Below are 576,716 nucleotides of genomic sequence, written 5' to 3'. Positions count from 1 at the left end.
GGGTAGAATTAAAGATCATTATATTAAGTAAAATAAGCCTGACACAGAAAGAAAAATACCACATTTTCTCTTTTATAAATGAATGTTTAAAAAAAAAAAAGGAGGTTGAAGGGCCAGCGTTGTGGCCTAACAGATAAAACTGCCACTTTTGATGCCTGCATCCCGTATGGACACTGGTTCAAGTCCCAGCTGCTTCACTTCTGATGCAGCTTCATGCTAATGCACCTGAGAAAGCAGCAGAAGATGGCACAAGTGCTTGGGCCACTGCATTCATGTGGGAAACCTGGAAGAAGCTCCTGGCTCCCGGCTTCGGCCTGGACCAGTCCTGGCCTTTGTGGCCATTTGAGGAGAGAACCAGCAGATTGTAAACGTCTCTGTCTTGCTCTCTGGAACTCTGCCTTTCAGATAAATAAAATAAATCTTTTTAAAAAGAGAGGTGGATCTGAACATAGAATATTGATTAGTAGATAGTAGAGGCTGGGAAGGGCTGGGAAAAGGGATTGAAGGAAAATTTAATAATGAGTACCACAACACTCAGAAATGATAACTTGTAGTGTTTCCCACCGCAGCACTGTGACTGCTCCACGTGTGATTCAGCTTCCTGCTTAGGGAGATAGCAGAAGATGACCAAGTATTTGCCGCCCCCTCCCCCCCCACCCCGAGAGACCCAGATTGAACTCCCAGCCCTTGACTTTGACCAGAGTGAACCAACACCAGGGAATGGGGAATGTGAGATCTCTCTTTTTTCCTCTGTCTCTCCCTCCTATCCCCTTCACTACCCGAGCCCCTCCAAAGTCAGTCCCTCTGTCACTTTGATTTCTGATAAACAAACAATCATTTAAAAATAAAACTGGGGAAAAAAAGGAGCTGGTATCCTCCAAGTACTAAGCAAAGGTCAGGCTAGTTACTAGGTTACATTGATTTACACTCTGTATATGATAAATTACCTTCTTGTATCCTGTGATAATGTTTAAGTACATCTTGTGGGTCAAAAACTTTAACAATTTTTTGTATAAAACAATGTTTCTCACTGACAGAACTGCCCCTGACCCATGCCAGTGTGTGCCGCACAAAGAGAATTAATATGATCCCCATTTATTTTTTTGACAGGCAGAGTGGATAGTGAGAGAGAGAGACAGAGAGAAAGGTCTTCCTTTTGCCCTTGGTTCACCCTCCAATGGCCACTGCGGCCGGCGCATCTCGCTGATCCGAAGCCAGGAGCCAGGTGCTTCTCCTGGTCTCCCATGCTGGCGCAGGGCCCAAGCACTTCGGCCATCCTCCACTGCCTTACCGGGCCACAGCAGAGAGCTGGCCTGGAAGAGGGGCAACCGGGACAGAATCCGGCGCCCCGACCGGGACTAGAACCCAGTGTGCCGGCGCCTCAGGCAGAGGATTAGCCTAGTGAGCTGCGGTGCTGGTTCATGATCCCCATTTTTAAAACATGATAAGTGAATTGGAAACAATCCACTCCCTCATTATCCTAGGATTCCAAATTTCTATTCCATTGAACCATGAAAACTTGACTTCAGTCACTCCATTTTGTCTCTGGATAACCTCTAGTCACTCCCTTTGTCCTTAAGTGCCCTCTATTTTTTTTTCTAACCAGTCGCACAACTACTATCTACTCAAAACTAATCTTGTTAGAATGTTATTTGTTTACATTAAGTACTGGGAAAATGTGTTTGATGCCCCCGGAGATAAGCTTAACCTTGCTTATTCTGGCTTCCATAATGAATTCTTGGCTTGTAATTAACTTCCAACAAATGTGGTTTTTGCCTTTATAAGCCCACCCCTGAGCTGAATGGGGGCTGCATGATTTGGAGAGCACATGTCCCCGAGCAGCCGCCAGCTTTCTGGAATAAAGACTAAATAGTCAGCCCTGAGACTTTGCAGTCTTATGTAACTCCCTTTTTCAAATATAACAACATCATCCTTGAGCATTGTATTAAAATTTCTATATCTTTGTATTATCATGGGTGTTATTTGGTATTTTCTGTAGCCATCAATATGAAAGAGAGGTAAGTAAAAATCATTTCAGGGGCCAGCACCGTGAAGTAGCAGATAAAGCTGCAGCCTGCAGTGGTAAGCATCCTATATGGGCATCATTCCAAGTCCCAGCTGCTCCACCTCAGATCCAACTCTCTGTTATGGCCTGGGATAGCAGTAGAAGATGGCCTAAGTTCTTGGGCATTTGCATTCATAAGTGAGATCTGGAAGAAGCTCCTGGCTTTTGAAGGGGTAGGGGGGAGTGAACCAGTGGAGGGAAGACCTTTCTCTCTGTCTCTCCCTCCCCTATCTATAACTGTACTTCTCAAAATAAAATAATTAAATCCTAAAAAAAAAAAAGAAAGACAAAAAGGAGACTTCCCATTTCTTTTTAATTGCTTTAAAATGCTTGCAATTAGAAGTGCAATGCTCCTGATTACAAGTTCTCCCTCTTTTAAATGTATATTACCCTTTGTAAATCAAAAAGACTTTGTCAGCCTTCCAGTTCAGGAATGTCTTTTTCAAGGGCCTGGAAGCCATTTGTTAGAAATGTAAGGGAATAGAGCCCCATTCCCATACTACAGAAGTGTGGGAGCCTAACTGCAGTGAGTGCCTTACTCCAAGCTGCAAAGCTACCTCTTGAGGTCTGAGCGGCAGCCTGTTGAGTAAAGCTACTACCGGAACTGCCGCCATCCCATATGGTAGCCGGTTCGAGTCCCAGCTGCTCCAATCTGGCTATATGCTATGGTCTGGAAAAGCGTGGAAGATGGCCCAAATCCTTGGGCCCTTACAGCCCTGTGGGAAACCTGAAAGAAGTTCTTAACTCCTTTGTTTCTTATATGAAATTCTATTATTGATACACCTATTTTTGTTTATGTTAATATTTATTTATCTGCTTGAAAGAGCAACAGAAAAAAGAGAGAGAGAGAGAGAGAAAGGGAGAGTGATCTCTTCCATACTCTGGTTCATTCTCCAAATGAGAGACAGAGGCTATCTTCTATTCTCTGATTAACTTCCCAACTGCCTGCAACATCCAATTCTGAGTCAGGTTGAAACCAGAAGCCTGGAACTTCTGAGTTTTCTACATGAATGAAACAGCCCCAAGCAATGAGCCCACATCTTCCGGCTCCTGAGGATGCATTAGCATGAAGCTAGATTGGTAGTGGCCAGCACTCAGATATGGGACAAAGGCATCGTAAACAAAGTCTTAACCCACTGATACAGTACATTTGTTGCAGAACACCACCACAAATTAGTTGGAGATGTTGCTGTAGAACTTCCAAATCAGGTACCCTAGCCAGATGTACAGAAAAGCCAGTCACTGACATCAGAATGGTGGAGCAAAGTATGTATTTATTGCAAAGTGCAGAGCAAGGAGCCAGGCAGCTATTGCTTAATTCCAGCCTCCCAAATGAGTTAGAGGTGAGGATTTTTATAGGTTTAAATTTAGGCTGAGAGGTATGTGATGAGGTCATGCCTAAGTTCCTGGTTGTTCAGTGGTGCTCATGACCTTCCTTTGATTGACCAATGCTCTACAGAGAATTTATAACGGCCTGGTGGGCCCCAGTTCATCTCTGGGTTATATGAAGGTGGAGGTTACATTCTGCCCAGACCTGAAACTGCCCTAAACAAACCCCTCTGGACAGTGCAGGCCATCACTTTTCTTATCTAGTGGAGAAGCAAATGATTCTTTTGTCCAGTGATTAGAATCTTGTAAGGTAAGCTGTTATCACTCCCTCAAATCAGTGATTTCCTTTTGATTAAGGAAAGGCAAGGACATCTTTGTCTAAGGGAGACAGACAAGAGGCTGGGTCCTGCTTTTTACATTATAGGGATTTGGTTTCACCCTTGCCTCAAACATGCTTTTGCTTTATAAAAACATCTTTATATTCTTATTGTTCTCAAAAGATTTATCCAAGGTAACAAAGAAAAGTGATAACAAGAAAATTAAAATATCGGATATTCAGCTGAACTTGTCTGAATGGAGAAGACCATGAGGGCTGAAATCCACGCCTCTATTGGTCATTGATAAATCCCTGTTACCCAGTGTGCTTGTGCATCCAATTTTAGCAAAAATCCCTTCAGAGGTGAAATCTGTGATCATATAGAACTGGAATCTTTGAAGTATATCCTTCACCTCAAAGAAAAGAATGAAATACAAGTTTTGTCATTAAATTATAAAGTCACCCAGGCCCAGAAAAATCTAATTTGGGAAGTAGAATGTTTGGGAAAACAAATTAACTAAGTTCTTGTTCCTCCCTGGGCCTTGTGAGCTTTGCCTCTGTAAATGCATATACAATTGCCTCAGAAAATTAATTAACAAGTGATTCTCTCACTGATATAAAACAGGTAATATGAGAGAAGCTTTGTTTCTATTTTTATTTTTATGCTAAATGGCACATAAAATGGATGTATTAATCAGGTACTGTGTGATAGTCTCAAGGTTGTGTACATTGTGTAATGCTTAAATCAGAGTAAATTTATCAATTTGATTGCATTTAATTGGTCGAGGAAGTTTCAGAGCTAGCAGCTTTAACCAAATGTTTTTACATTCCTATTGTTCTAGTTTACTTTGAAGATAGCCTGAAAAGGATGTGCCACCACTGTTACAGGATAGAAAGGAAGCTTTAGCAAGGTAGCTTATATAATTGTTTCATGAAGTGGTGTCAAGGATACAAGGTTGAGGAATGATGGAAATTGTGTCGTTTTAAATATATTGAATCAGGACACACAGCTTTCAGATTTGATGACTTAGGTTCATCATGATAAATTTCTAAACATACCAAGTAGACAAGGATATATAAAATCCACTTCAGTATGTGATGGTGGAGAGCACGCTCTTCCATCACTTAACTGATGGACTATTACTCCTAATTAAATTTAAAGTCTAAAGGAATTATATCCATTACAATGATTAATTTATATGTCACCTTGACTGGGCTACCATGCCCAAAGAGGGAATCAAATATTATTTTGGAAGTTTCTGTGAGGGTAGTTTCTGATGGTATTAACATTTAAATCAGTGGAATGGCCTTTAAATGCAATGTATATGATCAAAATTGATGTTTTGAGATCTTATTGTTTACAGCCTCATCTCTACTGTTGAAAAATAGTGTTTTTTTCTTATTATCTGTTTTCTTCTTATTATTTACTTAGTAGAGGGTTAAGCTCATGATTATAAAATTAACTAAAAATATGTCATTGTAAAAATTAAAAGAAAGAATAAGAAATGAAGGAGGAGGATGGGTGCAGGGTGGGAAGTATCACTATGCTCCTAAATCTGTATATATGAAATACATGAAATCTGTTCAGCTTATATAAACAAAAATTTATATATTTTCAAATAATATATAATATATACAAAAATATAATATATATTTATATTCTGAATTAGCCTTGATTCATTGTGTTCTTTATCCCATAGCTGGGATTTACAGTCCATGTATGAAAGAATAGAAATGGAAATGGTGGGACCCTAGTGACACAGTAGTAAAATTTTTGCTTCTTTTCTTAAACGCTAATCCTCTACTTGCCTAACCATATGAATTCTAAAGTGAGGAATGCTTCAGGTAGGAGACACGACACAGTCCCATTAAACTGAAAGATAAAATCACCACCCAGTAACTTTGGACTCTTCATCCTCTTGAATCAACAGATAAAACAGCGTCTGTGTTGGCTGAGGAAACTGATGCAGATCATCACAGGGAAATTGGGCTATTACTTCACAATAGAGATAAAGAAGTCTATGTAGTGAATACAGGAAATTATTTAGGGCTTCTCTTAGTATTATAATGATCTATGATTATAGTTGATAGAAAACTACAACCCAATCCAGGCAGCACTACTAATAGTCCAGACTCTTCAGAAATAAAAACTTAGATCACCATACATAGGTGGAAAACTATGACCAGCTGAATGCTTGCTAAAGGCAAAGAGAATACAACATGAGTAGTGGAAAAATATATTTATAAATACCAGTCATGTCCATGTGACCAGTTAGCAAAAGGACTACTGTCATCATCACAAGCATGTCTACCTGTTTTTATTATGAATGTGTGTGTATGTATCCTTGATTCCTTCCCTTTCTTATCCATTAAGCATGCAGCATTAAAATACTGACATTACATTAGTATTTAGATGTTGTTAGCTCTCTATCGTAGCTTTTATGCTACGGGATATTAAGAAGAAAGGTAAACCTTACTCAAAGAATTGTCATTCTCTTCTGGAGGAATGATTAGGTGCATTTTTGGTTATATATGGGACAGTTGTATCATATTATTATCTTTATCTCAGCGCAAATTGCTGTCAAGTTGACGAAGGTGGACTTGTGATGATTAATTTTATGTGTGAGCTTCACTGCACCACCATATCTTGATTTATACTTGAATGGTAAGATTTTTTAGGGAAGATGCTTTTGGATGATATTAACATTTAAATTATTGACCTTGAGTAAAACAGAATGTCCTCCAAAACATGGGTAGGCATCTTTTAATTAGTTGAATGCCTGTGAGGAAAAAAAAATATGACTCCCTCACCAACAGGGCATTCTGCCAGCACACAGCCACCTGATAGGAACTGCAGAATGAGTTCTTTGGGTCTCTGCCTAAAACACCTTTAGATTTAAAGTGCCCTATCGGCCCTACTCTGTTCTGAAGCTCCAAGCCCACTGTGCAGATTTTGGAGTTACCAGTATTTATAATAATATGAGCTAAATACACTTATTTCTATGCATAAATATATCCTATAGTTTTTCCTTTTGGGGGAGATATACTCATTGAGACAGAAAACAGTACAGTTTGTTTCTGCCAATGAATCCTAAACTCCAGCACATAAGCAAATGAGATCCTCTAAGACAGACAGAATGAAAATTAGAGAAAGAATAATTGTGGGTAAACCCTGGACATTTAATGTCTATACAGCTTATTTCTAGATTTCACATCTCTCCTATAATTTGCTAATGTAAGACCAAAAACATACTTCTTATCTTAATATTATTAGCACTTTATTATTTGAATTCAGTAATGTCATTCATACAAATTATGTAGCTTCACAAGAGCAACATCAGATAATATTCTGGTGAAAATTAGAGATGGTAAATGAAATAGGTAGTTAATGTTCAGCCCATAGTAAAGTAGGGCCTGAGGGTTCATTGTTTAAAGTCCTCTTATGAATTGTTTTTAGGTCTTACTGAGGTAGAAGCAGAACTATGTACTAATAACCAAAGGGAACATTTGTTTAAATTGGTGGGAGGATTTTGTAGAGAAAAGGATAACAGCAAGTTCTCCAGTAGGTACTAAAATGCCTATAGGTGTTTGATATGTTATTTTCTGGGTTGAATCATCTTTGAACTCTAGTTTTAGAAAAATTGAAAAATAAAATTGGTTAAAGAATTTCCCAAAAGAATAGGTAACCTAAAAAAACACCTAGCAATTCAAATTTTATAAACAAATTTAAAAGAAACAAGTGCTTTGGTCTACCAAATAAATATTTAAATAATCTAGCAATTCCACTGTTGTGTATATTAGAGGTCTTCAAATAGTTCATAGAAAATATGTTTTATGAGGGTTGGATGTTGCAGTTCAGTGGTTAGGATGTCTGAATCCCATATCGGAGTGCCTTCGTTAAGTCCCAGCTACTCTGTTTCTGATTCAACTTCAAGTTACTACATATCTGGGAGACCAATGATTCAAGTACTTGGGTCCCTGCCACCCAAAATGGGAAACAGGGCTAGAATTCTATGATCTGGGCTTTATCTTATCTGAGTCCAGCTCTTGTGGGCATTTGGTCAGTGAACTAGCAGCTGAAAGATTCTCTCTCTCTCTCTCTCTCTCTCTCTGGAGTTATACTTTTCAAGTAAATGAAAATAAACAAATTTTAAAAGAAAATAAAATGTGTATAATAATAAATCTATTCGTGGACTTCAAAAACATATTCTAACAATTAAATTTATTTTATAATTTCATTTTTGTGAACTTTTTGAGCTTCCCACATACATTTAATAAAAATTAATACTTATGTTTGTTAATACATACTTGTTTACATTTCTGATAATTTTATTCATCATAACCAAAAATTGGAAAACTAGAAACTATAACAAACATTTATTAACACTGTAATGAGTAAGTAGAATTTGTTCCAAAAGTTCACAGTAAAATGTGCAACCCTACTTCAAAAGTTCATTTTGGGAATGGCATTGTGGCACAGTGGGTTAAGCTGCCACTTGCGATGCAGGCATATTATATGAGAGCTGGTTTGAGTTCTGGCTGCTCCACTCTGATCCAGCTCCCTGCTAGTGCACCTGGAAATTAGCAGAGGATGGTCCAAGAATGATCCTAGTCCTAACATTGTGGAGAATTCAACAGCAACATCTGGCGCGCCAACGTGACTGAGAAAGAGACAGTGTGTCGGACTCGGCGAGGTCCCCCCTGGATTTCGGCAAATAGGCCCCTCGGTGTTTTGTGTGCTGTTCGGTTCTGTGAGGGTGAGCACAGAACCCCCCCCTACGCCCCTTTCCTTGTCCTTGTCCTCGGTCTAAGTGACCCCAGGTTAGCACACACCGCCCAGAAGCGTACGTCGCTTCTCGGCTCCTCCTTTTACTTTCGGTTCTCCCGGCGAATTCACATAAGGGACTGATCATCCCAGAATTCGGAACCAAGTCATCTTCCCTCATTCGAGAGAGGTGACGCTCCGGAGACACCGTGTGGGCATACGGCCTTGACCTAACGAATCAAGGAAGTCCCCCACTAAGCACAAGACATACGTACGATCTGATACACCACTGTCTGTTTGTCTAACGTAGGGAAACCTCCTACAAAATGCCATCCACAGTTGAGGTGCTAGGAATTTGCTTTGTTACGGTAGCAGTGCTATACGTGTCTTTCCTCTGGCTAGAGTTGGCGTACCGTGCCGCTCTTAAGCGCTCAGACATGGGAAAGATACCCCCCTCTCAGAATCCTGTGCAGATTATCAAAGATAGTGAATCTGTGAGTGATAGGAGCCTGACACTCCAGGTCCCTGTTTCACAGACAACGGTTGCTGACTTAGGGAGAGAGAACTCCGACAGTGAAAAAAGCAACGTAGCAAACAAGGTAGCAATGCCTAATCAGCCACCCCCCACATACCCGTGGGATGAACTAAGAGGACCTCTAGACAATAACTCATGCAATGTCATCCCATCTGCACCCAGTGAGGATCCCCACATTTGTGGAAGTCCCCAGGCACCCCAATATCTCAGGGCAGCCGCTAGATCCCATGCCATCAGCATGTTTGCTGCTAATGTCGAAGTGTACGCAAAATTCAGGCCCTGGATTCCAACGCCTGTAAAAAGGCTTCTATTAACCAAAGGTCGAGGATATGCTTGTGTCTTTCCAGAGAATGCGGAACAGCCCATTTGGGTACCAGCCAGAAACATCAAGCCTGCAACTGACAGCCAACCAGAACCAGCTGAACAAGACCGAGATTCCGCCTTGTTAGCAGACGCACCTGCCCTATCATCCTACCCTGAGAAACTGCCTTGTTAGCAGATGCACCTGCCCTATCATCCTACCCTGAGAAACTGCCCAAAGCCATATCTGTTACTGTTGTGTACCCCACTAGCTCTGGTCAGCCACTCCAATGGCCCACAGCCTGTGTGCGGTCATGCCACTCCTGATAACCATTATTCCTCATTCCTACCCCTATCTGAGCAAGCAATCCTGTGGTCTCTCGATTTGAGTGCTGGTTAGTCAATGACGGGTAAGATCCCCTGGGGGACAACCTAAGACAGGCACAGCTGCGTACGGAGACCACATGGAAACGGGGTCAACAATGGTATGGCCAAGAATCATGCCTCCCGTTGCTCAAAAATAAACGAAAAGGGGGAAATGTAGTGGAATGAGAAGGCCATGCCAAGGTGGCCACTGGCAAGCGAGCGTCAGTTAGTCAGGAATGGCTTTGAAACCCACCTGGCTCTGGAAACTGTCTGGTGACAGGCTGTGATTAGATGGATTTGAAACTGCCTGGCGACAGGCTGTGATTGGATGGCTCTGGAAACTGCCTGGCGACAGGCTGTGATTGGATGGCTCTGGAAACTGCCTGGCAACAGGCTGTGATTGGTTGGGGTATAGACCGCCCCTTGACCAGATTGGCTGGTCTTGGCTATATAAGCTGTTGTATCAACTGTAATAAACGAGTCTGCAGGCTGCTCGCCTCAAGCCTGCTCTCACCGGACTCCCGGGGTCTGTGTGTTGACTCCGCTCCTCTTGCCCCCACCACGCTGCTCTTCTCAGAAACGAACCCACTGCAACATTGTGGAGAATTCAACAGCAACACGTGGGCCCTTGCACTCATGTAGGAGACCTGCATGAAGCTCCTGGCTCCTGGCTTTGGCCTAGCACACAGATCTGGACATTGCAGCTGTTTGGGGGAGGGAATCAACTAATGGAAGATCTCTCTCTCTCTCTCTCTCTCTCTCTCTCTAACACTGCTTTTCAAATAAATAAAAGTAAATGATATTTTAAAAAGTCATGGAAGATTAAAATATATGTTTAGGAACAAACATTTAGTTAGCCTAGTAGGTATCCCATATCAAAATACAAAGGTTCTATTCCTGACTCTAGCTCCTGACTCCGCCTTCCTGCTGATGTAGGCCCTGGGATACTGCAGCATGACTCAAGTAATTGGGATTCTATCACATATGTGGGAGACTTGGATTGAGTTCCCAACTGCTGACTTCAACCTCAGTCCAGCTCCAGCCATGGCAGACATTTTGGGAGAGAACCATAAAGCAGGATTTCTCCCTCTCTGTGTGTCTGTCTCATTCTGCTGATCAGATAAACCACTTTTAATAAAATATAAGATTATTTTACTCCCCAAATTTTAAAGTCAATTCATTGTATCTTCACAGTGTGCATTTTCCAGGAACTTTTTGAACTAGGAGCAAGAGATAGATCAAACCTGGGTACTCTGACATGGGACACACGGATTTTACTTGCCAGTCTAGTGTTTTAGATGCTGGTTAAGACACCCATGTCCCACATCAGAGTCTTGGGTTTGATTCCCAGCTCCAGTTCCCAACTTTCTAAGCAACCCTCAAAGGCAGTGGTCACGACTCAAGTAAATGGGTTTCTGACACCCATAAGGGAAATACAGGTTGCACATTATCAGATCTCGGCCTAAATTCCAGTTGAGCATCAGTCATTGCATGCATTTGGAGAATAAGCCAGTTGATTGGAGGGCTCTCTCTGTCTGTCTCTCTTTCTGTGTCTCTGTGCTCAAATAAATAAGTAACATTTTAAAAGCTGAAAGAATATTAGGCATGACATCAATAACTTAGAACCTGTATCAGAATAGCATTTTAATAAATGTAGCTTTTATTATCATACTATTATCAATTGCAATTATTTTTGAATACACCAAAAGGAGAAAATTAGACACCCTGTGGCTATGTTGATTAAAAATGTCCAACCATGTGAGAGTGGAATTAAGGCTACACTTTTCTTTACCGTTTTATAATTCATGATAATGAAGTAGCAGAAATTGTTCCTTAAACATGATTTTATCGTACCTCCACTGATTATTATCCCATATATATAAATAATCCAACAGTGAAATTCTTTTTACGCCATAAAATGAAAGATGGTACAGGCATATGTGACATTTTGCAAATCAAAATCTTAATGTTTAAATTTATTTGAAACCTACTGTTTCAGGTGTGCTCAATCTTCAGTGACTTTAAAGAATACTTAAAGCACAATTTTGTCATACTACATTTTCTTATAATTCTTATACATAAAATTTTTTAAATTTACTACTTGGTCTGTGGCATGGTTTAAATATACGTGTTCTTCCAATAAACAGCCTACAAGTGATGGTTTTTAGGATGTGAGGATTTGGGGACATTGATTGGGCCATGAAGGAACTTCTCTTACACAAGATTTGTACTCTTAAGAAAGGGATTAAGGGAGACAGACCTTCTTGTAGTTACTTTCCTTCTGCCATGTAAGGATAGTATTTGTCCCCTCCAGAGTACATAGCAATGAGTTGGCATCTTGGAAGCAGACAGCCAGTCTTTGCCAGACACCAAATCTGCTAGCACCTTGATCTTGGATTGCAGCCTCCAGAATTGTGATAAATGAATTTGTGTTATTTATTTGTGTTACTGTGTTATTATTGTGTTATTGAATTTGTGTTATTACCAAGCTTGTGTTATTTTATTATGTTGTTTCCATTGTTTAGTTTATTTCTGTACTGTTAATTCAGGGAGAAGAAACTTTGAGCCATGAGTAAGGCAATCTTGGGCAGTGAGCCATGGAGCTCCACTTGTATGCTGGGAAATAAATATTAACAGAAATAGACTAAGACAGAAATGGATACCAAGAAGTGGATTTCTGCTATGATAATAACCTAAAGCTTTGGAATTGGGTAGTTAATAGAGGCTATAGAATAAAGGACAATTCTGGTGAGGGCTCAGAAGCAAAAGAGAGTTACAGGGACAGTTTGAACTTTTTATATGTGATCCAAGTGTTTATGAATGGAATGTCCATAGCAATAAATTGCTGGAAATTCTGTTGATGTCTTAGACATAAATGAGGAACAAGATCATGGAAATCCTTATTATAAAAAGTCCATCCTTGTTATAAAAAGTCAAAGAACTTGGCATAATTGTGCCCATGTCTTAGCAGTATATGAAAGACAGAACCTGCAAACAATAAATTAGAATATTTTGGTAGAAGAAATTTCTTTGCAAAGCGTTCAGGGTACTAAATGGTTTCTCCTGGCTGTTTAAAGTAAAATATGAAAACAGAGAAATGAGTTGATGTCAGAATTTATAATCAAATTAGACGGAGAACTTAAAGATTTGGAGAATTCTCAGCCTGTTCATGCTAAACAGAATTAAGCATGTGCTGTGTTGAAGAATTAAACATCAAGCTCAAGCAGGTATTTGTTAAGGAAATAAATACAGGTTCCAAGCACCAAAATAAATTAAGAATGATGCCCCAAATTTCTGAGTTCTTGGATTCCGCACCCATCACATGCCCAGAATTCCTGACATTTGAGATAGAGCTGTTTCAAAGGAGGGCTCAGTGCATATGTGGAATCCAAGGGCTCATAGCTCAAAGTCACCTCAAGTTTCTATTCTTGGCATTGCTTTACACAGCTCCTCATTATCCCAGATGTGACTCAAGCAAGCCAGGTACAGCTCAATCTGAGATCCAGAAGGCATATGCTATAATCCACGATTGTGTCCATGAGTGCCAACTCCATAGGTGAACAGAGTGCATGAAGCGTAGGGACAAGACCACTTCTACCTAGATTTTAAAGGATGCTCTGAGGCTTATGAGGCCCAAGCAGAGAACTCCCATAGCAGCAGTGATACCCAAGAGTCTTCTAGAGCAATGTTGATAGATTCTGTGGGGTCAGGGTCACTCCTGATAACCCAGATGAGTAGAGCCATGATCATGTAACTCTAGTCTGAAACAGCCACAGTCACACAATTCCAACCTGTGGAACCTGTGCTGTGGACTATGACCAGAAAAGCCCTGAGATTCTGGGGCCATCAGGATCACTTATCAACCAGATCTAATAGTCATCTACAGGCCCCTCCAGCCCACAATGACAGAATAGCAATTCTTCTTAAGCACATATTGTACATTCCCGAAGACATGGTTGACCATATAAAAATCTCCATATTTTCAGTGATCCAACTCCAGGGCTCTTCACAAGCTGACTTCTGCTGAAGCCCAGGCTTACCACTTTGAAAGCCACTGCAGTGGACTGGCCTGTTGGGTCTCCTTGAGGGCAGATCACTGTACAGATCAGCCAGTAATATGGACCTGCCCTGGAGTCGAAGGATGCCCAGGTCAGAGCCACAGATCTTATTGGCTCTAAGCTGAAAAGCCCTTCACTCAGCCCAGCTTCCAAAGTGACCACTGCAGCTGAGGATATGGTCAAGTAGGGTCAGCAACATTGCAGGCAGAACTGTAAATTTCTTCTTAGAGATGCCCCCTGCCTTTACCTGGCCAGCTCTCCTCCCAGGCCAGCCAAGTAATGAAAGTCAACAGAGTGCCTTCCCCTAGGAGGTTCACACCTCCCTTAGGATATACCCCATGTGAAGAGATAGATAGGTCTGGGTCTCTTAACTTACAAGGCCTAAAGCCCAACAGATTATTATCAAGCCCCTTCTATCAGGTTCTATTTGCCTCTCAATCAGAAAACTTAATTGTAGCTTAGACAGCACCTTTCTTAGCTCCTCTAATAATGACTCTGTCCTTTGTTCTAGACCCTGTCTAGTGCACTTGGGCCTCATTCCTTTGTAATCATAACCTCTACTCTACCACCAATGGCTCTACTCCCAACCTGTGTGTACTGATGGTCCTCTTCCCCACTTAATGCTGTATAATTGTTCAAACCTGGTAAATGCCACTCTTAGGATCATTGGTTACTATCCTCACTCTGTCTTTTATGACCATGTCTAAATATGATCAGAGTCAGCAAACTTGGAAGGCTTCCATAGCCTTGGCAACTCATGATGAGAGCCTAGGGTGGTTACTGGCGCCATAAACTAGAGTGTCAATTTGTTGGGTCAACAATAAGAGCCACTGTGCACTTGCTCCTCATGTGGGATCTCTGTCCTTAATGTGCTGTCCATTGCGATTTAATGCTATAACTAGTACTCAAACAGTTTGTTTCACTTTGTGTTTCTATGTGGGTACAAACTGTTGAAATCTTTATACTAAATTGATCTTCTGTATATAAAGAGAATTGAAAATGAATCTTGATGTGAATGGAAGGGGAGAGGGAGCGGGAGAGGGGAGGGTTGTGGGTGGGAGGGAAGTTATGGGAGGGGGAAGCCATTGTAATCCATAAGCTGTACACTGGAAATTTATATTCATTAAATAAAAGTTAAAAAAAAATCTCCATATTTTTTAAAAAGATTCAAATCATACAAAACATGTTACCTCATCATCATGAAAATAAATTAGAAATCAACAGAAACAATATTTGGGAAATTTGCCAATATATAGGAAATTAAATAACCTTAAAGTAATTAATGAACAATGAAGTATATCCAACATAAATATAAAGTACTTTGACAATGCTGGCATTGTTGTTTAGGAGGTAAAGATACCATATGTGATCACATATGGGTATGTACTTGTGTCTCAGATGCTCCACTTCCAATCCAGCTCCCTGATAATGGCCTAAGAAAAGCAATGGATGATGGCTCAAGTCTTTGGCCCTGGACACTCATGGGATACTAGGATGAAGCTACTGGCTCCTGGCTTCTGCCTACCCCAGTCCTGGCAATTGTGGCCATCTGGGGAGTGAAGAAGCATAACATTGCTCTCTCTTTCTTTTTCTCCTTCCCTTTTTCCTTCTCTATAACGCTGACTTCCAAATAAAATAAATAAATCTTTTAAAAATATATAAAATATTTTGAGATGTATTAAAACAAAAAGAAAATAATTAAATGTATGCTGTGCAGCAGTGTTTAGACTGAAATTTATAGCTATAAATGCATATATAACATGATATTAAATATATCAAATATGAACAATCTTCCACTTTAGAAGCTATAAAATCAAGAACAACCTAAAAATAAAGCAAGCAGAGAAAAGAACTAACAAAGATTAGGGATTGAATAAATGCAATTGAGAATAGGAATAAAATAGAACAAATGAGAAAAAGTTGATTCTCTGAAAGGTTCAATAAAATTGCAAAAGGGGGGGAAGAGCATTGTGGAGTAGTAGGTTAAGCCTCTGCCTGTGGCACTGGCATCCCACATGGGTGCTGGTTTAGGTTCTGGCTGCTCCACTTCCAACCCAGATCCCTGCTGATGGCCTGGAAAAGCAGTGGAAGATGGCCTAAGTGCTTGGACACCTGCACCCATGTGGGGAAGGTCCTGGCTCCTGACTTCAGATCAACGCAGTTCTGACCATTATGGCCATTTGGGTAGTAAACCAGAAAATGGAAGAGTTCTCTCTCTGTCTCTCCCTCTCTCTCTTTCTGACTATAACTCTGCCTCTCAAATAAGTAAATAAATCTTTTTAAAAAAACCTACAGTAAAGTGACCAAAAATCCCAGAGGAAACAAAACCTATTTATAAGTTTTTAAATAAACAGAATATATATCTCACTGAAAGTAAAGAATTTAAAAGGACTGTGAGAATACTAGGGACAACTGTATTCCAATCAAACAGAAACTTAAATGAATTGCACAAATGGGTCTCCCATGCAGGTGTGAGGAGCCCAAATGCTTGGGCCATCTTCTGCTGCTCTCCCAGCAGTTAGTAGAGAGCTGATTCTAAAGTGTAGTAGCTGGGGCAGTAACCAGTGCCCATGTGGGATGCCAGAGTCACAGGCATCAAACCACACACCAATCACTTTTGGCCACTTCTCAACATTTCCAGCTGGAGAACAAGTTTCCAATTATTGATCCTTTGGAGGCACACTGTAACCAAATCCCAACCCCAGCAAGTAATTTCCAACTCACTATGTGAGACCATTATTATCTTGATATTAAAACCAGACAGAAAGCACATGAAAATTATCTACTAATGGCTCTTATAAAGATATAGAAATGCAAATAATCAATAAAACCCTGACAAAAAAGGAATATATAAAAGGACTGTACAACATGACCACATGGGATTTTTTAGGAATGGAAATTGGCAAAACAAAAATTCATTGTGAAATATACCATACTGGCCGGTGCCGTGGCTTAACAGGCTAATCCTCCGCCTTGCGGCGCCGGCACACCGGGTTCTAGTCCTGGTTGGGGCTCTGGATTCTATCCTGGTTGCCCCTCTTCCAGGCCAGCTCTCTGCTATAGCCCAGGAGTGCAGTGGAGGATGGCCCAAGTCCTTGGGCCCTGCACCCCATGGGAGACCAGGAGAAGCACCTGGCTCCTGGCTTCGGATCAGCGAGATGCGCCGGCCACAGCGGCCATTGGAGGGTGAACCAAGGGCAAAAGGAAGACCTTTCTCTCTGTCTCTCTCTCTCACTATCCACTCTGCCTGTCAAAAAAAAAAAAAAATACCATACTGAAATAACAAAGATCAAAATGCACCTATCATGAAGAAAGAAAATTTGACTATATTGACACCTTTTCACAATAGAAACAACCAGCTTAAGAACAGAATCGGATTTCCTTAACTGGAAAGAGAGCATCTACAAGAAATCCACAATGCGATGATTGTTTACAGCTCTTGTGCCTACTGTTGAGGAACAATGGTTTTTTTTTTTTCCCAAACTATTTTTTGTACTCTTTAATTAGTGTGGTGTTAATCTTATGATTATAAAGTAAACTAAAAATAAATCTTTGTAAAAATTAAGAGTGGGAATAGGAGAGGGAGGAGTAAGAAGAGTGGGAGCATGGACAGGCAGGAGGTAGGGTAGGAAGAATCACTATATTCCTAAATCTGTATATATGAAATACATGGGATTTGTGTAGCTTAAATAGAATTTGTTCCCCAAAAGTTCAGAAATAATCCAAGAAGCAATTTTCATCTCTGCCACCACTGTTCAGTATTGCATTGGAAGCTCTATCCTGGGCAATCACAAGAAAGTAAATAAAAGACATATAGTTTCAAGTGGGCCAATTCTACAGTATGTAAAACTATGCACAGAAGGATTCAATCAGAAGCCCTATGTTACTAACATAATGCATATTCACAATATAATGCTATCTGCATGACATCTTGGCTATCATTGGCACCCTTGGCATATTCTGAATAAGAATATTTTTGTATTTCTGAGTACTTGTGCCAGTGTATCAACTTTGAGTGCTAGTTTTGGTTAACTATGTGATTTATAACTAATGCCTATTTGTTGATGTTATTTGAGTTTGATTTTAGAGACAGGAGCAACGGATTCTGAGTCGCTGGACTCGTTCAGACAGGTACTGCATAACTACGAGAATGACTTCCAGGAAAAACCTTTCACAGCAAGCCTCAAGTGAGTTTTCTAGCTGGCAAAACTTATGACACAGTGTTTCACACTACTGCTAAGAGAAAGAAGCACATCTGTGCAATTCTGTTGGATGACATCTCAATATTTGTGCTTGGTTTCTTCCAAACTTCTTCCCATGTGACATTTTCCTTGTTAATTTAAATCATTTTGTTTTTCTAAACCATAAATGTGAACACAAGCTGCTAAGTCATCTGAGTTTTTCTAGTGAATCAGTGACCTTGAGTGTGGATTTGGAATTTTGATAGAAATTATTTCTGTAAATCTATAAGAATAAAAATTAAATTATAATCACCACAAATAAAAAGCTAAACCAGGTTGTCAGCTACTTATCACAGTACAGAATGATTTGGTAGTTTAAACCTCACCAATTATATTATGAAATGCCTCAGAATTTTCCTTAGATACACTAAAGAAACACTTAGAGAGTAAAAAATAGGTGTAAAAAAACTCAAAGGCAAAATAACTCAATATGAAAGATTAAGGAGGGGGGGGCAGCACTGTGGTACAGTGGGTTAACACCCTGGCCTGAAGCGCTGGCATCCCATATGGGTGTCATTTCTAGTCCTGGCTGCTCCTCTTCCTCTTCTCATCCAGCTCCCTGTTATGGCCTGGGATGGCAGTGGAAGATGGCCCAAGTCCTTGGGCCCCTGCACCCATGTGGGAGTCCCAGAAGAAGCTCCTGGCTCCTGGCTTCTGATTGGCACAGCTTTGGCCATTGCGGCCATCTGGGGAGTGAATCAGCGGATGAAAGACCTTTCTCTCTGTCTCTTACCTCTCTCTGTAACTCTGTCTTTCAAATAAATAAAATAAAGCTTTAAAAAACAAAGAAAGAAATATTAAGGGGACTTCCAAGATAGCTGAATGGGGGAGAAATGTACTGCTAAACACGAGGGGAAAATAGTAGAAAAAAAAAAAAGGGAGGCAGTCCATTCTCAGGGGAGAGTTGGAGAACAATCTGCAGTGGAAAATCCGCAGAAGAAAGAGTGATGCTGTGGATCAATGTGGAAGTGCAGACACACAACAATGTGCTCCAACACAACACACAATCCCCACAGCTGAGGCTGGTGGATAAGCCAGTTTTGGAGAGCAAGATGAAAGCTGACTGCAGCAGCCATGCCACTGGTGATATTGCCAGAGGGAGAGAATCGCAGACCACATTATCTTTGAGTCGAGTCTGGAACCCTAACCCAGAGGGAAAAAAAGCATATTTTTTTTCTCCCCATCACCCCACAAAAGCTTCCAGCAACTGATGGGGATAAGGCACTGTTTTGACAATAGTAGCAGCTACAGAGGCTCTTGAACATGCACACGTGATCTGAGGATTTTACCCGAGGTAAAATTCTACCTTTCCCACTGACTTTGAATCTGACTTGGGAGGACTAACAGGTGCTGGGCACCCACTTAGGACTGAGGTTCCTCCAGCCTCTCACTATATTACAAGCTCCAGGGCTCAAACCTCCGAGTTGAGCTTCCAGACAACTGATCTTGGAATGTCTTGGCACTCTTCGTAGATGGGACAGGCTATCAGGGTAGAGTGGATACTCTGCAACCCACCACTGTGAGAAACTTGTGTGCTAGGGATGTGGAAACTGTGACTGCACAAGAGAACTCAGGCTATAGTCTCTGGGGAATCACTGTGTCAAGTGCCAGAAGCTCAGAGTTCCTCAATTGCCTGGGGTAGGGCATTACAGTGGGATTCATGCCCACACTGATGACTGCACAAATCCTTTGCATGTTTCATGTGGCAACCCAGGTGAGTGTTGCACCCACTGAGGGTTAACAGGTGGGAATTGATCACCTTGGAAGAGAGGAGGTGGGAATGTAATTACAACAACAAAGATGATAATATCCCAACCTTCTGCTTACAATAAAGGAGATACACCAAGCCTAATTTGAGTAGGACTCTGGATACCTTGGAACACTGAAAAAAACTCACTGCCCACATCTGCATACCACTCTAAATATTCATGGAAAGATCAGACACTCCACCAAGCCACAGAGGCAAAGTTCAAAGATAAAATCCATCAGAGGAGAAAAACAACAAGTATTTCCACAAATGCCCAAATATAAATTCAGAAATTTAAGAAAAAAGAATAAGGAAGACAACATGACTCTCCCCTAAAGGAACACAACAACTCTTCAATATTAGAATGAGCAGAGGAAGAGACTGATGAAATGCCTGAAAAGCAATTCAAGAGATCAATCATTTAATCACTCAGAAGCAATGAGAAGCAAATTCCCTAGTTAAATAAATCCATACAAGGCATGGAGGAAAACATTCCCAAGCGATAGAGATTTTGAATAGAAATAAAACTGAAATATTATAAATGAAGAATTCAATATATCAAATAAAAATGCAGTGGAAAGCCTTAGCAACAGACATGATGAGGAAGAAGAAAGAACATCAAGGCTAGAAAACAAATCTTTGGAAATATCTCATCAGACCAAAAAAAAAGGGGGGGGGGAGAAGAAATTAGAATTAGAAAAATTAAAAACAATGTTCAAGATTTATGGGATACTATCAAAAGACTCAACATACAGGTCTTAAGAGTTCCAGAAGGTGTGGAAAGAGAGAATGGATTAGAGACATAATCCATGAAATAATTATAAATAACTTCCCTGATTTGGATAAAGAAAAGGATGCCCAAATTCAGAAAGCACATAAAACTCCTGATAGACTTGACCAGGAAAGATCTTCACCATGACACATTGTAGTCATACTTTCAAAAGTAAAACATAAAGAAAAGATTCTAAAACATGCATAAGAGAAATGCCATATTGCTTTCAGAGGATCTCCAACTAGACTCTCATCTGATTTCTCAACAGAAAGCATACAAACTAGGAGAGAATGGAGAGAAATAGTTCAAATCATTAAAGAAAAATATCTGTCATCCCAGAATACTTCCATAACAGAAATTGAAATAATTTGTCACCACTCACCCAGCCTTAGAAAGGATAGTTAAGAATGTGCTACAGAAACACAGAAAGATAGCCATCATTCGAAAGAATGTGATGACCGAAAATCCCCCAGTAACAGTACAAAGAAAATCCAAAGCAAAAAATAGGAATATTTATGGGAAAATGGCAGAGTCAAGTCATTACTAACCAATAATAATCTTGAATATAAATAGTCTAAATTCTCTAACTAAAAGATATAGGCTGGCTGAATGGATTAACAAAAATAAGACCTATCTGTTTATTGCCAATGAGAAAGACACCTCATCAACAACGATAGAATCAGACAGAGTGAAAGGGGCAAAAAAGTAATTCCGTGCTAATGGAAAGTAAAAAGGAGCAGGTGTAGCCATCCAAATATCAGACACAATACACTTTAACACCAAAACTGTAAAAAGGAAAAAGAAGGGGACTAGTAAAGATTAACGGGTCAATTCAACAGGAAGATGTGACTATAATAAATGTATATGCACCCAATGGTAGGTTGCCTGCTTAATTAAAAAAATGTTAGTGGATCTAAAGGGAGACATAGACTCCAGTACAATAGGAATGGTGGACTTCAACACACTACTTTAATCAATGGACAGAAAAACAAGACATAAAATCAACAAAGAAACAATAGAGCTAATCTACACAATGGACCAAGCTGACTTAACTCATATCTATGGATGTCCCACAGTTGCAGAATAGACATTCTTTGCATCAGTGCTTGGAACTTTCTCTAGGATAGACCATATGCTAGGGCATAAAGCAAGTCAGTAAATTCAAAAAAATTGAAATCATATCATGCATCTTTCCTAACCACAATGGAATGAAGCTGGAAATCAGCAACTCAAGAATTTCTACAAAATATCCAAACACATGAAGATAGAACTACATGCTCCTAAATGAACAGTGGGTCATAGCAAATATCAAAAGGGAAATAAAAAATTCTGGAAATGAATGAATAGAACAATACAACATTTCAAAATATAGGAAACAGCAAAACCAGTGTTTAGAGGGAATTTTATGGCAATTGGTTTGTTCATCAAGAAACTGGAAAGGTACTAAATAAATGACCTATCAATTCATCTCAAGAACTAGAAAAACAACAAGAAAGAGACCCAAAATTAGTAGGAAGAAAGAAATAATTAAAATTAGAGAAGAAATTAATTAAACCAAATAAACCAATACAAAATATCATTCAAGAGCTGTTTTTTTTTTTAAATAAACAAAATTGACACAGTGTTGGCCCAATGAACTGAAAAAAAAAGTGGGATGGGGGAGAAGACTCAAATCAATAGAATCAGAAATGAAAAAGGAAACATAACAACAGAAACCACAGAAATAAAAAGAAACATCAGGAATTACTTCAAAGAGCTGTATGCCAACAAATTGGAAAATCTAGAAGAAATGGAATGATTCCTGAACACATACAATCTACAAAAATTGAGTCATGAAGATACAGAAAATCTGAACTGTTCATTAACCATGATGGAGACTGAATCATTAATTCAATACACTTTCATGATAAAAAAAAATAAGCAATTTGAGTATAGAAAGAATATTCTCCAATCAAGGTAAATCATGATGAACCAATAGTCAGCATCTTACTGAGTGGGGAAAAGTTGGAAGCATTACCACTATGTTCCAGAACCGGATAAGGATGCTCAGTCTCACTAATGCTATTGAATTAGTCCTGGAAGTTTTAGCCAGAGTCATTAGGAAAGAAATAGGAGTCAAGGGGATATATTTTGGAAAGGAGGAAATTAAAATAGTTCTATTTGTAGATGACATGATTCTATATAGATGGCAACCAAAAGACTCTACCTTGAGACTATTGGAACTCATAAAAGAATTTAGTAAATGAGCAGTATATAAAATCAACACACAGAAATCAATAACCTTTGTATACACAGACAATGCCGTGGTTGAGCAAGAACTTCTAAGATAAATCCCATTCACGATAGCGTCACAAAAATCAATTATCTTGGAATGAATTAAACCAAGGAGCTAGACCATCTCTATAAGGAAAATTGCAAAAGTCAAGAAATAAATAAAAGAAGACACACACACACACATAAAAAGGAAAACTCTAAAAATACAGATACTCCAGAAATAAATCTTTGTTTTTACACTCAATGAATCTTTGATAAAGGAGCTAAAATCAACCTCTGGATAAAAGGACAGTCTCTTCAATAAATGGTGCTGGTAAAACTGGATCTCCACATGCAGAAGTATGACACAAGACCCTTAGCTTCCATTTTATATAAAAATCAATCAAATTGATCAAAGATCTAAATCTGTAGCCTGATATCATCAAATTGGTAAAGGAGAAATTTGGGGAAACTCTGCAAAACATTGATATAGGCAGAGATTCCTTGGAAAAGACCCCAGAAGCACAGAAAATAAAAGCCAAAGTAAGCAAATCGGATAAAATTAAGCTAAGAAGTTTCTGCATTGCAAAGAAAACACTAAGAAAAGTAAAAGGGCAACTAACAGAATGGGAGCAAATATTTGCAAACTATGAAACAGATGAAAGAATAATATCCAGTATTTACAAAAAGTTAATGAAACAACAAAACAAAGAATTCAGTTATGAAATGGGCAAAGGACTTGAACAGACATTTTTCCAAAGATAAATTGCAAATGGCCAGAAGACACATGAGAAAATGTTCAGGATCACTAGCCATCAGGGAAACACAAATCAAAGTCACAACAAGATTTTACCTCGCCCCCTTTAAAATGGCTTTCATACAGAAGTCAACAAACAATAAATGCTTGTGAGTATATGGAGAAAAAGGTATCCTAATTCACTGTTGGTGAGAATGTACACTAGTACACCCATTATGGAATACATTATGGAGATAACTGAGAAATTGAAAATAGATCTATGTATGACTCAGCTGTGTAATATTCCATAGTGTATATATCCCATAATTTCTTTATCCAGTCTTTGGTTGACAGGCATTTAGGTTGATTCTACGTCTTAGCTATTGTGAATTGAGTTGCAATAAATGTTGGGGGTTCAGAAAACTCTTTAATTTATTGATTTCGTTTCTCTTTGGTAAATTGTGAGGAGTGGGTTGGCTGGGTCAAATGGTAGGTCTATATTCAGATTTCTGAGGTATCTCCATACTGTTCTCCAAAGTGATTTTATCAGTCTACAATCCCATCAACAGAGGATTAGGGTACCTTTTCCTTACATCCACATCAGCATTTGTTGTTTTTCTATTTCTGCATGAAAGCTATTATAACTAAGGTGGTTATAACCTCGCTATAACCTCATTGTGGTTTTTCTTTGCATTTCCTTGATGGCTAGTGATCCTGAACATTTTTCATGTTTCTGTTAGCCATTTAGATTTCCTCTTTTGAGAACTGTCTGTTTAAGTCCTTTGCTCATCTCTTAATTGGTTGTTTGTTTTTTTGTTGTGGAGTTTCTTGATCTCTTTGTATATTCTGGTTATTAATCCTTTATCAGTTGCATAGTTTGCAAATAATTTCTCACATTCTATTGGTTGCCTCTTCACTTTCCTGTTTCTTTTGCAATACAGAAACTTCCCAATTTTATGTAATCCCATTTGTTAATTTTGGCTTTGACCACCTGTGCCTCTGGATTCTTTTCCAAGAATTCTTTGCCTATGCAATGTCTTGCAGGTTTTCCTGAATGTTCTCTACTAATTTGGTGTTGTTGGGTCATAGATTTAGATCTTTAACCCATTTTGAATGGATTTTTGTTTAAGGTGTAAGGTAGGGATCTTGCATGTGGAAATCCAGTTGTCACAGCACCATTTGTTGAATAGATAATCCTTGCTCCAGGGATTAATTTTAGACCCTTGGTCAAATATAAATTGGTTGTAGATGCTTGGATTGATTTCTTGTAATTGTGTTCTTTTGCATTGGTCTATCCCTCTGTTTTTGTATCAGTACAAGGGTGTTTTGATTATAACTGCCTTGTAATATGTCTTGAAATTTGGTATAGTGAAGCTTCCAGCTTTGTTTTTGTTGTGTAAGATTGTTTTAGCTATTTGATGCTCCTTTGTTTTCATATGAACTTCAGTATCATTTTTGCTGTATCTGATAAGAATGTCTTTGTTATTTTGATTGGTATCGCATTGAATCTGTAAACTGCTTTTACAAGAATGGACATTTTTATGATATTGATCCTTGCAATACATGAACATGGAATATTTTTCCATTTTTATCTTTTATTTCTTTCTTTAATGTTTTATAATTCTCATCATAGTGATCTTAGATTTCTTGGTTAAATTTATTCCAAGGTATTTTTGTAGCTATTGCTATTGGGATTGTTCTTAGAAGTTCAGTCTCAGCCTTGGCATTGTCTGTATATACAAAGGCTATTTATTTTTGTGTATCAATTTTATATCCTGGTACTTTACCAAACTCTTCTATGAGTTACAATAATCTCTTGGTGGAGTCTTTTGGATATCCTATATATAGAATCATGTCATCTGTAAATAGGATAGTTTTACTTCCTCCTTCACAATGTGTATCCCTTTGATTTCTTTTTCTTGCCTAATGGCTCTAATACTTCCAGGACTATAATGAATAGCAATGATGAAAGTGGGCATCTTTGTGTGGTACCAGGTCTCAGTAGGAATGCTTTCAACTTTGCCTCATTTGATAGGACACTGGCAATGGGTTTGTCATAAATTGCCTTGATTGTGTTGAGGAATGCTCCTTCTATACCCAATTTGCTTAGAGTTTTCATCATGAAAGGGTATTGTATTTTCTCAAATGCTTTCTCTGCATCTATTGAGATAATCATATGATTTTTGTTCTGCAGTTTGTTAGTGTGATGTATCACATTGATTGATTTGTGAATGTTGAAGCATTCCTGAATACCAAGGATAAATCTTGCTTGTTCTAGGTGGATGATATTTCTGATGTGTTGTTGGATTGGATTGGCAAGAATTTCATTGAGGATTTTTGCTTCTATGTTCATCAGGGAATTTGATCTTTAATTCTCTTTGTTGCATCTTTTTCAGGTTTAGGAATGAGGGTGATGCTGGCTTCATAGAAAGAATTTGTGATGATTCCCTCCCTTTCCATTATTTTGAATAACTTGAGAAGAATTGGAGTTAGTTCTTCTTTAAATGTCTGATAGAATTAAGCAGTGAAGGCATCTGGTCTTGAGCTTTTTTGGTTGGGAGGGTCTTTATTACAGATTCAATATCTGTCTTGGTTATGGGTCTGTTTAGGTTTTCTATGTCTTCATGGATCAATTTGGGTAAGCTGTATGTTTCTAGGAATCTATCCATTTTTTTAAGTTTCCTAGTTTGTTCACATACAGTTCTTTGTAGTAATTTCTGATGACTCTTTTTATTTCTGTAGTGTGTGTTGTTACATTTCCTTTTTCCTCTCATTTTGTTGTTTCGGGTCTTCTCTCTACTTGTTTTGGTTAGTTGGTCCAACAGTGTGTCAATTTTGTTTATTTTTTCAAAAACTAGCTCTTCATTTTGCTGATCTTTTGTATTTTTTATTCAATCTTGTTGATTTCTTCTATAATTTTAATTTTTTCTTTTCTCCTACTAGTTTGTTTTTGCTTGCTGTTGTTTTTCTAGATCCTTGAGATGCATTGATAGCTCATTTATTTGGTCCCTTTCCAATTTCTTGAGGTAGACACCAATTGCTATAAACTTTCCTGTTAATACTGCTTTTTCTGTATCCCATAGGTTTTGATATGCTGTATTGTCATCTTCATTTATTTCCAGGAATTTTTTATTTCTCTTTTGATTTTTTCTATGAGCCACTGTTCATTCAGAGGCATGTTGTTCAGTCTTCATGTGTTTGCATATATTCTAGAGACTTCTGAGTTGTTGATTTTCAGATTCATTTCATTGTGGTCTGAGAAGATGCATGGTATGGTTTTGATATTTTTGAATTTCCTGAGACCTGCTTCATGTCCTAGCATGTGGTCAGTTCTAGAGAAAGACACATGTACTGCTGAGAAGAATGTGTATTCTGCAACTGTAGGATGAAAAGTCATGTAGATATGTGTAATATTTGGCCTATAGTGCTAATTAACTCTACTGTTTCCTTGCTGATTTTGTCTGGTTGATCTGTCCATTGCTGAAAGTAGGGTATTGAAGTTTCCCATTACTATTTTTTTTTTGACAGGCAGAGTAGACAGAGAGAGAGAAAGAGAGAAAGGTCATCCTTTTCCATTGGTTCACCTCCCAATAGCCACTGCGGCTGGCGCGCTGTCGCCGGCACATTGCGCTGATCCGAAGGCAGGAGCCAGGTGTTTCTCCTGGTCTCCCATGTGGGTGCAGGGCCCAAGCACTTGGGCCATCCTCCACTGCCTTCCCGGGCCACAGCAGAGCACTGGACTGGAAGAGGAGCAACCGGGACAGAATCTAGCACCCCGACCGTGACTAGAACCCAGTGTGCCGGTGCTGCAGGTGGAGGATTAGCCTATTGAGCCACGACGCTGGCTTCCCATTACTATTGTATTGGAGTTATGACTCCCTTTAGATTGCTTAACATATCTCTTATATAGTCAGGTGACTTGTAATTAGGTACATATAAATTTATAATAGTTACATGTTCCTGTTGAATTGATTCCTTAATCAATTCATAGTGCCCTTCTTTATTTCTTTTAACAGTTTTGTGTTAAAGTATATTTTTGTCTGATATTCAGATGGTTATACCAGCTCTTTTTCAGTTTCTGTTATCATGGAATATCTTTTTCCATCCTTTCACTTTCAGTCTGCATTCATCTTTGTTGAAGAGATGTGTTTCTTGTAGGCAGAAAATAGATGGGTTTCGTATTTTTAATCCATTAGCCAGTCTGTGTCTTTTAACTGGAGAGTTGAGGCTATTTACATTCAAAGTGACTATTAATAAGTAACAATTTTACCCTCCATTTTTCCAAATATATTCCTATTTTTTACTTGAATTTTCTTTGAACTTTTACTGGGAGATTTTCTTCCTTTCTTTTTAGTGATCATATTTCTGTGTTTCTGTGTGCAGCACATCCTTAAGTATCTTCTGTAGGGCCAGGCTAGTGATGACAAGTTCAATTTCTGTTTGTTATGAAAGGTCTTTATTTCACCTGCATTCTTAAATGATACTTGTGCAGGGTATAATATTTTGGGTTGACAATTCTTTTCTCTTAAGACATGGAATATATCTTGCCATTCTCTCCTAGGCTGTAGGGTTTCTGATGAGAAGTCTACTGTGTCTAATTGGAGATCCCCTGAAAGTAATCTGACATTTCTCTCATGCACATTTTAGAATCTTTTCTTTATGTTTTTCTGTGGTGAGTTTGATTACTATGTATTATGGTGAAGATCTTTTCTGCTAATGTCTATTAGGAGTTCTATTTGCATCCTGTACTTAGATGTACCTTTCTTTCTCCAAATTAGGGAAGTTTTCTGTTATTATTTCACTAAAAAGGCCTTCTAATCCTTTCTCTCTTTCCACACCTTCAGGAAATCCTAGAACTCATATGTTGGATTGTTTGATCATATCCTGTAGATTCCCAACAGTGTTTTTCAGTTTTCTAATTTCTCTTCTTTTTGGTTTGACTGTACAATTTCCTGTGTTTAATCTTCTGAGTCAGATATTCTTTCTTTTGCTTCAATGATTCTGTTGTTGAGACTTTTCACTGCAGTTTTTATTTATTCTATTGAATTCTTCATTTCATTTTTATTTCTCTTTAAGATCTCAACTTTTTGGGAGAAATTTTCATATACAGAGTTCAGTAGCTTGTGCATTTGCTTCTGATTACTTCTGTTTAATATTATGATCAATGTTTTTAATTCCACTTCTGGCATTTCTTCATTTCTTCAGTCTCATCATTTTTCACAATCTAGTGTTGAACTGCTATGTTCTTTTGGGGGCATAATATTGTCTTCCTTATTCTTGTTTCTCGAATTGGTGCACTTTATTTGGCATTTGTGGAGATACTCAATGGTTTCTTCTTTGTTTTTTTTTTCCCTTGTGGCAGCTTTTATCTTTGTACTATGCCCCTGTAGATATGTGGAGTGTCTGCTTTCAGTGAATATCTAAAGGTGTGTGGTGGTGTGGCCAGGGAGCTCTCTCTTTTTCTTTTTTTTTAATCAGAAGGGAGATTTATTCTGCTCAGCTGAGCTCCTCTCCTCAAAGGAGACCAGTGCCTGAGAGCTAGCCTCAGTGGAGGTAATATTTGTCTGCTTTGTCCCAAGGATCACGCTAAGGAACTGTTCTGTCTTCAGTGTAAGCTCAAATTCCCTGGCAAGGCCCTTTACCAGGTAATCAGGAAGCCCTGAGAATGTAGAGTCTCCCACAGTGACTGCCCAAAATCCCAGGCACACTGTGAGTTCTCCCACTCAGTCTCAGATTTTTTTTTTTTTTAAGTTCTGGCACACAGCCTCCCAGAGTCACAAGCACTCAGCCCCATGTCAGTTCTCCACACCATAGTCACACGTTTATACTTGGCTGCTTGCTGGGCATGGATACAAACTGGCACAGCTGTTATATATGTCCAAAATGACACCCGCTCTATCAGCTCGTTACAGGATACCAGTTGTGAGGAGATTGGAGAGAGAGAAATGTTTCCCTCCTTTTTTTTTTTTTTCCTCTAGTTCGGTTGGTATACTATCCCCCATGGGGCTCCAAGTCAGGTTCCCTCTAGGCTCTTCCTGAAGCATTTTTGCCAGTGGCTTGGGCTGCAGTCTGGTCTCACTTCACTCTCCCATGCTGATATGGGAGCTCTTGGCTGCTGGATTCATGCCCTCCAAGTAGATCTACTGTGTCCCTCTAATTTGCATAGAATTTCCTCTACCATTTTCTTCCCAACTCTTCCCTGAGACTGTACTCTCTCCACTTTTTTTAAGCTATCCTCTCCTAGAACAGAGCATAATGTTCCCTCCCTACTCCACCATCTTGGAGCCTCCTATCTATTCTTGATGTTACAATTCTCTAACTAAAAATTTGTAAAAGAAACAAGAATAAAAGAAGGAAGGAAGGAAGGAAGGAAGGAAGGAAGGAAGGTTAAAGGAAGTGTCACTACAGTCTTAGAATTCTATCTGTGAACTACATTGAATCTGTCTGTTTATATTAACTTCACACCAACATGAGAGTTGATGAAAACTGTGTAGTAGTAATTATTGTACATTGGCTATGATCTTAAGAATCTAATGTTTTAATAAATTCCTTAAAATTAAAATATAAAAGTTAACTAATGAGAAATGAAGAAATAAAGAAGAGGGAAAGTTGAGATAGAGAAGATAGAAGAAGAGAGGGGAGGGTATGGGAGAAAAAGAGGAGAACAAGGGCAATAAGAGAGGAAAGTAAATAAAATGAGCCACATATTGTGTTTCAGTTCTGTGGAACATAATTTTGTATTCTTGTTGACGCATAGCTTGATTTCGTTAATATTGCACACTTTTTATTTCCAATGTATTAAACATATTCTTCAAAAAACCTACTAATTAAATCACCCTTTCATATATACTTTCAGGATTTTCCTAACATATTTTCATAATTATATATTTCATAATTCCTATTTTATATTTTCATTATTAGATATGCTTCTGCAGGAGTCAGGTTAAATAAATGATTGAAGCCACCTGTATGATAAATCACGTGCCAAAACTACAGGAGATTGGGACTGCTCAATACTGGGTAATGCTGCCAGACAGAAACGTGGAATTAGTATAGCCAGAGCTACTGATTCTGAAAGAGAAATCATCAATGTTATTTTTATTTGTTGTCTTTTGAAATCAAATGTTGGCTCCAATTTTCATATTATCCAAACCAAATAAACATGTGCACCCCATGTGATCTTTTATCCAATTAGTCAATTTATAAGCAATAAATGACTTCCAAAAAATGAATGTTTCTAAATATCCCTTGAATCAAAAGAAGAAAGGAATTTTATAAACTTATACTATTCTATGACATCTGGAAATGGGAGAGATTGTGTTTCCTCTAATGGCTCTGTGATACTTAGAGGTACAAAAACAAGTAATAGAATTTATATTTCTAGATAATCTCTCACAGAGGCTTAAAACATAAAACTTTTAATCTATTATAATTTTTATGTGTTCATTGCTCCCCTTGTACAATAAAGAATTTACTGTGTAGTCTCAAGATATTTATAATTTTTATCCTAAGTTGGTGTTATGACTTGTGTAAACCATACAGTTCTTCTTTCATAAAAACCTACCTGGAAAGCTGTATTTCTTTTTTTTTTTTTTTTTTTTTTTTTGACAGGCAGAGTGGACAGTGAGAGAGAGACAGAGAGAAAGGTCTTCCTTTTGCCGTTGGTTCACCCTCCAATGGCCGCCGCGGCTGGCGGGCTGCGGCTGGCGCACCGTGCTGATCCGATGGCAGGAGCCAGGTGCTTCTCCTGGTCTCCCATGGGGTGCAGGGCCCAAGGACTTGGGCCATCCTCCACTGTACTCCCTGGCCACAGCAGAGAGCTGGCCTGGAAGAGGGGCAACCAGGACAGGATCGGTGCCCCGACCGGGACTAGAACCGGGCGTGCCGGTGCCGCAAGGTGGAGGATTAGCCTAGTGAGCCGCAGCACCGGCTATAATGCATCTCTTAAGTTGCTCTCGTTTTAGATAATATTTTCCTATACTTGTATAGTGGTTATTCAGAAAGCTGTATTTCTAGGCTATTGCCTGTCATTGACCTTAGGACACACGAAAGAGTGCACAGACTATAAAATGTTTTGCAATCAGTGGACAGCTCACCATTGTTGATTACTTTATAAAATATTTCACTTTTTTATTTCCATTCTCACTTTTAAATTTTGCTTAACTTAGAAGGTAATTTACTGGGAGCTTGAGTGAGTGTATTATCATTGCAAGTACAAAATAAGTGGTAATATTCAAGTGAATTTTAAATTTTAAAAAAGCAGTAATTATAGAAAAGAAAGTAAGCCAGAGACCTAAGATGATAAACATATGCTGACATTATAGAGAAAACATGACTTCTTACTTTGCCTTTAACATAGAGACTGAAAAATTTTAAAATTAAAAATCATGTACATGTTCCCTCTTATATGTGGGAGCAAAAATTTAAAAAAAAAAAAAAAAAACCTCTATCTGAACAGGTATGTTGATTACTAGAGGCAGGGAGGTATGCAGGGGTTCGCATAAAGAAAATAAGAAAGCTGGGTTTGATTCATTAACTGTGACAAATATATTGATATGAGACATTCATAGTGGAAATGAGGTAAGAGGTATATGAGAATTCAGTACTAGATCAGATGTTTTGTTTTTAAGCTTAAACTCGATACTAAAAAAGAATAACTGGAAAGAAAAACATTTGAAACCAACAATACCCATGTAACCTATTTCTAGCCCTAAACACAGGAGTAGAGGTCACCTGGCACTTCCTCCAGGCCTTTTTCTTCTTCTTTCTTAGAGTACAGGTGTAAATTCACACTACAACAATCATTGATGAGGAAAATATGGAAAAAATTAAGAGATCAACTCCTTGATACTATTAGCGACGCATAATTCCTGTCTCAGAGTACCCACCTGTAAGTTTATTTTTGCATGATAAAAATAAATCCATATTTTCTTCATCTACTGTAATCAGGTCTCTCTTAGGAAACACAGATTTACACAAAATATAGTAAGAAGAGAACTTTAAAAATGGTATCATGTACACCAAAGAAGCAGAGACATGGTCTTAAATGTCCAGCATTATTAGAAAAATAAAATGCATTTAAGTATGGAGAGAAATTCATTTGTGCTAGAGCAGAAAATATTCCTGCTAAAACATGAAATGCATTATCATACTTTATTATACATAATTATAATGAAAAATACCAACATTTTGAAAATGTCAGCTACATTGATTAGTATCATTGAGAAAATTCAGATTAGTCTAAAAGAAAATTTTTATAATACTTCTGTACATATCTTTTATTGTCATAGTGAATTCTACTTATAGTCAGCTAATTAATGATAAGTTATGACAACAAAGCAAGCTTATCACTTCTGGATCTCAGCTCACTGATGGACGTATGTGCAATCATTTACTCTGACAGTTGGTCTTGGGGCACTGATACTCATCACTGAGAATACCTTGCTCGTTGTGGAAACTCTCCCTATTTGTAAAAGGTCGGGGATGGGTGAGCTTAAAAACAAGTATTTAAAGAATTTCGACATTCTTGAATTGGAAAAAACACCAGAAACTTCTAGCTTGCACTGGAAAATGAATCTCTAACAGAAAGGGGTTTCTGATGCACATGACCTTGTCCATCAATCGCTGAACATCTTCTTACTCCTCTGGGATATCATCCTCCATGGCAACACCTCTCCATCAGCAGTGCACAGAGAACAAGCCCACACAAAAATGTTTGCTTTGAATTCACATCGCTAAAAAGTTGAGAAGTATAAGAAATATGAGCTAGTTGCAAGTCTTAACAAGGAAGGAAAATGGAGTTTTATTTTATTCTTACCATGTAGCTCTCTACTCCCAGAGAAATGTCTTAAAACAAAAAAAGAAATATTGATTTGTGCGATCTGTTCTAATGTCAGTCAAACAAAGAATTTTAGCATTCTATTCCTTACTTAACTTTTAGGAAAGAAGCTATTGATTTTTTTTCTTTATAGAACATAAGGCAAAAATAGCTCCTTTAAAACATTTCTCTTAGTCTATTTTGCAGAACAATAGAAAAAAGGAGAATAATATAAAATAGGGTCTTCATTGCACATGAAAATGCTTGTCATGAGTGTATGTTAAAGAATCACAGCAGGCATTGTAACTAAATAGTTAAAGAGAAAATAATGAATTGTTTTGGGCAATAAATCTTATCTGTAAAGTAAGTGTATTTTTATTTTTAAAATAATTAAGATATGGCGTTTTATATTGATTTTTGTTCATGATAATAGGTGAAGATAGTTGAACTGAAATGATATGGGGTTATAACCACTGTGTTTTCTTCATACCATAATTAATGATGAATTTACCTCCTGTTGATTTAGGCACCTAAATCTCTTAATAAAGTACTAACAACACTTAGTGGCAGCAGGGTGCATGTACAATTAGTTTACACTAGATGGCAATATTTCCTAATCAGGGGCCTCATTTTTTGCTTATAGAAAGTATCCCTTTTACAATGTCAGCCAAATGTGTTTCCTTCCTCTTCCCTCTTCCTTATTACTCTGAATATACGTTTTCACTACTGGTTTACTTTAATATTTTGGTGAACAGCATTGATTCTCTTGCTGCAGGCTTTGTTCCTTCATGTAGAGTGGCCTTTGTCCCCAGTTGTGATAATCTATGAAGACCATGGAAAGAAATATGCTAGCATATTGGAAAGGTTCCCCACATGGTGGGAAAAATGGGTGCCTTGATAGAAATGAAGAGTGATTTTGAGACATTGCCTCAGATATTAAGAGGTCAACAATCCAGTATAAAGTATGAAGGCACCCTGTAAATTGAAGTTTGGTTCCACTACCTTTTTAAAAGAATATGTTTTAGATAATTGAGTTTATTTTCTTTGTATATTGCGTTAAGGGTTTTCATTTTATCACTTATACTTTATTTGCTGTTTTAAAGTTAATAATAATATACATTTTTGCCTATTTCAGTTTATTAAATAGATCAGCAAAATTTGCCAACTAATGCAACTTATACTATTTAAAATAACCTGATTTTTTTTCAAATTTTATTTTTGACAGGCAGAGTGGACAGTGAGAGAGAGAGACAGAGAGAAAGGTCTTCCTTTGCCGTTGGTTCACCCTCCAATGGCCGCCGCGGCTGGCATGCTGTGGCCGGCGCACCGCGCTGATCTGATGGCAGGAGCCAGGTGCTTCTCCTGGTCTCCCATGGGGTGCAGGGCCCAAGCACTTGGGCCATCCTCCACTGCCTTCCCTGGCCACAGCAGAGAGCTGGCCTGGAAGAGGGGCAACTGGGACAGAATCCGGTGCCCCGACTGGGACTAGAACCTGTTGTGCCGGCGCCGCAAGGCGGAGGATTAGCCTGTTAAGCCACGGCGCCGGCTAATAATCTGATCTTATTTTTTGCTCTGGAGAGGTTATAAGTTCATGGGAGATGGTCAGAGACATTTAAAGTGTGCCATTCATGAGCTACTTCTTTATCCTGCTGGACAGCCTAATGCCTTAGTATCTGACTGCTCATTGGGATTCGCTTTCACAGCAAACTTGCTTGAACTGGAGTATGTTCTGAGATTCTTTTCTGACTTGTGTCCAGTTTAGTTTTGTCAAGGTAGCTACTCTCTAGGAGAACCATTACTGGGAGGAATATCAAGTTTAGATGTTATCTGTAACATCTAAACATCCCTATGCAGATGTAGAAATGTTCTTTGTTATTCATGAGAGAAGAAGGGTGCCCATGAGGACCAGTAGGAAGTCCAGATACAGTAGGGAACTCAACCAGTAGGTGAAGAGAAAGATGAGAGACAGAGACTTTTGTGTCAACCATTAGTTTTTATCATGGTCATCACCTGTGGGATATTTTGGGTTTTGACCACAGAGAAGGGAAATAAGCAGAGTGTACTGCAAAGAACCATGCTGGGAGTAAAAGTTTTCACTAGACCAAAGGTGCCCCACATCCAGCTGGATTTCGAATAACCTATCAGGCCTGAAATATGAATGTTGAGGAAGTTACTATGTCAATCAAAATTGCGACACAAATATGAGACTTGTATCAACACATTTGTGTTTATCAACAAGTAATGGCTGAAATATTGAGGTCAAGATATTCCTTCTGTGTTTAAAATGCTCCGTGGTATAAGAAGTAAATGCTAGTTCTTGTTATTGCCAATTTACAGCTTCTGTGAGTCATCTAGTTGGATAGGGATGTCCCAGCAGCAGGAATACAGACAGAAGGACATAGATATCAGAGACAATGCTGCTTTGGTAGGCAGTACTTCATGTGTTAAAAATAGAGCTGGAATGGGTGATTGGTCTAGTGGTTACGCCTTCAGCTAGGATACAACATCCCATACTGGAGTGCCTGAGCTCAAGCCCAGCTTTGCTACTGACATTGCAGCTTCCTGAACATGTACAAGCTGGGAGGCAACAATCACAGCTCAAGTGGTTGGGCTCCTGGCATCCACATAAAATTTCAAGATTGAATTGTCAGCTTCCAGTAATAGAAAGTTTTAAAAATTAAATTAAATTAAGGAGCTGGAAGTATAAATATATCACATTTTTACTATGGCCATCATTTATTCTGCTTAATACAAGAGGGCTTCAAAACATTCATGGAAATGGTATTAAAAGTTAATTTTGTCACCAAAACTTTTAAATCTGCCCATAATTTTGTAACATGTTTCCATACAGACTTCTTTGTGAAGACTTCTCATATTGATCAGACACTACATATGCTAATTTTTCTATTACATTTAACCCTCATAGCAAACCTAGTCCCTGTTCTTTGAAAGGTTTCAATCAAGTTGCCCAAAATTCAAAGCAGATAATATGATAACAAACAGAAGGAGATATTCAATAGGAAAAATTGACATCATTAAAACCAGTGCAATGCAATGGGTGTGTTTTGGGAAAAAAAGTGATTATATTATACAAATAATAGAGTATTCCCTACAACTATGTATTAACAAATCGATCTTCCTCACTTAGTAGTGGAATAATTTGTTTGATTAGACTATCATCCTGTCTCTGCTCTGTTCTCTAGAGGACTTCCCTGATCTGTTATTCTTCATGTGAATAGAGAGGAGAATTGGCAAGGATGTCTCATTTGGAGGGCTGTACCTGTTTAGTACCATTTCTTTTTAGGTTTGAGGATCCAGGTACTGGCTTAAGAGTTGAATATTACTGCTCTGATTCTTTCTTTCGAGATTCTCTGAAAACAAATTTATATTTGATTTATTCCATACATTAACTCAATCCAGAGAACTTGGTGCTTAGGGACCCTTTGCTAGAATAAATTCTGAATTTGTTGAATTCAACTGAAAATCATTCTTCCATTGTTTGTCTCCCTTTTAGCTACAATGATCTTCTTGTCTTATAATGCGTGGGATAAGAAAGAGGGGGTGGGCGGTGCCGTGGCGCAGTGGGTTAATCCTCCACCTAGGGCCCCAGCATCCCAATGGGCACTGGTTCTAGTCCTGGCTGCTCCTCTTCCAATCCGTCTCTTTGCTGTGGCCCGGGAAAGCAGTAGAAGATGGCCCAAGTGCTTGGGCCCCTGCACCCGCATGGAAGACCAGGAAGAGGCTCCTGGCTCCTGGCTTCCGATAGGTGCAGTTCCAGCCTTTGCGGCCATTTGGGAAGTGAACTAACGGAAGGAAGACCTTTCTCTCTGTCTCTCCCTCTCACTGTCTGTAACTCTACCTCTCAAATAAATAAATAAAATCTTAAAAAAAAGAAAGAAAGAAAAGTGCAGGGGTAATCAGATATAATCAGATAAGCATTCTGTAATGTGATCCATCTGCTCAGGCAGCTACTGCTCCTTTAGAGCCTGTCCCAGCCTCTTTTTGCAATCTGGGCATCAATACTCCTATTGGTAGACTAGATCAATGCATTCTGATGATCAGATAATGTCATAAACTTTTACTGAATCATTTTTTAAAAAGTTTTTATTTGCTTTGAAAGGCTGTGTGGGTGGGGTGGATCTCCCATCCACTAGATCATTCCCCAAATACCCATAACAGCCAGGCACAGGAGCTAGGAGCCAAGAACTTCATCTGGGTTTCTTCCATAAATGATAGTGGCCTAAGTACTTGAGCCATCTCCCAGGTGCATTAGTAGGAAACTGGTTCAGAAGCAGAGTAGCAGGGACTGGAACCAGCACTTTGATATGGGATACAAGAATCCCAAGCAGTGGTGTAATCTACTGCTCTATAGCACCTGTCCCTGTCTTCCTCAATTATTTTTTTCATTTTTTAATTTTTTTTCTGGGGCTCAGGTTGTTCTCCAGAGAGGTTTCTTATAAAACAATTATAAGGAGGCTTTTTACATTTTCTGTAAAACATTCTGTTTTCACCATAGACATTTCCAACTCCTCTAAGTGGTTGCTTATACAACATATTGGCTCACCTGGAACTTGTTTTCTTGTCCTTTGCAATATTCAGGGATAGTAGACTTTTGGATTCCTTTGTGAGCAAATAGGAGAAGCATACTTAAATGAGTTTTTTGCATCTTCCAAATCCTAAAAGACCAATAGGGAAGAATGTTTGTCAGGAGGAGATGTTCCTTAAACTTTATGTTCTGGTTCTTAGATCCTAGTTCTTGGAACAATTAATTTACAAATTAAGAACTGACAAATTCTAGTAATATAGTAAACCATCTTCTATGCTGGATGATAAGCTATTATTGTACAGTTCAACATCCACCATCTTATAGACTGCTGTATGGTACAAGAAACTCCATTTATTTAATTACTTGAAACTGAGAGTTACAGACAGAGAGGGAGAGACAGACAGAGGTCTTTCATCCTCTGGTTCACTCAAGTGGACTCAGTGGCTAAGGCTAAGTAAGGCCAAAGCCAGGAATCAGGAGATTCATCTAGTTCTCCCACATTGGTGGCAGGGGCCCAAGCATTTGGGTTATCTTCTGCTGTTACCACTATGGGATGCTGGCATCTCAGGCAGTGGCTTTACCAGCTATGCCACAATGCTGGCCTTTTGTTTGTTATTTTTACATCAGATTACTCTGCCAAATAATAACAAAGGGCTCAGAATTATTTTAGGAAAATTATAAAATCCTGAATTTCAGCCCATGCCTTAATATGTACATTTAAGATTTGAGCTTATCTTCTTTCTTAAAGACAGCTGGAGCCAATAGAAAAGTCACTTCTCCCTTTGCCTTTCATATTATTTATTCTGTTAACAACTTGATTCTCTAATACACTTACAAAAGTTATATTTTAATTTAATATTCCACCAGTGCATACCAGCAGCTACCATAGTTTCAGCCTATAAAATAGATTTTTTACTTACTTTATTCTTATGCAACTAGTAGATCAATTCCTGATTCCTCAACACCTGAGAGAACCTGTTATCTTCATTAACCATGTCAGAGTCTATGTCTGGTGCACAGCTTAGCTTGCCCTCTCTGCTTACTGTATCCCAACATGGTGGAAGAGGCAAACCGTGCCAGAGTCTTACTCACTGATATTGGTAATAAAGTCAGACTGATCTTTGAAAAAATTAACTGATTAAAATAATATTCAACCAAAATAAACAGAAAGAATGGACACATTCAGAACTTGAGCATACAAAAATAAATAAATAAATAAAAATAAATAAATAAATAACAGGGCCAGCACAGTGGCACAGTAGGTTATTCCTCTGCTTGTGGCACCAGCATCCCATACGGGCACCAGTTCTAGTCCTGGCTGTTCCTCTTCCAGGCCAGCTCTCTGCTGTGGCCTGGGAAAGCAGTAGAAGATGGCCCAAGTGCTTGGGCCCTTGAACCTACATGGGAGACCAGGAAGAAGCACCTGGCTCCTGGGTTTGGATTGGTGTAGCTCCGGCCTTTACGGCCATTTGGGGAGTGAACCAGGGGATGGAAGACCTTTCTCTCTGTCTCTCCCTCTCACTGTCTGTAACTCTACCTCTCAAATAAATAAATAAAATCTTTTTAAAAAAGCAATACAAATGCTGTATCAAAATTCTAATCGCACACTAAAACCAAACCAGTGAGCTGCGTCTGCTGAAAGTTGAGTGCTGCAGTTTCCACTTCCAATCCTCCAGCATAGGCTCCATGACTGTTATTGTATCTATACCACCCCATAACACAAGGTAACACTACTGGAAACAATTCCTTCTGGCTCCTTCTGTCGCTATCATCAAATTTTAAAAATTGGCTCCCTGTATCTGACTGTAAAGCCAAATCCATCAACTCATGCCTTAGCTTCCAAGAGAGCAGTTATTTTCAGCCTCAGGAGTAGGATGTTTGTCACCTGCCAAAATTGAGAAAATGGAAATTCATCAATTCTAAGAAGATAGTTCACCTGTCAAATAACAAAATAATGAATGAGACTCACATTCATCTCCAATATTACTTCTCATTGACTTCCAAAACAGTCACAAAAAACTTAATTGGACTATTAAAATGCCATCTTATGATTATATTTATGACAGTTCCCAATATTTTAGGAAAGTATCCAGTCCTTGGTTGTAATAATTTTTCAAACATGGAATTTACAATTTCTGAAACTTCATTTTCAATTTTCTTTCATCTCTGGGAGCACTCTTATCTTATGTGTTCAAGTTATTTTCCTGATGTTGTGAATCTCTGTTAAGGTTAATCTTATACATAAACTGGAACTCTAATGCACTAGTGTTGTGCCCATGTTCATGAAATCTGCTGTCAGATCACAGTATTTTCATTTCCATTTTTATTATTTACTAAATGTAGAACATTCTTCTCTTCAATTTACTCACTTAAAAATCATGGTATTCACTATACCTGTTATATGGCTGATTTAATACATTATTCTCATATTTACTAAATTCAACATGGAACAGTGTTCATAAAAGTTTTATTATTTTAATATAATTACGTTAAATTAAAAGTGATGAAATTTTCCAAATTTTTGAAAAAAGAAACTTGTGTTTGTAGGACTTCTCCATATCTGACTGAAATACTAACTACACTCGTATTAAACATAATCATGTTCTGCTTTTCCCTAAACAGATTCAGTCTTCCTTTTTGTTTCAATTTCTATCAACGAATTTAGTTCAATGTTATTTACTTTACACCAATCCCATGGCAGACAAGGTGAAATAATAATGCTTGAATGAATCAAAAGTTGCTCCCCTCCAGTAATTTGTATCTTGGTGTCAGAATGAAGATAAAACATCACTGATTTCTATGTACTGTAGTGTACATAAGATGGCAAATATTCAGAGTGCTGAAGAAGAAGAACACTTAAATCATTCAGGTATTCCTGGAAAGCACCAACAGCAGGCATGAGACAAAACTTGAAGAAACAGAATCAAAGAGGCTAAAGAAAATTGTGGAATTGACATTTCTGCCAAAGAAAACTCTATGAATGAAAAACCAGAACTGTGAAATGACATACTATATGAGGTATTTTGTAAGAAGTTTGTGATATAAAATAGCAAGAAACAAAGAACTACCTATGGAAATGGGACAGTTTACTGAAGAACTTGTGCATCACACTTACAATATTAGATTTAATGTGCTAAATAGTAGAAAGCAATTAAAACAGAGGCATGATATGGGCAAATTTCGATTTCGAACTATGTATCCATGCCAAAAGGACTTGCATGAGAAATCTGCTTCAGTCACATATTAATGTCAATATATTTGCAGAAATCCTCAAAACTTCAAAAATCCAGGACTACTACCCATAACAATACTGACCACACTTCTTTTGTATGAACAATCAAATCGGATTGATTTATATTCCTCTGGATAAATAGGCTAGCTCAAAGAAAGTCAAGTAATTCAGTCATCAAAGTCACACAGTTGACTGCAAGTTTATTCCTATAAGAAAATTGAAAACAACATTGTTGAAAACAGGTCATAATAATGCATTTGGCTGAAAACAGCAACTCAAAAATAAACTTTGCTCTAACCAATGGCATTATAACTATTGAAAACCTGAAGATAATGCCTCCCAAAATGCTCATTGTTCTTTAAACATTATACAAAGATCCCAGCTCATCTAAATCTTAGGACTGTGTACTTTGCTCAATTCACTGTTTATTATGGATTATAAGTCTCATTGGTACATAGCATGTTAAGTTGTGAATTCTTGAGCAGTGGAGATATAAAATAACTTTTTTTTAGTGTCAAAAACAAGGTTATCACTTATGATCCTACATGTTTTTGACCAGTTTTATATCAATCTTGGCAGCCTTATGTTAACATTATATTTAATTGGCTATAAATGCATGGAATTCTCTTTAGACTAAATATATTACTATTATCGTCATTAATTTATTTGTTGAAGTCTTTGAAATTTTTAAATCTTTGCAAAAGAACTTGATTTTTTTTTTGTTTTTAATTAAACTTTTATTTAATGAATATAAATTTCCAAAGTATAGCTTGTGGGTTACAATGGCTTCCCCCCTCCCATAACCTCCCTCCCGCCCGCAACCCTCCCCCCTCCCGCTCCCTTTCCCCCTCCATTCGTGTAAAGATTCATTTTCAATTCTTTTTGTATACAGAAGATCAGTTTAGTATATATTAGGTAAAGATTTCAACATTTTGCCCATATAGCAACATCAAGTGAAAAAACTACCATTGGATTACTAATTATAGCATAAAATAGCAATGTACAGCACATTAAAGACAGAGATCCCACATAATTTTTTTTCAAAATAATTAATTTTCTATGCCATTTCCATTTTAACACCAGGTTGTTTTTTTTTTTTTTTCATTTCCAATTCTCTTTATATACAGAAGATCACTTCAGTATATAATTAGCAAAGACCTCATCAGTCTGCGCCCACACAGAAACGCAAAGTATAAAAATACTGTTTCAGTACCAGTCATAGCATCACTTGGCTTTAGACGACACATTGGGGACAGATCCCGCATGGGGTGTAAGTACACAGTGACTCCTGTTGCTGACTTAACAATTTGACACTCCTGTTCATGGCGTCAGTAATCTCCCTGGGCTCTAGTCATGAGTTGCAAGGGCTATGGAAGCCTTTAGGGTTCGCTGACTTTGATCTTATTCCGATAGGGTCATAGTCAAAGTGGATGTTCTCTCCTCCCTTCGGAGAAGGGTACCTCCTTCTTTGATGGCCCCGTAAAAGAACTTGATTTTTCATTTTTGAAAACTATGATTTACAACTGATGTCCACAAATATTCTCTTTCCCTTACGTGTTTCCAAAAACAACTCTGATAATGTAATTGTCACTCATCGCTTCCTTGAAATTCTGTTTTGTGACTGTGTCCATCTCATTTCTGGGTAAGATGTGATCTTTTGAAGTCAACCTAGCATGTGTCTCCATGTGGTATAGAGTCCTGAGGATAAATGCTAGTTTACATCAACTAACACAACAAAAAATGGAAGATTAAAACATTAAAAAAGTATGAAAAGTCATTGTAAAAATAAGGTAATTGGAAAAGAAGCAAAAGGTGCATTGTTGAATACCTCACATTCTGTTGTAAATAGCATGCATTCTACCACAGTATTATTAGTCTGGAAAGATCTTTATTGTCCATTGCTCCAGTCTCAACGTCTTTGCATTTTGGTTCTTGGATCTGAGAAAAATTCTCTATTTGATGTTATCAATGCCCACATCTGAGAAGAAAAATCAAAGGACAAATATGCAGGTTGCTGAGTCTCTCAAACATCTCATTTCCTGCTCCTCTCTGTTCATAAGTCTTCTTTTGTGTGTGAGGAAAGCAGATAATAAAGGATGTTATAATTACTAAGAGGAAGAACAATCAAAATCTTTTAACCCCAGACACTGGGAAAGAAACTCTATTAAGCCAGATGCTGTGTTGATTCACGCTTCCTGATTTTAGAACTGGAACTTGGAGTTTATGTTTCTTAGCAACAGTTCTCAGTTATATGCTTGCTTCGCTCACTTCACCTTAATTTAATGACCTCCTCTGGGGCAACTGCTTTGGACATTGTGAGACAGAGATTTGGGATGGTGAGGGGACGCAGGTGATCTGATCTTCCCCCTACCATCTACACTTATACAATAAAGATAATTATCTCCTGTGTCTGCCTGGTGATACATGACAGGAGACCCATGGAAAGGACCTATGGGAAACTGGTTTCTCTCATGTCAAAATTTTTGGCTAATTTTTATTCTTACTTCCTAAATTTTGCTTACATTAACAAGCTTTCCTTCAAATAATTTAGCATTTTTATCTCTCCAAAACTCCAAGTTCTTATCCTCTCAGTTACCCTTGAAGGCTAGCCAGAAGTAAAACATGAATTTTCTTTCAAAACGATTCAATTCAATTTTAATCTAAGTCTGTCTTTATTTTAGGGTATTACTGATTTTGTTAGAGTAAAATAAATGTAATAATTCATTCCAATATTCTGAATTTTCCATAATAAATCCCATTAACAAAAATCATGTTAGAAACATGGTTTATACTGCAAAGCACAGTGGACAGTACAACAAACAACATGTTGCCCATTTATCTGATAACAGATAACAAGATTGCAACTTCACTTCTTTGGATTGTCGTGATTCTAATCATCTCTTGAACTATTTATACAGAAGCAATTTCAATTTTACAGGTTGCCACTTCATGATACATGATACATGATATCATGATACATGATACATCATGATTCATGATGAATTTTCAGCATCAATTAGGTTAGGTTCTGATACATAATACTTAATCTAAAATGCTATGATGGTAAGATATATTACTCATTGTCACAGTCCATTCAGGCTAATATTAAAAATACCATAAGGAGGGTAATTTATGAATAACAGAAACTTATTTCTCATAGTCGCTGGTTGGTTTGTTCAATAGTTGCCATCAGATTCTATGTCTGGTGCATAGCTTAGCTTGCCTTCTCTTGCTTACTGTGTCTCGACATGGTGGAAGAGGCAAAGCAGACCTCTGGGCCTTTTTGATAAGAGCACTAATTTCATTCATGAGATTCCTCATGAGCTAATCATCTCCCAAAAGGCCCTCCTTCTGAATATTTTGGAGACAGATTTTTTAAACATTTAATTATGTATTTATTTGAAAGAGTAACAGAGCGAGAGAGAGAAAGAGTTCTTCCATCAGCTGGTTCACTCCACAAATGGCTGACTCAGGCAGGGCTGGGCCAGGCTGGGGCCAGGCTGAAGCCAGGAGCCAGAGGATTCTTCCAGGTCACACACAAGGGTGGCCAGGACCCAAGTACTTGGGCCATCTTCCACTGCTTTCCCAAGCACATTTGCAGGGAGCTGAAGCAGAAGTGGAGCAGCCAGGACACAAACTGGTGACCATATGGTATACAGACATCACAGGCAGAAGCTTAATCCACTACACCACAAGGTCAGCCCCAAAGTAAACTTTTTAAAGTATGAATCTTGTAGGAACACAAACATGTATACCGTAGCATCCACCATACAACATTTTTCTTAATGCACTGGGTTTTGAAAGCTTTTCATGCATAATTATTTCACTTATTTCAGGATTACTGTTTTTTTTTTCAATGACAAATTTAACCCAGTTTTTAAATGTAAGTTCAGTAAAAGATGCTTTACTTTCTATTTTATGTGTGACATTATCATATATGCAAGGCAAATAGACTGAAGAAACAATTTGCAGAGAGAGAAATTTTTTCCAAGTATATTGTCCCAGGTCAACTAAAACTATACCTCCATTGATCAAACAGAATTTATAATGAATATTCCACATGTGTTCTTTTTTTGAAAATCCTTCATTTAAGTGCAAGAGATTGAAACAATAGTAACATCTCTCTGTATCAAGGCCTTGGTGAAGTTCTGTCTTCAGATGTTCTGTCCAAATATTCCAAGTCCAATTCTTCCAGCACCTTTTGTGAAGGAGCACTGTGAAGCTCTCTACTCCAATGTTGAAGGGGAAAATTACTGAGAATATTGTAAACAGATTTAACCTTCAGAAACCAAGAGATGGTTCAGTCTATACATACTCTGATCATGGGTGAGACAAGTTCAAAGCTATTCAATTCTATTATAATATCACTAGATACTGCCTAAAGAAGTTTTCAATGTTTTTTTTTGTATTGGTATCTACAGAAATTCTTGTAAACAATTCCTTAAAATGTCACAGCTGACATTGAAAACCCCTTAATTAGCTGTCTCAGATGACTCCAAACATCCCATTCCCATTAACCTGCTTTGCTGATTTTTATCACAGTTTAAAATGACTGCTATGACTATGGATCTAAAATGAGCATGCATTTACATATGGTTTATTCTTTCTCTTGTGTCTGGATTAGAGTGATTTTTACAATAAGTATTAAGAAAATGCTTATAAAGACAATTGAAAAATATTGTATTGAATAAAAATGATATAACCTTAATACCAAAAACATCAAATATATATAACAATGAAAATAAATTAAAAATAAAATATAAATACAGATAATATATCATCCAATGGAACATTGTGTTTCCAGTGTGCTGCGCCAATCCAAAGCCAGGAGGTAGGTACTTCCTCCTGGTCTCCCATGCGGGTACAGGGCCCAAGCACTTGGGCCATCCTCCACTGCACTCCCAGGCCACAGCAGAGAGCTGGCCTGGAAGAGGGGCAACCGGGACAGAACCGGCGTCCCAACCGGGACTAGAACCCGGAGTGCTAGCGCCACAGGTGGAGGATTAGCCTAGTGATCCGCGGCGCAGGCCAGCATTGTGTTTAATATTTTATATATTAAGATTCTTCACATTTTGCTTAAGTAATCATACATTGTAAATTATAGGAAGTTTCTTAACTCCTCAATTTTTAAGTAATAGCATGGGTCCTTTGTCCATGATAATTACTCAGTAATTATTAATGAAGTATTTATTATGCTAAGGAAGAAACTGACTGACCTTCCACCTAATCTACTTTCTCTACCTCCTAGGTCTAGATATGGACTACAAATTCTCTGTATTAATTGTGGTAATGGAACCCAAGTTTTGACCATGAAAAATAGAGACAATGTGTACTGCTTTCAGATATAACCCATTAAGAATTTCCCACTCTGATAGATCCTTCTCTTTTCATACTGATTTTGAAGATGTGTATTGAAAATTTGAGGTCTAGACAGTCAAAGGACTCAGCCTCTGACTCTCTGCTGGGAGGAAAATTGGCTTCCAATCCAAAACTGTCTCCTTTGGACAGTTACAAACATGAGAAATGTGTTAATCCTTTTAAAATCATTATATATTTTTGGAAATATTACAGAAAGTATAATTATCTTATTTATTCAGATTCTTTTTTAAAATATAGGAACTCTCTCCCCCTTTATTAGAAGAAATAAATGTTATCTTTCAAACCCACTATTAAACATTAGAAGTATATGGTACCCTGCTTCTTCTGAGAGTTCCTAGAGCTTTCTCCTTTTACTTAACTTGACAAAAATTATTTTGCTAAACATCTGCTTGCATACGTGGTTTCTTTTTCACATGAAACTAGTTTTTTAGCTTCATAGATGCCCATAGAGCTATGCTCCCTGTTAAGACTCAAGAGAAAAATCCTTCTTTGCCTGTTCACGATTCCTGTAACTGTTGGTGATCTTTGGTGTTTGATAGTTTTAGTTGCATCACTCCAGTATTTGCCCCATCTCCATGTGGCTTTCTCTCATGTGTTTCTGAGTCTCTCAGTCTATATTTCCAGTTTTACAACAAAGGTCATATTGGGTCAGGACCCACCCTAAACCGTATAACCTCATCTTTAAATTTTTTACATCTGCTTACCCTCTATTTCCCAGGAAGGTCACATTTTGAGGAGCAAGTAGACACGAACATTAGGAAAGCAATAATCAGTACAGTTTGGGATGAAATAAGAAAGGCATTACAGAGTTAGAGGATAAGTAAACTTATAATAATTAGAATAAATTTCTACATAGAAATAATATTATAAAACCTCACTATTTTTATGAGGAGATGTAAATGAAGGGTGCATATTGAGTTGCAGAAGGCACCATGAGTAGATACAATTATACTTTTATGCTTAATTTGTGAACTTGTTCAAGGTCAATATTGTAGTCTTCAACATCTTAATTTTTAATCTAATTTTGAAAATTATTATTTATATTGATCAGGCTTTTGGAATTTATGTTACAGTTATTGGCTCATGATATGCTCTCATGAGTTTATAAATTCATTAAATTATATAATGAGTCTATAAATTCAAAACAAAATATAAATGACCAGGAAAAATGCCATTCAAAGCTTCATCTCACAGTGACAAAGCATAAAATTGGAATTGCTTAACAGAGTTCAAAATGAGCTGATATAAAGACATACCTGTCACTTCTCATTTCCCCAATAGCTCTTGCCTTTCTACAGCAAATAAATATGCATATTTTCTCTTTTGTTAGTCTTATTCCAGGAACTGACACCAGTTTTGAGTGAAATAAAATTAAAAAAGAAAAATGTTCTTGTTTCAAAGAAGATGTCATAAATATATTCTATAAATACTGAGTCAGCTATATTATATGCTATATTCTATGCAAGGCATATGAGACATAATGTTGAATAAACTTTCTAGGTATACTTGAAGGTTCCCTGTTTTTTTCCTGACTTTCTACATTTTAACAACAAATGAGCTTTTGATTACTGCTAAAACTTTCCTTTTTACAAATGAGGCACATTAACTTTCTCAAGTTATATACTTAAATCAGGATCCTACTTGCAAAGTGAAGTTCTGAGTGTGCTTCATTCTTTACTTCAGTTTTATGATACTTGACTGCCTTTTTCAGATTTTTACAATAGCAAGATATGTATTGTTTAGTGTTTTGAAATCTAGGCCAATATTAAAATGAAAGCTGATTTGTTATTCTGATCCTCCTTTTACTAAAACAGTATACATTAAAGATCTGTAATTTGGAAGTAACCCTAAATCTATTTATGATTTGGAAATATAGATTTACATGAATTATTGTCTGTAACAATTTTTCATCAACTTCAGTTATAACTAATCATTTAAAATGGAGTTTTGGAGTATAAAACAAATCTAGATCTAGGTAAGGAGAGATTTTGCTCTAAGTGGTTATTGTGATAGAGGGGAAGTATTACAAGAGGGTGGACACTGTCAACATAAAATATGCAATGATCTCAAAGTTAAGCAGAAATGTATATTATTTATAGGGTGTTGAGGAGTTGAATGTGGTGTGGTCAAGGAACATTGATCCTTGATGTCAGCTGATCCCCTGAAAAGGGCTTGTAAAAAATGGGACAAAGTTCAAAAGTCTGGGGAAACAGACTGAATTTTGATCAAGTTGTTGAGCATTTTGTCCATATTGATCAATAGAAAAGAGGAGTACTGCTAATTATTTATGAATCAGAGAGTTGGTAATTCGGAACATCTGTATTGAGCCTTAAGGTAGACAAGTGGGTCATCTATGAATCTAAGTAAGGGATAGCTGGGTATTTGTAGTAGGCACTATCCTAGAATCCACAATGGCAAAGAGAGGGGATATTGAGGTGGAGCAAGACAAAATATTCCTTAACTGTTGCTTTGTAGAAACACATGGCTCAGATGAATTTCAACATGGTCAGGGGAAATTAAGTCAATAGGCATGAAAGGTCAACTAATTTGCAAAATGAGTTAACTTATACTCTAAACCTAACTCTTAATTACTGAGTAGTTAGTCTGAATCACTCATTTTTTAAGGTGAGTTGCATTCTACATAAACAATTCACAAGTAATTTTTAATATTTACCATAACATTAAAAATAGAGTAACATTTCTTAGTTTTTTTCCACAATTTGTAAAAAAAAAAAGTATCTCGTCTGAAAAAATTAGAATATAACTCAGATGATTAGGCATAATACCCTCATTTGGAAAAACAATTATCTTAATTGCAAATCCATTAAGCAATACTGGTTTTTTTCTACCTTAAATTGTAGATTGTTAGTTGATTAGAAATAATTGTATATGTTCTAATGAACAAAAATGTTTATGAAATATAGCATGTATAAATTAGATACAATTTAATGCTACTTCATCTCATACATTTCATATATTTTATAAACATAATTTTATACAATTGAGTTATCTATATCTTAAGGGAACATGATATCTAATACACATCAAAATTAGTATTTAATAAGCACTTTTTTCTTATTAATATTTAGAAAAATTTAAAATAATTTCTAGAATACAAGTAACTGATTATAAAATAGCTTTCTTTCTGTTCAGTTTCTTAGAAATTCCAAAGATCATAATATATTATTTCATCATTGAGAAGAATTGATAATTAAAACATAAGAATTAAATCAGAATATGGGAGATGAATAAGTCTCAAAACAAGTGGTGGGGCGGTAGTGATTTAGCTGCTTAGTAGTGTGCCTGAGGAAAATCTCGACAACAGATATTTCAGAAAATTTGTCTATTTATAGTTGCAGAAAGATTTTAATAATTTATTTCTGACACAAAATTTATTAGACAATATTATAAAAAGCTTATTTCCTTACACTGTTGCATGTATAAGTGGGTGAGTGTGTGTGAGTATGAAGAGACAGAGAGATATTTTGCTAAGTGGTGTTTGAGATAACATAAGAATAGACTAACAGGACTAGAGAAAAGCCTCAAAAAATTCTGCATTCCACACCCTTTAGGCATATGCAATAACTGACAGAATTCTTAGAGTAATCGTTTCACAAAAGCTCAGAGTATAGAGATGAAAAATGCTACATTTGCAAGAATCAACACTTTGAGTGGATTACAAGATGGTGGAATGGGGAAAAGTCAAACTGCTTTAGGTTAGAGGAAAATAGTAAAAAAAGGGGGGCAGTGGAGGGTGTGTGTGGGAGGAAGTGTATTCTCAGGGGAGAGTTGGAGAGAAAACTGCAGGGGAAATTTCTACAGGAGAAAGAGGGATGCCATGGATCAGTTTGAAAGGCGTGGGTGCACAGTAAAGTGCACGAACACAACATACAACCCCAGCAGCTGAGAGCTGGAGGAAGTGCCAACTTCAGAAAGCAAGATGAGATCAGACTGCCGCAACCTGTGTCACTGGTGATACAGTCAGAGGGAGAGTCTGGCAGATTATGCTGTCTATGAGTCATTCCTGGAGCCCTAAGGGGGACAGGGTATTGGCTAACACAGCAAAAGTAAAGAACTATATTTCTCTCTCTCCATCCCTCCCACAATGGCTCCTGGTAATTGGCTGACAGGGAGGCAACATTTTAAACATAAGTAGCAGCTGTGGCAGCTGTTTTGTGTGCGCTCAGCAACTGGCAGGTTCAAGATGCCATGTTGGACAGCAGTGGGGGCGTGGCAGCAGCTCTGGTGCACACACTGGGCAATGGGCAGGGAGAAGGGGCCATTCTAACATCAGTAGCAGCTGCAGAGGCTCTTGTGCATGCCCAGCAACTGGCTGGGAGAAGGTGCCATTGTGAAATGAATAGGGGCTGTGGCCAGCACCTCTTGAAAACTTATGTAATCCAGGATTTTTACCAGAGGGAAAAATCTATGTTCCCCACTGACTTTGAGTCTGGTTGAGAAGATTGACAGGGGTCTTGGTGCCCACATGGGACTGTGAGGTGCCCCCACCCTCTTAACATACCACAGCTCTGAGGCTCAAATTGCCTAAGCAGAGCATCCATAGGCAGTTGACTCTGGGAATGTTTCTGCTTCTCTGTGAATAAGACAGGCTAGCAGGGAAGAGCAGATCCTCTGTACCCTATGACCATTGTAGACTTGCATATTCAGACTGTGGGAACTCTGTGACTGGATGAGAGGGTGCAGGGCATAGATGGTTCTTGGGGCAATCACTGTAAGCCGTTCCACATACTCAGTGATCCCTGATTGCCTGGGGTTGGCCATTGCAGTGGGATCTCTGTTCACACTGAGAACTAGACAGATTCCAGATTCTTTGTGTGGCTCATGCAGCAGCACAGGTGTGTTATACACACTGTGGGCTATACCTCAGCACGGATCACCTTGGAAGAGAAGTGAGGGTGTGATTACACCAACAGAGATTCCTATATCTTCCTTTCTGCTAACAAGAGGAGAACTGCCATGCCCAACTTGGCTGTGACCCTGGATAGTCACACCATCACAGAATACTGACCAGAACTCCCTGGCCACACCCAGCACATGCCATCTGATCATAGAAGAAATCAAAAGAGACATAAAAATGGAAAAAATCTTCATGTTCATGTATTGGAAGAATCAATATCATCAAAATTGTCCATACTACCCAAAACAATGTATAGATTCGATGTGATCCCATTCAAAATACCAGTGACATTCTTCTTAGATCTGGAATAAACAATGGCAAAATTCATAAGGAAACACTAGAGACTCCGAATAGCTAAAGCAATCTTAAACAACAAAAACAAAGCTAGAGGCATCAAAATACTAGGTTTCAAGACATCCTGCAGAGCAGTTACCATCAATACAAACCTGGTAATTACAAAAAAAAAAAAAAAAAAAAAAAGGTAGACCAATGGAACAAAAAAACTTCAGAAATCAAACCATGCATCTACAACCAATTTGTCTATGACATAGCAGCTAAAATCAGTTCCTGGATCAAGGACCCTCTCATAAACAAATGCTGCTGAGAAAACTGAATCTCTGAATGCAGAAGTTTGAAACAATATCCTTACATTACACCTTACACAAAAATCCACTCAAAATAGATTAAAGACCTAAATTTATGACCTGATATCATCAAATTACTAGAGAACATTGTGGAAACCCTACAAGACATTCATCTATGGAAAGACTTCTTATAAAATACTCTGGAAGCACAGGCAATCAAAGCCAAAACTGACAAATGAGATTACATTAAGGTGAGAAGCTTCTGCAACTGCAAAAGAAACACTCAGTAAAGAGAAGAGGCAACTGACAGAATGGGAGAAAACATTTGCAAATGATGTAACTGATATAGGGTTAATATCCAGAATCTATAAATATATAATATAAAAATATACAATATATAATATATAAATATTATATAATAATGTATAAAATATGTTATATATTATTTATATTTATATAATGCAATATATAAATGTATTATATATTTATATAATATGTAAATAAATATATATATAAAACTCAATAAACCCTACAACAACAAAACAAACAATCCAGTGAAGAAATGGGCAAAGGACTTGAGCAGGCATTTTTTCAAAAGAGCAATTTCAAATAGCCAACAGACACATGAAAAACACTTAGGATCACTATCCATCAGGGAAATGCAAATGAAAATCACAATGAAGTTTCACCTCAACCTATTAAGAATGGCTCTCATACAGAAATAAACATATAACAAATGCTGATGAGGATGTGAGAAAAGGTACTTTAGCCCACTGTTGGTGGGAATATAAACTGGTCCAGCCCCTGTGGAAGGCAGTATGGAGATATGTCAGAAATCTGAATATAGAGCTACCATAGTACCTAGCCATCCTATTCTTGGGAATTTACCCAAAAGTAAAAAAGAAATCAGCATCTGAAAGATTTATCTGTATCCCCTTGTTTATGGCGGCTCAATCACAATAGCTAAGATACAGAATTAACCCAGATGTCCATCAACTGAAAACTGGAAAAATAAATTATGGTACATATACACTGTGGAATAATAAACAGTGGTTATAAAAACAAAATTCTGTCATTTTCAACAAAACAGATGCAACTGAAAGCCATTATTCTTAGTGAAATAAGCAACTCCCCAAAATATAAATACCGTATGTTCTCTTGATCTGTGGTAGCTAATAGAGTACTTAAAAGATAATATAGAGGAGTGAAATTGACACTTTGAAGTGTGATTATTTTTAAAAGTCTTTGTTCCCACTGTTGAGGAGCAGTGTTGTTTTCTTCATTCTATCTGTTTAACTCTTTACTTAGTATAGGGTTAATCTTATGAGTATAAAGGTAATTAAAAATAGATCTTTGTAAAAAAAAGAATGGGAATGGAAAAGGGAGGAGAAAGTACAATGGGAATAAGGGTGGGAAGGAAGATAGGAGGAAAAGAATCACTATGTTCCTAAATTTGTATATATGAAATGCATGGTTTGTATTTCTTAAATAAAATTAAAAAAAAAGAAAAAACAATGTTAAGGCAGAAGATAATAGCTCTGGGGGCCTACATCAAGAAATTGGAATGGCACTAAGTAAATGAGCTATCAATGCATCTCAAAGAACTAGGTAAACAACAGTAAACCAAACCACAAATTATCAGGAGGAATTAAGTAATTAAAATTAGAGAAGAAATAAAGAAAACTGTAACCAAAGTAGCCAATATAAAACATCATTCAATTAAAGAGCTGGCTGTTTGAAAAAATGAACAAAATTGGCACACCATTGGTCCAACTAACAAAATAAAAGGTTTGGGGGAGAAGATGCAAATCAATATATTCAGAGATGAAAAAGAAAATGTAACAACAGTCACAACAGAAAGGAAATGAAGCATCCTGAATTACTACAAAAAGTTGTATGCCAACAAATTGGAAAATCTAGAAAAAATGGATAGATTCCTGGAAACATACAATCTACCAAATTTGAGACATGAGACATAGAAAACCTAAACAGACCAATAACTAAGATGGAGATTGAATCAATAATAAAGACCCCCCCAAAAAAAGAAAACCCCAGGACCAGATGGCATTACTGCTAAATTCTACAAGGCATTTAAAGAAGACCCAACTTCAATTATTCACAAGCTATTCAAAACAATTGAAAGGGAGAGAATCCTCTAAAACTCCTTCAATGTGGACAGCATCACCTTAATTCTTATTTTTTAACTTTTATTTAATAAATATAAATTTCCAAAGTACAGCTTATGGATTACAATGGCTTCCCCTCCCCCATAACTTCCCTCCCATCTCCCACTCCCTCTCCCCTTCCATTCACATCAAGATTCATTTTCAATTCTCTTTATATACAGAAGATCAACTTAGTATATACTAAGTAAAGCTTTTAACAGTTTGCACCCACACAAAAACACAAAATATAAAGTACTGTTTGAGTACTAGTTATACCATTAATTCACATTGAACAACACATTAAGGACAGAGATCCTACATGAGGAGTAAGTGCACAGTGACTCCTGTTGTTGACTTAACAAATTGACACTCTTGTTTATGGCGTCAGTAATCACCCTAGGCTCTTGTCATGAGTTGCCAAGGCTATGGAAGCCTTTGAGTTCGCCCACTCTGATCTTATTTAGACAAGGTCATAGTCAAAGTGGAAGTTCTCTCCTCCCTTCAGAAAAAGGTAAAAGGTACTTCCTTCTTTGATGGCCCCATTCTTTCCACTGGGATCTCACTCACAGAGATCTTTCATTTAGGTTTTTTTTTTTTTTTTCCCCCAGAGTGTCTTGGCTTTCCATGCCTGAAATACTCTCATGGGATCTTCAGCCAGATAAGAATGCCTTAAGGGCTGATTCTGAGGCAGAGTGCTGTTTAGGACATCTGCCATTCTATGAGTCTGCTATGTATACCACTCCCCATGTTGGATTGTTCTGTCCTTTTTAATTCTATTAGTCAGTTAATATTAGCAGACACTAGTCTTGTTTATGTGATCCCTTTGACTTTTAGACCTATCAGTGTGTTCAATTGTGAGCTGAAAATGATCACTTGGACTAGTGAGATGGCATTGGTACATGCCACCTTGATGTGATTGTATTGGAATCCCCTGGCACATTTCTAACTCTACTGTTTGGGGCAAGTCATATTGAGAATGTCCCAAATTGTACATCTCATCTTAATTCTTTTTTTTTTTTTGACAGGCAGAGTGGATAGTGAGAGAGAGAGACAGAGAGAAATGTCTTCCTTTTTGCCGTTGGTTCACCCTCCAATGGCCGCTGCAGCCGGCGCATCGCGCTGATCCGAAGGCAGGAGCCAGGTGCTTCTCCTGGTCTCCCACGCGGGTGCAGGGCCCAAGGACTTTCGGGCTATCCTCCACTGCCTTCCCGGGCCATAGCAGAGAGCTGGCCTGGAAGAGGGGCAACCAGGATAGAATCCGGCACCCCAACCGGGACTAGAACCCGGTGTGCCAGCGCCACAAGGCGGAGGATTAGCCTGTTAAGCCACGGCGCCGGCATCATCTTAATTCTTAAACCAGAAAAAGATACAACAGAGAAAGAGAACTGTAGAACAATATCCTTGATGAACATAGATGCATCAATCCTCAATATACTAGCCAATCAAATACATCAACATATCAGAATGATCAATCTCCCAGACCAAGTGCAAATTATCCCTGGTATGCAGATATTATTCAACATTCACAAATCAATAAATGTGATACATCAAATTATTGGAATGAAGAATAAGAACCATATGATTATCTAAAAGATGCAGAGAAAGTATTTAATAAAATGCAACATCCTTCCATGATGCAAATCTTAAGCAAATTGGGTATAGAAGGAATATTCCTCAATACAATCAAGAGAATTTGTGATAAACCCACAACAAACATCTTATTGAATGTGGAAAATTTGGAAGCATTTCTCCTAAGATCCTGAACCAGACAATGCTTCCTACTCTCAGCATTGATATTCAATATAGTCCTGGATGTTTTAGCCATAGCTATTTGGCAAGGAAAAGAAATCAAAGTGATGTAAATTGAAAATGAGGACATCAAACTATCCTTATTTGCAGATTATTGACTCTATATATAGGAGAACCAAAAGACACCACTAAGACTATTGGAACTCATAAAAGAGTTTGATAAATTGGAAGGATACTAACATACGCAAGAAAATCAGTAGCCTTTTATACACAGGTAATGTAATGGCTGAGAAAGAGATTCTAAGATCAATCCCTTTCACAAAAGCTACAAAAAATTAAATACCTTGGAATAAATTTAACCAAGGAATTCAATGATCTCTATGATAAAAATTTCAAAACATTAAAGAAAGAAATAGCAGAGAACAAAGCAAAGGAAAAATCTCTCATGTTCATATATTAGAAGAATTAATATCACCAAAATGTCTAAAATACCAAAAGAAATGTACAGATTCAATGTAATCCCAATGAAAACACCAACAACATTCTTCTCAGATCTAGAAAAAAAAGACACCAAATTTTAAATTTGGTATTAAAATGATATAGAAACACAAGAGAGCCTGGACAGCTAAAGCAATCTTATACAACAAAACAAAGCCACGGGAATCACAATACCAGATTTCAATACGTACTACAAGGCAGTTATAATCAAAACAGTCTGGTACTGGCAAAAAATAGATATGTAGACCAATGGCACAAATAGACACACCAGAAATCAATGCATACATGTACAAACTACTAATCTTGGGCAAGGGGTGCAAAATTAATCTCTGGAGCGTGGACAGTCTTTTTAATAAATGGTTCTGGGAAGATTGGGTCTCTGCATGTGGAAGAACAAGGAAAAAAATAGGAAAATATGTACACCAGAATTAGAGAGCAAAATATGTAAGATTTCATGGTTTTACTGTGTCATGTTCCAGTATATTCCCTTTCTGGCATACAGAATAAGAATTTAAAAGTCATCAATAAAGAGTAAGTTCCAAAACTCCCTTTATTATGCATTCTCTTATTGGGGTACTTAGATTTTTCAATACAGAGGTCTTTGGTCAACATCAACCTCAGTTAATAAGTCAAGCTTCAGAATGTCTAAATTGTTTACCAACCACATATGAGATCTCAAATCTGCCTAGATTTCTAAATACCCAAACTTGCATAACCTAGTGAATAAGAATTTTCAACAAGTAACTATAAAAAGAATAATTAATATATGCAAACTGACAAGGAAAAAAAACTCTACATTTTAAAATATTGATTGTTTGAGAGAGAAATAGAGAGACAGGGACACTGAAAGAGTCAGAGAGAGAGAGAGAGCGAATTCTCATCTGCTGGCTTCACTCCCTAAATGACTGTACTTGACAGGACACAGATCTCTTTCATGAAAGACAAAACTGAATTACTTGAGCCATCACTGCTGCTTCCCAGGATTTATATTACTAGGAAGCTGGGATCAGGTGCCAGAGTCAAGTACTGAACATAGGTATACTATATGCTTAACCACTAGTCCAAACACCTGATCCCCATGGCTCTAAAATTTAAGATGAAATAAAAACAAAAAACAGAGTCCAAGCATCCCCTTTTGTGCCCCTAGGAACCAACTTTGACATACTTTAAGTGTGTCAGTGTTTGCCAATTTTAATTCATTTGTGGAAAATTTTATTTTAACATTCCTCATCATGGATTGACTAGCTACTTGGTTGCTTTCCAGAAATGAGCATCAGAACACTAATCCATCAATGTTTATTTATTCATATATATCTTAAAACAAAAGAAAGTATCATTATATTCTTAGAATTTTATCTATGTACTACATTAAAGCTGTTCTCCTTGTACAAATATCACATTAACAGGATAAAACAAGAAATAAAGTTATATTACTTGTGTTATAGCATCAAGCATCATTTTGCAAGTACAGGATGTTTTCCTGTAAAAATTGTTATAATTATGCATAATTATGCAATTTTGACTTCTACAAAATGGCAGAAATGCCCAAAAGTTTTATTTATTTTGAATTTTAGCACACATTTTTATTTTCTATAGCAATTCTACCCATTCTGCAAAATAGATATGAGTGTATGTTTGTATGATCATTGCTTTAAAACACTTTACAGATTAAAATACTTACGATTTTAATTATAATTTTAATCTCTTAAGATGAAAGATTTTGGGGCTGGTGCCATGGCTCACTTGGTTAATCCTCCGCCTTAGGTACCAGCATCCCATATGGGTGCCAGGTTCTAGTCCCGGTTGCTTTTCTTCCAGTCCAGCTCTCTACTGTGGCCCGGGAAGAAAGTGGAAGATGGCCCAAGTGCTTGGGCGCCTGCACCCGCGTGGGAGACCAGGAAGAAGCACCTGGCTCCTGGTTTTGGATCAGTGCAGCGCTGGCCGCAGCAGCCATTTAGAAAGTGAACCAACGGAAGGAAGACCTTTCTCTCTCTCTCTCTCTCTTTGTCTATAACTACCTGTCAAAATAAAATTTTAAAAAAAGATGAAAGATTTCTCCAATAATGTGCACTCGGGTTTTTATATTCACATAACGTTGTTGTATAGAATTTTACAAAAACATGAGATATTTTTCTCACCCTGAAGAAAATAGCTCAAGTATGAAGTGCTGCAAAATAACCTAATCACTAAAGCATTGTGGAAGTGCTTTGGAATTTTAATATTCGTTTGTATCATAGAATTCTTTATAAACTTCCAGTAGAATGCTACTTTCTTTTTTATAAGTTGTTTTGTTTTTTTTTTGGCAGGCATAGTGGACAGTGAGAGAGAGAGACAGAGAGAAAGGTCTTCCTTTTCTGTTGGTTCACCTCACAATGGCTGCTGCTGCCGGCGCGCCACGCTGATATGAAGCCAGGAGCCAGGAGCCTCTCCTGGTCTCCCATGTGAGTGCAGGGCCCAAGGACTTGGGCCATCCTCCACTGCACTCCAGGGCCACAGCAGAGAGCTGGACAGGAAGAGGAGCGATGGGGACAGAATCCAGCACCCCAACCGGGACTAGAACCCGGTGTGCCAGCGCTGCAGGCAGAGGATTAGCCTATCAAGCCGCGGCGCTGGCCAAGAATGCTACTTGCACTGATTATTTTTTCATATCCCATTCTTTGAGTCAGAAGGTAGATAAGAATAATGAGTAAGGAGTGAAATATAATTAAAATGATAGACTATTTCCATCTAAATGCCAGATGTTTAAGAAGTAGGCAGTTGTTTATTGAATAGTTTTAAAAATTTAACATAAGAAAGATGCATTGAAATTCATCAAAACATAAAATTTGAATCTATTTAAAAAAAAAAATTTGAAGTCTTGCCATGCATTGTCCCAGATCATAAGGAATAAAACTAGAAGTCAGCAATAAGGACAGTATGCTTTTTTTTTTTTTACAGGCAGAGTGGACAGTGAGAGAGACAGAGAGAAAGGTCTTCCTTTTGCCTTTGGTTCACCCTCCAATGGCCGCCACGGCGGGCGCGCTGTGGCCAGTGCACTGCGCTGATCCGATGGCAGGAGCCAGGTGCTTCTCCTGGTCTACCATGGGGTGCAGGGCCCAAGCACTTGAGCCATCCTCCACTGCACTCCCGGGCCACAGCAGAGAGCTGGCCTGGAAGAGGGGCAACCAGGGCAGAATCCAGTGCCCCAACTGGGACTAGAACCCCGGGTGCCGGTGCCACAAGGCGGAGGATTAGCCTATTGAGCTGCGGCGCCGGCCAGAACAGTATGCTCTTGAACAAATAGATCATTGCAGCAATTTTAGAAAGAAACATAGAATATTAAAACAAAAGAATATGAAAACACACTATATCAAAATCCATGGGAAACTACAAAAGCAGTATTAAGAGGAAAATTTATAGTAATGAGTACATTCATTTAATTTTTTATATTTAAATATTTATATTTATATTTAAAAAATAGAGGGGCAGACATTGTCAGTGGGTTCAGCTACTGTTTGGGATATCCACATACCTTTTGGAGTCTCAGTTCAAGTCCTGGCTACTCTGCTTCTAATAAAGCTTCCTGGGAGCCAACTGAAGACATATCAAGTGCTTGGACTCCTGTCAACCACATGGGAGACCTGATGGATTTCTAAGCTCCTGTTTTTGGCCTGTCCCAGTGCTGGCTGTTGCAGACATTTTGTGAGTGAACCAGAGGACAGAAAATCTTCTCTATCTCCCTTTTTGTCTTTCTCACTCTGCCTTTCAAGTAAATGGAAAATAAATAAACATTCTTTAAAAAAGAAAATTTCAAACAAGCCTAGCAATACATCTCAAGTACTTAGAAAAGCAAGAACAAATTAAATCCCAAATTAGCAGTAGGTGAGAAATATTAAGGTTTAGAGCAGGAATAAACAAAACTGAAACTAAAAAAAAAAAAATACAAAATATCAACAGACTTTTTGAAAAGATAAGCAGAATAGCCATCGTTTAGCCAGACTAAAAAAGAAAAAAGCTAAAATTCTCAAATAATTAAAATCAGAGATGAGAAAAGAGACATTACAACTGATACTACAGAAATGCAAAGGAGCAGGGCAGGGGCTGTGGAATAGCTGGTACAGCTGTTGCTGCGACACGGCATCACATAAGAGTGATGGTTCGAGTCCTGGCTGCTCCGTTTCTGATCTAGCTCCCTACTAATGAGCCTCTGAAAGCAACGGAAGATGATTCAAATTCATGGGCCTCTGCACCCACGTGGGAGACCCAGAAGAAGCTCTGGACTCCTGGTCTCCGATCAGCCTTGCTCTGGCTGTTGCAGCCATTCAGGGAGTGAACTAGTAGATAAAAGATTCTCTCTTTCTCTCTTTGTCACTCTTTCTCTCTCTTTTTCCCCATCCTTCTCTCTCTCTTCTCTCTCACTCTCTCACTTTTGCTCTGCATTTCAAATAAATAAATAAATCTAAAAAAAAGTAATGCAAAGGAATAAAAAGGAAGTACCATGAGCAACTGTATGCTAAGACATTGGAAACTTTTGAAGAAAGGATATTGAAGAAGTGAGAAATTCTTGGATATGTATAATCTACCAAGATTAAATCAGGAAGATGCAGAAGATCTAAACAGAACTGTAGCAAGTAAATTCTACAGATTCAGTGTAATCCTATCAAAACACTGATGAAATTCTTTATTGAATTAGAAAAAGTCCTAAAGTTCATATGCAACCACAAAAGATACAGAATACAAGAAATGATCCTGAGTAAAGATAAATCAATAAAACTAGAGGCATAAGAATATCTGACTTCAAAGCATACTACAGAGCTGTAGTAATTAAAACAACATGGTACTTGCATAAAAACCAATATATAGAACAATGAATAGCAAACCCAGAATAAAGGACAATTCAGAAATTAATCCATAAACATACAGTCAACTGTTGACCAAGTTGTCAATAATACACATCAGAGAATGGTAATCTTCTCAATAAATGGTGTTGGCAACACAGGATACACATTTGTGGAAAAATGAAGTTAGATCCCTACCTCTAACCATCCACAAAACTCAACTCAAGATGGATCAAAGGCCTAAATGTAAGACTTCAAAGTATGAAATTGCTTGAAAACATAAGCAAAGCATTGCAGGACATTGATGTAGGCAATGGTTTTTGGGTAAAACCCCAAAACTGCACGCAACAAAACAAAAGGTAGACAAATGGGATTATATGAAACTCAGAAACTAGCATATAATGAAGGAATCAGTAGAGTGAAGATGTACCTAACAGAATTGAGCAAATATGGGGCAGCATTTCATGCAGCAGTTAAGATGTTACTGACGATGCCCAATTCCGTATCAGAAGGCCTGGGACTGAGTCTTTGCTTATTTCCCATTCCAACTCTCTGCTAATGAAATACCATGGGAAGCAGCAGGTGATACCCAAAGCTACTTGGGTTCTTGCCATTCACATAGGAGACCTGATCTGAGTTCCCGGAACCTGGCTTTATCCTGGCCCAACGCTGGCTGTTGCTTGCATTTCAGGAGCTAACCAGGGAATGGAAGATTGGAAGCTTGCTCGCTCTCTCCTTTATAAATAAATATGTTTCAAAAGTAAAATGTAATTACAGCAAAAAAGTTATTCCAGGCGCATTAAACAAGGATTAATATATATGTAGTGAAATAAAATCAACTCAACCTCCACTTCTCCCAAAGCCAATTCTATTCTCTCCTTCAGTATTTCCTACTAATATTAAAAATACATTAGTAAAGATGTTTATTCTTTCCATATTTTAGATCAGATATGAATTTCTGAGTATCTAAGTGATTTTTTTATTCTATTACAACATATATGAATAGACTTAGTATCATTTCCCAGTTGCCTTAGATGATAGAATTCCTTTGTTTTCTAGAATATATATTTGAAAGTAACCAAAACACTTTCCCTCTTTCTGGCTAATGCTTTCTCCATTTAATTGAATTGTAAAACATCAAGTTTGATTAGGTATGTTTCTTTTTATTTGTTTGGCACTGCTTGGATCATTTCAGTCTAAAGATTCTAAACATTCAACTCAGGGGAAATTTAGTTTATTAGTTCTTTGATTATTTTACCTCCTCAAGAGTCTCTCTCCCACTCTCTGACAGTTTTCATTAGGTAAAATTGGAAATTCAGGACATTTTCTCTTTGAGTTTGTCTTTTCTATCTTTACCTCCTAAAAATAAAAAGTATGTAATTAACTTATTTTTATAGAGCATTTACTAAAGTGCATATACTCTAAGCTCTTCAATTTAATCCAATTATCTCTGAGGCATATGAGGTAGATTTATATTTAATTCATTTTGGCCTACTAGATGTCAAAATATTTATAAGATTGAATTTTCTTAGGTAATAGAATTCAAAAATTCTGTGAATAATGATAGTGGCTGAAGAGATGAGTTACACACCTACCTCTTTTTCTCTTCTAAAGTATATAACTATAGACAGACATGGATAGATTTGTTTCAATTTTTTTTTCTAATTGTTCAGTTTAGCCTTCACATATATGCATTTTTTATCATTTTCTTTGAAATTCACTTATGGAGGCAATTATATCTTGTTATTAACTGTGTCTTATTTCTTTATGGAGAAATTAATGCACAGATCATTGAAGTACAACTTGGTAATTTTGATAAATATGCATACCCATGTAGCTAGCACCTATTTCTCCCCAGAAATTTCTGTCATGCTTCTATCCAATCACCAACAACAAAATCAAATGTTCTGATTTCTGTCATTATAGATGGTACATTGTCTAGTCTTAAACCTTATATAAATAAGGTCAAATATAAGGGAAGACTTGGCTTCTTCAGTCAACCCAGTATCCTTAAGACTCTTGAACTTTGTTTTATTCATCAGTGGTTTGCTTCTTTTTATTGCTAGGTAGTTTTCACTTATATGCATGTGAAGCGACTTATTTTATTCTCTGTTGAGATAGTTATCTTGATATTCTTACACACTTATCTCTGTGGGCTTATGCCTCCATTTCTTTTGGGTGTACACCTAGGAATAGCATTTCTGGAACTGGTTGTAAGTAAGTATTTAATGGTGTAAGGAAATGCCTATTTTTCATTTCATTGCTTTTAAAAAATGAATGCAATTTTTATTTAGTCTAATAATTTCAATAATCTCTGCAAAGATCTTTTACATTGGACCCCTAGACCATGGAAAGAGAAAACTGTTGGCTTTGCTGACTTGGATAATAAATCTCACTCCAGAATCATGTTGGTAAATGTTTAGCAATTGCTTTTCCCTACTAATTTGTAAAATAATGTCCCATTCTGGCCAGTGCAAGGCTACCAACATGATGTCAAACCAACTCCCAAAATTTCCTAAAATTACATGTTATTTCCCCCAGTAGAAGTCAGCTTCAATACTGCACTGGTCTTATTATCTTATTTCTAGCAATGGAAAAAATAAAGCTAGACAATTCACTGCACCATTAGGTCTCACTTCTCCCCAGGCATTTCTGAACAATGGAGTTCATAATCAGCAATATTTATAGAATTATGACTAGATATCAAGTACCATACCAAATGCATCAAATGCTGTGACTTTAAAATCACTTGTACACACAACAATCGTGGGAAAAATGCACATTTTCATAGATGATAGTGTCTATATATAGCTTCCATTCTTCTACAACACAGAATATTGATGAATTGGAAGAACAGATTCTTGATAATGCAAATTATTTAAATATACCTACTTTACAGAATCAACGTTATTTTTAATTTGTGAAAGAAACTTAAGTTTAAAATTATATGTAAAGACAAACTTGAAATCCAAAATCAAACAATCATGAGGAGAAAAAGAGACTTCATATTGTATTCAAAAGCAATTCAAGTTAAATTATTATCTTAAGTAACTTCTAAAAATATTTTAAAAAATAAAAATATATTTTCTTACTCTAAATTTTTTTAAAAGATTCATTTATTTATTTGAAAGTCAAAATTGCAGAGAGAGAGAGAGAGAGAGGGAGAAACAGAGAAAGAGAGAGATCTTCCATCTGCTGGTTCACACCCCAGATGGTCCCAATAGCTGGGGCTGGGCCAGACAGAAACCAAGAGCCAAGAGCTTCTTCCAGGTCTCCCACTTGAGTGGCAAGGGCCCAAGAACTTGGGCCATCTTTGGCTGCTTCCCCCAGGCCATTAGCAGAGAGCTGGATCAGAAGTGAAACAGCCGAAACATGAACCAATGCCTATATGGGATGCCAGCATTGCGGGCAATAGCTTTACCAGCTATGTCACAAGACCAGTCCTCTCAGTTTTTACATATATAAAAACATTGCTTCTTTGAAAATTCATCTATCTAAGATAGATAGATAGATAATAGACAGGCAGCTAGACAAACATACTGATTTTACTGGAGAGTAGAAACTATGTCTCAAGTTCACCAAAGTTCAGCTCATAAAAAAACTGAAATGCCAACTGTCTGCAGGAAGAACTGATCCCTGAATGTCAATGCCCTGAGCAAGTCTGACTTGTGCACCAGAGATAAAGGAAGAAAAAGGCAGCTAGCCTTGCCTAAAGACTTTGTTGGTCCCTAAAATAATCTTGATTAGGAGATTACCTTCTGATTTATCCTTACTTTGAGACCACATCTTAGAAATTTTCATGTAATAGCTAAATTTTATAAAAGCTTTTAGTGTCTCTGATTTCTTCATTAACTAAAAAGTCTCCCAAAACTGAAATTGAAATATATTTTATCCTTATACAAGTAAAAATAAATTCAAAACATGGGAATGTTGTGCACTTTTTTTTTTTTTGAGGTTCATTTTATTTGTTTGAAGGGAGGAGAGAGAGAGAGAGAGAGAGAGAGAGAGAGAGAGAAAGGAAGGAGAGGTACATCTTCCATCTGATGGTTCACTCTCCAAATGAACAAAATGGCCAGGTGTGGGCCAGACCAGACAGAAGTCTGGAACTCCATCCAAGTCCTCCGTGTGGGTGGCTATCGTATGCTGCTTTCCCAGGCACAATAGCAGGGAACTGGATGGGACCAGAGCAGCCAGTACTGGAACTGTCATTCTGATATACGGGCTCATCCCACGAGACCTGCACTGTCAGGATCAGGTGGGGCAACGGCACTCTCCAGCAAGAAGCATGGGAGACAAGTTTCAGTGAACGTGTCCATTTATTAACAATCAAGCATAAGCTTTTAAAGGGTAGTAGAGGGGACATAGCTAATTCAGGGCCACACTAATTCTATAGGATAGAGCCAATATTGGCACCTCTTCCTTCTCCAATCATCTTCAAGTCACATAGGCTACGGTAGCTTTCCTAATAGGCCTGGGCCATACCCGGGAACAGTTTACCTGATTGGCAGAGGTGGGGGGAACATGCTTGGGGCTCCTGCCACCTGCCAGCAGCCAGGCTGCGGGATCCCTCCTGGGAGGCATGGCGCACCATGCCCTCTCAACCTCTGGCATGGGCAGGGCAGGCATCCTCAACGGGATCACCCACACTGATAAGGGATACAGATGGCTTAACCACCATGCTCTTAAATAAGTACTGCTTCCCTGTTTTTAGCTTTCCTTTTCTGCGTTCTTATACTTTTAGTATCATCTTCTAAATACTCTTTGAGGTCTAAGTCCCAAGTTATTGTCCATAATAATTTTAGGTGCTATTTTGGAATTAATCACCCAGTAAAAATGTCTGGGATATTGTCTTTCCCTGAAGTCTTCTATGGTTATGTGAAACCCAAACAACTTCACATGGAATACAAACACTTTCCTGACTTAAAATCTGTCTTCCTCTGTGGGCTGTGGTATGGAGGGCCTCTGAGATACTACAGGCAGGAACTCCAGGGACCCCAGACCCCCTGCGTGTGTGCCTTTATATGAGGGACACTGCTTTTCCATTTCTTTGTGCTAGTTTCTATTAGAACTCACTCACTGCACATGCTGCTCCTTTTTGTTACCTTTTTAATGATGTGCCCAATATCATAGATGCTCTCCTTTTTGTGGCGTCAAGCTCAGTACTGTGTATTGATCTGCCTATGTTCTTATCACTTCAGTAAAGGATAAGTCCTTGAGGGAAGAAATAGCTAACTTATTGTCTGCCACATCCTCCTACCAACACTGATCTTTGTTTTTCTCCTCTTACCATCACAATTACTAATAGGTAAAATGTGCTAAGAGATTACCAAGTGCTAAGTATACTTTTAATCTCTTCATATACCTACATTTCACCTAACATTGTATTTCAGGAACTCTATATATCTCTGTATTATGGATACAGAAATTGAGACTCAAAAAAGTAGAAGTCACTTACCCACAGTCACATAGCTAGTAGGGGGTGGATCGAAAAGACAGTTGGGACAGCTTAGGGGTGGGTTTTGAGAACAGCAGTTAGGCCCCTTGTCTTGATGACAACACCCCATATTGGAGTGCCTGGGTTTAGCCTTGACTTAACTCTTGATTCTGGCTTCCTGCTAATGTTGATTCTGGGAGGCAGTGGTCATGGTGCGAATAGTTGGGTCCTGTTACTCATGTGGGAGATCTGGATTGAGTTTACAGCAGCTGACTTCAGCTTGGCCTTGCCTTGGTCACTGTGGGTATTTGGGGAATAGAGCAACAGATGGGAGCTACTCTCTCACTCTAGTTCTTTCTCTCTCTCTCTCTCTCTCCCCTCTTCTTCCTCTATCTCTCAAATAAATAAAATTCAAAATAGTTATGTGACTATCACCGATACCGAAAATATTTTTTAAAAATTAAGTAAGTCTGTTCTCAGAGGTTGACCTTTAATCACAATAAATCATTATTCATAACTGCTGCATTAGGACTACTGAATAAGTAGCTTCCACACTTTTAAGTATAATCATAAATCTACATATTTAGGACCAACTACAGTTATATAAAGCCTTATTTTGCTTTAAGATAAATCTGATGCATAATAAATTTGATTTAGGTAAGAAAAAAGTCATATATGAATTTGAACAAGCATGTAGTGGATTTTGTTAATGAACAACTAAAGAGTATGATTTTCTTCTCCAATGCCCTCATATTTTTTTTTAAATTTATTTGACAGGTAGAGATACAGACAGTGAGAGAGAGAGACAGAGAGAAATGTCTTCCTTCCTTTGGCTCACCCCGCAAATGACCGCTATGGCTGTTGCTGTGTTGCTCCAAAGCCAGGAGCCAGGTGCTTCCTCTTGATCTCCCATCTGGGTGCAGGTGCCCAAGCACTTGGGCCATCCTCCACTGCCCTCCCAGGCCACAGCAGAGAGCTGGCCTGGAAGAGGGGCAGCCAGGACTAGAACCCGGCGCCCATATGGGATGCTGGCAGTGCAGGCAGAGGATTAACCTAGCAAGCCATGGCGCCAGATCTGTCCTTATACTAACTTACTACTAATTTTAGTAGTAAGAAAGTGTTTATGGGAAGGGATAAATGGGAGAAATCCCACAATGGAGGCCATGTTAAGCCTGGTCTTGCATATCGAAGACACAGGCAGAGAAAGCAAAAAAGGCATTCGAATTTGCTAAACACATGAATAGAAAAAATGGAACTGCAAATCTGTTTTTATGTGCAAAGGAAAGAAGTTTGGCATGTCAAAAATACTAAAGGTGTCAAGAGGAGAGATAGATAGTGTTAGGAACATACAGGAAGAAAGGTTTCAGGATGAACTGTGAGCAGCATTCTTAAAAACTCTGTGAAGGAATATGCCTTTTATTTTACAGGAAGAAAAAGCCACAGGGCTTTTAAGAAGTCTTTACTCAGCTGATTTCAAAAGGCTAGTAGCAATGTTTGTTCCCTATTAAAACACAAATATTTCCACAAGGAAAAGAAATGATTCTGATACAATCACTTTTGGCACCTTGCGGTATAAAAGTATGGCAGATATGAATCAGAGTCTAAAATCTCTAGTATTTGTAAGAAATGTAACTATTTTCTTGCATCTCAAAATTATTTCCATTTTTAAGCTCCATTTTGCCAGAATGGCAGTCATTCAATTATAGTCATTTGGGATCCAAACCTTTCCTGGGGTCATGGTGACTAATCTGCAAGATTTTAGAAGATAGTTGAAGGTAGGGGAACCTGATCCTTCTATTATTCCTTAAAGCCTTACTTGGTCCCAGAGTCAAGCCTGGAGTTTTTGTGCCATATCCTCATATCCTTTTTGCTTCCTGCATTTTTTACCTTAGCTTTTCTTTTTTTTTTCTTTTCTTTTCTTTTTTTTTTTTTTTTTGGACAGGCAGAGTGGATAGAGAGAGAGACAGAGAGAAAGGTCTTCCTTTTGCCGTTGGTTCACCCTCCAATGGCCGCTATGGCCGGCACATTGTTCTGATCCGAAGCCAGGAGCCAGGTGCTTCTCCTGGTCTCCCATGTGGGTGCAGGGCCCAAGCACTTGGGCCATCCTCCACTGCCTTGCCGGGCCATAGCAGAGAGCTGGCCTGGAAGAGGGGCAACCGGGATAGAATCCGGCACCCCAACCGGGACTAGAACCCGGTATGCCGGCACTGCAAGGTGGAGGATTAGCCTGTTAAGCCACGGCGCAGGCCAGCTTTTCTAAAATTATAATTGACTATATATTTGTACAGATATGCTATTCACTATCTTGTCCATTCACTTGGAATATAAACTCCCTGAGGTCAGGGGAAGGATCTGATTGTTCATCACTGTGTCTTTGTACTTAGCTTCATACCTAAAGACTCTCAATGTTTGAATACATTTTGATAAATGAGTGAATTCAATGAAACCTCCACTGTGAAAATTAACCAAAGATTGGATTAGTAGCAGGAATATTTCTATACAGGAAGTACTTTTTATTGACCACCTATTTAATTTGTACTTAATTTCTTTTTTGGTTTAACCCATTTATTCAACAAGAATTCATTGAGAAGACACATTTTCACAAAAAGTATTTGTTATACATAAATGACTAAAAAGGTTATCCCCAGCCTTATTTGTATGGAAATAAATGAAGACAACCCAAATGAGAAAAAAAGAAAAACAAAACAGAGATTATTTAAGAGTTTACTGTGGCGAAGGAATGAGCCACAATCACTTGTGTTTAGTAGAGATTCAGGGGAGATAGTGTAGTGGGAAAATTTTGCAATGAGAAAAAGGGAGGCTTTGGGGCCAGCGCTGTGGTGTAATGGTCTAAGCTTCCACTTGCATCGCAAGCTTCCCATATTGGTGCCAGTTTATGTCCCAGATGCTTCTCTTCCCATCCAGCTCTCTACTTACAACTTCAGAAAGTAGTAGAAGATGGCTCAAGTTTTTGGGCCCCTGCACTCACGTGGAAGACCTAGAAGAAGCACCTGGTTCCTGGCCTTGCATTGGCCGAGCTCCAGCCATTGCAGCCATTTGAGGAGTGATCAGCAGTTGGAAGACCTTTTTCCTCTTTCTCTTTCTGTCTGTGACTCTGCCTCTCAAATAAATAAAATCTTTAAAAAAGGAAGAAAGAAAAGGGGAGGCTTTTAACATGGACTGTTTGGGGGTTGTTGGAATGAGAAAACTAGAGGCAGGTTAACTGTAAGGTAGGGATCTACCTTAAATTTGTCTTTCCTTTTTTGGTCCTCAGTTGGTAACAGAGTACAAAACAGGGAAGCTAGCAAACATTGACCAAGTTCTTGGTAGGGAGTGATTGTAGTTTGTCTTCTTGGAGTGGATGCTACAGGGTTTGCACATCAGAGTTCTATCTTCATTTGTTGTCTGGCCATTGTGCATATTTATAATCAGTCTCACATGGCACAAATCACATTTCAAGGCAAGAACTGATTAGAACAGTACTACTGATATATTAGGTACTTTTTAATTTAATACAGATTCAATCTGAAATATGTGTTAAGAAGCTTTCTTATTTGTTGAATACAGCTAGATAGGGAAAATATGACAGTAAACAAGATAGGCACATTGATAATATGCCTACTTTTAGGATCATACTATCCAATTGCAGTTGTCCATACGAGGACAGCTTCCTTCTTGTTGATTTAAATGTCCAAGTATTTTTGGGGCAGGCATTCAGTGCAGTGATTACTATACCATGTGGGATATGTTAATCCCACTTCGGAGTGCATGGTATAAGTCTCAACTCCACTCCTAATTCAGCTCCCTGCTAATGTGTACCTTTGGGAACAGCAGATGATGATCAAGTACTTGGGTACCTGTCAACCTTGAGGGAGACAGAGTATGAGTTCCAGGTTCCTGGTTTTGGCCTGGCCCGATCCTGAGTCACTTTCTGTTGCTCTGCCTTTCAACTAAACAATATTTTTCTTCAAATGTATATTCGAGAATTTATTTTAAAATTTAGTTTTCAAAAAAGAATATATAAAACATTGCTCTTGTCTGCAGTCCACCTACTCTGCAATAGAACACCAGACTTATTAAGCTAGAAGAAAATGTTTTGAATATTTGACCATAAGTAAAGCATAAATGTTTGATGATATAGAATGTTTTCCCGACTTCAACATTACACAGTGTATACATGTATCAAAACATTACATGGTATTCCATAAGCATGTACAATATATAGGCATAAATTTAAAATTTTAAGATGAAACAATTAAATTTTGTACAAAATTGTTATGTTAATCATCAATTGCTTCCTGCTACAAGTAACAGAAAACTGTTTTCAATAATAAAAGGAATATTTATTCTTGTATAATTGTAACAGTATTTAATTATTGCAGGTTTCAAGTTAGTTTTGACCAGAGCTGTGATCCTGCTTCTCTAATTTTGTTTGCTTTTTTACTTCTCTACACTTGTTAGCTTCAAATTCAGGATGACCTCAGCTACCATGGTCAGTGATTAACATGTTTTCACTTCTCCCATTCATTCTATATACCATACAGAAACAGAAGGTGATTTTGTAACTAAGCACACAGAAAAGTTCACCAATCAGATTCTAATGCCATATTAGTTTTCTGTTGTCATTCTAATAAATCAGCATAAATTTATTGGCATAAATAACATAAATTTACTTTTTATAGTTCTGCAAGTAAAAAAGTCTGAAATCAATTTCTCCGTGCTAAAGTCAGGGTATCTGCAGAATTAGTTTTTTCTAGGGAACCAAAGAGAATAATTCTCTTGCCTTTTTCCGTATCTATTATCTCCATACAGTGGGTGTTTCCATTCCTTGATTGTGAGCCCCCTCTTTATCTTCAAAATGCAGTACTCCAATATCTGCTTCCCTTATCACATCACCTTCTGCTTAAACTCTGGTTCCTCCTGAGTCCTCCAAACATAGACTTTTGTGGTTACATTTAGAATCCAATAATCTGAATAATCCTGAGTAAGTGGGTAGTGAGGGGGATAATTTAATTTTTGAAAGATGAGAGAGAAAACTTAATCAGCCGCATGGTGTTAATCTCTCAATATCTGCTGTTTAAAATAGCTTTGATCCAACAATTAGTGTCTTGAATTGTAAGACTAGAATAAAATGCTTCATAAAATGAAATGGAGTTACAACATTTTATACGATGTTTAATTCTCGTGGTGAGCTATGAATAACAGCAGTGATACTTGATTTTACAAAGAAAAACCACATTTGGAAAGTTAGCCTTCACGTAACATATTCAGTCAAGATTTATTTTTATTGATGAGAAGAAAACAGAAAGGAACAAAGATGTGTATTGTGTTTATTGCTGTGCTGCAAGTGATAAAGCATGCTAATTAAACCATCAGTTCTTGTTTATCTACACACGAATTCACTTTACAGATGCCATTTTAGGAAATATTTCTCAATATCTGAACTAAATAGTCTTAAGATATTTAAGTCATTATTTCTTTTAATTTGTTTGTAATTTCATTAAAATAGAAAACAAATATTCACTGATTAGTAGATCTCACTCCTAAAAAAAAAAAAGGTAGCTTTAAAACATGTTATAAGAATTTTATTTTTATAAATGTTACAGGGGAGTGGGTGTTCAGCCTAGTGATTAAGAATGCCCACATCCCACATCAGAGTCTCTCTTGGATTCCTGGTTCTAGGTCCTGACTCCAGCTTCTGGCCAATGGGAGGCAATCCCTGGGAGGCAATGTTGATGGCTGAAGTAATTGGTTCCTGATACACAAACAATGGAGAGCCGGGTTTCATTCTCAGATCCTGGCTCTGACTTTGGCTGTTGTGCGATTATGGATATTTGCTAAGTGAACCAGCAGATGGAAAATCTTTGTCTATTGCTTTCTTTTTCTCTCTCTCTGTCTCTGTGTCTCTCTTCCCCTTGCCTTTCAAATAAATAAAAATAAATGAAAAAATAAACATAAATTTAATTTTGCTGCCTTCCAATTCTCATAAAATGTAAGGGGCATGAAGAAATATTTTTGAAAGTCAAAAAGAAATCAGAAAAATTGTGATATTAGAAGTGCACAATGTTAATTGCTATAAAATTTAAATGATGAAATTTATAAGAATACAAATTCTTAACTCAATTATTTCAAATAATTCCAAATAACTAAAATTTTACATGCACAGGAATAGCATTGTATTTTTCAGATTTTTAAAATTATCAATAATAAAATAAAGTATGTGAATGTCAAAATAAAGTTATTATCATCATTGAGGTTCAATGAAAATTATTACCCTATAGGCAATGTCTCCCAAAATTCTTTCTCATATCACTAAAATAATACTTTCTTCATGAAAGTCTTTAATATATATAGAAGATTTTATCTTATCTTTTCAATATTCATTTTTCTATCAAATTAAATATCCTGTGAGACTACATTTTTAAAAATCTTTAAATATCATTTTCATAAAGGACAATTGGTATTTTTAACAGTCATTGTTTCTTAAAGTAAAGTCTTGAAGTTAAGCCCCATGATCTATTCAGATAAAGTAGGTTTCTATAAAAGTTGAAAAATAGTACACAGAATATTTATACTTTTCATGAACTCAAGACATTCGGAACTGAATAAACATACTTTATTGTTTTTACCCACAATTTGACAAAATTAATTGCCTGTGGAATCCTTCTCCCCTCCCTGTAACATCTCACAGAACTCTGCCATGAACTATGCTTTAAAATTTGCTGTAACTTTCCCTCCATATGGCACTCATTCTCTGCAAATTGCATGTCCCCTGAAAAGTTAATTACATCTACCAGATGCATGGTTTTGGTAGCCAGAATCTGGGTTTGGAGAGGAGCTGATGAGTTCAAACTCTACTGCTGATTCTTATGCTCACCATGTGCCTTTTATGGCTTGCGTTCCTGTTTACCAGTTCATCAGCCAAGAAATCTGGTTCAGGAGATTATAGGAAGAATATAGGTTATAGCAGTGATAAATTTTCCTCTCCAAATTAGGTAGAGTATTTGGGTAAATACCTTCTGCACAGGAAGGATAGAATAAAGATTAATAAGTATCATCCATCAGTATGTTTGTTCTGAAATCTGTGTCACCTAAAAGCCAGGACCAGTGCATTGAAAATAAGAGGCAGACACCACTAATACTTTTTACTATTTTAATTTAGTTTTTTAGACCAATTTACATGATTACAGGACATCCAAGCATTAGTAGACTGCAAGAATATTGTTACTGAGAAAGCAAACTATATAAAGAAAACAGAATAATATTAGATTTAATAAAAGAACGTCAGATTTCAAAATAACATTTAAAATTCTATATAGAAGCATAGGTCAGATCAATAAGAAGTGAACAAGCAACGTACAAATAAAAATGCATGCAAAAGCAGAAAGACTTGAATTCTAAGCAGTTAAGCATATTTTGCATGAGAAGGAGAGATGCTTTGTGCACGGTAGGCAAAAGATCTTTTAAAATAATAGAGAAGCGTTTCACTTTTTATTAAAAATTAAATTAGTGCTGACCTGAAGGTTTTCATTTCACCTTTCCAGATGAATTGTTCCTTGACCTTGGTTAGTTAACTCCATGCTGTAACCATAAAATGAGCTGATACTTTATGAAACAGCTTTCAGATTTATATTGTATATTCTATGCCCCATAGTAACTGTATACAGATAATCATCACAGTATAATTTCCACTACTTGGAAGAAATATACACACGTACCTGCATATCCACCTAAATACAGACTCTAACCACTTTAAATACTACAAAGCTAAAATGGGTCAAGAGTCTGATGGCTACTCATGACAAAAATTCTTCAAATTAGAATTGAACAATTACTTCTTGTGAAGAAGGATAATAAATCAATAGGTTCTGAAAAAGTATTATATATATATATATATATATATATATATATATATAAACTATGTAGTGTTTGAGAAACTTCTCGGAAAAGTGTATATTAGCAGGAACCGGGATGAGTAGTGGGGACAGGACTTGATGCCAGATACTCAGTTATATAACATAGGAGTTCAATGTAGCAGCTTAACCCGCCATGCCACAGCACCTGTTCCAATATCCTTTATTCTTAATGTAGAAGAAATAAGCATTCATTTAAAGTTTTATCACAATTTATACTAAGCGATTGGTAAATCTCATTCAGTGGGGGAAAGGATTCTTCCTTTTCAGCAAGATATTATCCAATAACATTGGTTCTTGTTCCCACAAAAGGTGGTTTTTGAACATTATTGAATTCTCCAGTCAGTGTAGCTAATGTTTTAGGTTTCTATGCCTCTTCTAAAGGAATGCCAGGACAACAGAAAGAACATTTTGTGATATTATTGCATTACCTCAGCTTCACAGTTTTCACGACACTAAGGTGGAAAAAGATCACTGAAACTCAATTCCTCTACCTTTATTTGTAATGATATTATTAACCTCTCTCACAGAAATGGTTTGATTTTTAATGCTTCATGTCTGCAATGTTAAAAAAGGCTGAAAGTTTCCAGAACCTTAATCTAACCAGCCCTTCTTCACATCATCGGAGAAAATCATATTACTTTAGGGTATCAAGAAACAGCATTGGAGGAAAAAAAGAAGAAAGATGGTTTTTGCTTTTATAGCCCTTTGCTCTTGAAATTCAACAGTAAATCAACAGTGAACATTTGGTTTGCCTGAGGCAAACATGAAGTCAGCTTGCCTGTTTGGAGTTTATATTATCTTTTGTTCTTATCTGATAACTCTTCAAAATAAGCACAAACTCTCCTCTCTTAGAGACCCTCAGCACCAGTGGTTGTCCCCACTGAATTTATTCATTTCATCAAAATGAAATGAAATTCAGCTGCCCAACTTTATATTCGCAAGGAATATTGGTAATATAGTTCAAAAGAGAGCCACAGAGAAGAATTCACTGAGCACACAGATATTTTCCCCTACAGCTAATCTTGTTTTTATTCACACCACAAGGGTATTGCTCTCTCATGGAAGAACTCACATTTGTTGAGGGAAAATCATCTGATTCAACAGATATTTAAGCACACAGACAAAAAAACTCATTTGAGACAATTTTATAACCAAAAAAAAAAAAAATCTTCAATGTGTCACGACTCATACCTTTGATCAATGCCAGATGTGCAGCTGATGGAACAGGTTAGAAGCTTTATGAAAAAACACTCAGACAGGGGAAGCAGAGAGGATGAGCAAAACATGGAGAAATTTTAAGTGATGAACCTAAAATAGTAGCTTCTTCACGAAGCACTACTTTGATTTGTTACAAAGGTATGCTGAAGAGTTAGCTTAAGTATATTTCCTTTACTATTTAATTTTGCCTGTAGAAAAATGTATTCCAAAAACTACTCTCATTGTAAAACAATGAATCTGATTGGAGCAAAGCATATATGATGGGAATGAACACACACAAGTGAAATTAAACATATTCTCAACAAAGCTAATGAAATGGCTGTGTAACCTATCAATCAGGGTGAAAACATTAAAATTGTTATAAACAAAATGTTGATTGGGCATCTGATCTACTTTACTATTGAGGGTGAAAAGAGATTGTGGTCTCACCCTCCATTTTAATTTTTATTTATTTACTTTACTTTTTTAAAAAAAAGATTTGTTTGTTATTTATTTGAAAGACAGAGAGGGAGAGAGAGAGAGAGAAAGAGAGAAAGAGAGAGAGAGAGAGAGGTACCTTCCATCCACTGGCTCACTCTCCAAATGGCCACAATGTTTCATGCCAAAGCCAGGAGCTTCTTCTGCATCTCCCACATGGATGCAGGAACTCAAGCACTTAGACCATCTCTGCTGCTTTCCCAGGTACACCAGCAGGTAGCCAGATTGGAAGCAGAATAGCCGGACTCCAACCAGCACCCACAGAGTCCCAACCCACTAAACCACAACACTAGTTCCTATTTGCTTTCTTTATTTAAAAGACAGAGAGACAAATTACATGTACACAGAGACAGAGATCTATCTACCGTTTCACTCCCCAGACTCCCACAACAGCAAGAACTGGGCCAGTCCAAAGCCAAGAACATGGAACTCAATCTAACTTTCCCACATAGATGATAGGGCCCCAAGTGATTGAGCCATAACCTAGGACTAGCCATAGTATAAGTCAGCAAAAAGCTGAAATCATGAATGGAGCAAGGACTCATACCCAGACACTCTGATATTGGGAGCAAGCATCCAAAGCCACATCTTAACTTCCCTAAATGCTCACCCTCTATCCTCCATTTTAAAGAGAGCACAAGTAAATGGATATTTTCCGTGGAGCTGATGGTAAAATAAGGGTTCTATGTCAGTACTTCCGTAAGGGACTGTTTCTATGTCCTGTTTTCTTAAATATCAAATTTCATTTTTTTTCCCTGATCGGCGACAACTGAGTACCAAAGGGGAAACCTGTGGAAGTGAAATGGACACTATAAGAAACTATGACCTGATCAGCTCTTGTCCTGGCTCTAGATGTACAATGTAATACTTTATCCTTTTTAGTATTTGTTGTTGTTGTTGTAGTTGTTGTTCTAGTACTAGTGGTTGAACTCTGTAATTAACACACAATTATTCTTAGGTGTTTAAATTTTAACTGAAAAGTGATCCCTGTTAAATATAAGAGTGGGAATAAGAGAGGGAGGAGATGTACAATTTGGGACATGCACAATCTGACTTGCCACAAATGATGGAGTTAGAAATGTACCAGGGGATTCCAATTCAATCCCATCAAGGTGGCATGTACCAATGCCATCTCACTAGTCCAAGTGATCAATTTCAGTTCACATTCGATGGCTCTGATAGGTCTAAGAATCAAAGGGATCACACAAACAAGACAAGTGTCTGCTAATACTAACTGATAGAATCAAAAAGGGAGAGAAGGATCCAACATGGGAAGCGGGATACACAGCAGACTCATAGAAAGGGAGGCATCCTAAACAACACTCTGGCCTCAGAATCAGCCCTTAAGGCATTCGGATCTGGCTGAAGAGCCCATGAGAGTATTGTAGGCATGGAAAGCCAAGACACCATGGAAAAGAAAAAAAAAAAAAAAAAGAAGAAGAAGACCTAAATGAAAGATCTCTGTGAGTGAAATCCCAGTGGAAAGAACGGGGCCATCAAAGAAGGAGGTACCTTTCTCCGAAGGGAGGAGAGAACTTCCACTTTGACTATGACCCTATCAGAATAAGATCAAAGTCAGCGAACTCTAAAGGCTTCCATAGCCCTGGCAACTCATGACTAGAGCCTAGGGAGATTACTGACGCCATGAACAGGAGTGTCAAATTGTTAAGTCAGCAACAGAAGTCACTGTGTACTTACATCCCATGTGGGATCTGTCCTTAATGTGTTATCTAATGTGCAGTGATGCTATAACTAGTACTGAAACATTATTTTTACACTTTGTGTTTCTGCGTGGGTACAAACTGATGTGGTCTTTACTAATTATATACTGAATCGATCTTCTGTATATAAAGATAATTGGAAATGAAAAAAAAAAAAAACCCTGGTGTTAAATTGGAAATGGCATAGAAAATTAATTAATTTTTTTAAAAAAAATATTATGTAGGATCTCTGTCTTTAATGTGCTGTACACTGTTATTTAATGCTATAACTAGTACTCCAACAGTATTTTTTTTTTCACTATGTGTTGCTGTATGGCGGCAAACTATTGAAATCGTTACCTAATATATACTAAACTGATCTTCTGTATATAAAGAGAATTGAAAATGAATCATGATGTGATTGGAAGGGGAGAGGGAGCGGGAAAGGGGAGGATTGCGGGTGGGAGGGAAGTTTTGGGAGGGGGAAGCCATTGTAACCCATAAGCTGTACTTTGGAAATTTATATTCATTAAATAAAAGTTTAATTAAAAAAATATCAAGACTGAATATTTTAGATAAAAGAATAGGATGGAAGTGATCTGGCTTCTCTCTCTGCCCAAAATGTCATATTGTGAGGAAGCTAAGCAGTCCCATGAAGAGGCCAATGTGGCAAAGAACTTTTGATAATGCTATGGCTGAGTGTCCAAGTGGTAATCAACACCAACTTTTAGCTGTATTGCTTGAGCCACCCCTGGAAGTGTACCCTCCAGCCCCAGTCCAGCTGCTGTGACTGATGCTACATATATCAGACACAGATTCTCTATAAAGCCATGATCAAACTCATGTGGGTGAGGAAAAGAAATTAGCCCTATTGTTACAACTTAGAAGTGAGACTGGCTTAATGCTAGTGTTTCTCTTTAAATTTAAATTAACTTTTTTAAATCTAGGAAAATATGTAGAGAGAAATCTCTCAAAATCTTAATTAACCTTCCCTAGTTCTTGGTATGCCAAAGGTTAGGAAATAGAGATAAAATATTGACAAATATTTTGCAAAGCATTTAGATAACTATTTTCTAGTTATGCATTTTCTAAGTCATAAAATGTGTTTTTCTTATAGTCTTGACAAGGAATATGAGCAGGAAAGCATCATTGTAAGTTTTTTCATTATTTACTAAAGGTTGGTAGCACAGGTAGTTATCTGTGCCCACATTTTCAAACTTCTGTAGTGAGAGGCTTCATAAAGGATCCTAAAACCACAGGATGAGTAAGGCTTCATTTTTAGAAAAAGGAGAATGGCAGAAGTGCTTTCCCAAGCCACCACAGCTTTCAGAGGCTTCAGAAAAAAAATCAGTTCTAAAAATATGAGCCATCAGGAAGTATTGATCATGCTGAAAATTGACCCCCATCTCTGTACAGTTCCATTTCAGGGGAACTGATGTGTGACAAAGAGAGTCAGAGCCAATCAGACTAAGACCACTGATATACTTACAAGTTTTTAGGAAGTGGCCTGGCACATACTTTTCCCTTTTCAGTACACAACATCAGCGAGCTAGACACAGGTAAGAAAGAAAGAAGAAAAGAATAACAGAAATAGATGTGGCTCCAATACACTAGCCTCCATAGAAAAAAGATGAAAACGAGGAAAAAAATAGAACTTGCCCTCTCTTCACTTCAAATTTTTGTGACCAAACCTACTATGCAATGGCTGGTTGAAGAAAGATGATATATAACTTGAAGTGAAATTCAATTGGAGTTTTAAGCACAGGATTACCTTGAAGTTAATGACAAAAAGTGTGTATATAAGGTGTGCAGAAACTCAGATAATTTTATAAGTAAGAAATTTGCTGTCCATGATGAAAGAGAGATTCCACATTATAGACTTTGGGACACGTTAAAAAAAGACACAAACAAAACACAAGCGTGAGCAAAATCACTAATATATACCTTCCCTAAATTAACATTCTCTATGTTAAATAAGCCAGTTGTGTATCTAAAAGATAAAGTGAATGATGACAACAGATCACAAGGGCAACAGAGTCATAGTTTTATAAGCTAAAGTATGGAATTAACAAATCAAAAAGAGTAGGAAGCAAACTGAACAAGACATCATTGTGGATGTGAAACTTAATTCACCTAGAAATAGCTGAGGTGTTGCAGAATATCATGCTGTAAACCCCCATCAATAATTGGTTAAATCATATTGGGGAGTAGTAAATGCAAATTTGTCTGAATTTCTATCTTCAGTTGCACTAAATAAAGTCTTCAGGCAATGAAACACAGGACATAGAAACTCGGGCCACCTTGCTTTAATGTAGTAAAGGCTGAGGGGAATCTGAATGGAGCACCGACAGCATCTACTAGAGTAGACCACTTATATCGCATGTATCTATTTGTATGTAAGTGAACTTCACTCTGTTCTATCACAATTGTTCAAGATTGTTGTTGGTCTAGTTTCTTTAAAAATAAAATGAAACCAGCCAAAACAAAGAAACAAAACAAAACCTTCCCAAAATATTTTATAAGAAGATTTTTAGGATGTCTGCAATACCCATTTGCTTAAACAGTTCCCAAGACCATAATATCCATTATGTAGTTCCCAGATCCCCCTCACCCATAAAATAGCAGGTTTGCTGATCCAGATTATATGGATGGTGGAACTTGAACCCTGGCAAATCTGCCCTCTTATGTCAGGCCATGCATCAATACTTTAAGGTAAATTTAACCAAGGATGTCAAAGATCTCTACAATGAAAATTATAAAACTTTAAGGAAAGAAACAGAATGCATGCACACACAAAATGTACATATTACCCAAAGCAATTTATAATTTAATATGATCCCAATTAAGATAGCAAAGATGTTGTACTGAGAGCTGGAAAAAATGACCCTAAAATTCATATGAATCACGAGACCACAAGGAGCTAAAACACACATGAACAATAAAAATAAATTTGGAAGCATCATAATACCAGAGGAGAAAATGAGCTAGAGCTGGGACTGCTCCCTAGTCTCATCATCACCTTATGCCAAGAAACCAGAGGAGTCACTAAATTGGCAGGAAAAATGGACCATGCTTACATATAAAGGACAGAGAAAACAATGACTGAAACTGAGGGGATTGGTATTCTGATGACTAGTTATCTGGTATTATGATGCCATCATCCATGCATTCCCACATGCATTATTAACATGGAACTAGGTTGGGAATGCAGTAGCTGAGACTTGAATTGATGCTTGGTTTAACCTGTGTGCCACAATACACATTCCTAAAGTCTATTTCTTAAACAGCACTGGAATTCCCTTCAATCAAAGGATCTTGCCTAGGAGGAGTAGTTCTGGCCTGAAAATTGGGACAAAGATTATGATTTTTTACCATGGAAGTTGCCTTTAGTTTCTGCGACCATACTCGTAAACTATTTTTATTATAAGAGTTAAAAAATGTATTCAATGGCTGTCCACATGCCCTGCCTCTAAGGATGGTATATTCTCATAGCCATCCACAGATCCTTGAAGGGAAGGGAGAGTAATTTTAGCCCTGCCAATAGTCTCATAGTTATGCTCTCTTGTCTGTAATGGTTAAATGCTAAAATATGACTTCTGTCCTTTTGGTCATCTGTTCTTCCACAATGAAATTATACTATACAGTTACATAGCAATCTTTTCTGCCATCAATCTCAACCTGTAGGTGACAGCCACTGATGGCTTTTCAACAATAGTAGTGTCTCCTACTTGCCATAGTATTCTTATTTTCTTTAGGGAAGTGATTATACTTAGAGTCCTCCTGGAGATCAGAGTCAGTTGCTGGGATCTCTAATTTTCTCTAATACATTTCTATCTTGCTACCAACTCAGCCTTTTGATTCCAAGGCAATTCTGGCATTTGCACATCATTTCCACTAATCAAATAAGCTGTCTTATTTTCTGTTGTCTCATGCTTGAAGCATTCATTACACTAGGATATTAGGGCTAGTCCCAGTATTCATGACAAGGTGCTAATTATGAAATCATATGATGGGAACACAATCACTGTTGAACTCATCTTTATTCAGCATATATTCAACTTCCTTCTATTAATAACCAACATAATCCATTCCAAATTTTGATAACTTGGTTATAATTTATTTTTTAAAGATTTATTTATTTGTTTGAAAAACAGTTACACAGAAGCAGACACACACACACACACACACACAGAGGTCTTCCATCCGCTGGTTCACTCCCCAGTTGGCCACAATGGTCAGAGATTCCTCCTGGTCTCCCACATGGGTGCAGGGGCCCAAGAACTTGGGCCATCTTCTACTGCTTTCCCAGGCCATAGAAGAGAGCTGGATCGGAAGAGGAGCATTCAGGACTCGAACTGCGCCCAAATGGGATGCCGGCACTGCATGCGGTGGCTTTGCCTCCTATGCCACAGCACTGGCCCCATGATTTACTTTTAATCACTTCGTTCTTCTGTTCTTATGGTAAACTATGTTCTTCCTATAAAGCAGAGATGTGCTTCCTTCATGAAGCTATAATGAGGCTTAATCCTCTATATTAGTCTTGAAGAAATGAGGGAAATCTGAAGATTTCATTTTGATATGCATCGACTTTTGCATAATTGTTAGGTAAGGAGTTAGGGTTTCCACATAAGTGGAGACTAAATTAGGGAAATAAGGATTCAAAAGCAAGTTTTTTATTTGGGAATTGATCTTATGAAACTTTGGACGTGAGGAATCCAAGTGAAGAAATAGTCTATGTTTTAAAGTATCACCCCAAAATTTATGTCAGCCTGTAAGATGACCTTCTTTAGAAATAGCCTTTACATATTTTTTTCTTTCTTGGCTCCATTCCTCCTTCTCTCCCTCCCTCTCTTCCTTCCTTCCTTTCTCTCTCTCTCTTTTTCTCTCCCTCTCTCCTCTCTCTCTTCTTTGCTTCCTTCCTTCTTCACATGTTTAAAGGATGAAATACAAATGGCTAACAGGTTCATGAAAAAGTTATTAGAATCACTGGTCATCAGGTAACAAGTTCTGGCAAGAATGTGGAGAAAATGCTACCCTAATACACTACTGATTGAAATGTAAACAAGTTCAGCCACTATGGAAGACAGTATGGAGATTCCTCAGAAATCTGAAAGTAGACATCCCATAGGACCTAGTTATCCCCCTCCTGGGAATATACCCAATGGTAATGGAATCACCATATGAAAGTTATCTGTTCCCCCACATTCATAGCATCTAATTTGTGATAGCAAATATGTACAGTACAAAAATAATTGAATGCACGTGTAAAATTGATATCTTGTGATTTGATTATTGATAGCCCTTGTCTATATTTTGGCAAAATAATGGTCTTTCTACTTTTTACTTGTTGAACATTATATGTAGTGTAGCATTAAGCCTATGCTTATAAAATAAATTAATATTATATTATTGAAAAAATTAAAAAAGAAAAGAAAGGAGAGAGGGAGGAAAATATTGTTATATTCTTAGAATTGTATCTATGAAATACATTAAATGTGTTCTCTTTATATTAATAAAAAGTAAAAGAAAATAACACACACTCACACACACACACATTAAATAGACTTTGATTTTGCCAGTGCTGTAGTGCAGTGGGTTAAGGCTCTGCCTGTGGTGCCAGCATCCCAATGGACACCAGTTTGTGTCCCATAGCTTTCTGCTATGGCCTGGCAAAGCAGCAGAAGATGGCCCAAGTGCTTGGGCCTCTGTATCTGCATGCGGGACCCAGAAGAACCTTTAACTCCAGGATTTGGATTGGCCCAGCTCCAAATTTGGCCATTTGGGGATTGAGTCAGTAGATGCAAGACCTCTCTCTGTCTCTCCCTCTTTTGTCTGTAACTCTACCTCTGAAATAAATAAATAAAATCTTAAAAAAAAAGAAATAGCCTTTGCAAATGTGAATAAGATGAGGTCATAACAGGTTAGAGTGGACTCTACGTCCAGTAATTTCTATATAGGACAGAAGAGAAGCTTTGGGACACAGAGATGAACACAGGAAGGAAGGCCAGAAGATGATTGCAGTAGAGATCCAAGAACTGTAGCAGTCACATAACAAATGGCAAAGACTGTTGGAAACTGTCAGATTCAAGGAGGAGGTAGGGAAGGATTCTTTCCCAGAGCCTTACTCACACCTTGATTCCTCACTTCTGAACTCCAGCACTATGAGAGAATAAACAAATACATTTTTATAGCTTTAAGTCATCCAGTTTGATATGGCAGTCCTAGGACGGTAATACAGACAGGTAGAAGAAAGAAGTCAATAAACAGTATAACAAACTCTGAGTCACTGGAACTTAATCCCATCTGGAATCTTATGAGCCAATGGAAAATGTATTCTTTAGTTAATTCCTGTTGACAGATTCAGGAGTTGAGGTAATTATTTACCAATTCTCTTGAAAGTAATCTAGGAGGGATGGTATTATCTGCTACTGGCAGACCACAGAGGTCTGTGAGAAAATGTGTCTATCTGATGCATTAGAGCAAGCTTGTGTTGAGTTGTGGATGACTAGTTTTATTCCCCAACTCTTCCAACATAAAGAACTTGCTTTAGTGATCATTTAGCCCTCAATCAAGAAGACAGATAGACTGGCAGTTTGAACTCGGGCATTTGAGCATAGAGATGGCAATGACAGGTAGAATGTAGATGGTCGCTGAGAGCACCTGCTATAGATGTTAAAAAAAAATTGATATTTTTCAACATTCAAATTAAAATGATGGTTCACATACAAATATTTTCATATCTAACTTTCCTGAACTTCTAGGCTAAGTTTTTCTACATTGGGTAAGACGCTAGGGGACAAGATTTTGTCAGCCGTTGCTTCTGCAATGATTTTTGTAGAAAAATAGTCTTTACAATTTAATGCAAGGTTTCTCATTACTGTGATGATACCAGTCACATTGTCTCACAGATTCAGGGTCTTCCATAGAAAACAATGCCATCACTCTTGGTTTACTTTCAGATAGTCCCCTCTAAGCAGATGGTGGTTTTTTAGTTCACAATCTCATGAATATCCACATTGCCAAGTGTTCCCTGTATGCCAGCCTCCCAGCACAGCCACATCTTGTGTCCAAGCTAGCCCCCCCCCCCCCCCCCAGTTTTCTTTTGTCCTAGTGCTGAACGTGGATTACCTACACAAACTCCTCTCATCCCTTGTGGCTGTTTCTGTTACACAGTCCTATTGACTGCCAACTGGGATAACTTTTTAAATCACAAATGTCCTAATAGCATTATTAAAAAAAAAAAAAAAAGGCTCCATAGCTCAGGGGTTAGAGCACTGGTCTTGTAAACCAGGGATCGCGAGTTCATATGAGTTCATATCTCGCTGAGGCCTATTTGAATTTTCCTGCTTCCTGCCTGATAAATCTTCCACAATCTCCCAGGTGCAGCCCAGTATCTGCATCTCAAACACCCTGCTCCCTTCCTCAGGTCTGATAACATTTGCATCCATAAAGTCCTTTGTTTCAGACCTTCAAGAGAAGTTTTTCTATTTACATCCAAAAAGCCCTTTGTTCCAAGAGGAGCAGAGGTGGGGAAGCAAGACCCATCTCCTTAAAACCCCCAGCCTCAACTGGACTGCGCGCTCAGCTCTCTGCATCTTTGCTGAGTTGCCCGCCTGGCCTGGCCTGGCCTGGCCAGGTGTACTCTCCACTCACCCATGCAGCCCCCCCCCCTTTCCCAGTCTGAGGGACTGGGCACTCTCTCTCAGGTCCTGTCTGGAGAGGTGCCCATCCGTCCTTACAGATGTTCCTTCTTAATAAACCTTGCTATTTTACCTCCCACAAAAAAAAAAAAAAGACTGCTATTACCTCTACTAGGAGATCCCTTGATTTTGCAAAAATTTGTCTATTTCTTCACCTTGACCTTCTGGAGTTTCTTACCAAGGGGCTATTAGAAGGAATTATATTAATGGCATAAATTTGGTACTTATATAAATTCTATGTATATTCATTATTCTTAAAAAACAACTTGCTAATGAATACAACTAGTCTCACAAGGAAGTGGGCATGAGGGTATAAGTAGATTGCTTTCATTTTCACCAAGGCTATTAGGAAAACAAGGTGACTTTTTTCTAATAATAAAATATTAATATTATTGTGGAATACATTAAATATTAATCATCCAGATGTTTGACAAGAATGATTTATTTATTTAAAATAGCTAATATCGACCTATTTGTGCCAATGTTGGTTTGTCTGGATTGATAAAGACAAACAAGCTCCTACCCTATATAATTTATAGTATGAAAGAGAATACATGAATATAGTCAACCAAATAAAAATTAAAAATTATGACCAGTACTATTAGAAAAGGAAGAAATTGTGATAATTCTGACTACAAAGTAGCAGAATCCACCTAAATCTGAATATAATCTGTTTGAAGAAGAGCTTTCAGAATTTACATTTATTCTGAAAGCTAAAGGAATAAACAGTGATGGAGTGTTAGGGAAAGAGCTCCTAGCAGGAAGAAAATGCTGTATAAAGAGTCTGATACTGCAAAAGTTTGGAATAATATTGAATCTAAAAACAGGTGGTATGCATGAGATATTGTACTTTGACATCAGGTTGCAATCTTCTGCAGTGATCAAAAAAAAAAAAAATAGGGCATTAAAAGTGATAGAAATGTCGACTCATTTCCAAGTAATTTGTGTTTTAAGCCAGTGGATGACATGATACAGTTTATGTTTTAGGAAGATTTTTCTTTGTTTTTTGCAATGCCTTGAAGAAAAATTAAGAGAAAGCAGAGGGCAGAGTTAAGATCCTATGAGACTTGCCCACTTGAGTGGCCAATCATTTTTAATTGGGAGATATTATGGTTTATGTCTTTCTTCTTCATTCAACTTTGTTTTTTACTATATTGATATAACTTGTTTCACTATATTTGTGCAAAACAATCCAATGATAGTGAACCACAGATTTCACACTGATTAAGATGAATGAGCTTCTTCATTTAGGAATCCCAAAAAAGTTACTGCAAAATGATGATAAATAAGGTTTAATGATTTTTAGAACTGCCATTAGAATATTGGATTGAAGCCAAATATAGATGCACTTTAATATTTGCCTCAAATGTGACAGCAATAGCATTTATAAGCAATGCATTCAGTACATGATATTTAATAATGCTCAGATGAATGTGAGTAAATATATATTAAATGGTAAAAGTTGTCATGAAAGGATAAATTTTCCATTAAAACAAAGACATAAAAGAACAAAGAGATACATTAATTTCTCAGCTTTTGTTTTTGTTTAGCCATGGTTAATTGTGACTTTATATTGTTGATAGTATTTTTAGTTTTCATTTATTTTTGAGGGGAATGGGAGAGAAAGCACTTCCATTCACTGCTTCACTACCCAAATGCACTCAATAGCCATGGTCAGCACAGGTCCAAATCCAGAAGCCAGGAAATCAATCCAGTCTCCCATGTGGGTATCAGGGACCCAAGTAATTGAGCCATTGTCTGCTGTCTTTCATTGTACGTATTAGCAGGATACTGAAATTAAGAATGGAATTGCAAGTGAGCCTCACACCCTGATATTGGATGTGGACATCTTTTTTTTTTTTTTGACAGGCAGAGTTAGACAGTGAGAGAGGGAGACAGAGAGAAAAGTCTTCCTTTTTCCGTTGGTTCACCTCCCAATGGCTGCTGCGGCTGGCGCACTGCGGCTGGCACAGCGCGCTGATCCGAAGCCAGGAGCCAGGTGCATCTCATGGTCTCCCATGTGGGTGCAGGGCCCAAGGACCTAAGCCATCCTCCACTGCACTCCTGGGCCACAGCAGAGAGCTGGACTGGAAGAGGAGCAACTAGGAAAGAATCCGGCACCCCGACTGGGCCTAGAAGCCAGTGTGCTGGCGCTGCAAGGCAGAAGATTAGCCTATTGAGCCGCGGCACAAGCTGGATGTGAACATCTTATTACATTAAACCAAACACCTACCTCTGTATATTCTTATTTTTACATCCAAAGTCACAAATTCATTTGATGAATAACTCTTGATAACTTCAGCTCAATTTCATAGTAAACAATTTACTATATGGTATATTCCTTAATGATTGATATGCAAGCGGCACCACTAGATGTCTCATTTAATGGGTAAATTAGCATAAGAATTTGACATTTTTTACTTGATGAATTACATATTGACTTAACAGAACTCCTCAGCAATAACTTATAACTTTCAAAGATACACGATGGGGCCAGCACTGTGGTGTAGCTGGTAAAGCTGCCGCCTGCTGCTCCACTTCCAATACAGCTCTCTGCTGTGGCCTAGGAGAGCAGTGGAAGATGAGACAAGTCTTTGGGCCCTTGCACTCGTGTGGGAGACCTGAAAGAAGCTCCTGGCTCCTGGCTTCGGATTGGCGCAGGTCTGACCCTTGCAGCTATGTGGGAAGTGAACCAGCAGATGGAAGACCTGTCTCTCTCTGCCTATGCCTCTCTATAACTCTGCCTTTCAAATAAGTAAATAAATCTTTTTTTAAAAAAAATACAGGATAGGCCGGTGCGGCGGCTCAATAGGCTAATCCTCTGCCTGCGGCGCCAGCACACCGGGTTCTAGTCCTGGTCGGGGCGCTGGATTCTGTCCTGGTTGCCCCTCTTCCAGGCCAGCTCTCTGCTGTGGCCAGGGAGTGCAGTGGAGGATGGCCCAAGTGCTTGGGCCCTGCACCCCATGGGAGATCAGGAGAAGCACCTGGCTCCTGCCTTCAGATCAGTGTGGTGCACCGGCCACAGCAAACTGGCCGCAGAGGCTATTGGGGAGTGAACCAATGGCAAAAGGAAGACTTTTCTCTCTCTCTCTCTCACTGTCCACTCTGCCTGTCAAAAAAAAAAATACAGGATAGCATAAATAATTTCTAGACCATACTTGATCATAATATCTCAATTTAATACTTAAAACTTATAGCTATAGTTATGTTAAAGGTCATATTAATTGATAGGTTAATTGGCTATACATAGACACAATTTGAACTCTGTAGTACATTTTAACACAAATATGTCTAGCAATTTCCTTTTCTGATATTGTCATCTAACTGTCTCTTCTTCTTAATGAAATAATGAAAAATTTATTTTTTTGTAAAGTAAATAGAGTTGGTCTTATTCCTTGAGATGATCTAAAGGAGTTGAAGATATTAAAAACACAACCAGGATATATGCATGCAGGCAGTGAGACAGAGCTGTGGGGGACATATATATTTTAAAATAACATGCATAAAGCTGTTTGTCAAGCTGAAGGACTAAAACAAAAGGATTGAGTTACTGTGGAATGCTCAAGCCAATAACAGTAACAAAATGATGTACTGAAGTGCAAATAAATCAATCTGGCAGTTCTGAAACTATTTTTGGAACATGAAATGGTCCAAGAATCTTGCCTTGGGTGGAAACATAATATAGACTCTAAAATTTATTCAGATATCCCTGGCCTAAGAGTGGACAGCATTTTCTTAAGCCTTCTATATAGAATATGTCATCTCTTATCAAAACAGTCACCGAAGGTGAACTTAACAGTTCTTTGAATCTAAGGTGACCTATACTAAATGCTTGTTTAGATAGATAGATACATAGATGCTCTGCCTTTCAAATAAAAATAAAATATAAATAAAATTGTGATTTTTCCACTGTAAAAATAGTTTAGAAATATTAAAAACATGTTGAAAAACAGGAACCTAAAATGAATATAGCAAGTCATTTTAGATGAGATTTACAATCTATTCTTATACTTTTCATTGAGCCAGAAGTTTTATGTATATGGAACGAAAAGAGTAGTATCATACCTTGTGTGAACTTCATGATGCACTCTGGCTTAAGGTGTTTATATTTTGGTGTCACAACACCATCTTTGCTATAAGAATTGAATGAATCAATAATATAACCCATGTCTGGGGCCAGCATTATTGCCAGCAGGTTAAGGTGCTTTCTGTAATTTCAACATACTCTATGGGTGACAGTTCAAGTCATGGCTACTCCTGTTCTGATCCAGCTCCTTGCTAATGCACCCAGGAAATCAGCAGAAGATGCTCCAAGTCCTTGGACCCCTGCACCCATGTGGGAGATCTGTATAGAGTACCAGGTCCTGGCTTCAGCCTGCCTAGTCCAAGCCATTGCAGCCATCTGGGGAGTAAACCAGCAGATGGAAGATTACTCTCTCTATTGTTCTCCCTCTCATTTTCCATCTTCCTCTCTCTGCAACTCTTTCAAATAAACATTTTAGATATATAATGAAAATTAATAGGAATGAAGAAACTGTGCATAATAATTTTTTTCTGGGCTTAAGACTAGTAGCCTTTTCCAAACGTCAGTTTGCTGGGATACTAAAATACTTAGTCTTTTTTTTATTTAAAGTGAGCTGTACAATTTCTCTGAATGGTGTATAGAGGGCATTGTGAAATTTACTCTCTGATATAGTCATGTAAGGAATGAGAAAGGGGACATCTCTGCATATCCTACAGACACTGAATGAATAACAATAGGATTTTATGAGTAAATTAATGCAAATAAATTTGCTACTACAGACGAAAAAGATGATTTCCTTGAAAGACAAAGTCCAAAAGTTCACTTAGAAACAAAAACATTACATGAAAACCCTATATAATATTGTCATGGAATTTGAACTTGTAGTTAGGTATCTTCCACACACACAGACACATGTACACACAAAACACATAAGCACCTACATAATTAACTGTGAGTTCCACCAAACATTTAAAGGAGAAATAGTACCAATTGTATACAGCACATGCAGAAAACAGAAGATGAGGGAACACTTCCCAACACTCTATGAGGCAGTTGTATTGTTGAAAAAATACCACAAGAAAGATAATACAAGAAAACAACTTATGAGCATGTATGCAAAACATCTCAATAAAAATTTAGAAAAATGAATTTAACATTTAAGAGTCATTTAGTGGGCTCTTGGTATTTCCAGTGATGCCTGTCTGGTCTGTTAGGTATACTATCTTCAATATTACTCTTCATTAAACGTTGCTAACATGCTTACTGCTACTCTTGTCTTGCAGCTGAATTCTTCCTTGCATGAAGACGAGAACTCCTGAGCAGCCAATCCCCAGTAACTTATCCAGTGACCATGAATGGACAAGCATGAGTGTAGCAGTAAGTTCTGTCCAACCTCAACCTGCAGAACGCTACATCCAGCCTTTCTCTTACCTCATCTAGTAGCAACCAAAGTCTCTTTGCCAATATTTCGTGGAGATAGAAATTTTCTTTTAACCGAACCATCTTGGTCTTTCCCTGTTCTGTCTCTTTCAGCCAAAGTCTCTTTGTCACACTCATGTAGGAGAAGGTCGAGGCCTTACTCGTTTCCAACTTTCTACCTAGGTTCTTCTGACTCTATCTGTTTTGCCTGTCCAGTCCAGAGTCTGCTCACTACCCTCTCTCCTTTGTTTCAAAGTTCAGGATGTGGGGAAATATTATGTCTGTCAGGCAGCTGAGGTCAAGTGCCTGGTGTCAATCAGTACATCCTGCTGAAGTATGCCATGTGCCTCCTTTCTCCTTCTTCCTCTGTCACGATAAAAAAAAAAAAAAAAGAAACTAGCAAGAACAGGTCATATATGGTTAATATTAACTGTTATTTTTAAGAATACTAATAAGCTGTAAAAAAAAGAATGAAATCCTATCTTTTGTAACAAAATGAATGCAACTGTAAACCATTACGCTTAGTATATCATGTTTTCTCTGATATGTGGGAATCAATATAGGCACAAAAAATATATAAGAATGAAAATGACATCTTACAATTTGATTGCCATTGTTTAGCCCTTGTCTATACTCTTGTGGAACAGTGGTCCTTCTACTTTTTACTTGTTGAAAATATTGGTTAGTGGTCCATTAGGCCTGTGATTATAAAATAAATTGAAATTATGCTATTGCAAAAATTAAAGGAAAAAAAGAAAGGAAGGAAGGAGTGGGGATTGAGAGGGGTAGTATGGTTATCTTCTTAGAACTGTATCTATGAAATCTGTTGCCTTTATATTAATCTATTTTAAAAGCATAACTTATTTTTCAATGCAATTCCACTTTCAGATGTCAGCCTTAAAATCAATATATTGTATTTCAATAAATTTATCCAATAGGATAGAAAAAAAAAACCTGCTATTTTTAATCCCTAACCAGACCCCTTCAGGGCCATGTGTTTCAACTGCCTCCAAAGTTTTTCTAGACTAGTAAGCGTGGGCTTCTTGGACCATCTGACCCAAAGAGTTCCCATTTTCTTGCTTACTAAATTATGGAAGTTTCTCCGCCTACCTGGTTAAGATCACTCTATGATGGGTTCAACCCTGAGTTCTCCAGTCATCACTGCCCTCCACTGTAGGTCCTGAGTCCTGAAAGGATAAGTCTGAAATCCTGTTATACCTTCTAAAATGTTCTAAAGCACTGAGTTATTGTGAACATTTGTTTTAAGTCTTTTTGACATCCAGTTGTAATCCTCTGAAAATATTATCTATGTCTTAATGTGGTTGGTTCTATACCTAAATGTTCTGTCTTCTAGGCTTAAAGATACTGGGGCTGGTGCTATGTCGTAGCTGGTAAAGCTGCCGCTTGCAGTGCCGGCATCCCATTTAGGTGCCAGTTCTAGTCCCGGCTGCTCCTCTTCTGATCCAGCTCTCTGCTATGGCCTGGGAACACAGTGGAGGATGACCCAAGTGTTTGGGCCCCTGCACCTATGTGGGAGACCCGGAAGAGGCTCCTGGCTCCTGGCTTCGGATCAGCGCAGCTCTGGCCATTGCAGCCATCTGGGGAGTGAACCATCGGATGGAAGACCTCTCTCTTTCTCTGCCTCTCCTCTCTCTGTGTAACTCTGACTTTCAAGTAAATAAATATTTTAAAAAATGCTGATTTCATGTGCTAATCTTTTTAATCAAGCTTTTTTTGTGGTATTGTATCTGATCTAAGTAAAGAGAATTTTATGTATCTTGGGGAAGGTTGCATGTTTTTTATGTTGCCATTATTGAGTCTGATGGTAACAAGTGAGTCTTAAAGGAGTTAACATTATCTGCCTGTTTTTGATAATTGATGATTTACCTTAATTCTGATTAGTTCTAGTTCACAGCTTTGGTTAACATGCTCAGATTAAATGTACAGTATCAGTCTATTTTTATTTTGACTAAATGGCTTGAACCTCTAACAATGCTTTAAGTTTAAAAGTATAAACTCAGTCTTCTTACTTTTGGGCTTCCAAAGAATGAGATGCTCACCTTGGTGAGATAAGGGTTGTTTGGGTTAATTCAGGTTATGTAAAATATATTGTAAGGTAATAAAATTATGGCAAATTTATTTCATGCTTCTATAAAGATCTGATTTTTTTATTGGCTGGGGTTAGTCACTGGAGACAGAATGGAATCTCAGAGTTGATCCCATTCCCTGCAGGTTTTTACCTGAGTGAGCTTTTCCTGTGCATAGTATTGGTTGTGGGATGGAAAGGGTAATTGTGCTCTCCCTCAATCCTGGTGTCTGACAAGGGCCTGGCTGGTGCTGAGACAGGGAGCTGTCTGCTTTTCCCACTTCAGTCCCATCTTTGCTTACAACCCTCCCCCGTCCCTTCCTGACACCTAAGGCCCATGGTTCTAGGGCTCAAAACCTCATGAATGTGGTGGGGGTGATGTACCAACTGGGGCCTGTACACTGGAAGGACAGTCACATTTTGGATGAGGAGTTATCCAGCAGTCATGAGCATTTATTATTTAGACACTGGACCATAGCTGGCTCAAATAAGGAAAAAATAACAAAAGTGGCTATTGTTTCACCCAAGCCAGCAGGCTTTCAGTTCAGATTCTTTACCTGGACAAAGGGTCAGTCAAACAAACATTGAATAGCCAGGCATTCCCAGGTCAAAATATGGTTCAAAGGGGAGGTCCAACCAAAAGGGAGAAGGGATTCCAAAACAGGCTTAGAGATGACTGGGGATGGTAATACCAAATACTATACAGCCAAGTTCTGGGAACCCAAGGACACTAGGATTCACAGGGTACATGTGAAAATCCAGAAGCACAGGGAACTTACTAGATAAATCCAAAACTTAGTTTTGAGTTAGACTATAAGCTCCTGAACAGATTTACAAGTTACATGGTAATACCAGTTAAACCCAGCAACCCAAGCCCATAAGCCACTGGCCATGTGGTGAAAATCCAGAAGCCAAATGATGGTGAAGACATCTGCCATCAGTTTCCTCTAAGTCAGGGTCTGTGATTGGCCCCAGTGGTTAGCCCAGAAAGTCAGGCTATGCAATCAGGGAGGCCTGATTTGTTGCCTTACTTCTCCTCTATTCTCTTCCAAATGGGAAATTGACAGTCTAATATGTGGGACTCTCCACTAGGATGTACAGTTTGACCCCCAGACCTTATAAAAGGGATTATTCTTCTTTTTCTGTATTAATTACTGGCTACAATACACAGGACCAAATAGTATAGCTGGGAAATGAGAACTTAAGCTGTGATACAATCCTACTACTAGATTTATTTTGCTGTGGACACAGTAAAAGTTAAGAACTCCATTTTTTAAATTAAAATAAGTGAGATAAATGTTTTACTGATGACCTCAAAATTTCTAAACAGCTTGTTTGATTTTACCTAGAAGGACATAGCACTCCTCATGGGCACTGCCTTAACTCACAGGAAAAAAACAGTGTCAGAACATGCATAATCATAGACTTATGGTCCAAGTACCCTGATATTAGGGGGAAAAAGCTTCAAAAATTAGGAGTGGGCAAACACCCCTTGGCTGACATCCACTGTCTATTTTAACAGAGGTCAGGAGAAGGAAGAGTAAGCTTGGCAGCAGAAGTAACATAAAGTTAAGTGATTGGCCAGTTAATTGCGCCTTTACATGGTGATCTGCTGTCAAAGGGACTACAAGGCCAGTTAACCCCAAACAGCTCCTATCACCAATGTGAAAAGCCAGGACATTGGGCAAACAGCTGTAGTGACAGAAACGATTGTGAAGAGCCATGTCCACTCTGCCAAAAGCTGGGTCACTTCCCCACGTTCTAATCCCAGTTGGGGCGCTGGGTACTAGTCCCGGTTGCTCCTCTTCCAGTCCAGCTCTCTGCTATGGCCTGAGAGGGCAGTGGAGGATGGTCCAAGTGCTTGGGTCCCTGCACCCGCATGGGAGACTGGGAGGAAGCACCCGGCTCCTGACTTTGGATTGGCGCAGTGTCGGCCGTAGCGGCCATTAGGGGAGTGAACCAACAGAAGGAAGACCTTTCTCTCTGTCTGTCTCTCACTGTCTATAACTCTACCTGTCAAATAAAAAAAATAAATAAAAAATAAAAATAAAAAGCTGGGTCACTGGAAATGGAGCTGCCCTCAGGTCAAAGGACTCCCAGGTCAGAACCACAGAACTCGTGGGCCCTACATTATAGAACAGGCTCTTTACTCTGCCCAGCCTCCAAAGTAATCACTACTGTTGAGGTAATGGCCTAGAGTCAGTGATGTTGCAGGTAGGACGGTAAATTACCGTTAATAGGCACCATCTATTCTGTGCTAAGCTCCTATTTGGTGAGCCCTCCTCCCAGTGCAGCCAGGTAATGGGAATCAATGGGGTGCCTACCCTAAGGAAGTTCGCACCTCTTTTATAATGTCTCTTCCAATATCTCAAGTGAAGAGACAGACAAGTCTGGGCCTTACACATTAAGGCCAGGCCTTAATGCCCACCTGATCATTAAGCTTAAAACTCCCTCTTGTCCATTCTGATTTAACTTTAAGTTGGTTAGCAAACAAGGTATAAAGTCACAGCTAACCTGTACAGTGCTGCCAAACAAGGATTTATAGACAGCTCCCACCTATTTGAACAGGTCCATTGCAGAGGACCTGAAGGATTAATTACTTGAGGGAGGTGGAGAGATGCCTTAAAATGTAGGTGGTTTACTACTCTGTTCTCCACCTAAGTCTCCTATTTTAAGCATTTGAATAGCACCCTCAACTTCTTAGCAGAACATGGCTACTAGGAATCAAAAAAATAAATAAATAAAAGGACAACTGGTCTGCCAGGAAATAAAATATCAGGTGTTCACCTTCACTACTGGAAAACAGAAACTGGCCACCAGAAAAAAATATAATCTACATACAAGATTTCTGTTCCTATAACCTTAAGACAGCTCCCACTAACAGATTATGGATATGTAGGTACAGGGAAATAGCAAATCTTCCACCTGCCTCCTCACTCCCCAAAAGCCTGCAACAACTGAGCCATGTCAAAGCCAAGAACCAGAACTTCATCTCGGTCTCCCACAGGGGCCTAAGCAAATGAGTTATCACTTGCTGCCTCCCAGGATGCTTTAGCAGAAAGCTGAATCAGAATCAGAGTAGACAGGACTCAAATTGACATTCTGATATGGGTGGGATTACAGATATCCCAAGAGGTAGCTTCACTCACTGTGTCACAACAGCCATCCCCGTATTTTACACTCTAAGTTGTTTTTGTATCAGGGATGTTTGGTTAAGTTTTGCTTTTATTGTCTCAGTCTGACAATCTTGTCTTTTAATTGAGGTGTTGAGGCCCCAATTCCATGTGATTATTCATATGCTTGGTTTCAATATACTCTCTTGCTGGTTTTTATTTTTGTTTTTATTTTTGCAACGTTTCATTGGTTTTTGTTTTCCTTCTGTTATTTTCCAGCTTTACATTAGATAACCAACAAAATTCTGTTTACTCATATACTTTGCTGTGTTGTGTAGAAATAGGTTTCTATGTGAATTATTCTCCCTCTGCTTGAAGGAATTTCTTGCACATTTTGTGAACTATTCTCCCTCTGCTTGAAGGAATTTTTTGCACATTTTTCCCCCTCTCTTTCTCTCCCCCCCCACACTTCTCCTTCTCTCCTTCCCTCCTTCCTTCATTCTCATTCTGCCTTTCATTTCTTTATTTAAATGAATGAATGAATGAATATTTTAAAATACAAATCTGTTAAAAGTAAAGGGATGGGAAATGCAATTATTATGCTAACATCAATCAGGAGAAAGCTAGAATGGACTAATCGCTATCAGAAAAGATGCATTTCAGATCAGAGCAAGAATATGAGGAAAGAAAAGCCATTTCATAATGACAAAGAGGTTAATTCATAGATTCTCTGAGGATGAAAACTTTGGAATGTGGAAATCAGCCTTTACTACATTTTTTCTTTTGATTGATATATTTCCTGCATGTATATATTTTAGATTGATGGTCTGAACATTCTCGGTGATTTCATTTACTACATTGTTGGCTGCTTTGTGTTGCATTGGTTCAGATGAGAAGTCTGTTGTCAGTTTTTGTGTTTTTTCTGTATACAACATTTCTTTTTATTACTCTGGCTCCTTTGAACAATATTGACCACTGGCTATAAGAAATTTGATTATAATGCAGTCTGGTGTAGTTTCCTTCAGGTTTATTGCAATTGAGTTTAGTTGTCCTTACTGGATCTGGGGGTTTATCTATTCCTTATGGTTGAGGATAATTCAATCATTATTTCTTAAAACATCTTTGGCGTTCTACTCTGTTTTATGTAGTACAGATCCATGTCTGACTGGAATCACCTCAAACCTCACCTACAACCTAACCATAGTCTTCAGTTTCTTTCCCTTATGTTTCACGTTGGATAGTTCTTAATGCTATGTTGTAAGTTCACAATGATTCCTACTATAACATCTAATGTGCCATTTATTCCCATCTAGTGTGCTTTTTTCATCTCAGGAAATATTAATTTTCACTTCTAGAAGTTTTATTTAACTGTTTCTATATCTCCAATGTCACTTTTAAATATTTTTATGATTTCCACTTCCATTTTGAACATATGGAAAATGGTTATAGTCTCTCTCTCCTCTCCCTGCCTCTCAAACAAGAAAATTTTAAAATATGTATATTAAAATGGTCCAATTTAACTCTATTTTTATATTTTTATTATTTGTTTTACTTGAAAGGCATAGTTAGAGAGAGAGAGAGATCTTCCATCTGCTAGTTCACTCCACAAATGGCTGCAATGGCTGGGGCTGGGCCAGGCCAAAACCAAGAGCCAGGAACTTCATCTGGCTCTTCTATCTGGATGGCAGGGGCCTCAAGGACTTGTACTATCTTCTACTGTTTTCCCAGGCATTAGTATGGAGCTGGATTGGAAGTGGAGCAGCAGGTAACAGAACTGGTGCCCGTACGGGATGCTGGCATTGCAGATGGTGGCTTAGTGCACTGCACCATGCCAGCCCCCAAATCAGTGCAGTTTAAGATAAATTTCCATCACAATTATGCACGTACAACTTAATTTCACTTTTACCATTTTTTAGTCAGCAAATTCAACTGACAGGACTTAAATCACTGCAAAACATTGAGTTCCCTCCCCTAAATGAAAATATCTCTAAACTTTTTCCAAAGTATTACCTTCATTTACTCAATAAACCTCCAGCAAACATTTCAACTAGTACAATACCATGAAATCACTCATGTAAGTGATAAGGACTTGTTACTTTTGAAAGCATATTTCCCACTGGATGAAAGAGTTGGTAAAGAGTCATATTGTTCAGACATAGCAGATGATGGTTATGAGCGGTACAGGAGGATGACATTGAACTTTCCACAAGTGCAGAGATGCAGTTCCATTTAACAAGCAGAGATACCAAAGATAGAAAAAATTCTTTAAATTTTTTAATTATAAATGATTGTATATGTCTATGGGATAAAGCACAATATTTTAAAACATGAGTACAATGTGTATGGTTCAAATCTGGATAATCAACATTTCTCTTTTTAAATTTTTTAAAAAATGTTTTCCAGGCACTGGATCCTATTTATATGATTTCTTTAACACTTAATCCTTTCTATATGTTCACTTTAACACTTAATAGGATCATTTTAACAATTAAGATGGCATTTTTACCACCAAGCTTAATGGGATTTGGAGTCACATGACAAGTTTTTAAACTGTACCCTTAGAATTAAGTCTGTAGGAATGTACGCAGAACTGTACAGCTTTACAGTTACAAGCTTCCTCCTCCATCCCTTATTCCCACTTTATTTTTTACTGAGATCTATTTTCAATTGATTTAATACACATATGATTAACTCTATGTTAAGTATAAGTGCCTGGTAATAATAATAGATAGAATTAAAAAGGAGAGAATGTCCAACATTGGAAGCAGTCCACACAGCAGACTCATAGAATGACAATCGCTTTAATAAACTCTGACCTCAGGATCAGCCCTTAAGGCTTCCTGGTCTGGCTGAAAAGCACATGAGAGCATTTCTGGCATGAAAAGCCAAAACACTGTGGCAAAAAATGTTCTACATGAAGGGTCTCTGTAAGAGAGACCCCAGTGGAAAGAAGTGACCATCAAAAAGGATGTACTTTTCTTTAAAGAAGAGAGAACTTCCACTTTGCTTATGGCCTTGATCAAATACTTATAGAGTTTGTGGATTCAAAGGGTTTCCATAGCCTAGGCAGCTCATGTCAAGAGCCTCGAGTGGTCACTGATGTCATACGTAACAGTGTTAATTGTTAAATTACCAGCAGGAATCATTGTGCACTCCTCATGCAGGACCTCTGTCTTCAATGAGTTGTATTGAGAGTTAACTGTAAAACTAGTTCTCAAAGTTTGTGTGTGTGTGTGTGCAAATTGTTGAAATCTTTACTTAGTATAGAGTTTGTCTTCTATTACAAAGTTAATTGAAAATGATTTTTAATGGAGAATGGGACTGGGAATGGGAGAGGAAGGAGGAGGAATGGTGGGAGTATGGGTGAGAGGGCTAGTATGATGGTAAGAATAATTATATCCCTAAAGTTGTACTTATGAAATTTGTATTCCTTAAAAAACAAATTAAACAATATTTCCATGTACCCTATTTATTTTCATTCTAATGTAATATTAATACAAAAAATCAGATTCTCCCTAGTTCATAAATACAATTCTAATATCTTGATATACTTTTCTTTCTTTCCACCTTTTCCTTCCTTCCCATTCTCCCTCATTCCTCTTTCTTTCCCCTTCCTTCCTCCTTCCTTCTTTCCTTTATTCTTCTCTAATTTTTGATTTAACATATTTTAACTAATATTACAGTTAAGAACTTAATGCTCTAATAAATGAAAGCTCAACAAGTGTCAAGTAAATAGACCCAAATTCAGTGGTAATACTGGCAAGGGCTGTAAATATTAATCAAGTTGAAAGATGGCCATCTCACTCATATATAGTAAATTTTGAAGTAATCACAGATCATAAAATCTGTAGCAGTATATCAGTCTTAACATTGGTTTGACAAAGATAGAAAATAAAGTTTGACAAAAATATATTTGCAGCAATACTGATACACACAAGCATTTCTTTCTTTCTTTTTTAAAAAAATTTTAGCTACCATATAGTGTCCAAATTATTTCACTCAGGATTATGTCCTGCAGTTGTATCAGTTTTGATGTCAATGATAAATTTCATTATTTTTAAAAACTGAATAATATTCCATTATGTATTCCATTATGTATTCCATTATGTATCACATTTTCTTTATCCATTCATCTGATTATGGACACCTTAGTTGATTCCATATTTTGGCTATTGTGAACAATGATGTTATATACATTATGGTACAGGTATCTCTTTGATACAATTTCTCAATCGTCTAGTAGTGGGATTGCAAGATCATATAAGATCATAACACATATAATCCACAAGACCTTATAGTTTTAAAGAAATCTCCATATTGTTTTCCATAGTGGCTGCACAAATTTACATATTCACCAACAGTGTATAAGTGTACAGCATTTGCTTCTCTGTGTCTTTTGGATATAGCCATTCTGACAGGAATGAGGTGATATTTCATTGTAGTTTTGATTTGCATTTCCCTGATGACTAGTGATATTAAGCATTTTATCAGATATTTATTGGCCACTTTTACCTATTCTTTTGAGAACTGTCAGCTGAGATCCTTTGCCCAATTCTTAACTGGATTTTTTGTTGTTGTTGTTGTGGTTCCTGAGTTCTTTCAGTTGGTAATTTATTCTGGATATTAATTCTTGGTTGGATATATACATTGCAGATGTTTGTCCCATTCTGTTTGGTGTTCCTTCACTCTATTGATAATTTCTGCTGTGCAGAAACTTCCGAGTTTGATGTAATCCCATTTTTCTGATTTTTCTTTTATTACCTGTGCTTTGGAGGTGTTATCTAACAAGTCATCACTTGCCCCAACATTTGGAGGGCTTCCCCTACATGTTCTTCCAACGAGTTTAATATTTCACATCTTAAATTTAGGTCTCTGATCCATCTTGAGTTATATATGGTGAGAGGCATGGATCTAATTTCATTATTCTGTATGTATATACACAGTTTTGCCAGGACAATTTATTGAAGAGAGTAACCTTACTCCAATGTATTGTCTGGACACTTTTTCTTTTTTTTTTTTTTTTTTTTTTTTTTATTTTTTTTTTTTTAACTTTTATTTAATGAATATAAATTTCCAGTATACAGCTTATGGATTACAATGGCTTCCCCTTCCCATAATTTCCCTCCCACCCGCAACCCTCCCCTCTCCCGCCCCCTCTCCCCTTCCATTCACATCAAGATTCATTTTCAATTCTATTTATATACAGAAGATCAATTTAGTATAAATACTTCAACAGTTTGCACCCACATAGAAACACAAAGTGAAACATACTGTTTGAGTACTAGTTATAGCATTAAATCAAAATGTACAGTACATTAAGGACAGAGATCCCACATCAGGAGCAAGCGCACAGTGGCTCCTGTTGTTGACCCAACAAATTGACACTCTAGTTTATGGCGCCAGTAACCACCCTAGGCTGTCGTCATGAGTTGCCAAGGCTATGGAAGCCTTCCAAGTTCCCCGACTCTGATCATATTTAGACAAGGTCATAAAAGACAGGTTGAGGATAGTAACCAATGATCCTAAGAGTGGCCTTAACCAGGTCTGAACAATTATACAGCATTAAGTGGGGAAGAGGACCATCAGTACACACAGGTTGGGAGTAGAGCCATTGGTGGTAGAGTAGAGGTTATGATTACAAAGGAATGAGGCCCAAGTGCACTAGACAGGGTCTAGAACAAAGGACAGAGTCATTATTAGAGGAGCTAAGAAAGGTGCTGTCTAAGCTACAATTAAGTTTTCTGGTTGAGAGGCAAATAGAACTGATAGAAGGGGCTTGATAATAATCTGGTGGGCTTTAGGCCTTGTAAGTTAAGAGGCCCAGACCTATCTATCTCTTCACATGGGGTATATCCTAAGGGAGGTGTGAACCTCCTAGGGGAAGGCACTCTGTTGACTTTCATTACTTGGCTGGCCTGGGAGGAGAGCTGGACACTTTTTCAAAAACTGGTTGGATCTATATAAATGGATTAATTGCTGGCCTCTCTATTCTGATCTATTGACCCATGAGTCAGTTTTAATGCCAGTATCATGTACTTTAATTACTACTGCTTTGTATTTTGCTTTCAAGTCAGATATTTTGATGTCTCTAGCTTGATTTTTTTTGTTGTTGTTCCTTTTTTGTTGTTTTTCCTATTTTGTGTCTCTTGTGATTCATTATGAATTTTAGGATTGTTTTTATGAATTCTGGAAAGAATGTCATTGGTGTTTCAGTAGGGATTGCATTGAATCTGAGGATTGCTCTAGGCAATATAGACATATAATGATATTGACTTTTTCAATCCTTGAGCAACGAATACTTTTCCAGTGGGATTGAGGGAATTCCAACTGATTGTTATAGGTTTGGTGTTGCAGAGTACAGTGGGGTCATTACCCAGAACTCCCAGGATATTTTTTATGTACTGCTGTTGGTGCTAGCACCCAAAAGCTAAGGAGAAAACCCTGGCTCATGTAGAGTGGGCTAATACCCCCAAAATCTCACAGTTTCAGGATGCGGGGGATCTGTCCTCTGTCTACAATTGCCCTGACTCTGACTCTGATTGCTTTTAGTAGCCGTGGTGCAGAGATCACTTGTGTGACTTTTCACGGCTGAGCCCAGCACTCTGTGGGGATAGGAGAGGTGAGAGAGGACATGTGGCTTCCCTTTTCAGACCCCAGCAGTTTCTCAATTCAAAAGGCTAAAGTTAAGTCAGTGGGTGACTGTGGAATTTTACCTCTATTAGAGTTCTGGGTAGGGAGAAACGTGGCAACTTCTTCCTACTTGAATTGGTTAGATGACAATTACCAGTTGATAGCTGGCTATGTCACACTGCTGGCCTCAGCCATATCTATTATTGCCTTCCTTCCTTGTTCCATGGAGTCATTATTTTTGTTATGCCTCTACTGAAACTTTCTGTCAGAGTCCTGGAAACATGGTCCTTTCTTTTCTTTTTGTTGTATACTAGTGTGGCTGAGATCATTGTGGCTTCATCTTATTCATTCATCTTGGATTCTGCTGAAAATCTAGGCTTTTTCAGAGTCACAGCAAACTCTAGGCAACAAGAACCCTGCAGGTACACAGAGCTGACAACATCCCCTGCAGCTGTGAGAATTAGGCAGTAGAGGATGTGGCTTCAAATCTGAGCCTTTGGCTCCTCACTCCTCTCACCAAACACAATCTCCAAGTCCATTTTCCTTCTTTGACATTGCTTTGTGATTGCAGTCTTGGTTGTCCTTTCTTCTATTTGTTTATAAAATATATACTACACTGTTGTGCACTATAGTCACCTACCTGCAATGTAATATTTATAAATTATTCCTTCAATCTAACTCTGATTTGATACTCAACCTCCCTCTGTCCTTACCCCTCCTCCCACATATTCTTTCCAGTCTGTAGTCACTACTCCTGTCCAGATTGAGATTCTTAGTTTCAGCATATCAGGGATAATAGGAGAAAAATTTCCTGAGTCTGTCTTAATTTATTTAATGCAATGCCCTTCTGTTTCATCCATGACAGGATTCCATTCTTCTACATATAGATATACAATTTTGCTATCACAATTATTGAAATATTATTCTCTATCCTATATATGTTCTTGATACCTTTGTTAAAAATCAGTTATCTCTATATTTGTGGGTTAATTTATGTGTTCTGTATTCTGTTCCATTGAGCTACTATGTCAATTTTTATCTCAGTACCATACTATTATAACTACTATGGTTTTTGCAGTGTGCTTCAAATCAGTATTTTTATGTCACCATCTATATTGTTATTATTATTATTATTATTGCTCAGAATCTCTTGGCTATCCTGGGATTTTTGTGTTCCATATGAATTTCACGATTGATTTTTCTAATTCTGAAAAGAATGTGACTTATTTTGATGAAGATTGCATTGAATATGTAGAATGCTTTAGATAGTAGGGATATTTTAATAATATTAATTGTTCCACTCAATATAAATTGAATACTTTTCCATTTAAGGGAATCATACCTGCTGGTCCTCCAGCACCAGGAACACGGCTATTGCTATAACAAACTCCAGTGTGATTGATGCTCATCTTTTTGAGGCTAAAAGAACACATATTGGAAAGTACACATCAACTTAAAAATCATGCTACTACCTCTACAAACTACTGAGACTATAAAATTGAGGTGCTTGTTGCACTGCTAACATTGATTACAACCAAAGAAATAACTCAGAAGTTACAGTTCTGGAGTCATCTAGAACCAATGCCAAAGCAACTGCCCAACTGACTTCCTATATCTCACCTCAAACAAGTTTCTGAGAAATTATAAATTTCAGTTTCTGATTGTTATTTCTGTGGCTCCTATGAGACTTTTGAATAGATATCTTGTACTTCAATGGAGATACAGATTCAGGGCATGAGATAGAGATCTGAGACACAAATGTAATGAGGAAGTTGTTTTGCTTGTAGGAAATGCAACGGTATATCCCAGTAATAATAGAGGACAGGTAGATAGAATAGTGTCTAAACCTTAAGAAAAACTAAATCTAAATTATGTAGAGATGAAAATCCGTAAAACAAAAATAAATCATGGTCAGAAAATGGGAATAGATTGAGAGGGTACAGACACATCTTTAAGCTCTTTGAAGGAAAGTGCTGTGCTTGTCCATCATTGCACTATGACAAATGGCAAAAAGTTTTTAATAAATATTTATTGAACTAAAAATGGCTATACTTTGTATTGCATTAAACATGTTTTTGTAATAGTATTTTCAGTATTACAGCATTTTCTGTAAGAATGTTTTCAAATTTCTGAAGTGATAAATATTTTTCCATGTACTATTTATCCAAATATCATACCATCTTTTATAACATATTTGAAAAAATAAAATGCCCATCTCTTAAGTGGGTTGTTTGTTTTGTTGTTGTGGATTTTCTTGATTTCTTTGTAGATTTTGGTTATCAACCCTTTATCTGTAGTATAGTTTGCAAATATTTTTTCCCATTCTGTCGGTTGCCTCTTCACTTTGCTGACTGTTTCTTTTGAAGTACAGAAACTTCTCAATCTGAAGCAATCCCAAATGTTAATTTTGGTTTTGACTGCCTGTGCTCCTGGGGGTCTTTTCCAAGAAGTCTTTGCCTATACCTATATCTTGCAGGGTTTCTCCAATGCTCTCTTATAATTTGATGGTTTCGAGTCGTAGATTTAAGTCTTTAATCCATGTTGAGTGAATTTTTTGTGTAAGGTGAAAGGTATGGGTCTTGCTTCAAGCTTCTGCACGTGGAAATCCAATTTTTCCAGCACCATTTATTGAATAGGCTGTCCTTATTCCAGGGATTAGTTTTGGATCTTTGATCAAATATAAGTTGGCTGTAGATGTTTGGATTGATTTCTGGTGTTTCTATTCTGTTCCATTGGTCTATCCATCTGTTTCTGTACCAGTACCATGCTGTTTTGATAACAACTGCCCTGTAGTATGTGCTGAAATCTGATATTGTGATGCCTCCGGCTTTGTTTTTGTTATACAAGATTGCTTTGGCTATTCGAGGTCTTCTGTGTCTCCATATGAATTTCAGCATTATTTTATCCAGATCTGAGAAGAATGTCTTTGGTATCTTGATTGGTATTGCATTGAATGTATAAATTGCTTTTGAGAGAATAGGCATTTTGATGATATTGATTCTTCCAATCCATGAGCATGGAAGATTTCTCCATTTTTGGGTATCCTCTTCTATTTCTTTCTCTAAGGTTTTGTAGTTTTCAACGTAGAGATCTTTAACGTCCTTGGTTAAGTTTATTCCAATGTATTTGATTGTTTTTGTAGCTATTGTGAATGGGATTGATCTTAGAAGTTCTTCCTCAGCCGTGGCATTGCCTGTGTATACAAAGGCTGTTGATTTTTGTGCATTGATTTTACATCCTGCTACTTTGCCAAACTCTTCGATGAGTTCCAGTAGTCTCTTAGTAGAGTTCTTTGGGTCCTCTAAATAAAGAATCATATCATCTGCAAAGAGGGATAGTTTGAGTTCTTCCTTCCCAATTTGTATCCCTTTAATTTCTTTTTCTTGCCTAATAGCTCTAGCTAAAACTTCCAGAACTATATTGAATAGCAGTGGTGAGAGTGGGCATCCCTGTCTGGTACCAGATCTCAGCAGAAATGCTTCCAACTTTTCCCCATTCAAAAGGATGTTGGCCATAGGTTTTTCATAAATTGCTTTGATTGTATTGAGGAATGTTCCTTCCATACCCAAGGACCTCAATAGACATTTTTCGAAAGAGGAAATCCAAATGGCCAACAGACACATGAAAAAATGTTCAAGATCACTAGCAATCAGAGAAATGCAAATCAAAGCCACAATGAGGTTTCACCTCATCCCCGTGAGAATGGCTCACATTCAGAAATCTACCAACAATAGATGCTGGAGAGGATGTGGGGAAAAAGGGACACTAACCCACTGTTGGTGGGAATGCAAACTGGTTAAGCCACTATGGAAGTCAGTCTGGAGATCCTCAGAAACCTGAACATAACCCTACCATACAACCCAGCCATCCCACTCCTTGGAATTTACCCAAAGGAAATTAATTTGGCTAATAAAAAGCCATCTGCACATTAATGTTTATTGCAGCTCAATTCACAATAGCTAAGACCTGGAACCAACCCAAATGCCCATCAACAGTAGACTGGATAAAGAAATTATGGGACATGTACTCCATAGAATACTATACAGCAGTAAGAAACAATGAAACCCGGTCATTTGCAACAAGATGGAGCAATCTGGAAAACCTCATGCTGAGTGAATTAAGCCAGTCCCAAAGAGACAAATTTCATTTGTTTTCCCTGATCGGTGACAACTGAGCACCAAAGGGGAAACCTGTGGAAGTGAAATGGACACTATAAGAAACAATGACCTGATCAGCTCTTGTCCTGATCTTGTTGTACAATGTAATACTTTATCCTTTTTAGTATTTGTTGTTGTTGTTATTGTTCTAGTACTAGTGGTTGAACTCTGTAATTAACACACAATTATTCTTAGGTGTTTAAATTTTAACTGAAAAGTGATCCCTGTTAAATATAAGAGTGGGAAAAAGAGAGGGAGGAGATGTACAATTTGGGACAGGCTCAATCAGACTTGCCCCAAATGATGGAGTTAGAAATGTGCCAGGGGATTCCAATACAATCCCATCAAGGTGGCATGTACCAATGACATCTCACTAGTCCAAGTGATCAATTTCAGTTCACAATTGATCACTCTGATAGGTCTAAGAGTCAAAGGGATCACACAAACAAGACAAGTGTCTGCTAATACTAACTGATAGAATCAAAAAGGAAGAGAAAGATCCAACATGGGAATTGGGATACACAGCAGACTCATAGAATGGCAGATGTCCTAAACAGCACTCTGGCCTCAGTATCAACCCTTAAGGCATTCGGATCTGGCTGAAGAGCCCATGAAAGTATTGTAGGCATGGAAAGCCAAGATACCATGGAAAAGAAAAAAAAAAAAAAAACCACAAAGAAGAAGACCTAAATGAAAGATCTCTGTGAGTGAGATCCCAGTGGAAAGAATGGGGCCATCAAAGAAGGTACCTTTCTCTGAAGGGAGGAAAGAACTTCCACTTTGACTATGAACCTATCGGAATAAGATCAAAGTCAGCCAACTCTAAAGGCTTCCATAGCCCTGACAACTCATGACTAGAGCCTAGGGAGATTACTGACGCCATGAACAGGAGTGTCAAATTGTTAAGTCAGCAACAGGAGTCACTGTGTACTTACATCCCATGTGGGATCTGTCCTTAATGTGTTGTCTAATGTGAAGTGATGCTATAACTAATACTGAAACATTATTATTACACTTCGTGTTTCTGCGTGGATACAAACTGATGAGATCTTTACTAATTATATACTGAATCGATCTTCTGTATATAAAGGTAATTGGAAATGAAAAAAAAAAACACCTGGTATTAAATTGGAAATGGCATAGAAAATTAATTTTTAAAAAAATATTATATAGGATCTCTGTCTTTAATGTGCTGTACACTCTTATTTAATGCTATAACTAGTACTCCAACAGTATTTTTTTTTCACTTTGTGTTGCTATATGGGGGCAAACTGTTGAAATCTTTACCTAATATATACTAAACTGATCTTCTGTATATAAAGAGAATTGAAAATGAATCTTGATGTGATTGGAAGGGGAGAGGGAGCAGAGGGAAGTTTGGGAGGGGGGAAGCCATTGTAACCCATAAGCTGTACTTTGGAAATTTATATTCATTAAATAAAAGTTTAATAATTAAAAAAAAGAAAAAAGAAAATGCCACAGTCAAAGGTATAAATAACTGAAGAATATTGATATGTATTTATTAAAATTTCCAAAAAAATATTTATCACCTTATATCTCTACCATCGTTAAACAAAGAGGGCCAATATAAGCACTAATTCTAATTTTTAATTCAGCTAATTTGATAGGAAAATTTTATTTTCTGAATATATCATGTGTTGTTGATTCTATGCCAGCAGTGAGTTGACCATTGTATTCCGAATGTAGCTAACTTACAACGTGTATTTCATTCCGTTAATTATATCTTCATGAGTATTTATGCCCATGAATATGCTGTTTGTCAGACTTTTCTTCTGAGAGGAAGGATATCCAATAAAGGAATGTAACAACTACTCATTAGTTACCATATGTTGTCAAATCTGAGGATATATCAAAAAGTTTGTGGAAAATGGAATTAAAAGACAAATTTAATCTAGGCCAAAAAATTTTGAAATCCATGAATTGTTTTCATAAAATGTATTTTTCCATAATCTTTTAGATGAATCATTGTGTTACATAGTATATCCAAAAATCAGTTACAATTTTATTGATACTACCAATTTTTTTAAGTAAATATTTTTTTCTGTTTTGCTATTCTGATTTTTTTCCATATCAAGTCAATTCTGCTCTAGAAAGGACACATTCAATGAATCTAAATTCGAATAATAGAAAATGTACTTTTCACTCACTTTTTTATATTTGTTATACATTTTTACTGTTGATTTCTGAGAATTCAAGCAACGAAAATTACATACATGACTTGAGAAAGGTTTGAGGAGCTCGGTTAATGTTTTCAAAATTATATTACATATGTATTTCTGTATGTGTGAATGTTCATATATGTATTTGTGGCTGTGGATGTAAATAGTCTTTCTCACTAAAAATTGACTGTCTGAAACTTTGTCTAATCTCCCAATTCGTGCTTTGACTCATTGGTCAATTTTTTTTGTCATATTTTGTAATACATATTACCAAAACAGTCAAACCAGAATTAGAATTTATTTCTCAACTCAATAATCTAAGAATATCTCTGATAATTTTTCTACTAATATGTGTTTGATAATTCAAGGAATGAAAACATAATGGAAGTAACAGGATATCTATATCTTGAAGGATGGTACTCTCTATTTTTTTCATCACTATATTTTTGGCGCCCATTGCAGGCCAAACTCACTATTTCAAGGTGATCATCTCAAAAATCTCACCCTGATGCGTGCACATATTGTTATTTTTATTGAAAAAAGAGTGATAGACAACACTGTTTTTCTTTAAAACTGTAACCATTCCACAATTCATTTACAAACCTCACATAGAACAATCTGTGACTCGAGGTAAGGGAATGCACATACCCCATAAGAAACCTACAAAAAATGAAGTTCTTTTTTTTTCTAGAATTTCTGGTATTTATTAATTTATGTGATTCTCACTTTTGGTTTAGGGCATCTGTAAAAGTACAGCTGTAGAATATCAATAATTGATAATGCTGAATGGACCCCATGAAAGATTTTGTCTGTAGACATAAGCACTTGGGAAAAAGCAGCTCTGGATCAAACTAGACTCTCCGAAAATTAATAAACAAAGGGAAGCCAGAGATTGGAGAAAAACAGATCTTAACTAAGAATGTATTACAAAGTATGGGCATTCCAACTAGAGATTGTAAATCTCTAAATAACATCTTTAGAACTCCCTAAATATATATCTGTATTTATCAGACAGAAATAATTTTAACCAAAACCAAAACAAGACACAGAAGCATTTTAGGAGTAATTTTTTTCTGCTTTCCAAAATGTTTATATATAACCATATTATAATAAGTTGCATTATACAATATAAATATTTTTCTCAATTTTCAAATTTTCTCAATTTACAAATAGGTGAGAAAAAAGGAAGTTGCAGAACAGTAGTAAACATTCTTAAAGCTTTACAAATAACAAAAATGATCTTGTTAATTTATTGCTTGCTTATTTTCTTTCTATCCCACAATAAAGAAAATTCACTGATACAGGGATCTCTGCATTTTCAACACTCTGTTCCAAGGTCTAATGCATTATCTGGCTCACATTAAATGCTTTTGTAAAACTTTGCTGACTAAACATTTACCTTGAATTCATGTAAAAGAATGAAGGATGAAAGGAATAAATGAATAAATAAAAATTAATTATTCAGAGGCTTGCTCTTTCACAAAAACATAATAGTTTGAAGGAAAATATAAATGGGGCATATACTCTACTTTTTGACTTAAATAAGCATTTGAATGAAACACTATAGTGTCAGTTAAAATATGTATTTATTTTTATTTTTATTTATAATAATAAAATTATACAAATAATATATAATGCATACTAAAGTTCATGAAGTTTTAGAAAAATTGTAACCTGTATATAGTAATGGTGGTTTTATTTCTTATTGAATAGTGTCACATAGAATATATTAACATAGAAATTTTTCATGCACATGAAATATGGACACATTTAGTTCTCTGCATGAAAGAAAAAGGAAGGTTCTCATATTCTTTGCCATTTCTGTATATAAGAAAGTTGAATGCAATGTTGAATATTAATACTACCAAAGAAACTGAGTTTTGTACCATATAAGCATACACACATGAGACAGCACATGCTGAGTACTGCGTGCAATGGTCAATATCAGATTTATCAGTTGTGAGTCTGATGTTCCTTCCTTGTTATACAACTTATTCCCAACTTTGCCATAGTAGTTTCTACAGGTAGTGTGATGGTAATTGCTTGTATAACATCAAAAGCAAAGCATTAAGCATTCTTTCTTTCTAGACAATTTCCTGTCCTGTGATTTTTTTTTTGCCATAATGATTGCTAAACAGTATGAAAGACTTATGTGATGTAATACTTGAAGATTAATACTTGTTAATGTATTCAGATTTGACTTTTAAACTTGATGGTTTGGGGCAGAGGCTGTAGCATAGTGCGTTAAGCCACTGCCTACTGTGCCAGCCTCCAGTGTGGGTGGATGGCGGTTAGGCTCCCAGCTGCTTCACTTCAGATCCAATTCTCTGCTGGTCTGTCTGGCAAGGTAGCGGAGGATGGGCCAAGTGCTTAGGCCCTGGCATCCATGTGAGAGACCCAGATGAGGCCGCTGGTTCCTGACTTAGGTGTGGCTCAGCCCTGGCTGTTGCAGCTATTTGAGTGGTGAACCAGTAGATGGAGGACTGACTTCCCTCTCTCTGCCTCTGCCTATCCCTCTCTATAGCTCTGCCTTTCAAATAAGCCAATCTTTAAAAAGATGAGAGAGAGTGAGAGAGAGAGATTTAAAAAAAAAAAAAAAAAAACTTGATGCTTTACCATCCAAGTAAGTTTTTCATACTTGTTATACTATGCAAATCTTTAAGAAAGTGTAATTCTTCCTATCATTAGACAATTAAGTAAATAATTTAAAACACTAATTTTGATCCCATAATCTCTATTTCTCTATTTGGTACCTTATTGCCCTGATCAAGTGATTTTTTTAAAAGATTTTATTTATGTATTTATTTATTTGAGAGGTAGAGTTACAGACAGTGAGAGGGAGAGACAGAGAAAGGTCTTCCTTCCGTTGGTTCACTCCTCAAATGGCCGCAATGGCCGGAGCTGCGCCAATCCAAAACCAGTAGGCAGGTGCTTCTTCCTGGTCTCCCATGTGGGTGCAGGAGCCCAAGCACTTGGGCCATCCTCCACTGCCTTCCTGGGCCACAGCAGAGAGCTGGACTGGAAGAGGAGCAACCGGGACTAGAACTAGTGCCCATATGGGATGCCAGCGCTGCAGGTGGAGGATTGACCTACTATGCCATGGCGCCGGCCCATCAAGTGGTGTTTTTAATACAATTTTTTTAAAAAGCCACAGCTTCACTGAGAGTCTTGGAGGCATATGAAAAATTCTCTCTCTCTCTTTCTCTCTCTCTCTCTCTCTCTCTCTCTCTCACACACACACACACACACACACACACATACACACACACAGTGGCTCTACCTCTCCAAAAAGTATACTAGTGGAAAGATCAGCCTATAGAAGAAACAAAAATGCAGGCTCTAGGGTGGAAATTGCCATATAGCCTATTAAAATTTTTCTCTCAGCATCTTTATTGCTCTGCTGTGATGGAAAAAAAATGAGAATTACTGCGAAGAGTGAAGCTTGCTGAGTTTTTATGGTCCTCACTGTGTTGGCTATTGTTTTAATATCTATAAAATTGAAAAATCTATCCACATGAATTTAAAAGTAGCAAAAAATTAAGCTAAGTTTCTATGTGCATGTGGAGGCAACTGTTCACTTTTAAATAAACACAGCATTAACAGCTCTATTAAGCTCTATAAAATAAATGCAAATGCATAAAGTTTTAAGATATTCTTCAAAATCCTATTTATAATCCCTTTAACCTACCTTTTTAGTAAAAATTAAGATAATTGGGGAAAGGAAAATATATTTTTATTTTAATTAAATTTTAGAATTCATAGAAATTAAATAGTTTTATCCTATTTAGTATTTATTTTTTCTTTTGTCAGTGGTTTTGAAACAACATTTTGTTCCTACTAATGATTTCCTAAGTCAGTTCTTAGTATAAAACTGAGCTAAAACAGCCATTTCACCATCAAATATGCCAGCATTGTGGCATAGATGGGTAAGCTGCTCCCTGTGATGCTGGCATCCCATAGTAGAGTTCTGATTCAAGTATGACTGCACTGTTTCTAATACAGCTTCTTGCTAATATTCCTTAGAAGGCAGTGGATGATGGACCAAAGACTTTGGCACCTGTTATCCCTGTTGGAGACCAGAATGGAGTTCTTGTCTCTTGGCTTCAGCCTGGCCTAGACCTGACTTTTGCTGCCATTTGAGAAGTAAACCAATGGATGGAAAATCTCTCTCTCTCATTCTGCCTTTCTAATGATAAATAAGTTTTTTAAAGCCCAATTATTTTAATATCAATGAATGTAAGATTTCCACAAGTTGCAGGAGAGAAAAGAAGGGTGCAAACAATAATTTAGAAAAAAAAATATTTTGCCTGATGTGCTGGAAAACCTTGCAAAATATTTGAGTAAGTTTACCAATGTAATGATAGACTTAGTGACATTCTATTAGTGCATTCCTTAGCCATTTTTTCAACAAAGATGACAATATTAAGTTCAAATAAACTCAGAATTTCACACTGAAGTTTGTATAGAACTTAGTTTGTGGTCCTTGCTAAAGTTGAGAAAAACACAACATAGTAATGGTCTCTACATCAGTGTAAAACAATAGAATGGAATAACATATTATACTTCCCTCCATTTTCTTTTCCTAACACAGAGATTTTGCAAAACTTAGAGGAAATCTTTCAACTGTGTACCCACAGTCTCTCCAAGAACCAACCCAAAGGGACATCAAAGCAACTGTTAATGTTCACTCCTTGTTAGAGCCAGCTGAGGCTCTACAGGAATCATTTCCTTGAAGAGATTTTCTCAGCTAACATTTTTAAATATCACTGTCAAGAAGTTATTATCATTGACACCTGGCAGAATTTCAGAGTGCACCATGTTGTCTCACACCTGCCAAAGTCTATGTATAAGGCTCAGAAGTTTATTAGGAACTGTTCAAATTAATTACTGTTTCATTGGTGATTTTATAGTACTCTTACACATGATACAGCCACACATCTCCAGACACAAGCTATTTTTCCATGAAATTGAAAAAAACTTAGTTTATCATTATTGAATGATAATGTGGGTTTGATCAAATATCTACCTAATTAGTTCTGATTTCTAGTCTTCTTATACCTTTCCACTCCCAAAAACAATTCATAGTAAGAAAAAAAGTCATTAGAGAATGACTTAGATACTAAAAAAATTAATTCACATATATTGAATTGTCCTTCCCAGTACCTTTTATTACATAAAATAAACCATTAAGAAAGCAAGTGAGCAGTGTGGTTAAAGTAGAATTTACGTTATATACTGTTGGTTTTCAACATTCTCTCTATATTGTAACCATTAGATTTATGTTTACAACTTTCCATTCCCCACTGCAACTGGAAATTCATACTGCATATCATTCCATCTATGACAAGAAAATTCAGCATGCTCATAGAAGAGTTTATAAATGTGATGAAAATGCCTGCCTTAACCTTACCAATGCAAGGGATAACTATAAAGTTCTGGAAACTTTGGACTTTGCCCTTATAGCAAGCCAAAATATTCCTCTGTGCTACTGGTAACTACAATATTTTTTTATCTTTTTTAAAAAAGATTTATTTATTTATTTGAAAAATAGAGTTACAGAGAGAAAGAGACAGAGACAGGTTATCCATCCACTGATTCACTCCCCAGATGGCACCAACAGCCAGAACTGCCAGAATGGGACCAATCCAAAGTCAAGAGCTAGGCACTTCTTCTATGTCTTCCACGTGGGGGCAGGGACACAAGTACTTGGATCACCCTTTGCTGTTTTCCCAGGTGCATTAGCACAGAGCTGGATCAGAAGTGGAGCAGCTGGAACTCCAACTGGTACCCCACATGAGATGCTGGTGCTACAGGTAGCAGCTTTACCTGCTAATCCACAGCGCTGGCATCAGCACAATGATTACCATGTCTCTAAAAATTAGGAAGGTGTTCACCTAGTTAATTTATATTTTCCATAATTTAAAGGGCGTTTCCTTTCAATTTGTTAATTCATGAGAATGCAGAAAACAAATGCAACTTCAAATGAACTAACTAAATTAAAAAAACTGATTAGTTTCAGGTATTGAACTGTGAAAAATCAAAGAACTCAAACAACCAAGAGAGCAGCAAGGGTGCCCTCTTAAAGCTTTGCTCCTCACAGACTGTCCAAGAGTTCATTTCTTGAAGTCTTTCTTTTACCCAACATTTGGAGACATTGGTGTAATCAAGGAACTCTTTATCACAAGTGGATGCTGATAATTAGTGCAGCTATTTTACAAACCTTAGCTTATTATGATAGAAATCTTTGATGTTCTTTGACAACAGACTTTGGGGAAAAAGAAACAAAAAGCAAAAAGTAAATACAAACATGGCATTGTGTTTCATGGTTCCTTAGATTTTTTTTTTTAAACTAGTTGTCTAAACAGAATCCTCAAATGCTCTGTTAATGCAGATTTGAACAATGTTTACTCCACAGTAAGATATACCACATAAGTAAAATAAAACAACTAGAGGAAATAAGTAGTAGAGCGTCATCATTTTGGAACAAGAAAATTAAAATATACTTAGCTGTGCTTCAAAGGTAAATTCAGGGTCCAGCATTATTGCCCAGCACTTGCAATGTGGGCATCTCTTATCAGAGTCCTAGGTGCTCTGCTTCCAGTCCAGCTTCCTGATAATGCAACTAGAAAGGCAGCAGATATTGACCCAAGCAATTGGGTCCCTGAAACTCATAAAGTAGACCTTCATGGAGTTTTGGGTGAAATTGATCTCTCTCTCTGTCTCTCCCTTTTCAATCACTCTACCTTCCAGAAAAATAAATAAATAAATAAATCTTTAGGGAAAAAAGCTAAGTTCACATTATTTGGACCTTAGCCCAACTTATCTCTATAAAAGCCAAAAAAGTGATGTTTAGCAAATTTTCTTTCATATTTCCAGTAGCTTAATAACGTAGCCACATTAAGTATGTATCCACATATGCTTCTATCTCTCTTTCACAGTTTAATAGTTCATCAATCTAATTTATTAATGCATAAATAGCTGAACATTTATATGTATATATATATATACACATTAGGATAGCCAACTAATAAATTACCATGTTTGTAAATATAATATTTTCTTATTCAAAATAGTATATACATGAGAAATTTAATGGTTACTAAAGGACTGTTGGCCTGAAAGAAAAGCATATAAATAAAGACATGGTCAATTGCACTATCTGGCATTTTTCTACCATTTAAGTCTTCAAATTTACATCTGCTGTATGAAGTTATTACTAGCCATATTTTATACTGTAAGGAATTGCATATCAGCACATTTACATATTTATGTAACTTGATTCAGTTTCTTGAGTAATGTAATGTTTTGTTTCATGCTACCACTTGAAACTCTTGTATGCTTCTCCATATCTCTACTTACCTGAGAATTATCATCATGTTCCTGTGTGTCCAGGAAGGAGGAGAAGAACTGAATACACATGGTGGAGTGGGGGCAGCCGGCTGTCTTTCACAATCAATCTGGATTGCATACATGTATTTGTGACAGGAAAAAAAAAACATTTTTCTATGACCAAAGTGACTTTTTCAATATATATTCCAAATAATTCAAATTTTCAATAGATTTTTGAAAAAGATTCTGTGTATTTAAAAATAATGACAAAAGAATGGCATTATGAAAGTAAAGATGTCAGAATTATTGAAGTACAAACATTTCATAGACTTTATTTTTGAAAGATAGTTTAAATAATCATAATGTCTCCTTGATTATAAGGCATAGCTTGCATTGCTTAAAATACTATCCTTCAGCCTTTGTAATAATATGAATCTCCTATAGAGAATAAAAAATATGAGGTGTACATGATGGCACAGCATGATAAGCTTCTGATTGGCATGTTCTCATCTAATACTGCCTGGGTTTGAATACTGCTTCCAGTCCAGCTTCTTACTAATGTGCCTGAAAGCCAGCAAATGATGATTCAAGTACATGAGTTCCTTTCCCAACATGGGACACCTGCACAGCTTTCGTTGTTTCAGCCTGATCCAGCGGTGGCTGCTGTATGCTCAGGAGCATACGTTTCCAGCATATTCTACTGTCATTGTTGACAACCACAAGGAGAAAGCAGTGGGTTGATTCAAAGCTACAAAGGAATTATACTGCAAGAGTTGACAACCTCATATTCATTCAACAAACATATACTGAATTATATTTGAGCTTGCCCCTGTACTAGAGCACATTCAGTGGAATAAATACAATGCCTGCTATCTTATTTCTTATAATCCTACTGGAGGCTAACTAAGAAAATAAAAAAGTAACTACCAGAAAGTGAAGATATCTACTCTTAAAAGAATATGGCTGAATCTATTAAGTGCATTGAATCTATTCTCTTGTTATTATCACATTAACATGAAAAAAAGCATCAGACGGTACGAAACGGTGGGGAGGTATAGGAGAAAACTTTAAAGTCTCCCAAATAGGCAGAAATATTCTTTGCTTATTACATAATCCTTGAAAAACAGCAACTTGCTGAGCAGAAAATAACTGATTCAAAGACATATGATAAAATATGTTTGATTTCTTAAAAAAATGACAAGGTTCTTGATAAATTTGTGGAAAAAGGGGGTTTGATGACTTAAATTTCTACAGATTAGTTTGGAATATAAAAACAAAGCAAATTCTGTAGTAAAATAATTTTTAAAACTATTTTTATCATATTTACTGATGTTCTATTGACTAACGTAAGTGACACGGCAATATAAAGAGTCACTGTTGGGAAGGACTATGTGAGGATATGGACACTTAGTGTTGTGTCACTTGGAACCAATACAAAAAAAGTATATTACAATAAATAAACATTATCCAAAATTTTCCTATGGAATTTAAGGTATATGAAAGAACGAAATATTCTAATGAAAATACTAACATGGATGCCTGTGTAGTACATCCAAATTAATGAGAAAATAATTAAAATCACTAAAGTCTTTTTTATAGTGTTGATTCTAGTGACAAAATTATGCTTCTTTCTTGGAACATATTTATTTGAACATATTTATTTATTTAGACCATATTTATTTACCATGTTTTTTGAACAATATTTGAACAGTCATAAAATTTTACCATATTTATTTAAACAATCATAAAATTTCAAATTGTTTCTTTGCAGTAACATTTTGATAAAATTAGCAATATTTCCAATAATCCTAAAATTATGGATAAATCAAGTTACAAAATCAATTAATAACTAAAACATGAATAGTTGAACTGTAGACTACATACTGTCCCTGCTTATATGTAACCATTGTGAGGTTTTCTAAAACTTTAAAGGGCTAGTGCTGTGGTATAGTAGGCTGAGCCTCCACCTGTGGCACTGGCATCCCATATGGGTGCCAGTTTGTGTCCCAGCTGCTCCTCTTCTAATTCAGCTCTCTGGTAACAGCCTGGGAAAGCAGTAGAAGATGGTCCAAGTGCTCTGGTCCCTGCTCTCGTATGGGAGACCTGGAAGAAGCTCCTGGCTCCTGGCTTTGGATCAGCTCAGCTCCAGCCATTGCTGAAACTTGGGGAGAGATCCAGAAAATGGAAGACTTTTTCTGTCTCTATCTGTAACTCTACCTCTCAAATAAATAAAAATAAAAATCTTAAAAAATGACTTAAAATTGGTAAGTGAAAAAGCAAACAATTTTCTCAAAGTTTCTCTCAACACACAACATCTTAAAATCAATTACTGCTGTGAATCAACTTTTATTCAAGTTTGTAATGATCTCCCCAGAGGAATCAAGTCATGTTTTACATCAATAAGTACCTTATCAAATGATAATTATTTATTCAAAATATTTATCAATATGTTTTGAATATACATAAATACATATAGAAAAATATTTTGTGACTAAACATAATTTGATTTTATATACACATAATGTGTAAAATATGTGCTTTATATACATAAACATATACAAATGCACACAATTACATTTGGGATAGTGATTGAAAAAGACACTTTCCTGATCTCATGAAGTTTAGTAAACAAGAAAATTGAATCAACAGTATGTAGGTAAACATATATTTATAAAAGTATATAATTAAAATTTGAGAAAATTGAGATGTTTTTAATAAAATTGTGATCTTCTGACTTAATTTTGGAAATGTTGCTGGCATTTATTGAGCTCAGTATGGATTGGTCTTTAGGAATAAAGGAATTAGAACATTCTGCTCTTTGAATGATAATGTTGTGCCTGAGCGAGTGCTGACTGAGGAGTGCACATACACACATTTTGGAATCCTTTATTGCTGACAGCTGAGAGCAGGCTGATGCCCCAGAGAACACCCTACCCTGCAGCCCAAAGCAACAGGATTTATAAAGGCAAAAACCATAAAAATGAGAGGGGAAATATATGGTTGCTAGGATCAGGGAGGAATACATGGTTACTGGGGTTAAGCTAACCTAAGACCTATGCAAAACTATTATCAAATTATAATCTTGACAATACCAGTTAAAACAACAATTGAATTATAATCTTGACGTTAATCCAGGTATTGACCTAAATCTTATGAGTGTCATATACAAATTAGAATCTTATCATTAACCCCGATGATATCTGCTTTCAAACTTGAACAATCATGCTAGGGGGTTTCTATGCTCTGCCAAGTGTGATGTAGTGGACTGTTATTGTCTGAGTCTTTAGATCACACTTTCTGACCAAAATCTCACAGTGCAGAGTGCTTTTTCAAGATGGAGTCCCAGGTGCTCCAAAATGGAGTCCCTACTGTCAAGGTGTTACTTCAATAATAAGATATAAATGTCAACTAAAAAGTAGGATTACTGATGCCATAAACAAGAGTGTCAAATTGTTAAGTCAACAACAGGAGTCACTGTGTACCTACTCCTCATGTGGGATCTGTCCTTAATGTGTTGTCCAATGTGAAATAATGCTATAACTAGTTCTGAAACAGTATTTTGCACTTTGTGTTTCTGTGTGAGTGCAAACTGATGAAATCTTTACTTAATATATACTAAATCGATCTTCTGTATATAAAGATGATTGAAAATGAATCTTGAAGTGAATGGAATGGGAGAGGGAGTGGGAGATGGGAGGGGTGCGAGTGGGAGGGAAATTATGGGGGGGGAAGCCATTGTAATCCATAAACTGTACTTTGGAAATTTATATTTACTAAATAAATTTTTTTAAAAAAGTAGGATAAATATATCTGAAGCAAATCATTAGTTTTTTGATGGAGATGCCAGTAAACAAATTTGGAATGGCATCATTTGTTTGACATTCAATTTTTTTAAAATGTAATCTAACAGTGCAGAGAGAGAACAAAGAAAGAAGTTAGAAAATAATACCAAGTTGGGGATACGAGGTGGAGGATATAAGAGTCAGGATATAAGCAGACACTTTGTGTAACAGACCTGCAGATTGTCATAGGGAGAGAGTCGTTCACGCTGTCACAGCAGCTGAAACACTGAGCAGAAATTATTCATTTGACAAACACTGACTCCACATCCACCATGTGCCAGGAACAATTCTAAGTGCCAAAGATATATCAGTGAAATCAAAGATTCTGTCTTTGTGGAACTTTCTTTCTCCTCATCTTCGGGAAACATGAAGTAAACAAAGTATTGATTACATAAATTATGAAGTATTTTGGATATGATAAGTGCTATGAATAGAACAGATATTTGAGAGTACTGCAACTTGGTAGAGTGTAATAAAGATAAGCTCAGAGAGATAACAGTAATCGACTTTCACTAAGAATTTGTGTAGATTGGTGATATGGTGTTAGTTATTACTTGGGAGCTTACTCCTGTAACTTGCTAGAAAATATGCTGTAGAAGATGAGGGTAGAAGTCACATTTCCATTTAGAGAGCTATTATTACAATCCACAAAAAATAATGACTGACCAAAACAAGTGCATAGGAATAATGAATTGTGAGTGGATTCTGGACATATTTTGAAAAGAATCACCCACAAGATTTGCACCTGAATTACATGACAACAGGGAAATTTCAGGAAAACTAATTTTTCCTTGCCTGAACAACCAGAGAGATGGGCTCGCTTGCTCTCTCTCTCTCTCTCTCTCTCTTTCTCTCTTTCGTTGCTTTGCTTTCATATAAATAAATAAATCTTAAAAAAAAGTAAGTTGACTGATACAGGCTGCAGATATGTTAGGTTTAAAGACTCAAGAAGGAGGGTCATACAAGGCTAAAATATTTTAAATTTGAAATTTTTTATTTTTACATCTGCCACTTCATTTATTGTTTTTATTTGCAGGAGGAGTTGAAACAAATTTTAAGTATGTTTTTCATTTTCCCCTTCCTAAACATGAATCATCCAAGTAAAACCAAGTTAATTATAGAAATGTAGCAAAGTAAGGGTAAAGTAGCACAACAACCCAATAGGCAGAGGCACGGGGAAGACATGGGTACAGTCTGCATATAACGTGTGGATAAATGCCATATGATTCACCTGTTCAGAACTGCCTCTGCAGAAGGTAAGCACAAGCACCCATTTTAAGAGGATGTTGTGGCTTCAAATATCCGAATGTTTCAGCTTAAAGCTTAAGGTTGAAAAGAGAAAAAAGGGAAGGAAGAATAAAACTAAAACACACACCATAATAACCCCATAAACCACCCAGCCATAATCACCTTCCTTAATCAATCATGGAAGTTTTTTTTTATTTTATTAAAAAATTAAAAGTACTGAAAAATTATTTTCTCAGCTTATGTTTGTAAAAATAATACTCTGAAGTTTTATAGATAACAGACCAGAAACTTCCGTCCAGTTTACACCATTGGCAGAGAGGATCAGGAGGAATAGAAAGTTGAGGAACTGGAATTGCTGGTGAATGGGAAGCCCTGCCCAGAAGAAATTTCAAGAGCAGCGTGTCGGGGTGTGTATGGGGCATCTCCATGGGTACATGGCTACCCGGAAAAGGGAACACTGGGTGGACAGAAAGGCCTTAAACTCCTCCTTGACATACAAATCCAGTTTTTATAAAGATCCAAGCTGTTTGGTCCCAAGCGGAGGTGAACACATCAACGTTTATTCACATGTTTTGTTTTTTTCTTTTAAGGATCCAAGTTGCCCAAGTTAAATCTTTCTGCTTTTACTACATATGCCCAAAAAAGAACAGGAAGGGCTTTTACAATCAGGTCAGGGGAGAAGAGAATTGGTCCTCTTAGCCTCAAATGAAATGAAATTAATAAACTGGTGGCTTCTAAGCATTGCTCTCCCTCCTTACCGCAGCCCGCATCCTCCATCCCACATCCCCCACCCCACATCCTCACAGCACATAGGAAACACAGCTGCAGCCCAGTACGTGGTGTCCCCTTGAGAGCTCTGTGTCCACTCCCTTCTGTCCAGCGGGACGCAGAGTCAAGGATGCTTTCCGCTGTCACAGGATTCTGCGCCGCTGGTAGGGGTTGTGGGTGAGAGTTTCACAATCTTCTTGAGGCTCCTCAGCAGCCATCTTCCCAGCGCAGCGCTCCCCTGGACAAGGGCTTTCTCCAAGAGCAGAGCCTCCTCGGTTGTGGCCTGTAAACTGTTCTTCTCTTCTGGGTTCTCGGTCCCACTCTCGTCATCTTCAATCTCCCCTGGACTTGTCATGGGTCCATTTGGGGCTGGTACCGGATTTCCGGAAGATGAACCGCCCCGACCACGAAAGGCCCCCTGGCCCCGTCCTTGGCTCACCCATCTGTCACTGCCTTCACGCTCCTGGTCATCACGCCAACAACACTTCTTGCTTGTGTACTCTGGGTGCCCTGCCTCTTCCTGGTTTCTCCTTTGGAAATCCTTGTTGCTGCTGTTGCTATTGTTACCAGAGTAGTTGCCTCTGCCCCAGCCTCTCACTCTGGCTCCACTGCCGCCTCTTCCACCGAGACCCACCAAGTCTGTGGTCCGTGTGGACTTAAAGCCTGTGGTGCTTTCCTCTCTCTCCTCCGTCTCTTGGGTTACTCCTGCGCTCTGAGGGAGTGAGATAACTGGGAGGAGGAGGAGCATCTGGACCAGTCTCCTGCTCTCCTGTGTTTTCTTCTGCTGCTTTGATCCTTTATGAGTTTTCTCAATTGACCTCTCCCTCGAATGAGCTTGAGTCTCGGGGTCCAGTGATTGCTCTAAATTTACCTCGTTTCAGATCTCTCTCCTTATGTTTTTTACGACACTCAAATCAAAATTATTTTAGGCCCTAACCAATTAGCTCAGGTGTTTGGCTATAAATATCTGTTACCATAAAAAAGAATTAAATCCCTACTCATTGATCACTGTAATATTTAAGAGAGTTTTTTTAACCCTGGGTCATTGCTAATCAACCATAGAACAATTGTTCAACAATGAAAATATAAAATCAATATGTGCTCAGTAAAGTACATAATTATCACACCCGTTAATAAATAATTATTGTAATAAATCCACCACTCAAATGTGAATTTTGATCACTGTCAAAAATTTTTTTGTATCTGTTTTCATAAACCAAATGAGTTCTGAGCAAATAAATATTACTGCTAAATATAGGGCTACATGAAATAGACATTGTTTCTTCTTTTTTTTTTAACTTTTATTTAATGAATATAAATTTCCAGTATACAGCTTATGGATTACAATGGCTTCCCCTTCCCATAATTTCCCTCCCACCCGCAACCCTCCCCTCTCCCGCTCCCTCTCCCCTTCCATTCACATTAAGATTCATTTTCAATTCTCTTTATATACAGAAGATCAATTTAGTATACATTAAGTAAAGATTTCAACAGTTTGCACCCACATAGAAACACAAAGTGAAACATACTGTTTGAGTACTAGTTATAGCATTAAATCAAAATGTACAGTACATTAAGGACAGAGATCCCACATCAGGAGCAAGCGCACAGTGACTCCTGTTGTTGACCCAACAAATTGACACTCTAGTTTATGGCACCAGTAACCACCCTAGGCTGTCGTCATGAGTTGCCAAGGCTATGGAAGCCTTCCAAGTTCCCCGACTCTGATCATATTTAGACAAGGTCATAAAAGACAGGGTGAGGATAGTAACCAATGATCCTAAGAGTGGCATTTACCAGGTCTGAACAATTATACAGCATTAAGTGGGGAAGAGGAACATCAGTACACACAGGTTGGGAGTAGAGCCATTGGTGGTAGAGTAGAGGTTATGATTACAAAGGAATGAGGCCCAAGTGCACTAGACAGGGTCTAGAACAAAGGACAGAGTCATTATTAGAGGAGCTAAGAAAGGTGCTGTCTAAGCTACAATTAAGTTTTCTGATTGAGAGGCAAATAGAACCTGATAGAAGGGGCTTGATAATAATCTGGTGGGCTTTAGGCCTTGTAAGTTAAGAGGCCCAGACCTATCTATCTCTTCACATGGGGTATATCCTAAGGGAGGTGTGAACCTCCTAGGGGAAGGCACTCTGTTGACTTTCATTACTTGGCTGGCCTGGGAGGAGAGCTGGCCAGGTAAAGGCAGGTGGCATCTCTAACAAGAAATTTACAGTTCTGCCTGCAATGTTGCTGACCCTACTTGACCATACCCTCAGCTGCAGTGGTCACTTTGGAAGTTGGGCTGAGTGAAGGGCTTTTCAGCTTGGAGCCAATAAGATCTGTGGCTCTGACCTGGGCATCCTTCGACTCCAGGGCAGGTCCATTTCCAGTGACCCAACTCTTGGCAGAGCTGTCAGGGCTCTTCACAAGCTGACTTCTGCTGAAGCCCAGGCTTACCACATTGAAAGCCACTGCAGTGGACTGGCCTGTTGGGTCTCCTTGAGGGCAGATCACCGTACAGATCAGCCATTAATAGGCCTGCCACCCATTGCTTCTGATGCCTAGCTTTCTTTTCCTCCTGGTTTGTGTTAAAGCAGACCAGAGGATGCAAGTCAAGGGAGTGCTCATGTCCCATCTCTAATCTTCGGTGGCCTGAACTACAAGTCTATAGTCACAGGCATGTTCTGTAGTAGTTTTTCTAAGGTAGACAATGCCCATGAGGAAAATTATATTCTCACTTTAAAACTTTCTTTCCCTTTGGTCTGAAAGGGAGGTTTTTTTTTTTCTACTTACTGTATACTTCGCTGATGGCGATGTGAATCTAGCTATGAGATTATTATTTAAGCTCTTATTTTGGCTATGCTATTACAGAAAAATGTTAGCCATCTCTTATAAGGTCTAAAGATTAAATTGTGCGTCCTATAGATTCCTTCATAATAGAATTAGTTCCCTACCTTGAAGAGAATAGAGAAATGAAAGAACAAGTTGGGTTTAGAATAGAGAAATGAGGGAGCAAGTCCTAGATCACTTGCTGACAATAGCAATATTACATGAATACTTAGCAAACCGTTTCAACCATTAGATAACAACTTAAGAAAACATTTACCAGAAGGTCCAATGCCTTCTATAAATTTTAAGAATCATGTATTTGAAAACACCTCTTAAATATCTAACATGGTGTAGTTTGTTTAACCAGTAAACTTAAGCACAACCATATAAAATATTTTTAGTTTCTTTCTACCAACAAGTTTAAAACATATGATACACAGATTCAGGTCACACAAATTAAAATGTATCTTTGATTGATTTTAGCAGCTTAAATTTATGGACAATCTTATCTAAAAGCCATTTAAAATAAAACTCTTAATAAAATTTCCCCATGTGGACATACAATATGTACGCCCATATAACATAGCATAATAGACCAATATCAAAATCCAAAATATCTGGTTGAACTAAGATTCCTTAAAATCATGACATAACATAGACCAAATTTGATCATTGTTACAAGGTGATTATTCAAGTCTTTGAAAATAAGCACATAGTTAAATAACCCATAGCTCTTAATAAAAATTCAGCTGTTTTTGAACAATTAGAATTTAACAGACATCAAGAGAACATAATAGATTACTTTAACACATTGCTCTAACAGTGCATCAGAGTTTAATTCTATGTCAAAGAGAAATTGAGCTTCCTGTGATCTTTTGCTGTGAGGTTTCCTTCCTTTACCTTCTTTCATATTGGTGACCATGTTTCTGTGTTTCTGTGTGTAAGACATCTTTAAGCATCTTTTGCAGGGCAGGATGAGTGGCAACAAATTCTTTCAGTTTCTGTTTGCTATGAAAAGTCTTAATTTCACCTTCATTCACAAATGAGAGCTTTGCAGGATATAGTATTCTGGGCTGGCAGTTTTTCTCTCTTAGTACCTGGGCTATATCTCGCCATTCCCTTCTAGCTTGTAGGGTTTCTGATGAGAAGTCTGCTGTGAGTCTAATTGGAGATCCTCTGAGAGTAATCTGACGATTCTCTCTTGCACCTTTTAGAATCTTTTCTTTATGTTTCACTGTGGTGAGTTTGATTATGACGTGTCGTGGTGAGGATCTCTTTTGGTCATGTTTATTAGGCGTTCTATAAGCTTCCTGTACTAAGATGCCTCTGTCCTCCAAACCTGGGAAATTTTCTGCTAGTATCTCACTGAAAATGCCTTCTAATCCTTTCTCCCTCTCCATGCCTTCAGGAACTCCTAGAACCCGAATGTTAGATTTTTTAATAGTATCCTGTAGATTCCCGACATTATTTTTTAGATTTCTAATTTCTTCTTCTTTTCTTTGGTTTGCCTGTTTCCTTTCCTGTTCTCTGTCTTCTAAGTCTGATATTCTCTCTTCTGCTTCGCCCATTCTGTTTTTAAGGCTCTCAAATGTGTTTGTCATTTGATCTATTGAATTCTTCATTTCATTATGATTTCTCGTCACAATCACCATTTCTTGTTCCACTAGTTGTTTCATTTCATTTTGATTCCTCCTTAACATTTCACTTTCACGAGAGAGATTTTCTATCTTGTCCTTTAAGGATTTCTGTAGTTCAAGAATTTGTTTTTGAGAAGTTCTTAATGTTCTTATCAATTTTTTGAGATCTGCTTCTTGCATTTCTTCTATCTCGTCATCTTCATAATCTTGAGTTGGGGTGTCTTTTTCATTTGGGGGCGTCATAGTGTCTTCCTTGTTCTTGTTACCTCGGTTTTTGCGTTTGTTGTATGGCATGTTGGAGATATTTGGTTTCTTCACTGTGGTGTTTTTTTTTTTCTTGTTATACTATGACTCTAGATTAAGTGGACTGTCTGCTTTTGGTGGAGCCTTAGAGGCTTGAGATGGGTGTGGACTGAGAGCTGTGTTTGGTTCCTCAGGGTTGAGGGTGTGTCAAGATGACACTCCCAGGTTAGGTGTGGTAAATGTCTCTTTCTTTTGTTGATTCAAAAGGGAAGTAATTCCGCACAGCTGAATGTAATTGGAGGTAGTTAGCAGGCAAATGATATACCCACAGGAGCCAGAGATTGGAAGCTCTTTCCCAAGGACCACACAGGGAATCTCTGCTGCCCTCGGTGTGGGCTCCAATTCTCCTGCAGTCTCCCACTGGGTTGCCAAGTTAGATGCTAATCTCCAGTTATTTCACCCCTCCCCCCAGAGTCAGGTTTTTCTGCTAGGCTCAGGGCCGGTGCAGACCTGAGGTCGCCCTGCTTATGACGTATGTCCAAAATGGTGCCTGCTCTTTGTCTTGCTCGCCCTTGAGGGGTGACTGGAGAGAGAGAAACTCGTGTCCGTTTCGGTCACTTTCTTTTTCCCTCTCTCTCTTCTAGTTAGCCTGGTGAACTTTTCCCCGTGGAGTTTCAAGCCTCGTTCCCTCTAGCCTCCTCTTTCCGCTTGCCCGCTGGTGTCTCGGGCTATTGAGGTTCGGCTCACCTCGCGTTCCAGCGCTGGTGCGTTGAGTCTGCCGCTGGTGTCCCGAACTTGGACTCCCACGCTCTCCACGCAGGTCCACTGTGAATCACTAGTTCCGGAAGAGTTTCCTCTGCTGTTTCATCCCCTACTCTTCCTTGACCCTGCAGTATCTCCACTTTTATTAACCTGTGTCTTGCCGAAGAATATCAATGTGCTCCCTTCCTATTCCGCCATCTTGGATTTTCCCCCAGCATACAGAACTCTTGTAAACTGCTTCTCTCTACTGCTAGGCTACAGCGCTGCTGTATACAGCGTCGGCCAACTCGTGAGCTACTGAACTCCCATATAGTGCGTATGCCTAACCCCAAGTTACAGAACTCCCGTAAGCTGACTCTTCCGCCCAAATGTTACAGAACGCCATTAACAGCGCCTCTCTACACTCAGGCTACAGAATGCGACATTGTTTCTTCTCTCAGAAGAATTTTATATGCTTGAAAATCAAAATAATTTTAAAAGGATTTGTTAGTATACCTTCATTGAACTTGAGGGGTAACACTTTCAACCCCAAATTTGAACCCTAAATGAGAACTTTCCTTAAAATACATTAAAAACTTTATGAAAGCTTTACCTAGCACTATACTGTAGTATGGGGGAGGGGGGGCGGTGGAGAGAAAGCGATAGGGAGGAGAGAGTAGGAGAGAGACAAGGTTGCAGAAGGGCAGAGGAAAGAACAGTAAAATAGTTCAACAGACTTTAGCCTTAAAAATCAGTTTCATGTGGACTTAATATTTAGTAACAGCAATGAAACGTTAGATAGCTCAACTTAATGAACCTCTAGTAAAATCCCTTCCAGCATGATTATTTACAGTGAATGGAAAGGAAAAGGAAAAGGAAAAGGAAAAGGAAAAGGAAAGGAAAGGAAAGGAAAGAAAGAAAAGAAAAGAAAGGAAGAGGGGAGGGGAGGGGAGGGAAAGAGTATTTATGAAAGCCCACTTCACCTTGTTTTGGTAAGGGTTTCCTAAATTTCCTCAAGTACATTCTAAATGAGCTGGGGAGATGAAACATTTCTAGATTCAGAAAAGCAATCATGCAACCTGAACTTAAGAAAACCATTAGATACTGCCACACAGGACAGAATTTGAACACATGATTCACCCATATACTTCTGTCCTTTCCTCTGAGGAAGAGAGGTAATTAACTATATGAATGACTCAGTGAACACAACACAAAAACAATGTCCAGTCTTATTGGTGAACATAAGAACACAATGTTTTAAGAATTGAAAATATATTCCTTTTTATATATTTAATTTTAAATAATAAAATTAAGCAGTTAAGATGCTGGATCGCATATTGAAGAACCTGGGCTCAAGTCCCAGCTACATCTCCTGCCTCCAGTTTCCTGCCAATGCAGATCCCGGGAAGCAGCAGTGATGGCTCAAGTAATTGGGTTCTTGCCAATCATCTGGGAGACCTTGAATATGTTCGCACCTCTTGGCTTAGACCCTAGTCCAGCACCTGCTATTATGGGCATTTTGAGAGTGAATTAGAAGTTGGGAGTGCTTCTCTCTTCTCTCTCTCTCATAAATAATAACAATTAAAAGCATAGGCTGGAAACAACCAGGCTATAGCATACATAACAGCTTCTCATCAGCTTAAGGACCACTCACATGCCAACCCTCATCAGCAGACCAGAACAGAAAATGACTCCCAACTATGGATCTCTGCTGTAGAGGGCACCAATCTGAGGCCCTGCTGGGCTTTACCCATACTTCATCTGATAATAATTTAGGGTTGAATGTGGCTTTGTCTTAACAGTGTATTGATTTTTCAGTTCTTTCTTCAAATTCTCTATTTTATATGAATGGCTATTTCAATTTTTATTTTCCTAGTGCTTTCAACTCCCTAGTCTGTCAATCATAACTTCAATAATTAATCAGCTAAATAATGAATACATATTTTGTTCTTCATATCCTATGTACCAAGTATATGTTGTTTATAAAATCTAAAGCTGCTTATATTTCTTTGCAAGCCTTTTATATAGGTTCCATTTAAAGCTTATCATAACTCCAATCTATACTATGTGTCTGGCAATATTTTACTTAATGCATGTTTATTTTAACACATAATTAAATAACAAATTAAGAAAGAGGGAGCAGGAAAGGGGAGGGTTGTGGGTGGGAGGGAAGTTTTGGGAGGGGAAAGCCATTGTAACCCATGAGCTGTACTTTGGAAATTTATATTCATTAAATAAAAGTTAAAAAAAAATTAAGAAGATGGTATAGAGATACCTGAGAAAGCTGAATATAGACCTACTATATAATTCCTACTCCTGGGAATTTATCCAAAGGAAATGAAATCAACATATGAAAGAGTTATCTGTACCACCTTGTTTACTGCAGTTCAATTTACAATAGCTAAGATATGGAATCAACTCAGGTGTCCATCAACTGAAGACTGGATAAAGAAAATATCGTATCTATACACTATGGGATACTACACAGCAGTAAAAAATGAAATCCTGTCATTTGCAAAAAAAAATGGATACAGCTGAAAACCATTATATTTAGTGAAATAAGCCAGTCACAAAAAGACAAATACTGTTCTCTCTAATCTGTGGTAACTAAGAAACTACCTGAAAGGTAGTCTATAAGAGTGAAACTGACACTTTGAGATGTAATTGTTTTGAACAGCACTTGTCTTGACTGCTGAAGAACAATGTTTTTTTTTGTTTGTTTGTTTTTCTTTTTTTTTTTTTTCATACTATTTGGTGAACTCTCTACTTAGTGCAGGGTTAATCTTATGAATATAAAATTAACTGATTAATTTGTAAAAAATAAGAATGGGAATGGTAGAGGGAGGAAGGAGAAAGGTGGAAGTATGAGTGGGATGTAGAGTGGGAAGAATCACCATGTTCCCAAATTTGTATATATGAAATGCATGAAGTCATATTCCTTAAATAAAGTTTAAAAAAAGAAAAATTCTAACTGAATGGGGACAACCATTAATCATAGAAATTTGCCATACATTTTATATATCAAATTATCACCACTCTTAACTTTCAAATCTTGTATTTTCAAGAGGAAAGAACAGAAACATCTTTATATATACTTCTTGAACCATTTTTGAAGGAATTTTACTTCAGTGTACAAAATCTCTGGCAGATAGTACGAACACACATTTTTCTGTTTTAATGAATAAGTCCATTTTGAAAGATAAGTACAAAAGAAAAGAAAGAAGATATGAAATGCAAGGAATTTTGAAACTAATATGGCACATCTTAGAGACTTGCAAAAAGTATGGCAAATTCAAGGCTAAATATTCTGCCACACGAGCAGTTACTAATTAGATCATGACGTGAGAATACTGTTAGTTGTCTCTAAAAGGTGAGCCCCAGCCCTCAAAATTTTAGATTCTTTTTTCTACTTAGAAAAAAAGACTACATTTCCCCTTGGTCTACTAATAAAGTTCTGATCCATATGATAACATGGAAATATCATGTGATTATGTAAAGTCCCTGTCAAAAACAAGTCATAATAAGCAAAGTTAAACAGGCAAACTATTTTATTCAGGATTGTTGCAATAGTGGAGAGAAATTGAAAGCAACTTTACTAAATAAAGTAGGTGTGGAAGGAGGGTGTTTAAGCTCTTAGATGAATAGTGGAAAACTACAGTGAGGACAAGACTTTCCTTGCCAGAGGCTGACACTTGTGATGTGTTGAGTACACTGAATTATTCCTGAGTTTGCTAATGGTTTTCTCTGTTATGAGCCTATCTCTGTTCCTGGGTGAGTCCTTCAAAGTGGATCCCCACAAACCCCTAGGAACTAGGACAGAGGGACACTATCTTTCCTGATGATTTAACCTCAAAAGGATGGTCCGAAGGCATAGAGAAAGACATTCCTATGTTGTAAAACTGGCCAGAGGCTGGGAAAACCTTTACACATATTTTAAATAAGGGGCAGGAAAAATAGTCACATTTGCAAATGCAAGTTTTTGAAATAAATATTCTAATAAGAAAGAAGTTAGGTACCTACACACAGAAAGTTAAATTTTAGTCAAGCTGGGAGGAACATTAGGGTGGTCTTGATCATCGTTTAACAACAAATAAAGGTATGCAGCATGGATTTATTCATTCCTTCTTCTTCCATACTATCTGGAAAGAATATTTTTGGATGACAAGTTTATGGACCATACTTTGGGATTAGCATAGAAGTGAACCAAACAGATTCTATACCTGTGAGGATTTTGTGGAGAAGCATGTGCCATATCAGCTCCGAACTTGACACGTGCATATATTTTCAGTGTTTAAAACACTGTGGGAATTTATTAGATATTATCCTAACTGCCAGTGTGTGTTTGCTGAATTGTACTGAATAAAAATTGATTCTAAAATAGCTTCCCTGAATTTAACACATGGAAATTCCCTGTACTTTCAAATTCCTGCATTTGTAAATTCTCTATCCTCACTTATTAATTTGTACATAAATCTATTTAATTTTCCAATTTAACTCAAATCTGATTTTCATATTTTTATATATCATAGAGGGTAATGTAACTACTACATAAGTTACTTTCAAATAATTGTTTTATTAGCTAATAGCATCTACATTTCATAATTGTTGAAAATTCAATATGTGTATATATATATATGTATGGATGGAACTATACTCAGAGAATATGCAAATTTGTAAATATGTGACTGTCTTTGATGACAACCATAAAGGATAAATTGAAAATATAGCATAAGAAAATAGAGGACAATATCTATGGCTAATTATTAGTTTACTGCTTTATTTGAGATAATACCAATCTCAAAAATAAAAGGCAAAAAGAGAGGCTGGTGTTTTGCTGCAGCGGGTTAAAGCCGTGGCTTGCAATGCTGGCATCCCATATCGGCGCCAGTTCATGTCCCGGCTGCTCCACTTCCAATCCAGCTCTCTGCTTGGCCTGGGAAAGCAGTGGAAGATTGCCCAAGTCCTTGGACCCCTTCACCCATGTAGGAGACACAGAAGAAGCTCCTGGCTCCTGGCTTCAGATCAGCTCAGCTCTGGCCGTTGTGGTCATTTGGGGAGTGAGCCAGTGGATGGAAGACCTTTTTCTCTCTTTCTCTGGCTCAACCTCTCTCTGTAACTGTCTTTCAAATAAATAAAATAAATCTAAAAAAATAATAATAATAAAGGCAAAAAGAATACAGAGAAATTTTTACATAGTTTAGAAATCTTTGAAATTACTTAGCTTAATTTTCCTGTCACTTTTTGTTAAAATAAAATTTTGCTTCAGAGTATGGAGAAACATAAGCTTAAAAATTATGAGGCTGGTGCTGCGGCTCAATAGGCTAATCCTCCGCCTTGCGGCACCGGCACACAGGGTTCTAGTCCCAATTGGGGCGCCGGATTCTGTCCCAGTTGCCCCTCTTCCAGGCCAGCTCTCTGCTGTGGCCAGGAAGTGCAGTGGAGGATGGCCCAGGTGTTTGGGCCCTGCACCCCATGGGAGACCAGGATAAGCATCTGGCTCCTGGCTTCGGATCAGCGTGGTGCACCGGCCACAGTGTGCCAGCCGCAGCAGCAATTGGAGGGTGAACCAATGGCAAAATGAAGACCTTTCTCTCTGTCTCTCTCTCTCACTGTCCACTCTGCCTGTCAAAAAAAAAATTACGAAAAACTTGTTTAAACATTATGACGTTATGCTTGAGCAAATAAAAAATTGTCTCATTTTTGTTATAGGTAACCTTATCGAAACTTTTATAGGAAAGCTAAATAATGTCAAAGCTTTGTGAAAAATGTGGTCTACAATAAATATTAAACAAGATAATGATGATAATGATTTTTTCACTGTTGACAGATTTTGAATTTCTGATTCATGCAAACTATTAACTTCAGACTTTAATAGAGTATTGATTACATATAAGAGTTTAAATAGCAATAAAGTGATCCTCACAAATGAAAAATATCCCACGAGAGAGCATCTAATTAAAGTTCTAATTTATTATCATAAAAAATAAATGTTATTGCTATAATTTATAAGCACTATACCTGAATAGCTAACTCTGATTGTGATCCATAAATATTGACTAATAGAACTGAGTCAGCTACTCTTTATTCCAAGCATGCAAACCAGAACGCTTGTGTAAAGACCAAAATTGTCTTTCTTCAAGTAGTGCATTGGGTTAGCTAAGTAAAATATATAATGAAATGAAACCAACTTAACTATTGCTTTTTTAAAAATATGAGTCTGAATTATTTAAATTGTGAAGTGCATTTTCTTATCAAAATTCAATTTAAATATCTCCATAGATATAAGGGAGAGTAAGGAAAATATACTTGAAACGAGATATCCCTAAAGAGAAAGCACATTTTAAACACGCTTTTTTTCTGAAAATGAAAAGAATTAGATCAGCCACTTCTTTTTGCTAGGTAATCATCAATGTTGAGACAATCACCTTTCTGTTCAATCTTAGTTTAGGATTTATGGATTTGTAAATGAGAGTAAAGGCTGTGCATATTGCTATTTTTCTACAAAAGTGTTTATTGAGTACTTACTATTTACTGAACACTGTTTTGTGTGTTTTAGATCCTTTGTATCATTGTCTTAAGAACTCAGGCTAAGCAAAAAGACCTCAATGGTTGACAACTTACTTTAATTAACAGTGGTTAGGCAGTAATTGTAAACATTTGTATTAACCAACACATTATTGAATGGTGGAGATTTCAAGAGATGAAAATATGTAATGACCCACCTTAGTGGTTCTTGTCTCACTTTCATAAAATACTTGAATCATTTCCAGCATGCATAAATGCTTATATCTCATATCTTATATGTTAGCAGTTATATAGGATGCTTCTGGACACTGTCACTTGGAAAATCATTGATTCCCAGGAGTAAATCACATTGGCGTTACATCATTGCTTTTGCTAGTGATTACAAGTACATTAGCTGGGCTTTATCTCTTTTCTGGTAATCCCAGTGGACAATTATTTGGCTTTTAATAAATGATGTTATCAGTACTGATGACTACTGGAATCATTAATTTGCGAAAAGTTGTGAGGTGATATGTGGTTGAATTGAAGAGAATGTCATTTAGTGTTCTGTTTTAGAAAAACCAAAAGCCTGGTCCTCAAGGTTTATTATAGTTGTTTGGACAAAAACCAGTCTTGGTGTCAATTGAAGGTATTTTCTAGATGTAATTGACATTCCTAACCAGTAATTTTAAGTAAAGCAAATATCTCATCTTAATGTGAATGGGTTCCTTTGAGTCAGATACAAAGCCTTAGGAATAGCAAATTGCAGCAACTGCTTAGCAGTTAAGACACCTGCATTCCACATGAGAATGCCTGAGTAAAATCCTGGCCCTGGCTTCTTTCTCCAGTTTTCTGGTAATATAGACCATAGGAGACAGCAGCTGATGGCCCGAGTAATTGTGCTCCTGCCACTGACGAGGACTGAATTCTCAACTCCTGGCCTCAACCCAGCCCATCCCTGGTTGTTGAGGGCATTTTTGGTGTGGACCAGTAAATGGGAGATCTCCACTATCTGTCTATCTAACAGATAAAAAAATAGAGAAGGAAGAGATCCTTATGAATAAAAACAGGTTTCCTGGGGAAGAAGAAATTCTGCCTCATGACTATAATTTAGAAATCCCATATGAGTTTTCAGTCTACTGTCCTGTCCTATGGATTTCAGATTTGAGGCACTGCAATATCAACTTTCACAAGAATTTTCAGACTGCCATTATTTCTCCCTCCTCCCCTCCCTCCTTCCCTCTCTCTTTCCCTGCATCCCCCCCCCCAACTCTTTTCTTCCCTATATATACAATGGTTCTGTTTCTCTGGAGAAATCTAATACAAGGGCATACAAGATTAATTCTTTAAAGTTCTGGTTTTCTGCAAAAAAAAAAAAAACTAATTTCTATGCAAAGTAGTCTACTTTGATATTAGCTCCTTAATAAAGGGCAACTTAATTAGAATAATAATATCAGCTATGCAAAATAGAGATATTATCAGTGTCAATGAAATGGACTCAAAGCTATCATGTTTTCACCCTTATACAAGTGTCACCTATTAAAGTTCCAAGATAATTTGTATATTTTTAAAGACTACTACAGAGACTATTAGACCCACAGGTGCTCAATTAGAACAGTATCTAGAAAAATGTCTGGTAGTTAGAAGCAAAAAACAACAATAACAACAATATTAAAACACACCTTTTGCTGATTAAATTAATGAATGGGAATGAAGGAGAGATTTTTAAGGAAGTATTGGCAAACAGATCTTTTTAAATATTTATTTATTTTATTTGAAAGTCAGAGTTACACAGAGAGAGAAGTAGAGGCAGAGAGAGAGGTCTTCCATCCACTGGTTCACTCCCAAATTGGCCGCAAGGGCAAGAGCTGCCTGGGTCTGAAGCCAGGAGCCAGGAGCTTCTTCTGGGTTTCCCACATGGGTGCAGGGTCCCAAGGACTTGGGCCATCTTCCACTACTTTCCCAGGCCATAACAGAGAGCTGTATCGGAAGTGGAACAACTGGGACATGAACCGGCACCCATGTGGAATGCCGGCATTGCAGGCAATGGCTTTACCCGCTTTACCACAGTGCCAGCCCTCCTCTTTTTTTTTTTTTTTTTTAAGATTTATTTATTTTATTTGAAAGTCAGAGTTAAATACAGAGACAAGAGGAGGCAGAGAGAGAACATCTTAGCCTTAATTATAGTACATATTGTATGTGAAAGATTCTGAATATTCTTAAAATAAATAAAATTTTTTAAGTTTTATCTTCAATTTCCTACAGAATCTTTTATCACCTGTAGAAATCAACTGGAATATATGTCCAATGAATGTGGTTTGAAATGGCAAATTGTACAACTCAATTTACATAAAGTCATAAAATTGGCTAAAACTAATTTAAAATATTAGCTTAGTGTGCGTATTATTCAGCCAAAATTGCTGTTTTGGTGTGGATCCTTTCAGAAGCATCGTTTACTCACCCTGAGAATTCAGTATGTTAGGTAGATGCAATCAGTTGCTTTTTGTTGGCTGTTTTCTGTCATCCTTACTCTAATCTGACAGACTACTCTGAATTTCCTCCTTCTGATTCCAACTCATTCATCTAGAGTTAATTGCCTGACCACTCTCTTTTTTAGAATTGCTCTTCCTTTTTCTATAAAGAAATCCATGAATGTTCACTTAATATTCAGTTTGCTAGAGATGTCTTCGCAGCTCACTACGCTTAATGCGGTGAGCCACAAGCCCAGGACTCGTATGAAACAGGTTAAGAGCAGGTCTTGGCTTCTCGTTCTCATGATTGTGCTTTTGCAGTTGATTACTAAGGGCCTAACTGAAAACTTTACACACAGATTGACATTGACTGGCTACTTCCTTAGGCTTTATAATGGACTGCAAAAGAGAAGCACAATCTCCAATTCAACTGTTTCCACCTAGAAAAATGGGAGATGCATTGATCCTAGAAACACAAAACGTCAAGCACTTAGAAAATCCAATCCACTTAAAAATTAAGGCTGTATCATTTTTCAGTCAAATCTTTTTATTCTGGGAAGACTTATTATTTTACAACCTCATTGCAAGCAATTTACTGAATAGATTTGTACATTGACAAACTAAGTAACTCTTTCATTTCCAGCTGTATTTATTTGCTTTCTTTCCATTGATTTCTTATTTAAAAATAGTAATGAAATAATAAGCACAGTTGGAAGCTATCATTGTACTTTAAAATTGACAGAACAATTTTAATTCAATCAAATCTTTTTAGTAAAAATTCCTTTCAATTATTTTCTTCATATATCAAAAGTTCAAGTGCATTGACTATGTGTAGTTCTGGTTTACTTCATTTCAGTTTCTAGAACAGAAGTACATTAGACTGTGTGTCTTAGAAAACAAACTACGCTTCAGAATTCTAGAGACTGTGGATTCCAAGAGCAAGGCCCTTGGGCCCGTTTCTCACTCAGAACTGGCAGTCTGTGTCCTCACCAGGCAGAGAGGTGAGACTGTTCTCTACGATCCCTTTTCTAAGAACAGTAACCCCACTCATGGGATCCCCCTTGAATCACCTCCCAAGACCCCAAGTCTTAATGCTATCACATTGGTATTTAGGAAGCAGCATATGAATTCAGGGAGGGGAGACCAGGGGATGGGGTGGAAGGGGTAAAGGAGAGATGCAAACATTCAGTCTACAGCAGCTGCTAAATTTAAAGGAAGGGCCATTAAACTAAATCTTGAATATGAGTCAAGTTTGTTTTTTTTTCTTCAAGATTTGTTTTGCACACAGAAGAGCGAACATTAAAATATTTATAGGCTCAAATATAGACTATGGTAATCGAACTTACATAGTATTTCTTGTGTTTCTTTTTACATCTGGGGTCTTGTTACAGTACTTCTATAGTTCATGTCTTACATAGTTTGTAATAAGATGGGGGTTTAAAGTGACAATAGATTGGTAGCACAGTTAGTACAAATGAAAATAACCTCAAGCACATTATTTATCTTTGCCATTAAACCATATCCTTCACTGATTCTCTAAAATTATTTCTGCAACATACAATGTGTGGAAAACAAGAGGAAAAGGAGCTATACTAACATTTTTATCACTTAATGCATAATATATAACTTATCCACTTACTGTGCATCCATTTCTGCTTCTTATTACAGTAGCATATATAATAATGATGTTAAAATAATTATTTGCAAAATATTTTTAGTTTTCTTCCTTCAATTCAAATATTATCTTCATTTAGAATTTTAAATGACTGAATTTTTTTGTCATAGTGTCCAGATATTGAACACACAAAGTCAAAATGTTTCAACATTACAGAGGTTAAAGGAAATATGCTAGAACCTTGTGTTCATAATCCTATTTTTTTTTTATTTTTTTTATTTATTTATTTTTTTTTATTTAACAAACATTTATTAAATGTCCATATACCAACAGCTGTGCCATGGAGATGCCCAGGTGAACAGTTCCTTTTCCTGCCCTTAAGGAGCTCACATTCTAGTAAAGGAGACTCTGAAACACAAATACAGTACAGTAAGCACGGTAGAGGTAGGCTGTAATTACAGTGGCGACGGGGAAGAGGAAGGTACGGTTTCGCGGTGGAGATGTCTTGCTGGGCTTGCAAGGATGTCTGGAATTTTCCTGGCAGCAACATGGTTACGGCATTTGATGCAAAGAATCCAGCACTGGGGTCACTGGAGAATGCGTAAGCCTGTTTTCTCAGAACACTGGACAGGGAAGACATTTGAGAAGAATTTGTACAGGAAGCAAAGGAGTCTGGCTTTCTCCTGAAAGTTCAGGAGGTCACAGAGAGGTGTTAAGGAGGGAGTCATGTTTTCAGAGGGCTTCTGGTAATACCGTGCAATGGCAGCAGGGAGATAGGCTGGTTCTAAGTAGACAGGTCTGTGTAGCACTTCCAGGAACAGCAATGGAGATGGTAAGACAACGATGTAACAGAAAGGTGATGGGAAAACCTTTAAATACCAGATTTTAGTTAAGGAGCAAGTGGGAGGTGACAAAGTGAAAGGAATATTCTTTCAAAATGATTGGCTATTTAAAAAAAAAAAAAAAGAGGATGGCATAAAATGAGAGTGAGTGAGGTATCTGCATAATGTTGCCATCTACGTCCATCTTCCGTATTTCAGAATCCAAAAAGCATCCTTAAACTTTTAGAGAAGGCCATCACGTCAAGTCCTCCGAGTCTCCAGGACGACTGGTTTAAATTAGTTCATGTCTTTTTTTTTTTTTTCCTGCCCTACTCGAGCAAATGAGGGGGAAAGGAAAAGAGGACACACACAGTTCAACAGGCCCTTTGCTGGTTCCCTTCAGGTACACTGCATATCCGCCACTCACGGCTGACAAAGATTTACTGGATCCCGGCCACAAGGGACGCAAGTAGACAGAAGTGTACACTGACATTTGTACACATTACATACACAAGCCCTGCTTTACTAACGAGGGGACATCTCAGCGTGTCACACCTGCTAAGACGCACACACAGAGGGCACACTGAGTTTGAGGTATACAGTTTCTTTTTCCTTACAATCGCTTGTGATATTAATTCCTAAACCTCTTCAAATATTTTTATCAATAAAGAGTTTTCACTGATGAAAAACTCCCAGAGTTACAGTGCAGCTTTAGGGAGGCAAGGAAAATGAGCTTTGTGTATAAAAAACTAAAATTATCACTGTGTCAGATCAAGCATAAAGACAGTGACAAAACGCAAGAACTTTAGGTTGGAGCTTGACACGATTCTTTATTCTAAGGCTTAGTGTAGGATTTTTTTGTTTTTTTTTTCTGAGAAAATCGTTTCTAGAAAATTACTCACTTTTATACACTGAAGGTTTTACGGTTAAACGGGCATGATCCTGGAACAGACTTCTAAATGACTGAGGGAAAAATCGTGTGTGTGTATATAAATCCAGAGAGCAGAAAGGATAAAGCAAACTTGCTGACTGTTATTTGTCCTGTTGTTGAAATATTTCTGTAAATTTGAAATTATATAAAAATAAAGTCTCCTCAAAATTGTATTCAGGATTAGGGTCAGCATCTTGAGAATATATAATCTGTTAATTTTTCACATCTTTAGAAATCTCCTGTGATCACTGCACCTTTCTACCACCAAAACAACCCAAAATAAGTAGCAGTAGAATCCTAAAAGTGACTCTTTTTATACCAATACATTTTCAGGTTGCCAGATAAAACACAGGACTTTCAGTTAAATCTGAATTTCAAACAATGAATAAATTTTAGTATAAATAAGCTTGAAATAGTGCATGCAAGACACTTTTTAAAAAAAACTAGTTTTTCTGAAATTCAAATCTAACTGGATATTCTGTGTTTTTATTTGCACAACCTGGCAACTCTGAGTGTACTGAAACACCCCGGGTGGCTAATGGGGAGTCCCTCCCAGCTCGAGCTGTCTGTGCATAATCCTATTTTTGTAATGCATTCTTGTAATTCAGTCTTTCAGTTAATAAGATTACAAATGATGACTTACACTATTGATAAAATAATACAAGTCATTTTGAAAAATGTTAAAATATTAGAATATAATGATTATTATAATTTTAGAAGAGTCTAATAGTTTGACTTGTCTTTCTTCATATTTATCTTTCATGGACTGTTTATTCCCTAAACATCTACTAACAGCATTTTCATTAGCATATAGTTGTCAAGCCTTTGAAGTGTTTGAGAAATCATTCCATGCAGTACACTAACAAATTGTTCTGCATTTGCTAGGCCATTATTTAAAGAGAAAAGAATGCTGCTTCTGTAGTCATCAATGAGAAAACTTCTAATTTTCCTTTCGTAAAACCTATAAAGATTAAGCTAGGAATATTCCCTTCTGCTGGAAAAAATAAACTAAACATTGTTCAAATAATAAAATCATATTTTCCTTCTTAAATAATACTAAAATCTCAGAAATATATAAAATATCTTTATTTATGAAAAGATGTATAGATGTTTCATTATATAGTGCTCATAAATGTATTCTTCATTCAATCGATTAACATTTATTATAAACTTAACATCTGATCAAAGTACCATGAGTATTCTCAACTTGTGAATATATATCAAATTTCTTAAATATGCCCAACACCTTACATATATATTCCTATCATGCACAAATTAATTCTTAATATAATGTGGATGTGTTTATATGCATATGTACTCACATATGCAAATATGAATTCTTTAACTGAGTACAGTTATACAGTCTGGATGCTATTCTCAGTTTGCATCAAGATGAAATTAAAGTAATATAACTGGGACTGAGATTATCATCTAGAACTTGAGACTGCTTCTAAATTCATCCAGATGGTAGAATCCCATTGCTTGTGGCTGTGTGATTGAAGTTGACATTTTCCTAGTGGCTGCCAAATCTGGGTTGTTAGCTCCTACATGACACTCTCAGGTTCTTAATATGTGGCCTTCTTCATTGACCTTTGACATTAAAATCTTTCTCAGTTCAGGAGGACCCAGACCTTTAGTCACTTGATTAGTTCAGGCCCATCCATGCACACCTTTTTGATTAACCCACAGTCAACTAACCCAGCATTCCCATCACAAACGGGAATTCACAAATCTCTGATCTCAGGAAGAGAGTACTGTACAGAGCATGAACATTAAGGGTCAGGTTTTTGGGGGTTGTCTTAGAATGATGCCTAATCATAATCTTTGTGTGCCAGCCCAGGTACCAAGTGAAATCACCCCACTTTGTGCTCCACTGTGGACGTTCCTTGAGTTCATACTAGAGGTCACATTTACAACAGCAGTAGAAACTACTTCTGTTTTGATAAAGAGAGACCACAGAAATACTTTGGAAATAAATATCAAATGATCATACTCATTCTCCCACTAAAAATAACTTCATAGCTCCTTAGTTTTCATGTAAATAAGGCCATCAATATCTAAAACCTGCAGAAGTGTCTTATACTGCAGCAGCTACTCATACTAGGATTGCACCTGCTCATAGCCCCCAGACACTCTGGACTATGAGCAAGTTATGTTTCCCCTGTGTAGTATTTTGCAGGGGACTTCCTCTCTTTGGAGGTTCTTCTTGTCCCTGTTCTCCTCATTAAGTCTCGTCATTCTTCATGAAACTGCATCACTCGTTCAGACACTGTCTCTATTTTCTGTAATTGTCAGATTCTGTATGTAGCCCTTTCACAGTGTGGAAATTTGTTATTTTCACCACTAGATCATGAGTTCTGACGGCTTGGTATGACTATGTTCATTAAACCATGAAAACTTAAGAACATTTTAAATAAAGAATAAATGACTGAAGTAATATAGAAAATTAAGAAATCTTATAGCGTCAATAAATAATATTGCTAAGAAAAACTTGTTCATAATTAGAATAATTCTTAATTGATTCTCATATAAACATTATACCAGGAGATTTTTCTCTAAATTGTTCTGCTTCCTTGCCTATTCTATGCCATTTTAGGAAACAGATTATAAGCTATAATAAATATAGACAATATATCACTTCCTAGACACATCAGAGTAAAGTAAAAATTGTCCTACTCTTCTGAGGAATATTTGCTTTCATTCTAAGTAATAAATTTACATACATCTTTCTGTCTTACTGAAAGACCTTTAACTTTCAAGTTAATAAAGTCACAGAACTTCTCCCCATATACACAAATTACTTCTTGATATTCCAGTTTAAAGATTAAGAGTATTTCTTTTTCCAGCAGGGAGGACAGACAGAGGTACTACTGTCCTTATAGGGATTTAGGGTTGTAGTTTTGGAGTTCCTCTCCTGTGATGCAAATCCATCACAGCCAGACACCCAGTTCTCACCATATGAGGACAGGGCTTCAAGAGAGTTTTAATATGCTGCCCCATTAACATTTGTTTTAAATAGCCAGTTTCCCTCAAATTAGGTGCATATACATTTATTATAATCACATCCTCTTGTTGAATTGATCCTTTAATCTTTACATTGTGCCTTTCTTTGTCTCTTTTTTAATAGTTTTTGTGTTAAAGTCTATTTTGTCTGATATTAGGATGGTGACACCAATCATCCTTGTTTTCCATTAACATGGAATTTCATTTTCCATCCTTTCACTTAAGTCTGCCTGTATCTTTGTTGGTGAGGTATGTTTCTTATAGGCAAAAAATATATGGTCTTACTTTTTAATCCATTCAGTCAGTCTGTATCTTTTAACTGGAGGGTTGGGGCCATTTTAATTCAAGGTAACTACTTATAAGTGATGACTTGGCCTTGCATTTTCCCATAAATATTCATATTGTTTGCTTTGGATTTCCTTTGTATTTTAATTTGCAGATATTCTACCTTCACATTCTTTCTTTTTTTTTTAACTTTTATTTAATGAATATAAATTTCCAATGTACAACTTATGGATTACAATGGCTTCCCCTTCCCATAACTTCCCTCCCACCCACAACCCTCCCCTCTCCCGCACCCTCTCCCATTCCATTCACATCAAGATTCATTTTCAGTTATCTTTATATACAGAAGATCAATTTAGTATATATTAAGTAAAGATTTCAACAGTTTGCACCCACATAGAAACACAAAGTGAAACATACTGTTTGAGTACTAGTTATAGCATTAAATCAAAATGTATAGCACATTAAGGACAGAGATCCCACATGAGGAGCAACTGCACAGTGACTCCTGTTGTTGACCCAACAAATTGACACTCTAGTTTATGGCGCCAGTAACCACCCTAGGCTCTCGTCATGAGTTGCCAAGGCTATGGAAGCCTTCCGAGTTCGCCGACTCTGATCATATTTAGACAAGGTCATAAAAGACAGGGTGAGGATAGTAACCAATGATCCTAAGAGTGGCATTAACCAGGTCTGAACAATTATACAGCATTAAGTGGGGAAGAGGACCATCACTACACACAGGTTGGGAGTAGAGCCATTGGTGGTAGAGTAGAGGTTATGATTACAAAGGACTGAGGCCCAAGTGAGCTAGACAGGGTCTAGAAGAAAGGACAGTCATTATTAGAGGAGCTAAGAAAGGTGCTGTCTAAGCTACAATTAAGTTCTTAATTAGACATTCTTTCTTAATGATGACTATCTTTCTATGTTCTATGTGTTTAGCACATGCTTAAGTATCATTTGTAAAGCTGGATGAGTGGTGACAAATTCTTTCAATTTTTGTTTGCTATGTAAGGTCTTTATTTCACCTTCATTCATAATGAGACATTTGCAGGGTACAGTATTCTGAGTTGACAGGTTTTTTTTTTTTTTTTCTTTTAAACACTTGGACTATGTCTCTTCATTCTCTTTTAGTCTGTAGGATTTCTGATGAGAAATCAGCTGAGTCTAATTGAAGATCCTCTGAAAATAATCGCATTTCTTTTGTGCACATCTTAAAATATATTTTATGTTTTATCGTTGAAACTTTGACTACAATATGTCGTGGTGAACATCTTTTCTGGTAATGTCTATAATGTGCCTTGTGTACTTGAATATCCCTTTCTTTCTACAAATTAGGGAAGCTTTCTATAATTCTTTCATTGACTAATCCTTTTAATGTATTCTCTTTCCACACCTTCAGGAACTCTTAAGACCCATATGTTGGGTTGCTTGATATTATGCAATAAATCTCCAAAATTGTTTTTATTTTTCTAATTTTTTTATTCTTTTTTTTTTCATTCTCAGAAATTTGTCTTCAAGCTCAAATATTCTTTCTTCTGCCTCATAAAGTCTGTTGTTAAGGCTTTCCACTGTATTTTGATTTGACATTTTGAATTCTTCATTTCTAATATTTCAGTTTGATTTATCTTCAAAATTTTTCTTCCATGTATAGGTTTCTTTAATTTGTGAAACTGCTTCTCACTGCTTCTAAGGTATCCAATTATTAATCTTTGAATTCTTTTTCACACATTTCAGAAATTTCGCATTCTAATATTGAAATGGTGTTGTTTTCCATTGGGGGAGTTTTATTGTCTTCCATATTTTTATTTTTTGAATTTCTGCATTTATTTTTTGCATTTATGGAAATATTTGTTGATTTTTTTTTCCTCTGATGGCTTTTATCTTTGAACTATGCCTCTGTGGCTTTGTGGAGTGTCTGTTCTTTCAGTCAATACTCAGAGGTGTGTGCTGGGTGTTGCCAGGTTACTCTAGTCAATGCTCTAGAGTGGAGTGAGTATCCAGATTAACACTCAAGTTAGGCATGGTAGATGTTGTCTATTGTCAGTGGGGGCAGGGGGAGTATCTGATCACCATTGTTGACAGAATCACACCTTCATCTCCTCTCTCCCAAGACGATCAATGCCTTGGCTTGACCCACAGTAGCTAGAACACTCACTCATGCTGCCAAATGAACTGCACTACCTTGCCAGGGTGCCTGGCTTACCAAAACAAAAGTTAATGTATCTAAAAGGAGACATAGACTCCAAATCAATAGTAATGGGGATTTCAACCTCCACTGTCATCAGTGGACAAATCAACTAGACAGAAAATCAGAAAAGAAACAACAGAGCTAACCTACACTATAGACCAAATGGACCTAAACTCATATCTGCAGAACTTCTCATCCCACAGACCCTTCTCAATTTTCTATATAATATATAATACATACAATATTCTACCTGACAAAACAGAAGTATCTGTCCTCAAGAGGGAATTATTTAACATGCTATCACTGTGAATAATACAGTTAATATTTAGGTAAATTTTTTCAACATTAAGGTATGTATACATTTTAGTTTGTGATACTATCAAAAAATAAGCATGAACAATGTAAAAATTTGAAGAAAAAGACATGTAATTAAATTGAAATAAAATAAAATAATAGAGATGCATTTATGTGATGATTTCTACAAATCAAACACCTAGTGTTAGGCTAAATGTCAGAAATTAAGGACAGGGTCTGGCATAGTAACATTCTGGTAAAGCTAACACCTGTGTTTTCCAGAAACCCTTGTGGGTGCTGGTTCACGTCCAGGCTGCTCTATTTTTGATCCAGCTCCCTGCTAATGCACTTGGGAAAGCTGTAGTAGATAGTCCAATTGCTGGGCCCCTGCACCCAAGTGGAAGACCTGGATGAAGCTGTTGGCTCCATCTCAGAAGTCATATACTTTAGTCAAAGTTAAAACAGTAATCTTGTATCCTATTTTTTTTCCCTTCAGAAAATGAGACTGTTGGGGAAATGATTGTTCAGTGATGTCAAAGTCACGGAGAAAAAGAAATTAACTTTATCTAATATCTCATAGAGAGTCACTGGACTATATTAAAATTAAATCTGCAGTTTATTTCTTGGAATGGACAGAATCTGAGCAGAAATTGAGCATTAGCAATTTCAACTTAAGGGCAAAAAGTTGCTTCTCTACTATTTCCGAAGTTTTGAAGGATAAATAATTTTTACTGTAAATCTATACATAATGAATAAAATGCATAATACTGGGAGCTCTTTAAACACTGAATTGTGTCTATTCCGTTATGTAGCAAGTCTGGCTACTTTCTCTCTCTCTTTTCTAAGATTTATTATTTATTTAATTTAAAAGTCATAGTTACACAGAGAGAGAAGGAGAAGCAGAGAGAGAGAGAAAGAGAGAAAGAGAGAGACAGAGAGGTCTTCCATCCGCTGGTTCACTCACCAGTTGGCCGCAATGGCAGGAGTTGAGCTGATCTGAAGCAGGAGCCAGGATCTTCTTCCAGGTCTCCCACGTGGGTGCAGGGGCCCAAGGACTTGGGCCATCTTCTACTGTTTTCTCAGGCGGTAGCAAAGAGTTGGATCAGAAGTGGAGCAGCCAGGAACCTCCCTTCTTTTGAAGTGATCAAACTCCCCATGATAGACTAAATTTCACATGCTCTTTTATAGTTACATTTTGCTATGTAAGCAATTTTTGTTATTAGATTTAAAATGCAAGTACCATGTGCCAGTTGCTTCAAATTTCTTTGAATGACAGCTAACATGAGTTTTAGTCTTTTTATTTGTCCTATTCTTGCTCCTGCTACCTTTATAGAGATGTGTTGGCAAGTACTGATGTTACCTGCTTGCACCTAGGGAAGATTCATCTAGGCCTATCAACAATGAAGTGGAAGAGGCCTGGATATCTGGGGACTCTTTGAAGAAGATTTACCAAACCAACCCTGGAATGCATATCTTAAAATTTAACAAGAAAGGGATTTATACTTTTATCATCTCATTTTTATGACAGTTCATTTTAACCCTCCTGGTAAAACCGATTCCAATAGAGATAGTGATGTTTCCATGAGAACAATGATGTTCAGGTCAGTGCTACTAAAATTGGTCTGCAACAAATTGTTTCTTATAGATTTTTGACAAGATAAGTACAGAAATAGGCAATAAACATTAAGAAATATATTTAAAATGTATAATCACATAATATTTTGTCATATTTTAGAAAATAATATATCTGCAATAATTTGGAATTCTTTAAAAAAGGAGTCCTTAATAAAAATAGAGACCCAACAACAAATGAAGTTGTTGTTATTTCTACTTATACACAAACATCTAATAGAATTCAGGCTGTACCTAGAGAGTCTAAAATTGCTAAATAGACATGGAAATTCACTGTGTGCACCCTAAGTTTCTGTTGGCCCTAGAAGACAGTTAGGGAACCCATTTCAGTTACTCTTGAAATCACATTTCTTACATCAAACATATTCCAAAACCTACATGTGTAAAGGGACCTGTATTAATCAGCTTTCATCAATACAACTAAATATCTGACACAGGTTATTTATGAAGGAAGGAGGTTTATGTTAGCTAAGGTTTTAGTATTTCATAGTTCAGGATCAGGTAACCCCATTTGTTCACCATCTGGTAAGGCCAGAGAATTGCAGTGGCAGAACAAGTGTGGAAGCAAGATCCCATGGTGAGCAGACTGGGAGAAAACAGCTAGGTAACTCAGGCTATATAACCAACCCACTCAGAAGCACTACCATCAGAGGACAAGCATTTTCATTATAAATCTCTGGCCTCACTTGATGGCCAAATGAATGATGCCTGCCCAGTATGGGGCTGCAGACCTCTAAAATCCTGAGTCAAATTTAACCTCCTTAGCCTGAGTTAGGTATTTAGTTAAAATGATGAAAACATGACTAAAACAGAAAATTGGTCCTGGGAGTGTGACTGCTGGTCTAAGTTCTGGAGCCTAATGTTTGTCCTAGCGTGTACTGTCCAAGCAAGGATTAAATGTGCCCCAGCTCTCAGAGCGAGAGACCAACTCATCTATGTTTATTCCTCCACATGTCCAGCCAGTTAATGGTGCCTGTTCACGCTGAGGTTAGGGCTTCCCGCCTAGTCTATGAGACTAACACATCAGTCTTATTTGGAAATGCATCAGTGACACAGCCAAAATTATGCCCTTAGGTATACAGATGATTTCTAAGCATTTATTAATCCTGTCAAGTTAACACCTCAACTTAGCTATCCCAAGAACCAAGAGTCTATCTAAGTCTTGAGACTGATAGAAATGAAAAGATGTTCTCATTGCAAAAGTATTCATGTGGGGATCACTCAGGCTCATGATATGAGTATAATCCAAATATGAACAGTTTTCTACCGCAAAACAAGTTACCTTTGGCCAAGAAAATAGGTGAAAATGAATTATAGTTATTGAATAACCTGGAAAGAGAAAGGAAGAAAGGGTGAGAGGGAGAAAAAAAGAAGGGGAGTGAAAGTTGTTATATTTGCTATAGCACCTGTCTACACTTGGTGATGATAGGACATTGTATCAGAAGAAGTTTAAATAACACAGTGGCCAGGTTATTAAATGATTACATCACTATTTTTTTCTTTTTTTGACAGGCAGAGTGGACAGTGAGAGAGAGACAGAGAGAAAGGTCTTCCTTTTGCCGTTGGTTCACCCTCCAATGGCCGCCACGGCTGGCGCACTGCTCTGATCCAAAGCCAGGAGCCAGGTGCTTCCTCCTGGTCTCCCGTGGGGTGCAGGGCCCAAGCACCTGGGCCATCCTCCACTGCACTCCTGGGCCATAGCAGAGAGCTGGCTTGGAAGAGGGGCAACCGGGACAGAATCCAGCACCCCAACCGGGACTAGAACCCGGTGTGCTGACGCCGCAGGCGGAGGATTAGCCTATTGAGCCACAGCACCAGCCGATTACATCACTCTTAAGCAAAGAGGAAATAAAACTTTAAGATAACAATCACCATCTTTCTAAAATATATTGTTCCCTCTGAAATGGTCTTATCAAACAAAAACGAAAAGCAAGCAATGAATGCTTCACAAGCAACAGAATTTTCCTGTTCCTTGTTTTCACGGTTTCCCACACAATGTGTGGTTCATTTCAATTTTGTTGCTTTATTTATTGCTCAATTTTGTTTCTTTCTTATTTGCTATTGAAGATTACTTTATAAAGTCTATCAAATATACAGCTTAATGAGTGCTTCAGCTTCTCTTTTTATTGCCAACCATGAACAATGCAGGAAAAAAAAAACAAAAAACAGAAAGACAGCTTTCTTATTACCGACTGCCACTTAAAGATAAACCATGGCTCTGTTATTAGGGAGAATTGGATGTCTTTTCCAATCCGATATGAAGAGAATATAATTCTTGAGGGTAAATAACATTTAACTAAGAGAGAAGTGTAGACATAATTAAATTACAATTCTCAAAACAAAACAGTGATGTTTTCTCTATGAGCAAAGTAAAAACATAGTGTAATTTTACTGATATATAACTGGGATTTTTTTTCAAGTAGCAAATACAAATAAGGGAAATTTCATTAAAAATTAAATAATAATGTAATTATTGGATGTACCTAATATAGGCATGACTAATCTTTATTATGTGCTTCCTTTGTTTTAAGTACTATAAGGGCAAAATCTCATTTCACAGATAGAATCCTGCACCAATTTTATATGGCTTTTAAGAATAACAAAGTATAGTATAATTTTAAGGGAATATAAAGAGAATCAAACTATAATATAGTAAAAATGATAATTATAACAAAATAGGAAGAAATTTTGAGAAGTCAGAAATGAAAATTGCATTTTTTCTAGGAGTTATTGGGAAGATGTTAAGCCTGGGAGAAGTAACATTGGGTTTTTTTCTTTTTTTATTTATTTTATTAATTGGAAAGGTGTTTGTGTGAGTGTGTGTGTGTGTGAGAGAGAGAGAGAGAGAGAGAAAGAGAGAGAGTGATCTTCCATCTGTTAATTCACTCCTCAAAACAAAAACTCAAATGTCATAGATTGACATAGAGTGGTTCTCAGATTCCAAATTATAAGTTGTATTTATTAATTTACTTTTGTAATTTTTGAAATACTTATTTATTTAAGAGAAAAAAAAAGAGAGATTGTGTCTGCTGGTTCACTCCCCAAATAGCCAGAATAGCCAGGGTGATGCCTGGGCCACTCTGATACTAGAATCCAGGAGACCCACATGGAGGGCAGGGGCAAAGTACCTGAGCTATCATCCATTGCTTACCAAGTTCATTAGCAGGGAGCTATATATAGAAAGCAGAGTAGCTGAGAGTTGGACCAGTACTCCAATATGGGATGCTGTTTAACTCACCGTGCCATAATGCTCATCTCTACTTTATGGTTTTTGAATAGGAAATCAATCATCAGAGGACTTAGCTAAGCATATAAAAACATTGGAATGTATAAGATAACTGCACTAACCATACTTAACACTATTTTTACCTCCTTTAGAACTCATTACCAATGACATAAGGCAAAATATTCTTCCTAAAACAACATTCAAAATGTCTCATGCATCTCTGTACTTGCCAGTCATATTCAAAATGACAGTCAAGAAATTCAAAACATTATTTGCAATTCTGACTTGTGGGTTTTTCAAATGAGGAGACAGGACAGGGGAGCGTCCATTGTGAGAGCATGCTTCTGGATAGCTGTGTGCTCCCACTTTTATTTAGAGGGTACCAGCATATCTACAAGCCAACAGGCATGTAGTCAAGGTTACACATCAACTTAAGGATTTGGGAAAAGGAATTTGGTCTGAAGGTCTAAGGCCCATTTAGATGCTTATGCAAATTTACAAGTTCACAGGTACCAATTAACATCCATTAGCCCCTGCTGCTCCAGCTATCACATTCCTTTGGGGGTGGCTGTGTCCATCCCTGGCCTGTTTTGGCATGAGCAGAAACTGTGGCTATGCCTCTAATTTCAGGGGCTGTGCCCCCCTGAGAAGCCCTTAGACAGCATCTCTACACTGAATCCTCCAGCTTAAAATTTTCCTACAGTAATTTCAAAAACTCCAGTAGATTGGGACACAGTGACAGGTGGTAGCTTTGGGATCCGCAAGGAGGGAAGGCCTACACTTCCAGGAATGGAAAGTTCCTACCTGTACTTCCAGGGAAGAAAAGTCCTTGTCAAGGTCCCACGGGTGCCTAAAGGTCAACCAATGAGGATCAGACCTGCCTCAACCTTTAACCCCCATGCCCTGAATCTATAAAAGGCGCCCTCCCAATCTCTGACGCGCGACTTCCCTGGCCCCCACTCTGTTGCTCTGTTGGGACCAGTGAACCTCACCCGGGAGTGGAATCCTAATAAAAGCCTGTGAATTAATTTTGATTTGTCTACCTGGGAAGATTTGTTACGCACCGGACACCTTGCAACAGGGTCTTAAATTTAATAAAAGTCTCTCTCTCTCTCTCCCTCCCTTCTTCTCTCTCTCTCTCTCTCTCTCTCTCTCTCTCTCTCTCACACACACACACACACACACATTCATTTTAGGTGTCTCTCTTTTAAATACTTGGTCTTACCTCTAGGACCCTAAAACAACTGCTCTCTCTTAACACTTAATAGAGGCTTCAAATGGCTTTACAGAAACAGTGCCAGCAAGAATCTTAGGACATTTCCTTTAATCTTTTGGATCTTGATTTACTCTACTCAGGAGTTTGAGGGTTACCTCTGAATATTCCATTGTTGAATGGTACTCATCTTCAAGGAATAGGCCCAGCCACTTGAACTTCATCTGAGCCCTAACTTCCTGGAAGATAACTGCCACAGATCGCCCTGCCAGGTTGTGTTCTGAGAATCCTGTGTCTCATCCTTGAAATGAGTATGCCGTTCTTCAGGAAGCCCTTGCTATTTGGCCCTTCGAAACTTCATGTTCTTACTTTTATTTTTTATATTATCACCACAAATCAATAAGCATTTTTTCTATTTCAATGGCCTGAATTAAATCATCTCTATAGCTGTGTTTGTAAGTGCTTTGTTACTAATAAAGTACTTGATAAATGACTATAGGAGGCAGAGTTTCAGAATGAGATAGAAATAATTGTATTTATATCTTTGATTTAACGTTTGATAATTTTTAAAGATTCTTAGAAAATATTTTTTTTAACTCTCAAAATTTTCTATTACTCAGATTGCTCTCAGGGCCAGCCCTGTGGATAAGCCTTCACCTGTAGTGGAAGTATTCCATATGGGTGCTGGTTCTGCCCTGGCTGCTCCACTTCTGATCCAGCTCTCTGCTATGGTCTGGGAAAGCAGTGGAAGATGGCCCAAGTTCTTGGGTCCCTGCATACACCTGGGAGATTGGAAAGAAGCTCCCTGCTCCTGGCTTTGGATCGGCTCAGCTCTGGTCCTTGCAGCCATATAGGGAGTGAACCAGAGGATGAAAGACCTCTCTCTTGTGTCTCCCTCTCTCTGACTGTAAATCTGCCTCTTAAATAAATAAATAAATTTCAAAAAGTGATTGCTCTCAAGTTTATGAAATTAGTGGGTAATGTAGTTATTTGCATAGTGTTAATATTTTCTTCCTGATTCAGACATGGTGCTAATAATAATTTGAGTTTTATTAATATGCATGTATTTCTGAGACAATAAATAAAATTTATAGAAAACATATTTGTATACTGTGTTAACATTTTAACAAGTGGTTGACATGGGATAGGTAATGAGCTAAGTGCTTTAAGTAATTTTCTTTTTTTTAAATTTTTTTTTATTTATTTGACAGGCAAAGTTAGACAGTGAGAGAGAGAGAGAGAGAGACAGAGAGAGAGGTCTTCGTTCTGCTGGGTCACCCCACAAAAGGCAGCTATGGCCGGCACACTGCGCGGGTCCAAAGCCAGGAGCCAGGTGCTTCCTCCTGGTCTCCCATGCGGGTGCAGGTGCCCAATGACCAGGCCATCCTCCACTGCCCTCCCAGGCCACAGCAGAGAGCTGGACTGGAAGAGCAGCAGCCAGGACTAGAACCCAGCACCCACATGGGATGACGGCGCTGCAGGCGGAGGATTAGCCAAGTGAGCCACAGCGCTGGCCCCACTTTAAGTAATGTTCGCAATTAATCTTCTCAATGTTCTGACACATGAGGAAATTCAGAAATAAGGAGACTAAGTAATTTGCTTGAAGTCCCACATCTGGAAAAAAGCAATCTTAATGAGTTTTAATGAGTGACAGGATATGCTTAAAAGAGGAATTCTGGCAAACTGATGAAATCTTTACTTACTATATGCTAAATCAATCTTCTGTATCTAAAGATAATTGAAAATGAATCTTGATGTGAATGGAATGGAAGAGGGAGTGGGAAATGGGAGGGGTGCAGGTGGGAGGGAAGTTATGGGGGGAAAAAGCCATTGTAATCCATAAGCTGTACTTTGGAAATTTATATTTACTAAATAAAAGTTAAAAAAGAAAGAGGAATTCTGGGGACAACATTGTGGCACAGAGTGTAGGGCTGCCTGGGATGCCAGCATCCCATTTTGGCAATAGTTCATGTCCCTGCTGCTCCACTTCTGATTCAGTTACCTGCTAATGAACTGGGGAAGGGAGCAGAATATGGCCCAAGTGTTTGGTCCCCTGCCACACATTAAAGACACCCAGAAGAACCTCCTGACTCCTAGCTTCAGCCTGGCTCAGCCCTGGTCATTGCAGATATCTTCGAAGTAAACTACTAGATGAAAGATCTCTCTTTCTCTCTCTTTGTCTCTCCCCCTCTCACTGTAACTCTGATTTTCAAATAAGTAAAAAAAAAAATTTAAAAAATAAATAAAAAGGAATTCCTAAAAGATATAAAAATCTTGAGTGTTTTTTGCAGAATTATTCCAATTTAGAAATAGAAGACTATAGGAAGTTCAATATTATATCTTAGTCCACATTTTATTATTAGTTCTTCATAGAACTTATTATCATAAATTTTAGCAAATTAGCTGCATTTTTTAAATTCTATCTAGTAACATTTGTGATTATATGTTTTTTTTTTTTTTTAATTTGAAAGGCAGAGTTATAGAGAGAGGGAGAGATAATGAGGTCTTCCATTCATTGATTCATTCCCCAATGGCTGCAATGGCTAAAACTGTGCCAATCTGAAGCCAAGAGTGTTAGTAAAAGGGTGCCATCTTATCTGTGGCACCATCTATGCCCCAGACACCATCCTAGGCTCTAGTCCCCACTGCCAGTGCTAGAAGCTAGGTGACCAAATGGTCCAACCACAGGTGTCAGCTCCACCCCCACCCTAATGGGATTCATTGCTCCTACTTCCCTGTCCCCTCAAAGGTATAATAGGACCTGCTTCCTTTAAATGTACTCTCTCTCTCTCTTACTCTCTCACCCTCTCCCCACCACCTGTTGGGCTTCCCCCACCCAATAAACTTTTCTCTTAACTCCAGTGTTTGGTGTATTTTGTGGTGGCCTTACATTGGTGCCATGACTCAGATTCAGGCTCTTCTGTCAACCTTACTCTCCCCCCAGGGATCTGAGCTGCTTCAGGATCCTGGATTTCTGTCAGCTACAAAACACATCCCTGGGCCTCCTTCCATGCCATCAAATGCTGTGTGATTTCCATCCACACACCAGCCTTTCAAAATCTTGAGGTAAGACTAGGATTGGGGGATTTTTCTCATGGCGACCTCTACCACAGGTTGTGATTCTGCTCTACTTTGTCTTGAAGTCCTGGTACTAGGCACCACAACCTACCATGGGTTTTATGCCTTCCTTGGACCTTCTGGCTTTCCCTGGGCTCTACACCTTTCCACAGGCTCTATGTCTTTCCATTGGCTCTAAACCTCGGGCTCCAGAAGGTACATGGGTAATGACCCTCACTCTCTGTTCCTAGAATGCCCTCCCCATCAGATGGCCCTGATCTTGGGGACACCCAATATCCACCAGTCTGACTCCATGGTCGACATGGGAAATTCTCCTCTTGGTTGTCTCACAGCTCAACAATCAATCCACATTTACACTGATACTATTCAAGATCTTTATTACTTATGTGAGCATTCATGAAAGTGGAAAAAATTTCCTATGTCTAAGCTTTCTCCTAAAGCAGCTCTAAACCTTCTCCAGCTCAAGTGCTCTCAACTTCCAAAGCTCTCCCTAAAAAGCCAAAACCCCTTTCTTCTACTTTCACTGCTCTGGCTAGCTCATTGTACCTCCTCCTCCTGCCTGGGAATTCAACCTCATCTCAGAACAAGCCTTTGTCCAAAGTCTACTCCCCCTGCCTTATCTATGATCCTCTCTAACACCCTTCTCCATGCCATCATCTTTTGTCTTAGTTCTCCAACCAGTCTTTGCCCCTCCCCTTCCTGTCCAGTTTTACCATAAGAATAGCATCATTCTGAGCTCTCAAGTTACCTATCCCACCTTTCTGATGGCTCTTTCGTTTTATCATGAGCAAGCCTACAGGATAATCAGGTCTTTTGATGGATTTTGGGTCTGTTAGGGTGATGGTTGAAAACTAACTACATTCTGTTCTTCCTTCCTCAGAGAGTAATTTGTCAATGAGACTGGGCACAGCCTGGAGCAATGCTTTCATACCTAGTCAGAGCTCCTCAATTCCTACAAACTTGATTTTCTCGTCCCCTTAGTGAGCATTTCCTAGACTGGCCCTACAAACCAGCTGGCTCACCAGATTAATTACTATTTTCAGACATACATCCTTTTTCTTAATTGCCCCTTACTCTGTCACCTATCAGATTCTCCTCCTTTGGAATCTCTGGAGGGGTGCCCATCTGCTCTGATGGATGCCCTCTCCTGTTAAACCTAATATATTGATGACCAATCTCCAGTGGACATCTTGTCCCTGGCACATCAGCCCCTAACCCATAATCACCTGTAGGACTTGGCTGGCAACTGCCTGAACTTTTGTTTCAAAGGCAATCCCAAGTAGCTGACTGTTGACTAGGGTATCATTGGACTAAGGTGTTCTTTGGGTAAAAGGAAAACTAGATCCAAATTCAATTAAAATATAAAAAGATGTCTTTGGTGAATAACAATCTCATGCATGAGAATTTTGTTCAGCTGTAACTAGACATTGGGTTTAAAAGAATTTCTCTTTTGAATCTAGGAAAACCACTGCCTTTAAAAATATTGATTTGTAACTTACCGAACTTGTTTTGCAATTTTTAAAATAGATTTCCAATGATATAGCAAATCAGTAATCAATACTTGTTGTAGCCCCTAAGGTACATTTTGTAGTTTCTGGTTTAATGTCAATCATTTATAGCTAGAGTTTTCTAAAAGGAGTAGAATTCCATATGAATGCAATTTTGACCTTAATTCAGTTAGAAGCATGATACAATATCAGCATCTTCAGTCATCCAGGCTTGATTGCTAAATGTAAATTGGGTAAAGGCAAATGAGATAAAAGTCTCTAAATGTAAACTTTGGTACTCTTAGCACCTTATACTCTACAGAAAAACTATTTGAGTTTGCTAACATGTTTTCATAAATTGTCCATGTGAAAATAGTTCAACACTGCTTGAAAGTAACTAAGGTTGAAATCCAATGTGTTATCTTATTTAGAAAATATTTTCTTAATTTGGAAATTTCTAAAGGTTATTTCAAAATGTACATCAGGGAAATCAGCAGATGGAAAGCAAAAACTATTGTCTGACAAAGAGCTAGAATCTGATCCTCCGTAAAAGCAATGAGGTTCTTAACAATATTTTGAAATCATCTTAAAAACTATTTAAAACCTGCAGCATCTTTTAATAGTTTTGTTTAATAGGTAACTGTTAGTTTTATAGCCAGCTCTAGCAAACTATTTTCTCTTCCCTAGTTCCAACTCTAATTGTCCCAAGTTATGGGGTAATTCCATGTACTAAATAATTGAGTTTTTATTTGTGATTCTTGGTATGAACAAAGAGACAGATTTTGTGTTCTGTTGAAGTAATCTATTGTGTCTTTTATTGTCCCATTAAGCTCTGACTAGTTAGGAAAAACTGAGTTTTACAAGAGCTATGGTTTCATAGGAGTTGACAGCACTAAAATTCAGAACAAGAGATGTGAAACCACAAAAGAAAAGCATACGCAGAAACAGCAGGAGAAGGGAGCGTCACAGAAGGAAAAATCAGTCCTGACACCGCTTCAGGGAGCTGCCCAAGGGGTGGCATCACCAGTGCTCCCTGCTGTGCCTGGGGGCCCATGGCACCTGGCCAAGTGGCTTCCCACAAAGGTAACCCAGAAGGTGGAGGTGGAAACCTTAGGGACTGGGGACTCGATATTGAATGTGAAATGTGCAGCACAGACCTTGGAGAAAAGAGGTAAAGTTAAACCCAAAGTGAATGTGAAGCCATCTGTGGTTAAAGTTGGCTCCTCCTCCAAGTCGGCTCCGAAATGCAAGGCGTTGGAGATGCACCCTGCTGTCGTGGCGGCCGTGAAGCCCCTCAGCGCCAGCAGTGTCCTGGATAACAGCCCCGCCAAGAGGGCGGCTGTGGCTGTCGTCCCACTCCTCACGGAGGACACATCAGTCACCATGCCTGGGACAGAAGAGCCTGGAGACAGTCTTGTGCTGCCTCCTGCTCAGTCCTCTTCAGAGCCCCCACCCCCAGAAGGCTCTGGCCCCTCCTCATCCCAAGTGGCCACGAAAACTCGCCGGCTCAGCTCTGCCTCCACAGGGAAGCCCCCGCTGTCTGTGGTGGACGACTTCGAGAAGCTCATATGGGAGATTTCAGGAGGCAAATTGGAAGCAGAGATTGACCCGGACTCAGGGAAGAATGAAGATGACCTTCTTCTTGAGAAGCAGAAATGATCGATAGCTGAAGTCGGCAGTGAGAACACTTTATTTATTTATTTATTTATTTAATTTATTTATTTATTTTTGACAGGCAGAGTGGATAGTGAGAGAGAGAGAGACAGAGAGAAAGGTCTTCCTTTTTGCCGTTGGTTCACCCTTCAATGGCCGCTGCGGCCGGCACATCGTGCTGATCTGAAGCCAGGAGCCAGGTGCTTCTCCTGGTCTCCCTTGCGAGTGCAGGGCCCAAGCACTTGGGCCATCCTCCACTGCCTTCCCGGGCCATAGCAGAGAGCTGGCCTGGAAGAGGGGCAACCGGGATAGAATCCGGAGCCCCAACCGGGACTAGAACCCGGTGTGCTGGCGCCACAAGGCGGAGGATTAGCCCGTTAAGCCAGGGCGCCGGCCGAGAACACTTTAAAAAAAAAAAAAAAAAAAAACTTACCAAAAAACTGGACTTAGTTTCATCTATTACAATATTTACCTGAAATGATTATCTCTTTAGTCTAGAATTTGCCCCGAATCAGAAGTATACCTCTGAATTACCTGTATGTGTCCTGGATTCCTTAGGGTCCGATTTTTAAAGTCCCTTGGTAACCATTTTGTCCACTTGATACCAATGTCTGGCATCTTTGAGAAGAAGTTCTGTCCTACCCTACTCCACAGCGAGAGGCTGAGCCGGGAATCCACGCGGAAGGGGGCAAAAGGACTTGGGCGCTCCTTGAGGTGTTCATCAGCTTTGGCTTTTTTGCCCGTTGTCGTATCCTTTCTTTTGTGTATTGTCTGATGTACTTGATAGTACCTGAGTTTGAAATGGATGAGGACAGCTGCTACCATTAAGGACCAAATTTCATGCTGCCACTAAACAGAAACCCAACTGAGTCCGTGTTGAATTGCATGTCTTTGTAAAGGTGTTGGGAGACTCAGCCGAGCTCCACAGAGGGCTGAGCGGCTCCGGAGGCCCTACCGGAGGCACGCAGCTCTGTGAACCTGGCGTTGATGCTTCTGCTGCTCCGTCAGCCTCTGAAGAGCAATAGCTAATTTACTATTACTGTAATTTTTTAAGGCTTTAAAGTGCCTCGGGGGTCCCCTGAAACTAATTTTCTGTTTCTGGGCTGCCCTGGATTCTTTGTAAGAGACGGTGACGTGTTCAAAGAACTATTTCTGAGTATGGACGCTGTCCCTTCTCTAGTACTCGCCTCTTACGGGCACTGAATTATCACAGGGACAAAAATTGGTTAACTTTTTTATTTCTAACTTGCCCAGCAAACTCTCCTTGCCCAATATTTATTTGGTGCCCTTTAACCAGCTGAGAGAAAAGAGAAATGGACTTCCTCAAGCTGCCAGTAACGTCTGTGTCTCCTGGCGGTGCGCTGTGCAGGGGCGCCGAGACGCTCGGGGGTGTATTGGATACCTTCCAGCTCCCTTCGTTTCTGGACGGATTTTCTGTTCTTGATGTTCGTCTCCTTCATCTCACCTCAAGGTTTCGACTTGGGAAGGCACCACATGGGATGGGGTACTGGGCTGGAAGGAGGAGGAGTTGTCCATTCTGCTGTTCGGCTGCAGGTGGCCACTTCTGTTTCTCGGATGGCAGTCTGACCCACCTGTCGTGTTGGCTCCTAAGGAACTGCTGTTCTGAGCGGCTCATCAGGAGTTGCGCCTCTGTAGCCTTGTTGAGAATGTGGAAAAGGAAAAAAGCCACAGGACTGCACGTTCAGTCTTGGGAAGAGCTGGATGACTGCACAGGCAACCGCGACTTGGAACTGATGTACAGACACACCTCTCCCAGCCCATCTCCAGCCGACTGAGTGCTGTGTGACGCCCTCCTCTGCAGCAGGGCTGGAATGTTCTGGCTTCACCACGGATTTTCTATTCATTTCATTTTTGGAATCAGCTTATAGGTTCCAGGTCCTTATTTTCTATATAACCTCTTTCTTTTGCTTTTTTTTTTTTAAATTGTTTCATATTTAAACCCCTCGTATTAGTCAATGATTCATGTTTTGCATTATTTGAACTATTTGCCATTACAGAAAGACTCATATGTGTTTTAAAATAAAACTGGTGTAGGAAAAAAAAAAAAAGAAGAGCTATGGTTTGAATATACACCTATTCTAAAGCATTTGAGTAATCACTTTGTAACAATGAACAAATCTGTTTTATTATACCAGGATGTTAAGGGATATTAATTCAACTAGATATTTTAAGCCTTCTTGACATCCTTGACAGTCATTCAAAAAATATCAAATTTCCAAAGAACTTGGACTTTGATATTTCCAGTTGGATCCCTGGAAATATCAAAGGATATAAGTCTCTCATCTTGTAGATACACCAACTGATCAAGCTATTTGGATTATATTACAGGTACTGTCAAGACATGAAGTGGTGCTAAATTTTAAGTTATGATAATATAAAATGCTACTGATAACAAACATCCAAAGTTAAAAAGTCTAAAGATCTTGTGTAACCAGACATGATGGTTATCTTAATGAGAAAGGCCTAGAGGCCGAAAAGGGTTAAGTGTTCTATAAAACCTTCAGATGCTTTCAAAAATATTAAAAAAATATTGTATGGAGTAAGCATACAATAACACATTTATAATTTTAAAACATGGCTATTTGAAGTCTTTCATCATCCACAATTTGTGTTCCCCTCCAAACACTAAAAATCAGATTTTCTGCTCATAAAACTAAAACATTGTTGGTTCTGTGTTTAACTGTCCCCTATATGTTCTGAAGGACTTTTTCCTATGACTTCTATTGTATTCAGTACTTTGGGATTGCTATGTGAGCAGATGAAGCCAATAATGCAATAAAGGTTCCTGTTGAGAGAAAGCATAGTTAATCAAGAATACTAAAAGCAGAAAGTAATTTGAATTAATTGGTAATTTAAAAGACAGTTAAGGATTTGAAGAAGCTATTCCTGAAACTATTTTATTGTTCTATGTTGCATGTTATTTATACATGTATACATACAATATGTCTACATGGGAAAATTTATTAAGAATTCTGTTTTAATTGGCTTATAGATAAATATTGCTCATAAATTTAAATTGCTAAAGTAATCGAAGGTACATTTTGGGTCATGTGACCTGAATCTCTGTTTCAAATGTTTTAAATTTGTTGTTAGGAAGAAACTAAAATTGCAGCCAGCGCCGCGGCTCAATAGGCTAATCCTCCACCTTGTGGTGCCGGCACACCGGGTTCTAGTCCCAGTCAGGGTGCCGGATTCTGTCCCGGTTGCCCCTCTTCCAGGCCAGCTCTCTGCTATGGCCCGGGAAGGCAGTGGAGGATGGCCCAAGTGTTTGGGCCCTGCACCCGCAAGGGAGACCAGGAGAAGCACCTGGCTCCTGCTTTCGGATCAGCGTGGTGTGCCGGCTGCGGCGGCCATTGGAGGGTGAACCAACGGCAAAAGGAAGACCTTTCTCTCTATCTCTCTCACTGACCACTATGTCAAAAAAATAAAAAAAAAAAAACTAAAATTGCTTCAGCTGTTGATATGCTTGTACTTGAGTTTGCTGGTCAAACAACTTACATGCTATTAGATATTTAAGAGATGTCACTGAATACATGTATTCTTGTCTTAAAATTTATATAATGCATTGGACCTTCTGCTAAATGTTTTCATAAGTTGTTATTTAATGGTCCAAATTGTTTGCTAAGTTTTCATTTGACATTGTTATTGTTAGTAAGTGATCTGGGAAGCCTGACTTCCTCCCTCATTTCTCTATTCTCTTCAAGATGGGAAACCAACTTTATACTGAAGGACTCTTGAGGATGTTCAGTTTGATTTTAAGATCTTAGAAAATGGACGGCTAACATTCTTCTGTAATAATAGCATAGGCAAAATGAGAGCTTAAATTATGATGCCATGGCTAGATTTACTTTGCCATGGGCACAGTAAACAGGCAAAACCTCCCTTTCAGACTAAACAGAGAGAAAACTTTTAAAGTGAGGACATAGCTTTCCTCATGGGCATTGTCTATCTCAAAGAAAAACCGCTATCAAAACATGCCTGTGTCTACAGACTTCTAGTCTTGGCCACCAAAGATTAGAGATGGGAATTGAGCACCCCTTGACTTGCATCCTCTTCAAGGTTTCCTCTGGTCTGCTTTAACAAAAACCAGGAGAAGGAGAAAGCTAGGCATCAGAAGCAATGTAAAGATAGGTGATAGGCTAATTAATGGCTGCTTTGCACAATGATCTACCATAAAAGATATCCAACAGGCAAGTCCACTGCAGTGGCTTTTGATGTGGAAAGCCAGGACTTCTGAAGAAGGCAGCTTATGACAAGCCCAGGCAGCTCTGCTAGCCAAGAGATGGACCACTGGAAACAAAACTGCCCTGGAGTTGAAGGATGCCCGGGTCAGAGTCATAGACCTTGGCTCTAAGCTGAAAAGCCCTTCATTTGGCCCAGCTTCTAAAGTAACCACCGCTGCCAAGGTTGACAGCAAAGTAGAGTTAGTGACATTGTAGGCAGAACTGTAAATTTCCCGTTAGAGATGCTACCTGCCTTTACCTGGCCAGCTCCCCTTTCAGGCCAGCTAGGTAATGGAAGTCAACAGGGTGCCTTTCCAAGGAGGTTACACCTCCCTTATGATCTACTCCATATGGAGAGATAGATAGGTCTGGGCTTCATAACTGGCAAAGCCTTAAAGCCCACCTTTTATCCAGCCCCTTCTGTCAGTTTCTATTTGGTTTAGACAACTCCAATCTTAGGTTCTTCAATAATGACTCCGTCCTTTGTTCTAGACTGTCTAGCCCACTCGGGGTCTTATTCCTTTGTAATCATACCCTCTACTCTTACATTAATGGCTCTACTCCCAACACATGTGTATTGGTGGCCCTCTCCCCCACAACGTTGTATGATTGTTCAGAATTTTTCTACAGGCAAGCCCCTTACCCACAAGAGATGTCGCCTTTCTCCCATCTTGGTTGAGATCAGCTTCACAGCCTCTCTCTCAGTAGTGATCTCAGGAACAGCTTTGGGCCACAACATGATTTTGACTACAATTTTGATTGCCCAACCACAGGTGTCAGCTCCATCCCCATACTAAAGGGATTTACTGTTCCTACTCCCCTGCTTCTCACCCCCTTCCCGCAGCAAAGGAATAATAGGACCTCCTTCTCATATACATGCTCTCTCTCTTACTCTCTTGCTTGCTCCCCCTTGGCCCATTGGGCTTCCCCCACCCAACAATAAACCTTTCCTTTAACTTTGGTGTTTGGTGTATTTTATGGCAGCCTTTAAAGGAGCCAGGAGCTTCTTCTGGGTCTCCTACATGAGCGAAGGGACTCTTTTATTTGGGCAGGCTTCTGCTGCTTTCCTGGGTACATTAGCAGAGAACTGGATCCCAAGTGCAGTAGCAGGACTCAAGCCCATATTGGATGCTGGCATCAGAGGTGGATTTCTAGCACATTGCACAACACTGGCCCTATTGTATCCATTCTTAGTCATCCTGGTATCCAGGTGAAAATTACGTATATCTTCCTGTTGATTTTTATTTATCTTTAAAATTCATTGTCTTGGCCGGCGCCGTGGCTTAACAGGCTAATCCTCCGCCTTGCGGTGCCGGCACACCGGGTTCTAGTCCCGGTTGGGGCACTGGATTCTATCCCGGTTGCCCCTCTTCCAGGCCAGCTCTCTGCTATGGCCCGGGAAGGCAGTGGAGGATGGCCCAAGTGCTTGGGCCCTGCACCTGCATGGGAGACCAGGAGAAGCACTTGGCTCCTGGCTTCGGATCAGCGAGATGCGCTGGCCGCAGCGGCCATTGGAGGGTGAACCAACGGCAAAAAGGAAGACCTTTCTCTCTCTCTCTCTTTCTCTCTCACTATCCACTCTGCCTGTCAATAAAAAATAAATAAAAAAAAATAAAAAAAATTCATTGTCTTAGTTGCTTTTCATGTGCACTGATCTAGAGCAAAATAAATCCAGCTTTATCATGTTGAAGGTTTGATAATGATTACATTATAAACAGTTTATTTGCATGGTAATAATAATTATTCATTATCACAATGGAAATTGAAACTATGTGTCATGTATTCTAAAATTTCAAGTTATTCATAAAAATAAATTGTATTCAAGAGATACCAATGTAATACAAAAACAATGTCTCCAAAAAAACTAGCCATATGAATGATTTTTTCTATGCTTTCTGCATTCAGTTACACCTTATTAATTACAAATATAGTAAATCTATGTCTAGCACTAATTTCAACTCAAAGTGGGGTGCTTATTGTTGGCATAGTCAATTTTCAGATTTACTGTGGATTGGAGTCATGAGAAGTTGTCAGTAAAGTTAGGAACTAATTTAATATGTGACATTTATAGATAGTTTCCTTTTCAGAAAAAAGGCACAATGACATTACTCTCTGAAACTCACAGTGTGGCTTTAAGGATCATCTCAGGTGTGAAGAACACCTGCATAGATGGTCTTACTTTGCTCACAAGAAGAATGTATATGTTTATCTTCATTTTATTGCTGCTCAAAACAGGTTATTTTAATATCTTCATTTTATCTTGAACTACTTCATTTTGTCATTGCTAACATTCAGCATATTGATTTTAATGACAAGATCAATTATAACCAGTTGTAAAGCATAAAATAAATCTTCTTTAGGGAAAAGCACTCAACAAACCCAGCAGAAGGTGTTCCTAAGACTAATCAGGAGTAGTTCCAAACTTTGTCACATCTAAATTTAATGACCTAATTGCACTCTTCATCATTGACACCAAACCTAGTAATGAAATTTACCTTATAGTTGGTCTCGTGTCAGAAATAATTGAATGAAATAGGATTTGTATAATAGTTATGTGTATGTATATGTATATACATATATATCTTTATCTGAGTTGTACATGTATGTGTGTGCATATATGTATGTCCTATGGTTCCTCAGAAGATTACATTCTTGGAAATAGACATCCAGGATCAAATAACTTACCTTGTAAACTTATTTTCAGAGATTTCTTTACCTTATTGATTTCAATATCCCTGGTCAATCTCACAGTGCTTTGTGTGCAAAAGAGTTGACTATGTGTTTCTTGAATAGATTGTACAGAAGAAGCAGAGATGGGTATGTGTTAACAAAATGATTTAATGTTATTGCAACCTAAATAATAAACCCTCTGGAACATCACAAAAATATTAAAGAAAGTATAGGAATATCTAAGTTGAGCTGGGTGCAATCTGTATCTTATAAATATAGAAAATGATTAGATAGGAAGATAGATGATATCCCATGTAAATTGATAGAAGTTTTGGGTGGAACAATAACTTGAAGTACACTTCAGCAGAGAGAGGGAGGAAATAACATTAAAAAGATGAAGATTTAGGAAGTTTTCAGCGAAAAGAGCAATCACAGAAATCACAGAATTCACCTATAAAAATTAAAGATGGGTTCTTAGGAACTAAGGCTGAAAAGATGGATCAAGTAACTGTAGAAACAAAATTAAGAGATTTGTCTCTCATTGTCTATAGGGTAACATCTATTAGTCTCCTGAGAAAAAAACATGACAATGTAAAATTAATTTTTAATAAGGATAGAATGCTTTTTGTAAAGGCTATATATCTGTGGATTAGTTTCTTACTGGGAAGGATTTTAAAATTTATAATATTATAATTAATAGACAATAATAACTATGACTTTTTCAGGAGGCATTTGCCATCCCAAATTACCCATTTTCTGAGTATACATATTATGTTTTAGTTATTTTTGTTGTTATATTTTGTATTTTTAGTGAGGTTATATGACAATAACTACTGATCCAAATTTGGGAGAACGTTGTCTTTCTTAAACAATAATTCCTAAATTTAATTGATGAGAGAATCAGACTCATAAATTTGAGTAAACTTTGCAACGTAGGCACTGCACTTATATTTGGACCCAAATAAATGTGAATTATATTAACATACTCATCAATTATTCAAACCAAACTGGTATCTCTATTGTTATAAACATTCCTTATACATGATGATTTTAAATTTGCAAAAGTATTTAGTTTTGAAATATATATTTTACACATCTAGTAGGTCAGTTTCCTGTTTTGATATCTAAAAAAACTATTTTTTTTATTTTTCCACATTAAATTTCAATCATTATCATGATTTTTGGGTGTTAAAAAAACATGTTATTATGTTTAGATTTTAATTCCTCTGAAATATTTAAAAAGTTTATCCCAGCATATCTTAGATTTCCTCCCTTTATTTGCAGTATCTCTTTGCCAAGATACTTAACAAATGCATTCTCTTTTCATGGATGCTTGGCATATAATTGCTATGTATTCATGAATGTTGAATGCATCACTCAGAATTTTTTATGTGCTTTATTAAGATTTCATTTTTTAACTTCATAGCTTAAATGTATTATCAAAGATTAGGATAGTGTTTTTTCTTTTTTATAAACTATAAAGTTGATATAATCAAAATCAATATTATTTTATTACCTTTTGAGAATTCATGGATTTATTTCTAGTTATTTTGTCAAAGACACATCCATTTAGTCTGCCCAGATTTCCCAGGATACCACTGTTTTGTGAAATGGGGATACCTCTGCAAAGAAGGCACACTGGATGCCTGTCAAGAGCCTCATATTCTGTGCACTGAGAAAATGACCTTGTAAACAACAATGACAGAATGTAATAATCATTGCATGGTAATTGGCTTTCTTTTTCCTGTTTTGCAAGGCTTTATGTGTTCTGTTTTTAATAGTAGGAATACATTCCTTAATGGTTGATGTTATTCAATAGTCCAGTATTTTATTTATTTTTTTGTTTGTTTTATTTTTGGAATTTTCTTGGAAACATACAGGTTTCCACATGACTCTGGGACAGTTTAAGAGTATTTTTCATTGGGAATGTATTCACTTGAATTTACATAAAAATAGAGCTTTATTCTTTGTAAGCTTAAAGGAAAACTGTTGAAGTGAAATGGACACTATGAGAAACAATGACTTGATCAGCCCTTGTCCTGACTATCGAGGAACAACTTACTATTTTATTCCTTTTATTATTTTTTGTTCTACTTAATACCATTGGGTGAACTCTTTAATTAACACACAATTATTCTTAGGTGTTTAAATTTAACTGAAAAGTGATCCCTCTTAAATATAAGAATGGGAATAAGAGACGGAGGAGATGTACAGTTCAGCACATGCTCACTCAGGCTTACCTCTAATGGTAGAACTAGAAACGTGCCAGGGGATTCCAAATCAATCCCATCAAGGTGGCATGTACCAATGCCATCTCACTAGTCCAAGTGATCAATTTCAGTTCACAATTGATCACTCTGATAGGTCTAAGAGTCAAAGGGATCACACAAACAAGACTAGTGTCTGCTAATACTAACTGATAGAATCAAAAAGGGAGAGAAGGATCCAACATGGGAAGCGGGATACACTGTAGACTTATAGAATGGCAGATGTCCTAAATAGCACTCTGGCTTCAGAATCAGCCCTTAAGGCATTCGGATCTGGCTCAAAAGCCCATGAGAGTATTTCAGGCTTGGAAAGCCAAGACCCTCTGGCAAAAAAGAATGATTAAATGAAAGATTCTCTGTGAGTGAGATCCCAGCAGAAACAATGGGCCATCAAAGAAGGAGGTACCTTTCTCTGAAGGGAGGAGAGAACTTCCACTTTGACTACAGCCTTGTCTAAATAATATTGGAGTTGGTGAACTCAGGAGGCTTCCATAGCCTTGGAAGCTCATGATAAGAGCCTCAGGTGATTACTGACATAATAAATAAGAGTGTCAATTGTTAAATCAACAACAGGAGTCACTGTGCACTTTCTCCCTATGTAGGATCTCTGTCCTTAATGTGTTATACTATATGAATTAGTGGTATAACTAGTGCTCAAACAGTACCTTATACTTTATGTTTCTATGTAGGTGCAAACTGTTGAAATATTTACATAGTATATACTAAGTTGATCTTCTGTATATAAAGATAATTGAAAATGGATCTTGATGAAGAATGGGATCGGAGAGAGAGTGGGAGATGGGATGGTTGCGAGTCGGAGTTAGGTTATGGGGGAAAAAGCCGCTACAATCCAAAAGTTGTACTTTGGAAATTTATATTTATTAAATAAAAGTTAAAAAAAAAGAAATAATGAAGACAAAACATCAAGGTGGTCAAACCAGGAACTGAAGCTTTAATTTCATATACAACAAATATGTTATGTCCTGAACATTTGATGATTACAGAAGTATTCTAGAGTTGACAGGATAAAATACCACAGGCTGGATGACCTTAACAACAGAACTTTATTTCTTATAGTCCAGAGGCTAGAAATCCCAGATCAAGGTCCTACAGCATTGATTTTTCCCATGTAAGCTCTCTTTCCAGCTTGGAAATGCCCACCTTGTCCTCATTTGGTCTTTCCTCTGAACATGTGACATGAAGGGTATGAGCAAATGAAATGAGCTTTCTGTAGTCTTTCCTGAAATGGATACTAACAGGATCATCCATTGTGAAGTCATTTAATCATAATTCCTTCCTTTGAACCCCCATTAGTAAACGCAGTAATAATGGCAGTTAGGACTTCAGTGTATTGTTTGCAATAACACCAACATTTTGCCCATAAAAATGGTATAGCAGAACCTAACTTCAGAGGAAATTTTTATGATAGCCAAGGCAAAAAATAAATATTATTTGAAAAATTCACAGTAATCCTTAAAGTATAATTATCCTATATACTCTGCACAGTGAACTGTCATTTGATGAAGTAATGCTGAACTTATGGTAAACCTTAAAACCCTTTAAAATACATGTGCCAAAGTGTTGCTTTGGTCTCCGTGGTAATCTCATTAAAAGTATATGTACAGTGATTGAAGGAATCAAATGTGTGTGTAGGAATAATATTTAGCCAATACAAATAAAGAGAAAGTCTACCATGAATTGTCTTTTAAAAATAGTTATCAATTATCCTCATGTATGTTAGGACTTATCTATCAATAACCACTTCATGATAATGAAATTATATTTTCTGCATCAAAAACAGTTCTGCATTCTTTAATCTCTAGAAGGTAAGTAGAGAGAAGAAGTATAACTTCCCTTAAGTGGGCAAATATGGAGTGTTCATTTTAGAATATTTTTCTTACATGTATGAATAAAACAAGACCATTTTGTTGAGAATAGAATCATCAGAATAGTTAAGGAGCTAGATATTTTTTCTGCATCTATTTTTACAAATAACACAGGTGCATGCAGAAGAATCAGAAATTTACTGAGGGAGGAAGCATGTTCATATATAGAACTCTTACTCCATATTCTAAGGTTAACACAGAATAGCTTTCCCATTCTATATTTATAGTGCTATATAATAGAAATTGATGTTATCCTCATGAAACATTGGAAAATTGCTTAAACTGACCACAAGGCATTGTATATATTAGCATTTTGAACAATCATGAATGGGGAAAGGATTTTTCATGTGCATTGATATTAAAAATATTTTGTTTTGCCCCATTCTTTTATAAAATGTTAATTTAGTTTGGCACATGCAGTAACTCTCAGTAAACTAGGATCTGATTACAGAGGATGTACATTCTTCATTTGAATATGGGTCAAACAATGCCTGAGAGTCAGAGAAAGGAGTAAAAAAAACAGTGTCATATTAATTCTCATTATAGATAAGACACATTCCTGAACTTAAAACTGAGATAATTCATGAAAGACAGGAGTCAGAAAAATGTCATTATTACTGAATCAGTGTCATAACTTAGTTGCAATTCCTCTGTATATACCATGAAAAAATTCTGACAATGATACATCTTACTAGTTTTAAAAATTGTTATTTTATGGAAGAAGTTGATAGTTAATAGTTAAAATTTGATTTAGTTTATTCTGTCTTAGAAAAATACTTGGTATAGTCTCTGAACTCATTCTCTAAACTGCTCTTTATTGTCTGTGTCTGATAAATTGGGTATAACACTTCCTTTATGCTATATAAGCAGTAGTGGGTCAATATCATTTGTACAGGGGCCAGCACTGTGGTGCAGCTGGTTAATGCTCTGGCCTGAAGTGCTGGTATCCCATATGGGTGCCAGTTTGAGACCTGGCTGCTCCGCTTCCGATATAGCTCTGTTAGGGCCTGGGAAAGCAGTAGAAGATAGCCCAAGGCCTTAGGCTCATACACCTGTGTGGGAGACCTGGAAGAAGCTCCTGGCTCCTGGCTTCAGATCGGGGCAGCTCGTGCTGTTGTGGCCAATTCAGGAGTGAAACATTGGATGGAAGACCTCTCTTTCTCTGCCTTTCCTCTGTGTAACTCTGACTTTCAAATAAATAAGTAAAACTGTAAAAAAATCATCTCTGTATAGAATCCATTGAACACAGAAAATTTATGGATAATTCCTTCTCAGAAAAATATTTATTTATTAAAATTATGATTGATTTATGAAACAACTTTTGAATATGGCTACTACAAAACTTTATCCAACTTTGCTGGATTATAGAAAAGGACCATTTTGCCTCCTCCATTCTTTAATGTTTCAAAATTCAGCTTTCCATTCCAGTTTGCTAATATTGTCTGTGTGTTCTGAGTGTTGAAGAAACTATGTGGTCAGGAATAATTACCCACTATGAAGGGAGTGCACAAGAGTGTAAGCAAAGGATATCAGAAGTAACTAGAAGAAGTCAACACCTTCTAAATTATAATTAATGGACTAAAAGTAAAGTGAGCTTAATCATGGCTACTTGGTAGCATTTGATGTGTTGAACTCTCCTAATCAAGAATATAAATATTTTAGCTTATATTATGTTGACATTTATTATTCTTTACCACTGTTAATAAGACATTTTAATTACAAATTTAACAGATAGGAGACAAAGTTTTAGTATAAAATGACAGGAAATTTCTGTAGGGGTTATTCAACATTAGATATTTTTATGTCTATGATAGTTAAATGATGTCAGTATAAGCTTGAATACATACTTTGTATGGTATAAATGAAATAAATTTGTTATCTGTTTATGAAAAATTATAATTAACCTAAAATCTAAACTCACTGTTTCATCTGGATTTTTAAATAAATGTGACTAATTTAATTTCATTTAAGAGAATTTTTATTTTGTCCTGGTTTCTCTCTCTCTGTCTCTGTCTCTGTCTGTCTCTGTCTCTCTTTTTTTTTAAGTGAAAAACAAAAAGAGGTCTTCTGTCTACTCGTTCACTCTCCAAATGGCAGCAACCAGGACTGGGCCAGGCTGAAGTCAGGAACCAGGAACTTGAACCAGGTCTCCCATGTGGGTAGCAGGGACCCAGCAACTTGAAACATGACCTGCTTCCTGATTTGGGAAATTGCTACATTCAAGAACAAAGCTAGGAGGCAAACTCAGGCGCACCGAAATGGGATGAGGGTGTCTTAATCAGTAATTAAATGCCTGGTCACCTACCTTTTTAATTAAAATTTATTTATTTGAAAGTCAGAGTTACAGAGATAAGAGGAGAGACAGAGATCTTCCATCTGCTGGTTCACTCCCCAGATGGCCACAATGGCCAAAGTAGGGCCAGCCAAAGAAGCCAGGAGCCAAAGTTTCATCTGTGTCTCCCATGTCAGTTGCAGGGACACAAGCACTCGAGCCATCTTCTTCTGCTTTTCCCAGGCCATTAGCAAGGAGATGGATTGGAAGTAGAGCAGTAAAGACATTAACTGTCACCCAAATGGCATGCTAGCATCATGGGCTGTGACTTCATCCACTATGCCACAAGGGCCTGCCTTCTTTTTTTTTTTTTTTTTTCCAAAAGGGGTAATAGCTTGTACTGTTACAGTTAACTAGATCAAATGTCTTTTTATTAGCCAATTATAAAGCAGTACTTAAGTATAGGTTAAAAATCGCAGAGTACAATTTATTTAAAAAGTTGTTAAAAAAAAGCAATTTTTTTCATAATAACACTGAAGCTAGGAAAAGTTTTTTCTCATTAACACAGGCTTTGAAATACGTAAATTCTAAACTACACTTGTATTTATAATGAGTATGTGGTGATAACACAATTTTCATTTTTAAAACTCTAATTAATATTAATGTCCCCAATAAAATACTCCAACAGTTCCTTTAAAAAGAAATTCTAATGGTAGGACCTAAAAGTTTAAATGTTTTGTTTTAAAATATATTCATCATAGTTAGTATTTTAATACATTTTAATAAGCCAGTTCTGATGACCAATTTTTATTTTCAGAATATAAAATATAAAACAATCAGATTAATTAGGTTTTTCATTACCAAAATTTTGTTTGTGAAATAAAAACTTAAATGTATGGGGCTGGCACTATGGTGCAGTAGGTAAAGCTGCCACCTACAGTGCTAGCATCCTGTATGGGCTGGAGTCCCAGCTGCTCCACTTCAGATCCAGCTCTCTGCTATGGCCTGAGAAAGCAGTAGAAGATGGCCCAAGTCTTTGGGCCCCTGCACCCTCATAGAAGACCTAGAAGAAGCTCTTGGCTCCTGGCTTCAGATTGGTTCAGATCAGGCCATTGCAACCATCTAGGGAATAGCCAGTGGATAGAAGACCTCTCTCTCTTTCACTCTCTCTCTGCCTCTGCCTCTCTGTAACTCTGCCTTTGAAATAAAAATAAATCTTTAAAAATAAATAATAAATAAAAGTATTTCTTGAAAATTAAGCAAATTATATTACTTTGTTGATCATTGGTAATTAATTGCTCATTTAAATGGTCAAATATTTTCCAATAGAATGAATAGGTAACCTGAAGAGCAAGAGAAAATAAGAGTGTAAATCATATATAAAAATAATTTTTACAATTTAGCAGTAAAACTCAATAAACCAGTTTAAAAATGTACAAAATACTTGCATAAATGTTTCTCAGAAGATGATACAGAAATGGCCAGAAAGTATATGAAAATATGTTCAAAATTACTAATAAAAAGGGAAATGCAAATCAAAGTCACAAATAACTACTACTTAGACTTATCAGGATGGCCACTATCTAAAACACCAGCAAACATAAAAAAGCTGAAAATAAGTGTTTGTGAGACTGTAGAGTAATGGGAATCCAGTTGGTGGTAATGTAAAATGGTGCAGTTACTATGCAAAATATTAAAGAAGATTTCTCAAAAAATAATCCCAGGTGGGGAGGAACTATTTTGTCTAATGGTGAAGACATGGGTTAGGAAGCCTGCATCAAGTGTTAGAGTGTCTGGGTTTCAGTTTAGGCTCTGCCTTCTGACTCCAGCTTCCTGATAATGCATATCCTGGAATGCAGCAGTAATGGTTCAAATAGTTGGTTTCCCATCAACCCAATGGGAGACCTGATTGAGTTTCCAACTCTGAGACTGAGCCAGGCCCAGTCTCTGCCTTTGTGAGTATATTGAGAGTGAACCAGTGGATGGCAGATCTCTTTCTCTTTCTTTCTCTCCCCCTCCAACGCAGTGTGTGTGTATGTGTGTGTGTCTGTCTCCTCATATAAAGAAATATAAATTAAAAAAAAACGTTGTTATATGATTTAGTAATTCCATTTCTGAACATAACCCAAAAGAACTTGAAAGTATGTTCTTGCAGCGATATTTGTATTCACTATTCAGAACAGCATTATTCACAAAAGTTAAGATGTACAAGCAATTCATTGCCCATGAACAGATGAGTGGATAAACAGAATGTAGTATAAATATTCAATGTAGTATAAATATTCAATTCCTTTTAAAAGGAAGGATATTATGTCACATGCTACAACACAGATAAACCTTGAAATATTAGTAATGATCGATCACAAAAAGACAAATACTATGGTATTCCAGTTACATGAGGTGTCTAGAGTAGTCAAATTCATAGAAACAGGACAACATTGTTGGTTGCCAGGGCTGGTGGGAGAAGAAGATGAGGAGTTATAATAGGTACAGAGTTAGGGTTTTTAAAAATTAAAGCATCCTGGAGAGTGGTTACATAACAACATGTAAACACTTAACACAATTGAACTGTACAATTATAAATAGTTGATTGTTAACTGAGTATTATACAATGTTTAATCACAATTTTAAAGTAATCTGTGACACTTCCTTAACATCTGACTACAATGACATTTTTTTAAGAAACTGTACCTAATAAATATGACCACAAAGTACATTTTAGGGAACTTTAGATTTCCTAATATTTCCTTGAGGAAAAAATATTTATTAATATTTCCATGCCTGTTAAGTTTCCAGCATTTTTTTTTTTGCCATTCAACAAAAAACTTAATTTCATGGTTTACATTGATTCAACTCCAAAAGGGGAGTAAACTTGCCTTTCCTAGCCCTTGCACAATTCCTAGGAATCCTGTGTGAAATGTTTTGCAGGGACTAATGCTGTCTCAACCGAATAACTATAGAGAAAAATTGCAAATTGCATTTTGTTTTGGCATGGCATTGTGCTTAGGATAAAACACACTTATGTTTTGATGGGAATATATGTTTATTTTGGAAAAGCAAGGGCAGAGAAATTTGCTTGTCTCTTCAATACTCTTGTACATTTTTGACTTGGATATAGATTAAAGTTTATTGAAGAAAAATACACTGATAAAAGCAAATGTTCTAACATTTATTAACTATTTTCAAAATTTACATAGATCTATTATTTACTAAGAATATTATGTAATGTTTCCACTTTATGCTTTAAACAATTACAAACATTTAGCTTAAACTAATATACATATCAACATAACAAGTTAAAACGTGGGTAATGAGAAGCTGAATTCTGTTTTCCTTCTAGCAATAATCCTAAGCACTCCAATTTAATGCAGCATATATTTCCCCCTCAAAATTCTAAGTCTGTTTAATAACAAAATTTTAAAGAACTTCAACATGCAATGAATATTTATTAACATTCAGAATAGCTAGCTTCCATGCTTACACTGAACTCAACATAAGGCAAATGCCCATAATAGTTCTGATTCTTTGGCTCAGTGTGTTCAAAACACAAAGCAATGTGGCAAGCCTAACAAAAATAGTCCTTTATGTCTGCCAGTTTCAGATGTTAATATGGGTACAATAAAATTCAACCATCATCTCTGATGAAATATACAGCTTTGATTAGCAGGACAGCTTGTTTTCTGAATGCAAGAGAAAAGCGTGAATCCGTTTCTCTAATTGTTCTCAAAGCTTAGGAAAATAAAGAGGAAGCAGGTTTGTTTTAATAAAATCAGTGAACTTCCTCCTGTGACCATATCTGATTAGGAAAATAGTAAGCTAATCAGATTCTGTCAGATGAAATATCATGTTTTCTACTCTTGGCAACCTGTTGTATATTGCCATAGATTACAGAACATTTGAATGAGTTGGAGTCATGAAATTACTGATGTCGCAAATAATGTTTTTCCCTTTCAACTGATAAAAAAAAGGAATCCTTTGGTACCTCTAGTTATTGTATGCTACAATATAAAGCAAATTATCAACAACCATTCTTGAACTAACTCACGTATGGCCACACATTACTCTTGTATTTGCTCCATGTTTTCTTTTTTCCAATAATTCTGTGATTCTCTACCTCTTTAGATGTCAGTAGGTAAATCTATGTAAATCGTTCTAGAAGAGTCTTCATCTCATGAAGTCCTCATTCTTGCCATGTGATATAAAAATAACCACTCCAGCAAATGAAATACATCCAAATAAAATCAAAATAAGTCAAGGCTGCTTGATGACCACCACACAGGCACCTGCTCTCCCAATATTCAAGGAAGCCATCTGTTAAAAAAAGACACAAAATTTAGGAAAAAATTTTACTGTCACACAAAAATATGCTAATTATAATGTTTAAAAGGTTCATATACTTGAAAATCTTGAAAAACTGTGCTGATATTTCCTCATTTTAGCCAGAACTAGTACAATAAAATGGAAATGTTGATAACGACATTAAAAAAGCAATGGTTTACATATTGAAATTTAAACTCTGCAATCACTATTGAATTCTTAAAACAGTAATGAAATATTTAGTTTTTTCAGTAAAATGAATTTGCTATACAAAAGTTTGTAAGAAAGATTCATTCTGGGGGCCAACGTTGTGGTGTAGTGGGTAAAGCCATCTCCTGCAATGCCTGCAATCCATATGATCACCAGCTTCTCCACTTCTAATTCAGCTCCCTGCTAATGTATCTGGGAAAGCAGCAGATGGTGGCCCAAGTGCTTGGGCCCTTGCACTTTTGTGGGAGATGTGGAAGAAGCTTCTAGCTCCTGGCTTCACACTGGTTCAGCCCTGGCCATTTGCAGCTATCTAGGGAATAAACCATTGGGATGGAATATCTTACTCTCTCTGTGTCTCTGCCTCCCTATGATTCTGCTTTTGAGATAAATAAATAAATAAATAAATCTTTAAATAATTATAATAATTATTTTTATATCAATTCTCATTAGGGCTTTATAAAGTTATCAAGGTAGTTTAGAAATTATGAGAGTTTTTTTTTAACTAAAAAGAAAGAAAAAATATAAGAAATAAAACAGTTAAGAACAAAATACCCTCAGATCACATATTATCTTATTGATTGAGAAAGAACATGTTCTCATTCTCCAAATAGGAAAGTTACTTCCATTATCTACTAGTTCTTTTTTTTTTCATCTTGAAATATACAATGACACCCAGGGAGCGGAGGAGTTTTGTCTCTTGGTTCACTCCCCAAACGCCTGGACCAGATCAAAGTACTCCATCTGCATCTCTAATGTGGTGGCAGGGGCTCAAGTCCTTGATCCATTACCTGTGGACTTCCAAATGTATCAGAAAGAAGCTGTATGGGAAATGGAAGTGTTGGTACTTCACTGACACTCCTATATGGGATGTGGGCATTGTAAAAGGCAACTTAACCCACTACCCTTCAATGCCACTCCATACCAGTTCCCTAAAAATGTATTTATGGTTACCAATTATCCTACTGCAGGAAAAAATAAATCCGATATAATATTTATTTTTATTCCTTTCATTTAACAGATTATGTATAAAAGTTAATTTAATATATCTTGCACTCCTCATTAAATAATTGCATGAAGTGAAAGATAAAATGTTGCCTGTAAATATATTGTTATATTGGTAGTTTAATTTCTGGTTAGAATTATTGTAAAGTTGTCACAGTTATCTTCATAACTGCATCATGTATAGTTATCTTCATTTGATAGATGAATGAATGGAATATCCAAATAAAGTATGGAAATCTCACAAAATCAAAGTATTACAAACTGTGTGTATCTGACTCCAAATCACATGTTCTTTCCATTGTATTTCTTTTATAGTTTAGTGATTTTCAAGTATCATTTCACAGCTGATTCATCTGAGGAGCTTTTACAAAATATATGAGTATAATTCTTATCATTTAATAGGAATAGGATGAGTACAGTATCGTCATATTTTTGAGAATTTTTCTAAAGGCCCTTAGATGTACAATCAACACTGAGAAGTACTATGAATTGCACACATACAGTGAGTAGATCCACTTTATGTCTAGCTCACATCTGTATCTGTATCTCATACATGTTGATGAGCATCAGTTTGTGTGAAAATAAATCCCTTCTATTTTTTTTTCTTCAAAGGAATATAGTATTTCCTAAGTCTGTGAAAGATATCATTCTTCCCCTTTGCTGAAGACAGGGCACCATAGCACATCCATGGGGCTTCATTTTCTGTCACTAAAACCTACATCTGAAACATCATGAAATCCTCCAAGGAACTCTCCAACTAGTCTAATGCTGTCCATTCCTTAGTTCAAGGTGCAACTTTATTTTGAGAGAATTAATAAAATACCCTCCTTACAGATTCTCTCACTCCAATATTGCTTTCCCCTAATTGTTTTTCACATTCTAACAAGTGCAATCATTTTATTAAATGTGTATTTACTTGTTTTTACTTATATTAATTGCAAAGTTTGAGAGCAAAAGTGAGAGCATGAGAGAGAGAGATCTTCCCCCTACATGTTCACTCTCCAAATGCCTGCAACAGCTAGAGCTGGGTTGGGCAGAAACCAGGAGCCAAGAGCTGCATCTGAGTCTCCAACATGAGACACAGGGGCTATGCACCTGAGTCAACACTTTCTGCCTCTTAGATGCATTAGCAAGAAGCTGGATCAGGAGCAGAGTGGTCACAACTTCAACCCAAATTGGAGATGCTGCTCACTGTGCAACAGCACCTCCTCTAGTGCAATCTTAGAATATAATTCTGATTGTTCACTCAGCCTGCTGAAAAATTCTTCATTACCTTCCCTTCTTTCTCAAAGTCAAGACTCTTTGACATAGTTCCTGCTCCTGTATCATAAAGATCATCTTGTGATTTGATTGTTGTTTTTAGCCCTTGTCTATACCCCTGTGGAACAGTGTCTTTCTAATTTTTGCTTGTTCAACATTATGGCTAGTGGTACATTAAGCCTGTGAATTTAAAGTAAATTGAAATTATGTTATTGCAAAAATTAAAGGGAGAGGCCAGTGCTGTGGCATAGCAGGTACCTCTGTCTGCAGTGCCAGCATCCTATATGGGCACCGGTTAAAGTCCTGGCTGCTCCACTTCTAATCCAGCTCTCTGCTATGACCTTGGAAAGCAGCAGAAGATGGCCCAAGTTCTTGGGCTTCTGCATCCATGTCAGAGACCTGGAAGAAGGTCCAAGCTCCTGGCTTCAGATTGGTTCAGCTCCCACTGTTTCGGCCATTTAAAGAGTGAACCAGCAGATAGAAGACCTTTTTCTCTCTCTCTATCTGTCCCTCTCTCTCTCCCCCCAACTCTCTCTCTCCCTCTCTCTCTCTGACTCTGTAACTCTGCCTTTCAAATAAGTAAATGAATCTTTAAAAAAATTAAAGGGAAAAAAGAGAAAGGAAGGAAGGAGGGAGGAATGAGGGAGGGAGTGAAAGATGAAGGAAAATATGGTTACCTTCTGAGAATTATATCTATGAAATACATGAAATTTGCTCTCTTTATATTAATAAAATTCAAAAAAAGGGCCGGTGCCACAGCTCACTAGGCTAATCCTCTGCCTGCGACACTGGTACTCCGGGTTCTAGTCCCGGTTGCTCCTCCTCCAGTCCAGCTCTCTGCTGTGACCAAGGAAGGCAGTGGAGGATGGCCTAAGTCCTTGGGAACTGCACTCGCATGGGAGACCAGGAGGAAGCACATGGCTCCTGGCTTAGGATTGGCCCAGCGTGCCGGCCATAGCAGCCATTTGAAGGGTGAACCAATGGAAGGAAGACCTTTCTCTCTGTCTTTCTCTCTCACTAACTCTGCCTGTCAAAAAAAAAAAAAAAAAAAGAATGTTATACTACTATAGTTTTAATGATCTGTGATTGCTTTGCAATTGACTGTGTATGGGTGAAATAGTCATTTTTTCCATTTGATTATTATCTATAGACCTTGCCTATATTTCCACTCAGCTAAGATCTTTTTGCTTTTTCTTGTTGAACTCCTTATTTATTAAAGCATTAAACCCTTGACAACATTGTAAATTGAAGATATGTTATCTCAAAAGTGAAGGAGAGAAGGGGGAAAGGGAGAGGGAGGGGGAGAGAAAGGGAACATAATTTTAGTCTCAGAAGTATACCCATGAAATACATCAAACCTGTTAAAAACTACAAGAAAAACAAACAAACAAAACCCTCTGTGTATCTCCCTAAATACTCTTTGCTCATCTCTATTTCCTGCCTAATTAAATGCCACATGCTCTTCCTTCAACTCTTCAAATGCTCTTCTTCAATACAACATATTCCCTATGTTTTGATCTGGTTAATTTGTTAGGCCCTATTATGCATATCAATTCTTGAAGGAAGATTTCTCTACCCAATACACTTAAGTTCTATTTCCCTTTCCAAAAATGTATCATGCCATTTTAAGTATTTGCTATTTCCTACATAAATGTGTATTAAACATTTAAGAGAGATTTGTCTTTTTTACCATAATCCAATATAAATTAGTATATATGTTGTATTTATAAATATTTACATTTATACATATATTTTATTCTATATTTAAAGTTTATAACTTCAGCCTCACTAGTATGATAGCCTAAAAGGATGGACCATGAAACCAGTTAGAAGAAAGCAACTGAGAAAGTAAATATATTACCTGAATTCCATGCAACTCCCTATACATCCATGTATACAAATAAACTGAACTAAGCCCAACTTAGTTGCAACAACAGTTCTCAATTAATTTATGCAGAAACATTCACATATCTTCTATTGCATACTGGTAACAAGACTAGTCTTAGGAGATATGATAGTAAATGGCATATTATCTGATTCCTTAAAGCTTAATGCATCATGACAGTGTATGGAGAAAACAGATAAAACAGTAATTTTATTCATGATAGGGAAAATTAGATAAAATTCTCTCTATATCTTGAAGTACATATATATATATATATTTGAAATCAAATGCAAGAAAGAAGCTCAATGTTAAATAATAATATAAAATTTATTTAAAATACACATGCTCATACACATGTGTGTGTGTTATGTAAAACACATTAAGACATAAATCTGTCATGACTATTTAGTCTATTTCCATTATTCACAATTAGTCAACCTGGGGAATTTTCCCACAAACATATTCTTGGATAGTTTAAGTTACTTATGCTAATCATCAATAATTGTGGATGCCAATTGTATATAGGCTAGTCAATCTGTTTCATACACATAGTGGGCAAACTGAGTGATAGTAATAGAATCTATCTGATAAATATGGAAAACAGTTCTAGTAACCTATAATCTTGGAAGTTTTAAAAGAGATTTTGTGTGGGTCTGCTATAGTCCCTTGAGAGTCTTAAAAATATAAATAATGAAAAGATATAAGCATAAAATCTTAAAGTAATTCAAGAGTTTTACAATTAATGTTTATTGTACTAAAATCAAGTGGTTATAAAACATTTTAAATACTCCTTTGTTGTTTGTAAGATATTATATGGTCCAAACATACAATAAAACAGATGAGAGAAATTGGTCTTTAGGAGAGTTTTACCAATTATAACTACATATATAACTTTGATTTCAATTTTAGAGGTATGGTAAGCAAAGTGTTTTTTTACTATAAATATATAATGAAGATGTTATACTACATCATTTATATACCCATAAAATTCCTTTATTTAATGTTCATTTGTATAATGGCACATTTAAAAACATACCAGCAAAATAGCACATTTCCTTAGCAAATCAACAATGATTAACCATGCAGTGGTCTCTGGAAACACTAGGGACCCATCAAGGAAAGAAGTAAAAATATATTCTTGAAAATTTAATTAAAATAATGTTGAAGGCAATCATCACTAACTTATTTTATATTTACTATCCTTTGGATAAGGAATGCTCCTTTTCTCACAGTTAAAGTCAAATGTAGAACTCAGAGGACTTGTTTCTTGTAATATTTCCCTTTTATTTCTTCTATTCCTCTTTATTTGATCTTCCTCAAAAATGTTATCATTTTTGCTGAGTTCAGGACTTTTCCATTAGGGAAGAGGGAAATTCATAATGCAGGCACCTTAGCCTGGCATTAGGAATTTGGTGTTACTAAAGTCAGTCTATCTAAATGTTGCCAAACACATACTATCAAAATTGGCACAATCAGGAAGGTGTGTCTATTTAAAAGTAAGTGTTTTAAAATAAATTTACTTCAGTGACTGTTTAAGTTCCTCAGAGAGATTTTAGTTAATTTCTGTGCTCAAAAATCAGAACTTTCCACCCACTAAGGTATACAGAAGATGCAAATATTATTCTGCCTCAATTAAATAAGGCTTCAGAACATCAATGCATTCATTGTTGAAGTTTATTTATTTATTTAAATAATTCCCCACTTTTATATTTCTAATAAAAGAAAAATACTAGAAATATTAAGAGAGGAAAGAAGAAAAGGAAAGGGGAATCATATGTGGGATCAAAAGTCAGAGTTACCCATTTTCACCATTATTCTAAGTAATGTCACAGTAGCTTTAAAGAAGAAGGTATTTTCTACTACAATTAGATTGTCCTGCCTTCTCCTTGAGCCCCCTGGTATACTTGCCCAGCCCAACACATCTTCTAGCTAAGTGCTGCCTCATTCTAGTATGATCCCAAGTCTCCAGCTTCAGTGTCTATCAAGAGATAATGCTGCACCTAAGATAAGCCACTGATTTTACTCCATGTTCCTGAACAAATGGATTGTCAAGGAGTGAGAAACTGACATAAAATGCCATTCAGAGCCAGTGCTTTTTATTTTTTAAATTGTAATGGAACAAAAAAATTTCACTTTCTGTTTATGACTGTGAACATTACTACTTCTAGTTTCCAGCAGCACAACCAGGAGGGAAAAAAAAAATCTCTCTGTAGTAGGTCAAAGTTGACCTAACCCACATACACAAGTGAAAAATGAGTAGAGGAAAGATCGAGTTATATACGCTCCCATCCTCTTTTACCAGTTATTTCTAAAACCAAATATCCTTAGAGCTCAAGTTTTTGAACCAATCTATTAAGCTTTTATTTTTTGCTTCAGATAATGCAAATTCAGTTCCTGTCACTTGTTATGACTTAATAAAGCCAGAAACAGAATGCCATCTTTCAACAAATATTTTGTGAAAATATCATTTGTGTAAGAGAAATGTGTACAGAATCACAATTCAATGAGTATTTTACACATATCCCAATTTTAACACAATATTCTAAATTAATCATGATGGATTCATAGTAGTTAATTAGATAGATTACTACAGTACTTGAGATAAATTCTTACATTTGAAATAAATTGTGCTGATCACAACCTTACCTGTGTCCACTCATTGGTTTGTGGATCATAGGATTCCATAGTGTTGAGGTATGTCTGCCCATCATAGCCACCAACAGCATACAGTCTATCTCCGAGGAGACAGACCCCAACAGCATCTCTAGGCATACTCAATGGGGCTACCATGGTCCAGGTGTCTGTTTTGGGATCATACCTGAAATTCAAATAACAGAACACAGCATAATCTAATAACATTTGACTTTCATTGTATAAATGATAATCTTTGAAAAGCATGTGATGAAAAAGAAAACAAAGCTTTTCCTAAAAACTCAATCGTTGAACAGGTATTCTGAGCAAATACCCATGCTGTTTGACTTCATAAATTTTAAAGTATTTTTCAAAAGATACCTAGACTTCTAGATGGAGATAGATTCATTGAAAAAATAGATGTCATGATCTCTTTCCATAATGAAAGTCATATATTATATATTTATTTCTATAGGAAAATTCACCTTCATACCAGATATATGCAAAGTGCTATGGTCATCAAACAGAAGGAATGATTAATAATCCAGGAGAATCATAGTATGATCCTTATCTGGAGTTTCATTTAAATCAGTTCTGAAAGTGAAGCCTAAATTTGTTAGAAAGTAAAGTAAAAAGAAATATGCAAAAAAAAAGTATATTTTAAAAATCGATGAGTACCTTTGAGGAAACAGGTCTGTAAGGATGCATAAGCCAAGAAGTGTGTGGGAGCAGTATGCCTGAAAAACCAGGTTATGATCAGCTTATGAATTGTTTGATTCCCTGGATAAGGAGTTCTGTGTTTACTCAAGAAGAAAATGGGTAATCTTTGACACTTGGAAAAATACTAATTATAATGCAAACAGAGCTTTGTTTTAGTGAATTGCTCAGAATTCACCAGGATGGAGAAATTATTATATCAAGATATTGAAGTCAGAGAGCCCAAGTAATTATTACCGAATTTAAACAAAAATTTAATTCTCAAAAATATGTAATTAGCATGTATTATATAAAAATATTTTATATTTTGAGTGACAACTACCTGAAGACTATATTAGTGAATGTGCTTTATTTCAGTCAAGAATGAATAAACCACCCCTTTGTCTTGTTCCTGTAACTGCAGTTCAGATACCAGAACAAAACAGCCATTAAGAATTCTGTACAATAATGTATTTTCTGACAAAAACAGTAAATACAGTCTTAGTTTGTTTAGCTGAGCCAATCCTTTTTCACCACTTGAAGTTTTCAACCTACAGATTCCTAAAACAAATGACTAAACAGCAACAACACAATCAAGTATTGAAAATGAAGAAGGTTGTTTACACAACCTCTGGAGTTTATATTTCATAGAGAACATTCACATTACCCAGGATGTTATATGCATTTGCACACCATGATTGGAGGGGTTGTACATGGCTAAGACGACACGTGCAAAATGAGATCTTGACTGAACGCCTGCAAAACCAGGGTGACCTTGAAACATTGACAGTTCAGAACACAAGAATCTACTTTTGCATGCTGTAGCAAATACATGCAAAGCATCAAATACAGGCACAGGCACACAAATACACATACACACACTATCTGTGCTACAACATCTTCTTTAAGAAAGATTGTTAAACCTTATCCGTAAACATGTTCAAATATATGAAGATACTTTTAAAATGAACTTTAAAAGGAGAAAGAAAGGGATACCACAAGAAAGCAAATACTGAAGTCCAGAATGCAGAATCTTATACAAGATAATGGCTTAATTTTTGAAAATGCCAATGAGTAAATGTGTCATGACAAATAAATAAATGGGAAGAGGTTAACCATTCTAAATAAAATGAGAATGAGAAACAATAGAGTAGAGTAGAATTTATTTCGATCTTACTTCATATCGACCAACTGTTAAAAGATGTTTGAGACATTTTGGAAATTTTAATATATCCTAGGCACTACATTTTAAAAATGAATTGCTGGAGTTTCTATTAGTGGGATAATAGCATTGTGGTAATGTTAAAAACATGAAGTCCAGATCATTTTTGTTTCTTCACTTGTTTTTAGAATTCAGAAATGTTTCCGTTAAAATCCTGTTTAAGAATTTCTTTAAAATGCCTGAGGGAAAAAGAAAGAACTGAATATGGATACAAGAATGATGAACTGGTGATGGCTGTTGAAGCTGGGTAATGAGGTTAGAAGAGACTGTTGACTTTTTGTATGTCAGGAAACTTCTGGTAGAAATCAATTTAAAAGAAAGAATATCTAAAACATTTTAATTTCAGGGAAACTCAATGTTCTTTACATTTTATTCATTCTTAAATGAAATCCACTGTGACTTTTCTCACAATGACTTCAACCTAAATTTTTTTTCTGAAGTCATATTTTGGTTTCCATTTAGTTATTATTCTACTCCATAGAGTTCTGATTTTTCAAATGCTGTCTGCAAAACAGACTTCATGATTTTACAAATGCACAAGAAAGTCAGAAACATGGAGAAAACAACTAATAGTGTTCTAAGCAATAATAAAAGAATTTTGAACTTACTCTTTGTGTGAAACTCAAATATTCACACAAATCAGGCATTTGTGGTAGTGAACCAGCGAATAAAAAATCTCTGCCTGCCTCTCTTTCTCTATTTCTTCCTTTCACATAAAATAAAAATAACATTTTGAAAATTATAAGTTCAACACATTTCTCAAACACTCATATTGCACAGGAAAGGAAGAGAACACAAGTATGTCTTACATTTAGCTAAACATTTAAAAATACTAATCTACATTTGTAAACACACATCCATTTTTTCCACTTCGAAATTATCTGTGGGGTTAGCGCTGTAGGTTAAGCATCTACCTGCAGTGCCGGCATCCCAAATGGGTGCCACTTCGAGTCTCAGCAGCTCATCTTCCAATCCGGCTCCCTGATGATGGCTTGGGAAAACAGCAGAGGATGGCAAAAGTCTTTGGGCTCCTGCCTCAGATCAGCCCAGCTCTGGCCCTTGCAGCCATCTGGGGAGTTTACCAGCAGATGGGAGACCTTTTTCTGCCTCTCCCTTTCTCTTCTGTAACTGCCTCTCAAGCAAATAAATAAGTCTTTCTTCTTCTTCTTCTTCTTCTTCTTCTTCTTCTTCTTCTTCTTCTTCTTCTTCTTTTTTCCTTTTTTTCTTTTTTTGACAGGCAGAGTTAGACAGTGAGAGAGAGAGACAGAGAGAAAGGTCTTCCTTTGCAGTTGGTTCACCCCCCAAATGGCTGCTACGGCCGGTGAGCTGTGGCCGGCACACTGCGCCGATCTGAAGCCAGGAGCCAGGTGCTTCCTCCTGGTCTCCCATGCAGGTACAGGGCCCAACGACTTGGGCCATCCTCCACTGCATTCCTGGGCCACAGCAGAGAGCTGGACTGGAAAAGGAGCAGCCAAGACAGAATCCGGCGCCCTAACCAGGACTAGAACCCGGGTGCTGGCACCGCAGGCAGGGGATTAGCCTAATGAGCCGCAGCACCGTCCAATAAATCTTTTTTTAAATAAAAAAATTATCTGGAAGTAATTTTAAAATTTAAATATATTTTTCTAGAAAATAGCATTGAATTAGATGTACCTGTTTTCAGCAGTAGGTGACTTTTTTTAAAGACTTGTTTATTCATTTGAAAGGCAGAGTAACAGAGAGGCAGAGGCAGAGAGAGAGAGAGAGAGAGAGAGAGAGAGAGAGGGAGAGAGGTCTTCATCTGCTGGTTCACTCCACAAATGACTGCAATGGCTAGACCCAAAGCTAGGAGTCAGGAGCTTCTTCCAGGTCTCCCATGCGGGTGCAGGGGCTCAAGGACTGGGGCGGGCCATCTTCCACTGCTTTCCCAGGCCATAGCAGAGAGCTGGATCAGAAGTGGAGCAGCCCCGACTATATCCCATTATGGGATAGTGGCACTGCAGGCTACGGATTTACCATTTATGCCACAGTGCCAGCTCCTAGGTTACATATTTTAAATTTATAATAACACTATTTCAATTAACATCTGGCAATGATGACAGCATTTAAATTTATATGACCAGTGAAACCAAACCAAAACAATACTCATGTCTTCAACCTTCTGTTGAAGACCCCAGTTACACAGAAAGTGATCACACAAATTCAAAATTCTTATTCTAATGTTAATGAATACCTCATCTGTTTTCCTGTATCTAGGAACTCTGTGGATTCACCTCAGCCTGGGGACATATAATGTTATTATCCCAAAGACGAAATAAATATCTGCTTTTAGCTTAGAAGAGGGCCTACAGATGTTTAAGCAGTTTTCACACAATTACCACCACTGAACTCTTATCATTGTTAGGTCACATTTTGAGAAAATTTAATTCTAAGCATTGTTTTTTTTCTTTTTCTTTTTTTTTTGACTCTGATAGCTAGTTTATTTTAAAAAGGAGGCAGAAGGAGTGCTGGCATTGGTGGCATTTTGCGTGTAGGCTTTCTGCCTTTTCTACATCTCACTTCGGCCTTCCTGGTCAGAGTGAGCTCTATATCACAGACTCTATTAAAGTAATAGCCCTCAGGCAAGAGAATTGCCACTGTGTAGTGGCTAAAATTGGCTATAAAATGAAAACTTGCTCTTAGTCAAGAATATAACTTAGTTTCTCATTGAAAATTTTTATTGAATTGTTTGAGGGATACTAATTTTCAACCATAATTGTTATTTCCATATGTTAAGGATAAAAATTGATCATAAAATATTTATAGGAAATTATTACTTTGGTAACAAATATAGTTGAGATTGCCTGTTTTCTGAAATCTTTACAAGCAATACTCACATAGAAAATTCAGCAATATAGGAGTCATTTATAGCCAGTTATGTTTGCTTGAAAAACAAATAAGAAAACAAAGAAGCAAGGAAACAAAAAATGATATCTGTGCTGTGAGAATGAATAAGAATGATATTAATTAAATGACTTACGCAAAGTATATTTAAATTATTATTAACAAAATAATTGGATTTGGGGAATGATGAATGATAATAGTGCTGTTTAAAAATGAAAAAGCTACAAAATTTGTCCTGTAAATAAAAGCAACATCAGCAAGGTTTCATTAGATTTTAAAAGAAAGTTCTTTGACACTGAAGCATTAGTATGTAGTAGACATGTAAAAAATTCTAATAAAAATTTTTAAAAACTGAATAACTCTAATAATATTTTTATAAATATAATTATTCACATATTTCCATGTATATTCATTACTTATGGGTATTCATTAACAGGATTTCAGGGTCATTTCTTATGAGCTTCTTTTATGGACATAGTCTTTGCAGTATCACAGATCCTCATGGCTTGTCTGTGTCTACGAGCCTAGAAAGAGAGGCCCTAGACATGATTCAGTCTGAATTGTAATCAGTAAGCCCTGATGCTGTTGATGCCCCTGGTTCTCCTTATCCAAGGGTCCACGGCAAGCAGTGTCACCTACAAAAAGTGAGTGACCTACACATTGGCTTCCCAAACAGCAGCTAAAAGAAGTCAGGCTAAATGACTTCCATAGCTTCTTGAGACTATTTCAATATGTACTGCCCCATGAAGCATCTATGAAAATAATTTGAATGATTGACCAATGAGCTCTGTTATTTATTTATCTTTTGTTAAACTTTAGCTTTGCAACAGCTTGTGTTTGAACTCTTCCTCCTCCCCTCCCCTCCCCTTCCCTTCCCTTCCCTTCCTTCTTTTTTTTATTTTCCTTTCCTTTCATTTTTTTTTCTTTCCTTTGTTCTTTTTCCTATCTTCTGCTTCCACAAATTGATTCCCCCTCAAGAGCATTGACATATAAGGTGTTGGTTTAAGTTCTACATAAGGAACATGATCTACAAAATCTGATAAGAGATGACCACTTCATTCATATGCAGTAAAAAAATAAAAATAAGAAAACAAAAAGGAAAGAAATGTCTATGTGTATCAATATTGCTACAAATATAGTTTTGTCAAACATTGTTTTATATCTTTGTCAAACCGATGGTTAATATATAATACTATAGCTTTAATGATCTGTGATTATTTTAACCTTTATCCTGTATGACCAAAATGGTCATATTTTCATACATACATATATATATATATATATATATTCTTTATAGCCAAGACAATACTTTTAAATACCAGTCCCAGTCAAATTTAAGATCAGAAGATCACCTCCATCATATATTCCACATTTATCTGTCCATTTATTTATTTAGCCAATATTTTAAGCACTCAGTATATGCTATATTCCTGATATATCCAGGAATCTAAAAGGTAAATTATAAGAAAGAGATAAACAGCAAGAGTAAAGTTGTACAGAGTTTTTCTGCTATAAAGTGCAACTTAAAACCCAGATAGGCAATCAAATGTAGCTATCAGTTTCATAAACAAATATGAATACAAATCTATGGATGAAATTGTGACACTTCTAAGTTGAGAAAATAAAAAACTTTTAACTGATTTAAAGATCATGTTGTAAGCATCTAATGCAGGATTTCTTAGCTTCAAACTCAGTCTCAGTATCTGATTTATTCTTTGATGGGAATATGCATGTATTACTTAACATAAGATCTCCCACACATTACATAAGGGTGTGTTTCCTGTTCTGATTCAGCTACAGCAGTCCTGTTATTCAGGGTCACAGAAGGTGAGAAAGTTTTGAATTGACTGTTGATTTATTTATTTATTTATTTATTTATTTTAGTTTCATGGCAGAATAAGAAGAGGTCAGTAATCACAGTGATAGAAAAAGAAGCTTCTTGACAATACTCAGTGTTTCTAGCTTTCATGTTGATTATGTGCTTCATGTAGAATAAGGCAAGTTCATGAATGTAGAGTGGAGAAGTGATCTTTCTCACTACAGCACATGAAATCAAGTTTACTGGGAAAATTTGTGTAAAATATTTTAAATTAGAATATTGATAGTTGGTCCCATAATAAGCAAGCATTCATTGTTCTTCCAGGTCAAATCTGCATTATCACAAGATCCCTCTGACAATTTTAAGGAGTGTCAATTGGAGGAAGTAGAAGCAGAAATAGCAAAGACTGTGTTAGGAGGTTCCTACTATCTTGACCCCCTCTGTCTAACCTGGCTTCATAACTGGGATGTAGATGTGAGGGTAAATGTAGACTTTTTTAAAAGATTTTATTTTATTTATTTCAAAGGCAGAGTTATAGAGAGGTAGCGGCAGAGACAGAGAGGGGTCTTCCAACTGCTGATTCACTCCCTAGATTGCCACAACGGCCAGAGCTGTGCCAATCTGAAGCCAGGCTTCTTCCTGGTCTCTCACGTGGGTGCAGGGACCTAAGGACTTGGGCCACCTTCAACTGCTTTCCCAGGCCATAGCAGAGAGCTGGATCAGAAGAGGAGCATCATGGACTCAAACTGGCGCCCTCATGAGATGTTGGCACTGCAGGTGGCAGCTTTACCCACTATGCTACAGCTCTGGCCCAAATGTAGTCTTAATCTGTTGTTAGCCAACAGAGGAACTGAGAGAGAGAGACAGCCATACAGACAGAGAAAGAAGGATCTCTTCCTTTTGCTGGTTCATTCTGTAAATGTCTGCAACTGTCAAGGTTGGGCCAGGCCAAAATCAGGAGCCAGGAACTTTATCTGGGACTCCCACATGGGTAGCAGGGAAACAAGTACTTGAACCAACATCTATTGCCCCACAGGATGTACATTGGTACAAAAATGGGTGGGATACAACGTAGACTGGAACCAGGCATTCAGATATGTGAGGCTGGTGTCCCAGCGGTGATAATCTGTTGTGCATAAACGTCCACACTTACTTCTTACTTTAGGGCTCTAATCATTTATTTCTTCACATCTTTCTCCTAATATATAGTAAGCTCTGTACAGCACAATGCAAAAATACATGCAAAACCAACAGATGGGTACAAGCTCTTTGTCTAACGAATTGCATGTTGTAGGCCTAAATTCTCCTTGAACTTACTGCACATTTTGGACACTGAGTTCTTCAGCCAATATGCTCTCACAAGAGTGAGGCTTGGTCACAAAATTAATTTTTATTTGTCCATACACTTTTTATTCTCACTCACCTCTGCCTTTCTTAGCTACTCTTATTTGAGATGCCGATATACTTTGTGCCAAACAGCCTGACTGAGAAAAAATTGTTATAAGTGTTATATAACTGTGCTTAACATCACCACTACATAATACATTGGCACTTCCATAAAGCATCATTGTGATATACAATTTCTTCTATCCACCTACTCATTTACAAAATGTAGCTCTATATATTACTCTTGCTATTTCTAATGATCTGCTTGCATATCATTATATACTAAGAACACTGCTAATATTATATGTAGAAAATAGATGCACCATTATATATCTTTATTTATCGACAATTCACATGTAAGACATTGATATAAAATGTCACAGAAAGTACAAAACTGCTATTAATCTGACAAGTAGTATGAATTTGGATAAGAATCATGATAAAACTGTGTGCTCCTGCATTACTTAAGCTGCTCATATCCTCTGCACTTCTATAATTTAACATAGCTATGCTTATTTCAATCTAATTTTTGTCTCATGAATGTATTCTCAGGCTGAGTTATTTGTGCCTTGTCTCACAAACAGCATTTCAATATATTATACTGTAAAGTAATGAGAATATTTGGATGAAATATCATTTCATTAGCAGCATTTATTCAAGGTAAAAGAACCTCATCTTATTCATCTTCCTTTTTTGTTTTCAAAATAATTTAGCAAAAGAAACTATGAATGAGTTGTAAGTCTATTAGTATTTTTAAATAACAGATTGTATGCATATCTGTATAAAGTACAAATAATTTATTGGTCTCCTACCACAGGTCTCACTATAACACCTGTATTTACTGATTTCAGTTGATCAGAGAATAAGAAAGAGAAAATGTGGTGAACTTAATTCCCTTCTCTTTGCATGTATATATAGCCAAACCTCGATAGCTCATTTCACAGTAATATCATTGTTAAACATCGTTTCTCTGTTTTATCAAAGAATTAGCCAAATTTGAATATTTCCTAATTACCAAAAGCTATTTCTTGTCAATAGACTTATCCTCAGTAAAACATCACATATCCTTGGGGGAAAAAAAAAAAATCCTCGTTTGTTCCAAGATGGCGGAATAATGACAGGACGGTCCGAATCATGTGGAGAAAATTAATAATTTAAAAAAGGACAGAAACTACATATCTGACAGAAATCCATGGAGAATTCACAGTGGGAAACCCAGCAAGAATAGCAGAGTTGGTCCAAGTCCACGCCAAAAGAGCAAAAACAAAAAACAGCGGAGTTCGGACCCAGAGAGGACAGCACCAGCCCCAGCCCCAGCGCATTAGGTAAGAGAAGAATCTGTGGGCCCCTGAAGCTGCAGATAGCAATGGGAGGGAGTGCTTGGCAGACTGCTTTTGAAGTTCCACATGGGGGAAAAAAATAAATGAACAATTAGGGAAGTGGCACCTCAATCCACTTGCCCTACCCTCCAGGGACCAGCAGCCAGCTGGCTGGGAGAAACCACCCTGCTGCTTTGTTTGCTTTTTTTTTCCTTCTATTTTTAGATGCAGGTAGGTGACATAAGGCAAGGGGAAGCCATGCCTATCAAAAGCTCATCCACCCACCACCATTGAGACATAGGCAAGGGCTATGTGTACATGCCCATGAACCACAGACCTATAGAAACTCATACCAGAGGGAAAGGTGCTCACAGGAAAGATGCCACAGATCAAATGTGCATTTTATTAAGCAGTGCAAACTGGTGCTGAAAACACCAGAGACTAACACCAAGGTGTCCCACAGCTGTGAGAAGGGCGGGTCACACCAATTGAGGTGAACACCCTCCTCCATCCAGATAACCAGAGGAGAGTCACAAAGCCTCATGGGGGTCTTACCTTGGATAGTTGCTCCACCCTGGAATACTGAACAGTACAAGCGGGCCACACTCAGCACATACCTCTTGGTAGTCACTGAAAGTATAGATGTCCCACTAAGGCACAAAGACACAAAACAAAGATAAAAGCTACCAGACAGGGGCCAGCACCATGGCACAGTAGGTTATCCTCTGCCTGCAGTGCCGGCATCCCATATGGGCGCTGGTTCCAGTCCTGGCTGTTCCTCTTCCAAGTCAGCTCTCTGCTATTGCCTGGGAAAGCAGTAGAAGATGGCCAAAGTGCTTGGGCCCCTGCACTCATGTGGGAGACTAGGAAGAAGCAACTGGCTCCTGGTTTCAGATCGGCGCAGAATCAGCCATTGTGGCCATTTGGGGAGTGAACCAATGGAAGGAAGACCTTTCTCTCTGTCTCTTCCTCTCACTGTCTGTAACTCTACCTCTCAAATAAATAAATAAAATCTTTTTTAAAAAAGCTACCAGACAAAAAATCCTACACAAATGCTGAAAAACAAAAGAAGACACTTAAATAAGAATAAGGAAGACGTGGGCTAGTGCCGTGGCACAGTAGGTTAATCCTGCACCTATGGTGCTGGCATCCATATGGGTGCTGGTTCTAGTCCCAGCTGCTCCTCTTCCAATCCAGCTCTCTGCTATGGCCTGAGAAAGCAGTAGAAGATGGCCCAACTCCTTGCGCCCCTGCACCTGCATGTAGGACTTGGAGGAAGCAACTGGCTCCTGGCTTCGGATCAGCACAGCTCCAGCCATTGCGGCCATTTGGGGAATGAACCAACAGAAGGAAGACCTTTCTCTCTGTCTCTCCCTCTCACTGTCTGTAACTATACCTTTCAAATAAATAAATAAAACCTTTAAAAAAAAGAATAAAGAAGACACTATGAGCACCCCGAAGAGACTCTACAAAACTTCCATAGTAGATGAAGATGAAGAGATTGATTATATGACAGAAATGGAATTCAGAAAATTAATCATCACATTACTTAGAAGCAACCAGAAGCAAATTCACAAACTAAATGTAAAATTTTCCCATAAAATTGAGAAATTAAGGAGAAATCAGAATGAAATACTAGAAACGAGGTACTCAATAGATCAAATAAAAAACGTAGTGGAAATTCTTAAAAACAGGGTAGGGGAAACAAAAGAAAAATATCATAAATAGAAGACAAATTTTTTTGAAATTTACAATCAACCCACCTTCCCTCTCCCCCCCCCCCAAAAAAAAAAGAAGAAGAAAGTAGAAAAACTAAAAATCACTGTTGGAGATTTACAAGATACTATCAAACAACCCAATATACAGGTCCTAGGTGTTTCTGAGGGGTGGAAAAAGATAAAGAATTAGAAGCCTTTTTAATGAAATAGCAACAGAAAACTTACCAAATTTAGAGAAAGAAAGGGACATCCAAGTACAGGAAGCATGCAGAACTCCCAATAGACACGACCAGAAAAGATCTTCACCACAACACATTGCATAGTAAAACTCTCCACAATAAAACATAAAGAAAAGATTCTAAAATGTGCATGAGAGAAATGCCAGATCACATTCAGAGGAACTCCAATTAGACTCACAGCAGACTTCTCATCAGAAACCCTACAGCTTAGAAGAGAATGGTGAGAAATATTCCAAGTCCTGAGAGAAAAAAAACTGTCAATCCAGATTACTATACCCTGCAAAGCTCTCATTTGTGAATAAAGGTGAAATAAAGATCTTCCATAACAAACAGAAATTCATAAAATTTGTAACCATGCACTTAGCCTGACAAAGGATGCTCAAAGATGTGGTACACACAGAAATACAGAAACAAAAATATCACTACAAAAGAAGGTGAAGGCAGAAAAATGCTCAGTAAAAGTACAAAGGAAACCCTAAGTAAAAATACTCACAGACTGAAAATGAAAGAATGGAAAAAGGTAATCCATGCCAACAGAAAAAAAAAAAAAAGAGAGAGAGGGAGAGCTGGTATAGCCATCCTAATATCAGACAAAATATATTTTAACACAAAAACTATTAAGAGACAAAGAAGGGCATTATATAATGTTTAAGAGATCAATTAAAAAGGAAGATGTGACTATTATAAATATATATGCACCTAATTACAGGGCACCTGGTTATTTAAAAGAAATTTTTATGGATTTAAAGGGAGATAGCGACTCAAATACAATAATAATGGGGGATTTAAATACCCCAGTTTCAGCAATGGACAGTTCAACCAGACAGAAAATCAGCAAGGAGACAACAGACTTAATTGATACTGTAGATCAAATAGATCTAACAGGTATCTACAGAGCTTTACACCCTACAAAGACAGAATACATGTTCACCTCATCAGTGCATGGGACTTTCTCTAGAATTGACCACATGCTAGGCCATAAAGAAAATCTTAGCAAATTAAAAAAAAATCTGAAATCATACCATGCATATTCTCTGACCACAGTGGAATTAAGTTGGCAATCAACTACTCAGGAATCCCCAGAACATATGCAAACACATGGAGACTGAACAACTGCTCCTGAATGGACACTGAGTCATTGAAGAAATCAAAATAGAAATAAAAAAATTCTGGAAACAAATGAAGATGACAACACAACATATCAAAACTTATGTGATACAGCAAAACAAAGGGTAACAGGAAAGTTTATAGCAATTGGAATCTGCATCAAGAAATTAGAAAGGCACCAAATAAATGATCTATAAATACATCTCAAGGACCTTGATAAACAACAGCAAACCAAACACAAAACTAGTAGGAGAAAAGAAATAATTAAAATTAGAGAAAAAAAACAAAAAAATTGAAATCAATAAAACAATACAAAAAATGTACAAAATGAAGAACAGGTTGGCCGGCGCCGTGGCTCAACAGGCTAATCCTCCACCTTGTGGTGCCGGCACACCGGGTTCTAGTCCCAGTTGGGGCACCGGATTCTATCCAGGTTGCCCTTCTTCCAGGCCAGCTCTCTGCTATGGCCCAGGAAGGCAGTGGAGGATGGCCCAAGTGCTTGGGCCCTGCACCCGCATTGGAGACCAGCAGAAGCACCTGGCTCCTGGCTTCGGATCAGCGCGATGCGCTGGCCACAGCGGCCATTGGAGGGTGAACCAACAGCAAAAAGGAAGACCTTTCTCTCTGTCTGTCTCTCTCTCTATCCATTCTGCCTGTCAAAAAAAAAAAAAAAGAAAGAAAGAAAGAACAGGTTTTTCCAAAAAAAAATAAAATAAAATTGATATACCACTTGCCCAACTAACCAAAAAAAGGAAGACCCAAATTAACAACATCAGAGATGAAAAAGGAAATGTAATGACAGACAGCACATAAATAAAAAAAGAATCATCAAAAATTACTACAAAGAACTTTATGCCAACAAAATGGGTAACCTAGAAGAAATAGATAGATTCCTGGGCACATATGACCTACCTAAATTGAGCCATGAACACATAGAAAACCTAAACAGGTAAATAACCAAGAAAGAACTGGAATCAGTAATTAAGACCTTCTCAACAAAGAAATACTCAAGAACAGGTGACTTCACCAATGAATTCTACCAAACATTTAAAGAAGAACTAATTATGATTCTTCAAATCAAAACAATCAAAAAGGAAGGAATTCTCCCAAATTCCTTCCAAGAATCCAGTATCACCTTAATTCCTAAACCCAAAAAAAGATACTACAGAGAAAGAAAAACTACTTATCAATCTCTCTGATGAACATAGACACAAAAATCCTCAACAAAATACTAGCCAGTCAAATCCAACAACATATCATATCATTCACCCAGACCAAATGGGATTTATCCCCGGTATGCAGGGATGGTTCAATATTCACAAATCAATCAATGTGACACATCATATTAACAAAATGAAGAATATAAACATGATTATCTCAATAGACACAGAGAAAACATTTGACAAAATATAACACTCCTTCATGATGAAAATTTTAAGCAAATTGGGATGAAGAAACATTTCTCAACACAATTAAGGCAATTTATGACAAACCCACAAGCAGCACCCTATTGAATGAGGAAAAGTTGGAAGCAATCCCACTCAGATCCAGAACCAGACAAGGATGTCCACTCTCACTATTGCTTTTCAATATAGTCCTGGAAGTTCTAGCCAGAGCCATTAGACAAAAGAAATCAAAGGGATACAAATTGGGGAGGAAGACATCAAACTATTTCTGTTTGCAGATGACATGATCCTTTACTTAGGAGAACCAAAAGACTCCACTAAACAACTATTGGCACTCATAGAAGAGTTTGGAAATGTAGCTGGATATAAAATCAACACATAAAATTCAACAGCCTTTGTATACACAGATAATGCCACAGCTGAGAAAGTGCTTCTAAAATCAATCACATTCACAATATCTACCAAAAAAATCAAATACGTTGGAATAAATTTAACCAAGGGTGTCAAAGATCTTTATGATGAGAATTACAAAACATTAAAGAAAGAAATAGAAGAAGATAGCAAAAAAAAGGAAAAATCTTCCATGTTCATGGATTGGAAGAATCAATATCATCAAAATGTCCATTTTTCTGAAAGCAATCTGCAGATTCAATGTAATATCAATCAAAATACCCAAGATATTCTTCTCAGATCTAGAAAAAATTATGTTGAAATTCATATGGAAACATAGGAGACCCCAAATAGTTAAAGCAATCTCATATAACAAAAACAAAGCCAGAGGCATTATAATATCAGATTTCAAGATATACTACAAGGTAGTTATAATCAAAATAGCCTGGTACTGGTACAAAAAGATATGGATAGACCAAGGAAACAGAATAGAATCACCAAAAATCAATCCAAACATCTACAACCAACTTATCTTTGACAAAGGAGCTAAAATTAACCCCTGGAGCAAGGACAGTACAAATGGTGCTGGGAAAACTGTATCTCCACATGAAGAAGCATGAAGCGAGACCTTTACCAGACACCTTTTACCAAAATCCACTCAAAATGGATGAAAGACCTAAACCTATGACCCACCACAATCAAATTATTAGAGAACATTGGGGAAACCCTACAAGTCATCAGCACAGACAAAGAGTTCTTGGAAAAGACCCCAGAGGCACAGGCAACCAAAGCCAAAATTGACAAATGGGATTACATCAAACTGAGAGGCTTCTGCACTGCAAAAGACACAATCAGCAAAGTGAAGGGACAACTAACAGAATCAGAGAAAATATTTGCAAACTATACAACTGATAAAGGATTAATAACCAGAATATATAAAGAGATCAAGAAACTCAACAACAACAAAACAAACCATCCAGTTAATAAATGGGCAAAGGCCTCAGATATTTTTTTTCAAAAGAAGAAATCCAAATGGCCAACAGACACATGAAAAAATGCTCAGGATTTCTAGCCATCAGAAAATGCAGATCCAAACCTCAATGAGGTTTCAAGTCACTTCAATTAAAATGACTTTCATACAGAAATCAACAAACAACTGATGCTGGCAAGGATATAGGGAAAAAGATACCCTAATACACTATTGGTGGGAATGTAAACTGGAAAAGCCACTATGGAAGACAGTGTGGAGATACCTCAGAGGTATGAATATAGACCTACCATATGATCCAGCCATCCCACTCCTGGGAATCTACCCAAGGGAAATGATCAGCATAGGAAAGAGCTATCTGTACCTCTATGATTTTTTTAACATTTATTTAATAAATATAAATGTCCAAAGTACAGCTTTTGGATTACAGTGGCTTTTTCCCCCCATAACATCCCTCCCACCCACAACCATCTCATCTCCCGCTCCCTCTCCCATCCCATTCACATCAAGATTCATTTTCAATTATCATTATATACAGAAGATCAATTTAGTATATATTAAGTAAAGATTTCAACAGTTTGCACCCACACAGAAACACGAAGTGTAAGGTACTATTTGAGTACTAGTTATACCATTAATTCACATAATTCAACACATTAAGGACAGAGATCCTACATGGGAAGTAATCGCACAGTGACTCACGTTGTTGATTTAACAATTGACACTCTTGTTTATGGCATCAGTAATCACCCGAGGCTCTTGTCATGAGTTGCCAAGGCTATGGAAGCCTTTTGAGTTTGACAACTCTGATCTTATTTAGACAAGGTCATAGTCAAAGTGGAAGTTCTCTCCTCCATTCAGAGAAAAGTACCTCCTTCTTTGATGGCCCATTCTTTCTGCTGGGATCTCACAGAGATCTTTCATTTAGTAATTTTTTTTTTTTTGCCAGAGTATCTTGGCATTTTTTCCAGAGTGTCTCATGCCTGAGAAACTCTCATGGACTTTTTAGCTAGATCTGAACGCCTTAAGGGCTGATCCTGAGGCCAAAGTGCTGTTTAGGACATCTGCCATTCTATTAATCTGCTATATATCCCGCTTCCCATGTTGGATTGTTCTCTCCTTTTTAATTCTATCAGTCAGTTATTATTAGCAGACACTAGTCTTGTTTATGTGATCCCTTTGACACTTAATCCTATAATCATGATCAATTATGAACTGGAACTGATCACTTGACTAGTGAGATGGCATTGGTACATGTCACCTTGATGGGATTGAATTGGAATCCCCTGGCATGTTTCTAACTCTACCATTTGGAGCAAGACCAATTGAGCATCTGACGAACTGTACATCTCCTCCCTCTCTTATTCCCACTCTTATATTTAACAAGGATCACTTTTCAGTAAAATTTAAATGCCTAAGAATAATTGTGTGTTAATTACAGAGTTCACCCAATAGTATTAAGTAGAACAAAAAAATAATAATAAAAGGAAATAAGTAGCAAGTTGTTCCTTGACAGTCAGGACAAGGGCTGATCAAGTCATTGTTTCTCATAGTGTCCATTTCATGTCAACAAGTTTCCTTTTTGGTGCTTGGTTATTTGTCATTGATTAGGGAGAATATATGATATTTGTCCCTTTGGGTCTGGCTTATTTCAATCAGCATGATGTTTTCCAGATTCCTCCATTTTGTTGCAAATGACTGGATTTCATTTTTACTGCTGTATAGTATTCTTTAGAGTACATGTCCCATAATTTCTTTATCCAGTCTACTGTTGATGGACATTTAGGTTGATTCCAGGTCTTAGGTATTGTGAATTGAGCTGTAATAAACATTGAGGTGCAGACAGCTATTTTATTTGCCAATTTCATTTCCTTTGGGTAAATTCCAAGGAATGGGATGGCTGGGTTGTATGGTAGGGTTATATTCAGGTTTCTGAGGAATCTCCAAACTGACTTCCATAGTTAAAGATCTAAATCTATGACCCGACACCATCAAATTATTAGAGAACATTGGAAAAACCCTGCAAGATATAGGCACAGGCAAAGACTTCTTGGAAAAGACCCTGGAGGTACAGGCAGTTAAAGCCAAAATTAACAATTGGGGTTACAACAAATTGAGAAGTTTCTTACTATAAAAGAAACAGTTAGGAAAATGAAGAGGCAACCAACAGAATGGGAAAAATTATTTGCAAACTATGCAACTGATAAAGGATTACTAACTAGAATCTACAAAGAGATCAAGAAACTCCTCAACAACAAAACAAACAACCCACTTAAGAGATGGGCCGAGGACCTCAATAGCCATTTTTCAAAAGAGGAAATCCAAATGGCCAACAGACACATGAAAAAATGTTCAAGATCCCTTGCAATCAGGGAAATGCAAATCAAAACCACAATGAGGTTTCACCTCACCCCTGTGAGAATGGCTCACATACAGAAATCTACCAATGCTGGTGAGGATGTGGGGAAAAAGGGACACTAACCCACTGTTGGTGGGAATGCAAACTGTACCTCTAAGTTTACTGCACTCAATTCACAATAGCTAAGACATGGAATCAACCCAAATGCCTATCAACTGAAAACTGGATAAAGAAATTATGAGATACGTACATGATGTTATCCTGTGGTTTTGTCTTTTGACAAGGAGTCCAAAGGGCTTATTATTTTATTTTATGAGTCAGGCAGAGGACCAGTGATAACATCATTTAGCATAAGTAAGAAAAAATATTACAATAGAGTTAAACCACTGAGGATATTGAAATTACCTGCTATTGTAAAATCCCATTCCAAATTTTAAGTTAATTAACCTGTTTTCTTATCATTTGCCCCTAAGTCATCATATATCTCTCAGTAATAGGAAATATCACTGCAAATCTTACTAAGAATTCAATCCTCACTCAACAATATAACAGTTCTAACTGATGCACAGCACTTAAAGAAAAATTCAGTCATCAACATGCTAGAGCATGTTTCTGTTGCTAGAGTACAGCTGAAGCCAAGCTGTCTTTCCATTCTAACCTCTGTACAACTGGTCATTTTCAATGAGAGTTAAAAAAGAAATTATGTTTCCTCCATACTCATGGAGATCTGTGTTACATAAAGTAAAGTATGTCATGAAACAAAGCTTAAAATTTACCTTAGAGAGTTTAAAAGAGTGGAATTAGTAAGGATGAACAGCACAAATAAAGTATGTGATACTTTAGAAGACTTAAACATAAATACTCAATAATTTCCATAGAATTTTGTTTTTAAAAAACTTATAAAAGCACATTTTTGAGAAATTTAAAGATTACTGATGGATCTAGTGAAAAAATTTGGACTTTTAGTAATTATTAGAAAAATAAGAATAGAAGTAGGGAAGGGAGGCAAGCAAAATGAGAAAATCAAAGTTATTGAGAATTTGTCTGGAAGAGAAACAGAGAGGCCTGCATGGGGATTGGGGTGGGGAGAGACTAATAAAGCAGCTTTATTATTTAAATCTGGCTTTCTTAAATTATGCAGTTTTTACAATCTCTCAAATTAGGCATCAAAGAAATTTGCATTTTGTTTTTCATGATAACAATGTCCTTGGGAGTCTTACCTTTCAACGTAGTCTAACAGCCTGGAGCAGTGATTAGAAGCAGGTGCATCGTGACCTCCTACTGCATAAAGAAAGCCATCACATGTGGCCACTCCAACACCCCCTCTCCTCTTACACATAGGAGCACACATGTTCCATTTATTTGTGTGAGGATCATAATATTCCATTGAACTCAAACAGGAACTTCCATCACGACCTCCAACTGAATACAACCTAAAAACACAATGGGAAAAGAATGATGTAATCTCACAGTCAGGATGATAACAAGTGGAGAAGAAAAGATGCTTTAAAAATAATTTTCGGGGCCGGCGCCATGGTGTAGTAGGTTAATTCTCCACCTGCAGTGCCAGTATCCCATGTGGGCGTTGGTTCTGGTCCTGGCTGCCCCTCTTCCAATCCAGCTCTCTGCTGTGGCCTGGGAAAGTAGTGGAAGATGGACCAAGTGCTTGGGCCCCTGCACCCGCATGGGAAGAAACACCTGGCTTCTGGCTTTGGATTGGTGCAGCTCCAGCCGTTGTGGCCACCTGGGGAGTAAACCAAAGGAAGGAAGACCTTTCTCTCTTTCTCTCTTTCTCTCCCTATCACTGTCTGTAACTCTACCTCTCAAATAAATTTTTTTTAAAAATCTTTAAAAAAAAGTAATTTTCACAGTATGAGACTTAAATATGTTCTAAATGGAGTCTTTGTTATATATACTCTACATATAATTTTAAAATCTGGAATTCTCATTATTTTAATATATAATATACTTGATGAAATTTAAAAACTGCAATTTTCTGGCTTCTATTGTTTCTAGAAACTTGGATTTAAATTATTCATTGCTGAAATAATTCAGTAGTACATTAATATTACTATATATTGAGATACATCTACTAAACATAGAATAAGATATAAGAAAATAATCATAGTTAAAAAATGATTCTAGAGTCGGCACTGTGGCATAGTAAGCTAAGCTTCCACCTGTGGTGCCAGCATCCCAAATGGGTACCAGTTCTAGTACTGGCTGCTCTTCTTCTGATCCAGTTATCTGCTATGGCCTGGAAAAGCAGTAGAAGATGGCCCAAGTACATGGGCCCCTGACTCCACATGGGTAACCTGAAAGAAGTTCCTGGCTCCTGCTCCGGATTGGCCCAGCTCTGGCCTTTGGAGCCATTTGGAGAGTGAACCAGCGGATGAAAGACCTTTCTCTGTCTCTCCTTCTCTCTGTCTATAAATCTACCTCTCAGATAAATAAATAAAATATTTTTTTAAAAAGTGATTCTATTACTTGTTAATGGGAAATGTATTCACAGTGTATAAATCATGCCTGATCCTTGTATTTCATCTCCACAATTTAAGACACAAGACAGTTGGAATAATTAAGCAAATATGGTCACAACAACTTTCTTAATCAGTACCTATACAATAGATAAAAATAAGCTTTCACATGGAGAAATAATGCAAGGATGTTGGTCTGGTTGAATACTGATGAAACTCACAATACATTCACTTGTCTGTAGTTGTTTTATTAATGAGATGTATGATAGGAATCAAGGAAATAGGTTTGAAACCACAAATAGAACTTAAATTCCTATAAGTATATGATATAATTCTAGTAAAATAATTCTTCCCAGTTTGATGACAGCCATGAAGATTGCATCACAGTGAAGTACACTGTTGCATCATATTACCCATATATTTTCTACTTTTTTATTTCTAAAATTTTTATTTTAATTGGCACATAATAAATGAATATATTTGAGGGCTACAGTGAAATTTTTCAATTCATGTACATTTTATGTAGTGTTAAAATTATGGCAATTAGCATATCCATCACCTTAAGCATTTATCATTGTGGTAAAAGCATTCAAAATCCTCTCTTCTAGCTGTTTGAAATACTTAATTCATTATTAATTACAGTCGTCTTACTGTTCAATAGAGAACCAGAACTGTTTTCTCTTATTAAACTGTGTCAATGTATCCTTTAACAGCCTCTCTTCTATCCTCCTCAGTCTCTGCTGACCGCTATTCTACCCTCCACTTCCAAGAGTAGCTTTATGCTTTACCTGCCACATAGGAGTAACAACTTGGAGTCTTCGTCATTTTTTGACTGATTCATTTCATTTAATGTTTAAGTTTGGTCATGTTGTTGCACATGACAAGATTGATAAGATTTCATTCTTTTTTTTTTTCAAGATTTATTTATTTATTTGAAAGTCAGAGTTACACAGAGAGAGAAGGAGAGGCAGGGAGAGAGCAGGAGGGAGGGAGAGAGAAAGAGAAAGAGAGAGAGGGGAGAGAGGTCTTCCATCTGCTGGTTCACTCCCCAGTTGGCTGCAACAGCTGGAGCTGTGCCGATCTGAAGCCGGGAGCCAGCAGTTTCTTTTGGGTCTCCCACGTGGCTGCAGGGACCAAGGACTTGGGCCATCTTCTACTGCTTTCTCAGGCCACAGCAGAGAGCAGGATCAGAAGAAGAGCAGCCGGGACACGAATTGGTGACCATATGGGATGCCAGCACTGCAGGCTGTAGTTTTACCTTCTACATAACAGCACCGGCCCCAATTTATTTCTTTTTAATGCCTAAATATTATTCTTTTGTTAATATATTCCAGACTTTCTTTATCCATTCATCCACTGATAAACATTTAGGTTGATTCCATATGTTGGCTACTGTGAATAGTGCTGCAATAAATGCAAGAGCAGATGTCTCCTTGAAATTTGAATTTAAACCCACAGTGGGATGACTATATCATATGAAAGTTTAGTTGTTATGTTTTTGAGGAACATCCATATTGTTTTCTGTAATGGAAATTGTATTATTTTACATAGTTGTACCATACACTCTCCAAAACTTTGTCCATATAACCAGGAATAAAATGGGTGAAAAAAATCCCTGTGCTCAATTCTACCAAAGTGAGGGTAGACATAACACATGAAATAAACGCACCATGGAAGATGCTAGCTGCTATAGACATTGATGGGTCACAGAAGCAGGATCAAGTATCCAACTAAGGGGAGTGGATTTGTGGTTACAGTTTTAAATAATGATTAGGAAAGGTCTCACCAGGAAAAGAATGCTTGCACTTGGAGACCGTGTTAGAAGTTAGTTCAGAAATATCCGAAGGAGGAAGTTGAGGCTGAATGAATAGCGACTACAAAGTTTCTGGAGCAATAAGAACAGAGTTGCTGGAGGGGAAGTCGAAGGTGGTGTGGCAGGTGTTTATGGACCTTCCCCTGAGAGAAACAGGAAACTGAGAGATTTTTGAGTACAGGATTTACTTATATTTAAAGAGATTAGATGTCATAGAATTTTGTTTTTACTACAGATAACTAATATATTGAAAAGTAGACTTAATTCTGTACTGCTGAGTTTTGTAAAAATGCATAGAAAGACAGTGTTACTTAATATATAAACATTCAGGTCTTACATTTATAAATCCGTGCTCTGGTATCCTTCAATAATTCTATGGTATGATTTTTTGAAAATGTTTATTTATTTATTTGAAAGGCAGAGTCACAGAGAGGCAGAGGAAGAGAGAGGGGGAGAGAGAGAGAGAGAGAGAGAGAGAGAGAGAGAGAGAGAGGACTTCCATGGCTGGTTCACTTCCCCAATGGCCACAATGGCTAGAGTTTAGCTGATCTGAAGCTAGGAAACTGGAGCTTCTTCTGGGTCTCCCAGATGGATGCAGGCACCCAAAGACCTGGGCCATGTGATGTGATATTTAATCTGATTTCAAATTTAGGAACCTTTTAAAAATAAAGCTGTTTATGTTTCTGATGATGCCTGCCATGACAAAATGTTGATGGCCCAAATGTTTCCTTTTCTTAAAAGTTATGCCTCTTTTCTTGATTACTCCTAAGTGTCTGTTGCTCCTCAATCTTGCAGTGTGTTAAAATTAACCATTGGAACATATTAAAAGATATGTGTTGGATAATTTAGACTATTTAGACTGCAAAATCATCCAGAAGTAAAATAAATATTCCCTCAGACATTTTTATCATTCAAAACACCTCATGATCTTAACCTCACTTAAACTGGAGATCTTACTTCGAAGTATGAAATAATTTTGAAACATTATTAAAATGCAATTAAATATATTTTGCAGAGATTTTCAATACTGAATACACATCTTCATGAAAAGCACCTGGTTGGGCAGGCGCCGCAGCTCACTAGGCTAATCCTCCGCCTGCGGCACCAGCACCTTGGGTTCTAGTCCCGGTTGGGGCGCCGGATTCTGTCCTAGTTGCCCCTCTTCCAGTCCAGCTCTCTGCTGTGGCCCGAGAGTGCAATGGAGGATGGCCCAAGTCCTTGGGCCCTGCACCCACATGGGAGACCAGGAGGAGGCACCTGGCTCCTGGTTTCGGATCAGTGCGGCACGCCGGCTGCAGCGGCCATTGGGGGGTGAACCAACAGAAAAAAGGAAGACCTTTCTCTCTGTCTCTCTCTCTCACTGTCTATTCTGCCTGTCAAAAAAAAAAAAAAAAAAAAAAGGCACCTGGCAAGTCCCCTGTATTTAGCTTACAAATAAAAATTGTATCTATTTTTCCTATTGTTTTAAGGATAATGTTGACTTTGAGGTTCTCCACTTTTTGATATACTTTATAGTTTTAAAGTATGCCCTTGAGTTGTCTCAACACAGGATTTCTGATAATTGATAATAATAAAAGTTACACTCAATAACATATCACACTTATTTTCTTTTTCTGAATCTATGGGGGCGGGAATTAAACCTTATTTATTTTCTTTAAGACCAAACAAGTAGGAAAATATATCACAACATTCAAACAGTGAATAGACAATGATATATTATCATTTCAGCAAGTTCTTAAAAAAAAGGTCCTTATCAAAAATGATAAGGTGCCATGCTGGGGCACATTGCATGATGCAATGACCCCAGACAAAAATAGAATTTGGTAACGTGGAGCTGCCTTCCCTTCCTTCACTCTCAGGCAGTCGAGGATTATCCTAGCCCAGGTTGCTTGCTTTTTCTCCCTTGATGTTTCTGTTGCCAAGGAATTCTCTGAATAAGGCTCTGTTAATTTGGGGACTAAGCAAGCAATGCTCTGTTTAGGGCTTAACTTCATTCTGTCACACAAAACTCACGTTTGTCCAAACCCAGAACTTCAGAGCTCTCTTAATTATGTAGCCAACAGTTCATCTTTTACCATTCATTCCTGGATACTGGTATAGATCACGGTCCAAATCCCTTTCCTTTTAAGGGAAAACTGTCACCTCAAGTTTACCCTGGGACTCTGCAAGAGGGGAGCTGTGCTTCCCATACCCTGGGTGACATCACTTCTCCTGGGTTTGCTTGTCTCTGGGCTGAAAGATGCAGTGTATAAGAATCTCAGAAAATGCACATACACATCTTGGGAGCCAGAAAAGGATAGCCACAAGGAGTCCTTCAAAATTCTTTCCCAAACTACCTTCCCTCCCAATTCCACATCTTAAATCAACTTCATGCCCTTGTATATAAAACAAAACTGAGCAACACAAAGGCCCAGAAACATATGTTTTCATTTTACATTAGTGACCTCGTGAATTTTGTGTTACAGCATATGGAAAACGGTGTGGTGACACCTCTGCCCAGCAAGAGGCTGGCAATGCACAGAAGCTCCTCTCCTCAAACTGCACAAGACATCAGGCGTATGAGAGCAACACACCCGCCTATTGGTACCTGGGCAGGTAAGAAGAATCTGGTGCTTTTAGAGCTCAGAATTGGTACAAGGGAGGGCCCTACTGCCAGCACAAACATTTGCCATATGAAATTTAGGCTCGAATACACTCCCTTGTGCTATTTCTGACCCAGATATTAGCACTAGTTCTTTTTCATTTCACTTCCAAGGATTGAAATATAAAGGTATTAGTGTCCAGAGGCAAGTGACATATGCTTTATTTTTTAAAAGATTTATTTATTTATTTGAAAGTCAGAGTTACAGAGAGGAGAGGCAGAGAGAGAGGGAGGTCTTCCATCTGCTGGTTCACTCCCCAATTGATCGCAACAGCCGGAGCTGCGCCTATCTGAACTCAGGAAGCAGGAGCTACTTCCGGGTCTCCCACATGAGTGCAAACATACAAACATACACATAAATGTATATAAATGTACTGAGTCCAACCTGAAAGCCTAAGTCATGGATAAATAGAAAGTCTGAACAGACCAAAATCTATTATAGTATTATAGTATAATCTATTATAATATCCATCCCGATATAGGTCTGTTCACTTTTGAGATTGAATCAGCAATCAGAACTACAGCAAAAAAGGTCTGCAAATGCCTTTCTCCCAAATTCTCACAAGCACTTAGAGAAGAATTAACGATAATCCTTGAATTCTTCTAAAAACTGAAAAGGAAGGGACATTTCCTAACATTTTATGAGGCCATCATTTGCCAATAAAAATGCCAGAAAAGAAAGCAAAAGGCCAGTGTCCCTTATGAGCAGAGGTGTAAAAGTCACCACTTCACAATAAAGCAAGTCCGACAGCACATTAAAAGTCTAATACATCATGACCAGATAGAATTTAAACACAAATGGAAGGATGTTTGGCTCAATATGCAAAAATCTATTAATGTGATACAGATTCCACACTAACAAAATAAAAGGTTAAAATTACGTGATTATATCAACAGGAAAAAAAGCATTTCACAAAATTCATCAAACTTTCACAAAAAACACAAAGAATAAAATGAGTTTATTAAAATTAAATAACTCACATTATATTAATATAAATTTGTTAAATGCAAAGTCTACTTATTATGCAGGAGGAAGAAAGGAGTTAATAAATATTCCACATTTTTATATTCCAGAATATAAGAAAGAACATGTTATCATTATGAAACATACTGCTTATGTTGTAAAAGTTAAATATTGGGTCTGTTAGCATATTTTTAGTTAATAGCACATATATACTAGCCTATATTTTCTTTGGAAATCAAATGTTTCTGCAAAGTAGAGGTCACCATGTCATTGAATTCTTAGAAATAATTATACATATTATGAATGCATTCCTAATAAATTCAGTAACACAACGATTTATACATACAAGAAATTTATGTATTATTTTGATAAAGTGAGACATTTGACAATTGCATTTGAAAAATATGTTTGATAGATACTAGCTGCTGTTTTATTAATAAATTAGTAAAGTCTAGGTTACGTTATTGGCAGTTTCTTTCATTTGCTGTGTGGTATGCTCTTTTTATGTAATTCACAATATGGTATATTTTATAGATTAAAATGATTAAAATTTAATTATAATTTTAATAATATAAAATATTGGTTTATATTAAGGGAAAGTTGCTTGAAAGGAGAAAGTACATTGAGCCTTTCTCCGAGAAACAGCTTTGAAAAAGAAATCTGGCGGTGCCAGTATTGTGGCACAGCAGATTAAGCTGCCCATGGGCACCTGGCTGTCCTGGCTGTTCCATTTCTGATCTAGATCCTTGATAATGTGCCTAGGAAAGTAGCAGAAGGTGGCCCATGTGCTTAGGCACCTGCATCCATGTGGGAGATTTGGATGAAGCTCCTGGTTCCTGGCTTCAGCCTGGCCCTGTGTAAACCATTACAGCTATTTGGGAGATAAACCAATAGATGGAAGACTCTCTCTCTCCCTTCTGCTTTGGCCTCTCTGTAACTCTTTCAAATAAATAAGTCTTTTTTAAAAAGAAAGAAAGAAATGAGGAAATTAGAATTTGTGGAAAAGAGGTAATAACATCCTAAAGGATTATTTAAGGAACTTAAGAGACCTTCCTATTGATGTGTACTTTGGAAGGAGCAGATAATAGCTCACTACTTGAACCCCTTCTACTATAGTGGAAGAACCAGATGGAGTTCCTGGCTCCTGGCTTCACTTCCTCCCTGCCCAGTGTCTGCTATTGCTGACATTTGGTAATGAGCCAGTGAATGGAAGATCTCTCCTTATCTCTCCTCTCTCTCTCTTACTTTCCCTCTCCTTCTTCCTCCTTTTCTCCCTCCCTCCCTTCTAAATAAATTGAAAAAAATAAAAAATTAAAATTAAAATAACAAGCCAATAACTGAAAATATTCAAATGATTTGTTGTCTGAATATATGCCATTAATGAGCCTTATCTATGATCCACTCACTTGTAAAAACAAATTTATGAAGTGACTATGTGCTAGGATTTAAAATAAATAACAATAATAATAACTATTAAAAAAAGTTATAGGTCTGGCGCTGTGGTATAGCAGGTAAAGCTGCCGCCTGTGGAGCCAGCATCCCGTATGGGCACCAGTTCAAGTCCTGGCTGCTCCACTTCCTATCTACCTCTCTGTTATAGCCTAGAAAAGCAGTAGAAGATGGCCCAAGTCCTTGGACCCCTGCACCCTTGTGGGAGACCCAGAAAAAACTCCTGGCTCCTGGCTTCAGATTGGCCTAGCCCCTGCTGTTACAGTCACTTAGGGAGTGAACCAGTGGATGGAAGACCTATCTCTCTCTCTTTCTTTCTCTCTCTCTGCCTCTGCCTCTCTGTAACTCTGCGTTTCAAATAAATAAATATTTTTTAAAAGTTATTAAATAAAAACAAGAATTATAGAGGATCTCTCTCTGTGTTTCTCCCTCTCACTGTTACTCTACCTCTCATGTAAAGAAATAAATCTTTAAAAAGAATAACCAAGGAGTGGAAATAATATACTCTGAGCAGCTAGAATGTCATCATGTATACACAAGCCTTCATGAACAATTATCAAAGGTTATCTTCTCAGTCTATTTACTCATCATTTAGACTGACTCCCTGCTTTCTTTTTCTCTGCAATGACAAATTAGATGTTGAGAATCTGTAGAGCAGAGAAAGATCTGATGCTGGAGGAAAATGCTCTGACAACATAGGAAGTGACGGCTGACAATTTCACAGCAAGTAAAGGAACATGACATTCAACTTAGGGTTGAAAGATGAGTAAAAATTTGTAAGATGAAGAAAGCAGGGGGAGCATTACAGCCATGAAAAGCATGATCGGTAAAGACAAGGGCCTTGCAAGGTCACTGTAGGTGATGAATGAAGAGTGGCAGGTATGTCATATTGATGGAAGGGGTATTTGTGAAGGACGGGTGGTAGGATGAAAAGATTAGACTGAGAGTGATGGGTACTTTATGGCAAGTTATGAAGTTGGGATTTCATTTTGAAGCAATGAAAAAAGAACAGAAAAATAACATTTATAGGAATCATTAGGTTCACGGTTCATTGTGCTGTGAGTAGAGACAATGTATCTCTGTATGCTAGGAAAGCGCAGAACATCCACCAACATCCCAGACTTAAGTAAGTTTTTCTAGAAGTTTGCTGAGAATAGCAAGAGTCCTCCCTACTATTTTCCCTAACTTAACATGTTTAATCAAAACACGGGAGATTTCACCTAGTGTTTAGGCCATCATGGCTCACTGTCCTTATTACAGTGTCTCACAAGCTTTCCATCCAGGTTAGTATTGCATATATGTTGTACTACCTCCAATATAGCACAAGAAATCAGGGCTGTATTATTTGAGATACGAATCCAAATGTGTGTAAATAGTATGTAGCTTTTTTGGTGTGGAGATCGGTTTCCTTCCCTCTTTTACAGACACCATCTCTAGAGTGAATTATCTGTAAAACGTCTAAATTTTACCTATTTTCTAGCAGAGAATCTGGCTGCTGCAGTTTCATAGATGCTGGTAAGTGACACAAGACTCTTGAGTCTTAGAGAAATGACCTTATTGCTTAAAATACAACAGGCAGAAAGAGCTTCATGCTTACACCGTTTTCCATTTACTCCCAGGTTCCACCAGGACAATACAGAGTGACTCAGGTGAATGTGGCACACACACTGATTTTGTTGCCTGTCGGAGGAACCTAAGGTTCAGGGAATACCAAGCCTTTAAAGGAGGTTGTCAGCAAATTGCTTACACCTTGCCTGAAAGGAGACATTATCTTTATCATTCTGGTTAAAGAACAAATCTGTCTTGTGTCTCGAGAGAAGGCACTATCTCTGTATTCTAATAAGATTTGAAGTACAAGTACCCTTGAAAAAAGTCTTTAAAAATATACCAGTTTTTCTTTCTTGGGAAATGTGCTACAATAGAGAACAATCTTGCTCTACTGTTTCAGGGTAGAGTTCCAGCTATCACAAGCATGATATGAATAGCAGAATGAAAGAAAGGTGGAAGAAAGGGTGAAAGGAGACCACCTTTTAAATTGCAAGCTCATTTCTTATATATCCATTTGTCAGAACTCAAGCACATGATGATATGAACTTGTAAGAAGCTGGAAAATGATATCTATTTTAGGTGGTCACATGCCTCTTTAAATATTGCTGTTTAAGTTTTCATATAAAAAGGGAGAATGTGTATTGGTAGACATTTGGATGTTTCTGCCACAATATCAGACTTTTCCCAGAACCATGTACCATTCTGCATGCATCTTTCCTCCACTCTAGATACCTTTTACTACATATACAGGGCCACTTCTGCCCATTTTTCATTAGTCAATTGATGTATATCTCCACTGGAAAGTCTTTCCCAACCCCACTTTTTCATACTCTTACTCCCAGATATTTAACTGTATTTAATATCTATATTTTAGGAAAAATTATTTATTATTTTACATAGTTTATCAATAATATACTTCAGGGATGGCTACAGATAGGGCTTCCAATATCAATATCTAAATATTAGAATATTTTGTTAATTAGCTTGTGATATTAGTTATAGTTTACACTCACTATATTTGTTTATCCACCAAAAATTGTTGAGGCAGCCTTTTCCCTTAGCAAAATCGAAGTGTTAGAATCCCACAACCCCAGAAGTATGTGTGTCAACTTTGGAACACTTCCTAGATCCAAAAATGTTTGGTCCTTTGTTTCCCAAATAACAGAGAAGGCTTTCACCTGATCCCACGAGAAGCCTTGCGGAGCCTGCTGTTGAAGCACTCCTGTGAGTGTCTTTCAGTGGAACTTTTCCTAGGAAGCAGTTGTTAGAGTGCCTGAGCAGGATTCCACAAGCTTTCAACAATATACGTGAGTGCCTTTATTCCTGCTTTTACAAAAATGTGAGTGCATGTTGAAAATCAGCCTGAAACCCTCACCATTGTAAGGCCCAAATGATCAGCAGCGTTGTGAGCTCAACCCTCATGGAGCCCACTTATCTTTATTCATCAGAATGTACCCATGTTTACCAAGGGACTCCTCCAACTGTAAATCCAAAACTCAATTCAGGTCAATTTACCACATCCAAAATTTGGTAGATTAACCTACCCAAAACATGGTCACTTCACTCTTAATTTCTCCATTTTGCTTTGCTAACTCCCACTCTACACTTGTTATGATTCTGCAACTTCTTTTTTTTGTTGTTAGGTTTCCTATTTTACTTTAACACAACATAAGATCTTTGAGGGAAGATTTCATTTTTTTCTTTGAAATATCACCATGGGGCCAGTGCTGTGGCATGGTAAGTTAAGATTCCACCTGCAGTGCCAGCATCCCATATAGCCTCTGGTTCAAGTCCCAGCTGCCACGCTTCTGATCCATCTCCCTGTTAACATTCCTGGGAAAGCAGTGGAAGATGGTCCAAGTCCCTGGGGTCCTGCACCCATGTGGAGACCTGGAAGAAGCTCCTGGCTCCTAGCTCCCGGCTTCAGATTGGCAGAGCTCTAGCAATTGAGGCCATTTTGGGAGTGAACCAGCAGATGGAAGACCTCTCTCTCCCTATCTCTCCCTTTTTCTGTCTGTAACTCTGACTCTCAGATAAACAAATAAATCTTTAAAAATAAAAAGAAAAGAAATATCACCATGGCCAATGTTTGCTTCTGAAGTTTAAAAAAAAAAAAAACAACAAGTGTTAGTTTCCGATTCTAGAGTACGATGATTCATCTGTGGAAACTTGTCAATGAAAAAACATCTGCTTAATTTCTAGTAAAGTAAGACTTTGACAAATGGTAGATAAAATTATTATTATTTTTATTTATTTTTGACAGGCAGAGTGGACAGTGAGAGAGAGAGAGAGAGAGAGAGAGAGAAAGGTCTTCCTTTGCCATTGGTTCACCCTCCAATGGCCGCCGCTGCCGGCGCACTGCGGCTGGCACACTGCGCTGATCCGAAGCCAGGAGCCAGGTGCTTCTCCTGGTCTCCCATGGGGTGCAGGGCCCAAGCACTTGGGCCATCCTCCACTGCACTCCCGGGCCATAGCAGAGAGCTGGCCTGGAAGAGGGGCAACCAGGACAGAATCCGGCGCCCTGGACTAGAACCTGGTGTGCCGGTGCCGCTAGGCGGAGGATTAGCCTGTTGAGCCACGGCACCAGCAGATAAAATTATTAACCATGTGTTTTGGGAACACACACACAAAAGAAATAATTTTAATGGAATGAATTAAACAACTCTTTGTGGAAAGGGTACAGATTAAATGAGGCTATATATGGCAAAAATATTATAAATAATTTTATTTAGATTTTATGCAAAGACTTCTGACATTTTTCTCAAGTACAATTCACAGTTTGATTGATCCTCATCTAGCATACAAAACTTAATGCATATGGGGAACTAGAGTTGTGTTATATAATTAGAGAATTTTCCTATGCAGTAAAAGATCAGGTGTCTATCCAAGGAGACATACTAAGTGGACAGTGGGCAGTAAAGAGCACAAGTTATTAAGAAAGCATCATCGAAGGATCTAGGTAGAAATTAGTATGTGAAAAGGCAAATGGTGGTGAACAATCAGGCTTCTTAGGTTATTGGAGTGATTTAGTATGGCTGGATAAGGTAAGTGGTGATAATGAAGATGGAAAAGAAAAGTTAGGTCTAAATCAATAAAGTCACCTGGATCCTACATTGAGGAATCTGGCATAGCTGACACTCAAATATGGAGCCAAAATGAATTGTTAGTCATTCCAACATTTTGTAATGTTGAGGCATGTTTTATCAAGTAATCCTTCGGACCACTGGAATACACTTGGCCAGAAAGCTATTGTGATAGCATTATAATGATTTTACAATTTTCCTTGAGGAATTATATATTATTTTTGAGCCAAAGTGAATATTTATAAAATAGGAATGATTCATGTCACTGCCCTTTCTAAAACTTTTACACAATCATTATCTTGTCCAAGTTGGTAGATTACATGGGGCTCTCCCCCTTTTTTTTTTTTTTTTAACAATCTTTTGGGCTACTCTTTCCATGGTCTAGCTAATTGGAGCTTTTCTTCATTTTCCTTTCATTTCATTCTCAATGACTACATACAAAGTGCTCATTCCTGTTGGAATGCTTCTAGACTTTCTGAAAATCTGGTAAATGCATCAAATCCTGTGTAAAAAATCTTTTTTTTTCTAGTAGACAAGCTAAAAATCTCTGGAGTGCTTAAGCACCAAGTTAGAGTCAATAAGAAACCAATTTTTTTAAAGTGGGTGAGTCTAAGACTAAAAGAATTTTAGGCTGTGCGTTTAGGAAAAACAATGCCAAAATTTGAACATACCAATACACAGAGAATCCTAGAAGACACAATGCAAGTGATGGACCCTGAGGTTTAAAGACCTGTGCTTGATTCTGGGACATAATAGAGAAAGCAACAGATATTGATGCTTTTTCTTAAGCATTTGTTTACTAGGAGGGAGAGAGAAATACAGAGCTCCTGTCCACTGGTTCATTCTCCAAATGCCTGGTGGCCAGGAACCCAATCTAAATCTCCCATATAACATGGCAGGGGCCCAACTACTACTCTGTCACCTGCTGCTTCCCACTGTGCACGTCAGCAGGAACCTGGAATTGGTGTCAAATACAGACACTTCCACAGGGAAAGGGCGGCCTCCCAACCTACCATCTTAAATACTCTGCTGCACATCTTCCTTCCAGCATTGGTTCTTTCAGCTGTGCGTGGTTCAGATTGAACAGAAATTGCAATTATCTCATGATATTTCAACATGAGGTTTTGAAAGAATGCATTCATTTTGTTAGGATAAATCATGAAATAAATGCATTGGCTTTTCTATGTTTTGAAGACTCTCTAGGAACAGCAACACACATTTATTAAAACTTAAAGCTATCTACAGATTGTTGCAGTAGCAGTATTTATTTTGTGAGATAACACAGAAAGGAAAAAGAAAAACAAGAAAGACTTCCTGGCTATGATATAAAGTTTGAAAGAATCAAGAGGAGTCAGGGATCAAAGCAGAAACATAAGAATCACTAACATACACAGTTTTAAGGAGTCAGGCTCTTTACGACCAACCACCACAACGCAACATTTATTCACTGTTTGGTTATATTTTCTTAATTCACCAAGTGAGTCTTTGGCTGTGCTGTCCTGAGATGACCCATCTGTCCCTTATTGGAAAACCACCCACATTTTCAGGAAATTGATATAATTTTGCTTCTGAGTCCATCAGAACACACTCATCCATTTTAAGCCATGAGCTGATGTATTATTTTTCCACAAATAAAGGTATATTTAAAAAGCCTAAATTTAAGACAGAGGTTCATTGTCTTTTATTACTCTTAATTGAAAAAATTATTCAAAATAAATTTCGAGGAAACATTAGCCAGGTTAGAATGACCCGTTATGTGCTGAATCTAAAACAAGAACATTCACATTAGCAGAGGCGAGAAAAAAATTTAAAAATCTGTCAGAGGATGATGCTGAAATATTATCTGCTATGAGTCTGAAGTGAAAGAGCTCTTTCTAATGACTATGTTCTGAGTAACACAGGAAAAGCATTCTGCATTAAGAGACAGTCATCAAACTACAAGATTTAGAGGCCCTTCAATCACACCTGGGGGAGAAAAAGGAGCCCCAAAGAGAGCTTTTACCTTTAAAAGGGAACGAGTATTGGACTTAAAAAATTTTTAAAAATAACCATTCAAGACATTTTCTTAGAATAGTACTAAAGCTTGGCAAATCGCAATTAAAATGTAACTTATTTTAGTCAAAATACATCATAACTAATTTGATCTGTATATGTGCGTTTTCATAGCAAAATAATGTGACAAATGAATAAGATAAGGAAAGAGCAAGAATACTTCTGATCCATGTTGAGTAAATTTGCTGTGTTGACAAGTATTTTTTCTAATAATTCAAGAACTAGTCACATTACTATAAGTGATAAGAAAAACCCACTAAATAAGCAAACTACTTACATAAAATTATTATAAAGAATAGAGAGGTAAGAAAAAGGACTATGCTTTTTGCTACAGGAATTATGCAGATTAACATTCTAGGGGCCAGCACTGTGGTGCAGCGGGCTAAAGCCCTGGCCCGAAGCGCTAGCATCTCACATGGGTGCCAGTTCTAGTCTCAGTTGCTCCTCTTCCAATCCAACTCTCTGCTATGGCCTAGGAAAGCAGTGGAAGATGGCCCAAAACCTTGGGCCCCTGCACCCACGTGGGAGACCTGGAAGAAGCTTCTGGCTCCCGGCTTCAGATCTGCACAGCTCCTGCCGTTGTGGCCATCTGGGGAGTGAACCAGCAGATAGAAGACCTCTCTCTCTGTCTCTGCCTCTCTTTGTAACTCTTTCATATAAATTTTTAAAAATCTTAAAAAAATTAACTTTCTAGAGAACGCACATTCTACTATTTTAAGTTTTACTGGCTTTGAGTAGACACACCACCAGGTTAGTTTTGGTTTCAATATTTAATATAGAAATTTGAATTTTGCTACTTATTTTATGTGCTTATTAATAAACTGAATTTTTTTAGGTAGATAAATCATTTTAAGAGGAAATATAAATAGAGATAGAAAATCATTAAACATTTATTGTATGTCATTATTCTAAAAATTAAAGAGATATAATAAAAATGAAATAAATACAAATATTTAGGAAATAGAGACAAGATTTTACTATTAGCTTACTCTATGTTTATCTTCTTGGAAAACCTATTATTTCATCAAAAAACAAATGGAATTATCTTATGCATTTAATAAAATGACTATTACAAACACACAAAAATTATCTTGTCCATTTTAATGCTGCAATTAATATACACATATTTACGATAAACATCCAATATATAAAATATTCAAAAACAAAAATCAATGTTAATAAACTTAGAATAACTTATGCCAAAGTTAAAAGGTTCTAAAACACATTCAGTATGATTTTAAAAGATACGATACTCAAATGAAAATATTTCAAATTTAAAAAGCTTATATTTCTTGTAAATATGCAAATATTTATTTGCAGATAAAATCCTAAAGGTATTTTTTTAGAGAGTGGCTTTTCAAAATGATAAATCTATACTAGAGTTAAAATGGAAGAGCTTAAATAATGTTTAGATTCATTATTTATTTATTCTTCATTGATAAATCTGAGCCTAAAACAAATCTGAATGAAGCGTGAAGAAGACTAACCCTTGAGAATCAAAAAATAATAAAATGCTATAAATACATAGGCATGAAATTAGCATAGCAAAAAGGCATTCAATTAGAAAAAGGAGAAAATTAGAAAGATGCTTGAGAAAGCCTTTCCAGCATTCACACCTGCCAATATCCCCTTCCAGAAAAATACAGGTTAGAATAATTAGAATAACTATCCATAAACAAAATCCCCTTCACAAAAGCTGAGGAACAAGATGAGAGATCACAGATCCTACATGCAGCCGAGAAGTAAGAAATGACACATTGACAAAGATCAGGAGGATTGTCTCACTTACATTACATTTGCCCCAACTCCAGACTCCACAGCAAGGAAAGAGACACCCTCCATGTGGGGAAGAAGAGCAAATGAACTCTAGACTGCAAAGCCAGGAGCCAGGAGCTTCTTCCTGGTTTCCCAAGAGGATACAGGGGCCCAAGGACTTGGGCCATCTTCTCCTGCTTTCCCAGGACATAGCAGAGAGCTGGATTTGAAGTGGAGCAGCCGGCACTGCAGACGGTGGCTCTACCCGCTATGCCACAGCGCCGGCCCCAGTTTATTTAATTTTAATCAATGTACTAAGTAATAATTTTGTATTTATACACACATATTTAGAAAAACTAGATTATCAAAAGATGGATAGAGCAAATCATTCGATATTTACTTGACAGATATTGTGAATATGTACTACACCTAAGGATATAACAATGAATGATGTAGACAAAAAACATTTAGATATGCTTTCACATACCATATATACACACGTGAAAACAGAAAAGAACGCGTGAGTAAACTCAAGAACTATGAGTACAGACAGTTTGGACTAGTGTACATGATGACCTATTTTAAGTAAGATTGGCAATAATGATTCTCTGGTCAGAACATCTGGGTAGGCCATCTGACATATGGAAGTGCAGGATGCTGCTAAACATCTTACAATGCATATGGCTGCACCTTACTCTCAACCAAAAAAAATTATCTGGCCCAGAATATCAAGATTGAGAATTATTTCCAATTTAAGGTGATAATAATTGAATGCTTGAAAAAAGAATAGACTGATAAAATCATGCAAATAAATATACATTGAGTATTGCATATTTGATAGTCTCCTGAAGATCCCGTGGCTATTTTAAAAGAAAGTAAATATTCTCATTATATGTGTTTGTGTGTAAATATATGTGTGTGTGTGCTTATATGTAATACTTCTTAATCAGCCTTAAAGTGAAGACATTTTGGAAAGTGTTTTATGTGTAGAGGGCACTGTTCTTTATTTGTCAATTACCCATAAATTTATAAACACCTAAAAACCAAAATATATTTTAGAAGTAATTTAAAAAATCAACAGACACATGTAACTTGTACAGACTTATGAGATACTACCTGATGCTTCAAAAAGTATATACATTGTATAATGTGCAATCAGGGTAAATAACCCTATCCCCTCAAATATTTAGTATTTATTTATGGTTGAAGCATTCAAAATCCTGTCTTCTATATTTTAATATAAACATTATCTATGGTCACTCTATTGTGCAATATATCCCCAGAAATTGTGATTCCTGTCTATCTATAACTTTGAACACACTAATTAAAGTGTTTATTGAGGGGTTGATGTTATGGAGAAGAAAGTAAAACTGCCGTCTGCAACACCAGCATCTTATATGGGCACTGGTTCCAGTCCTGGCTGCTCCACTTCTGATCTAGCTACCTGCTAATGGTCTTGGAAAAAGCAGCGGGGAATGGCTCAAGTGTTCGAGCCCATGCCCTACCCACATAGAAAACTTGAAAGGAGCTCCTGGCTCCTGGCTTCAGCCTGGATCAGGCCCTGCTGTTGTAGCTACCTCCTGAGTGAACCAGTTGATGCACAATCTCTCTCTCTCTTTCTCTCTCTCCCCCCCCCCAACTCTGACTTTCAAATAAAGGAATAAATCTTTACCAAAAAAAAAAAGTGTTTATTGAACAAGCATACTAAAAATTACTTTCAAAAATATTCATTTGGCGGCCGGCATGGTGGCACAGCAGGTTAAGCCACCTCTTGGGACACTGACATCCCATATGAGTGCTGGTTCAAATCCTGGCTGCTTCACCTCCAATCCAGCTCCCTGCTCATGTGCTTGGGAAAACAACAGAAGATGACCCAGTTTCTTGGACCTCTGCAGCCACATGGGAGACCTGGATGAAGCTCCTGGCTCCTGGCTTCGATCAGGTCTCTTCCTGGCTATTGTGGCCACTTGGGGAGTGAAACAATTGATGGAAGATCTATCTCTCTTTTATTCCTTCTCTCCCTCTGTAACTCTACTTTTCAAATAAATAATCTTTTGAAAATATATCCCTATATTATTTATTTGAAAGAGTTACAAATAGGGCCAGTGCTGCGGCTCACTAGGCTAATCCTCCACCTGCGGCGCCGGCACCCCGAGTTCAAGTCCTGGTTGGGGCACTGGATTCTGTCCCAGTTACCTCTCTTCCCATCCAGCTTTCTGCTGTGGCCCAGGGAAGGCAGTGGAGGATGGCCCAAGTCATTGGGCCCTGAACCCGCATGGGAAACTAAGAGGAAGCACCTGGCTCCTGGCTTCGGATCAGCGCAGTGCGCCGGCTGTAGCGGCCATTTGCAGGGTGAACCCACGGAAGGAAGACCTTTCTCTCTTTCTCTCTCTCTGTCTAACTCTGTGTGTCAAAAAGAAAAAAAAAGAGTTATAAATAGGTAGAGACAATGAGAGAGGTCTTCCATTCGCTGGTTCACTTTGCAGATGGTTGCAATGGCCAGAGCTGCACCAATCTGAAGCCAGGTCTCCCACATGGGTGTAGGGGCCCAAGGACTTGGACCATTTTCCAGTAGTATTCCAGGTCACAGCAGAGAGCTGGATTTGAAGAGGAGCAGCTGGGACTAGAACCAGTGCTCATATGGGATGCCGGCATTTCAGGCCAGGGCTTTAACCCACTGCGCCACAGCACTGGCCCAAATAAATAATCTTTAAAATTATATATTCATTTGAAAATGTTTAACATATATAGTCACTTGATATCATTTTTATTTTCCCAGAAAAACAAAGAGAAATCTACTCACTTGCCATTCAATGCTGCTACACCAACTGTGCTTCGAGCAATAGACATGCTGGCCACAAATGTCCACTGTTGGCTCTGTGGATCCCACCTCTCCACAGTATTCAGATAGCTCCAGCCATCATGGCCACCCACAGCATAAATAGGGCCTTCAAGTACTGTTACACCTAGGATGATGGGGAAATGAAGATTGTGCCTAAAGTTAATAATATATTATATACTTAAAAACTTGTTAAGAGTGTAGATCTCGCATTACATGTTCTCATCCCAATAAAATAAAAATTTAAACACTTGGAATGGATTTATTTCAGTGAGCTTTCTTAAATCAAATGAACAATGCAAAAACTATGATCACATTCAGTGTAGACTGCAATTGCTCAAAACCATTTGCAATCAGGAAGAAACTGCCTGCCATTAATCGATTCATTACATTAAAGTGCAAAAAGAATGTTTACAAGTAAAACTATATTTGATCTGGATGTTTTATAAAAGAAAATCAATTCCCTTATTTAAGAAGAATAAAAGTTAAAAAAAAAAAAAAGAAGAATCAAATCTAAACATCAGAGATGGTATTTCTTTTTTTTTTTTTTTTTTTTTTTTTTTGACAGGCAGAGTGGACAGTGAGAGAGAGAGAGAGAGAGAGAGAGAGAAAGGTCTTCCTTTGCCGTTGGTTCACCCTCCAATGGCTGCCGCGGTTGGCATGCTGCGGCCGGCACACCGCGCTGATCCGATGGCAGGAGCCAGGTGTTTATCCTGGTCTCCCATGGGGTGCAGGGCCCAAGCCCTTGGGCCATCCTCCACTGCACTCCTGGGCCATAGCAGAGAGCTGGCCTGGAAGAGGGGCAACCGGGACAGAATCTGGCACCCCGACCGGGACTAGAACCCCGTGTGCCGGCGCCGCAAGGTGGAGGATTAGCCTGTTGAGCCATGGCGCCAGCCAGAGATGGTATTTCTTGTGCCTCTTCTATAGAAGAATATTTTGATACTGTGGTTTATATCACTTTAAGCAATGTTACGTTAATGCAATATGATATCATTAATCTAAATTTCAGGGCACTTTCCTCTGTGTTTTTGCTTTCTAATACTTTAAAATGAACTTACATGAAGGTCAGAAAAAAAAATCTGACAATTCATTTTATTCAGTGAAGTCACTCAACCTGAGCAATTCCAACAAATAAAATTAACATGAGTCATTAATAGAAGAAGTATATATGCTTAGCCTCTGGTTTCCCAGGAAATTCACTTTTTCATACATAAATTTCATAAATGCTAAACAGATGCTAAATGTTAAATACCATGTTAATATTGACTGAAGTGGTCGCTTTTAACTATAAAAAATATGGTACGTATTTCCCAAAAGGATAAAATTCAATGTCTGATTGTCAAGAACTATGAAGTGTCTGTAATTTTCCTCTGCTCCCAAGCTGACAAGTTAGACAGCTACAAAGTTATGCATATTAATAGAAGACAGGGTCAAAGAGGAAGGGCAGTTTATTGCTCATAGCAACAACAGTAGTCAGAGCACCATCAGTTGTCGCTTCTTTTGCTGACTCGCCAAGTCCCAACTCCCACATGGTGCCCCAGAGAAGATGACCAAGGTGGCCTTTATGTTTTCTCTGCCTGTCCAAACTTTAGACAGGTTCCTCCTGCCTCTAGAGCCCTGACCTCATTTTCCTTAGAGCATTTACTTTAGATAACTTGTAATTGCAAATTACTTCTCTGCTCCTTTGAGATGTAAATCTTTTCAAAAAGCCTCTTCTTAGTTTAATAACCTAGGACTATCTTTCTCAATGACCTGAGAGTCATTCCTTTGAAATGCAATCATCAAGTAACACATCCCTTCTCCCAGTTTATCTGGGAGAACAGGAGTCTAATTGCAGTTAGCACCTTTTACTAGTGAAACTAGAGACCTCAAGATAGGAGAAAGTTGACTTTTCCCTCCAGTAAAGCCAATTAGCAAACAGTTTGTCTAGGATCTCCATCTACTTCAGGTATTGAAAACTCAACTACCTGTGTCTTAGAAGAATTGAGTTCAGCTGCTTTTCTGGTCGCTCTTCTGTATTACAATACCATCGAATAAAGGCTATCTTCCATGTATTTTTTTCCTTTCTTTCCTTTTTATTTATTTATATTTTCTGAGAGGGAAGGAGGGAAAGGGGGAGGAAGAAAATGAGGGGACTAGAAAGAAAGAGACAGAAATACAGAGACAGAAAAAGAGGGAGAGAGAGGGAGAGAAAGGATTTCCACTTGCTGGTTTACTCCCCAAACAGCCACAAAGGGCAGTACTAGATCTAACAGAAGCCTGGAGTCAGGAACTCAATCTAGATCTCCTGGATTGGTGAAAGAAATCCAATTCTTTAAACCATCACCTATAGCCTCCCAAGGTGGGCATTATCAGAAAGCTGGAGTCAGAAGCTGGGAATTAGACTCAGTGAAACTAATGTGGCACACGAGCATCTTAACTGATAGGCCAGGCATATGCCTCTCCTATTTATGCTTGCCTGAGAAGTGTAAACTGAAACTTATACTTGCAGTAGGTTGTATTGCAGGAGAGGAAAGTAATTTTTATTGCCAATAAATATATGTATCCATTGCTTGCAAAATAAGTTTTTCAGTATCTATGAGTTTTACTTTGGAAAGAAACCATCTTTTTCATCCTAGTGTTTGTTTTAGTAACTTTGCTTTGAAATACAGTCCAGAACAAAGGGTAGTGACTTGACTTAAAAGATGCTTAGAGGGTCCAGTGTTGTGTCCTCCAACACCGGTATCTGATATGTGTGCTGGTGTGATTCCCAGCTACTCCACTTCTCATCTAGCTCTCTGCTAATAACACCTAGGAAAGAAATGTAAGGTGGTGCAAATATTTGGGACTCTGCACTCATGTGGGAGACTCAGAAGCTCCTGGCTCCTGACTTAGTCCTGGCTCAGTCCTGGCACTTGCAGCCTTTTAGGGAGTAAAGGAATGGATGGAAGAAGATCTCTCTCTCTCTCTCTCTTGCTCTGTCACTTTGACTTTCAAATAAATAAAATAAATCTTTTTAAAAAATTGGGGCTGGTGCTCTGGTGTAGCAAGTTATGCCACCATCTGCAACACAAGTATCCCATATGGGCACCAGTTCAATTCCCAGCTGCTCCACTTATGATCCAGCTCCAGCTCCATGATAATGTGTCTGGGAAAGCAGCAAAGGATGGTCCAAGTGCTTGGGTCCCTGCACTGGCATAAGAGACCAAGATAAACTTCTTGGCTCCTGGCTTTTGCCTGGCCCAGCCGTGACCACTGTGTTCATTTGGGTACTGAAAGAGCAGATGGATGGAAGATATTTTCTCTCTCAGTAATTCTTTCAAATAAATAAATTAATCTTTAAAAATATATATGAAAGCCTACATTCTAGAGGAGAATACAGACAGTAAAAACATACATAATGTTGAAATAAGTTACATATTTGTTTTTTAAAAAAGATTTATTTATTTATTTGAAAGTCACAGTTACTCCCAGAAGGAGAGTGAGAGTGAGAGAGGTCTTCCATATGTGGTTCACTCCCCAGTTGGCTGCAATGGCTGGAGCTGTGCAGATCTGAAGCCAGGAGCCAGGAACTTCTTCCAGGTCTCTCATGTGGGTGCAGGGGCCCAAGGACTTGGGCTAACTTCTACTGCTTTCCCAGGCCATAGCAGAGAGCTGGATCAGAAGTGGAGCAGCCGGACTAGAACTAGCACCCATATGGAAATGCCAGCACTGCAAGCGGAGGCTTTAACCGCTACGTCACAGTGCCAGCCCCAGAAGTTATATATTCTTTAATTATTCAAGTACTGCTGGTGAGAATATCTGGGTTGAGGGTGAGGGAAATGCAGAAGAATGCTGTAGTTAGATTTCTGGGGAACGGCACTGGGCACCACTCACAACACTGGCATCCCATATCAGAGAGGGCTTCCAATCCAGCTCCCTACTAATGCTCCTAAGAAAGCAGCAGATGATGTCACAAGTACTTGTGTTCCTGCCTCCCATGTGGGAAACTTGAATGTGCTTCCAGGATCCTGACTTTGACCTGGCCCAGCCATGGCCATTGTGGCTATCCACTGATCCAGTGGATGAAAGATCTTCCTCTCTGCGTCTTCCTGTCTGACACTCTGCTTTTCAAATACATAAAATAAACTTTTAAAGAAAAGATTTTTTACTTTGGAGTGTAAATCCCCAGGCTCATATTCCAATTTATTATTACCAGCTGTATGACACTGTAAAACTATATAAATTCTTTACATCTTAGTATCCTCATTTTCAAGAATACATATATTATAGCATTTGTGTGATTATTAAATATAAAACACCACATAACAGTACTTGACAACTAATAATCTCTTAATCAATTTTAGTTATTTTGTAAGTCAATCATCAGTATGATCTCTGTTAGGTGAGGTTGTTAAAGCTAAGAAACTTGGGATACTAAGCAGGATGACAGAGTACTGTAAGATATATCATTACTCTAAGAACTTAAATTCCTCTCCCAAACATCTCTACTCTATATTAAATTAAATCATTGACAAAGTAATATATTTCCGAGAGTATTATTTAATAAACTATTTTTGGAAAGTATCAATTTCTTGAAAATATTCAAGTGTTATACTTCCATATTATAGAGAAAGATATTTTTGTGGGTAGTCACAGGATTTCTGAACTATGCCTTATAATGTCATTTGCACATTTCTTGCAGCTCTGATGATTTCATTTCAGAAAGGCCTCATTAAGTAGAGTGAATAATTAGACCAGAATAATTTCAAAATCAGAATGATACAATCAACTACTTCCTCTTGTTTACTAAAAATACCTTTGGAGATGCATCAAGGTGAAGAGTACAAATGTATTTTCCTTTGGTTTGTTCAGAGTCAATATTAATCTTGTATTAAAAAAATAACTTAGGGTTGGGCATTTGACCTTGAAATTTAGGTGCTACTTGGGACACCTATATCCCATCTCAGAGTGCCTGGGTTTGAGTTCCAGCTTCACTTCCTATTCCAAGTACCCACTAATGTTAAGCCTATATGATAGCATTGATAGCTCAAGTACTTGGTCTCTGCCACCCACAAGAAAAGATCCAGATTAAGTTCCAGAATATTGGCTTTGACTTAGCAGTGAATGAAAAAGATTCTTCTCTGTGTGTGTCTCCTTGATTTTCCAATAAAACAAAAATACATATTTATAAAATAAAAAATCCTGGGCTGCACATATGGCACACGATTAAGCTGCACATGGGGACATTTATTCCATATCAGAGTTCCTGGGTTCAACAGCTGTCTCAACTTTCAATTGCAGCTTCCTGAAGTGGCAGGTGTTGGCCCAAGTACTTGGGTCCCCTTCAACCCACCTAGGAGACCCAGATTACATTTTAGGTTATTAACTTTAGCCTAGCCATCCCCAGCTTTTGTAGCTGCTGCATTTGGGGACTGAACCAGAGGATGGAAGAATTCTTTCTCTTTCTCCCTCTATGCCTCTATCTGCCTTTCAAATAAATAAAATTAGTAAATAAATAAAATCTAATTAAAAGAACAGAAAAGATTAAGCAATTTTTGTGTGACTCAAGTTTAATTATTTCATGTTTATTTCTGGTAATTTTTAAAAAGAGTCTCTTATATGTTTCACATTGCCAAAATGTATTTATTTCAATATACATAATTACATATGAATTTTAATCTATAATTTCTAGCAAATAGAGTTCTTGAGAATTCTATAGCAAAATATTTATCAGAATTTTTCTGTATCATTTTTCTGAAAGAAGTAAGCCTTCCCTAATTTTCATGTAAAATATCACAAGTTAAAACTGAGAAACTTCCATTTGTGAAATTTAGTATAAAAAAACGTAACGGAGATTTACATCTTTGGATAAGGAGAAAATGAGTAGGTCATGGTCTGTCTACAGAGAGATGTCCACAAAATGTTTTCACCTAAAAGAAACCTATGGAGCTTTCACAACTTAACTCTAGATGTTTATTTCACCATCTCTCTATAAATGCACTGATAGACAACATTTTTTTCTGAAAAATAAATTACTGTTTCTTTGTATTCTTGTTAATATAATCCACAAAGATGCTGCTATATTTATTTTAAGATATAAACTGATCCAATTTATAAATAACATCGTTTTAATTACATAAAATAATGACAAATCTCATTTTAGCATTGCTTAACTGGTCGCATACTTGCCATGAATTTCAAATTACAAAAGTTGAGCTGTAGAAGACCTTTTCTGTATGAACTTAGTGTATTTTCTCTAATAATCCTACCTTGCCCCCTCTTGATTAGTGAACTTGAAATTACAGAGAAACTAAGAGAAAAAAAAAAAAAGAAAACTAAAAAACGTTTTAGTTAAGGAAAAATAACATAAGTAACTTTGGGGTCCAATAGAAAATAGAAGCATCTATGATCAGTTAAAAAAAAAGTAAATTTTCTATGAGAATCTAAGGAACGTTGAAGGTTTTTGCACTGGACAATGATGTTGGAAGTGTACTCTATTAGTTTAATATGATCTTGGCCTTTAGGACTAGTGTAGAAAATATGTGGAGAAGCAAGTGATGATATTGTTAATTTTTGTTCTCTGTCTATATATTTTCCCCAATAAGCTCTTATTTAAGGAATACAAACTTCATGCATTTCATAAGTACAACTTTAGGTATATATTGATTCTTCCCACCATACCTACCCCCCCACCCACACTCCCATTCCTCTTCCTCCTTCCTTTCCCATTCCCAGTCTCACTCTCCATTAAGAACCATTTGCCATTAACTTTGTACACAGAATTTGCATACACACACACACACACACAAACTATTCCTCAACAGCTGAGACAAGGGCTGTTTAAAGTCATTGCATGTTGAAATTAATCTCACTTTTTTGGAAATTTAACTTTAAAGAAACACCCAAGAATGAACATCTTCTGTGAGCACTTAGACATAATTATAATACAACACTTTGAGGACAGAGGTCCTGCAGGGGAAGTTAGTGCACAGTGATTTCTGTTGTTAATTTAACAATTAACACTCTTATGTATGACGTCAATGATCACCACAGGTTCTTGACATGAACTGTCTAGGCTATGAAAGACTTTTGAATTCACAAACTCCGTCAATATTTAGACAAGACCATAAGCAAAGTGGAAGTTCTCACCTCCTTTCAGAGATAAATACCTCCTTCTTCGATGACCACTTCTTTCCACTGGGGTCTCACCCACTGATTATTATTCTATGAGACTGCTGTGTGGACTGCTTCCCATGCTGGAGCATTCATTCCTTTTTAATTCTATCTATTGTGATTACCAGACACTTAATCCTACCCATTTGATCACTTTAACACTTAAGATGGCATTTCTACCATCTAGCTTAAGGGGATTTGGGGTCCCATGGCAAGTTTTAACTGTACGCTTAGAAGTAAGTCCAAAGGAATGTATGTAGAACTCTACAGCTTTACAGTTACAAAATTCATATACTTAATAATTACGATTTTAGGAATATGGTGATTCTTTTCACCCATACTCCCACTCCTCTTCCTTCTCCCTCTCTTATGTTTTGTTGAGATCTATTTTCAATTTACTTTATACACCTATGTTTAACTCTATGTTAAGCATCTGACAAATAGTAAAGATACGAAAATGTAATTGTTGCCATGGTGATTAAGTAGTTCAGGTGGAAGATACATTGTGGAGATAATATTAACAGAACAAAAGAAGATTTTTTTTATCCAATGTGATAGGTCAATAAAAAAATTAGAAAAAAATATATTTGTTTAAATTGCCACAACAGATATTGAGTTCTCAAAGTATCCCATCAGACTTTTGGCAACAATACCATGAATTACACTGGCACTATATTGATATAGGAAGAATTGTACTACTTGAAGACTGTTCCTTACTGCATCACAGCAGGGCTCTGTGGCCATACACAAGTCTGTATATGACATTAGCATCTTGAGATTCCAAGCTTGCTATCCTTAATGACATAGAAATATTTGAAAATAGATATTCTTTTTTTAAAGATGTATTTTACTTATTTGAATGACAAAATGACAGTGATAAAGTAAGAGAAAGAAATCTTCCATCAATTGGTTCACTACTCAAATGGCTGCAATGGCAAGGACTGGGAGTACCAACCTGGAACTCCATTTAGATTTCTCATGTGGGTGGCCAGGACCCAGGTACTTGTGCCATGTTCTGCTGCTTTCTTGGGCATGTTAGCAAGGAAGCAGTTCAGAAGTGGAGCCGCAGGCCTCAAGCTCACACTCTAATATGGGATGCTGGTGTCATTGGTGGCTGCTTAACCTTTTGCACCTCACAAATGGAAAATCTCTCTCTCGCCCTCTCCCTATTTCTCCCTCTTAAGTTCCTCTGCCTTTCAAATAAATACATCTTTAAAAGAAAAAAAAATTACCAGTCTGCATCAACGGATTCTCCTACTTTCAAATCATTCTTTACATTGCCACTAGAAAAATCATCCTAACACAACTGAAGTAAGGCATTTTCTTGCTCAAACTCAAATTTTATAGGCTTTCAAGCATTGCAGAGACTATGTATAACCCAGGCTTATTCCACCTTTCCAATCTTATTTTCACTACAGCTCCAAATGCTTTATCATTTGATGTATTGCCATTGCCCACATGTTCTTGCACTTTAACACTATGTATCTGGGCTCCTCTGATGAAATTTTACTGCTCTTTTCAGATATGATTCAAAGCGGAAGCTTTCTGTAAGACTTTTGATTCTTTTAGTAACATTTTATCCATCTTGCAACATTATGCTGCAATAATTCACTTATTTGAATCATGACTGTAGATACTATAAGTGCACTGGATATTTTAGAAATCATGGTATTCATATTACTTACAAAGTAACATTATACATATCTCCTTTAAATGGTGAGGGCTGTCAAAGAAGTTCTGCTGTTAGGATATGTCAATTTTCTGGGGAACTGAGAAATAGTTTGGGGTCAAAATGTGAACTATCTCACCAGTGTCAAAAGAACTACAAGTTCTTCACCTCTGCGATGAAGAGGTAATAGAATTTTTAGACAACAGACTTGAAGTGAAGCTGAGATAATTAGGATCCACCTGGAGAATTTTGGCATTGGAATTCTACTTTGTGGCCTGCATAATTTTCTGGAAGTCACACTACAGTCTAGGGCAGAGGTGGAGAAGTTCCAGCCCACAGGCAATATAAGGCCCATGAAATCATTTGGTCTGTTCCTGCCAAGGAAACTACCAGTGGGACTCAAAATTCAGTAAATCAATAGCAGAATAATTTTTAAGCAGATAATTTTGTATGGCCTGTGAATGATGTCATAATTGCCCAAATGATCCTTGGCAGAATAAAGTTCCTTACCCCAGGAGACAGGAACCAGAAAAAAAAATCATAAAGTTGGTTTAATAGATGTTTAATCATCAAAAAGATGCTTGACATTTACTTCAAGTGGTTATGAAGATTTCCCTGACAACTGAAGAACAGCTGGCTTCAGTCTTTACAGGGAAAGAGCAGAACAGAGATCTCCTCTCTGTCCAGGAGCCACTAAAGAGAACTGACAGTTTCACTGCTACTTAAAAAATAGACACTCTGAGATCTGAGATCCTGCCGCCTTTTTCACAATCTGCCAGAATTCCATCAATCAGGATATTCCACTCAACTCAATCTGTGGCAACAGGAGCCTAAAAATAGCAGTTCTTGGGTTAATCAAGATATTTTTTAAAAACTATGTTTCTGCATGAGCTTCACCTGAAAGAATGATACATTTCCTTGAACTCAGATTTCAAAATGTTAAAATCCCCGGGATAATTTCCATGTACAGCCACGATTGAGAACTACTGCCATAAGGGAAAAAGACACCAATGTAGGTTAGATAAGAAAGTAAGCACCAAAGAGAAACTGAGAGAAATTGCTATAAGAGAAATGAAAATTTAAAATTTTTTGAAAGAAAAGTAACTCATTGAAGTTAATTACAATGGAAATTGTGAGTGATTTCAGATAAAAATGAACAGCCTTGAGAAATCATGAGGAAAAATTAAAGTGTGAAAAAATATATAAATGGATATGGATATGGAATTACAGTTTATAGCCATTGTCTATATTCTTATTAAGCTAAGGTATTTCTGCATTTTACTTGCTAAACTTCTTATTCTGTGAAGTATTAAGACTTTTACTTTAATGTAAATTTAAAATATTTTATCTCAAAAACTAAATAAAAAAAGGAGAAGGAAGGAAGGTGGGAGGGAGAGATGGAGAGCGAGGGAGGGAGGGAATATCATGTTCTCAGAGTTGTATCTACAAAGCACAGTGAATCTGTTAAAAACTAATTAAAAACTAAAATAAAATAAAATATAAAAATAAAAATAAACCAAAATTTAAGAAAAGAGTCTCAAGGTGGGTGGGGTGGTGGAAGATCTTATTTCTTGCAATGAAACAGATTATTAGATTGGCCTTCTGACAAAACTCAAACATATATTTTTCGTAAGTACACATAAAATGACAAACACCAAAAATAAATAAGTAAGTAAAAAATTGAAGAATGTGAAAATACAATAAAATATAATATTTGTGTTAGTGTTAGTGTTATACAAGGACAGAGAGGGACATTATATTGTGCTAAATTTATTTTGAATTTATACAGATTTTTGAAGTTACTCCTCTAGTTTGGCAGGCACACTGTCCCCCAGAGGGCTCCAAGCTGGAATCCTGCCAGGCTCTTCCCACAGCTTTATTGCCAGTGGCTTGGGCTGCTGAAGACTGCTCTTACTTCACTCCAGAGATGATGCTGAGGTTCTTGGCTGCTGGGGTCCTGAGTTGTGCTTGTCCATACCCTCCATGTAGGTACACAATATCTCTCTAATTTGTGTGTAGTTTCCTCTGCCATTTTTTCCCTAACTCTTCCATGGGACTACACTCTCTCCTTTGTTAAAAAACTAACTTCTCCTAGACTAGAGCAGTAAGTTCCCTCCCTATTCTGCCATCCTAATCTAATCTCACTCAGTAATAAAGACCCTCCCAACAAAGGAAAGCCCAGGACCAGATGGCTTCATTGCTGAATTCTATCATACATTTAAAGAAGAACTAACTCCCAATTCTCAAGATATTCAAAACAATTGAAAGGGAGGGAATCCTCCCAAATTCTTTCTATAAAACCAGAATCACCTTAATTCCTAAACCTGAAAAAGATACAACAGAGAAAGAGAACTACAAAACTATTTCACTGATGGACACAGATGTAAAATTCCTCAACAAAATACTAGCCAATCGAATCCAAAAACACATCAGAAAGATCATTCACTCAGACAAAGTGGGATTTAGTCCTGGTATGCAAGGATGTTTCAACATTCACAAATCAACCAATGTGATACATCACATTAACAAATTGAAGAACAAAAACCATATGATTATCTCAATAGATGCAGAGAAAACATTTGATAAAATAAAATACCCTTTCATGATGAATATTCTAAGCAAATTTGGTTTAGAAAGAACATTCCAAAACACTGTCAAGGCAATTTATAACAAACAGTAGCCATCATCCTACTGAATGGGTAAAAGTTGGAAGCATTCCCAGTGAGATTTGGAACCAGACAAGGATGCCCACTCTCACTATTGCTATTCAATATAGTTCTGAAAGTTTTAGCCAGAGGTGTTGGGCAAGAAAAAGAAATCAAAGGGATACAAATTGGGAAAATCATATAAATATGATTAAGTGTTTGGTAATAAAAATAGATAGAATTAAAAAGGAGCCAATGCTCCAACATGGGAAAGCAGTCCATAGAATGACAATTGCTTTAAGTGGCATTCTCTCCTCAGAATCAGCACTTAAGACATTCTGATCTGGCTGAAAATCCCATAAGAGCATTTCAGGCATGAAAAGCCAAGGCACTGTGGCAAAAAATGTCCTACATGAAGAACCTCTGTGGGTGAGACACCAATGGAAAGAAGTAGTCATCAAAGAAGTACATACTTTTCTCTTGTAGGGGGGAGAGTACTGCCAATATGCTTATGGCCTTTTCTAAGTTCTGAAGGAGTTTGTGGATTCAAAAGGCTCCCTAGCCTAGGCAGCTCATGTCAAGAGCCTTGGGTGATCAGTGACATCATACATAAGAGTATTAATTATTAAATTAACAATAGGAGTTATTGTGTACTAACTTCCCATGCTGGACCTCTGTTCTCAAAGAGTTGCATTATGAAAGTTAATAGTAAAACTTATTCTCAAAGATTTACATTGTTGTAATGCATTAAGTGGAGAATATTATTAAAAAGAGTGCTTAAAAAATAAAAGAAGTGAAAACAACTTTGAGATGCACTGATTTTGAACAATCCTTGTCTTGACAATTGAGGAATAGTATTTTTTTTCATACAATTTGTTCAACTCTTTACTTAGTATAGAGCTAACTTTTTTGTGTATAAAGTTAATTGAGAATAGAGCTTAGTAAAAACTAAGACTGGGAATAGGAGAGGGAGGAGGAATAGGGGTGCAAATGTGTTTGGAGGGCAGGTACAGTGGGAAGGATCACTATGTTCCTGAAGTTGTATTTTGAAATGCATGAAGTTTGTATTCCTTAAATAAAAGGTTTCTTTGGGGAAAAAAAGTTGAAATTAAAGTAAAACAAAACAAAATGCAGATATTATACATATATCAAAAGCTTTTTCTTTGAAGATGTCATTAAAATAATTTGATTACTATTCCTAATTAAGAAAATAAAAAGAGAATGACATTACCAGAGACTCATGAGAGTTTTTGGGGAGGTGGAACAGTCAGGCCTGCAAAATCATTTGATCTGGTCCTGCCAAAGCAGCTATAGGGAGGACAAGAAATTCAGTAAGTCTATAGTAGACTAATTTTTAAGTTGATAATTTTGTATAGCTTGTAAATTATGCTATAAATATCCAAATGGACCTTGGAAGAAAAAAGACTCCTAACTCCTTAAAGATAAGGAAGATAAGATAGTATAACTCTAATGCAATATGAGTGATCTGGTGTGAGTTTCATACTTCCACTTCCATATTCATGTGCTGAAAGCTTAATAACCAGTGTGATAATATTTTGAGGTACAACTTGGGGAGATAATTGGAGTTAGATAAGGTTATGAGGATCTGGTCCTCAAAATTAAGTTAGTGAAGAGGCAGACAAAGAGATTTTTCTGTGAGAAGGCAGGAAGAGATCACTTATCAGAAATTGAATCAGTTGCTCTGCTCTTGGCCTTGAGAAGTGTAAGAAATAAATTTTTGTTGTTTAATTCACTTAATTATGACATTTTATAGTAGCTTACATAAACTTACACAATGTATAATGCTCTTGAAAACTTAATGTAACTGAAAAACTTTAAAGAGAACATAAATGAAGAAAAATGCCCCCAAAAGTTAGAAACTTCAATGAGTCAAATAATATTAATAATTTAAAATGTGACTAAATACCTTTGCAATATAATCATGAGTAGATTAGTTCATAGGAGAGTATAGCACTATCTTAAAGGGAAAATCATCTCAATGGAACTTAGATGTCATTTAAGTGTATCATTATATGATGATATGAGCACAGAGAAAATTATGGATTGGTTCATACTTGGCTTACATTGTGTTGGAGCTGATATGTATGAGAAGGAAGAGAAGATAAAGAAGAAAAATAATTACTAAAAAGACAAATAAAAGATCTAAAAAGATGTATAATAATTGTATATTATACATTTTTTCTGTGTATACTCATATATTTGAATTAAGACAATGACATATTTTTAAAAAATGAAATGTTCTTTTTCTTTGACGCAATAACTCTTTTTCCAGACATCCACTCCCTCAGATCAGTACATAAATATGGACTGTTAGGTATAGGCAACTATTTTGATTATGGCATTATTTATGCTACTGAAAAGAAATTCAATAATTGAAATTAATTTTAGTATATGTTATAGCATACATGTATGTAACCCTCCAAAATCCTTTCTTGTTGATGAACCTCTAACCTACAATTTGAGGATATTTGGTAATAGGGCCTTTGGGAAGTAATCAGATTTAGATAAGATCAATAAGATAAAGCTCCAATAATTAGGTTAGCATTCTTATAAGAAGAGGGGTCTATTAAAGCTTGTTGTCTCCTGGCCCTGTAAGGACATAGCTAGAAGGTTCAGCCATCTTTAAATCAGGTTTTCACAAATACCTAATCATGCCTTCACTGTTCTCAGATTCCCAGGCTACAGAATTGCTAGAAATAATATTTGTTGACTGAGCATCACAGTCCTTGTCTAAGCTGATCAAGAAAATTTCATAAAAATGTAATAAAATGGCCGGTGCCGTGGCTCAATAGGCTAATCCCCCACCTTGTGGTGCCAGCACACCGGGTTCTAGTCCCGGTCAGGGCGCCGGATTCTGTCCCGGTTGCCCCTCTTCCAGGCCAGCTCTCTGCTGTGGCCCAGGAGTGCAGTGGAGGATGGCCCAAGTGCTTGGGCCCTGCACCCCATGGGAGACCAGGAGAAGCACCTGGCTCCTGCCTTCGCATCAGCACGGTGCGCCAGTCGCAGCACGCCAGCAGCGGCGGCCATTGGAGGGTGAACCAACGGCACAAGGAAGACCTTTCTCTCTGTCTCTCTCTCTCACTGTCCACTCTGCCTGTCAAAAAAAAAAAAAAATTTAAAAATGTAATAAAATGTCTTGCAAATACATAATACTATACACTTCAGGAGGTAGATCTTTCTGAAACTTAACCATATTAAATAAGAAAAAGCTACAGATTTTATATGGTTGCATAACTCTCATGAAAAAGAAAAAAAAAATACACAAATACACAGAACAGAATTCAGAGTCAAATCCTCACTCAAACTCCCCAGGACTTTTGGCACTTCATTTCAGACTTCTCCCAGTTGCCAAGTCCATTTTGTTTCTTGAGCAAATTTCTTGTTACAGGCCTCAATGAGTCTCTTTGCCATTGAGTCTTAGATAGAATTTTCTTTGTTTAGCCCAGCAGATTCCTCTTACTTCACATCTGGATGATCCTCATCTTATTTTTTTCTAAAGGATCTTGAGTTGTTTATGTAAGAGGCCATTGTTAAGGGTACTTGTCATACCTTTATTCAGAGACATTACTACTTAGATACTCTGCTGATGCATAACTGTGGTGCTCATTAGTGATTTACGTAGACAGAACTTATAATGAAGGGGATAATTATTATACAATGTATCAGTGGATATCTTGAATAATTCTATACGAGGCTAGTGAAAAAATTCTTTGCCCTTTCATCTTATATAGAGAGTTAGGTCCTTAAAAAATACAAAATATAATTCAATAATGAATTCATCAAAAATTTCAAGTAAATTAGTCAAAGCTTAGTTCCATAAACCTTATATTTACACTGAACTTTATGACTGAAATAAGTACCTAGAATCATCAATATTTTGTTAATGAATTTGCAATTTCTTTGTTGCTACCAGTAACGAGAAACTTTACTTTCAAATACACTGACAAATTTTGCAGAAACTAATTTTTCATCCTAACCATAATTCTGAAAATTCAATTTCATTTAATTGAGTTTTTGTCAGTCTAAATACTAGCCATTTCTCTTTCAAAGATGTATTTTGTAAGCAAACTAATTTTAAAATGTCATGAATTTTTATATTTATGTGTTTTAAGAAAACCCAACATCAAAGATGATGATGGCAAAAGTAACAATTATGTATAATGGGGAAAAGAAGTTATGATGAGAAGGTTTATTAAATCCAAAGAAATATTTTTCACATACTTGAGAAACAAGGCAATACAATGATAATAAACAAAGTCCAGTTAAAGCAATATTCCAATTAGCAGACATGATTTAACAGGAAGGTCTGTTGGAGATACTTCCTGAATTAGCTCTGCAGAGCTGTTGCATAAAGCTTTAAGCACCAACATAAAAATCATTGACTTCAGAAAGATTATAGCAGACAAGAAGTGGGAAAAATAGAAAAACAGAAATCTGAATATTGAATACAGTAAAATAAACAAATTAAGAACTTTGTGGGATGATTCAGCAAGAGTGTCAGTTGAGGGACACATAATATAGCCTTTGCAATGTTTTCTAGCAGTAGATGGTCTGAAAAAATCCTATTAAAACAATTATAGCTGAATGCATTAGATAACAAAGAAACATGCAAATAATTCAAATAAAATTTACCTGTGAAAAGTTAATGAGCACTCTTTGAGCTACATTGATTAGGAATCTCCAGTGTAAATTAAAAAAAAAAAAGTCATTAAGATTGCTCTTTGTAAATATCATCAACTTCTCAATAATACAAACAAAAAAATCTTATCTATTACAGGCACACAACATATATATTTTGTGAAATAGAGGGTTAATAAGGAGAAATATGAGTTTACTAAATATTATTTATATGTGTTTTAAACATTTAAAATTTAAAACTTTGTTCAATAATCTAATTCTAGTCTTCTAAAAATATCAATTTATACTAATGAAGCCACTATGTACCATAAATGCAGAGGAGACAATCTCCAGGATTGCACAGTAAAGGGAGACTTTACCAAGCCCACTGTTATGGGTTAAGAGCTCTTAAGACAGAACACAGAAGAAGGGTCAGCCTCATGAAGGCAACAGTTTTTACAAAGCTGGGGCTAAAGCTGTGGTGCTGCGGGTTAATACCCTGGCCTGAGGCGCCAGCATTCCATATGGGCATCGGTTCAAGCCCCGGCTGCTCCACTTCCAATCTAGCTCTCTGCTATGGCCTGGAAAAGCAGTAGAAGATGGCCCAAGTCCTTGGGTCCTTACACCCACATGGGAGACCCGGAAGAAGATCTTGGCTCCTGGCTTTGGTTAGGTGCAGCTCCTGCCATTGCAGCCAATTGGGGAGTGAACCAGCAGATGGAAGACTCTCTCTCTCTCTCTCTCTCTATCTTTATCTTTCTATCTCTGCCTCTCCTCTCTCTGTGTAACTCTTTCAAATAAATAAATTAAAATATTTTTTAAAAAAAGCTGTCAATAAGACAACTTTGAGGTGTTTTCAACCTGGTTAGGTATGTGGTGTGACAAATCTCAAGATACAAAACAAAGGTACTTCAAAAAGTTGATGGAAAAATGCCGTTAAAAATAATTTTATTTTCATAAAAAACTTTTTGAAATTCCTCCATATTTTCCATAATATGTACTTTCCATGAACTTTTTTCAAGAACATTTTTCATTCTCCACATGCCTGCAACTGGCCACATCTGGGCCATATCTGGGAGTTAGAAACTCAATCCAGGTCTCCCATGTGGATGCCAGGAACCCAATCACATGAGCCATCACTGCAGCCTCTCATTTTCTGGAACAAGGACTTGAACCCAAGTATCTAATGGGGATGTGGGCGTCCAAACTTATGTCTGAACAGTGCTAGACTTCATGAAATTTTTCAATACCCCTCAGATTCATAGATTTCAAAATATTTGGTAATAAAATAAATTTATCTTTTAATTAAGTCTCCATGAATTTGTTGAAAAACTCTCTTAAGAGATTGAATTGGCAGAGTTAAGGCAAAGGATAATTAATGACAAGCTATAATTGTCACATTAAGAGGTTTGTACTTTCTGGATAAATAAATCAGTTTTAAGGAGTTAACTTTGGAATTATGGGAATAAATAAAGGGAGAGAGACTAAGGTAGTAAGTATCTGCTATGTAATAGAATATTAAATAGTATTCTAACCACTTTTTGTTAGTAGTAGACCTCACTGTTGCTTTTATATCATGAGTCTGTATAGCATAACCAAATATAAAAAAACAACATATTCTTTTTGGTGTTCTTTGGGCACTTATGATTAGCCAGTCTCATGATCATATTATCTAGTCATCAAGACAATGCTGATATATCGTTATATACAGAGCACTTCAAGAAGTTGGTAGAAACCGAATACAGTTGTTTTTGTTTTTTGAAGTCTCAAATTTGTGAGATCCATGCGTAGTTTTTTCCTAACACACATTTCCAAGAAGTTTTTTGAAGACCCTTTGAAAAGGTAGATTTCTTTTTTCTTAAAGATTTATTTATTTACTTGAATGAGAAAAACAGAGATAGAGGTCTTCCACTCTCCAAGTGACTGTAGCACCTGGGGCTGGGCCAGGGGGAAGCTAGGAGCCTAGAAGTCCCTCTAGTTTTCTCACATGTGTGGCAGGAACTCAAGTACTTGAGCTATCATTTACTTCTTCCCATGCACATTAGCAGGGAGTTGGATTGGAAGAAGAGTGACTGGCACTCCAGTTTAGAATTTGGGCATCCCAAGAGACGGCCTAACCTGCTGAGCCACAATGAATTTACTGAAGTGCCCTCTTTTGTTTTCAGGCTTAACCAACCTCTTTCTCTATACTTCATAAGTCTTCGCATCAACACACCTGTTTTCAATCCAACTCATTACATTTCAGGTACCCTATTAGTTACCACAGGTCGGGAAAAACATATGGTATCTGTATTTTTGGGGACTGGTTTATTTCACTAAGTATAATGTTTCCAATGCATCCATTTTGTTTGCAAAAGACAGGATTTCATTGATATTTTGAGCTTCTATGACCATTTACAGCTCTTTTTTTTCTTTCATCCTATTTATTGAATACTTAGTGTAGGGTTACTCTTTTTTTTTATCTTTTTTTTTGGGGGGGGTTACTCTTTTTTAAAGATTTATTTATTTATTTGAAAGTCAGAGCTACACAGAGAGAAGAGAGAGAGAGAGAGAGGTCTTCCATCGGATGGTTCACTCCCCAATTGGCCACAACGGGGCGGAGCTGCACCAATCTGAAACCAGGAGCCAGGAATTTCCTCCGGGTCTCCCACTCGAGTGCAGGGGCCCAAGGACTTGGGCCATCTCCTACTGCTATCCCAGGCCATAGCAGAGAGCTGGACAGGAAGAGGAGCTGCCGGGTCTCGAACCCACGCCCATATGGGATGCCTGCGCTTCAGGCCAGGGCATTAATCCACTATGCCACAGTGCTGGCCCCAGGGTTACTCTTATGAGTATAAAGTTAACTGAAAATAGATCTTTGTAAAAATTGAGAGAGGGAAAAGGAGAGGGAGTAGAAAGAAGGGTGGGTGTGGGGGCATGGGTGGGAGGGAGGGTAAGGTGGGATGTATCACTATGTTCGCCAATCTGTATATATGAAATACATGAAATTTGTATACCTTTAATACAATTAAGAGATACCTCTGAATAATCACTTCATGTTAACCAGAATCTAATACCTCATCTCTACCTTACAGACTCCTGTTTTGTGTTGTGTAATCAGTCATTCCAGCCTGTTAGCTAATGCCATAAAAGAACACTGTGCCTCTAGCAACTTTCGAAGATAATAACCAAAACACAGTCACCTCATCTTGAATATCTTATAATATTAAAATGTTTAATTCATCTTCCTAAAAAGCAGATTAAGCATTACAAAACAGCCAGAAAATTACTTTTAATGAGCTACTTATCTTTATCTTCCCTTCTAGAAACATTTAGGGTAAGCTGACAAGTTAATATGCCTTCTATAAATTTCTAAATGTAAGGTCCAAGGTTAGAGACCCCATTTACAGACTTTTCAGCTAAGGGTCCCTGTCTGTCATTTCATGTTTCCCTACATTCTAGCAGCAGTTGACCTTTGTCAGCACAGATTCACTATGGCTACTTTTAGTCAAAAGTGGTAATGAAAAATCTAAAATAAAAATCAGATAATTTTTTTTTCTTTTTTAACTAAGAGGAACAAAAGCTAAGTGTATAGCTTTTGACTTTAGGGCTTCCCATAGGCAAAAATTGAAAGGTTATATATTTTGTAAAAATTTCCTTGAATTAATACTTAAAAATGATAATATAATATGTGTTTATTCTTTGACAAAACGATCAAAAGCACTCATGAAACAAATTGTGGAGACATGCTTTCAAAATAGAAAATTTGGCTTTTTTTCTGATTTATTTGCTTTTTAGCATTACAAGATAGAAATAAATAAGGTAAATTAGCTAAACATAATTGGATTAAGAAAAGGATATCAGGAAACAGTTTTATTGTGATAGATTTGCATGGTTCTTAACAGACACTAGGAAATGTTAGTTTTTAAAAATTTATTTGTGTATTTTATTCATTTGAGAAGGAGGTAGAAAGAAAGAAAGAGCGAAAAACCTCCCACCCACTAGTTCATTCCTCAATTGTCCACAATATCTGGGGCTGTGCCAGGCCTGAGCTAGGAGCTGATAACTCAATCCAGGTACCCCACATGAGTAGAGGGATCCAATCAGCTGAACTATCATTTACTGCCTCCTAAGGTCCACACTGGTGGAAAGCTTGAATCAGGAACAAAGCCAGGAATTGAATCCAGGCACCTTGACATGGTACACAGGTGTACTAACTAACTGGTGTCTTAACCACTAGGGCGAAATCCTACAATTGGGAAATGTTATTTAAGGAACAACAAAGAAAAGCATGCCAATTTACTAGTCCAAACTCTGCTATACTTATGCTAGGTGTGTTTAATTAAACTGAAAAAGATAAACTAAGTGAAATAAGTAATTCCTGATGTTACAATGAGGGCACACTCTAAAATGTCTCTAAAATGTCTTTTCTTGTTGACCCTTCCCTTTGGTATTCCAGCTGAATACGCATTTTTCCATTAAAAAGCCTCTAGGGATTTGCCCTTTGCATGGGACTGACAGAGAGGTGTTTTTCAAGCTAACTCCAGAGGAAGAATGTTCTGGTAATATAAAATAACCCTAAGAGCATGGACTCCAGTACCAAATGTTCTGAGTGTCCTTATAACTGTGAATAAATTCCTGAAACTCTTTGAGCTTCACGTTCTTATTTGTAAAATAGTGATAATAATACTTCAAGGGGCTGTTGTGAAGATTAAATGAAAAATTGTGTTTAAAGGATGTGAGAGAGTTTTAAGCATCTAGCTTTTAAAACAAATTTATAGTTTAATATGATTTCACATACTGAGGACAAAAAATAAGATCAAGTTCAAAACTTTGCTTAGAATGGAACGAAGAAATAAACTAGAAATGATTTAGTCAGTTCTTCTGGTGTCAATATTCCTATTATTCTCCTCTTCATTCTTCTTTAACTTCTATCTTTAATATTGCTAGTTTACACATATTCATCATGTTTTGCAAGTTGCTGCTTGAGGATGATGAATATGTATTTGAATCAATTTATGGAATATGCAAATATCTATATTTTTATGTCAAAACAGGAAGTCTATTGAAATATGTATCCATTGTAATATAGAAGATTACACAGTCATTGAGGATTGAGGAATGTAAATATTTTATAATAAACATAAAATAAAATGATAGACTGTTTTGAAAAGAAAAATTCATGGGACTCTTATTTAAAGGATAAAGACATTAATGAAAGAGCAAAAATTCTAAATCAAAGCGTTTATCTTTTCACTGATAAATAGTAAGAGAATCTATACATTTAACATGAGATAATACAGTAGGAAGAGGTTAAAGTTGTCTTTTTAATTGAGTTAATTAACATATGTGTAACCTCATTTCTGCTCAGTTTTGTGCCTAATCCTTTTGTTTTTATTTTGTTTTATTATATTTATTTGAAAGGCAGAGTTACAGAGAGAGATGGAAACATAGAGACAGAGGTCTTCCACCTGCTGGGTCACTCCCAAATGGCCACAATGATCTGGGCTGGGACCGGCCAAAACCAGGAGTCAAGAGCTTCTTCAAGATCTCCCACATTGGTGTGGGGGCCAAGCACTTGGGCCACCCCCTACTGCTTTCACAGGCCATTAGCAGGGAACTGGATCAGAAGCGGAGCAGCCAGGACTTGAACAAGCACCCATACGGGATGCCAGCGCTGCAGGCTGGGACTTTAACCCACTGCACCACAGTGCTGGTCTCAAGGTTAAAGTTGTGGGGTTTTTTTTGTTTTTTTTTTTTGTTTGTTTGTTTTTTTCATAAAAATCCACAAATTCTAATTTCTACATTCTATCACTTATTTTAGAATAAGACAAGTGTTACAGGATCTTATTCATATGTATAGTCCCCCACCCCTCCTCCCCCCCCAAAAAAAAAAGAAAAAAAAGAGAGAGGTACTCTCATAGAAGGTAAAAGCATAAGGATGGATAGCAGAGACTGGGAAGAGGAGTGGGATAGGAGGGATGATACTAACCTACAGTTAGATAGGAGCAAGTAGTTCTGTAGTTTTTTTGCTCTGTAAGGTGACAACAATGTACTGTATATTTTTCTGTTAAAAACAACAGAAGGTAGACAGGATTTTCACAATATGGAATATTTTCACTATATATATATATATATTATCTATATGTATATGATGTATATGAACACATCTCATAGGAGGCTGGTGTGCTAGCTCAGCCTGTTAAACCACTGCTTTGCCAGCATCCCAAATTGAGTGCCAGTTTGTGTTTTGACTGCTTAGCTTCCTGGTAATGTACCTGGGAAAGCAGCAGATGGTGGCCCAAGTGCTTGGGTCCCTGCCACCTGTTTTGGAGATCGGATACAGTTCCTGGCTCCTGGCCTGAGGTTAGCCTAGTCTTGGCTGTTGGAGACATCTGTGCAGTGAATTGGCAGATGGAAATTCTCTCTCTCTCTTCCCCCTCCCTCCCTCCCTCCCTCTGTGTGTTTGTTGCTCTCTCTGTCACTGTGATTTTCAAATAAATAAATGAACAAATAAAAACATTACTTAGTATCCCATTCCCATGAATATGTATAATTTTATGTGTCTCTTAAAATATTTTACATTTAAGATTAAGAATCAATAACATATTTTAAAAAGAATATATCCATATATGGAACATAATGTACTTTTCATGTCTATTTGTTTCAAGTGTTATTCAGAGAAACTAATTCATATTGGAATTGTCCTTATCTGAGAACAATGTTGAGGGAAGAGCTGCTGGAGAATATTTAGTTAATGAAATAATGCAACTCAGGAGTTGAGATTCAGTTATAGAGTCTGAAGTTAGCTTCAGCTAATAAAATTCCAGATTTTTTAAGGTGTAATTTGTTACAAACATTTTCTGGCCCTTGTTGAAATAGCTGGCCTTTAAAAGTTATAATCTAAGGCAAAACATTTTACAAGAATATATGACTTTGTGCTATAAGGTTTTAAGATAATAAAAGAGGAATAGTCATTTGATCTGGTAGTTAAGATGCTGATGTCACCCGCAATCCCACATGGAGTCTCTGAATCTGATGCTTGTCCCCACTACAGATTCAAGTTCCTGTCAATGCATGCCTTGAGAAGCAGTCAGTGGTGATGGCTCAAGTAATTGGGTCCCTGAGACTAATGATATTTGTTTATGCCTAATGTGTATAAACCATTGTTTCTGGAATGTAGGATTTAATTGCAATGGTAGCTGTTTCTGTTGTTTTAGAATGGGGTTAAAAATCTCCTTAAAATGAATTAATGCCACCAACCAGCTTCTCTTAATACAGGAAATATTTTCCATGAGTTTATATCAGACTATCTTCATAGCGTAACTATAAAAAGGAATTAAAATGTTTGATTTGGGAGATGGAGAGATCTTGTAGCAGCATTGATCAATGAAGGTTGAATCAGGGAAGAAATTCTGGGACTTCCTGAAGGGTACAGGATTTCAAGAAGCACACATGGTAATGTTTTGGATATAAGAGAAGTCATTTGGCAGTTTTATAGTGCACTGTATATGCAGAAAACAGGACAACTGAAGGAAGAGAATAAAATATCAAAAGCTGAGGAAATGACAAATGATTCCTTCTGAGGAGAGGAGTATATACGGCAAATCAGGAAAAAAACTAGTTGAAACCTCATAGGAATTATTAACAGGGCAGAAGTACTCTCTTTATAATGCTCAGGGCCTTAATACTAGGCCTTTTTGACCAAGGAGAAGAATAAACCATAGTGTACCTTTCTTTGTAATAATATACAAAGTCACAGAGTTATATGTAATTCAAAATGCAGAAAGGGTCTAATTCAAATGTTTTAATAGAATGTATAACATGAAAAAGCAAATTGTTATGCAAACATACATATGGATTTATACATTGAGATCCACTTTCATTTTTTAGAATTCAACATATTATTTGTATATTACATTTTAGCAATATTACTTATTTTACAATTTGCCAATCTTTCAGATGTTAAATAGCATAGCATAAAAAAGTAATGGGAGTGATTTTTGCTTTATTCTCTCCCTACTCCCTGTTATATAATGTGAGCTAATTTTTGCATTGCTCTTTTCTTTTTATCCCAAAGTCCAAAATACACTATGAATCTGAATGATTAAAAGCAAATTTAGATAGTCTGTATAATTCTATTCAATTTCAACATATGCTATAATATTTTGTTTATTAACTTTGTGTATTAACATTTCACATACTAACTTTTCAGGATTATCTACCTCTGAAGTAGTCATTGAACTGATCAGCTATGAGTTATCTTTTATCACATGAGTCAGCTTCCCAGTAAAGCCGCCTATGAATTCTATTGGAACTCCTACATTTAACACCATCTTTTAACTGAAATGATCATGGAAGAAAAATCTTCTAGGACATCATTTTTCATCTTTATTGTTTCTTGAACAGAAGTTTCATGTTCTCTGAAAAGGTGAAATATTTTTGGAATGAACTGTTGTCTACGTTAAATCTGACAATCTAATCTCTACAGACAAGGGAAAAAAAACACACAAAATCAACTTTGCTTAGGTCTTCCTGGGAGTTCTAACTCATGAAATATGAAGGGGAAATTGTAAAAAATGGAACTAAAATGTTTATTTTAAGTGAAAACACCTTGAAATCTTTGCATATTTGATGAAATTAATTGATAAATTACTCCTAAACGTAGGTTATCTGCCAATGCATGATGCTACTAATGCATTTTTTGTTGAAATACTGAGGGTCTTAGAATGTTCTCTATGTTATAAAAATGCCATCTAAAGAGGAAGAGTCAGACCACATCATTAGTCAACTGCCATGAAAAACAGACACTATATTTTGGATGTCTAAATATTTATAGAAATAAAGCTCATAAGAATCTATAAATAAAATAGCAAGTAAGAGCATTCCCTATTTTCATAACATTGCCTAGAAAGAGGTATTGATAGTCTCAAGGTATCTCTAAGTAATTCACAAACATGAAGCTTACATGAACTATGAATTTAATGATTTGAAATACTATACTGAATCAGTCATTCAAACAGAATAAGCGTGGATATTGACAGAATATCAATTAGATGCTTATCTATTTGTTTGTAACATTTAAGCCTTAATAAATGTGTAACCTAAAGGGAATAACACTCAAGGTTTATAACATTTCACATTAGATGAAATAATAACTTTTAGAAAATAGTACACTATATATAGTCTTTAATGAAAGGTGAAATTACAAGTACTATAATCCAGTCAGTAGTGCTTATGAAATGAAAATATTTAAATTATATAATTTATTAACATCTATGATCTATTAATAATAACAATAATCTGTTAATAATACATAATAATATTATTTATCTAATATCTATTAGTCTATATAATATCTATAGGTTTACCTATCTATTAATCTGCATAATATCTATTCATCTACATAAATTTTGGTTTTTATTGATTTAGTGTTCCATTAGCACATATACATTGATTGGAAACTTTTAAAGATGAAGGAATTTTCTATTAATTTGCATTTAATGTTGAGACATAGATTTGTATGATCATTCAGGTTGAATGTAACCTATAAAAAAGATAATAGATAAAATACAAAATAAAATTATTTCCCAGAACAGTTAACAAAATTAAAAGCAAGAAATAAAGTATCACTCATAATCAGAATAATAGGAAGTGGTGAACTTACTGTAGTTGCCACCATTTTCTTCTCTGTTAATAATTCATTCTCTGATTTACCTATGTAGAAAGATTGCCTTCATGTTTTATAATATCAAAATTTATAACTTTTTATTCATAAGGAGAGGTTATTATATGTGTTTATACTTTCAAAAAATTATTTATTTGAAAGTCAGAGTTCCAGAGATAGAGAGACAGAAAGAGAGAGGTCTTCCATCCACTAGTTTACTCCCCAAATGGCTGCGATGGCCAGGGCTGGGCCAGGCCAAAGCCAGGAGCCAGGAGCTTCATTTGGATCTTGCATGTAGGTGGCAAAGGCCCAAATGCTTGGGCCACCTTCTGCTACTTTTCCCAGACCATTAACAGGGAGCTGGATTAGAAGTGGAGCAGGTTGGACACAAATCTGTGCCCATATGGGATGCTGCCATCATAGGCAGTGATTTTATCTGCTACACGACAATGCTGAACTCCAAGTTTCAATTTCCATTATTTTAAATTTGGGCTAACCTTAATTATGCAGGGCCTATTATGGACAATTGCCCCTAGATAAATATTTCATTATTAAATTAAGAAATCCTGTTGAAATATTATCAGAGTGAGATTAATTAGGTCATATTGATAGAGGGATACTACTCCCAGGTTGGTAGATAGGGAACAGGGAACTCTCAACCCTACACCATTTGGACATGAGTCTCAAAGGACCTGAAAAAATTGAAGCAAGGGCTTCTGTGAAGGATGTTGCTATGTGCTAATCATTTAATCAAGTTTTTTTTTTCTTGTGCTGTTGCAACTGATCTAAGTAAAGAGAATTTTATTCATCTTGAGCGAATGTTACATGTGTTTTCTGTTGTCTTTACTGAGTCTATATTGCAGACTTATCTTTAACCCACTGAACCAGTCTAAACCATCACTTCCCAAGGACCAATCCTGAGAACTTCCCAATGTACAACCTATAAAATCCTCTAGTGGCTGCTGCTGTGGCATAGCAGATTAAGCTTTTGCCTGCGACTTTGGCATCCCATGTGGGTGCCAGTTTGAGTCCTGGATGCTTCAGTTCTGTCCCAGCTCCCTGCTAATGAACACCAGAAAACAGAAGGAGATGACCCAAGTGCTTGGGCACTTGTACCCACATGGGAGACCCAGAAGCAGCTCTGGGCTCCTGGCTTCAGCCTGACCCAGACCCAGCCATTGAGGTCATTTGGGGAGTGAACCAGAGGATCTCTCTCTCTCTCTCTCTGTGTGTGTGTGTGTGTGTGTGTGTCTCCCCTCCTCTCTCAGTGACTCTGTATTTCAAATAAATTAAAAAGTAAACTTAAAAAAAATCCCTAGACTCATTCAGGGACTCCTCTTGGCACTACCCCCAATAAACTTCTGCTTTATATACTCTTCCTTGTCTGCGCTCCCAATTCTTCAGGGTAATGAGATATAAACCCAATCAATTAGAACCAGAGTTCCCTGCAACATTTTTTGGGAGTTCATCTGGAATCATGAGGAGGCTGAGTGAAATTGACAATTTTTCCATTTTTTTTTTCTGAAAATTCTGAACCCAATCATCATCCTCCATTAAAACACTGGTGCAAGAGATTACATCCAAGGACTGACTGTTCACATAGGAGAAGGTCCAGTGAAGGAGTTGGCATAAGGCCATGCATCCAACAGTCGTCAAGGATGTCTGCCTCTGTATCAACAGACCTCCATCAAACAGATGGTGCAAACGAGGCAGCCAGGCCTTGACTGATAAATCCCCATATAAGGTAGCAAGAGAGAGAGAGAGAGATTTCTTTTTTAGGTTTTCTAATTTATTCAATATGCTGTATTAAGAGAGAGAGGGAGAGACAGAGAGCGATATTCCATCTTCTAATTCACTCACCAAATGCTCACAATGGCCAGAGGATGGGCCAGGCCAAAGCCAGGAACCAGGCCCCAGAAACATCATCCTGCTCCCCTCATGGGTGGCAGGGGCCCCAGAACGTTGGCCATCTTCTGTTGCTTTTTCAAGGCCATTGACAGGGAGCTGGAGCAGAAGTGGAGCAGCCAGGACAGGAACCAGTGTCAATATGGGATGCTGGCATTGCAGGCAGCACATTTACCCGCTATGCCACAACACCAGTCCCAAGAGTGGTATTAATCCATTAACACTTTTTAACCTGATAGATGTTTTTCTCTTTTTTATGCAGCTTACATTTTGTTGTTGACTTTTTCTTCAGCTTCTGACAACAGGATTCTCTAATTCTGTGTTACTTAGGAGAACTGAGCCTTAAACGAGCTAGCAATATCAGTCTATTTTTGATTGCTTAAGTGATTATAGTAACTCTGGTTAGTGCTGGCTTTGAATAAAAGTATTCAGGTTAAGTAAATTATTAGCTTTGAACAAATGGCTTAAACCTCTGACAATTCAGTGGATTTAAAACTCTAAACTGAGTCTTTTGAACTTGAAGCTTCTATTTGTATCCTTGGAACTCTCAAGAGAAAAGGCTCTCAATTGGGAGAGGTAATAACTGAACTAGTTTAAACTTTGTAAAATACATTGCTGGGTCATGAGATGATGCCAGACTTATGTTATTCCTATGTTAAACTCTGACGTTTTGTGTGCTGGGGTGAATGGAATATGATTACAGAGCAGACTCATCCCCCATGCTTTTGTACCAGACATAGCTTGTCATACATGTTTTATTGGTAGGTTGATGGGGGGAGTATTGGGGATGTATGAATTCCCTCTCATACCCAGTGTTTGCAGCTGGCTTGGTGCTGGGACAAGGAACTGCCTGTCTTCCCTTATTGCACTCCCATTCCTGCTCACAAGTCTCCCCGATCTAGTGTATCCTGACACTAAGGGTTAACCCCTGTATGGGTGAATGTAACCATCAGGAATGTCGAGTTACCCAACAACTATGTGAGGGGCATACATGTCATTCTGTACTACTGTGGCTGTACTACTGTGGCTGGCTAAAGAGAAATATGAAACAGTAAAAAGTACTTAAGTCTGCCCAAGCCGGTAGCTATAGTTAGCAGGCTGGATTATTTAAAGAGGTACTAACAAAAACACACAGGCAAGCTATCCAATAAATAGTTTGGCACTGCCAGGTCAAAATATAGATAAAAAATTAAGTCTGGATAGAAGAGAGGCAACTACTACAAGCTTCAACCTTGTTGGTCATGAGTGATATGTCGCATTTGCACCCATGATCTACAGAATCAAGTGTCCCAGGGATACATGGGATGGGTTGATTGCACAGGTAAGAGTGTTGACTCCTATTCTCTGACCTCTCCCTGCTGTGGTCTGCAGTATACTATGTTCCCACAGCCCAGGAACTTGAAGGATGTTTCAAGTGTGTAGGAGCAGAAACTGAGAGATGCCTTTGTTTTTTATTTCAGATGGTAATAAACAATCTTTGGCATGCACCACTCAGGAGTGTATCCTCAGTCAAGGGGATTGCTTTGACCCCTAAACCTCGAATAAAGAATGCCTGGTCTTTTTCTGCACCATGGCATGCCCACTATATAAGCTGAAGGACAGAGATTTGGCTCCCAGAGGACAGTATTAACTGTAACACCATCATCTAAGTTGTATGTCATTGAACAGGAGAATAGCATGAGATCTCTTATGTCCAAGCATTTTTTCTGTCAAATATGTAAGGTTGATCTAGTGCTTTTAGCAACAATTACCCTCAAGAAATCAGATGCTCATCTTCCTTTGCCCACCATGAGGCTTGTCACACAACCTACACCCATTGCTCCATCTACCTCTCCTGTTCATTATCCCATCCTCCTCACTGGGAATTAGTAAGAAAGACACATGACTGCCAACTTCTACTTTATCCTTTTAAGAAGTTCCTGGAGAATTTATTGGTCCTATGTGGGTCCTGGTCCCCCTGTTTCTTGCAGGGTCTTAGACAGATAAAGGGGAAAGATTTTCAGATAACTCTGACAAACATATTGTGGCTTTTCAGAGTTTGTCCCATATCTGTGACTCACTAAGAAAGATGTAATGTTATTCCTAAATCACATCCTAACAAGAATTGAGAAACAAGCTGCTCTCCAAGTTTCAGAAACTTTCAGGGGTAAACTTTCTATGATATGTATATCATTGTCTGATCAGGAAAGCCAGGAATAGTTACATCTTAAAGGAAAACAGGTATTACTTAGGAAGAGCCTCACCCTAAATGGAACCAGATGACCCTGTAGATGAACGAAAATGAAAATATTTGTTTGTGTCATAAAGACATTAAGGAGAACCAGAACCAAGCCCCTAAACTACTCCAGCTGTGTGTGGTAGACTAAGTTCCATAGAAGAAGCCCTCTGGCTTCTGGAAATACTGAGGGAGGCATTAGTTAAGTACCCTTCCCCATCTCCCAATTCAATAAAAGGATAGGCAAGCTTAATGGATCAGTTCATTACTCCACCAGCCTTATATATTAGAAGAAAGCTTCAAAAACAGTTTACTGTATCTGAGAGTCATTAAAAAAACCTCCTGAAGGTTATCACTTTTGTCCTTTACAGTCGGGACCAGGAGTAGACCCAACAATGAGAGAGAAGGGATGAGAAAAAGATCACAGGACTGATAGCAGCCTTAAGGCCACACCAACCTGAGGGTTGCCTGGGGTCTCCAAAGTGCTAAGGCTATGGTTGGGTGGGGCACTTCATGCAAGCAATATCCACATTCCCATCACCAGAGGAAATTCCCATGGCCCTGTCCTATTTGCAATGGGGATCGTTAGAGGGACGACTGCCCGAGACCAATGCATCTGGGATCAGGATCCCTTCTTCGGCCGGCGCCGCGGCTCACTAGGCTAATCCTCCGCCTTGCGGCACCGGCACACCGGGTTCTAGTCCCGGTCAGGGCACTGGTCCTGTCCCGGATGCCCCTCTTCCAGGCCAGCTCTCTGCTATGGCCCAGGAGTGCAGTGGAGGATGGCCCAAGTGCTTGGGCCCTGCACCCCATGGGAGACCGGGATAAGCACCTGGCTCCTGCCATCGGATCAGCGCGGTGCACCGGCCGCAGCGCGCCAACCGCGGCGGCCATTGGAGGGTGAACCAACGGCAAAAGGAAGACCTTTCTCTCTGTCTCTCTCTCTCACTGTCCACTCTGCCTCTAAAAAAAAAAAAAAAAAAAAAAATCCCTTCTTCAGATGACCCAACAGAACTGAAGGCTTCTTAAACCCAGACCATCAGTATGCAGAAGTCCTGGGTGGTTCTAACTATTGAATGGGAGGAAGTTGGCTTCCTCATAACAGCTCAAAGTAGCAGTTGGACTTACCTCTTCACAAGGATATTGATAGATAAACTGCAAGTGAGGTAACATGGGCCAAGGGCCACACCCCATCATGTGAATATTAGTCTCAGAGCACCTGAGAGAAGTTAAACAACTGGTTTCTGTGAAGGATATTGATATGTGTTCATCCTTTTAATCAAGGTTTTTCTGTGCTGTTGTAACTAATGTAGGTGATGAGAAGTTTATGCATCTTGTGGGAAAGTTACATGTGCTTTCTGTTGTCTTTATGGCATACTGATTGGAGAATTAACTTTCACCCAATTAGACAATCTAAATCATTACTTATCAATAACAAATCATGAAAACTTCCCATTTTGCAGCCTATAAAAAACCCTAGACAATTAGCTTTCAATTGTTCTCTCCTTCAGGGATCCCTGTATCCCTGTTGGTGTTGCCACTGGCTTTTTCTTTTTCTTTTACTATCTCTGCCCACCCCCACCCCCACAATGAACTACTTCTGTTTATACACTATTCCTGTCTGTTCTCCTAATTGTTCATGGCCATGAGACAAGAAACCTGTAATTAGAACCCTAGACTCTTGCAACAATATTATGTATTATCTTTGTATCTTTTGTACTAGAGATTAAACATGGCAAAGGATATTTGTCACAATTTAAAATATTTTCATAAGATTACCCAATATCACTGAAACAAATTTGTTTCCCAATAATAACACCTGTTTTTAACTACTTAAATATGCTGCACTTCCTTATCAGATTTGTGGTTTTATATACTTTGCTTCTTTGTTTGATATGTCCTTTTCTTCAAGTTTCTTGTTTATCCTTAAGGCTCAATTTAGGCATCATTTTTCTTTGGAAATTTTTCTTAATTATCCTTCTTGACTTAATGTTATTATAGCATCCTTACTTATACTATGTCCAATTCTTCATTTTAATTATTCAATAATGTATCCGGACTATCTACTCAACATGCTATTGTTTTTTTATCCCATCACGAATATGGTAGTGTGAAGTAAGACAACTTTGATATTAGTTGAATGAAGAAACGATTAAGTCAATGAACATTTTTACATACATCTACCTTATATTTTATTCGACTAATTCTGCTTGCTTTCTCTTTAGCTTTATAATGTTTATACTTCACATTATTAACTGAGATTTTAAGGTTATTGTAAACATTGTAAAATAAAAATAATTGACTAAACTGCTAAAGAATATAACAAAACAAGTAGAAAGATTTAAATTACAGCCCAACGTGAGACTGCTATACATTTTTAACACACACTTGTTACACTCAGGCAGGGAATTTAATTTTGGACTTTCCAGTATTTAACTTACAGAGGAAAATTTTGTTAGAACCATTATCTGCAAGGTTCTTAAGATAAAAACTGACCTGTTTATCAGGACGATAAAATTAATACTAGGACTCAGATCAAACTCCTCTATCTCTTAAAGTTTTTTTATAAAATGGAAATTGTTGAAATTAAAACCCTGTTTAAAGTTCTAGTGTCCTCCGATATACTGTATGAACATTCAGCATCTTATCAAAATGCAATATAGGAAAAGGAATTCTCTCTGTGCAGTCCAGAAATTCTTAAAACCCTTGAAGAACACAATAGTCTATATTCCTTTATAAAATGCTATGAAGATGTTTAAACATGTTTATTAATATTTAAGTTAAGCAATATCTATGGGTAGCAGAGAAATTGTGTTGAAAATGAATCACACATCAGATGTTATGATATTTTACTTTCTGTAATGAATAATACATCAAGTAAATGATTATTAAATAATAAATAGGGCACACAGTCTCTGTGAAGGGAAATATATCATTTTATTTGCCAGAGAGTTGTTTTTTTTTGACAGGCAGATTTAGACAGTGAGAGAGAGAGAGAGACAGAGAAAAAGGTCTTCCTTCCGTTGGTTCACCCCCAAAATGGCCACTACAGCCGGCACGCTGTGCTGATCCGAATCCAGGAACAGGTGCTTCCTCCCTGGTCTCCCATGCGGGTACAAGAGCCCAAGCACTTGGGCCATCCTCCACTGCCTTCCTGGGCCACCTCAGAGAGCTGGACTGGAAGAGGAGCAACCGGGACAGAATCCGGTGCCCCAACTGGGACTAGAACCCGGGGTGCCGGCGCTATAGGTGGAGGATTAGCCTAGTGAGCCACAGTGCCAGCCCAGAGTTTTTTAAAATACTTTATTAAACTAGTATATACTAATGTGACTAGTGTATATAATATTGATGACAGATAGTTTCTTATTCATCTTTTCCGCTAGAAACTAATGGGATTCTTAGTACTAAAAAAAGTGTTCAATAAATGTTTATCAATTTAGGAATGTGAGTCAGTGAAAAGACACGAGGGAGGCCAAGGCTGCTGTTTACTAGGCTATTCCTCTGCCTGTGGTGCCGGCACTCCTGGTTCTAGTCCCTGTTGGGGCGCCAGTTCTGTCCCAGTTGCTCCTCTTCCAGTCCAGCTCTCTGAAGTGGCCCAGGGAAGGCAGTGGAGGATGGCCCAAGTGCTTGGGCCCTGCACCCGCATGGGAGACCAGGAGGAAGCACCTGGCTCCTGGCTTCGGATCAGCGCAGCACGCAGGCTGTAGCAGCCATTGGGGGGTGAACCAACAGAAAAGGAAGACCTTTTTCTCTGTCTCTCTCACTAACTCTGCCTGTCCAAAAAAAAAGAAAGAAAACTAAAGAAAAGACACCAGGGAATATATAAGAATTCATCATATGGCAGGAAATTTTGTGTACAAAAGTCTAAATATATAATGAAGAATTTTCTAATATTCAGAAATTTGTAAAGTGAATTATATAATATGTTCTATAGAAAGTTTTTTTATATAGAAAGCTTTTATTTAATAAATTTCATAAGTACAACTTTTGGATTGTAGCTGTTCTTCCCCCTCATACCCACCCTCCTACTTCCAAACTATCCCACCCCTACTCCTTTTCCCACCCCATTCTTTATTAAAATAAGATGATGTTCTGTTAATACTCTTAGTTTTCCTGCCTTCTATTACTCTGTCTCTTCTTCTGTTCTTTCCTCCCTCCCTCCCTCCCTCCCTTCCTCCCTTTCTTCCTTTCCTGAGATTAATAATCTACTTCCACATATATACTGTATATAGTATATAATATTTCCAAGAAGAAATGATAAAATGAGAGAAAGTAAATGAAAGTTTCAAAGTATTTTTGTTATACATGTATATGTATATCATATCTGCATAATAACAAATGTGACATTATGATGATTTTTTATTTACTCAAGTATTTAGGCTATAAAGGAAGATGGTAAAGCTGTCCTCTCTAATGGTATTTTTATGTCTCAAGACCAGTTGAGAATTTTACTTATTTTATAAATCAGATATGTGTAATACTGAAAACTTTGGGTTGGTGTGTATATTTGTATAGTGATATTGTTATACATATATTGGTGTATTTCAAGAGAATTAAGAGAATTAGACCTTTATTTCCATCCCAAATCCACTGCCCCCTATCCTTTCCATTTTATTATTTTATAATATCTGACACATAACACTGAGTGGGTAGATTTAAATTTTGCCTTGTTGAAAACTTGCACAAAGTTGAAGAAAACAAACTTTTTAAAGAAATATACCTTGTCTTGATCTGGTAATAGATGCTATTTCTTAAGTAAAAGAGACATGAAGAGAACAAACACATACTGATTCAATTAGGGAGAGAGTGGTTATGTTGAAGCAAGTGTTCCTTTTAAAATAATGAAAAATGACAGCTTAAAATGAGATTTTCTATTCTAACAGATTACATCACAAATAAATACAATATTGCATTATATTGAAATATTATTCAGTGTATTCATTACTTGCTATATATATGGCTTCTAAAACCCAAGAAAAATACTGAAAATGCATATCACTTTGGGTTTTCTTTCTTCATACTTGTTTATTTAGTATGTATTACAGTGTCAAATGCACTTAAATAAGATGCTGAATATTCATAATAACATACATTATTATTGTTTCAAACACATAAAGTTGTTTAAAGCTATCATTTGCTATTTTAATTTTCACATCGCATTTTCTCCATATAGTATGTATGTAAAACTTAATTTGTTTTGTTTCCTTGGTACATGAGTGTTTCTGGATATTAACAGATTCCCCCACTGCCAGCCCTGTCTCACCCCTTGTTCTGAAAAGAGCATTCAAGATTTTTATAGTAATTTTACTCCAGTTTAGTAAAACGGGTCTGCAGTAGAATCTGACTCCATGTAAGCAACAAGGAAGAGGGTGACTGTGCCACATTACAGGGCCCAACTCTTTGCAGTTAGGAGATAGCCCTGAATTTGCTTTTGGCAGAAAACTCTAATGACTACCATTCTAGGAGTCCAAGAATGTTGTGACTGTCCAACAAATTTGGTTTCTCCCCCTACCTTTTCTGTCATTAAAAGATTTTCAAATCTTAATGCCAGAATGTTTAGACTTATTTTTTTGTTCAAAATTTTATTTTATTTATTTGACAGGCAGAGTTATAGAGAGAAAGTGAGAGTCAGAAAGAGAGAGATCTTCCATCTGCTAGTTCATTCCACAGATGGCTGCAATGGCTAGTGCTGGGCCAGGCCAAAGCCAGGAGCCAGAAGCTTCATCCTGGTCTTCCCCAGGGGTGCAGGGGCTAAGCACTTTGGCCATCCTCTGCTGCTTTCCCAGGCACATTAGCAGGGAGCTATATAGTATTAGAGCAGTCAGAACTTGAACCAGCGCTCCTATGGGATGCTGGTGTTCCAAGAGGCAGCTTAGCCTATTACACCACAATGCAAGTCCTGACTTCATACTTCTTTTAAAGCTCATTTTATTTTGAAATCTCAAGTTTATGAGAAAGATGTATCCTTGCCAAGATTGGCATAATCAACAACATATGAATATATTGAACAGCATCTGAACATGTGTTGTTTCTTCTTTTATACTTGAGAATAGTTTGACTAAGTAGAAGATCTTAGCTCATCACAAGTTAGGTGCTCACTATTTCCTACCATTAAAGACTAGTACTAAAAAGCAGTTTAATAATCTGAATATCAAGTAACATCATAAACTATATTAATAGAATAAAGGTCAAAATCACTTGTTCATTTCACTCAATACAGTAAAACACATTAATTTTTTTATGACAAACACCCTGACCAAACAACTAATGTAAGAGACTTTCTTTAATCTGGTCACAATATCTGCAAAAAAAAAAAAGAGAAAAAAGAACCATCATAACCCATCATAATTAATATTGAATGATATGATTCAATATTACACTGCATACTGGTTTGTTTAGCCAAGCAGATAGGCAAGAGAAAGATATAAATCACGTGATTTGATGGAAAGAACTAAAATCATTTATTATTCAGACAGCATGATCTAATATATAAAACCCTAAGAAATATATAGAAAATCTAGTAAGATACAACTTCAATACACAGAAACTGAGTTCTATACTAGCACTGGAAAATCAGAAAATTAAATGAATGATCCCTTTTAAAATTTTATCAAAAATAATAAATTAGTTAGGAATAAATTTGAAAAATAAGAACAAGAACATGGGTCTAAATCAATAGACAGGAGCTCATTTTCATGGATTGTAGATATATTTTAAAGCAACAATATTCACAAATTGACCTACTGACCCAAGATAGTTAATATGTAAATCCTAGCTATGAATCCATGCAATGGAAGACAGCTCACAATACCCAATTCCAAAACTTGCAAGAGAAGAAGTACTTATACAACCAAATTTCAAGACCTACTACATGGTTAAAATAATCAACACAATGGAGTGCTGTCATAAAGAGAGAGATGCTAGGTAGGTAGGTAGGTATAGTTTGAGATAGTTGATATAGATAGATAGAAAGGGCAAAATGACATTTAATTTAAAGTCCATAAAAGGGACCTACATTGTGATGCGGTGGTGTCAGCTACCATTTGGAACACTGACAGCCCAAAGCAGAATGTCCGAGTTTGAGTCCCACCTATGCTTCTGCTGTAGCATTCTTGCCATTGCACAGTAGATAATAACTTAAGTACGTTAGTACCTTACATCCATTTTGGAGCTGTGGATGGAGCTCTTAGATCCCAGCTTCAGCCTGTTCCAGCCTTTGCTATTTATTTGGGGGACAGCAAAACAGCAGATAAAGGATCTCTTCATTCCTTCTTTCCTTTCTTCTCTCTCTCTCACTCCCTCTCTCCCTCCCTCCCTTCCTTCCTCTTGCAAATATTTACAAGTAAATAAACTTTTAAAAATTCCATGAAAATTTCTTCACACTGATGACTAACTGATTTTTCATAACAATGCCAAGATAATGTAATGGGAAAAAAAGAACTTTTCAGCAACTGATACTAGGAAAAAGTGCAAAAGAATGAGGTAGAACTGCAACTTCAAAGTATATATAGGACTAAATGAGGTAGATTATACTTTCTAAGTCCTAATTATATAAAATTTCTTAAAGAAAGCAGGTATAAATCTTCCCATTGATGGGTTATGCAATGATTTCTTAGGTATGTTGTTAAAAGAAAACCACAAGTGACAACAAAAACATGAATACATTGAACTGTATAAAATTAATAACTTCTGTGCTTTAAAGAACATTATTAAGAAAATAGAACCCATGTGAAGAGAAAAATTTACAAATGTTATACCTGACAGAGGAATTGTATGCATAAAATAAAGAGCACTTAGTACTCTACAATAAAATGAAAAATAAATAACAAAAGGCAAATACATATTTTAAGTTTTCATGAAAGTACCAAGATTTATTTTACCTATGATTTTCTTTGTTAATTAACAGGAGCATATTCCATTAAGAATTAATAAATCATTATTATATTTGATTTTAAATTTGAATTTTTATTTTATTTTAATGAAAAAATGTTTTTTAAGTCTGATTTTTGGTAAATATTAAAATAATCACAGATCACTAAAACTGCAGTGGTAAATAATTCTTATTTGTTTAACAGTGACTAAAACAAAGGTTTGGCAAAACAATATATTTTCAGGAAAAACAAAACTTCATTTTGACGAAATGATAAAATTCTGAAGATATAAAAATGACCAATAAACATATGAAAAGATACTCAAAAACAATCATCACAAAATGCCTATAAACTCACAGGGAGATACTGCTTTAAATATGAGTATACTGAGATAAGAAAAGCTTTGATAGGCATGTGGAGAAAATAGCAGTCACACAATGCTTGTGTGAATAGAAAAATCATGTAGCCATTTTGGAAAACATTTTGTCAGTTCCTCTAAAAGTGAAATGTATAGTGACTATATGACTCAACTGTGCTATATCTATGTGTATACAAAGAGAATTGATTCAAACATCCAAGTAAAAAGGTATATATGAATGTTCCAAGCAGTTCCATTCACTATAACCAAAAAGTGGAAATGACTGATAAAAATATAGTAAAACTCAACAATAGACTACCCAGCTATACAAGGAAGAAAATTCTCATACATACTAATTTGAATGAACCTTGAAAATGTCATGGTACATAGAAGCCATAAACAAAGTGCTACATACTATGATTCTATTTCTATAAGAAATTCAGAATAGACAAAATTCATACAAATAGAAAGTAGATTAATTACTGCTGATGGGGAATGTGTAGTAAAGTGGGTATAGGGCTTCCTTTTAGGATGACAAAAATGTTCTGGATTTCAGTAGTGGTAATGATTGGAAAACTTGGTGAATATATTCAAATCACTGCACATTTTAAAACTTAAGTTCATGATATATGAATTATATTTCAAGTAAAACAAACTAAAGCAAAATGAAAACTACCACTAACAGATATCTATATTTCACAAATAACATGGTACCTGGAATACAATGAATTGTCATGTGTATTACTATCAATTATCTCCTCAGAAGACTTAAATGTTAAATGTGCATTATAGTAATGTCTGCTTCAAGTTTTACATTATGACATGCTATAAAAATAATTTGTTTCATAGAATTATGTGCTTTAAAGACATAAATGATAAAATAAGAGCTCATAACATATCAAGATAACTATGGTCTTAATTAGTTTAATTCTCTAGGCAGACACATTTCTGCTCCCTTGATGTCACAGATTTAATATACATGTAACTTTTAGATGTTATTTCATCCAGCAGAAGGAGATTTCTTCATTTATTGACAGCTTTGGAATATTTCTAACCACATAATGGACTTTAGCAATTAAAGAACTCATGTAACTTTTTCATAAAATACATTCTTTTATCACAAAAATTAAAGTGGGAAAAGCTACATAGGTAAAAAAATGTTCTGCATTTCATTTAATAAAAATTTTACTTTAAAATCCAGCTTCTTGCCACTTAAATGTATAATGTGGTACTATATATTCCAATTTGTAATTCTACTACATTACACAAGTAGCTACTGGTTAGCCATGAGGGAAATAAAATGAGATATTTTAGTTTCTAAATAAACAGAAAGCTAGCACAGGCTGTTGGTCATAGTCAAATCAAATACCAGCTGTTATACTGAAGTGAGAACTGTGGTGTATATATGAGAAACTAACATCAAGACTGTAAAAAGGACTAGACAAACAGAAGTCATTTGTGAGTTCCTGAGAGACAAAAGCTTAGATCATTCATCTGGGCTCCTTTTTACTGTCCTATATTGTTCTTATAAGATGTTTCTGCATTTTATGTACTACTAGGCAGTGAAACATCAGCGCTGGGGGGGAACTTCTTGGCATTGGTTTGTTAACATCAAGATGCCATCACGGACCAACTTAGTTGAAGAACTGCTAAGGGCAGAAGCAAATAGACTTACTGATCTGGTCCTTGCCTTTTCATCTTTTCATTTTAGCTACCAGCTCAAAGATTTGGGTATCACAGACAAGGAAGAAAAGTTCAAGGAGATTTATGTACAAATAGAGGTATAGAAGTAAGTAGGTAGGGCTAACAACAGATAGTTTGGGCAGTTTGCAGGATTAGGGTTCATGTTCAAGTGTAGTACCCTCACACTCTCCTGATTGTTTTAGGAAGTTATGGAGAATATCACCCACCCAAGCCCTTCACACAACTTGCCAAAGTGACAGATACACTCATATGAGTGTTGAGATTAATATAAAGAAATTATTTCAGTGAAAAGGAGGATGAACAAGTGGGGGCAAAAGAAGTAGAGGAAGAAGAAAAGAAAGAAGAAATAAAAAAAGAAGAGTGGCAAAAGAGGAGAGAGAAGGGAGAGGAGAAAGAGGATGAGTAAGAGGCACGAGAAGAGAAATGGAGGAGCAGAAGGTGATCATCTACAGTAAAGAAAAAAGAATCTACTGAATAAACAGATACAGATGTAGTAAGCACTCTTACAGACACAAGGGAAACTACTGATACCATCAAGAAGAAGGAAGTAACTACAATGAATTGCCAACAAAGGATAGTGAAAACGTAATCAAACAAAATTAAGCAACATTATGATATCAATATATAGTGTAAATGTGATTACACACACATATGAAAGACCATTTTGATGACTATATACTACACTTATCTCTAAAGAAGGGACAAAGAGAAAAATATAAAGCTAAATTTTAAGAACACGATGGGATATGTAAGAAATAACAATATATCTGCAATGGAAGCCCCTGAAATATAGAAGAAGGTAAATCAAAGACTGATATGTCACATTGAAGGATTAGTAATTTGGGCAAAGGATGTTTATTGTATTTCAGTTGTATTCAGGTGTGTCTTGATGGATCATAACTGAATTTGGTTATAAAGAATCCCACCCTGTCTCATGCTAGAATACAGATATGTTATATTTTTCAATCTGGTTTCAACTGATTAAACCTTGGTTAGTGTCAACATTAAAGGGAGTTTTCTATACACATAACATTGCCAGCCATCTATGAGGTGCTTGAGAATCCTGCTAGAAATGTTTTCTGTATTATGCCTTTACTAGTAATTCAGTCATGTCAGATCTTGGGGAATACTGAAGTACAGCACTTTTTTTTTTTTTTTTCCTAAATGGCAGTAAGCAGTGACCACTAAAAGTGAAATAGAGGATAGTCTATGATGAAATAAAGAGGATACATGATCCACTTGATAATGGAAAACAAAACAAAACAATAATAAAACACAGAGAGGCTTAGACATGACTGTTAGAATTGTTAATGACACTAAAAGCTGTAGGAAACCCTGCATTACATTTCAGTTTACTGTGATATTTGCCTCATGTAATTGTGCAGTCTTGCTTCCTCATTTAACTTTACAGAAAACTCAATAAATAGGAAAAACTAAAAGGAATTCTTCAAGAGAATCCCTTTATCACCCTACTCATCAGGGGTGCCTACTGAATCAGCAGATTTTGTGATAAGACTTGAGGCAAACAATTACCCCACACACTTGAACTCCTGAAATTACATTATTTTAATTTTTAAATTTTCATTTATTTATTTTATTTATTTGAAAGGCAGACAGACAGACATATTACTAGACAGTTATCTACCATCTACTGTGGTTTACTACTCAAATGCCCTCATATCTAGGGCTGGGCTAAGCTAGTACAAATTTAATCTGGGTCACTCAAGTGGGAAGCAGGGACCCAAGTACTTGAGCTAATACCTGATGCCTCTCAAAGTCTTCAGTAGCAGGAAACTAGAATCAGGAGTGAAGCCAAGAACTGAACCCAAGTACTCCAAACGGAATTTGGGGGCCTCAGGGGAGATCTTAACCACTGAATCACTCAACTCATATACTTAATAACAGTACTCAAAGTGTAGTGTGGATGAATTATTTTTAGGTTTGTTTTGTTGACACACAAATATCCTACATAACTGAGCTTTAGCCTGTATTAATACTGTAAATTTAACTGTTCAAAGCAAAAGAGGCAAGAAGACACTGAATTCTAAAATTTCCAATCCAGGGTGCTTAATCTCTATATTTCTCCCAGACAGTAACATAGATAATTAATTCTCTAGCTAATAAAAACAACACACAGAGGATTTACATGTGTATGAAAACCAAAATCCTCCAATGTCTTTGAAAAAACTGCTATTATAAGAAACCTTTATACAATATTAGAAAAATTTGCTATTAGGTGTTCCATATTACAACTGTATCCAAGATTATTTAAAGAATTTATATACATACATTTAAAACAGAATTTTATTATCTTGAAAATGCTCTCAGGCATTTATTAGTACTTCTCTATTAATGAAGAAATAAAGAAAAAGGAAATTGATCATCTTAGTACAAATCAAAATGGTAATTTTCTTTAATTCAGAGAAATTTTAAATCTCTTATACTTTCTCTATTTTTATTTTTTAGTTTGCTTACTTTCATGGTAGATTAGAGGTGAATGGGAAATACAGTGATGGAAACCTCAAGAATAAATAATTTTTGGTATTTATTTTAGGAATACTTTATAATTTTTCTTGCCAGTGAATGTCTAAAATGTGGATCTGCAATTGTGCCACTGCACCTTGTTATTCCCTAGTTAGATATAGATGATATATATGATTTAGATATAAATATAGATATAGATATATGTGTACTTATGGATATTTCACGGCTTTATAAAATGTAGTTTTCACTATTCTTTAATTGCAATATCCATGACACAAAGGACAAATTCATAAACCACTATTCTTATTATGTTTCTATTAAAAAATTGCACAGGACTTCACAATTGACAAAGCAATATCATAGCCATTATAGTTAGATTTTAATCTTCTTAATAACCTTGAATCAGTAGCAAAACAGGAAACTGAGATTGATTTAAGTACTAACCCCCAAATCTTTCTTATAGAAAGGTACATTCAAGACTTACAGTCAGGCCTCTGAATTCAAACATAGATCACATATTTTACAGGTACTTTATATAGAGAACATATGAATCCTATCACAATGTCCTATGCTGCCAGCAGAAGTGCTACTTTGTCTCTAAACATATGTTACTCTCTTCCTCACAGATTTTTTAAGGTAGAATAAAGTCCCTAACCAGTAATATAAGAGGGGGCAAACTTTAATTATTTTTCAGGAAACAGTCACTATTTCTTCTTGTAAGCTGCATTTTACTGGCCTCTATGTGCTACTTCATTTTTTCCATTTCATTTTACATATTGTATAAATGACAGACTGAAAACTTTGAGAACAGCTTGAGATCTAATCATTTTGCAGTCTTTAACATCTCTCAGCAATTTTAATTCACCTTAGTCAACACAGGAAAATGTCAAGAACTTTTAAGAAAAGAAATGCATCAAATAATTCCAAAAATTACCTAAAGGTAATGGTAATTTATAACTTTAATGTACATTTTAATATATGTAATTACAATTTCACACTTTTTTTTTCCTAAGCAGATATCAATAAAGTAAGAAATCTTACCTAGGCCATGTCTATGTGTTGACATTGGTGGTAAGACAGTCCAAGTCTTGGTTTTGGGATTGTAACATTCAACAGTGTTCAATGTCTTTAAGCCATCTCGACCTCCAATTACAAAGAGTTTGTCATCAATAACAGCCACACCAAACTGCAACCTCCTTCCGTTCATCACCCCTGCCTGGATCCACAGATTTGTTCTGAGATCATATTTTTCTATTGTTGTAGCTCCTGATAAAACATAAAATCAGATTGTCACCAATTGCTACTAATACAATATTCAACCAGCCCAAGGTATTGTACAAATTAGGATATGAAAACATTCTTGTCACATTTATTTTTCTTAAAGAATAAAGTGTCAGGGAAACAAAAGGAGTAGTAATTCAACTATTTAATTTTCTTTTCTTAGAAGACATTGATGATCAAAATAGTCATAAATGCTCAGCTTATTTGAGTTAGTTAAGGTTTTCAGCTAAACTATTGATTCCATAGAAACACTGTGGCATGATACATTTCTGTCAGTAGATTTTACAACTTTATTCTATCATTGCTTGCTATTAAAAAATACACTTAATCTCAGCCTGAGAAAAAAATGGATGAAAGTGCTTTAAATGACTACATTATGTATATTACCTGTATAATTTATAAAAATGAAGAGAGGATAATGGAATAAAATACTGTTACGTTTTTCTTTAAATTTGTCATATTCTTTGAGTAAATGAAGACTTATAAGTCAATTGTGCATATAAGTGAATGCTATGCTTTTTAAATCAAGATTTTTGAAAATTATCTGAAGAATGGCTTAATAGAATTTGCATATATGAATTTTCCCTATAGCAATCGTGTTATAATCTCTAAAAATAACATATTCCTTAAACGCTTTTTATTGATAGATGAGAAATACAATAACTGTAATAACAGAAAAAAGGTAATAAGCTAAATTGCTGGTAACACATTTTAAAATGGTCTTAATTTCACATTTCACATTGAAAACTTATGCCTAGAATCAGTTCACAGATGTTTCTATGATATATTGTGAGCTAACAAACAGCGATTTTGCTACTGTGTTTGATCTTAATGTTCAGACTCACATTCACCAATGTTTCATCTTCAGTGATTAAACATGCATACAAAGGAAATCTACACTCTTGTGTACTTTCCTTTAAGCATCATCTATTTTACTTGTATGGTAATAAAACTTTGCAAATCTAGGAGAAATATTCCTCTGGGGACTCGTTTACTCTTCAGAATCTAAGCAGCAATTAGCTAAACAATATAAACACCTTGTTAGCAGAGGTTTTGCTAATTGAAGTAAAAATAATATGGTGTATGCTCAAATTTTATTCAGAGATAGTAGCAGTGATAGCATATAATGAATTAAATCATTAAATCCACTTTCTAATGTTATTCAAGGTAATTAATAGCTAATTTATATAAAGCACACTTGAATTAGAAAGCTACAATATTTTAGAATAAAAATTACACTATTCAAAATTATTTGATATTATTTATTAGCATGTTATGTAACATTAAATAGAAATGTTTATGTTTTAATATATTGATTACATTTTATAGTGAATATTTTATTCAACCTTATACAAATCAAAATTCCAAAGCCAATTATATTGTTATATATTTTCAAGGTCATCTGAATTCTCAAAGCCTGATAGCACTGGCATTGTATGAATACCTACCTAAAAATTAAGTTATATGCTGGCACTTATCTCTTGGGAGTAAGTCTTGAGAAATGATGGCATGAAGAGTTAAACCTATTTCTAATTAAGCCAATCTCATTAGATTCACATTTGGCAGGTATAAGTAAATAAGAAAAAAAAACTGCATTTTTTAATCATTTGCTGAAATCCTTGCAGAAGTATTACTGTATTAAAATTATGATGTTTACGGGGCTATGTCCCTTTCAAGAGGTTCTAGGGGGTAAATTGGTTTTATTTTCTTTTCATCTTCTAGAGACCACTCTCATTCATAAGCGTTCCTTCTTCCATTTAAAGCTGCAACAATGAAATTTTTTGATGTTGGCACTTGTGATTACATTAGGCTTACTCCAATTTAATTTTCCATGATGTAGATTAACCTTAATTTCCCCATAAATATGATACATAACCTAACATATTCACAAGTTCCAGGGATTAGGATTTGGACATTGGATATGGACAGCATTATTCCTCTTGCCCTTCAAACTGAGACATATCTTCACTCCCTCTTCAAATGTGCTTAGTCTTAAAAAATTCAGTATGTAAAATGAAGGCCTTTCATATTTGTAGAGCTTACTTATACTAGCCTATGTCATTGATATTTTCATATTTACTCAGTGTGTATTACACATGTTTTGCTTTTTAACATAGTTGAACATGGGCTTTCTCATTTCTAATCATAGTAATTAATAATAGTGTCTGTTATAAATTTCCACATTGATATATTTTATCAAATCCTCCTAATTCTATTACTGTTAGATTATCATATCTATTTACATGAGCACTTGTATTCCCTTGGCTATTTTCTGAGCAAGAGGTAGAAGGATACAGTCATTGTGAGTAACTGTAGCTTTTGTTGTCCATTAAAGACCATACTTATCATTGCACAGATTAAAAACAAAGCATGAGTAAAAAAATGGATTACTGAGGTGGTAAATAACAAATGTGCAAGAGAGTCAAAACAGGAGTTTTTTTTGTTTTGTTTTGTTTTTTTGTTTTTTGTTTTTTTTTTAAGAAAAGATTTATTTATTTGAAAGGTAGAGAGGCAGAGGCAGAGAGAGAGAGAGAGAGAGAGAGAGAGAGAGAGAGATCTTCCATCTGCTGGTTCACTCCTCAAATGGCCACAATGGCCAGGATTGAGCCAGGCAGAAGCCAGGAGCCAGGAGCTTCTTCTGGGTCTCTCACATGGGTGCAGGGGTGTAAGTATTGGGCTATTTTCCACTGCTTGGATTGGAAGTAGTGCAGCCAGGATTTGAACCAGTGCCCATATGGGATGCTCACTCTGCAGAGGCCCAGAGTTTCTTTTAAGACAGAGTTGGTTTTTTGTAACTCTACTAATGAAACCACAATTGATTATCTATATGCTTAGAAAGTGAAAGCAGGATGTTAAAATGTGTGACTTCAGGCAATATGCAGTTCTGGAAACTTCCATAGCTGGAGAGTACTCACTAAGTCTAAAGGGAACAGTTACTACTTTACTATTGTCATTCAGAATTTTTGGCTCTGTGTTGCCAGGTTTCCTTATGTGTTGAAACAAGATAGAAATCTAAATTTTTTTAAAGATTTTATCTATATATTTGAGAAAAAGGGTTTCAGACAGTGAGAGGGAAAGACAGAGAGAAAGATCTTCCAAAGGCTGGTTCACTCCCCAAATGGCTGCAATTGCCAGAGCTGTTGATCCAAAGCCAGGAGCCAGGAGCCAGACGCTTTTTCCGGGTCTCCCATGTGAGTGCAGGGGCCCAAGCACTTCGGCTATCTTCTACTGCTTTCCCAGGCCATAGCAGAGAGCTGGATTGGAAGAGGAGCAGCTGGGACTAGAACCGGTGATCATATGCGATGCCGGCGCTGCAGGCAGAGGATTAACCTACTGCAACACAGTGTTGGCCCCCTAGATTGTTGGATTACTCAGCAATCAATGTATGCAAGTAATTAATATAACACTTAGGACATTAAAACAGTATATGCTGAGCCTAGAGGACTATTATTAGAAGTGGTTAGAGAGGCTGATGCTGTGGCCTGTAGTGTCGGTATCCCATAATGGCACCGGTTCAAGTCCTGGCTGCTCCACTTCCAATCCAGCTCTCTGCAATGGCCTAGGAAAGCAGTAGAAAGAAGATGGCCCATGTTCTTAGGCCCCTGCGCCCACGTGGGAGACCCAGAAGAAGCTCCTGGCCCCTGGTTTTGGATTGGCCCAACTCGCCATTACGGCCATTTGGGGAATGAACCAGCAGATGTAAGACCCCTTTCTCTCTGCCTCTTCTTCTAACTAGCCTTTCAAATAAATAAATAATTTTTTTTTAAAAGAAGTGGTTAGATCCATGATGTTTCACATCTTACCTTAAACCACTGCTGTTATAGCTCTAAAGAGCTAACGTTGGTCATTCTGTGAGCTAATGTTCTGTGCATATTATTTTTAAATGTATAGCATGGTTGTTAAAAAAAATTCAAGAACAAATTTGTAAAGATTTGCTAACTTAATGTGATTATGTAACTCAAAGATGAATCTTATTATCGGCATATAGAAAATGTGAAATATAATTAGATGGGGAGGGCGATGTAGACCATCAGGTTAAATACAGATTGAAATGCTCGCATCTTGTATTGGAATGCCTGGGATCAAGTTCCACTTCCACTTCAGATCCAGTTTACTGCTAATGCACCTGGGAGGCAGTGGATGATGACCAAAGTACTTCTTTTGCTGCCACTTGTGTGGGAAACGCGGATGGAGTTCTTGGTTCCCAACTTCAGCCTAGGCCAGCTCAGGCTGTAGTGGGTATTTAGGGAAGTGCTCAATGGACGGACAATCTGTCTTTCTGTCTCTCCTTCTTTCTTTCACTCTGCATTTCAAATAAATAAATAAATAAATATTTAAAAATAAAATATAGTTCAATATTCTGAGGACTATATTTACAATTTAAAATTATGAATATTTACGTGCATTTTATATACTGCACAATTTGTGTATCTCAGATATTTTATGCCATGACTGAGAGTCTAGCATTTGGAGTAATATGAAATTTTGATTTTGTGTTATTTAAAATGCCTAGCATTTGTAGTGATACAAATTTTGATGTTGTGTTATTTGAAATCATTCCTTACATGATCATGATCTGTAAAAAGTAGTCCTGATGCCAAGAAAAATCATCACATGTGTGTTATCCCTTACTACTTGACACATAATGTATGTATATATATATATATATGTGTGTGTGTGTGTGTGTATACATATATATATATATACTTATTTGTTTACTTGAATGGCAGAGTTACAGAGATAGAAAGATGCAGGGCAAAAGCCAGGGTTTGGCCAGGTCAAAGCCAGGAGCCAGAAGCTTCATCTGAGTCTCCCATGTTGGTGGCAGGGGCTCAAACACTTGGGCCATCTTATACTGGTTTCCCAGGCCATTATCAGAGAGCTGGATCAGAAGTGGAGAAGCCAGGATACAAACTGACTCCCACATGGGATGCCAGCCTCACAGGCAGTGGCTTTACCAGCTATGCCACGATGCCAGTCCCTACACATTATGTATATCTTTTATTGAAATATGTTAGGTAAGTAGATAGTGAGTCAAAGTGTCTTTAAAAAGTGTTTGTAGGCCGGCGCCGCGGCTCAATAAGCTAATCCTCTACCTTGCGGCACCAGCACACCGGGTTCTAGTCCCTGTCGGGGCGCCGGATTCTGTCCCAGTTGCCCCTCTTTCCAGGCCAGCTCTCTGCTGTGGCCAGGGAGTGCAGTGGAGGATGGCCCAAGTGCTTGGGCCCTGCACCCCGTGGGAGACCAGGAGAAGCACCTGGCTCCTGCCATCGGATCAGCGCGGTGCGCCGGCCACAGCATGCCAACCGCGGCGGCCATTGGAGGGTGAACCAATGGCAAAGGAAGACCTTTCTCTCTCTCTCTCTCTCTCTCTCACTGTCCACTCTGCCTGTCAAAAAAAAAAAAAGTGTTTGTAAAGAAGACATTAACAAATGATATTGAGTACTTCCTTGATTCTAAGAGCATTATCTGAATTAATATATTTCATTTTCATAGAAACTTGAGATAGACATAATAATTATGTCAATTTTACAAAAAAAAAGAGACAAATTAGAGATAACTTTAGTTACTTCTTAGTTATCTCTCAGTAGCTTGAGTATCCACAGCTAACCTGGCTCTAGAGATCATTCTGATGAATGCTCCTTTTTAATCAACTCATCCCAATTAAAAAAAAAGTTTTTTACAATGAATATATATGTTAACCAGAATTTTTAAATCCCCTTTTCTGATATTTCATGACTCATTTTGTAGAACTCGTGAATATGATGAAATAGTTCACTGACATAGTTGGCCTTGTAATTGAGATATTGCCTTGGTGGCCCTGATGACATACACCTAGAAAATTTAGAAATTTCTCTAGCTAGCAGTGGAAGAGCAAAGAGAACTGTCTCTGGGACAGTGGTAAATGGGGATATCAAAGAGATGTGAAGCACGAGCAGGACTCTGTTTGCTGTTGGTTTAACAGTAGAGGGACCACATGAGAAAAATGCAGGTGGCCTCTAGGAGCTGAAAGTGATGCTCATCTAACAACAGCCAGCAGGGAAACAGCACCTCAGTTCTACCACGACTAGAAAAGAACCCTGCCAACAATCTGAATGAGCTTGGATGAAGACGCTGGGCTCCAGATGAGAGTGTATTCTAGCCAACATCTTAACTTCATCTTTTGTAGATTTTGAACCAAAAATTCAGGTCTACCATCCCAGACTTTCAACCCGCAGAGATGAGTTAATACATGGCAGTTGTTTTAAGCTACTAAGTTTGTGGTGATTTGTTACAGCAATCAAACAAAATAGTTTGTTATATTTGCATTTTTAAATGTAAAAAGTATTTGTTTTTCAAGTTCAGTAATACAACTTGTAAGTATTTATTCATGATAAAATAGAATGCTTTCTCAATATAAAAACAGGAAAAAAGATTATCAAGGTATTACCAAAGTAGAGTTCTGGGTCTCTTCAGAGTTTTCCATTCATACAGGCAAAAATGACTATTTTAGGGGGAGGAATGACAGGAATTCATGCTTGTACATTCTAATTTGACATTATAGATGGCAGGATTTGTTTCAATATGTAATATTCAAATATTGAGCAACCTCATTTATCTTGAATACAGCACAGAATGAAGGGATAAGGGTTTTATGAACTGGCAAAACAGATGTCACAAAAGCTTTTTAAAAGAAGGTAAAACTTCTTTTAACTCACTGGAAAGCCCTTCAGGTCTTATCACAAAGCTTTAATGCAATATTAATAGACTGAGTTACCTGACTTCCAAGTCCTTTTAAAAACCCATAAATTAGAATTATCTGGGAAGCTGAAAACAACAATAGCTTACCATGAGGGAGTAATCTGCAGAAAAATGCATTTATTTAGTTTAAGTACAATCACCATTAATGAATATTAAACAATAACAACAGTAAAATTATATAATGCCTATCGAGCATCTTGGTCCAAAACTGATGGTGATTTTGAGGCCATAAAATTGTTTGGCAAGTGTTACATGGTGTCAGATTCTGTTTAAAATAGAAGTAAATAATGATAAGCATTTTGGAAAATTTTGAAACTAAACATATAATTTAAGAGTTTTAAAGAAGATATGGTACTAAAAATGACTTATTTCTTTGATATTTTATAGTATAAGCATTTAATTCATGTTCATCTGTCTACATATTTGTTAAAGATATAGCTTTGAGATAATATTCCTGTAATACATAGATGAAGGTATCATTGTAGGGGCAATGTGTTTTGTTTTGTTTTGTTTATAGATTTATTTATTTACTTGAAAGGGAGAGTTACACAGAAAGAGAAGGAGAGGCAGAGGAGGAGAGAGACAGAGACAGAGACAGAGGTCCTCCATCCACTGGTTTACTTCCCAGAAGGCTGCAACGACCGGAGCTGCACTGATCTGAAGCCAGGAGCCAGGAGCCTCCTCCGGCTCTCCCACGTGGGTGTAGGGGCCGAAGGACTTAGGCCATCCTCCACTGCTTTCCCTGGCGAGAGCAGAGAGCCGGATCGGAAGTGGAGCAGCCGGGACTCGAACCAGCGCCCACGTGGGATGCCAACACTGCAGGTGGCAGCTTTACCCACTTTGCCACAGTGCCAGTCCCAAGCATGTTTTCCAAGCATAAATGAGAGTCTTTATTTTCTGGGCTGGCACTATGGCATAGCAGGCTAAGCCTGCACCTGTAGTGCCAATCCCATATGGATGCCAGTTCGTGTCTCAGATGCTCCTCTTCTGATCCAGCTCTCAGTTTATGGCCTGAGAAAGCAATAGAAGATTGTCCAAGTGCTTAGGCCCATGCATCTGCATGGGAGACCCGGAGAAAGCTCTTGGCTACAGGTTGGCCCAGTTCCAGTCATTATGGTCATTTGGGGAGTAAACCCTCAGACGGAAGATATTTCTCCCTGTTTCTCCCTCTCTCTGTAACTCTACCTCTCAAATAAACAGATATAATCTTTAAAAAGTCTATCTTCTAGTCAATTTATTATTTCTATGAAGATAGTCTTAAAAACATATTTTAATCATTGTTAAAGTTACATATGCCAACTAAACAGCCAATGATATTACATATCTATTATTGGTACAAAATATTTGTAAAGTGGTAATAGACTAATATATATATATATATATATGTATGGATATAAATGTAAATTTATTATTAAGCTTAATGCTCTGTTTAGATATAATTTTTCATAATACAGCATTTTTCTTAAGATTAAACCAATGTATTAAAACAAGTAAACACAGAAGGAAACCTACTTCTTGGCTTATAGCCAAGGGAAAGAAAAGTATGGAAAAAGTTTTAATTATGCATAACATCATGGAAGTTGAAACGTAAAATATTAGGGATGACCTCTTAAAATCCAATCTGGGGGCCAGCACTGTGGTGCAACAGGTTAATGCCCTGGCCTGAAGCGCCAGTCTCCCATGTGGGCGCCTGTTCAAGACCCGGTTGCTCCACTTCCAGTCCGGCTCTCTGCTAAGACCTGGGAAAGCAGTAGAAGATGGCTCAAGTCCTTGGGCCCCTGCACCCACATGGGAGACCCAGAGGAGGCTCCTGGCTCCTGGCTTCGGATTGGCACAGCTCCATCCATTGTGGACAATTGGGGAGTGAACCATCAGATGGAGGACTTCTCTTTCTCTCTCTCTGCCTCTCCTCCTGTCTCTAACTCTGACTTTCAAATAAATAAATAAATCTTAAAAAAATCCAATCTGGATTTTTTTAAAAGAGCACACAGGTTAGGACATTATTGTGAATATATTTTTTTATTATATTACATCTTCTTAAATGCTCATTGAAGATTAACTCACACTACTTGACATTTTCAAATTAAATGTTTCTTTTCATTTATTTCATTCATTTCTTTTCATTTTGGCATCATTTGCCAATAATGATCCAAGCCCTTGCTAGTTATATTACTAAAAATACCCCATATTTTAATAAATACTGTCCCTATAATGTTTATAATTTTTCTAACCTTTTTTTTAACTTTTATTTAATGAATATAACTTTCCAGTGTACAGCTTATGGATTACAATGGCTTCCCCCTCCCATAACTTCCCTCCCACCCGCAACCCTCCCCTCTCCTGCTCCCTCTCCCCTTCCATTCACATCAAGATTCGTTTTCAATTCTCTTTATATACAGCAGATCAATTTAGTATAAAGATTTCAACAGTTTGCGAATATTTTTTCCCATTCTGTTGGTTGCCTCTTCACTTTCCTGACTGTTTCTTTTGAAGTACAGAAACTTCTCAATTTGATGCAGTCCCAAATGTTAATTTTGGTTTTGACTGCCTGTGCTGTTGGAGTATTTTCCAGGAAGTCTTTGCCTGTGCCTATATCTTGCAGGGTTTCTCCAATGCTCTCTAATAATTTGATGGTTTCGGGTCGTAGATTTAAGTCTAATCCATGTTGAGTGAATTTTTGTGTAAGGTGATAGGTATGGGTCTTGCTTCAAGCTTCTGCACGTGGAAATCCAATTTTCCCAGCACCATGTATTGAATAGACTGTCCTTATTCCAGGGATTAGATTTGGATCTTTGGTCAAATATAAGTTGGCTGTAGATGTTTGGATTGATTTCTGGTGTTTCTATTCTGTTCCATTGGTCTATCCATCTGTTTCTGTACCAGTACCATGTGTTTTGATAACAACTGCCCTGTAGTATGTCCTAAAATCAGGTATTGTGATGCCTCCGGCTTTGTTTTTGTTGTACAGGATTGCTTTGGCTATTCGAGGTCTTCTGTGTCTCCATATGAATTTCAGCATCATTTTTTCCAGATCTGAGAAGAATGTCTTTGGTATCTTGATTGGTATTGTATTGAATGTATAAATTGCTTTTGGGAGAATAGACATTTTGATGATATTGATTCTTCGAATCCATGAGCATGGAAGATTTCTCCATTTTTTGGTATCCTCTTCTATTTCTTTCTGTAAGGTTTTGTAGTTTTCATCGTAGAGATCTTTAACGTCTTTGGTTAAGTTTATTCCAAGGTATTTGATTGTTTTTGTAGCTATTGTGAATGGCATTGATTTTAGAAGTTCTTCCTCAGCCGTGGCATTGCCTGTGTATACAAAGGCTGTTGATTTTTGTGCATTGATTTTATATCCTGCTACTTTGCCAAACTCTTCGATGAGTTCCAGCAGTCTCTTAGTAGAGTTCTTTGGGTCCCCTAAATAAATAATCATATAATCTGCAAAGAGGGATAGCTTGAGTTCTTCCTTCCCAATTTGTATCCCTTTAATTTCTTTTTCTTGCCTAATAGCTCTGGCTAAAACTTCCAGAACTATATTGAATAGCAGTGGTGAGAGTGGGCATCCCTGTCTGGTACCAGATTTCAGTGGAAATGCTTCCAACTTTTCCCCATTCAATAGGATGTTGGCCATGGGTTTTTCATAAATTGCTTTGATTGTATTAAGGAATGTTCCTTCCATACCCAGTTTGCTTAGAGTTTTCATCATGAAAGGGTGTTGTATTTTATCAAATGCTTTCTCTGCGTCTATTGAGAGAATCATATGGTTTTTCTTCTGCAGTCTGTTAATGTAGTGTATTACGTTGATTGTTTTGCGAATGTTGAACCATCCCTGCATACCGGGGATGAATCCCACTTGGTCTGGGTGGATGATCTTTCTGATGTGTTGTTGCATTCTATTGGCCAGAATTTTATTGAGTATTTTTGCATCTATGTTCATCAGGGATATTGGTCTGTAATTCTTTTTCAATGTTGTGTCTCTTTCTGGCTTAGGAATTAAGGTGATGGTGGCTTCATAGAAAGAATTTGGGAGGATTCCCTCTTTTTCGATTGCTCTGAATAGTTTGAGAAGAATTGGAGTTAGTTCTTCTCTAAATGTCTGGTAGAACTCAGCAGTGAATCCATCTGGCCCTGGGCTTTTCTTTGTTGGGAGGGCTTTATTACTGCTTCAATTTCTGTGTCAGTTATTGGTCTGTTTAGGTTTTCTATGTCTTCCTGGCTCAATTTAGGGAGGTTGTATGTGTCCAAGAATCTGTCCATTTCTGATAGATTTCCCTGTTTGCTGGCATACAAGTCCTTGTAGTAATTTCTGATGATTCTTTTTATTTCTGTGGCGTTTGCACCCACATAGCAACACAAAGTGAAACATACTGTTTGAGTACTAGTTATAGCATTAAATCACAATGTACAGCATATTAAGGACAGAGATCCCGCATGAGGAGCAAGTGCACAGTGGCTCCTGTTGTTGACCCAACAAATTGACACTCTAGTTTATGGCGCCAGTAACCACCCTAGGCTGTCGTCATGAGTTGCCAAGGCTATGGAAGCCTTCCAAGTTCGCCGACTCTGATCATATTTAGACAAGGTCATAAAAGACAGAGTGAGGATAGTAACCAATGATCCTAAGAGTGGTATTTACCAGGTTTGAACAATTATACAGCATTAAGTGGGGAAGAGGACCATCAGTACACACAGGTTGGGAGTAGAGCCATTGGAGGTAGAGTAGAGGTTATGATTACAAAGGAATGAGGCCCAAGTGGACTAGACAGGGTCTAGAACAAAGGACAGAGTCATTATTAGAGGAGCTAAGAAAGGTGCTGTCTAAGCTACAATTAAGTTTTCTGATTGAGAGGCAAATAGAACCTGGTAGAAGGGGCTTGATAATAATCTGGTGGGCTTTAGGCCTTGTAAATTCAGAGGCCCAGACCAATCTATCTCTTCACATGGGGTATATCCTAAGGGAGGTGTGAACCTCCTAGGGGAAGGCACTCTGTTGACTTTCATTACTTGGCTGGCCTGGGAGGAGAGCTGGCCAGGTAAAGGCAAAGGGCATCTCTAACAAGAAATTTACAGTTCTGCCTGTAATGTTGCTGACCCTACTTGACCATCCCCTCAGCTGCAGTGGTCACTTTGGAAGTTGGGCTAACCTTTGTTGAAAATGTGTGCACCAGTAAACGGGAGCAAAAAATGACATATAAGACAAATGTGTTCTAGTGTTATTGAATGTATCACAAAAACAGTTATAAATATTATTTTTCAGAAGCATATCCCTAAAAATATTTGTGCATTTATTTATTTGAAAGGCTGACAAAGAGAGAGAGAGAGACAGAGACAGAGACAGAGACAGAGAGAGAGACAGAGACAGAGAGATCTTCCATCTGCTAGTTCACTCCCCAAATGGCTATAATGGCTAAGGGTGAGCAAGGCCAAAGCCAGGAGCCAAGAACTCCATCCTCATCTCCCACAAGGGTACAGGGACCCAAGAAATTGGAACATCTTCTGCAGCCTTCCCAGGTGCATTAGTAGGAAATTAGATTGGAATCAGAGCAGCCAGGTCTCAGATCAGCACTCATATCAGATGCCAATGTCTCAAGTATCAGCACAACCAGCTGTGGCACAATGATAACTTTCAGAAGTGTATTTCTTTACTTTTTTTTTTAAAGATACCATTACTCTCGACCTAAGCTATAAGTCTTTGGAAAATACATGTTCTACTTATGTTTCATAAGTGAGCACCCACCCTTACAAATAAATATTAATGAAGTCTATCTGTGATCAATTGGTTTATTCATTTCCAAATGAAGGCTTACATTAGCACCACATTAAGTGACAGAGCAGTGACATGTAAATTTTTTTTTTATGATCCTAAATGAGTCTCTGTCATACAAGAAATTTAGCATAGCCCTGGGAAGTCTCCTTTTTCTTTGCCAGAGAGTAACCACCCTTTGGAGAATTAAGATTTCATGTTCATGAAACATGTAAAAACACACTCAGTATTATTCCTCTGTGCATCTACAAAAGGATATTGTGTGGAAGAGGAACTATTTATCATTTACTGAGTACTCATAGGAAGATTGATTAAGAAAAAGAATGTGCTGAGAATTTACGAATTTATACTTAAGGTGGACATTTTATCATAACACACTAATTTGTCATTCAATCTGCATTCACTGAAAGATCTAGAAAATACATAATGATGAACTCCATTCCTTTGTTTTTTAAGGAGCAAAATAAACTTATTGTTAGGCTAATTTAAAACTTTACTTTTCAACTGACAGAATCTCCTGTCATACTTTGATTAAAAAAAAAAAAAGAATAGAAAGAAAGGAAAAAAAATGAAAGAAAACATGGCTATCATGGGCTGAAAGTCCCATTTCTGCAGGCTCACTTGGGATAACATAAACAACAATTTAACAATGCACGTGCAGGTTTCCTAATTTTAAAGACTGCTGAGGAAGTACATACCCTGAATTAATTTAGTTCTTTCCCAAAGACTTAAGGAGAAGTGAAATTCTCCTTTATAGATCCTTTGGCAACCAAGTAAGGGATGTTTTTTCCAGAAGTCAACTCTTAGTGTGTGAAAAGCAAACTGCCTTTGGGTGACATGATGCCATTCATGGTTTTGAGTTCTTTCTACAGCACTGTGTGAACAAGTGACCTTGAACGGGTAGTCTCCAATGATATACTTCAAGTTCAAAGTGAAAGTGCTGAAGTGGAACCAAAGTGCCTGAATGCAGTTACTGAGGCAGACATCAAGTAGAGCAGAACTCGAAAGGGCAAAATGAAAAAGTAAGGTTTCTTTTCTTATGTGGCTTTCCTTCAGAAAAGAAGTCACACAGTATTTTAAAGTTACTTTACCCACCTAATCACAAATGCTCAGGTTTTCCTGACAGAATTTTAAGGTATCATTTTCTTAAAGCCATGTGATGATTACTATTGAGTTCAGTGCTTCAAAAATTATTCAGTTATAGAATTGCTGAATGAAAATCTATTCCTGAAAAGTTCTTGATGGTGTGCCTTGTCCAGATCAAGGGAGTAAAAATCAGATTAAGATGGCTAATTCCACCTAGATATTTCACTTTCCTCTTTTGCCTTTCAACAATACTGATGCAGATAATGATGAGATAACAATGACACAGAAAATGATGAGACAAATTCAGAATAAAATGATCTGGCCAAGTTCTTTGAAGAGAAAGAAAAGAAAATACTCAGGAGTTTACCTCTAAAGTTAGATAATTCCCCAATTTAAAGTATGTGGAAATCCAAGGCAAACACTGAATGTGAAGATATCATATTATATGCTTGATAATAAATTATTCAATAGAAACTCTCTATGAAATTTATTTTCATTTTAAAATCTCCTTTATTTTTCTATCTCCTTTCTGCTGCATTCTTATTACTGGTAGTCGCATTACAAAACATTTGAGTTCACAGGAAAGATTTGGGGCTAACTGACCGGATATTTGACTGTCAATTAAAATCAATAACATCCGCTATTGTACCTAGGTTATCAATAAGAAAGAAATTCAGAAACGATATAGAAATAATGCATACTTTAGTCCCCTTTTCTCATACACACTCAGTTGAACATTGGGCATCAATCACTGCTTTTGTGAGATATCCATGCCATCAGCACAGTTGATGTTTCTTCGAGCTATCATGCATGAGGTAAAAAACAGAACAATGTAACAGTGCAATTTTCTTATTATTTTCTCCATTTCACCACCAAAGAATATAAATTTGAAAGATTCACAGCTTTTAACTTGGGTTATTCTTTCTTTGAAACTAAATAGTCTTTTATGAATGCCTTAATTGTAGCCAGAGGACTCACTGCTTGCCTCCTGGTATCTGTAGGTGGGAAAGTGCATGGTGGCTGCTTTGTGTCAGGAAGAGAATGATTCTCCCTAGAATCCTGATTTCCTTGCAGCCAAATAAAAACAGTGCTGCTCCTCCACAGGTTTGTGCCTTTAAAGCAGAACCTTACAGTAGCCATCAGCACCATACCCTGACATTCTAGACCATTTTCTCCATATTAAGCAGCATAATTTTATAATGTCTCCTGAATTATAGTCCTCACTTTTTAGGTATGATAGGCATAAAATTAATTTACTATGGATTAGGCAAACAACACCTGCACCCTCATAAGATTCACTTTTAAGTTACAATATATTTGCATGAATAGTATACTTAGAAACAAAATTTGCTACTAGCTCTTCAGTCCACAAGTCACTATTCAAAAGGTCATATCAGGATCCATATCTTATCATGTCACAACTTTTCTAATTTCTATGGAGACTGCTTTTGAATTCACAGAACATTTTTTGTTTCTTTTTTGTCTCCTAGTGATAAATCCAATGACATTTCACACACATACACACAAAGAGTTGGAGATAGACACACACACACAGAGAGAGAGAGAGAAAGAGAGAGAGAGAGAGAATTGAAGAAGGAATTAACCAAGAAAAATAAGGTGTAATATAAAAAGAAGTAATAATACTAGAAGTGAAATAAAAACAGCATCACATACTTTCATAACCAATTGGTTGAGCATTGCCTATCTAGAGTCAACTTTATCTGTTACATTACTGGGCATCTTGTGTAAGGGTTGTACAATCTGAGCTTACTCTCAATACCTCTGAGCTCTTAGGCAGGGAAGCAGGTAGACCAGGAGACTGCTTATAGTGTGACATTGGAAATACGCATAGAAACTGTGTGTTCCAGCTGCTAATAAATTAGATTTGGGTCAAGTGAATGTGACATTTGGCACCACAAGCTTCCTGGAAATATGGAGTAGAGATTTCTTTGCAATAGGAGTTCTAAAACTGTTTTCTGTTTAGGGTCAGACAGTAAAAATGGTAGACTTTGTGAGTTTCTTTGATACAAGCACATGATCACTACAGAGTTCAAGTAGCCACAGACAATGAGAGTGAGAGACTCAATAAATCCTTTGGACACTGAAAGTTGAAATTCTTGAAACTTAAATTTTAAAATGAAATTTTATTGTTATTATTATCATTTCAATAATTATAATATAAAATCCACTAGTGTACAAACTATAAAAAACATATGGCAGGCTAGATTTGGGCATCAGATCATAATTTGACCATTCTTCCTTTTGAAGTACTCATGAAATGTAAATATTATTATAAAACATACATAATAATTAACAAATATGAGCTGCTCACAATAAAGAGAAAACTTTTGTGGAGTGTATTTGGCATTGGTGATTAAGATGTCTGCATCCTGTATAGATTCCCCTAGGTTCAATGCTGGTCTCTAGTTCCCATTTCCAACATACTACTGATGTGGTCCCTGAGAGGCAGAGGGATAGTTCAAGTATTTGTATTCCTGTGTTCCCGGCTCCCAGTTTCAGCCTGGCCTGGCCTCCAACTCCCAACATGTGAATATTTTGGGAAGTGAACTAATATATGGGGGCTTTCTCTCTCTCCCTCTCTCACTCTCTTTCCCTCTCTCTCTCTCTCTTTTAAATAGATAAATTGTAAATGAGTGAAAGAAAGAATGAATGAATTAATAAAAGCCCTCTCCACTTTTAGGAAGATGGGTTTTCAGATAACAATTCATATATCACACATAATTTGCCTGAATGGCCTTCCTGAACCAACCAACATAAAAAAAAGACTCTCCATTCCTGTCTCTCTCTCTCTCTCTCTCTCTGTCCCCTTCCTGCCTCCCTACCTCTCTTTCAAATATATAAATAAAATTTAGGAAAAGAATGAACTGTGAAATATCTTTGAGAAAAAAGAGCAAATCATGCAATTCTAATCAAATGATGTTCAAGAACAGGAAAAAATTTAAATTGAAAAAAGCAAAAGAAATCACTGCATTTGGGATGTGGAAGGAGTTTGAATGGGAAGAGAGAAGAGGGAAGGGGTAAAAGGAATGGAGTAATGGTAGAACTCCACCTTTGTTAAGAGTTTGGATTGTACAGAAGTATCTATTTGTCAAAAATCACTTAAGGGATACTGAAGATTTCATTGAATTTAAATTTTGTTTAAATCTCTAAACAAATACTGAAATCTAGTTAATAACATGCATGTTGATGTGTTTAGAACTGTACATTCATGCCTATATGTTTAAAATATATTGAACACTGAGTATTAGAACAATGTTGGGTGGATGCTAAGTTTGTTGTAAAATAATGCAGGATACTGGTAACCCTATAACTTAGATGAATATATGGGTTATTGATTTTGATTTTTTAAAAAATATTTTATTTATTTGAGAGGCAAAGTTACAAGATATATATAGATATAGATATAGATACAGCTATATATACATAGAGAGATACATATATATATATATATATACATATACATATACGTATATATAGAGAGACAGAGACAGAGACAGGAGAGACAGAGAGAGCAAGAGAATCTTCCATCCACTGGTTCATTCCCCAAATGGCTCCAACGGCCATGGCTGGGCCAGGTTGAAACCAGGAGCCAGGAGCTTCTTCTGGGTCTCCCACATGGGTGCAGGGAACCAAGCACTTGGGCCATTTTCCACTGCTTTCTTAGGCATATTAGCATTAGCAGGGAGCTGTAATAGAGTGGAGTAGCCAAGACTCTAACCAGCATCCCTGCAGGCAAAGGCTTAACCAACTACCCATAGTGCTGGCCCACTTTTGACTTTTATGTAACAAACTTTATACTAAGGTGATGGACAAATGAAAGTGGTTAAAAACAGCTCTGTCCAATACTGGATCAGCAGGCTACTGAGAAACCAGGGATGGGATGATTTTAAAGTAGGATTAGACAAGCGAAGAAAGGAAGAGAGAAAGAAAAAGACACTGAAGCATAAGATATGTGAGTGAACAGTACTGCTATTAGTGTGTGGAGCTTCAGATTTGGGAAATCGAGTGGTGAGGTGATAAGCATTTATAGAGATGAGAAGCATCACATCAAATTTTTAATGGGAGCCAACACTGTGGTGCAACAAGTTAAGCCACTGCTGGCATCTCATACTGGAGAACAGGTGTTAGTCCTGGCTGCTCCTCCTCCAATCCAGCTCCCTGTTAATGCACATGGGAAAACAATGGATGAGCCAAGTACTTGGGAACTTGTCACCCATCAGGGAGACCCAGATGGAGTTCCTGTCTCCTGGCTTCAGGCAGGCCCAGCACTGGCTGCTGAATCTATTTGGGGAGTGACCCACAGGATATAATTCTCTCTCCCTCTCTCTTTCTCTCTCCCTCCCTCTCTTCCTCCCCTCCCTTCCTCCCTCCCTCACTCTTTCTCTCCCTCCCTCTCCCTCCCTCTTCCTTTCCCTCTCCCTCTCCTTCTCTCTCTCTCTGTGTGCCTGTGTGTGTATGTGTGTGTGTGTCTCCTACTTTGTCTTTTAAGTAAATTTTTATGCATTTTTTAAAGACAATAGGAAGAAACTTCTGTTTAAAATTAGAAATAGTACTCATACAAGGTAAAGGTAGATTTGCTCACATGTATTTGGCCCTAAGGGGGATGGAGGACTGCTAAGGATTCTTTTATTTCATTCCAGTTACCACCCTACAGGTGTGATAAATTCATTTGGCAGTAGTGAGCTGGACAAGTGGGATTGAAATTACAGAAATCATAATACAGCATACTTCTCTGTGTAGGAACAAATTAAGTCTGTTTGAGAAGAACATGCAGTATCCCAAGACAGTAAGAATGAGGTGATAAAGCCTCAGCAAAGGTAGTTGAAGCAGATGTAAGTCAGACAACTCTTGATAACTGTTAGGCTATGGAGGGCAGAACAAATCTGATGACTGAAATTCAAATAAAATTAGGTGAAAGTATCACTGGTAGTGTATATCCTAGAGAAGGTATTAGTAGTTTTCTTATAGTAGGGACTGCAATAAGCTTTCATTGAATTATACAACATTTATTTGACAACTACACTATGTGTATTATAGCCTTGATATACTCACATAATGAAATGAAAATGTATTTTATATGTAAATGTTGCTTTTGTTGAGTAAACAACATGCTAAGTGCAATGCACCAGGCACAGAAAGACAAGTACCACACAATCTGATTTACATTTGGATTCCAAGAAAGTAAGCTCATAAAAGCAGAGTAGAATGATGGGGTTGATGGTAGGGTGTTGGACAGGAGAAAGATGTGGGTCAAGGATATAAAATTTCAGTTACACAGTGGAATAAGTTCAAGAAACCTATCATATAATGCAGTGACTATAGTTAATAACAATGTTAACAACAATGTATCATCTCTCTGAAAATAGCTAATACGTAGATTTTGACAGTTCTAGCCACAAGAAAGATTAGTATGTGCAGTAATGTATAAGCTAATTAGTATAATTCAGATATTCTCTAATATATACTTTAAAGCATGTTAGAAAATATAAACTTTTTTTTATAATAAATAAATAAGTGCTGTTTTTGATTATGGATAATTTACTCCTTGAAGAAAAAAATATGACCATGAACTAAAAAAAGAAAAATGAATATTTTAACATTTATAATATTTATTTTAATAAAATATTCTTTATAAATTTTATGCACACACATACATTTTTGTGAATATTAAGTATGCACATTTTTCATTTAAGATAATAATTATATGCTTCTTCATCAATCCCTAGAATGAAATTTTATATGTAGGCAGAATTTTAATGAAATTTCTGTTATATTACATTTTGAAGATATGTTATTAAAATGTAAAACTCATCAGAAATTGATCAAATGGGAAATTTGAAAGTAGAGGGAGTATTGAAATATTTATAATTCTGCACACATAAAATTAATTGACAAAACTTGAAAGAGAGATAAATATAATAGACCTTATTCCATTTTTAAAATTCTCTATTTTCTTATATTCTTAATGTGTTCTGTAAAATCATACAATTAGGTTTATTTGGTTGGTCTGACAATTTTGTTCATATTCTTCTTTAGATAAGTAATTCTAATCTTCAGTAAAATCTTAAACAAAATAATAAAACAAAAACTAAATCACATGAGGATTGTGCTGGTGCAAAAAAATCATTATCTAATCTTTAGTAGGTTAAATGTGTAACAAATAATAGGAGAAACAGCATTCATTTTAAAATTACACAGGCCCTACAGTTAAATTCTATCATAACTTCTTCACAAATAGTAGAAATTAAGACAACATCTCAACTTCTGTCAAAAACAAAAGGAACTAGAAAAATACAACATAAGCACGTCCTCAGAAGCAATCTGCAATTTTAAATATGGCATGGTTTGTAAGTATTCAAATGGCACTGGTGAAATACTTTTATTATTTTCAATTTATCAGTCACTAAAGACAAATATTTTAGATCCATAATATTTTCTTCTGGGTCTTTTAGGGATAATTATTTAGGCAACAGCAATCTCCTATTAACATTTCCCTTTCATATCTTCAAAATATTAGCAGGAAGGCAGAATTTTATATTAATATAAAGGCTATATTGATAAAGAGTTTATTAACCAGCAAAGCCATTTTTAGATCCATTGATAACTCTTAATTTAGTTATCAGATGTGCATGAAAAATCTACAATAAGCAACAACTATTTCTATTATTGGAAATAGCTCCTGTTTTCATGTTGCTTATATTTAGGAAAGGGAATTAATCTACTATAGCTGAAGGAATTAATATTCATAAATATCCACTTATAATTCTGAATATTTGCTACTGATCACTCAGATTCAAGACATGTATTAACTTCTATTTAATCTCTGGATTTTGAATTACATGGACTATCAGAAGAATGTGTGGGGTTTGGTCAAACCGTTAATGTATAATCATCTATACTGTAATTAGAACTGGTCTAGGCTGATACATGACATAATTTAACACTTTGAGATCGGATTAGTATCTACATTTTAAAGATGTAATAATTTTATCTGAATCTAGCACTGCCACATTTATGAATACTCCAAAATCAATGTGTCAATGGTGTCCTTTATAGATATGTAAAATGTTTGAAAAAAATTGCTTTGTTATTATTTAGTTATAAACAAAATATACGATTTCCAAAAATAACAGAACATAAAACAAGTAAACTATCTATGGAGTAAAATTCCTAGCAGAACAGAATTCTTCAATTCTGTTTGGATATTTGAGGATTCATGGAGCAACGTTCAATAATTATGTCTGCACACTTGTATTAAGTTACAAGAAAACTATTTTTGTATTGCTGGACTTAAAACTATTTTTAAATTGCTAGACTTAAATAAAAAAAAATCCTTAATGGTAAAACCAAATAACTGAGGAGCAGTTAGGCGACCACTGGAAAACAGTGAGATGAATACTAAAGGCAGCATGCCTGAGGGATGAGCTCCATACAAAAGATCAGATCTGCAGCATCTACCTTAGGTCCAATGCCAGGTGGGAGGAAAAGAACAGAGAAGCTACAGGAAGTCTCATCATTGAAGAGAGTGGGAATGGCTCTAAACTACTGATATCTTGGTTCTTAGTTAAACTCATCTTCAATGGGGGAAAATGTCCGCACACTAGGGCCACAAAGTCCCTCAGAGCAAAGAAACTTAACTAAGACTTCAAAGAAGAATCAAGCTGCATAAATGAGAATGTCCAGGAACAACTCACAACACATTTATAGTCTCACGATTTCAGAGGCTGGTTGTAGGCTACAAAACACGAAATGTGAAATAAGAAATAGATGAAAAAAAAGGTAAGATAGTGACATAAAAGTCATATAAATCTGAAAGAAGCTAAATAGAAATTTTAGAAATAGTGCTGAATTAGAAAACATACATGGCTGGTTGCTTTCTGCTATGATGAATTCACTTGTATCAGACATATTATCCTTTCGAGAGTCACAACAAAGCTTGTTTTAAATTAAAAAAAAAAATTACCTGTTGAAAGATGTTCAGAGGCCAAAGCCTTAGGAAAAAAAGATATGGATTAAGATGAGCCTAACTTCCTTTGCCATATCTCCTTGAGAAGTGGCTGATTCACAAGTAGTTCTGAGTTGAAAGACCTTGCTACATGTATGGGCTGAAGACTCCCGGGGTGGGGAAGACAATGAATTATAGTGCAGAGTAGTCAGACTTTTATACTCAGAATTCTCAGGAAAGAGAACGGCAAGCCATTGTAACTTTTCTTCTTAGGCATTTGCTGATTTCTATGACATGTAATAAGGGAGGCAAAAATCCAGGGAGAAAGCAGAAGGTAAGAAATCTAAGGACAGTTCAAAGGCACATTTCCTTCTCAGAAGTAGGTAGAGGTAGATCTTAGTAAAAATGAAACAACATTCAGGCACACCAAGGTTGAGTGGCCCTAGTATAAATATAGAGAGAAAAACAGGAGTACAGAAGACTTCACAATCACTAAATGTTAGTCTCAAATCGCTCAATCTTATTTGGAAGAGAAGGTGATTTTTTTTCTTATCCTAAGCATTTGTTTGACACATAGCACATTTTGTCAGAGAGAATTCAATGTTATCCAAAGCCTGTCTCTGTTATTTCTATAGTTTTCTGAGCTATCTTAGGTTTAGTACACAAGAATTATACTTATTGTACTTGCAATTCCCTTCTTGTAACATTCATTTTCTTCATAAATGCTTTATTTACTGTTTGATTTCCTAGGTAAACTTGGCAGCTCTACAAGACAGGATTATATCATGATGTTCATTATGCTACACTAGCTCTTAACATAGATCCTGACAATAAAAAAATGTGCAAATATGAGCATCATTATTGAATGCATGTATAAGTGAAAAAGAAGAAAGGGGGAGAGAAGACAATGCTATGAATTTTCAAATACTGCAGATCATTTTTAAGAGTTGCTACCCATAGATTTAAACCCCATGAAATGTTATCTGATTGCCAGTAATTACGAAGTTGAATAGAAAACCAATTAAATTTTTACATAGCCCTTAATAGGGCATTATACAAATATATAAAGAATTCCAAAGATCATACTGAGTATTGTGTAGTTCTACAAATAAGTTATGAAAATGAATGCTGAAAATGAATGCTGAATTTTTGTTATAGTGTTGTATAGTTTTAATTTCTCTCTTCTATCTGTAAGTTGTTTTTTCTTTCATCTGAGAATATGTATGTACACACACAGAGAGAGAGAGAGAGAGAGAGTGCTTCCATCCTTTGGTTCATTTTCCAAATGCCCACAATGGCCAGGTGATTTCTGGGCCAAAGCCAGAATTGGGGAACTAAATCCAGGTCTTTCACATGGGTGGCAAAAACTCAACAACTTGAGCCATCATCACTGCATTAGCAAGAAGCTGCAATCAGGAACTGGAGCCAGGAATGAAATTGCAACAAGCATGTTCACCACTAGGTCAGATCCCTACCACTCTCTTACTTCTTCAGTTTTTTTGTTTTTCCTTTTCATTTTCATTCCTTTTGCCTCACTAGCTTTCAAGGAAAGAGAAGATTATTTTGATGCTAAAATCTTAAACACAAGTCAGTAAGGTATAGAACAAAGCAAGATACAGATACAAGGGGTTACTCTGAAAATGTCAGAGTTGTTGTTTAAATTCTTTGAAAAAATTGACCTCTATACATTTCTGTAAGTTTCCCAAAAATAATAATTTCTTTGAATTTGGTATTATTAGATTTTTATCTAACTTTATGGGTTGCACTTAATGTAGAACTGCTTTAGTACTAAAGATTTTGTAAGAATTTCCAAAAACCTCCCAGACACCTTTTTCCTCTAAGACAATACAACTTCTTGGGAGATAAATACCAGCGACTTAAGACTGACGTTAATGACGCATCATGCTCTGACCTCTTTCTTATGAGTATTCATTCTGCAATGGTATAGGTTACCAGACATTATGCTGAAGTGAGAAGCTGTTTACTTCACTGTTGAAAATTTGACTGCAATATACATACATTGGAGTGTCACATCACAGGGACGTATGTCCGGGACCATTTGGAAAATTTCTTTCATGGATGTATATTATTTGGTTTGTTATTACAACTCTGTTCAATTATTTTTAAACTTTTATTTAATGAATATAAATTTCCGAAGTACAGCTTATGGATTACAATGGCTCCCCACCCCCATAACTTCCCTCCCACCCGCAACCCTCCCCTTTCCCGCTCCCTCTCCCCTTCTATTCACATCAAGATTCATTTTCAATTCTCTTTATATACAGAAGATCAGTTTAGTATATATTAAGTAAATATTTCAACAGTTTTCCCTCACATAGCAACACAAAGTGAAAAAATACTGTTGGAGTACTAGTTATAGCATGAAATAACAGTGTACAGCACATTAAAGACAGAGATCCTACATGATATTTTTTTAAAAAAATTAATTAATTTTCTATGCAATTTCCAATTTAATACCAGGATTTTTTTTTCATTTTCAATTATCTTTATATACAGAAGATCGATTCTGTATATACTAAGTAAAGATTTCATCAGTTTGGACAGATTTCATCAATTGGACACTCTTGTTTATGACGTCAGTAATCTCCCTAGGCTCTAGTCATGAGTTGCCAAGTTACCTGTAGTTTCTTATACTTTGTCCTAACTTTTGCTTATTCTGCTTCTGTGTGCATTTCAAGAAACTGACTACTGTGGGGATAATCTGTTTTACTTAGCTTATCATTTGATTAAACAATAAAGAGATCCACACATCTTAGAAAAATTATAATCTGGAGATTAAAACTCATCAGATGTTAGGGAACTATGATACCTTGGCTTGTCCAGGGCTATAATCTAATAGAAACAGGATATTTTTAATATACATTACAAAAATTGGAATATGCATCACTTTTATTGATAACAAATTATTTTCTTTTAATTGCTATTTTCAAATTTCATTTCTCATTCGAGTAAATTTCACTGATTCATTGATTCATTTTGACTTTTAAGAACAAATATCTCTAAAGACAGGTTTACTATGTGGTAACACTATGGCTTGTCAATTGAATGTTGTTACATATACTTGAAATATATTAATTATATAACTTATTAAATGAAAACATATGAGCTTTACATTATGCATATTATTTGTCTCAGTGTACTTGTGCAAGGCAAGGCATATGTAAGAAACGTTGATGAGATATGTATTAATGGAAATCTTTCCAGTAACTTAGGAAAGTCAGGAGAAAGTTTTCAAATGCATGTGGTCATTTTCTAAATAACTCATTGATTTTCCTTTAGGATCTAAATTGCTCAATTTTTATAACATTGATTGACAGTTGTTTCCTTATGTTTTTGATTTTTCTGTAAGATATGCAACTCCCAGAGGTAGACTCCCTTCGTAATTGTGTCATTATCAACTGTGTGCCTGTCACATTGTGTTTCCTTTAATGGTACTTAAATTATAGCTTTTAACATTATGTGTCCTTTGCTTTCTAGTTGTTTCCAATCCCCTTTTCATTTCATATGGATTCTTGACTATAATGAGCAAAATATGGACTTAAATGTGGAGAAAAACCAAGACTAGCAAATATTGATTAAAAATAAAAAGTCATAATTTTCCCCAATCACAAATCATAGTGATTAACACTAAGTTCAGCAACTATTTTTGGACTTAAAGATCACAATAATAAAATTGTGCCATAGCTGGAAACAAAGTATATGTATCAATGCACAGCTATATTACAGACCTTTGTTGTTATCCATTCCTCCCACTGCATACAGAGTTCCAACTGTAGATTTTCTAGGTTTTGTTCTTGGACTTTGCATTAAAGTTCTTCTTTCTGGCAATAGATGATATTTCATTGCTTCCAGAATCAGCTTTTGGCATTCTAGATCATTCTTAAATAATGCATGGTTTTCTAGGTCAGCCAATATCTGTGGATAATATGCAATCATTGTTAATAGTACTTTTAAAAGCTATGAGACCATTTTAGTAGTTAAAAGTTTAATGCCTGTAACATAAATGGATATTATTTTTATTCAATGTCATTTGTTATCATCATATTGCATAGAGTAAAAAATAAATCTAAGGTTCATTTTTCCATTCTCTTGCTTAAATGTTGAATGATAGCTCATAAAAATGTATAATTATTACATGCTAATCAAAACTTTAAGATAAACTATTGTTGATAACCATAAATACATCTGATAAAGGAAATTAAACATTAACCTTCAAGAAATTAGATCACAATAAGCCTATTATAAATATTAACATATGTAAATTAATATATTCCAAGTACATTTTAAACCTCCTGTAAATTCTAATTTGATTAAAATGGAAAAAATCTTCATTGCAAATCTCTAAATTTGCAAGCTATAGAAAATCTATATAAGACAAAATAGAAATTTCCAATAGTGAAACTAAGAAATACTAAACAAAAATCTTCAATTGAGCACACAACACAATGAGATCAGCAGTGTTTTTATTTTAATTTTTTTTTTTTTTTGACAGGCAGAGTGGACAGTGAGAGAGAGAGACAGAGAGAAAGGTCTTCCTTTGCCGTTGGTTCACCCTCCAATGGCCGCCGCAGCTGGCGCGCTGCGGCCAGCGCACAGCGCTGATCCGATGGCAGGAGCCAGATACTTCTCCTGGTCTCCCATGGGGTGCAGGGCCCAAGCACTTGGGCCATCCTCCACTGCACTCCCTGGCCACAGCAGAGAGCTGGCCTGGAAGAGGGGCAACCGGGACAGAATCCGGCGCCCCGACCGGAACTAGAACCCGATGTGCCGGCACCGCAAGGCGGAGGATTAGCCTAGTGAGCCGCGGCGCCGGCTTTTATTTTAATTTTTAAAAATTTTGACTAACAAGTAATACTTACATATTTGTGTGGAATACGTTAGAGTATTTCAACACAGGTATTCAGTAAAAATTGATAAAATCAAGGTATTAACCTTTTCATTTCCTTATTTTTTCTTTATATTTGTATCCTATCAGCACCCCTGTTCTTCTACACTATATATTATTGTGAACTACTGTCACCCCAACATAGCACCTGATGCTTTTAATTGAATGTGTTTTGGTACCAATAATACAACTTAACTCAATTTCCCCTTTCTCTACTCTTCTTAGCCTCTAGTAATAATTTTTGCTGCAACACATTTTTGTCTCTTCCTAACTTTTGTGTAAATTTCATTGAAAATTATTCTATCTTTATTTTCCTCTTCCTCTGTCTCTCTTTAGATTATCTTATTCTTTGTTTCAATCTCACTTTCTATTTTTTGTGAATCTAGTTTCATTGTGATGACAGTAAAACCTGTCACATAGAATGTTTTTGAATCACAACTTTAATATTTACTTCTTGATCTTTTCTTGTTCATTGATAAAACCATACCCTACCTATATACAAATGTTTGAGTGGATAACTTAAATATAATGATGACTTGTACAAACTGATCAATTTAAAGTTTATAATTTTAACCTTAATGGATTCATTTAACCAAATACATAAATTACTGGTACAGGTATCAGGAAAAATATAAAAACAGTAAGAAACTCATGTAGGACATCTGGGAAAGATGACAGAATATGTCTAACATTAAGAACATAAAAGACTGTATTAGAAGTCCTAGATGTTTTGGAATACCATATGTTGTAATATCTAATTATACTATGTTTCATTTTAATTATTTTTATAACTATATTCTTGGTTCTGTTTCTCTTCTTGTATGTTGAAACTTTAGCTGCTTTCTCATTCATTTTTACTATGAACACCAAATAAAAGAGGAGAAGGGGATTGGAATGTAATAAGGAATCTTCAGTGCAGTTTTTTTAAAGACTACTCTTTATTATTTCAGTAGAACTTTCGTCTGTAATCAGTAAAGGGAATATTTTTAAAAGGTCCCTTTTGATCTGGTGGTCTTAATAAGCATATACATTGACTTTTATTTTCTCTGTGTTAAAATATTTTCTCATATTTTTTGGAAAATTTAGCATCAGTTGATCTTGAAAGATGCTCTTTCATTTTTAAAAATTTTATCTTTGTTTTATTATTTTTCATTTTACCAGGTAAACAGTTAATAAATTACAAATAAAAGGAATAAAATGAAAAGAGTTGATGTACTTCAAAACATCAAACCTGGAGTTAAAAGCTAAATTTGTTTTGATGCACAAGCATCTTGAAATCCATGCATGAAACAGGTCTTCAGAAAATTCATGGAAAATACATATTATGAAAAAACTCATGCGTTGAATTCAAAATGTTTTTCATCAAAAGAAAGTTATCCTTTCATTTTTTCATGAGTTTTTTGAAGTTCCCTTCTATATGCTTCTATTCTGCTTTTCTTTAGAAAAATATTAACTTGGAATAAAAATGTTTGAGAGGTTGGAGGATGTCTGAGATTTTGGGTAGATTAACCACATATATACTAATACTTTGTCTTTAATTTTTAAAATAATGTTACCTTCTTTTAAAAATTATTTTTTATTTATTTGGAAGACAGAATGACAGAGAGAGAAAGAGAAAGAGAGAGAGAGAGAAAGGTCTTTCATCCACTGGTTCACTACTCAAATGGTTACAATGGCTGGAGCTGAGCCAATCCTAAGCTAGGAGCCAAGAGCTTCTTCCTGGTCTCCCACATGGGTACAGGGGCCCTAAGAAGTGGGCCATCCCCGGCTGCTTTCCCAGATGCACTAGCAGGGAACTGGATCAGAAATGGACCAGTTGGGGTTCAAACTGATGTCCGTTTGGGATGCCGGTGCTGTAGGCCAGGACTTCAACCTACTGCACCACAGCTTCGGCCCCTATCTTTAAATTTTGACACGTGGAAAAGAAAGGCATCTTATGTTTACCTGAGTTAATATACTCTTCCTCATATTTAGATGATTCTTTTAACTAACTGGGTGAATTAATTTTAGTTAATTTAGTTCAATTTTAGTTAATTTTAATTAATTCTAGTAACGGTTCACATTCTTGATTTTATCATCATAAACAACTTATGTTAAGAACAATATTTTAATAAATACAAGATTTTAGTTTAATTTCTTATATTTTAAACCAAATAGACATGAGTTTATAAATCCAGAACATTGTAATTAATTTGATAAATATTTTAGGATTACCAAAATGCAAAATTATTTAAATTCCAATAAGTGATACTTTATACTGTGGTCTAATTTCATGAATTCTTGTACAGCCACACATAAAATGATAATTGTGTATTGAGTTACACTATAATTTTTGTTACTTTGGACCACCTTAAGAAAATAAACTAATATTAATTGATTAATTAATGATAATTCTTGAATTATTTTTAATTTTTAAGAAAAGTCACAAACATTAGTCCATACCTTGCATGTATAGAGGAAGTCCACTACAAAATGGAATATAATATTGAATAAACACTTAAATAAAAATTGAAATTTTCTATATACCAAAAAGTGTATTAATCGTCTAACACTTTATTTTGGGCCATTGCTGTTGTGGGAACATTCCCATACTGGTAACAAAGTGACAAATTTTTATATGTTTCATGTATTTCATAATATTTTAAACCTGTGTTTTGCAATTGGATTTGTGCTTAAACAAATCTACTCACAGAATTTGAACCCATAAAACAAAATTGATTCCTATAGAAGTGACAGTCCTTAGAGAATAATTGACAGGTTTGTACATAGTCTTTGAAGCTTTCTGCTTGACAAAATGAGTAAGGTAAAAGATAAAACATCATATTAAATTAAGCTGCAGATAAAAAAGGATTTCTACTTCAATGTCTTATTTATAGGCCTGAAAAATAAAATATTTTTGTATATATATATATATAGAGAGAGAGCAGTTTGATTTTTTAAGATTCTTTATCGATTTTGAAAGGCACAAAGAAAGAGAGAGAGAGAGAGACAGACAGAAAGAGATCTTCCATCCACTGCATTATTTCCCAAATTGCTACAACAGCTAGGTTTTTTGTACCACGATGAGACCAGGAGCCTAGCACTCCATTCAGGTCTTAAATGTAGGTGGCAGGGATCCAAGTACTTGGGTCATCTTACTCTGCTTCCCAGGAGCAGTAGGAAGCTGGTGTCCAAGCAGAGCTATCAGGACTCCAGCTGGTAAACTTATATGGGATATGGGCATCACAGGAAGTTGCCTAATCTGCGGCACCACAACACTGGCCCTAACACATTCCACAGAGAAACAGTGGTTGCAGTCAGTGCCACGTAGCCCCAATGTGTTTAACGGTCAGTGTAATGTGCTGGTGAAAGGAGATAGTTCAGTTGTCACAGAAATTTGTACCAGCACAATAAAGAGTGAGCTCTTCAGCAGGGCTGTTCAGCTGCATAAAGGAAAACAGCAATTGCCTTTGCCTAGGGAGGTTTTCAGTATATTTAACTCCTTCAGAATTTGTCTTTGATCAGAGACATGCAGAGAGGGAAAATGGACAAGATTGCTGAAAACTTCATAATGTTAGTTTGTTCACTTCATCAGTGACTACGGAAGTATCAGATGTGATTGAAACAGCACATGTTTCAACGAGGAGAACAAGCCCAACCATAGCTTGAATATCTACCTGCAGGCTGAAAGAAACTCATCACCCAGGTATAAGTAGGTCCTTATGTTACATATCAAGTTCCATCACCTTCTTCTGAAAATAATTTTGGCAAAGGAGCGAATCATAAAGTTTTAAGAGATTGGCATATTTCACATTCTGTTCTACTGAGATGATCACTCTTTTTGCCAATTATTGAAGATTTTATTTATATTTTTGATTAAATGAGAAAAATAGATACAATGGAATTTTCCAAATTCCCTTCCTGTGTTCCATTTCAAAAGAAAAGCACAGATTACTATCTTGCTAAAGCTTGCATCAGATACATATGAATGATTTTTCTTCTGTGTGTACAAAGTAAGGGCAGGTTCATTAATTTTATTTTAAATGCAGAAATATTTGATTGCCTTAAGATGAAAAACATTGGTTAAGTTTACAGTACAAATAAAGAATAATGGCATAATCAAGCAAGTAGAGCTCATAGAATTAACCAAAATAATAGGTCTTATTAGCAACAAATAAAATGGGTTTTTTGATGCTACAGTTTATAATTAACATTTACTTATTTAACATGGGTTTACCCTTCCATAGATTGAAAGTTCAAAAAAGATTTAAAACTCCAGGAAATAATTCTGTATCCTATTTCAACATCACCTTACCCTAGACAATGATATATTATTCTAAATTAGTATCTGGACTTTTCATTCATTTATTTTTCATTCAGCAAATACACATTGAGTACCAATTTTGTTCAAGGTGTTATAACATGCTACCAGCAGTTTCAGTCAGCACAAATCTCTTATACGCATGTCTATGCTTCCTATTCTTCTACATTATCTTCCTTAATTACCATGTTTAGGCTATATTTAAATGCATGACTTAGATTTGTATTGTTTGTAGATATTATTCAACAATCTTGACTACTATGCCAAACATTCTGTAATACAACCAAAATCATTTCCTCTTCAATCACTTTCCCCTATACTTGATATTTTAGTTGTTCTGGTCACTTTTGTCTAACTAGAATAAATCATGCTGTTTCCTAAATTTAAGCCTTATTCTATCTCTGTTTATCTCTCTGTTCCATAACAACATTAATGTCTTTTCCTTCGTGGCCTTCCATTAAAATATAACCCAATCTTCACAGTCCAGTTTAAGGTCTTTTTATTTCCAGAAGACTAACCTAATTGCTTAGGCTAAGGTAAAAAAAAAAATATGTTTTCATCAGTCATTCAGATATAAACATTCACCATATATATATATATAAACAATTAAAAGCTCCATATACATGCAAACCATAAACTTATTGGAAACCAAAAAAAAAAAAAAAAACATTTCCTGGTACCTCGTTTTAGGTATCACTAAGAAGGTTAAAGGTTTTAAGATTGGTTCAAAAATTATTTTAGTTGATTCATTATTTACTATCATTAGTGTACTTACCAAGTAATTTCAATTAATTTATTCAGTATTGAAGTCTAGAAATACACAATAGACAGGCAAAAATATATTCAATATCACATTTCAAATTCAATGCATAAATTAATCACTATGAATATTTATGGCCTTTCAGAAACATCTTTGCTTAATAGCCAATCATATATCTATTAATCTGATTTTTCCCAGATGCAGCTGTTATCATGTATATTTCCAGTCATAGTCATTACAGAAATAACTCAGGCCCTTGAACTGTAAGGTGGTCAGACTCTTAATTACAAAGTATCAAACCTGGATGTAACTGAAAATGGCATATTGAAATCTGCACTTAATTATTATTTCCTATCACTGTGCTCCCCCTATATTTGATTTGCTTTTTGTTTTTATTGATGATTTAGAGTTTTTTTATGTGAATAAAAATACCCCAATTTTTTCCTTCCTGAGATCGCTGATCCAATAATAATTGTCTTAGTAAAGTTTCTTGTTTTCTCTATATCACATCCAAAGTATCATCAAATAATTTTAATTATTATAATACTGTCTAAGACTCTTTCAGTCTATTCTTCCCTTTCCATTATAAAAGCCACTTCACTGGATGATATTATTAATGACTTTATTGTGAATTTTTCAAAAGGATTAGTAAGTTGAATTCTTGTCTGTTGTACAGAGAATCATATAACAGAATTCAGAACATCCCCACAAGGTGTCCTACAACATACATATTTATCACGCATAGTCATGCTGTCTTGTTTAAATTCCTTCCACTACAATGCATGTATTTCTTAATGTAACTTAAAACATATAGTTCAGGCTCAATTTTTATTGTACCTTCAATCAATCCTCTATTTTGACAAGGCTATTTATTTGAATATGCCTCCCATGAACAATTTATTGTGTTTTACATGTGACTTTTCCTTCTTCTTGACTGACATGTAGTTGAGAGTATTTGTTTTACTCTGTGTTTTTAAAGAGCTTTCTGAATATTCATCCTTTCATCCATAAATGAATCTCTTGAAGAAAAAGACTTATCTTACTCTTGTACTTTAATTTTCTTAATTAACTATTTAGTACTTTATTCTTTACACTTAGTAGTCACCGATGGAAATTATGTGTATGTGAAATTTTACTTTGTACACACACACACACACACAAACACAGAGGGAGGAAAATAGAGAGGGAGAGAGAGGGTTCTCATCCACTGATTGACTTCCCCTGCCACCCACATGACTAGCTGAGACTACACTGGGTTGAAGCTGGCATCCTGGAACTCAATCCAGGCGACCCACGTGAGTAGTAGGAACCCAATTACTTAAGCTGTGGTCAAGCCAATTTCCTTCAGTGTCTGCACTAACAGGAAGCTAGAGTCAGGACCTGAAGCTGGAAATCAAATCCAGGTTCTCTGACATGGGTCACAGGCATCTTATCTGCTAGGCTAAACACCATTTCTAGTTGTCTCTTTCTTAAACATCACATTTATTTATTTGAATTCTAAGGGTGAAATGAAAACAATATATAAAGTTCTGTTGTTTGTAATCTTTTTGTGAAGGGCCCAATTGAAAAGAATATGTTCAAAAGTGTGCAGGTTCATCATGAGTACTGTTATGTATGTTTATTCTTCCCTTTAGCACTTTTCAAAAACATTTCTGATTGGGCAACACAGACCTTGGGAATTGGTAAACTATCTTTGACAACTCAGTGGGGAGTCAAACATGGAGTCAAATTTAGAGGAATGTAAATTGCACATTCATGAATTTTGAGAATATTCTGGGACATGAAAGAAATCTTTGCTTGATCTGTTGCTGTGTATTAAAGATATTATTGACCTTTGGGATGCAGGAAGCAATAACTCTCAGCTTATTAATATGTTTATGATGATTAGCTGTGCTACAGCCTGCATCACAGACAGATGTTTAACATCCATTACTTATCTACAAAGATATTACACATCTGGGTTTTACTATAGTGTTTGATATTTTTGATTCTTTGATAAAATTAATTTTTTTCTTACTATAAGTTATAAATAGATATTTGTATTTACATCAATTTTATGAACTCTCCATTCTTTAAGAAGATTTCCAGCAACCCCTCTATGCCTGGTTTCTGTTATAGACCTTCCCTGACCTGGAAAAACTCCCAGACTATAATTTATGTCAACTTTCTGGATCACACTTTTTTAACGATCTCCTGTATCTATTAATTACCAAATTAGAAAAAAAACAGTTTTATAAGAAAAAATATTAAAAACATTTAATTATTACTAACCAAATTGCCTTACTAACATATCACAGAAAAAATATATTTTAATACTAGCTATTATTGTCTGAAATTGGTGGGCTGTATTATAGCTACATGGAGTCTCACATCAAACCTAAATTCAGATCATCTTGTTAAGACAGAAAAAAATACTCGTGAAAGAATAAAAAACTGTGATTCTCAGGGTTATTCTGAAATGCTTAATTTTACTTATAAGGAACTGTTTCAATTAAGAGACAAGACTAAACATCCACCACCTTAGAATGACTATAGAAAATAAGGGCAATATATTATTTGCAATGGTCATTCTTCAAAACACCTTTCTTGAGAGGCATACATCTGCCAGTGGCCTGCACACTGTGTCCAGCAAAGATAACTTGCCTTTGGGCCTTTAAAGAGCACTGAGGGACGGGCATATGGCACAGCAGGTTGTGGCTGCATGAGATGCCTGTATCTTGTAAAGGAATGCCTGCACTGAGGTTCGGCTCCTCCACTTGCAAACAAGCTTCCTACCAACACTCCATCTGGAAGGCAGAAGATGATGATTCAATTATTTGAGTACTCACCACCCATATGGGAGACCCAGATGGAGTTCCAGGCTTTGGCCTGGCATAGCCCTGGCTCCTACTGGCATTAGGAGAGTGAACTGAAATATGGAAGATATTTCAGTCTCCCCCTCTCTTTCTCTGTGTTTCCATTTATCTATGACTTTCAAAAAATTAAAATATAAGAACTTTTTAAAAATTAGTATGTCATGCTGCAAGAAGGACTGCCTGTTTGTCCTTTACTTCTTGTTCATCTCAAAGAATTAATGCTAACAAAAAGAAGCTCCTGGAAGCATTCAAATACAGCTGTGCAATACAGCAACTGAAGAGACGGTAATTTGGTTAAATATTCGAAAAACTGGATTTCCTAATTCCAATAATAATGTAGACCTTGTATGAAATTTCTGCTTTGTTTCAGCCCTATCTCAATTATCTTTAAATAAAAACAGTTTATTTTGTCTCACACTAATTATAAGGTATGTCAGTATTTTTGCTTCCTTCACTTCACTAAGGGAAGATGGAGAAAGAATTTTAATCACTTCATATTTGCAGATCTCCAGTTTTCTTTAGATTTACTCTGATCAAAGCCCAACATATCTCTTTTGATCATCATCAGTGAAATAAGTTCCTGTGGAAACATCAAGGTGGACGCATCTTGCAAGTCAATAAGTTATTAAAATCATTCTCTCAAGTAAAGATAATTCCATAGGGCATACACTTTGTAGAGTTTCTAAAGTTTGAATATGAAGCGAGTTGCTCAAACATCTTTAATGAAAAAAAAAGCTTCAGGGATGAGGAAAACAGAAATTTATAATTTTTAATAGTATGGCCATTAAAAAATTTGGAATGTGTTAAACCCTATGTCATACACATTGAAGTATATGGAAAGTAATATATCAGTTCCTATTTAAAATTGTTTATAAGAGTGTTTGCCATTATCCAGTACTTACAATAAGGTAGCAGTATATTGAAGTGATGTTGTGAATCTGCTTGTTCTATCTCCAACTGAAAGCCAATTCTTGGTTGCCTTGTTTAAAACAGGAATATTAAACTGTCCACTACTCCGTTCTTTACACATGACTCTCTTGGATTTGTGTAGCAGTTGAAATTCATTGCAAGCAGCTACAATAACCAATTTAAAGTGTATATACTTATGGAAAGATGATTATTTAAAGTATAATTTATCCACATTATAGATTTTAACATTTCCAAATATATATTATCATTCCATTATTGTTGTAAAATAGATACTGTCTACCAATTAAATATCAACAATACAATGTTGTACTGTTAAATTGAAACATTCCATTTTCAATTTAATTTACAAATTTCTAGCATTTAATTCTGTTGACCATTTCTTTCTAATCTCTCAAAAATTTCCCTTGCACTTCTTTTACAATTCTCTAACTACTTTTCCATTTAAAAAATACTTTTCTAGGCACTTATTTACATTTATCTCCAAGGACTTTTTCTTTCCCACTCTTAATACATCCAAGCATTGCCTAAAATTCCAGTTACACACTTTACATGACAAATTATAATGTCTCAGTAAAAAATAATTCCAAAAGTCAGAATGCAGGCTCTGGAGTGAGTTTACCTGTTTTCAAGTCTCATCTTACTCATTCAGAAAGTTTTAGAATTCAATTGGATTCTGTGCATTTTCTCTGTACATAGCAATCGAATGCAATGTTTAAATGTTAGCTGCTGTTATCAGTATACCAATTATGATTATTTAGTTCTCTTTTGAATATCAGAGATTTTTCTTACCTATCTGTTAAAAAACTTTATCTGTCATCAGTATATTCTATTATTGAACAATAATCTCATATTTTAATTACATAGCTCATATTTTCCAAAACTTCCATATGTTTATATACTTAGTTTTGAAATAGAACCATAAGGTAAGTACAGATTCTAGGAAAGTATAATACAATTCTAGAAACTCTAAAAACAAATCTAGGAACAACTGACAGACTCTATACTGAGCTTTCAACTTTCTTTTTTTTCCAACAACATCTTTCATTGTGTTCACAGGACTTCCTGACTGCATATTACTGGACACCCTGCAGTAGTCTGACTATAACATTTAGTTCATGATGCCTGAATTACCTCCTTCGGTCTAAAAAACCCTGTTATGGGAGACCTCGAACAGCTAAAGCAATCTTGTACAACAAAAACAAAGCCGGAGGCATCACAATACCAGATTTCAGCACATACTACAGGGCAGTTGTTATCAAAACAGCATGGTACTGGTACAGAAACAGATGGGTAGACCAATGGAACAGAATAGAAACACCAGAAATCAATCCAAACATCTACAGCCAACTTATATTTGATCAAAGATCCAAAACCAATCCCTGGAGTAAGGACAGTCTATTCAATAAATGGTGCTGGGAAAATTGGATTTCCATGTGCAGAAGCATGAAGCAAGACCCCTACCTTTCACCTTACACAAAAATTCACTCAACATGGATTAAAGATTAAATCTACGACCTGACACCATCAAATTATTAGAGAGCATTGGAGACACCCTGCAAGATATAGGTACTGGCAAAGACTTCTTGGAAAAGACCCCAGAAGCACAGGCAGTCAAAGCCAAAACTAACATTTGGGATTGCATCAAATTGAGAAGTTTCTGTACTTCAAAAGAAACAGTCAGGAAAGTGAATAGGCAACTGACAGAATGGGAAAAAATATTTGCAAACTATGCAACAGATAATAGTCAGATAATAATTAAAACTCTCATACAATTAGTAGAGATGGTAATTAACAGAGATAGAGGGAAGTTCCTTTAAGAAATAGATGAAGATATTATTAAACAGGTATTAAGTGATCCAGAAATCTTCCCAGCAGTGGTTTGCCAGGAATAGAAAAGAATAAAGCTTTTCAAGAAGAAAAATATCTATAGGAATGAAAGGACATCTAGTAGAATGATGTTTATTAAAAATATACCCTATTTAGTGAGATCATACTAAATTGTTTCTCATAATAATATATGTATGTATGTATATAATTTTGCACTTTAAATAATATGTGAGATGTCTTCAAAAAGTCCATGGAAAAAGTATATTATATAAGTCTGTGCAGGGATTCAAAATATTTATGCACCAAACAATAAACTGTTTAAATTTATTTCCATGAACTCTTTGAAGTGCTCTTGTATGTGTAAAATAAATACAAATTTCAAAATTAAGAAATTATGTAAAATATTTCTAAGAAGCTTAAAATGCATGGTATCTCATAACTGTGATAAGAATTGAAATCAGAAGAATTGCGAATGAGAAAAACGTGGACTTTTACATCTATACGTGATATTAACATCATTGGAAAGCATGAAAAGTCTGAAAGAATGAGGATAGAGGAAAACAATGAAGCACAGGCTCAACTTGAGAGAATATCTACTGTTACAAGAGGATAATAAAGAAATAAGGAAGGCCAAAAATTACAATGAAATAAATGTGTAAATTAAACAGTGCCCAAAGAGAAATAAGAATAGTACAAACAAGAGAGGTCTACTATACTAAATATGGTGGGAAGATCAAAAAGGAAAAATAATTATTTTAGCTATTTATCTTGAACATTAGAAAATGCCTGTGGATCATTGAAGACATTGATAAACTAGATCAGGCTGTTTTAGAAACAGAATTCTTTACAAATAAATGGAGAAAATTCAAGACTTCCTTCATATAAGAGGAATTTGGAAATGAGCCAATTTACCCACATGAATCCTATGTTCTTATCTATCAAAATATATTTATTTGATTTGCATAATCATAGATTATATTTATATTCTGTAAAACTTAATATATATATGTATCTATTAACTCTTTTTTCTGATTGTTGTGTGATTGAATTGTTTTATATAAGGAATAATTCTTGGAAAAGGAAATCCTCAATGCATCTCTCTACAAATGAGGTTTTGGTATTTTTGTACTTTTAGAAAAATTTGAAGAAACAAAACAAACATCAGTCAATTAAATAAGCAATAATCTGAGAATTCTTAGGTAATTTAACCAAATAAAAGAAAAATGAATACTTAAATATGAGCAGGCAATAAATAATCATCATATAAGTGTAATACATTTTGTGTAGGAAAACTTAGTTACAATTTCAGAAAAATGCATGCTAAATGGTTATTATTGTATTATAAGTATGTAAATGTAAACTCTAATCTTGGTAATAACACAGAAATACCAGAAAAACTCAATTTATCACTTGGAAAGCATAAACAGCATTTACCTTCTGTGATATGCTCACTGACTCATTCGCTCTTGAGATAAAAAAATTTAATCATTATTTTGAAGTTATCTAATGTATTTGATTGTGTGACCCAAATTTTGATTTACATTAATGACATTACTGCTATTAGTAGCAGGAGCCACAACTTAGGCAAAGTGTGTATCAATAAATATATTGATTAGGTATATATTAATATTCACTACAACAGTAACTACCATTGAGAATATGGAGTGATAGAAGATATAGTTTCTTTTGACATGATGAGAAACTATAATTGGACCTAAACATCCCCCCCTGACAATTTTAGCACAAAAAAGAAGCAAATAAACACATAAAAACATGTCAATTTTTCTTAAGCTTAATATTGGCTATTGATTCAGTTTCTAAGGGCAACTGTCTCAGAAAAAAAGAATATTAGTGACAGTACTTTTGGTTGTTTAAAAAAAGAACAAACTTATCTATAGACTTTATGGATATCTCTGACATATTATAGATAATATAGCGCAGAAATAAAAATGAATACATTTTAAGGAATGTTCACAGTTTCAAGAGTTTAAAGTCTTAGATATGACTTCTGGCACTAACTCTTTTAAGTTTAATGAATTTAAGCAAGCCTCACATAATTTTATGATTTTTAATTCCTTCATGCATAATATAGTGATGCTATTTTACATTCCTCAGAACATTAACATGAGATCAAGCATGTGAAAATATACTGTATATATTTGAATCATTTATCATTATTTTAAATTATTGTTCTAGTTTTACTAGTCCTATTTAAGGAAGATGGAAGATGATGTACAATATGAAACAAATGAATTTTATAATATTTTTTGAAATCTATTTCTATATGATTTTAATTGCTAATTATGTTTACAATTATATTGTTTAAAATAAACTTAGCATCAGAACTCCAAATTCAAAACAAATTCATGATATTTGGCTAAGTGAAAGATGCCTTTTATTCTATGATATTAATAGGTAGGCAGTTTATAAATTCTAGATAATTTCTTATACCACCTATCTTATCTCTCTCCTCCATATAATATGTTCTGAACAGACTACATAGGCAATAGTGAGATTCTAGTAATCAGAGTAATATTTTTAAATGGCAGCTAAACTATTTTGGAATTGGTTCAAGAGACATTAACTGCTAAATATTATTCAATGTGCTATTCCCTTACTATCTTTTCGTCTACATTACCAGCTACTAAGTGAAATTATATCCTGGGCTGAGAGAAGTGTGAAATGCTCATAGACAAATGAGTAATATAGTGTCATTTATGTTTTACTCTATATGTGTTTTCAGCTACCTTAAAAGATATTTTTTCAGCTTTTCAATTTAGTTATAAATATGCTATTTTTTCTTCTTATGAATTTGTGAAAAAAACTACTAGCTATTAGATTCAGATCTTTCTTACTACTCAGGTTCATTCAGTTGTGTTTCCATTCTCTGTATGTTAAAATTCTTTATTTTTTTCTGATATATCCTAATCAATACTTAGAGACACTGAAAGAATAGGACACTTATTAATTGCATTTTAACCAAAGGAAACAAATATTTGGAAATGTTTTAAATATAATTCACAGCTTAGAAATATGAAAATTTCTGGTGCCATACAAGTAAGGGAAACGATGAAACTGAAAGATGGATGAAGACAGAAATGTTAAGGAATGAAAACACAGCTAAATTGCTCATTTTTCTTCTCTCCTAGAAGTTGGGAAGTTGAATGAATTCTGAAAACAAGAGTTACATGAAAAAGCTTTACAAGATGAATTTGTTTTTCTTTTTGGTTCATTCTTGGGTTAAAAAATATTACCTCAACTTAGAAGAGGGCTTTAGTGTATGTAGTTACAATATTTAATCACTTTTAATGATCCCTAAATATAAGTATTAGTTTATATTGTGGAAATAGGTTCATGTTATTTAAAATTAAATTAAACTGTTGCTTTTATTTTACAAATACACATGTTCACTGTCTATTGCTTACTGCAAAAAAACACTACACAGTCTTCTTTATTAGAGAGCCTTAAGCTGACTTGAACTATGTAATTCATTCTAAAACCTTCTCACTAATATGTTAAGGAGTTTTTAGGCTTATATTCCATTTTAAAAGCTAAAAGCTTGTCTTAAAATCTTCTTATGTCTTCCACAAGATAAATAATTAGCTGTTTGTTACAGATGATATGTCAAAAGGCTCATATTACATATGTTATTACATCAATTAAAACTACTTGCAGTGAGCAATACATTATTTAGATTTAGATATGCCTCAGCCAGAGGACACAGTCATGGAATGCTCAAGTATTTTAGGGTCAATGTTATTCTGAAAATAATTATTTTCCTTAAAGAATCACATTGTTTTTATAACATCTTCCTGTTGTTCTGGTAACTGCTATACAAGCGAAGGAGTATCATGACCTTCTTGGAGAATCACTCTTGAAACTTCATTGCTATCACAAGGACAAAATGAATTGTATTTTTCAATGAAAGATCAGTGAGTCATTTTCCGTATAGCTTAAGTGTTTCATGTGGCAAAATATGAGTAACAAAATTAAAATGTTAGAGCTATAAGAAAAAATATTAAATATAAATCCTCTCTTCATCTATAAACATGCATGCATATTCCTGTGGATTTATTTATATATATGCACTTATATGTACAACTATGTATATATACACACATGCATATTCCCCCTAAAGAAAAATTAAAACTTGAAAAATTCCTATGAAATTTTTAGAAATGTTAATTTTAAAAAGTCAAATTTTTAATGATACCTATGGGTTTATTTTTGTTTTTAAAATTTTATTAATATAAGAAGAACAAATTTTATGCATTCCATAGGTACAGTTCCAAGAAGACAACCATACTTCCCTCACTCCTTTGGTCCTCCTTATCATCCCTCCCTGCCTTCATCAGTTTTTGCAAAGATGTTTTAATCCGCCCTGTATTAATTTGCCAGTTACCTGTGTTAATTTGCCAGTAATCATAATATTCAACAAGTAAAAAGTAGGATGACCACAGTTCCATAGGAATATAAACAAGGGCTAAAAACGACAATCATATACACAAATGACAATTTCATTCCTATACGCTTTTTGTATTCTATATTAACTGCCATAAAAGTCAAAAGTTTAATTGGTTGCAGATTTTATTGCTGTTTATTAAGTTGTACTTCATTCATGGTTTTTATCTTTCCCAATATTAAAAAAGTTAATGGCAAAATGGAATTTAAAGATATGCTTATTTGGGTGCAAAAATTTGAAACTAATAAAAATTTTTCTGCCATTTACATTTCCCACGAATTTTAAAAAAGACCTTACATGCATGAATCTCAATTTTTTTTTGCTTCAAAATGAACTCATCTGCTAATTCCATTTTCCATGGATTTTTTGAACTCCCTCCCATACAAGAAAAAGTTGAAACTCACAAGATAAAGTTGAATCAAATTTAGAATAACCTGTGTAAAATTCAGCTATAAGTGACATTAATAAGCAATGTTTGCAAAAATTCTTTACACTGTGAGATGCACTCAGTTATTAGGTCTCCTATGTATTCCAGTGGTAGAAGTGAGCTCTTGCACAACTTGCAGTATATAGTGCAAGTAGGTATATGTCTCCAAATCATCCAAATAAAACATTACCTCTTCTAAGAAGGGAGCTAATACAGGGTACTAGAGGAGCACTGAAGATGACCAACAATTTTTGAAAATGGTTAGAAGAGTGGTGAAAGAAATGCTTCTTAGGAAAGTCAATCCGAGTTGAGCTTTTGGTGGCTAACTAGGCAGTTAATCATGGGTATGCATGTTTCAGCATGAGTGTCAAGGTATAGAAATTGTTATGGGGAGGCTCATCACGTGCTAAAACAGAAATGATCTTAAAAAGACTATTCTAATTTCTATAAGTAAGAAGGTGGTAACAAAGAACATTGTATATATCACAAGGCATTTGACAAGCCATATACATGTATGTGACACACACATCCTAAAACCATTGGTTATTACAATTAAGTATGTATTTTTTTATTTATTTGACAGTGAGTGAGAGAGAGAGAAAGGTCTTCCTTCCGTTGGCTCACCCCCAAAATGGCCACAATGACCAGAGGTACGCCAATCCGAAGCCAGGAGCCAGGTGCTTCTTCCTGGTCTCCTATGTGGGTGCAAGGGCCCAAGTACTTGGGTCGTCCTCCACTGCCCTCCCAGGCCACAGCAGAGAGATGGACTGGAAGAGGAGGAACCGGGACTAGAACCCGACGCCCATATGGGATGCCGGTGCCGCAGGCAGAGGATTAACCAAGTGATCCACGGCACTGGCCCCTAAATATGTGTTTTTAAAAGTTTCATTGTGGAGGCATTATGAAGAATAGATACAGGTAAGGAAAGATATCATTGAGTTTAAGCAACTATCATAGAGTATATTAGAAACAATGATGTCCAGTTCACAGAAAGAGGAGTGTTGAAACCTTTCAAAGAGGGACGTTGACAAGCACGAGAGAAATGACTGGTGATAATGTAGTAAAAGATAATAACTGAGAACAAATTTTCTGAAAGAGAAAACAAATTTTTAGACTTTGTTTCTGGACATGGGATCAGGACGAAACGTTGTTCCACTCTCCTAAAACACCGGCCAGTCTGATGAAATGGGTATTTACCATTCACATAGACCTCTACTTCAGAGTTCAGGCATAACCTATTTATCTGTCCAGTGTTATACACATTTTAGCATGTACTAAGAATGACAAAGATCATATATTAGCAGGGGGTAAAAACTAAGAGTCAAGGTACAATTCCATCTTTATTTTTTAGTAGGTGAATATTGCAAGTGACTATTTGCTAAAACCGGATTTCAGTTGTTCAGGTGTTCATTTTGAATAAATATTCATCACTTTCCAAATTTTTACTTCATATTTGCCATCTCTTATTCTTAGCCTCTTTTTGAAATGAGTACAGCACTTAGCTGAATTGTAGCAAATTGCGAAGTTGTTTAATGGTTTGGAAAACTCTCACAGCTGACTGAATAGAGAATAACACACTCATTATTATTTATGACTCTATTTCCAGGTCTTTATAGGTCAGCTTATTGAATTCACTGAATATGCTGCTTTTCCAGCTCAGCAAAGCCAATTTGGCAGGCTACTTTGTAGCAGACAGACTCGTAGAAATGGAAGTAAGTCAATTTCTTTAAGTATAAAAATACCTAAACACCCCTTAATTTAGGATAATTTACTCTAAATGAAAATTCATTAAGTTTATAAGCCTTTACTCTTGAGAATTTTATGACTCTAAGAAAAAATGTAGCTACCGAAAACAGTGTTTTTGTAAATGAGTCTATAAAAGATACTAAAAGTGTTCAGAAAAGTCAGGAATTAGGGTTAAGTAGGTTTCTGTACTAAGATACTTGACATTCTGAAATTTCAAAAGGGGCATATGGCATAATGGATTTATGGGCCTATCCTTTTTTAAAAAAACATGAAACACTTATTTGATGAACACCTTCAAACAATATTTGTCCAGGGACAAAGCACTGGGAAATGCTAATCTAGAGCAACTAATTGCAAACATTTCAGAGACCAAATGTAGAGATATTACAAAGTCTTACTAACACAAAATACAGAATGTTTTAGTAATCACTAGTGACAGCATTAACATTTGACACCTAATTGTGGTGGAAAACCGGATATTTCGATTTAAAAGATCACAGGTTTAATCCTTATATATGTATATTTAATCTGCCAAATTATTGAACAATAAGCAGCTCTAGAGTTCTTGAAGTATCAAAAATAACAAGGAAGGACTATGAAGAATTTGACTTTGCTGAAGTATCATAATAGGAACATTTAATAACCTTAGAAATGGCATTTTGTCAAAATCCCCTTGTAAATAAAAACAAAGCTTCCTTAAAAGAATCTATTATGGGGCTGGCATCGTGGCTCACTTGGTTAATCCTCTGCCTGCAGCGCCGGCATCCCATATGGGTGCCGGGTTCTAGTCCCGGTTCCTCCTCTTCCAGTCCAGCTCTCTGCTGTGGCCTGGGAGGGCAGTGGAGGATGGCCCAAGTGCTTGGGCCCTGTACTCGCATGGGAGACCAGGAAGAAGCACCGGGCTCCTGCCTTTGGATTGGCATAGCTCTGGCTGTTGTGGCCATTTTGGGGGGGTGAATCAACGGAAGGAAGACCTTTCTATCTGTCTGTCTCTCTCACTAACTCTATCTGTCAAATAAATAATAATAATAATAATAAAAAGAATCTATCAAATAATGCTTTCATATGAAAAGTATTTTAAGTATTTCAGAAAAATAATATGTGTCTCTGTAAACATAGTTTTTTTAAAAAAATCAAGAATTATATAGTGCAATATATGACAATTTAAAAATACAAAATTAAATTATTTTGTTCAATCAATCTTTTCTTCTATTTTTGCTTTCTGGTTAGAACTGATTAACTCTCCCTCATCCCCAGTCATGATTTGTTTATGTTAGTTTTAGTTATTTTTCACACCAGAAAAAAGAAACTTATATGTCCTCTAAGCTAGAACAAAGACAAATTAGCGATGACTTCACATTTAGATTGTGCTTTTTTTTTAAAAGCTAATTTTCAATTGACAATTGACAGTGGAAGTGTCTGTTTTAAACATTCTTGAGAAGAAATAATTTATTTAATAGTAATTAAACTTGATTGTTTAAAATCTATGTATTGAGTCTGGCATTGTGGTATACCAGGTTAAGTCTACCTGTGTTGCCAGAGTCTCATATGGGAACCGTTTCCAGTCCCCCTGCTGCTACACTTCCAATCCAGCATTCTGCTGATGCGCCTGGGAAAACAAAGAAAGATGACCCAAATGCTTGGGCCCCTGCCATTCACATGAGAGACCTGGATGAAGATCCTTGCTTCGGCTTCAGCCTGGACCAGCCCTGGCCTTTGTAGCCATTTGGGGCATGAACCAGTGGATGGAAGATTTTCTCTCTCCCTGCCTCCCTCTCTGTGTCTCTTCTTTTCTCTCTGTAACTCTCTGCCATTTGAATAAATAAATAAATCTTGAGAAAAATAAAATCCATGTATTATATTGCTACTCCATACCAAATAAACATTTTCTTTAGTCAAAAAAAGCTACCAGTAGTACACCTGAAATACTTTTTACTGTCCTGAAGTATGTTTGGATTATTGTTCTATAATTCATTTATAATCAAAGAAATACATGCTGTGTAATATTGATAAATAGATGAGTTTTTGATAAATATAAAAGAATTTTGAAATTTAAATATTTTGCATGTAGACTATTTTAATTAATTTTTATAATATCATTTTGCATAATTAAATGTCTGTCTTCTTATGTGTACATTAACTATTCATAATATAACCATAAATATATAATGAAATATTTAAGGACAAAATATAAAGAAAACACTTAGCATTATATTTAGTATATTTTAACTGCTAAATAAATTTTAACTTAGTATATTTTAACTGCTAAATAAATAATAATATATAGCATGTCTATGGAAAATATCAATAAATGTAGATATTACATACATATTTGCCAAAATGTAATTGGCAGTTTAAAATGTACACATAGTGACAATTTGCATTTATGATACAATAAAACATACTTAAAGAGGGCATTTACTCAAATAAACAACATGAATAACATTCATTAAGATGATGAATATAATATCTATTAGAATCAGAAAATAATTTTGTGATTATAAATTTCAAAGAAATTTTTATAGGTAGCTAATATTAACTTCCAGAAAAACTTTTTCTCCTAATTACAATAAAATTAGGCTTTGTACTTAAAACAATCTTGCTTTCTCTTTTACATATAACCTGAAACCCTGAGGTGTTCAGTATCCATGTTTTTGCTGGGAATTATGGTGAGCTTATGCTTCAGAAGGTTCTTAATGCCTAGACACAGCTCAAAAAATAATTTTCTTTGATTTGCATATGGATTCTCATGAGCATAAAATATTCTTCTTTGAGAGTTAGGATTATGAAATTCCCTTTCACAAACATCAAAAAGTTATTAAATTAGAAAGATTATCCAAAATATTCTGCTTTAATTCTCAGAGGCTCAATGTCTGCTAAAAATACTAGGGAATGAATGAATGAATCTGAAGGCATTTTCTGTAATAAAATCTATGAAAGTAAAGTGATATAGAAACAAATGTATAGCATCATATGATCAGTTACATACATTTATTTATAGAAAAATAAATTCTAGGCTGAACTGAATTGGTCTGATACAGAAGCTAATAGTGGAGTACACATAACTTCAACTCAACAGTGCTAAAAAAAAAAAAACTGCAATCTCTTTTTTTTTTTTTAAGATTTATTTATTTACTTGAAAGTCAGAGTTACACAGAGAGAGGAGAGGCAGAAAGAAAGAGAGAAGTCATCCATCCGCTGGTTCGCTCCCCTACTGGCCACAATAACTGGAGCTGCATGGATCCAAAGCCAGGAGCCAAGAGCCAGGAGCTTCTTCTGGGTCTTCCATGCAAGCGCAGGGGCCCAATGACTTGGGCCATCTTCTACTGCTTTCCCAGGCCATAGCAGAGAGCTGGATCAGAAATGGAGCAGCTGGGACTTGAAGCGGCGCCCATATGGGATGCCAGCACTGCAGGCAGCAGCTTTACCTGCTATGCCACAGTGCCGGCCCCCACAATATTTCACAAATTGTTTTCGAAAAAAAAAAGAAGGAGAACGAATATATCTACTTAATGAATTAAATCTGATGAAATAAAGTGATGAAGCTAACAAAAGGTTCTGATAAAGGCAAATCCTGAATTATTGTTGTTAACTTCAAATTGAGCATATGGAAAGTAAATAAAATTTGTTCAAATATATCAGAAGCATTTCATTTGCAAATTTTATTTGTATGTGAGAAATACTAAGTTAACATGTACACCACAATCTTAATGGTTAGAATACAAAATCATGATACAAACACCAATACAATTGTTCTACAATAATTTTCGATAATTTTTAAAAAGATGGGGCTGGCGCTGTGGCATAGCTGGTAAAGCTGCCAACTGCAGTGCCAGCATCTCACATGGGCACTGGTTCAGGTCCTAGCTGCTCCACTTCTGAATCAGCTCTCTGCTATGACCTGGGAAAGCAGTATAAGATGGCCCAAATCCTTGGGTCCCTGCACCCGCTTGGGAAGCCCAAATCCTTGGATTCCTGCATCCACTTGGGAGACCCAAAAGAAGTTCTTGGCTCCTGGCTTCAGATGGGCGCAGCTCCAGCTGTTGCGGCCATCTGGGGAATGAACCAGTGGATCTCTCTCTGCCTTTGCCTCTCTGTAACTCTTCCTTTCAAATAAATAAATCTTTAAAGAAAATTTTTAAAAAGACACAATTAATTTCAAATGCATATAAAAATACTAAGCAAGTATGTATCATTTTTAGCATGAAGAGTGTACTACTTTTTGAAAGTTATTAAAATAATAACTTCTTTTTAAAGATTCATTTATTTATTTTTTGAAAGGCAGAGAGAGAAACAGAGAGAATTCCATCCTAGTATCCCATATGCTATTAGGGGCCAAAGTACTTGAGCTACCTTCTGCTGCCTTCTCAGGTCTATTAGAAGGAAGCTGATTCCAAAACTGAATAGCCAAAACTGGCACAGTGCTATAGAATGTTGGCATCACAAGCAGATGCTAACCCACTGTTCTACCCTGTCAGCCACAGTAGTAACTTTTATTTTTATTGACATGTATATTTTCCACTTAAACTAGAATGGAAAAGAATATACATGCTTGGTCATCTGTATAAGTCATTAATTCTGAATTGATATTCTCTACCCAGTTTCTTTAATTTGTAACATCATTTATATCTCACTTCCAAGTTATGAATAATGGCTGTTATAAGCAAATGACTACAATGTCAAGTATCTATATTTTGTTAGACAGAATTTATTACAGAAAACTTCATGTGTGTTTTTGTTTCCTTCTAGTATATTTTGAAATTAATGAAAGGTATATGAAAGATTTGAGATGTTGTGAATTTTTTCATACATATATTATTTCTCTATAAAACTGTTTTTTCACAAACTTTTGAGCAGACATTAATTCTTATGATATTAAAACCAACTTTTACTCCTGCAATGTTGCTATTGGAGGATTCTTTCAATTATGGTTCCAGTATCCTTCTTGCCCTAAGTTGAAAACTGAGGTCCAAATAAATTAAATAAACTATCATGATCAACAGTGAATTAATGTGTCAAAAGCACTATTTAAATAAACACATACTTACATCATTGCATCTACTGTCTACCAGCATCTGTGTACACACACAGATTGCCTTTCTACTGTTAACACAGAAAACTTCTCAATTTTCATTTCTAAAGACAATTTATCCACTTGTACATTAAATTTTATCCACTATAGTTCAAGAAAAATAGCCCAAAAATTCTTTTTGCATTTTCTGATTTCTTATTTTTTCTTGTTAATGTAATATTAATAAATTCAATGTAGTTCATACATACAATTCAAAGGATATTCTCTTCCTCTCTCAACCCTCCCTTTCTTCCTTCCATCCTTCCTTCCTTCCCTCCCTTCCTCCTTCCTTCCTTCCTTCCTTCTTTCTTTCCTTCTTCCTGACTTCCTTCCATGTTTAGTTTTTGAAATAAGACATTTTCAATGTACAAACATGCTTTTCCCCACTTCCCCACTATGCCATGGTCAGTATATTTGACCCCAGATCAAAAATCATACTTTCAGATTTACATGAAAATGGATCTGGACCCATTATTGTGTCATGGACAACTGGTGTTATGCTAAACTCTGTCAAGGGGGGGCTTTGCAGAGACACTGCAGGAGCAAAGATTGTGCAATCCAGTAGGCCTGTGCCCAGGCATCAGGAGCCGGTAGTGAATGCAGCTTCTGCAGTGCCTGCCTGCTCCAGTACACAGCAGCCAATAGCACCTACCTCATTCTCCCTCAGGTGTTTTTGCAGCAGTCTCTGATGGGACAGCCTAGTGGGAAGAATCTAGTAAATTCTAGAGGATGGGTTTTCACCTAGTTCTGCTACTGCAAGGCCACAGTGAGTTCTGTGAGCGTACTTCAAAAAGCTTGTGGAAATGCAGAATTAAAAGACTTATTTTGAGGTAAACAAAGTTTGATATTCAGGCGTAGTTCATAGTTTCGGTCATAATACAACATTTACATAAACTTTCTGAAGACCTTTTAAATGTATTCACTCTTTTAAATTCCAGTTTTCTTGATTTTGTTCAACTCTATTTCCCAAAAATTCAATTTGCCAAAACCACCAATGACCTTCCTGTTGTCATAATTTAAAAATCAGTGATCAAGCCTGTTCTGTTTGACCCATCTGCAGCATTTGGTACAGTGAGTCAGTCACTCCTGTGTCATGATTTCCATCTCTAAAATCCCAGAACATCTAGCTTCCTTGCACTTACTGTATTTGATTAGTTACTCCATTTTATTCTAGGCCTTTTCTTCACAACTTTATAATGTTTGAATACTCCAGAGCTTCATCCTTAGCTCTCTTCCCCTTTATATCTACACTGACTTCTTTGGTGATGATACCATCTTAAGTCACGCTGTTAAATTATATCTATTCTATTCTAAGAGCTTCCTAATTAACATGTCTTTTGCATACTTCCACAACTCCTTAATGATAGATCCCATTACCTATTTAACATCTCCACATAAAATATTAAAGTAGCTTCGATGATTAATTCAGTTTTCCATGTAGTAGATTAAAATCACTGAAAAAGTTCTAATGATTTAAATAGTTTTCCTATCATAAACACTTGCCACATGTTTTCTTACAAATTATTTCAAACTATTATATTTTATTTCAATTTTATCATCTTATATAAAACAGATATAAGTAAAAGTCTCTTTGAAGTTTGAGAGAGAAAATTATACTTTATGGCTTCCTTATAAATGTCATGTTAAAATTCTTTAACACATACAAAAGAGCTTTGAACCAATTTAAAAGTTTTTAATGAGGCATATTTTGTTTTCCTGATTAATAATACTAATGATGTAGCCAATTTGTTTTTTAAATATACAACTGCCTTAAGTATCAGAATAATTCAAATTTATACTTTATAAATGTATCTAATTGAGCAATAAGATGAGATATTATTTGTCTTCTCATTGTTCAATCAGTAAGAATTTTAGCGAAGTCTGAACCAAAGTGTTCTAGCTCTGTCTATAGCAGCATTCTTAACTACCCACTGTTTGTTCCATTATAATACATCATTGTAGAGATTTATCTCATATTCCAGAGAAACCCTATATCAACAGATAATTAAAATAAACAAAGGTAAAATCCCTAAGGCCTAGAGTAAACTTTTAATTTTTTTATTTAGCAAAAGATTTAGTACTGACTATGCCAGCATTTTATGAGCATGATCTTGAAGTCCACTTTTCTGAAAAATATATAGATTCAAGAAAGAGATAAAAGCAAACAAACTAAACAGTAAGAAATAGGTAAGAAGACTAAGAAAAGGAAGCATTTCCGATGAAAGAGAATGAATAAGAAAGAGTCATCCTTGCTGAGTGAGTGCTTTCCAGGAAGAAGAGTACCAATGAAGTGTGGGTTGCTCATCCCAACACAGAAGAATCTTATCAATGGCATTGTTTAGAATTGACAAGCTATAGAAAAATGCAATAATAAAATAATTGTCTTTGATTATAGGCTAGAGATCCTTTTTTAGTGCATAGCTTTCTGTAGACTTTCCCAACTGCCAGCATTATCTCCCTTTGGCTTGTCACTGATTCTAGTGCCTAAGGTCCTCTGTTACAAATGGACTATAGAACAGATAACCCTGACTTCCTCAAGAAACAGAAGGAAGTTCAGTTTAACAGATCTGCAGGAAATGAAGTTGAAGAATACCCTTGGGATAAATGAAGTAGGACTTTATAATACATATAGGGATATTAAGATTTTCTTCTAAGTGTGCAGATCATAAATTTGAGATAAATGGATTCACAATATAAAATTCTGTGTGGTTGCTAAATGGTTAATCACAAACTTAAGAGTAGTAAGTAGCAGGCTATTTCTAAGTTTCAGAAAAAAAATGCTAATGACTTGATTTAGAATAGGGCTCTGAAGATGACTTTAGAAAGGACAAATTTAGGATATGGTTGAAGTAGAGTCAAAAGGAATTCCTAAGGGACTGGGTGTTAAACACAAGCAAAAGGAATTAAATGTGACCTTAAGATTTAGGCCTGAGAAATTGGAAAGAAAAGTCTTGAGAATTTAAAATATCCCATTTGAATATCTGAAGCCTCAGATTTGATATCCAATTTGATATCCAGTTGAAGTTACCCAACAGTTAATTAAGCATTGGAGTCTTCTTTTTAGAAAAAGCTGAGGACTAGAAGCAAAAATTCAGAATTTAAAATTGGCTTCTATATTGCATTTAAAAGTAAGTAAATAGTATTCTCTAAGCAGAAAATGTGTGATCTAGGGCTTGCAACACTGTAGAATAGAATGAATTAGCAATGATAATTGAGCAAGAGTGTCTAGCTAAACTTTATCAAAAGCTAAGAGAAACCAACAGATATAAAAGTGACATGAGAAAAAAATGACAGCATATGGAGTTTTTTGATGATTTTGTTTAGTCCAAGTGAGTGACTGGAATGAGTTGAAGAGAGAGTGATGGTTATTAATAAGGAAACTGAATGATCATTAAAAAGTACATATTTTGTTGGAAATGGAAAAATTAGAGCAGTTGGTGGAAAGGAATATGTCTTTTGTTTTGTTTTAATATATTTGAAATAATATAATACAAAAATAAAACAATACAATACTGTAAGTTAATTGAAATTATACAATATTTTTTAAGAATATCAAAAAATTTGCAAAAAATATAGGAGCAATTTTTAAAAATTTCATTTAAAGTATACAAATTTCATGTATTTCATATACACAGATTTAGGAACATAGTGATACTCAACCACTCTACCCTCCCTCTGGTATATGACCCTACCTTTCCTCCTCCTCCCTCTCCGATTCCACTCTTAATTTTTACAAAGATCTGTTTTCAGTTTACTTTATTCTCATAAGATTAACCCTACACTAAGTAAAGAGTTCAACAAATACTATGAAGAAAAAACACACTGTTCCTCAACAGTAGAGAGAAGGGCTGCAAACAATCATTGAATCTCAAAATGCCTATTTCACTCAAATACATTACACTAAAGGTACTCTGTTACCACAGATTAAGGAAAATATACAGCATCTGTCTTTTTGGGGCTGGCTTATTTCACAAAGTATAATGGTTTACAGTTGGATCCATTTTGTTACAATATAGGATTTCATATTTTTTTCTTTTTTTACAGCTTAGTATTCCATAGTGTATATATACCATAATTTATTAATGCAGTCATCAGTTGATGGACATCTGGGTTGATACCATATCTTAGCTATTGTGAATTGTGCTGTAATGAACATGTTAAGATAACTCTTTCATCTGATGATTTAATTTGCTTTGGGTAAATTCCCAGGACTGGGATTGCTGGGTCAAATGGTGGATCTCTTTCCAGATTCCTAAGATATCCCTATACCATCTTTTCCAGTGGCTGCACCAGTTTATATTACCACCAACAGTGGATTAGGGTACCTTTTTCCCTCACATCCTCAACAGAATCTATTGTTTGTTGATTTCTGTATGAGAACCATTCTAACTGGTGAAATCTGATTGTGATTTTGATTTGTATTTCCCTGATGGTTATTGATCTTGAGCATTTTTTCACCTGCCTGTTGGACATTTGAATTTCCACTTTTGAAAAATGCTTGTTCAAGTACAAGAGTAATTGTATAAAGATATTCCCATGGCAAGTAGAATGGGATACAAAACATTTCCAGTTGAGTTAGCACTGCATCATGCACAGGAAGTTCATGAAGACATAATCAAGTCTTCCAGATCATGTTCTCATGTTCCACCTTTTCCATTCCTTTTGTTGTTGGTTTTTGTTTTGTTTTGTTTTGTTTTTTTGTAAGGGAAAGGGTTTATTGGGGAACACCCTACAGACCAGAATGAAGGGGCGGCGAAGGAAAAAGAGAAGGAGACTTGTAAGAGAGAGAGAGACAGAGAGGAGGGAGAAGAGAGACGAGAGGAGGAGAGAGGCCAAGAGAGCAGGGAGCAGAGCCAAGAGAGCACGTGTTCAGGAACAGGCCCTTTTAAAACTTTGCCTGATAGTGGGCAGGGAATCCCATCAGGATGGGGGTGGAGCCTGGCTCAGGTAGCTGGGCTGTGCAGCCACCTGGCTAAAACTAACATTCCCCCCTTTTGTTTTTTATAAAGCAGGATTTGTATGGGGAATGTAACCCCATTCCTTTTGTTATACCAGAGAAATGTGTCCTAGCTTGAGCTTGCACATCTGAATATCTTTGCATATCTTTTATTGCTTTGATTCTCTTGCTGATTCAAAGATTATTGAAGTAAAAGAGAATCTTATATTTACTTAATGTTGTAACTTGAACTGTGGATGTCATAGTGGATTAAATGATCATGAGTGTAAGTAATGATTAAGGTAATCTATACTATTATAATTATGCATGCATTTCTGCTTTAGAAATCTCTGTTTTTAAGGTGTTTTAGAGAAAATAACACTCTCCTATTAGTTCCTATATTCTATATTAGTTAACCTATTAACTAATATAATTATTATAGTTATATCAATTAATTATGGCAGTTAATATACAAAATATTAACTAATGAGATAATAAGCAAATCAGATGGAAATACTGAATAAACAGAGTAACAATGTCTGATACTAAATTATATTAATGTAGTTGAATGATTCTGTTGGCCTTACTCATTAAGAGCTTTTTAATTTTTCCTTTTTCAAGATAAGAAAAACAATAAACAGTGAGCACTTAGGTAGACAGATTACTGTTGGACTTACTATGGAGTAGTTGAGGGATGTAAAACCAAACAAGACATATAAGTTACTCAGGAATATAACTTACTCTTTATGTCCTACATTGTGATTTATGATTACTCTTTTTGTACTGATTTCCTCTTTGTTATTTTGCTTGTTTTTCATTAAGTGTTGTTAGCTGTGTCTAATATTTTTTGCACATCAGTGGTATCTGATCAATTGTAACTTTTCCAGTGGTGTAAAACATTAGAGACTTTGCCTTTACTTTTTATATAAATATTACTACAAGAATCCTTTGAATAAATTTATTAAAGCTTTGTACAGAAATCATTAATTCTTACCAACTAGAGATGTTATCTATTTTATAAAGTTAAAACACTTGAGTGTTTTGTTACTTTACTGTGTTTGTAATATTTGTTTAAGAATTTACCAAAAAATTTCTTTTCTTGTCTTACAAGATAAACATTATTAGCTATCAGATATGAAGTAAGGTCTGTCTATATGTCTCCAATCTTCTAAATAATCTCTGAATGTAAAAAACTGAATTTCCCAGAAAAATTTATAGATTGATTATATGGAGAATTATATTCACTTGATTTTAGAGTAACATGTGTCCAATTTCTAAATCATTAATTATAACAGAAATCAGTCAAAAGTTGATATCTGTGTGTATTTTTAAAACAGATATATATTTACATGTAATACAAAATTTTTTACAAAATCATTTAAATCAGTTGAAATGATAGTCACAAAATATCAAAGTATGTTATTTATCACATATGAACATGATCTTTAGTTGTATCTCTGGGAGAAGAGTAACAGAAAAATCAAATTGATTATTCTTATAATCACACACACACACACATGCATTCACACATACACACCAATTTTCTAAAATGATTGACATGTTCATAATTTTTTCTATCCTACTGAAATTTTCAAACATCAAGGTATTCAAGAAAACTAGGGAAACTATTATGCAAAATTCTAGTCCTCACTTACTTTAATAGATAAAAGAGTTCATTCTTGGAAAATAACTCAATTATATCTACTTTTCATTTTGCATTTTCCTCTGCTCTTTTCTGTGGTAAAGTAAAATAGCTGAATTTATTTCACTATTAACTTTTGCATACAGGTTAAAAGAGACATGGTTACCTATGAATCTTTTTATGTATTTTTTCTTTTCTGAAGCTGTCTACCACTTTTCTAATCTAACATTTATATTCTTTATGAAAATTGATACATTCATTACATTGTCTAACCAAATTACCATAACTTATACTTCATATCTGCATGTTTTAATTTATAGTTCATAAAGAATATCAGAATGAATGTTCTCTTGTGTGTTTAAGAAATAACAAAAACAGATACACATAATGGTTCTAGTAATAAAAACTGTGAGAATGCAGAGTATGAGCAAAAATTATGAAATATACCCAAATAAAAAGATATTAAAATACTCAAATCAAACAGCTCAATTGCCTCATGAATGTAAGAAATGACTACTACTTCAACAAAGTCTTTATTCTTGTTTTTTAGCTTTATTGTTCTAGAACTGTTTTCCACGTATTTAAATATACTCAAGGAAATTACCAGCTATAAACCATAACCAGCTATAAACCAAACATACAAGGTGCTGGTTTAACTTGATGAGGGAAGCTTATGTTTTTGATTTTCTATTTTATTTTTTATCCTAAAGATCGCTTTAAATTTTCTGCAATTTTTCTACTCTTTCCTTGTCAGTGCTTTGCTATGCTTTGCTTACCAATATTGTAACCAGTTCACATGGATCTTTCAAATATTATTTTCTCATTTACCTGAAACCTGTCATTTACATCTGAAAGAATGAACTTATAAGACCACAAACAAATTCTTTAAGTCTACATCAAAAATTAGTTCAATTACTCTTTCCTTTTAAAAGTAATCTTCACTAAAACCTATTCATTATTCCTCCATTTTAAATTATAGTGCTGTGTCTTGTTACATATCAATTAAATAGTATATAGTTATTATAACATATGTAACATACTACATGTATTTGTTATACATGTGCATAAATATGTACACAAGCATACATATATAAATATATGTAGTGAGATTGAAATTCTGATTATTTTATTACTAATTATTATTTATTACTTTGAATCATAGGGATGTTAACATTCCAAGTTTTATATATACGAAAGCTTGCTGTAGTATGTCTTCCAAATAATTTACCCTACCATTACAATAGTTTTTTTAAATTCCTTTTTTCCTTCATTTACTACATTGAGTTAGTAATTCTACAAATTCTAAATGCTTCTTAATTTTTATGTTTTTAATTGTTTTACTTATTTGAAAGGCAAAGATAGTAAAAGAGATACATAGGTAAAGACACAGAGATAGATGATTGATTACAGATAGATAATAGATGGATGATGGATAGATGCTAGATAAATCTCCCATATATTAGTACAGTTCCAAATATCCACAACAGTCTTGGGTAGGCCAGGTCAAACCTGGAGGAGCCTAAAACTCAACATATGACTACCATATGGATAACAGGGACATAGTTACTTGAGTCCTCATCTGATGCTTTCCAGGGTACTCCTTAGCAGGAAGCTACAGTAGCGAGTGAAGTCAGGGCTAGAATCCACACTCTGGGATATGAAATGAGAATGTTCCAAATGCTGTCTGTTACTGCAGTCACTCACCCCTCCTACCCACTCTTGGTGACAATTCACACATGCAAACATGTCACCTGAACCTGTCAACATGAACATCATAGACACACAGATCATTTAAAAACAATAAAAGGCTTATACACTTATACACTAATTATTGCAAGAATTGTGGACCAAATTTTAATTAATGGTTCAAGGATTAAGATAAAAGTTTTCCTGAAAATTTTGATAGTTTTTCAAAAGTACTGTAAGATGCTCAGCAGCTTTGAAAGTCCACAAAAGAGGATAGAAAAATCCTAGATTCAATCAGACTCTTTTTTTTTTTTTAATTCTGATTGAACATTCAGGCAAATATCAAGCTAACCACAAATAAACATTGCACGAATTTCCCCTTAGTGAAAGAAGACCCGCACTGTTATCAAATATAACTGGAGTAATAACTCTGCTCTGGAACTTAGTAGAAGATGCTAATCATGCTGAGTCTCAATTTACTCACTTGTCAATGGGCATAACCATATCTACTACTATACCTTATGTCTGGTGACAAAACAAATAAATAGAGCCATGTCACTTCCTATTTTCCCCATTTTTCTTCCTATGCTAGTATCTTTACAGGAACTGTAAACATTGCTAAAATCAAGAATTTTTTTACGGACTTCTGGGCTAGAGAGAAAATAAGAAAACAGCATGCTTTACAGTGAAAGTGTCTGTGATATATTCATATCTGAGCAGTACAAATTATAGGAAATCTAAACTTTCCATCAGCTCCGAGAATTCTTTTAGTCACTTAGAACCTGTTTCTCTTTATTTACAACAATTTCTAATCATCGTCTTACATCTGAGTTTTCAAGGTTGGAAACCTTATATGTACAATACTTAAAGTAAAATGCAATTCATTAATATTATGCTTGTAAATGATAGCCCCTTTTATAACCAAAGACATTTTATTGCTTTTTTCCTGAATATCTCTTGTATGAAAGTATGAAGTTATGAGTATAATATCCTCAATTTGAGAGATGAAGAATGAAGACTACATATATCTTTCTATCATATCCTATGAGTTAACTTCACAACCTTTTATTAGTTACACAAAATGAAAGAATATTTTATTTCTTTTTTAATTTTTAAATTTTTTTATTTTTTAAAATTTTTAAATTTTTGACAGGCAGAGTGGACAGTGAGAGAGAGAGATAGAGAGAAGGGTCTTTCTTTTGCCATTGGTTCACCCTCCAATGGCCACCATGGCTGGCATGCTGCGGCCAGCGCACCACGCTGATCCGAAGGCAGGAGCCAGGTGCTTCTCCTGGTCTCCCATGGGGTGCAGGGCCCAAGCACTTGGGTTATCCTCCACTGCACTCCTGGGCCATAGCAGAGAGCTGGCCTGGAAGAGGGGCAACTGGGACAGAATCCGGCGCCCCGACCGGGACTAGAACCCGATGTGCCGGCGCCGCAAGGCAGAGGATTAGCCTGTTGAGCCACGGTGCCGGCCCTTATTTCTTAATTTTAATAAATATTACTCCACTAAGCAATATAAAGCAGCTGAACCAATAACAAAAACCAAATGTGTAGTATGTAGCCTTGGGAAAAAAATAGCCAATAGAAATTATGACAGTGTTATTTAACAGTTTAAATGAGATTGAGAGGAAAGGCAGCATCTCATTTCTGTCAGAAGAATGAGTAAAGAGAGCAGGAAGTAAAGACATTTCATGAGAACACTGAGCCTCGATCATATTCTCAGTGTCCTTTAATGTGGGTTTTTTATTTCTGATAATTTTGGACACTAGTTTAACTCCAAGTCCTCTGTACCTCCTCATTCAAAATGTGAATGGGTGGACAGTAATGGCTATGCCAAGGCTAAATGATCCCATGGCCACAGAATGTGCCATTGGCTCATGGCCATTTTCCTATCATTGGCTTTTGTTTGCTAATACTGATCTTTGCCTATTTCTGACCTGAAAGAGGATTCCAAACTCTGAAATCAACTAGCATCAGAATCCAGCTAGGAGATCTGGAAAAATTCAGTATTTGACATCATGATTTACCCTTTTTCACTCAGCAAAATATATGTTTGGGTTTTTTTTGGAAGATCTTGGTGTTAGGACAAACTCATATAATCTGTTTCGGCAGAGCTTATGTAAGTTCTTTCACTCTGTTTTTATTCCTTCACCCATCTCAGCAGAATAATGAATCGCAATTATTGCTTTCTTTATAAAACTTGACCTTTCCTTCAATTTTGGTGTAGAGATGTGTTTTTAACTTTCCAATTTTAATATATGACCCAAAATTTCACTTCTTCATTTGTTATTAACACTTCATGTACTTGCCTGTTATTCTTTTCCTTAGATCATATTTCTTTATCTTATATTAATAATATATATTAGTGAAAACTTTGATAACAGTCTGGATACAAATAAATAATCTAATGAATAACAGAGTTCTCACTATCCCCACTTTCCTCGATGTACATGCACACACAATTTTGCATATCAGTCCAGTCTCATATACACCTTCAAGTTTATTTTTAGATACCCTGAGACCCTAGAGATCCTAGATAAGCAACAGTACTGTGCACTGATACTTTTCCAATATTGTTAAATTAATTTAAAGATACAGGACAGAATCAGAGAGAACTAGCCACTGTCCCACTTATAAAATAATTGAACTTACCATTTTTATCAGTCTTCTTGTGTCCTCCTTATCAATAAAATGAGTTGGTTGACTCACTTGGTGTCTGGAGCCTTCTTAGCTCCAGATATCAGAGATCCCACAATTTCCATTGCTAAGTTCTTTTACCTTACAACTCCCTATCATTCAGGAATGTGTGCTGTCCCATAGGGGCTGGAACAGTATGCATTGGACATTCACAATTACACATAAAAATTTTACTCATAAAGCTTTTGGGTGGCAGTACAGTCATATTTTATGATGAAAAACTGAAAATCAGAGGAGTCAAATGCTTTTACTGTAGTCTTGCAGGTTAATATCAGTCAATAAGTGGTAAAAATGGAATTCAGACCAATGATCCTTCACCCATTATTTTTTCCCATAATTTATTTTAGAATATTTGCTGAAAACTCTAAAAATGTGAATAAATAATTTAAAATATGTTATGGTGTTTATTTTTAATGCAGGAATTTTTAATAGGTCATACCCACTAAAACAGCATTACACATTACCTGTGGTGGAAGCAATGGCAATCTTATGAAGGCAAGGAGCATACTCAGGTCATTGCATCTCCTCTGAGTGTCATACTTGACCCACATCATTAATGCATGGAAGATGGTTTCTTCATCAGGAACATTTACATCATCACTGGCCAATAGTTTATGGAGCTCCTCGGCTGGAAGGAGTAAAAACTCTTGATTTCTGATTACTTCCATTATATTTTCCTGCAGGGAGAAAACATCTTGGCATAAATTCTCCTTCACTTTTATTTAGCTAGTAAAGCATCGCTGAACGAAATGAGAAAAGTAGTCAATAACCTTTGTTCTCATTATAACATAATCCTTGAGACTCAATTTTTCAGAAACTAGAAGCTGTTAAGATGAAAGCATTGTAATTGTAATTGAAGTGTAAATGTATCCCAGGCAGCACAGACCTTGTAATAACTGGAGGATTATAAAGTTGAGCTTTGTTATGCAGGCAGAATGTACTAAGTGATTAAACGTTCAAGTTTCAAGTGCACTGCTATGTAAGATTTGGTGAATATGAAAAGAATAACATTTCACATTTTAAAAGCTTAACTACATGTATTTGAATTAGAAAATGGCAACAAAAGTGCATAGAGAAAATGTTGTATGATGCATCATTATTTATTCAAAGGAAAAAAAATGACAAGTTGGCCAGAGAAGTCACAAAATTTCATATATTCTATCCTCTCAGTATTGCTTATACCTCTTTCCTCTCATGACAATTTCTTTGGCTTAGATTCACATTTCTTTTCTTTGAGATTGCTGCCATAACCTCCTAATTACTCTGCTTGCATCTATTTTTAGTTTCTCAATTGCATCCTCTATACCAATGCCAAAGTGGTATTTCTAAAACATAAATGAGCTCATGGAATAACTCTGATATTTTTGTTTTATGGTCTCTCTTTGTCCTTTGATTCAGACTTCTTATTTCGGTACACTGATTCATTGTGATCTGATCTCTTGCAATCCTAATATTCATTACTTCCTGAAGTTGCATATCAGTCCCCCAAATTATTTAATTTTTTTGAATTTATCATGCTGTTTGTCATGCCCTCCCTTATTCACTCCATTGATGAAAATAACCTTCATCTACATCATTTTCCTAATTTCTGTCACATTTCAAGGTTTAGTTTAAGAGCATATTATGGTCTTTAAAGTGCTCTGTTCAGTTTTATTTGATGTGGCCACACCTCTGCCATCTCTTCACAATGATGACATTTCTATCCCTTCCACAGCAGCCACCAAACTGCAGGCAAATTTTTGGTGCACTTGGGAGCTTTAACACCAAGACTGTAAGAGCCAGCATTATGTAAATTTGTATAACTAAATCTTGGCAGAGAGCTAGATTGTAGCCAGGGGCCATTAATATGCATACTGAATAGACAAAATGATGATCTTTGTAGAGGAAAATAAAATTGTGCAAAGAGCACCAAATAACAGTGTTTTTCAAATATACTTTTTAATTTTTTTACTATTTATTAAAGATCTGTTTCTTTGAAAGGCAGAGTTACTCAGAGAGAAGGGGAGAGAGCAAGAGAGAGCAAGAGAGAGAGAAAGAATCTTTTATCAACTTGTTCACTCTGTAATGACCAGGGATGGACCAGGGTTGGACCAGGAGTTAGCAACTTCCTCTGCATCTCCCATGGGCATGCAGGGCCCCAACTATCTGGACCATCTTCTACTGCTTTTCCAGGCACATATGAAGAGAAATGGATTAGAGATGGAGAAAAAAGGACTAAAACCAGGGCCAATGTGGGGTGATCATATCACAATCATCGTCCAAACCCACGATGTCAAAACACCAGCATTTTTAAAACTAGTTATCAAACACTGTTTACATTTTAAACAGAAAGGCTTCTGTGGATGATGGACGTTTAGAGAAGGCAGGATCCCACTGTCTGGCCTGCTTTTGCCTCACCTCCCTCCATGCCATCTGAGACAGCTTCAAGGTAGATACAACTATACCTCTAAGATCATAAGTTTGAAGCCAAGGTATAGAAGAAAATTCAATAAGATGTATATTTTAGGATAAAAACCTTAAGTATGGTAGGGATAAGTTTTTTTAAAAAGGTTCAGTGACTATACTAAAACAGATCATTTAGCAAGTGGCCATGAAATTGTATGTTGGATTCAAATTTATTTTTTAAGAAATCTGATCCATATTATAGTTTGTTCTTGTAGTTGATGTGCCTTATTTTTTTTCACATCAGCTGACATGCAGTTATATGTTATACAATGATAATATAATTTGTAAGTAATATAAAGTGCTTATATTAATTAGTATCACAAGATAACAAAAGTTATTTTTGTTCTTGAAAACAGTTTGGTACTCTGAGTTTCCTCAGGGCTTTAAACAGTATTGGGATTCTGTTATCCCATTACTGAGTGTTGATTCAAGTCCCAGTTGTCCTGCTTCCTGAGTCAGCATCCTATTGATGTGCCAAGGAAAGCAGATGATTATGGCCCAAGTATTTGGGTCCCTGTCACCCACATGGGAAACCCAGATTGAATTTCGGGATCCTGACTTTTTCCTGGTCCAGCTCTGGCTATTGTGGGCATTTGAGGTGTGAACCAGTCATGGAAGTGCTCTCTCTCTCTCTCTCTCTCTCACCCCTCCCTTTTGCATTCTGTTACTATGCCTATAAATAAATAAATCTTTTTTAAAAAGTGCTATGTTAAATGGATCAAAGACCTAAATCTATGACCCAATATCATCAAATTATTAGAGAACATGGGGAAAACCTGCAAGACATTAGCATAAGCAAAGACTTCTTGTCAAAGACTCTGGAAGCACAGGCAATCAAAGCAAAATGGACAAATAGGACTATATCAAGCTGAGAAGCTTCTGCACTGCAAAAGAAACACTCAGCAAAGTGAAGAGGCAACAGACAGAATAGGAGAAAGTATTTGTAAACTATGCTACTGGTAAAGAGTTATTACCCAGAATCTATAAAGAGATCAAGAAATTCAACAACAAAACAAATAATCCAGTTAAGAAATGGGCAAAGGACATGAATAGGCATTTTTTTAAGAGAGAAAATCCAAATGGCCAAAAGACACCTGAGAATATGCTCAGGATCATTAACCATCAGGGGAATGCAACTCAAAACCAAGGTGAGGTTTCACCTTACTCCAGTTAGAATGGCTCTCATATAGAAATCAACAAATGACAAACGCTGCTCAGGTTATGGGGAAAAGGTACCCTGGTCCACTGCTGGTGGGAATATAAACTGGTGCAGCCACTGTGGAAGATAGTATGGAGAAATCTGAATATAAACCTACCATGTGATGCAGCCATCCCACTCCTCAGAATTTACCCAAACCAAAAGAAATCAGTATATGAAAGAGTTATCTATTTCTTTTTTTAAACGTAGATAAAGCTTAATGATACACCATTTCTTTATATTTGATTAATGTTGTGATTAAAGTAGAAGTGTCACTTGGTTGTGGAGCTATGTTTCTCATGAAATTGAGTCCATAGCACAGAGTTGAAGAATGTTAAGCATTCTACTTTACAAAGTTTGGTTCTTGACAAATACCATTGTCATTAATTTTGGAATAAAAATAGATTCTGATACACTTTGTAAAATATTAAGAGAAGGATAAACAAAGCTAATGTGGTTATGGGTCATGGGCAAAGTTTCTAGAGTTTTGTATTGCTGCATTATTCATTGTCTCCTGTACAATAGCTCTATGTTTATCATTTTCATTTGTGATCAAATGATATAATATTTTATGAGTTTTGTTTTTCTCTTAACAAGTAAATATCATATTTTTGTGTATTACTTTTGTTGTTTAATTTTCACCAGTTTAAAGTGGATACTAAAAATAAAGAAAACTTGCCATGCAGAGATTAAAAAAAAAAGAAAGTTATCTGTACCCCAATGTTCATTGCAACACAATTCACAATAGCTAAAATATGGAATGAACCCAGATGTCTATCAACTGCTGACTGGATAAAGAAATTATTGTTGGCTGTGGCATAGCAGGTAAAGAAATTATGGAGTATATACACTACATAGTACTACTCAGCAATAATAAAAAAATGAAATCCTGTCATTTGCAACAAAATGCATGCAACTGGAAACCATTATAATTAGTGAAATAAGCCAGTGCCAAAAAGACAGATATGTCTTCCCTGATCTGAGGTAACTAATAGAGCACCTGAAATGTAATATATTTGAGTGAAATAGAATTTGAGATCCAATGATTATTTATAGCCCTTGTCTATTTTGTTGAGGGGCAGTTTTTTTTTCCTCTTTATACTATATGCTGAACTTTTTTACTTAGTGTAGGGTTAACTATATGATCATTAAGTAAACTGAAAATAGATCTTTGTAAAAGTTAAGAGTGGGAATGTAAAAGGGAAGAGGAAGAAAGGTTGGAGCATGGGTGGCAGGGAAGTGTCACTATGTTCCCAAATCTGTATATATGAATACATGAAACTTGTATAACTTAAAAGAATTAAAAAGTGCTATGTTAAATTATAATTGTTCAATAATTGCTATTGAGTTAACAAATGAGGAATTATGAGATTCAGTGAAATCAGATTGCTCTAAATAGCTAAAAGAAGAGAAAGACATTTTTGAGGAAACTTTGAAAGTTTTTGTCCATTTGCTTTTCCAGTTACCCAAGAACCCCTTGCTCTAATAAACTACAGATGGAATTGTGTAGCTATACCATCAAGATACAGTGAGAAATATCATTAAAAAACAGCTCTGTGAAACTCTTATGAGTCTATATTAAAGATATTTTTCACAGCATGTTTCATTTTATTTTATAGTGTCCTCTTTATGACAACTTTGGGAGAAATTTCTTTTTGGGTGTTAGAAGTGGGAATAATCATATTTCTCTTGAATAAATTGATGTGCTTTTATCATGGATGTTTTAAATTATGAAATTGATCTCCTTTTATTTAGCCTTAAGAAATGTTAGAATCAAATTGAAATTTTTGTGGCAGAAAGGCCACAGCCTTGTGTAGCCTGATTTCTTTTACAGACATCTCCAATAATAGCTTCATTTAATATCACTGCAGCAGTTTTAGTGCCCTTTTTACCTTTTATTCCTGCACTTAATTTGGGTTATATTCCTATAATGGTGGATCTTTGTGAGTCATGCTAAATCTTTTGGGGGCCATTAACGTTGTTTCTTAAAAAGTGCTAAACTGGACAGGATGAGCTGGTAACAGTTATTATTGAATATGTCACTGGCTTATATATTATGTTACTCATGGTTTTCTTTGCATATTTTGAAGTTCTGAAGTTCTCTTTGTTCATTGTTTCCCCTCTCCACCAAGTTTCCTTTAATAGTACCCTGCCTAATTTTCCTATGGTATTCACAGTCTAACTTCTAGAATTAATTCTTTTAGTTTCATTATGTTTCACCCATGAAAGAAATACCAATTTACACTAATTTATTTTGTTTTGTTTTGTTTTGCTTTGGTTGTTTTGTTTTTTGACAGGTAGAGTGGATAGTGAGAGAGAGAGAGACAGAGAGAAAGGTCTTCCTTTGCCGTTGGTTCACCCTCCAATGGCCGCCGCGGCTGGCATGCTGCGGCCAGCGCACCGTGCTGATCCAAAGGCAGGAGCCAGGTGCTTCTCCTGGCCTCCCATGGGGTGCAGGGCCCAAGCACTTGGGCCATCCTCCACTGCACTCCCTGGCCACAGCAGAGAGCTGGCCTGGAAGAGGGGCAACCGGGACAGAATCCGGCACCCCGACTGGGACTAGAACCCGGTGTGCCGGTGCTGCAAGGTGGAGGATTAACCTATTGAGCCATGGCGCCGGACCTACACTAATTTACTTTTAAATTACTTTGGCACAGCAGCTAATTCATTGTTACTTGTGATGATCTTTCAAAAAAGACAACTAAACTTTTGGCTGATTTCAGTATAACACATTTTTCTAATTTTAACCAGACATTCATTCAGCATAAATATACTAAACACCTGATGCATGGCCTTCTTCACCACTGTTGTGAAGAGGACTATGTGAATTTGAATCTAAACATTTATCATGGAGGATACATATATAAATGTGCAATGTAGTTGTCCCTTAGTATTCATGAGGGATTGGTTACAGGACAATCCATGGATAATGCAATCTACAGGTGTGGAAGTTCATTGTAAACAATGAGTTAGTCTTCACATATAACATACGTACATCCTTTTTTATACTTAAATCATCTCTACATTTCTTATAATACCAAATTTAACACATATGCTATGTGAACAGTTGCTACACAGTACTCTTTTTTTTTTTTTTTTTGACAAGCAGAGTAGACAGTGAGAAAGAGAGAGACAGAGAGAAAGGTCTTCCTTTGCCGTGGATTCACCCTCCAATGGCCGCCGCGGCGTGTGCGCTGCGGCCGGCGCACCGTGCTGATCTGATGGCAGGAGCCAGGTGCTTCTCCTGGTCTCCCATGGGGTGCAGGCCCAAGCACTTGGGCTATCTTCCACTGCACTCCCTGGCCACAGCAGAGAGTTGGCCTGGAAGAGGGGCAACCGGGAAAGAATCTGGCGTCCTGACCGGGACTAGTATCCGGTGTGCCGGCGCCACGAGGCGGAGGATTAGCCTATTGAGCCACGGTGCCAATGCTTCACAGTACTCTTTAGGGGGTAATTCTAAGAAAAAAAATATGTATGCATTTAGTACAGACACATTTTTAAACATTTTAGAGAAGTTCCTACCTGAGTTTGGTTAAATACTCACATATAGAGCCCACCAATATGGAGGGGTAAATACCCCTAGAAAACAATACTAGTGAGCTTTTTAGGAACTGGATTTTCAAATGTTCCTAGTTTAGGGAAAATCTAAACTGGAAATTGGGTAATGAGAGATACTTGTCAGAGGAAAGCGTAGAAAGACCTGATAGTTGGTAATTAAGTATATGTGTGTGACACCATCATTGTTATGTCACAGAAAAATGGTAAAAATTAACATTGAAAGGGCTGTTGAAATGAAACAAAACAGTAATTTATTCTAAAACTTTTAGTTTCCCCATTAAATGGAATAATATATTCTTTTTCAAATTATTTATTACCATTGAAACACACATAGACATAAATATTTTCTAGATAGATATCAAAAATATCTACTGTAAAGGACAATTTTCCTATTAAATGTAAATTATCACTATGTAAGGCATAATAATGACAGAAATAAAGATTAAATTATACTATTAACTTTTGCTCCTTCACAATACTTTAAAATAATTTTGTGTTGGCCAGCGCTGCGGCTCAATAGGCTAATCCTCCACCTGCAGCGCTGGCACACCGGCTTCTAGTCCAGGTCTGGGTGCCGGATTCTGTCCCGGTTGCCCCTCTTCCAGTCCAGCTCTCTGCTATGGCCTGGGAGTGCAGTGGAGGATGGCCCAAGTGTTTGGGCCCTGTACCCGCAAGGGAGACCAGGAGAAACACCTGGCTCCTGGCTACGGATCAGTGCGGTGCGCCGGCCGCAGCGGCCGTTGAGGGGTGAACCAACGGCAAAAAGGAAGACCTTTTTCTCTGTCTCTCTCTCTCACTGTCCACTCTGCCTGTCAAAAAATAAATAAATAATAAATAAATAAATACAAATAAAAATAATTTTGTGAACTTAAAAAAAGTAGCTTTATTATAAATAGGCATAAGATCCTTTCCATCATTTTTGTCTAATAATTTCCTGAATTGAATATAAATATATTCTATAATATTAATTTCCTCTGTCATTTAGTTCTATTTCTGGTTTCTGTCATATTACTGCTAATAAATCAATAAGTAGTAATTTCTTTGAAATTTTACTAGTGATATCACTTTTCTGTGTCACATAAAATATTAACTAAAAATTAATGCTAACATTACATCAAAAAGATTGCAAATAAATTCTTTCAATTATCATTTTTTATTAAGTTTATGGTATGAATATTAAAATATAACAAAATCTTTCATCATTGTTCAAATAATTTTACATAAGATTATTTTTACATCATTAACGACTACTATTAAAACAACAGATTGTATAGCATTATAAGAGATCTCTCCCTTATGTAAGTATGCTGAGTTAATAACAAAATTTCTTATCACAGTTAGAGTAATCCTCTAATCATTATTTAAAGTATTATAGAAAGTTCAATTTATATGAGAGCCACCACATACTCTCTCCTTGATTTCAATGCACCAGAGTATAAAAAATTTACTTAATTTTAATGCAATAGACAACAGCGATTTCAATGTACCAGAGTATGGGGAATTTATTTTATTAGTTTGAAAGATGAGTTCCTAGGAGGCTCTTATAGCCATGTACACAGAAAACTGAAAAAAGAGTTTGCTTGAGGTTTACTATTGTCTGTATAAAACATGTGACCTTTGGATTTAATATCATAGAAATTTAATATAATTTTAAGCATACTTTATAAATGAAAATTTGAGTTTCAGGATACATATGTGATTCTACCATTTTCCGGAAGGAGATTGAAACCATCTCTTCTTGCCTTCATAAACAGTGTTCTTTCTGCTATATGAGGTCCTGGACAGAAATGAAGGTTTTCATCTTTGATGACAATATACCCACATATGTGGTGTATGCCACAGCAGCTGTCTCTCTGGAGGGCACAGGTGATAAACCTTGGCCATTCCTTTAATGTTCTATCCCAAACATATACTTTAATTCTTTACAAGAGGATGGCACTGAGAATTCTCCAAAACTTTAATTTCTGCCTCCCTTTTGATTATAAATTGTCTTTTAATTATTCCTTTAACCTCACCTTTTACTATAAGCAGGCAAGAGAAGCCATCACTTTTTCAGCACCTTGCTTAGAGATGTCTTCCACGAAATACCTTATTTTATCATCCACCTGTTCTTCCTTGCACAAAACACTAAGACATGAACACATTTCACCTAAATTGTTTTACCAATTCATGGTCCAAATTCTCTTTCACAAAGTTTAATTATGTGATTTCCACTGCCATCTGACATCTTATTTGAATGGCTTTTACCATCCATATTTTTACCAATATTCTGATCATGAATACTTATGTAATCTTTAAGAAAACTGAGGCTTTCTCACAGCTCTCCTCTCTTTCCCTTCATCTGAACTGCACTTGACATTCTGTTCACAGCAATACAGACTTTTCTAGTAATTCATCTTAAATATCTTCAAGTCTCTCTACTAATCTGATTAAAAGATTATTTCCAAAGGTTTAGATAATTTGTTATAGCCACACCTGGACTCTTGGTACCAATTTCTATCTTTGTCCATTCAGGTTGCTGTAGCAAAATACCTTATATTGAGTTATTTATCAACAAGAGAAACTTGCTGTTTATTGTTCTTAAGGCTAGAAACTCCAAGATCAAGTCACCAACGTATTTGGTCACTGGCAAGGAGTTATTTCTCATGAATGTTGCCTTCTTGCTGCATCCAGACAGACCAAAGGAGTGAAGGAGTTCCCTATGCATTCTTTATTAAGGGTACTAGAAGCAGTCATGACAGTACCACCCTCCTGGCCCAAAGTCCTCCCAAATCCCCCATCTCTTACCACAAGTAAATGGGATTCAGATTTCAACATATAAATCTGAGGGTTCAAAACATTCAGACAACAGTAGTGTCCCCCCAAACCTCAGAGTGTGACTTTATGTGGAAATGTTAACTTTTTAAAATTTTTTCTTTAAATATTTTAATTTTAAACTTAATTAGTTTTTAACAGATTCAATGTGCTTTGTAGATACAATTCTAGGAACATAATGATAATCCCTTCCTCCCTCCCTTCTCCCCACCCTCTTTCTTACTCCCTTTCATTTTGTTTTTTACTTGAGATTACATAATTTAAATTTACACTACAGTAAAAAGCCTTAATACTTCACTGAATAAGAAGGTAGCAATTAAAAAGCAAAGAGATCCTAATTTAGTGGGGCTACAGACAATGGCTATAAACAATTGTTGAAAAGAAAAATGACCATTTCATCCATATATAGCAAATTTTAAAGTAAATAAAATTATAAATGAAAAAGGAGACATTACAACTGAAACCACTGGAATATAAATGGTCATAAGAAAATATTAGCAAGAAGTATATTCTAATGAACTGGAAAATTTCAAAGGCATAGATAAATTCCTGGATTCATAAAATCTACCAAGATTAAATCAAGCATATATATATATATATATATATATATATATATATATATATAATCTGACCCACAACAAGGAATGAGATTGAAGCAGTAATCAAAAGTTTTTATCAAGCAAACTATTTTACTACTGAATTTTACAAAATATTCAAAGGGAAAAAAAAAAAAAAAAAAGGGCCGTCGCTTGGCTAATCTTCCACTTGTAGTGCCAGCACTCCGGGTTCTAGTCCCATTTGGGGAGCCGGATTCTGTCCTGGTTGCTCCTCTTCCAGTCTAGCTCTCTGCTGTGGTCCCGGAAGGCAGTGGAGGATGGCCCAGGTGCTTAGGCCCTGCACCCTCATGGGAGACCAGGAGGAGGCACCTGGCTCCTGACTCCGGATCGTTGCAGCACGCTAGCCATAGCAGCCATTTGGGGGGTGAACCAACAGAGGGAAGACCTTTCTCTCTGTCTTTCCCTCTCTCACTGTCTAACTCTGTTTGTCAAAAAAAATATGCAAAGAAGAAGTAACTCAAATACTCTACAATCTATTCCAAAATACTGAACAAGATGGAACCCTGCCAAACTCTATGAGGCAGCATTAATTTGATATCAAAACCAAAGACACAACATTTATTTATGAAAATAAAAGAACAGATTATATCCTTAATGGCAAAATGGCAGCTCACAGCCTTTAGAACTTTGAGAGTAAACTTGTTATTTTTAGTCACTCATCTTGAGTGACTATGGAGCAAACTAGTAATGGTAAGGCAACAGAAATCCTATGAAAGATTCATAAAATTGATGTATAAAACATTTCACATAAACCTATGAAGGCACGGGAATTACTGCCAAGCTTTTCAATGATACTCTCTCAGTTCTCTAATTGAATATTTTAAAGAAATATTAGTTTTCCCATGCCAAACATTGATTACAAGAAAATAATCTTATTACAAAACCAACTTCTATTTACATATTTTTCTATCCTGGACTTTTAAACTTCTCAAAATTTTGGGTGAACAGAAGCACTTCTCCTCAATTATCAGACTTCTTGTGGAAATTACCTTAAAGTTGCTATGTTAATATATTGTTGTCAAGCATCTAACTAGTTTTCCTGGGCTTTGATTTTTTCCTTTGCTTGAATTTTTAACACCTATGTTGAAATTGCTGACTAAATCCTCGACCACAACCTCAGAATTTCAAAAGGAATAGAAACTTATGAAATAGTGATACCTTGTTGAAGTTCAGAGGGGCTGGTATGGTATCATAACACTAGTCTAGGGGAGGTTTAAGAATTTAATCTGTTGCTAATATGATGCTTCTCCATTTGTTATTTTGGCTCTCTATTTTTTGATTAATTTCCTTCTGGTTCTGCTCTGCCCATCAAGTTTGAATTCAGTATTACTTGGATGACCTATGCCATGTGTGTGCCTCCTGATTTCTAGTTGTTCACCAGGATCTTGATGCTTCTTTGTTCCATGATGTAGTATGGTGATCATGGTGTTTTACTTTACAGAGTTGGCCAGAGTTTGGATTCTAACCATTCTCCTTATTGGCTTTATTGGCTGTGTGATTATAGAAGTTTCTTGTGGGTAAATGAAGACAAAAATAGTATCAACCCTAAACACTCTTGTGAATATTAAGTTTGAAGACTAAAATAAACTTGGTATGCTTAGAGTACGACCTGACTCACAGCATGCATTATATAAACGTAAGCCACTACATTTTCTCATTGGACCCTACCCTTCACTTCAGCCTCCTTTTGCTGTCTATACAGTCTATATCCACATTACTGTATCTTTGCTAATTTTCTTTCTGATCATTCAAGCAATAAAAGCTATTGAGTGATTATTCTATGCCTTGTATAACTGTCTCATCTTATCCATAGGGAATACATTCAAAGACCCCAGTAAATGTGTGAAACCATAGATAGTAGCAAACCCCACACATACTGTTGTTTTCTATGCATCTGTGCAATACAGAATAAATATGCACACAGGGATGATTCACACTGGGTATGACACAGTGGGATAGCAAAAGATTTCATCACTCTACTCAAAATGCTTCAAAAGTTAAAATTTATACATTATTTATATCTGAAATTTACTACTTAATATACTTGGAGCACAGTTGACTGAAACCACAGAAGACCAAACTTCAGATAAGGGAGGAATACTGTACGTGTTTCATACCAGGAGCACAGAGGCTATATATCTATCAATCTATCACCTAACATCTTTGTATTTTCTGTCCCTAAAAACCTAACTTTATAGTGAGGGGAAATTTTTATGACATCAAAGAAATAAGAGGAAAAATGAGGGATGTAATGGGTTAAAAAGGATAAGAATGAGAAGGGAATAAAAGAGACCAAGGAGGGGGAAATGAATTAGGAGTTAATCACATTTTTTTTCTCTAGAATTATAATTTCCAAGACAAGGAAATGTCTAGGATGGAGTTATGCATTCAGAAACTCTTAAAGAAATATTGATGCATTCAGTCCAATTCTCCAAAATCTCCATTCTGTAAATTTCTTCCATGAATCCCAGGGAAAATAAATTGGCACTACATGTATCATCTTTTAATTACTTGAAAGTTAATATTTTCCCTGTGTTATATATTTTAAAGGCTAAAGGACTACTATTCTTTAATCTCTCCAAAGGGTCCTAATTTTTCAACCAGATGACAGAGTTTTAGCTGATTTTTTTCTTTGAAATATCTGCATTTTTATTGTCTCATAAATAAAAATAAATTAAACAAAAATAGATATGTACACTGACTCTATGCTGTTTATTTATAGTTTTTTATCTTTCCCAAAAGCATTTGCTAAATAAAGGCAGAAAGAACTAATATAAAGCAATCACTATATAAAATCTTTAGTTTGCTATTGTATCTATATCTATATATTTCATTAAATAAATATAGTGATGTGAATATATAATAAAATAAACATGTTTAATATTGTTATTACTACTTTCTAAAAATTTATTTGTTTGAAAGTCAGAGTTACAGAGAGAAGGAGAGACAGAGGTATATCTTCCATGTTCTGGTTCACTCCTCAGATAGACTCAACTGCCAGGATTGGGCCAGGCTGAACCCAGGAACCAGGAGCTTCTCCAAGATCTCCCATGTTGGTAGCAGGGGCCCAAGAATTTGAGGCATCCTCTGCTGCTTGTCTCGGGCCATTAGCAGGCAGCTAGTTCAGAAGTGGAGCAGCTGAGATGCAAAGTGGTGCCCAAAGGGGATTCTGGCATTTTAGGCAGTGGCTTTACCCCTATGCCACAATGCCAGCCCCTATTTAATATTATTAGACAATACAAGGAAAAATGTGTTCAAGTAGTTGTGAATATATACTAAACTAACAGTATTCTCCTGGTACCAGCGTTGTGGCTTAACAGTTAATGCCACTTCCTGCAACGCTATCATCCCATATGGGCATTGATTTGTGCCCTGGCTGTTCCACTTCCAATCCAGCTCCCTGATAATGGCATGGGAAAAGCAAGGGAAGATGGCCCAAGTATTTGGGTCCCTGTCACCCATAGAGTAGTCCCAGATGAAGCTCTTGGCTCCTGACTTTGGCTTGGTTCAGCCCTGGTCATTGTGGCCATCTGGAAAGTAAACCAGCAGATGGATGATCTCTCTCTGTCTCGTCCTTTCTCTAACTCTTTAATAAATAAATAAATCTTAAAAAAAAATTAAAATTCCGGTATCCTCCTGTTTCTGTTCTTTTTGTCATCAGCTTTTAGAAAATGAACAAAGATTAGAATTTCTTTAATTATTCAAGTTATAGATCAACCCCTTGATTAACAATATAGTATTCAGACTGAATATTTAATAAGTGTCATAGACTTATTATACATGTACACCTTCTTCCAAGTTTCCCTCAGTGGTAGTTAAATTGCCTCCATGCAAACTTACCAGAGGAGGTGACTGGCTTTCAATATTTTCTATGCTTTTTTTTTTAAATTTAAACTTTAACTTACATACAAAATTGCACACATTTAATGGGTACCATCTGATGTTTCTATATATGTATATACTTTTTATATAAAAGGAATATTGCCCTGATTCTGGTATTTCCTAATCATGATTTCTCAAGAAGACTCTTAGTAATTCTAAGACATCATAATCTCATTTTGGAACATGGATTCTTTAACTACATCTAGTAAATAAACCTGTTTTCAAGATTAACTGGTACTAGGAAATATCTTAAACAAACTTTAAAACATTAAACATGTGTACTTATATTTAGGGTATTTTTAAAATCTGGGTATTTCTGATACTGGATTATACATTGGTCAAAAGTTTAATTGTGGTAAATATTATCTGCTAACATAAGAGCAAGTTCTTGGTTCCAATAATTTATAAATTTCACTACTATGAAAATAGTCCAGTCATCTGAACAGTTATACCTCATTTTCATCTAAAAAAATTACCAACTATTCCTAAATATTTTAACTGTGTCATAAACTGTAAACTATGTTTACATTTGTCAATATAGTAGTATTGATTTTTATAATTATTGTTAGACACTTGCTTCTTGGTAGAGCCTAAATGTATATATATCTTCTTCATTTCTGTAAATTGTACCACAACAGTATTTACCAAGTTTACTTAGTTGTCTAATAGATATCATTGAGAAAGGCAGTAGTCGAAAATGTTAGAAGGAAAGTAAAAAATTCTGCATAATGTTTAAAATCATATGCTTATGAAAACCCACGGGAGAAATGTTATTGTTGTCAATCAAATCATTATACAATAGCATGCTATTTATTAAAACATGTTTCTTGGTGTTGACACTGTGGTGCAGCTGGTTGAAGCCCTGGTCTGAGATGCCAGCATCCCATATGGACGCAGGTTCAGGATCTGGCTGCTCCATTTCTGATCCAACACTCTGCTGTGGCCTGGGCAAGCAGAAGATGGCCCAAGTCCTTGGGCCCCTGCACCCACGTGGGAGACCCAGAAAAGGCTCCTGGCTCCTGGCTTCAGATTGGCGCAGCTCTGGCCATCGCGACCAATTGGGGAGTGAACCAGCAGATGGAAAACCTCTCTCTCTCTCTCTGTGTAACTCTTTCAAATAAATAAATAAATCTTTTTAAAAAATGTTTCTTTTCACTACAGTAAAGTGTTAGAAAACCTGAACATGTAACCTCTTTTTTTTTTTTTAACAGATTTACAACGTTTGATGAAAGCATAAAGAGTGAACCTTGGGCAAACGCTGTGATGTAGTTGGTAAAGCTGTCATCTGCAGTGCTGGCATCCCATGTGGGTACCGGTTCGAGTCATGGCTGCTCTACTTCCAATCCAGCTCTCTGCTATGGCCTGAGAAAGTAGTGGAAGATGGCCCAAGTCCTTGGCCCCCTACACCCACATGGGAGACCTGGAAGAAGCTCCTGGCTCCTGGCTTTAGATCTGCACAGCCCCAGCCATTGAGGCCATCTGGGCAGTGAACCAGCTGATGGAAGACACACCTGCTTCTCTGTCTCTGCCTCTCTGTAACTCTGCCTTTCAAATACATAAATGAATCTTAAGAAAAAAAAAAAAGAGTGATCCTCTACAGCTTTGCTGGAAAAAGAAAAGCTTCAATGCAAGATAATATTTCTTCTTCATTCCAGCTAGGACATCTTACAGAAATTTGGATATAAGAATCTACCTTGATCTATAAGAATGTATGTATATTTTATCAAATAGTGTTCATTCTCTATTTACAGAATTCTGAAAGAAAGTTTGTATCTTAACAGGTGATAATTTTTTAAAGCCAAAAATAATTGTAATGTCGACTGAGATTTATACTCTTGTGCTCATGCTTATGAACATAAATATTCCTTCAGGAGAGTTTTTATGTGCATAACCTGAAATAGCTAGACAAAGAGGCATGAGTATGAAGCCTGCTTGAGTAAGCACATTGATTATTTTGCAATAAAAATATGCATAGCTTTATCTAACAAATAATACATTACAATTTTTCAAACTTAAAGTCTAAATGTTCTCCATAGAAGCATTTAAAATTATAATTTTGTACTTAGTTACTGCTTCAAGAAAAATTTAGACTAATTCCTTTCCGGAATGGATTGATTAATTAGTTGCTTTCAACCAACATTTTAAAATCACAGTCTGGGTTCCATGCTGCAGTATGGCTCCTGACTCCCCTGACTCCTGCTTCCTGCTAATACCGACCCTGGAAAGCAATTGTAATGGCTCAAATAATTTGTCCTTGCCATGTACATGGGAGACATGGGATGGCATTCCCTACTCCTATCTTGGGATCCAGCCTGGGCCATTGCAGGCATTTGAGGAGTGAACCAGTGGAAAGGAGTTCCTTTTTCTTTCTCTATGTCATGATCCTCTCCCTTTGAAATTCATTCATTAAAACACAGCAGAGTATATCCTATTATATTTAACACATCTAAAGCTTTTTTAACAGCATAAATAACTGTAATACTTTTAAAGGAAAATCAGGTAAAAATTAAAAGCTATAAAAATTATTCCTAACAAAACCCTAAAATGCAAATTAATGAAAGAACATACTTTGTGAAAAATATTTGGTGGGACAGCATTGTGTTATAGAAGGTTAAGCCAACACCTGCAATGTAGGCATCCCATTTCCGCACAGATTGGAGTCTTGGCTCCTCTACTTATGACCCATCTCTCTGCTAGGAAAGTGGTAGAAGATGGCTACAGAGCTTAGGCCCCTGCCATCCTTGTGGAAGACCCTGATGAAGCTCCTGGCTCCTGGCTTCAGCCTGGCCCAGCCCTGGCTATTGTAGTTATTTGGGGAGTGAATGAACATATAGAAGCTCTCTCTCTCTTTCTCAGTCTCTCCCTCTTAATATCATGGCTTTTGAATAAAAAAAGTTTTTAAAAAAATTGTAAGAAAGGGACAATTATCTTGGTAGCTACCAAATTTAAAATCAATATTCCTCACATTTGAAAAATAATAATTAGGGCATGATATTAACTTATCGTCCAGAAAATAATTAATCATAGCTTATTCACTATGTGTTTGTATAGTTCTTGACTGTGTATCAAATATGAAAGTTGCTATTAAAGGTAAAACATTAATATATTTTCTAAATAACAAGGAATAAAAAGAAACAAGAATGATTGCGAAAAAATAGTGTCTAACTCATGTTAACATCCCAGAGAGTTTTAATATGGAAATGGGTATTCATTATTTCTTCAAATGTCATGCTATATGTTAATGATATAAATGCTTTTACATTTAAAAAAGCACTGAATAACTATTGATCTTTAAATTATTGAATGTAGAAAGTGACTGATTTGTATTGATTTCCTTTGATTCTTGTAATAAGTCATGATGCATTGTGACTTAACAAACTACCCTTTTTTAAAAATTTATTTGACAGGTAGAGTTACAAACAGTGAGAGAGACAGAGAGAAAGGTCTTCCTTCCATTGGTTCACTCCCCAAATGGCCACCATGGCCGGCACTGCGCCGATCTGAAGCCAGGAGCCAGGTGCTTCTTCCTGGTCTCCCATGCGGGTGCAGTGGCCCAAGCACTTGGGCCATCCTCCACTGCCTTCCCGGGCTACAGCAGAGAGCTAGACGGGAAGAGGAGGAACCAGGACTAGAACCCGGCACCCATATGGGATGCCGGTGCTGCAGGTGGAGGATTAATCAAGCGAGCCACAGCGCCGGGCCACAAGCTACCTATTTTTAATCTCACAGTTCTCAAATTTAAAAAAAAAAAAAAGGTAGCTCAGCTGATATTCTGTTTCAGAGCCAAAATCATAGTGTTAGCAAGAATCCATTATTTTTTATATCTTTGGGAATTATTTGTTTTCAAGCTCACTCAATTTGGTAATAACATTCAGTTCTATGTGGTTGAGAACTGAGGTCTCAATTTCCTTGCCGGTTGTTGGCTAGAGGTCATCCTAAACTTGTAGATTCCTCTTACATTGTTTGGGTAGCTGTCCTTTTGGCATCTTTACATGCAACAATGACAGGTTGGATCTTTCCCATACTTTGAATCTCTTTCCTCGTTTTCTGCCTCATTCCTCCTCTGTGTTAATATCTTAGCTCTGGATGATCTCTGGCTTTCATTTCTGCTATTGGAGAGTCATGCCATTATATTTAAATAATCTGGGCTGAACCCTTTATCTTTTTTTTTTCATTTATTAAACTTTTATTTAATGAGTATAAATTTCCAAAGTACAGCTTATGGGTTACAATGGCTTCCCCCTTCCCATAACTTCCCTCCCGCCCGCAACCCTCCCCTTTCCCGCTCCCTCTCCCCTTCCATTCACATCAAGATTCATTTTCAATTCTCTTTATATACAGAAGATCAGTTTAGTATATATTAGGTAAAGATTTCAACAGTTTGCCCCCATATAGCAACACAAAGTGAAAAAACTACCGTTGGAGTACTAGTTATAGCATTAAATAACAGTGTACAGCACATTAAAGACATAGATCCTATATAATATTTTTTTAAATTAATTAATTTTCTATTCCATTTCCAATTTAACACCAGGTTGTTTTTTTTCATTTCCAATTATCTTTATATACAGAAGATCAATTCAGTATATAATTAGTAAAGACCTCATCAGTTTGTACCCACACAGAAACACAAAGTATAAAAATACTGTTTCAGTACTAGTTAAAGCATCACTTCACATTAGACAACACATTAAGGACAGATCCCACATGGGGTGTAAGTACACAGTGACTCCTGTTGCTGACTTAACAATTTGTCTACAGCCATACCACCCTGAACGCGCCTGATCTCATCTGAACCCTTTATCTTAAAGTGGTTTGATTACTGACTTTAGTTTGATCTGCAAAATGCATTTACAGTTATGCTCAGGTTGGTGTTTGAATAACCAGCCAATCTTGGCAAATGGGAGAATCCTTATAAATTTGCCAATCATAATTTCTTTGCTTTTCAAGGTCATCAATTTTTCATGCTTGCTATTCAAAAACTTAGAACGTATATCTGATAAATGAAGCGTAACAGTCACCAAGTTTTAGTCATTGAACTCAAATTTATCATACATCTAAATATGCTAAGCACTCAATTAGAGAATACAAACTTGAAGATGAAAAGGCATAGATATACCCTGAAGGAACTGAAAAAAATGAAAGTTTTTATAAATTGAAGATATGAGAGAATAAATTAAATCATTTATCAATGGAATACTAATATGATGTACTCAATTAAATCCCTTATAAAGGTACTCCATTTATAATTTATTTAGATTCAAACAATAAAACCTTATTTCAAAAATCTATTACAGAAATTTCTTTAACTCTCAAGAAAACCATGTGTTCTTCTCTTTAGTAAGCTCCATTGACTCTCTTCAAAATCCAACAGAGAGATTCTTCAGAACCTGGAGAAGCAAATATCTTGTTATGGCTCATGGCCCTTTGGCAATGCGACTTCAAGCTGCTAACCTGTAGAGAACTGAGCTGATTTAAATGATGCTCTAATTTAGTGCTAAGCACTTCCCTGACATATATGGGCATCCTACAATGCAACAAGTAATTGAGGCTTGTGATCTTAATGAGAGCGTAGAGTCATTCAGAATCACTTGTTGAGTAGCCTGAAGAGACATGAGACTTGGTTATTTTAACTTCTTGATGTGTAAGACAATATTGCTAAAATTAGTGAGAGGCAGAGGTGCATTATTGGACATATCTCTACAGATCCTTTCCTCCAGATTGCTTTGATCACCTGAGGAAGAGGGAGAATGGAAGCTGTCTGGGGAAATGAAGGCCTGAGTTCCTTGCCTTCCTCATGTCATGACTATTTAGGCTGCGACAGGCTGAGTGCCTCTGGAGTGAGTTCATGGGTGCCATTGAAAAAACCTGTCTAGAACACTCTCATAGAGGCTACAGGAACCCTGCAAGCCAAATTGCTTACCCTTTGGGGCTGAAATTTTAAAGTGGAGACAACATATAATTTTGTTGACTAGATTCGGATCTTTAGGTTTGTCAGATTGGTTATCAAGTCCAGTCAAACCTCCTCATGAGGTCAAGTCAATCAGACTACAACATAATCTAAGTTTTAACTGACAAACCTGAGTATAAAAGTTGTCATGGCCAAATCAGCAAAGATAGACTAGCAGAAATATCAGCATAAGTGTAGTAACTGGGTGCACTCTCTTGGGTGGCCTGGGAAAAGATCTTTTAGAAGATCTCTTTGGAACTGGTTGTTCAATAACAAAGTCTCAAAAGAAATTGATGTGCTTCCTATCAAAGAGTTTGTGACCAGGGGTCTGCCTGATAATGACCACTGCGATTGACATAAATGCTAGCACATTCTCCCATCCCAGCGAGTTTAGAGATGATTTGTAGAGCCTTACCACCTTTTATATCCCCTGCTTCCAAGTTCTGGTGAGAATTTCTGCATTTAGGCCCATTTTAGGTATATGTAAAGCTGAGAATCTATCCAACTAAATAGTGCCTAGTACTATTGTCTCCTCAACAAAATACCAGCTGACTCTGGAATGGGAAGGACCTTTATTGCCCAAGTTCTCTGTGAGACTATTTTCCCTTTGCAAGAGCCATGTCGTAACTATGGGCAAGGCCCAGAGAGTCATCATTTTCATGGGCGGCTCAATGTTGCAGACTTTGATGTCAGAAGTATCTGATATGATAACTGTCATAGAGGCTGTTGCTGAAGTTGAAGGAATTTGGTTTGCAGCAATTACCACTAAAAATGCCTTTTACAAAATTTCTGTCTACCTGGATGATCAAATTCAATTTTCCTGTATTTGGAAGGGGTCACAAATGCCTTGAAAGCTTTTCCACAAGATTAGTTAAATTTACTATCTGACATATGTTGGCAGGCCATTATCTGAATTTTTTTTTTCTCTGAGAGGGATAACCAGCCTTCACGTTTCAGGCTGAGTCAAGGGCACTGATGTACAAGGACTAAAAGGCCTGATATCCTACACGTGGCAATATGGTTGGGTCTCTAACATAGATAAAGTATAAGAGTTTCTTACCCAAGTGAAATTCCTTTGTGAAATCAGGAAATAAATATCTCATTCTAGAAGAGACACTATGAAGCTTTTGACTCTTTCTGATCTGACAAATAAAAAGTGCCTGGAAGACCCATTTGGCTACTTGGGGTCTCACAGGCCCCACACTATATTTCTGATAGTACCATCTACTGAATTACCAGAGAGTCTGCTACCTTGCTTAAGACCCTGATCAATTGGATGCACTGATGATTCTGCATCAGTCAACTTAATCTTCCCTCTTCTTCAACCCCATGAATCCCACCTGCAGATCCCAAAAACTTCTTATTTTGCTGATGTGAGCCTCTTGCTGATTGGAAACCAATAGTGGCTAGTGGCTCCCATTGGGATTCTGGACCTTTAAGTACCTAAAGTTGGCTGAAAGATATATACCCTATGAGATGAAATTATTGGTCTATCGTTTGGCCTTGGTGCATAATGAACATATGACTTATGGCTATGAAATAGTCTTACTATTATAAATGCAGTCATATCACTGGTCCCAGTAGAGGATGTGATTTGGTTTGAAGTCTCTAGTGAAGAGAAAGTGGTATATATAGAGAAGTGAGTGAAACCTTTATCATCTAGGATCTTACAACTTCATGAAAGGTCTCACAGCTCCTCCTCTGCTTCCCAGGGAAATCACCAAAAAAGCCAATGTCTCCAATGGCCCACTGGAGCCTCAGACATAGAGGCCAGGGCCTCAGCCACTAATATTTGTCCCCAGATATGTTCTACTAGGATGAAGGAGGGAGAGATTTTTGTTTAAACCAAGAGAAAAAACCTGTAAAGTTATTGAGTGCAGTAGAAGACATTTGGTATAATGAGCAGGAATCATGTGGTATAGATGGATACCCAAACAACTACATATTCATATTTCACTGAATCATATTCTTTCTCTAGTAGACTGGCTCTTTTGCATAGGCACCAGCAAGCTACAGACTGGCATATAAAATAAGTCCTTGCCACCACTATGAGAATAATAAATTGGAATAAGGATTGTCCTAACAAGTATTTTTTTTATTCATATGGATTTTATTCTGAAAAAAGGAATTATAGCAAGTAAGAGCAACTTCTTTGACAATGAAACATGGAAATAATATTTTTTCTGTGCCCAAGAATAATTGTATTTACTTGGATACATGGAGGACCTCTCATGAAAACTTAGACAACATACTAAATATAGCCAACACTTTCAGACTGCTATCGCTGTTAGAAGATGCTGAATTGCATGAGAAATCTGTCTCATTTGCCAAAGTCTGGCCAAAGCTAAAAATACTGTTCATGGACAGATCCCTTGAGTCAATAAGCCAGAGGATTCTTTGCAGATACATCAAATTGAACCTCTCATTCCATCTGGAGGGTGTTTGTTGTATACTGACTATTTGACACTTTCTCTAGGTTTGGCCTTACTCTTCTTGACTGTACACTCCACTGACCTAGGCCATAGTTTCCAGGCCCTAAAAGGCAACATTATTTTCCTTTTTGTATTCTCTGAGTATATTAAACCAGAAAAAGCTCCAGATCTGTGGTCCATGCTATATATTAATCAGTTGAATCATGAGGAATATAATGCATTAAAGGGGGTCCATAGCATTCCCAAGCTACAGGTATGCTTGATGTTTAAGTTGAAAACTAAAAGAAATGCTTATGTGATGGCTAGGAGTGGACAAAATAACCCCAGCCTAGACGTCAAGGCTCCAGTTAGTAGTATAAATTGATGTTGCAATTCCATGGAACAATAGTCATTTGCACTCAGTGTTTGATCAGGTTCTCCACACTTCTCCTTTAACTGTGCACCCAATTTATACAATTTTTGCCTCTTCAGTCTTTTTTTTTTTTTTTCTAATTTTTTTCTCATGGAACTCCCATCTCACAAAATGCTCTAACTATTGATCTTTCAGGTAACTCAAGTGTCCAAGTTGATTAATCTGGACTCAATGAACTCATGCAGTGTTGATGTCACAGAAATGAAACATTTTCATCAATGTAAACTCTTATCTGTCAGAGATAAGGAAAACAAGGACATCTAGAATTGGGATAGATGGGTGGCACAGGATCTACCATCAAGACTATTTTGTTAATAATAGTGGGGCCCTCTTCTTCTCTCACTCACCCCTACCATAATGTATGTTCACCATGACCTCATAATACTCCTGGATGAATGACACTGGTAATGCACACTTCATTACAAAGCTTTGACACAAGGGTTCCTGGCTTTCTAATAGACCTGCAGGAAAACATCTTTCTTTACTTAGTAGTAGTTTGGGGCTCATGGCTATGTTTATTCCTCTGGCATAAATGGTCTTCTGACTGATAATGATTTTGATCATGGCCCATTCAGTCGTTGTCTCAGAAGCATTAACCAGTTATGGTCAGAGCCCCCTATATATCTGTCTTGTTTGAGGTCTTAGTGGGTACTCTGTCCTGGTTTGGGACTGGTAAGGTCAAAACAGTTTTATTTGTGGTTAAGGCATTTTACTTGCTATACAAAACCTATAATTCAGGCTCAACTATAGGCAACTGCAAATCTTTGCCTCATAAGACCCATAGAGAGAAGCTGCCCTTCCCATACCAGATGAGGTACAAGCCAGTGCACTGGAGTTTCCTATCGAAAGTTGTAGTCAAGGGCTCAGGACTCTCTGGACCAGCCATGCTCATGCAGGTATCTTTACTCCTATTCCAGTATCCTCCATTCAGATGACTCCTATTAGAAGCCATGATTGAGACAGTATTTGCCACATTGGGTATTTGCCAACACTTGGTGCTTCCTCCTTTCCTCCTGCCAACTCATGGTTCCATAAAGTGGCAGGACTCTTATTCTAGGTGATTTGGCATTAAAACATTGACTACTATCTGTGCTGATTGACATAACCACCACCTGGTGCTGCTCTGTGGGGAAACACAGGATACTGAATAGCCAGTGCCATACTAGTTTACCCTATACACTGTCCCAGTAGGTGAATAAAGGCTCAGTTGCTACCTTCAGTTTAATTCATCAACCTGTTACACACCATGACCTCTGGCTGCTTGATGATAGACATATAAGGCTTTTAGAAATACAATATTTTTTACTTACGATGAATGAATTTATTTTGTTTTTACTCCCTCTAATTTCATCCTGCCTATGAAGGACATCAGCCATAAGTGCAACTCTAAATCCTGTGACCATTCATGTTGAAAATCTAGTTAGTTCAATGTTGTAAAATCTATATACAAATTACATAATTACATAATTTCCCATCAAATATTTTATAGAAAAATCACATTTATCTACATTATATTCCCTAAAGCACTTGACACACAGATACAGTGTTTAATTAAATCTTTACTCAATAGCTACCTCTATTATTATGATTACCACAAATTGAAAGAAAGATCAATTGCAATGTGATTGGTCACTTCATGAGTTTTGAGTAATATGGAATGCTTTTAGTGAAATTATTACCTCTACACATACCTCCATTGATTCATAATTTTTATAAATGTTAACAGTTCAACACCTGGATTGACTCTATACAACAAAGAAAAGTGTCCTATATTTACAGAAAGAAATAGATATCTCGAACAATAGATAACTAGAGAGGGAGAAGAGTGGGAGGAGAGAGAGATTTTAATTTTTTAATCTGTAAATTATTAAAGGCAATTTGCTTTTCTATAACAAAGCTGGCAGTATATTTTCTCAGAGCTCTTGTTTTCTATGATAACACAGTCTACAAAAACCTTGATTGTCCTGATATATATATATATATATATATATCTCAACTCTATTGATGATATTATCATGTTAATTGATTCAGTATGTAGGAAGTGGTTGGCACTCTAGAAAACCTAGTAAGACACAAGTATATTAGCAAGTGAGGGATAAATCCCATGATATTTTAAGGATCTTCCGCATGAGTAGACTTCTAATAATTATATAGTCTGGAGTGTAGCAGGAAAGTTTCACTGGGTAGAGAGCAAGGGATTGCTCCTTATGCATCTAAGCTGTGAGAATGTGGCACAAACTTTATTTAGATCCTTTGAAATTTGAAAGTGCTTTGGAATATGATTATAATATATTTGTTACATAGCTCATCAGGATACATGTCTCAAATGGCCTTAGAGCAAGCATGAGCACGTTATGCAAGCTTTCCTTGTCATTCATTTCATATAAAGAACAAATCAGTACTGGAAATACCCATAATGGGCCGGCGCCGTGGCTTAACAGGCTAATCCTCTGCCTTGTGGCGCCGGCACACCGGGTTCTAGTCCCGGTTGGGGCACCGGATTCTATCCCGGTTGCCTCTCTTCCAGGCCAGCTCTCTGCTATGGCCCAGGAAGGCAGTGGAGGATGGCCCAAGTGCTAGGGCCCTGCACCCACATGGGAGACCGGGAGAAGCGCCTGGCTCCTGGCTTCGGATCAGCAAGATGCACAGGCCGCAGCGGCCATTGGAGGGTGAACCAACGGCAAAAAGGAAGACCTTTCTCTCTGTCTCTCTCTCTCACTATCCATTCTGCCTGTCAAAAAATTTAAAAAATAAATAAATAAAATAAATAAAAAGAAAAAAAAGAAATACCCATAATGGATAAGAATATTGAGAAGAGAGCCAAGCAAGTCTCAATGAAAAAATTATGGGTCACACTTCTAAAGTTGCATAGAGTCAGCATTTGGGCTAGCAATCAAGTCTTTGGCTAAAATAACTGCATCACATATCAGAGTGCCTGACTTTGATACTGGACTCTGAATCCTGACTCCAGTTTCCTGCTAATACAGATTTTGGAAGGCTGCATTGGTAGTTGAGATAATTGAATCCCTGCCATACATAGGGGATGACTGGATTGTCTTTCCAGGCCCCAGGCTTGTGATGTTGCAGACATCTGGGGAGCAAACCAGTGGATCTGAGTTCTCTTTATCTGTCACTGTGTGCCTCTTTTATTTTATATCTTTCTGCTTTTAAAATAAATGCATACAAATTTTTCTATAGATATTAAAAATAAAGTTATATAATAAAACCATCCTCTGCACTAAGAAGTATATGCTTACCCCTTGACTCAAATGTATGGCATCAAATAGAATACCTTACAATAAATTTGTTGAAGAGGAAAAAAATAATTAAATTTAACTGACACATGAATTGGTTTGGTATATTGGTTATAGCTATGATAGTGATGTAAAAAATCATTCTAAAAGGCAATGCTGAAAACAGTATACTTGGATGTCCACTTTGAATGAAGAGAGATGATCGAATATATGAAAGTGTATGGTCTTTTGAGATCTGTCAAATGGGTTGGCTGGCTGGTGAGCAGCCTGAAACAAAAGAGAATGATCAGTGGCAAGGAGGCCTGTAACAATCAGCTGTGCTTAATCCACTGCAGTGATACCAATGTGAGGCTCTCCCTTGAATACTTAATATATAGCATTCATTACAGAGAAGGATTGCAACAAACAGTGATACAGAATAATCTAAACTATGGACATCAGCTATCTTCCCCCCTTAGCCATCTCAGTGTTACTACAATAGTCCTACAAACAGATAATCATGATACAAATGATAGAAACATAAGCTGCTTTTAACCAAAACTGATTTAACTATAACAATACTGTCCTTAATATTACACACTTCTCTGGAGACATAAGTCAGCCATAAGGTAAAAAGTGTGTTACATATGTTACATAGGTTCCCTTTTTGTCTTGGAAGAGGCAGACATTCATCAATCCTGGAATAGATAAATATTCTAGATATGAATTTGCCTTCTTTGCCCTTCAACATCATATACTGCCTTAGAAAATTCCTGGACAATTGATATAATAAGCCTGATAAAATTTTCTTGGAAAAATAAAAGATTTTCATGACAAAAACAATTTAAAATTAGTTCATGCCCATGATATTCTTAGGTCTTACTGTATATTCATCACCTGAAAATTTGTAACCTGAAGAATGGTGAAACAGCATTAGGTTTCAATAAAAATATTTGAAAATGATATGATGCATAGCTAGGACAAGGTCCTGCCAACTACTATATCTCTTAACCGTTAGAATTTATGTGTAACAAAATACAGATTTAGAATTCACCTTTTTTACCATTATTCTCACATTAATGTGTGTTTTGTTTGCTACAGTGGTTAGTGAGAGAGAGAGAGAGAGAGAAATGTCTTCCTTTTTGCCGTTGGTTCACCCTCCAATGGCTACCACGGCCGGCGCATCTTGCTGATCCGAAGCCAGGAGCCAGGCGCTTCTCCTGGTCTCCCATGCGGGTGCAGGGCCCAAGGACTTGGGCCATCCTGCACTGCCTTCCCGGGCCACAACAGAGAGCTGGCCTGGAAGAGGGGCAACCGGGATAGAATCCGGCGCCCCAACCGGGACTAGAACCCAGTGTGCCGGCGCCACAAGACTGAGGATTAGCCTGTTAAGCCACGGCGCCGGCCAGTTTGCCACAATTTTAAGATGATTTTGGAACAGGAGATCCTGGGACCAAATAGGTTCAGAGCACGTATGCCAGTAGAAACTAATGATTTTACTGATCTAGCATCTAGAGATGCAAACTGGTCAAGTAGCATGAATCAAAAAAAGGTAGAAAAGAGAAAAATAACATACAATGTGGCAGACTTTGACCCATGAGAAACAGAAGACAAGATGTTTTCACAGTTAATTCCTTTCCTTGTATTCCTTTGATAGACATCTCCAAGTCAGAGCAGTTCCACATGGCCTGGTCAGAGGACATTTCTTATCAAACTGTCAGCTGTGTTTTCTTGTTAAGTTGTGAATAACTCAGCAATATACCAACTTGCACTAGCTTTCCTTCCTTCCTGAGCCATTTTCTCCTTTTCCTTCAATTTGCTACCTTAAGATTGCAATTCTTCATAAAGCCATGGTCCATTAGCTCCTTCTTGGGTTCTGTTTTCCAGAGAAAACACAAATATTTCTATGTTGGAAGGAAGTACTTAAGAAGTGATCCAATTCTCACCATAAGCACAAATTAGCAACTCATGGAATATTTACATTTATCTTCATAAGATATTCTCTATGCAAATAGCTAGAATAGAATGAAAATAACTACAAAGAGAAGCAGTTATATGTGAAAACTTCCTTTACTTTACATTATGATGGCTTTGATGACATATCCTACTTTCTAATTATGAAGATAAAAATTATGAAAAAAATCACATAAAAATGTTCAAAGTAACATTAAGGCAAATAGTAATAATTTTATTGTGACAAACACTTTATTTCCTCTTTATAGAAGATTTCATTGCTTGAGATTGTTTTATACTAACAAAATTAGGATAGGTTAGAAATTTCTCCGGTAACAAAGGTACAACATTATGGAACTATTTACCAGAAAGCTAGAAATCTAAGTTCATGGCAAGTTAAAAACTGGATAGAAAGGGTCTAGAGTCTTTTTAATTGGCGGAGTGTTGAAGTCCTTTTTTTTTTTTTTCCCTTTGTTTTGGTCAAAATGGCTGATGCAGGAAAAAGAAAAAAGGAAAAAAAAAAAAAGCCTTATGAGACAAAGAAGGTAAGGACAGGACATTTTAGGGAGAGGTCAATTAGCAACATTGATACACAGAGATCAGATCTTTTCTTGGCCTTTTGGCTAAGATCAAGTGATAAACAGAGAAAGTTCACAGAAAATGAGTCCTGAGAAAAATCTTATAGATTTCTCATTCGTATCATTAAAGAGCACTCTCAGGCAAGCTTGACTGAGAGAAGTTAAAAGCTGAATGGTGAATATGGTAGAAGCACAAGTAGAGTGTTATCTTTTGGAGAATTACTATGCTAAGGGATTCGATATCATCTTTGCCATGGTGTTTATTTCTTTTAAAGATAAGATCTATCAACTTGCCTGTATCTTCAATATCCATCTCAAATCCTGGAACACTGCAGGCTCTCCAAATGCTTTCTGAATAAAAGTGTGCTTTGAATCTATTGCAGAGTGGAGAGAGGTACCAATAGAGGAGAAACAACATACTCACGAGAAGGAAAATCAAATGGGGATAAAAGGAGATAAAGGGAATGAAGAAGCAAATGTGAGATTATTAAAAATCCTTCCTATTTAAGAAGAGTGGTAGTAATCATGTTAATCAAAACTTACAAAAACTAAGTTGTCCATATTTTAAAACAGACCATGAGCATTCTCGGTAGAACTGTTTTATTTTAGTTTATATACATAATTTCAAAAGACGGAGGGTGGGTAAAGAAATATTAAAGCACACTGATAAACACAGAAACTAGATGGAGAGAACCACTATTTCATTTAAGGAACCTAGTATACAGAGCATAGAGAATATAGATTCATTTAAAAATATCCTATTGTACTACATTAGGCTTGTGTGAATGATCGCACACTATTTCATTGCATTAGGTTTAATAAAAATAACTATTTAAAATTATTTACCTATTTATTATTAATTTGTATAATTTTATAATTATAAAGTTAGATAAAGACAAACAGTGATCTTGCATCTGCTGTTTCACTCCCTATGTGTCTATACAAGACAGTGTCATACCCAACAGAAGCCAGGGGCCTGAAACTCAATCTGGGACTTCTATATGGGTGGCAAGGGCTCAAGCACTCAAGGATCTGCACCCTTCTAGGGTATGCATTAGCAGGAAACTGTAATTACAAGGGGATCTGGAATTCAAACCCAGGCACTCCAGTGTCAGATGTATGTACACCAAGTGGTGCTTTAAACATTGATAAAAATGCCTGCCCCAACATATTATATTTAAATTTTTTCTTGTTTATTTAAAGAAATTCTTACTGCATGCCCCATTTATTAATAGGCACATTTGAAATTTTCAGTAAACACCACTTTTCATTTAATTTCTTTTTAATTTTTTAAAACTTTAATTTTTAACTGATATAATTCTAAGAATGAAATATTCCCTCACTCTCTCTCCCTCTTTTCTTCCAGCCCTGACTCTTCTCCCTCTTTCTTTTTTTAATTTTTGAGTTAACATATTTTAAATTTCTATTACAGCAAAAAGGCTTAATGCTTCATCAAATAAGTTTAACAAGTAAAAGGCAAAAAGACCCTAGTTTAGTGGGAACATAGGCAATAGCCATAAATAATAACTGATGGAAAAATGAGTGCTTCAGCAACATACAGTAATTTTAAATTATCACAGACCATTAACACTCTAGTAGTATACCATTCTTTTTGTTTTTAAAAGATTTGCTTATTGGAGCCATCATTGGGGCATAGCGGGTAAAGCCACTGTCTGCAGCACCAGAGTCCCAGCTGCTCCACTTCCAATCCAGCTCCCTTCTGGAGTGCCTGGGAGGGTGTAGGAGAATGGCTCAGGTCCTTGGGGCCCTTTGACAATGTGGGAGACCTGAAGGAAGCTTCTGGCTACCAGCTTCAGTCTGGTCCATCCCTGGCCATTGCAGCCATTTGGGAAGTGAAGGAGTGGATGAAGGATCTTTCTCTTTCTCTCTCTTTTTTTTTTTTTTTCTCTCGCTCTCAAATAAATTAGGTAAATCTTCAAAAAAAATTTACTTATTTGAAAGTGAGAGAGAGAGAGAGAGAGATTGATTTTCCATCTATGTTTTACTCCCCAGATGGCTGCAGCATCCAGGGCTATGCCAGGTGGAAGTCAGGAGCCAGGATCTTCTTCCAGTTTTCTGTGTGGTTGTCAGGGGCCCAAACACTTAGGATATCTTCTGCTACTTTTCCCAGCCATTAATAAGAAGCTAGATGGGAAGAAGAGCAGCCAGAACATGAACTTGTGCCCATATGGGATGCTGGTGTTGCAGGTGGTGACTTTACTCACTACACCACAATGCTGGCGCCAGTGTAACATTTTTAACCATTGATTTGACAAACATAAAGCAAAGTTTTACAAAACTGTGTTTGTGACAATATTGATATACACAGGAATTTTTTCTCCCTTTGGTTTTCTTTTCTGATTTTTTTCTTTTAATTTTTGCTTCCATATATAAGGGAGAGCATATTGTACTTGTCTGCGTCCAGCTTATTTTGCTTAACATTATGTCCTCCATTTGCATATATTTTGAAGTAAATAATAGGATTTCATTCTTTTTATAGCTGAATTATATTCCATTGTGTAAATATGCCACATTTTCTTTATCCATTCATCTTATGATAGATTTTTTTAGTTGATTCCAAATTTGGGGTATAGTGAAGAATGCTGATATAAACAGGGCGTGCAGCTATCTCTTTGATACATGTTCATTTCTTCTGGGTATATACCCAGTAATGGGAGTTGATTTTTATATATGGATAGACATGGATCTAATTTCATTATTTTACATTTATACATCCAATTTTGCTAGCGCCATTTGTTAAAGAGATTATCCTTACTCCACTGTATGGGCTGTGCACTTCTGCCAAAGATCAGTTGGCTCTAGGTATATGGATTAATTTCTGAAATTCTGCTTTGTTCCATTGATTTATGTGTCAGTTTTTATGCCAGTACCATGCTGTTTTAATTACTATATCTCTGTAGTAAGCCTTGAAGTCAGGTATGTTGACCCCTCCAGCTTGATTTTTCCTTGACTATTCTGAATCTTTTGTAATTTTGTATGAATTTTAGGGTTGCTCGTTTTAGTTCTATAAGGAATGCCCCTGATATTTGGACAGAGATTGCACTAGATTTGTAGATTGCTTCAGGTAGTATAGACATTTTAATGATACCAATTTTTTTCCAGTCCAAAAGCAAGGAATAATATTCAATTTTTTGTGTCCTTGATGATTTTTTTTATCAATGTTTTGTAATTGCCATAGTAGATAGCGCCTGCAGCACTGGCATCTCATGTGGGTGCTATTTCGAGTCCCAACTTCTCCACTTCAAGTTCAGTTCCCTGCCAGTGTGCAGAGAAACAGCAGAAGTTAGTGGCCCAGGTGCTTGGGCCCCTGCACCCACATGGGAAATAAGAAGGAAGCTTCTGGCACCTGGCTTTGGATTGGCCCTGTTCTGGCCATAGAGGCTATTTGGGCAATGAACCAGCCAATGAAAGAGCTCTCTCTGTCTCACCCCCTCTCTCTAACTCTGCCTTTCAAATGGATAGATAAATCCTAAATAAATAAATTATTGAATTGAAATCACTTATTTTACACTTATTTCCACTGATCCTGGAATCATGTAAAATAGATTTCCCTATAAAAGTATAATGCATATTTTATGGGTTTCATTCTCACATTTGATATATATGGTTGAAACTTGTATGGCCATTCATATTTGTAACTCATGAAAAGTCAAGAACAGAGTTTAAATAAATATTCTAAGCTTATACAAACAGTATGTGATTGGAAAGAGCTGTAAAGCTAGGGATTCTGGCTCCAGGTTACACACTTACTCAAGGTATTTTGTCTTGCACTGTGGCTCAAATAAAATGCTGCATAATTATATTAGATTTTCATCAATATCCTGGTATGGTTTCTTTAATACTCCTGGGAGCTCTACTACCAGTGGTTTGTGGTTAATATCTTCTTCATGACTTCTATAGCTACAATTACTGCAGTAATGGAGTGTCTTACTAAAATAACTGAAGAAACAAAATTGACTGTCTCATAATTATCCTGAAGTAGCAAATAAAAAAAAAACATTTAAACCTGATTTTGTTACAATTTTTCCATTTTGAGCAAATTTTATTTGTTTCATACCTCTACCACATAAAGCACACTGAAATAATTATCTGGGTTATTTCAATTCTATGGCTCATATAGATGGCTCTCTCTCTCCCTTCCTCCCTCCCCCCTTTCTCTCTCTCTCTCTCTCTCTCTCTCTCTCTCTCTCTCTTTCCTTCCTTCTCTCTCTTTCCTTCCTTCTCTCCTTCTTTCTTTCTTTGAGAAAGAGTTTTCATCCTCTTCCCACAGCAGCTAGGGCTAGGCCAGGCTGAATCCAGGAGGACAAAACCCAATCTGGTTATTCCATGAGGGTGTTGGGGGTCCAATTTCTTGAGCCATCACCTACTGCCTCCCAAGATGTACATTAGCTGGATGGGAAGCTGGAAGGGAAGCAGAGCCCGGACCTGTACTTAGGCATTCTGATATGGGATGTAGTCATCCCAAATGTTGTCTTAACTGCTTTGTCAAAGCCCTCCCTATTAAATATATATTTTAACACTCATAGCTTAATAAGATGATGGGGATGATTATGGACTTTCATTGGTGAGAAAAGTGAGGCACAATAAGTATTATTGCTTTGGGTAGTTTTCCCTGGTGGTAATATTGAAAATACAATCTCCAGGGGCTGACACCATGGCTCACTTGGTTAATCCTCTGCCTGCAGTGCTGGCATCCCATATGGGCACCGGGTTCTAGTCCTGGTTGCTCCTCTTCCAGTACAGCTCTTTGCTGTGGCCCGGGAAGGCAGTGGAGGATGGCACAGGTGCTTGGGCCCCTGGCTCCTGGCTTCAGATCAGTGTAGCTCCAGCCATAGCGGCCATTTGGGGGATGAACCAATGGAAGGAAGACCGTTCTTTCTGTCTCTCTCTCTCTCTCTCACAATGTCTAACTCTATCTGTCAAATAAAAAAAAAAAAAAAAGAAAGAAAAAGAAAACATAATCTCCAAAGCCCATGTTCATAATCACATATCACACTGCCTCCTTGCCTAAAATTAATGACTGTTATAAATGGTTACAACTCTGACCAATCAATGGATTATCAAGGAACTAAATATCTCTAAGTATCTCTCAAAGAACTAAAATAACCAGCAGAAGAATGTTGATTATCAACGTGGCCACACATAGTGAATTTTTAGTAGGTAATACACTGCATTCTTTCTTTCCTTCTCAATCCCCCATGAGAACTATCCATGTACTAAGCAGTCCTTGAACTTCTAGAAGATATACCTAATGAGTACTGGACTGGACTGGACATTTTAATTACAGAAATGAGGCTTTTTCTGACTCCAGATTGTTGAGGACACATTCATTAGCTATTAATCATCAGAAGAGTCACAGTGGCTATACTTGTTTTTATTCCATGGGGCAAGAAACAGGGGTCCCTCAAAGTAGATTTACAGGTATAGTGGTGAGAATTATTTTGGTGTTTTTATTGTCCTATCTAAGAGCCAATTGCTCAAGGTATGAATTAAAATTTAAATCAGGAAAACAAGGCTGGAACATCATACAATTAATACTAAAGTTCTTATTGTGTAGTGATGGTATTTTGAATGTTTTCTCAATTCTGCTTCCTTGGTTTGGCCTTTTAAAATGTTCTTCAATTAGTATTCTTTCAATTATACAAACTAATTAAAATTTTAGGATTACATTTTTTGTCCTTACTTTATTTTAAATAGAAAATTCATTTAAATATGTTTTATTTAAATATTCATCATTTCAATCTTTCCAGAACTAGATAGAATGCAAACAAAAGAGAAAAAGAAGCCTCTATGCTGATTTTCATGCAAGGCAGGTTTTTCACTTAAAATAAAAATTCATTTAACTAAAGTTATTACACGCACTTTTGACATCTTTCTCTATCTAATCAAGTCCACATAAAGTAGTATAATTCTCAAAGTAAAGGAAAATATATATTTAATTTGAATTTTAGGTCACATTAGCAAGCTTTCTAAGCTAATAATATAAACATAATTTGAAACCATCTTTTCTATGCTTCAAACAATATGTTTTCCTTGTTCTGACTAAGATATTTCTTTTCATACTAACAATGATTTATGATATCCATATTTTCTCTTAAGTTCTAGAATTGTATCTTTACATTCTCTATCATGGATTTCTTCATGAAGTATTCATTGAATCCTTGATATTTTTTTTAGACTTTATTTGTTTATTTGAGATGTAGAGTTACAGATAGAGAGAGAAGTCTTCCATCTGCTGTTTCACTCCCTAAAATGGCTACAACAGCCATTCTGAAGCGAGGAGCCAGGAATTTCTTCCCACTCTCCCATGCAGGTACATGGACCCAAGCACTTGGGCCATCTGCCACCGACTTCCCAGGTCATAGCAGAGAGCTGGATTGGAAGTAGAGTCACTGGGACACAAACCAGTGCCAATATGGGAAGCCAGCACCACAGGAGGAGGCTTAGCCTATGGCCCCGCATTCAATGAATCTTGGATTTATTTAAAAATGAATAATGGGGGCCTGCATGTGGCATAGTGGGTTCAGCTGCCGCCTACAATGCCGGCATCCCATATTGGCACTGGTCCATGTCAAGGCTGCTCTGCTTCAAATACAGCTCCCTGCTAATGACCTGGGAAAAGCAGGAGAAGATGGCCCAAGCAAGCGTTTTGGGACCCTGCCACACATGTGGGAGACCTAGATGAAGCACTTGGCTTCAGCTGGGCACGGTCCCAATTATTGTGGCCATTTGGGGAGTAAATTAGCAGATGAAAGGTCTCTCTCTCTCTCTCCCTCTCTCTCTCTATATATACATAACTTTTACTCTCTCTCTCTCCGTAACTCTTCTTTTCAAATAAATAAATAAATTTTTAAGAATACAAATGATGACAACAAAGTCAAAAGGTTGGCAATGTAGGCCCATTGCTGACTTACATTTGTGGAAAATCTCTAAAATGCAATTTGAACAGTTAAATGATTATCATTTATTTGATACAATATGTGACTTTTTAAAGTATTACATGAGACTATCTATATCTGTCTATGTATGCTTCTATATTTTCCATCAGTATAAAGCTTACAAAGAAATGTATATCAGCAATTCAAATACCATGGGCAGAGTTGCTGTTAGTATTCTAAGTTTTCAAAGTGCCAAAGTGGTTATTATATTTTAAGCTAAAAATTATTTAGTCTTCCCTCTATTTAAATGATGGTTTCATTCTTTAAAAATTTCTTGGAAATACTTAATTTATGTCCAATATTAATAATAGTTTATGCTTGTAAGTAAATTTAAAATTTAGTTTCAGGTAATGAAATATGTTGAAATTCCTGGATAGAAATGGAAAATATAGCAAGAAAGTTAACTGGCAATCTAGATAATCAACTTCCTGTATTCTATTACAGGAAGTTGATTACTTAAATCATGATGATTACATGAAATATGCCCTTGAAGAGGAGGGCTTTTGGGTTCCTACTAGGAGTGACAACTTTATTCTACATAGAATAGGAACCAATTCACAGAATCTTCAGGCTTTAAAATAGGAATGATTAAGCTGGCATAAAAATCTATTAGAAAAATGTAATATAGATTAGAATTTTGTAAAATAGAGATGGATGAAATGTCAAAGGCATTTAAAAATAAGAATTCTCCTATGTAAAAGTTATTTGGATGGTAGGGATGAAGAAGGAGAAGTATATCTCTTAGCATAGGTTACCTTGTAGATAGTGAAGATAACAAATGAAATGCTATCAATTGTAGTAATTTTATTAGAGAACCTAAAATACAATATACCAAATACTGTATTCCTCCCTTATTGATGATTTTCTTTTCCAACAATTTCAATCACACCTAGTAATCTACAATCTGAAAATATTAATTAGAAAATTACAGACGTAAAAATTCCAAGTTTTAAATTGTGTTCTGATCAGAGTAGAGTGATGAAATCTAGTGCCAGCCCAATATTTTTCACCTAAGATATGAATCATCCCTGTGTCCAGTGCATCTACATTTTCTATGCTACCCACCCATTAGTCACTTAGTAGCTGTCTCATTTATCAGGTGTATGGTTACATTGCTACAGTGCCTATGTTCAAGTAATACTTACTTTACCTAAAAATGATTGTAAAGTGCAAGATTAGTGACACAAAGGAGACACCAAGGCACAAAATATGGAAGGGAAGATTATTATTGTTATGTTGCAGTGCTGCAAAGCATATAGGGGAAAAAGATGGTATATATGGAGTTCAGTGCAATCTACTGCTTTGGATAACTACTGGAGATCTTGAAATATATTCCCTGTGAATAAAGGGGGACTACTACTATCAGTCCATGTCATATATGGAGATTGTCAAATAACCTCTGGAGCTCAGAAGTGAGGTCTCAGTCTGTGGGAAGGTTTTGAATACATATTGAAGTCATAGCTCCTGGCCCTGTAAGGAGGGCATCCTGATAGAATAAGAGAGGTCAGTGCCCTGGAGGTTACTGAGTGTTGGTGGAGGGAGGGGGAGTGTAGCCAAGGGAAAACACTGAGAAACATTTGTCAGACATCCAGGAAGATGAGAAACTGAATAATAAAATGTAAGCATCACTATTCGAGTTGTAATTTCAGTCTGAATGTGATTTAAAAAGGTTTGAGAGAACAGGTAATACAAAAACCTGTTGCTGGGATATTTATCCTTTCTCTTTCTACATCTGAAGTCAGCAGTTTACAATCAGTTCCAACAATAGAAAATATAGCAATTGCATAGTTTAGTTATTCCTGAAATCAAGTATATGAAATATTTAAGGATAAGTGTAAAAATGAAAGTTTTGCTAAAATATAAAAGATCCTTTTGCTGACAAAAAAAGAAATATATATTTAACTTGTAAATTATATGTTTTCAAATTGTATAAGTTGTACAATTATACAATGACCAAAATGATGCATATGAATCAAAATGGCTGATTTAGACATCAACTTCCAATGTTATATGGGATATTGGTTTACGTTATTTTCATTTTCTTTCACAAATAAAGGTTGAGCAAAATATTAAATGAATTTCTTTAGAATTCAGTAAATAGTAAGGAGCTGACTATACTATTTTTGACTATTATTCTATAATAGTGAAATAATTTGTCTTTTGGGCTATATTTAAATATATATCTAAAATACATTTTAAAATGATTTTAAATATTAATGTACTGATGTAATACTTATTCATATAAAATGAATAAATAAGTATGAATCCTATATATAATAAAATTGTCTATAAAAAGGAGGATAATTTATTGCATATTAGAAAGGATAGGGGGAGAAGGAGACAGAGAGAGAGCAAGAGAGAGCACAAAGCAGGTGCAATAAAACTTAAGTTAGATGCTTACTCTCCATATTTTAGCCCAGAGGAAATCTTAATGCCTCTGCTTTATGGCAAAACTTGTGCAGAATAAGCACACTTTTAGATGCACACAGATTTTGTTCCAAATTAATATATAGCCACATAAATAATGTTTCTAGATTGAAAAAATAACCCAGGTATAAATTTTTCACATACTATTCCATTTTTTTGTTACATTGCGAAGTTGGAGGAGGCTAAAACAGCAAATACCCAATGTAAAAAAGGGGAAGGCCAGTTAATCTAAATACACTGAGTCATGATTTGGCAAGTCAAAGCACACCATTCATTTATATTGTTTTTCCTTTGAGATAAACAAAACAAAACACAAAATCCTACCTTAAAGTCCATATATTTTTCTCATACCTTCAAAATACTTTCCCCATTATTTCTTTTTAAAAAGCAATGATACACATCAGTAAAATTCTCTAATTATTCTGTGTCCTTTTTTGTCTTGGGAATGTTTTATATTTTTAAATGGAATAAAACTGCCTATGGCTTAAGATATAACTATATGGTGAAGATAGCACACAAATCGGTTATTAAATACTCTTATTTTTTGAAAAATGATTAAAAAGCTGAAAAAGCAATATATTATATCCAGAAACTATCAGTTATTTTGTTATTAAACACCTGTTACCAATGGCTATTGCTTTTTCCCCTGGAACTAGACATTAAATAATTTGTGTGAAGTCTTCCTTAATTTCCTCAAAGACAGTCAAAGGTCCCTTCTTTGTGACCCCTAGCTTAGCAAATCTCATTGCACTAAAACTTCTTTAGAAAGAAAAAAAACTTCTCAGTCTTGTAAGTTCTTAAAGTATATTATTGAACTATCTTAACCTCTATATTAAGAAAAAATCACAAATGTTCTGTTTGTAAACTACTCAGTGGGTGGTCAATACACCATGGGTAAATAATTTCATACTAAGTTAAAATAAAGACACATTGGAAGACCCATTATAGGAGAGGACAGTTGGCCTAGTTATAAAGAGGATTGCCTCCCATATAGGAGTGCTGGGTTTGATGCCTTGCTCCAGCTCCTGATTCCAGTTTCAGGCAAATGCAGAGACAACAGTGACAGCTCAAGTAGCTGGGTTCCTGACACTCACATGGGAGACTTGGATTGATTTTCCAGTCCCATGCTTTGGCCCGGCCCAGCCCCAGCAATTGGAAGCATTTGGGAAGTAAACCAGTAGATAGGAGCTCTCTCACTTCTATTTTCATCTCCCTCTCTCTCTCTGCCCCTCAAACAAACAAAAAAACCTCATCATATATATCATTTAGATAGAAATGAAATATAAATTCAAAAGAACAGATAAATCATCTGATATCAGTAAACCGCATTATATTATTTGAGTCAAAACACATGTGGGTGTACTTTATGTAGGATAATTTACTGTAGGCTAAGTTCCATGCCAGTCGAACTACTATTTTCTACTCTTATCTTTTTGGCAATTAGTAAATCATAATTTTCTCTTTGGGTTATTAAGGAAAGCAACAGAGGTTTGGCAAGTCTATTTAATTGTTTTTTAATACAATGACCATCTAAAGCATGTATTAAAAGCTATCTATTATTTCCTGATACTGTTGTAAGTGTGGAGATAAACCAGACAAACATGGTGAATAATATTCTAGAACTCCAATGAAACATGGACTGAGAAATCATGATGAATTTTTCTCACCGAAGTACATAATGAATCCTTTAGCACATGAAAATTTCATGAACCAATAATGCTCAAAAACTGAATAATGGCTGTTTCAACTTAATATGTTAAAGCATATTTCCTTTAAAAAGTAAAATAATGACTCTCATACAAATACAGAATAAGCACAGGTAAAACATTTCACTTAATTCATAAGGAACTTGATAAGGTGTTAAAAAATAGTTCAAATGAGAAATGAGAGGACACACATAAGCAAAAGCAGTCAGAAATGAGAAAAAATGTACTAGCAGTGGAACAACTGACTTCTGATGGAATATGGCAGGACTCAATCTCACTTTTATTTGACAAAACTTTCTTAAATCTCCATAAGCAAAAATATTTTGCGTTGCTATAAATAACATGATTAATGGAGTCTAAAATAGCTTGAAGAAGCTAGACCATTGTAACATCAGATAATTCAGAAGGTACACTAAACTAGCATTCTTTAGAATTACACTCACTCACTCCCTCCATTCTTTTCTCTCCCTTTCTCTTTTGCATTCTTACTTTTTAATTTGCCACTTCAAGGTTTTTCACATTTTTTTTTCTGACTGATAACAATGAATGGATTCCTAATACTGAATTTTCCTTTAAGATATCCTATTTGAATATCATTTTTTACTATCGTAAAAATTTGTAATATTAGAAATAATTATTGGCATAATTTTTCAATCTTGGAAAGAATCAATTGTTTAAAAAGTTTTAAATGTCTACGTATTTGAAAATCACAGAGTGATATTTTTAAAATTCTTCATTCAGGGCTGGCTCTGTGATGCAGTGGGTTAAGCTGCCTGCAGCATATGGATGCTAGTTTCAGTTCTGGCTGTTCCACTCCCGGTCCAGGTCCCTTCTAATGTGCTGGGAAAGCAGCAGAAGATGGCTGAAATGCTTGGGCCCTTGCTCCTGTCTTTGGCCCTTCCCAGTCCTAGCCATTGTGACCATTTGGAGATCTGTCTGTCTTTTCTTCTCTCACTGTAACTCTTTCAAATCCATAAATAAATCTTAAAACTAAACAAAGAACACTATCTCATCCTGAGTATCAACCATTTTGACATCCTGCTCTGAGGTGATTAGTTTACACTCTTCCAGCTATCAAGCATATTGCTGATATAAACAAAAGCTTAATTTAAGCAAATCATTAGGGGTATGTTAATGGATTCCCTTTGAAGCCAAGCTGTATTTGCTTCAGTAGGCGTCAGTCTGCTCAGTTGCAGCCAGGGAGAGGCACACCATCAAGAAAATAAAGCTGCCAGAAGTACAAGTAGTAGTTAGTAGTGATAAATGTTAAGAAAGTTGACTCTGGGTCTGGCATTGTGGGGTGGTGGGTTAAGCCACAACCTGTGATGCATTCATCCCATGTGGGTGCCACTTTGAGTCCTGGCTGCTCCACTAGCGATCAAGTTCCCTGTAATGCACCTGGGAAAGCAGCAGATGATGGCCTAGGTTCTTGGATCTCTGTACTCATGTAGGAGACCTGGAAGAAGCTCCTGCTCCTGGTGTGCACCTGGACCAGCTCCAGTAGTTACAACTATTTGGGGACTTAACCAGCGGATGAAAGATATCACTCTCTGTCTCTCCCTCTCTCTCCAACTCTATCTTTCAAATACATAAAATGAATCTAAAAAAAGAGAGAAAGAAAATTAATTCTGACATTTCCCAGTACTGAATCTTTTTCCCAGTTCTGAATATTTCTTCTACACACTAAGGACTCCTAAATAATGGAAGTTGTATTTTACACCAACTGTGGGAAAACTCAGTTTGTAGTACAGAAAATATACTGAGATACTAGGCCAAGTAAGTCTCTTTCATTTGAAACCCAGGTTTATACCCTTGTAATCTCTCCTTGGTCAACTGTACAAATCCTCCAAATTTTCCTTTTCCATTCCTCCAAGGTAAAGCTTGTAAATAGATAGTCCTTTGGTGGATTTTCTTTTTACGGTAAGATGCCACTTGGGATGATCATATTCTGTATTAAAGCACCTGGGCTTGAGCCCAGCCCCCTTCGGATTTCAGATTCTCACTGATGATCACCCTGGAAAGCAGAGGATGATTGCTCAAGCACTTGGGTTCCTGCTATCCACATAGAACCCAGATTGAGTTCTGGGCTTCTGGCTGTAGTCTGGTCTGGCCACAACTGTTGTTGGCTTTTGGCAAATGAACCAGTTTATGGACATCTCTCTCTGATTCTGTTTCTCTCTCATCCCCTCCCCATGTGTATCTGTCTCTCTGTGTCTTTCAAATAAATAAAAATTTGAAAACAATTTTAAAAAGATAATTATTTATTCTCTTTCTCCTAATATTCTTTTTTTAAAAAAGATTTTATTTATTTGAAAGGCAGAGTTACAGAGAGGCAGAGGCAGAGAGAGAGAGAGAGAGAGAGAGAGAGAAAGAGAGACATCTTCCATCCACTGGTTCACTCCCCAAATGGCCACAATAGCTGGAGTTGGGCAGATCAGAAGCCAGGAGCAAGGAGCTTCTTCCAGGTCTCCCACATGGGTGCAGGGGCCCAAGAATTGGGTCATCTTCCACTGCTTTCGCAGGCCATAGCAAAGAGCTACATCAGAAGTAGAGCAACTGGGACTCGAACCGGCACCCATATGGGATACCGGGGCTGCAGATGGTGGTTTTACCAGCTACACCACAGCACCTGACCCTCTCCTAATATTCTAAATCCAGAAAATATTTAGAATGAATAATTTTCAGCAAGTTGAGGTAAAGATGTGAAATGGCTCTTGGATAATGGAATTTCATTGCAAACTGTGAGCTGAGGCAAACAGCCTCAGGATTGATGGTTATATATAAAATGTAGAATGTTCTCATAGTTGTGGTCTCAAAGCTTCTGTCCACTGTGTTAGAGTGCAAAGAGTTGACAGTTTTTTTCCTCTTGGTTTCATCCAAGCTCTGTTGTAAATCCATTGACTTAATGTAGTCCATTTCTTTATTATCTAAACCTTCTATTGTGTTTCTCGCTTCAGATATCATACTTTTCTCTGACCAGCAGTCTTAAGAAAATAGTAATACCCATTGTTTGGTAGTATCAGGAAATTAATTGTATTTAGTGGCTTTTTAATCTTTACACTAAAATGACAAAGTAATATTACTTAATCATAACTTTTATGGTTTCTTTAAATAACAAATAAATATCAGGGAATATCCACTGTTTATTTTGTGAAAGTAAGATAAAAAATATCAACTGTTCTCCACAAATTAAAAAGCTTGGACTTGCCAACTGAGAATCAACTACCTTGACCTCTAGGACCATGTTTCCTTGCTGCCTGGGAATGGCTTTTCACAAGTAGGATTCCTCTGAACATTTTTTTCTGTTACTAAAGAGTCAAGAGTAGGTACTATGCAGATAAGTAATAAGGCACTTTTGGCAAGATATTTTAGTAATATGCTAAGGATACTTCTGTCATATGGATACCATGGAGTTGCCAAAACCTGAGCCATATTCTGTGCATTAGATGTTTTATTTAAGTATCAAGGTTTAGACAAGTCATGCATTTTCACATCATGTCCAGTGAATACAATGTGGAATAAAATGTTGCCATTTTATCATATGAAAATTGGAGAGCTGACTTCTGTTTTTAAAGAAAAAAATATTTTTTTGCCTTAGGGGAGCAATAACCAGTCTATTTCAAGGCTACCTGTTTTTAAGAAATCTGACACAACCTCTGGCTCCAGCAGAGAAGTACAAGGTTTGCTGTAAATAAGGCTAATTGGAACAGTTCTCCAGACACTACTTGAAGTGTTACGCAGGCAGACTTGCTTTTCCAGGTAATGGGTCATGGATCATGAAGTGTTTGAGATAGGAACCAACCCAGAGAATGCAAGTATGAAAGAGAAAACTTAATTTTGTCAACTGAATAAAACATTAGGACATTTCTAAAGCTAAATTAGCTTTTGTCCTTTTCAGTTATGTGAAACAACTTTGAATTGTTTTTTTTTTCCCCCTGTCTTCAAGGAATGACCTGCTGTGTTTGGTACAGAAAGTTTGTTAATAGCTTATACCACATTTCCCCTGAGATACTATTTTACTAGTTATTAACAACTTTGGTGTGTTATTTTCACTATTTATATAAATGCTATATTTTCAATAAATAAAATGTAATGCCCAAAACCAAATAGGAGTCCTAGAAATTGAAATTAATAGTAGCCAACTAACAAAGATATCTGTGAAACAGAGAATATAATCACAAAATGTAAGAATTAAAATGGTAAATATTTGAAGTAATAGATATGATTAGCCTGATTCGGCAATTCTACAACGTATATATGTATCTAAAGATCACATTATACTCCACAAATATATACAATTATCACTTGTCAATTAAAAACTTATCTTAAAATAAGCATATAATTGTACAAAGTAAAAACACTCTAAGTATTAAATTTATAATGATACTAGTAGGAAATAAGTGATTTTAAATATCTGCTGTCTTACACTGTCCATTTAAAAGGACTGGGGTTTAAAATACTCTTACTTACATTCATTGTGATAGCTGAATGACAATATAATTTCTTTCACTTGTGAAGCTTATGGATAGTCAGATTTTTTTCAGGACTTTACTATATTAAAGTTGAATTATTAATACTTTTAATTTATAGCATTGATTCCTAAAATTGGAAGTGATCTTTCATAAATTACCTCATACTTGAAACTTTGATTAGTAAGGCCAAGTTACTTCCAGAGTTTACATTCAAAACAATGATACTTGAAATACAGTTTATGCTTTACTCTATATTTTAAAATTTATTTTTGATAGCGTAATAGTAGAAAAGCAAAAAAAAAAAAAAAAAGCAATCTGCATTCATTTTCAGTTCCATACTACTGAAATTTAAACCTTGGTGATTCTCTGAAAATATTGTGAAATGTTAGTACTATGCTGCCTTGTTTTAATACCTTTTGGCAAGTTTTAAAAATATTTTCTGTATTTATTTATTTACATGAGAAAGAGGGAAGTAGAGAAAGAGTAAGAGAGCAAGAGAAATCACTCTCAGCCACTGGTTTCCTTCACAAGTTCCTGAGACAGCAGGGATTGGCCTGGACCAAAGCTGGGACTGGGGTCCTCAACCGTGATCTCCCATGTGACTGGCAGGAAACCATTTACTTGAGTCATCCTGTTGTCTCCCAGGGCTCACACTAGCAGGAAACTCAACTGGAGAGTGGAGTTGGGACGCAGGACCAATCAGTCTCATATGGGATGTGGGTATCCCCTGTGGCTTCTTAACCAATATGCCAGATGCCTGCACCAGAAATGGGCACCTTAACTAATGCTTGGTGTCAACCACTAGGCTAAACACTCCCCCTATTTTTTGATTGGTTGACTTATTAAAACTTATTTCTACTATGAACATAATTGTTTTTTATTAAAGGTTTTAATTATTTTCCTTGAAATATCATTTGAATTTTATCACATAGAGCTGAACTTTTACAGGCGCTCTATTTTTTCTCTAGGCAACCCCATCTGTTACCAGGATACCAAATACTACATGTGGAAAAAGAAACATAGATGGCATTTTTTCTTTTTACCCTCCCCCCTTACTAGTAATTCCTGAAAAGATGTCAGTTTATGGCAGCTAATTATAGATGTTTGTGAGACTGCACATGTATCATCAAACCACAAGTCTAATATAATCAGAATCTGCCAACCAATATAATGAAATTCAAATCAGATTCAACTGGACTTAGTTTTTAGTCTCTATCAGGTGCTTTTTGCCGTTATAAGCTCTCCCAAATCCTTGGTATTCCTAAGAGTTTAATGTAGCCACCTAATAAGAAGGTAATTTCAGGGGCTGGCATTGTGCCATAGCACGTAAAGCTGCCCCCTGCAATGGGTGCTGGTTCATGTCTTCATTGCTCCACTTCTAATTCAGCTCCCTGCTAGTGGCTAGGAAAAGCAGCAGAACATGGCCCAAGTGTTTGGGCAGACCTTGCCACCTAGATGGGAGATCTGGATGAAGCGCCTGGCTCCTGGCTTCAGCTTGGCTTAGCTCTGGCCATTGCAGCCATTGGGGAATGAATCAACAGATGGAAAATCTCTGTTTTTCCCTCTCTTACTGTAACAATGACTTTCAATTAAATAAGTAAATCTTAAAAAAAAAAGCAGGTAATTGCAGTGGCATGAAGCAATTCTCCTGAGTTTGTGTGTCCTTTCTGTAATCAATCCACTACATTCTACTTGCCATCATCTTTTCTAAAGCACAGTTTGTGGTATTCTCACACTGCAAAGCTTTCCTTGCCTCCCATTCAATTACAAGAAATATATTGTAAATGCTTAATACTATAGCTTCATTAGAGTTGATCTCTTTTCCAGTTTTTACTGACACTACTTCTCATATACTTTGTGACTAAACATAGATTCCTAATTATTCATATTTCTGACCAACATTTTGTGCTCATGCTAATTTTTGGAAATAGAGCTGCTGTGTTCTGGTTGTATTTTATCTGAAACATGAAATTTTAAGAAAAAAACTGCCCTAGGTTGTCTAACACCACAATGAACAAAGTAGGCACTTTGCCCCAGAAGTAGCAATTATCTGACCACTGATTATTCTACTCTTTTATGCTTTACTGACTAAAATTAAAAAATCCTGGAACTTGTATTTTTATGCTAAGTAGATATACTGTAAAAACATATTTTTGCATACAATATTCATTTACTTTTTATTTCCAGAAGTTTGTGCTTGTTGCTAAAAAGCTGTTTCTTCTTAATATTATTATTTTAAATGTAGATATTTGCATCTGGCCTTGATATGTGTCCCAGACTGATGTTACAATTTTTTCATAACTGGGTTATTTTATTTTTTATTTATTTAAAAGATATTTAGCTATTTATTTGTAAGCCAGAGTGACAGAGAGAGATTGTCCTTCTGCCGTTCACTCCAGGTGGCCACAAACAACCAGAGCTGGGTCAAGCCGAAGCCAGGAGCTCAGAGTTCCATCCAGGTCTCTCACATGGGGAGCAGGGGCCCAAGCACTTGTGCTATTCTCCTTTATTTATTTATTTATTGTTTTTTAAAAATATATTTATTTATTTGAAAGCCTTGGTAACAGGAAAAGAGAGAAAGAAAGGGAGAGAGAAAGAGAGAGCTCTTCCACCATCTGCTAGTTCAGTCCCCAGATGCCTCAATGGCATTGCTGGGCCTGGCTAAAACCAGAGACAAAGGCTTCACTGAGGATTCCCACAAGGGTGGCAGGTGCGGAAACACTTGGACCATCTCCCGCTGCTTTTACCAGGCCATTAGCAGGAAGCAGCTGAGGCATAAACCAGCACCCATGTGGGATGCTGGTATCACAGACAGCAGCTTTATCCACTTCATCAGAATGCCAGCCCCTAGATTCTTTTGCCTTTTAATTCATGTTATTTAAATGCTATCCATATAATTTACACTGGATATTTAGATATCAGTGATTTGTTTTTATTTTGTTCATCTCTGAAGTGTTTGAGTGGAAAAGATTAAGACAATTGCCAGGAAAATACATTCTGCATATATAAACTTAATCAATTTTCTCTCCAAATGGATAGAGTCCCAGATGGCACTAGCATGGCCAGTCCTGCAGGGAGGTGTGACATCAATTATAGGGAATGTCATTAGAGTTCTACCTTGTCCCATTTCTGAGCAAGTAGCTACAGGACAAGTAGGCCAGAGATGCCTGATGCAGTATTGAGGGTCCACCTCCCAGATTTAGATAACAGTTTGTTTTCTGTTTACTACTTGTCCTTGACTCACCTTAAGGGTTAGTTTATAATTTCTAGAGGAAAAAAAAAATAAAAAGGTTGAACATGTTTCTTGCAGTTCTGTCTCTTCCATTACTGCAATTTGACTCTTGGGGCATAAATGGAGTGCCCTCATTTTTTTAATAGCCCAGCTTGTCCTTTCATGTCACCAAGTTAGAAGCTACTTCTTCACATAACTCACCTGCTCATATAATGACATAAATTAAAGAAGATATATGTCAAGTCAGTGCCTGCTTGTTCATGTGATCCAATTTTAGATTTGCAAGTTTTTATTTCCTTCAGAAGTTATATTATTCATTTATATTATGTTTTATATATAATATTGGATTGTTATATTAGTTTAACAAAAATGGAAAACACTTTCTTCTTTAGATTGTCTTTCTATTTATTTGAAAGAGTTTTATGATAGGTATGAAGAGTGCTTGTTACCTTTCCCATTCAGTTTAATATATGTGAGATTGTCAGTTCCCAAATTTTGAAAGACAAAAATGTGGTTCTTAGCTTAACAACATGTAAAACATTTTAGGATAGCTAAACCAATGTCACCATGTAAGATTTGGCAAAATTACTTTACATATAATAAGAAAGGAAAAGGAATTAAAAATACTGCAAATTATCCTTGAATTAAAAAAATTTAGAAAGCTGATAATAAGGCATACATGGGATTTTTCATATTTTTATGTTTGTTTTGACATATCCATAGAAAGTATTGAATTTTATATTAATTTATGACAGCTTTGACATGTTTACATTATTGACATGTATATGAATATGCTTTTTTGCACTTAAACAGTCAAAGAACAAGAGGTAACAATAAATGCAAATTATTCTTGTTCATTGAGATTTTTCGTTCGCAATTGCTCTTGAGAGAAAGAGATCAGCTAAAATATTTGTTCATGTATTATCTCTGACATACAACCTCTCACAAATATTAATTGTATGTACTCATAAAATAAAGGTTGCACATGAAATAAACAGAAACGTTAAATATACAAATAAATAAGCAGTCATAAATGCTAACCCCCATCTTATTTTAGCATATCTATAAAATCCATTTCTGCATAACAACTAACCAGCTCATGCTGTTTCAGCAGCCACTTGGCAGATAAAATGATGAGATTTCTGCATGTTAAAAATGTAAATGATCTCACTGACCAAATAACAGGAGACACATTTCTTTTCTGTGTGAAAATCTGGCCAGAAAAGTTTAAAACAAGGTTGCAATTACAACAGCATTTTCTTCAGAATAAACAAAAAACTTCTTTCTTCAGGAAAAAGCATTATAAACACTTAACTAGAAATCTGATAAGGAAAGGCCACATAGCAGGTCAAGTCACTCCTATTGTGAGCAACCTGATTTGTCATGCACATTTTGGTGGAAAACCTAACTCAGGCATAATCCCTGTCCTCCAATGTGAATATGATGATGGAACTCTGTCCAGCAGATCTCAGTCTTGCACAGCAGTGGTGTAGGTGTTTCAGATGAACATCTGCTACAGAAATTCTGTGGTATGTGGATCAGGAGTTGGCCTAAGCTAATTACTTCAGGCTTATAATTATTTTTAAAACGATTATATAGTTCCCCAAACCCATGCAGCAAATCTGTTTCAAAGTTTAGTTTTGCCTATTTTGTCAAACTTGATCAACTCAAATTCAACGTGAACTCAAGCTTCCAAATCCTACTCCTCCTCTTTTTTCACTTTTATAAATATTGTATGTGTGTATGTGTGGATGTGTATGAGTGTGGATGGGGGTGGGGTGTGTTATTCCTCTTTTTTTCTTACTCATGTGCTTGCATTAATATTCATTTACTTGTTTGGTCAGTAAATCAAAATAATGCATTTTTAGCATTTAGTGGAAATTAGGAATAAATATTGAATATAAAATATTACAAGTTCTGCATCAGATGTAATGACAAGGCTACATTAAAACATGATAAAAAAGTTTTCTGGAAACTAGGATATATGTATGAAAGTACTTTAGTTTGGAAGTTGCATTTTAGGGTTGCAAATTAAACTGAAATTTCAAGGGCATATTGTTTGAAGGAGAATGATGTATAACAGCATAGAGTGGCTATCACGTAATGATGGGGAACAACTATCTGGTATGGTGAAATAGCAGCAGTTATATGAACACAGGGAATAGGATGACATGATTTGAAAAGCAGGCGTGCACCAGAGTATAAGATGACTAAACATTAACACCTTATAGTTATGAAAACCTCTAGAAAAAAATGAAGCTGGAAAGAGACGGAATCAGATTTGATTTAAGGAAAATAACCACCTGATTTCATAAAAGTAAATAACAACATATGATTTTACCTCTATCAAAAACTGTGGCTTAACACAATTTTTAGAAAGTTCAATATGAAACAAAGTTAAATTATTCTTGGCAATACCTACATTTATGGTAACTACATTGCAAAGAAAGAATATGTTGAAAATGCAAAAATCTCACTATTATCAAAAGATAGTTTTACTATTGAGAGAAAGAGATGATAGTATCTGAAGAACAGGTTGAATTGTAGCCCAGAAATTGTTTCTTATATAATATTAATACATAGTATAAATATTACATATTAATACATATTAAAAATATAAATACATATGAATACATATTATAAATGGCAACTATTGTGAAATAAAGCATTATAAATATAACATTTAAAATAAAATATTTGAAATACTACAAACTAAAGTCAAATGTTACAAGTGAGAAAGAATGAGAGATTTAACTGGGCAGTGAATTCCAGGCAGCCCCACCCCCACCTCTTTTTTTAAACTATAGACTACCTATCTCATAACCTTGTTAGTGTTAAAACAGTTTAACATCTACAAAACACTTAGAACAGTCACTGAGATAAACTATTATAATTATTAGCAATATTTCAGTGCAACTGATAAGAAATCATGATACCTTGATTTTTTTGTTGCTTTCTATTTGTTAAGAAATATTCTACAATGCTTATAGATAAAACAAAGAAATTATTTGTCATTTTAATTCATATAGAAACATTGGTATTTACCTGTGAAGGATTATTTAAAATGCGAATGTACCTTCTCCTGATTTACCATTTCTCTTGTCTAGGACTTAAGATTTGCAAAATTACACATTAACTTGGAGAAGATTCATAGTTTAAGTAATTTCTGCCTTGTGGCAACAACAACAACAACAAAAAAAACCCTTAAAATTTAAAGTTTTATTGTCTTACATTACTTTAAAAAAGTTTTGTCTTTAACTTTAGAAACTTTTTGCAGGATTCTTTTTCATAGTGACTTTGGTCACCTTATATCGGTAATACCTTCCTGTTAATATACTCAACATTTTATAGAGACAAATTATTTGGAATATTGTGTGGGTCAAGGTTTTTGTGTTAGTCATATTTTAACTTTGTGAAAATATAAACCCATATGTTTATATGACAAACAGCTGTCTTTTCACCTCATATAGCAGCATTAACTCAATATAAAATAAGTCACAATATTAAATGTTGTGATATCTGAAATTGGGTTATCCATATCTGGATATGGAAAAGCTATTATAATTTATGGGGAGCTTATTTTTTAATACCAAGGGAATAATCAAACTATCTATAATCTCATAGGCAATTACTTCCCTACTTTATTACAAGATATGAAGGCCTAGAGAATCAAAGTGCTCTAAAGCTTAGACATACCTCTATTCTGTTCCGTTTCTTATGTCCACTGAAAATTTTGAGGGCTTATTTTTTGTGCCTAGATCATAAATAACTCAGTCACTATGAAATTATTAGAATTAGCAGGTGTCCTGTTTTAGACACTACACAGGTCTGTTTTTCACCATTTGGGCAGGATCTTTTTAAAATAATGATTCCTGATGAGATCCAGATCAAACAAATTCATCAGTTGATGTTTGTATAAATTCTGGGGATTGCAGGTTCTGTTAGAAGGTAGGTCTTTAGATGTAAGTGTGAATGGGTCTAAGAGGTTGAGGTGGGTAGAGGATAAATCACCCTTCCTCAATTATTGACTATCCACAAATCCCTTGGAAATGTAAATCTCAGCCAAATTTGATCTTTCTATCACCATTAAAAAGACTCAGAGTAAATTAAGCTGAATTATCTCCATTCATTCCTTTCTCATTGCTAGCCATCACAGTATCTTTAAGATTATAATTTGAAATTAGATGAAGATGAAAACAAAAAGAGAAAGAAAGATATGTTGGCTATATTTGTTTGACCAAATTAAGTTGATAATTTAAGAAAGAAGATACTTAATAGAAAAATATTTCTAATGATATTTGAGGATTGAGATCTAGAAGAGGAGGAATTCTTCCTCTTCCAAGATTAAAGGTTAATGCAAATGTGATGATAAAAATTTAATAGTAAGCTTCATTTGCTTGCATTTTATATTTCAAAAAATGTATGGTTCAGTTCATATTTTATATCTACTGTAATGATTACCTTATGTATTATTTCCTTAATTTGTGACCAAAATATTTTAATTCCCTGATTTCTTAAAAATATCTTTTGAAAGATTAACTCCAACTTTGGATAAAATATCTCCCCAATAAACTAATTATTATATCAATTAAGTTATATCAATAGTCATATAATAATTATTTTTATATAATTATACATAATCTGTAAAAGTATATCATCTATGATTATAATCTTGAATGATATAAAACAGTGGTATATAGTATTTAATACTTGGTGCTATATATAGATTCAAACTCACAGTTAACAATTCATTAGCTAACTGGTTTTAGGTAAAACATTTAATCTTATTATTCCTTAAATTACTTATCTACAAAATGAGAACAGTAATTTTATTTATGCCATAGAGCTGTTGCATTAATGCAAGCAAAGGTCTTTTTGCTAAGTATGGGGAAGTTCTCCAATAATTGATAAGCAGTAGTATTCAGTGTGAGGTCTCAGACATTTCAGAAACTTTGTAAATACTAGTGCCTTCTTTTGTAGTAGGCAACAGTTGAAAATATTAGATATAATAAATATAAATTACACATATGCTAAAGAATATTATCTGTATTATTAAATGCATTGCCATAAACATAATTAAATGAGCTATTTCACTCTCAAATACCTTGTGTAAATGATTTTAAATATTTGTTTTTGTGTTTGTTTGTATTTATACTACATTAAATATAACATAATGAGAAAAATATTATTCATTGTAAGTGTATGTACACCTAAAATTTATTAATATTTTAATGTTAGGACAATGTAGTACTGTTAGGAAATTAATCATTATTTTTATTTATCCCAAAGCCATAATAAGAGATGATTTTCTGCATTATCATCTATATTTGGACATTTTTATTTTATGGAATGATTTCTACTTTCCCTCCAAAATTTTTAATGATGCATACTAATTCCCAAAATGTTGTAGTTAACTGTGTTGCTTTTAAAATGAAGTGATTTTGAATGTTTTAGCCCTTCCTGAAATCTGCATTAAAAGAAACAAGCAAACAAATCTGAAACACAGAGAAATTGATTACTAGGGTCAGTGACTAATCATAAAATTTGTTACTTTGCAAAACAGTTGCAATGACCAAATACACTATGTATGCATTAATCAACAACTGGTAAGCCGCCTTTTAAGGCAGTTTATAGTAAAGATTCATTTTCTTTTAAATGTACTTGATATTTTATAAGTGTAAATATTGACCCAATGAATATTTGATGTTTTTGATAATTAAAGTAATAATACGTTCATAGGTGGTTGGTTTAATAGAATACACACCTCCAAGCATCTTAAACCATGTGTTTTTCAAGTTATGGATTAAACTTCCTATTACAAAAGTGACATAGAGTATACAACAAACCATTCAGAAGTGCTATCTTTTGGGGAATTCAGGGATGAGTATATAGGTCAAGCAATAATGATCATATGCTATGAAAATGTGTATATTAAATATAATATTAAAAGTTAAGCAATATGAGAAACTAATACTGTTAACAGTTAGAAAAAATAATTATCACATTAGACTATTTGAAAAGCTCCTATCTACACAATAACAATGTCTGGGGACAAAGTTGTTGAGATTGAATGTAATTATTTCAAACTGAAGTTTTTGTGTAGATATGCTGCCAAAAAGAACATTAAGAAATGAGATAGAAAATGTGTCATTTGGAGTAACAAGCAATCGAACTACAGTTAATATCACAATGCTGTGTATGATAGTATCAAAAGGAATAAAATGTTTAGAAAAATATAACAAAATGAATGTAAAACTTATACTTTGAAAATGAAAGAATGTTGTTAGAAATATTACAGTTGAAAATAAATAAAAAATACAAAAATATTTCATGTCCATGAAATGGTAGATTTAATGTGTTAAGATGGTGATATTTGGCTGGCACTGTGGTTCATTTGGCTAATCCTCCGCCTGCAGCGCCGGCATCCCATATGGGCACCGGGTTCTAGTCCTGGTTGCACCTCTTCTAGTCCAGCTCTCTGCTGTGACCCGGGAGGGCAGTGGAGGATGGCCCAAGTGCTTGGGCCCCTGCACCCACATGGGAGACCAGGAAGAAGCACCTGGCTCCTGGCTCCGGATCAGCATAGCACTGGTGGTAGCGGCCATTTGGGGGGTAAACCAACAGAAGGAAGACCTTTCTCTCTGTCTAATCTCTCTCACTATCTATATCTCTACCTGTCAAATAAAAAAAAAACTTAAAAAAATTTAAAAAAAAGATGGTGATATTCTCTACATTATAAATTTATCTTCAATTTCATATAAAGTGCAGGGTATCAAAAAGTGCTAAAAGATCTTAAGAAAGAACAAAGTTGGAGAGCTGACACTTCCTCGTTTTAAAGTTTTCTGGACTTCAATTTACATTAAGTCACAAATATACTGGCATAAGAACAGAGTGATCAATGGAAAAACAATTGAGAATTCAGAATAAAACTCACAATTTTTGATAAGTGTACAACACACTTCAGTGGGGAAAGAATGATCATTTCAACATATGATCATATGATATTAGAACAAATATATATATAATATATAATAAATAATATATATATCAGAAAGGATAGTTAGGTTTCTACTATAAAACAATTAACTCAGAAATATTAAAAAAAATAAGAGCCAACATTTGCTTAGAAAACAACATGTGTGGAAATATTTATGGTCTTGAATCAGCCAGTGGTTTGGTGAATATGAAACCAAACACACAAGCAAAAATGCAAAAACTGGGTATCATCAGTATAAAAAAATTTGTCCTCAAAATTCACCATCAGGCAAGTGAGAAGATGACTGACAGAATCGTAGAAATATTTGCAAGTCATAGAGTTGTTAAAGAACTTATTTGCAGAATATTTTAAGAATGATATCAAATCAGTAATAAAAGAACAAAAATTCAATTTAAAAAAATGTATAGGGAGTAGACATGTAGCCTAGTTGTTAAGATTTCTGCAACCTATTCCAGAGTATAGGAATGATTGCCTGCTCTAACGATTCGTGTCCTGCTAAGGAAGATCCTGAGAGGCAAGAGTGATGGCACAAGTCATTGGGTTCCTGCCACCTACACGGGAGATCTGGAATTGCGTTTCTGGCTCCTGGCTGCCCTGGGTTATTACAGGCATTTGGAGAATAAACCAACAGATAAGAGCTCTCTGTCTCTTTTTCTCTCTCTTTCTCTCAAATAAATAAATATAACAAATTTCTTAAATGGACAAAATATTTGAACAGATATTGCTCCAAAGAAAATATATAAATGTCCAATAAATACATTAGAAGATGCTAAATTTCAATAGTCATCTTGGGAAATGCAAGTCCAAAACCACAAGACACCAATCTATATCCACTAGGATGGCTATAAGAATTGTTGGCAAGGATATTGATAAGCTGAACTCTCATATTCTGACGTATGGAATGTGACTTAGTGCAATTAAATTGAAAAACAGTATGGCAATTCTTCAAAACGTTAAATATAGGGCCCATATAGAGAGGCAGATAGGATAAATTGATTAGATTTGTGAAATGGAGACCACACCCTCCACCACGCTCCCTGTGTGAGCTCAAGTCCCTACCTGACCCCACCTGAATGCCATCTGCCAATCAGACTGCATAACCACTCCCACTTGGGAATGAATAAAAGGCCTAGAATAAGGTAGGCCCCTTCCCTTGTTGCCCTTCTTAAGTCCTTTTTGCACCATGCCTCTGGGCGTGAGGCCTTATGGCCTCCACCCTGCCTCTGTTTTCCTACCTGTCATGTCATTTGGTATTTAGTCATAAATATACCTTCCTGAATCATATCCTGTAAGTGACAATATACCTTGCTTTCCCCTGTTATGATCACTGTCATGAATCCCTTCTTCTATGATATTAACATCTGTGATTTCTAGAAAAATGTTATACATGCATATGAATATAAAGTCTGTGTTTGAAATGAGTATGCAACATGTCAAAAATACTGTAAAATATAGGTCATAGAAAATGGAATTAAAAAATGATCAGATTATAATTAAAATTTTTAAAGAAAACCAGTTAAAATGGAGAATGTTGGCCAAAATGAAATCACCAGAGATGGAGATCTATTGTGGCCAAAATTAAAAAGTAAATAAAAGAACATGGCTTAGGTGTTTGGTAAGTGGTTTAAAAAACTACTTGCGAAATTATCTCTTGAACTATCTTTCTAGTTACAATTACCCAAACAATATATGTGCCAAGATTATAACCATATATTTCCTTTCAACTTGGTGGTGATACATTGTTTCAGTAATGAATGTTAATAAATCTCATACATTTTAAGTAGTTATTAATAAAATTTTGGCTCATAATATTTGTTAAGAAAATTATATACTGTTTGTACTAAATAAAAATTAGTCATTTTTAAACTTAAAAGAACAAAAAATACTTAGAAGGAATTATGAAACATAAAATCTAATTCTCATATACACTATATTGGCTTTTCTAAATAAAACATGGGGAACTCTTGATTATCATACATAGTCAGGGTTTTTGTTCTTCGGCCAATAAGATAAATTTTTTTATAATTGTTGTTTGATACTGAAGGATACTTCTGAATGTAGAATTGACGTTTTTCTTGTGTTATCCTCTTCATCACAGCCCATTTTCTCAAGTTGGTAAGTCTTTCCATCTATTGTTCTGTCAAACAATCATTCCATTTTGGTTTAGAAGCTGAAGCTTTATTGATTCATATCACATATTGCCTAGACTGCCAAAGGATACATGTGCTCTGAGGTACTTAGATATCTTAGCATTGTTTAGTTCACATTATTACAAAGTTTTATTTGTATTAAGTTCAAATACATAAATCATATTTCTGCCTTATGAAATAAAGTAGTAATTCTCAGAGAATTTTATGAGGTTAAAAAAAGTAGCATATCAATTTACTAGGATGTATTCCAAGTGAGTTCTTCAAATAGTACTTTTTAAATTCTAAGTTCAGTAAACATTCTGTCCTGTTCCAATTGATGTTTTAGATTATTGAAAAGGAAAGTATCACCAATCGCTAAATGCCTTTCACCTATTAAAGTGGCCATTCAAAGGTACACTACATTCTTGGACTCTTAAAAAAGAAAAAAAGCAAGCTTTGACAATTGTTGGGATTTTTAAGGTTTCAATACTTAATAACATCCTATCCTATTATCATTCTGAATTAAAGAAATGCAGTTTGCTAAGGCCTCTTTAGAATGAGAAACAAGTACTCCATTTCATTCTCAAATGACAGCTGTCAGTGCATATGAAATAAAGGAAACTTAACTAATGAAGAAAACATGCACATATCCATATTTCATTATTTTTCTTGTTCTTTATCAAATGTATAACAGCTTAAAATGTAAAACTTAATGGGATAATGATAGTCATAAGAGCATAATTTATAATCTGGAAAATCATGATGTGAAAATTGTATAAACTAAAATTATTAGAGTTCACTATTTAAAATACAGCCTTTCTTCTTAGTAATATATAATCAGTGTTGACACAGATATCTATTAGTGTATGTAAGTGTAAGCATATAAGACTTAATCAATGCCTACATGTAATAAATCCTAGTGTTACTTTTACAACTTTAGTTTGATTGTGGTGTATTTACTAAGCATCCTTTTTATTACATACATTTTACTATCACCTGATCATATAGTTATTTAATCATTTATTGTTAACAAAATGCCATAAGTGAAAATAGAAATGCTAATTTATCAGTTGGTAATTAACTTAATCTCTTTTCAAATAGAATTGGATAAGAAACTGATCTACATCTCCATCCTGTATTTGGAAATCCTCTTCATGTTATTTCAACTTTAGATCCAATTAAAATGTAAATTGTTTTTATCAAACAAAATAATGCAATATCTTGTTTAGACCTCTATTCGTCTTAAATAAATCTACCTAAATTGAATATCGATGAAATAGTCCATTTTGCTTAAAAAGTGTTTACTTTTCATTATTTCCAACAAATCAGCCTTTTCTTTGCAAATTCTGTATGCTAATGGAACTAAAATATCTCATTCATGTTGCTGAAATAACCAATCTAACATTAAAAAATAGTTATATCAGTGCTTATGAGAATAAAGCCCATCAATTAAAATGCATATGTTGAGTTTATTTGGGTCATAGCTGAATCTCATTTGTCAAATGTTTCTCAATTCTATTTATTATTATTCAGTATTTTTTTATTTAGTAAATATAAATTTCCAAAGTACAGTTTATGGATTACAATGGCTTCCCCCCACCCATAATTTCCCTCCCACCCACACCCCCCAATCTCCCGCTCCCTCTCCCATTCCATTCACATCAAGATTCATTTTCAATTATCTTTATATACAGAAGATCGTTTCAGTATATACTAAGTAAAGATTTTATCAGTTTGCACCCACACAGAAACACAAAGTGTAAAATACTGTTTCAGTACTAGTTATAGCATTACTTCACATTGGACAACACATTAAGGACAGATCCCACATGAGAAGTAAGTACACAGTGACTCCTGTTGCTGACTTAACAATTTGACACTCTTGTTTATGGAGTCAGTAATCTCCCTAGGCTCTTGTCATGAGTTGCCAAGGCTGTGGAAGCCTTTTGAGTTCGTCAACTTCGATCTTATTCAGCAATTTTTCATTACAATGTGTTTTATACAATTTGCAACCGCAGATAACAGAATACATTTGATCTAATATTAATCCTTCTCTTAGTATATGCCTTTGTGCTGGACCACTTAACATGGTGAGTCTTCCATGAAAACTCCATTAAATAACTTTGATTTCCAATTGTAGTACTAAACAATTAAATGTGGACCTTGAATATAAAATAGATTCACCAAAAACTTACTGTAAATTAAAAATTACACACATATAGTCAGTAGAATATTGTTACCCATTATACAGTTCTGAAATAGCTAATAAAGATGTTAGTCAGTTCTAAGTTTCATAAGTGCATCTTATAAATATTTATTTAAATATTTATTTATATATTTGTTTGAATAAGCAATTATGAAAAATAAAACTAGACAGAATAAAGATTTTAAACAAATGGGTTACAACTAAAATATTGTCATTCAAATTATTCATACCCATAACATTTAATTTAGTACTATTAGAATTCAAATGTCTCTATTATTCACATCTGAAAGCATTTATCTATCTTTACTTTCTTTCTGACATCATTTATTGTGTTCCTAAAATGAAAAATGTGCTATAGTATACACAAACAGTAAAGTCTCATATAAGGCAGATGTAGTTTTTATATGTAACATACAATCTAGCTTTATGCATATTATTAGATTTAGAAAAAAATGAAGTCTGAGAGAATGTCAAGTACAATATTGGAAGTTATTTTTTTCTTGACTTTTACCTGATTCTACACTAAATTTCTGAAAATCATCTTTTAAGAAGAGAGGTGCTCTGTTTCTATCCTGCCTTGTGCACAAAGGGCCAAGTGGTTTTCTCCTCAGGCAAAGATTGATTTAACATGTTTCTTTTGAAATATAACTGATCCCTGTATCTCTTATTTCTCATAAAAATTATTGCTAAAGATTTTAGACACAGGTAATTTCCTTAACAGAGAAATAATATTAAAGAAGAAATATAAAAAGGAAATTAAAAGAAACTAGTTCCATAGCATGTGATTCATTACCTCATAATAAAAATATTTGACATTACAAATGATGAGTCAATTATTATAACAAAGTGACACTTTCATATACATAAAATGAGAAATGTTTTGTCTCAATTGTAAATATTAAATAATTGGTTTCACTTTTTGGAGACTGTGCTTCATAGACTGAAAGGGCCCTATAATGAAAAATTTCTGAATTTCTTCCTAGTGACATCTCTTAGGGATATCTTTTGAACTGTTTTAATAATGTAAGAATATTACAGGTTGATGTTAAGATTCAAAAATGGCAGATTAAGGAACAACATACTATGCTAGGCTAGGCTAAATAGTAAAAACAAAAAATAAAAGTCCCAAATTGTACATCTTCTCCCTCTCTTTTCCCACTCTCATATTTAACAAGGATCACTTTTCAGTTAAAATTTAAACACCTAAGAATAATTGTGTGTTAATTACAGAGTTCAACCACTAGTACTGGAACAACAACAACAAAAAATACTAAAAAGGATAAAGTATTACACTGTACATCAACAGTCAGGACAAGAGCTGATCAGGTCATTGTTTCTGATAGTGTCCATTTCATTTCAACAGGTTTCCCCTTTGGTGCTCAGTTAGTTGTCGCCAATCAGGGAAAACAAATGATATTTGTCTCTTTGGGACTGGCTTAATTCACTCAGCATGATGTTTTCCAGATTCCTCCATCTTGTTGAAAATGACCAGATTTCATTGTTTATGACTGCTGTATAGTATTCTATAGAGTACATGTCCCATAATTTCTTTATCCAGTCTACTGTTGATGGGCATTTGGGTTGGTTCCAAGTCTTAGCTATTGTGAATTGAGCTGCAATAAACATTAATGTGCAGATGGCTTTTTTGTTTGCCAAATTAATTTCCTTTGGGTAAATTCCAAGGAGTGGGATGGCTGGGTTGTATGGTAGGGTTGTATTCAGGTTTCTGAGGAATCTCCAGACTGACTTCCATAGTGGCTTAACCAGTTTGCATTCCCACCAACAGTGGGTTAGTGTCCCTTTACCCCAAATAGTGGAGTTAGAAACGTGCCAGGGGATTCCAATACAATCCCATCAAGGTGGCATGTACCAATGCCATCTCACTAGTCCAAGTGATCTTCTTCAGTTCACAACTGATCACAGTGATAGGTCTAAGTGTCAAAGGGATCACACAAACAAGACTAGTGTCTGCTAATACTAACTGATAGAATCAAAAAGGGAAAAAACAATCCAACATGGGAAGTGGGATACACTGCAGACTCATAGAATGGCTGATGTCCTAAATAGCACTCTGGCCTCAGAATCAGCCCTTAAGGAATTCGGATCTGGCTGAAGAGCCCATGAGAGTATTGTAGGCATGGAAAGCCAAGACACTCTGAAAAAAAAAAAAAAAAAAGACCTAACTGAAAGATCTCTGCTTGTGAGATCCCAGTGGAAAGAACGGGGCCATCAAAGAAGGAGGTACCTTTCTCTGAAGGGGGGAGAGAACTTCCACTTTGACTATGACCCTGTTGGAATAAGATCGAAGTCGGCAAACCCTAAAGGCTTCCATAGCCTTGGCAACTCATGACTGGAGCCTATGGAGATTACTGACGCCATAAACAAGAGTGTTAAAGTGTTAAATCAACATCAAGAGTCACTGTGTACTTACTTCTCATGTGGGATCTGTCCTTAATGTGTTGTCCAATGTGAAGTAATGCTATAACTAGTACTGAAACAGTATTTTACACTTTGTGTTTCTGTGTGGGTGCAAACTGATAAAATCTTTACTTAGTATATACTGAAACGATCTTCTGTATATAAAGATAATTGAAAATGAAAAAAAAATCCTGGTGTTAAATTGGAAATTGCATAGAATATTAATTAATTTTTTAAAAATATCATGCAGGATCTCTGTCTTTAATGTGCTGTTATTTAATGCTATAACTAGTACTCCAACATTATTTTTTCACTTTGTATTGCTATGTGGGGGCAAACTGTTGAAATCTTTACTTAATATATACTAAACTGATCTTCTGTATATAAAGAGAATTGAAAATGAATCTTGATGTGAATGGAAGGGGAGAAGGAGCGGGAAAGGGGAGGGTTGCAGGTGGGAGGGAAGTTATGGGGTCGGGGAAGCCATTGTAATCCATAAGCTGTATTTTGGAAATTTATATTCATTAAATAAAAATTTTTAAAAAAAGTGTAGGAAGTGAACTCTTGGGTAAGAATTGGAGAGAAAACCACACTGAAAATCCTAAAAGAGAAAGAGGAATGCTGTGGACTTGTATGGAGGGTGTAGAAGGGCAGCATGAACACAACACAAGCACACCTGCAGTAGTCAAGAGCTGGAGTGGGCAGCAGCTTGGAGATGAAGGTGAGATTGGACCGCAGCATTGTATGGTGATAGAGTTACAGGGAGAGTGTGGCATGAGTCCAGACTGTAGCCCTGGGGGCTAGCAGTTGCTGGCGGTTGCCCACACACCCAGTGGAAGTAGAGGGGGCACATTTATCTCACCCTACCTTCCCCACAGCAGCACCCACTGCACAGCTAAGAAACACTCACCAAAGTGAAGAACAACTGAGAGAATGGGAGAAAATATTTGCAAACTATGTAACTGATAAAGGGCTATCCCCTAGAATCTATAAAGAGTTCAAGAAATTCCACAACAAAACAAACCCAGTTAAGAAATGGGCAAGAGCCGGCGCCGCGGCTCACTAGGCTAATCCTCCGCTTTGCGGCACAGGCAGACCGGGTTCTAGTCCCGGTCAGGGTGCCGGATTCTGTCCCGGTTGCCCCTCTTCCAGTCCAGCTCTCTGCTGTGGCCTGGGAGTGCAGTGGAGGATGGCCCAAGTGCTTGGGCCCTGCACCCCATGGAAGACCAGGAGGAAGCACCTGGCTCCTGGCTTCGGATCAGTGTGGTGCGCTGGCCTGTCTCTCTCTCTCACTGTCCACTCTGCCTGTCAAAATAAATAAATAAATAAAAAAGAAATGGGCAAAGGACTTGAATAAGTATTTTTCAAGAGAGGACATTCAAATGACCAACAGACACTTGTGAAAATCCTCAGGATCACTAACCATCAGGGAAATGCAAGTCAAAACCACAATGAGGTTTTACCTCACTGCAGTTAGACTGACTCTCATACAGAACTCAATAAGCAACAAATGCTGATGAGGATGTGGGGAGAAAGGTACCCTAATTATCCATGTATTACTTTTATTCATTACAGACAATAATGGTCTTTTCAACATTTCTCTAGGTTACATGATTATAAAAGATTCACCAGGGCTGGCATTGCTGAATTTCTGGCTGCTCCACTTCCTATCCATCTCCCCGCTGATGTGTCTGGTAAAACAGCAGAAGATGTCTCAAGTACTTGATTCCCTGCCACCCATATGGGAGACTCAGATGATGATCCTGGCTTCTTCATCCTGGCCCAACCCCAGATGTTCAGCCATCTGGTGAAGAACCAGGGAATGGAAGATTTCTCTGTCTCTCTGTGTGTGTTGTGTCTGTGTGTGCATGTGTGTGTACTTCTCTCTGTAACTGTTTTTCAAATAAATCTTTAAAAAATTGACCATTTTTGTTATTCTGATTTGGTTCTGTTTGTTCCTCTCTATTGCTTTTTAACTGTGATATCCAGAATTAAGCACCAGTCTCATAATGAAATCTAATAGAGCACAATAGGATGGCTTTCTTCAATGATTTTGGTGCAGTCTGTAAATTCATGCAGCCAGTATTTAAATCAATGTTTTAGAATTAGTTTCACACTTCTTCCCAAGGCTTGCTATCAGAATTTTTCAGTATTTTGCACATGAACCACTGCAAAGCTGGATCACGTTCCCTGAATAGATTTTGGAGTCATTTGCATAAAATCAATAGCTGAAGCCAAATAAGTGAATGAAATCTGCAAAGGAAAGCTATCAAATCATATAAATGGCAAGGAAACATAGACAGCAATTAAAGTCCTTTGAAGATGCAGCTCGTATCTAAAAAGTTTAGTAAGGGGCCAGCAATGTGGCATATCGGGTAAAGCTACTGCCTACCGTGCTGACATCCCAAATGGGCCAGTTTGAGTCTTGGCTGCTCCATTTCTAATCCAGCTCTCTGCTATGGCCTGAGAAAGCAGTAGAAGATGGCCCAAGACCTTGGGAGACCAGGAAGAAACTCCTGACTCCTGGCTTCAAATCAGCCTAGCTCTAGCCATTGCGCCCATTTGGGGAGTGAAGCAGCAGATGGAAGACCTCTCTTTCTCTGCCTCTCCTTCTCTCTCTGTGTAATTCTGACTTTCAAATAAATAAATAAAACTTAAAAAAAATTCCCTCCAGCAGACACTGCTTAAAATAAATAGTTTAGTAAGAAAGTCGAAAACTAAAAAAAAAAAAAAAAATGTTACTTATGTACTAAACAGTGAACCAAATAATTGAAGCCAATAAAGAAGCTAATTTCATCCCCCATATAGTGGGAAAACTGGGATGATTTGTTATTAAACCAGCCAAGAAGAAAAAGAAAATAAAGCACATAGGTTAGCTTTAAAAGCACAGATTATAGAAATTAGGTGAGAACAGATTCCTGATTAGACAAGGATCAGTGGCAAATATGTGATGAGAAATGATAATATCAGATGTGAATAACTCAAAGTGATGGAAACAGAGCTCTATGAAGATAATCAGTAAATAAATCTCCTTGACACAATTCTCAAAATTAAATAACAAAAAGCTCTTCAGAACACAGAGTGTGTTAACTAGAACCCTTCCATATTTATATTTTAAGTATATTTTCCTGTAGAATATGTACTGTAAGGCTCTAAAGAGAATATATCTTTGCTACTATCTGACAGATTGCAGAACAGTCCAAGCAGCTGCTAGGAAAACATTTTTATTTACTAAATTAATAATTTCAAACTGGACCAGAAGGGACTAGTATCCCTCTGGATAGGGGCTCATATTGTTCCTTTGTTTAACTAAGACAGAAGCTCCTAATTGTCATGAAATGTGCCTAATTAAATGACAGAATTTGAACTTTGGTATTTTGGTTGTTGAAGTATTTGTTTATATTGATTTTTTATGCTTCATATTATCTCAAAAGAACAACCATACCCTTTCATGGAATATTTCTAAAGAAGGAATTATCAATCCAATTACATATCATATATCTACTTCCTTTCATTTTTATACTTTCATCTAATTTACTAATCTGCTTAAGAGATTAAAGAATGAAATGAAAGTAATATTGAAACTGTTCAAGAATAGCAACTACTTTTAAGTGATTGATTTGTATTAGTGATTTCAAAACCATTAAATTTGATGATAGGAGTTTTAAAGTACATAAAAACCATAAAACTTAAGACATATCTTGTATCAATTATTTCTTTGAGCTGGAAAATAAAAGTTTTATAATATTTCACTCTGGCTTTTTAATAATAACATTCAACATATTAATAACATTAATAATACTAGAAAAAATGACTAACATCTATATAGAACTTATTCCAAGAACTATATTTACTGATTTTAGAATAGTTATTTCTAGTAAATGAAATATTATAGGTAACTGTTTCCTCTAGAATTAAAATAATGTAAAAAAGCCACACCATAAGGTCCATGCATTCAAAGTATACAATTCTAATGTCTTCTACAATCTTTATGGAGCTATTAAAGATACATATATACACAGATGGGAAGAAAATCAAAGAAAAATATATAATTGGCTTACTAAGTGATAGTCATTCAGTTTCAACTTTTGAATCATGAAAATGGTACAGAAAATTAAGCTTATAAAACATAGATCAATTGCATCACATATATATGAATATTTTCCTTTAATAAAGAAGCTCCCAGGATTTCTAGCCTCTAGCATTGATTATACAAATAAATGCTATACAATATAACTTTAAGATCATTTTCTCCACAAATTGCACAGTCCTACCCATGCCAAGTATAACATGGTATGATGGAGGGATTGAAAGAAAAATTCAGAATACAAAAATGTAGCAGCTATAGAAGTGGACATAACAAAATAGATCTGCTTCAAGTAATTAAGAATTGAGGAACAAACATTTGACCTGGAGATTAAGACATCTGACTTCCATATTTGATTTTCAGGGTTTGATTCCCAGTTTACTCCTGATTCCAGCTTCCTACCAATGTAGACCCTGCAAGGCAGCAGCTAATGGATCTGGTAATCAGCTCCCTGCCACCCATGCATGAAACCTATATTGATTTCCATTCTGATACCAGGACAGCTCTGGCCACAGTGGGCATTTGAAGTTGAGCCAGAAGATGAGGACTCTGCATCTGTCTGTTTCTCTCTCTGTCTTTCCATCTCTGCCTGCCTCTCAAGTGACACAAATTTGTAACTACAGAAATGCTAAATATTTGAGGAGATGGACATACTTATCCTGAATAGGAATGACACAATGTTTACATGCATTGAATCATCACATTGTACCCCCAAAATATGTCGATTTTAGTGTTGTTAAAAAGATAAAATCAATACAAATAAAAAATTAAATCCCATCAATATTAGTACCTGTATTGTCTGCAAAATGTAAATAAGGACAAAAACAATAATGAAAATCTCTATGAATACTTTTTCATTTGAAATTATAAAATACTGTGTGGTACACTATATCTCATAATAAAAAGTATACTGTATATCTCTCATACTAAAATATTAAATTTTCTTACCATTGTGTAGCTGTGGGCCACCTTCATTAACTCAATGCATCCCTGAGCATCTGCAAATGCCCTGATTCCTAAACAGTTAGATGGGTGCAAAAGCTTCATGAGGAAGTGGCAGCACACTTCTACTACTTGAGGAAGCTGAAGAAGGCATGCTGCAGCCAGCAGATTTTCAATAGTGTCTTCTTTTAACTCCAAGCAACCTAAACATAAGTGAATTATGAAAACATCAAATAACACGTACCATTCTGTTCTTAAAGCATGAAAATTATCTGAACCTTAACTGATAATCAAAGTAAGTATAATTCAATGTAAGGGAGTAATTGTTTTAACTACTTTACCTTTCTCACTTCAGGTAATATTTACAATCACCCAGTACATATATGCAGTTTAAACTAAATTCAATACATATATACAGCTTTAACCACATTGTCTCTATACATTTTGGTGTAATTATAGTTCTTATTTGGGTTGTGAAATAAAAAGAAGAGAAAAATAAGATTCAAATTATATGTCTTCAAGCTTAAGGGAGCAGAAAAATCCATGTTTATGAAAAAAATCTATATTTGTAAATGAATGTGGAATACTTGTGTGTATTAATATATGTATATAAATTTATATATGCATGTTTATAGATTTAACTCTTTATATATAGTATTTATATAGTTTTAGTATTTAACTCATGTTTACAATTTTCTGTAATATTTACTTACTTTTGGTCAATTATCATAGCTGTAATATTTTCTGTTTTGTTTTCTTATATTAATAAGATATGATGTAGAGTAATGAACAGGGATTTATAGGGGTATATTTATTTTCTTAATTTTTTTCAGCAATTACTGGCTCTATTGATCTAATAAAAGACCACACATTCCATTTATGTTCCTCTGATCTCTTTAAATCTAAAGCAGTTCTCAGGATTTGTTTTTTCATCCATGATATTTATATTGGTGAAGAAGTCAGGTGACTTGTTTTGTTGCATTCCTCAGTGTTGTCTTGCCACTATATTTACCCATTATTGGATTTGATGAAACCTTTTTGGCCATAGAGGTGTTTTGCGCTCTTAGTGCACCATCAGAAGCCTGCGATGTCATTATGCTCCACTACTGGTGGTGCTAAGTTTGGTCCCTTGTTTAAGGCAGTATCTGCCAGATTTCCTCATTTCAAAGAAACGTTTTCTTTCATAATTAATAAACAATCTCTTGAGTGAGGAATAGCTTTCCTAGCAAGCATGACATTTCACCCATAACTTAACATGTTTAATAGATAAAGTGTACTATATTTTATTTATGAGTTTCACTGAAAGAAGAAGATGCCAAAGGAATCCAGAGTGAGCTTCTAAGTGTAGCAGCAAATTTGGAGAATAAAAAAAAAGGAGCAAATTGGGCACACTAAATTGAAAGGGACTGTGAGCTGAGTAAAACTAAGATACTTTTAAATATCTATTAATACGCAGTTAAACTTAACATCTACATTTTAATTTCAGTATAAAATACAAATACTATGCCAATGATACACTTTAAAGTTGTTATTTAAAGTCACAAGATTTTAATTAACTTTCAAGGAGCCTGTTACTTAGATATTAAAAAGCACAAGAACACTGAAAATAATAATGGAGGAGAGGAGACATTAAGCAGAGGAGACATTTATCTACAGAAACAGAATTCTTTGTGATGTTTATACCTCATAGTTTTGACAATATTGTAAGGGAGCCATAATGATTTGAGAGATTTTAAGAAAGCTTATATTAATGATAATTATTGACATACAGTTAGATGGATAATATATAAGTATAATGATCTATAGAAGATCAAAGACACTTGCTTTTAAAACAACTATTCAGTACAATTTCAAATGGTGGGTTAGCACTGAACCACATAAAAATTCAATCATAATTTTAGCAGACCCTCTTCTTTTCTTTTAAAAATGGAAAAAAAATGAATGTTAACAGGTTATGTGGAATAATTTTTAAAAGTTACCTATTGGTATCTTTGGAAATAAATTTTGGAGTTATAACGATTATCTCAAGAAGTTTAAAATGTTCGATTATTTTCAACTTAGAATAAGTCTAATGAATGGTTCCATTTGTAAATGCCAGAAAGGTGCAGGTGGGATATTAGCAAGAGTTGAGCTTGAATACACACAAATTGAGCTACCTCATGCATGATATATTTCTTTGCATGTATAACCTGGCTATTTCTCTGACAGACTTAGATGGCAAAATACAAAAATCTTCTAAGTGTTTGACTTAAAACTTAACTTTAAATAAACATGAATACTGTTGAAGAAAAAATAAATTCTACATATCCATTCTATTTTCAAGAGATAATATTGTTAAATAGATTCACTAAGAGATAGGTATCCTAGAAATATTTAGCTTAGAAATACCTTTTAGCTGCTTGAAATGTAAGATAACTAAGGAACCTATGATTTTAGTGAAAGGAAACTCTTAGGATTTGTTTTTAAATAAAGCAGAAATAGTTATCATCTCTCCTAACAAGTCCAAAGCGAGACCATCTCCTGATTTAATTAAAGGGTCAACACATCTTCAAGACACAGATGCATTCTCAAACCATATTCTCAATTACCCTCACAGCTGCTCCTGTTAACACCTGTGATATATTATCATTTTTATCTATAATATTGGTTATGTTGAACAAATTACCCCCAAAAGTATATTAGAAATAAATATTTTACTAGACAAGTGCAAAAACTATATAAAACCAGAGTAAATTAAATATTATCTATTAACTACCATTAATTCTTTCTAATGAATAAGAGTTATATAAGTTACTCTAGAAACTAAACTTCAAAATTGATGTTTTATTAAATTATAAGGATTTACAGATAATATTAATACATATAAGAATTTACAGATATTTTAAATACATATAAATTTACAGAAAATTGCAAAAATTTTCGAGAAATTTTCCATATAATGTAGATATGGTTTCCACTGTTATTAACATCCAGATTTCTCTAGTGGGTGGCATGGACCCAACTATTTGAGCCGTTATTGCTGTCTCTGAGAGTGCACATTAGCAGGAAGCTGGTATCAAGTGAGGAGTTGGGACTTGAATCCAGGTACTCTGTTATGGGGCTCCCAAGCTGTGTCTTAGCCAATAGGACAAACGCCTGTCCTGACTTTGACAATTTTGAGGAGCATGAATCCATTATAAGTATAGTGTTACATGTGTGTTCAAACTATTTTTGAATATTTTTAAAACTCAAAGCAAATCTGAGTGTCAGATTTTAATACCAGAAAACATGTGGTTATGTTTGCTTTTATTTTATACAAATTGATTATTCCTTTCCCTTTGTTCTGGTAACTGAGAAACTGACAGATTGGTATTCCATTTCTAAGAAGAAAAATAATGCACTAATTTATGGTGCAAATCATATCATGAATGATTTGAAGTTTGAATGGCATTTACTGGTATTTTATTTTAATTTTGGAGGTTGATATATCACAGGTATTGTAAAACCAAATTCAACTTGATAATTTTTTTATCTATACCACTTCAATCAGGAGAACAGAAGGGGGATTAAAAAGGCTAAGTATAAGAGAATGTAACTTCCATTGGCAGATTTTAGCAATGGTAATCAGAAGCAAGTTCCCAAAGAACCAAACTGAACTGAAGTGATCTGCAAAGCTTTTCCATCTTGAGGTGCTTAAATATTTTATGCACTGTCTCAGGGGTGTGCTGTAAAAAGGAAAAAGTAGGTAGTTTTGATATTTTAGTATCAGATATTCTGCTGATTTGAAAATTCTATCATCTACCTGTTTGTGAGACCACAATTCCCACTTCCTTTTCACTCTAGGGCTTCTGTTTTGACCTTGTTTGTTTGCTTAACAGATCATTTTCTTTTGGGTTCTATCTTGCTTCCCAATTATGCTTAATACATTATCTTCTTCTGTTTGTGCTATCATCTGAGATCATCATTTACATTCTGACTATATTCAATTTTTTTCTTAAAAATCTTCATGTAAACATTCTTCATAGTATTTCTTAGCCCCAGTGAACTGGAAAAGAAATAGTTGCAAAATGTTGTTGCAGGATTATGTGGTATTGCTCCAAGGAGGGTGAAATTCTTTCCTAAAACACTACACCAGCATGTGTACCTGCATCCTACATCTTCTCTTCCTTCATATATTTTACTTTATTTAAGATAAATAAATGTAAGAAGAGGAGTCTGTACCTAGGTCTTAAATTTGTTTTATTTACCTTAATTTGGCAAATAGAATAATGCTTTTTCAAAAAAAATTTTCTTTTTTTTTTTTTGACAGGCAGAGTGGATAGTGAGAGAGAGACAGAGAGAAAGGTCTTCCTTTTTGCCATTGGTTCACGCTCCAATGGCTGCCGCGGCTGGCACATCGCGCTGATCCGATGGCAGGAGCCAGGTGGTTATCCTGGTCTCCCATGGGGTACAGGGCCCAAGGACTTGGGCCATCCTCCACTGCCTTCCTGGAGGGCCATAGCAGAGAGGTGGCCTGGAAGAGGGGCAACAGGGATAGAATCCGGCGCCCCGACCGGGACTAGAACCCGGTGTGCCGGCGCCGCAAGGCAGAGGATTAGCCTGTTAAGCCACAGCGCCGGCCTCAAAAAAATTTTAAAAATGTCTTGTAACATCATTTTTAGGTTAGTCTGATTTTCCAAATGCTCGTGAAATGCTCATTAGTCAGAAATATTATTTACTTCCATCACTACTGTTTAGAATGTCTTTATTGTTTTTTTATTCTCTTTGTACTGCTAAACATTTCTTCAGAGAAGAAAAGATGGCATGAGACAAGTCAGACTCACGTGAATGCCTTTTGGCTGGGTTATGTTCTCTGGTTGAGCAATGTAAGAGGAATGCAATAGCATCTACAGTGTGCCAGAGAAGGAAATTCAAGTATTTAGTTCAGAGGAATCAGCAATCAAGCATTCATTCAGCATATCTTGTAGAGTACACCATCCACTTCTGGCTTAAATCTGTTTTTGTTTGTGTTTTATTGACTAGCACTTACCGTCCATCATCCGAGAGAAACAAGACGTTTAAAATTAAAGTGCTTAGCATTCTCATTACAAATTTTCTTTCCATATGAAGGGTAGGCAAATTTGTCAATGAAGATGACAATTGGTCTTTTATGGAAGTATAAAGAATAGTTTAGTGAAGGGGTTCTTTGGCTTACTTTTAATTGTTTCAGTTGTTTTCCTCACATAACACCTGCAAAAGTAAAATCTGTACCTAATTTTAATAGAAATATTAAGAAATAGTCAAAGCATAAGCAAAATAGTATTTTTGATGATGTGTTATCTTGGGGTGAGCATTTGGCCTAGTAGTTAAGATACTCCTTAAGACACCTGCATTCCATATTGGAGTACCTGAGTTCATATCTTGGCTGTGATTCCCAATTACAGCTTATAAACCTCAAGTGGTTGGGTCCCTGTCACCTATTTCTGAGACCTGCTTTGAGATCCTGGCAGCCAGGCCCAGCCTTTGCCATTGTAGCTTGGAGAATTAACCAGCAACCAGCAGATGAGAGCATTCTTTCTCTTTGTTTTTCTGGCTGGCTAGTGCATCCTCTCTCTCTCTCTCTCTCTCCCTCTCTCTCTCTCACTGTTGCTCTCTTTTTTTGACCTCTCAAAAATAAAAAAGAGAGAAAAAGAAATGTTTAATGTTTTCTTTAGAAACACATAGGAAGCAATGCTTTTGTTTCCCCAAGTGTAAGATATTGTTATACTGTTGATATCATGGGGCACAGCTAAGATGTATGCAACAATACTCTAAAAATGTTAAATACTAAGCACAAATAACTTTTTAAAAGATTTATTTATTTAGGCCGGTGCCGTGGTTCAATAGGCTATTCCTCTGCTTGTGGCGCCGGCACACCGGGTTCTAGTCCCGGTCAAGGCGCCAGATTCCGTCCCAGTTGCCCCTCTTCCAGTCCAGCTCTCTGCTGTGGCCCAGGAATGCAGTGGAGGATGGCCCAAGTGCTTGCGCCCTGCACCCCATGGGAGACCAGGATAAGCACCTGGCTCCTGGCTTCGGATCAGCGCGGTGCGCCGGCCGCAGTGAGCTGGCCGTGGCAGCCATTGGAGGGTGAACCAATGGTTAAGGAAGACCTTTCTCCCTGTCTCTCTCTCTCATTGTCTACTCTGCCTGTCAGAAAAAAAATATATATATATTTATTTGACATACAAAGCCACAGAGAGGGAGAGGCAGGGACAAAGGCAGAGAGAGAAGTCTTCTATCTATTGGTTCCCTCCCCAAATGGCAACAATGGCCAGGGCTGGGCCAGACTGAAGCCAGGAGCCAGAGGCTTCTTCTAGATCTCCCACATGGGTGCAGAGGCCCAAGGGCTTGGGCCATCTTCCACTGCTTTCCCAGGCCATAGCAGAGAGCTGGATGGAAAATGGAGCAGCCAGGACTTGAACCAGCACCCACATGGGAATCTGGAGCAGCAGGAGGCAGCTTAACCTCAATGCTATGAGGCTGGCCCTGCATGTATAAGTTTTAAATAATTCTTAGTTAGGTGAATATAACAAGAGTCAATGTAGACTTAAAACCATGAAGTACAATATTATGAAACTCAAAGACTGAGGATGTGCTACTATTACGAATCTCAAAGACTGAGATAGTGCTACTATCGTAAAAAATCTGAATATTTTCTCTATTTTTTTCTCAAGTTGTTCATGATTTCATGTACAGTGATATTAAGTGTAAAAAATTATATTTGACAATAGTTCATACAAGACTAATTCTAAAGTCATGTTTTTCAATCATTGTGGTAATGACAAAAGCACATAGGAGCTATATCATTTATACTAAGTAGACAGGATGTTCATTAACTCTTAGTAGAAACGTTGTTGAAATTATAAGCGGAATATTGGGCCATGGTTCCACCCTTGTGTATTTTTGTCAACCCATAAGTAAACATACGATTTTTGTATAACATATTAAGTGTCCATTCCAGAATGTTTGTAAAGTTCAAATATAATTAATGAATTGCATAAATGAAACTCATTTCAAATATATAAGGCAGAAAGTTTGTAAAGACATATGTACTATATATTTGTACTATATAACATATAATACTATATGTTATATACACACACCTATATATATTATATATGTATATAACATATAAATTATATAGTACTATATGTTATATAGTACATATATCTTTGTACTATAATACTATATGTTATATATATGCACACATATATAGTGCTATATGTTATATAGTACATAGATACATAGTACATAGATATATGTATGTATACATATCTATATATGCATACATAGATATGCATATAGTACATAGATATACAGTATATATCTATGTACTATATATATGTACTATATGTTACATAGTACATATATATAGTACATATATCTTTACAAACACCCTCCTTGTAATTTTGCAAAAATTACAGAAATGAATATTATGAACAATCTTTATAACTGAGTGCTGACTATGCTTATGAAATGCTAATCATTATGTTGAAAATTAATTTTATGAGTTCATTTATGCCTTAAAAATACCCTTCTCAAAGACTAATATTTTCCTTTCTTTCTGTTGAAGAATCTTAAAATTCCTTAAAGTTTTGTAATTTGAACAAAATTCATAACTGCAAAGTAGGGGAGTCCAAAGGGTACTCAAATACTTAATGAGAAAAGAAATAGGCCATTGCCAATTTGAATAAATGCCCACCAACCAGAATAAACTCTAGGCTGCCCATAGCACAGTATATTCTATTTGAATATCAGTCCCACAAAAGGCAAAGGTCAATCCCCATATTTGAGGTTAAATCTACGCACTCCACAGTACTGCCTCTCAAGTAGAACATAGTAACATAGGCAGAAATTTTAGAATTGCACTGGAGGTGACATTAACTTCAGGGAGCCAATACTGTGGTATAGTGGGTTAAGCCTCCTCCTGCCATGCTTTCATCTCATATTGGCTGTTCCACTTCTGATCCAAGTATCTACTAATGTGCCTGGGAAAGCAACAGAAGATGGAACAAGTGCTTGTGCCCCTGGCACCCATGTGGGAAACCTGGAAGAAGTTCCTGACTCCTGGCTTCAGCTTGGCCCAGCCTTGGCCATTGTGGAAATTTGGAAGAATGAGCCAGTGGATGGAAGCTATTTCTCTCTCCTTCTCTCTATGTGTAACTCTGTCTCTCAAATAAATGAATAAATATTTTAAAAAATTATCTTGAGAACACATAGTCAATCCATGTGATAAATGCTGAAGCATTCATCAGGAAAGTTACAAGGTGACAATTCTTCCCTTCTAGTACCCAAAGTACAGGATATGTTAGCAGTCACAATCCTGGAGAAAACAATAAAATAAAATTGAAACTTTTTTTAAGGAAGTAATGCTGATTACAAGATGGGCTCTTGGGGGCGGCGCCGTGGCTCAACAGGCTAATCCTCCGCCTTGCAGCGCTGGTACACCAGGTTCTAGTCCCGGTCGGGGCACGGATCCTGTCCCGGTTGCCCCTCCTCCAGGCCAGCTCTCTGCTGTGGCCAGGGAGTGCAGTGGAGGATGGCCCAGGTACTTGGGCCCTGCACCCCATGGGAGACCAGGATAAGCACCTGGCTCCTGCCACCAGATCAGCGCAGTGCGCTGGCCGCAGCACGCCTACTGCGGTGGCCATTGGAGGGTGAACCAACGCAAAAAGGAAGACCTTTCTCTCTGTCTCTCTCTCACTGTCCACTCTGCCTGTCAAAAAAAAAAAAGATGGGCTCTTGGAGATTTTCAGAAAGTAGATCTAGGACATATTGCAATAAAACCTAACTCTTACTCTACAGCTTGCAAACATCAATATTTACATAGTTATTCATTTGCAGTCCCTCTGTTAAAGCACATAGTATAAAGCCAATATATTCTTCAGTAACAAAATAAAAAACACTGTAATTGTACAAAGCATACCTATTTTTGATGACATATTTTGATATAATAATTTCCTACAAACTAAGTTTACACAAAATTTGTCAGTTTTGAATGTTTTCATGAGCATGTTAGTACATGTGCGCGCACACACACACACACTCAGAGATTACTTGTTAAAATAATGGAAAAGTAGAATCATAATGTCAAAACACATCTTATACCAGAGATTTTATTTTTATTATTCTCGCTTTCTTCTTATTTAATATATAGGCTGTTCCAATATCCTGGGAAAATTGCTTAAATCAGTACTTTTAAATAATGGGTAATAATATATAAAAACATTCTTTGAAGGCTCAGTTTCTTAAATTGAGAGTACAATTTCTCATCTAGTAAAAATCCTGTTTAAAACTAGTATATAATATAATATATATATATTATATAATGTGTATATAATATATATAATATATAATAATAATGTGCTTGCATAATTCATGCCACTTGAATTAGACCTGTATTAAAAATGATAAAAAAATAATTTACTTTTAATGACAATAAAAAATTCTGAAGGGAGTTAAGATGGTAAAATTCATGCTGAATATATTGACGTATGCCTTTTAATATTAAAGCAGAACATTAAATATCTCAACTTCTGTGTATATGTAAGTCATTCAAATATTTGGCAGTAAGCAGAAATGATCTTAACATTCCTTTAGCATGTACACAGACTCTGACAAACCATTTTTTTTCTTTTTAACAAGGATGCTACCTCTTTAGCATGATTAAAGGTAAGCTATTTGGCAGTTTAATTTTCTACCCCTCTTCTAAATACCACTACTAGATGGGCAGCTTCCTTTATTTAAACCTTGTCCTTATCAGTTTTCTACAGGACCTGACACTTTGTTAGTAACCCTGCAATTCCATCTCCCATATTTGTTAGAACTCTATTACCTTACACATCAATGCACACAGTACATTTTCAAGTATGTCAGGATAGTAACGATTATGTAAGAGATAAGCATAGAAGAAATTTCTATCACTATGAAGGCAACATAAAAATGTAGTGAATCTCAATGCATCATTTTAAAAATATTATATTTCCTCCTTTCTTTTCACAATATGATCAACTTTTGCTTTATACTGAAATAAGTGTGCGTGTACGTGTGTGTAAGCAAGAGGACTTAAAATAGTTCATGAACAGTGCACATTATGGAATAACTATTCATGAACTTCAATGATATTGGCATTAAATAATCTTAATTTTTGAAGAAACTGTGTGTGTGTGTGAAATCAATATATTAACCCTCTTTTAAACTATTCTCAAATAAGAAAATAGTAGCTATGAATATCAAAAGTATGTTTATGGGGCAGCACTGAGGACCTGCAGGTTAAGCGGCTACACCAGGCAGCCACATCTAACATCTGACTGCTGGTCCTTGCCCTGTTTAATATGCTTCTGATCCAAGTGCCTGCTGATGTATCAGGGAGGCCGTGGATGATGGCTAAGATATTTGAGTCCCTGCCACTCCATGGGAGACCAGATTGGTGTTCTCGCCTCCTGACTTATGCTTGGTCCAGCCCCGGTTGTTGCTATTGGTGGAGTGAACTAGCATGTGGAAGATCTCGGCTCATTCTCGCTTTCACTCACACTCTATCATTGTGCCTTTCAAATGAACAAATAAATATTATTAAACAGCATGTTTATACTGAAAGAAGATAACTGAAGATAGTTACTTTGAGTTTTATATTTGAAATTTCTTAAAGGTAAGGAATATCTGTAATTCAAAACACTGTACTTCAGAGCCCAATGTAGGGCATTAGCAGATAGTAGACTCATAGGAAAACAAGAGAGTTCTTCAACGCATTCAGAAGGACCATTGGGCAATAATATGCCTAAATGCTCAGGCAGCTCTGCTATCTGAGGAACAAACCATGTATGTAGAACAATATACTTTGGAAATTTATATTCATTAAATAAAAGTTTAATAAAAAAATCTAATAAAAAAATAATAATAATAAAAAAGAACAATAAACTATTTGAGAACAAGGCTATCCTGAGTCATTCCAACAAACTCCTGAATTAACTGATACTCTGCAGAATAGCAGTAATATTGCAGAGAAAATACCATTCTATTTATCTCATGATGATTTTTGCCAACCCATATTTGAGATATCACAAGTATAATTCTCAATTTTTTAATGTTGTTTTTTACATCTATTCTGTATGTGCAAATTTTCATCTGTAAAATGTATAACATTCAGTATGGAACATCTTTTTATTTTTAAATTGTTTTATTTATAAAAAGGGAACAAATTTCAAGCATTTCATATATACAGTTTTGAGAACAGTTTTAAGAACTTTCCACCCTACCCTTCCTTCCTCCCTCCCTCTCATTCTTCTTCCTGCTTCATTTCTTGTTTTCCTTGAATTTTTCAATGAAACATTTTCGATTTATTTTATAATCACAAGATTAACTGTCAACCAAATAAAAATTCAACAAGTAAGTAGAAAAACCACTTTTCCTCAGGAGTATTGACAAGGGCTATAAGGAATATTCAAATTTCAAAATATAAATTTCACTCATTTTTATACTCTGTATATTAGTTATCACAAGTCATGGTAGAGTATCTAAAATGTAGACATCTGAATTTTCCAAGTGGTTTCAAAAAATAGGGATACAAAAGCATAAAGCCTAATTATAATTTTCTTCTCTGACTCCATGCTCCTGAGGATGTTCCATGGAATAACTCCAGAATAGTTTTGACTTTTCTCAATCAAAGGTATCACTGCAGACTAAATAACATTCTATGTCATTTTTTTCTAAGTGAGTTGAACTACAGAACAGAAGCTCCATTACATACAGCAAAATATTTGTATAAAAGCTGTTTCAAATTCCAATTGACACTATCCAACTGAGAATGACATGAAGTGGATAGAATTTCAGTGATTTGCTTTTGGTAAGAAGGAAGAAGAATGGGAGGGGGAGGATGAAAGGGAGAAGGAAGAGGAGGAAGAGGAAGGTGAGGGCAAGGAGGAGGGGGAGGGGGAAGGAGAGGAGGAGGAGAAGAAGGAGAAGGAGGAAGGGGGGAGGCGGAAGGGGAGGAGGAGAAGGAGAAGCAGGGGGAGGGGGAAGGGGAAAGGGAGGAGGAGGAGAAGAAAGGGAAAAGGAAGGGGGAAGGGGGAGTAGAGGGGGAGGGGGAAAAGGAGGAAGAGGAGGAGAGAAGGAGGAGGAGGAGAGAAGGAGGAGGAGGAAGAGGAGGAGGAGAAGGAAGAGGAGGAGAGAAAGAAAAGAAGAAAAGAGAAGAAGAAGAAGAAGAAGAAGAAGAAGAAGAAGAAGAAGAAGAAGAAGAAGAAGAAGAAGAAGAAGAAAAAGAATAAACAGCTTTTCTTTTATACCTTGTTCTAAATATTCTGTGGATATAAAATTTGTTTAAAGGATTATTGAGTTTTAAGCCGTATCCTACCAATTACAATTTATATTCTCACAATATTCAGTGAGGTTGTCTTCATGAAATAAGTTGTTAAATATCATTTATGGTTTGATTTTGAAAAAAATTAAATAAAAACATACAATTACATATTTCCTGTATTACAACTGACAATCCAATTAAAAATGTTAAGGGACCAATTGTAAAAGGTTTTTGCTTTGGACTGTGAATGGCTAAGATTACAAGCTAATTTTCTAGTGAAAAATTATGAAGTAACCCAGTGTAAATTTTTACATGAAGAAATTTTACAACTGGATACATAGGTAGTTAAGAATTAGAAAAGAGATATGAGCCTTAAATTAAATACACAATTATACTAACACCAGCATATATTTTAATTTCCTTTAAATTTCAGATATATTATAATGTGTGAAAAATTGATCTTATGTTGATTTGTAACTTAAGTACAGAAGTAATTGCAATAGGTAGTCATCCTCTTTTCATAATTAGGTCATTATCCTGCATTTTTCCAAGAATATGTCTTTAATTTTGTCAACATAAAGACCCTAGTGGTTTTCTTTATTCTGTGTTACATTTTGCTAAATATTAAGCTTTTCTTCATTATATATTTCTCTTACAAAATAAAACCTAATTACTATGCCTTTTGAGCTACTATGACTATTGCACTCACCCCTTGGTATTCACATCCGTCTTCCTGGTAACCATAAAAAATTTCAAAAAAGTATAAATAATTGCTTTAGTTCATACTTAAACTCACTTAAACCCCTTAATTCCTTCTCACTTCATTTGCTGAATGTGGTTTAAAAAAAAAGTAAATTCAGCTGGTATACCCCATGTCTTACTAACCACAAATTTTTAATATATGAAATTCTAAAATTTTTAAAAGATACTTCTTTCTTCCAACAGTGATGAAATTGTGTATTTCCTGAAGCTACACTTGGTACTACACTTGATCTTAGCCAAAAGGCCAAGAAGCGATAATCCCTGAAGCTTACTCCACTCAAAAATGCATTTCAGTCTTCTTTGCCCTATTATCCTTTCCTTAATTTCTAAATGTCAATCAAATATATTAGCTACATATTTCTTTCAAATCTTATGAACTTTCCAGAGATCATGGAAATGTTTTTGTTGAAATCACTTTAAAGCACTCTGATCCATCTCTGTTGAACACACTGCTTTTAGAGCTAAAAGTTAACTATAAATTTTTGACAATTGATTCTTGTGAGATTCTTCCAAGCCACTCAACCTTAAAATTTAAGAAAATATTCTATTCTGAAATTGCTGCCCTTTAAGTGTATTCTTGTTCATTCATTTTCCTCTCCTTTCTGGGATGCATTTATTTTTAGACTTTTTTTCAAATAGCAGTTAGCTGGCTAGCTTAACACTCCTAGACACATAGACTGCCTCTTTTCTTCCCTTTCTCAGAAACTGTAAACTTTTCTCTACAATTGTTGGAATTTTTAAATTGTATATAGCAAGAAACAAGGTACATATTATATATCATGCCTGCAAATCCCCCAATAATACCACATAAATTATTTGCACATCTAGCACATGGCTGTTAACTCACAATTGGAATTTATATCTCACTTGGAAGACAGGGGTATTGGTGCAAAGGCCAAAATGGCAGGGCACCCGAAAGGCAGCATTTTGTTCCATCTACCTTCCACAAAGCAGAGCCAAATATGGGTCATTACAGTCAGCAGGGAGCCTTGAAACACCTTCTAACTTTGTGCAGTAGGATGCTGAGAGTCTTTTGACCTAGTTTTTTACATAAGAAATGCAAGGCTGCCAGGCCATGGTGACTGGAAGTGATAGATCTATGTATTTCCATTATTGCAAAGATTCTGAAAAGTGTTAGCTTTGTGATTTTTCTCATTCCAGAAAACAAAAATGTGATGTTTTTCTCTATATATATTTCTGTTTTTGCAAATTGAAATTGAACTGAGATCGTCCTAATATTCTCCTCAGTTTTACTACTCTAGATAGGTTTCTTCCTAAGTCTCTACCTCTGTTGTCTTAGCATTCACTTTAGGAAACTTTGAATCATAATTTTTTTTTCTCTCTTTTGAATATGGAAAGCTATTTAAAAGCTGGCATTTGGTTCAGTGCTTAATATGCTACTTGGCAGGGGGAGGGGTAGGACTGTGGTGCAGAGGGTTAAAGACCCCGCCTGCAGTGCCTGTATCTCATATGGGAGCCAGTTCAAGTACCAGCTACTCTATTTGCAATCCAGTTCCCTACTAATGCACCTGAGAAAGCAGCAGAGATTGGCCCAGTCATTGGGCCCGTTTACCCACGTGGGAGACCCAGAAGAAGCTCCTGACACCTGGCTTCAGATTGGCGCGACTCCAGCCATTGTCGCCACTTGATGAGTGAAATCAGCAGATAGAAGACATCTCTCTCTCTGTCTCCACCTCTCTCTGTAACTCTTTCAGATAAATAAAATAAATCTTCTTAAAAAGATACTTCTTGGGGTACCCAAATTCCATAGTTTGAGTCCTGACTTGCTTCTAATCCAGCTTCTTGGTAAGGAACACCAGGGGAGGCAGCAGGGGATGACTCAAGTATGTGAATCCCTGCCACACATGGGAGAGACTCGTTTTGTGTTATGAGACCTTGGCTTCCACCTGGAAAAGTCTTTGACTCTGAAGACACTTGGGGAGTGAACCAGAAGATGGACAATTTCTGCCTCTTTATCTGTCTCTCTACCTTCTGGGTAAAGTGAAAATAAGTAAATGAATTTTTTTTTAAATAGGGCATCTTGTCACTTTTACAATTCAATACTGTTTTTAATAAAGGTCTGAAAACCATATCTTTCATGTAATTTTTATTTAATTTTTACTTGGAAGACAGAGAGATAAAGAGAGAGAGAACGCGCGCGCGAGAGAAGGAATTTTCTATCCATCTAGTTCATTTCTCCAATGCTCCCAGTTGTTGGGGCTGGACCAGGCCAAACCCAGGAGAGCTTAGAACTCAGTCTGGTTCTCCGACCTGAGTCACAATAACCAAGTATTGACCCATCATCTTTTGCCTCCTAGGATGTGCATTGGCAGGAAGCTAGACTCTGAAATGGAATCAGGATTCAAATCTAGACACTTTCATATGGGATGCAGGTGATTCAAGCAGTATCTAATCACTGTACATTGGGCCTAGTGTTGTGGTTCAGCAAGTTAAGCTGCCTGAGATGCTAGCATCCCATATGAGTACCAGTTCAGGTCCCAGCTACTCCACTTCTAATCCATACTAATGCACCCGAGAAAGCAATAAAGATGGCCCAAGTACATGACTCCTGCCACCCATGTGGGAGACAACTGGATAAAATTCCTGGATCCTGGCTTCGGCCTGGCCCAGCACTGGCTGTTGCAGCAATATGAGAAGCGAATCAGTAGATGGAAGATCTCTCTGTGTGTCTCTTTTCCATTTTCTCTGTAATTCTTTCAAATAAATAAATATTTGAAAAATGTAAACATCAAGAAGAGAACTCCTCTATCTTTCCAATTATGTGAGAGGACAAGAGCCTAACTTAACATGACACATTTCTCCTAGTTGGAAAACTACCCTGATCACAAAGCTATGAGAAAGTTTACTTTCCCTTTGGTATTGTCAATTAGCATCCATCCATCCAAAGCTTAAAAATTCTCCCATCCTTTGTTTCAGAATATGAAGTTCAGACTTCTTGTATGTCCCCCATTACAATAGCCTTGAATACAGACTTGCTTACCTGCCTAACCCTGTCTAGTTCAACTTTTGCTTTATCAAAATATTATTTAAAAGTTATTGATGTTAAGAAATGTTTATATCTTTCCATTACATGGCTGCTTTGAAATTGAGCACTCAGAATGTGTGTATCCTCTACCCTCTTGATACATATCACACAGATGCTTCATTTACTTAATATTTTAGTAATGTTAGGAAATTTTCTCTCTACACTAAGCCAAATCTTCCAAACACACACATTCCCCCTAGTTCCAAGGTATCTTGGATCGAATGACTCATATTCAGAAAACCATCTTTTCTACCCCAATACCGGAAATATTGCAAAAATATAGCTCCTTAAACTGAGATCCTGAGGCCTGTTACAATCAAACGCCAGCTTGCTTCCCTTTCCTGGTCTTAGACCATAATGAAGAATTTATGTAAAATGAAGCACATGCTGTTTCTAAAAATATTTTATCAAGCAACCATTCACCTTCACTGTACCTACTCACAAGATTTTGTTATGTCTTCCATCCTTTTACTAACCTTGAAAATTTATTAAAATATTGTTAATGAATATAAAATGTTATTAATGAATATATGTCCTTTAATGCTCTGTGCAGCATGTTTTATCCTTATAACTCCCTCTTTGTGAATGTGTGGAAAGGTACCTCCTTCTTTGATGGCCCCGTTCTTTCCACTGGGATCTCACAAGCAGAGATCTTTCAGTTAGGTCTTCAACTTCTTCTTCTTCTTCTTTTTTTTTTTTTTTTTTCCAGAGTGTCTTGGCTTTCCATGCCTAAAATACTCTCATGGGCTCTTCAGCCAGATCCAAATGCCTTAAGGGCTGATTCTGAGGCCAGAGTGCTATTTAGGACATCAGCCATTCTATGAGTCTGCTGTGTATCCCGCTTCCCACGTTGGATCGTTTTTTTCCCTTTTTGATTCTATCAGTTAGTATTCCCAGTCACTAGTCTTATTTGTGTGATCCCTTTGACTCTTAGACCTATCAGAGTGATCAATTGTGAACTGAAGATGATCACTTGGACTAGTGAGATGGCATTGGTACATGCCACCTTGATGGGATTGTATTGGAATCCCCTGGCACGGTTCTAACTCCACCATTTCGGGCAAGTCCGATTGAGCATGTCCCAAATTGTACATCTCCTCCCTCTCTTTTTCCCACTCTTATATTTAACAGGGATCACTTTTCAGTTAAAATTTAAACATCTAAGAATAATTGTGTATTAATTACAGAGTTCAGCCACTGGGGTACCTCCTTCTTTGATGACCTGTTCTTTCCACTGGGATCTCACTCGCACAGATCTTTCATTTAGGTCATTTTTTTTTTTGACAGAGTGTCTTGGTTTTCCATGCCTCAACAAAGTTTTGAAAAACTGGAAAGATTACTTGAGTACACTACATTAAGTATGGTGCAAAGTCCAAAAGGAAATCTCAGCATAATATATCACAAAAATTTTCAAAATCAATCATTTTCATAACTATAAGTATGTTCATTGTCGAGTGCATGTTAATTAATCTGAAATGTTAACTTTAAAAACAATACAACACAAGAAATGGATGTTTCTCAAACTCATTACTTTCAAAGGGAAAGGCATCAGAATATCTTGTCCTTCCTAATGTTTTCAGCAAATACAGCTTAAAACTGAAAGCATTTAAATTGTTAGTGTCTTCTCTGCTCCTCTCACAAGCTCATTCCATCAGTTGTCTATTTTATTTAATTGTATAAGCCTGTTTAAGTCCTTTTTGGAAAGGGGAGAGAGAAAAGGGGGGAGAGAAAGAAAGAGAATATGTGTATGCATTTGCAGTTCTTATTTCAGTGACAAATGGAAAATTAATCTGAATTTTCTCCCCACCAGACAGGGGTCACTTGAAAAAATGCATATAGACTTAAGGTTTCTGTTGTTTGTTTTCAGTTTTTTAAACCCTGTACTTAGGGAAAATGAGTTAAATTCTTAAGAAGACAGTAATGTGCTATGGTTCTTTTACTGTACCTGTGTATGCAAATTGGACAAGATCCCAGAGAGCATTGGGGTCTATGCCTTCCATCTTGATTTCCTCTTGCTTGGCTTCACAAACATCACTTGTAAACATGGCCGCAAAATAGTCGGAGACCGAACTCAGAACAAGCCTGAAAGAGTCACAGAGTCTAATTTAGGCCATGAATGTAAAACATGTAAACACAGTGTCAACCAGAGCTCAATATAGAGAGCCAAAGTTATGATTAATTTACCAATCCATGTATTTATTTATTGCCTGTGGATCTTTGTTTTTAAAAACTAATTCAAGTAACCCTGTTCTACCCTTTGCTTCCAGAGAATTCTCCTGCATTTCTTTCCTATTATTTTAATGATTACTCTTTCACATTTTAGGCTTATCTTTATGAATGAGAATCAAATTTTTCCCATCTTTATATTCTCATATACTTTCCACTTTGATGATTGGATCCTTTGAATTATGATGACACTTTTGTCATGCATTTGACTCCTGAAGGCATATTGGGCTTTTTCTGAGATTTCTTTTTCTGCTTATTTATTCTTGTGCACTAAATTTTCTAAAGGGTAATTGCAAATGCATGATAATCACTGCAACACAATTCTGTTAATGATGCATTAATACAAAGAGAAAAGTCAATGTAGTTCATAGACACAATTTTAAGAGCATAGTATTTTAATGTTATCATTCTAAATACGTCTCTATAACTAAAGAGGCAATTTCTTCTTATTTATATTTTCTGTTTATTTAACTATCAGTGGAATTTTATTCTTTCACAAGTGTAATAAGCATTCAAATTTAAAGTAAGTTCTTTCAATAATTCCTACATAATTTTGATTTAAAATATATTACACATGTTTTAGATATTTAAGCAATGTTTCCAAATAAGTGCACTCTTGCCTTAAAGAAGATATTGGACCTTCTTCCAAATGTTTTCATGCTTGTTATTTAACAGTTAAAATTGTTTGCTAAGTTTTCATTTGATGTTGTTATTATCAGTAAGTCATCTGGGAAGCCTGACTTGTTCCTTCACTTCTCTATTCTCTTCAAGATGGGAAACTTACTCTGAAGGACTTTCAAGGATGTACAGTTTGATCTTTAGACCTTATAAAAGGAATGGCTAATGTTTTCAGTAATAATAGTATAACCAGGGGCCGGTGCTGTGGCATAGTGGGTAAAGCCACCACCTGCAGTGCCAGCATCCCATATGAGTGCCAGTTCAAATCCCGGCTGCTCCACTTTCAATCCAGCTCTCTACTATGGCCTGGGAAAGCAGTAGAAGATGGCCCAAGTCCTTGGGCTCCTGCATCCGTGTGGGAGACCCAGAAGAAGCTCCTGGATCCTGGCTTCGGATCGGCACAGCTCCGGCCATTGCAGCCATCTGGGGAGTGTGCCAAGGATGGAAGACCTCTCTCTTTCTCTCTCTGACTCTTCCACTCTGTAACTCTGCCTTTCAAATAAAATAAATAAATATTTAAAAAAATAATAATAGCATAGCAGAATGAGAGCTTAAATTATGATTCCACAGGCAAAATCTCCCTTTCAGACAAAAGGGAGAGAAAGTTTTAAAGTGAGGGCATAGCTTTCCTCATGGGCATTGTCTACCTCACCGGAAAACCACTATCAGAACATGCCTATGACTATAGACCTCTAGTTTAGGCTACCAAAGATTTGAGCACCCCTTGACTTGCAGCCTGTTAATGGTTTCCTCTGGTCTGTCTTAACAAAAAACAGGAAGAAGAGAAACAAAAAATAGGCTGCAGAAGCAATGTAAAGATAGGTGGCAGGCCCATTAATGGCTGCTTTACACAATGATCTCACACATCAAGGAGAGCCAACAGGTCAGTCTACTGCACTTGTTTTTGATGTGGACAGCCAGGGCTTCTGCAGAAGACAGCTTATGAAGAGCCCTGGCAGCTCTGCCAGCCAAGAGCTGAATCACTGGAAACAGAATTGCCCAGGAGTCAACGGACCTCAGGTCAGAACCACAGGCCTTGGTGGCTCTAAGTGGAAAAGCTCCTCACTCTGCCCAGCTTCCAAAGTAACTACTGCTGTTGAGTGGATGGCCAAGTAGGATCAGAAACATTACAGGTAGAACCGTAAATTTCCTATTAGAGATGCGATCTGCCTTTACCTGGCAAGCTCTCCTCCCAGGCCAGCTAGGTATTAGAAGTCATTAGGGTGTGTTCTCTAATGAGGTTCACAACTCCATTAGGATATACCCCTTGTAAAGAGATAGATAGGCCTGTGCCTTTAACTGTCAGGCCTTAAAGCCAAGCTGATTATGTTAAAGCCCTTTCTGTCAGTTTCTATTTGCCTCTCAATGAGAAAATTTGCTCATAGGTTACATACCTTTTTACAGGCCTCTGATATTGACTCTGTCCTCAGTATTAGATCCCATGAGTTTAAACTGCTTGTTAGATTCGTTTTTTTCCAGACTTAAAACAACACAAACCTGATTTACAATTCTTTATCCGAAGTAGCCAGGCACATGAAACCTCAGATGGAAACAGCTTCTGCAAGCTGGCACAGTGGTCCCCTAGAGAAGCTACCTCCTGCTGGAACCCTGTCTTGACTGCACTTTCCTACAACACCCCTTTTCAACATGAAGCAGCCAGAGTGATCATCACCCAGTACCCCTAACAGATGTTAGGGCCCATTCTTGTTGAAGGGGTAATGTTAGGAGTCAGATGGGTTAATAAGCAGTCAGGGTGGTCCCAGTGGAATTTAGGGTGTAGAATGTTTGCCCCCCCCCCCCTTCAAAGGTCATCTTTAGGAAGAACAAACTGACCCACTCTCTTCCTTAAGAATCTCCAAATTTACCATGTGAATAGCAAGGGAGTGGTAATACAGTTTATTGTGAAAACAAGTTACCTATTCCACCCTTGTAATGGTATTTTGTTTTATCCTGTCTTAAGAAAACTATGATGAGGAGTTTAAACTGGAGTTTTCAATGTAAGTTCTTTTTTCTGACCATAAACATACAGAAATATAACTTTTGGGATATATATGTGTGTATATACATTAATAGGCAGCCCATTATATAAAGAACAGGTCACAGACCTGGAAAAGGGAAAGCACAAGATGAGCCTATTTCAGGAAGAAGAAAGTACTCCAATCTGATGGGGAAATGTCAAATGAATTAATCATGGTATTTATATCTGTAAGCAAAGCAAAAGTAAACTTGGAATGTATTTTTTTCTAATAACACTGCAAGACAAACAAAGAAAGTCAGGACATTGTTATCAAATTTCCCTAATTTTCTGATCAGGATGATTTTTTAAATCAATTATCATGGAGTATTTATTTGCTATGTATTTTATCTTCGCATAATATAAGTGAAAGGGCATGGTGAAATTTCACATGAACAGAAAGACATTCCTTCTTTTCACTGGAAAAAACTCCTTAAGTGTATAACATATGCATTTATAAAGTACCTATGGTATCCACGTTTTAAAATATTTAATTAATTATAATGCCTAGGATGTTAACTTGTTAAAATGTGTAAGTTAATCCGTTTCTAATGAATTTAACTGATAGTTACTAACATGTCAATTCTATATTAAGTTTGACAAAATTATTAAGGTACAGGTATTATCAGGTATTTATATCATAATAATAGGATAAATCAATGTTAAATAATCAGTACTATCTAAGGGACTAAATATAGCTTTGTAGGTTATGTATTCTCACGCACTCAGTGGGTTATATCCATACCAGTGGAAAGAAGTATATCTACATAAATTTAACCAGTTTGTACTTACACATAAAGCCTATATCTTCAGCAGGGCTACGTCACATGGAGCAAAATATTTTGTGGCCTATATTATGCAATTTTACATCATTACATAAAATTTTCTCCATCAACAATGCTGTACAAAATACTGCTAAGTCAGTAAAGGAAGTACAGGAAAGTTTATACTGCATTTAGATTTAGTGGCACATAAGATTTAAATTAGATTTTAAAAGAGGGATTTAATGCATAAATAAATTAACAACTTTATATGTACATATTTAGCTTCTATTAATTCTAGAGGCAGGAGCAAGAAATTCATAAATAAGAGCATGAATACAACCACTTTTGAAATATTCTTATTGAGGTCACTACAAATTTATTTCCTTCTGAATCTGTTAAACTTTTCTAAGTGCCACATCAATTTATTATGGTGTTTGACATTGTTGACCTCCCACTACTTCAACTTCTTTAAATCCGTTTTTTAGCTAAAGCAGTGCAGGCTTTCTTATCTCAGCTTACCTCTAACTCAAGGATTTCTTTTCTGACTCCTACGCCTTGACCCTCTCAGTGCCGTAGGATTTATTCAGGCCTCTGAGTTTTGCCCTAACACTCACAGTTTCAGAATCATTCTTGAGGAGTCCCTTAATTATTGTTGTTATGGTAGTTTGAAATCTAATCTTGGATCTCAAAGGCCTGTAGAAACTGCTCATCAATATTCCAGTAGCATTTCAGTGTGCTTAAAGACAGCTCAAAGTCATCCCCACTTAGATTTCCTTTCATTTAGACTTTCCTGTTTCTGATAGGTACACAGTCAACAATTTGAAACTATGAAATTATCATTATGATTCAATCTGCTTCATGGTTCTGTATCAAATATGCCACAAAACTCATCTTTCTTTCCAAGTTGGGATTTGTCATTGCTCTCTTTTATGAGGCACACTCATGTCCCCAGTGGCAAGATATTAGCACCAAACAGCAAAAAAAATTCTGCTTTTCAGAAAATTGTATTTGCCGCAACAGGAGTTGCCTCATTTCTTGGGAGTTTCTTGAGTTCCTTCAACTCTCACTGTGTCCTGCAATCACCACAGCCTCTCAAACTGTGAGTGGATCTGGTGGCAGTGACAAAGAGAATCAAGCTATAAAACGTTACTCCTTGATTCAGAGTGTGACTAACTCTGCACCAGGTCACGGTTCAGGCATTCCTGGGAGATACGGATGAGGCAAGCCTCCATCCTTGACGTCCTCTGTCCAATTCTGCTTCCCTTTCCTCTCAAGTCACTCTTCAAATCAATCACACACAGCTGAATTCCAGGTTCACACACTATTAGCAGGGAACCTGACTTATGACACCATTCTGCAAAATTTTTCTCAGTTCATCTCTTTATGTCCATCTAGTCCTCATTTCATGTCTGGACTAAATAAAACAGCCTCTCGGTTCATTAACCACTTTCAGCTGTGTCTGTCCTGGAATGCCACATTTCTAAATTATGTTAGTCATTCTGTTGCAGAAGTTAAGGCATTACTCAGACATTCTGGGTTTGAATTCTATCTCTGCCAATAACTGACTGTGTAACAAGGATGAGTTGTTTTAATTTCTCCATGCCCAGTTCTCTATCCCATATATATAAACATATATATTATATAATATTATAATATATAAATGTACATATAGATGCATAATATGGGAACAATAAGGATTTCTTTTTCCTTCAATAAGAGTTAGTATATACAAAGCACCTCAAATAGGGTCTAGAACTTGATGAATACCATGAGTGTTAGCTATTACTATTATCATTATTAATAGTAATTATTTATGTTACTCTTCTTCTGAAGAACCTACTAATGAAACCCACTACTTCAAATTCTAACTTCTCTAATTATTTTCAAGGTCTATTATAATCACTCTCATTCTATGTTTAAGGTTTATTCTCCCAATATTTCCAACACAAACCTACTATTTTCACCAAGCCATTTTCTTCACAATTTCCCAAATTATTTTTTGTTAAAGATTTATTGTATTTATTTCAAGAGACAGAGAGAACAAGGTAAAGACAGAGAGAAAGAGATCTTCTATCCTCTGGTTCACTCCCAGATGACTGTAACAATCAGAACTCTCGGGAAGGCTGAAACTGGGAGTCAGGAAATCCATCCTGGTCTCCTTTGTTGGTGGCAGGAACCCAAGTACTTGGTTGGGTCTCTAATGCCATCCCAGGTACAGTAGCAAAGAGCTGGATGGGAAGTGGAACAGCCAGGGCTTGAACCAATATTCATATATGGGATCTTTCATTACTGGCAGCAGCTTAATTCACCACACCACAACAAACAAATTCTTTAATTCTCTATTTTTTTTTTCAAATTACCCTCACTAATATATAGCCACATTTCTTCTCCACTATTGACCTCAAACTTAGCCTTTCCAGAAAATTTTCATAATATTCTGTCATATGCCATTCATTCCCTTATTAGATTATGCCTCACACTTGGAATCAGAATTATGTATTTCAGTTTGCAATTATTTGAAACTATAATAATTTCCTTAACTACCATATAGAATATTCTTATCTTCTAAATTATACTGGAAACTCCATGAGGAAAAGTATCAAGTTTTATAATCCTTTGCACCATCTGCAGGGCATAACTAGTGTTTATTTAATAAATATATTTCAAGAAGTACAAAGAAAGATTCTTCATGTACTGCTGAAAATAAACAGCAGACATAAACAGGACATTAAAAATGATAGCCACATTATGAAGAAAAAAAACAAGTTTTTAGTGTCTCTAGTACTGAGTTCTTTTCAGAAGTTACAGAACTATTATGAACAATCAAAGTGAGTTAGAGATTTAAGAGGGTGTTGGATTTAATAAAATGAAAGAAATGAGTTATTCCTATCCTAGAAAAGATATTCTATGCAAATAAACTTTCTTTTTTTAATTTTATTTAATAAATATAAATTTCCAAAGTACAACTTTTGGCCCATCAACAGTAGACTGGATAAAGAAATTATGGGATATGTACTCTATTGAATGCTATACAACAGTAAAAAAACAATGAAATCTGGTCATTTGGAACAAAACGGAGGAATCTGGAATACATTATGCTGAGTGAAATAAGCCAGTCCAAAAGGGACAAATATCATATGTTCTCCCTGATCTGTGACAACTAACCGAGCACCAAAAAGGAAACCTGTTGAAGTGAAATGGACACTATGAGAAACAATGACTTGATCAGCCCTTGCCCTGACTGTTGATGAACAACTTAATACTTTATCCCTCTAAGTATTTTTTTCGTCTGTTCTACTTAATACTATTGGTTGAATTCTGTAATTAATACACAGTTATTCTTAAGTGTTGAAACTTAACTGAAAAGTGATCCCTGTTAAATATAAGAGAGGGAATAAAAGAGGGAAGAGATGTACAATTTGGGACATGCTCAAGCTGACTTGCCCCAAATGGTAGAGTTACAAACATACCAGGGGATTACAATTCAATCCCATCAAGGTCGCATGTACCAATGCCATCTCACTAGTCTATTTGATCAATTTCTGTTCACAATTGATCATAATGATAGGACTAAGAATCAAAGGTATCACATAAACAAGACTAGCGTTTGAAAATACTAACCGATAGAACAAAAAAAGGGAGAGAACAATCCAACATGGGAAGTGGGATACACAGCAGACTCAAAGAATGGTGGATGTCCTCAACAGCACTCTGGCCTCAGAATCAGCACTTAAGGCATTTGGATCCAGCTGAAAAGCCCATGAGAGTATTTCAGGCATGGAAAGCCAAGACACTCTGTCAAAAAAAAAAAAAAAATGACCTAAATGAAAGATCTCCGCAAGTGAGATCCCAGTGGAAAGAACAGGTCATCAAAGAAGGAGGTACCTTTCTCTGAAGGGAGGAGAGAACTTCCACTTTGACTATGACCTTGTCTAAATATGATCAGAGTCGGTGAACTCAAAAGGCTTCCATAGCTTTGGCAACTCATGACAAGAGCCTAGGGTGATTACTGACGCCATAAACAAGAGTGTCAAATTGTTAAGTCAACAACAGGAGTCACTGTGTACTTACATCTCATATAAGATCTCTGTCCTTAATGTGCTGTACATTGTGATTTAATGCTGTAACTAGTACTCAAACAGTATTTTTCACTTTGTGTTTCTATGTGGGTGCAAACTGTTGAAATCTTTACTTAATATATACTAAGCTGATCTTCTGTATATAAAGAGAATTGAAAATGAATCTTGATGTGAATGGAAGGGGAGAAGGAGTGGGAAAGGGGAGGGTTGCGGGTGGGAGGGAAGTTATGGGGAAGTTATAAGCTGTACTTTGGAAATTTACATGCATTAAATAAAAGTTAAAAATTTTTTTAAAAAAATCAGCCACTAACAAAGCAATCAATAATGCTAAATAAATGCTGAAACATATCCTGAGCTTCTTCTACTTGGGTAAAATGGAAGAAAATTGTCATAACTCCTTTACACAGATTATTAATCAGTTACAAAAAAAAACAAAGTAAAACTTTTGAATTATAATGGATTTTCTCCCCCATAACCTCCCTCCTACCCACAACCATCCCATCTCCCACTACCTCTCCCATCCCATTCTTCCTCACGATTCATTTTCAATTATCTTTATATACAGAAGATCAACTTAGTATAAACTAAGTAAAGATTTCAACAGACTGCACCACAAAGACACACAAAGTATAGAGTACTGTTTGGGTAGTAGTTTTACCATTAATTCACATAATACAACACATTAACGACAGAGATCCTACATAGAGAGTAGGTGTACAGTGATTCTTATTGTTGATTTAACAACTGGCACTCTTTTTGATCAATTATGAACTTAAACTGATCACTTTAACAAGTAAGATGGCGTTGGTACCCGCCACCTTGATGGGATTGAATTGCAATTCCCTGGCATATTTCTAGCTCTACCATTAGGGGTAAGTCGGAATGAGCATGTGCCAAAATGTACATCCTTTCCCTGTCTTATTCCCACTCTTTTATTTAACAGGGAGCATTTTCAGGTAAATTTAAACACCTAAGAATAATTGTGTGTTAATTAAAGAGTTCAACCAATGCTATTAAGTAGCACCAAAAAATACTAAAAGGAATGAATATTAAGTTATTCCTCGACAGTCAGGACAAGGGCTAATCAAGTCATTGTTTCTCATAGTGTCCATTTCACTTCAACAGGTTTCCTTTTATGTGCTCGGTTAGTTGTCACAGATCAGGGAGAACATATGATATTTGTCCATTTGTCACTGGTTCATTTCACTCAGCATGATGTTTCCCAGATTCCTCCATTTTGTTGCAAATGACTAGATTTCATTTTTTTTAACTGTTGTATATTATTCTAGAGAGTACATATACCATAGTTACTTCATCCAGTCTTCTACTGATGGGCATATAGGTTGATTCCAGGTCTTAGCTATTGTGAATTGAGCTGTAATAAACATTGAGGTGCAGACAGCTCTTTTATTTACCAATTTAATTTCCTTTGGGTAAATTCCAAGGAGTGGGATGGCTCCATCATGAGGTAGGGCTATATTCAGGTTTCTGAGGAATCTCCAAAGTGTCTTCCATGGTACTTTTATCAGTTTGCATCCCTACCAATTGTGGATTGGTGTCTATTTTTCCCCACATCCTCGCTAGCATCTGTTGTTGGTAGATTTCTGTATGTGAGCCATTCTAACTGGGGTGAGGTGAAACCTCATTGTGGTTTTGATTTGCATTTCCCTGGTTGCTAGTGATCTTAAACATTTTTTCATGTGCCTGTTGGCCATTTGGATGTCCTCTTTTAAAACATGTCTATTGAGGTCCTTGGCCCATCTCTTAAGTGGGTTGTTTGTTTTGTTGTTGTGGAGTTTCTTGATCACTTTGTAGATTCTAGCTGTTAATCCTTTTCGGTTGCATAATTTGCAAATATTTTTTCCATTCTCTTGGTTGCCTCTTCACTTTCCTGTTTATTTTGCAGTACAGAAACTTCTCAATCTTATGTAAGCCCAATTTTTAATTTTGGCTTTGACTATCTGTGACTCTGGGGTCTTTTCCAAGAAGTCTTTGCCTGTGCCTATATCTTGCATGGTTTCTCTGATGTTCTCTAATAATTTGATGGTATCTGGTTGTAGATTTAGATCTTTAATACATGCTGAGTGGATTTTTCTGTAAGGTGTAAGGTAGGGGTCTAGCTTCATGCTTCTGCATGTGGAAATCCAGTTTTCCCAGCACCATTTGTTGAATAGACTGTCCTTGCTCCAAGAATTGGTTTTAGATCCTTGATCAAATATAAGTTGGCTGTAGATGTTTGGATTGATTTCTGATGTTTCTATTCTATTCCATTGGTCTATCCATCTGTTTCTGTACCAGTACCATGCTGTTTCAATTATAACTGCCCTATAGTATGTCCTGAAATGTGGTATTGTGATGCCTCTGGCTTTTTGTTGTACAAGATTGCTTTAGCTTTCCAGGTCTCCTGTGCCTCTGTATGAATTTCAGCATCATTGTTTCCAGATCTGAGAAGCTTGTCTTTGGTATTTTGTTTGGTATTGCATTGAATGTATAAATTGCTTTTGGGAGAATGGACATTTTGATGATATTGATTCTTCCAATCCATGAGCATGGAAGATTTTCATTTCTTGATATCATCTTCTATTTCTTTAAGATTTTGTAATCTCATCGTAGAGGTCTTTGAAATCTTTGGTTAAGTTTATTCAAAGATATTTGATTGTTTTTGTAGCTATTGTGAATGGGATTGATCTTAGCAGTTCTTCCTCAGCCATGACATTACCTGTGTATATAAAGGCTGTTGATTTTTGTGCATTGATTTTATATCCTGCTATTTTGCCAAACTCTTCTGTGAGTTCCAATAGTTCTAGTAGAGTTCTTTGGATCCCCTAAATAAAGAATCATATCATGTGCAAAGAGGGATAGTTTGACTTCTTCCTCCAATTTGTATCCCTTTAATTACTTTTTCTTGCCTAATGGCTCTGGCAATACTTCCAGTACTATATTGACCAGCAAAGGTTAGAGTGGCATCCCTGTCTGGTACCAGATCTCAGTGGAAATGCTTCCAACTTTTCCCCATTCAACAGGATGGTGATCATGGGTTTTCCATAAATTGCTTTGATTGTACTGAGGAATGTTCTTCTATACCCAATTTGCTTAGAGTTTTCATCATGAAAAGGTGTTGTATTTTATAAAATGCTTTCTCTGCATCTATTGAGATAATAATATGTTTTTCTTCTACAGTTTGTTAATGTGGTGTATAACATTGATTGATTTGCAAACATTGAATCATCCCTGAATACCAGGGATAAATCCTACTTGGTCTTGGCGGATGTTCTTTCTGATGTATTGTTGCATTCTATTTGCCTGAATTTTCTTGAGGATTTTTGCATCTATGTTCATCAGGGAAATTGGTCTGTAATTCTCTGTCAGTGTTGCATCTTTTTCCAGCTTAGGGATTAAGGTGATGCTGGCTTCATAGAAAGAATTTTGGGGGGATTCCCTCTTTTTCTATTGTTCTTAATCGTTTGAGAATAATTGGAGTTAGTTCTTCTTTAAATATCTGGTAAAATTCAGCAGTGAATCCATCTGGTCCTGGGCTTTTCTTTGCTGGGATGGCCTTTATAACTTATTCAATTTCTGACTCAGTTATGGGTCTGTTTAGGTTTTCCATGTCTTCATTGCTCAATTTAGGTAGGTTGCATGTGTCCAGGAATCTATCCATTTCTGATAGATGTTCCTGTTTGCTGGCATACAGCTCTTTGTATTAATTTCTGATGACTGTTTTTATTTCTGTGGTGTCTGTTGTTACATTCCCTTTTTCTTCTCTGAATTTATTGATATGGGTCTTTTTTTTTTAGTTAGTTGTGCCAATGGTGTATCAATTTTATTTTTCAAAAAACAACTGTTTTGCTGATCTTTTGCAATTTTTTTTGGATTCTATTCTTCTCAAACTTAATTATTTCCTTTCTCCTACTAGTTTTGGGTCTGCTTTGCCACAGTTTTTCTAGATCCTTGAGATGCATTGATAGATCATTTGTTTGGTGCCTTTCAAATTTCTTGATGTAGGTACCTATTGCTATAAACTTTCCTCTTAACACTGCTTCTGCTGTATCCCATAAGTTTTGATATGTTGTGTTGTTATCCTCATTTACTTCCAGAAAGTTTTTGATTTCTCTTTTGATTTCTTCTATGACCCAGTGTTCATTCAGGAGCATGCTCTTCAGTCTCCATATGTTTGCATATGCTCTAGGGATTCCTGAGTTGCTAATTTCCAGCTTCATTCCACGGTGGTCTGAGAAGCTGCATGGTATGATTTCAATTCTTTTGAATTTACCGAGACTTGCTTTATGGCCTAGTATGTGGTCAATCCTTGAGTAGATTCCATGTACTGCTGAGAAGAATGCACATTCTTAAGTGTAGGATGAAAAGTTCTGTTGATACCTGTTAGATTCATTTGATCTACAGTGTCAATTAAATCTGCTGTTTCCTTGTTGATCTTCTGTCTGCTTGATCTGTCTATTGCTGAAAGTGGAGTATTGAAGTACCCTAATGCTAATGTATTGTAGTCTAAGTATCCCTTTAAGTTCCTTAGCATATATCTAAATGACCCGGTGCCCTGTAATTAGGTGCATATACATTTATAATAGTTACATCTTCCTGTTGAATTGATCCCTTAATCATTATATAGTGCCCCTCTTTGTCTCTCTTAACAGTTTTTGTGTTAAAGTTTATTTTATCTGATGTTAAGATGGCTACACCAGCTCTTTTTTGGTTTCTGTTGGCATGGAATATCTTTTTCCAATCTTTCACTTTCAGTCTGCATGCATCTTTGTTGGAAAGATGTGTTTCTTGTAAGCAGCAAATAGATGTGTTTGTTTTTTAATCCATTCAGCCAGTCTGTGTCTTTTAATTGGAGAGTTGAGGCCATTTACATTCAATGTGACTATTGATAAATAGTAACTTTGCCCTGCCATTTTCTCAAAGATATTTCTAATACATGCTTTGAACTTCCTGTGATCTTTTACTGAGAGATTTTCTTCCTTTATCTTGTTTAGTATTGATGGCCATGTTTCTGTGTTTCTGTGTGTAACACATCTTTAAACATCTTTTGCAGGGCTGGATGAGTGATAACAAATTCTTTCAATTTTTGTTTGCTATGAAAGGTCTTTATTTCACCTTCATCCACAAATGAGAGCTTTGTTGGATATAATATTCTGGGCTGGCAGTTTTTCTCTCTGAGTGCCTGGGCTATATCTCGCCATTCCCTCCTACCCTTTAGGGTTTCTGATGAGAAGTCTGCTGTGAGTCTTATTCGAGATCCTCTGCGAGTAATCTGGCGTTTCTCTCTTACACATTTTAGAATCTTTTCTTTATGTTTCACTGTGGTGAGTTTGATTATAATATGTCGTGGTGAGGATCTCTTTTGGTCAGTTTATTGGAGGTTCTATGTACTTCCTGTACTTGGATGTCTCTTTCCTTCTCCAAACTCGGGAAGTTTTCTGCTAGTATCTCACTAAAAGGCCTTCTAATCCTTTCTCTCTCCATGCCTTCAGGAACTCCTAGAACCCAAATGTTGTGTTTTTTAATAGTATCCTGTAGATTCCCGACAATATTTTTAGATTTCTAATTTCCTCTTCTTGTCTTTGGTTTGACTGTATATATTCCTGTGCTCTGTCTTCTAAGTCCAATATTCTCTCTTCTGTCTCACTGATTCTGTTTTTAAGGCTCTCAAATGTGTGTCATTTATTCTATTGAATTATTTCTATCATTTTGATTCCTCTTCAATATCTCAATTCCATGTTCTACTAAATTCCTCATTTCATATTGATTCCTCCATATTTCATTTTCATGAGTGAGATTTTCTGTCCTGTCCTTCATGGATTTCTGTAGATCATGCATTTGTTTTTGATAATTTCTAAATGTTCTTATCATAAATTTTTTGAATTCTGTATCTTGCATTTCTTCTATCTCATCATCTCCATAATTTGTATTGGAGTGTCATGTTCATTTGGGAGAGTAATGGTGTCTTCCTTGTTCTTATTTCCTTGGTTTTTGCATTTGCTGTTGGCTTTGGCTTTGTGGAGATATTCTTTAGTTTCTTCTTTTTTTTCAGCTGTGGTGGCGTTTCTCGTTATACTATGACTCTAGATTAAGTGGACTGTCTGCTTTTGGTGAATCTCTAGAGGCTTGTGGTGGGTGTAGTCACAGAGCTCTGTTCAGTTCTTCAGGGTTAATGATGTGCCAAAGGTGATGCACCCAGGTTTGGCATGGTAAATCTTCTCTCTCTCTCTCTTTTTTTTTTTTTTTTTGTTCAGAAGGGAAGTAATTCCACTCAGCTGAGCTCTTCTCCTCCATGGCAATCAGTCCCTGAGTGCTAGCCCCAGTGGGTACAATATTTGTCTGCTCTGTCCCAAGGACCACACAAAGGATCTGTGCAGTCCTCAGTGTAAGCTCAGATTCCCCTGCAATGTCTCTCACCAGGTAGCCAAGGCAGCCTGAGTTTGTCGTGTCTCCCACCGAAACTACTCATACCTCAGCCACACTGTGAGTTCTCCCACACACTCTTAGTTTTTGTTTTTGTTTTTTCACAATCCCCATTCATAAGCTCCACACATTCACTTGGTCTTAGTCTCCTGCTATTATTTCCCACCAGAGACAGGTTTTTCTGCTTGGCTGAGGGCAGGCATGCCCCAAGCTGGCACAGCTGTTACATATATCCAAAATGGCACCTGCTCTATTGTCTTGCCTGCCTTTGTAAGGTGTGTGGAGAAAGAGAATTGTGTCCATACCATCCCTTTATTTTTTTCTCTCCTTTAGTTAGGCTGGTGTACTTTCCCCCACAGGGATTCAAACTTCGCTCCCTCTAGGCTCTTCCTGCCGCTTTTCCGCTAGTGTCTCAGGCTACTGTGGTTTTGTCTCATCTCTCAAGCACTGTTGTGGAGCCTCTCGGCAACTGGGGTCCTGAGCTGTGGGCGCCCATGCCCTATGTGTAGATCCACCAAGTCCCTCTAATTATGGAAGAGTTTCTTCTGTTGTTTTTTCCCTAATTCTTCCCTGCGACTATACTATCTTCACTTTTATTAATCTGTCATCTCCCGGACTATCAGTAAGCTCCCTCCCTATTCCACCATATTGGCTCCTCCCTGCAAATAAACTTTCTACAAGCAAAGAGAAGCATTAGAATTTACTGAATCTTAGATATTATTATTTCAGTTACTTAGGAAAATAATTTTTTATTGCATTAGTATAGTTTCAGGTGCTACCAAATACTTAATTTCAATTGTTACTTTTATCCTTGACTATTTACCTGATTTTGGTGTACTATAAGGAACATCATTGTAATAAATATATTCTTGAAATTAAATAAACTCATTATCAAATACGGCCAAAGAAATATAATGAAATACATCTTAAAATGCACAATGTTTTAATCGGCAGAACAGCTTGTCCCTCTAAAATATAATTTTCCTCTTGTTTAAGTTTCCATTGGATTGTGAATTATTGAACCTTTTAGAGTGTTCATATAAAATATGTTTATAGATTAAAGAAAAGACAGCCCTGTGTTCATGTGATTCTATAAACCCTACACTCCAGGAATAAACTTTGAGTTTACCTTGTATATCCTTCCATAAAGCTTCTATGCAAATAAAATTATAAATATCATAATTTTAAACTCAGTATGTGAGCTGTTAGATTTTTTCCTGATTAATGTTTATTCAATGTACTTGATTTTTTTCTTTTGCAATTATTTCTTTACTTTCATTTTATTTGAAGGCAGAGAAAGAATGAGAGAGAGAAATAAATCTCTCATCCACTGGTTCATTTCCCAAATGCCTACAACAGCTGAAGCTGTGGCAGTCTGAAGCCAGGAGCCCAGATTCAATCTGAGTATTCCACAAGAGGGGCAGGGACACAATTACTTAAGCCATTAGATATTGCCTCCCAGGGTATACATCAGCAGAAACTGGAATCAGAAGCAGAGGCAGAGCCAGAACTCAAATGCAGGCACTGAGGCATGAGATGTGGGCAGCCCAAGTGGCATCTTAACCACTGCACCAAATGCCTGATCCCACTAAAAATTAAAAATGGCTAAAGAGGGAGAAAATTTTCAGAAGTTGGATTATAGGGTATCAGTCAAGGTAATGAGACCTTAATTTTATCACTATTGAAAATTCAAATGTCCAGTTGCTGATTTTTTTTATTTGACATTTATGATTACAGGTAACCCATCGCATTAAAAATACCTCATGTTTGGTATTCAGAGATTTACATTCAAGTGTTTTGGTTTACTTGTTAATCACTTATCCCAGACTATTTATGATAAATCCATATTAATCTTAGGATTTATATGACAACTTAATGCACAAATGAATTCAGAATTTTGATTGTTTTTCATGCAAAACATATACAAATGTTTTATGTTAAGTGTTAGTCTTTCATAACTTACCCACTTAAAATATGAATAGCAATAAACTAACGTGTCTGCATAGACACCTTTCATAAATAGATTGATAATCATGAGCTAAATCTGGGAAAAACTCAATACATAATAATAACTAGAACATAAAAACTCAATACATAATAATAACTGAAACATAGTTTTATGGTGAACCTCTTAAGGTGATACTTTGTTAACTTAAGAATTTATTTTTGGGACCAGTGCTGTGGCATAGCAGATGAAACCACTACCTGCAGTGCCCACATAAGATGTGGGCACTGGTTTGAGTCCTGGCTGATAAATTTCCAATCCAGCTCCTTGCTGGTGTGCCTGGGCAGGCAGTGAAGATGGCCCAAGAGTTTAGGCCCTTATGACCCATGTAGGAGACCCGAAGGAAGCTCCTGGCTTCAGCCTGGCCCAGCCTTGGCTGTTGTGCCAGCAGATTGAGGATCTGTGTGTGTGTGTGTGTGTGTATGTGTGTCTGCCTCTGCCTCTCTGTAACTCTGCTTTTTGAATAAATAATGAGATAATTAAAATGAATTAAGTATATATGAACTTTAAAATATTTAGTAAGTGCTTCTGATATTAACTTGCAAGACCACTCCTGAAATAGCATTAGATTATAACATAACATTTCTTTTTACATAATTTGAAGTTGGTATAATAGTCTCATATTTTCCAATGTTAATGATTGCAACACCATATGTATTTTGCCCAATGATAAAAATTTCTCTGCTAAACAAAATATAAGAGGAAAATTTTAAAATCCATTAGTTTGTTTGATAATATGATTAGTTTTAAACTAAAAGCTAGATTTGCATTAAGTAAATTGATTTTATCATCTATTTACCTACAATTATTCAAAAGACTGCTTGCCTTTTTCACATGCTCAACAAATGTTTTTCACATATTTGCTAAAATTTATTTAAATTAGATTTCTAAAGATGGAGCCCATTTTTAAAATATTGCTAAATTTTAGATTATACCATTTTGGAAAATGGATTGGAAAGCCATTAGGTGGAGAGAGTTCCAGTGTTCTGGGCTCATAGGAAACAAATCAAATCCCAAAGTGTAGTAGCTTAACCAATCAGAACCACCAACTAACCTCTCTAACATTTCAAATTTAATTAATCTTCTTTGTATTGCTTCTTTGAACACCTTTTAGAAGATTTTTTCTTGTCACTTGTTGTCTGTATCTCTTGTGGTCTGGAGTTGCCTGAATCATGAATCGCTGTTTGCTTAAATGAATTTCAATTTTTTTGTGCCTAAAATTACCTCCTAATACTATAAAGAGAATAGAAAGCATTTGAATTCATTTAGCCATGATGATTAAAATGTAAATTTTTTCTTACCACACATATATGATTGACAATACTGGATTTAATTCAATATGAGCTAAATATTTAAAATATCTAAGTGTTCAGAATGCAACATATAAAATCAATATACTGATCTGATTTTCAAGATTTATTATATTATTCATTATTATTTCAAAATAAATTTAATTTTTATCCATTGGAGTACTATAAAATAATTTTCATTACTAAATAAGCCATTTGTTTATTTTTAAAACTTATTTTCATTTGAAAGGCAGAGAGGAAATCAGGAAGATAGAGAGAGAGGGAGACAGAAAGATAGATAAGAGATCATCCATCCTCCAATTTACTCTCCAAATGCCTGCAATAGCACAGGCTGGTGTAGGCCAAAGTCCTGAGCCCAGAGCTCAATTCACATTTCCCTTGTGACAGGGAAGCAAGTACTTGAGTAATCATCTGCTACCTCTCAGGGTGCATGCACTTTAGCTGGAAGCTGGATCAGAAGAGAAGTAGCCAAAACTCAAACCAAACACTCTAATATGGGTTATGATTGTTGCAAGCAATGACTACTGTAACAAATGCCTGCCCTAAATGAATCATTTAGAAATAATAAAAAATCCATATAAAGAGTAATAAAGCCAACCATGTGGAATATTATGAATACAAAGAAAACATAAAAGTAATGCCAGTGAAAATATTCAAAATTATATGAATTATTTTAAACACTCTCTTCAAAAAAAACTAACAACATTTTGTTTGTTAACATACTTTTGAGTTGATTGTGCCCTTCTGTCTTCATAAGCGAATGTATAACTATTTAATTTATAAGCTAGATGAAGTAAATTTAATTACATGCTAACATTAAGAATATATTTCTCTCTGAAAAAAAATTATGTGCAAAATAAACTATATTTCTTTAAATTTTGACAGAATACCCTGTCTCATTTCAGATTTTAATCACTCTTCCTAAATTATAATTTGATTTCTATTTAATATGATTGTGAATCATACAAAAAGAATATCTTTCTCCAGAGTTATAAGAAGAATTATTTTTAAACTTTTGTGTTTATTTCCTAAAATGATTCGGCAATTAAAATATTATAACTTCCTCAGGAAGAAAATGAATAAATGAGTAACAACAACAAAAACCCAATGTTTCACAGAAATGTGGATCCTTGTTTGTGCAACCATAGAGTAGTGTGCAATCTACATGTCAGTGTGTCACCTCTGAATGCATGTTTCCAACAAAGACAGACTATCCTACCTATGTGCAGGTATCTTTCTGTTTCCAACAATCAGGATAACATCACAGAGCTGCTGTTGTTTCAAGTAGCTTTCCATTTTTCTGAAGGTTTGCTCAGCATGGTGAACAGCTTGATAGAATTCTTCAGAACAACTTGAGTCCAAATCACTTTGAGGTGCCAGTGAATGGCTGGTTGCTGACAGCCTGTAAACCACAAAAAATGATGGTATCATCAATTGTCCAGAATGACACATATTTTTTGGCATATTTTGAGAACTATCAATGTATCTTGTGTTCATTTTCATAACTTTTTAAAACACAAATCCAATAAAACAAGTCTAAAATCTCTACTTTCAGTTAAAAACTCTACTTTCAGTTAAAAACTCTACTTTCAGCTCTAAAAACAAATAATGAATTAAAAATGACTTTTAACATTTTCATATTAACAAATAAAATTTGTAAGTTCGTAAGGGGCAATGTGATGTTTCAGTGTATGTACATAATATCACATCCAATCAGAATAAACATATCAATCTTCTCTAACATTCAACATTTCTTCATGGTAAAAACATATAAAATCAGTTCTTTTGGTTTATATATGAGAAATATAGAGCACACTATCATGATCTATAATCACCCTACCATGCAGTTGAACACCATAACTCCTCACTATGTAACTAAAACTTAATGCTGGTTAACCAATGATTCCCCCATTCTTCTCTCCTTAGCCTCTTTTTTCTTGCATTATAAAAATTATTTTAAAATGTATTTCCTATATTTATTAGGACACTAAGTCAGAAAACCTGAATATTAACATCTTTAAATTAATGAATGGCTAATTTCATCAATTTGATGGAATTTAAATGAGCTATTAAAGTGATAATTTGATCACATTGTTATAGTGTGATTCTTCAGATATACTAAATAGTATTCTGTGCAACAAGTGATTTTTTATCATGAAAAGTTATGAAACATGGTTTGTAAAAAAACAATTATATTTGAAAGTAAATTCTTGAGTTTGATGTACTGTATCCAACTGATTAACAAAATACATGGAATGTACTAGCTTAGGATATACAGATGTTTTAATTACTGTAATATGTAATAAATGTCATGGTTTTATGAAGTCTGTGAAATTTAAGCTAGGCTACGGTATCTCTTCCTAGCATATGCTATTTCACAAAGAACTTATAAAACAGCATACTCCATCAAGGAGTAAATCTCAGTATGCTTAGATACATGATACAGCCTACCAGACCCAATTAAGTGCTCAGGTAATAAATATTTTAAAAAATTAAAATCAAAAACAAATCACATAAGTAAAATAACAAATTGCTTATCATATCTAGTGTCTTAATATCATAATTATACTTCCAGTTGCAACGTAAGAATTTGTAGCTAACTGAATCTCCTACCCAGGACACTAGAAAGCAAGTTATATTTATTATCAAAGGAGTCATGTGAATCAAGTAAAACCTAAGAAAGCAACTAGGACTTAAAGGTTCAAAATCCTACAATAAGGGCAAATCTATTCAAATTAGCTCAAAATTCTTCACTGCATTTTCTTTCCTTCTCAAAAGTATTTACTAAATGTAAATGATGGGGCCGGCGCCGTGGCTTAACAGGCTAATCCTCCACCTTGTGGCGCCGGCACACCGGGTTCTAGTCCCGGTCGGGGCACCGGATTCTATCCTGGTTGCCCCTCTTCCAGGCCAGCTCTCTGCTATGGCTCGGGAAGGCAGTGGAAGATGGCCCAAGTCCTTGGGCCCTGCACCCGCATGGGAGACCAGGAGAAGCACCTGGCTCCTGGCTTCGGATCAGCGAGATGTGCCGGCCGCAGCGGCCATTGGAGGGTGAACCAACGGCAAAAAGGAAGACCTTTCTCTCTGTCTCTCTCTCTCACTATCCACTCTGCCTGTCAAAAAAAAAAAAAAATGTAAATGATGGAATGGAAGTCTAAAAAGTTCAGCAAATGTGGTAATTACACAGAATTTCTGGTGGTAGCATGCGATTTGGAGGAGAGATTAGATATTAGAATCATGGGCTTCAAAGGTATTCAGAGCCTGAGAGTTGAAGCAGACGCCATAAAAGACAAAAGTTCAAGAAGCAATAATGCCTCCTTAACAATTTGCATTTAGAAGAATTTGCTAGTTATTGAGCAGTACCTAACAGGCAACCAAGACTTACAGGAAGTTGAGAAATTAGAGTTTGAAGGATACATTTTTGAATTGACTGTGAATGAGGGTCTCTGAGTAAACCAATTCTCATCTGGACTCTCTGAAGGGCTACATTCTAGGAATTAGGAAACTTGATATAGGGAAGATAATACAAAGATTGAAACCTGTATCTGAATCAGTGAAAATCTGATTGCACTAGGGTGATCTTCTAATCTATGATCGAGCAAATAGTTAAAATAATTTCTCTTTATAAAAAGACAATCTCATGCATACCCTCTGGTTCTTACATATAATTCCTGGCATTAAAGGAAAAAATAAAAGGCTCGTGAAGGAGCAGAATCTAGAGAAGAAAAGTAGACATAGAAGCAGTCTTATGGGTGCTACAAATATTTGAATATATAGGTAACAATTATTACGTACTAGATGGAAATACACTTTTTTTTTTTAATTTGACAAATAGAGTTAGACAGTGAGAGAGAGACAGAGAGAAAGATAGCTAATCCAAAGCCAGGAGCGAGGTGCCTCATCCTGGTCTCCCAAGCGAGTGCAGGGACCCAAGCAATTTGGCCATCCTCCACTACATTTCAGGGCAACAGCAGAGACTGGAATGGAAGAGGAGCAACCAGGACAGAATCCGGCACTCCAACTGGGACTAGAACCCAGTGTCCATATGGGATGCTGGCGCAGCAGGTAGAGGATTAACCAAATGAGCTACGGTGCTGGCCCCACATCCGTTAATACATTTAAATACAAAATTAAAACTGGAAAACTTTACTGGAATATTAAGTTTCTGAAAAATTTAAATGGAAATAAGGAAATATAATAAATTAAAGATTTCAATAGATGTAATAAGATTGGCTGAAGGTGAAGATAAACATAGGGGTCTAGGAAATAAATTAATAGAAAATGCATAACCTAAAACATTGAGATAAAAAGAATAAATAAATCAGAGTCTCAAAAACAAATAAAAAATAATTTTTTTCATTCTTGATTATCTTTATATACAGAAAATCAACTTAGTGTATACTAAGTAAAGATTTCAACAGACTGCACCCACAAAGACACACAAAGTATAGAATACTGTTTGGATAGTAGTTTTACTGTTAATTCACATGGAACAACACATTAAGGACAGAGATCCTACATGGGGAGCAGGTGCACAGTGACTCCCATTGTTGATTTAATAACTGACACTCTTATTATGACGTCAGTAATCACCCGAGGCTCTTGTCAAGAGCTGCCAAGGCAATGGAAGCCTCTTGAGTTCTCCAACTCCGATCTTGTTTGACAAGGCCTTATTAAAAGTGGAAATTCTCTTCTCCCTTCAGAGAAAGGTATTGTTTTCTTTGATGGCCCATACTTTCCGCTGGGATCTCACTCACAGAGATCTTAGGTCATTTTTTTTTCCCACTGTGTCTTGGGTTTCCATGCCTGCGAAGCTCTCATGGGCTTTTTAGGCATATCTGAATGCCTTAAGGGCTGATTCTGAGGCCAGAGTACTGCTTAGGACAGCTGCCATTCTATGAGTTTGCTGTGAATCCTGCTTACCATATAGGATCATTCTCTCCTTTTTAATTTTATCAAGCATTATTTGCAGACATTGGTCTTATTTATGTAATCCCTTTGACACTTAATCCTATCTTTTCTATCAATTATGAACGTAAACTGATGACTTAAACAAGTAAGATGGCACTGGTATGTGCCACCTTGATGGGATTGAATTGCAATTCCCTGGCATATTTCTAACTCTACCATTAGGGGTAAGTCCGAGTGAGCATGTACTGAAATGTTCATCTCTTCTCCTTCTTATTCCCACTCTTATATTTAACAGGGATCACTTTTCAGTTAAATTTAAATGCCTAAGAATTATTGTGTGTTAAGTAAAGAGTTCAACCAATGGCATTAATTAAAACAAAAAAATACTAAAAATAAAATAAAATATGAAGTTGTTCCTCGACAGTCAGGACAAGGGCTGATCAAGACATTGTTTCTCATAGTGTCCATTTCACTTCAACAGGTTTCCTTTTAGGTGCTCAGTTAGTTGTCACCGATCAGGGAACAACTTATGATATTTGACTCCTTGGGACTGGCTTATTACATTCAACATGATGTTTTCCAGATTCCTCCATTTTTAGTGCAAATGACTGGATTTAATGGAGAAAAGTTGGAAGAATTTCCACTGAGATCTGGTACCAGACAGGGATGCCCACTCTTACCATTATTAGTCAATATAGTACTGGAAGATTTAGCCAGAGCCATTAGGCATGAAAAAGAAATTAAAGGGATACAAATTGGGAAGGAAGAAGTCAAACTATCCCTCTTTGCAAATGATATGATTCTTTATTTAGGGGATCTAAGAATTCTACTAAGAGACTATTGGAACTCATAGAAGAGTTTGGCAAAATACCAGGATATAAAATCAATGCACAAAAATCAACAGCCTTTGTATACACAGGCAATGCCATGGCTGAGAAAGAACTGCTACGATCAATCCCATTCACAATAGCTACAAAAACAATCAAATACCATGGAATAAACTTAACCAAAGATGTCAAAGATCTCTACGATGAGAATTACAAAATCTTAAAGAAATAGAAGATGATATCAAGAAATGAAAATCTTCCATGCTCATGGATTGGAAGAATCAATATCATCAAAATGTCCATTCTCCCAAAAGCAATTTATAGATTCAATGCAATACCAATCAAAATACAAAAGACATTCTTCTCAGATCTGGAAACAATGATGCTGAAATTCATATGGAGGCATAGAGACCTGGAAAGCTAAAGCAATCTTGTACAACAAAAACAAAGCCAGAGGCATCACAATACCACATTTCAGGACATACTATAGGGCAGTTATAATCGAAACAGCATGGTACTGGTACAGAAACAGATGGATAGACCAATGGAATAGAATAGAAACATCAGAAATCAATCCAAACATCTACAGCCAACTTATATTTGATCGAGGATCTAAAACCAATTCCTGGAGCAAGGACAGTCTATTCAACAAATGGTGCTGGGAAAACTGGATTTCCACATGCAGAAGCATGAAGCTAGACCCCTACCTTACACCTTACAGAAAAATCCACTCAGCATGTATTAAAGATCTAAATCTACAACCAGACACCATCAAATTATTAGAGAACATCGGAGAAACCATGCAAGATATAGGCACAGGCAAAGACTTCTTGGAAAAGACCCCAGAGTCACAGATAGTCAAAGCCAAAATTAAAAATTGGGCTTACATAAGATTGAGAAGTTTCTGTACTGCCAAAAATGCCAGGAGAGTGAAGAGGCAACCAACAGAATGTGAAAAATATTTGCAAATTATACAACTGATAAAGGATTAATAACTAGAATCTACAAAGAGATCAAGAAACTCTGCAACAACAAAACAAACAACCCACTTAAGAGATGGGCCAAGGACCTCAATAGACATTTTTCAAAAGAGGACATCCAAATGGCCACCAGACACATGAAAAAATGTTCAGGATCACTAACCAACAGGGAAATGCAAATCAAAACCACCATGAGGTTTCACCTCACCCTGGTTAGAATGGCTCACATACAGAAATCAACTAACAACAGATTCTGGTGAGGATGGGAGGAAAAAGGGACACTAATCAACTATTGGTGGGAATGCAAATTGGTAAGCCATTATGGAAGTCAGTTTGGAGAATGCTTAGAAACCTGAATATAGCCCTACCATACAACCGAGCTATCCCACTCCTTGGAATTTACCCAAAGGAAATTAAATTGGTGAATAAAAGAGCTGTCTGCACCTCAATGTTTATTGCAGCTCAATTCACAATAGCTAAGACATGGAATCAACCTAAATGTCCATCAATGAAGACTGGATAAAAAATTATGGGATATGTACTCTATAAAATACTATACAGCAGTAAAAAAAAATAATTATAATACTCATGTGCTCAAAATAGTGATAATCCTAAAAGTAGGGGTAGTTGAAGGAATAAAGAAATATTGAAATGATAGCCAAGAATATTAAAACAGTTAAAAGAAGAAGAAATGGATTCAAAATTCACTATAAAGCCTAGCATAGGCTCAAAAAATTACATATCATAAAATCAATGAAAAGTGAAGAAAAATGAATTTCTTAAAAGTTGCAAAGTAAAAAAAAAATAGGATATTTCCACCAGCTTATTTAATCAGCAAAATGTAAATTCAAATCAGGGCAGCATGTTTCAAGGGAGAACAATTGTAGGTCATTCTTTCTAATTTATGTGTAAAAGTCTTAAACAAAACATTGAATTGAATACAGAAATACAGATTTGAAAAGTATAAAATGTTACAATGAAATTGGACTTAATGAGGAAACATGTTTTAATCACATCAAGCCATCTAATGCAATTATTTGGTAAAAGTCATATTTAATTGAAACATTTTCCTCTTTGATATTCAGAATGTGATCGGTTAAAACATTTTAGTTCTATTTATATATTTTAAATTCTTTTTCTTTTCATTCCTTTTCTTTTTGAGAGGTGTACAAAGAGAGAGACAGACAGACAGAGAAAATGAGACCAAGACATGCAAGTTCCAATTCAATGGTTAGCTCCCAAAATGCCCACAAAGGCAAAGGCAGTGCTGGTCCAGATGCCAGAAGCTGAGAACTCAATCTGTGTCACCTATGTAAGTGGTAAGAACTCAATTACTTGAGTAATTACTACCGCCTCCTGGAACCTTCCTTGGCAGGAAGTTGGAGATAAGAACTAGAGCCAAGAATTGAATCCAGTTACTCCAATATGAGATGTGGATATCTTAAGTGCTGGACTAAATACTCTTCTCTTAGTATCAATTCTACACAACACTGCTTGGAAGACTTTGACAGTGTAATGTAAAAGAAGAAAAAATAAACTCATTACTTTTAGGTAAGAAAATACATAATTCATAGTTTTCTAGAAGATGTGTTTATGTACGTAGAAAAACATCTGGAGAAGCTTACATGTCTAAATCCATTAGAATTATGGTGTTTCCCCTGTTATCTACAGTATTTGTCTATAAAATAGGGTTATTTTCATGAGACTTTACAAGTTTTTTCTTTAAATATTTGAAGCTAATACAAATTTTGCTATACCATATGTTTGCCTTTCACAAGTTTGCAAATTACAAGCCCAGAATATGGTCATTTCTCAGCAAATGTTTTAGGAATTCAAGCTTAGGAATATCTAACAAGGCAGCCAAATTCTTTCACACATTAACACATTGAACAGAAAAGACACAAAATGCACTCCTGGGTACATTTTTATGTTGAGAATGAATATATTATTATTATTGGTTCTTATATACCAAAGAGGAGCTGATTCAGGACTGTGGGCTGCCAAAAATATCAAAATTGCCCCAAAAAGAGCCCTTGATATTTTTGGTCTAGTACCCAGACCGAATGAACAAAGTCTAAAATCTGAGATATCAGAAATAGCCCTGCAGGATGTCTCTAGATTTGAAGTTTTTGGTATAAGGACTCCATTTAGGTACTTATATTAATTATCCATGAGTTAAATGGACTACTTAAGGCAGAAGTTCTGAGTATCACTAAGAATTTCATAATCTTGGAAGAGTTAACAAGAAAGTAATTTATTATATATTCAAATCATGGAAGTTGTGGATGCAATAGTAAATAGAGTAAAATGTGCTTTTATAGATTGGTGAGACCCTAGAAATTTGAAAAAAGAGCATGGTATTTGAAAGGATTTATTCAAAATCATAAACATAATTAATATCATGGTAGTACTATCTAGGGGCCAGCACTGTGGCATAGTGGAGTAAGCTGCAACTTGTAAAACCAGCATCCTGTATTGGACTTCTGGTTCAAGTTCCTACTGCTGTACTTCTGATCCAGCTTCATGCTAATGTGCCTACAAAGACAATGGAAGTTGGGAGATGGCTGGAGTGCTTGGCCCCCTGTTACCCATGTGGGAGACCTAGATGAATACCTGGCTCTTGCCTTCAGCCTGGCCTAGACCTGCCGTTACAGCCATCTGCAGAGTGAACCAGTGGATAGATCTGTATGGCTCTCTCACCTCGCTCCATCCCCTTCTTCCTACTTTGTCACTATGTCTTCAAATAAATAAATGTTTTGAAAAAATATTAGTTTCTTTTATCTAGTTTATCCACACTAACCAACCTGAATAAAAAATATTGATTTGGGGCTTTTTTTTCTGAAAACTTTAAAGCAACAAGTTCTTAAAATATTGTGCAAGGGCTTAGGCCACCATCTAATGCCAGATTCCACATGAGCACTAGTTCAGGTCCTGGCTGCTTCACTTCCTATCCATTTCCCTGCTAAATTTCCTGGAAAAGCAGCTGAAGATGGCCCAAGTGCTTGGATCCCTGCCATCCATATAGGAAACCTGGATGGGGTTCCAAAGTCCTGGCTTTGGCCTGGCCCAGCCCTGGCTGTTCCAAACATTTTGGGAGCGAAGCAATGGATGGAAGATACCTATCTCTCCCTCTTTCTGTAACTCTGCCTTTCAAGCAAATAAATGTCTTTAACAAAAATTTGTTTTTAAAAAATGGAGGGCTAACAACTAGACTTCAAAGCAACTTTTTATTAAAGATTTTATTCATCAATCCCAATCACAATAGCCACAAAAACAATCAAATACCTTGGAATAAACTTAACCACAGACGTCAAAAATCTCTATAATGTGAATTACAAAATCTTAAAGAAAGAAATAGAAGAGGATACCAAAAAATGAAAACTCTTCCATGCTCATGGAATAGAAGAATCAATATCATCAAGATGTCCATTCTCCCAAAAGCAATTTATAGATTCAATGTGATACCAATCAAAAAACCAAAGACATTCTTCTCAAATCTGGAAAAAAATGATACTAAAATTCATACGGAGGCACAGAAGTCCTCGAAATGTAAAGCAATCTCGTACAACAAAAACAAAGCTGGAGGCATCACAATACCACATTTCAGGACATACTACAGGGCAGTTGTAACAAAAACAGCATGGTACTGGTACACAAACAGATGGATAGACCAATGAAACAGAATAGAAACACCAGAAATTAATCCAAACATCTACAGCCAACTTATATTTGATTGAGGATCTAAAACCAATTCCTGGAGCAAGGACAGTCTATTCAACAAATGGTGCTGGGAAAACTGGATTTCCATGTGCAGAAGCATGAAGCAAGACCTCTACCTTACACCTTACACAAAATCCACTCAACATGGATCAAAGACCTAAATCCATGACCCAGCACCATCAAATTATTAGAAAACATTGGAGAAACCCTGCAAGATATTGGCACAGGCAAAGACTTCTTGGAAAAGACCCCGGTGGCAAAGGCAGTCAAAGCCAAAATTAACATTTGGGATTGCATCAAATTGAGACATTTCTGTACTGCAAAAGAAACATTCAGGAAAGTGAAGAGGCAACCAACAGAATGGGAAAAAATATTTGCAAACTATGCAACAAATAAAGAATTAATAACCAGAATCTACAAAGAGATCAAGAAACTCCATAACAACAAAACAAACAACCCACTTAAGAGATGGGCCAAGGATCTTAATAGACATTTTTCAAAAGAGGAAATCCAAATGGCCAACAGGCACATGAAAAAATGCTTAAGATCACTAGCAATCAGGGAAATTCAAATCAAAACCACAATGAGGTTTCACCTCACCCCAGTTAGAATGGCTCACATACAGAAATCTACCAACAACAGATGCTGGAGAGGATGTGGGGAAAAGGGGACACTAACCAACTGTTGGTGGGAATGCAAACTGGCTAAGCCACTATGGAAGTCAGTCTGGAGAGTCCTCAGAAACCTGAATATAACCCTACCATACAACCCAGCCATCCCACTCCTTGGAATTTACCCAAAGGAAATTAAATTGGCAAACAAAAGAGCTGTCTACACCTGTTTACTGCAGCTAAATTCACAATAGCTAAGACATGGAATCAACCTAAATGCCCATCAACAGTAAACTGGATAAAGAAATTATGGGATATATACTCTATCGAATGTTATACAGCAGTAAAAAGAAAAAAAAAAAACAATGAAATCTGGTAATTTGCAACAAAATGGAGGAATCTGGAACACATCATGCTGAGTGAAATAAGGCAGTACCAAAGGGACAAATATCATATATTCTCCCTGATCTGTGACAACTAATCAAGTACCAAAAAGGAAACCTGTTGAAGTAAAATGGACACTATGAGAAACAATGACTTGATCAGCCCTTTTCCTGACTGTAGGTGAACAATTTAATACTTTATCCCTCTTAGTATTTTTTTGTCTGTTCTACTTAATACTATTGGTTGAATTCTGTAATTAATACACAGTTATTCTTAAGTGTTGAAACTTAACTGAAAAGTGATCCCTGTTAAATATAAGAGTGGGAATAAGAGAGGGAAGAGATGTACAATTTGGGACATGCTCAATCGGACTTGCCCCAAATGGTAGAGTTACAAACATGCCAGGGGATTCCAATTCAATCCCATCAAGGTGGCATGTACCAATGTCAATTCACTAGTCTATTTGATCAATTTCAGTTCACAATTGATCATACTGATAGGTCTAAGAGTCAAAGGAATCACATAAATAAGACTAGTGTCTGCAAATACTAACTGATTTAATCAAAAAGGGAGAGAACGATCCAACATGGTGGGGAGGATACACAGCAGACTCACAGAATGGCAGATGTCCTAAACAGCACTCTGGCCTCAGAATAAGCCTTTAAGCAGCTGAAGAGCCCATGAGAGTATTTCAGGCATGGAAAGCCAAGACACTGTTGCAAAACAAAACAACAACAACAAAATAAATAAATAAATAAAATGACCTAAATGAAAAATCTCTGTGAGTGAGATCCCAGTGGAAAGAACAGGCCATCAAAGAAGGAGGTACCTTTCTCCAAAGAGAGGAGAAACCTTCCACTTTGACTATGACCTTGTCTAAATATGACCAGAGTCAGCGAACTCAAAAGGCCTCCATAGCCTTAGCAACTCATGATAAGAGCCTAGGGAGATTACTGACGCCAGAAGCAAGAGTGTCAATTTGTTAATTCAACAACAGGAGTCACTGTGTACTTACTCCTCATGTAGGATCTCTGTCCTAAATGTGCTGTACATCGTGATTTAATGCTATAACTAGTACTCAAACAGTATTTTTCACTTTGTGTTTCTGTGTGGGTGCAAACTGTTGAAAGCTTTACTTAATATATGCTAAATTGATCTTCTGTATATAAAGATAATTGAAAATGAATCTTGATGTGAATGCAAGGGGAGAGGAAGTGGGAGAGGGGAGGGTTGCGGGTGGGAGGGAAGTTATGTGGGGGCAAAAGCCATTGTAATCCATAAGCTTTATTCATTAAATAAATTTAAAAAAAGGGGACAGTGACAGTACAGGTAACTAGAGTACTCTAAATGTTATATTTAACTGATAAAATAAGCTACTAATAATGCCCTGATTATCTGGGACGAAGTACAAAGGAATCACTGGACATTTGTGTGCTTAAAAGTATTATTTAACAAATGTAAATATTTTACAGAGCTTTTTGTTATAAGTTATTTTATAATACTAGGCAAGTCTTAGAAAAAGAGATAAAAGTACATTCATAGAATCACTATACTGAATTGTATCTATTTAACACATTATTCAAAACATAAATTATTTTTATTTGAAAACAATTATGGAATTACATAAAAGATTATTTTTATAACTCTTCAATAAAGAAGATAATCATAAAAAAGATGCTTCTAAGCATACTAGAGAATGTGGGTAGATTGTTTGCAACTACTACACCATCCTATATATAGGACTACAGCATCTTCAGATTTTAGTACCTGCAGGGTAGGATATGGGGCGAAGGAACAGACATCTGTAATGACTACCCTGAGTCATCAAGAACAGAGCTTGATGGGATGGGCATTTTGTTTAGCAGTGAAGATACTGCTTGAGATACCAATATATCATATCAGAGTGCCTGGGTTCAAGTCAGCTCTGCTTCCTGTCCAGCTTCCCGCTACTGTACATGTTGCTAGGCAATATGTAAAAAAAAAAAAGAGAGAGATTTTAATCATTTATTTGAGAAGCAGAGTTACAGACAATTACCAGAACTGTGCCAATTCGAAGCTAGGATCCAGGAGCTTTCTCCAGGTCTCCCATTTGGGTGCAGGGGCCCAAACCAGTTCCACTGGTTTCCCAGGCTATAGCAGAGAGCTGGATCAGAAGAGGAGCACCCAGGAATAGAACTGGTGCCCATAAAGGATGCCAACACCGGAGGTAGACGATTAACCCACTATGCCACAGTGTCAGCCCCTCAAAGCTACTTTTTTTTTTTTAATGGTTTCAGCACTTAGTTTTTTTCTAAAAGTTCTTGAGCTTTGAGTCTCCACATATAACATTTGAGAACAAGTCACTTTTCTTCAAGGTCATTCGATCTGTTAAGATAAATAGTTATTTCAGCTTGACTTGATTTTCTCTTGTACATTTCTTCATAAATCATTTCTTGATCTCAGATCTGGGCAGGACTTTTTCTCCTACACCTTTGATTCTTTGTATATTTTAAAAATGTGTTTTCACACTGCAATGCGGAGGATTTTTAAATTAAGCTTCATTATTTAAACTTCTTTTCATCAGATATCTAAATTGACTAATTTGACAAGTAAGAACTTACAGTTTGAGGAAATACAAATTAATATTTACAAAGTTTCCTGTAAGTATTCAATAAAAATCTAGTATATTATTTCATTTTACTGTCTAAATTTCTCTATCTTCAGCATTAAATAAGTAGCCTCTTTTCAGTCTACTTCTAAGGGTCCTTAATAGAATGATCTGACATTCCAAAATCTTTATTTTGTCCAACATAAATCTTGAAGTTATGAGAAATATAACTGAAAATTTTACATACTTGGGGCGAGCCTGTGGCACAGTGATCAAGCTGCTTCTTGGGATGCCTGCATCCCACATGAAGGTGCCTGCTTTAAGAACAAGCTATTCATCTTCTGATTCAGCTTCCTGCTAATGCGTACTGTAGGGCACAGCAGTGATAGCTCAGGTACTTGGATGCTTTCCAACCACATGGGAGACCCAGATGGAGTTCTAGCTTCCTGGCTTCATCTGGCCCAGCTCTGGCTGCTATGTGCATTTGAGGAGAAACCAGTTGATGGACTTTCTCTCTCTTTCTCTCTGTTCCCTCTCACACTCTATGTTGCTCTGTCTTTCAAATAACAATAAATATCTTTTTAAATTTAGATATAATGAAAGTTACCCCATCTGAACATATGTAAAATATAGAATCAATGAAAATTGCCTTTGATCTCATTATTCAAGCCACACTATACTGCTATTTCCTTTACAATTGTATGTCTTTTTTTTTTTTTTAAGATTATCTCTTTATTTGAAAGGCAGAGTTTCAGAGAGAGAGAGAGAGAGAGAGAGAAAGAGACAGAGACATTCCATTTGCTGGTGTACTCCCCAAATGGCTGCAATAGCCAAGACTGGGCCGGGCCAAAGCCAAGAGCCAGGAGCTTCATCTCCCATGTAGACGGCAGGGGCCTAAATGCTTGGGCCATCTTCCACTGCTTTCCAGCTGAATTAGCAGGGAGAGGATTGAAAGTGGAACAATCAGAACTTGAACTGGTTCCCCATGAGATGCTGCCATCACAGGCTGTGGCTTTATCTGTTACACCACAATGCTGGTCTTTTGATATATATATATATATATATATATATATATATATATATACACACACATATATATATATATATAAATTTTTTTTTTTGACAGGCAGAGTGGACAGTGAGAGAGAGAGACAGAGAGAAAGGTCTTCCTTTGCCATTGGTTCACCCTCCAATGGCCACCGCGGTAGCACACTGCGGCCGGCGCACCGCGCTGATCCGATGGCAGGAGCCAGGTGCCTATCCTGGTCTCCCATGAGGTGCAAGGCCCAAGCACTTGGGCCATCCTCCACTGCACTCCCTGGCCACAGCAGAGAGCTTGCCTGGAAGAGGGGCAGCCGGGACAGAACCGGCGCCCCGACCGGGACTAGAACCTGGTGCGCCGGCACCGCAAGGCAGAGGATTAGCCTAGTGAGCCGTGGCGCCAGCCATTTTTTTATATTTTATTAACATATATTGCTTGTAAATTTTATAAGGTCTGGTGTATTATTCTAACACATATACAGAGAATAAATCAATCAGACCAGGTACCTAGCATTTCATTTCTTTCGATTTTCTTTGTATATGGAGACTATCAGTGCCTCGTTTCCAGTTCTGTAGGACATAATGTCATTTTGAACTATTGCTACCCCACTGTGCTTTACGTGACTACTATGTTTTGAAAGAGTTGTCTTCACTCATTTACTTCAAACATGACCCTCTCCAAATCCTCTTCAACTCATTGTACCCACATCTTTAACCACCATTTAATGAAATTGTTGTTTTAGTTAGATGTTGATTAGCATATTTTTTACTTATTTGGGTGTGGCATTGTGGCTTAGCAGGTCAACTTGCCGCTTATAGGTCAGGGATGCTGGATTGAGTCCTGGCTGCTCCACTTCTGATCCAGCTCCCTGTTAATGCTTCTGGAAAAGTAATGGATGATGGATCAAGAGGTTGGTCCCCAGCACTCACCTGGGAGATATGGAAGAAGCTCCTGGCTTCAGCCTGGCCCAGCACTGGCCGTTGCTGCCATTTGAAGAGTGAATCACTGGATAGAAGATGTGTTTCTCTGTCTCTCTCTGTACCTCTAACTTTCAAATAAAAAATAAATTCTAACAAACTAACACATATTTTTACTTATTTGAAAGAATGAAAGAGAAATAGAGAGAGAAAAAATTTCCATCAGCTGGGTCACCCCAAATGCTCATAACACCCAGGGCTGTGTCAGGCCAATGCCAAGGAGTCCAGAATTCAATCCAGGTCTGCCACATGGATGGAGAGGAATCAAGTGTTTAAGTCAACACCTGTTGCCTCCCAGGGTGAGCATTAGCAGGAAGCTTCGTCAGAAGTAGGATCCATGGGACCAGTGCTGTAGCTTAGTGGGTAAAGCTGCCATCTGCAGTGCTGGCATCCCATATGGTTGCTGGTTAGAGTCCCAGCTGCTCCACTTCTGATCCAGCTCCCTGCTGATGCACCTGGGAAAGCAGTGGAAGGTGGCCCAAGTACTTGGACCCCTGCACCCACGTAGGCTTCGAAACAGCCCAGCTCCAGCCATTGAGGCCATTTGGGGAGTGAACTAGCAGATCGAAGGTCTCTCCCTCTCTATGTAACTCTACCTTTCAAATACAAAAACAAATTTAAAAAAAAAAAAAAAAAGAGGACAGACTTGATCCCTGACTCTGGTATGGGATGTGGATATCCCAAGTGGTAGCTTTAACCACTGTGCAACAATGCCTTCCCCAAAACTGCTCTTGACAAGGTTAGAGACTTTCTTGTCACTTTTTTCAGCTTTCATTTTCATTTCATATCCCAAAACCTTACAGAGTGCCTAGGACACAGAGAGTAGTTGTTAAAGGTTTGTATTGTGAATTGCCATTATTGAGGATCCACTAGCTTCCAGAGGCCATGGGACAGGGGAAGAAAATGTGAAATAATAGCTACAACTATAATATCTACCTTTTGCATTTCTCTGGTAGTACATTGATGTACCTCACAAAAGTATGAGCTTATACACTAGAGAAAAAAATTTTTAAATCCTTTAAATAGGTATAATATATTCATTTCAATCAAGGGTCACTAATGATAAGATTTCTATTTTATTAATTCTTTAACGTCAGTGATGAAGAATCCAGCTGAAATGACAAAACAAAGTTACAGGGCAGTTTGCTAATTTGTAGTTTCTCTTAAGTAGTAATAGTTAAGTTTTGTTTTGAGAAAAAAAATATTTTCAAGTTCCATTTATTTATTTGAAAGGCAGAGTAACAGAAAGAAAAGGACAGAGACAGAGATCTTTTATCTACTGGTTCACTCCCCGAATGCCTGCAACAGCTAGGGCTGGGCCAAGCTGAAACATGGAGCCAGGAACTCCATCTGGGCCCCCATGAGGGTGGACAGAATACAAATGGGCTATCATCTGCCTTATCAAAGGTACACAAGCAGGAAATTGCATCAAAAGCAGAGGTGGGACATGGCCCCAGGAACTCCAATAGGAAGTGTGGGTATCTCAATTGGTGGCTTAACCCACTGCGCCACAAGCTGCCCTGAGATAATTATTTTAAAGAATATTCTGTAATGTCAAATAAAGGAACACTTACGCATACACATTCCTGAGCAAAGACCTGAATGCAGCAAAAGATGTCCTTTTGTAAGTGAAAAATTAACTGTTTACTATAGCCCAGTATATTTAGTGCGTAATTCAGGCAACATATATCTGTTTATATTCTGTTTACAGTAGAGCTATATTTGTTTTAGTTTTACAATTTTTCTGAATATAATGGGAAATTGAAAGTTTGCCATTTTCTCATTTTGAGTTTAAGTGTTTCAAAGTGTCTATCCTTTTTTAATGCTTAGATATTTTATATAAGGCACATATTATTTTAATTAAAATGTACAGTTACTACTGCAAAAATATCAAAATTCAGAAACAAGAAAAGAAAAATGTGAACACATAATCCATTTTGCATAACAATATCACGGGAGGGAACATCATCACATATCAGCATAAACCAGTGTTCAAAATAAATGCTTAGTTATGTTAAACACACTAATTTTCAAATCTTTTATTAACCCCCAAGGGAGAGGTTTAGATCCAGGAAATATTGTAATGAATAAAGTTCAAGTACCAGGTGCTGCTACTTACAAACTAGAAAAATGAATATAATTATTAACAGTGCCTCAGGGCATAATTTTATTTTATAAGATAATTGGAATTTTAAGTAAGGCTTTTTATCAGAAGTATTGAAAAAGAGACACATACAAAAATTAGTAGGAAAGAAGTCTTTTAAAAAAAAGGATAACTTATGAACCAGAGAAAAAGAATACATATTCTGACTGCATTTTTTAATTACTTTTAAATCTCAATTAGTGTAGAGATAAGGGGTCGGCACTGTGGTGTAGCAAGTAAAGCTGCTGACTGTAGTCCAGCATCCCATATGGGTACCAGTTCAAGTCCCAGCTGCACCACTTTAGATCAAGCTCCCTACTAATGCACCTGAGAATGCAATGCAGGATGGTCCAAGTGCTTGGGCCTCTGTACCCACATGGGAGACCAGGAGAAGCTCCTGGCTTCAGCCTGGGCCAGCCCCATCAGCTGATGGAAGATCTCTCTTTGTCTCCTCTTTCTCTGTGTGTAACTCTGCCTTCCAAATAAATAAATAAACCATTAATTAAAAAAAAGTAGGGATAAAATAGGATACTATTTTTTAAAAATTCCTCATTTGATAATTATAGAAAAAAAGATGTGTATTTGAAAGTGCTTTGTAATATGAACTTTTATTTCCAGAGGGACACAAGATGTGAATTTGTAATCAATAGTATTTGTGAAATAAAAAGAATACCTTTATGAATTAAGGATAAATCAGTGCAGTGCAGCATGCAACTTGAGAAAAGATATCTATTGATAGTAAATAATAATATGAAATCAATAATGTATTTGCTATTTCTAACTTTAAACTGCACAATCTTTAAGTATAACAAAGTATTTTTACATTTTTGAAATTTAAAATTTGAAATATTGTCAAGAGCTTTAAACCTAAAATAAAAAGTGTAGTTGAGGAACTGATGAGGATGGTTGACATATGAATCACAGTAGATGACAATTCTCAATAGAAAAAGAGAAAAATTTGAGGCGACAACCTATAGAAGATTAGGGCAATACGAAATGTGATAAAATTTTTGAAGTGCTTGTGCTTCTACTATTAAATGAAGTTTGTAATTATTATGTAAATTATTAACAAAGTAAAACCTATGTATTCTATTTTATGCTTTTTCTTTAACAAAGCTTTCCATCAGTCTAAGATTTTAAAATTAAAATAAATGTATATTTAAGTCTGATATTGAAATTGATCTTATTTGCACATGTAATTGCCATAACTATCTTTTTTAATAAACTGCACAGCCTCAGGAATTTTTTTCTAACAATGGGAATAGACTGTTAACACTTAGATGAATAATAATTTTATTAGTGTCTTCATTTGAAACAGCTAGAATGAATTTACTCAATGAAGAGACCTTTTTTATTTGGAATAATTGATACCAGAAGCACTTCCAGGACGCTGACATCAAAATGGGAATCTGAATGCCTCAACTACTTTGAAAACACACAGATGATCCTAAAGGCTAGAAATGAAATTTTAAAAACCCATTGCTTATGCATCATATTTATTCAAAATATCCAAAGTCAAGATATAAAGCATTGAACAGGTGAAAGATTTGGAATGTCTTTTGGCTGGTAAAGTAGGTTGATTTAGCAATTGTATTAGCCATTACAAGTCCCAGCACCTAGTCTCAGTTGGCCCTTCCTACTAAAAGATGCCAGCTGTCTCATTTCCCTACCTCCTTAGTCACAATTCTGAAAAAACACTAGGAAGAACTTGTAATAACAGGGATCGTTTTAAACTACTTTTTACCACCAAGCAGACTCCCTGCAGAACTGTGCTGTTCAATCTCCCTCTACGTTTGCTCCTAGACTGACAAGAGTGAGCACCCTGGCTGCTCTGACTGGAACAGTTCTCATTTTCTCACTTACTAAATTACAAAAAATTCTCTGCCACCTATTTAAGATTATTCTGATCTCCAATTGTCAATAATTGCCTCGTTAAACTATAGAGTTCTCCACTAGAACACCACTGCCCTAAGAGGTATAAAAGTCTGTGAAACCCTGCTCTATGTTCCAAGATGCTCTAAATTATTGAATTATTGTAATCATAGTAGTTTAAATATTTTGCCAAAAAATTTACATATGTCTTTTAACAAAGCATTGTTGGTACCATGCTTAAGTGTCTTGTCTTCTAGTGTTGCAGGCTAGGTTTGGCCAAAATTAATATTTCAGGCTCTTGCCTTTTACTCAGAGAAGAATTCTAAGCACAAGCTCAAACATGGCATGCAGCATGGTAGGTTTATTTAGAAAGGCTGGCGCTGCGGCTCACTAGGCTAATCCTCCACCTTGCGGCGCCGGCACACCGGGTTCTAGTCCCGGTCGGGGCGCCGGATTCTGTCCTGGTTGCCCCTCTTCCAGGCCAGCTCTCTGCTGTGGTCCAGGAGTGCAGTGGAGGATGGCCCAAGTGCTTGGGCCCTGCACCCCATGGGAGACCAGGAGAAGCACCTGGCTCCTGCCTTTGGATCAGGGCGGTGCGCCAGCGGCAGCGCACCAGCCGCGGTGGCCATTGGAGGGTGAACCAATGGCAAAGGAAGACCTTTCTCTCTCTCTCTCTCTCTCTCTCTCTCTCTCTCACTATCCACTCTGCCTGTCAAAAAAATAAATTAATTAATTTAAAAAAAAAAAAAAGAAAGTGAAAAGAGCTTTTGGGTCCCTGGTTCCAAGTTGACAAAGAAAAGAGGGAACAGCCTTGCTAAAAAGGGCTGCAGCCACGTGCAACCTATTCACTGCACTAAATGCACTTGCTATGTGCCCAAGGAGAAGGCCATTAAGAAGTTGGGGAGAGGGAGTAGGAGGTAGGACAGGAGTGGGGGTGGGAGGGTGGGTATTGGGGGAAGAACCACTATAGTCGTACCTATGAAATTTGCATTCATTAAATAAAAGCTTTTAAAAAAAAAGTTCATCTGCAACATAGTGGAGGCTGCAGCTGTCAGGGAGGTCCCCGAAGGGAGTGATTTCAACCCCTACGTGCTTCCCAAGCTGTATGTGAAGCTACATTATTGTGTGAGTTGCCCCATTCACAGCAAGATGGTCAGAAACTGATGTGAAGCTTGATAGGATCCGACACCACCACCCCAATTTAGACCTGCTGGTGCTACCCCACAGCCTCCACCTAAGCCCATGTATGGAGTGTAATCTTTAAGAGCTAAAGAAAAATGATTTTCTGGAAAAATAAAGTGGAAATTTATGCTTAAAAAAAAAGAAAGTGAGAAGAATACACAGGCACATGAGGGCTTCATTTAGGGAAAGTGGGCCAGGAAAGGTGAAAGAGAGCATACCATACCCTGGTTGGCTTGTCATGGGTCCATGAGGTGAGGAGAGAGTAGAGGGAGAGCTCCTCCTCATTCCCCTGGATTTCTATTAGCTTTCAAAAGGGGAGTGGTTACATAGTACTGCCCCCAGGTCTCAGGTAAGGGGAGTTGCCTTTTGGGAAGGGGTCATCTAATTGATGATAGGATTTACTGGGGCTGGGGCATGCCTGGCCTCCAGCTCACGCACTTAATCTATCTCCCTGACATTTCGCACTTCACCAGGCTAAGCATTTTCCTGAGAATCCTACAGTTTGCAGCACTTTGGTAAAGTATAATTGTGTAAAAATCATTTACCTATTTCTTACCTGGATTCAAAAGCTGCTTTAACATTTTCAAAATTCAAAAATGGCCTTAGCGTAACTATGGGTTAAAGTTCCATATATTCTTTTAAAGTTTCTGTTTTCTTAATTTAGAGGTGCCAAGGATTGTTTTATTTTGGTTAGCTCTTCTTAAAAGACAGCAGGTTTACCTGGTTCTCTACCTCTTTGTGACATGATGTTTTCAACTGTCCTGGGAGGTGGGCTCATGCTGATATTACATGCTCATTCTTTTCAATCAAGGTTTTTCTGGGTTACCTAACTGACCTAGGTAACAAAGTTTTATGTATCTCAGGAAAGTTTCTTATGTTTTCTTTTGTCTATTGAGTTTAATTGCCTTAAATATCTGAATCTTAAAGGAGTTAGCTTTACCTGATTAGATCTGGTCCACAGCTTTGGATAAAATGCTCAGGTTTAACTTACTTTGACCAAATGGTTTAAACCTCTGATGATTCTTTTACATCTAAAGCCCTGACACTTTCTCTGACCTTGAGGCTTCCAACTGGATCCCTGGAACTCTCAAAAGATGAGACTCCCAATTCAATTCAGAGAGAAGTAACTACCTTATGCTTTATGTTATCCAGGACTATACAACTGTAAGCCATCAAACTCCAGGAGGTACTCCAGAAAACGTCCCCAAGGAATCTGCATTCTACCAGGGACCCTAGATCAACTCTCAGAGGAATGCCCTGCTGCTGCCCCTCAATGATGCTCCTTTTCAGCATGAAAAGTGTAAGATCCTAAAATAATGTTAACGAAGGTAAAAGAAATTGGGCAGGTTTAAAATGGAGTTGCTTGTGAGCTAACTGCATACTGTTCTGCTTCTGTGCAAAATGGCTGGGCTTGCAAAATGCTTTCATGAGATAATTGAACTTTAGTTGAACCTGTAGCATGTGATAATTATTTTAGGAGCTATGTTAAGTTTTTGGGAACCATAAAAGCAGAAGTTGATCGAAAATGTACCCAACCTATGTCCTGATGACCCCGTATTTGTGCTTGCTCAAGTACTTTGTTCCTTTACCCTGGAAAAACCCTTTACTTTGTGATCTTTTGTCATGCTGTGAAAATATGCTAATGTTGTGGTTTTAAGCCTTAAATACTCTGTGCAATTGATGGTCGGGGTCGTTCTCTCTGCACTGCTTTGTAGTGTTACTGAGACGACCCATTTGCAAATGAAATAAACTTTCCTCTGCTTTTGCATCGATTGGAGTGGAATTCGTGCTTCTGGGGGTCTCTCTCTCTGTGGGACACCGATTTTAGGGTCCTACATCTTGGGGGCTCGTCCGGGATTCGAGACCCCAGACCCACGCTCCATTCTCCAATCGGAGGTAAGTTCTCACTGTTCTGTGTATTTTTGCGTGTTTGTACGGGCGGCTAGGGCGTCCGGGCGGCTAGGCGCCGAAAGAATTGAGCCAGTAGTAGGTGAGGACAGACGTGTCCGTGACCCCTGGCTCGGGCCCTGGGGGACGCTCCAGTGGTGGTGTCTCGGGGGAGGCTGGCCAGGCAGCTCTCCCACCAGGTAAAAGGTCTTCTTCCCCGGGAGAAGGGCTGGTGGCAGCAGCCACTCCCGCCGGAAGTTTTGGTTTCAGTTTTGTCTTGGTTTTGCGCGCAGTGTCTTTGTGAGTCTTGTGATTGTTTTCTGTGTTCTAATATACTTTCCTTATTTGCCTTTCCCTTTCAATATGGGACAAGAATTAACTACACCTTTGAGTCTTACTTTAGGTCATTGGAGAGAGGTCCGGGAGCGGGCCCAAAACTTGTCTATAAGAGTGCAGAAGAAGAACTGGACAGGTTTTTGTACGTCCGAGTGGCCAGCCTTAAACATCGGGTGGCCACGGGATGGGACTTTTGACTCTCGAATTATCTTACAGGTGAAGAGCCAGGTCTGCAGGGGAGGTAAAGAAGGGCGCCCGAATCAAGTGCCCTACATCTTTGTGTGGGAGGACCTGGCGAAAAATCCCCCAGACTGGGTAAAACCTTTCCTCCTTTCCAACAGGGCAGTGGCAGAGCTCGATCCTGCTATACCCACCACCGCCCTGAGGATGAAGCCCAGTTCTGAGTTGTCAGCAGTTGCCCTGGGGGTGACGTCGAGCCCCAAACCCACTCCGATCCTACCCGCAACACCCCTAGTATCGGAACTTGCAGACCAGGGCAAATACCCTACCTCAACCCTCTATCCATTACAGGAGTTGGACACCCTCAAACCTGAAAAACCCTTAGCTCCAAACCTGAAAAACCCTTAGCTCCTCCAGGCGAGCAGGAGGATATTCCACCACCTTATTCCCCCCGCCTCCTTAGAAGGGCACCTTATATCCCCCGCTTCCCAAAAAGGCCCGCGGTGCCCTTTTTGGAAACCAGAAGAGAAATGGAGGAGGAAGAATCCGATAAAATAGAGGAGGGAGGACCCCCGGCCCGTTCTAACTGGCCGTCCTCCTCCTCCATATAACTGGGATCACAAGCCCTGACAGGACTTGCAGGGCCTGTTTTACTAACATTAATTTTACTACACTTAAATGGAACTCAGTAGGAGACTCAGACTCTACTGCCAGACTCTCCTGAGAGGCTCAGCTAAAGGGGTTACAGGGGTAAAAATTGACATTGCTTAGCTTAAAAGTTATTTAGTTAAAAAAGGGGAAGTTTAAGATGGGCTGAGGGGAAGGAACTAACTAGGATCCTGGCCACCACAGTTAAAAGGAAGCAGAGTAAGGGAGAATCAGGATAAGGCAGGGACCCCGGAGACTGACAAAAGCACAGAGAAGTGCCCAAAAGGACAAGTCTGCCTAAGGTCCGGCTAACAACGGGAAGATCCGACTAACAACGAGAATCTAGTGGTGTACGACTGCCACACGAGACTGAACTGACCGAAACGGCCCCTGCAAGACGACAAGAGAAAAGACGACAGCAGCGGAGTGGTGAGACTGGGCGACAGCAGCCCCTCGGCCCCTCCCTCGTTGGGACACGTGTGGTCCGACACGGTTAGGGATAGTGTTGGGGATGCGGGCTCTGCCCAGGTTCCCGTGGATAATGCTCCATCACCCCCTGCGGTGTCTGGGATGGGCCCACGTGATATCCCCCTAGCGTCCAGAGTTCAACGGAGATAACAGTGGGAGACGGCCGAACGAGGACAATGGTCTGGGTTTCCACCTTCAACCCCCGAGGACTCTGCTCAGCAGGCAGGGCTGATCGCTATGGACCATGCACTCCATAATGGACAGAGGCTTTATCGACCAAGAAGAAAAATTGCGCCAATGTTTCCCTGATTTGGACTACCAAAGGTACTGGGGTCAGACACCGGTCCGGCTTTCGTCTCCAGGGTAAGTCAGATGATGGCACAGGTGTTGGAAATAGAAAGTTGCATTATGTTTATAGGGTAAGTCAGATGGTGGTAGCGGTAGCCAAGGTACTGGGGATATAGTTAGGTAAAACGTATGATTAATGGTGGAGACTGGCACTGGAGACTGGGTCAAATTGCTGCTACACAATTTTTATATAACACTACATTTTTATACTGCCACCCTTTTGCAACTTTCCCTACCCTGCTGACTTGCTTCCGTGCCTTGTAGCTGACTTGCTTCCGTGTCTTGTAGCTGGCTTACGAGCACATAGGGAAGCGGCTGGCTGCCGTATACCAGTCCAAGTGCCCTGTGCTCCCACACTCGTTCCAGGCTGGAACATCGTCTACACTCGTAAGCATCTGACCGAGACTTCTGAGCCGTGCTGAAGTACTGACCACGCCAACAGCAATAAAAGTGGACGGGATTGCCGCCTGGGTTCACGTTAGGAGGGCAGCAGCTGAACAGAGTCAAGGGACCGGCAGTCCTGCCGACAAGCCGACACCGGAATGGAGACGACAACGCACCCAAAATCTCCTCAAGATAAGACTTACTTGCGCCTCATTGTTCTTTTCTCCCTCATTCTGTACCCCCTAATTGTTAAACCTGTTAAGACTAGCATAAGTCCCCATCAAATTTACAATTTTACTTGGTTAATCTATAACCAAGCTGGGGATGTGGTTAACTCCACCTCCAAAGTACAAGCTACCATCCCTTGGGATCCTCTCCAGGTGGACCTTTGTGCGTTAGCGCTGGGGGCTGGGCCCGAATGGGGAACCCCTGATCTTTTTTACCCACAGTTGTCTGCTCCCAAGCAACACTCTTCGGGTACAGGCCCCGGGTGCGGGAGTGACACCCAGAGGGCAGTGCTGGCCCTTCAAGACGGGATATACGTTTGCCCTGGAAGTCACCGGCCCAGGGAAACTCATTATCGTTGTGGGTGGGTACCTCACTATTGTGGCTCATGGGGATGTGAAACCACCGGGGATGCCTACTGGAAGCCTTCCTCTAAGTGGGACTACATATTAGTCAAAAGAACTAACCCCCCTCGGTGGACGTATGGGTCCCCCGACCAGTGGCCGTTAAATTCCCAATGTGGCTCAACCTCGCAACGGAAAGGGTGGTGCAACCCACTTGAAATCTCCTTTACTCAAGCAGGACAAAAGGCTCCATGGGGCACCACGGCCCGAGGGTTCGAGTGGAGCCTTTGCCTCTACCAAGATGGTCGGGATTCTTGTCTCAATTTTAGGCTTAAACTCAAAATGACATCCCCATCCAAAATGGCAGTTGGGCCAAATAAAGTATTAACAAATCAAAAGAGCCCGAGCTCCCCATATCTCGCGAGGGGACATTTCCTTGGGCAGGGGCCTGTTAAAACTCAGTCCAGTCAGGAGCCTGCCAAAAATCAGTCCAGTCCGATTTCCCCGACACCCACCTTTTCAAATGTGGTAACGCCTCCTCCGTTAGGCCATAAAAACTCCTCCTTACCTTCCTTACCTGGGACAGGAGATAGGCTCCTCAACCTAATACATGGGGCCTTCCAAGCACTAAATGGCTCAGTCCCCGATAGGACCCAGGATTGCTGGCTGTGCCTTGCCTCACCTCCCCCTTATTATGAGGGAATAGCTGTTATTGGAAATTGGACTAACCATACCACTGTCCCTCCCCGGTGCTCCCATCTGCCATCCCACCGACTAACTCTCACAGAAGTGTCAGGACAGGGATCTTGCGTAGGCTCCGTCCCCTCTCAATATCAAGGCCTCTGTAATAAAACTGAGACTCTCAAGCCTGGTACCTACTACCTGACAGGACCAAATGGGACATTTTGGGCGTGCAATATGGGCCTAACCCCCTGTTTGGCAGGACAAGTTCATAATCAAACTCATGAATGGTGTGTCTTAGTTGAGGTGTGGCCTCGAGTCACAGTACATAACCCCGAGGAAGTCTACCGACAGTATGAGGGAAACCTTCGGCTCCCTAGAGAGCCCCTGACCATGACGTTAGCCCTCATATTAGGAGGACTCACAGTCGGGGGCATCGGGGCAGGCATAGGTACTGGAGCCACTGCCCTTTCAAAGGCAAATCATTATCACCAGTTACAGCAAGCCATGCATTTAGACTTACAAGCTCTAGAAGAATCGGTCAGTGCATTAGAAAAATCCTTAACCTCACTCTCGGAGGTAGTATTACAAAATAGACGGGGGCTGGATTTGATATTTCTAAAGGAAGGAGGACTTTGTGCAGCCTTAAAGGAAGAGTGTTGTTTCTATGCGGATCACACTGGGGTGGTCAGAGATAGCATGGCAAAATTAAGGGAAAGACTAAAACAACGGCAGAGCCAATTTGAGGCAGGGCAGTCATGGTTTCAGAGCTGGTTTAACTCATCCCCTTGGCTTACAACTTTAATTTCCTCTATCGCAGGGCCCTTGGTAATATTACTCTTAATTTTAACCATTGGACCCTGCATAATAAATAGGCTTATTCAGTTTGTTAACAATAGATTGTCTGTCACCCACGCCTTGATCCTAACTCAACAACACCAAAGTTTAAAACTGAAGGACATAGAAGATAAACTTTAAAATGCAGCTATCTCTTAAATTTTAAGATTAAAATTAGTACAAAAAGAAGAGGAGGGAATGTAAGATCCTAAAATAATGTTAACGAAGGTAAAAGAAATTGGGCAGGTTTAAAATGGAGTTGCTTGTGAGCTAACTGCATACTGTTCTGCTTCTGTGCAAAATGGCTGGGCTTGCAAAATGCTTTCATGAGATAATTGAACTTTAGTTGAACCTGTAGCATGTGATAATTATTTTAGGAGCTATGTTAAGTTTTTGGGAACCATAAAAGCAGAAGTTGATCGAAAATGTACCCAACCTATGTCCTGATGACCCCGTATTTGTGCTTGCTCAAGTACTTTGTTCCTTTACCCTGGAAAAACCCTTTACTTTGTGATCTTTTGTCATGCTGTGAAAATATGCTAATGTTGTGGTTTTAAGCCTTAAATACTCTGTGCAATTGATGGTCGGGGTCGTTCTCTCTGCACTGCTTTGTAGTGTTACTGAGACGACCCATTTGCAAATGAAATAAACTTTCCTCTGCTTTTGCATCGATTGGAGTGGAATCCGTGCTTCTGGGGGTCTCTCTCTCTGTGGGACACCAATTTTAGGGTCCTACAAAAGAGTTATTGTCACCCCCTCCACACTCCTAAGAGCAGTTATGGTCCATTATTCTGGGGAGATGGGAATGTGACAATTAGATGGACTAATAGTAGGTCAGGTCCCTGTTGGAATGAGAAAAGGGTGAGTCCCTTTAGGAGTGTATAAGATGCATACTTCTCCCCAGAATCACCAATCCCACCCTTCTGAGTTTCTAGTTTTATCATGAAAATAGAAAGATAAAGTTACCAACCTACCCTTCTGATGGCTTTTTTGCTTTACATAAAGCAGGCTAGACAGGATTACAACTCCAGTCCTCTGATGGGTTTTATCCCTACCCCTTGATTGACCATTCCCAGAATTATGGTTAAAAGACTACTTCCACTAGTTTCTTAGGTTGGCTTCTCTTGGAGCCTGACTCCTGGCTGCTGCAGGAGGTTAATGACTTAAATAAATCTTGCTTTGCAAAATAAAAACTTGTAAGTTAGGCCTCAGAGTTTGCAAAGGGCTGATGATAGGCTTAAGGCCTGGGATTCCAATTTTAAAGCAAAACTGAAGACCTAGAAAGTTGCCATGAACTGGAAGAACACTTACCACCCACATGGGAGACCTGAAAGAATCTCAAGGCTCCTGGCTTTGGCCTGGCTGAGCCCAGGCCACTGTGGCCATCTGGGGGGTAAACCAGTGGACAGAAGATCTCTCCATCTCACTCTGTAACTCTTTCAGAAAAAAAATGAATCTTTAAAAAACAATTGAGTTCCTTAATTTCAATGACAAAATTGTACCGAAGACAATGTTGGGGAAAAGCGTCATCATACAACACTGCTAGTAATTTAATCAAGTCTGCTATACTTTTTTAGTGAACAAAAACTATTGAAACATAGTCATACTCATTTAATAAAACTGTCTATGTCTATTCACTTGCCACAACAAAATTGAGTAGTTATAATAGGGACAAAATCTCCAAAAGCCTACATTCTCCGCTCTTTGAAGGTCCTTGTTACACTCTAAGAACAGAGTGGCTATTAGTGGATTTTGTGTACCTATTTACATTGGTGGAGGGAACAAGTTGATCCTGAGGTAACTGCATGAAACAGATGGACAGTCCATTAGTTGTTACTTAGTCTATGTAATCGAAAAAGGTTTGTGTAGAAATCACTATTCTTTCTCACGTATCTTTATACTCTTGCCAAGTTACTTTATTTAAATTAGTTCAGAGATTCAGAGCAGCTTCACTGTTTGTAAAACTGGATGCTTTTACAAAAGAATCCTGTAATATTCTTGCAAATACATTATGGAAATATTTACCCAGATATTAGATGTTAGAAAATGCAAAACACAAAAATATTACAAGATTTATTTAATATTCTCTCTGATGTGAAACAAGTAACTTACAAATCCTAACACCCAACCAAATCCAGCAGACATTCAGAAAATCTTTAAAACCTGAGTAATAAATGGTGCATTTGCCTGCATCAGAGTGCCAGTTCAAATGCCAGCTACTCTGCTTCTGATCCAGCTTCCTGCTAATGTGCCTGCAAAAGCAGAAGATGATGGCTCAAGTATTTGAGTCCCTGCCACCATGTGGAGGGACCAAGATGGAGTTTCTGGCTCCTGGCTTTGGCCTGGCTCAGACCTGGTTGTTGCAGTTGTGGCCATTTAAGGACTCAACTAGTTGATGGGAGATTCTCTCTCTCTCTCTCTCTCTCTCTCTCTCTCTCTCTCTCATTCTGCCCTTCAGAACAAATAAGTGCATCTTTTATAAAAACTTAAAGTATCCAAAGTAGAGATTCTATTATAATACAAGCTAATTAATTCATTTGGGAAACACAAACCAGATGTATCTTGAATAATAACTAGATTATTACAAATGTAATCAGGCAATGATGATAATTGAAGCTGATATTCCAGATGTGATATCATTAGGGCAAAAAAATCAGCACATCCTTGGAATTTAGTATGCAACTATCAACTTCTCATAATGCTTTTAAAAAAAATTGACATTAGCAAATTCAGAACTTGTTTTCATTCTCCTAACATGGAGAGAAGTATCATTTCAATGTCATATCAAAGAATAATAACAATTCTACTTTTCCATACTGTTTACTGGAATCTTGATCTCCTTGATAAAACACAGAACAGTGCACTTAATAACAATATTTGTGTCACTGTGATCATTGGATCTGGTAAGCAGAAATGAGCAAATATGATTGATGTCCTACTTGCCAGAGAATAGGGTAAAAACCTTGCAAAATTAAGGGACCTGCCACATTGATAAGAATCCTTTTATTATTGGCTGGTGCCGTGGCTCAATAGGGTAATCCTCCGCCTGCGGCACCGGCACACCGGGTTCTCGTCCCGGTCGGGGCACCAGATTCTGTCCCGGTTGCTCCTCTTCCAGTCCAGCTCTCTGCTGTGGCCTGGGAAGGTAGTGGAGGATGGCCCAAGTCCTTGGGCCCTGCACCCACATGGGAGAAGCACCTGGCTCCTGGCTTCAGATCAGCGCGGTGCGCTGGCCGCAGAGGGCCGGCTGCAGCGGCCACTGGAGGGTGAACCAACGGCAAAGGAAGACCTTTCTCTCTGTCTCTCACTGTCCACTCTTCCTGTCCAAAAAAAAAAAAAAAAATAGCATGCGCTCTCTCTCTTTGTCTCTCCCTCTCTCTCTCTCTGTAACTCTCCCTTTCAAGTAAATAAATCAATCCTTTAAAAATTTTTTTTTTAAAAAATAAGAAAAAGAATCCTTTTACTATAGTACAAAAGTTGGGACATATCAAGAAATTGCCATTTAAAAAATAATTCTTGGGACTGGTGTTGTGGTGTAATGGGTTAAGCTGCCAACTGTGATGCCAGCATCTCATATGGGCATTGGTTTGAGTCCCAGCTGTTCCACTTCTGATCCAGCTCATTCCTAATGCACCTGGGAAAGCAGTGGAAGAGGATACTTGGTCTTCTGTCACCTAAGTGAGAGATGTGGATGGGATTATAGTTTCCTGGCTTCATCCTAGCCCTGTCCTGGCTGTTGTGGTCATTTGGGGAGTGAACCAACAGGTAGAAGACCTCTCTCTCTCTCTCTCTGTCTCCTTCTCTCTTTGTAACTCTTTCATATAGATACATCTTTACAAGTAATTCTTATTATATTCAGTTTATATTTTTCCTCTTTTTAAACTTTTAATTATTTAATAATACTCTGGTAATCAATATAATGCTTAAGGGCATCATACTGTATTGTTAAATAAAGGCACAATGTTGCTCTACAGATCTCTAGGACTTACTTGACTTGAATAACTGCAATTTTATACCTATTGAACTACAAGTTCACTTTCCCCCTCTCCTCCTCAGCCTCCAGTAAACACCATTCTACTTTCTGTTTCTGTGGGTTTGTGATTATTTTAAATTTTCTATGTAAAATAATCTTGCAATATTTGTGCTGTAATTGGCCTATTTCACTTAACCTAATATGATCTAAGCTTATCCATATTGTTGCATATGTTAGGGATATTATTCATACACAATCATAGTATATCAAAAAGTTCATGGAAATACGCCTTTCTTCCAATTTAATTTCTAATGAATCTGCCAAATTATTTAATGTCAATGTACATTTACTTCAAAATTTAGGCGTTGTGATTAAGTGTGTGATGAAGATGTGACTGCATATACACCTCTTTGAGATTCTGATTGCAATTCTTTTGCACATATACCCAGAAGTGGGGCTGCTAAACCACATGACAATTAGATTTTTAACTTGAGGAGCTGCCATATTGCCTATCTATAATGACTATATTATTTGACACTCTCACCATATTACCTTTAATGTGAAAACCTTAAGTAATTCACCTTGTATCACCTGCCAATAAGAAAAAGGTATGTGTTTTAATAAGTTTTTTTGAAGACATATGTGTAATATTTAGGTGTTCTATGCTAACCACTTTATGAATACACTCAAAAGTCTGCCAGTTTTTCCTGAAGCCCAAGAAAAAAAGTCTGGTTTATTGGACAAGGTATACTGCCCCTTATGGTGCAGAAGATTAAACAGTAGTAGAAATATCCTTGACTGACAGTGATATTTTATTGGGCCTTGGTCAATCCCATGAGAACATCAGAGCCTAGAAAGTCAGTGGAAGAGTAATCTTAATTCTTCTTGGCCAACAACATTCTCTATTTGAGAATCATCCCCTAGAATATGTTGAGTACTTACCAGGAGGCAACTGCGAACTGATTAACCGATTATGATTCCCCAAACTGTTCAGAAGGATATGTGCATCAACATTCCATCATTATATAGAAATGGATCTTTAAATGAGCCCAAATATATCCAGAAGTAAACTACATGAAACTGTGTTTCAATCTCCTCAGTATGTATTTCTATTTTTTCATGTCCATCTCAACCAAAACATAGAACATTTTATCAATTTTCTATTGATAATATCTAATGACCCTACCACATATCAGCTTAAAGCAACCCAACTCCTGTAGATAGAGTCCAGAGATAGCTTAGATTATTTGACCAGGGTCTCAGATGGCTGCAAAAAAGGGTATTGGCCAGACTACTCTCTAGTCAGTTCAGTGGAGAGGAGAGAATTTGTATTACATTTTTGGAAATCTATTGGCAAACACACTTCTTTGTGTCTACAGAACTGGGAACCCTGAATTCCTTCTGACTTTTATTTGGAGGATTGTCTGAACTCTTGGAGGTTGTTCTTAGCTTCTAGGGCATACTCCTGACTCTCGGAGTGCTCCTAGTCCCTACAGGACATATTTCTTTCCCAAGTGGGCTTTCTAAGCATGGCTGCTTTCTTCATCAGGTAAGCACAGAGGATCTCCAAAATCAGTCTGGATGCCAATGGCACATTGTACAACAAAATGCAATCAGGAAAGTGAAAATCTGTCATTTTTTGCCATATAATGTTGGTTATAACCAAGCTACAGTTCTCCTCATACTTAAGCAGAGAGTGTTATATAAGAGGATGATTATTAAAAAAAGCAGCGATCTTTGGTGGTTATTTTAGTCCATATCTGCCACAGACCTCATGATGAGGTACCTAGGACCAGTTTTCAAGAACAGTAAATCACAGATCTGCTTTATTGACAGACCTGACATAAGTGTCTTCTTGCATTATGATGATAACAAATTGAAATTTTATTTTATATTATGGAAACTGTTTAAAATTTCTAGTTTCAAGTATAAACTTCATCTTGAATACTGTGGACTTCCCAATCCACTGAATCAATAGTATGATGAATAAATCCAACATCCGGGGGAAAATTGGGTTGTTTGGAAAATGGGGCTAATAAGGACTAGTTCTGGAAACCATGAAACTCACTGGGGTGCTACTTAACTATCCTGTAGCCAATGGAGAAGATCAGTGGGGATCCATGGCAACCCATTATGAGCAGCAAGGACTCCAAAACCTTTATGAACAAATTTTGGCTCAGCACACCAGGTGAATATTACTGACAAAATATGGTGTTATCAGAGGACAAGATGTACATGCAATAAACAGAAACAATTTGGAAAAAATCCCAACCATGTGAGAAATTATAAGTTAACATTCTCACTGAAAATACTAACCAATATATAAAGTAATGAGAAATAAGCCTGCTATAAAATTTACAAAATCTATACTTAAATATATCACACAAACACAATTATATGTGAAAAACGATATAAACAGAGCTACTTTTTGTTCTTTAATGGAAAAGTTTAATATTGCACTGATATCAAATGTAAAATTTCAGTATATTATTGAGTTAAACTAATTTTCACATTCATCTGAAATTAGGGTGATTTCAAAAAGCAGAATCAAGGCATTAATGTATAAACTGATATAGAATTACTGTGAGATACTAAAACAGATCAGGATAAACAGAAAGAACATTGATTTAAAACTATGGAAATCTACTCATAAGTTGACTATTCATATTTGTGACAGGCTTTAGCCATGGCAAACAAGTTGTATCAGCCTTGCTCTTTTGCCATGAATAAATATAAAGGTAGATGAAATAGCATAGGTTACCATTTCCAGAAATTGGATCAGGCATGGACAGTGCGGACTACAATCTCTTTGAGAAGGGAAACAGACAAGGCAAATTGTACTCAAGCTGTTGCCTGGGGGCAATAAAATAACTGTGGCACAGAAAGGGGAAAACTAGGAAGAGTTTGTTGATTGTATTCAGCTATGGAAGCAGAATCTGGGTTAACTCTGTTAAAGCAATTTGGATTATTATTGGATGGTGCAATGCAGAGAACAGTCCTGCCCAGAAGCTGAGGTGAAAATAATAGTTATAAACATGTAAGAATATTCAATGAAAATCCTTGGCCAAGGATTTGAGTGCATCTGTGCTGGCTATGATGTTGTGTGGCTTATCTGAGAGTAGCTGTTATGGGACCAAAAACAGAATCCTTTGAGGTGACAGGATGTTGGGGGCAATGACTTTGGAGTTTTGATTCAACCGCAATAGGAGACCTTCTAATACTTCTACTGAGATACCAGAAAGAGCATATCTTAACAGTAAGAACCATACAAGAGAGTAAGAGCTAATCTGTGTCCATATTACCAAAGTGAAAAATCACTTGCCAAGGGCTGGTGTTGAGGTGCAGTGAGTTAAGCCACTACTTGAAACAATGGCATTCCATACTGGACTGCAGTTTTGAGTCCCAGCTTGCTCTGCTTCCAGTCCAGCTTCCTGCTAATGTGTCTGGAAGGGAGTTCCAGTGCGTGGGTCCATTACCCATGTTGTAGACCAAGATGGATTTCCTGGCTCCTGGCTTCAGCCTTGCTCGGACCTGGCTTTTGTGGTCATTTGAGGATTAAGACAGTGGATAGAAGATTCTCTCTCTCTCTCCCCCCACTCTCTTCCCCCTCTCTTTCTCTTACTCTCTCTTTGCCTTTCAAATAAATAAACAAATCCTTAAATAATAAAATCAATCTCTAATGATATCAAACAAGACATTAGGAATATAACTGCTTGAAAAAACAAAATTCAACATACTGTATAGAAGGATAACATTAAGAAATTCCTTATTACATAAAATCAGTATTATTTATGTAAAAAGTTATCAGACATACAAAGATGAAAAATATGACAAATAAGAAGGAAAATTGAAAGCCAAAGACTAAAGCAATTCAAATGTTTGAAGAGCAGACAAGACATTTAAATAATTATAAATATGTTCAAACAATTAGAGGTAGTTAGGGTCTTAAAACATGAATAGAGTCAGTAAATGGAATGTAGCAGAAAATAAGCAAATTCTAGGGGCAGGCACACAGTGTAGTGATGCCACTTGTTATGTTCTCATCTCATATTGGAATGCCTGAGTCTGAGTCCTGACTCCACTCCCAATTCTGGGTTCTTGCTAATGCACAAACTGGAAGGTAGCAGGTGATAGCACAAGTACTTGGGTCCCTGGACTCCACCTTGGAGATCTCAGTGAGATCCTGGTTTTGGCCTGGCCCAGCTCCAGCTGTTGCAGGCATTTGTGTTGTGAGCTCAGCCAATGGGAGCTATTTTTTCTCTCTCTGACTTCCAAATACAATAGGTAGATAAATGAAAACCTCTCTAAATGCCCTCAAATTCTAGAACTGAAAAGCATAATATCTGAAATAAAAACGTCATTGATTGGTTGCAATTGGCAGAAAATGGTAGATAGCAGAAAAAATGGGCCAACAATAAAAAGAAAGGAGAAGAACTGAAAATATGAACAGAGTGAGATGCTGGAAAATACCAAGTAGCACACTACACTATAATTTGATTCCCAGGAGTTAATCTGACAAATAGAGCATAAATAGAAAATATTTAAAGAAATGATAATCTAAAATACTCCCAAATTTAACTTACAGATCCAAAATTCCAGAGAAACCATATCAAGATAAATATAAATAAATAAATAGTAAATCTCCAACTGGGCACTTCAAATCAATAAGAAAAGAATAGACTTTAATCAAATATCTTGTCATAACTTGTTTTACATTTAACATAGCTTAAGTCAATGTGTGGCATGATAAATTCAAATATGTTAAACTGCTAAGCATACAAGACAAAGCTGTTAATGAATAAAAGAAAAGTCAGTGGGGATGAGGAATATTTCTATAATATTTGTGTGGAACATGTTCTTAAACAAGCTATAAATTCCAGATGATCTGGAGGAAAAAGAATAATAGAAATATTTTAATTTTTAGGCGAGAAAATACCATACTTTCATTTAAATGCTTGTTATTCACTTGAAAAGACTATTTAACTTGTATATACTTGAAGAAATAATTCTCAGAATTTACACAACACTTTTAAAATTTAACAATAAAAATTTAGCATGTTTGTATTCCATTCAAAAGAGCAGAAAATGGAAAACTCATGAAACTATGAGTGTGTTGCCTTCTCTTCAATTTTTTCAAAGAACTTGAGAATAATGAATGTTATTTTTTGTTCATTTTTTAAAAGATTTTAATTATTTATATGATGGGCAGAATTACACACAGAGAGAGATAGAGGAAGACAGATCTTCCATCTGCTAGTTCACTCCCCAAATGGCCACAAGAGCCAGAGTTGGGTCAGGCTGAAGCTGCAAATCAGAAATTCTATCCAGGTCTTCCAGGTGGGTGGCAGGAGCCCAAGCACTTGGACCCATCTTCCACTGCCTTCCAAGATGCATTATCAGGAAGCTGGATCAGAAGTAGAACAGCCAGGACATGAGCTGGGGACCACATGGGACATCAGCATCACAAGCTGCAGCTTAACCCGCTGTGGCATGTTGCTGGTCCTCTTTGTTAACTCTTAACTGGCAGAATACATCAGTGAAGCCATCTAGTCTTGGGCTTTTGCAGCTTCATTCACGCATTATTTTGTAAGATGTTCCACACTGGAGTTCGATTGGTATTCTTTGCATAGATATATTGGGATTGCCAGTTTTTATATACAGTCAAGAAGTAAGTCATATAATGCCAATGACACATGATAATGTATGATATTACAGTTGTCATCTACCTAAATCACCTGGAAGAGGGAGTATTTTTAAAATGTCTTTACTGAGTGTTCACTGTGGCACAGTGGATTGAACAGTTGATTGAAACAACCACATCTCATACCAAAATGCGATTTCAAGTTCTGCTACTTTGATTCCAATCCAGATTCCTGATGCATCCTGGAGGGCAGCACGCTATGGCCAACGCATTTAGGTCCTCATATCACCTGTGGGAGACCTAAATGGAGTTCCAGACTCCTAGCTTCAGCTTGGGCCATTCCCTATCAACATTTAGAAGATTCTGTCCCTCCCTCCCTCCCTCCCCTCTGTTTTCCTATCTTTCAAGTAGATTTAAAACACAAATATTTTAAAATTTTAAAAAATTCTTTTCTGAAAACTTACAATTTAATTATAATTTTTATGAAACTGTGTTTATATTTACATGGCCAGGTAAACACCAAAAATAGAATCACCCTTTGGTAGACACAGAGTGTTTCTAACTTATGTTGGATAAAGGAAAACCGTAGTTAAGAACTTCATTATTCTTCTGCTTACTTGTCATCTCTAGATAGAACTCTTCCCCATGATTTACCATTCAGTGACAAGACAATATTTTCTGTCTTTGATGGGTGAAAAAGGTACTATTTTACTTACATGCTGTTACCATTTTAAGTAGGCCGAACAAATTTGTCATGTGGAAACCCATTTAGGAATATGCTGTAGCTCCATAGCTCCTCTCTCAAGAATTAATAAATCAGCATTTTATTTTATTTTTTAAAAGATTTATTTTATTTATTTGAAAGTCAGAGTTACAGAGAGAGGAGAGGCAGAGAAAGAAAGGTCCTCCATCTGCAGGTTCACTCCCCAATTGGCTTCAACAGCTGGAGCTGTGCTGATCCAAAGCCAGGAGCCAGGAGCTTCTTTCAGGTCTCCCACATGGGTACAGGGGCCCAAGGACTTGGGCCATCCTCCACTGCTTTTCCAGGCCATAGCAGAGAGCTGCATCAGAAATGGAGCAGCTGGGACCCGAACCAGCATGCATATAGGATGCTGGCACTGCAGGCAGCAGCTTTACCTGCTACGCCACAGCACTGGCCCCAGCATCTTATTTTTAACATATGAAAGGTTATAAAAACTTTGGGATAGCTGAACTTTTAATTAACCAAGTAAAGAAAATGATGCAATTTAACAATTTGACATTTCAGTAAATTCCTTTTACAGACATTCTATAGACAGTCTTTGGGGATAAATATGTCTTATTCAAATTTTGTTTTTAATTTTTATTATATTTAATCTCCTTATGTCCCCCAAGATATGTGTTTCTTTTAACATCATGACCTACACTTAGCAAATCCTAAAGTGAGTTGTTTTTGTAGACTCTTACTGTTCTCTGTAAACATCATCAAATCCCTTAAGTGATGCCAAAATAAATGGGAAAAGATAAATTTTGAAGGAAAGATAATGGAGAAAAAGAACAAGACATATAATTTCATGAAGCATAAAGGTTTTAAAAGGACATAGAGTGGGGCCAGTGCTGTGACTTAAAGGGTAAAGTCACAGCCTACAGTGCCGGCATTCCATATGGGCACCGGTTCAAGTTCCAGTTGCTCCACTTTTTACCCAGCTCTCTGCTTTGGCCTGGAAAAGCAGTAGAAGATGGCCCAGGTCCTTGGGCCCCTGCACCCGCGTGGAAAGACCTGGAGGAAGATCCTGGCTCCTGGCTTCAGATCAGCACAGATCATTGCAGACTACTGGGGAGTGAACCAGCAGATGGAAGACCTCTCTCTCTGCCTCTCCTTCTCTCTCTGTGTAACTCTGACTTTCAAATAAATAAATAAATCTTAAAAAAAAAAAAAAGGACATGGGGTGGTTATGAGAAAATGGAAGAACGAGATGAAAAACAGAGGGCATTCAGTTTGGGTTGATAATTTGATATTTGCAGTGAGATCCATACTTTTTTAAAGTATAAGTTTAAAAATAATGCTAATTATAACTAGATTGTCAGACCTTCTCATCCAGTGTCTATTGGTTTGCATTCACTACTACATACGTTGAATAGAATTAGTTTAATCTCTTTACCAGGAAAACAACTGATGCATGGAAGAAAATGGCCTCTTCCCAAGTCAATAACAGGCAAGTGGACATGTGTAGAAAGAACAATGGAACAGACAAAGCATTACTTTGAAGGTGCAGATATAAACAGATTAGGCTGAAGTCATAACTCTTTGAAACTAAAAAATGGGGTCAGGAACAGGGTTCCCTGATAACTTGTAAAGTCAAGATGTGAAAATTTTCAGGTTCAGTTAATTCAACAAAGATTTGTAAATTCCTGGAGTACTTTTCTTTTTTCAGGATCCTGGGGTATAAACCTGGTATATTAACATAAACACGTGGGGCCATTGCTGTGGTGTAGTGGGTAAAGCCACTGCCTGCAGTGCCAGCATCCCATATGGGTGCCAGTTTGAGTCCTAACTGCTCCACTTTCAATCCAGCTCTCTGCTATGGCCTGGGAAAACAGTAAAAGGCAGCCCAAATCTTTGGGCCCCTGCACCCATGTGAGAGACCCAGAAGCTCCTGGCTCTTAGCTTCGGATCTGCTCAGTTCCATCCATTGTGGCCATCTGGGGAGTGAACCAATGGGATGTAAGACTTTTCTATCTGCCTCTGCCTCTCTGTAGCTCTGCCTTTCAAATAAATAAATAAATCTTATACACACACACACACACACATATATATATATATATATATATATATATATAAACATGCATTTTCTGGTTCTAACCATATTCTTTAAGAGAAAACAAAGGGTGAACTAGTTATTATATCAGGTAAGTTACATTTAATTTACTCAAAACTGAATGTTATATAGTTGCTATGAATCACAAAATCATTTATTCATTCAATTATTTATTTATTTTTAAAGATTATTTATTTGAAAGGTTACAGAGGAGAAGCAGAGTGGGGGACAGAGAGAGAGAAAGAGAGATCTTCCAACTGCTGGTTCACTCCCCAAATGGCCACCACAGTCAGGGCCGGGCCAGGCCAATGCGAGGAGCCAGGAGCTTCATCTGGGTCTCTCATGTGGGTGCAGGGTCCCAAGGACTTGGGCCATATTCCACTGCTTTTCCTGGCACAAAAAGCAGGGAGCTGGATCAGAACTGGAACAGCCAGGACTGGAACAGCACCTAGGTAGGATGCTGGTGCTGCAGGCAGTGGCTTCACCAGCAGAGAGATAGAGAGTGACTGAGAGTGAGGGAGAGAGACCTTACATCCATTTATTCTCTTCCCAAATGACCTCAACAGCTTGGACTGTGTCAGGCTGATGCCAGAAGCCAGGAGCTCCATCATAGTCTCTGTGTGACAGGAACTCAAGTACTTGGGCCATCACCCTCTGTTCCCAGAAACAATGGCAAAGAGCTGGATGGGAAGTAGAGTAGTGGGGACTTGAACTGGCACTCAGACACAGGAAGCAAGCACATGTGCCTTAACCCACTGTGTCATAACACTCACCCTTCCATTATACTTTAAGTGCAATTTTAACCTGAATAAATAATAATTTATGTATGATCTAGTATTTCTCAAGGTTAAACAGTAAAACAAGTAGATTAAATTGCATCCATGTTTAATAAGTTCCTACATGGCTATCCTCACTCTTGTGAATTGTCAGATGTGTCAGTCTGTACTGAATTTTTTATATTGAAGTTCTGTACAAAAGTAAAGATGAATGTGGACAAATTATAATCATAAATGTAACTCTAATTATGCAGCATCAAATTGTCTATAAAACTATCTGCCACTTGGTATTAGGTCAAATATATTTCTTCCAAAAAATTCAGATAAACAGAGTACTAAATTTATTGTAATAATATGAAATTTTAGTCAGCTTTGATGGAACATAATTTATGCCAGTATTAAATGAGATAAGCAAATATTTTCCCCAAAATTTAAATAATTATCTGCATAGAGTCTGGTGAAAACACTAAAGCAATTTAAAATATCTTGGGGATTCAGAATAGTCTTTAAAAAAACAAACAAAAAAACCACTGAGGAGTTGGGTGTGCCTTGAACAAAAGCTCAAAAGATGTGTGGTATGCATGATAGAAGGCATAGTGAGATGAGCTATTTCAGGAAAAGTGATACCCACAAACAGGGTCAGAGAATTATTAATATCATGGTTTTCTGAAAAAGCAATTGCAATTAATTTCACATATGGGAAACAGTGCAGCAAGTGATAAGTTCTGAGAAATAAGCAGGGTGCGGATCATGAAGTCTTTGCTTCCCTAGATATTCTCTGGATGACTGGAGCCATTCATAAATTTAATGCCCTCTCAAATTCCAGCTTAAAAATATCCTCAATACCTCTGAACATAGTGACAATGGATGGAATTTGAATTCTGATTCTGTTAAAGTTTGTGTACTGATCCACATTGAATCTACCTCAGAAGCTGTAAGTATAATACATGTGGAAAAAGCAAAGACCGCAAAATGCTTTTCTTGTGTTTGACATATATTATATCTGATACTGAGCCTTGAGTTTTATCTCTGCATTCTCATCCTTTCAGTCCATTTTCGAGGTTCCAAAACACTGGTTTGGATGACAGGCTATTAAAATTTAAGATCTAGCTTGAACTTTGAGAATCAAGAATTGTCTTTTACTTATAATAGTGCACTTAGCAGTTTATTTGAGTAAACCAACATACAGCAAATGCTTCATATTGTTGAATGAATGGATACTTTCACTAGCAATATTAAAATCGCATAACATCACATAGGTAGAAAGTTCTAATTCCTTGAATTGCAGTAGTTCAATGAAGGATTTTAATGATTTCATTGGATTCAGTGTTTGTTAAATGAAAACTTAGGTTTATCCTCTCAATTTTGAAAAGATATGCTCTAAAGAACATATAATTAATTATTATTTCTATAATAATATTGTTGAAGATATCTTTTGTTTTAATAGACCTCATAGAAAGACTATTTTTAAAATAGTGCCAGGATAAACATTACTACCAAATGAATTTCTACTATTTTTTTTCTCAAATGAAAACTAATATTTAAATTCAAATACATAAGGAAATGCAGAGTCAGAGGTATAGTTCAATATGAATACTGCAATGAAAATTTCTGTATGCTAATTTATGCTCTGCTTTTTTTCTTACCTTTAATAGTCTTATTCTAAATTTAATTTTAATATATCCATATTATTTAATTAATTTCAACAAATGTTTTTTTAGCTTTGCTATTAAAAACATTCCAAAGGGATATTTTTAAATTACATAAACTGAAGCATAATAAAATAAACATGGTAAAGCTGTGTCAAATGTTGTTCTGTGATAAATTTGGATATAAATTTTTCATCTTTTTATTCTGCAATCAGATGTGAAAATGTTATTTTTTCTGGTTTATGAAAAATTACCATTTGGAAGAGAAATATAATAAGTCACAGCAGTGAGTGACTTGTCTAGATGGATTCCAAAAGTTCATTTTGCAATTGTAATGTTGTCTATCAATTTAGCAGCAAAACATATCAATATGTTTTAAATTGATCACAGTGGGAGTGGACTACAAAAAAATCACAATGTGAATATTCTGGTTTTTAAAATGTGATTTCAGAGAGCAGGGTTTGAACTAAAAAATTAACACAAAAACACCATCTGAAGGAAAATCTTGTGATAAATGAATGGATTCTATTATGTGGTAATTATAACAAATGATTTAATATGTATAGAATAATTTAAACCAAAAAAAAAAAAAGCTTAACATCTGTTTTCCATAACATCAATCAATATCTTAAATAACTAGTACCAGATTTCGATTCAGGAATCCTAGCCCTGGTAAAATTCAGAAGGCAATGATAGACTTCCCTACTCATCCTACAGGAAGGTCTTGCACTCTACTGTACATAGTTTCATAGAATTTAGTTAAGGGACAGACCAGCTTCTTTGCTAATGCAATTAGAATATATATTTTTAAATATACTTTTAAAATAATTTAAATATAAAAGATTATGTGTAGCATATACTTAGAAATCTTCCCTCTATATATTTCTTATATATTCACATTAATATTTAGATTTATCAACAGTAATAAACTATAGTTATTATTTAGCAATTTGACACTCTTATTACATCAAAGTGTCAAGTCAAAATACATAATGTAGGGTCTAATTAAATCCATTGTATCATTCATGATTTAAATTCTGCCTTCCCTGGCTGAGAATTGGTATATTTCAAAGAAGAGGAAAGATAATAGGCACTACATGAAATGTCAACATGTATAAATATTTTTAAATGCAACACATGCTCAATTTTTTATTATGAAGTACACTTAGGTTTATCATAGATACAATGTAATGATAGAGTATGATGTTTTAAATTACAACTTTCTTTACAAATATAATAAAATAGTTTAAATTTCTAGTCAAATGTTGATGTTTGTAATATGTTACCAATTATAACATTTATTATATAAAAGTTTCACAGTATGATGAGACAATTTATGTCACTCAATTCCTTACTAGTTGAAGAAAAATAGAAATCTTTAAAAAAGTGAATTATTTTTGTTAAATTACTTCCTTAAAAGATTTACTAAAAGAAAAAACTTTTACATTCATTAACATTAACTTTTTGATTTCTTAATTAGAATATGAACAATGACCAGATGTTCCCAAATTAATCTTTTTTTAAGATTTTTTTAAATTTATTTAAAGACAGAGAGAGTGATTTTCCATCTCCTGGTTCACTCCCCAAACAGTTGCCACAGGCTAGGGTTGGACCAAGCAAAAGCCAGGAGCCTGGAACTCCATCCAGGTCTCCCACATGGATGGCAAGGGCCCACAACACTTGGGCCACATTCTGCTGCTTTCCCAGGCACACTAGCAGGGAGTTGGATCAGAAGTGGATCAGTCAGAGCTCTCATGAAATGCTAGAATCAGGGATAGTGACTCAATCTGCTGCATCCCACTCCAAATGTTCACAACAACTGGGACTGGGGCTGGGCAGAAAGTGACAGCTGGTCAACTAGTTAGTTCTTCCATGTGGATGGCAGGAACCCAACTACTTGAGCCATCACTTCTGCCTCCCAACATCTGCATTAGCAGGAAGTTGAAGTCTGGAGCTAGATTCAGGAATCAAACACAGATATGCAATGTAGGGTGCAGCATCTCAAACACTAGATTTAATGCCCCCAATTTGTTTTTATACCAAAATGAATTCATTTAATTTCACTAAGGTGAATAGAAATTAATGGTATTATGGATAATATTCAAAGGAGTTATGCAGTGATTGTTAACATGTAGGTGTTATGATTAAACTAGATATTGAGTAGTAAAGAATCTTTTCTCACTTTGCACACTGAAGTTACTTTCTAAAAGTTCAATAATGCTAAACCATAACCATTCATTAAAACAAACTATAGGAAAACAAATGCAAACACAAACAGACAAGTACTGAGCAGGAGTTGGAAGGCATAAACATCCTGGTATATATGTATGGACAGAGGACCCTGATTTGAAATGGTTCAATTTATGATTTCTTTTACTTTACAATGGTGAGAAAACCATACATGTTCAGTACAAAATATACTTTTAGTTCTGGATTTTAGTCTTTTCCTAGGGCTCAGATATGCATACAATAGACTGACTCCAGTGATACTGGGCAGCAGCAGTGTGCAGCAGCTGCCAGCCAGTCATTCCATAATAGGGGAAACAACTGACAGTCTACAGTGCACAGTGTTGCTCAGCCAGGATGTCGGCTGTATTAGGTGCATTTTCATCTCAGGAAGGCTATTTTCTATTCATGATGGATTTATCAGGACATAAAGCCATGAGAATCAGAGAATTATCTCTATACATACATATATACTGTGCCTAGCATTATGGGCCCTTATATGTGGTACACTCACATGCATGGGTGGCAATACAACCCAAAAAGCATTTATGTACCCATCTGATAGATATGTATGTATACATATATACATACATACATAGATACACACACAGACACACACACACACACATATATATATATATACATATATATATATATATACATAGAAACACCAATATAAATATACTGGGCATGTCAAAATTGGTCACTTTCCCTAGTATCAGTCTTATATTTTTTGTTAAGTCTTTCATTCACAATTTTGAGGTTGTTATTTAGATCTCACAATAATACTCACACCATTTATCTTCTTTCTTCTCATTTAGACATGGGTAATAATGATTATTTATCATATTTAATCACATAAAGACAAATTATATCAAGTATTCCAATTTCTCTGAATATATATGCCAAAGTATAGATAGGAATTGAATTATTAACCAGTATGAATTAATTTTCATTGATAGAGAAAATAGTATACCTGAGATAGAAAGCAACCCAAAACTAGATCAATCCTATTATAATGTTTCTCACAACACAATGCCCTTCTGTCTCCTTCATGATTTTATATTTGTCATTAATGTTCATGATTATATGATGTTTTAAAAATATAAAGATGAGATTTTATTATGCATTATCTTCTTTAAATTTTCTGTATTTTAGGATTTTGAAAAATTCTATATATTTATACCATAAACATACGAATCATAAGGTAGTGAAAATAAGCTGTTAAAATATACACAAGTCATAGTTTCTGACATTAAGGAGTCTTGTAGGAAAGCAGACAGATAAACTAAAACAACCATGTCACAGTGCTTTGAATGAGGAATACACAGTGCTATGAATCACAGACCTGAAATGCAATGCAATTCAAACTGTAGGGATGAGAATTGAGGGTATCAATCAAAGCTTATTGTAGGAGAAGATTCAGAAATTGTGTTTTATGTTATTTTATTTGTTTTCTTTAAAATATTTCTTTATTTGAGAAGCAGAGAGGGAGGAAAAGGAAGAGAGAGAGAGCTTCCATTATCTGGTTCACTCCCCAGATGTCCATAATGGCCAGAGCCAGACCAGGAACACTAGCCAGGGCTCCCTGTGGGTTGTTAGGAACTCAACTACTTGAGTCATCTCCTGTAAACTCCCAGAAGCTGCATTGGCAGAAAACTGGAATCAGGAGCGGAAGCTGGGGTATGTAACCTAGGTACTATGAGTTAGAAAATGGGTGTCTTAGCTGCTAGGCCAAAAACCATCCCCATTAACTATGTTTTAAAAAATCACTCATAGTGTAAGCAAAGGGCAGCAAAAGTTCTTCTCAATAAGAAGAGAGTGTTTTAAGACACATAATTATGTGGAATAGCAGGGAAAACTTCAGTATTTCACCATTACTTACAAAATGGGTTTTTCTGGTAGAAAGACAGTAGACAGACTGAATAATTAACAAAGGACTAAATTCTATTACTTTCCAATAACTTGACATGGGCTGCTTCAAATAGTAGAGCCATTGAAAACAGTACCTAAAGTTAAAATACGGACATGGATACTTACTGGCAATATAAATATTTTTTTTTTTGACAGGCAGAGTGGACAGTGAGAGAGAGACAGAGAGAAAGGTCTTCCTTTGCCGTTGGTTCACCCTCCAATGGCCGCCGCGGTTGGCGCGCTGCGGCCAGCGCACCACGCTGATCCGATGGCAGGAGCCAGGTGCTTCTCCTGGTCTCCCATGGGGTGCAGGGCCCAAGCACTTGGGCCATCCTCCACTGCACTCCCTGGCCACAGCAGAGAGCTGGCCTGGAAGAGGGGCAACCGGGACAGAATCCGGCGCCCCGACCGGGACTAGAACCCGGTGTGCCGGCGCCGCAAGGCGGAGGATTAGCCTAGTGAGCCGCGGCGCCGGCCGGCAATATAAATATTATCAAGGAAAGGTCTCTTCTTAGGAGTCTACATTTTTTTCATTTGTAATATAAAACCAATATGTATATTTCATTGCTGTTCATTCATTTATTCAACAAACACCTATTAAGTACTATCAGATGTCAGGATTCACTCTACAATTTAGAGACACAGGAATAAGCAAATAGCAACGTTCCCATTCTCAAATAGCTTACGTTTGAGTTGAAAGGGTGAGAGGAAAAATATCCAAACTGAAAAATACTTAATAGTAGAATATAGCTGGAAAGAAGGGATGGCTATCTGAGAATGTGTTATTTTAAGAGTAATCTAAGGATACGAGCAAAGAAGGAATGTATGTATCTGGGAGAGAGCTTTACCAGAAACAGAAAAATAAAAAAGTAAGACAGGAAAATGCTTGATATTTTGAGATGAAAAGAAAGCCCTTGTAGCTGGAGGGGAAGAAGGGAGAATTAGATAGGATATACAGTAAGAAAAACATCACAGGGATCCTGCTTCTGCATCATCTTGTAGGCTTGAATGAGAATTTAGGATTTTATTCTGTATAACATGGAATATTAGTAATGTTATGCTTTAAGAGGATAATTATCTGTTCTGTGCAGAATAGATTACACAAAGAATGAAATAAAGAAATTAGAAGCCTGTTGGCATAAAGTACATGAAATTTGTTCACATAATATAAATAAAAATAAGTAAGTAATAAAATTAATAAAAAAAAAGAAGTCTGTTGCAAGAAACCACCATAAGGAATGAGGGTGGTTTGAACTTAAGTAGTAACTAATAAAGACATATATTAAAAAAAAAAAAACTTGCTTTGGAGTATTTTCCGAAGACACTGTTGAATAAATGGTTCTTTTGAATATAGGATTTGAGAGAATGAGAGCAAGAGGAGGCTCCAGAATGATTTAAAGACTTTCAATTTAGTAAACATGAGTTCAGTAAAGATGTCAATTAGGCTACTGGATATACGCTCTTGAGTTCTAGGTTAAGTTTTGAGTGATATATACGGGTACTCTATTTTTATTAGCAGTATGTAAAATTATTTCACTGGCTAAGATCACATAACAACATCTAGTGAAAGAACTGAGTCCTGGGAAAAAACAGGCAAATGAAGCTCAGAAGAATTTGACAATGAAAAAGGAAGAAAAGAGATATTAGTGTCTCAATTGTCAAGCAAATAAAATATAAAACTGCATTAAATGTTTTTGATAGATCCATTAAAACAAGGAGGGGAAAATATTATGGAAAGCATCAAAATGAAGACATCAGAAAATCTAGAAAATGAAAACATAATTAGTACAGAATGCTTAGTATTTTAGTATATATCTGGATCACATGCTAAACTTATTTTGAGTAACTATTTGCACCCTTTCCTTTTATCTAAGCTTTGTTTGTCCAATTCAATGCATATGTCTTTCATTTTTAAGAATATTTCTTTTCACCAAGAAAAATAGGGATTGAGGAATTAGTTTTCTGTTGTTGTTGTTTTTTCCCTCAACCAGCAACATCAGCTATTTGACAACCTAAACTGAATCAAACCTTGTTTTGAGAGTATTGTTCTGAATGTCACTGTTTTGAAAATACTTTGACAGGTACAGATGCCCACTTGAGAGGGAAGATTAGGTAGATGATGTTACGACAATATTTCTTCTTAAGAAAATATAATTCTTAAAACATTCAGGATTAAGACTCAACATTTTTGCCTTCAAAATATGCATTACTTTAATCAAGCAATTTTGAATTAAATTTTATGGCCTATTATAAAGTGCCTTATAGCATTCTCTAGAGATTGCATGTATGTTCCCAAGCATAGAGAGCAATTATTCATTCTTAATAATCATATAATGCATGAAATACTTGGAGAGCCCTTGAAAAACTTATTGATAATGGGTCTGCAATTGTATTTGTAACATTCTAATAAACTTGAAAAATTTGTAGTCATTGTATTCAGGAAAATTGAATGTCTATGAAGTTTTCCACGCTTTGTTTTACCTTCTATATTTCTCCTCTTTTGCATAATCCTCATATTTTCTGTCACCACTCAGGAGCAAAGAAATTGCCTCAGTAGACATTTCTCTTCTTTCCCATTACTTCATATATGTTTTTAATTTTTAAATTGCTTCAGATTCTTATTAACTACTTTAGATTTTGGACTAGAATGTTGAAATTATATTTACCTATTCGTTTCATTTTCAATTTTATTAACACATTCAAGGACTTTTATTTTAACTTATCAACACAGATTTCAAATTTTGGTCCTCAAGGCAACTTGTGCCTAATAGTCTTACCCTAAGGGGCTGGTGCTGTGGTGTAGCTGCCTGTAGTACTGGCATTCCATATGGGTACCGGTTAGAATCCCAGATCCTTCACTTTGATCCAGCTGTCTGCTATGGCCTGAGAAAGCAGTAGAAAATGGCTCAAGTCCTTGAGCTCCTGCACCCACATGGGGAACCCAGAAGAAGCTCCAGGTCCCTGGCCTCAGAATGGCCCAGCTCTGGCCATTGTGGCCATTTGGAGAATGAACCAGTGGATAGAAGCTCTCTCTATCTGCCTCTGCCTCTGTAAAGCTGCCTTTCAAATAAATAAATAAGTCTTAAAAAAAAAAAAATGGTCTTCTCCTGCATCAGTTCCAGGAATGTCATATAGCAGACTTCTTTGGTAGCCTTTGATGATGGGGAAGGTGACTTGAATGTGCTATTTGATTAGTATTAGCCATTATTAAACTCATGATTATGCTAGAAACTCACAGGGTTTTAAAAATTATCTGTGATGCCTTAATACCATTGACATAAATCAGTTATCACCCGACTTCTTACTCCATAGTCCACAAACTATTTTGTGTATATTACTTACAACTGTCTTCCACAAAGCACTCTGGAAGGAACACTGAAACAAAACACTTAAAATATTATATGATCAGCAAGCAAACCAAGTTTTGGGGCTATGTTTACTTGGAACCTGATAAGTAAAAACTCAACCTATGAGGAAGAAATATAAATAGATACAAACAACACAAAAACAAAAATAGTTTGATGTATGGCACTAAAACTAATTTCAGACTTTAAAATAATATTTTTGAAATATTTTCAGACACAAAGAGAGAAAAAGGTGGAGTACAACTAAGGATAAATATCAGTCTTGATTATATATTACATCGTTACTGATTGTAGAGTTTTTCCACAGTTCTTTAGCTCAGGAAATAGCAAAAGGTTCATCTCCTACCATAGATTTTTTTTTCTTGTTGGTAACTTGGAGAAAAGAAAAGAAGATAGCTTCACAACAGTGGAATATTTCTATTTTAATTTTATCAGAGTGAAAAATACCTCATAAAATTGAAACACTGGTCTGTGTATTTTAGCAACCTGCAACTCTTTTGATTTCTAATAGCTTTGATTTTTCTAAGTAGATTCAAATAAACCATGTTATATATATATATATATATATATATATATATATATATATATATATATATATTTGCCAGGCAGAGTTAGACAGTGAGAGAGAGAGACAGAGAGAAAGGTCTTCTTTCCATTGTTTCACCCTCAAAATGGCCACTACAGCTGGCACGCTGCGCTGATCCGAAGCCAGGAGCCAGGTGCTTATCCTGGTCTCCCATGTGGTTGCAGGGGCCCAAGCACTTGGGCCATCCTCCACTGCATTCCTGGGCCACAGTAGAGAGCTGGACTGGAAGAGGAGCAACAGGGACAGAATCCGGTGCCCCAACCGGGACTAGAACCCCGGGGTACCGGCACCACAGTTCAGAGGATTAGCCTAGTGAGCCACGGTGCCGGCCTATAATTTCTGAATAGAAATTCAATATCATGTTTGCACTTTATAGTCTCTAAAATATTTGATATTTTTAAAAACAAATTTCTATGATATATTTTAGCTCTGGTAGCATATAAACTGTTTATAACATAGATGCCTTTAATTCAGGTTGAACTACACTAGACAACAAATTCCATACACCTAAATGTGAGTTTTTACATGTGGTAAAATGGAGGTTTAACAGAGGAAGCCCACTAAAGCAGGTCAATGTTTTCACTGCTTTTTATAAACACCAAAAGCGGCAATCTCAAGGACCGGATTATGACACAGGAAGTTAAGCTGCTTCTAGGAGCAGGCATCCCATATTGGAGTACTTGTTCAAGTCCTGTCTCCTCTGCTCCTAATCTAGATTACTGTTAAAATGCATGAAAAGTCCTAAGATGGCCAAGTACTTGAGCCCCTGTTGTTCATTCTGGTTTGGGAGACCAGAATGGAGTTCCTGGCTCCTGGCTTTAGACTTGCCCACTCCTGGCTGTTGTGGCCATTTGGGGAAGTGATTTTTTAAAAAATATAAAGGGATAGTTATATTCATTTACCAGTTAACGTTCCCACCAATGTCTGCATGCATCTTTGTTGGTGAGCTGTTTTTTGTAGGCAAAAAATAGATGATTTTTGTTTTTCAACCCATTCAGCCAGTGTCTATCTTTCAACTGGAGAGTTGAGGCCATTTACATTCAAGGTGAGTATAGAAACGTAATGACTTTGCCCTGCCATTTTACCATAAATATATCTATTTTTTACTTTGGATTTCCTTTTTACTTTTACTGGGAGCTTTCCTTCCTTTACCTTATTTCATAGTGGTGACCATGCTTCTGTGTTTCTGTGTGCAGCGCATCTTTAAGCATCTTTTGCAGGGCTGAACCAGTGGTAACAAATTCTTTCAATTTCTGTTTGTCATGCAAGGTCTTTATTTCACCTTGTTTACTAAATGAGAGCTCTGCAGGATATAGTATTCAGGGTTGACAGTTCTTTTCTTTTAAGACTTGGAATATATCTCACCATTTTCTCCTAGGCTGTAGGGTTTCTGATAAGTCAACTGTGAGTGTAACTGGAGATCCTCTGAAAGTAACCTGGCATTTCTCTTGTGCACATTTTACAATCATTTCCTTATGTTTTACTGTGGAGAGTTTGATTACAATGTGTCATGGTGAAGAGCTTTTCTTGACTTGTCTATTAGGAGTTCTATCTGCTTCCTGTACTTGGATGTACCTTTCTTTCTCCAAATTAGGGAAATTTTCTGTTATTATTTCACTAAAATGGCCTTCTAATTTTTTCTCTTTCCATGCCTTCAGGAACTACTAGAACCTGTATGCTGGATCATTTGATAGTATATTGTAAATTACCAACAGTGTTTTTTTTTTTTAGTTTTCTAATTTTTTCTGCTTGTGTTTGGTCTGACTATATAATTTCTGGTGCTTTGTCTTCTATATCAGATATTCTTTTTTTTTGCTTCATTGATTCTGCTGTTAAGGCTTTCCACTGCATTTTTCATTTGTTCTACTGAATTCTGCATTTACAAGATTTCATTTTGGTTTCTCTTTGAGATCTCAATTTTGTGGAATAAATATTCTTTCATGTCATGTATGGATTTCATTAGTTCACGAATTTGCTTCAGATTACCTCTGTGTAATCCTATAATCAATTTTTTGAATTCCATTTCTGGCATTTCTTTAATATCATCTTCACAATCTAATATTGAATTGTTGTGTTCTTTTGGGGTGTCATGTTGTCTTCCCTATTCTTTTGCTTTTAAGGATTTTAAAATTTTGTTTGAAAGAGTTACACAGAGTGAGGAGAGAGAGAAAGAGGTCTTCCATACACTGGTTCACTCCCCAGTTGGCCACCTTGGCCAGAGCTGTGCAGATCCAAAGGCAGGTATCCCACATGGGTGCAGGGGACCAAGCACTTGGGCCATTTCTGCTTCTATCCTAGGTGCATTATCAGGCAGCTGGATCAGAAGTGGAGCAGCCAGGACATCAACTGGCACACATATGGCTTGCTGGCTTCACAGGAGGCAGGATAACCTGCTACACCATAGCACAGGCTCCACTCTAACATGTCAATGTGTTTGTTTCATGGAGAGGCACCTGAAACATGCACAATCCTGGTATAATGTACATAAATATTGTTAATTTGAATTGTTTTAAGCATAAGCTTGAAAGATTATATATATTTCATAATATTTTTGAAGCACAGTAATCTAGTCCAAGAACACAGTTTTTCAACAATTCTTAAGTCACATGCCTCCATATTTTGGGTGAAAATATTATATGTAATGACTCAAAAAATGCATGGGAAGATATATTTTTCTAACACTTCATAGGGAATAAAAACAGAGGTGGGTGCCCAAAAATTTAAGATTGCTGTTAAAACATAGGAAATGTTGAAGATGATACAGATGTATTATCCATATGGAAGACATGGTCCAAACTCCAACATAAATGAGCCATGACAGTGGGTTTTGTGATGTACTTTGTCTAAATGTAGATTTTCCACTTTCTTGAGAACTTCTAATACAGTTAAAGTTTGACAGATTGCTTGCCTTATAAACTATGCATCAAAGACAGTATGAGATTAAGGCATAAAAGGCTTATGCTTCAACATATGCTTAGAAAATAACTACACATCTGTCCATTTCAGATGATAACATGTAAAAGAACTAGCTGTGTTTTGTAAAATTCATCCAACTTCACTGCATAGCCCATTAATTTGCATTTATAAACAGTAAACACATTCACTTATGGAGAATTGCATTTACTTTTAAAATAATGCAAATAGTAATTTTAGTACAAGTCTAAGAAATCAATCTTATATATATTTCTTATATATATCTTACATATATTCTTATATATATATCTCTTATATATACTTTATATATATGTATCAATTCTTATATATTTTCATAATCATTTTGCTTAGCTTACTTTATTAAACACATTAATATTTTAAAAGTAATATTTATATGCAACAAAGATGATGCCATGAAATATTTTGATGCATTCTGATCATGAATACAAAATTCTGTTTTCACCTGATCCCAATAAATAGATGTATATCATTAGTCAGAGCGGTGACAGGAAGGAAGTATATAAGAAACAAATCAATGAGATAGAAAAAATAACCCTGAGCAAGATCCACATAATAAGCTGATGTTTGACAATGGAGCATGGACAAAGCAGTGGGGAAATTTTTTTTCTCAACAGTGGTACTTGAAAACTCAAGGTGTCGCTAGGACTGGGCAGTCACTGTGGGAGGCTCCACACACTCAGCGCTCCCTGATTACATGGGGAGGAACATTGCTGGGGAATCTGAGCTTACACTGAGGGCTGCACAGATCCTTTGTGTAGTCTCTGTGGCAGAACAGACAAATAATATATCCACTGGGGCTAGGGCCCAGGCACTGGTATCCTTTGAGGAGAGGAGCTCAGCTGAATCTATGCCAACCTCCCCTCTGATTAAAAACAAAACAAAAAAAAGTCGGCGAACTCTAAAGGCTTCCATAGCCTTGGCAACTCATGACTAGAGCCTAGGGAGATTACTGACGCCATAAACAAGAGTGTCAAATTGTTAAGTCAGCAACAGGAGACACTGTGTACTTACATCCCATGTGGGATCTGTCCTTAATTTGTTGTCTAATGTGCAGTCATGCTATAACTAGTACTGAAACAGTATTTTTACACTTTGTGTTTCTGTGTGAGTGCAAACTGATGAAATCTTTATTAATTATATACAGAATCGATCTTCTGTATATAAAGATAATTGGAAATGAAAAAAAAGACCTGGTGTTAAATTGGAAATGGCATAGAAAATTAATTAATTTTTTAAAAAATATTATGTAGGATCTCTGTCTTTAATGTGCTGTACACTGTTATTTAATGCTATAACTAGTACTCCAACAGTATTTTTTCACTTTGTGTTGCTATATGGGGGCAAACTGTTGAAATCTTTACTTAATATATACTAAACTGATCTTCTGTATATAAAGAGAATTGAAAATGAAAAAAAAAAAAGATTTACCATGCCAAACCTGGGTGTGTCACCTCAGACACGCCCTTCACCCTGAAGAACTGAACAGAGTTCCCTGGCCACACCCACCACATGCCTCTAGGTATTCACTGAAAGCAGATATTCCACTAATCTACAGGGGAATGGTACAAAGATAAAAGCCACCACAGCGGGGAAAAAAAACAAAGAAGAAACTAATGGGTATCTCCACAAATGCAGAATAACAAATGCACCAATTCAAGAAACAAGAATAAGGAAGACTGTGGCTGGTGCTGTGGCATAGTGAGTAAAGCCGCCGCCTGCAGTGCCAGCATCCCATATGGACACTGGTTCAAGTCCTGGCTTCTCTGATCTAGCTCTCTGCTATTGCCTGGGAAATCAATAGAAGATGGTCCAATTGCTTGGGCCCCTGTACCCATGGAATACCTGGAAGAAGTTCCTGTCTTCTGTCTTCAGCCTGGCCCAGCCCTGGTTTTTGAGGCCATTTGGGGAGTGAACCAGCAAATGGAAGATCTCTCTCTCTCTCATTCTGCCTTTCAAATTAATAATACAATAAATAAATCTTAAAAATAGTTTAGAGTTGATGGAATGAAGGAATGTTCTCAAATATAAGAGCATTGAATGGATAAAGAGGACAAAGTGATTTCGATGGCTTACGTTTAAAAATAATATTATAGTAGCTTTTTATAAAACTTTTTAAAAGTACATTTTTAGAAGGTAGAATAAATTCCTATTCCTGAAAACTGTTCTGGAAATAAAAAGAGAGACATAGTAAGAAGATATAGGGACTCAGTGACTGCTTTGGTGCAAACAATGCCTAAGGAGATCCACAGGAGAATAAATTCTTTTCAGAATCAGTTCAAAGTAAATGTTGTTCCATTCCCTTTCTCCATGTCTCCCAACAAAGCCCACATTTCTTCACAATAGGGCTGTTCAATAACAAAGAGAAGGCAAGATATGAATACAAACACACATTTTATATAGTAGCAGTCAGAGGTGATTGCATTTCATAAAATGGAACAGGGAAAACTAAAACTAAAAGCAACATCACTATTCCACCATGACAGTTAGCTCTCTCTCAAATGTCATTTGAAGTCACTAAACAGGGTCATTCTCAAAGTTCAAAAATACAAAAAAAAAAAAATTATCAGCTGGGTGAAAATTTTATTGTTTGTCAGCTTGGAGCATAACCTTTTCATGAAATCTATATCCTGTGAGTGAGGAGTAAGTGTTTATTGTTGAATGACTCGGGGCTTTGTTAAGCAGCTTTATCACTGAAACCTCAGGGTTGGCCTAGGGGCCACATGATGAATAGTGAAGAATTTTTCGAGTGTGAAAAAATAATGGCCATGTTATAGAGTAGTGAAGTATTTGGTATAGTCTTTACCTGAGAAAATTTAAAGGCACACATTAATGAAATCAGGGTTCTGGCCAACAAAATTCTAAGAAAATAGTCAGAAGGAATTGTAGCAACCCATGAACTGCACTGGATATGATACTACAAAGAGTAAATGAGACAGGAAAAACAAATTGTCCTTTTGCAAAGTGAAAAGAGTAGGAAAAAGTCCAAAACATCCAGGATTTTGAGGGGTACAAAATAAAATTATTGCACCTCTTCTTTCAGGGGTCGATAAAATTCTGATATGTTTTGAGTTAAAAGACACTTGTTACATTTGTGATTCAATTAATATGGACCCAGTAAATGTTTTAGTTGGAAAGGCTGACTCAGTGAAGCAAGGTTACTTTGAGATTCATGGAAGATTGATAATACTAAAATACTTAAAATTTAGATTATGTGGGAAGAGATATGTCTTAGAATTGTTTGTAGGTTATGAACAGATGGAGCTGATGGGATTGACAATTTTTTCAGTGTTATTTGATGGATGACCACTACATTAAGAGACCATGAAAATACAGAATTAAACTTGCCCTTCATTTCTAAACTTTTTACAGACAAGCAGTCCAAGAATTCTTCTCAGACCATAAGGAAGCACATTTTCCAATTTTTTTTTTATTACAGATGGCCAAGGAAGATAAGAGGTGGGGGGACAACTTTTAGGGAACATTAGGGGACTTAATCACATGATATTCACTCCTGAAAGGTAGGGATACTCTGCAGAATTCAATAAACAGTATTTTAGGAATATGATAACCAGGCACTGCTGTGCATCTCCCTTTCTAGATAGGAGTGTTGATCAGAGTTATTTTGGTCCTCTTTCACTATTGTATTTTGAGTGTGTGAAAGTGTGCTGTGTATTAGGGACAAGATACCTCATTTGTGGACTGAAGGAAGAACTATTAGGAGATCCAAAGTTTTGAGATATTTTAAATGAAAATATTTTTGATGTTTTCATTGGAGAGGACTGATGATATGTTGTGTGCAAAAAAGGGGTAGTGATGGTGGGATATGAATGGTGTCACTAGAAGGCAGACCATGGTAGAGTATATTATTGATAAGTACATGTTGATTCTCCATTGTACATCCCAACCTGATGAAAGTGAAGTCTGACAATTGAAATTTTAGATGGTTATTCAGAAAATTGCTCTGGCCAATGGAATGAAGACAGAAGTGGCCATGCTGAAAATCTATCGAAGGGTTTTAAGAAGCATTGCAGGGGCTAGCGCTGTGGCACAACGGGTTAATGCCCAGGCCTGAAGTGCCGGCATCCCATATGGGCATTGGTTCAAGACCCGGCTGCTCCACTTCTGATCCAGCTCTCTGCTATGGCCTGGGAAAGCAGTAGAAGATGGCCCAAATCCTTGGGCCCCTGCAGACACATGGGAAGACCCAGAAGAAGTTCTTCGCTCCTGGCTTCGGGTCGGTGCAGCTCTGACCGTTCCAGCCAATTGGGGAGTGAACCAGTGGATAGAAGACCTCTCTCTCTGCCTCTCCTTCTCTCTGTATAACTCTTTCAAATAAAGCAATAAAACTTAAAAAAAAAAAAAAAGAAAGAAAGAAAGAAAGAAAGAAAGAAAGAAAGAAAGAAAGAAAGAAAGAAGAAAGCAACTGAGATTTGTAAAGTTGTCAGTTACTGAAAATTTGCGGTAGAATCCATATATACTAGGTAAAAATGTCTAGAGACAACATATTTTTTCTTTTGTTTAAACACTGTCTAAGACTTACCTAAAGAAGAAATAGAGTCTAATATCGTAGGCTTCAGATAATCAGCCAAAAACCGGCTGCAGTTTTCTGCAGTCTTTGAAAAATCATGTTAGACTATTAGGATCCTTAGCTGGATATGAGCAGGTTCATCTGAGTAGCCATGTTTCTAACCACAGCTCACATTCTGACAGAGGGTAACAGTCATTAAAGGCTCTAAGACTGCAAGCTGCAATTTCCCCAGTTGTTTTTTTATTCCAGAGTAATAATGCTGCATGCCACTGAAAGATACTAAACTAGGGAATGTAAAAGGTAAGATAAGTAAATAATATGAGTGTTTTCTTCATCCCCTCCATAATGGTGCTAATAATATGCAAATATGACAATAATGTGGAAAAGGGCAAATAAAAAAAAGAGTCAAAGAAGCATAAGGTTTCAAAGGATAAAAAGACACAATGTAGAGAAGAACGATGCCCAGATTTAGCATACAAAAGACCTCAACTTGAAATCTCATTTTGTCACTAATCTGTTATATATGCTTCAGCAACTTCAATATCACAGTCTATAAAATATGGATGTTTATGGCTATTTTCAAGGTTATTATAAACATTTAAAATGTGTGAAGCACAGGATCTAGCACACGTAACAGATATCATGGCTTGGAAGGGTAAAGTGTAACAATAAAGTAAGAAAAGGCTTGATGGGAGATAGAGGTAACTGATTTGTAGAATACACAAGATTTTTGAAGCCTGAAGCCTGTGTCACATCAACAGATCTTTATGTGCTATACAAGAGAAAACTGGTTGTTAACATGCTTAAATATCAGCCTCTAGATCCTAATAATATTCTGCTACATCTTGACTTAGACTAAAACTGGAAAGAAAATAAAAAGACAGAGAAACTCAGGAAAATGAATAAAATGATCTCTAAATTTACAAAACATGTGGAAAATATAATGCCATACAATATTTGGATGTTTCTCTGTGAATCAAATTATATATAGTTTTCTTGGGAAGCATTAATTCTTTATTCTTATATATCATGGCAAATATTAGTACCTTATTCATATACATTATATTATTAAAAAATTCTTAAAGTTTCCTGGTTATTATGTATTTGAATCTGTTCTTCATTTTAAAATGTACAGTTGCCAAAAGTTCTTGAAATAATTAAATAACTTTAAATTTTAAATATTGCTCTATATATTTGGAGACATATCACACATGTGGAAAATTATTTATCTATGTTTGTTTGAATTCCACTCAGAATAATATCCAAAATATTTCATTTTTCAAGCTCTATTTTGAAATTTTCTATTATTTTCAGGAAAACAGCATTTATATGATCATTAAATCCCATTAACACATTTCAATTTCCTAATGTGTCACAACTCTTAATCTTTGAGCATAGGTATTACCTTTGGAATTCATTAGACTGCTTGTTGATTATTTTCTTGTTAATATAAATCAGTAGATACTGATTTTTGAAACAGATTTATATAATATGCAATTCACTATGTTTTAAATATAATTCTTCTGAAATGAAAGTTCCTTTGATTCTCCTTTTCATTTCTGAAATCTTGGAATAATATTGTGTTTTGTTGCCCTATGTTATAAAAAAAGTTTTAATCTTTAGGTAAGCAATGTGGAAAAGGTCCTGTTTGCAGTTTTCTATGCCTCATTCTCGACCTCTCATCATGGCCTGTTCTTAAGCTTCTAATAAGTGCTAATTGACAAAAAATCAATCAATAAGCTGTGACACAGACTAAATATTGAATCTTCAGACACATTCTCTCCTCAGATATATTCTAGAACATTCCTGTGAATAAAAGCAATTAAATAAAATAATGGCAAAAAGCATTACTACTTCGATTATTTACATATTAAGAATCACCTCAAGTGCTCCAGTGAGACTCAGCCCAGTCTTCAAAACTTCCTAGAATTTATGGATCATAAATTCTTTAATAATAAATTTTAATTAAAGTGAATAAATATTTTTAGTATTTCAGCCAATCATATGCATTCATTCTACATAAGTTATTGTTGCTTTCTTACAGAATGTAATTGAAGAATTTTTGAATGTAGAAAATATTCTTGACTTTGGTTTAAAAAAATTCTCTTTGCTAGTCCAAAGTGTATTCTTTAGGTCAGAGAAGTCAGAAAAAATGAAGGACATGAACCTGGGGTCTCCATCTGTCTGCTGAGCATGTCATTGACCAAGGGACTCAGCCATTAGTGTTGATATGGATCTGCCTTAAGTTTGTGGAACAGTTGTCATGGCAACTACATTTCTATGCATTGCAGCTTGTATTGGATCAGGAGCAGTTCCCTGGTCCAAAACAGGAAACACGAAAGTAGAGTGGAAAACCTTCCAGTATTATTCTTCAGGGAAAAAAAAAAGTTTGATATATCTGTACATTTGTGTCTGTGTGAATGTGTTTGCACATATGTTTTTAGAAGAAGGAAGACAGCAATCATTTGGGAAATTATAAAGCATTACTCTTTTCTTGGCATATATTTATATATATATATGGATTTCATTAAATAATTAGCATATAATAAGATTAATAAATTGTAGACTTCAATTGACATTGAAATTGAAACCAGACTGTTTGATTAAACATGATGTTGAATACAATTCTAACCTTTCTATATGTACTTGAAAATAAGTGTTAACAACTGTGTCATGGAAGTATAACAAAGAATTTGTTCATCATAAAATCTGTCACACAATATAAATTAGGAATTTTTTGTATTGACTAATACTAATTTTTATGGTAATTATAGGACAATGAAATTATTCATTAAAGTAGCAAGTAGGTAAGTGAAATACCATTTTCAGGTAATATTAAGTAAATATTACACATCAAATAACATGGTTCCTAGGAGGAACAGGGGTAAGTTCATGAAGTTATTTATCCAGCCTCCACTGATACCATTGGATGATGGCTTTATTAACACTGAGCTATGAAAATTCTGACTCTCTGCTGTTCCTCCTCTGACTCTACACAGGTGAGGTTGGAAAATGTGGCTTGTTACTCCTTAGTGGGGCTAGACATATAGGCTTCCTACATGGTCTCCATTGATGTGATTTGGGGAACAGTTAGGGAGGGACCTTGTTCTTGTCATAAAGAAACAAAGTACCAGACTTCCTATTCAGCCTTCTCTGACACCTCCATAGTGAGATCCTCTTATGGCCTGGCAAGAATTTCCACCTCAGCTCCACTTGCTGAAAGGCATAAAGATGGGAATGTAGTTGTTTCTGCACAATTTGGTTGAAGTAGATATGTTGCTTCTTTAAAATTTTTTGTCATTTTATCACTGATAAGTCTTATAATTCCTGATCTTTGACTATAGAGAACAGGCCTCCCTTAATTTTTTCTAGGTGTGTTGGTCTTGTAAATCAACCAGAATCCCATCTGGAGTATACATGTATATGATGAAAGAAAAAAAGGGAAGGGAAGGGAAGGGAAGGGAAGGGAAGGGAAGGGAAGGGACGGGATGAGAGGGGAAGGGAGGGAAGGGAAGGGGAGGGGAGGGGAGAAGAGGGAAGGGGAGAGGAGAGAAGGGAAAGGGAGGGGAGGGGAGAAGAGGGAAGGGGAGAGGAGGGAAGGGAGGGGAAGGAAGGGGAAGAGAGGAGAGGAGAGGGAAGGGGAAGGGAGGAGAGGGGAGGGGGGGGGGGAGAGGAGGGAAGAGAAGAAGGAAGGAAGGACAAAAATAAAGCCAGAGGCATCACAATACTAGATTTCAAGACTTACTACAGGGCAGTTGTAATCAAAACAGCATGGTACTGGTACAGAAACAGAAGGATAGACCAATGGAACAGAATAAAAACACCAGAAATCAATCCAAACATCTACAGCCAACTTATATTTGTTTGAGGATCTAAAACCAATTCCTGGAGCAAGGATAGTCTATTCAATAAATGGTGCTGGGAAAACTGGATTTCCATATAATGAAGCATGAAGCAAGACCCCTACCTTTCCCCTTACACAAAAATCCACTCAGCATGGATTAAAGATCTAAATCTACAACCTACACCATCAAATTATTAGAGAACATCGGAGAAACCCTGCAAGGTATAGGCACAGGCAAAGATTCTTAGAAAAGACTCCAGAGGCACAGGCAAAGCCAGAATTTACAATTGGGATTGCATCAAATTGAGACGTTTCTGTACTGCAAAATAAACAGTCAGGAAAGCGAAGAGGCAACCAACAGAATGGGAAAAAATATTTGCAAATTATGCAACCAATAAAGGATTAATAACTAGAATCTACAAAGAGATAAAGAAACTCCACAACAACAAAAGAAACAACCCACTTAACAGATGGGCCAAGGACCTCAACAGATATTTTTCAAAAGAGGACATCTAAATGGCCAACAGACACATGAAAAAATGTTCAGGATCACTAGCCAACAGGGAAATGCAAATCAAAACCACAATGAGGTTTCACCTCACCCCGGTTAGAAAGGCTTAAATACAGAAATCAACTAACAACAGATACTGGCGAGTGACGAGGCGAAGGCAACTTCAGCTGGCTGACAAGGTCACAGCAGAAGGCGAGGATGTGGGGAAAAAGGTACACTAATCCACTATTGGTGGGAATGCAAACTGGTAAAACCACTATGGAAGTCTGTCTGGAGATTCCTCAGAAACCTGAATATAGCCCTACCATGCAACCCAGCCTTTCCACTACTTGGAATTTACCCAAAGGAAATTAAATTGGTAAATAAAAGAGCTGTCTGCACCTCAATGTTTATTGCAGCTCAATTCACAATAGCTAAGACCTGGAATCAACCTAAATGCCGATCAACAGAAAACTGGATAAAGAAATTATGGGGTATGCACTCTCTGCTATACAGCAGAAAAAAAAAAAAAAAAAAAAAAAAAACGAATGAAATCCGGTCATTTGCAACAAAATGGAGGAATCTGTAAAACATCATGCTGAGTGAATTAAGCCAGTCCCAAAGGGACAAATATCATGTGTTCTCCCTGATCTGTGACAACTAACTGAGCACCAAAAAGGAAACCTGTTGAAGTGAAATGGACACTATGAGAAACAATGACTTGATCAGCCCTTGTCCTGATTATCGAGGAACACCTTACTACTTTATTCCTTTTAGTAGTTTTTTTTTTTTTTTTTTTTTTGGTCTACTTAATAGCATTGGTTGAACGCTTTAATTAACACACAATTATTCTTAGGTGTTTAATTTTAACTGAAACGTGATCCCTGTTATATATATGAGTGGGAATAAGGGAGGGAGGGGATGTACAGTTCAGCACATGCTCACTTGGACTTAATCCTAATGGTAGAGCTAGAAATGTGCCAGGGGATTCTAATGCAATCCCATCAAGGTGGCATGTACCAAGGCCATCTTACTACTCAAAGTGATCAGTTTCAGTTCAAAATTGATCATAATGATAGGATTGTCTAAAGGATAACATAAACAAGACTAGTGTCTGATAATAATAACTGATTGAATTAAAAAGGAGAGAACAATTTACATGGAAGTGGGATACATAGCAGACTCATAGAATGGCAAATGTCCTAAACAGCACTCTGGCCTCAGAATTAGCCCTTAAGGCATTCAGATCTGGCTGAAGAGCCCATGAGAGTATTTCAAGCATGGGAAGCCAAGACATTTGGCAAAAAAAAAAAAAAAAAAACCCTAAATGAAAGATCTCTGTGAGTGAAATCCCAGTGGAAAGAATGGGGCCATCAAAGAAGGAGGTGCCTTTCTCTGAAGGGAGGAGAGAACTTCCACTTTGAATATGGCCTTGTCTGAATAGGATCAGAGTTTGTGAACTCAGGTGGCCTCCATGGCCTTGGCAGATCATGACAAGAGCCTCAGGTGATTACTGACGTCACAAATAAGAGTGTCAATTGTTAAATCAACAACGGGAGTCACTGTACACCTACTCCCCATGTAGGACCTCTGCCCTTAATGTGTTGTACTATGCAAATTAATGGTAAAACTACTATTCAAAGAGTACTTTATACTTTGTGTTTCTGTGTGGGTGCAAACTGTTGAAATCTTTACTTAGTATATACTAAGTTGATCTTCTGTATATAAAGATAATTGAAAATGAATCTTGATGAAGAATGGGATGGAAGAGGGAGTGGGAGATCGGATGGTTGCGGGTGGGAAGGAGGTTGGGGGGGAAGTCGTTATAATCCAAAAGTTGTACTTTGGAATTTATATTTATTAAATAAAAGTTGAAAAAAAAGAAAGAAAAGAGAAAAGAAAAAGGGAGGAAGGAAGACAAAGGAAAGAAAGAGAGAATGAGAGAGAAAGAAACAAGAAAAGAAAGAAAGAGAGAGAGAGAGAAAGAAAGAGAAAAAAGAAAGAATTTACCACTGTGGACCTATGTCTCTAACAAGACTGCTTTCTTTTCTTCATACTTATGTCTTTTAATGTTTAATTATATATATATATCTTTAAAAAATTTTATTAAAATAAATAGAACAGATTTCATGTATTTCATAGGTGCAATTCTTTTTTTTTTATTTTTATTTTTATTTTGACAGGCAGAGTGGACAGTAAGACAGAGAGACAGAGAGAAAGGTCTTCCTTTTTTCGTTGGTTCACCCTCCAATGGCCGCTGCGGTCGGCGCACCGCGCTGATCCGAAGCCAGGAGCCAGGTGCTTCTCCTGGTCTCCCATGTGGGTGCAGGGCCCAAGAACTTGGGCCACCCTCCACTGCACTCCCGGGCCACAGCAGAGAGCTGGACAGGAAGAGGAGTGACCAGGACAGAATCCGGCTCCCCAACCGGGACTAGAACTCGGTGATCCAGCACCGCAGACAGAGGATTAGCCTATTGAGCCACGGCACCAGCCTCATAGTTGCAATTCTAAAAAAGTAACCATACTTCCTTGCCTCCCACTCTCCCTCCCTCAATCCCCATCCTTGCTTCTCTTTTTTTCTTTAATTTTTATAAAAACATAATTTCAATCTACTCTGTATTTATAGTCTTAATGCACCACTAACCATAGTACTCAACAAGTAAAAAGTAGAAAGACCACAGTTCCGCAGGAGTATAAACAAATTCTAAAAATTTAGTTTAATTAGCTGATGGGATAGGGAAGAAAACATCTACTCCATCTTCCTAGAAGAATTCTGACTACATTTTAAAAAATTTTCAACAATCTGACTGTTTCTCAGCATCTCCATTTTTTCCTTTGAATCATCATCTCTCACCTGCACTTCTGCAATGGCTTCTTACTGGTGTCTTATTGCAATTCTTGTTCACACTTATAAACATTCTTGTCCTAGAACAGCAGCAATTCTACAAAAAGCAAAATCCTGAAATCCCCTTCCAACATTTCCCATTGATTTGTCGACATACTCAAAACCAAATCCCAATTCCTTATTATGGCCCATAAATCCTCATGTATTCTAACTCTTTCTTCTCATCTCACTTTGTTTTACTTTTACTAATGGTTCAGTCCACACTTACCTTGTAGAGGTTTATACTGTTAAAATCCCAAATATTTTCTACCATATAAATTAATTTAATTGTTCTTTTCTCTCTTGAAACCAGCCTTCTGAGTTATTGACATGTCCTATCCCCTCATTAAATTTATGTCTCTGCTCACATGAAGTCACCCAGAGAAGTTCCTTATCAGTCAGTCTGTCTCAAATAGTACTACCCTTTTGGTCATTTATCATCTTATTTCTTTTATTTTTCAATAGAAATAATAAAGTAGCAGTCAATAAACATTAGTTGAATTAAATTATATATAGATAGTATATAAACAAGTTCACATGAAACACATATACATAGAAATTTTGACATTAGTCATTCTGTTTGTCAGACATTCTATTAAAAATACCTAAGAGAAAGTTACTTGCCCAAGATTTGGACACACATTATTTATATGTTGGAAAAATACCATGCAAATTTCCAAATATATAAATATATAACCTTTGGAGTCTCTCTCTTCATATTAATTAATTACTTTTGAGAAAGAGATAGAGAGAGGGGGGTGGAGGGGAAGTCTCCTATCTCTTGGGTCATACTCCAAATGGTCACAATCGCGGGTACTAGGTTGGATTGAAGGCAGGAGCCAGAAACTCAGTCGGCCTCCCATGTTGGTAGCAATTATTCAACTATTGGAACTATCATGAGCTGTTTTGTAGGGTGCACAGTAGCAGGAAGTTGGAGTCAGGAGCTGGATTCACATATCAAACCCAAGTACTCTGATGTGTCCCACAATGTCTTAACCCATATCTTAGCCATTGGGTTACATACCAACACTTCTATACACTAATTTAAATTAGTTTCTCAACATTATTTTTGCAATTTTTCAAATTTTCATTTAATCCTATAATTGAGTTTTATTTTCAGAAAAAAAGTAAGTCTGAACAACTTGCTTTTATTAGAAAGAAATGTTACTACATCCCTGGGCCTCTGGAGCCATAGCCAATCTGTCTGTTTTCAAGAGGCAGCACACCAGGTGTCACGGAACTGAACTGGACTCCTGGGCTCTATTTCCAATTTTGATGATGGCTTATTGAATAACCTTGGGAAAGTCATTTAACCTTCTGTGATCAAGATAATTTGTTATAAAAGGGAAATTGTAACACTGAACTTTCATAGGTGTTATGTACAGCAATTCATATTTGAGATCATTTTGAAGATCTTTATACACATATGGAGCACAAATTGCTATTTGAAATATTAAGCTAAAGTAAATATTCAAAGAAAGCATCCATTACTAATATGTCTATCATCTGAAAGATTATGAGTTCCTTCTCTATCATTATCTTCCCACAAGAAAAATTGGATTACTCTCTAATATCATTAAGTCAAATATACTGTAATTAGAAACAAATAATTTGTGCACACAAACATCATTTTATGCTTTTTCTTGATTTTCATATCCTTATTGTATATTTTTGAAATTCCTTAATTGCCAAGTGTGCTCATACTTACTTAACAAACATTCTCAAAACAATTTCTTCACTGGTTATGTCCCTCAAACAAAACTTTATTTATTACACATTTATGGAAGTATAACATCTTTCAGACATATTGCTGGGAGTAGCAGACACACAGATACATGTCTCACTCTCTTTCAGCAGTAAAGTAAGATAAAAAGAATAAATATCACAATATGAACTCCATTTAAAAATAAAACATAAGACGTTTCTTTTGGACTTCTATATTTGACTGGACACAATACATGTTTAAATGTTTGAAATATTACTCATTTACTCATAAGTACATTTTCAGTTTAATTTTTTTCCTCTAAATAATTATATGACTTCTGCATAACAATGAATCTCCTTATATAACAAAAAACACATTTCTTATAAGTTCTTTTGAGGAGGGGGTTCTGTGTCATCTTTGTTCCTTCATAAGTGAGAGCATCACTATTTAGTTTCAAGACCAAGAAAGAGACTTCCCTGTACCATTTTTGTTAAAAGTTGTAATCAAATTTAAATCCTATATGTGAAAGCTACCCCATTCTAGTGAAGGTCTTTTTCATTTAACCATTTTTTCAACTTACTTCTTTAAAGAAATGTTTTCAATGTTCTTCTACATCTCTTATATAAGTATTTTTCTCTTATGAATGATCTCTGTGAGTGAGATCCCAGTGGAAAGAACGGGGCCATCAAAGAAGGAGGTACCCTTCTCCGAAGGGAGGAGAGAACCTCCACTTTGACTATGACCCTATCGGAATAAGATCAAAGTCAGCGAACTCTAAAGGCTTCCATAGCCCTGGCAACTCATGACTAGAGCCTAGGGAGATTACTGACGCCATGAACAGGAGTGTCAAATTGTTAAGTCAGCAACAGGAGTCACTGTGTACTTACACCCCATGTGGGATCTGTCCCTAATGTGTCGTCTAAAGCCAAGTGATGCTACGACTGGTACTGAAACGGTATTTTTATACTTTGCGTTTCTGTGTGGGCGCAGACTGATGAGGTCTTTGCTAATTAAATACTGAAGTGATCTTCTGTATATAAAGAGAATTGGAAATGAAAAAAAAAATAACCTGGTGTTAAAATGGAAATGGCATAGAAAATTAATTAATTTGAAAAAAAAAATTCTGTAGGATCTCTGTCTTTAATGTGCTGTACATTGCTATTTAATGCTATAATTAGTAATCCAATGGTAGTTTTTTCACTTGATGTTGCTATATGGGCAAAAAGTTGAAATCTTTACCTAATATATACTAAACTGATCTTCTGTATACAAAAAAAAAAAAAAAAAAAAAAAAAAAAAGACAAATTCATTTGTGATATCTTGACTATTTTTCATTAAATAAAAGATCTTTAATACTACTAACGATATTTAGATAACAATTTATAGTTTAGAAAGTACTTTCTTTTCATTATTTAATTTTATTGTTCCTAAAATATTTTTTCTGAAGGTGAATATTAAGGAAATTTTATAAATATGAAAAATCAAGGCACAGAAAAATTAGGTGAATAAATATTTTAGAGCTATGTGACAACTTGTTCTCCTTTTTATAACCAAACCTAATTATTTTCTGTTTTGCCTTTACATTTGAGTTTAAGAAGTATAATTTCATTTCTTTATTCTCTTCAAGGTAGGAAACTAATTCTATTATGAAGGAATCTGTAGGATGCACAATTTAATCTTTAGACCTTATAAAAGAGATGGCTAACACTTTTCTGCAATAGCATAGCCAAAATAAGAACTTAAATAATAACCTCATAGCTAGATTCACTTTGCCATCAGCGAAGTATACAGTAAGTAGAAAAAAACCTCCCTTTCAGACCAAAGGGAAAGAAAGTTTTTAAGTGAGAATATAATTTTCCTCATGGGCATTGTCTACCTTAGAAAAACTACTACAGAACATGCCTGTGACTATAGACTTGTAGTTCAGGCCACCGAAAATTAGAGATGGGACACGGGCACTCCCTTGACTTGCATCCTCTGGTCTGCTTTAACACAAACCAGGAGGAAAAGAAAGCTCGGCATCAGAAGCAATGGGTGGCAGGCCTATTAATGGCTGATCTGTACAGTGATCTGCCCTCAAGGAGACCCAACAGGCCAGTCCACTGCAGTGGCTTTCAATGTGGTAAGCCTGGGCTTCAGTAGAAGTCAGCTTGTGAAGAGCCCTGGCAGCTCTGCCAAGAGTTGGATCACTGGAAATGGACCTGCCCTGGAGTCGAAGGATGCCCAGGTCAGAGCCACAGATCTTATTGGCTCCAAGCTGAAAAGCCCTTCACTCAGCCCAACTTCCAAAGTGACCACTGCAGCTGAGGGGATGGTCAAGTAGGGTCAGCAACATTGCAGGCAGAACTGTAAATTTCTTGTTAGAGATGCCCCCTGTCTTTACCTGGCCAGCTCTCCTCCCAGGCCAGCCAAGTAATGAAAGTCAACAGAGTGCCTTCCCCTAGGAGGTTCACACCTCCCTTAGGATATACCCCATGTGAAGAGATAGATAGGTCTGAGCCTCTTAACTTACAAGGCCTAAAGCCCAACAGATTATTATCAAGCCCCTTCTATCAGGTTCTATTTGCCTCTCAATCAGAAAAATTACTTGTAGCTTAGACAGCACCTTTCTTAGCTCCTCTAATAATGACTCTGTCCTTTGTTCTAGGCCCTGTCTAGTGCACTTGGGCCTCATTCCTTTGTAATCATAACCTCTACTCTACCACCAATGGCTCTACTCCCAACCTGTGTGTACTGATGGTCCTCTTCCCCACTTAATGCTGTATAATTGTTCAAACCTGGTAAATGCCACTCTTAGGATCATTGGTTACTATCCTCACTCTGTCTTTTATGACCTTGTCTAAATATGATCAGAGTCGGCGAACTTGGAAGGCTTCCATAGCCTTGGCAACTCATGACGACAGCCTAGGGTGGTTACTGGTGCCATAAACTAGAGTGTCAATTTGTTGGGTCAACAACAGGAGCCACTGTGCACTTGCTCCTCATGTGGGATCTCTGTCCTTAATGTGCTGTACATTGTAATTTAATGCTATAACTAGTACTCAAACAGTATGTTTCACTTTGTGTTTCTATGTGGGTGCAAACTGTTGAAATCTTTATACTAAATTGATCTTCTGTATATAAAGAGAATTGAAAATGAATCTTGATGCAAATAGAAGGGGAGAGGGAGGGGGAGAGGGGAGGGTTGCGGGTGGGAGGGAAGTTATGGGAGGGGGAAGCCATTGTAATCCATAAGCTGTACACTGGAAATTTATATTCATTAAATAAAAGTTAAAAAAAAAGAAGTATAATTAGCTCTTGATCAGACTACGTTTTCCTTGTTAAGTTCTCTACCTACATTTTAAAAATATTTAGGCAAAATTTTGTCATATTTCAGAGTTTCATATGCACTGCCTGATCTTAACCTGAAATACTAATAAAAGCAGTAATTTCACCCTAAAATAACACACAAGTGATTTGCAGCTATTTCACTTGTGCTCTTATTATCTGTTGAAGGGTGGCTATTCTCACCAAAAACATAAGCAGGTTAATTGATTATACTGCAAGATATGCTATGATCTATAAACTTATGTTAGTTCATGTACATAGATTTTATGTTTCACCATGTATCATAAAGCACATTTTCTCATTTTAATTTCATAACAAACTTAGAAGTATGAGATGAAGTATTTTTATACCCATTTTTATATGTGACAAAAATGAGACCAACACAAAGGATATGTTACTACTAGAACATGAATTAGAAATTCAAATTTACTATTGTTCATATATGTTTACAAAACAAAGCAAAAAAATTTTGTTTGCAGTCTTCTGCTAAAACATTAGTACTGAAAGCAAACTAAATTATCCCCAGACATATCAAAAATTGTGAAACTATAAGGGAAGAAAAGAGGAATAAACAAGAATAATAGATAATTTATTTGGAAAGGACAACTTAAAGAATCATTTTTTGAGAATGTGGAAGATATAATCAAAACTATAAACAAAGCAACTACTTCCTTAATCTTTTCTGTGAAAATATTGTTACTTTTATTAATCATTTAAATTGATCAGGTAAAACTATAACCCAGAAATGACTTCTAATTTTATCATTTTCATATTAGTAATATAATATACCTAAGGTTTAAAACTCATTTCTCAATGCTCTATGCGTCATCAAAGGGAAATATTTTGATTGAAACTGGCTTGTGTTACATAAAATATGCTCACATGATTCTGGCTCCTTCTTCCCTCTTAAGAAATCTTCCCATAAAATTCTTCAGAAACCAGCTTCTACCTCTGTATTAAACTTTTATCCACAGAGTTAATGTTTTATAAGGCTTAGGAATATAAAATATTAAAATGAAGTTTGAAGTTCTGATATGTTCAGTTACAGAAAGTGAGTTGAGGTTTTCTTTAAAAAAAAAAAAAAAACTCTTACTCTTTTCTTCACACAGCTTATGAGAGCTGAAGTACAGTGCACACCAGAAATTCCCTTAAGGGCAATGGTGACTGACTGATTTCCCTCTTACATGTTATAACTGGTATTCCAAGCCTCAGTTAAAATAAATTGGTCCATTTACTACACTGATTTTAATTATTAATTAATTTTTTTATATATAAATGTAGCTCTGGTGATCCAAACTTCCACTTCCCCAGCCCATGTAACATCCTAAAAATATTTCAATTGTGGTCCAAATATAAATACTAATCTGGTGATTAACTAGCACTATAATTAGTACATCTTTTTTTCATTAAATGATTTCACAATACTCTTCATCATATAATTACTAATACCTGAGTGTCATTTTATCCAACTCAAAGTGTTTTCATAGGTCTTAACTAATTTTGTAACAATAATTATGATCACTGAGAAATTGAATCACATTGTTTTCTGTACCTAAATTTAGCAAAGTTTAACTCTGACATCATATTTAGAATTATAATGAGAAATTAATACTGATGACCATAAGTTCAGTCAGTCTTCAATGCCAGGTTTGGTTGGAATATAAAGTATATGAATGAGAAATACATTAGAACTATCTTAAAGTTACAGATTTATAGAAAAATATATGTATAAGGAATATCCCTAAAGGATTCCACAAAATAATCATCCAAATATTTCTCATGCAAATAATTGAAGCCTAAATTATTCTTAATATTGCATACAGATGCCACATAAAGACTTCAGGCATTTTATTTAATAATAACTAGGAATACTGTTCTCTCCCCCACAAACCTCATGTGATGACCCTTTGATGTACTTCTATTTTTGTTTTTATTTAGCAAGTGAAAAGAATGATAGATGATTACCATCATCATTGACAGCTGCTGTTGGATCATTAGCTTTTACTAGTAATGAGATAAAATTTTAGTTTATTCTGTAGTTCTTTTAACATAGCACTGTTACATATTTTTGTTTACTTCAGAAAAATCAGCACATCAAACACTTGATATTCACCATAAAGAAATTATGGATATTTATAGCTAAAAGGTAAGCATTTTATACAAACATTTTATTAATCAAATTTAGTTTAAAAAGAGGAAGACATTTCCGACATTGATATTGTCTAAAGGAGATGTGGGTTAAACACAAACTGAAATATGTAAATTGTGAGTGATGGAGCATAGGAAAAGTAGTAGCAGAATGATTGGATTGCAGGAGTAGATGATTCACTGATTCTGGGGGCCCTTGCCATCTGTGATTTATGAATGTAGGTGCTGTAGACACTGTGGAGTGTCAATCAATGTGTTCTGCCAACCTTTTCGGAGATAGAAGATTGCTAAGAAAACACTTGATATCAACATCTGCTTTTCTTACAAGTAAAAAAATTCCCAATTTTAAAAATGGAAGTAAAAGTATTTTCCACAACTTTGATTATGAAAAATGATTTTTTGATTTGCCAAAATCTGTTAAGCTACATTTTTATAGATTATTCTATTCTTACATAGGAGAAGTATTTCTAATATTTCAGAAATCTACATTTCCTGCTATTTACCTTTGATTACTACTTCCTTAGCAACTCTGCAGGGTACTGACATCAAATTTAGTTCAAATTGGAATCCAAATTCCCAGTGAGTAGCAAAAATTTTGATGTTCAAGTCTTTCTTCAGTCACCAGTGGAGTTCAAAGTTAATGAAGTCACAAAGAAATAGAGTTACGTCTCTCTCTTCTTGATGTATTATACTATTAACACTGTTTTAATAATACAAATTAGCCCCCAAACCATGAAGTATAAAAATCAAATCACTACTTTCCCCTTATAAGAGCTATTCAGAAAGAAGAATGTAATTCTGAAGAATGTTTAAGCCGTTTCTTATTTTTTTATAGTATAGTAAGGAGTTTGTGGTAGATAAAATCTTAAAGAAATGATCTCTTCTGGGTTGATAACTATATGCTAAGTTACAGAAAAAAAAAACCTATATAGATAGATGATAGATAGGTAGATAAATAGATGATGTATTTTATTTATTTGAAATGCAGAGTTACAGGGAAAGAGAGAAGAGAAGATAGAGAGATCACCCATGTACTGTGTTAGTCCCCAAATTGCTGCAATGCCTAGGGCTGGGCCAGACCAAAGCCAGGAGCCAAGAGCTTCATGTGGGTCTCCAACATAGGTACAGGTGCCCAAAGACCTGGGCCATTACCCACTGCCTTTCAGGTCATTAGCAGGAAGCTGGATTGGAAGTGGAACAGCTGGGACTTGAACTGGTGCCCACGAACCTGTTATGCCACAATGCCAGCCCCCTTAACATATTTTACCTTTGAAATTTAAAAGTAACTATCATCAAGCTGATATTTGCTCACATTTGAAGACATACTTAAAATTTGAGTATAATAAAATCACACAATGAATTATGTGAAAGACATAGCAACCAAGTGCAAAGTACTGTTCTTGAATACAGAATGCAAGAGAAATTCAACACAATACTTGATTTTCATTCAAATATTATTGAGAAAAACAGGTAGTGACTGCCAATACCAGGTAAGTACACAAGGCAGAAAGTAATTTTTACAATAAACATACCAAAAATATGGATACACAAAGAAATAGATTGTTAGACTGAAGATAGAAAGGCTAGTGTAAATGGTGAAATTTAACCATAGTGTCAAATAAAATTGTCAAATTTCAAAAAATATGCAATGGTGCTAAGAGGATGAAATTATAGCAGATTTTATAAATAAAACATCAAAAAGAGATATTTACCTAAAGATTGGTTGAAGTCTTAAATATCTAGTAAGTAATTTAAATTGCAAAAAAAGTGAGAATAAGATCTGGAGAGTGTTATATACAACATTAAGCAATTTGTTCTTCATGATGTAAGTAATGTGAGACACTGAAAGGGTTGTAAAGAACTGAAAATAATATATGTGTTTTAGAAATTCAATTCAGAGAATTTTTTCCAGCGGTATATTCTGCAAAGCAAAGAGGTTAAAGATGAGACAATTAATTACCATACTATTGTGAAAATCTATTTAAAGCAATGAATAAAAAAAAAGAATGAAAAAAGATGAAGAAGCATCCATAAATGAAGGAATTAATGCCTAATTTGGTGTGGGAGTAAAAGTAGAGAACTTAATAAATAACTTATACTGCTTAAAGAACTGAGAGACATTAGTAGCTTCCAAATACAAATAATAAGTTGCCCTGTTTGATCAGTTTATGCAGAAGACAATGTTTTGAAATACTGTACTGTACTCCCCCAAAATGTACAAATATTGCACGTTGCTCAAAAATATAATAAAAGAGATCATCCAAGATTCTATATTAACCCTTAATTCAAGTCCAATGTTGGATATTTGAAATTTACTGATCCTAACCTCTCAGGAAGATTGCCAGACGAAACAAATGACTATAGTTGCCTGCATCTTCCTTGAAAATTAGCTTTGCAAGTGTGGTAAGGTCATATAAAAATTTCCCTAACTCCTAACCCTGAGCAGCCTGTCATTCCTTGGTATCCAATGTGGAAAGGCTTTTCTCAGTTAATTCTCACTACCACTGTCAGAAAGGCATAGTCCCAATTCCTCTGTCAATCTGCTTCTTGACTCTGTGTGTGATAATCTTTGTGTAGCCTCAGATGGCACTTGGTGCCTCTTGCTTCCAGAACTGTGAGTATTACAAATTTATACTTATTGGGGTTGGTGGTCAAGACATTGCTTGGGACACCTGACTTCGCTACCAATTCCAGCTTCTTGATAGTATGCACCCTAGGAAGCAGCAGATAATGGCTCAAATAGTTGTATTGCTGCTATTCACTTGGGAAACTGGGACTGAGTTCCCTGCATTTGGTATTGTCCTCTCCAAGCCCTAGATGTTACAGACGTTTAAAGAGGGAACTGGAGTATAGGAGTGTGACCTCTCTCTCTCTCTCTTTCTTATAATAATAATAATAATAATAATAAATGCATGCGTTGCAACATCACAATCTACCCAATAAATATGTGCAGTCAGTCATTATATCAAACAAAACTGTTTAAGGATATGAGAATGCTACATACCCTTATTTGATCATTGCTCATTTTACACAACTATCAAATTATAACACTGTACCCTATAAATATATACAATTAAAACAATAATATCATACTTTCAGTGTCATTGGCCTCTCTGTATCTGCACTCATTCACCTCTAAAAAATATAGTGCAGATAAAATACAGCTTTTTATTCTGAAATATGGCATGCCTGGGACAAAAACTGGTTCTGAATAGAATCGTGAAAAAGTTAAAGGAGAAACCTAATTGACTTTTGATGAATGCCATACACTGTGCTAGTTAATACCCACACAATGATCATTTATGTTCATTGAGAATGGTTTCGAGAATAAAGGCATTGTTATCTCAACTTTATGTGGAAGAAAAAATATTTCAGGAATGATAATCTATCACGTTAAATTTTAACTGATAAAACACAATTTTTTGCAAATTAATAAGCTCATGTTTATTTGAATATTTGATATAAATGCATAATATGTAGTATTTTGTGTTTGAATTTTTCTCAAACTTATGAGTGTGAGAGTCATCCTTACTGTACATTGCTCCAGTTCACTTTTTATTGCTTCATAATACTCCAATGTTTGTATATGCTACATTTCATTTTATTGTTGAATATTTGGTTGTATGCAGTTTGAGTCTTTACATGAATGTTATTATGACCTTTATTTTCTGTATGTCTGCATTCACTTATGTAATTATTTTTGAAGTATACTTCTTTGCAAGTGGAATCTCTAGTTCCTAAGTTGTATGTATATTCATGTTGAGCATATGCTGCCAAGTAGTTTTCATATTAGTTGTACAAGTTTTCACTCACACCAGTAATTGCATTGCATCTTTAAAGATAAAAGACACTGCATATTCTAATTTTTTTTTTTTTGACAGGCAGAGTGGACAGTGAGACAGAGACAGAGAGAAAGGTCTTCCTTTTCTGTTGGTTCACCCCCCAATAGCCGCTGCGGCTGGCGCGCTGTGGCCGGCGCACCACGCCGATCTGAAGCCAGGAGCCAGGTGCTTCTCCTGGTCTCCCATGGGGTGCAGGGCTCAAGGACTTGGGCCATCCTCCACTGCACTCCCAGGCCACAGCAGAGAGCTGTACTGAAGGGGAGCAAACGCAAACGGGACAGAATCCGGCACCCCGACCTGGACTAGAACCCGGTGTGCTGGCGCCGGCGCCGCAGGCAGAGGATTAGCCTATTGAGCCACAGCACCGGCCCAATATTCTAATATTTTAAAACAATTAGCCATTCTGACACCTTCATATATATATATATATATATATATATATATATATATTTCATTGTATAGAGATGCTTGATAATATTGTTTTTTCTAAAGGATTAATTGATCTTTAGATAAGAAGATAACCTATAGAAAGATCGTCTTTTAGCAAGTGGGTCAACTAAGGTACAATTTGCACTTACCCTTAAAATTTAGTTACAAAGGGGTCAAAATGAAAAAACCTTGATTTTTGTCCTTAGTCTTTTATAATTAATAGTACTGAATTTCAACTTTTGTTGAACTGGAAATATAAGACGTCTTGAATTTCTGTTTATATTTTATCCTCCAGTAGCTTTTTTCTGCTTAGTTTTCTGGGATCACTTTTGATAGATGTGTGGTGTATTAATTGGCAATTACCTTAAAGGAAAAACTGTGAACAGAATGTCAGACTTACTCCTCATTGCTTCCCTTTTATCCAGTGAATTAGAGTCTCTAGTTTTGGCTTGGTTGGCAGCTCTAAATCAATTTTCTTATCGCAGTAATCTTGCCACAAACTCTAATTTGTGGCTTTCTACTTAGTATCCATGCCCTGTTCTATGAATTGGCAAAGGACCTGAGAATAAAATAAAAATAAAAAAGCCCTGCAAATAGAGCAGCTCATGCCAATTTCCTTCTCTTCATCTCAGGCCTTTGCATCTCCAAGTTCTTAGTCTCAGATTTCTCTTCTACTTTGTGTTTATTTCTAAGCCCTTCATTAAAAAATACATTCTTAGCTGGAGGACTATCTGATCCCACCTACTATGATACAGTCAAAAGTATAAGTCTTGGGTTCTTCTAAGTATAATAAATTTGAATGTCATCAATAAATCCATATAGAACTATCTTAAGGTTGTGAGAAATTTTAAGGGAAATACAAATATCTTAAATTTGAGATTTACCTATCTGAATTTAGCAGTATTACCAGGTGGAATAATTTGGGGGTAAGATTAATACGAGGTTCTCTAAATGTATTTATATCACATGCAGCCTGTTAGGTAATTTGTTTATAGTGCATGATTGTATTGAACTAGAAACTTAGATTTGAAACATCTCAATACAGTATGCACATTTTTCTGCTATTTTATTTAAATAAAACTTTAAATGTTCACTCTTAATTGAGTAATGTGTAAAACTGATTCTTAATAAAGTATAAATGAATGCATTGATGAGTGTCTAAATATGACATCTATCTATGCCTATCCTCTCAGAACATTATGTGTTGATTTGTTATTATTATTATCATTGATATTTTGTACTCAACTCTGGAGACAAGCATATAATTTTCCTTGGTTTCAATAACCTCATCCCAATTCTCATTTCTATAGCAGAATTATATTACGATATATGAACACAGTTACAGCTTATTAGAAAAAAAAAAGAACTTTCAAATTATATGTTTCTGCTTTTTCAATAATTAACATTTTTCATGTTCAAAGGCATATGATACTTTCCTTGATCTTCTTTTTACTTTGACTTAATAAAGAATTTTATTTTATCCTCTAAGATTCTTTTTCCTTTTTTGCTTTCCTTTGTTGCCTCCCTGGGATATTGAGTTCTGTTAAATTTGGGTACAGATTCTGACCTTTCATAATCACAGTTCAGTTTCAATTCAACACAACTCAAATTTAATTCAACAATAACTCCAAATTTTCATTGACAACTAAGCATCCAGATCCATTTCTGATCGGTTCCCATTCAGCAAACTGCTGTAAGTGGGATCCAGATTATACTGAAGAGATCCAAGTGTTTCCTGCACTTCAACATTACCTTTCATCTAAAAATGATTTTACTCTAGGCAAACAGTCGATGGTATGCATTATTAAATCCATAACTTTTACCTCCATGAAGGAAAAATCTTCAATTTTCTAAAAATTATAACCAGTTTTTGAAGACTGTATTTCCTAATATTTATTGGAATCGTTAAATAGTTTGTTTCTCGATCACTGTAATTAATAAGTTGTTAGATTAGAATACAGTGCTTTTGTTGTCAATTTAACTCATAACTTCATTTCCATCATTTTGTTACACAAAACTAAAATCTAAGAAGTATGACAACACATCTCAGATTCCACCCAATTTATTGACATAAGACATCAGAAACTTAAATGCAAGCAAAATAATATTTTAGATTACTAAAATTCCTTATTGCAGCATCTTGTAACCTTAGCTCTTTGTTTATTTATTTATTTAATTTGAATGGCAGAGCTACAGAGAAAGAGACAGAAAGAGATAGAGAATTTTCCATCCACTGGTTTACTCGCCAAATGTCCTCAACAGCTCATTATGGGCCAGGCCAAAGCCAGGCATGAGGAGCTTCCTCCAGGTCTCCCACATGGGTGCATCCACTGCAGCTTCCCAAGGCACATCAGCAGGGAGCCAGATCTTAAGTGAAGCATCTGGGACTGGAACCAGCACCCATTTAATATGTCTACACTGCTGGCCACAGGATTTGCAGGCTATGCCATAGTGTCAACCCCAACCTTGTTTTAGAACTCTCCTTTCTGCCCCCCCAAAAAGGCACAAGAAAGAAAAGAGGAAAGCTATCAGGATAATAGAAATTCCTTTGTAATTTTGAAAATAAATGCAGGGGCCAGAGCTGTCGTATAGCAGCTAAAGCTATTGCCTGCAGTGTCAACGTCTCATATGGATGCCAGTTCAAGTCCCTCTCCTCCACTTCCCATCCAGCTCTCTGCTAAGGCCTGAGAAAGCAGTAGAAGATGGCCCAAGTCCTTGGGCCCCTGCACGCACGTGGGAGACCAGGAAGAAGCTCCTGGCTCCTGGCTTCAGATCAGCACAGCTCCGGCCGTTGTGGCTAATTGTGGAGTGAAACATTGGATGGCAGACCTCTCTTTTTCTCTGCCTCTGTTGCTTTGTGATTCTGCCTTTCAAAAATCTTCTTTTTTTTTTTTTTAAGAAAGAAAATAAATGCATATAAAAATGTCCAGTGGTTCCTTGTTGACAACATATTCTTCTAAGTTCCCAGACAATTTATTGTGTTTCATGGCATTTGGTACATATTGCCTTAGTGAATAAACTTCCACTTAAATTACGTTTATATGTGGGCATATTTAACCAAATTTTTTCTTCCTAGAGTTTGATTCAACCTTCAATTCAACAGAGCTAATTCAAAACATCAAAACTATGAAATGTTCTTTTGTTCAAGAAAACATTCACTGAAGTATTAATCCAATAATCACAGATTATAAAAAATTATTTCCTCTGAAAACTGATTATCAAGCTTTCCCCAGAGGACAGACATGGAGACAGACTGAACACGGAGAGACCCTGAAGAAAGCAACAATTTATGATGACTGATTAACTACCATGGAACCAGAATGTGGAAAGTAGCAGGTGTTTATTTTAGCCAGTTGGAAACAGAAAGTCTGATAGATGTTATTAAATAACAAACACAATTACTATTAAATTGCAGTCATAAAGAGTAACTTTAGAAGAATGAATTAAAGTTTAAAGGATGGAGAGTGATTTTGGCTGTCACCTAATGAAATCATGGTGACTTCATATTCTAATCATGTTAATTGGCTCTAAGACCACCGTAGTTATCGGAACAATGGTTCTGGAGTCTTGACCTACCAACATTTTTCCTTCATATATCTCTGACTTTAAATATTGGTAAAGGTAAAATTAACTACCACTTAAAGTTATTAAAAACTGACAATATTTTATGGCCTTGGATGATGTGGGACAAGCATCAAGCTTCTAAGAGGTGACCAAAGCAACATTGCCATCCCCAGCTTCTTAGTCAAAACTCTGTGGATTACAGCAAGTTAGGCAATTCTCCCTATACCTTTAGCTACACTAGGGACAGGATAACAGAATGGGAAGAGAAGAGAAGTAGCTGATAAACAGGATGAGGCTGAGTGCTTGCCTACTGCTACCAAAAAACAAAAAAGTGAGAAGAAAGCTGCCATTCATTTAAATACTTTCATCTGTTATTAAATTTGTAAAAGAAATTATCTTGCAGTAGCAATTACTACTCAAGATAAAATGTAAGGACAGTGAAGAGTTTCAGGAACTAAAACAGTTTCCCTTGTATTTTATCTTTTTAATCTATGTGTTTGGGGGTAAAAGACAGTAAAAAACAAACAAACAAACAAACAAAAAAACATAAAGAGTGATACAATCTTTTGAAACCAGAACTTTTGCAGAAACACTTTAATGTCAGAAACAGTGTCTTTGTTCAATGATGCCTGAACATCAGTTGACGCAAAGACATAGCAGGTGGATCAGCAGATGGTATTCAGAATTCCCAGGTTTACCACTAATATTCATTGCTTCATCAAAACCAAGATAAAGCAAAAAATATTTAAAAGAGAAGGCTAAGCATATATCAACTCCTATTACAGAGACTAGTGAGCTAAATTTTGCATTCTATAGTGATTATCTGGGGGAAATTAAAGCATTAACTACAGACATTGATAAATATTTCTATCAATTTGCTCAGACAAAATGTTTTTAAACTACAGACTATAGCATAATTATTCAAAATAAACAGTAATTAACTGAACTAAATCAAGCAACACAAGGGTTTGCAAATTTGCCCTGTGGTTTACCAGCTGTGCTTTTTGCTGTCTGCTCTGTGAATTTACACTCATGTTTTGAGCTCTCAAGAGGTGGTAGGAAACTGAAGCATGTTTTAGAAGCATATTAAGTAAGGTTAAAATTACTAATTTAGTCATTTTAAATTATCTGGCAATGAGAATTTTATTTAAAAAATCATTACAAAACAAATTTAACAGGTGCTTATTGGGCACCTACTACATGCCAGTAGGTATATGAAGAATGGGGACATGTACTTAAGACCTTTGGAGTGCAAATAAAATCTAGAATAGGGATACGATAAAAACCAGGTCAATGGCTTAAATCTAGGTTACTGACTTACTATATCAGAGGAATGAGCAGAATTCCTATTTAAAGCTATATTACACCTAGTTTGGGAATCAGAAACTCTGGATTTCATCTGTATTAATATAATCCTTTCTGAGTAGTGAGGAAGGTTTATTGCAGTCTGATAACGCTGGAAACATGTCTTCATAATCAATTCTTTTGTTTTAATTTTGACAAGATTAAGAGAAAGAGAGAGACAGAAGTATCTTCTATCCACTGATTCACTGCCCAAAGGTCCTCAACAGTTAAGGATTGAGCCAGCCTGAAGCCATGAGACTGGAAGTCAATACATGTCTCCTAGTGGATGGTAGGGACCCAAGCACTTGAATTATCATCTGCTTCTTCCCAGGATGCATTTTAGCAGGAGTGGAGAACCAGAAGCAATGATGGAACTTGAAGCCAAGCACTCCAACATGGGATGCAGGCAACACATGTGCAATCTTAACCACTTTACTAAACACCTTCTTTCTTATTTGATTTGTTGTTGGCACAGAAGGTCCTTGTTGTTGTAAACTTTGAACTATAGTGGGTAATTGATCTGGTATATTGTGCTTATGTTGGATTCTTAGATTGCTACTTATGACCACTATACCTGTTATACTAATGATGAAGGTGACCTAATTAGATCATAACAGAGTAAAATATATAATAGCTCTTAAATATTTATCTATTTGCCTATCTAGGTTTGCTTGCCCTTGTTTATAGTTACATACTATTTATGATTTTAAGAATAAAGTTTTTCAGTATATTATATATCAAATAGTATTTGTCAAGTACATACTATGGTCTTTGCAACCACTTAGGCTCCAGGGATGCAGCATTAAGAAAACCAAGTCCTTGCTCTTAGAGTTCACACATTCTAATTTCCACAATATTTAGGTTTATAAGGTGAGTCAATTGGACAAAGCTGTCATTACATGATCATCCAAACAGTGATTGAACAAGTCAAGTATTCAATATCTACATTAAAATAATGCACTCATAGAAACTTAGGAAACATGTCTAAGCATTTTCACATTATGTTTTGGATGAAAGAGAGAGATTTCACAGAACACCTTATATTCAGTACTCATTGTATATAGTATATTAAAGTAATAGCATTGTCTCATTTGCCTCAGTTTCAATTGGTTTGTTTCCTCCAAAACTCACGTTGAAACTTGGTGGCCATTGTGTTTGTGTTGGGAGGTGCAAACTCGTGAGAGAGGTATTTGAGTGGTGGAAATGGACTTCTCATTAATGGGTTAGTGTCTCTTTTAGCAAACTAAGCTAGCTATCAAGGGAACTAATCTCCCCTATGACTATCCCCTGTCAATTTTTGCCATGAGGTAAAGTAGCATTAGGCCAAAACCAAATGCAGCCCTCAATCTTTGACTTCCCAGTCTACAGGACTATGAGCCAAATTCAACTTTCTCCCTTTAAAATGTCCCAGTCTCAGGTTGTCTGTGACTCTAATAGAAAAATAGAGTCATTCACTTTAATATTTTTCTTTATAGTAAAATGATATTAAGAATAGGAATAGGGGCAGGGCTGCGGTACAGCAAGGTAAGCTGCTGCCTGCAGCACTGGGATCCCATGTGGACACCAGTTCAAATCCTGGCTGATCCACTTCCAATCTAGCTCTCTGTTATTGGCTTTGGAATAGCAGCAGATGACCCATGTCCCTGGGTCCTTGCCACTCACGTGGGAGACTTGGAAGAATATCCTGGCTCCTGGATTCAGCCTGGACCACCCCTGGCTGTTGCAGCCATCTGGGGAGTGAACCAGTGGATGGAAGATCTCTCTCTTTCTCTCTCCTCTCTCTGTTACTCAGGTTTTCAAATAAATAAATAAATCCTTCAAAAAAAAACTTGAATAGGAATATTAAGGCTATGAGAATTTGAAACAGTAACAAAATTTCACACAGCTACTAAATGGTAATACATGGGCCTCGATGTTGCTTTGAAGGAATCTTGGGCAATGAAGAATGAGCCATCCAGATCATCTCCTTCCCAGGCTGTGGTCCAAATATGAGCAGATCATTCAATCTTAATTTCTGTTTAAAGAAACAAAGTTCAGGCAGTGCTAGGGCAGAGGCCAGAGATGACAGATTATTTCATGAAAGGTTCTTGGCATAGCTCTGGATCTGACAGTTCTTTGAAAGGGTGTGAAATACACCATAACAGGACTTTCCAAGAAATGTGAAATTCACAATTGGCATGGGAAACAGTGAGAGCCAAGATTATCTGCATGATAATGACTGTGGTCCTCCAGTAAAATGAGAAGCAGTGGAGTAAAATTTTACCCTCACTGAGAAGCATCTAAAGAGGAAGCTGCATTATCATCAGTTGACATTTAGTGTAAAAAGAACGAATCCAAAAACCCCAGGAGGACTGTAGAGTGACCAGTCCAGAAACACTGACTCTCTTGAATATTCTGATCATTTCAGACACACTTATGATCATCACTTCTCAGCCACACTTGTGGGGAATTGTGAGACAGGTTGGATTACCCTGTAACTCTGAAGGGTCTTCTTAATGCAAATAAAACTCCTGCATCTGTTTTTCTAAGCATCAGGCCAGTGCATATTCAGACACCTAATTATATAAAAACTAAGCTAATTTTAAATTAATTAAATTTTATATTTTAAATAATGTAATTTATAATTTATTAAGTATTACATATATGCATGTGATTGTAACAGCTTAGTTATTTAATATTATTTCTTTTAATATTCAAATATTTTTCAGAAGTAGCAGATGGTAGGCATTTGATGCAGTGGGTAAGATGCTGCTTGAGACCACAACTGGAGTGGTGGGTTTGAGTCCAGGCTCTGCTTCTAATCTCAGCTTCCTGTTTACACACACCTAAGGGGAGGGGGCAGTAGGTGATATTTCAGGTAGTCGGGTTCCTGTCATCTATACTGAAGAGACACTGATTGCATTCCAGGCTCTTGGCTTTAGCTGGCACAGCTCTAGCTGTTGTGGGCACTTAGGGAGTAGAACAGTAGACAGATGATCTCTCTCTCTCTCCACCTCTCCCTCTCTCTCTCTCTCCACCACATATACTCTCTCTCTCTCTCTCTCTCTCTCTCTCTCTCACTCTCTCTGTCACTCTGTTTATGTCTCTGTGTGTCTATTTGCTTTTCCAGCTACAAAAGATTGTGATTTAATCATTGATTAGAGACCTCTTCCACAACCCCTACACCACATCAATGATATTTCTGCTTTCATAAAATAAAATAAGATACAACTATACAAATAAAAACTACAAGTCTTGGTCCATATTAAAGGAATCTCTAGGGACATCCCAAGACAACAGGGGAAATAAAAACAAGTAACCAGAGAACATTTTAGCCTCTAAAACCAGAGCTTAAAGACAAACTAAAAAAACAAAACAAAACTACTACTATCTAGCTTTGTACATGTAAAAATCAGTTCATTTCACCTGACACATCATGGATAGTTTTGAGAAACATTCAAAAGACATGCTAAAAAGACAAAGCTAAGACACAAAATGAAGAAACAAAGCAAGTATCAGAACTGGACTCAGATATAGCAGAGAATTCGAAATTAATAGGCTGGAAATGTAGTAGTTCTCTAATGGACACATTGCAAGTAGTACAGATCAGTAATAAGTAAAGTGACAGAAACTAAAAAAAAAAAAAAATCAAAGAGAAAACTAGCAAAGGAAAAACAACATGAAAGAAATGAAGTCTTCCTTTGATGAGCTGATTAATAGACTGGACACAGTGAGCAGGGAGGCAGTAATCAGTGAGCTTAAATTTATGGCAGAAGAATTTGCCAAACTGAAATGGAAAGAGAACAAAATGATAAACATGAAACATAACATCCAACAACTCTGAGGCAATTACAAAAGATATAACACATACAATGGAAACACTGGGAGAAGAATGAGTGATAATGATGGATGAAATAGTTAATGTATTAATGGCTGAGAATTTTCTAAAATCAGTGGCAGAAATAAAAACAAGTATCCAGGCGATTCTGAGAACCCCAAGTTAGATAAATACCAAAAAAGCATAACTCTAAACATTCTTCACATTTAAACTGTAGAAAATCAAAATGAAAGATAAAATCTTGAAAAAATTCAGGAAAGTGAAAGAAAAACACTCATGTGCGAGAACAAAGATAAGAAATAAACTAAGCTTGTATTGATAAGCTATGAAATCAAGAAAAAAATAGAGTAAAATAGAGTGCTGAAACAAGGCAATACAAATAAAACACAATATCCCAGAATTCTGAAACTAGAGATACTATTATTAAAATGATGAGAAAGGAATCGGCATTGTGGTGTGGTGGGTAAAACTTCTGCCTGCAATGTTGGCACCCCAGGTGGATGACAGTTCATGTCCTGGCTGTTCCACTTCCCATCCAGACCCCTGCTATTAGACTGGAAAGCAGCAAAAGATGACCCAAATGTTTGGACCCCTGCCACCTTTGTGGTAGATTTGGATGAAGCTCCTGACTCCTGGCTTCAGCTTGGCCCAACTCCAGCTATTGTTGCCATCTGGGGAGTGAAACATGGATGGAAGATTCTCTATCCCTTTCCCTCTCTGTATCTCTGCCTTTCAAACACATAAATAAATCTTTTAAAAAATATGCTAAGGAAAAACAAAGAGATTTTTCAGACGATCAAAATTAGAGGAATTTGTCAATAAGTCTACTTCATGAGAAATATTTAAAAAGTAAGAAAAATTTAAAATAATACAGGTCAGAAACTCATTTCAACATTTTTTAAAAAAAGAATAAAAGAAGGAAAGAGCAATGGGGAAGGGAAGAAATGAAAATAAAAGGTAGCTTTTCACTTATAATTAATCTGTTGTTAAAAATAAAGTCAATGTATCAATATATTTGGTTGTTTAGCTCATGGCTAACTGAATCACGTGATGGGCAGGTTTCATGTGCTGGGAAGACAGGCTTGGGGATGCTCCATTCTAAGGCCTTTGTACTACCTGGGAAGCAGGACAATGCCCTTGAAAAGGGAATCTGGACTACACAGAGGTGTATAATACAAACTCTAGCTCAACCATTACATTTTTAAAATAAGTCTGGTTGATATGCTAATAGGAAACAAAAATGGAAGCATATAAAATCTCAAAGGAAACAAGGCAAGAGAAAAAGGAAGCAATGAATAAGGCAACACACACAAAACAGTTACAAATATGACAGATAAAATGCAACTATTCATAATCAGTTAAAATGTAAATGTTGTAAATATAGCAGTTAAAATATAGGGATTATTGGAGTGAAAATATTAAAATCCATCTATATGTTAAGTATAATTAAAACTATTAAAAAGTAAGAGACAGGGAAAGATACACCAGGCTAACACTTACCACAGGACAGTTGGGATATTTGTATTACTTTTAGGCAAAGCAGCCTTCAGAGCATTTAAAATTATAAGGAATAAAGAGCAGCATTATATTATAAGAAGATTAACTTTCTAAGAACTGATATCAATCCTTAATATGTAAATTCCTAGCAACATAAGGTCAAAATATGTGATAAAAGGCTAATAGAATTACAAGGAGATACAGATGAATCTCCTATGTTGGAAACTTCAACATCACTTTATACAGCAAGCAGAAAATCAGTAAGGATGTGACCTTCAATCAAGTGGATCTAATTCATATTTATAGAATACTCCTTCAAACTAGAGCAGAATACACATTCCTCTAAAACTCACATGAACCAATCACCAAGATAGATGACATTCTAGACCACAAAGCCACTTTAGCAAATTTAATATAAAAGATAACATACAAAGCATGCCCTTCAAGTAGAAATAGAAATCAGTAGTGGAAGGCCAGCTGGAGAATCTCAAAGTATGTAGAGATGTTAAGGACTTCTAAATAACACATGAATTAGTAACAAGTTAGAAGAGAAATCTAAAAATATTTTGAACAAAATGAAATTATTCAACCTATAACATATGTAGAATGCATCAAAAGCAGTTCTGATAAGAAAATTTATAACATTGAGCACAGATCTTATTTATTTATTTATTTATTTATTTTTTATTTTTGACAGGCAGAGTGGACAGTGAGAGAGAGAAACAGAGAGAAAGGTCTTCCTTTTGCCGTTGGTTCACCCTCCAATGGTCGCCGCGGTAGCGCGCTGCGGCCGGCGCACCGCGCTGTTCCGATGGCAGGAGCCAGGGGCTTATCCTGGTCTCCCATGGGGTGCAGAGCCCAAACACTTGGGCTATCCTCCACTGCACTCCCTGGCCACAGCAGAGAGCTGGCCTGGAAGAGGGGCAACCGGGACAGGATCGGTGCCCCGACCGGGACTAGAACCCGGTGTGCCGGCGCCGCAAGGCGGAGGATTAGCCTGTTGAGCCACGGCGCCGGCCAGAGATCTTATTTAAAAAGATCTAAAATCAATACTGTATCTTCAACCCTCAGAAACAAAAAGCAGAAGAGCAAGTTAAACTGAAATTTTAGGGCAATCAAATTATTCTGTATAACACTTGAATAACAGACACGTTACCTTATGCATATGATAAAATCTATAAACCTATACAACACAAAGGCAAGTCCTAATGTAATCTATGAATATTAATTAATAATAATGCATAAGCATTGGTTAACAATTATACTAAATATACCACAAAAATGAAGCTATTTAATAATAGAGAAAATTAAGAGAGGGAGAAAGAGAATTCTGTACTTTCTGCTTAATCTTTCTGAAAAACTAAAACTACTCTCAAAAGTATTAATTTGAAAAATTGGTACTAAACTAAAAAAGGTTAAGTACTACATTAAAATGTAAAAATTAAGGAAATACAAATATCTTATCCAATGAAACAGAAGTCATGCAAAACCTCAGGATATGTCGGTGCCCTTTCTGTGATATTTACCTTGTTAGGTTTTGTGTTCTTTTGAAAGACTTTCTTCTCATTAAGTTAAAGGTCAAGTAGAATTCAACCCATATTTATTATTCTTTTCAAAATCCTATACTGGAAAAGATTTCATTAACCTGTTCTCTACAAGTGCCCTTCTAGATGGTCATTTTTTACCTGGTGGAGTCTTGGTATGTGTTCTGCCTGCTGTAGGCTGAGGAAGAAAGTATTCAGAGAGCTGTGAAGTTCACCACCCTTAGTCTTTCTGGCACATCATAATGAGGGAATTAACTCAATCTGGGCAAAGCAGTAAGATAAAATCACAGACTATGTTCTTATTACAAAATTCACAGTGAGAATAGCAGTTATAATTTCAAATGCTTATGTTTAAAAGGTCATATCAAATAGGATTCTCATTTGCAAAATTAAGGTATTTGGGATTAACATTTTAATGATATTCAAGGACTTATTTAAATAGCTAATTAAGTTTTTAATGATAAATTTGATCATAGAAAACTTTCACTTGTGTAACTTCTAATTTTTCTCTCTATTAATAAAAATGCAACAACAGAAAATGTAAACTCAAGAGTTATTTGAAGGCCACAGAGCTTAGTGAAGGGTATTGGCTTGGCAGTCAGACAAACAGTTGTCTAGCATTTGGAAAGCCACTAATGAGATCGGAGACCTTGTAAAGGTCAATTATTATTTGAGAGTTTTAGCCTACTCTCCTTCCCATCTATAAAATGAGAATATGGGCCCAGCTGATCTCCAAACCTATGCTTCCAGTAATATCCTTTTAATGTCATTACTTTTCATAGAAGATGCACAAATGCACTTTTTGCTTAATATAAATAAATGTCAACTGGAATTATTTCACTAAAATAAAATAAATCTCTAATTGCACAAAGTAAATGACACCATACTTCATTAAAAAAGAAACATGAAATGTATTTTTTCAAAATAATTAAACAAGAAATTCTCTAAAATTATCCCCAAGAAATGCACACTGCATTTATTTCTTCATTAACATTAGATTATCAGGCATTTAATCTTGTAAGATGGGCAGTTTTATGGCTGGTAAAGAAATGGTGTTTTAAGATAGTCAACCTAGTGAACTAAAAACAATGTTTTGTATTATGTGACAGAAATGCAAACTGGACAGTTACCAGTGATTTTATACTTATCTGTAATTGATAGACTTTTTCAGGGCTTCTTAACATATAGAACTGGAACAAAGCAGTTTCAATAATCTCAGTAAATTTGTTCCAGGTCAGTGGTATTCAAACCTGGCAACTGACTAGACCTGAGACTCACTTAAGAAGTTTCCCAATAATTTCTATTCCCAGAACCAATCTCAGATTCACTGAACCAGAACTCCCCAGGGTGGGATGGAATACTCATTATTCAAAAATCTTCAGGTAATTCCCTGTACATTTACTGAAGTTCAATGTTATGGTACAAGCCTAGTGACACAGCAAGATACGGAAGGCTCTAAGTGTGCTCATGATGACTGTGTAATCTGTGCTATTTCATTTTCCACTCATAATGTTTTACACATTTTATCTTTGTTAATGTACCATCCAATCAAGGATAAGGACAATATCTTCCTTTTTGAGTGTCATCAATTTAACAAGAACAGAATTCACTAATCCTTTCCCGCCTTATCTGTAGTTTTGCTTTCAGCATTTTTACTTACCAACTTTGCTCTAAAACTACTACATGGTAAATTCCAAAATAAACAATTCATAAGTTTCAACATGAACATTACTGTGGGTTGCAGGATGAAATATTTCAGTATCCTGCCCCAACCTATGTGGGATGTATATTATCTCTTTGTTCAGTGGACCCACACTGTACCTGCCACCCAGCCATTAGTCACTTAGTAGCTATCTCAGTTATCAGATTCACTTAATTATGTTCCCAAAGCAAGGTTAGTGGTCTATTTATACACATGTGAGAAAGTTCAGGAAGTGTTTTTTGGAGCCAGTGCTGTGGCATAGTAGGTTAAGGCACCTGAGGCACCAGCATTCTATATGGATGCCGGTTCAAGTCCTGGCTGCCCCTCTTCTGATTCAGCTCCCTGTTAATGTGCCTGGTAAAGCAGTAGAAGATGGCCCAGGTGCTTAGGCCCCTACACCCATGTGGGAGACCCACAAGAAGCTCCTGGCTGCTGCTTTCGAATCAGCCCAGCTCTGGCAGTCACAGCTCTTTGGGGAGTGAACCAGTAGATGGAATATCTCTATCTGTCTCTCCCTCTCTCTGTAAATTTGTCTCTCAAATAAATAAATAAATCTTTAAAAAAAAGAAAGTGCTTTTTTTAAAAGTGAAAAGTTGAAAGTTTTGTACGTAAAAAGACAAGACTGTATGTTGTGTTTGCTAATAACTACAATAAAATTACTCTAATATCAACAAAACTGAAGAACGAAAAAAGTAAATTCTTACCAGTTTGCTATTGCTTTTCAAAGGGCAAATGTTACAGCCACAGTATGTTATAAGTACTTAGTTAAGATGGAAACAGCATTAATTTTGTGGATGTATGTATAGGAAAAACACAGAGTATATACACTCAAATAGGGTCTAGTACATTGTTTCAGACTTCCTCTGGGGGATCTTGGAACATATTCCTGTGATTGATGGGAAAAATACTGTGATATTTTTGACACTACTTACATATCTTGTGGTGTCAACATTGTCAAGGAAGAAGGAAGGATAATATAAAATATTTACATAATGATTATAATGACAATGAGTTAGATGATGTTCAAAGACTTTAAGAATAATAACCAGGACTTAAAGTAGCAGATAAAGCCTTCACCTGCAGCAATGGCATCCTATATGGGCACCTGTTCCTGTACAGGTTACTCCACTTCCCATCCAGCTCCCTATTAATGTACCTAGGGAAGTAACAGAGGATGGCTGAAGTGCTTGGGCCCTTGCACCCATGTGGGAGACCTCGAAGAAGTTCCTGCTCCTGGCTTTGGCTAGGACAAACACTGGGCATTGAGGCCATTTAGGGGATGAACCAGTGCATGAAAGATCTCTCTTTCTCTCTCTCTCTCTCTCTCTCTCTTTCTCTGTATCGCCCTCTCTCTGTAAGTCTGTCTTTAAAATAAGTAAATATAACTTTCTTTAAAAACTGCTAACCAATTTAGTCTTTACAACAACACAGTGATGTAGGTAATATTACTGTACTGTACCAGTTTTAAGAATGAGAAAAAAGCAGTTGTTCTGAGGTTAAATAATTTACTCACGGCCACACAATTCTAAGGCATTAGAGTTTGGATTTGAAATTAGGCTATTGCACCCTTAATCCATACTCAATATGATTATTTTACTTTTATAAATTTAAAATTTTAAATATGTGTGTGAGAATGAAATGGAAGAGAAAAGAGAGAGAGAGAGAGAGAGAGAGAGAGAGATTGAGAGAAAGAGAGAGAGATTGAGAGAGAGAGATCCTACCCACTACTTCACTCCCCAGATGCTCACAATCTGGGAGCCCAGAACTCAATCCAGGTTTCCCAAATATGCGGCAGCATCCCAATTATTTGAGACATCCCTTTGCTTTTCAGGGCCTGCATTACTGCATTGTCCGAAAGATGGAATCAGGAATTGCAGGCAGGTATCAAATAAATACTGGTACTCAAAATTGAGATAAGGGTGGAGCCAGCGCTGTGGCACCGTGGGTTAATGCCCTGGCCTGAAGCTGCGGCATCGCATATGGGCACTGGTTCTAGTCCAGGTTGCTCCTCTTCCGATCCAGCTCTCTGCTATGGCCTGGGAAAGCAGTACAAGATGGTCCAAGTCCTTGGGCCCCTGCACCTGTGTGGGAGACCCGGAAGAAGCTCCTGGCTCCTGGCTTCAGATCGGCGCAGATCCGGCCGTTGCGGCCAATTGGGGAGTGAACCATCAGATGGAAGACCTCTCTCTCTGCCTTTCCTCTCTCTGTGTAACTCTGACTTTCAAATAAATAAATAAATCTTTTTAAAAAATTGGGATAAGGGTATGTTAACTCAATTTCTTAAACCACTGTGCAACAGTGTCACCCCTGCTTATTTTATTCCAATCTTTTTTTATTAAACTTTTATTTAATGAATATAAATTTCCAATCTTTTAGAAGGTTTTTAGATTGTTTCCATAGCACATATTCATTGCAGAGTCATGTCAGCACATTATAGTGAAACTCATAGTTCTTTTTTTTTTCTTTTTAAGATTTATTTATCTATTTGAAAAGCAGAGTTACACAGAGGCAGAAGCAGACAGAGAGAGAAGGTCTTAAATCCACTGATTCACTCCCCAGAAAGCCATAATGGCCGGAGCTGTGTCGATCATAAGCCAGGATCCAGGAGCCTCCTCCAGGTCTCCCACGCAGGTGCAGGGGCCCAAGGAGTTGGGCCATCCTCCACTGCTTTCCCATGCCACAGCAGAGAGCTGAATCAGAAGTGGAGCAGCCAGGACTCGAACCGGCACCCATATAGGATGCCAGCATTACAGGTGGCGGCGCTACCCACTACGCCACAGCGCCGGCCCCAAAACTTGTAGTTCTTTATTCAGTCTCTGTTTCAGCAGGTGATAGAAGGGATTTGAGGACAGGAACCAAGATGTGTTTTCTGGTAGTTACTGAAACCCATACCACATGCTGTTCATTAGTCAACATGCAGCCTGGTATAAATATCTGGCATAGTCTGAAAGAGTACATGTTGGCATGGGTCTCAGACAGTCTTTCTGTGGATGCTCGTCTGAATGCTATCTGATTGAACCAGGGAATGAATCTGAGGAGTGAGCCAACATGGTTTGGCTCTTATTTCAGAAACCTGTCAACATTTGGCAAGTACTCAGAGAGTGCAGCCATTAAGTGACCACAGGACCGTTTATACTGAAATCAGAAATGCAGAAAGAAGTGAGATCATTTTAAAATAATCTTTAAAATTAAATAATTCATAATTCTCAAAATAAAGTCTAAACACTCCATACCTAGTAGAAAAATCTAGAGGTTATTAGTGCCTCTTTGTCTAATTCTTCTCAAATAGTTCCTACTAAATCTATATAAATATAAGGGCTAGTGTCATGGCACAGCAGGTTAAGCCATGGTCTGCAAAATCAGCAACCCATACTGGTGCCAGTTTGAGTCCTAGCTGCTCCACTTCCAATTAAGCTCCCTGCAAATGTGCCTTGGAAAGCAGGGGAGGATAGCTCAGGTGGTTGGCCCCCAACACCCACATGGGAAACCCAGATGAATCTCTTGGTTCCTGGCTTTGTCCTGGCTCACCTCTGGTCATTCTGGCAATTTGGGGAATGAGCCTGTAGACGAAAGCTTCTCTTTTTCTCTCTCTCTCTCTTCCTCCCTCCCTCACTCCCTTTCCTGCTATAAGTTTGACTTTGAAATAAATAAATTTTTAAAAATAGTAAAGAAATATTAATATATATACACAGTTCATATTAAATACATATAGTTCATATTACATCTGTATACATATATGTGTATGTATAATGACGTAATAATATATTGTCAAACTACAATCATGTTTATAATTTGTTTGTTTACTGATCAATCATTTTAAGACAATTGTCTGGTCATAATTTTATCCCCAAAAATGTAGCAACTTATAATCTTTTTATTCCACCATTCCAATCAAGGACTTCTCTTTTAGGGAATATTGCAAAGTGTATCACTAAAATAAAAGTAATTATTTATGTAAAATTTCTAGAACTTTTAGAAAAAATATACATATAAAGTATTCTTTAAACACACATCTGAAAAAAAAAATCAGAGCCAACAAAGAAGTATAGCAGTTTTAAGGTTACCAACTTCTCCAAGTTTGCTCAAAAAATCCCAGATGTAAAACTGCGAGTCTCATATATTGAGAATCAGGTCGGTTCTAGGGTACCATGGACAGTTTCTATAGTGAGTATTGCTTTGTAGTGGACTACTACAAGTTTTACAAGGTAAGTACATATTTATGGTTCTCACTCTTCTTGGGCCAGGAGGAAGGTGGCTTAGTTTAGCCTCTCCTAAGCGACTCACAAGGCTTGCTCAAGATGTTGGCTGGATTTCATTTAATCTGGAGGCTCAGTGAGATAAGAATCATCTTCTAAATTTATGATAGTCATTGACAGAATTCATTTCCTTGTTGTTTTAGGACTGAAGTCCTCATTTCCTTGCTGTTTGTCAGCCACAGGCTGCTCTTAATGCCTAGCAGCCATCAACACATCCAAGCTGAAAGAATCTTTCCCTAAGTTCTCTCACAATTTGTCAGGCCATTTTTCCTAAGCTAGCGTGGAAGATAAATTCTTCCAGTGATCAACAGGGTTTCAAAACAGAAATTTCCTGTATCAAGCAGTGTTCTATAAATACCCAGGTTGCAGCTATATATATAGTTTTAGTCTTAAGAGGCATGAGAGAATGTAAAAATAACAGCTAGTCACTCTAGAGTTTATCCACAAGTCCTACCCTCCCCTACATAAAATAATAGGAAATTAGAGTAGGTGTTGCTAGATGTGTGTGTGTGGGGGGGGGGGTGGATTTAAGGTCCAGGCAGGTGACAGGGACCAAGTTTGGGGCTTCTGAAAGATGTGATTGAGATTAAAACATTTAAAGAGATTTCTCATTTTATCAACTGAAGCCGAAGCAGTAGAAAAACACTGTAAAAGTTCCGAGAGAAAAACAATTCCCAGTGAACACTTCATAGCCAGTTAAACAATTATTCAAACCAAAACACTTCAGCTCCTTTTTCTGGACACCCAGAAAAAGCTCCTGCCTCCTAGTTCTTGGCTTCTGCTTGTCCCAGTTCCAGATATTGTGGCCATTTGGGGAGTCAGCCAGCAATGGAAGACCTTTCTCTCTTTCTCACCCTCTTACTCTCTGTAACTCTACCTCTCAAATAAATTTTTAAAAATCCTCAAATAAAAGATAAATAAGAATGTCCAGATAAAAGTTGATTGGATTTATATCACTAGATCACTCACAAAAGGAACTTTTAAAGGATGAGAAAAAAGAAGGAAGTAAAATTATCCCAGACTTAAAATCTTACCTGTAGGAAGTGATGGTGAATATATACACTGGTAAATACAGAAAGATGTACACACACATATATACATGTATATTAATATTAAATATTTTTTAACTTTTATTTAATGAATATAAATTTCCAGTGTACAGCTTATGGATTACAATGGCTTCCCCCTCCCATAACTTCCCTCCCACCCGCAACCCTCCCCTCTCCCGCTCCCTCTCCCCTTCCATTTGCATCAAGATTCATTTTCAATTCTCTTTATATACAGAAGATCAATTTAGTATAAAGATTTCAACAGTTTGCACCCACATAGAAACACAAAATGAAACATACTGTTTGAGTACTAGTTATAGCATTAAATCAAAATGTACAGCACATTAAGGACAGAGATCCCACATGAGGAGCAAGTGCACAGTGGCTCCTGTTGTTGACCCAACAAATTGACACTCTAGTTTATGGCGCCAGTAACCATCCTAGGCTGTCGTCATGAGTTGCCAAGGCTATGGAAGCCTTCCAAGTTTGCCGACTCTGCTCATATTTAGACAAGGTCATAAAAGACAGGGTGAGGATAGTAACCAATGATCCTAAGAGTGGCATTTACCAGGTTTGAACAATTATACAGCATTAAGTGGAGAAGAGGACCATCAGTACACACAGGTTGGGAGTAGAGCCATTGGTGGTAGAGTAGAGGTTATGATTACAAAGGAATGAGGCCCAAGTGCACTAGACAGGGCCTAGAACAAAGGACAGAGTCATTATTAGAGGAGCTAAGAAAGGTGCTGTCTAAGCTACAAGTAATTTTTCTGATTGAGAGGCAAATAGAACCTGATAGAAGGGGCTTGATAATAATCTGGTGGGCTTTAGGCCTTGTAAATTCAGAGGCCCAGACCTATCTATCTCTTCACATGGGGTATATCCTAAGGGAGGTGTGAACCTCCTAGGGGAAGGCACTCTGTTGACTTTCATTACTTGGCTGGCCTGGGAGGAGAGCTGGCCAGGTAAAGGCAGGTGGCATCTCTAACAAGAAATTTACAGTTCTGCCTGCAATGTTGCTGACCCTACTTGACCAAACCCTAGCTGCAGTGGTCACTTTGGAAGTTGGGCTGAGTGAAGGGCTTTTCAGCTTAGAGCCAATAAGATCTGTGGCTCTGACCTGGGCATCCTTCGACTCCAGGGCAGGTCCATTTCCAGTGATCCAACTCTTGGCAGAGCTGCCAGGGCTCTTCACAAGCTGACTTCTGCTGAAGCCCAGGCTTACCACATTGAAAGCCACTGCAGTGGACTGGCCTGTTGGGTCTCCTTGAGGGCAGATCACTGTACAGATCAGCCATTAATAGGCCTGCCACCCATTGCTTCTGATGCCGAGCTTTCTTTTCCTCCTGGTTTGTGTTAAAGCAGACCAGAGGATGCAAGTCAAGGGAGTGCCCGTGTCCCATCTCTAATCTTCGGTGGCCTGAACTACAAGTCTATAGTCACAGGCATGTTCTGTAGTAGTTTTTCTAAGGTAGACAATGCCCATGAGGAAAATTATATTCTCACTTTAAAACTTTCTTTCCCTTTGGTCTGAAAGGGAGGTTTTTTTCTACTTACTGTATACTTCGCTGATGGCGAAGTGAATCTAGCTATGAGATTATTATTTAAGTTCTTATTTTGGCTATGCTATTACAGAAAAATGTTAGCCATCTCTTTTATAAGGTCTAAAGATTAAATTGTGCATCCTACAGATTCCTTCATAATAGAATTAGTTTCCTACCTTGAAGAGAATAGAGAAATGAAAGAACAAGTTGGGCTTAGAATAGAGAAATGAGGGAGCAAGTCCTAGATCGCTTGCTGACAATAGCAATATCACACGAATACTTAGCAAACCGTTTCAACCAGGTAAAGGAAGGAAACCTCACAGCAAAAGATCACAGGAAGCTCAATTTCTCTTTGACATAGAATTAAACTCTGATGCTCTGTTAAAGCAATGTGTTAAAGTAATCTATTATGTTCTCTTGATGTCTGTTAAATTCTAATTGTTCAAAAACAGCTGAATTTTTATCAAGAGCTATGGGTTATTTAAATATGTGCTTATTTTCAAAGATTTGAATAATCACCTTGTAACAATGATCAAATTTGGTCTATGTTATGTCATGATTTTAAGAAATCTTATTTCAACCAGATATTTTGGATTTTGAGCCTTCTTGGCATTCTTGACAGGCATTCAAAAAATCAGTTTCAAACAATCTGGTCTCTAAAATTTCCAGTAAATTCTGGACTTTGGTTTTTCCAGTTTGGGCCCAACTGAAAAAATCAAAGGACCTATGTCTCTCATCTTATAGAGACACCAACTAAGCAGTCTATTTGGAGTATATTAGAAGGACTGTCAAGATGTGATGTGGTACCAGACTTTAAGTTTCTATAATGGAAAATGCTATTAATACAAATGTTTGAGAATTAAAAAGTCTAATGATCTTGTGTTACTAGACATGATAGTTATCTTAATGAGAAAGCCCCAGAGGCCTAAAGGGTTAAATACTTGTAAAATCCTACAGGTGCTTTCAAAAATACTGTGAAGTAAGCAAGTGCCTCTTGTTGGTTGATGAGTTTATAATTTTAAACATGGCGACTTAAAGTCTTTTGTCATCCACAGTTATATATGATGTGCTGCTCATAAAACTAAAGCGTTGTTGGTTCTGTGTTTAGCTCTCCTCCTATAGGTTCCTATGGACTTTTTCCAGCCACTTTTATTGTATTCAGTACTTTGGGATGGCTCTGTAAACAGATGAAGCCAATAATGTATTAACAGTACCAACTGAGAGAAAGTATGGTTAACTGAGGTTACTAAAAAGAAAAAGCAATTCAAATCAATTGGCAATCGACAAAAAGAGTTAAAGATTTTAAAAGCTATTATTAAAATTGCTATATTGGTCTATTATGCTATATTATATGTGTGTACATATTGTATGTCCACATGGGGAAATTTTATTAAGAGTTTTATTTTAAAAGGCTTATAGATAAGATTGTCCATAAATTTAAGCTGTTAAAATCAATCAAAGATACATTTTAATTTGAGTGACCTGAATCTGTGTATCATATGGTTTAAACGTGTTGGTAGAAAGAAACTAAAAACATTTTAGATGGTTGTGCTTAAGTTTACTGGCTAAACAAACTACACCATGTTAGATATTTAAGAGGTGTTTTCAAATACATGATTCTTAAAATTTATAGAAGGCATTGGACCTTCTGGTAAATGTTTTCTTAAGTTGTTATCTAGTGGTTGAAACGGTTTGCTAAGTATTCATGTGATAAATATTTATTAATCATTACTAACAGGAGGCATATTTCATGGAACTAAAATAAGTGCATCATTATGTTAAATACGTAAAGACTGACTTAAATGCTTGCATCTTCCTGTATATTCCTGGAGGACAGAAAGATACTTTAAAATGTGCACGCTGACACTACATGAATGTTAAAATAATGAAGATAGTTATTAAAGACCAGAATTTTTTATGTTTTCTGGGGAAAAGAAATATAAAATTATGAAAGAAAAAAGTTAAAACCTTTGATCAATCAAAAAGTCACAAGAATTATCTAAAAAGTAATATGTAAAGATAATAATAGGGGCCAATGCCGTGGCTCACTTGGTTGATCCTCTGCCTGCAGCACCGGCATCCCATGTGGGCACCGGGTTCTAGTCCCTGTTGCTCCTCTTCCAGTCCAGCTCTTTGCTGTGGCCCGGGAAGGCAGTGAAGGATGGCCCAAGTCCTTGGGCCCCTGCACCAGCCTGGGAGACCAGGAGGAAGAACCTGGCTTTGAATCGGCGTAGTTCTGGCCGTAGCAGCCATTTGGGGGGTGAACCAATGGAGGGAAGATCTTTCTCTCTGTCTCTCTCTTTCTCACTGTCTAACTCTATCTGTCAAGTAAAAAAAAAAAAAAGATAATAATAAACAAAATTTTAATAAGTAAAAATGTTTAGAAAGATAATAGAATTACATAAAAATAAATCAATAATCACAATAACTTGACTTGTTGCACTATGACCTCCACTTAAAAACAAATATTGCAAATCTTGATTAAAAATAGGGACCAACATTTTGGCACAGTTGCGTAAGCTGCTACTCGTAATTCCAGCATTTCATATCAGAGTGCCTTTTTGAGTCCCTACTGCTCAGCTTCTGATAGAACTCCCTGTTAATGAACCTGGGAAAGCAGCAGAGGATAACCCGTGCATTGGGCCCAGACCATCCACGTGGGAGACTAAGATGGAGCTCTGGGCTTCTGCCTCAACTTGCCTCCAGTTGTTGTGCCTGAGTGAGTGCAAACAGAGGAGCACCACACATTGATAAAATCTCATAGTCCTTTATTTCTGGCAGTGGAGAGTGAACTCCATTTTAGAGCACCTAAGACTCCATCTTGAGAGAGCACCCCCCACATGAAATTCTGGTCTGATACTATGATCTAAAACTCAGACAATAACAGTACTCATACAATAACAGTACACTGCATCCCACTTGGCAGAGCATAGAAACTCCCTAGCATGATCAATCAAGCTTAAAACAGAGTGTGTCTGGATTAATGTTAAGATTGTAAATTTCTATTGTCAAGATTGTAATTGAAACTAGTTTCAGATAGACCTTAGGTCAGCTTCACCCTAGTAGCCATGTATTCCCCACTCCACCCCAAATCCCAGAACCATGTATCCCTCAAGATCCTAGTGGAGTAGGCAGGTGTACTCTAGTAGGCCAGACCTACGAGATGGGACCCTGGAAAATCCAGATGCCGAATGGTTTACTGATGGCAGCAGCTATATGAAGGAAGGAGTTAGGAAGGCAGACAATAGAAGCCCAAGCACTACCACACAACACTTTAGCCCAAAAGGTGGAGCTTATTGCATTGACTAGGGCTTTACAACTAGGAAAAGGTCAGCGAGTTAATATAGATAGATAGATAGATAGATAGATAGATAGATAGATAGATAGATTGATTCCAGATATGCTTTCCTTGTGTTACAGGCACACACAGCAATCTGGAAAGAGAGGGGCTTACTGACCCCTGTTAAATATGGAAAAGAGATACTGGCTCTACTTCAGGCAGTACTGGAGCTTTTAGAGGTGGCTGTCATCCACTGCAAGGGACATCAGAAGGGAGATAATTATGTTAACCAGAGAAATGCATTAGCAGATAGAGCAGCTACACAGGAAAGTTTGGAAAGGGCCCTTATACCTCAATCTGTGGAAGTCGTTAAGGAACTGCACTATACGGAGCCTGAGTTGAATGGGCCCAACAGCGAGGCTATACTAAAAATGCAAATGGATGGTGGATGCTAAATCATAATTATGCTACCAATGGCCACTCAATGGAAAATTATAAAGGAGATACACAACTCTACCCACTTGGGAAGAGATACCTTAGTACAACTGGTCTCCCGAGCTTTTGGAGGAAAGGGTCTAAATACAGTCATAAAGGAAATGACTCGCTCTTGGCCACTGTGTTTACAGAATAACCCTCCCCATGTAAGGCCACCTCCCCTGTTGACTCCTGTGCAGAGGAGGGGAACAGACAGGTGTAGATTGGCAGGTTGATTTTACCAATATGCTCCCAGTTAGTAATTATAGGTACCTCCTAGTCTTTATTTTACTCTTACAGGATGGATGGAGGCCTTTTCAACCCGAATGGAGAAAGCACACAAGGTGCTTAAAGCCATGTTAAAAGACATTGTGCCACGCTTTGGACTCCCACGGTCACTCCAGAGTTACAATGGACCTTCATTTAAATCTAAAATAACCCAGCAGAACCCGGCAACTTCTGAAAATAATGATGACCATGCAGGAGACAGTGAGGATGGCAGTGACTAAAAGAGATCCAGCTCGTGAAGTGAACTCATTAGATGAGATAGGCAGAGACTCCCAGACCGAGAACAGGCAGGGTCTCCGCCCCTAATCAGCAGGAAGTAGCTACAGAAGATGGAGACTCAACGCCCATCAACATCCCCTTAAGATTAAGGTCTGGAGTCTCTGAGGGGGGAATGAAGTAGGCAGGCATACAGGTTGGAGTTGATCGGATTTGTGAACTGGAAGACCATGCCCCTGTGTGACCTCATGCTCCTACCTGATGCCTTGGCCACGCCCTTGTGTGGCCTCATTCCCCTACCTGGCCTACTGGGGTGCCCACCAGCCAATCAGGTTAATTGACCACTCCCCTTTGGAGTGGGTTAAAAGCCTGGGGCAGAGTGTGCCCAGCTGCTCTTTTTCCCTGGTGTCTTGCTAGGAAGGGGCTTGCTGTAGCCCCATGCCTTTAGGGCACATGGCCTTCGGGCCATGTGCTCTAGGCTTCCTGGCCTAGATGCTCTTCCACACGGCTGGTTCCCGGTGCTCGGTATGAACCCCCCATTCGCTTCTCTCTCTTAAATAAAGCTCTCACTCTCCTATGCATCTTTCTTACTGAATAAAAGCTTAAAACGTACCATGCTGCCTCGTTTATCTGTGCCAGTATTTAGAATTCTTCTCTAAATATTAGGCAAGAACCCTCTTGGGCTTATTAATATCGGGGATTTAGTAATAAGCCCGTGGTGAAATCGTAAGGCACCCCAAATTCTGGTAGTACATGTGGCACCCCGGCTAGCATGTCTATGGAACTTTAAGGGGCCACGTTTTAGTGTGAATTTTAGGGGGTCTTGTCCGATATCACTAGCAACCATGTATCCCCCAACCCCTTGTGGTTTTTGCATTTATAAACCCTGTTGCTTTGGGCTTTGGGGTCAAGAGCTCTTTAGCACATGAGCCAGCTCTCCACAGCAAGCAATAAAGGACCATCAAATTTTATCAATGTGTGGCGCTCCTCTGTTTTGCACTTGTTCAGGTACAACACCATAGGGGATTCTGGTGTTGCAGGCAGTGTGTGTACCTGCTACACCACAATGCCAGCCCTGGGAATGCATGTGTCTTTAAACATATATAAATCACTTAAAACTGACTAGGACCTGAATGCCAGGACCTGAATCATACACCATTTATTCTGTGACTTCAATGAAATTAAGTTCAATTAAGAAAATTCTAAATATAGGAAATCATGCAGAAAATATGATTTAATTTGACCTAAGGTCAAAGAACATTAGCAGAAATTAGAAATTACATAATAGTACAAACAAATCGACCTGGTGCCAGTGTTTTGGTACTGTGGGTTAAATAGCTGCAAGTGATGCTGGTGTACCAAAACGATTTGAATCTTGGCTCATTTCTAATCCAACTTCCTGCTGTGCACCTAGGAAGGCAGTGGATGATGAGTCAAGTGCTTGGGCCTCTGCCGTATATATGGGAGACCTTGAAGGAGTTGCAGATTCCTGGCTACCTCCTGACCCAGGTATCCAAATGTGGCTGTTTGAGGAATGGTCTTTCTAATAGATGGAAGATCCCTATCTCTCTGTCTTTGTCTCTCAACTTATTTATCATCTCTATCACCTATCTTTGTCATTCTCTCAAATAAATAAATAAATGCTTTAAATAAATGAGCTTTTTCTACCTATGAAATCTTGTGAAATTCAGCTAACTCCTGGTTTACATGTAGACTTAAAATCTCACAAAAGCAGAAAAAAAGGGGAAAAAAAATTCAACTGAAAAACCCAAATAAACTACATCTGAATGTAGAAAGTAATGAAAGTGATACTCTAAATAATATCCAGAGATCATCAAAGTAGAAAATTAGTTCTTTGAGAAGTCTAATAAAAAAAAAAAAAAAAAAAAAAAAAAAAAAAAAAAGCCGGCAGGCGCCATGGCTTAACAGGCTAATCCTCCACCTTGCGGCGCCTGCACACCGGGTTCTAGTCCCGGTTGGGGTGCCGGATTCTATCCTGGTTGCCCCTCTTCCAGGCCAGCTCTCTGCTGTGGCCTGGGTCTGCAGTGGAGGATGGCCCAAGTGCTTGGGCCCTGCACCCGCATGGGAGACCAGGAGAAGCACCTGGCTCCTGGCTTCGGATCAGCGCGATGCGCCGGCCGCAGCGGCCATTGGAGGGTGAACCAGTGGCAAAAAGGAAGACCCTTCTCTCTGTCTCTCTCTCTCTCTCACTGTCCACTCTGCCTGTCAAAAAAAAAAAGCCTTTGGTAAATACTTTTATATTATAAACTTAAAAATACTAAAAAAATGGGTTTTGCAGTGTTCTCACCATAAAAATAAAATATAGATGTGAGGTAATATGTATGTTAATTAGAATGGTTTAGCCTTTTCCAAATGTGTACATATATTTAAACATCATGTTGCAAACTGCAAATGTATACAATTTTGTCAATTAAAAAGAAAACATTGGGGTCCAGTGTTGTGGTGCAGCAGGTAAACTGCCACCTGGGATGCCAGCATCCCATATGGGTGTTGGTTTGATTCCCAAATGCTCCACTTCCCATCCAGCTCCCTAATAATGGCATAGGAAAAGCAGGAGAAGATGACCCAAGTCCTTGGGTCTCTGCTACCCACATAAGAAACCCGGAAGAAGCTCTTAGCTCCTATGCTTAAGCCTGGCACAGTCCCAGCTACTGTGGCTCTCTAGAGAGTAAATCAGTGAATGGAAGCCCTCTCTCTGTGTCTCTGTCTCTTTCTGTCTCTTTTTGGAGCTCTTTCAAATAAATAAATAAATAAATAAATCTTTAAAGAAAATTTAAAAGGACAAAGAAAAAGTTTAAAAGTAAAGTCAAATACAACTATACATATATAGTAGTGAAGACGTTAAAGGTCTCTACGATGAAAACTACAAAACCTTACAGAAAGAAATAGAAGAGGATACCAAAAAATGGAGAAATCTTCCATGCTCATGGATTGGAAGAATTAATATCATCAAAATGTCTATTCTCCCAAAAGCAATTTATACATTTATACATTCTTCTCAGATCTGGAAAAAATGATGCTGAAATTCATATGGAGACACAGAAGACCTCGAATAGCCAAAGCAACCTTGTACAACAAAAACAAAGCCGGAGGCATCACAATACCAGATTTCAGGACATACTACAGGGCAGTTGTTATCAAAACAGCATGGTACTGGTACAGAAACAGATGGATAGACCAATGGAACAGAATAGAAACACCAGAAATCAATCCAAACATCTACAGCCAACTTATATTTGACCAAAGATCCAATCTAATCCCTGGAATAAGGACAGTCTATTCAATAAATGGTGCTGGGAAAATTGGATTTCCACGTGCAGAAGCTTGAAGCAAGACCCATACCTTTCACCCTACACAAAAATTCACTCAACATGGATTAAAGACTTAAATCTATGACCTGAAACCATCAAAATATTAGAGAGCATTGGAGAAACCCTGCAAGATATAGGCACAGGCAAAGACTTCTTGGAAAATACTCCAGCAGCACAGGCAGTCAAAAACAAAATTAACATTTGGCATTGCATCAAATTGAGAAGTTTCTGTACTTCAAAAGAAACAGTCAGGAAAGTGAAGAGGCAACCGACAGAATGGGAGAAAATATTTGCAAACTATACTACAGATAAAGGGTTGATAACCAGAATCTACAAAGAAATCAAGAAAATCCACAACAACAGAACAAACAACCCACTTAAGAGATGGGCCAAGGACCTCAATAGACATTTTTCGAAAGAGGAAATCCAAATGGCCAACAGACACATGAACAAATGTTCAAGATCACTAGCAATCAGAGAAATGGAAATCAAAACCACAATGAGGTTCCATCTCACCCCGGTGAGAATGGCTCACATTCAGAAATCTACCAACAGCAGGTGCTAGAGAGGATGTGGGGAAAAAGGGACACTAACCCACTGTTGGTGGGAATGCAAACTGGCTAAGCCACTATGGAAGTCAGTCTGGAGATTCCTCAGAAACCTGAACATAACCCTACCATACAACCCAGCCATCCCACTCCTTGGAATTTACCCAAAGGAAATTAATTTGGCAAATAAAAAAGCCATCTGCACATTAATGTTTATTGCAGCTCAATTCACAATAGCTAAGACCTGGAACCAACCCAAATGCCCATCAACGGTAGACTGGATAAAGAAATTATGGGACATGTACTCCATAGAATACCATACAGCAGTAAGAAACAATGAAACCCAGTCATTCGCAACAAGATGGAGGAATCTGGAAAACATCATGCTGAGTGAATTAAGCCAGTCCCAAAGAGAAAAATATCATTTGTTTTCCCTGATCAGTGACAACTGAGCACCAAAGGGGAAACCTGTGGAAGTGAAATGGACACTATAAGAAACAATGACCTGATCAGCTCTTGTCCTGACTCTAGATGTACAATGTAATACTTTATCCTTTTTAGTATTTGTTGTTGTTGTTGTTGTTCTAGTACTAGTGGTTGAACTCAGTAATTAACACACAATTATTCTTAGGTGTTTAAATTTTAACTGAAAAGTGATCCCTGTTAAATTTAAGAGTGGAAAAAGAGAGGGAGGAGATGTACCATTTGGGACATGCTCCATCAGACTTGCCGCAAATGGTGGGGTTAGAAATGTGCCATGGGATTCCAACACAATCCCATCAAGGTGGCATGTACCAATGCCATCTCACTAGTCCAAGTGATCAATTTCAATTCACAATTGATGGCTCTGATAGGTCTAAGAGTCAAAGGGATCACACAAACAAGACAAGTATCTGCTAATACTAACTGATAGAATCAAAAAGGAAGAGAAGGATCCAACATGGGAAGCGGGATACACAGCAGACTCATGGAATGGCAGATGTCCTAAACAACACTCTGGCCTCAGATTTCAAATACAATTTTAATATATGTTCTATATATTTGTATATGTACACATAACAGATTTGATGAAAATTTTATGAAATACTTCATCAGAAATCTTAGAACTATGGAATATATTAAATACTGGATAATTTTATCTAACAAATGTGATGAACATGAACAGACCATTAAACCTTTCCTTTTTACTGCGATCCTTTCTGGTTGAGTATTTGTACCTCTAAGCACAAAACAAAATGAAAACACATTTCTGCTTTATGACTGCCATTCCTAGTGATATTTCCTAGCTTATTTCTTATGTTTTAAAGCTACCACAAACCTTAACTGAAATTCTAAAGGACAATAAAAGCTTCCTTCAGAGATTCTGTTTTTTTTTTTTATAGTGAATGTAATATTTTAAAAAGACAACAAGATCTGAAATAGACTGATTTTTGCAGCAATTTCTCTGGGTACCTACATATAGGAAACAAAATGTGGAAGAATTTAATTTAGTTCATGATTGGAATATATCATTATTTGATTATATAAATATGATAAATTTTTAATGTCCAAATGTAGATGTTAAAATCATACATCCACATGTGATCATGGGTTATATACCTATAAATATGATGTACATGGATTTTAAAATCTATGAGTGCAAAAATACATGTGTGTGTGTGAATGTGGATACATATGCATATCGCCTGAAAAAATCAGAAACAGACATTCAAAGAAACTAGCCAAAAAGAGAAAGAACAGAAGGTGAGGAATAGACTAATTTCAGGCATTTGACTCTGAATACAATTGACGTTATTGTCCTTTATTGAATTTAAAGGATGTTTTATTATTAAAAAAGCAGATGCATTGTATATAGCTTCCAGATGGTCCTCAAGATAGTCCTTTTAAAGCATGCTCTGAGATTTAATGTACTTTGGAAAATAAATGTATAAGTCAAAGACAGATGAATAAAGATCACCATAGAATAAGACTGCTCATGTTAAAAATTGATTTTTTTCCTTTATTTAATTGAGAGGCAAATATATAATGAAAAAGAGATAGATAGGCAGATAACTCTTGTCTCTGGTTCACTCCTCAAATGCCCATAGTGGCTCAACCTACACCAGGCCTAAGCCAAGAGTCAGAAACTCAATCATGTCCCCATGTTTCTGCCCCGTGAGTGGCAGGAACCCAACCTGTAAGCCATCACTGCTGCCTCCCAGAGTCTGCATTAGCGGAAAGCTGGAGTCAGAAGCCAGAGTTAGGCTTCAAATCCTGGTTCTCTAAGAGGGGACACAGGCATTCTACTTGACTCTTAACCACTAGGTCAGATGCCCATTCCTCTTTTAAACATTAACATATTACATATTAATTCACCTTTGCTGTTTTCATTAGAATTTTCAGAATTAGTCAATCTGAAATTTTTAGTTAATAGTTCAAAACAGCAAAAGGAGATGATTAAATGAATCTTCTATCCTTGTATATAGTGACCAACATTTTAAATGCCTAAACTCCAGTGAGATATGTCTTAATGGTATAACATTTACATTAATTTAATTCAGATTTCATATTACCATACATATCTTATCTTAAAGAAAATATGTATATAAATACATATTTATATTTTATATATATATATATATATATATATATATCTACATATGACAGGCAGAAGATGCTGTCAAGAAAACAAGTACAGACCAGCCATAGTCCAGGGAAAGAATAGGTTAAAAATATATTGTGAAGGAGTGGTCTACACACTCCTGTTTTGAAGACTTAAAGAAATAAAGATGACCCAATTATATTTTTTGATTACTATATTTTAATCAGAGCTCATAATTGTCCTTTTCAATTTCTTTTACATTTTACCTATGTCACAAAGTTACTTCAGATAAAGCAGACTTTCAGTGTGATGAGTAGTCAACATTTTTTGAGAATTTCCCTTAGGTTTTTTTGGGAAATAATGGAACTCTGACCTGATTTTTCTGTCGGGGCTAGTGGCCCTGGCCCAACATGAGATGCAGCAGGCTGAGGCTGTCCCTTATCTAATCCTGTTTCCTGTGCTTATTGAAATGAAGGCACAAGACTTTTCGTCCCACATTCCTGCAGGCAGGATGTGACTTCTGATGAAGGTTTATGATGTTCTTTGCTCTATCAGCAGAGCTTGTACCCTGATCTTTGCTACCTTGTAAACTTGTTTTGTTCCTGTGCTATGCATGATTGCACACAATGAATGTTATCCTTATGGGGCCTGGGGTATATATTCTTGTGTTTCTGTGTGCTCGGGGCTGGAGGTTGAAGAGTTTCCCCAGGGAGACGGCCTCCAGTCCCTCATCGCCGGGCCCCCTACCTTGACCTGGAACACGATGAGGCAATAAACATGGTGATGAACTGACTTGAGTGCTGCGTCTCCGTGTGGTTTGTCCCTTTAATACCAAGGGTCAACATGTGTTGAATACGATACAACTATATGGATAGTATGTGATAACAATGCAGCTCAAACAGGAACAGTGCTATAAAGCAGTCTAAGAAGGGGATTGCTATGTGTAATTCTGAATTTTGAGAAGCTCATATTGATTTGTGTGGATAAGGAACTGATGTGTAGCAAGGGATTGATGTATCTGTGCTTCTATACACTCAAGCAAGAACATGGCCAAGAGTGAAGTACTACCACTGTGGAAGGAAAAAAGTAGAGAAGAAGGGATGGAAGAAACAATTGGTTACTGATTGGCCATTAGTGTAGGAGAGAAAAGTCAGAAGTTAAAATTAATTTTGCTAACTGGGTGAATGTTTTGATAATCAACTGAAATTGGGAATAAAGGAGAAAGTGTAGGTTGGAATTTCCAGCTGCACCTTGAACATCTTATGAGTCAAATCCATCACCACTAGGGCAGGCTGAAGCAAGTGAGGAACCGGAGTCAGCCAAGATACTATATACGTGGGGAGGGAGAAGTAAAATTCACTGTAAACGTGTAGTTTGTACGTGATAAAGACAGCATGAGAATCCATGTCTTTTGTCTCCAGTTTCACTTAGGTTCTACAGGATATGATACTTTGCTATAATTCAAAAAGGAGTCAGAATCTATCAGAGCTACTCAGAAGGTTCCATTCTCCCTGGGAAACTGTATGGGAAAATGTAAAAAACCTACTTAGTGCAAGAGTATCAATAATCACAAAATAGGTGCAGGAGCCTTCTGTTTTCAGTATTCTCCCCAAAACTTTTCACCAATAATCCTCAGTCTCATCTGAGATTTTATCAGATCAATTTTAATTAAATTGACTGCTACCTTCAGATTTAATGTTTTCACTGATCTCATTAACCTCATCCTTAGACTCACTTCGCTTAGGTTCACTGTTGGTGCCATCACAAATTTTTTCTTGACTATTGTCAATAATATTTGTTTTCCTTTCTTCTTCTTCAAAAAGTCATCAGGTGCCCTTGTGTCTTTCAATTTGGATTTTCCAACTTGCTTTCTTACTCAGATTTGCCTTTGAAGCTTTTGTAACGTTCAAGCCTGGCGGCGGTTGTGGCAGCAGCAGCAGCAGCTCCTTCTCCTTCTCCTTCTCCTTCTCCTTCCCCTTCCCCTTCCCCTTCCCCTTCCCCTTCCCCTTCCCCTTCCCCTTCTCCTTCCCCTTCCCCTTCCTCTTCCTCTTCTTCTTTTAGATTTATCTGAAAGAGTTACAGAGAGAGAGAAGGAGAGGCAGAAAGAGAAAGAGAGACAGAGAGAGGTTCTTCATCCTCTGGTTCACTCCCCAGTTGGTTGAATGGCTGGAGCTGCACCCATTGGAAGCCAGGAGTCAGGAACCTCTTCCAGGTCTCCCAAATGGGTGCAAGGGCCCAAGGACTTGGGCCATCTTTCACTGCTTTCCCAGGCCATAGCAGAGAGCTGGATTGGAAGTGGAGCAACTGAGACCTGAACCAGCACCAATATGGGATGCCGGCACTGCAGGTAGTGGCTTTACCTGCTATGCCACAGCGCTGGCCCCCAAGCCTGGCTTCTTAAAAACTTTTTTGATTGTGACTAGAAAGAAGATCTGTGCTTTCTATCTGAAATGGTTCTGCTTCTTTTTCCATATCTACTTCTGCTTCATCTACTGTATCTACTTGCTGAACTTTTCTACTTCTGGGACCTGATGTGTCTTCATTCACAACTTCTGTTTGATTGCCTATTTTATGGATGACTCCTCTTCTTTCTCTTGATCCTTGATCCTTAGCTTTTCTCTTCTTCTTCTTCTCTGTGTTACTATCTCTTCAACTCTTTATTTTTCTGGTTCTTGATTCTTCCTTTTTAAATGTTCATGATCAGAGACTTCTGTACTTTTTCTTAACTTATCTTTAGTCCTTTACAAGTAGCTTGAATTTTGGCATGACCAATGCTGTTTGTCTTAACAAATGATCATCAGGCTTCTCATCAAATGATAATCCCGGGTCAGGGCATCTACCAGTTTCATCATTTCCTGAGGTGCTTCTACGTCATACAGATCATAATGCAGTCTGCTTCAGGAGTACTTTAATTTTAAGTGTGAGAAACTCTTTATGTAGTTATTTACTTAGTCTGTTGGTCTAACTGCCTCTCAGGATTTCTAGTTTGAGAGAATTGCTGAGTTAAATTCTTTACCTCCTATTTCTGCAAGTAAGCTCTGTAGAGACATCCAAAATCTCTTGCATCTGATTTTCATAAAATGAGATATATTATACTGTCTTTTGGTAGATGTTCATCATGAAAATATTAACATGACTTGTGTATTACTTGTCTGGAACTATTCATTCCCTCTAGAAAACAATCCACTTTATCTTCTTCTGAGAGGGATGCAATATCTAGCTGTACTATTCTGGTACCTCCAAATCCTGAGCTTGTCCATGTTCTGCTGATCAGATCTTTGCTCATGTCTCATATCCTCTTTTATTTTTCTAAAAAATTTATTTATTTATTTGAAAGGCAGAGTTACAGAGAGGCAGTGGCAGAGAGAGAAAGAGAAAGTCTTCCATCCACTGGTTTATTCCCCAAATGGCTGCAATGGCTGGAGGTAAGCTGATCCAAAGCCAGGAGCCAGGAGTGTCTTCTAGGTCTCCCATGTGGGTGCAGGGGCCAAAAGATTTGGGCCATTTTCTTCCGCTTTCTCCTGCCATAGGAGAGACCTGAATCAGAAGAGGAGCAGCTGGGACTCAAACCAATGCCCATATGGAATGCTGGCACTTCAGGCAGCAGCTTTACCTGGTGTGCCACAGCAACAGCCCCTCTCTTTTAAAGGGTTTAAGAATATGCATAGCCTTCTCTTTTCTGCTCAGTTTGCTGCTACTTCTCCATCTATTCTATATCTTACAGAAAACTGACATATCTAATGTTTTCTCTTCTACCATATACACTAAGATAAGAGTGAATTTTTGGAATAATTATGTAGAGCAAAATCTGCAGCAATAATATCTACAAACATTCTCATGATCTCACCCTGCTCTGCTCTGTCCAGGTCTCAGTGCTGATCTGTTAACTTGGGCATGAACTGCATAAGCTAAGTCATGCTCATTTCTTTGGATGGCCAGTCCCATTAGATCTCACATCTGTGTAAGAATAGATTTGCAACATCGCCATCAATCTCTTCAGTCAACTCTAAGACAGAAAAGACTACCAAAAGGAGCTGACAAAAAAGATCATTGCTCAAGTGCTTTTCCCTTCTACAAGGAAATGTCCATGTCTGGGTCAGCCTAAAGGTTTTTTTCAGTTTTTATTTTGCTGTGGGTTGGGAGGCCAGCATTGTGGTTTAGTGGGTTAAGCTGTTGCCTGCAGCACCAGATTCTCATATGAGTTTCTCATAGGATTCAAGTCTCAGCTGCTCTACTTCCAATCCAGCTGCCTGCTAATGTGACTGGGAAAGCAGCTGAAGATAATCCTAGTGCTTGAGCCCCTGTACCCACATGGGAGACCTGGATGAAGCTCCTGGCTCCTGGCTTCAGTCTGACCCAGCCATGGTCATTGAGGCCATTTGGGGAGTGAACCAGCAGATAGAAGATCATTCTCTGTCTCCGCCTCTTCCTTTCTGTTATAGATTGACAGCTGTCTTCGGTTTTATCCTGCACAGCTTGTAACAGTCACCTCTTATATATTGTGCATGCAGGGTTAACATAAGCCTATATCTTATAACATCTACTGCTTTAAATTGGCTATGACACTGAATAAATAATACCTCCCAAACCTCACTGTATTCTTTGATTAAGTTTTCCTATTTATAAAGCATTAGGAATAATCAAAATATCTATACAAAAGATTTAATAAATAGCAGCTTTCTTATTATTTCTTTTTTCTTTCTTTGTTAAAATATAAACCACATATCACCCAGTTCACCAGTTTAAAGTAAAATGCAGTGGTTTCTTAAATATTACAGTCGTTCAAAATCATCACCCCATTTAGTCTTAGAGTATTTTTCATCCCAAAATAAATCTGTGACCCACTCATAAGCAATTACACCTAATTTCTCCAGATATATGAAACAACTTTTATGCTGCTTATTTTTATTTTATTTTATTTAAGGTATACAAATTTCATGTATTTCATATATGCAGATTTAGGAACATATTGATACTTCCCACTCTACCCTTGCTCCCACTCATGCTCCCACACTTCCTCCTCCTCCCTCTCTAATTATCTCTCCTAATTTTTTTAAATATTATTTATTTATTTGAAAGTCAGAGTTACTCAGAGAGAGAAGGAAAGGCAGAGAGAGAGGTCTTCTGTCATCTGCTGGGTGACCCCTCAACGGTCGGAGCAGCACCAATCTGAAGCCAGGAGCCAGGAGCTTTGTCCAGGTCTTTCATGAGGTGCAGGGGTCCAAGGACTATGGACCATCTTCTACTGCTTTCCCAGGCCATAGCAGAAAGCTGGATTGGAAGTGGAGCAGCCGGGGCTTGAACCGGCGCCCATATGGGATGCTGGCACTGCAGGCTGCAGCTTTACCTACTACGCCACAGCACTGGCCCCCTCTCCTAATTTTTACAGTGATCTATTTTCAGTCTACTTTACACTCAAAAAATCCACCCTACACTAATTAAGGAGTTCAACAAATAGTAAGAAGAAAAAAACACTGCTCCTCAACAGTAGAGACAAGGGCTGTAAACAAATGTCATGATGCTTAATTTTAAACACTTGAAGCTATTGATGAAACTTCTTTAAAAAAATTCTTCAGGACTGGTGTTGTGGCACAGCAGATAGAGCTGTTGCTTATGACGCTGGCATCCAATAAGGGTGACAGTTTGAGTCCCAGCAGCTCTACTTCTGACCTAGTTCCCTGCTAATGTGTTTCAGAAAGCAGTGGAAGGTGGCCTAAGTACTTGGGCTCTGGTACCCAAGTACAGGATGAAGCTCCTGGTGCCTGGCTTCAGCCTGACCCCAGCCTGGCCCTACCCTGGCTGTTGCAACCATTGGGGAGTAAACCAATGAATGGAATATATTTCTCTCTCTCTCTCTCTCTCTCTCTCTCTCTCTCTCTCTGTAACTCTGATTTTTAAGTAAATATATGAATATTTTTCTTTTTTTTATTTTTATTTTTTATTTTTTGACAGGCAGAGTGGACAGTGAGAGAGAGACAGAGAGAAAGGTCTTCCTTTTGCCGTTGGTTCACCCTCCAATGGCCGCCGCGGTAGCGTGCTGCGGCCGGCGCACCGCGCTGATCCGATGGCAGGAGCCAGGTGCTTCTCCTGGTCTCCCATGCGGGTGCAGGGCCCAAGGACTTGGGCCATCCTCCACTGTACTCCCTGGCCACAGCAGAGAGCTGGCCTGGAAGAGGGGCAACCGGGACAGGATCGGTGCCCCGACCGGGACTAGAACCCGGTGTGCAGGCGCCGCAAGGCGGAGGATTAGCCTAGTGAGCCGCGGTGCCGGCCAATATATGAATATTTTTAAAAAAATCTTTAACTTTGAATAATTTTGTGCCATAGATATTTTCATTTATTGCTCTATCAGCATATTCCTCTTTTTTTCTTTGTTACTCCTATTTTCTTTGTTAAGCTTGCCTTCCTATCTCTGGTTAGATGTATCACTGACATATCTAACAGCTGTGCTCCTGCTCACATTTGCGAGAAAGATGAAACTAGTACCGTCAAATTTCTTTAGTTCCCTTGATAACTACATTAGTTCTTGCACACTACAGAAGTTGTCACCCTAGTATAGAGTTTCCTCACCTTCATATTGACAGTAATCAAGGCATTTCATTTTAATTGAACACTTGGCAATAATACAAATTGATTTCTTCAACTGAGTTGAGATCTATACTAGAAGACTTGAGTTCCTGTCCCCTGAAGTCCACACTAATTTATGTCCCTAGAACATTTATTATTATTTTTTAATATGTGTCTGACAAAAATGAGCAATGGTCAACAGTGGTTTGTAATGTGAACTCTAACACACTCTCACCAAATCCCCAATAGCTTCATGGTAGAAACAGCAAAACATGGCCTCCATTGAGTAACACTATCATTTAATCACCTCCCTTGCATGTACATGGAATTTGAAACCTTCAAGCCCAAGAATGTACAAAGATGACTCCTTGACTGTATTGCACTATATTTGTTCATGTAGCAGTTTATTTGTTCATGTAGCAGGGTGAGATCATGAGAGTGTTTGTAGATATTATTGCTGCATATTTTGTTTTACAAAGTTGTTTCAAAAAACTCATTCTTATCTTAGTGTAAATGGTAGAAGAGAGAACATTAGGCATGCCAGTTATCTGTAAGATAGGGAGTAGATGGAGAAGTATTTTGCTTCTGGATTGGGAGAACCAAACAGGTATATTATAAATGGTCTGTGAAGAAGACCATGTGGCAGGGACAGTAGGTGGCCTCCAGGATCTGAAGAAAGTTTTCATCTTACAACCAGTGACAAGTTCAGATCATCATTCAGATAGCCACAAGGAAATTAATTTTGTCAGTAACCTAGTGATTTTTCAATAACTGACTTGGATTTTTCCCAATCAAGCAACAAGTTGGGGATTAAACACAACCGGCATATTGATTATGATACTAGCCAGAGAACACAACTAAGCCGTATGCCTAATTTTTTACTCATAGTAAAAGACATAGTGAGTGTCTGCTGTTTTATGACACTAATTTTAGGGTGACTGGTTACAGAGAAATCAATGCTAATGTACTTACTAATGTACTTCACAACCCAAATCTACAATGTTCCTGTTCAGCTGGCATTCACTACTTCTAACCTAAGTACTTATTTGACTTGATTCATGTTACTTCCTCCTTCTTTAATGTTTGATCAGTACATCTGTGTCAGATCCTTGTAAACCCAGAACAGAGAAACTGGACACATTAGGTGGCCATTAAGCAGCTCCATCAGGAACACTTTAAAGTAATACCCTTAAATATATGATACTGATTTATGATTATTTCAAGATGAGCTGCTGGGGGAGACATCACAACGTGGGTTTTTATTTCTTATTTTGGGTTAAAGCATGGAGAGAAATCTTCACAAATTCTACCAGCAATATAAGTGGAAGAATGGTCACCCACTGAGGGCTCCTATTACCAGTAGGAAGGGTGTGATCTACATTCTGGATAGGTCACAGCAGACTCCAAGTTGGTTTGAAGCTACATTTGATTCTGTCACTAATACTATGTCTATTAGGTCCCTAAACCAATATTAAGCATATTATCGGGGAGTGATGTTCTCCTATAATCTTCAAGTTGGAACTTCAAAAGCATTTTTAATATGGTGGTTCAACTGTAGTGCAATTATCACACTTTATGAGACTTTTGAGAACTGTCTACCACTTACCACCATCAGGAGAAAATTTAATAGAACACTTTGGAATCATTCTATTTTGGGGATTGGTAATTGTTTCAACTTAATAAGGAAAAGAAAATCTTCCAAATGAAAGAGCCTGATACTCATTTACCATGGCAAGAATAGGTTGAAAAATAAAAGCAAAAAGAACAACAAAGCAAAACCTCAAAGCAGGACAAACAGCCTTTAACCTGTGTATCATGATTTAACTTCATGTGCCAGGTGGGACAGAAATATGTTTAGAATATTTTCATTTCAGATTGTTTTCTGAATGAAGCAGAGTAAATAGGAAATTCAGTCACCACATTAACCTAATTTGAATGAGCTAAAAACTTAATTTGAAAGATTTAAGCAACAATTAGATACATGTGAATACCTTAGTTCTAAGTGCTAGCTTTATGGCAAGGTGGGTTTCTGAAGGAGTTTGACTTTAAAAAGTGTTGCTTACAAAATAACTGCCAAGAGTTGCCCTAATACAGAACTTTAAAAGCCATGTTTATAGGGTCAGTATTTGGCTGAGAAGTTAAGATGCCAGTTAAGATGCCTGTGTCCTTCTTCAAAGTGCTGGGGTTTAACTCCGAGCTCCAGTTCCTGTCTCTAGCTTCCCACTAATACAGATTGTGGTCATGTGAGGACTGAATCACTGAATGGAAGCATTCTCTTGCCCCCCCCCCCCTTTCTCTCTTTCTCTGCACAGCCCATCTCTTTCTCATGTCTATTCATTTGTTGTGTCTCAAGTTAAAAATTCAAAAAACACTGTACTTAAAATAAAAAAATAAAATTACTTTAAAGACAGGCTAGTGTTCTTTTTCCTTTTCTTTCTTTCTTTCAAAAAATGATTTTATTGTCAATGAACATCATGGAAAACACAGTCTGGTTATTAACATTGGTTACATATTGCAAGGTTACATGCTTTGCTAGTGAAGCATTATATTAAAATTCTCATGTAAATCACACATGACGATATGCCACCCTAGATAATGTTTTGTGTAAAGGGGAAAATGTACCATGTTGCTATTACATTCTGTCTAGTTTCAATAACTTTGATATTATGCACCATACTACTCAACAGTTCTGGCGTGTGGTTTTTTGTTTTGTTTTGTTTTTACTTATTTTGACAGGTAGAGTTAGGAGTTAAACAGTGAGAGAGAGAGACAGAAAGGTCTTCCTTCCGTTGGTTCACTCCCCAAATGGTCGCCACGGCCAGCACTGCGCCCATCCGAAGCCAGGAACCAGGCACTTCCCCCAAGTCTCACACACTGGTGCAGGCGCCCAATCACCTGGGCCATCCTCCACTGCCCTCCAGGGCCACAGCAGAGAGCTGGACTGGAAGAGGAGCAGCCGGGACCAGAACCCAGCGCCCATATGGGATGCCGGTGCTGCAGGCGGAGAATTAACCAAGTGAGCCACAGCGCCGGCCCCAACAGTTCTGGTGTTTTAAAGCCTCCTATGTGCTTTCAGATACTCTAACATGATTATATCAATTTATATGCATGTGAAATAGATAAGGCAGGCTGGAACCATCATGCTATTCTTGAAATGAAAGACAGAGTCATTTACAGATGCTACTACAGCAGTATGTCTATTTTTCTTCTAAGTTTCTATATTTCATAAATCTGGCATTCATGATTTGCACATGTGTTTTTTAACTGAAAATTTCATTTCAGATTTAAGGAGTACCCTGTGTTAAGTACATATATATTGTAATGATGTATGATATTCAGTAGTTGAAATCTGTATTTTTTAGAATTTTAAGTAAATTCTCATACATGAATAGTTTATGGGGGAGCTAAAGATTGATTAGTTTATCCACTCTAACAATTCCATGAAAGATCATCACTTTTAGTACTTAATAATACAATATAATCAACTAAATAGGTTAGTGTTTTCCAGAAATATCACTTTAAATAATCAATAAGTAGAGTTTTTATGCTTAGTGTACTAACAATTGAATAGTAAAAATTCCATAGATAATACGTTATTATCTTAGGATACTGCATGTTCTTATTTATCTTATTTATCTGCTATATTTTATTACCTAAGCATCTCACATCTTTTCCCAAGGGACTATGTAGCTTCACCGTGAATAAATAACCACTAGGGGGCAATATTGCACATTTTTAAGCACCTAATTATGGCTGTTAAAAGTAAGAGGAATACAAGAAAATGAACAACACTAAACTCTCTATAAAATAATTCTCTGAATATTTTATTAAATTTAATTACAGTGTTTTTTTCTACTTAAGAGGCACAGAGACAAACAATAGAGAGAGCTAACACCTACTGGTTCACTCTCCAAAAGCCTACACAACACTGCTTTTTGTTTGTATGTTGAGGGGAAAAAACAAAACAAAACAAAAAAAAACCTGGCTTTGGATTACATAAATATGTTTATTTTTCTTATTAAAATTTGTCAATGTTTTTCAAATTTTTCTAGCACTGCAAAAAAAAAAAGAATTTTATTCTATCAGGCCGTTTATGTTTATTTAAGTTTTGAGCAAATAGCCTGTTTTTTCCATATGGGAAGCCAATTATATAAGTACATTTATTAAATAAAGCATAACTATGTATTTCATCTTTCAGTAATAGTCATTCTAAAAGTTATAATTTGATATTTCATTGTATCATTGTGGTGAGTTTTTTTGGTTGTTGTTATTTACTAGAACTCTAAAACTATCATGCCACATATCAACTTAAGCTCTCTCTTTTGTACATTTTAAATAATTAACATATATGTGTCAAATTGTTAAGTCAGCAACAGGAGTCACTGTGTACTTACATCCCATGTGGGATCTGTCCTTAATGTGTTGTCTAATGTGCAGTGGTGCTATAACTAGTACTGAAACAGTATTTTTATACTTTGTGTTTCTGCGTGGGTACAAACTGATGAGATCTTTACTAATTATATACTGAATCGATCTCCTGTATATAAAGATAATTGGAAATGGAAAAAAACAAAAAACAAAAACCTGGTGTTAAATTGGAAATGGCATAGAAAATTAATTAATTTTTAAAAAAATATTATGTAGGATCTCTGCCTATAATGTGCTGTACACTCTTATTTAATGCTATAACTAGTACTCCAACAGTATTTTTTTTTTCTCACTTTGTGTTGCTATATGGGGGCAAACTGTTGAAATCGTTACCTAATTTATACTAAACTGATCTTTTGTATATAAAGAGAATTGAAAATGAATCATGATGTGATTGGAAGGGGAGAGGGAGCGGGAAAGGGGAGGATTGTGGGTGGGAGGGAAGTTTTGGGAGGGGGAAGCCATTGTAACCCTGAGCTGTACTTTGGAAATTTATATTCATTAAATAAAAGTTTAATAAAAAAATAATTAACATATATGTATTGATCCAACGGTTAACTGAACTAATATATTATTAATTTATTTTTGCAATAAAATGACTAATTCCTGGACTCTAAATTGTTGATTTCTAGCTTCATTGAGTTATGATCACAGAAGGTGATTTGTTACATCTTTGTTATTTTTACTTAAGAACTTTCTATAGAGGGTTGGTGCTGTGGAGCAGTGTGGTTAAGCCATACTTGCAATACTTGCAAACCATGTGGACTCGGTTCAAGTCCCAGCTGATTTACTTCTAACCCAGCTCCTTGCTGGTGTGCCTGGGAGGGCAACAAAGGTTGACCCCAGTGCTTGGGCCCCTGCCACCCAGGTGCAGATCTAGAGGAAGCTCCTGGCTTCTGACTTCAGCCTGGCCCAGCTCTGGCCTTTGCAGCCATTTGGGGAGTAAACCAGCTGATGGTTCTCTCCTTTTCTCTCTCTCTCTGTAATTTTGAATTTCAGATAAAATAAAATAAAATCTTAAAAAAGTTTTCTATTGGACCAAGAATGTGACTGACTCTTTAAAAAATAAGCATGTTTTATGCACGCATTCCTAAATATATTATAGATATTGAGACAATCTACATATAATTTCCTACTTTTAAAAATTAATTCTGAACTATTTTAAAGTTTTCCACAATGTTATTTCAAGGTTTATTTCATTTTTTTTTGTATTTTCAAAAACAACTTTATTCATTACATATAACAAAATCCCCATCCCCTGGAAATGAGCTAAAAAATAAACAAAATCCACTTTTCATCTCTTTCCTCCCATTTTCTCCCATTCCCTCTAAATAAAAGGGGAAAAAAAGGCAAAAGGGGAAAAAAAAAAAAACCTAAACAAAAAATACTCCTAAGTGCCCCCAAAACAAGGTAGTACATCTCCCCAGGAAAAAGAGGAATTTAAACTGGAGTCACTGGGATCTTCTGCCTACAGAAATCTGCAAAGACAGACACTCAAAACAGAAAAGGAAACAATATGGATCACCAGAAAATCTTGAGGGGCAGGAGCCCAAAAAAGAAGGGTCCAGTGACTGGCAGATCTGACAGAACAAGGGCAGGCAGGAGGGGACCGAAAGAAGCAGGAAGACGGAAGGAAGGTGACAAGCAGAAGTTTGGTGTCCTTCCATAGCCCTGCGTAAAAACAATCCCTCCTACCACCCATGCCCACCTACCCTTGAACAGCACCCAAGGGAGTGGGGTGGGGCAGGGAAACACAGGTAGCAGCTTGCACAGCTGAGATGTGTCCATGGTGATTCTCAGAGTGAATGAGCAGCCTCTGCCCCACTCCCTGGGCCTTCCCTTACTCCCCAGAGCAGGTCCCTCCCCAGCAATTAGTTATGGGAATCTCCCCCTTTCCACAGTACATCTTATGTGTTTGTGTGTGTGTGTGTGTGTATACAAACATACATATATACATATATAAAATTTCTAAAGATTTTTATCTTAAGATGTATATATTACATTACTTAACATGCCAACATTAGGATGACATACCATTTTAAGAAATTTATTTATCTATTTGAAAGTAACAGAAACAAAGCAACAGAGTAAGGGAAAGATCTTCGTTCTGTTACTTCAATCCCCAAATGGCCACTATAGTGTGGGCGGAGCCAGGTTGAAGCCAGGTGGCTGGAGCTCCATCTGGGTGACAGGAACCCAAGAACTTAGGTGTTCTCTCTTGCTTTCCAAGCCTCATTGGTAGGGAGCTGGATCAGAAGAGGAGCAACTGGGACTCAAACAGCACTCCAATCAACTGTGCCATAACACCAGGCCTAGGATGATGGATCTTTGGTTTGCATAGACAACTTATTTTCAGTATGAAAAGACCGCTAGCTGTTTGTGTTTTTCTTCTAGATAATACATACTTTTTTGCTTAAATTGCTCAACAAATTTCTGCCCATAAATTTATGTGACTACACATCTATATTATATTTTTATTCATTTAGCTTCTTATTCTGTACAGAATACGGCTTGATGTTTAAAAACCACAATATTTCATTGCCCTTTTATTGATTGTTTTTATTTATTATGAATGTTGGATGTGACTTAAAAAAACCTCTACTTTCTTGTAGTGAACTAAGATTTTTTTTTATATTCTGTCCCTAACAAGCATATAATAATACAGGAGATTAATAAATGTTATGTATTAATTTCTATTAAATACTCTATTAAAGTATTAAAGAGTTGACAGCTAAATACTTGAAAGTGATAGCAATGGAATATTGCATTAATCTGGGGTAATGCCATAACCTTAAGGCCCAGAATTTTTAAGGAGTGGAATCTTTGACATGGTATTTTGAGGATTTCAGATTCCTGGGATTGAATGTTCAAGATTTTGCTGCATGCACCTTAACTCAACACTGAATATCAATGAAATAAAGCTCTAGTATCTTGAAACTCCCATAATTATAATTTTAATAAACTGTACAGTTATGATTTTAAGTGCAGCATCCTTCATTCCAAAACTTCAACTGTTAGTAGCCAGCACTGTGACACAGTGGCCTAAGCCTCTGCCTGTTGCATGGGCATGCCATTTGGCGCCAGTTCAAGTCTGAGCTGCTCCTCTTCCCATTCAGCTCTCTGCTATGGCCTGGGAAAGCAGTGGAAGATGGCCCAAGGATTTGGACCACTGCACTCACATGGGAGACCTGCAGGAGGCTCCTGGCTCCTGGCTTTTGATAGGCTCAGCTCCATCACTTGCAGTCATTTGGGGATTGAACCATGAATGGAAGAACTTTCTGTCTCTCCCTCTCTCTGTCTGTAGCTCTACCTCTTAAATAAATAAAATAAAAATCTTAAAAAAAAAAACTTTTAACTGTCAAGTTAAAAAAAGTCTGAAGTACTTTCTAATATACTTGCATTCATACAGTAAATTTTCCCTTTCTTTTTTTAAAGATTTTATTTATTTATTTATTTATTTAGGAGGTAGAATTACAGAGAGAGGGACAGAAGAAAGGTCTTCCATCCGCTGGTTCACTCCCCAAATGGCCGCAACTGCTGGAGCTGAGCAGAACAGGAACCAGGCACCTCCTACAGGTCTACCCTGTGGGTCCAGGGGTCCAAGCTCTTGGGCTATCTTCCACTGCCTTCCCAGGCCATAGCAGAGAGCTGGATGGGAAGAGAAGCAGCAGGACAAGAACTGACACCCATATGGGATGCCGGCATTGCACGTGGAGGCTTAGCCCACCGCGCCAGAGTGCCGGCCCCAAGTATATTTTATTTTCACACCTTAAATATTATATTTTAAAAGAGAATTTTGGGGTTGGTGCTGTGGTGTAATGAGTTAAGCCTCCACCTGTGATGCCTTCATCCTATATGAGTTCCAGTTCCTGCCCTGGCCGCTCCACTTCCAAACCAGCTCCCTGTTAATATACCTGGGAAAAGCAGTGGAAGATGGTCCAAGTGTTTGGGCCCCTGCACTCATGTGGGAGACACAAAAGAAATTCTGGGCTCCTGGCTTCAGCCTGGCCCAGCTTTAGCCATTGTGGCCATCTGGAGAGTGAATCAGCAGGTGAAAGATATTCTCCATCTTTCCCTCTCTCTCTGTAACTCTGCCCTTCAAATATACAAATATTTAAACAAACAGAAAAGAAACTTTTATCTTATAGTAACAAGTAATTATAATTAATAAGAAATGATAAGAAGAATGATTTCTGAGACTGGTTATGCTTGACTTGTCAACAATGGATGTATTAATCTGGTACCATTGTCTGTATGGGATGATGTTGCTTCCATTCACTATGATATATCCTCTGTGGCTCAGTCCTAAACCAGTTTAATTTTCTGATATAGTAGATATTTGCATAAATTTATAAAGCCATTCATATATTTTTCCAAAGGAATAAACTAGAAATCACTTTTGTTCATATAATGTAATTCTACCTTAAAAATTTCTGCATATGTTTGAATACTGAAAAGAAATATTTTGAAATTGAGCTGACATTCTATGTTTACATTACAGTCAAGCTTTAAGCCATTGACATAAACATCTTGGTTTCTAATAGTCTTTCTTTCAGGTGAACAATGGGTTGGATATTGTATTGTATTACCCTGTCGCTCATTCATCATGTTATATTAGTAACTTAGAGAATCTATTTGTGAATAAATATCTTTTTATTTTGTAATTGCATGTGGTTCTTTATACGTTTGCCTGCTGAAGCATAAGGAAGAAGTAGCTGTTTCATTTGAAAGTGATTTTCCAATCCTGTGCTTGACAATATCTATCTTACTTCTAGTGCTGTGTAAAAAAGGTCCCTTTGAAAACTATGCCAAATTTTTATTTTGGCCTAAGATGCTATGCTCACATTCTTGTTGTAGATGAGCTATGCATTGTGAGTCTCTGCAGTCATACAAGGGTGTATGATTAGCAGAATGCCACCTAAATTTCATACTCTACTGTCTCCAAATTCATAATAATTTCTAACAAGAAGTATTATATTTTCATTTTACATTGAACTCCACAGATAGCATAGCCCATCTCAAGCCTATTGAAAATGATAGCGCCTACCTGACTCTCCTGTGCAACAATTTCCCAACAGTTTAGCAGGATACACAGAGCTCATAAATGAACTGCTTTGAGAGTACTTGAAGAATAACCCAAACTTTACAGACTTTTCACCTTTGAACCATATGGAAATCCATGCAAGTAATCCTACCAGTGTTCCTAACACTTCGCTATCACATAAAATCCAAGCCTCACTACTCATCCACTTTTTCTAATAAAGCTGTGTTCTTTTACCTCAGCCAACTTTCAGAGATCTTCAGTCTGAAAGTTGCAATGTCCCTGCAAAAGAAAATGCTTCACACTTGATATGGCCTATCTTGCAGCCCATTCATAGGTAGGATATTTACATTCTTTTCATCTTTGACAAGTAGTATCCAGAAATATCTTGTAGTATATTTGTAAACTTACACCATAATTCTCTCATCATCAGAAAAAAAAAAAAAGTCATTTTTCCTTGGAAGACTCAAGTGACTTTTTTTTTTTTTTTGACAGGCAGAGTGGAGAGAGAGAGAGAGAGAGAGAGAGAGAGAGAGAGAGAAACTTCAACCTTAAGTCATTTAAATAAAATAGCTCTTTATCTAATTATCTCATTAAAATATGGTAGAAGAGGGGTTGACATTGTGAAACAATGGGTTACCCTGATGCTTGTGACACTGAGGTCACATATTAGAGTTCTGGTTTGAGTCCCAACTTCTCCTCTTCAGACCCAGCTTCCTCCTAATGTATATGGGAAGGCAGGAGAAGATGGCAGTAATACTATGGCTTGATGAGTCATGTATAAAAAATTGAATATTCTCAGGGATTTTGCTGGATTTGAGAGTTCTTAATGTCTTTGATTATTGGAGGACATAATAATAGCAATCTGAGGTACATAAAGAAGTCACGGCTTGTGCCGTGGCTTAACAGGCTAATCCTCCGCCTTGCGGCGCCGGCACACCGGGTTCTAGTCCTGGTCGGGGTGCCGGATTCTATCCCAGTTGCCCCTCTTCCAGGCCAGCTCTCTGCTATGGCCCGGGAAGGCAGTGGAGGATGGCCCAAGTCTTTGGGCCCTGCACCCGCATGGGAGACCTTTCTCTCTCTCTCTCTCTCTCTCTCTCTGTCCTCCTCCTCCTCTCTATAACTCTGTCTTTCAAATAAATAAAACATAAATCTTTAAAAAAATTCTTTTTAGAAAAGAAATAATGCTAAACACAGTTGTTAATTTATACTTTATTTACATTTCTAGTTTATGGCATTATGAAGCCTAAAGATTTTTCTGGAGTTCATTGATGAAAATGAAGTAAAATGTTTAACATACTTGGAGAAAAAATGTATGAAGTAAGTAAAATAATGTGACAGATCATAGGTGTGAGAAAAGACGCAAATGAGTCTTCAACTTCAGTTAAGATTTCAAAAAAAATGTATTAATTGGGGGAAAATTACATTCAGAGAAGATTTTATGTTGTATTGTTTAAGAGTCTCTATCCAAATTTAGTTTTATAATTGAAAAACTGTTCTTCTGATAGATCTATTTAAAAATCATAGGGTGTTTGAAAGTAGTTATGGAGAATAATTATATGTACATATTTTTATCTCTGGACAAAGAGAGAAGAAAATGAGCTCTTTTTTTTTCTGTGGAAAAAATATTCAGTAGTGGTTCCAAGTTGTCTGGTACAACACAAAGAGGACTCAGTGAATAGGATAGCACACTGTTTACATCCCTTCCACACCATTCAGGTAAAGCTTCTGGGCAGTATCCCTGCGTCCCAGCTGCTCCTCTAGTGTTGGCAATGAAGAAAAAAGTCAAAATTCCCTTGTGTTTACATGGCAACGCCTTCTGAGCTTCCTGTGCAGAGCTATTTACTATAAAACTATTCAGCTTTCTCTGCCTTCTCAGCCATTGCCAAGAGGAAAGCAGCAAAAGACTTGATGTGAATATTTCAGCATCAGGTTCTGCAAGACAAATACCAATGATGAAACCTTGGACCATTGTTGAAACTTAAAAAGTAACTGAATCCAACATTTGATGCAAGGCAAGTTAGAATTAAATTTTATTCTGGGTATGGATAGTGAGTAGAATGGCTATGTTTAATGAAATATAATATACAATGATCAGCTTTGTCTCATCACAATATTTTTCATCCAAACAGTATTGATAAGTTGCTTTTTCTTTGCTCTATGACTGAATCTTTTTTAATTATCAAATTATTATTCATATGCTTCTCATTTATGTATCTGACACTGATATAACACTATCTTGATTAATGTACCTTAAAACAAGTCTGAAACTCAGGTATATTAGTCACCACATTTGTTCATCTTCTTCAAAGTTCTTTTGCTTACTGTACTTCTTTTTATTTTTATGCAGATTTTAAAATAAGCCTGTCAATTTTTATGAAAAAGAAAACACATAGAAATTTCCTTTGGAGATAGTTCAGTTTTTAGATAAATTAGGAAAGAATTGACATCTTAATAAAACTGGTATTTCTATGGTATATTTAGGTCTTTAATTTCTTTCTATAATTTTGTTGCTTTTAGAGTATGAATCTTTCTCGCATCTTTTTTCATATTTATTCTTAAGGATTACCCATACCTTATTAACATTACTCACAAAATGTACTATTTTTGTAATCTCAATTGTTTAGTGTTAACTTATAGACAGAAGGTTGCATTTTTGCATGTTGATTCTGTATTCTGCCACTTTACTAAAACTCACTCTCATTTTTCTAGATTCCACTAAATGTTTCCATAGACAATTATGTAAAGTTTTATTTTTTTCATTTCTACATATAAGATCAACTTTGTCTACAAATGAAAAGCTGACTTTAGTTTCTTAGTCTGAGAACTTGGCTGTAGTTTTTTTTATAGATTCCTTTTATCAGATAGATGTTCTGTGCTCTGATATATACTTTGATGATAATATATCCGCTCTACCCTTTTGTGATTAATTTTAACATGTAAAATCTTTTCCATACTTCTACTTATGTGTTTATATTTATATTGAATTTAATAATTTTAAGATTTATTACTGCATTCGGTGCTGTGGCATAATGGGTAAAGCTGCCACTTGCTATGCCGGCATCCCTTACGGGCACTGGTTGGAAAAATGCCTGTCCCACTTCCCATCCAGCTCCCTGCTAATGCAGCTAGAAATGTAGCGTGAATGGGCCAAGCAGCCATATGAGAGACCCGAAGGAAGTCCTGGCTCCTGGCTTCAGATGGGCCCAACTCCAGCTGTTGCAGACATTTGGTGAATAAATCAATGAATGGAAGATCTCTCTCTCTCTGTTTCTCCCCACTCTCTGTCACTCTGCCTTTCAAATAAAAATAAATAAATAAAGGCAGAGTGACAGAAAGATGGGGAGACAGAAAGAAATCATCCATCTACTGACTGACTCCCAAAATGACTGCAATGGTCATGCTAGGTCAAGCTGAAGCCAGGAGCCTGAAATGTCATCCTGGTCTACCCCTTGGATGGCAGGAGACCAAGAACTTGGGCATATTCCTCTGCTTTCCTAGGCATGTCAGCAGGGAGCTGGATTGAAAGCAGTGCAGCTGGTACTACAATTGGTGCTTTGATACAGGATGCCAGCATGGTCCCATAGGACACAGTTCTTCTAATCAGCATAACTGTATTACTTGTTTGTACAATCTGATAATGTTTGCCTTTTGATGGTGGGTTCACAAACCAGAGACTTTTACCATAATTGTTTCTATAGCTAGGCTTCAAACTATCACACTCTGTTTTCTATTTCTTCTATCTTTTCTTTGATACAATTTCCTTTTTTTCTTTTTCAGGTTATTTTATGCAAAATTTCATCTTCTTTCATTATTTACAAGGTATTTTTCTTTTTTTTTATTTTAATGATGTTTCAGGATTTACAATATACTCCCTGGAATGATGAACTGCTTCATATTTAACATAAAACCCTTACCGCTATTATTGTTATTCACTTACCTTATTTGTATGTTAAAGACCTCACAATATAATCTGCTCTTTTTGTTTCAACCATCAATATTCTATCAGATTTTGGAAATAGAATGAGGAAAATATTATTTTTAGCCCACACTTATGTGTTTTTTGTTGTTGTTGTTGCTGTTTGTTTTCTTGCCTTTCCTTCTTTTGTATAGTTCTTGCTACCTGGTGTAATTTTCCTTGTGTCTGAAATATTTCTTTTCATAGTAGCTCAAATTTTTCTACCTCTTTGCTGCCTGATCATCTTTGATTGAATGACAGACATTGCAGATTAAACTTCGGTTGCTGCAGAATATTTTTGAATTTGTGAATGATTCTGGAAATTAATTCTTGTCAGAGTTACATTACTTTCAAATAGATTGACATTCTTGGATCTAGTTTTCAGGATTTGCTACACTGAACCAAAACAGTACATGTCCTGGGACTAGATATCAATCAATGAGGCAAGAAACTTCCAAAAACTTTATCCAATCCCATGAATCATGCAGTTTTCTGTTCTGATTGGTAGAAAAGGACACTATTCCTTCTAATTCTTACAGATGGTTGTTTCCTAAGCATTAAAACATGTATCTGTCATTATTTTACTGAATTCTGATCTGCTTAATATCCAAGAGAGCCCTCTCTAGATTTCTGCACCATTTGTGTGACAGGATGTTTTGTCAAAGTGATGTGCTTCACAGGATTTTCTTTCAAAATTGATATTCTCTTGGAGTCTCACAATCATAGAACATTGTTCTCTCCGGTCAAGCTACATTTGTCAATCTTTCTTAACATTTGTGTTGATGTACTCTCAAACTCTGTCCAAAATCTTCAGCAAAGGTAGTTAGCATCAAATCTATTTAGCGCAACAGGAATTTTGCCTATACTTGAACACCAAGATCTACAAAACCATCTTTAATTCTTCTCAGATTATCTGTTTATATGCCAAAGCTTTTAGTAAAAGTTTTGAACAGCATTTTCTTAAATAAAAAAGATTTTGTTATTACTTGACCTAAACCAATACATGAATTCAACAGCATGGGCTTTTAAAAACTACAATAAAAATATTTAAGGTTATTATGGATGGCAAAATAAAGTCAATAGCATGATGTAATGGTCATTATCTTTAGACTGTTACTGAACTGTTGGATTTCTCATGATTAGAAAATTTATTTCAAAAATATGATGAGATTGTAGTTTTCTATAAATTCTATAAGACCTTTTGGAAAAAATGAAATTTGACTTAATATGTAGTTGTTGGATATCATCTGCAGATATATACTTGTCTTTTGAGCCTTGGAAAAAACAAACACAACTATTTAATCACTATCATATTTTATATTATCCAAATGCTCATGATTTTGATTAAATAAAGATAAGCATTTATTTTTCTAAACAATTAACAATAATATTTACAGCAATTAATAATACAGTTCAAAAAGTATTCATTGGAAATTTATAAATGAAAAACAGAATATGGTTCTTAAATTATCACTCTTTGTTATAATGTAAAGTAGTAATTTTTATTTCATCTTATTCTAATATTATATTCACATCTTTCTCAGATAGCTCTGGGGCATACAGTGCCTGAAAAATCAGGCTTGGTGGTCCCATTTCTTTTCCCCTTATGATCTTCTTAGTTTGCCTGAAGCAACTAGCCCAGAGGATCAAGTGCTTGGAAATTGTGGGCTTCAGAGTAGAACACTATGTAATATTGATAAATCCGTCTTGAAGTAAGTTAAAGAAGCTTTCTCCAAAGACATATCATTTGTGCTAGTTCTATTTTATATAATAGTAGGCTACCTAAAATCCAAGCTTAGAATAAATTAACAAAGAAAACATAAGCTTAAGTAAAATCACCTAACTATACCTTTTTTACAAGCTAAAATTCAAGATAGGAGAAAAGGTAAATATTATTTCATTGTAGTGTTCCATTAAACCGTAGTTCAAGAAAAAATTTCCTGATAGATCATGATTTATTTTCAACTTTTCAATTGATTCTTTTTGTTTCCAAAGTGACAGGTTCAGGTCCTTATAACCTCTGTGAGATTTTAATGGTGTGTGCTATGTTTCAGTGACACTTCTCTTTCAATATTTCTGACTTTCAGAAGCAGATTTTCAAATTAAGAGGCTACCTTTTGCTTTCCAAACTTTTTTTTTTCTTTCCTAGGTTATCCCTGCCTACTATTGATTAATGATAAAATAAAATGTGCTGAATGACTCAAGGCATGAGTGTTTTCCAAGGTGAACTAAGTCTTTTTTTACTGAACCTTATAAGTAGTCTCCATCATTGTCATTTTGAGTAGTCTGTTTAAATATTCAAAGACATAATTTCCACCATGGGAATAAGAAACTGTTCATTCACAACCTTTGAAAGAGCCTGTTTTTTCCTTTGTTCTTTGTGTTTGTTTATGAGAGAAAAGAAGTGTGAAAAAAAAAATGAAGCAAAGAAAATTCAGCAAAATTGTGTGGAATTTGGTATCTGGGGTTAGATACCAAGGATTAAAAGTCCAGCTATATGACATACATGCCTATAATTCTGGGCAAATTAATTACCAAAGCTATCTCTCAGTCTTGTAATTTATGTAATCCTTATACTGATGAAGGCATACATAATTGCACCAAGATGATAGGGTGCTAACGAATTTTAACTTACACGACATAAATATTCAATGCGTTATCTGGAGAAAAAGCAAGTTCTTAATCAATGGCACTCAATATTATTACTACAAATATTTATTCATTCATGAGTATTTGAGTAACTGCATGGTCAGACAAAACATTCTTCTCCACCTGGCAATTTCAGAAAAGACAAACAATAAGATCAATGCAGATATTGATAGTTGGTTACAAGTTTTCATTAAGACTCTTGAGCAAAATGTAGACATCATTTACACTAAGAACATAAAATACAAGCTAGGAATTTGGGAAGGGGGTCACAGAATGCTTCTCTGAGAAAGGTACAGAGCTTTGATCCAATACATTTCAATGGCACCTAAGAATTAACTCTGGAAAGTGTCCTTTGAGGAAGTAGAGATGCTACAGAAGGAGAAGAAACAAGTTTGTATGTCCTTTGGCAGGGGCGCAGGGTAGAGAGTGGAGAAATGGTGGCTTGGTGAAGGATATTGAGTCTGGAAGGCAAAGGGTAAAAGAGTAGTTTGATGAGGGAAGGGCCTAAATACTAGACAAAGGGAAGGGTGATTTAGGCTGAGGTGGACCATGATTAGGATTAGATTGTGATCAAGGAGTGGTAGACATTTTTGGAGAAGCAAACAAATGAGAGCAAAGGATGTGAAAAAATGACTCATCTTTATTTTACAATATCCACTGACTTTCTATTGGATTATAAGAGGCAAACGTAATGAGGGGAGGTGATACAGATGGCAGATACAGAACTCCTATTAAAGGAGTGAAGGGGTATAGTAAACCAGATTACATTAATGTAAAGGAGATGAAGGGGTGCCAAACAAATACATGAAAATTTACTAAGCAAAAGTGACAACTTGGGGAAATTTTGAAAATGATGTTCAAAGAGGAGGCTGAAAAATATAATCCTTACACAACTTATTACATAGAGAAGTACTCTCTCAAAGAAGACAATTAAGCAAAAGAGAAGGGAGATTATAATTTTGATTAGATTATCAATGATAAGATTATCGGTTTTGTATAAGTACTTAAACAATTTTTGTAACATCCACCAGAAAAGTCTTATAGAGAGGTAAATGTGTGATACCAGAGGTTCAAAATACAAATCAGTTTATGGATGATAACTGAAACCATGGAATCAGATGACTGCACTCTGCAAGAATCTAGAGACTAACAAAGCAAGCAGAGAAAACATGACATCTCACAGCACTATAAATTGCAAGGATGAAATACTATTCTCTGGTTTCTTAGTTTACTGAACACAAATATATTGTAATCTGAATATTCAGGAGATTATGCAACTTTTTTAACTTAAATTTCAACAAATAGAAAAAAAATAATGATTGGTATCACATATAAACAACTTACTATTTTAAAAGTTAATATTCTTAATGATATGATTATTGAAATGACAAGGCTTTGGCATTTATTTAAGGTAGGGTAGGGTAGTAATGTTTAGTGTAGTAAACTAGAAAAAGGGAAAGATTGAGTTTTGGCAGTTCATTGTTTTACCATTGTATACTTGCTAACTTTCTGGTTCAAGTCCATAATGATTTGACTAGATTTTCCCAATGTGTTTTCTCCATCAACTGAGCCTCTTTTCTTACCCAATGTTTCCAATTTGTATAAGACTAAATCAGTAAAGAGAAGATTAAAAAATGAATATGCAGAACATCAAAGGGGCCAACTCTTGATACAGGGGAAAATGAATTTAGCATAGAAGTCAGAATCAATACAACCAATGGTAAACACTAAATGTAGCATCAAAGTTTGGTGATCTACTAACCTATGTATTAAAAATAGCATTCAAAAAAAATAAAAAAAATAAAAATGGCATTCATCTTGAATACTATATAGCTTTCCTGGATGTGTTGTTATAGAAACAAAATTTAAGTTCACATTACAGATTCTTTCACATAAAATTATGAAGTACAATAGAATTTCCTCTCAATATTTCACTTCGTAAGTGTAATGATTCCTCTTCTGATCATACATTAAAATATATATTGATAAAAATGAATTACTGTTTACTAATGTGTTTTTCAATCAACCATGGGTGCAGAGTCAATGCTCTATGAAAGTTTAAGAACCAAACACTGTAATTGCTAGCATGTTTCTAGTCAAAAATTCAGATTCAGCTCAAACAGTTAATTGTTCAGAAGATTTTTAAATAAAATTATAACTCTTTTTCAATAGTTTAAACATCCAAAAATATCCTAAGATGTCCTGGTTCTGACAATAAAGATGGTTTTGTTTGAACATGAATTGTTTTCTGATTTCCTGTCACAACTCTTTGTGAATAAAAACAATGAAGTATATTCAAAAGTAAATGACTTGAAGTTAAGTCTTCAAGTGGATGTGGATTTTATCCCATTCTGAGATACCAGTTGTTAGTCTTATAATTTTTAATTCTTTATAATTCTTTAACTTAGTAGAAGTATCATCATTTTCAAATTCTCCAAAGTACATAAACTCTTCAAAAATTACAAACAGGCCTAATTTACTTCAAAACTGTTTTTGCTGTCAAAGAAACTCTTTAAAAATATGAAACATTTCTGATATTTAAAAATTCCCAGAAGATCAGATATTTGAAAGTGGTATGAATATTTTAAAATTATATAAATAAAAATTTGTATATACACATACTCACATATACTCTATTTTGTGTGTTTTCTGATAAATACATTTTAATAAATTAGTAAGTATCAAGCATTTAAAATAACTTGTTCCCTTTCACATATATAAGGTGAATTGCTAGACATCTATAAATAATTTCCCTTCTCCCTTAGAAAGTTTTATATTTACCAAATTAAAAGATAAAAAATGACACATTTTGTTCTTAAAAGTTTAAATTAGAGGTAACTACTTAATGCATAAACCAAATAATTTTGTGGCAATTATAGTAACCAAAGTTATAATCATTTTGGTAAAATATCTTAATTGAATAATAGTTGAACTTTTATCTAAGTCTTCTATATAAGGAAAACATTTGTTATACTTGAACATTACAAATTAAACATTGCCCCCATTAGAATATCAATCTTAGATTATGTTAACCATCATAGAATATAAGAATATGTTCAGGGCTGTTAAAGTTCAAATTAAAATCTATATAATGCATATAAAAGAAAAATTATGAGAATAATTTATGCCTCGCTAATTTCACAATCATCAGCATAATTAAAGAGCTTTTGTACATATCATTTTGTGTTACATATACTTTCTGAAACTTCTGCAACCTAATCAACTCTCGAAGCTACTGATTCAATCAGCCACAAGTTTAAAAAGTTGTTTGTTTCTGTTATTGAGAGGTAATTAAATTTAATTAGCATATTTATTATCTTTTTTTACTTCTATAGTTCTTCTTCAATAATGTATTCTGATATCATAAATCTAAATGCAAATCCTTTCATACCCTCATTAAATGCCAAACATGGAAATGCTGTAGTGTAGAATGATAAACCAATTCCCTGAAAATGTAAAACAGAAGGAGTTTCATGTGTGTGAAGGATGTTCTATAAGTCTTCAAAGCAGCAGAAGCTCACACAAAGGAGTGTAACATTAGAAATAAACTAGAAATAAATATTGACCTTACTTACTAAAGATACAGAATTCCAGCATTGAGTCAATAAATCATGACAGCTAAACACAGAGGGGCTCAGTTACAGTTTAATTCTAAGACTGCAAACAAGGCAAAAGTGACTACAAAGTAAAATGACAAAAGGGAAGTAGAAATAGAGTATAGCACTGTTTTGGGATGGGGGGATGAAAGAAGATAATGTCACTGACCAGTGGCCTCATTTTCTGCACCTCATCACTCTTGGATTATAGATGCAAGTCACATGTATCTTAGGTAATATGCTCTCAGTTACTAGACCAATGCATGGGATGCATTTTGATGGACTTTAAAGCAAAATTCACTCCACATGAGATTATGGTATGATTATTTAATGACAGAACACTATGATCTGAAAAACATGAGAACCAATCCATTCGAAGATTTACCAAAATGCACGTATGTTCAATTGGTGGTCACAACTTTGAAACCTTGCAAAAGAAAGGGTCATATATATGAGCCAATAGAAATTAATGAGCAAATTTATAATGATATTACAACATCAGTATTCAGCACTGGGTGTCTCTTAACCCTAATTTTCAACCTGAAGCACCTGTGATTTAATAACCACAAGAGCATACAGGAAGAAATGAGTGGAAAGGAGAGCTTTGGGTGTTCCATGGAGACTTTACTGTACCTGTGTCCACATGCTTCACCTGTTGCCTGGTTCGAGTTGGCCGGCTCCACTTTGAGCTCTTGAAGGACCAGCCCTTTCTCTTGTGGTCCAGGGAAGTCCATGGAGTCCTCTTCTAGGGACTCCACGTAGAAGAGGGTCCTGGCCGGCTGCTGGGTGCCCTGCCCGGGAGCCCCTTGCTGCAGCCTCGTGGCAACTGGCAGCAGGGTGCCATTCAGCGGATTGAAAGAAGAGGAGGAAGACGATGGGGAGGATGACGAAGAAGAGGAAGAAGACGAAGGCTTCTTCCAGAAAGTGCCGACACTGCCCCTCTCCTGGCTTTTCAGCAGGCGGCTTTGGCTGGGCCCCCAGTGCTCAAAGCTGCCGCTGCCGTCCTGTTGCAGGCAGCCGCCCCCCGCCGTGCCGCCCTGGGACGGCGAGGGATGGCTGAAGAGTTTCCAGCGGAGTCGCAGGATGTGCTTCACATCGAAGTCTTTTCGCCCGGAGCCTGACATGCTTTACGCAGTGAATGGAAAGGGACCTCAGCTGGCGCCAGAGCCGACCGGCCAGCAGGCGGGGGAGGCGAGCACAGCCCGGGGGCGGAGGAGACGGGATGTGCCCTCTGCACCCCCGGAGCCAAAGGAGGCAAGGAGGCGAACACCCGCGAGCTGACGGCGAAGGTGCGCGGATCAGCCCCGGTCAGGTCCTGCAGTCCTGGGCTGGGGGAGACCCCCGGCCTGGAGCAGAGGCAAGCGTGGGACGCGGAGGACTGAGACTCTTCTATCCCCGCGCGGGGGCCCCGTGGTTATGGCGAGGAGGGAAGACCCTGAGGCTGGAGATGAGCGAGGGAGGGAGCTCGGAAGACAGCAGCAGCTCGATACACCTCGCAGGGATGCTCTCGAGGCAAAGCCTTAGTCGGGAAGGTGCTGGCGCTCCTGTCCTTGCAGCTCAGAGTTCGGTGCCTGGAGAGCGCGGAAAGAGCCCCAAGTCGCGCAGAACACTGCCACCACCATCAGCTTTCTCCATGCACCTGCGCCCCTGTCCCTGGCCTCTCCGAAGATGCCCCCAGAGCTTGTCGAGTGTCTGAGAAAGTCAGGTGCTTTCTGCAGTGCGAGAAGGGGTGCTGTTATATAGTCAGTTTGTAAAAGCGAAAAATAGATATTCCAGAAAATGTAAGGAGGCAGAAGGAAAAGCCCGCCCATGAAGCTGTCAAGGTCCTCACAGTACAATTTTCTCTCTGCCTCAGCGCCTCCTCCTCCCCCGTAAGTGACGCAGATGTGCTCTGGGGCCTATACCGAGATATGGAGGGAGGGAGGGAAGGCTTCAATCTTCTTTATGCAAGTGAGTCTGCGGCTCTTATTGTCCCCTTGCGTAGATCCTGTCACCTTTTTTCACCTTCCTTCCTCACTACATTACTGTGTAGCAATAAAAGTAAAGCAAACAGGCATTATGCTGTAGCTTCAGTAAACACCGGACATGAATCACGGCAGTGTAAACTTAATAGGATGCCATCGGTTTGCAGGTTGCAGGTTGCAGGTTAATGGCTTGAATTATTTAATAAACCGTATCCTTTAACCTTTACCCTTAGTATCCCTTTAGTAAGACAGAGAGGAAACACGGATGCTGGCATCAAAGTGTGACGATCCCTCTATCCTGACACTTACACTCACATTGTAATTTTGCTATTAATGCACTCAGGCAGCACTTCACCCCAGGAGGCAGAGACACAAAGTAGAAATCTGAAGATGGGCTTCTAAATCCAAGGACCAGTGTTTTGGTAGCACAGCCTCAGAATGAAAGCTGATTTCAGTGTAAACCAAGAATGAAATAAAATGATAAAAGAATTTAAAGGCATAAACTTCTAGCTCATAAATCACCATATAAATTGCATGGAAGACTTTAAGCAATAAGTGGGTATAGCCAAAGGCTACTTTCCTGCAAATGGATATTTCCAGAAGGGAGCGTGAATTTTTCTCTTACACCTGTATCTAGAATGATGAGGACTGTGATCCAAGTTAGATATAAATACTTGGGGAAAATTATCTTTTTTTTAAATAAATATTTTAAAATGGAACCCCAGCAACCTCTGTTGAAGGCAAGGGAGCCAAGAAAGTAGTATGCTCCCTGATTCAGCTAGGGGTATGGTCATTATCTATTCATGAAATTCACAGCTTCAGCAGCCCCTCAAAAAGGGCACAGGAATCAAGCATTACTGTTATGTTACTGCACTGTTACCCCACAGTTGAGCAGCAAGCTAAAGCTGAAGAACTTCTTAGACAAAGTTGGACATTTTAATAATAAAAAACAAAATGAGGCACATAAAAGCCCTACTTTCAAAGAAGAAAAAAAAATCACCGTGGGGCACTTTAAATATTGATTTATGCCACAACAGCTGGACTGTAATCCCCTGTGCCTTGATTTTTCTCTCAGTATTCTACGTTAAAAAAGGAAAAGCAAAGAAAAGCTCTTTTAAAGAAACAATGGTGACAGATCATTTTTATCCAAGTATGGAATTAAGTAAGTAGTTCCCTTAGGGAAGAAAGCAGTGAATGAAATCACACATTGCAAACAAGACAGGAAAACTTTCCATCAGAGGTAATGTAAAAATTTGAAGTTTATATAATTAAATAATTTCAATAGAAATTGATGCTTCATGGATTTTTCAGCTTGATATAATTGATTCATTTAAAATAATAAAACATACTGTATAAAGTAATCTTGTATCTTCATTTTTCATCGACTAATACTATTATCATTAAAACATACAAAATTTTTGCTGTTATTTTGAAATTCATTTTCACATTTTTTTGTTTGTGGTAATTTTTTTATTCCACAGTTTAAAACTTATCTATTTGAAGTTTATTATTGTATATGACACAAAGAGATACAAGATAGGGTTTTGACTTAAAGGAACATAAATTCAAAATAATGTCACATATAGTGAATGATTAGTAAAACCTATTTGTAAGTCATACATATAGTAATATTTGGTCTTTTTAAAAACTGCTACAGCCAATTACTTAAATATAGTTTACCTTTTTATATTTATTAATCTGTAAACTAACTAGGTTTGAAATAGTCACTCTTAATAAAGAGTTTAAATATAATTCATCTAAATTTTCAAATTAAAATATTAAGATTTTGAAAACAAAGTATGTATTAAACTGTGTTAAATTATTGCCAAACATGATTATATTACTTTTACTTTATTGTTACTGTAATATTGTTGGGAAAGAAAGGGTGTAGAGAGGAAGGGAAGAATAAAGGGGAAAAGGGAGGTATGAGGGGAGGATAGGAAAAGCAGGAGGAAGAAAAGAGGGAAGAAAGGAAGAAAGCAAAGGAAGGGATGGAGGGAAGAGAGAGAGGGAGGGAGGAGAGGGAGCAAGGGAGGGAAGGAGGAAAGGGAGAGAGGGAGGGAGGGAAAACCACAGGATGGACAGAGGGAAGGAGAGAGGATAGAAGAAAAGGAGTGGGGAGAGAGGTGGGAAGGAGAAAGGGAAAGATTCTACTTGGATACCATGGCTGTCTTTTCACATATCAGACAAAATCTAATGCCAGGAGCCAGAACTTCCATCTGGATTGCCCACATGGGTGGCAGGGACCCAAGGACTTGAGCCATCACTGGATGCCTCCCAGGTGCATTAGCAGAAAGCTCAATCAGAAGAAGAGGTGGTTCACTCCCCAGTTGACCACAATGGCCAGGGCTGGGCCAACCCAAAGCCAGGAGCCAGGAGTTTCTTCCAGGTCTGTCACATGAGTAGCAGAGGTACAAGTACTCGGGCCATTTTCCATTGCTTTCTCAGGCCATCAGCAGAGAGCCAGATCAGAAGTGGAGCAGCAAGGACATGAACCAGCACCCATATGGTTGTTACTTTCTATGTCATAATGCCGGCCCCATAAATTTTTCATTGATCAGTTACCATATCCCAGTTCTAATTCCAAGTAGTAGTAAATATGGGAGAAGGAAGAAAAAAAAAAAACTGCAGGAGAATGTAAGAGCTCACCAATGGAGACTGTTCAATTAGTCATAATTTATAATTGACTCGTAAGTCAATTTAGTTAAGATATAACAATGCATACCTGGAAGAGTACATAGACATATTCAAGAATTTAAGAATTCCAATAATAACAATATGCTTTGATTTACAGACAAAACCAATTCAGCTGTCCTAACACTGTTATTAAATTAAATTGAATGGTCAGTTCAATTATTGTTTTCCAAATGAGCGACCATAATGTTGCCAGAGTTCCCAATTCATTCTAACTACAAAAAAAAGTAAATCAGGATACCAAATATTTGGAGGTTTCTTGAGGATTTACTATAAAGACAAATATAAAAATCTTCATGTAATTATTAAATCCAATGTGGATGTTAAATATATCACACTGAAAGTGACTACAATTCAAAAATTTCAGCAATGCAAAAATGGATTTGAATCAGTTTTAGTATACATTTTATAAATAATTTTATAAATAAAGTCTCTGAAATGTATATTTATCTAGGAAAAGTTATTCTGATTCCCTGAATGTTTTTTTTAAAGATTTATTTAGAGTTATGCAGAGAGAGAAGGAGAGGCAGAGAGAGAGAGAGAGAGAGCTCTTCCATCCGCTGGTTCACTACACAATTGGCTGCAACGGCCGGAGCTGCACCAATCCGCAGCCAGGAGCTAGGAGCTTCTTCCATGTTTCCCATGCAGGTTCAGGGACCCAAGGACTTGGAAGATATTCTGTTGCTTACCCAGGTCATAGCAAAGAGCCAGATCAGAAGTGGAGCAGCCGGGACTTGAACCAGAGCCCAAATGGGATGCTGGCACTGCAGGCGGCAGCTTTACCCACTATGCCACAACGCTGGACCTGAATGCTTTTGCCAGCTCTTCTACAATGATAACAAAGTTATTTGTACTTAAAAATATCCACCAAAAGCATCCGAATGGCTAATTACGCTACAGTTTGTAAGTTCACACCCCATGATGGCCACTGTGTCTTTATATTAGGTTACGTTTCAAATACAGAAATATTTCTGTAAATATTTACAGTAAGTGTAGCTTAGATATAGGGATATCAATTTTAAAAAGTGTACAGCATTGTGAGTGTATAAATTAAATGAAAATAATTGTGTAATAGCACTTTCTTCCCCCACATGATTGAAATTTACCATCAAATAGCACTAATGCAAGTTATCTCATATGCTATATCAAGGACTTTTATCTGTTAAAACAGGTAATCTGTCAGGATGTATTAATCTTCATTACAGTGTAATTATAGTTAATCTTAGGTAGCAATTAAGTGACTGTTTAATAAACATTTGTATGTATTAATTGATCTTCAGTGGTCATCTTATTCTAATCAATCTCTTTGGTTTATTTGACCTTTTGATTTAGATCTGGCAATACATATGTAAACTAGAAATCCTCATATAAATTATTGAGATAATTGCATGAATACATGAATCCAAAAAGTAAATTAAAAGAAAATTCACATTAACAATGAATCAGTTTTTGTTTGTCTTTTTATTTCCCAAAAGTGAATGAAGAATGCTGATGATGGTTTCTGAAATTCATTATTTTGACTTTTGTACTTTGTCCTATTTTATCATACTATGGAGGAAAGAAAGGAATAATTAAAGAATCCCTTTCTTTATTTATGAAAATATTTATGAACAAAAATCAATATGTAGATATAGACATAGATATGAGCAAATATATTTAAAATAGATATACATAAATTTAATATCTATATTTGCTTTTCAAGAATATTAAAACATATGAGTATGCTCTATTCCTATTTTGTATAACATTGGAATTGTGTTTCTAATTGCTTAACTAATTTTTTGTTTATAAAACAATATTTTCCTACTGTAAAGAAGACTATTACATTATTTTTCAGACAGTATGAAAATTTTCTTATATTACTGTGTATTAATGTTTTGTCTCTGAATTTTAATCATTGTGATCAACATAAAATTGTAAGATTGTTATTTATAAAAAACAGATTTGGATGTTACATGAGTTTATGTCTAGATAAATGTGGATAAAACAAGAGAAATTTAAAATATTGTCTTAAACATTGCTGTAATTATTTTTATCTGTTGAAAAGATTTGAAAATGCCTTCTTCACTGTAAGCTTGCACTGAGTGAACTTTGTAGATGATACTTTATTTTTTCATGTCAGATTTGGGACATGAGCTTTTGAAAACTTGAAAAGATTTTCTCACGTTAGATTTATATACTTTCTATCTATCTATCTATCATCTATCTAATTATCTATCTATTCTATTATCTATCTATCTCAAGGTGCATCTACCAAATCTTTATATTTCCATTTATATGCATTATTACCAGATCTTTTTAAAATCTAAGGGAAATAAAAGTTATCTTTTAAAAGCTAAAATACAAAGTTTGTCTTCATACGATTCTGATAAGAGATAAAACATAATATACAAACAGTTTCAAATGCTTCATTTTTCAGAGGTTCATGTGCATGTAATATGTAAATTCATAGTAACTACAATGGTATTTTTACATATTCTGTTTTAGAAATCACAATACTAGTGATTTTTATTTCAAGTAAATTGTATTTTCAAAGAGTATTGAGGAAATTATTCAAAACCAACAAATCCTTCTCAACCTTATTATTATAAATAAGTTGGTTTCCAATGTCTACTTTGATGATCACGACTTAAGATATTTTCTGTGTTTTTCTCACTATTACTACCAGTCAAGATGCCTATTGTCCCCAGTCCAAAAGAACATCAGTTGCCAGTCCAGCAGGAAGCTAACCACTCCATTTTGTGCAAATGTGGTCACCTGTTCCTTTCTCTACTACTCCAGCTGTTAACCAGAAAGAATAAAAAAAATTCTCTCTTTTTATAGAACAGAAAACATACATAATGTGCCGCCCATAAAAATATGGTAAGGTCTGAAAAATAACAAATTGATAAATCTGAAAATCATAATACTTTATATAGTTTCTGGAATTACAGTCTATTACAGTATATATGTCTAGGAGAAAAAATTAAAAATGAATATGATAGTGGCAAAACAATGATTACTTTGCAGATTGCATTCTTCTAATATCTTCATATTACATGAATTCTAAGGTTACACATAGAACGTTTTCTGTAAAAGTTATATACAGGGGCCGGCACAGTGGTGTAGTGGGCTAAGCCTCTACCTGTGGTGCCAGCATCCCACATGGGCACCAGTTCGTGTCTCAGCAGCTCCTCTTCCCATTCAGCTCTCTGCTATGGCCTGGGAAGGCAGCAAAAGATGGTCCAAGTGCTTATACACCTGCACCCGCATGTGAGATGTGGAAGAAGTTCCTGGCTTCTGGCTTCAGATCGGCCCAGCTCTGACCGTTGCAGCAATTTGAGGAGTGAACCAGGAGATGAAAGACCTTTCTCTCTGTCTCTCCTTCTCTCTGACTGTAACTCTGCCTCTATTACAGAGTGCCATACACATAAGAACATAAATTGATTCTATCACAGTTCTGAGGGCAGGGATGTCTGTAATGAAAGCACTGGCATTTGATCTGGTAAGGACCTTCTTCATGTGTCCCCACACGGCAGAAGAACAGAAAAGAGAAAGCCATATGGGCTTTCAAGAGTTGATGTTTCTCTTTTCTGTTCTTCTGCCGTGTGGGGACACATGAAGAAGGTCCTTACCAGATCAAATGCCAGTGCTTTCATTACAGACATCCCTGCCCTCATTGTAGTTTTAATCCTCTTTGGAGAGCGGGACCCTTTGACATAAACACATCACAAAGGCCCCACCACTGTGGCATGGAGGAATTTGGAGAACACATATTGACCACAGCAATGTGTATTGTTTTCAAGTTTATATGTCCATGAGTGTGTGTGTGCGTGTGTGAGAGACAAAGAGAAGGAGAGGAAGGGAGGGAGGGAGGGAGGGAAAGAGAGAGAGAGAGGAAGAAATGTCTCTATAAAAACAAAAGTGTTTCCCTGTTGGAGACACTAATTTCTAGTACATAAGGATTGTCTTACTGGACTAGGTTGATTCTAGAGAGCAGAGAATATGTCACTTAATTTTGAATTCACATTGCCTAATAGTGCCTATGATTACATGAGAAAACAGTAAACTTTTTTTAAAATTTATGATGAGCAATGGAGAGGAGGAAATGGTATATTAATGTGAAGGAGATTGCAGAAAAATATATAACATTAACTGAAAGTCCTGCAACACTTTTCATCTAGTTATTTAGTATAAGAACAGATAGAATTATAAGACTCAGTGGTTCCAAGAATGTTTCAGTACTCTCATCTACATTCTTAAAGGGCTCTAAAACACTAAGAAATATTCATCATATATTATGCATACTCATTTTAAGAAAGAGGCAATGAAATATGCAATCCATTTAAGAAGATTCTGTATTGTAATTGCAATTTAAAAATTTATTTCAAAGTCTTTACATTTAAATTCCTAAGTTTTAGTTACATGAAAAGTCCCATCCATCTAGTTTCTATCCTTTCATTTATTCAAACACACTTTTTTATTGAGCAGTTACATTGTGTCAGCCTGTGTTCACATGATGGGGATGTGGCACTTCACAATGACAACTACAGAAAGATCAAAATATGTGCCCGTATTGACCTTCCATTCTTGAAGTGAAGGACATAAATTCAAAGTCAACAAATAGTAAGTCTATCAGATGTTAGAGGCATCTTTGGAGATAGGTAAACTAGGAAGTTTTGAAGGAAAAGTGAGTAAACTTTTAGTAATCTGAAGGGATAAGGTGGCACCAAAGCAGTGTTCACAGGAAACAAAAGCAGGTGCTGTTCATGTATCTGGGATAGTACCCCAGGTGGGAAGAACACAAAAGCAAGTTGAATTTTGTCACCTTCAATGGATCGGTAGTGCCACAGCTGAGTCAGCAAGAAAGGAAAGGAGCTTTGTATGAACCTGCAGAGACTTTGGAATTTATTTTACAAATAATGATTATTAACAAAAAGATTAAAACAAACAACAAATATTGGTGAGATTCTGCAGAAAAGTAAGCCCTAATACACCACTGCTAGGAGTAGAAATGAGCACAGCCATTATATGAAACAGTATGGAGACTCCTCAAAAAACTAAAAATAGATCTACCATATGACCCAACTGTCCCACTTCTGGGAATGTATCCAGAGGAAATTAAGTCAGTATATGAAAGTGATATCTGCACTCATATTTATATTTTTAAAATGTTATTTATAATAACATCCAAAAAATGCTATCATATTCCGAGGAATGAATCTTTGAGAGTTGGACAAGACTTGTAACTAAAAACTAAAATGAATTGTTTAAAGTAATTAAAGAAAATATACATAAAAAGGATAAATAGAAGAAAGTGAGAAAGGGAAATGGAAAATAATCAATCAGGACACTATGACAATAAAGAACGTAAAAGATAGTGTAGTCTTAGAACAGGAGCTATAGTACCATCTGGTATTATTAGGGAATGTTTTCCTCAAAGTTCCTTTTGATGGGTAGGTGTTTTAGATTGTTCTCAGAGTTAAACTCTTTTTCTCCCTGTCCTCCTTTACTGATGTAGGATGTTCACATGAAGTCATGCTCAAGTGCTAGTGGTTTATTCCTGTGAGATAAAATAATTTACACAGTTGCAGTTCTGCAGGATGAACAAATATAATCTCTAGTATACAACATAGGGACTATAGTTAATAAATTGTTTTATATATGGAAAATTGACTAAGAGAATAGGTTTTAGGTGCTCTTACTGCTTACCCATACTTATATATACAAAATGCAACTAGGTAGGTAAAGGATAAGTCAATTTAGTTACTACAGTACTCATTTCACTATATATAATACTACATATTATAATTATAATTATATATGCACATCTTATAATTATATATGCACATTATATATATGCACATCTTAATTATATACAATAAAAGTTTTTTTAAAAAAGGTCATTTTTTCTCTGTGTTTTTCAATTCTTGCCACGGGGATATCCAAGGCTTTTGGTCATTTTTGAAGGATTTTCAAAATTGTTAGCAGCAGTGCAAGCTATCACAGTCTGCGTTGTGCACTACGGTTTAAATTAAGACAATTTTGATTTTATTTCTTCTATAAAGTAAGTTTTCTTCTTAATTCTATGTTTCTTAAGGGCTTTTGCTGCTTAAAATATGTGGAAGGCAACTACTGTAAGCTGAATGTGAACTTAATTTAGAAAACTTTAGGCATGTTAATAGGGTAATATGTGGGTTATTCATGGATGAACAGATCTTCTTTCCCTAATTTCTTGAATTTCTCTCATGACATTATCAGATATTACTGTGCATATATTATTATGCATATAATTAAGTTTGACCCTAGGGCTTAGAGCTGAGACATGTTGAATTTTGCATCATACCCTTTTAAGGAATGATCTCCAAAGAGCTTATGATTTGGATATTGATGGGGAACGATAAACTAATTAAAACAAGAGAGTTAGTTTTGTCATTACATATTTCATTCCTTCGATAAATGTTCACTGAACAGCATCTGAATGCCAAAGACAATGGCTGGTAATGCATATACAAATATGACTGCACAAAATTCAGTGAGTATGTAGACTTCTAAGCAAACAACTGTGGAGCACTAAATATTAGAATAATTACTAATAAAATACTAATAATAATGTAAGATAATATTTGTGTCAAGTAGGGTCAGCAACATTGCAGGCAGAACTGTAAATTTCTTGTTAGAGATGCCACCTGCCTTTACCTGGCCAGCTCTCCTCCCAGGCCAGCCAGGTGATGAAAGTCAACAGAGTGCCTTCCCCCAGGAGGTTCACACCTCCCTTAGGATATACCCCATGTGAAGAGGTAGATAGGTCTGGGCCTCTTAACTTATAAGGCCTAAAGCCCACCAGATTATTATCAAGCCCCTTCTATCAGGTTCTATTTGCCTCTCAATCAGAAAACTTCATTGTAGCTTAGACAGCACCTTTCTTAGCTCCTCTAATAATGACTCTGTCCTTTGTTCTAGACCCTGTCTAGCATACTTGGGCCTCATTCCTTCGTAATCATAACCTCTACTCTACCACCAATGGCTCTACTCCCAACCTGTGTGTACTGATGGTCCTCTTCCCCACTTAATGCTTGTATAATTGTTCAAACCTGGTAAATGCCACTCTTAGGATCATTGGTTACTATCCTTACTCTGTCTTTTATGATCTTGTCTAAATATGATCAGAGTCGGCGAACTTGGAAGGCTCCCATAGCCTTGGCAACTCATGACGACAGCCTAGGGTGGTTACTGGCACCATAAACTAGAGTGTCAATTTGTTGGGTCAACAACAGGAGTCACTGTGCACTTGCTCCTCATGTGGGATCTCTGTCCTTAATGTGCTGTACATTTTGATTTAATGCTATAACTAGTACTCAAACAGTATGTTTCACTTTGTGTTTCTATGTGGGTGCAAACTGTTGAAATCTTTATACTAAATTGATCTTCTGTATATAAAGAGAATTGAAAATGAATCTTTATGTGAATAGGAGGGGAGAGGGAGCGGGAGAGGGGAGGGTTGCGGGTGGGAGGGAAGTTATGGGAGGGGGAAGCCATTGTAATCCATAAGCTGTACTTTGGAAATTTATATTCATTAAATAAAAGTTAAAAAAAAAGAAACAGTAAAAAAAAAAAAGAAAAGAATACAAGGGCACCTCAAAAAAAAAAAAGATAATATTTGTTGTATAACATAGTCATATGCAATATGACATGGTAGCAAAAGTAATTATTCATTTAGAAAACAAATAGATACCTAGAAATGCACTGCAGTCTTAAATATTTATCGTAAGACTTACATAAGAATATTTAAATCACATAATTGTTAAAGGATCATGCACATCTTCCTCCTAGTGGACTACTGACAGAGAAGCCACTGAGCGGCAACTTCCCAGGTTTGAAACCAGGTAATGTCTCAAATCCTTCTAGGAAGTATGCTGGCCTGTGACTTTGGGCAATATACTCAATTTCTTCATGTCTCATATTTCTCACTTGCAAAATGAAAGTTAATGAGACAGCCTTAATTCATTAGATTTTTTATGGATCATATGAGATAAAGCTGGCTGAACAACTAATATGGTGTTGCTGATTACATAAATGTAGGTATCTATATTTTCTATGAAATTATTTGTAAATTTAAATAACCTTTATGTTATCATAGAAAAAATTTAGAAGCAATATTTTTAATAGTTGGTCTTGAAATTCACAAGCACTTTATAAAAATGCAAATTACAGGATACTTGAATATTCACAATATGTATTTTTTTTAAGATTTATTTATTTGCAGTCAGTGTTGTGGTGCTGCATTTTTTTTTTACATTTATTTATTTTATTTGGAAGTCAGAGTTACAGAGAGGGTGAGGCAGAGGCAGAGAGAGAGAGAGAAAGAGAGAGAGCGAGCGAGCAAGAATCTTCCATCCTCTGGTTCACTCCCCAGATGGCAGCAACAGTCAGGCCTGGGCCAGGCTAAAGCCAGGAACCAGGAGCCAGGAGTTTTATCTGGGACTCCCACGTAGGTGTAGGGGCCCAAGGACTTGGACCATCTTCTGATGCTTTCCCAGGCACATTAGCAGGGAGCTGGATTGGAAGTGGAACACCCATAGCATCGGAACTGGAGCAATCGGGACTCCAATGGCCTTCCTAGGGGATGCCAGCACTGCAGGTTGCGGCTTTACTTGTTAGGCCACAGTGCAGGCCCCAGCGCAGCAGGTTAAGCTGCCACTTGTGATACTGGCGTCCCACATGAACACTAGTTGGAATTCTGACTATTTTCTACTTCTCCACACCAATATGCCTGGGAAAGCAGCAGAGGATGATGCGAGTACTTAGACCCTGCCACCCTTGAGGGATAACAGAGCACAATTCTAGTTTCCTGACTTCAGCCAGGCCCAGCCTTGACCAGTGCAGCCATTTGGGGAGTCAACCAGTGATGAAAGGTATTTGTTTCACTCTCCTATCTCTGTCTCTCTTTCCCTAACTTTCTGCCACTCTGTTTCAAATAAAAAAGTAATCTTTTTAAAGAAAGTATTATTTATTTGAAAGGTAGAAAGACAGAGAAGGTTAAAAAAAAATGAGTCCTCGATCCATTGTTCACTCTGCAAATGGGACTGGGGCAAGGCTGAAATCAGGAGTCAGAAACCCCATCTGGCTCTCCAATGTAGGAGTCTGCAACTCAAGTATTTGAGCCATTATCTGCTTCCTATGCACATTAATCAGGAAGCTGAATTGGAAGTGCAGTAGCCAGGGCTCAAACTAGTACACCAATATGGGAAGCAGACACACCAAGTGGTGGCTTAACCAGATGCCACAATGCCTTACCTTACAAAATAAGATTTCTTATTGATCACAGTATTCCTTTTTCTAAGGAATTAGGAGTTTTGAATCTAGATAACAAAAATTATTAATCAATCCTTTGCATAATTTCATTCTAGCAAAGGTCAGTTTTCCTATATGCCTTCATATTATATATATATTCTAAAATCATTTCAGGTAGGAACATTTTGCAATATAAACATTTTTGCTTCATTTAAGAAATCAATTAATTTTCCTCTCTTATGTGAGTTGGGAGAATAATAATAAGATAAGTAGATACGTAAAGTAATTTAGAGATTATAAAAATATCTTGTATTAGATCATAAGTATTTTAAAAGAAATGTTGGTGAACTAAGTAAATCCTAATAATGCAAGTGAAGCAACAGAATTTACTAAAGAAGCAAGAGGCTATTTTGGCAGTTATTGAACTTATCTATTTGTATTTATTAAACTGAGTATATCAAATTTATGGATATTAAACACCAGATATGAAGCATTATGAAGCCATCATTATGTTTTTATTTCTAATAAAATTTCATCAAATGAAAAAAAATGTGTTTAGAAAACTGGATTTTGAACAAGAATGATGTATTACATGGAATTTAAAAATTAATTTACTTTAATAGAATAATTTTTCACTAAGTATATGCATACTTCATAATATTATATGAATACAGTAGACTATTACAATAACTCACATCATTATACAGATTGAAAATTTCTTCTAATTTTGCACATTCTTTCCTAAAGAAACTAAGATTGGCACTTAGGACCAACAGAACAAGCTTATGAAAAGGTTCATTTGTTACTTCTCATATAATGAGACAAATTTGTACTTCTCCGTGAGCACGGCAAATCCAGACTATGGATTTTTGACACACAAAAATGTCCAGCTATGCAGAGCTGATTGAAACAACTAGCTATTTCCATAAATCAATAAAATAGTATTGAGAGTCAACTGTGTACTTAGCTCTGCATTCAAGGAAGTAGGGACATGCTTTGGGAGAAGATATACCAATGAAAGATGTTAACTATAACTAACCTCCAAAATAATATATTTTTAGAATTGTTCTAATTCTGATGATGTACACATAGCTCATGGAGTGATTTCTAACAATTATTTCACATGCCCATTTTCCAAACTTGAAAAAATGAAGCTTAGACAGTCATAAATCAGGTCTTTTGATGGGTTTTGTCCTCGCCTGGTAACTGAATGACAATCTGATTGTCAAGTTTTTTTTTCCTTTGAAATTGTACTTAAAAACCCTACTGTCACAGGGTCCTTTGGGTTCTTTCCTCTCTTGGAAGGCCCCCTCCATGTTGCTCTGGTTGGAGGTCTTTGACTCTAATCAATCTTTTTAAATCTCAAAAAAGTCATAGTTAGCATTCATGCAATTCTTTCAACCTCTAGTCAACATAGTCAAAGTTTTTGGCTAACAAGGGAGAATGTTACAGGTCATAAGGACTTTTTTCAAAATGTTAAGATTCATATGCAGTAATAACAGCTAAAGGTGCCTACTTTATCTATGTAAGACCATAATTTGCTAACTCATTTCAGAGTTAGCAAAGGGATTGTTTCCTGTTTAAATGCACATCATGCGTATTTACATGCACATGCATGTATAGTCATAGAGTTTGAAAAGATTCACAGAACAGAGAATGATACAGATGATGACATTAAGGTGAAAACAAGTAGCCTGGCATTTATTTTTTGACAAAGTGTATCAGGTTATATTGAAAATAACAGTTTTAGGCATTTAAAGGATCTAGTTTTAATACTTATAGTGGTATCAATTTACAGGAGACATTGAATTCCACGCAGTAATTTTTCTTATCATTTTATTATTGTTGAGAGGAATTTGACTGTATTTATAGTATTGTTAGCATACATGTCCCATAATATGTCCTCTTTCAATATGAATTACAACAAAAGGTAAGGGAATTTTAAGATGTGAGTGGTGAACAGTGTTGATGATGTCAGGAAGAACCACGGGGATTACAATACAAGGAACAATAAATTGGTCAACAAAGAGAGACCTACTGATGACCTTCAGTAAAATCAACAATTTAATCAAACTGCTGTATAATTAGATCATGAGAATCCAATATTGGTATAGTTCAATTGCTACTAGTAATTTATACTGTCGGATAGAAGTCATTAAATATCTATGATTAAGTTGTTGGAATCATAG

At 36.6% G+C, this 576,716-nt stretch overlaps 1 protein-coding gene and 1 pseudogene across 2 annotated transcripts; both read right to left on the bottom strand.

The window, feature by feature from the left end:
• Positions 1 to 175,871: 175,871 nt before the first annotated feature.
• KLHL1 (kelch like family member 1) lies at positions 175,872 to 561,720 on the bottom strand. Of its 2 annotated transcripts, XM_062195308.1 has the most exons (11): positions 561,230 to 561,720; positions 427,887 to 428,069; positions 409,114 to 409,250; positions 391,075 to 391,271; positions 324,886 to 325,098; positions 289,923 to 290,109; positions 264,371 to 264,595; positions 221,022 to 221,184; positions 201,657 to 201,869; positions 182,941 to 183,112; positions 175,872 to 175,931 (listed from the first exon to the last, which is right to left on the bottom strand). In XM_062195308.1, the coding sequence occupies exons 1-11, from the start codon at positions 561,718 to 561,720 to the stop codon at positions 175,872 to 175,874; spliced, it is 2,241 nt and encodes a 746-aa protein (XP_062051292.1). The 2 variants fall into 2 exon arrangements, with proteins under 2 accessions (XP_062051292.1, XP_062051293.1); XM_062195309.1 differs by lacking the exon at positions 427,887 to 428,069.
• Positions 404,206 to 404,378, bottom strand: LOC133762703 (U2 spliceosomal RNA; annotated as a pseudogene).
• Positions 561,721 to 576,716: the final 14,996 nt, after the last annotated feature.

The sequence above is a fragment of the Lepus europaeus genome, chromosome 6, assembly GCF_033115175.1.
Source record: "Lepus europaeus isolate LE1 chromosome 6, mLepTim1.pri, whole genome shotgun sequence".
Taxonomy (NCBI): Eukaryota; Metazoa; Chordata; class Mammalia; order Lagomorpha; family Leporidae; genus Lepus; species Lepus europaeus.
The sequence above is the reverse complement of the archived record's forward strand: the minus strand, read 5'-3'. Positions and strand labels throughout refer to the sequence as shown.

Coding starts and splice junctions, on each gene's coding strand:
- KLHL1 (XM_062195308.1), bottom strand. CDS start 561,720: ATGTCAGGCTCCGGGCGAAAAGACTTCGATGTGAAGCACATCCTGCGA. Junction 409,251..427,886: donor AGAAAGATACCTGCACATAG/GTAGGATAGTCT, acceptor TGACTCTTTCAG/GCTTGTTCTGAGTTCGGTCT. Junction 201,870..221,021: donor GTAGCAGCATTGAATGGCAA/GTGAGTAGATTT, acceptor TTGTGTTTTTAG/GTTGTATTCAGTTGGAGGTC.